At 42.6% G+C, this 576,716-nt stretch overlaps 2 protein-coding genes and 3 pseudogenes across 2 annotated transcripts; 3 read left to right on the forward strand and 2 right to left on the reverse strand.

The window, feature by feature from the left end:
- The first annotated feature begins 48,914 nt into the window (after positions 1–48,914).
- THSD7B (thrombospondin type 1 domain containing 7B) lies at positions 48,915–481,154 on the forward strand. The gene is made up of 27 exons (XM_066635516.1): positions 48,915–49,053; positions 165,168–166,005; positions 170,346–170,597; positions 178,233–178,399; positions 203,990–204,145; positions 206,331–206,528; positions 261,183–261,377; positions 265,154–265,388; positions 274,766–274,881; positions 279,778–279,910; positions 282,088–282,191; positions 336,458–336,652; positions 345,332–345,595; positions 358,228–358,406; positions 438,614–438,747; positions 439,477–439,630; positions 452,719–452,860; positions 457,204–457,319; positions 457,976–458,093; positions 468,255–468,400; positions 470,365–470,524; positions 473,009–473,182; positions 473,272–473,367; positions 475,977–476,059; positions 477,152–477,344; positions 479,416–479,503; positions 481,073–481,154. The coding sequence occupies exons 1-27, from the start codon at positions 48,915–48,917 to the stop codon at positions 481,152–481,154; spliced, it is 4,857 nt and encodes a 1,618-aa protein (XP_066491613.1).
- Positions 304,279–304,397, reverse strand: LOC136637882 (5S ribosomal RNA; annotated as a pseudogene).
- On the forward strand, positions 345,901–346,023 carry LOC136637575 (5S ribosomal RNA; annotated as a pseudogene).
- LOC136638044 (5S ribosomal RNA) lies at positions 380,533–380,652 on the reverse strand (annotated as a pseudogene).
- A 46,870-nt stretch (positions 481,155–528,024) lies between the features above and the next one.
- Positions 528,025–542,244, forward strand: LOC136659031 (carnosine N-methyltransferase 2-like). The gene is made up of 9 exons (XM_066636045.1): positions 528,025–528,348; positions 530,761–530,898; positions 531,024–531,082; positions 533,213–533,351; positions 534,473–534,525; positions 536,030–536,137; positions 537,786–537,916; positions 539,103–539,196; positions 541,351–542,244. The coding sequence occupies exons 1-9, from the start codon at positions 528,236–528,238 to the stop codon at positions 541,704–541,706; spliced, it is 1,191 nt and encodes a 396-aa protein (XP_066492142.1). The 5' UTR covers positions 528,025–528,235; the 3' UTR covers positions 541,707–542,244.
- Positions 542,245–576,716: the final 34,472 nt, after the last annotated feature.

Genomic DNA, 576,716 nt, shown 5'->3' on the forward strand with positions numbered 1-576,716 from the left:
TTGTCCAGCCACTTTACTGTAGTATTTAATTAGTCAAAGCAGTCCTAGTTTCTATGCTGTTGATACAACAAGGTGGTGGCTATCCTGGGATAACCATCAGGAGGTATTAACTTTTAAGATCAGAATTCAGCTAGCAAGCTAAATAGCATAAAGGCTGCTAGTACTTACCTGTTTAAACTGATGTATTAGTAAACTATTCCTGTATCGCTGACATACGTCTACTCCAGGGAAGGAAAAAAAAAACTAATTCTGTGGTCTCTAATTAAATATTAAGGGTGCATATGATAAATATTTAATTGGTCAGGTATATTATGAGTGATGAAGAAATGCCGTTCTTTCACAACTGTCTCTGTCTAGCTTGTCTGAACAGAGTTTCGCTGTACCAGGATCTAGTTAGCAGACTACAAATATTAAAATAATGCTTAGCTTGCAGTTCCACCATGTCTTGAAAAAAGTTTTGTTTTTGTTTTAAATAAGACCTGGGTATCTGGAACCCTGTGATCTATTTGGAACTCTGCATTTAGTCTTAATAATTTATAGACTGGGGAGGGGGGGGTGGAGAGTTTGAAAAATCTTAAATAATTGTTCACAGCTAGGGCACAAAGATAAGGCCTGTTTGAAAAGGCCTGTTAAACCATTCCCCTTGCTCAATGATTTTCTGTTGTGATTTCAGAGTCTTATTAGAGATTCAGGACCCAATCCTATCCAATATTCCAGCATTGATGCAGCTGTTGTACAGGATTGAAAGAGACCACTGACACCAAGCTAAGTTTAAGGCTTTTATTGGGAGGAATGGAACCTGAACCAAACAAATCAAAATGACCGTGTTCCAAAAGACCTGAAGCAGGCAGGCTTGAGGCAGGCACGAGGCAGCAGGACTTGAGACAAGCCAGGCAAAGGCTGGGTGGTTGTTCCCTTCTCTGGTTCTCAGAGGCTCTCCCAGGGGCTCCTTTCAGCAGCTCTCCCTCAGAGCTCAGGTTTCAGCTCCGCTCTGCAGCTTGGTCTCTCCCAGCTTGCTCCTTTGCTTCTCTTCCTGGAGGTGTCTGCAGCTTGCTCTTCCAGCTCCTTCTCTGCAGACGCTCCCCAAAGCTCCTCACAGCAGCTCTGTGGCTTGGTCTCTCGTCCTGCAGAGCCCGGTCTTGAAGCTCCTCTCAGCAGCTCTTCGCTGGTGGTCTCTGAGCTCCCTGTGCTGCTGCAGCCCCTTTTATAGCCTCAGTGGCTCTGCACACAGCAGCCCTCTACCTTTCTTTTGATGGTACTGCAGCCTTTTTGCACACGGCACTTAAGTCTCCTGCTAAGCCCCTCCCAGTCCTCCTTCTGACTCTCCAATGCAGTTTTCCATTTGGTCCTCCAACTCTCAAGGGCCTGTTACAAGGTACTCAGCAAGTGAGCCTATTGGCTCAGACAAAACTTTGTAACTATTGGCTCAGACAAACTCAGACAGGCTGTCTATTGGCTCATGAAAGGCACAGCTACGATCCTACCAGGCCAAGTTACAGCAGTCAGCTGAGCCCACGTTCTGCACATATCACAGCTGTGCCAATGGCTTTTGTGCTGCAGTCTTTGGTGGAGGGGGACAGTCATGGAGGCCTCCTCAAGATAAGGCCTTCCCTTTCCTTGGGGCTGCACTGTGGTCGCATTGGCGCTGGAAAGTTGAATAGGATTGGGCCCTCATTGTCTTACAGCCCAATCCTATGCATGTTTACTCAGTAATAAATCCCATTAGAGTCAATGAGCTTATTTCCAGGTAAGTGTGCATAGGATTGCCCCCTTAGAACCACTCCCAAGAGCTTAGAGCAGCTTGCATAGGCAGTCCTCATAGATACAGCCAGACATGCATCCTTTCTGCAATGGACATGTCCTGGGCAGTAGCGTAGCTAAGGAGATGCAGGGGGTAGCAGTTGCACCGGGCATCAAGCTTTAGGGGGGCAACAAGCTGAGCTTGACACTAATGACCAAAATTGTGAAAATCTTGGTGTGTATGAATAATACCATCATGTTATATATCATTGGAAAGGTTATTTAATGCAGAATGCTATGAAATAAACTGCATTGGAATATATTTATTCTATCAAAAGTTATGGCTATTTAACCAGAAAATAAAAACACAATTGTCTTATGGAACAAAAAGTGGATTTGCTTAACTCCAAACTGACCTATGAGACTGTTTGTTATGACAGCCAATGAGATGTTATTATGATACAGAATGGAATTAATAACTTTTTATTTATTTACTTAATTAAATTTGATTTTATCATGCAGGAGTACAAAATCTTCTTTGACCCCTGGTAGCAGATAGATGTCTTAGCTACACCACTGACTGGGGGGAGGCAGCAGATCAAGTGGGTGGTGAGCTGCTGGGGGGGGAGGTGGTTTCCTCCCAATTTTCACTTTTTAAAAAGCCCGGGCATGATGTCACTTCCAGTTCTGACCTCACTTCCGGGGCAACATTTTGAGCTTGGCACTGGGCAACACAATCATTGGCTATACCACTGGTCCTGGGCCTTCACACCATTACCTAGGTTTATTGCATGTTTATACATAGAGGGCTTACAAGTGCAGCTAGTTCAGACCCCAGCTAGAAGGCCAGGTTATCCACCCACAAGTCTGCTATAGATCATATCATGCAGTCCAAATCAGAGTGAGCAAGGGAACATCCTCCCCCCATTCAGCCAAGCAAACTAAACCATACATTGCATGAGAAGGTGGCAGTTCTCCATTTAACCTTTGCCAGGTTTGTAGCTGAGCTGATGCAGGGAAGAAAATCCTTCGCATTCTGTGAACAATCCCACCTATTGAGTCTTCGGAGAATAAATTTTAACAGGGCACAGCTTAGCACTACCAGACATCCTATCTTTTTTTGTGTGGCCATCCCTGAAGTGACTTAGGTGTCAGTACCCAGAATCCTGTAGATCTTGACTAATAGGCTCCAGAATAAAAATCGTAATATACATTCTGTCCGTTTATCCAACTGTGCCTCAAACTCAGTGAAGATCTTTTTTTCCTTTTGCTGTTCCAGGGAGAATCGTAGGCTTTTACATGTCTAATCTTTTAACGCTGGTCTGTTTCCACTTTAAATTTTGCTAATGGCCAGCTTGGTACCATGACTTCTTGTGTCTGCCGTTCCTTTTAACTTAAATAGCGCTTTCCCCTCTAATGCCTAAATCACTTTCTCATCATGCCTTTCAGTAAAACCAGGGAGTAAGGGTGGAAAAATAATATGCCGTTCGGTGTACTTCTGTCTCTGACTGTTAATTTGCACTGCGATGCTTCTATAAATGAAGTGATAGGATGCAAGTATAAATTCATACAAATATATTGGAATGCATCCCACATTTAAATGAAATTAATTTAACTTAAATGTAAAGAACAAACAAACAGTTCTTGTTATGATTGGGGTTAAATTGGTTTTGCAGCTGGCGTTTGTGGCAACCCAGCTGTTTCTGGAGATGCAGCAGAAATGCATTTTTAAAAATGGTATGGATTCTGTGTCCATAGATGCAAGGATTAAAACTTAAGAAATAGCTCGTAGAAAGCTCTAGGGTGCTTTACCATTTCCCTGACTTACTGGGATTCTGCCAGTACACCTGATTCCTGACATTTAGTGGTTCTGCTATTCTAGTTTTCAGCTTCTGAGCTCTGAATGTCAATTGGAGGTGTGGAAAACCTTTGGCATATGAAGTAAAAATAAAATAGATACTTCCACTGTTTGTGTGCAGGCCTCTTTTTAAATGCATGACTCAATGTTCTTGGTTGCTATCATCTTGGCATTTATGCATATCACAGGTTTTTTTTGTTTCTTTTTTGTTGACATCTGATTTGTGCACAATTGACATTTATTGGTACAAATGGGACTGTGGCTTAACAGAATAGGAACCGTAAAAACCCTGTAAATTTCTGAGTGATCCTGGGGATCACATCACTGCCTTCCCCCTGCCCCTGCCACTTAAGGGGGCAGAGGCCAGGGCTCTTAGGCTGGGGTGTCGAGATGCCCCAGTTTGAATACCTTTGGCCTATGGTACAGCTCAGTGGTGGGAGGAAGAGAGAGGTGAGGGTGAAGGTGCACCAACAAGAAATTTATTGTGGGTGTAACTTTACAAATATAGGGTAGGAGAATCAAAAGTAAAAGCAATTGAGTGTTAGCCATTTATCCCACTGTGCTGTGATGCAAGTAGTTACTATGGACAGGAAGGGAAACAAAAAAAAAAAAGAGAACAGAGGAAATCTTGTACTTTAATTTGATTAGGTCATATTGGGATGTGTTAAAACGTTTCTGCTGGATGATGTCACTTCTGGCCCCCAACATCACTTTCAGGTTAATGACATCACTTCTGGTGGGTCCCAACAGATTGTCTTTCTAAACAGTGGGTTCCGGTGCTAAAGTGTTTGAGAAATACTGTCCTAGCTGAACCAGTTTGGTGGCAGGACAGGCATAGATGTGAGGTAAGGAATGTAAAGGTTTCCATATCTCTGGACTCTACCCTATTTTCCTATCACCTACTGCCTACTGCAGACTTGTGGCTTTCTGCTACCAGGTGGGAGTGCCAGGTAGACCAGCTTCAAAGATCTAACCATATGCTCTTCTATTATGCAGTACCCATGCAGGATTCCTGTGACTAATATTCCTTAATGATTTGTCAGCAGGTTTCCCTGAAATACCATAGTTCAGTCTTTCCTTTGGCTCTTGCTAATACTTGACACAGGGAAGGTGTATTAAAAAGTGATGGGAAGGAAAATTCCTTCTTGGTGTTGTGGAAGAATACTGCTTTACTAATGGCCCCCTTTGGTGGCTGTCTGGAATCCCAGCAGTAAAGCCAACATGCTTGGGGGAATGAGATGTTTTATCTAGAAAATGCATTCATTTAGTGGTAGCAGTAGCACTAATGCAAGGCCTTCTACTTCCAGTTTCCAGATTAATCAATGGAATAACAAAATAGGAATGTTTTCATTTCTGTTGTGAAATACCAGGAGCTCTTATGACCATGATTTGATTGTGAAGTGCCTCCAATCTGTTAAAAAATAAAGTAAAAAAGAGCCCACTGAATGTTGGGCATTCCAGTTTTTCGCCTTTTAAATTTTTCAACTGCTGCCTGCATCTGCAACTCTAGAACAGTGATACAGCTATAGACATAATTTGAGCAAGCACACTTTCTCTCATTCTCTAGCCCTGATCCCATAATTTTGATCTATAGACCAAAAAAAGAAGCATGTAGTTTAGCACAGAGTAAAGCTGTAATAATGTGTGAGCAAGTGTGTACAGACAATCCAATTTAAAACCATGTTGACTGTAGAATAATATATTTGGGTTTGAAATTGGAGAGACAATCATTTGTGTAATTACCTAGTTCCTTTAATAAAGCAGGAACCCAGTTTTTATCATCCTCTTTAAACATAAACCTTTTTTTTTCTGGTTTCAGAGTTTTTTTGTGTGTGTGCCCCTTATAGGCCCCTGAAAGGAATAGTCAAGTTAGGATTGGAATGACATGTTTTGACAGTATGTAATTGTGGCCAAATAGACTGAATCCAGAGTGTTGGTGCACCAGAAATCAAAGCGAGGAGTGGGATTCTTGTTGTCCAGGCTTTCTGGAGTCTAGGTATGTTCACACCTGTGATGTGTGGTGAGGTCCAGGCCCAGGGAGGCACAACCACATGAATACATACTCATTCTCCTCTCTTCCTCCCCCCTTAAGCTCCATCTCTCTCAGTAGATCAGCTATTTTCAACCAGTGTGCCATGGCACATTAGTGTGCTGTGAGTGGTGTGCAGGTGTGCTATGAAAATTTGGGTGTGGGTCACTTGTTAGTAGGGCAATTGGGGGATGTGAGCCCCCACCAGCAGAGCAGTGTCAAAAAACTGATGGTGTGCCTTGACAATTTTACCACCTTGTCAGTGTGCCATGAGGTGAAAAAGGTTGAAAATCACTGCAGTAGATCTTACCTTCCTTGGAATACATACAAAATCCCCCCTCCGGAAATAATTTTAAAAAGAACTCACTTCCTTCCCTACAGCTAGGAAGAGCGTGACAACAGGCCCTCTAAGGCAGCTCCACTGCTGCCTTCTCTGGTGCTTTAGAGAGCTGGTCTCTTCGTACACAGGTCACATTTGATGGTGGATGGCCCCTCCCCGAGCCTCCTAACAGCTGGAAATAGCCACTCTAGAAGCAATCTGGCAGTGCACGTGATCATGATGATGTCATTGTGTCACTGTCAAATTGTTTCTAGGTGCCGCACCATCTCTCCAGTAAGTACAGGGCGTGTTGCACGGCATAGGGGGTGACACGGTCCCTGGGCGGCATGCGTACTCAGGACTTCATTGCATTGAGTCCTTTCTGTGGTTTTTCATTTTTGAATCCTGTAACTGTGTCAGCTACCTCCTGGAAGCTCAAATAAAAACCAAGTTCTATTGCTTGGCCACTGTGGCCACTTTCATTATTTGCAGGAGCTGCTCGGTGTAAATAACTGATTTAGAGCAATTCAAAATCTAGTTTGATTTGTTTTGCAGCAGTTACCCAATTCTGTTTTAAACATCACAAGCCTCTCTGTTGTTAACAGTCCTGCTTAATTAATGCTTTTTATGCCAAGTACCTACTCTAAAAGTTGACTATTGTTGTTTGGCCATTAGTTGACAACAATATTAGGTCAATTGAGTAAGCATATTTTTTTGCCCCAGGCCAAATGTTAAGCCTTAAGGCCAACACAATAATTGCTTCTTCCACAAGAAAGGGGAAAAAAAAAACACCCAGTATAACAGTTCATCACTAAAATACTGATTTATCTTCGAGTCACGTGTATGTTTGCCAAGCCAGGTGAGTAGTGAACTTTTAGTAGGAAGGTTAATGACTGATCCTCAGGAGAGAGGTCACAATTCTTCCACCGCTATTTAAGTTCAGGTTCAGATGCAAGTTACATGATACCGGAATTCCTTTCCTTTTTTAATTTCCCATCTAAAAGCACAGTGGAGTGTTGAATCCACCCAGGAATGATGTGAAGGTCACATAAACATGCATCTTTGAATTATGGAGCTACAATTCTTTCACGAAAGCTTGGTGATGTCAGATACTACAACAGCACAGAGTAGTTTATGCAGCCACCAGGATCCTGAGATGGTATTATAGCTCGGTAATTCAAAATGCACTCAGTTTGTGCCAAACTTTCAAACTGCTTATATCTTTTTGCCTGAATTCGTGCTTTGTCAGGTGCTGCTGAGATCAGAGGCTACTAGCCAGACATCCAGCAACATCTGCAGTGCTACCAGGTTGTGGTGTAAGTTGGATCTATACTTAAGCACTCTCTGCCAACAGGGTCTCTTTGCAACTTCTGTTGAGTCAGGTAGCTGTCAATTAGGAAGATATTTGGTTCTAGACATACTATATAACTGGTCCCTCGTTTTTCTCGAGGGTTCCATTCCTAGAACCCACGCGAATACCGAATTTTGCATGAAACAAAGTTACACAAAATTCAGGGTCTACCCAGCTGCAAATGCAACCAGAACCTTCCCCTGGTTGCATTCAGAACTGTTCTGAGGGCCATGGAGGCCATTTGCAGCCTCCATGGGCCTCAAAATGGCTTCCAGAGGTCCTAGAAGGCACTTCTGGTTTTCGGGCAGCCTCCATGAGCCTCAGAAAGGCCCCTGAAAGCCTCAGAGGCCATTTCTCTGGAGGCGACTGAAGCTGTGGTCCAGTCACCTTCAGATGCTCTTCTGAAGGAGGCTCTTCACCCAAAAACCAGAAGTACCCTTTCCTGGACCTCCAGAGGCCATTTTGAGGCCTGTGGAAGCTGCACGCGGTCTCCATGGGCCCCAGAAGAACCTCCAGAGGTGACTGGAGCACAACTCCTGTCTCCTCCGCAGGGCTCAGCTGGGACCAAGTCTGGCTCTACGCAGGTCCTGGGGACCTGTATTGTACCAGATTCATGAATAGACATTTCACAAATAAAGAGGCTCCACCTGTACACACTTCTATGCTGGTTTTCTAGGAATTGATGTTCAGGATGCAATCCTGAACATCACGCTTAACCTGAGAGTAAGTCTCATTGAACTCAATGCTGCTGTGTAGAAATGCATATGATTATATCGTCATACTGTTGTTGCCAAGTTCTTGTCCTGACCGTTTTTGCGTAGCCCCTGTCTGATTGCAGACATGACTTCAGGCTTCTCAACCGCTTGTCTGTACCTTATGTCTGCTTAGGCAGGCCCTCCACTTGATCTTTTCTGCTGCTGTCTTCTATTGATTAACTAGCTTTCATCCTTTGCACAAGCCACAGCTGCTGATGGATTTGCTTTTCACTTGCTCATTCAGACTTGCTCCTTTAGCATAACCTGGCTTATTCAGACCTTATGATCTGTCTGCAACTTTAACGGTGACCTTGATAAACTTGAACTCTAGCTGTCATAATTCCTCTGTCGACTTAGCAGTCTTCTGCTTTCTTATACTTTTACATGCTGGCTTTCCACATCCTAAGAGACTAATGTATTGGGTCACATACATTGAGACTAATGTATTTTGTTTTAAAAAAGTATAATCAAAACATTTATGAAATAGTAAGTTAAAAACACAAAAAGAAATAGCAATAATATACCTTGGGCCCCAAAATGAATCGGCAATCTCCAAAGAAGTGATCTGACAGAGTTGAACTGCTAAGCTCTGGTGACTTCCTGAGTCACCACAGTCTGCACTAATTGCACTTCTGAACCATCTTCAAGGGCAGCCCCTTGTGGAGTACATTTAGGTAATTTAACTGCAATGACGCTACTAGAGCATGGGCTATTGTGGAATTTGGCTTGAGGGGAGTTTTTTTTATGGAGTCATTGCCAAATGATGTAAGATCACCAACACAAGTTGTTCCAAGGTCAATCACCAGTCACAAAGTCTGAAGGCAAAGATTATACGGCACAGAACTACAGTCATTCCGTTTTGTGCTTTTAAATGATTCTGCATCTTAGAAACCAAAATTCCACCAATATACCAGGGGTGGCCAAACTGTAGCCCGCGAGCCACATGTTTTTCTGTGTTTCGACTAAACAAGTCTCAAGAACCAAAATACAAAAGTCTTTAATCTTTGTGTATCTCTCCTACCATTGTTGTACAGTAGAAAAAGCACTGGAATGGCTGAAAGCCCATGTAGGTCTGCTAAATTTGTCTTGATGGTGCCAATCATCTGGGCAAGGAGGAAGGCTGAACCAAATTCTCTGCTTTCCCTTCGCCCTTCTAGCAGAAACTTGATGCTATTTGAGAAAGTATTTTTGTTTCTGTTTACATGGGAGGAAGGACTGACAGATCTATTCCTTTCCATGATGGACAGCCCAATCCTCTTGGGCATATACAGTGGCAGAAGTCCTGATACAAACACCGTGTTGCCTTTTTGTACATGGCGCAAAACATGGAGCTGCTAGTGCAAATCGGCAGCAGCTCTGTGTGCACACTCCTGGATATCAGCTGGAGCAGTTAAGGGGGTGGAGGGGAGTCCAGGTTTGGGAAGGGGAGGATCTCAGTGGTGGTAGCTCACGCCAATATCCTATTTCCTTTCCTGGCCCAGTGATCTGGTCCAGACCTACCCCCTAAGGTTCTTCAGACTTCTGCCAGCTAAATAGCTGGCATAGGTTCAAGGAAGCCCATTGGCTACTGGGAAATAAAATATTTTTTAGTTTCCTGGGCCATCTGGTTGCCTGCCTCCATAGCATCCAGCATGGTTGCAGCCAGAGTTGGTGCCAGGTTATTTTGCACCCTAAGCAATAATCAAATCAAATTAAACACACACAGAGTATAGAAAGTCTTCCATAAGACTTTATAAATTTTATTCCATAGCACTATTGTGATATTTATATTAAAATAAAATATATATAGTCAGTTGCATTTTTCACATGGGTTAAAAAAAAAACTAATCTGTATAAATTGGTGCCCTTCAAAGGTCAGTATTGTGCCCCTCTGAGGGCTGTGCCCTAAGTGACTGCCTAGTTGGCCTTATGATAGTACTTCAGCAGTGTGGCTGCATAGCATAAAATGGTAGGGGATAGGATTGGGCCATTATTGGTGTCTACACCACCAGATTTTCTGATGATGTTTTTGTGCTGCTTTGTGTAGTGTTGCTTGCATAGCTATTCCCTTACATCAGCTGTCTGGTCCAGATTTCTTGTAACTGTTTTCTTTGTCTTGGTATATCTGTGTGGGTGAGGTTAGGTCATGGATCCATGGCTTATTTCCTTTTCTCCCCTTCCCTGAATGGCCTTTCTTTTGACTATAGTTGCATGTTTGATTGCTTGTGCAGTAGAGCAACTGCTCCAAATGAGCATGGCAATAGAGTAGATCAGTGGACAAAATTGGGAACCAAGTGGAAGATGGGCATTTCTGAGTAGGCACATCATCTTGTATAGTTTAGAATGGGGAGAGGCAACGGACAAAGAGCACATGAAAGGAGGCAAGAAGAAGAAATTACACTGATATCACTGGCCTACATGTGACAAGCATCATGCTCAAGGTCATAGTTCAGTAGTTTCCAAACTGTGGGTCGGGATCCACTGGTGGGATGTGACCTCATTTTTGGTGGAACACCAAAGGATGATGGAAAGGTCACATGACTAATTGCCTCAAGCCCTGAGGCTATTCAAAACTCAGATACTGCAGCTGTTAATGACCCTGCAGAGAGCACAGCTCTTGCAGTTTGCTAGCATATGTAAATATAGATAAATGTTTGAGCATCTTTTTCTGGTTATTATTATGAATGAATGAATGAACATGATTTCTTCCTAGAACTCCTTTTTTTTCTAAAGCCTGGTAAACCCAGTTGGCTCCCGATAGAATGACATTTTTAAAAGTGGGTTCCAGTGCTAAAAAGTTTGGGAATCACTGTTGTAGTGCATTTTGGATTTCTCATTCAGCATGTTTGCTTGTATTGTACATTGAAGTTGTCTCTTGAGAAATCCCATTTGGGGTCCAGAACTGTGGTTGCACAATAGGGAGGGCTTTACTGTTTCCCAACTCTGCCTCTTTAAAGATGCTACAGGTGAAATCAAGATTGATTAATGCCTCGTAAAGTGGCAGTGCAGACAGGCCTTCAACCTCCTGGCTGCACCAAATGCAGTCATTTTTCCAGTTGATTACACATGGTAACTGCCACCTATTTTATTAGACTTGGGAACTTCTAATATAGTGACTCCTATCTCGTTGCTGATAGCGAAAGGTGGGTGGGAGAAATATTCTTAATATATGGCCTTTCTCTGATAGGTATTTCTATAGAAACAGAAAAGGTGATGAGGCTGGAATCGAATGCATTTCATAGGCAAGACCTGTGCTGTAAGACATATGCTAAATCCTTGACGTGGCATCTCATTAACTTTCCATACGCTTAGTGATAGGTGCAGAGACTCCCGTAAAAAGCAGCTGTGAATTATTGCCGATGGTAAACTTCCATTTACTAAAGCGCTGACAAGATATGCGAGTCTGTATATTTTGTAGTTGGGTTTTACGTTCACCTAAATATGAAGATTGCTTCTGTTTAACCAGATCTTTCATGACGGTAATAGATATGGGGAGTTCACATTTATTCTTGATTGATTGAGTCCCGAAATGCAGCATTACAGAAGAGAGCGGAGATCAGCTTCTCGACATGCAAATTTGATTATAACCGGAAACGACAGCAGTGACTTAAAAAATTGTCACATGAATATTTGATGTATGTTTCTTCTATGGCAACATATTTCAAAGTAGCTTTTAAGGGCTTTTGTTTAAGTCATGTATCTCTGTTGTGCTTCCTCGTTGTCAAATGCTTAAAACGGCATGTTATCCTTCTGCAATTACAGCTTAGAAATGTGAAGAAGAGTAACTGCTTTCTTAATCCTTAAGCACAGAGGTAGCTTGATCAAAAGTACCTCAGAATTCTTTTGTCCTTCTAAAGTTGATCTGGACTTGCTTGACAATGTTTGAAATGCCCATGGTTATACAGTTTGGTATGATAGGTAGGATGCCTGAAGTTCAAGCTACTTCTGCAACCTATAAACCTCTACGCCAGTGCTTCCCAAAGATTTTAGCACCAGGACCCACTTTTTAAAATGACAATCTACCGCGACCCACTAGACAAAAAAAATTTAGAAATATTTTTATTCATTATTAATAAATTATTAGTTTATCTGGGTCCTGTGTTCCTGAGGCTGATAGAGACATTACATATTCAAGGACTGTTCCCCTGAATGTTAACAGTCATTCCAGGGTACACAGAAGGCTCACACATGATCTATGGCACAGTAATCATTAGAGAAAATTAGAAAATGTGACATTTTAATTTGGGATGAAGAAAATTGGAATTACCACAGGTTAGCATTCCAGCCAATGATTTTCTTCTGCAAACTAGGCAAGTCTGTGTGTGTTTATTTTTTAATATTTCAAAAACTTTTTGCAACCCACCCAAAATAGGTGCATGACCCTCAGGTTGGGGAACACTGCCCTATGCTGTCAAGCAGAACATGGGGATACAGATCTTTGCATGTGTGTGAGAGAATAGTCATTTTTGCTGCCATTCATGATAGGGCTTGACCTCCATACTGGCTCAGCAGCATCCTCTGTGTGTGTGTGTGCTTTTCCAGAATTAGATGTGATTGTGTGATTCCTTGAGTGACGCTGGGTTCTTAGTACAACACAGCACCTATAGTTTAGGGCTGTCAGACTGCTTTAGGGAATCATGGTAGGTGATGCCTTGTTGCTGCACTTGTGCTGTTGATTTAGCCAATGTGGATTCTGCCACTCCAGTGTTTCAGGTCTGGGTCAGTTCAGCTTGGGCATGGTGACTGCTTGACATAACTGCATGTGTTGGCTTTCTGTGTTGGATTGGTTGATGTAAACAGCACCATACTTAGGAATGGGCTTTGTGCATGCCTGCTTCAATGTGCTCAAAGCACTAACCTGCGCATCTTAGACATCTTTGTCCTTCCTCCTCCTCTTGTGTTTGACACCAGGAGCTGCAAGTTACAAAAGGCAGCAGCCCACGTGAAGCAATCCCAGCCTGAGAGGAACTCTTAACATGTGGCTGCTTTGGCAGCCATTTCCAGTCTTCATACATTCCTTTGAGACTTACTGTGGTCCTGCAACTCAATAACTGAGTGGCACTTGGAACATCAGAAAATGAGAAACTTCTGTTGTCCTTCCACTCCTGCTCCATCCCCTGTGCCCTTTCTGTGCCCATCCCCTGTGCATTTCTGTCATCTGGGACCAGGAGCCTCCAGAGTCAGCATCAACAGCCTGGTGAGGGTCTAGATGATTATGTGTAGATGATTATGATTTACTTCACAGCCCACCTGATGGTGGCTGGTATTTTCTAAATATCTGTTCCTTTCCAAGGACTTAGTAGTAATGGTAGCTATAGTAGTAATATTGTATGTTGCCTTCAGAACTTTGGTTACTGGCCGGGATGTAAATATTTTGATAAATTGGAACCCTTATCTGCTAGTGCCCCATGAACAGGGAGCCAGCAAGTACATTGATTTGAACCCCCTCCATGTACCCACTTGCTCACATAAATCAGCTCTAAGCTACAAGCTGGACTGTGCATGCATTTTTGGCTCTGGTGATGTGAGGTCATATAAGGCCATGTTGTTCATTGGGGGTGATCTGCTTCTGCCTTCTCAGGACTGTTGGTAGTCACTTGAGAGTTCATAAAATGCCAGAATAACAGCCTATATTAATTTTCTTATTCTGAAGAGTGCTCAAAAATGATTGAAATGAAGAAAATGGTTCTTGTGCCGAAGCATTACACTGATAGTTATTATTCTTAATGGTTTTTGACGGCAGGCTTTCCCCAATGTGCTGCAGCTTTCCAGAGCTTTGTTTAAAAAGCAAAGGAGAACAGCATAGCAATCTCTTCTACTACATTAAGTTAATAAAGCCTGAAAAAGAGCAACATCTGGTATCTTACAAAATTGGAAATGAGGAGAAGGCCTGTTATAAGTGTGCAGATGCTGGTATTTGATAAATTAGATTTGGTATGTAAAATAGTTCTAGTCGAGTCTGTTAAATGGCAAATTCCTTGAGCTTCATGGTAAGCCACTTATTATTATTATTATTATTATTATTATTATTATTATTATTATTATTATTATTATTATTATTATTATTATTTTTAAAGAAAACAATGAACAGTAAGTGCATCTGAATAAGCACTTTTGTGCTTGGACTTCTAATGTTAGCCTTCCAAAGGTCACAGGGTGGAATATTCTCTCTCGTACTAAACACACACTAAATGATTACTTGGAACAATGGGAAGAAATGAACAGCATTGTCCTACATAACACTGAAATCAGTGGAGCTTATTTCCAGGTAAGTGTATTCAACCTTGAACTGATAATAATTTATTGATTTGTTTATTTCAAATATTTATATTCCACCTTTCCCTTAACCATTAGGAGGTATCAGAGGCAGCTTGCAGTATTTTTTCCCCTGCATAATAGTACAGTGGTTTTCAAACTGTGGGTTGCTACCCGCTTTCTACCGGGGTTCTGAAACAGACAAGCTGATGGCTCACAAGGAAAATGTACTAAGTCCTATGGCAAGCAAAACTGAGCCACACATGCATCTTTACTTGTGAGCAGACAAATGTGCCTCATTCTACTTTGAAGCGCAGGCCGAGAAGAATGCAGCACCACCAGGATCCAATTAAAGGATCCAAGCCACATATGTGTGTTTAGTCCTGAGTAGGTGACCATAAGAGCCTCAGCTGAGTAAGAGCCTCAGCTCTTATCGAAGGCCAGCTGAAGGAGAACACAGAGCCACCAGAACGACCCCATTCCAATAAATGTGGAGCTCGACAAATGCTTCGGTCCCTCCCATCATGGTAAAAGGATAAAAACGGGCTTTAGTGGCTGGCAAAGTGAATTTTTTTTAAGCCTCATAAAGTGGGTCGTGATAGAGCAGCAGTTTTCAACCATTGTGCCATGGCGCACTGGTTTGCTGCGAATAGTCTGCAAGTGTGCCTTTGGGGAGAGTCATTTATTAGTAGGGCCATTGGGGAATGTGAGCCCCTGCTGGCAGTGTGTTATGCCTTGTCAATTGTAAAAAAAAAACCCGATGCTAGCACCTTGCAAGTGTGCCATGAAATGAAAATGGTTGAAAATTGCTGTAACAGAGTTTCATTCTAGAAAGTGTGTCCTGGTGTGAAGTAGTTTGGGAACCACTGTATTAGTGGAATGCAAAAGGGTAAGGAATGTCTCACTGGCTGCATCTCCTCTTCCTTGCCCTCTTCCTCATAAGGTCATAGGTGTTTGTCTGTTTGAAGGGAGGGACATATTTTTGGTAACCCTATTTATAATGAACCGAGTGCCTATACCTTTAACCATTGTATAGAAGAGGAACTTTTGGCAGGTGCAGCTCTACATGGAAGCTGTACCTGCCCAAATTCCATTTTCTATTGTCAAAGGCATAGGCGTTCTGTCCCACTTTGAATCTGGTAACCCTAAGTATAAAAGTAACTTCTAGTTTCATGACCAGGACTCATTTCTGTGCAGTGAGAGCAATGAGATGTTGAGATTTGCTCTCAGCTAACTGGATGATGTAGATCAGAGGGCAGGTGATGGCAGAAGATACCTGTAAATGTGAGAGAGAATCACAGTTTTTGTAGGAGTGTATGAAAAGTTGTAAAACTGATTTGTTTAATATAAAAGCCTCCTATAAAAGTGTTAATAAAAATGTGTTTTATGGTAACATAAGATTCAAACCGTATGAACGCTTATAGTGTATACCATAAATATGCTGAGTAATGTGGCACTGGTTATGTAACTGGGGAGAAAACCAAGGTCGTTTCAGAAGCAACATTTCATTTGTTGCCTGCCAAGTTAAGGGTTGATTTTATTATGTTTATATCCTGCCTTTATTGCATGGTACTCAGATCAGATTGTATAGGGTATCCATTCAGTGACCAGTCTTGGACCCTGCAAAGTTATGCCATCATAGGCATAAATAAGGTACTCTCTCATTTTGTCACATAATTGGAACACCATTTGAATTGGTGTGTTGTAGCTGGGAACGTTGAATGAATATGCACAGCCCCTTTAAAGACCCTCCTCTTTCCCTTGGGTCTGTGACAAATCCAGTTGGAGCCCTGCCCATGTGCTCAATACAATGCTGTTTCATAAACCTATATTGTCAGTACCTCTGCGTAACCTGGCTTTCAAGGTCCATACAGCTGGCATGCTTCATCAAGTATAAGCAAACCCCATGCTATGGATGACAAACAGCATCTAGATAGTTGTGTACTTAAGAGCCCCAAGCAGTCTGTGTGTTGAGTTGTGATGGAATGCATCATTCCTGCAGCACTGGAATATGTGATGTTATATTGACAAGCAAGTTTTAGGATTAGGTTATTTATTGTTTAGGTTGGTTCTTTCTATGTGATTCATTGCTTTGTTCTGTTTTATTGGGATTAAGGGAATTATTGAAGGAAGTCTGCACTATGTGAATTATTGAGGTTCAAGTGCAGGTTAAGTGGTTCAAAAGAGCTTAATGTGATCTTTGTTCAAAATATCTTACTTTGTTATTTTCCGCTTTCCAACTCCAATGTGTATTTTTAACAAAACTGCTGATCTAAGGCAAGTCTAGAAATACAGAAAGTTTAATTGTTTTATTGTCTTCCAAAAGTGTGTGGAAAGCTTCGCAAAACAACTCTGCCAGTCACTTAATACCTTATTTTTCTTCTTTTAAAATATCAGGTAATTAAAAAACAAAACACACACTGCAATAAGACTGACTAAAATAGAACTGAGGTGGGGGGAAATGAAAAAAACACGCTACCTATTGGGTGAATCCCTAGGACCACTGAGAACAATTACAGCATCACCCTTTGGGAAGGGGTCTGGATTTTGCTTGATGAGTGAGCAAAAAGAAAAACATACATATTAATTAAAAAAAATTGTAGGAAAGACGCACCTGGGGCTTGCAAGACCCATTGTTTTATGGAGATCAACTTCATAGTTTTCATTCTAATTTAGCAAGGGTGTTGTTTTTTTTAAATGAGTACTGATAATTTTCTGTTTTTTTCAAATCAGCCAGATCTTGTTATCCATGGGGGTTTGGTTCCCCAAACCCCTGTGCTTGCGAAAATCCACAGTTGCCAGAATCCCTAACCAGAAATGAAGTTTTTCTGGAAACTACATAAATCTGCAGTTTTTATTTAAAAAGTCCCTTTAAAAATGTTCAAACATTTTTTTTTTTTTATAAAGCAGGGGATAAAACTTCCCTTACCTTTGCATGGCAAGCTGGGGGGCTGCTGCAGGGCAGTCTGTGGCTCTCCTGGAAGCCATTTTCGGGTTGTGCATGGATGGCCATGGCCTTGTGCATTGAGTCAAACCCATGGATCCAAAGTCTGTGGATAAAAGGAAAGACCTGTATTAATGTCAAGCCATCAGTGTGAATGGCACTTGATATCAGAGGAGAGATCCCTGTCCTGAAGTGCTTACGGTTTAGAAATAGACAGAAGTGGAACAGCAGGGGAAAGAGTGGTGCTAGGTAATTGAAAGGAAGAAGATGGAAATTTTTCATGTACACATCATTTGACTGAATTGCATCATTGCTACAAAATGCAGTACCTGATGCTTTCATTTGAGTGTTTGTGAATTTTGAGGAATATAGGTGGATCAGTTCACAGCCAGAAAATTTAAAATCGCTAAATCAGAGTATGGGCAGATGCCAAGGGGTTTGAGACATTGGCTTTCGGTTTGTTCTTGCCATGTGTTTGTATTGTAGACTGTAGAGAAAAAAAATTAAGCACTTTTGGGTGCAATCCTAACCACTTATATCAGAGCTTTCCAGCACTGGCATAACGATGCCAATGGGACATGTGCTGCATCCTGCAGTTGGGTATCACTCATGGAGGCCTCCTCAAAGTAAGGGAAGCTTTGTCCCCTTACCTCAAAGCTGCATTGCCCTTATGTCAGTGCCGGGGTTAGGATTGTGCCTTTTAAGCCTTCATTGTTTCAAAGGTTAAAAGTCATAAGTACTTAAAAATGCATATGAGTAGGATGGTGGTCACATAGATCTTAGCAGTGGCCAATGGGAGCCTATTAGCAGGGTTAGACGGCAGTATCCCCCCACGATTGCTGTCTAGCAAGTGGCATTTAGTAGCTTATGGCCTCTGGACATGGAAGTTTCATAAAGCCAACATGACTAATAGGTTCATTATGAGTTTGTGTAATCCTTTTTAAAGACATGCAAGCTAGTGGCCATCACCACATCCTGTGGCAAAATATGCCCTAGATTATGTATTGTATAAAAAAGTACTCCCTTTCTTTTATCTGACTTGATTCTATTGCTGGTCAGTTTTACTAGATGAACTTCTGAGTGATTGAGAATTTTCTCTATGCTCTGTAGAAGTGTGCAGGCCTTGATAAAATCCTCTTCTTTTTTTTTTACTCTAAAATGCTGCAAATGCTTTGGCCTTTCCTTGTCACAAAGATTCTCCAGCTGATCATTTTGCTTGCCCTTTTGTGCACCTTTTCCAGCTCTATGCTATCCTTCTTAAAATGGACAGACCAGTGCTTCACACACAATTTCAAACATGGCCATGCCATAGATGTATATAAGGGCATTACTATATTGTTGGTCTTCTAATGTTTTAATTTCTTTCCTAATGATTTCGAGGAATGTATGTGCCTAAAACAGTAACCTTTTGCTGTTTTCTGGTGTTTCTTTTCTAGGCATTGTTCCTAAGTATATCCTTTATAATTGACATAATTATTGTGCATTTTGTTGGTCACTTCTTTAAAATACTTACTGGCAGCCTTAATGTTGGTGAATCGTTCCCTGACGCTGCATCACGTTTGCCTTGGGTGAGCTAGAGAATTGAATTGGTCAATTATTTGGGTTGACTTTAAAAAGAACAACCCTGCCTGTTATATCTTCCATTTCTGCCTCACCTTTAGTCACCCTATATGGGAAAAAATTATTCTGGATATAAATGTTTAGATACTTATCAAGTAAATATGGTACAAAGCTTGCATAACAAGCATAACACGCTTCAATAAAATGATTTATTCAAATGTTGAAGTGGTTTTTTTATAATTGAAAAAAGTGAATTGTGAATGCCAGATTCTCAGAGGCCTATTCTGTACAAGGCTTTCAAGAGGAAAAAAACCCAAAAAACATGCTGGACACTAGCCTGGATGGTGGAGTCATGTGCTAACTATTGTAATGTGAAAATAACCATGAACCTGCTCAGTGGGATTTTGTTACTGCTGATGTTTTCTTACTTAAGCGTTATGTAGAACTATGAAACCAACAGCGTGAGAGATCGGGTAGAGTTGAAAAGGTTGATGAAGAGCAAAAGAATATCCTTTCCTCCTTCTGAGCGCTAGTGATCTAAAAACAGCAGATTTTAATCAGAAGAAGAGAGCAGGGCTGGTCACCTATAACCTGTAGCACACTGTGTTGTTTTGTTCTTGGACATATTTGGATGAAGCCTGTTCATTTTGTCTGATGCTTGGGTAATGTGTTGATGTTGTCCTCTATGCCTCTGTAATAGTGCTGTGTCTTGGCTGCTTCTCTCTGGACCAAACAGTGAACACTACCACCCCAATGGCTGTACTGTATGTGTGTGTAAAATGATTTTACGTATTGTTGTTATACATTGTACACTTTTTATGGAACTTTGTAAACCATCTTGGACATTTGCTTTGGCATGGGAAAGGTAGGATATAATTTTTTTAAAAAATAACAATATTTAGAACAACAGCTTTCTGAAATAATGGACTAGACAGCTAATTTTGGTATTATCTAGGGCAGGGATGTCAAACTTATTTGAGGGCTGAAGTTAACATTCATGGTGCCTACTGAAGGCCGGAAGTGACATGTTTAAGCAGAGACATCATTAAGCAGATGATGGCAAGAAATAAGCACTTTGTTCTTGCAGAGAAACTCATTAGACAGAAGAGAGAATGTGCAAGTCTTGTTCATATACTCAAGATGTGAGAGAGCGCAATGATCAAGCTGGGAGAGCCCAATTATAACGAGGGTCAGATAAATTGCTTCTGGGGGCCACATGTACAGTGTATAACAACAATAAGTAAAATCATTTTAAACAGACATGCACATTAGAGCCATTGGGGTGGTGGTGTTCACTATTTGGTCCAGAGAGAAGCAGCTGAGCCACAGTTTCCAAAGTCACTACTGATGTCCAGTTCTAGTCACTAGTGGAGTGATTTTCAATCTTTTCCATCTCATGGCACACTGACAAGATACTAAAATTGTCAAGGCACACCATCAGTTTATTGACAATCAACAAGGTACACCATGCTATTGGTGGGGTGCTCACATCCTACAATGGCCCTCCTAATAAATGACCCTCCCCCAAACTCCCGCAGCACACCTGCAGACCATTCGTGGCATACTAATGTCTATGGCACACTATGGTTGAAAATGGCTTCACTAGTGATATGGAGGTGGTGATGTGAATGCCGATATCAATTTATGTGTGTGTTGTGTCTTTCCATGTTGCTGCAAGCACTGGTGTCGCTGGGGGGGCGGGCCACACCAGGTGACATGCCGGGGGGAGGATGCATTAACTTCACGGTGTTAGGAGCTACCCCGTCATGCCATACGCCATTGGATGGGGAATGGCCAGCGGAGTGCAGTGTAAAAAATAGAATTGAAATAGCTCCTTCAAAAGTTATCGCCAAAAACCAGAAGGAAAAAAATGAGCCGTATCGCACATTTACTCATGAGTAGGCGTACTTTCCATAGTCCATCGGAAAGGGCAGGCTGAGAGGAATCCAATGACACCAGAATGGTCCCAATCCAATGAATGCAGACCCCAAAAACACAAAAGGGAGAAGGAGGTCCCTGCCTCCCTCCCAGCTGCAGTCTATTGAGCCCTATGGAAAGCGAAGCAGCCTCACAGTTATGTTTACTCGCGAGTCTGCAGATGTGCCTTGGCTGGTGGTCAGGTCAGGCAAAGGGGAATGTGAGGACACCAGAATGGTCCCGATCCAATGGAGCTGGAGAGCAGCAGATGCTCCAGAAGGCAGCCTCCCCCCCAAAAAAAGGTCAAAGACAAGAGACTTCAACTGGTATGGGGAAAATTTTCTATTTTGCACTTGCAAAGCCAGGAGGGTCTTTATGTTGATATGCCTGAAATAGAAGAACTTTAAACTGGGCACTGGGGAGGGCTGGAAATCTCACTGATTCTTTTTTTTAGGGGGGAGTTATTGCAGGCGGGCTATGGAGTAAGCTCCATTGGCTTCTTCTGAGTAGACATGGATAGGATTGGGCTCATAGGCTACAATTCTACCCACACATTCCTGAGAGTAAGCCCCATTGACTACTATGGGACTTACTTTAGAGTAGACATGCATAGGATTGGGCTCACAGGCTGTAATCCTACCCACACTTTCCTGAGAGTAAGCCCCATTGACCACTATGGAGCTTACTTCTGAGTAGACATGGATAGGATTGGGCTCACAGGCTGCAATCCTACCCACACTTTCCTGAGAGTAAGCCCCATTGACCACTATGGGACTTACTTCAGAGTAGATTCACTTGGTGGAACAGGACTGGCTTCCCCTTATTTAATTATTTCTTTTATTTTAATATAATTATTTATTTTAATTTGCTTGATGATGTCACTTCTGGTCATGACGTCACTTCCAATGGGTCCTGGACAGATTGTCATTCTAAAAAGTGGGTCCCAGTGCTAAAAGTCTGAGAATTGCTGCAATTAGGTGTTAGTAAATTGACACGGGGGTGTGTGTGTGTGTGTGAGAGAGAGAAAGAGACTCTACAAGTTTTCAAATTCACTAAAATCAGAGTTTGGAGGAATAAGACCATCATGTTATATATCAATCAATGCGTAATTTCATGCAGAATGCCATGAAACAAACCGCATTGAAATATCTGTGTTATAACAAAAGGTACCAAAAAACCGGTGGGGTGGGGCGATGGTACATCACCACGCCCACCATCTGGGGTGTTGCCCCACCCACTGCATGGGGTGACGCCTCCTGCACCGGGTGACGCGAATCCTAGTGATGCCACTGGCTGCAAGTATTCCAAAAGAGCCATGTTCTAGAAGTCAGTCTGCACAGACCTTTGTACATGTTGTCCTTATTGCATGACTGTCACTGTCAGCTGAAACCTGCATACCAAGTGGCAGCCATGATATCCAACAATTTAACTGAATCTAAATGACATATTCTACACTTAGTTATTAATGATTTTTAATTTTGCTTTTCCCCATTGATTTCAAATAAAGTTTGCAATGACTGATGGGCAGCCCAATCCTGAACTGCCTGGTGCATGGGGTTTCTGCAGTGCCGAAAATGGCTGCCACAGCATCCTAAGCACACCAGGCTTAGGGAAAGGAAGTAGCCCCACAATGGGGCTACTCGATTCTGTGGTAGCTCTTGACTGCTGCAGAATCAGGGAGTCCTGTACAGGGCCGTGTGTCCGACACGGAGCTCTGCAGCCAGTGGAGCTGAGTTCCACCGGACCACACAACCCACACTGTATCCGCTGCTGGGATTGAGCAGGCTGGAAGTCTCCTCACAGTAAGGGAACATTTGTTCTCTTACCCCATGTCAATCCTCAGCCTGCCCAATGGGACTATCTGCATAATTGAAATGACTGGTGCAAGTCTGAGAAGCTCATTGTTGGACTCAGTGTTGGCCTTGGAGGGGGAATAGGATTTGGCATGCACCAGCGCCACTGATCTCTCTCTCCCCCCCCCCCCCGCAGACCTTAATCCCTCCTTCCCTTTCCCATTCTTTTACACTCATCCCCACCCCATTCCACCCTCCCTCTGCCCCTGCATTGCTCAGGAGATGGTGCAGGCCTTTTTACTGGTACTGCTTACTCCCAGTGTACTTCTAACATACTTCACAGAGTTTGCTGCACCCTACCCCAGTGCAGCCAGCAATTAGGATTGGGTCATAAAAAATTGTATGTGCAAGGGGACAGAGAGTTAGAGCTAGTTTGAACACCATTAATGCCTGATCAGTGATGTGTAACATTTATAAGAAATGCAGATTATTGTGGTGGAATCATCCATGAAAAAAAAGAATTTTGGATAGCAGTGCACCCTGTCACAAAGTAGCTATTGCAGAGTAAATAACTTGGCTAACTGTTACCCTGCACATGCCTGATCTTGTACGATCTTGGAAGCTAAGCAGGGTCAGGCCTGGTTAGTACTTGGATGGGAGACTGCCTGGGAATACCGGGTGCTGTAGGCTTATACCATAGTCTTTTGAGACTGAAGGTCGCCAACCATTTATCATGGTGCTTATGAGTACCCAACTTTGTGTACGTCAGCTGCTTTGAGGATGGTTGTGCCATCAACAGGGATGCCTGTTGATGATAATTAAATAAACAGTTATCGAGTTATCAGTGCAAGTCCAGGACTGATCGTGACCCCAGCGGCCAACCTAGTGCTGGGTGAACGGGACAAATGCCCTGGACCGAGCTAGTGATGCTAGGACTGAGCGAGAAGCCTTACTGAGGCTCCTGATGTGGTTGGAAACTGTACTTCTGGTTTTTCGTAATTATAGTTTAAGACAGTGGGAAAGCCTCAGAATGCTTCCCCAATCAGTCTTAGAGTCATGTAAGGCTTTGTTGCACTTGGTGAGTGCGGAGGGTAGCATTGCGCAGGGGGCACCATTGCGGACCTTTGCGGGGCAGATGATGTCCATTACTGCTTGACCCCATTCAGCTGCTAGCCTGCAACTAAAGGCATTGCAAAGTTCTGAAATGTTTCTTGAAACGTTAAGTATTTTGTTCAAAAGCGGTTCCTTAATTTTTCTTTCCTTAAATTAAAGGTTGTGGCTGTCATGCCTAGTCCCATAGCTGCTGTGATCTGCGAGTGAGTTCCATCTACCAGTTCTGTAGGGTCAATGGAACCATGAACATTTTATCATGTATTGTACTGAAACATGCGTATGCTGAAACTTGTCAAAGAAAAACCTTTAAGACCAATCATTTTTAAGAATTGCTTGAACTATACCATTATCCCTTAGCCTTTTCATCTCAGTGGTTTTCCATATTTTCAGAATAAGCCTTCCACTCATGATGTCTTAATGAAAAATAGATCTGGATTATTTTATGGGTGTCAAAAGCTGTAAAAAGCACATACTTACTTTATATTAAATAGTGAAGCAGTTTGTGTGCCTTGTACCTTGTCCAAAAATAATTGACTCATTAATCTTGGCCATATCAACCTGGTCCCATTAGGAGGGTCAAACACAGGTTAATTTTAATAGGAGAATGCAATCAGTGTAGACATATGTATGCTTTTGATTATGATTCTGTTATATGTAACTTGTTTCTAATTCTATGGATAGAGAATGATGATATGACAGCAGAATCATGGTCAAATTAAAAATTTTATACAGTAAAAACTGCAAATTAAAGGGCTAGTTTTAGAGATTGACAACAACGAAGCAGAACCTTTTACTAGTTTCCTGTTGGTGGGAACAAAGTGGTCCGTTATGAAGGTAACTTCCATTATTTATAAGTAATATATTTAGGTGACATCAGGTGACAATTCTTCACATTAATTTTTGTTGTTGCTTTGTGGTGGGGAAGAGTTAGAATGAGATCTTTTGATGGGCCCAATGTGCAATGAATTTCCTGGCTGCCATACTTTCAGTAAGTTAAATTTTTGAGGCTCAAGAAAGCATATTGTGTGCGAAGCAATGGCTGGTGGCATGAACTGGTATTTCTTGTTTAATGGGCACTTTGCCTTGTGCACACCTGCTCAACAAAGCTGTCTAACATGGGGATATAATCTATTTCTGGGTCATTAAAAATGTTTGTATCTGAAGCAGTTTGCATTCATGATAGAATGCTCTGTTGTGTATTTCATTGGTGAAATCTGATTGATGAAAAATTTCGACTTGGATAGCTGATAGGTTTCCAGCCATGTTCTAAAGACTTGTGTGGCTTCTTTTCCATATTAATTCCACTACATGATCATGGTAATGTCACTGATGGTGAAAAAGGTGGTTTTGAATCGATCCTTTTGCATAGGTGTATCTACTTCAGGGCTAAGCCTAATGTCCTTGTTTTCTCTTGGTAGTGTGTTTTATAAAGAAACTGCATTACACTTCCCAATACTAGTTTTTCATAGCGACAAAGACTCAGCAGTGTTCGTCATTACAAAGAAAAGAAGTTGTTAAATAATACTGGTTTGGTCTCTACTACCTATACAGTTCTTATTTAATTGAAACCATTAAGTATATTGCTGTTGGGACAAATGGAATCTGGTTGAGGCTGCTGAAAATTAAAAATGAACATGGCTTTCACATATAATTGCTAGGCAGAATCCTCAGGGAGAGGTTCTGTAGAGTTTATGTAGGATTAAACCAATATGTATTTATAGAAATGTCTTACTCCCTAGAGAACGCTGTAATGTACAGTGGTATTATTTCTATACAATTAAAAATTCCATGGAATCACGTGAAGGATTATAATAATTTTATAGAAAGAATGACAGTATAAAAATAATTAGCACTAACATTCAGTTTCTTAACAAAAATAGAAATTAAAAATAGGGTAACATGGTAGCATTTTAATCAGGGATTAGTATCTGATGTCTGTATAGTTTTTGTAAGGCATTTTATGATCTGCTACATTTAGGAACCTTCTTTACAACTGTGTTTGAAGAACTATAGGTACGTCTTTTTTCCATTTTGGATTCTTGCCATTATGTGTATAAAACAGAGTTAAGTCTTACTGTGTAAATATTCAGGAAGGCTGAACAGAACAATGGGAGGTATTCTCTAGTTTGGTTGCCATAATGATTCTGTTTTATCAGCTGAACATATGTTGCATCTACTAGAGTTAATGTTGTATGTCCATTTGAAAGCATTCCAAAGAACATTGTTTTTATACAAGCTAGTAACTTACAGTATATGCCTCTTAATTGATTAGAATAGCAGAACGTTATGGAGAAATAACCTGACGTTAGGTAAGGTTAATGATGCCCGAGTGACCCATTTTTGGGGAGTGCAGAGAAGAGCATCCAGTTTCTCACCCTTGAAAATCCATGGACTGGATTTTCCTTGAGCAATGTAAGTAGCTTAAGCTAGGGGCTGTCTAGCTAGATGTCATTAAGGGATTGTTTTATTATTATTATTATTATTATTATTATTATTATTATTATTATTATTATTATTATTATTAATAATAATAATAATAATAATAATAATAATAATAATAATAGGTATTTATATACTGCCTTTCTTGATCTTTATTCAAGACTTTATTCAAGGTGGTTTACATAGGCAGGCTTATTTAAATCCCTTATTAAATAGGGATTTTTACAATTGAAAGAAGGTTCTTTCTTTCAAGAACCACTACATTCAGGTGTTTCATTCCGATCTGGCCACATTCTGGCCTCCATCCTCCCACGCTCAGAGCAGATGGAATAGCTCGGCTTCAGCTTGTCAGCTGCTTCAAGGTTGCACAGTGCCGGTGGCTTCGAACTGGCGACCTTATGGATGTTATCTTCAGGCAGACGGAGGCTCTGCCCTCTAGACCAGACTTCCTGCCTGTTGATTCCAGTCAGAGTGAAAATGTCTCTGGTTTTAATAAAGCAAATGGTTGTGGGCTGAGAGTTTGAGGTAGCAGCCCAGCTGCATCTGCTGGGCATTTCGGATTACTGCATTCATTTGGGGAAAACTTTTCTTTATGCTTTCCAACCAAGCTCAGGCATTTCCTCCTGTTGTACCATCTTCCTGTTTGTACCTTTACTATCAACCTTTCCTTCCCCATATTGTCTTTTTTGTTTTCCTTTTTTCGTTTAGACTTTTAATAAGTTAGGTAAATTTTGACTCTTGGTCTGCCTGGTCCATGTTCACAGGTAATTCAGTGAATTGTCATGTATCTTCACTCTGCAGATGCTACTGTAGATTTGATTTTAGCAGGAATTACTGGGGTACACTGGTGTCTGGGATGAGATTTTTTTCCCCCAGATGCCTCCCTGGTCTCTGTAGCCTCGGTTGGTGTCAGAAGATGCAGACTACCAAGAATTCAGCTGCTGCTCCTGTAAAGGGAAAGTGGGGAATAGGAAGAGGTGTGTAAACACTAACCACTAGGCACAATTCCCCTTGGTCACCCAGCCTTCTCTTGGGAAGTCCTTTTGCCTGGCATCAGTGTGCTAATATGAAAACTTTATGTACTTTTTTTAACTTGAAGAAAAATGCATTTTGCCAACATGTGTTCCTACTACATTAAAAAAATGAAGTTTTATCAATTGCAGTGGCACAATTATTTTAGTCTACCAATTTAGGCAGTTACCATTCCTTACAGGCTTATAAACTGTCTGCCAACAGCACCAATGTAATAATTCATTTGAACTCAGGACTTGGTCAAAGCCTTATCTATTTGCTGTGTTATGGGTATGTTAATCTATGTCCTTACTGTCTGAGGTAAACCTTATCCAAAGCCTTCAGAGAGAAGAACTGCAAGCACTTGCCTTATTTTCTGCCCTTCTGGCTTTGCTTTCTAAAGGATCATTGGAAAAAAAAACCTGTGCTATCTGCTTCCTTGTTAATAAACAGATGTATAAGGTATCTTGCAGTGGTGTTGCTAGGGGGGTGCGGGTGGTGTGGGACGCACTGGGTGATGTGCACAGGGGGGGTGACACGCTAAAATTGTGGTGGTTAGGAGTAATACCATCATGTTATATAGTGTTGGATGCGGAATGTCCTGCAGAGTGCATTGCAGAAAACTAGAGTGAAGTATCTCCTTTCTATCAAAAGTTATGGCCCAAAAAACGGAGAACAAAAATGCATGGAGCCCTGTGGAAAGTGAAACTGAGCCGTATCGCACGCTTACTCATGGGTAGGTGAACGTGCCTTAGTTCATTGGAAAGGGCAGGCTGAGAGGAATCCAATCACACCAGAATGGTCCTCATCCAATGAAAGCAGCCCCAAAAAACATCTGAGAAGGAAGTCTCTCCCTCCAAGCAGACGAATGTATTGAGCCCTATGGAAAGCGAAACTAAGCCTCACGGTCGCGTTTACTTGTGAGTAAGCAAACGTGCCTTAGCTGGTGGTCAGGCCAGGCAAAGGGGAATGTGAAGCCACCAGAATGGTCCTGATCTGATGGAACTGGAGCTTAACAAATGCTCCAAAAGGCAACCTCCACCCCCCCCCCCACTAAGAAGGATCAGTACAGAGGCTTCAGCTGATAAGGTGAACCTTTTTGAGACTTGCAAAACCAAGTGGATCCTGACAGTGATGTGGTTTAAACAGAAGTTCTTAAATTGAATTGGGCACTGAGTATGTCTGAAAACCTTACTGATTTTAGAGAGGGGGGGTGTAATTGCAGGCAGGCCGCCGAAGAGATTCACTTGGTGGAACAGAGCTGGCTTTTGCTTATTTAATTTTGTTTTACTTTAATTTATACTTATTATTTTAATTTGCCTGATGATACCACTTCCACCATCACTTCTGGTGGGTCTTGGACAAATTGTCATTCTAAAAAGTGTGTCCTAAAGCTAAACGCTTGAGAACTGCTGCAATAAGGTGTTAGTAAGTTGACACCCTGGGGGTGTGTGTGACAGCACTAGTGACCATATTTACTAAAATAGCAGTTTGGAGGAATAATACCATCATGTTATATATAAATCAGTGCGTAATTTCATGCAGAATGTGTTCTATCTTTGTTCTATCAAAAGGTACAGCCAAAAAACAGTGGGGTGGAGTGATGGTACATCACCACGCCCACCACCTGGGGTGCTGCCCTGCTCACTGTATGGGGGTGACGCGCTGGCATTCCGCACTGAGTGACGCAAACCCTAGTGACGCCACTCTGTCCATTCTGTCTCTATGGTAATAGGAGCAGAAAGTCTTTGAAGTGACTTTTTTTTTCTCTTTGAGAGTTTGGTGTCGGAGCATACCCTGTTGGAGATCAGGGTCCATTATACTGTGTATGAAGCAGGAGGCCACACGATAACTTCAACTTCAGTCTGTTTATTAGCTGTGCTCTCTGCACAAGGCAGGGTGCCTTGCCCGGAGAGCAGCAGAATGTTCAGCCTTTGTGGTGCAGAAAGGAGCTTTGATTTTCCATGAACTGAAACACAACTTAAATTCAGTTTTGTACAATGGCATTTTGAAAATCAGGGATATTTTATGTATGTTCGTATACTGCCTTTTTTTACTCAAAAAAAGGACCTCAAGGAAGCGAAAATGCTCCTAAGAATAGCTATTTACAATTGCATGCCAAGAACAAGAGCATGTTTGCTGTTGCATGTTGAAGTACATAATCATTGTCATCAAAAGCATGGGTGTCCTTGGTAATGGACACAAAAACAAAACAAGTTAAAAACTCCAGTTTATATTTGGAACTCCAATTTGAAACCCACGCGAATAATGAGGCTCAACCTGTACATACTTGAAAGTAGGTCCCTTCGGTATCAGTGGAAATTTACTTCTGGGTAAACAAAGAATTGAGTTCTAATTGACTTAGGATCCTTGGCTGAGGTGACAAAAGATGCAGCAAAGAAGGGAACGGAGAAAGACACTTTTTAATGAGCAAGATGATTTCCAGTTGCGTATCTTTCACGCATTCAAAAAGGTCATTATATATATATATTTTCTACAAACAGTCAATTGTCTCAGGCTTCAAAGACTCATGCAAGCCACTCAGTGAACATATGTTAGAAGATGGATTGAAAAGCCCAACACTTCATTAGTTTTACCCCATTAGCTGCTTTGGTCAAATGAACAGGCAGAGACACTATTTGTAACCTCAACTGAGTGTATATGTCTTTCACACTTTAATGACAAGTGTGTTCCAGATTGTTGATATCCAGCATATACATACAAGTGCTACTTTGTATATGGTTATCTTGCCTGTTTCTACTGATCCTTGATATAGAAACTATCCATAATGGGAACCAAGGTGAGGAATTACACGCACATATTCAATGTCTGCTTTAAGATCCTAGCTATTGATGAAGATGTTAGTGAAGAGTTCTCTTAAAAATCATTTTTCAAGTGGATTTTCAAATGGGGTGTGAATTTGAAACAAGGATAATCCAATTGATATAGTTTTTGGATTCTCTTCAACATATTTTTTCTGTTGTAAAAATTGCTGTAGCTAAAGTTGAGCCAAGAACAGATTTGGAGAAACCAGTAACTACTCGTAATAGCTTGTGTCTTTATCAGCTTATTTAAGAAGAGTTCCTCTTGATGGTTAGGTCAAATTTGATCATTGCCTCTCAAATATTAAGACTCCCCACCAAAGTGGAGAGCTTTTAGGGCCCAGTCCAATCCAACTTTCCAGCACCTGTGCAACCATAATGCAGCCCTGAGGGAAGGGAACAAATGTTCCCATACCTTGAGGAGGCCTTTGGGACTGCCTCACCACCACAGGATGCAGTGCACACGCCATTGGCATGTCTGCACCGGCGCTAGAAAATTAGATAGAATTGAGCCGTTGTTTATCTCCAATTTCCAGCAAATGCCTTCAGCAGTTTTGGATGGATTTTATAGTATCACAGTGTCAATATACAAGTTGGCCCTTGGCATTAGCAGGGATTCCGTTCCAAGAATGGAATAGATTCCAAAAACCGTTGATAATGAAATCTGTAGGTTGGACCTCCAGAACTGCTCTCCAGTCACATCCAGAGGCGTTGTGAGCCCCCAGAAGTGCCTTTCCGGCACCTTTGGGAGGTGTTCTGAGGCCTGGAGAGGCCATGCACCTGTGGTGGGTCAAATCTGCGGGTTCAGAGTCAGCAGATGAAAAGGACCCACTGTACTTTGTTTTTGTAGTGTGTGGACACAGTTGAGGATGTTCTACACTATTTATTCTAGTGCTATAGTAACCAGGAGACCAGAGCGAAATGGCTGGCTGCCCTTTTGGTAATCAACCAAAAATGTAGTTCTTGCTTGCAAATGGAGAAATAGTTTTAACAGATAAAGGTGGTTTATTTACTTCTGCACTTAAAAACAGAAACAGGTCCATTGTTAGAGATCCGTGGAGTAGGTGTTTATGGATAGATGGTTTTTTAAAATATCTCTGCTTGAGATATACACGTTTTTCTGCAGTGTTAGGTTAAGTTCAGTGTGATGCTGTAACTCAGTGGCAGAGCATCAGATCTGCATGCAGAAGGGGCCAGGTTGGATCCACTAGGTGGGCTGTGAGCCAATTTCAAGTGGGTCCCCATTCATTTCAATTTTCTATTTTTAATATATTAGACTTGATGCTACCATGGTATGTGACTGCATTTGGGGAAATGTGACAGACCTGTACTTTTAACAAGCTACTATGTATATTCTTTTAACAATGTTAATAAATGGGACTTACTCCTGGGTAAATGTGGGTAGGATTGCAGCCTATGAGTGTTAAAAATTTTCCTGCTTGATGATGTCACTTCCAGTCATGACATCACTTCCGGTGGGTCCTGACAGATTCTCATTCTAAAAAGTGGGTCTCAGTGCTAAATGTGTGAGAACCACTGATGTATACTGTGGAAAGTTGAATTCCCCTCCTTCCCTTCCTCAAGCACACTATGTTGACAGCTGCTATGAAAGAAGTGACTGACTCCAGACCTGAGGATGTCTATAAAACTTCCACTGTCTGCACTGGATCAGTCGGGGTTTGATAATGAGAACTGAAGGAAATATATGTGCACATAAATTTTTCCCCATCTTCTGGACAAACATTTCACAGTGCACAGATGAAAATCTGCAGTTAGTGGGATGAGCTGGAAAGCTGAAAAATGGTTTGTAGTGGTGGCATTTCTAATTCATTTCTGCCCTCGTCTAGTCATGTAATAACTGGCACCCCTCTTGCAAACATCCATTTAGAAGGAGGCAGTTGAACTCTTTGATAACCTCTTGCTATTCTTTTGTTTTGTCTTGTGTCAGCTTGAGACTCTTGAAACAGAACCCTCTTAAATTTGTCACGGGGAAATTAAAACTCAAAACTGGAAGAGCTACAAAATCATCCATAACGTCAACAGACATCTTTACCTTATGGTTTTGCCTGCCGCTCTGCAATTCGGGGCAGGTCTTCACGCCTGAAGTGATAAATAACTTGAGCTTCCTGATAATAAATACATGAAAAAGATGCATATGTACAGTCTCACCGGAGCTGCAGGACAGGGAGGTGATTTATGCCCCTATGTATCTAAGATGTGTTATGTGCTCCATTGGAGTACAGTTCTTCGCTTGTCAGTCTTGTCTGAGTTCTGCGGGCATGGTCTGAGTTTTGCCACAGAGCATCAGGGCTTCTGGAAATAAGCACCATGGATAAGTTATAAAGTTACCTGTGGTGGGTTTGAACCAGGAAATACATAATTGGGCTGAGACAACTCAGTAGGCTAGCCAAGCCTGATGGAAAGCATGTGATTGGCCTTGCTTCCTCCAGATGTCTGAAAGTCACTTCCTGTGCGCCGCTGTTCTCCTTGTGTCGCACTGTAGTCCATAACAGGCCTGCACAGCTAGTCAGTCACCAGGTGACATTGCACCCACCTTCCATATACTATGGCTTGTCAGGGGCTTAGTAAACCTGTTTGCTTTGTGGATAGTTTCAGGCTGGGGCCAATGGGAGGATGAGAGAAATATCTGGTAGACCGGAATGCTTGGCTTGTGATTGGAGCACAACCATCAGTGGTGTGTGATGCGCTTCTGCTTTGTCTTAACAGAGTGAGCTTGCTGGTCTCTTGGTGGACCATTTCCTTTTGGAAAGGGCTGCTGCTGCTAATTAAAGGAATAATAAAATAAATGAATAGCTCACAATTGTACCCCACTTTCTATTTAAAAAAAAACTTTGGTACTCAGAGCTGGTTGCAAAGTAGAATTTAAACCCCAAGTGAACAAATCTAAAACTAGAAAAAGCATAGCATTGTATTCTACCACTGAACATCATGGGCAGCAGCATTAACTAAAACAGACTTTAAAAACAAAAAAAGCATCAAAATCCTGTTTGGAAATTAAGTGTCCAATACATGCTGAAGAATGGGACCCTGGAATTTTTCCCCAGTTGCAAAGTTTCCCCATTGCAGAGTTTTGGCTCTGCCACTGAAAAGGCCCTGGCTCTCTCATACTCATCTGCTATGTTTCCAATGGTGATGGGATGGAAAGTAGGGCCTCTGAAGCTGCTCTCAGAGACAGGTTCACAAAGGAGAAGGCAGCCTAACGCTTAGCCATTAAGGGATTTAAAGGTTAACAGTAGCACTTTAAATTGATCCAGGAAACAGATAGCAGTGTAGCTGGTACAAGTTCAGAATTATATAGTCTCATTGTCAGACTACAGTTTGCATTCTGGCAGCCAGATTTTGTACAAATTGCTGTTTTTCAAATTGACTATAAAGGCACCCCTTCTAGTAATCCAATCTGGACATAATTACGGGGACTGATGCCAGATCAGATGTGATGCCAGATCTGTTTTGTTTAAGAAAGGATGTAGCCTGCAGAAGTTGGTAAAAAATTCTTCTAACCTCCCTGCAATAACTTATGCAATGACTTGTGCCTCCCTGCCATGGTTCCAGGTTTGATCCTTGGCATATGTAGGTTACTGTTAGTGCAGTGTTTCTCAAACTGTGGGTTGGGACCCATTAGGTGGGTCGCAAACCAATTTCAGGTGGGTCCCTATTCATTTCAATATTTTATTTTTAATATGTTAGACTTGATGCTGCCTTGGTATGTGACTGCATTTGGGGAAATGTTACAATCTGTGCTTTAAACAGGCTACTATGCATAAGCTTTTAACAATGATAGCCAGTGTGGCTTAGTCTTGGGTATGTGTGGGTAGGATTGCAGCCTAGGATTGTTCAAATTTTTCCTGCTTGATGATACCATTTCCGGTCATGACATCATTTCCGGTGGGTCCTGACAGATTCTTGTGCTTAAAAGTGGGTCCCGATGCTAAAAATGTGAGAACCTCTGTGTTAGTGAATGTGCTTTTCAGAAGATGCATTAAAATGTACACAGGGGGAAATCTGTTTTGTGTGCAGTAGCCAGAGGCAGAAGTCAGGGGTTTGGCAGGGAAGGAAGACGGAGACGGAGACAACAAGAACATTATTGTGTGCATATGGAAGGAAAATAAAAAATAAGCAGCAATTCAATGTCTGACAATTCAGCGTATGAGTAGGCTCTAAATTTAAGCAGTTACTACATACAGGGGAAAAGAAAAAGCAAAGACAAAATCCTTAAAATGGAAAAGGGGAGAATCATGATGGAAACTGGAAGGAGAAAAGGAAGATAGGGAAATAATGAAGGTTATCCGGGGGAACTGGGCTGAAGAAGCAGGGATTTGATGGTTGTGAGAAGGGAGAGGAAAAACTAGGGGAGAAAGGGGAGGAACGCAAGAAAGATTCCCAACATACTGTGCGTGGTGAAGGAACTTGACTGAATCTTTTGTAGCTTGAATACAGGCAAGAGCAGGCTGTAAATTCATTTCCTTGTGGTGGGAGAATGGTCTCCCACTGACTGATCCCTCTTAACCAGTGGCCCACGCCTCTGAGTAGGAATCAATAGGAAGGGGTGATTTCGCTTGTTCTTGATGGATCAGTTAAGGCAAATTGTTCAGTGGGGGAATGAGGTAGATCTTGGGCCTCCCCTAAAATGGTTTAAAGGCAGCGTAATTCATACTCAGGAGAAAAATATTTGAGGCACTAAGTATGTCATCTGTTTGTGCATGAGACAAGAAAGATGGAGGGGGATTTGCGGGTTGATGGGGAAGCTATGCAAAAGACTGAGATTATCAGTCCTTTCTCTGCTGATTTGTGCATGCTGTGCGGCAGGAGTTGCAGGGCTAGGATGTTGAAACCAAGCAGTCTTTCTGTTCAGAGACAGGGTATAGGAAAGCAGAAAAGCCTTAGAACAAACCCAAAGGATAGGCTGCAGCTGTTGTCACGGAGGGAAACAGGACAAGAGAGCAGAAGCTGTTTTCCCAGGGAGAAGGGAGGGTTTTGTAAGGCAAAGGAGCACTGTCTGACCCACACTGGCACCGTGGTTTTTGGCTGTGCTAAAGCTAAGGGAAGAGAAGAAGATTAGAAACGAAAAAGGGAGGCAGTTGGTTACCAGTCCTGGGTCTTGGCTTGACACAGTAGTTCTTGGGAGAAGCAGGAATGGCGGTGCTTCATGCAGCACTATCAGGTCAGATGCATGATTGTAACAACACCAAAGCAGGGAATGAACAAAAGATGTGGGGCTGTGTGATCCGACCTTTTATACTTTTTTCCTTATAGAATCCTGTGGGGCATTCATCAGTGAGGTGATGAATCAAAGATCCCTCTTTTGTGACTTGATGACCTTTGATTGCTCATCCCCATCCCTAAATGGGTGCTGCTCTTGCTTTGCATCTTACAGAAGTGCAACAGAAAACTTGCAACAAGCCCAGGACTCCTTGGTCCAGGGATGTCAAACATAAGGCCCTGGGGCCGGATGCGGCCTGCGGAAGCTTTTTATCTGGCCCTCAGGCCCTCAGCTGCTGAGCAGTGCTGAGGTGTTACTTCTGAAAGTGCAGCCTACTTGAAAATTGGATTCTCCAATATCTTGAAATATGATCAAGATTCTTGCCACCGTGGGGTGGCGGCAAGAAATAGGGCCTTCTCAGTAGTGGCACCAACGTTATGGAACTCCCTTCCCCTTGATTTGAGAATGGCTCCCTCTCTTGAGACTTTTCGGCGAGGCCTGAAGACTTTTTTGTTTAAACAAGCCTTCTGAGTTCATGGCCTTTTTAAACATCTTTTCTATATCTTTTAGTATTTTTACAGGCCTGATTCCTCTATGATTTGCTGCGTTTTGCTCTTTTTATCTGACTACGTATTTATCTGACTACTGTTTTTATGGTTATTTGTTAATCTGTTTTAATATGTTTTTATTTGCAGTTAAATTAGGTTTTTAATCTGTTGTAAACCACCCTGGGTCCCTTCGGGGAGAAGGGCGGGATATAAATAAAGTTGTATTATTATTATTATTATTATTATTATTATTATTATTAGTGTGTTTTCTTTTCTGTCATTTGCAGCTAATGGGTTCCTAAGTGAGAAAAACTGCTTATTTTTGTTTATGACACATCATTTCCTGCCTAATGACATCACATCTGACCCTCAGCAGGCATCGTGAGTGTTATTCAACCCTCAATATGAAACGGGTTTGACACCCCTGTCTTAGTTGTTAGCATGGACTCCTTCATTGAAATTGGCCATAGAGTTGATGATGACAGGTATGGTCAGAGACCTTTCTTTGGGTTGCTAGCTATGTGGTTCACTTCAAGTCAGCAAGCTCACAGGATGTGCTTTTGTTCACAGGGTAAAATGTGTTAAGGTGTTAAGGTGTGGTGACTCATGAACTTTTCCAAGAAATGAAAGCCAGCCAAAGCTTCTTCCAAGCCACCCTGATAGTGTGTGTGTGTGTGTGTGTGTGTGTGAGAGAGAGAGAGAGAGAAAGATTGCTCTGAAATGTGACCTTCCTCATATCTTGTGGGTTCTGAGCTCTCTTGCCAACGGTTCTGCTTTAAAATAAACTGGCTTGAGTTATGCTCTCCTGACAGGCAGTGAGTTCCACATATACATATAAGCAAATGTGCTGCACATTTTGCATTTAAATAACAGAAAGTGTTGTCAGGCATCAGTAGAATGGGAAGAGATCCTTGCTGAAACCCTGGAAAGCTGCTTCCATTTTGTGTAGTCCTTGCTAACTGAACCAATAGTTTGACTGAGTATGAGACAGTTTCTTGTATTGCCTGAATGTCTAGAGAAAGAGAGATTGAGGAATATCCCCAGGCAGCAAACTTGATTGTTCAGGAACAATGCAGCCCCATCCAAAACATGTCCAATTTTCCTAGTGTCTGAAATGGTGACAGATAAGATTGAGATGATCATCTGCCAAAGACATGCAAGACTGTAAGTAAAACAACAAAGTTTTGTGTGCAGCATATGATCTTCTTTTGTCGGGTTTTTTTTTAATAAAAAAAATCAGTTTTAAAACCTCTTTTTTGTGTTTGGTCTAGAGTGTCCTCTGTAAACCCATTTTTTTTCTCTTAAAAAACAGCAAAATGAAGCACAAGCCCCATGTTAATGGCAACATGCGAAAAAGATCAACCAAGTTGTGGTTAATGTAAAATCTCTCTAGCAATCTTTCTTGGGCATGTCTCCTTCTCTGGTTGTAAGAGAAAATCCTCAGTTTGAACATTAATCTTACAAATAAGGTGCTCACATGAAGCAATTTCTGGCATGGTGACATCCTCATCTTTTAAAAGTGGGACACAAGAGATTTTCTATTTCTTAAGAATCAATCTCTCTTTCTCTTCAACCCCGAGCAATTGCCGTCCACTTCTAAATGTTTTTGAGGTTCATGTATTGAAGGAAAAAAATCAAATAACAGACCTAGCTCTAGCTTATTCAATAATTTAGGATTCCATGCAGTTACTGTGCTTTGAACAAAATTGTATTTAACAGATATAGGATGGCTACGCTTCTTTCTGTACTAACTGCACACATTGTTTTCCAATAGGAAGTACTCAAACATAAAGGGAGCCCTCATTTTGTAATGCGCCAAGTTATTTCATAAGAGAGAGATGGCAGTGTGTGTGTTAGAGTAGGTAGTCGACCTGAGAGATAGGCAACTGAGGGACAGATTAGTGGTGAAGATGGAGGTTGGAGATGTGTGTGTTAGAGTGTAGAAAAACAGGCAAGGGATATGTTTTGTTGGCAAGATGGGGCAATACAAAGATGGCTATTTTGTGCAGGTAAGGAATGACCAAGACTCAAAGAAATTAAAGAAAGTATGGCAGAGCAAGTAGCTGGTTAAAAAGCAGAAACCTAAGTTAAGAAGGAAAGAGCCAGGAAAGAAGTGGGTCTGGGACAAAATCTTTCTCAGGACACCATGGTCCAGTTGAAATGTCATATTCCTAGAGTAACAAGCTACTGTTAGATGAGTTTGAACATTTCTTCCTTGCTTCGGCTTACAGAAGTCTCTAATAACAACAGAATCTTATTCAATGACAGAGGTTGCTTTGATGTCTGAATCAGGAGGCTATTTTCAGTGGTGGACCTGGAGGGAGGACAGGGCCAAAGGCCACAGGCACCGTGCCTGCAGACCTTGCAGTGGCAGCACCATTGTATGTGCCGCGCCGCCGCTGCATCCACCCACCACACTGCTTCTGTCTGCCCTCACGAGCTGTCCCAGTGTCAGGCGAAGCCCCATGCAGCATTGTGTACTGCTCAAGTACTCAAGTTTTTAGAAGTACTTTTCAAGATTGCATGAGCAGCCACCCAAGGCTTTCTGAGTAATCCTCAAGGCTGTGCAAAGCTCCATTGTGCTGGGTAGGTATCCAGCTGAGGAGCGGTGTGATGCGGTGGGGGCAGAATGAGAGGCGTGTCCATAACTGACTGTTTTTTATCTTTTTTTTTTTTAAGTGCAGTATGTCTTATGAATCAGGATTGCAGGATTGCAAACCACAGTTGGATTCTGGTTTGCAAGGTGTGATAGGTGAATGTAAGATGGTTTGTTGCATCAGTCTGACCTGGGCCTTTGTGTGCTACTTGTAAGAAGTGAATGAATTGGCAAGGAAGAAAAAATCGAGGGGCTAGGATTGTGCAACTGTGAAGTTGGGGAAAAATAAGATTTGCGGGGCTAAAACCTTGCGCTTCCCTTTAGTTGTAGATGCTTTCAGTCCTGTAGATTCTCAACCCCATTTTTGAGGAGTAAGCCCACTTTTCTAGAGAAAGATTGACAGAACAGGATGTTAATTCCAGAAGCTGTTGTGGCTTAGTATTGCATCTGGGATTCAAAGTTAGAAACTGACTGTCTTGTTCTGATGATAGACCAAATTAAATACAACAAAATCAAACTGGCCTTTGAAACAAGAATGAGCATTTTTGATAAATTTTAAAATGCAGCTATGACGTTTTGTTGCACAATAGTTTCTAATCAGTTAAATGAAATTTTTTTAAAAAAGAATGCACTCTTGGTTCCAGAAACTTTAATGGAATCTAGGCTTTCATCCTCAATTATCATGTTGCCATATTATTTTGACAATACAACCAGTACTCTACCCCAAATTACCAATGTACATAATAATTAGACAGTGACTCTGGTCAGGTTAAATTGCCTATCAGAAATGTACTTGCAGCACTGGTTGCCACAGGACATTTTTTTAATCCCATTTCAGTGAAGTACCAGCAGTTGTCCTGCTAGATTCTTACAGTTTTTGTACACATTCGGCTTTTATTCTTTTTCTCTATGCCGTATGTGTACAATAAACTTGTTTTACCCTTCTAAACCTGCCTATGGAAGAAAGAGTCTGTTACTGCCTTCTGAAGTTTACCTATTCCCTGCTGCTTGAATGAACGTATGATGGTATTATTGATTAATCCTCCTGTATAGCCATGTAAGCTGTCACACGTAGGCATATATGTCACTGCTACCAGGTGCCCTATAGCTAAACAGAAAGGTTAAGCCATTGCCTAGATTGGAAAATTATTCTTTATGCCAATCTCATGTGCCATTGAGCAGCACTGCTCCATCGAGCCATGGCGTAACTTTCATCTTCACAATATTAGCATCATTACTGGAATCAGGACTGTTTACCAGTGGATTGCCACAAGTTGCCATTGCACTGGCAGTAGGGTTTTTATGCCCAATCCTATACAATTATTGGAAAACTCATGGGATTGAGTTAAGATTTGTCAGTCTTGTACAGCATTGTCCTTTGGGCATCAAAAAATGTTCTGAAACTACTTATTTATTTAGTGTAGCAAGGCTAATAAAATATTTGCGAATTATATTTTTCACTTTACAAAGCTCATCCCAACCATACTTGTGTTGAGGGAAGTGTTGAAAAAAAATAAATTGGGAAACGCCTTGACTTCATACGCAGTTAGAGTAAACAAGAACATTCTTGTTTTCAGGTAGTAATAACAAGTTTAAAATCTGAAATGTGAAATGAGTTGATAATTTTCTCTAGGTCATGCTCTTTTCCATAAGCCAAGCTGCTCTGCATTCTCAAGGGGAAAAGGAACAACCGTGTTGACTTCTCATTATTTCTTCCTATGGCGCATTCTTATTGAATTATTGCCAGGTATTGCCAGCAGATGCTCATCAACTCACTGCAGGACTCCTCTGTTAATTGAACTATAATGGGGATGACAGCAGGGAAGGTCAAAAATGATAGGGCCAGTGATGATATAACATGAACTCGGGGCTCCTACAAACTGAAGGGATAATTGTCATTGCTAGGGTATGGTTTCTGCAAAAGTTTTCTTTGGAGAATGGAGCATTCGTCACTGTGTATCATGGCAGCACTGAAGGTCTTGGTAAGAAAGAGGGTAATTATGCTAGGACTTGTAGCTTTACTGTGGGAGTACATAAGTGGTGAACTGAGAGAAGGAGAGGAAGGGAGAGAACAAATGGTTAGCAAAAGCAGTTGACATGAGTTTGAATTGAAACAGAACCTGGTAAATATTGTTTGTTGGTAGATATAATTGGAAATAAATGTTCCCCTGTAATGGCTATCCTTATACTTACTGTCATTGCCTGTCTGGCATCTCACTAGTACTTGGACTCCAATAATTATTTATTAATCCCAATGGCTGACAATAATTAAATCATTGGGAAAAAATGGCATTTTATTTGTAAGCTCATTTCTCTTGATTTGAGCAATGTATTCTGAGATTGGTTATCAGTAAATGGCCTCAACATGAACAGATCTTGTGGCCTTTTTTTTTTTCTTCTGTTGAAAAGAAGGTATTTCCAGCACTGATTTGGTTGAACAAACAACCCAAGCAACTAGTGACTTGCTTGGCTTTGGGTTCTGCAGGAAGCCCCATAATAATATATACAATATGTTATTGTGTCATTTATAATGCTTACTCTCAGAAGCAGATTATTTTCCCCATAGTTTTGTTTGTTTGTTTTTCTTGATGGAAAAGCAACTTTTAATTCAGTGGCCTCTTGCACATGTAACCGTAAAGCAATGTCTGGTACACTGTGGATGAGTCCTGAAGAATCCTTGTGTTTGCACATTCCTTTCTCCCCTCACAGGCTGGTGTTTTTTTTGTTCTTGGTTTGAGACAAACCATTTTTCATTTGAGCTTGTCCTGTTTCAAACATGCATGAATCCTTGCAGGGGAAGTGTAGAATGTAATTTGCCTGTTATAAAATAAAATGGTAAATTATAGAATCATAGAGTTGGAAGGGACCTAGAAGACCATCTGGTCCAACTCCCAGATTGAAGCAGGAAAATCCTCTCTAGAGCAGGGCTGTCCAAACTTTTTGGCAGGAGGGCCACATAATCTCTCTGACACTGTAGCGGGAGCCAGAAATAAAATTTGAATAAATTTACATAAATCAATATATTAGAGATGGAACTTATATGAATGAATGAAGGTCTTGCAATAGCTCAAGGCCTATAAAAGACCTTGCACAAAACAAGGCAGGTGTTTTCTTCGCTGCTGCTACTGCATCACAGATGTCAAACAGCAAGCAGCCCTTGTCGCACAGCTCACGTGAGAGGTTGAACAGTCACCCTCGTGCTGAGAGCAGTTGTGTCGGGCCAGCATGGGCTCCAGCAAATCTCTGGAGGGCCAGAGGCTCGTTGGAGATTGGGGGCTCCCTGCGGGCTGGACTGGGAGTCCCTGAGGGCTGCAAGTGGTCTCCAGGCTGGGGTTTGGGCACCCCTGCTCTAGAGCATCTCCAACATGTGCTGTTAGACTTCTTTCTTGAAGACCTCTAGCAAGGGACAAACTATCTCTTCCCTCAGTAATTGATTCTGTTGTTGATTCACTCTTACTGTTAAGACATTTTTCCTGATTTTCTGTTGAAATTTCCCACCTACAGCTTAAGCTCATTAGATCCAGACTCCAGTCATCCTCTCTGGGGCAGCAGATAACACATCTTTGCATTCTTTCATGTGATAACCCTTCAGGTATTTGAAGAGTGCTAACATGCACTCCTTCGGTCTTCTGTTCTCCCGGTTAAATGTACTTTACTCTTTCCTCATAGGACTTGTAGCCTTCTTCATTTATTACCAAAGTGGGTACACTACACTTGGATAGAGAGGGAGTGGGAGCACTCTAGCTAGTTCTAGTGCTAGGTCTTGCCAACAGTTGCAATAGCTGCACCACAAGCTCGTGGTAGTGTCCCCAGCATCTTGTGCAGGCAACAAGTCTGAGTAGATAGGAAAACGTAATATTGTAGGAAATTTCTGCCCCCCCATTGGCTCCTGGGCCCCCCTTTTGACCCTGGGCCCGGGTACAAATTACGCCCTTTACCCCCTCTCCTAGACCCTGGGGGAGTTTGCAAGTCTAACCTAAGGTTCCTTCAGAGTTCATTCACTTGGTAATGGCCATGATTTGGCATTATGCATTATGTGACTGATAGTTGACTTGGATTCAGTTTTCAGATATTATAAATGTAGACTTCTAACATACTTGTTTGATTAGAAACCAAACCTGAATTTATGTGTTTTATTTAGTACAGTTATTAAAATTGAATTTGTTTAAAAAAATAAAAAAGACTTATTTATCTGTTTAAAAACAATATTCATTATATCAAATCTGAAAAGGCACCATCTGAAGAGACTTTTTCTTGGGTTTGTGTGAGCATTACTTATCTCATCTTGATGATTTCTGAATATTTTCAATTTTATGTTCTGTCTGTCAATATTCAGCAGTGTAAGGGAAGCCATAGCAGTCTTCTCATTAGAGCTTTATTACATAAGCAGTTCAAGCATCTGGGCAGATATATAGTGCTATATATTTGCATACAGATGAAACAAACTTGGCTCACTTGTGTGTCTTTGGATGACCTGTTCATCTCGGCTACCAGGAGATATGTAAAAACAATATAATGCTTTTAAAATTAGTATCCAAACTTGGGAGTAGTTTCATAGCATGTGCTGGAAGTACTTAATAATGAACTGAGTCTAAGAGTAATATCACTTCACAAAACAGTTCCATTCTATGATTCTTTTAATTAAAATCCTTTTTGCTGATGGAAACTTCGTTCTCTGGTGTTTTCCTTAATGTATTCGTAATGCATCTGTTTGGGCTCCCTTGCTAGAGATATCTTTCATTATAATCCACTTAACTGAGTTCATAATTAAACTTCTAAATGCAAAGCTTCCTTCATTAAATTTCTAGGTCGTACTCTGAAATCAAAGTTTGTGGTAGTCAAGCAGGAAATTTGTGGGTTTCAATATTTTTTTGTTGTCTCCTAATTATGCCAATAGAACGAAAGATGTATGTTTGGTATCAATAGAACAACAGATTCCACTTCTCTGTGCTGTATAATCTCTGAGACGTCCTTTGTGGCTCTGCAATGATGAAAGGATTGTGGTGTGAATAAAGAAAGAATGATGCTGTAAGAAAATGTGAAATAACCAAGTAGAAACTAACAGCTCAATCCTGAACTGCCTGGCATGCAGGGCTGCTGCTGTGCCAAAATGGCTGGTGTGCATCTTAAGCATGCCAGGGAGTGACCAGCAGCTCCTTGGGGGAAAGGGACATTCATCCTCTTCAGACGAGAAAGGGAAGTAGTCCCACAATGGGGCTACTTGATTCTGTGGCGGCTCTTTAGCTAGCGCAGAATCAAGGAGTCCTGTGTTGGGCCACGTTGAGCCATTCCCTTCCCCTGCCACACCTTCCCCTTGCCCTCCACCTGCTCCAGAATGCCTCCTCCCTGCCTTCCCTGACCTGACTTACCTCTCTGCTCCCTGGTGCTTTGTTCTGGCACTGGGCCCTTGCTAAGGTTCGCAGTGTGCCTTATGGCACATTTGCAACAGTGCATGCTAGCTGTGAGCCAGCGTGTGAAGATCTGAACTGGGTCTTAAAACTGGTTGTCAGCGTTGGATATTTGGCAGTGTAGCAATTTGTCTGTAGCCTTATGTGAGTCTTCCTGTACCGTGCTTTGGCCCCTAAAATAAGATCCGTTATACTCTAAGTCTTTCCTCTGTGCCTCCTTCCAGGCCAGTTGGAATTGGTAAGTAGCAAAATGGAGCCCCAACTGTTGCAGGTTCAGGCAAGGATGGAAGCGGACACCAGGAGGTTTCAAGGAAAACAAGCTTTTATTCTTTCAGCCGGCTGCTGGTCACAGAAGAATAGCTTCCAAAGTCTGTGACACCCGATTTTCTCAGGGCTCTGAGTTGATATACAAAACGAACTTCCATTGTAAAGCACTGGCTGGACTTCTGATTGGCAAAATGCAAATTACAGAGCCTTGGATACATTCTTCATTGGCAGACAGCCCATCACATGGGGCTTTGCCCCTGCCTACACAGCCCCTTACTCAAATTCCACGCTGCATGCTCTACTATATATGGCACTTTAAAATATGTGAAATCTTTCTAGCTGCAAAAAGTGCCATCTCCCCCTCTCTGCATTGGCTAATAACATGCTTGCAAAAGTCTCTTTTCTAACCACCTGTCTGTTGCGGTTAGCTAGCAGTTTCCTGTTTTCTTTTTTAACTGCAGAGGTTCTACAGAACAACTTCTTGCGGTCAAAGCTTGTGTCTGCAATACCACTTCCTCTTTAACACAAAGAGGCATTCAAGAGGCATCTTCTAAAATGTCCTGTTGACCCAAGCAGCTAAGTATAGGGCCTACTTTGGCCAAAGCACCCTGTTTATGCTCACAGCTAGGCCCGAACGGGGGCCTGAATGGGTTCAAACGCTCTAAATTCTGGGGGGTTTCCTCACACAACAACGCAAGAGGAAGGACAGGAAGAGACAAGGGGAGAAGCAAGTAGACTGGAGCGGAGCAGGAAGGGACATGCGAGCTTGACAGAGATTGTGCTTGCTGTGTTGCAGAGAGTGGAGAGACTCCACTGTTTCTATCCTGATATGCAATAAGGGACCCCATCATTTGTGGCACACACTGTGAACTGATAATAAGCCTAGGTTTTTGGTACATATTGACAGCTGCTAATGATGGTGCTGGGAGTCAGACTTGGATCTGGAAGATCCAGGTTCAAATCCTCACAACCATGAAACTTTCTAGGTAACCTGGGGACTGACACCTCTCTCCCAGTCTAACCTACCTCACAGGATTGTTGTGAGGCCACAAGGTGGGAAGAACCACGCACACCACCCTGAGCTCCTTGGAGGAAAGGTAGTATAAAAAATGTGAAAAATACATAAATAATGCTTTCTTAATGATGGCTGATAATAGAATTTTCTAGGGCCTGGGACTGAGATGGCAACTTGCCTGCTGGGTTTGACTACTAGACTACTTCTTTCTGAACAAATTCTGGGTGTAGGTGTGTGGGAGAGAGGAGAAAAAAGAACAGTTAAACTGAGTTGGAGAGATGGTCTTAGCCCAAGTGAATCAGTGTCATGTCTGAAGTGGTTATTTGATAAAACCTGTATATTTTAGGCCACTGCACCATCATTTCAAATGACTTGGTCAATTCAGCAAGTGCACTTATACATCTCTAGTTTTCTGCTCCCTTCAATGATTGCAGTCTTCCCTGTGCCCCAGCTTTAAAGTCAGCATTAGTGCATGGTGTGCAGAGATTTCACTGAGAAGGAGAGTAGCAGACAAGGAGGGCTGGGGTAGCCCATACATTGTAGCTATGAAATGTGAGGTAAAAATAACAGTAGTTTCCTCCTTGCTTCTAAAGGACGAAGGTATCTTCCACAGATTCTCTCGCCTTTCCCTAAAACTTTAATTTATTCTTAATGATTTTCCTCTGAAAAAGTAAATGAATCAATAGTCAAAAAGAAAAGGAAGAAAATATAGCATGCCTTTTCGAAATTGCAGGGCATACAATCTGATCGCTTTTAAATCGCTTGTGAATTGTTTTAATAAGAAACAACTACTGACTACTTAATAAATAGCTGCACATATGTGCACAGGCAGACACACATTTTTCCCCCTCCTCAGCTATACTAACGCATTTGGAAACTGTGATGCACAGTAGCTAATTTTGATGCGAATGTTGGAGGCCTTCATAATGCAATTTATTCATGGTGTTGTGGATTGGCATATGGTATCAGTGCGATTTTTTATCATATCTTCGCAGAACTGTTGGTGTTTCAGATAGTGTTATGAAAACATAGCGTCTGATTCTGATTCTGTTCTCTTACTCTGGTGCAAATTGGTGAAGCTGAAAGCAGTTAGTGTGGCATTTGAGAATTCGGTTCAGGCTGGCCTGATTTTTCCCCTTGATATAATCTCTACAGCATTGTTGGAGATTGCACAAAACCAATAGGCTGACTGCTGCTTTTCCTGAAAAATTAAAATATGCTGAGGCTCAGAGGCAAGATCCTCCCACACAAGCAGATGCTTTGCGCATCCTTCCAGCCATTGACACTATGAATGCTCTCTAAGAAGAGGCTTACTTAGTAAGCAAGGTGATCAGTGCTGCCAGGTTTTAAGGAAAAGCAAAGAGCATTTTTGCATGTCAGTGCAATACATTCTGATTAAGCCCAGCAAGGCCAGGTTTTGTTTTTAATTAAGCACAGAAGACAATGTACAGCTGTTTCTCAGTTTGTTTATTTTGAAACATTTTAGCTCACCTTTCCCTTTTACAGTAAAAGTCCCAAGGCAGCTAACAATACAGCATAATACAATATGATTAAAATGAAAACATTTAAATAGAAAATGAAATCATTTAACAGCAAAAATATAAAATCCCAGAACAAAAAGGTACAAAAGCTGAGTGAAATAAAAACATTTTTAGGCTACACTGAAAGGATAACAGGGATGGTTCAGTTCCTAATTCAATAGGGAAGGAGTTCCAGAATTCTGGTGCCATTACAAAGAAGGGCTTGCCACCAACTGAGTAGTTGCCACAAACTGAACTTCAGATGGTGGTGGTGCATGCAGATGATCCCAGAGAATGGGTAGTCTCATACAGAAAGAGATGGTCTTTAAGGTACTCCAGGCTCCATGCTGAGAAGGACTTGGTCAAGGCCAGCAGCTTGATTTATGCCCAGAAACAGCCAGTGCAGCTGAAAGAGCAGTAGCCTGACAGAGCCAAACTGCCCAGCTCCCGTGACCACATTAGCTATTTTTTTTTTATTTGCACTAACTGCAGGTTCCAGAAGGTGTCATGGGGTGTCCCTGGTGGCCCCTTCTATGTATTCTTACAGGTGCCACTATCTTGGAACTTGTAAAATCTTCCTAGATTTGCCTCTGCCATCTTGGATCTCACGAGATTTCATGAAATCCAAAGTGGTGGCACATGGCTGAGCTGTGAAGAAGAGGCCATGGGCTTCCATGACCCCATTATATTTGTGAACCGCTACCCTAAATTGATTTAGGTTCTTGATATATCAGACCTGTGTAAGCATTTCTCAGATTTAAGAAGTAAAAGCAGAGTACAAGTATAGGTAACACATTATTTTTCTCTTCTGCAGAACAAACATTGAATCCAAAAGTTAAACTGACTGACAGCCCGACACTGAGCTGCACAGGGCTGCCATGGCGCCAAAATGGCTGCCGCGACATCAACACGGAACTGGGCAGCCCGGAACAGCTCCTTGGGGGAAGGGAACTTTTGTCCCCTTCTGGGTAAGGGAAGTAGCCCCACAATGGGGCTACTAAATTCTGCTGCAACTCTGGAGTCAGTGCAGAATCAAACAGCCCTGTGTCAGGCCTCATGGCCCAACAGGGGCTCAGGACCTGGTGGAGACGAGCTCCACCAGTCCCACCCTCTCTCGCCCCACTCCCTCCCCCTGCCATACCTCCTCCCTGCCCTCCGCCCGCCTACCTTCCTCCACCCCAGAACGCTTCCACCCTACTTCTCCCACCTACCTCTTCCCCTACCTACCTCTCCACCATCCTGCAGTATGGACAACCACCAGGCAGTGGAACGCAGGCCCAGCACAGACTTGCGCTGGTCTAGATCTGCTGCTGGGCCCACAGTAATGGCTCGCGAATGTGCTTTATGGCATGTTTGTAGCAGTTTGTGCCAGCAATGAGCCAGCATGCACTGTTTAGGATCAGGCTCTTAGTACATACAATCCACACAAAAAAATCTGGGTAACACCACTGCCTGGATCAAGTAATCTATATGCTGTGCCTTTCCCTACAGGTCCAGCTATGTAGCTTTTAAATGATTGATGTTTGCTATGCAGCTAAACTATATGAATGAATGAAGCTAGATAAAAAATGTCATTACTTTTTCTATTTTGGGTAGTCTGTATCTGATAAATATAATTGCATGAGTTTATCATGATAGACTGTTTCAGAATAATTTAAATAACTACAATTTAATTTTTTTTCCCCATTGTATATCTACTTTGGGCTGTATTTTCAGGTTTATCTTTTCCTTATCAAGAATTGCACACTATGTATTATATATAGTAATAATAGTGCATTTTTGTAAGGTTCAAAATGTAATAGTTTGGAACTAAACTGTTAATAACTGATAACTTTTTATAGAAAAGTACCACAATGATGTGGCTAACCTTTCGTGGAAAGAATCTGGTTTCTTATATTTAATTTATCCTATTTCTAGATATAAAGCTGCCCAGTAAACATAGTACACATAAGAAATAGCTAGTAGTAAATTAAAATGTTTCAAATGAGACCAATTTCTACCTAGCAGAAGAAATGCATTCAATATAAAGCATCAAAGATATGAGCTTTTTCTATTGACTTTTTGTGGATACAAACGTTTCTACTTCAACTTTGTGAAGTTTCTTGATAGTTGTGGTATGTTTTCTGTTTTTATAAATGTTGGAATTGCAGAGTATCAAAAGTGATATTTTTCTGCAGTGTCACCAAGTATGCATTTTGATTCAGAATTGTTGATTTGGAAACAGCTGAAAGAGGCTTCTCACAAAAGAAAATTCCTACCAAAGAATTGTAAGGAAAAAGATATAGTGTCTTTATGAATCAGCAGAAACTTGATTACAAGAATACTACATTCCTTGATAAAACTGGTATATGGCATAGTTAAAGGATGAGCTGGTGAACATGACTTTTAAACATCTATTTATTTTTTTCTCTCTTCTAGGAATAGTGAAGTGAACTGGATTGAACTTCATGAAGTATGTTTCTAAGGGATAGCTGGCTTTGCGCTCACTGGGCATGGCAGAGCACACAAAGGTGCTTGGTTGTGCTTGCGCTGTTGTTGTTGCACACATCTGATTTGGAAGGCAGAAAATCTCATCAGTTTGTCTGGAAAACAGGTAGGAATCACTAAGTAATTATTCACTCAGGCTGTAGTTCTTTACACGTTTCAGATGCTTTGGGGCCAATCTATACAGAAGTGTCAGATGGCATAGTCCCAGGAAGGCTACCACATGATTTTTCTGAAAAAAGTAGAACAGCTGTCAGTCCCTTTTTGTTAATAGTCCTAATTATGCTGAAGATACCAGGATTACTTACTAATTGAACCTGACCTACGGATCTACAGTGGCTAATTTCTTTTCTTATTTGCATGTGTGTATCTCTAGAAGGAAGAGCAAGCAAGGGAGAGAGCTTTGGTCTAGTGAAAATTATAACTTTGTTTGGCAGAGTTGCACATTTTGATTAGAACATATGCTAGTTTTAAAATCTATGCATGAGATATACGTATAAGAGGAAGTGATTTGGGAAGACTTCTTCAGGAGCCTTTGCTTACCCCATCAATCCACAGTTTGTGCTTCAGTACTTAATCAGTAGTACAATTCTATACATGACTACTCAGGAGTAGGTGCTATTGTGTTCTGTGGGGTTACTCTCATGTAAGCACATAATTGATTGCTTCTCAGATGTTGGAGGCCTCTCCCAGAGCCGTGGCTGTTTCTTCACCTGCTTTGAGTCCCTCCAGGTTCCAGTGCTATGCTGAATGTGTAGAATAGTGCATGTACTAACCCTTGGAGAGTTTTTCCTAAGAAATAACCAGTAGTAAAAGACCACAAAAGAAGACTGGCTAATCCCAATTTTCGTCACTATTTTGTACTGAAATATCTTCAAGTGCTTTCTAAAAGATGGAAGAGAACCAGATTTTGTTTTTCAAAAAAAGATAAAAGAGAGAACCTTGGAAAACTTTGGGCACACTTCACTAAGCATATGCTAAAGCTGGATGCAACTGACAGTTTTTCTAAATAAGGATTGCTTTGACCAGAACAAAGAACTGGTTCCCACATGCATGTACATCATGAAGTTGTTCAGTGCTTGAAGGTTCATTGCTAGATGTGTTCATTGCAGAGTGTTGGACAAGGAAAAAATTGGGTTTGGTTTCTAGTTCAGATTTTTAAACTCTAGTTCAGAGTCCAGACACTCACTTACAAAAAGTGACTTGGTGTTTAGATAAATTTTTTGCAGAATCATATCAACGTATTTTTGCATGTTTTACAGCTTTTGCAAATGAAGTGCATAAAACAGGATTAAAAACCAGGAAAATACCCCACTTAGGATAAATTCTAGCATGACAGCAAGGAGGTCCTGCAGTGCTGAGGAAGCATAAGACACTTTCAGGCTCAGTACAAAAATATTTAATATTTAACTGAAAAATCGTTGCTGGACCACAGCTTGTCTAGCTGCTTCTGCTTAAGCTCCAGGAAGGCTACCAGTCCTAGAACCTGCCTGCCTATTGCCTGCTCCTCCACTTCAGACAGCTGGTTGTAAAATGTAGTTTTAATGCTATTTTTTTTTGATAGGCCTTGCACTTAACATCGGCATAGTCTAGTCTATTCCCTCTTAAAACATTTATCAGAATATTCAGTTGCTCACTGCTTACTGGGAGTTGCTGTGTTTTTAGCTACCTTCTCAAATAGTTTGACAATTTCTGGCTATTGCTGAAATGCCACATTGTCATCTTTTCTTTCATGACAGGAAGGGTCACTTCAACCTTTCTCAGTTAACTACTTTCCCAAGTTTCTCTCCACATAGTTTGCTCTGCAAGAAGGAGGATGTATGGAATCAAAGTTTACCTGTCTTTGGGTCAATTGTTTCAATTTTTGAATGATCAAAAAAAGATGGGCTAGTTGCTTTTCTCCATAAGATCCCCTTCAACTACATGGATGAGAAACTGATGTGTCTATATGTGCCTGTGTGCGAGAGAGAGAGAGAGAGAGAGAGAGAGAGATTCCTGATTTTCATGCTCAGTTTTCACACATTAAAGTCACTGGCAGATTACATTCCCTCTGGAAATTGCCACAAATCAGGCTTTACTTTGTATCACTTTTGCTTGCTTAAGATACTAAGCACATTAATCTGTGTGCAAGCCATAAGTAAATATATTTAGGATTGCAGTCTCAGCTTTATATCTGAGCAGAACAGAAGCACTGCAAGCAGTTTGGAAGATCTAAGACATGAAGATTGGGGAATTAGATTACATAAAACATAGCCTAATCTGGTTTGTAGCATTAAAATAGCACTGAGTGAGTAGGGGGAAATATTTTTGCAAGCTTCAATTTAATGATTTTTTCCCCCCAGATTAATTTCTCTTACTTTTCTTTCTCAGATCTGAGTGTACAAAAAACACAAATGGCTAGCTCACTTAGTTTTCATGCACTGTTTTATTGCTTGTTTAGAAAAGATGTTTAAGAATGAAACTTTCTTAAGAACAAGGAAAGTCTTTCAAGTTCACTGTTTTGTTTGAGGAATTGGAGGTGTAGAGATATTAACCCTTTCTTGGCCTTTTTTCTTTTTGAAAATATTTTGACCTTTGCAGTTATGCTTTCATTGATTCTTAGGAATAACTCAGAAGTTTTGAGGATTCTTAAAATGTCATTGAAAACAAATGATATGTTCTTTCACGGATATCTGTGCTCAAGATACTTGTGAAGAGTGTATCAGTTCAATATCTAAAGTGATTTAAAAAAATATTTTCTCTAAGTTGTTTCTTGGGGCCAGAATGAAAAAAAAAATTATTTTGTTTTAACAGGATATTCTACTGGGTTGCTTTTTCTTACTAATATTACAGGAAAAAGAATCAATTAATACATGATTAAAGAAGAACAGTTGCATATAAAATGTCACTGTCCTTCAGAAGACTTTCTGCTGTTTTTATACTGTTTTGCTGGGACATCTTTGCCATGACTCGTCTTACTTTTTTCAGTTTTTAATTTGTCAATATGTTCTAGAATCTCATTTCTGTTTGGCTCAGTTATTTGACTTCTTAACTCACAAGGTCGGTTCAGGCATGGGTATCTTCCCTATGTTTTCTGTATTGATGACATATGCAAAATATTCATTCAGCATCTCTGCAGTCTACTTACTCTTTTGAGCTTACCTTTTATTCAGTGGTATACATTTTAGTTAAAATTCTGTTATTGTGACTTTAAATCAGCCCCCTCCAAACCCCCGGCCTGTGGGCTGGATCCGGGGTTTGGGTGAATCCTTCCCCCCATGACCGATGCTTACCATTCCGGCATGCCACAGGACTTCATGTCCGCAGATTGGGACAACGCAATGCTCCAGGCAGTTGTGTCTGCCTAGAAATCTAGATGCAGTGCCTTCTGGGGCATTGCGCCATGGACAGGACTGGTCAGAGCATCACGTCATCCTGAACTGGGGACATGAAGTCCCACGACATGCCAGAACAGTAAGCGCTAGTTGTGCCGGGGAAGGCATTTCCAGTGCGCAGCAGTCTCCAGTTTGGAGCCCATGCTTTAAATAACCCCCCATGTATTATCCCCTCCTTTGATTCTTTTGAGTTTTCCTTTCAGCTTTCTTTCTGCTGATCCCCTCATTTGAGATGCAGTGATGAAAAGCGGATGAGATAGTAAACAGGAACATAAAATGAACTCTGCTGGATCAGGCCCATCCAGTCCAGCTTCTTGTATCTCACAGTGGCCCACCAGATGCTTCAGGGAGCACACAAGACAAGATGCCTGCATTTTTTTTCCACTTCCTTGCATCTGGCATTCTGAGGTAGCCTATGTCTAAAACCCGGAGGTTGCACATATCCATCATGGTTTACGGGAATAATGGGATTATAGTGTTAAGAGCTCTCCCAACCAAGAAAACCCTGATGGTGTAGTGTGCTTTGGGCCACAGTTGTGAGAAGTGCCTGGACAAAATTCCTTGTGCAAGCCTCGTTCTGTTTGTAGAAGTTAGGTTCAACATAATGCCTACAGCTGACCTGTGCCCTGTCAGAGTGATCCTGGTCTTTGACTTCAGCACTGTGCTGAAATTAGCATGCCATCTTGCTTGGAACCTTTATGTAAATAGTCTACCCATTTCATTATTTCATTCATATATTTGAACAGCACCTAATCTGGCTAAAAAAAGTCAGTAGCATATAATGAAAGAATTGCAATTGAGTAGTACTCTGTGCATGTAAAGGTCTAAAATTCTTTTAGTTGCAACAGTGCCCTGCATATCATTTTAGCCATACTACCATCGTGCCATAGTGGAGAACTTTTAAATCCCATTTATTTCAGTATAAGAGATTTTTAAGCATAGACTCAAACCTCTCCCATAAATTTCAAGGAGATGTTAGAGTGCTTGATTTGGGTTGGATTGTCATTTAGGATTATTGAGTTTTTGAAATGTACTTCTTAGAAATATGATTAAAAGCGCTCTAATTAGGGAGGTTCTGAATATGTATACTTGGAGGCAACTCCAAGAGTTCTTGCTGCAGCAGACTCTCCTTTTGTGCTGGGCGACTTGGAAGGCTGGTCATGAAAAATCACTTTTCAAATTAGAACTTAATAAAAACTTTCCTGCTCTGAACGGTAAGCCCTACTCCCTATGCGATTAGTGGTTTCATTTCTTTCTCAGCAGTTGGGTAATGATTATGGCTCCAGATGCTGCGGGAGCGATAAAGAGATTGATTAATTTGACTTGAAAGGGCATATGTTCAAAGAGAATCCAATCGGAACACCACGAACAGGGTGCTGACATCCTTGCTGCACGAAAGCTTAACGCAATGCAGTCCCCAGCTGTGCTTGAGAAAATGATCGGAACGCAAATATTACTAATCGAGTTGGTATATAAGATATTTGGCATGCCTGTTTGTGGGAGATATTTTATTCTAGGGTGTTTTTTTTTTTGTTTTGATTTATGATGACTCAGAGAGCAATCCTACAGATGCGCTTGGCCAGCCCAAGTCCTTTGCGCTGGCCTGGGAGGGTCGTAAATGTGCCATAAATCACATTTGTGCCTCCTTTGGAGAAAGCCACGCAAGCACACAGTGGTGCGCTGGCCCTCAGAAGCCAGATTCAGTCTCTGCAGTAGTGAACAAAGGTAGGTTTGAGCCAGCTGAACTTGACCAGCGCGGGAGTCTGGAAGGGACGTGGGGAGGGCTGGGAGGAGGCAGGGAGGAGGTGTTCCAGGGTGGGGGGGAAGACGGGCAGCAGGTGGGCCTGTGAGCACGCAGATGGGGAGCAGGATGTGGGACCAGGATCTGGCAGTTATGCCAGATCCTAGCCCCTTTCCTGGCCAGTGTGGAGCAGCTCCAGTGTGCTTCATTTTGCTTGGGTCTGTGCCTCCTCTTCAGGTGGCGCAGATCCGAGTAGACCTATTGGGACCACTTTGGCTTTCCCTGGGGAATTCCCCCCCCCACTTCGGGCCAAGGCTCAGACAGTGCCAAACGTGTGCTGGATACAGCACAGGCTCCCCAGCCTGCCTGTCCCAGCTCAAGTTAGGATTGCGCTGAACGTTTTAGAAGGCAATATGACAAAGGCTTTGCTGTACTGGTAACTGCTAATGAAACCCTAGTGAGCATATTCTGAGTTGGCTTGAGCATTCGTGTCTGTTTGCATAATGACGATGCAGATAACCCAAAGTTAATACTCTTATTACTTGCTACTTTAGAAATTCAAATGCAAATGGGATTGGCATGTTTTCCTAAGTATTTTCCTCATTGAGTGGGTAGCCTGATCATTCTATACTTCTGTTTAGCTGATACTACTGAGGTAGGGAGGCAGGGACAGGAAAGGGAAGGCTGAGGTGTTGCAATCAAGATGGGGATATTGGCTGTTCTTGAAGTTGCAGTGACTCCGCTCGAAGGGAAAGATGAACGTTGGTTGCACTGTTCTTCCCATACACTTGTACGCATGCACACTTGCACATTCCTGCTTACATCTCCACTCACTCTCCTGTGCTCTTTGGGAAAGGGGTACCAAGGGTGCTGCTGGGGAAAATTCCAAGGGAAAGGGTTGTTCTTGGATGGGCTAACCCAGCAGTTCCCAAACTGTGTGTTGCAGTGCCCTGGGGAGTTGTGAGGCTTTAGCACAGTGTTGTGGGTTCTCTGCTGCCCGGCAAGGAGACTGTGGCACTAACCTCCAAAGAGTGGAAAGAGGCTCAGTGCAGCTATCAGAGCTGCAGCACATGAAAACCGCATACTGTGCAAAGCCCTCTATGTCCCTCTTATCATTCTTGGGAGGCTTGTGACAACCACTGAATCTGGAAGAGAGTGGCCGGTGACATCATTGCATGATGTGTTTTGTGTCACTGCCACTCCTCAATTCTGAGGGTATTGTAGCTCCGGAAACTTTGGGAACCTCTGGGTTATCCCTAAATCAAACTGTTCTACCTGTATAAGAATAATTGGATCCTTTCTGTGATAGGGAGTTGTACCTTGGTAAAGTTTTAGAGCCCATTTTGTTCTTCACAAAATAAAAGTGCCACCATCTGGCAAAAGTAGGCACCCTTATTTCCTGCTGAGAGGATCTTGAGGACAAAAACAATCTCAGAATGTGTGTGCCTTCTTCAGGCTACACTTTTTGAGGGGCCTTGGTGCTTTTTATCTGAGGCAGGGCAGCTTTAACTGAGGTAGTTTTAACCTTTTTGGCTTGCTTAGAGGGCTGATTTTGAGGTAACAAGTGTGTTCTTATTTTCTTTATAGATTTTATTAGCCCTGTTTTTACATAATGAGAAAAAATTGATTAACTTCGTCAAGCTAAATCATTTAGATGCAATACCTGGTGATAACCTTGAGGCTAAACTGTAGCTCCAGATGATAGCCAAGATTAATCAGGTACTACCGGTAATCTAATCTATATTTTGCCTGATCGTATAGTTCTTCTTGAATTTATTATGGAACCGTAATCCTCATATAAGTTTCAAAAATTCATCCCCCCCCCCAGTCTAAGCTTTTCAAGAAATATTTTTAACTTTGCTTGGTGTTTAAAACTTTTCTTCAGGAAAGCTAATGAAAGGCAACATTAAATTCCATGCCTGTATCAAGGTTAAAGTCCAGTCTCTTTTGATCCCTCAGAAATGATACTGTGTGTCATTTTAAATGTTTTTTTAATAGGACAAATCACTTGCTTCCAGCTCTTTGGGGGCACTGAGATATGTCTGTCTTTAGTTATGACATTTTATGCACACAGTACGTTCCATAATTAAATTAGTAATGTGTATTAATTATATATATCTTTCCATACTAATTACCTGTACTATTGGCTCTATTGGAATAAGGCAGGATAATTCTGCTACCAGTATTTAAAAATGTATATATTCAGTGGTAATTAAAATCTTCCTAAACCATCAAAAGTGGCTTTCTTTTTATTAAAAAAAAATGTGTTATTGGCTTTATGAACAGAAGCATTATCTCAGGTGATATATATAACACAATCATGATATACAAACTGAGAGAAACTCCTGCTAGTACTTTATGTGTAATGAAGTATTCCTGAACTTGTGAAGACATACAATTAAATGATTAATAACATCTTAATTTGTCCCTTTTCCCATTGCTCACCAATAGCTGGGAAGCCAATGGTGTCAGAATCCGCTGGTCAATTTTCCAGCCAATCCTCATAGCTTTGTTTAAACTCCATGGAGTATCTTAAGGGTAGACCAGTGTACTTAATAGATAAGCAGTCTTTCTAGATCTGGTTTATTCTCCACGGTGTCTTAGCGACACCTGATAGAGCACAAATTGATTTGCTCTGGAACTGATTAAATTTTTTTAAAAAAATCAATTAACTGTCATGCTTCTAACCAATTGATCAGTTGAGGTTAATAATACATTATCTTATTAAAGGGAACATTTTGGAATGTTAAATATCAGATTCTCTTGATTACACAACAAAAACAAATTATATAGCCCGCAGTCCTGCACAGACTTAATCTGTACTTTGTGCCACTGAGGTCAGTGAGGTTAAATAGAGATAACTTGTAGGCACTGTATCAGTAGCAAACGGATAATCTTACATATATTTCTGCTGTCAAGATTTGTACATATGCTACTTGCATCCCCTTTTTATAAAGGACATGTCTTTTGAAATCTTGTTACGAATCTTGGTTTGATTTTCAGGCACCATGTGAATAAGCAAGTTCCTTCTTTTGCACAGTCCCTTTAAATCAGCGGTTATCAAACTCTCCTGGAGTTTGAGAACCTCTATAAGTATTTACAGGGACAGGGAAAGGTGGCAACACAATCCCCAGGACCGTTCCACTGCTAAGGACATGAACTATTTTCAACCTTATCTGTGTCGCTGCTGGCCTCGCTGGGGTGTAGGAAGCCCTGTGGAGCCCTCTTCAGGGCTCCCTGCAGCTTGTAAAAAGTAAAAAAGATATTGCAACCCACTTTCGGTTTCATAATTGCAAGCCGGAAGTGAGTTGCAATCACATTTTTTTTAATTGTTTACAAGCTGCTGGAAGCTCTGCAGAGCTTCCGGCACCCCAGGGATTCCGGAAGTAACACCAGTAAGGTTGAAAATAGCCCGTGGTCCTGGCAGTGGTGGGATCCTATGCATTGCATTGCTGCTTTCACCCGCCTCTTAAGGGGCCAGAGGCTGAGGTCCTCAGGCTGGAGCATCACGGCACCCCAGTTTGAGAACCTCACCTTTAAATCAATCTGGAATTCCTACACTTTTTCACCTGAGGAAACCACGCAAAGAGCACAGTAAGCGGCTGCTTTTGTTTGGGTTTTTTTGTAATTGTGCAGAGGTGGCAGACCCAAGGCAGCATTGGACGGCGTTTCAATTTGCACCACCACTGATGTAGCCAACAAGACTGCAGTCTTATTCTATGGCCAAAAAAGGGAATGGGATGATCTTGAGTTCCCTTATTGCTAAGGAGCAAAATGAATTTTTATTGATTTATTTAAAACATTTATATATTGCATTTCAGCCCCTCAAGGGGCCCCTGAGGTGACTCACCAGACCAGTTTAAACAATATTGAGTCCATAAAGCATTTTTTTCCTCCCAAAACTAAATATGGTTCCCAAATTTGTAAGAGAATTCAAGTTCGCCTTTTTTTTCTTTCTTGCATCTTGACCAAAGCCAGCCCATTGAGGGTTCAGTTATTATTGTGTTATAAACTGAACGCTTTCCACATGCGCTGCCTCCGACGCATTCTCGGCATCACCTAGCAGGACAAAGTTCCTAACAACACAGTCCTGGAACGTGCTGGAATCCCTAGCATGTATGCGCTGCTGAAACAGAGACGCCTGCGTTGGCTCGGTCATGTCGTGAGAATGGATGATGGCCGGATCCCAAAGGATCTCCTCTATGGAGAACTTGTGCAAGGAAAGCGCCCTACAGGTAGACCACAGCTGCGATACAAGGGCATCTGCAAGAGGGATCTGAAGGCCTTAGGAATGGACTTCAACAAGTGGGAAACCCTGGCCTCTGAGCGGCCTGCTTGGAGGCAGGCTGTGCAGCATGGCCTTTCCCAGTTTGAAGAGACACTTTGCCAACAGTCTGAGGCAAAGAGGCAAAGAAGGAAGGCCCATAGCCAGGGAGACAGACCAGGGACAGACTGCACTTGCTCCCAGTGTGGAAGGGATTGTCACTCCCGGATTGGCCTTTTCAGCCACACTAGACGCTGTGCCAGAACCACCTTTCAGAGCGCGATACCATAGTCTTTCGAGACTGAAGGTTGCCAATATATATAGGTAGGCGACTTTACGCAACCAACATGCTGTGATTTCCTTAAAAGTGGCAAGTGTGCCAATCTGCTCTACTGTCTTTTTTTAGTATTAGTAAGGCTCATCTAAAACAATGGTTCTCAAACTTTTAGCACTGGGACCCACTTTGTAGAATGTGAACCTCTCAGGACCCACCGAAGGTTGATGTCATGACTGGAAGTGACATCATCAAGCAGGAAAATTTTTAACAATCCTAGGCTGAAATCAGGGCCTAGGAAAGGGGGGTAAAGGGGGTAATTTGTACCTGGGCCCAGGGTCAGAAAGGGGGCCCAGGAGCCAAAGGAGGGGGCCCAGAAAGTTCCTGGGATCTGACATTTTCCTATTTTACCTGAATTAACTGCTAGCGAATAATGCTGGGGCGCAACCACGTGCATGCAGTATTAACTACTGCTGCAAGCATTGCACACCAGGCCCAGGAAAGCATCCATGACCCTCCTTAACACAGTGTCAAATCTGGGAGGAAACTGGCCTGCTACAAGAGCAATTTGGCATTTCAAAAATTTTAGAGAGACTTAGGAGAGTGTTTGGTATTACTTTATCTGGCTACTAATGCCGCATGGTCAGGTAGACCTGGACTCTGCATCAAGATGCCTAGTAGATCTGCACTCCAAAGTCTATTGTGACTGTCAGCACCCTCCTCTGCCCTATTCCCCCCCGTTCTGCCTGCCCCTATTGCCCTCCTGACGCCGTTGCCCAGAAGAAACTTTGTACCCCCTGCTAAAATTCCTCTCATAGGCCCTGGCTGCAATCCTACCCACACTTCCCCATTTCCTATCATCATTAAAAGCATATACATAATAACCTGTTAAAAGTACAGATCTGTAACATTTCCCCAAATCAGGATGACCAGATACAATGGAGGACACAGTGCCTGCACCTTTAACCACTGTCCAAAAGGAGAAATTTTGGCAGGTGCAGCTTTTTAAACTCTTCCATGCTGAGCTGCACCTGCCAAAATTCCCTCTTCTATTCAGTGGTTAAAGGTATAGGCACTGTGTCCTCCATTGTATCTGGTCACCCTGCCTCAAATGCAGTCACATCAAGTCTAATATATAATAAAATATTGAAATGAATGGGGATCCACCTGAAATTGACTTGCGACCCACTTAGTGAGTCCCACACTCAAACTCACAGTTTGAGAAGCACTGATTTAAGACCATAATGCAAGTTTCGAAATAGGAATTGGCCTGGTCAATCCAGTCCATGACATTTTCACATCTTTAGTCTGTATTGATAGATATTTGACTGCTGACCTTTTTGAGAATACCCTCTGAAAAGGCACAGAGTGCAGGTGAATAACATTTGAGGATAACAAGCCTATGACACTGGAATAAATTGGGCTTTGGAGGAAGATCAGAGATTAAAGATGTTCTCTGCAAACAAGTCTGTTAAATCCAACATCTTTGCTAGATACCTGCTTCTACTTTCTTATTTCTAAACTTCTGATGTCTCTAGGCATTTTGCCACCTGTGCTTGTAGTCTGAAATATTTGCCAAAGTCATAAAAGTAAGCTTGGATTAAAAAAAATTCTTTTAGCTCCAGCTCTGTCTGTGTTAATCTTTTATTTTATCCTGGATGTGGAAATGGTAAAAGCAAGGAAAAAAAGCAAAAATTAAAACTTGCAATAGTTTCTTCACCTTGGTTGATATTCCCATTCGTTTGCCCTTGATTGATTCTGGGAGGGATGAGCCAGCTTTTAGAGCCCTCACAATGATTTAATTATTACAGCATACAAAGGCCCAAATCAGATTGGAAGTACATTGATAAGTGTGCAGAAGAGGGGGGAAGAAAAAGCTAGTGAACAGCTGCAGATGATGCAAGGTGGCTGATAACTGATATCACCCTATTGGCCTATCAGTAATGGACTCCCTTCAGGCCTTTTCTGAAAGGTCAGAGGGCTGAGTGTAATACTGTCATTTAATCTGCTAAATATATGGTGATTGGTTCAGAGAAACCAGTGGGCGCAAGAGTGCTGAGTTCTTGTAATACTAATATATCAGTGTATATTCACCCTGGATTAAGATGTAGGTAGCCAGATGTTACAGAACTGCTAATCAGGTTTCCTTGATTTTGTCCACATGGGGTGGATCCATCATTCCGTACAGGTTTTTCAGTCACAGAGGAGCCCTGTTCTCACCTTCATATCCGTGCACTGAACAGGGATTGCATATGCTAGGCTTGCCCCCAACTCTGCGAGTGTTTAGCAGACGATGAGAATAGGTTCAGCGTGCATCCCTCTGTTTGTATAAATGGAAACTCTGGTGTGACAGAGATTATTGATTGTGGAAACAGCCCATTTTCACCTTTCACTGAACATATGGCGGTTGAGAGCAAGATCCCGGTGCTTCTCCAGGCCTTCACTAAATGCTTGACTATGGAGGTGAGAACAGAATTTAGGCTGAACAAAAAAAGGCTCTTCTTTTATCTATGGGAACACAGCATGGTACTACAAATGCAATATTATTTGAAGAAGATATACGATATATAGCACAATGTTACTGACTGGGCAGTATTAAGCACCTATCAATACTCTAGGACAGGGTAGTCCAACACATGGCCTGCAGGCTACATGTGGCCTATGAAATCTCTTTTTGTGGCTCTTGAAAACCCTGCTGCACCCACTGCCTCTTCCTGCTTCAGCAGTGTTTTGCTCTCCCTGCAGTGCCATTCTGGCTTTTTTGGAGAAAGAGGCAGGGAGATGAAGAAGTCCTGCCGCACCCGCCGCTTCCTCCTCTTTCTCCTCTGCCTACTTCTGCCACCTTCTCCTTCAAGTGACTTTGGCGGTTCAGTACCAAGAAGTAATTGGCAGTGATGTCATCACATCTCTGCCAATTATTTCCATGTCTGGGTACTTGGTTGTGATAGTGGTGACAGGGTCTTGTGGCCTCCTTAGTATTAAAAGTTGGTTTTGGAGATAATATTATTTGGAAAATCCCTGGTCTTGGAGAATATTATTTGTATGTGTTTTACACCTAATTAATTTGTGTGTGGTCATATACACAATATACAAAGAGAGAAGGAACATAGGTAGTCTCTTATGGCCCAATTCCATTTGGGCAATGGTGTCGCTAGGGGTGTAGGGCCGCACTGGGTGATGAACCGGGGGGATGACATGCCCTGGGGGGGATGACGCGCTAAAACTGCGGCTTTAGGAGCTACCCCATCATGCCATACACCGTTGGATGCGGTGTCCAGCGGAATGCAATGCAACAAACCAGAGCGAAATAGCTCCTTTCCTTCAAAAGTTATGGCCAAAAAAAATGGAAGGAAAAAAATGCATGGAGCCCTAGTGAAAGTGAAAGTGAGCCGTATCGTGCGTTTACTCGCGAATAGGCACACTTGCCATAGTCCGTCAGAAAGGGCAGGCTGAAAGGAATCCATCGACACCAGAATGGTCCCGATCCAGTGAATGCAGCCCCCTAAAAACACTCAAGAAGGAGGTCCCTCCCTCCCAGCTGCGAGCCTATTGAGCCCTATGGAAAGTGAAGCAGCCTCACGGTCACATTTACTTGCAAGTAGGCAGACGTGCCTTGGCTGGTGGTCAGGCCAGGCAAAGGGGAATGTGAGGACACCAGAATGGTCCCAATCTGATAGAACTGGAGCTGAACTGATGCTCCAGAAGGCAGCTTTCCCCACCCCCCACCCCACTAAAAAGGACAAAAAAAGAGGCTTGAACTGGTAAGGGGAATGTTTTCTATTTTGCACTTGCAAAGCCAGGTGGGTCTTTATCTTGATATGCCTGAAATAGAAGAACTTTAAACTGGGCACTGGGGAGGGCTGGAAATCTCACTGATTCTTTTGGGGGGGGGATGTTATTGCAGGCAGACTACAGAGAAATTCACTTGGTGGAAGAGGACTGGCTCGCCCTTATTTAATTATTTCTTTTATTTCAATTATTAATAATTATTTTTTTTAATTTGCTTGATGATGTCACTTCTGGCCATGACATCACTTCTAATGGGTCCTGGACAGATTGTCATTCTAAAAAGTGGGTCCCGGTGCTAAAAGATTGAGAACTGCTGCAATAAGGAGTTAGTAAGTTGACACGGGGTGTGTGTGTGTGATTCTACAAGTTTTCAAAATTACTAAAATCAGAGTTTGTAGGAATAATACCATCATGTTATATCTCAATCAATGCGTAATTTCAACGCCGGAAGCGGCTGGAAAACCAGGCTGCTATAACTCTGCTGCAAACGAGGAGAGGCTTGACATACCTGCCAGATGCTCCTGAAGGCTCCACCGCTCTAATAAGTTGGCAGTGGAAGTGTACCATATTTGGGTCAGAGGGTGGATCCCACGGACACAAGCATGCTTCAGGGTTCTATCCCTTCTTTTCCAACCTTCCCCACCCTTTTTTTCTCCTTGGACCTATACCACCTATATAGCTGGCTTGGGTCAGAGGAGACCCTTAGGCTACCATATGCAGAGGCATATGCAGAGGTAAGTCAAAAATATTTTTATTTAGCTCTGGCAGGCCTGCCGATCACCACCCCACCCCCACTCCCGACCACTGGATTCAGCCAGCTCTCCATCAACTCTGCTGCATTGTCGGTAATGGTAGGGAACAGAATTGGGGCCTTAGACCCTATACACCCTTTACTGATAGTAAGGCATCAAAGAAATTGGACTTTTTTTTCTGAGAAGGCATGCATGGGATTGTGCTGTTATTTTCTTAGATTTATTAACTAAAACCACCAAAATTAACTAAGCACAGGATCTGTTTTACACAAGCAGGAGCATAATTAAAGAAAAGCACCATTAACTTCAATTGCGGTTTCACTATTAACACCAGTGACCGGTGGTTAACTATGCTAGAGACTCACAGCTATGCACTTTATAATTAAAATATAATAAATCAACCTCATTTCCTGCCGCATGATACAATAAGAAAACATTTCCCATATTAGCTTTTCATAATGCTCCTGATTTGTGCCAAATTACTCACAGTGCAGTAATAGTTAAGTCCAGACAGGCTACCTAATTTAACATTGTGTGGTTGACAGGAGAGAATGAACAATAAAATACACAAACCAATGGAGTTCTTTTATCGGTCTTTGGATTCTGAGAAGTGTGGTTTCCTACAATGTTTTGTGTTTGATCCAGTGCTGTTCTGGAATTAAGGGTCTTCTGTAGTCTTGGATAGGAACGTCTTTCCAGTGTGTTCTCCTTCACATTCTGGAATGATCTGAATAGAAGTGTGCTCTGATGAGACCTTTCTGTAATTTTTTACACTGATGGTTCTTGCAAAAACTGTGAGATCACGCAGGTAGAAATGGAAAATAATCCTTTGATGCTTTGCTTGTGCTCACATTTTAATGCAGTGCAATATACAGTGTCACACTTTTGACCTGACTTTCTCATCATAGTTCCATGTGTGTATTCAGAATGTTGCATGTAAACATTAACTTGTTTTGATCTGTTTTTTGCTCAAGTGATTGAAGTTTCATGTGTAATTTCATAATAATAATAATAATAAACCACACCTTTCCAATCCTTCCCTAGAGACTCAGTTGATACAGTCTCCTTTAAGGCATGCATTACAAATTAAATGTGAGAACCTGCAGCTAAAAGAAATTGCTCCAAGGCAATGATTTGCAGGGATAAAAAATCAATAAAAGTTTCATTAAGGAAAGGAGGAAGGGAAGTTTAGACATGCTCTTCGTTTTCCTTCTTATGGCAAAGAAAAGGAACAATCATTGATCATTTTGCTCTGTTGTATCGAGAGGAATAAGGCCAAACGCAGCAGCAATGTGAGTGGGTTTTCAAGCTTGCTAAGCTGTCCTAAACCTGCAACATTTCTTAATCTACTTCCACTATTAAAATGAGTGACCATAGAACTTCTTTTACTTTATATAGTTGTATTGGGGAGGGGGAATTTTGGTAGGAGCAGCTTGTCTTACTGTACCCCAGTGATGTGACAATCTGCTGAACTATCCTCTTCCATACAAGCTAAAGGAACCAGACTCTGCATCTGGCCACAGTACCTACCAAACTGTTTTGAATTAATGCATGTTCCAGGCTTTATCAAACAATTTTTCAGGTGGTGGTTCAATTTTGGCAAAAAACAGGCTTTCCCTCTCTAATATTATTTATTTATCCACAGTTAGATCCCACCTTTTCCCATCCTATGTAGTGTATCCAAGATGACTGTCAGGGAAGATATCTGGAGAAAGCAAACTGACCAAGCAGAGTAGTACCTAGTGCTTAGCACTTGTGCAACCTTTCTGCTCTCTTCTTTTACTGGTTCAAGCAGCACAATGGGAAGAAAACAGATAGTTCTATCCATTGCCACCATCTCAGACTTTAGAGACTAAAGTGGGGGGGTGGCTGTCTGAGAAAATCTCCTAGGAAAGCACAGAACTCAAGGTATTCCTATTAAGAATCAATCTCACTTGTGCTTACTAGTGATCCGATGAAACAACTGACTGAGAGCCTAATCCTGAGCTGTTAATGCCAGTCCTCCAGTGGCACTGAGTGTTGCAAACATGCCGTAAGCACTGGCTGGCAGTGAGCTAGTTCTGGTGGACTGCCGCTGCTCCGTCACTCTGTAGTCACCCAAACCAATGGGCAGTGGAGAGGTAGGTGGGTGTGTGTGGGTAGGCAGGGAGGAGGTATTCTGGGATGGGGGGAGGTGGGTGGAGGGTGGGGAGGAGGCGTGCCAAGGGGAGGGAGGGAGGCAGGACTGGAAGAGCTTTGCTCCTCTGCACCCACAGCCTCCATGTCAGACCACCGGCCCAACACAGAGGCACTTGATTCTACGGCAACCCAAGGGTAGCCGCAGAAGCGAGTAGCCCCATTGCGGGGCTACTTGTCTTACCTGGGGAAAGGGAACAAAAGTCCCCTTCTCCCAAGAAGCCACCGATGACTGCCCCGTTGCGCGCAGGATGCTGTGGCAGCCATTTTAGCTGCTGCAGTTGCAGCGCAACAGGCAGCTCAGGATTGGGCTGTGAATCACTCAGGAACATGGGATAGGCAAAGAAAGAGTCAAAATATAACTAGTTTATTCAAAATCCAAAAGAAATTAATCAAAATGAGGGGAAAGGGTGTAGACAAAAGTGTTAACAGGCTGATGGGAAATGCCTGAGAGTGCCAGGATGGAAACAAGGAAAAAGCTTGACCAAACTGGATATAATAACTAGTAATGCTCAGCAGAGGAAACAGGGGTGCTACTGGGGTGCAACTCAAGAGCAAAGCTTACAAAATCCCCAACGTGTTCACATCCAACCCAGGATTGTCTGGGAATTGTGTTTTCACACAAAGGTCAAAGACTGTTGCAGAAACGTGTCTCAGCAGCTTTTAGGTCTGCTGAATCAGCCCAGCTTCTGGGGGCAGGGGGATAGAAGTGTCTGGAAATAAGAAAAAATAGCAAAAAAAAAAAAGTGGGGGGGAGGGAGGGGGGAACATAGCATTCATCACACTGTCTTATAATTAAAAATAGCAAAAAAAATCAAAATAAAACAGCAAAATGTAATAATACTTTAAAACCGCAACCGATAAAACTAAGAGAAAAAACCAACAGGTTAGTGACCAGGTCACCCCAAATTAGGAAAAAAGCAGAAGGAAAATCGTAGGTTCTTAAGCATCGCCTAACATCTAAGTGGGAGGGGGGTAACTTGATCTCAGAAGGGAGGGAATTCCACATATGGGGTGCATAGTTCATGCACCATGCCTATCCTGGCTCCCGTACATACAACTTTTATATTTTGAGCCTTTATTTTTTTGTTCATGCATATTGACTATGGTGCCTCCTTGCCGATTGGGGTACAGAAGATTAATCAGCTAAAGCCGTTGGTGGAATGCAAGAAGCTGAGCTCGTTTTATGTGTGTTGGCAAGACTGCGAGGTCAGTGAAAATTAAAGTATCTATTTTCATTGTTTGGTAGCAACTGCACATAAAATACAAGTGGCCTTGCTTATACAAAATCATTGAAGCCAGTAGAAACAGTCCCCACTGTGGCTATCTGAAATGCACTGAGTTTTATAGTTGAGAATTAACTGAACATATTCAGGCTTGACTCACGTCAAATGCAGTGAACAAAACGGAGAGCACTCTCATATAGGGCACGTTAAATCCCAGGTCTGGTTCAGATGCCACAAGAGCAGCTGGCGTGAGAGATCCAAAGCTACTTAAAGGTCTTTTGTAGCAGGCCAGGCCTAATGCTTTCCTTTAATCCCGCAGGGGCTTCTGTACCTCTTCCTGACGTTGGTGTCAACCATGGAAAGATGGGAATAATGAAAATGGAGCTCTAGAAGTGACTAGCTCTAGAAGATGTCATAAAAGCAAAATGGTAAAGGGATTATTTTGTTAATAGTTCTAAGAATGCTCAAAGTGGCTTATGCATTAATTTAAAAAGCACAGATAACTAAGGGTGTTTGTTTCAGGTGAATAAAATAGAATTACAGCTTAAGCCTTACAGTGGGTTTACTTCTGAGTAAAACAAGTAACGCCATTTTCAAACACCTCTACAGATAATTGTGTTGCCGCACAATAACCATGCAATTCTGCTTGCCCTCCCCCACCTGCATGCACTTGCCAGGGACGCAATCATGGTGCTGTGCCCATTGGCTGCAGCCCACAAGGGGGTTTACCATTGGGGAGCCATTGGATCTAATGCCCCTTGCTCTCTTCAGTTGGGACTAGCTCTTGGTGCCCTCTCCCCATTCCACCCTACGTCTTATACAGTCTGAGATTCACTGGTTGTACATAGTGGACTGGGTAGGAATTTTTGTGCTAATTTTTGCCGATTGGCCATTGGTTGGCTGTTTTTCACCTACCCCAGACTGGCATGTACGTGGTGGACCTTAAAAGAACTTAATTTTATCAAATTCTTGTTTTTTCCTTAACAGTCACTTTGCTAGGCTAGATGGCGTGTGGGCCAGCATAGATAGGGTTTATCTTGGTATGCATTCTGAGGTTGGCACCACTGGGGGATGAGCCAGAACCACTCAGACAATGCTTGTTCAGATCGCTGAGGCTAGCAGGAAAATCCCCTGGTTGGGATTCAAAGACCAATTTGGGATTGCCTGCAGGATCTGAGATGTCCAGCTACCTCACCTCTTTAAGGGTTGGCTTTGATAACCCGTTATCAAATAACACCATTTGAAAACAGTGAAAACACCTCTAATAATAATAATAATAACTTTATTTCTACCCCGCCTTTCTCCCCGAAGGGACTCAAGGCGGCTTACAACATATTAAAAACAATTTAAAAAACAAATAAAAACATATTAACACATACTAAAAACAGCAGTCAGAGTAAAAAAAATAGGTAAAAAGAGCATAGAGCAGCAGCAAGTCATAAAAGAATCAGGCCTGTAAAAAAATATTAAAAGATGTTAAAAAGATGTTAAAAGGCCAAGAACTCTACAGATAACTCAAATACAAAAAGAAAAATCAAGGCAGCAGGAAACAAAAAAAACACCACTTAGGAGTCAGCAAGCAAATTCAAAACCAACTAATGACTGACCTGCTTAAATATGTTGTCAATGAGTAGTGAAAGGCAGGGAGACTGGGGAGCCAAGTGGATTTTAAGGGTCATAGTGTTCCGCAATCTGGGGATCCTCTGGAGAACAGGCTTACTTTAAATATGCTACTGAAAGAAGTATCTTATCTGTGTTTAGTCATTTTTGACTTTTATTATTAGGAATATGTAGAAGCAGCTTTTCAGCATAATGTTTCCAAAGTAGTTTACGTGGCAAAAAGAATGAGATGTCCTCCTATCTCAAAGGTTCTCGGGGCCCAATCCTATCCAACTTTCCAGTGCTGGTGTAGCCACATTGCAGCCCCGATGTAAGGGAAGAAATGTTCCTTTAACTTGTGGAGGCCTCTGTGACTGCCCTCACAGAGGCCTCCACAACTTCAAAACTTCCTCTCCGCAGGAAGTCTCCACAGAGACTTCAAAACTTCCTCTTTGTCCTGTTAGCAGGGGTGTGCCATTCCAATTGTTTTCATTTTCATTGGTTGCTATGCAACAAATATATCAATGAAATATTAACATCTTAAAATGAAACTTTTTTTGTTTTTGTTACAGAGCTCTGCAGCCTTGTAAAATTTTCTAGAGTTTTGATTTTTTGTGTCTTCACCCTTATATAATTACAATTGTTAGAAAGTATATCTTAAGAATACCGAGGGCATATTAAGGAACGTCACTGTATTGGTTTATGTTAAAAAAGAGAAAGTTATCTTCAGGTGGAAGGCTGAAAATTTCATATGTCCATTTTGTATTTAGCTACATGGCCTTATCAATACAGAAATTGTATTGCCTATATCAGTGGTTCTCATACATTTAGCACCGGAACCCACTTTTTAGAATGAGAATTTGTCAGGACCCATTGGAAGTGATGTCATGACTGGAAGTGACATCAACAAGCAGGAAAATTTTAACAATCCTAGGCTGCAATCCTACCCACACTTACCCAGGAGTAAGTCCCATTTACTATCATTGTTTAAAGAATGTACATAGTAGCTTATTAAAAGTACATGTCTTTAACATTTCTCCAAATGCAGTCACATACCACGGTAGCGTCAAATCTAATATATTCAAAATTAAACACTGAAATGAATGGGGACCCACCTGAAATTGGCTAGTGACCCACCTAGTGGGTCCTGACCCACAGTTTAAGAAGCACTGGCCTATATAACTGTTAAGATTGTCAAAGTCTCTGAAGACTAGTTTGGCTTTCTGGGGGTGGGGGGTAGAACACTATTCGACTCGGTACTCATCTTCTTTATTCAGGCTTCTTAGAACATTCTTGGATCTTTTTGAGTTTGGTGTGCTCATTCATTTGCACCCAAATCCTGAGAGCAATATGGCATAAGCCATTCTGACCTCTACTTGCCTGTGCAACTGATGTGGGGAATCTCAGATTGCATTTGGTGCCTCAGGTAGAAATGTATTGGAATAAAAGGTGCCACATTATACTAACCTTTCTCTGGAGCTGCTTTCTGCACTTGTTTGCTGAGTAAATTGGCATGCTATGGTGCAGATCAGTCTTCTTCAACTTGTGGGTCGTGACACCAATGGGATCACAAAGCCTCATTGGGGGAGTCACCCCAAACTTTCAAAGCCTGTGCAAGAGAGGGCTTGGATCCAGTACAATAATGGTACTGCCTTATCAAAACTGAGCTCTTGGTACAACCTTGCACAGCTTCTTCTTGCTGCCTTGCCCAGCAGCTTCTAACGTCGACCCTGCTTAGGCTGCTACTTTACAGCGTTGTTCTGAAGACACAAGGAGGAGGGGAAAACAGGGCAGGCGAGAGTGGAGGGTGGGCGGATTGGTCCCAGGAGGAGGATGGCATCAGCGGTGGGTTCCCAGTCTAATAGTTTATTTACTTTTGGTGGTCATAGAATGAAAAAGCCTGAAGACCACTGGTGCAGATAACCCCTTATAGTTATAGACCCAGCATCGTTTAAGGGAAGCATATTACATTTGCAGTATCACTGCTAGCGTAGCATCCAATAGAGCTCAGAAGCCGCTTAGCCAAAAGTGGCATTGTGTGTATTCTGTTCACTATTGCTTTAGGAAACATGAATTTGTTATGCTGTGAAATTGGCTTAAAGACTCATTCTGTTTCCCATTGCAAATTACACCAAGAAGCATAATAAATCCTTGTGGTATGTGGGTATATTTAAAGTATTACAATTTGGTTATGAGTGCACGTACCATTTATACATACCATTTATATTTACCATTTGTGCATACACATTTTGTTGTAGACAGTACAGAATATACACGTGTGAATGCATGTGTATTGAGAAAATGTATATCCCTGTACTGTACCTCTTGTCTTATATGTTCCAGGAACATTTCAGCTTTTTATTATGCCTTGGTGATAACATTTGTCTCAATGTGTTTTCATTGCATTTGTCAGTTAAAGACCTGCTTAGTGTCCCCATTATATGCTCCCATTTCGGAAAACGTAATGACCAGCCCATTAAAATGTACTTAGGACTGATTATTTCGGTTAGTGACAAGATTTCTTTGCAGAAGCCTACTTGTTTGAAATGGTCTGTCTTTCTCTTTGGCTTCTTAATTTCAAGCAGCAACAGAAAAAAATAACACCACAGCAACAACAACTGGAGTAACAAAGGGGACATGAGCAAGTGTAATGGAAATGCGCAAGATCCCTTGAGGAGATAGAGTGTGGTGTCAACAGTGGCCCCTTGCTCTGGCAGGCAAGCATGGGGTTAACACCAGGGTCTTAGATTTAACTTGGAGGCAAAAAGGCCATTAGGGTTAAAAGCAGCAGCTGCAGGAAGGAACGGGTGTGGGTGAAGAAGGAAGGAGTTTGGAGAGAATAGAAGGGAGGAGCTTAGAGGAGAGAGAACTAAGTTGATGGATTAATGGGCTGAGGAACTAATGGACTGGCTGCTAGATTTGGACAGATGGGCAAATGGGCTTCTGAAGCTGGAACGGGGACTGCTAACGACACTGGAGATTGGTGTGTGGCTGTCACTCCTAAGATGTGCTGAGGACCAAGGTGTTACTGTGGTGGCTGGAGAAGCTGCTGGCAGGAAAGGGGAGGAAGGAGGACCTCTGCAGGTTGAACAGGCGAGCTACCCTGGTGGTGGGGTCCAGCAGTGCAGAACTAGGGCTATTGTTGGGGAACACAGAGGAGCTAATTAGCTAAAAGTGGGCATAGGTTCTCTAGGAGAAGCTTGGTCTGGGAATGTAGCCAAACAAGTGTGCCTAATTTGCAGCTGTGTTTTTTGATGTCTTTATTTACAGTTTGGTGTTTAGGATTAGGCTCAACCCCAGCCACAGTACAGCAAGTCTGCACTTAAAGTTGTCGATAGAGTCTTGGAAAGTGCAACTTTAAGCAAAATGACTTATAGTGAAACCAATTTTACCACTGGTTAATTGATATAAGTAAACAAGAGTTACATTCCTACAGCATACTTCTGGTCACAAAAACACCACCAAACTTCTAAATAAAGACCCAAAACACTTCTAAAATTTAACATTGAAATAAATGTGAGCTTTCCGGGCCAGAGTAAACCTAGGCAGATATGGTGTGAACATGCAAACTCCACACTGACAATGGCCCCAACCAGGAATTGATTAGCTTTCCTCATCAACTTTATAACAAAATGACTTAAAACAAAATGACTTTAAGTGAGGACTTGCTGTTTTATAAACATTGTGGTAAGAAATAGGCAATAATGCTGTATGGGGAATTGAGAATATTTGGAAGAGGGCTCCAAATGAGTTTCCTGGTGCAACTTGGGGGAAAAAAAAGACTGGTTGAAGTTCTTGCCATTAGTGGGCAACAACTCTGAAAATAAACCGTGCCCTTATAAAGAAACTGGTGTCTGTTGTTTTGAGAAGTTAAGAGAACTATCTAATACAATTCTATTAGCACTCCCAATTTATGCAGGAAACATCCACTTTCTCTACAGAGTAGCACCAACAGTGAAGCGGATACTTTGACACTGTAGTGGGAAGATAAGTGATCGGGGTGGGAAGTGTAGTGGGAAGATAAGTGATTCTTCTAGGAAGAATCCAGGCATGGAACATTTTGGAAGAACAACATGTTGAAAATAGGTGTGCACCTTGCTCGTTGGCTGTTAGGGTCAAGTGAGGGGCTGTCGGCATCTGCATATTGGACTTCCTTTAAGTTCCTTTTGGATTAAAGTTACAACCTAAAGGTTGTTATTGTTTCTATGTGTCTTTTGATCTTTTATGTATGTTCTATTGGAGGGCAAAACATAACCCTTGGGGGCTATTTGATCTATTGATATCCTATATGGCCAGACTTTTGATGATGCTGTGTATATTTTGCTGGACTATAATTCTGAGTACAAGATCATCATTGCTTTGTTTTTATAAGTGTGGTTGGTGCTGAAATTCTTTCAGAAGAAATTGGTTACGGTCTAAAGTGAAATTTTAAACGTATTTGTATTTAGCACCTGATATATAACAAGCACACATTTGTGAAGAATCGTCTGCCTTATAACACTGTTCCTAACGATTAAAGGCATTTTGTTTTTTTAATCATCAATTTTTTTTATCTTCATTTTTTTTAAAAACAGAATTGACTGAAATTGGAATAAAAATCATCACAAAAATACTGTTTAAAGTACAGTAAGATAATTAAAGCAAGACAAGAGAAGATAAAACTCATAGCCTGTTTCAGTCTAATTAATATTATATGCAGTTTAATGAAAATTATAGAAACAAATCCTTTTGCATTATTTAATTTGCTTTTATTATGTTTAATATTTATTCATACAGTAACAAACAATTCAACAGTTGAATACAGTAATAAGATATTAGAGGAGCAATTGGAGGCCCTATCTTAACCTGTGCTGGTGCAGCCACGCCACATGGCATGCGCAGTATCTAGTGCAGGTTAGGAGGCGGCTAGAGGTCTCCTTGGGGTAAGGGGATATTTTTCACGACACCCCAAGTAATGCCCCAGCCAGCCCTGTGGGACTACTCAGATTTCCACCAGCTGTATAGCAGGCAGAGGTCTGATCAGATCGGTGTAACTCCAACTGTCCCTGGAGTGGGGTTAGGATAGGATGGAGGATTATATTTAGTGTGTTTCTTCTAATTCGATCAAAGTCTTTCTTCTTTGATAAACAACAGTTGAGTTCAGGTGAAGATAGGTATAGATACTCAACAATCAGTCTTCCAGCCCCAGTACTGTAATTTATTTATTTATTTATTTATTTATTTATTTATTGAGTTCTGCTTTATTTAATTAACTGGATTATATGAGCAAATACAGCTGCACCCTCACTGGGCTTGATAAAACACTTTGAAGAGGGACAATAACTGTACAGATCCTACAGTACAGCTTCTGGGTATAAGAGAATAAGAAGTGCTGGTTGGTAGTATTGTCCTGCCTTCAGACATCAGTTAGACCTGTGTGAGCCTAAGAGCACAATCCTATCCTGTGCTGGAATAGGCAAGTGTGAGGCTTGCGCTGTATCCAGCACGGGATAGGGGCCCAAAGTGGCTTAGTCAGAGGTAAGGGGGAACGTTTCCCCGTACGTCTGGGTAAGGCACCCTGGCCTCTATGGGTCTCCTCGGACTTGCGCCGCCACCTGAGGATAAAAAGGTAAAAGATATTTTATAAAGATATTTTATTATCTTAAAATAATCTGCAGCAACATTTCCTTAAAATTTCTCAAGTTTAGGTAAGAGGTTGCTGAAAAACCAATTTCTCATTCCATACACTTTTTATGATTTTTAAAATTGTCTTTAAAAAAAACACCCTTTTAGATTAATATGGAATTTTGTAACTGGAAACTTAACCTTGGCACTTTAGCCAACATTTCTTGTTTTAGATGTATGTGAATAACACATTATGTTCCAAAAGAGACTTTCTGAAGTATTCCTGGAATCAAACAATAATTCCACCCAAACATGTATAATACAACCATCCTTCCAAATGAAAGTGCCTTTTATTTATTAAAAACAGCTGCTCAACAGAGGGGCAACCTCAATTGGCACTGGGAAGGGAGCAGTTTACTCTTCCTCTGTGACCCATTTTGAAGCTGCAAATTGCCCCCTCTCCCAACGTAACAATGTTTTCTTGAAGCTGCTAATTGAGGACATTTCCACTTCAGGGGAAAGTCACTGCTAGAGGGAGCAATTTTCAGCTTCAAAGCAGTGTGTGAGGGAAGAACGACCCCCCTTCTTGTGCATCCCAGTTCTGACTGGGGTACCCTACAGCATGCCTGTTTTAAGTGAATGAAAGGCAATTCCTGTTAACAGGATAGCAGTTGACCTTAATCTTCTTTAAGCTTGTGTAATTTCTGTAGAAAGAGGATGTCAGGGTGGCGTTTACTCCACCACTGCAAAAGACTTTTGTGCCAAATTGGACATGACAAACCTTTGGCACTGCAAGTGATAATTTTCAGCCCATTCGACTGAGCAATCTCAAAAGGCTGCTGCTGAAGAAAATCAATAGCGTTATGTGAATTGGTCAAAATATTGAGGTAGGAAAGAGACCCACATAATACCAAAACACATGCTTCTTATTGTGTCAGCATAACAGAATGAGGAAGAACTTTCACAAGCGTCTCGTTCAGAAGGGTCCATACTTTGTTAGTACAGAAGGATAAGCAAGGGAGCTATGACGGGAATGGAAGGCTAAAAGAGTTGATGGGGAACTTGTTCATACCTTGATTTGAAATAATGAGACAAAAGTTTGGCTGCAACAGGCGTGTAGTTAAACTTTTATAGCACTGGTTTTCAAGAAAGTTGGGAATTCATTTTTGGTCTGAACCCTGTTTTGACAGGCCAGGAACCATATTGATTAGAAGGATGATGCTATGTTAAGGAGAAGCAGTTTTCAGTGACTGGCCATCTATGTTATCTACTGTTATCCCACTTCAAGACTGTGAGAAGCCAGGTGCTAGAGAATTGAGTACAGCTGAGATTTGCCAGTTGGGAGGAGGTGAATGCAGGGCCACTGCGTACAGTTGTGCAGGTTGTGCGCTGCATTGAAGCGCACAACCTGCGCTTCACAAAGCGCCACATTGAAGAGGACACCATTCACATCATCAGTCAAGTGCAGGCTGAAACTGCCCAATTTATTCAGCTGTGGCTGCAGACACACTTCAGCGAGTCTAAAAGCAGTGGAGTCCCCTTGGTGGCAAGTGCTCACACAAACCCAGGGCTCAGCTGTGTCAGCTGCCATGCCTGCTATGATTGATTGCGAGATGGAACATCCTAACATGAAATTTAGAGCGATGTGCAGTCTGAACTTCTGATGAGCTTTGGAAGTCCTGCTCACACCTGCGGCCCCTCTCTGGTGAAGCTCCTCTATTCTTTGCACTCCACATTACATTGGAGAACCAGTTCTAAGTGCAAATTGGAATTGCTTTTAAAGGTGTATGGGTATCTTTTGGGTATGTCTTTGGGGAATGTAAGGTAAAGGGGACCTCCAGCTTCAACACACTTCTAAATGATGCTTCTGGTATAACTTTGGTCCAGCACTTTAATCTTCAACACTAGAGCAACACATTCCTCTCTTCACCCATAGGGACAGAGAAAGACTACAGCAACACAGCCTCAATTTCTGGTAAAATCAGAAATTCACTGGAAGTGCCTATAGGCCTTTTAGTTTTCCCTTGACTGGAGAGATGACAGGTGAAAGGGCTGGTGGAGGTTTACCTTTGTGAACAGGTCTGTCCAGGAGCAAACCAAATGCTCTGGGACAAGACTGGAGTGGGACTGGTTTCCAGTGAGTGTCAGCACTGTGGGGCAGCATGACATGGGTGTACTGTGTAGCAAAATAATGTACTGCAGTGGTTCCCAATCTGTGGGTTGGGACCCACTGGTGGATCGTGACCTGATTTTTGGTGAGTTGCCAAAGGATGAAGGAAAGATCAAATAGCTTATTGCCTCAATCCTTGAGGCTATTCAATAATCAGATACTATAGCTGCTAATTATGCTGCAAACGGCTCAGCTCTTGGAGTTTGCAAGCATGTGTAAATATAGGGAGATAAATGCTTGAGGGACTTTTGTCTGTTTATTATTAGTTATAAATTTAAAAAAATTATTTCTTTCTGGATCTCCTTTTTAAAAGTCTGGTAAACTTAGAATGTCATTTAAAAATGTGGGGAAAAGTGCTAAAATGTTTGGGAACCATTGATGTTTCGTCTACCCCATAACTATCAGTGCAAGAGGATCTTCCTGTGATAAAGTAGGAGGGTTGTAAGAGATGCAGCATTTTCAGCATAATTGTGGGGGAAATAATACCTATCAATACCTGAGATGTCATTTTTGAAGGGTCATGGTCAAGTACTGATATAAATGCACAATATACTCATAATAGGGACTGGGTTATAGTTTGGTGATTGATCACATGCATAAAGTGCCACACTCGGTTTCTGGCATTTGCAGATAGGGTTGGAAAAGACCCCTGTCTGAAATTCTAGTGAACCACTGTAGTCAATGCCGAGCTAGTCTGACCAGCAGCCTGAGAGTAAAAGGCAGCTTTCTATGTACCATATAATTTGGTATGTTTTTAATAGTAGTCACCCATACCTAACATGCTGTGCAAGTATATATTGTGACATGCTGCAAGATAGATTAAACTCAAAGTGACTTAAATACTGTCCTTTGGCTAACAGGGTTATACACAGTGCTTCATTTGATGTATACTGAGTGTACTGAACTAATTATATAGTTCAGCAGATCGCTAACTTAGTTTTATATAGGTTGTAGATCTGGCCCATCGAAGTTCTCTTTTTTGAGTCAATTAACTGAAGAGATCTTTATGGTGCCTCATAAACTTACACTTTGTTGTATGAGATTTTTAATGGGACCAAACATCTGTTCAGTGCTTAAGTTTCAGGTCCCTGGGAGACCTCTTCCTGCCTAATAGGCCCTATCCACCTTGCCTGGTCTTAGAATGCCAATTAGTGTACGGATGGGGACAGATCTTATTTCAGCACAGTCTGTTTCTTGAACGGAAATGCTCACGTCATATCAATTATTGAAGATACAGGATCTGTGTAACTGGAGCCACACAGGTAAAGGCTATGGGTCCGTCTGTTCAGAGAGTAGAACCTCCAATATGTCTCAAGCTGTTCCTTCACTTTGACGAAAAGTCCAGCTTACAACAACATGGGAGGCAAATAACTATTGCTCTTATAAGTGCCGCTTACTTCACTAGGATCCCTTCGGGGGTATGTTTGGCACAGCAGTTATCACCCTGGAATTGAAATTTAAGCCAGACTGTTTACCCTTTCAGAGACTGTAGACTTTTTGGTTGTGTATGGTACATCAGTTTGTGAAAGTTACCCTGAAAAATCGGAAGTATAATACGAGTTTTGCCATTTTTTGTGAGCATAAGGAAGTTAGGACACAATCCTAACCCACTTTCCAGCACTGACATAAGTGCAATACTGCTCCGAGGTAAGGGAACAAATATTCAGTTACCTTGAGGAGTGCTACCCAACTGCAGGATGCAGTATACATCCCATTGCCACTGCTGTGCCAATGCTGGAAAGTGGGTTAGAATTTGGGCCTTAGCGTTTTTAATTTCAGTTGTTTGTTTTTATTTACATATTTTCATTTTTGGATGTTCATGCCGCTATGGACAGGTTGAAAGTTGAGGCCTTAGGCTTACAGCTCAATCCTAACCAACTTTCCAGCACCAATACAGCCATGTCAGTGGGGTATGTGCTGCATTCTGTGATATGGGGGCAGTCATGGTGGCCTCCTCAAGATAAGAGAATGTTTGTACCCTTACCTTGGGGCTGCATTGCAGCAGTGTTGGAGCAGGAAAATTGAATAGGATTGTGCTGCAAATATGTCAACAAGGTATAGAGCAGTGTTTCTCGAACTGTGGGTCGGGACCCACTAGGAGGGTCGCAAGTCAATTTTAGGTGGGTTCCCATTCATTTCAATATTTTGTTTTTAATATATTATTATTATTATTTATTAATAACAACAGTATTTATATATTGCTTTTCAGTGAAAAATTCACAAAGCGGTTTACAGAGAAAAGTCAAATAACTAATGGCTCCCTGTCCCAAAAGGGCTCACAATCTAAAAGATGCAAAACACCAGCAGGCAGCCACTAGTAAAGACACTGCTGGGGTGAGGAGGGCCAGTTACTCTCCCCCTGCTAAATAAATAAAGGAGCACCCACTTGAAAAAGTGCCTCTTGCCTAATTAGCAAGGGTTGATGGTATGTAATTGCATTTGGGGAAATGTTACACATCTGTACTTTTAACAGGCTACTATGTATATGCTTTTAACAATGATAGTCAATGGGACTTACTCCTGGGTAAGTGTGAATAAGATTGTTAAAAATTTTCCTGCTTGATGATGTCACTTCCGGTCATCACATCACATCACATCTAGTGGGTCCTAACAAATTCTCATTCTAAAAAGTGGGCCCCAATGCTAAAAGTTTGAGAACCACTGGTATAGAGACATTGTATATAGTGTAGAGAGATGATATCATTTTGAGTTGAAATGTCTCAAAATGAAATTTTGAGTTGAAATGGCCTGTACAAGAGGGACGGGCTCCACTTGAACCAGAATGGAACCAGACTGCTGGCGCATAACATTAAAAAGGTGGCAGAGCAGCTTTTAAACTGATCCCTGGGGGAAGGCCGACAGGAGCCGAGGGGCATCCGGTTCGGGACTCCTCATCCCTATGGGATGAGGATGGGGAGGTTAGAGAACAACAAGACAAAGGCAGAGTAGGAGAAGAAATTGGGAAAGGTAGGGTGATGGGATGTGATAGATGGTTTGGCACAATGAGAGGATGCGGGGACAAAGGAGCGAATAAGCAGCGCATCCTGGGGCATTCTGTGTATAAATGCTTTTATGCGAATGCCCGAAGTCTACGAGCAAAGGTGGGAGAACTGGAATGTCTGGTGACAAGGGAAAACATTGACATAGTGGGCATAATGGAAACCTGGTGGAATGCGGAGAATCAGTGGGATACCGCAATCCTGGGCTATAAACTCTACAGGAGGGACAGGCAGGGGCGTGTTGGAGGTGGGGTGGCCGTTTATGTTAAGGAAGGGATAGAATCCAGCAAAGTAGAGATTGAAGGTGGGTCCGACTCCACCGTAGAATCTCTGTGGGTTAAATTACCAGGCTTGTGCAGCGATGTAATACTGGGGGCGTGCTATCGTCCTCCAGACCAGAAATCTGATGGGGACCTTGAAATGAGGAAACAGATCAGGGAGGTGACAAGGAGGGACAGGGTTGTAATCATGGGGGACTTCAATTATCCTCATATTGACTGGGTCAATTTGTGTTCTGGTCACGATAAGGAAACCGGATTTCTTGACGTGCTAAATGACTGTGGCTTAGATCAGCTAGTCACGGAGCCCACCAGAGGACAGGTTACTCTGGATTTAATATTGTGCGGTACGCAGGACCTGGTTAGAGATGTAAACGTTACTGAGCCATTGGGGAACAGTGATCATGCTGCGATCCGTTTTGACGTGCACGTTGGGGGAAGAATACCAGGCAAATCTCTAACAAAAATCCTTGACTTCTGACGGGCGGACTTCCCTCAAATGAGGAGGCTGGTTAGAAGGAGGTTGAAAGGGAGGGTAAAAAGAGTCCAATCTCTCCAGAGTGCATGGAGGCTGCTTAAAACATTAGTAATAGAGGCCCAGCAGAGGTGTATACCGCAAAGAAAGAAGGGTTCCACTAAATCCAGGAGGGTGCCCGCATGGCTAACCAGCCAAGTTAGAGAGGCTGTGAAGGGCAAGGAAGCTTCCTTCCGTAAATGGAAGTCTTGCCCTAATGAGGAGAATAAAAAGGAACATAAACTGTGGCAAAAGAAATGTAAGAAGGTGATATGGGAGGCCAAGCGAGACTATGAGGAATGCATGGCCGGCAACATTAAGGGGAATAATAAAAGCTTCTTCAAATATGTTAGAAGCAGGAAACCCGCCAGAGAAGCGGTTGGCCCTCTGGATGGTGAGGGAGGGAAAGGGGAGATAAAAGGAGACTTAGAGATGGCAGAGAAATTAAATGAGTTCTTTGCATCTGTCTTCACGGCAGAAGACCTCGGGCAGATACCGCTGCCCGAACGGCCCCTCCTGACCGAGGAGTTAAGTCAGATAGAGGTTAAAAGAGAAGATGTTTCAGACCTCATTGATAAATTAAAGATCAATAAGTCACCGGGCCCTGATGGCATCCACCCAAGGGTTATTAAGGAATTGAAGAATGAAGTTGCTGATCTCTTGACTAAGGTATGCAACTTGTCCCTCAAAACGGCCATGGTGCCAGAAGATTGGAGGATAGCAAATGTCACGCCTATTTTTAAAAAGGGAAAGAGGGGGGACCCGGGAAACTATAGGCCAGTCAGCCTAACATCCATACCGGGTAAGATGGTGGAATGCCTCATCAAAGATAGGATCTCAAAACACATAGACGAACAGGCCTTGCTGAGGGAGAGTCAGCATGGCTTCTGTAAGGGTAAGTCTTGCCTCACAAACCTTATAGAATTCTTTGAAAAGGTCAACAGGCATGTGGATGCAGGAGAACCCGTGGACATTATATATCTGGACTTTCAGAAGGCGTTTGACACGGTCCCTCACCAAAGGCTACTGAAAAAACTCCACAGTCAGGGAATTAGAGGACAGGTCCTCTTGTGGATTGAGAACTGGTTGGAGGCCAGGAAGCAGAGAGTGGGTGTCAATGGGCAATTTTCACAATGGAGAGAGGTGAAAAGCGGTGTGCCCCAAGGATCTGTCCTGGGACCGGTGCTTTTCAACCTCTTCATAAATGACCTGGAGACAGGGTTGAGCAGTGAAGTGGCTAAGTTTGCAGACGACACCAAACTTTTCTGAGTGGTAAAGACCAGAAGTGATTGTGAGGAGCTCCAGAAAGATCGCTCCAGACTGGCAGAATGGGCAGCAAAATGGCAGATGCGCTTCAATGTCAGTAAGTGTAAAGTCATGCACATTGGGGCAAAAAAATCAAAACTTTAGATATAGGCTGATGGGTTCTGAGCTGTCTGTGACAGATCAGGAGAGAGATCTTGGGGTGGTGATGGACAGGTCGATGAAAGTGTCGACCCAATGTGCGGCGGCAGTGAAGAAGGCCAATTCTATGCTTGGGATCATTAGGAAGGGTATTGAGAACAAAACGGCTAGTATTATAATGCCGTTGTACAAATCGATGGTAAGGCCACACCTGGAGTATTGTGTCCAGTTCTGATCGCCGCATCTCAAAAAAGACATAGTGGAAATGGAAAAGGTGCAAAAGAGAGCGACTAAGATGATTACGGGGCTGGGGCACCTTCCTTATGAGGAAAGGCTACAGCGTTTGGGCCTCTTCAGCCTAGAAAAGAGACGCTTGAGGGGGGACATGATTGAGACATACAAAATTATGCAGGGGATGGACAGAGTGGATAGGGAGATGCTCTTTACACTCTCACATAATACCAGAACCCGGGGACATCCACTAAAATTGAGTGTTGGGCGGGTTAGGACAGACAAAAGAAAATATTTCTTTACTCAGCGTGTGGTCGGTCTGTGGAACTCCTTGCCACAGGATGTGGTGCTGGCGTCTAGCCTAGACGCCTTTAAAAGGGGATTGGACGAGTTTCTGGACGAAAAATCCATTATGGGGTACAAGCCATGATGTGTATGCGCAACCTCCTGATTTTAGAAATGTGTTATGTCAGAATGCCAGATGCAGGGGAGGGCACCAGGATGAGGTCTCTTGTTATCTGGTGTGCTCCCTGGGGCATTTGGTGGGCCGCTGTGAGATACAGGAAGCTGGACTAGATGGGCCTATGGCCTGATCCAGTGGGGCTGTTCTTATGTTCTTATGTCTTATACTTTTCATATACTGTTAGCTATTTACTCTGGGTTTTTCTCCTAGTTTTCCTGTTTCCAAGGAGTAATAGCATCTTTTTCTGTTTTATGTGCACAGACTTTTATCCATTTGCAATATTTTCTTCCTAATATCACTTAATGAAGAGGTGGGAGGCTGGCACACATTTTCAAGCCAAATTTAAGTTTTTGTGGAGATAAGGCTGTACGTGCAGTTCACCACAAGTGCAAAGAAGCACACTGACATTGAAATGCTTTACGACCACTTTTGGTAATGTGTAAGCTCATCTGGCCTGATCCAGAAAGGGAGATCTGTTTGCAGATGCAGCCTTATGGATCCATAGGCAATCTGCTTCCGTAGAAGTGGAATAAAGCGGATGGAGACTTGGATCATCAACACCTCCATTGAAATAGTTGCCATCCGTGGGGAAATGCCCAAAGGACACTACTTGCATGCAGGCAGGCAACATAATACAAAGATGTCACAGAGCCATCAGCAGGAAAGGGGCAGAAGCAAAGAACCGCTAGGAGCCCCTGTGCCTAGGGCTCAAATCCCCTCATCCCACCAGCACAAACACACACATCCAATAAATACATTTTAGAACAGAGAAAGGAAACAAATGCACAAGCATTTGTGCCCATGTGGAGACATCCATCAGCTAGAAGGACCCCTTGTGCCAGGGGAGGGACTGGAGAAAATTGTTTAAACAGCCATGCTCCATATGATTTTTCTGCTACTGGAGCCATGCTGGTGTCTGAGCTATATCATTGTGGTGTCCTTGGTACATTCATGTGCAGTTGGGCTTCTACAGTGGTGGGGCTGTCGTTGTGCCAGTGTGCATGGAGATACACTGTCATATCTTGAGGATAGGATTGGGCTTTTAGACTTGTAATACAATCAGGTGTGTGTTATATAGCACCATGGATTTTCTGGTTTGGTATATAAACAAAGAGGTAAGTCCTTGCCTTAATGGCTACTTTTCTGTTGTTCTTTTTTCAGTCACAGATTTTTTTTTTAAATTAAAACCAATATTTTCATCCTGACTTCATACTCTTCCTGCAATGAAAAGTGTATAATATAGACCTGACAGACTCTCTAGTCCTCACTTGTAACTAATAGCAAAGGGTTGTCACAGAGCCCACTAATACACTCTAATTTTTGAGTGGAAATGGAAAAGCACTTTTCTGTGAATTGCAGAGTTGGTTTTTTTGATGGGCATTTCTGTTGTGTGCGGTGTGTATTTACATTCATATATTCATTCTCGGTGAACCACTTTCAGAAGATGTGATGCTGTCAACTTATTTATTATCGTCCTTCTGGAGTACATAATGCCAACAAGGGTAATATATCATAACACTGCTCAACAGTTTGTTGATATTTGTTCTTTGGTGTCATTCTTCTGCTTCCATGTAATAATCTTTTCAGTCTTTTTTATCATTCATCCTGTTCTTTTTGAAATACAGTCTTTATTTTAATCTAAGAACATTTTTTGGAAAGAATTGGACTCTTCAAAGTTATTAGTGTTTCCCATCACTAATCAGTGTCTCAATATTCTTCTCACGTATCATTATTCTTTTATTCTTTTATCTTTCTCTTATGGTAGTTTTTGTAGGCGAACCCTAATTATCCGAGGCGAACCCAGTTAAGGTCTTCAGCCTGTTCTGTGGTAAAGTGTGTTCATGGAGTAGATGCATTGTAAAAGGGTTGTATTTCTCCTTAGAGGTGGTTTCAAAAAGCCTATGATGTCACTATCAGTTTCGAATCTATACTCTTATGAGAGCCATTTTCCAATTGCTTTTTCCCATGCCTCTTTTGATAGCATGTGAGTGAAGAAATTATGTGAGTGGAGCTAATTATGTGGTTCTCTCCAGTATAATAGGACTGATTTGGGAAGAAGCCATAAGGGAGTGCTCCCACATTATTACTACCAAGAGCAAATTCACCCTTCATCTTTTGTGCGTCTAAGGTGCAATCCTAACCAAATTTCCAGCACAGAGGTAAGGGCAATGTAGCTCCGAGATAAGGGAACAATCATTCCCTCACCTTGAGGAGACCTCAGTGACTGCCACCCAACTTCAGGATGCAGCACGTGCCCCTTGTGTCAGTTTGGGAAAGTTGGTTAGGGTTTAGGCCTAAACCAAACCAGTCCATGTTGGAGTTCATATTTTTAAAAGTTCCAAGCTAGTTGTTCAGAGCTTGGTTTTTAAACATGTTGAATAATCTTTTGAAAATTTGTTGAGAGGTAATGCAGGAGAACCTGACAGCCCAATCCTATTCAGGCACTGTACTGATATCGCACAGATGCTGACATAATGTTGGTCGTATCCTCAGCCTATCCAGGCAACACCACAGCTTTCCCAGTAATCTTATGCAGCCCTCCCAGTGATGCTGACTCAATATATCTGAGCAAGGCTGATAGCATATATGGAAACCCTGACAAAGGTGTCACCAATTGGAGCAGAATTTTGACAGTCTGTGAAGGCAGGCAGACTATAGGCATCCCTTGGTGTCCGCTATATGTGTATGTGGATAGTTTACAACTATAGTTCTCTTTTGATATATTGGCTAATCCCCTTTTTTCCTAAACTCCAATGCATTCAGCAATTATTCTCTCCTGCAGATGGAAATCACACCCCCATCAACAGGATCCCCTCCTGTCTTTGTCCCATACCTTTAAAGGTAAACGTTAAGGAGAATGTTTTTGCCTTGTTGCTCTTTTCTCAGAGGATTTCATGAACAACAATGTAAGTTCAGGGTGTCAAACTCGTTTCATACAAAGGGCCGAAGTTAGCATTCATGGTGCCTGCTGAGGGCCAGAAATGATGTCATTAAGTTGGAAATGACATCATGAAGCAGATGATGGCCAGAAGTGGTTAGCACTTTGTACTCCCATAGAAACTCCTTAACTGCAGATGAACAAAATCAAGTAAAACTGGGAACAGCACAGAAAACTTGCATCCAATTTGTTCTCATCAGTCTTATGGTAGACTTGAAGTCCAGATCTACTGGTTGGGTATGCCTGGTTGAACTGGCCTCCATGACCAAGGTTTGCTGGGCTGGGCAGGTAGACCTGGGCTTCTGCCCAGACTAGGAGCCCAGATCTACCTGCAGGGTAGACCTGGGTTCTTGGTTGAACTGGCCTCCATGACTGGTTTGCTGGGTGGGTAGATCTGGCCTCCTGCCCAACTTAGAGCCCAGATTTTCCTGCCTGGTAGACCTGCTTTTCCATACTGCCACTTCCAGGTGGGTAGACTTGGGCTCCTGGCTGTGCTTGGGCTATTTCCTTTCCTGGTAGGCATCCTTCTGCTCTGGTGTCAGTTTGGGGCTGGGCCCACACACCCATGATACCCCCTTGGATCTGCCCCTGACATATGTTCAGGTGGGACCTCAGTATCCACTGATTTGGTATCCACTGATTTGACTTACCACTGATACTGAGGTCCACCTTTAAATGCCTTGTAACTAGAAAAAAGCACCAAAATCCAACTTCCTACCTTCATGCTGTTAATTATAATTTCATTCCATTAGATTCCATTATTCACCTTATCTAAGGTTGGCTATTTTAACTGCAAATATATTCTGGAGTCCTGGCATGCCAGATCTTTCTGTTTTTATCATGCCTGGGTGGGACTTCTGAGGAACACCTGGATGGGGGGGGGGGAGACACATATTTGGATTACGGATTGCCTTGTACTTTATAGTGTCTATAATCTCTAAGGGTTTCCAAAGAACTCTGATAATTTCAAAATAGTAGCTTTCTGGCATGATTATTGATCATCTTCAGAAGTTTCAGATAGCCTAACCTGATTTCCACTGCTTTTGGGCCCAAGAGTGACTGGTATAATCTCCCACTGCAACATTTTCTTATTGCCAATTGTGAGTTCTTGATACTTTCTGATCTTTCCTGCACACGCTATCTCTGTATTCTCATCAAGTGAGAAATCCATGTCAAAGATGTAAATGTTTGCTCTTCTCTTTTTCACATTTACCATCTCTTTTTCATATTACCATCCAGGTAATAAACCAATCAATGAGATGCTGCAGAATTGAAGTACTATTCAAGAAGGCTTGTGCAAGTGCATAGTTTTAATAAGACATTTCTTGCTCACAACATGTTCTCTCCTTAGCAAGCCTTTGATGTGTCATATTTGCAGTGTTTTGCTGCAAAGTAATTCATGTTTATAATCAAAGGATAGCTCAAGGCTTCTTGTTTTATCGAGTTAGAGGTCATTCCATATAGGTGATACTTACTAGGAGTGTTCTTCAAAATCAGGCTGCCATAAAGACTAGTTGGTAACCAGTGGTACTCGATAGCCAAGGGGGGGGGGATCTTTCCTTGGAAAGATGCTTTTTCTTTGCCCCCATTCATTTAGTACTGTGTAGAAATAATTTCTGGTCTCAACTGTAAAGAAATATTGAATATGTTACTTTCTCATTGTAGTGAGTTATTGATCTGTTTGATCATAGTGTAAAGAACATACCACTCTCCTGATAGCAGTCACAATAATTTTTGAGGCAAGAACAAGGAAATCACACTTACATAGTTTTGGTAAACCATTTATATCAGGGGTGTCAAACATAAGGCCTGTGGGCTGAATGCGGCCCCCAGATGCAATTTATCCAGCTCCTGTGATAATTGGGCTCTCCCAGCATGATAACTGGAGTCTCTAATCTTGAAAATATGAACACGTTTTGCACATTTTTTTCTTCTGTCATTTGCAGTTAATGAGTTTCTCTGTAAGTACAAAGTGCTTGTTTCTGGCCATCATCTGCTTCACGATGTCATTTCCTGCTTAATGATATCATTTCTGGCCCTCAGCAGGCACCATGAATGCTAACTTTGGCCCTCTGTTTGAAGCGAGTGACACCCTTGACTAATGTGGTTGTTCACAGAATCCTCTGAGAAAAGAGCAACAAGGCAAAAACATTCTCCTTAACGTTTACCTTTAAAGGTATGGGACAAAGACAGGAGGGGATCCTGTTGATGGGGATGTGATTTCCATCAGTAGGAGAGAATAACTGCTGAATTCATTGGCTTTTAGGAAAAAAGGTGATTAACCAATGCATCAAAAGAGAACTATAGTTGTAAGCAAGGAATGTTGTCTTTAATTAGGAATATGGACACTAGGATCTGAATATTCAACTTCAAAGGAAGCTTCTGCTTTGCTTTCTCCATTGTCATCCTAACAGGACCATAAAATTTAGATAAGAGATAATTTACATTGCTTTTTAGTGGCAGTGATTCAGACGTTCAAAGTTAGGGATTTCTTGAAGGCAAAATTAGTAGTCCCCCACGGTCCATTTAAGATTGACCTCCGGCTAGTAATGATGTTATCCCAGTGCCATCATTTCCCACCACTGCATCTGACCCCTTTCTTACTGTATAATCTACCTGCTAGCTACATTGGCACCCCCATGTTCAAGAAAACCTAGGACATATACTGTATTTTCCAGGTTGCATGGCATCCCTGTGAAACAGAGAACTACTGTGGAGAGCTGTGTTCCAAGATACCTGGTACATGGAATGTTGCACTTAGAGCCCAATCCTATGCATGTCTATGCTGAAGTAAGTTCTGTTATAGTCAATGGAGCTTACTCCCAGGAAAGCATGTATAGGATTGCAATCCCAGTGTTCCAGTTGTTAGAGAATACTGAAGGGATTGCAAAGAGGTCTCCTGCAAAACCTTCCTGCCATTCTGAAATGGAAATGTGCAAGATCCCTTGAGGAGCTAGGGTGTGATGTCAACAGTGTCCCCTTGCTCTGACAGGTCTGGGAAGCATGGGGTTAGCACCTGGGCTTTTGATTGCAGTGAGTGTGCTGCACAGCTGTAGTGCACTTGGAGCAACAAGGCCCTCAGGGATAAAAGCAGCAGCTGGAGGAAGGAATGGGTGTGGGTAATAGAAGGAGGAAAGGTGGAAGGAAGGAAAGAGAGAGGATGGACTGGCAAACTGACTAACAAACTGGTTGGCTAACTAATGAACTGGTGGACTGACTAACAGACTGACTGCCTGGCAAACCGACTAACTGAACGGGGGCTGCTAAGTGTTGGAGAACTAAGGGGGCGCTACTGCGCCTAGAAGAAGCTCCTGCTTTGAGAACTGGGAGGAGGGACCCTTCAGCCCCACAGGCAACCTACTGGGTACCTTCCCATTGTGCTGGGGTCCAGCAGTAGTTTTTGTATACCATTAGAGTGAGCATGGTTGAGCCAGGGGGACTAATTAGCTTAGAGAGGGCATAAGTTCTCTAGACCAGGTTTGGAATGAGGGTTTGGTAGAACACACTCCACCTCTTGTCAGTCACATTTTGGGGGAAGGAAGGGATGGTGGGATGTAAGGATGTGTATGGGATTTGAAGAGTCATTCAGGTCTCATCACAGTCATGTCACCAAGAGGGCAACTAGGAAAACTTGGTGTCTTTTTTGTTTCAACCCATGTCCAAACATTCATGAAGCCCATTTCGAATAGAGGTTGGGAATTTTTCATCCAACACTACTTTTGAGTGGGGAAAAGGAGCTGCTTTGGGGGAAATCAGTGTGGGCCTTAACTTCAGGCATTTCTGCATTATGTCACATTTCCAGACAACATTATATTTTCTTTCATGTGGGCATCTCATTTCTTTTTACATGTATTTCTTTATCAGTCTTCTGAATGGTAAGTGTTGCTTGATAAAGTCAATATAGGTGTGTGCACTTCTTTCTTTGGGCTCAGCCAATCTGTGGGCTTTAACTCATTATTTTTTTTAAAAATTTTTTTAAGCCCCTTATTAGAAGTAATCATAGTGATGCTGTGTCTGCATCTCTGTGTTTGTACCAAACTGGAAAAACCTTGGTTACCCTGTTGCTGTTAGAGCCTAGTTATAGATGCGCATGGAGGGTGTTTGCAGTGGTGTCAGCGAGTGGTGCCCTTCCTGTGTGGACAAATGCACCAAGTAGACATTTTCAAACAAAGTAGGGGTAGTTTGTTTATGAATGTGGTTTTTCATTCATTGGTTTTTCAGAATTGTGAATAAGATTATTTTTTTGCGCAGTGCAGTAAGTTATAGGTATGGCCAATAAAGAAAGTTATAGCCATAGTTAGTGCCATAATGAAAGGAAGTGCAATCTAGAGGGATGTTCAGATTGTGCTTAACCTAGATACTGTACAATTAGAACTGTGGAATGTGCATGTACTGTTAAAGGTAAAGGTTTCCCCTAAACCGTCGTTTCCGACTCTAGGGTTTGAACAAACTACCCTTTTCAAACATAAACTGAATATCACGTTAAATTAGACTCCATTTGCAAGTGACTAGACATACCTAATTTTTTGCCATTTAAAAAAACTACCATAAAAGTATGGATTGCTTGTGTACTTTTGATTCATTGTGTGCTACAGTTTGCATCAAATCTTAAACAATGCTAATGTTAGTTTTGGTGCATAATAAAAACATTCGAGAGATTGAATTTTAGACAGGAATTAATGTAGAGTTTGATATGCTTGCCATAATCTTTATTCTTTGTTGTCTCTTTGTCACTCTTTGTTCTATTGTTGTCTCTTAACTGAGAGGAAACATTCATTGGCTTCCACTAAATTTCATTTACTGTCTAAAAGTATTAGAGGAAAGTTGAAGCCAAATCATTTTAACAGTGTTGATTTTAAACTTGTTTTAAGTTTATGACAGTCATTTTTCCTGTATATTTCCTCTTACATTAATGTCACTTCTTCCCTGAAGCTATTACATTGTAAGGTAATGCACTGTGTATTTGCAGAGGTGACCTGGTGACAGAGACTTTACGCAGAAACCAAGGTGTGTGTGCACAATTTCAATATTTTCCTCACTATCCTTATTGAAAAACATAAGTGCGGTTGTGAGGTTTGCTTCTTGATCCCAATTGACTACACTTTATCTCATATTTTCTGTTTCATGTAAGTGCTTTTCTCTCAAATGTTTGAGGGCTTCTGGTCAGCATTAGGTCATGGAAACTGAAATCTTTCTGACTGATATGATACTGGACAGAAACCGTATAACTTCTGCAGTTGAATACACCGTCCACCACTGTACTTCTAATGCCCTGTTTAAGGAAAGCAATAAAAGCTTTTAATACATTTTATCGTTTCTATATACATCTTGATAGAAGTAGTACATAATCCTTATGACTGTAATTTTGTATTTTTTGGGGTGTGTGTGTGGGAAACGTTTCTATAGAATGACCAATTCATTCACCATAAGACTGATGAGAACAAATTGGTTGCAAGTTTTCTATGCTGTTCCCAGTTTTACTTGGTTTTGTTTATGTAAAAGCCTTCATGATGCTGCTGCCATCTGTTGTGACACCACAGTACTAGGGTGGAAATTGATATGAGGAAGCAGCTAGGGAATGGATGATGTGTTTTAATCACCTCAATGAAAGTCCTGTGTTGTGAGCTGCTCTGAGAGGTTTTTCTTCTCCCTGAAGAATGGCACAGGAATATATTAAATGAGAAGTGTGCTGTAGTCGTTAGTGCCAGATTGGGGCCCAGAGGATCTGGGTTCAAATTCCTCTCTTCAACTGTGATCTTAGTTCAGTTGCAACCTACCTAACAGGGGTGTTGTGAAAGATAAAATGTAAGGTACCCTGCACATGCCCAATCTCCTCTGATCTTGGAAGCTAAGCAGGGTCAGGCCTGGTTAGTACTTGGATGGGACACCACTTGGGAATACCGGGTGCTGTAGGCTTGTACCATAGTCTTTCGAGACTGAAGGTTGCCAACCAACACTTTGAAGAATGAATGTAAAATAAATGCAAAAATTATACACTAAGAAGGAAACTTATTGCACCTTCTCTAGCATAACAGTTCTTATGATGCTGTATATACTGTATATAGGGTATACAATGATCATATGAGATTTTCCTTTTGAGGCAGCATTACTGTGATTTTTCCTGTGCTGTCGTAAGAAACTACTTATCCCACTATCTGTCTATTTTGCTCTTACTGGTTTTTCTAAATGCCCTCTGAAATAAACCAATCAAATAAAAAGCTACTTATTTTCTCTTGTTTAACTTTTGGGATGAATATTGCCTGCTTGATGACTTGGAGGCCTGTTTGGCCTAAATAGTTCTGTGGCTCTGCTCTTATCCTCAATAGTGAAAATATTTTAGGGTGCAATCCTAACCCTTATGTCAGTGCTTTCCAGCACTGACATAAGGGCAGTGCAGTTCTGAGGTAAGGGAACAAATATTCCCTTCCTTGAGGAGACCTCCTTGAGTAACACCCAACAGCAGGATGCAGCACATGTCCCATTGGCACCGCTATGCCAGTGCTGGAAAGCACTGACATAAGGGGTTAGGATTGCGCCCTTAATCTCTCTCCACCAACCCCCCTCCCACCAAAACATAACTGGAGATATATTTCCTTCCCTCAGACCTCCCCCTATTAATTGTTCAGCCACATCACAACAGAACAACTGATCAATAATTCTTATAAAAGATTAGCTTCAGTAGATAAAAGGGCTGGAGAAAATATTAAGTTAAAGGTCAGGTGAAAAAGAAGTTGGGAAGTATAGATTGAAGATTCATTAAGCAGTTTTCTCATTTAGATTAAGCAAAACATAGACTTGTGTGTTGGTTTAAGAGTGAAGAAATATATCACTGGAGCGCACCATCATTTGTATGTCAACTGCAGCATCATACGTTGACATGCAGGTTCCAAATATGTGATCTAAACAAAAGAAATTGTATTCCATCAGGGAACAGGTTTTGTGGGCAAAAATTTCATTAGGAGCTCCGTTATCTTGATTTGTGCCTACAGTTATAGCGGGGCAGAGCAGGGGTGGTGGTGGTAATAAAATCCCGGCCTCAGAATATTATTGTTAGTGTTGAATAGCAAGCCGCAACTTTATTTAGCCGTTCTTCCAACTTTGGCATATGAGGCAGGAATTAGGCCTTTAGGTCACCAGCCTAGCTGTCAGGAGGCAACTTCCACACAAGCCCTACTTGATTGCAGGGTGAATTTGGAGAGAAGAATCACAGTGAACAGAGGACTAGACACAGGTGAGTCTCTATACACTTTGCCATTGTCCCTGGCAGTATGTTAGATTTCTATTCCTACTGCTGTACTGCTTTAGCTTAGGGTGTCTGAAGGCCCTTAAGAAGCGCAGGATTGTGTACTCTTCAGAGGCTGAGTTCCTTTCCAAAGCAAAACACTGCTGGTAGAAGGTAGCCTCATAGGAAATGCAAATAGCCCCAGCAAATCCAACATCAGTTCCTTAAGCCAATTATGATTGCTCTTGTCCAACAGGTGAACTTCATGTGTACATCAGATATTAGGGCAGGAATATGTAGTATTAGGATTTTATATCTTATTGTTGGAACAATTCCACCATGCTGCTCCACCTCTAATCTAATCTATTTGCCATTGAAGTGTGGCCTTTCTCTTTCCTGACTTCTAATCTCTACTGACGCTGCTGGAAATAACATTGGTAAAAATGCCTTATCTTGATGTTGGCTTCTCCCTGCCACTGCTGGAAAGAGAAATGGGCCAAAATGAAGGCCATCCCTCCCTTGAGGCCTTGGCGTTCTGACAGGGAGGGAAGTGATAGCATCCATTCCCTCCTCTGCTGTTTGGTTCACTCCCTGGGCTAGTGTGGCTCCTACCTCCAGATCCTTCACCTTTCTTACCTTTAAATAGTTTGTCCACCCCTTCCTGTAACCTCCCCTTATGATTCCTTCCCATCATTTCCTTCTTTCTTCTTCCTGCCCCCAGTGAACTCCTTCCTGTCTAGAAGGTTGCTGTTGTCTGGATTTTGTAAGCCCCATACAGTGGGCGTATCATCCATGCCCACCTCTTTGTCTTTCAGCCCTGGCTTATTGGTTTGTCTGTGCAGGCAACTCAGGCCTGACTCATCCACTGGTAAACCCTGTGCTTGTTCAGACAGAATTAGTGCCCACCATTCAGAAGGTTAACAGGCTGTTCCTTTAGTTGATGCCATGGCTGCAGCCTGCATGCACTCTGGGCTGTTTGCCTGGCTATCACCGCACCCAATAGTGGTGACTTGGGCTCTGGACACATGGCATACTTTAGTTAGTGGGTCACAAGCAGTATTCTCTCTAAGGGGTTTGTGCTGCTGCAGTCACTCAGCAGCATTTCTGGTCACACAGAATGACATCATACTTCATTTCTGAACTTCTGGGAACACTGAGGTCCAAGCTGTGCAGGGCTTGGCTTCCTAGGTGTTCAAGCTGCGCAGCCACACAGCTTAAAGGGGGGATAGTAGTCACAAGTTGTTCAAACATACTCTAAACACTATTAGCTGTTTTGTGTTGCTATAAAGGTTGTAGTTTAACGTCAAGGCTAAAGCCGCATGTTCATCTCGTCTTATTTTGATTTTATTTCCATATGGTAACATCAATATTTTTCCCTGAAACCCTGAAGTTTTCAGTAGGATTTTATTTCTGTGGCACCATGAATTAAGACTGCAAACAAAATGTGGGGGGAAAGCCTTTTGCTTAGTGAATCTTCATTACATGGAGCTGCCTCTTGTGACCTGCCATTTTCAGAGCCAACCAAACTAAAAGCTTATTTCAGTGAGATCTATTAGGCTGAAGTTTATTTTCCCAAAGGCAATGGCAGAATCTTTGATATTTGAGATATTTAAAAGCACACTTGGGAGTTCTGTAGAAAAACTTTACCACAGAAGAGTACACTTCTCATTGTCAAATACGTTGAACTAAGTCATGCTTCCATTGCTTCTTTATGACCCAATCCTATTTGTTACTAGTGCCAGCGGAGGGCACTCTCTGCTGGTACAAGCTGTCACAAGCACCATAAAGCACTCTTTTCATCCCCACGAATCTATCCCTTATTCTTTAGTTCTCTCCTCTTTTCAGAACCCACACAGCCTTCCCTTTCCCTGCAACCCAGTGGTGTAGCTAGCGGGGGCGGGGGGCAGCCTGGCCCAGGTACCACACCCTTGGGGCGGTGACACCACAAATGCCCCAACATCACTAACATCGCGGAGAATGAGTAACCCTATCATGCTATATACCATTGGATGCGGAATTTCAAGTGGATTGCAATGTAAAAACCCAGATTGAAAATCTCCTTTCCATCAAAAGTTATGGCCCAAAAACAGGAAACAAAAAAATGCATGAAACTCTATGGAAAATGACTCCGCGCCATATCGTGCATTTACTCATGAGTAGGCGAACTTGCCCTAGTTAATCGGAAAGGGCAGGCTAAGAGGAATCCAATGACACCAAAAATGACACCAATGAAAGCAGCCCCCCCAAAACACCCAAGAAGGAAGTCCCTCCCTCCAAGTAGGAGTGTATTGAGCCCTATGGAAAGCGAAAGTAAGCCACATGGTCATGTTTACTCATGAGTAAGCAAATGTGCCTTGGTTCCTGGTCAAGTCAGGCAAAGGGGAATGCAAGGCTAGCTGCATGGTCCCCATCTGATGAGCTCAACAAATGCTTCAGAAGGCAGCCCCCCCAGGAATAAACCAGAGGCTTGAGCTAGTAAGGTGGGCACTGAGGAGGGCTGAAATTCTCACTGGTTTTTTGTGTGTGGGGGTGTTATTGCAGGCAGGCTACAGAGAAAATTCACTTGGTGAAACAGGGCTGGCTTCCCCTTATTTATCTGTTTTTCTTTAATTATTTATAATTATTTTATTTTGCTTGATGATGTCACTTCCAGTCATGACATCACTTCTGATGGGTCCTGGACAGATTGTCATGCTAAAAAGTGGGTCCCAGTGTTAAAAGTTTGAGAACCACTGCCTTAACTCAAAACAGGCCAATGAGACATCTGGGGGGGGGGGTGTGACACCCTAGTGACCAAAATTCTGGAAATCATGGCTTTTAGGAATAATACCATCCTGTTATATACCATTTGATGCAGAATTTCATCCATTGCTGGTGGGGAAATATTCACTGCATTTATTTTCTGGCCATTATTATTAATTTCATGTCACGACTATTACTATCTCTGTCTCACCTACCTCACAGGGTTGTTGTGAGGACAAAATAAGGGGAGGAACCATGTACACTACCCTGAGCTGCTTGGAGGAAGGGTGGTATAAAAATGTGGATTAATTAATTAATATAATTAATAATTATTAATAATTTATTATGTCATATGGGGTGACAAAAAATTATTGGCCCCGGGTGTCAAATGACCTAGCTACGCCTCTGCCGGCACCCTCTGGGAAGCCCATTTAATCTCTACATTTCTTCCCCCCTTACGATTTCCTTCTCTGTACTCTGCTTTCCTTTCTAAAGAGTTCTCTTTCCCCTTTATTTTCTCTTTCTAACTTTCATTAGGTTCCGTTGTTGTGTGAATATTAGCTGTAGATTTTCCCTGTCTGGAATAAGTATGCGTGAGCTAATTCAATTAGACCCACTGTGACTCCTTATGCCCTTTCTTTTGGTTTTTGAGCACTTTAGTAAATTTTATGCACTTCACCCTTCTCCCCATTTTCCTTTCACCACCAAATTATACTCCTGTTTAGCCATTATACTGTGTCCCCACAGACTATTCTCTCCCCACCCCCCAATGTGTGCATGTTACTTGTATTTTAAGAAGCACTGCTGGTAATACTATTCTTGTCTAGTCTGTCCTAAATCCTCTGTTAGTTATTTTCACTGGATAATCCCTGGTTCTAGTGTTGTGAGAGAGGAAGGGGGGGGGGAACTTCTTCTAGTTGTAGCATCTACATTTTAGTCTTCTTGATGGGACTATGTGGTGGAATAGTGGAAGATCTGGCGAGGAGGTAGAATGTGGTGTCCACAGTGCCCCTTGCTCTAAGTAAATGCAGGGTTAAAGCCCAGGTGGTAGCTGGAGGTGTGCTGCACAGCTGCAGCCACTAGAGGCTAAAGTGAACCTGGGAGCATATAAAGAGCACCTGGAGAAACTAGTGGGTTGTAGAAGGAGTGCAGGTTGGAGGGGAGACTGACTTGGCTTATTGAATTTGAAATCTGACTGTGGACTGTGACTTGGTGTATTGACTTTGGACTTTGACTTGGATACTCTGACTGATTTGACTGACTACCTGGAATCTGACCTCGGACTGTAACTCAGCTTATTGGCTGTTGACTCTGATTTGGCAACTCTCATTGATTGGACTGGTTTACTTGGAATCTGTGGACTGGGACTGGACTCTGACTTTTGCTTGCTGCACTGATGAGTTTCACAAGGGAAACTAATCAGCCTTAAGGAGCCATGAGGAGCTGTGGCAAGACAGACTATAATTCTGGAGAAGTTAACTCTTTGTCTTCAGAAATGGTCTGGAATTAGGGTGGTGTAAGTCACATATAGCCCAATCTTAATTAGGACTAAGCTACTTTTTATGACAGCTGAACAGTTTCTGGGCGGGGCGGGGGGGGGGCAGGAAGTAGGGTGGGGTATGAATCTTGGTGGCACCAGCATGCACCAGATCCTAACCTTTTTCTCTCTCCCTTTGCCTCTCCCTTATTCTCCCAGATTTGCACCAGCACAATACCTGGCACAGATCCAGTGTTGGGGCAGTGGAGGCTTAGCCTTGGGTAAGGGAACTTTTGTTCTGGACTTCCCAGGCCTCTGAACTCCCGTTCCCCCGCAGGCTACAGTTCACATGTTGGAACGTATCAAGGACAGTTAGTTATGGTATAGAATGCTTACCTGAAATGTAAATAGCATGGTTTTTGATCTCTCTCTCTCTCTGAATGTCCAAACAAATTCAACTTGAGTCTCACAAGCATTTGGCTGGAATTGGACAGCCTGCCACAAGATGTTCTCTTAGAACAATGTTGATACATTTGAATGAAGTCTTTGTCTTCAGAGCACAGAAAAAAAAAATCTAGCAGTTTGAATTCAGCTCGAAGTTTAACATTGCTTTAACGTCCAGTTTGAAGACTTTTAGAGCACTAAGCTGTGCACACACATGCTAGAAAGCACATATGCACACCAGCTCTCATAGAAGAACACTAGTAAGCTTAGCTTTTTTATATTTCCTTGTTTTTCATTTTGAAATCAGTTTTGGGGTACACATAAGTGTGACTAACAAATAGTAATATTTTAACTGAGTTTTAGTGGACTAACAGCATTCTAGAGTTTAAAGAGACATGATATCAAAACACTTCTGGATTAACACATTGCAAAGGTCAGATTCCCACAGCAAATCATTTTGCAGCAGTTTTCAAATAAACACACACACCATGACGTCAATAGCAAGTATGGGCAGGAAGTCTGGTCTAGAGGGTAGAGCCTCCGTCTGCCTGAAGATAACATCCACAAGGTCTCCAGTTCAAGGCCACCAGCACCGTGCGACCTTGGAGCAGCTGACAAGCTGAAGCCGAGCAATTCCATCTGCTCTGAGCGTGGGAGGATGGAGGCCAGAATGTGAAGCCAGATTGGAATGAAACACCTTGAATGTAGTCGTTCTTGAAAGAAAGAACCTTCTTTGAAATTGTAAAAATTCCTATTTAATAGGGATTTAATAAAGCCTGCCTATGTAAACCGCCTTGAATAAAGCCTTGAATAAAGACCAAGAAAGGCGGTATATAAATACCTGTTGTTGTTGTTGTTGTTGTTGTTATTAATTTCACAGGCTGCACATGAAGGCCACAGTGGATCATGCGATGGTTATGAATGAGATCAGGTTTGTGTGCAGTGCCATTGGCTAACTGCTGGGGGTATATTGTATATGAGGGATGTATAAGATGGCCTATTATAAAACAACGGATGTTTTGAACCCACCAATGAATTGTCTCTAAATGTGTTTCAAGGAGGGAACCCCAGATTGTAATAAAAGTCAGCTAAAGGAGGCGTTACAGGCTTCTCTTCTTCACACTTCCGATGCACACAGTTTCCTTTGAGGCTTCTCTTCTTCCCACTTCTGGTGCAAGCAGTCTCCCTTGGGGTTTTCTCTTCTCCCCATTTCTGATGCACACAGTCTCCTTTGGAGAAGTGGATGGATTTACAATCTTTTGCTGATGGATTTACAATAAAAGCCTGGATTTGATCACTGTTGTCTACTGAGTTTGCTTTGGTACCTGGGATTACAGTGCAACATCTGAGATCTCTTGTAACATCTAGGATCCCTTGTAACATCTTGGTTTTTGCACCTTGCAACACACACGCCATTGGTGCAGCTGTATTGGCAGGGGGGAATTTAGTTAGGATTAGGCTGATAGTTAATTAAACCAGCTTTAAGGTGTTTCTCCATGTTTCTTGCTAAATTATTAAAATGATTATCAGTTGAGAACTTGGATAGGTGTAATAATAGGTGTAATGTTGCTTTTAAAGTAACCAGAACTGTTTCCTTTACTGCGGCACAAGTTTTTGCCAGCAAGACCTTTCTTCGTCAGATGCAATTTCAGCTATAGGCTTTAGTTCATGTAAAAATGATACCAGAATAAACCAGGTAATCAGTAAGTCAATTGTGTTCTAACACTCTGCCACTGTAAGGTATAGTCTATTGTCATTGACCAGACTTTTTGTTTCTGAAGCTGTTATTATGCATTAATAGCTCTATTAAGTACCTAGGTAATAATACTGTGAGGCCTGCCTAATTATCCTATCATAAATGTAATAAACTATAGTGTGCTCATTTTCTGAAGAAATAAAGCACAAATTGCAAAAGATATTGACTCTTCTCTAAGCTGATTTCTTAAAAATGTGGTCCTAATTTTTTTCTTTTCATTAAAAGAAAAGAATATATATCTCAGAGTTTTATGTTGATTGAACTTGGTAAATTGTTTAATTCCTTTTGTGCATTATTTTTGAAGTGGAAATCTTTTTCTCTTGCTGTTACAATTGAATCCTAGAAGCTTATTATCAATATCTACCATAATGAAACAATTTAAGTAAAAAAAAATAGATATCCCCCAAATTTTTGTGTTACTTCAAGGGATATAGATGCTCATGCCTTTAAAGAAAGCAACACTAAAGATTTGTGTAATCTCCAACTACTCAGCACTAATGTAAACAGGTGGTATTATACATAATTCTCATGTTCCACCTAAATGCTATCTTGGAGAAGGTAAGAGTCAGAGTGAACAAAGCTGATGTTCAAAAGGTTATTTTATTGGAATATTTCATCTCATGAAGCCATCTATTTTCTTAATTATGTGTGTGTGGGAGGGATATGTTGGTTCATCCAAATCCCTTCCTTATCCACTGTGCTAAATGTAAAATTTAGCAGTGAGTGTAGAGGTTTGGCTGAACTGTCCCTCTCCACACAATTAGGAATATTTTTTTAAGGAAAGCAGGTGGCCAGGACATGCATGCTTTGTGAGTGTGCACATCTTTAATATGTGGGAATGATGGGGAGGAGGGAGAGATTGTCCGAACTAGCTTCTTCTTTTCCTTTCCATTTCATCTCAACTCTGAGTGACTGATTCACTTTCTAGAATCTAGATGCTGTGATTCAGATCTCTGTGTGTGCATTGGAATTCCTGAGTGTGAAAATGTCCTCTCATGTTTTCTAGTGAAGGTCAACTCCTGTTACTGAATATACATTTCCAAACACTTCATATTCCAGGTAAAGATAGTGGGACCCTTGCTTAATTCTACTGTTAAAGTTCTTGCCCTTGTTCCTACCTAAAAGCTCTGAGTCCCTTTGAGATGACTGACTTTCTTTTTGGATTCTTCAGTTGGGCTGTATTCTTTCCTGTGTTTTACTACAGCTTGAATGACTGATATCTTCAAAGAATTTCATCAGTCTACAATACTTGTATGTTTCCTAGTAAGGTTCATTTGCAGTCCCGTCACTCTATAAGAAGTGTTTATCTTTTGTTCCAGTCTCTCAAGAAACTCTTAACTGCTGATTTTAAATTCAATTAAAATTTTTGGCATACATCCATATACTATATTGGAGGAATGAGTGGGGAAAAAAGTTATGAAGAACACCGTTATAGCTATTTTTCTGTTCTATACCAAGGAATTTGTTTTATAAACCCAAACAAGTTAGAAAATATTATAATAGTGCAAATTACTGAAGATAAAGAAATAAAATTCTTAGAATGAGATTTATCATGGTATTCCTTTTAACTTGCACTCCTGCTGTACTATAAATGCAATAACCATCAGAATGAAAAATGCAACAGATTGATAATACCATTGAGTTTTAATTAAACCACTGAATTGAAAAAGACCCAGATGGATAACAGGATAATGTAGTTATAACCCTGTTATGAAAAATGCTGGGCTGCCAGTTATAGCATCTTTTAATAAATGTTATGCCAAAATAACACGATTTTTAGAAGATCATCCAAAAATTAATCATTTAAGTCTGTAAAACAGATGGTTTCTCTGTTTTATTTGATTTGGCTGTAAGGCACTGATCTTCTTAAATCAGTAAGGGTTCCCCTCCCTGCCTGTGTTTCCCAAATCCCTATCCAACTACACAGTCCAACTCTGTAGCTTGAAATTCACAGTGCTTAAACCTTTTGACATACTTTAACTCTGAAAGATTGCTCTTTTTCTGTCTCAGAATATTTAATGCTGAAATTGTTCTGGAGCTTATGTCACAAAGCCTAATTGCTCATAAGGCAGCAAGAAAACGTTCTTCCTTCAAGCTGAAAAAGCAATTTGTTTGGTTTAAAGAAATGAAAGCTGTTTTCAGTTCCATTTTTGGTGATTCCAGATATACAGAATTCACCCAGGTTCTTCATATAACACTTATAATACAGAATACTTTGGCTGGAATAAATCTAATCTCCTATAAAGTCAAAATCCACCTTGCATTTGCACATTGTCATTTAAGTCAACTTTTCGTTAAAGTGGAAGGACTTTGTTGCTGCCTCTTCTATGGTTGCTCTAAAATGGCTTTACATTTTCTACTTTGTGCTTAGGGCTGATCATGTGTCAGGTAGTGGAGTGGCATCGGGATTGGACAGGTCAGGCACTGGCTGAGAATCTATGCCCATCAGAAGGCCCACCTGACCAGCGCAACCTCAATGCTAGAGGCAGTTGTAGTGTCCAGTGTACCATCAGGGGGTAGTAGAATAGTGCAGGGCTTTCCCCTAGAGCCTGGATGAGTTGGGGCATGGACACAGGTCATATGCCATGCTAGCAAAGTGCACAGTATAGTATATGTTGCATCCTCCAGATGGTTTAGGCAAAAATGGTACGGGTAACCCACAGTGGCGTGAGAGGAATCATGGTGGTGGTGATTATCACACGATTCCATATAATGTGCAAATACAGCCTGATATACAAGTTGAGCCTCATTATTCATGTGGGTTCCGTTCCCAGAACTCACGTGGATGGTAAAAAACGCACTAAAGCAAATTCATTTAAAAAGCAAAGTTCCCTTACTTCATGTGATCCCATTTGCAGCAGTGACAGCAACTGTTGCCCTGCATGTGCCCGGTCTCTTTTGATCTCAGAAGCTAAGCAGGGTCAGGCCTGGTACTTGGATGGGAGACTGCCTGGGAATACCGGGTGCTGTAGGCTTATACCATAGTCTTTCGAGACTGAAGGTTGCCAACCATTTGCAGCAGTGATTCAAAAGCACCTGGCTCCGCACACTTCCTGGAATGATGTTTATGATGCCATAAAGAATGTTCTGCCACCAATGTGTTCTGCCGTTTGTGCCAGATAGGATTGGGCCATCAGTCAAGTAAGCCGAAGTAGAATTGTGTTATTTTAAGGAATTGATAATCTGACAAGAGGAAACGGAATTTTCTTTCAGCACCATTTCTTTCAGCATGGTGATCAGGTAGATGTTGGGGTGAGGACAAATCTGTTCATGAACCCGGGAAATACCACTCTGGCTCTAGTATCACTTGCTAGGTTGCATCTGTGAAACTGCAATCACTTTTAATTAGTTTATCATCTCTTACCATATCAGAAAATTGATGAAAATTACCTTGATGAAAGTTCTAGTCTGCACACATAAACACACATGCAAGAGAGATACATACCACATCTTGCCTATAATGTGGTGGTGATTACATAAACCAAACCATTTAACTCAAGCTTAATTTTAAAAGCCAAGAAATAGTAACTTTGTTTAGCAAAAGGGCTACCTTAAATATTATTAGCTGGAGAACTGAAGATAACTTCTTTGTTGTTAAAAGAATACATATTGGCATACTAAAAGCACAGTCCTATGCATGTCTACTCAGAAGTAAGTCCCGTTGCATTCAGTAGGGCTTATTCTAGGAATGTGTGCATAGGATTGCATCTGAAATCCAGCATTGGCCAGACAAATTCTTCCACAGCTTACAGGCAGAACATGATGGATGACTGCTGGTCTTAAACATTTTCACACTTGAAGTGAAATGTCAAAATGTTGGGAAAAACTGAAACATGATGGATGTCAGATCCTGGCTGCTAGGGATGCAGAATATTCTCTATGAGGCTGTTTGGGTAGTAGTTTGGGTGGGACTTCAAGAAGCATTTAAGCATTTTCAGATTAAAAAAAGAGAATGAGTGACCAATCCTGAGTGAAGTTATGATTGAAACATAGATGCTTTTGTCAGTCTTGTTTAAATGGAAAGAACCTTCTTTTTGACAGTGATTGAAGATTCTGTCCCCAGTCCTGTATTTCTGGGTGTATATTCAGACTTGTTTTTCTCAGTAGGCAGTTCCTCATACTTGGAGGAAGGTTACAAGTGGCAAGCTTCGATTTTTTTTTTCAGCCAGCTGAGGTGATCAAGAGCCCTAGTGTCATTTATCCTGATTATTGAAAACCTCTGGAGTGAAATGATGAAATTTTAAGTATAATAATGTGGATTTTTAAAAACTGTTATCTGTGTTCCTGACATGCTTCTGACTCCCACAGTTTTGACATGTTTCACAAGGGCTAGAGACTTGCGAAGAACGAATAAAGGCATATAGTTTCAGAATGTAATGTTGCTGATTCCTGATTACCTTTTTTCTTATGAAACAAATTCATTCTTTAATAAAACTAAATTGCCAGACTCAAATTAGCACAGAAAGCTTGCAAGGGTTCTTATTTGTAATTTAGTAGGAGTTCATTTTACAAAAGATTTCAACAAATTACATAACAATTGATAAAGAACACTTGGCAAAATTGGTGATCAAGAATTGTTATCCAGCTGCTCATAAATTCATTAACTTGTATTCTTGCAGCATTGGCACATATTCTCACTGAATGCTTTTCTAATCACCACATGACTCTTGGCTCAAAAAATGCAACAGCTATAAAAATTCATGAAATGAGAGAGACAACATTATCAAGACTTTATTTAGGTAGAGCGGTTAATGGATTGTGCAGAATAATGGAACAAGTGCTAAGTGCCAGTAGAGATCAAATTTGTTGCTTATGTTGTTTTACACTTAAACATGATAACTTTGTATCTTTATCACTGCATAAAAAATTATTCCAATTGTGTCTGAAAATGTGCAAATACCTGTTTCCATGTCAGAACTTAACAAGCTATTTTGTTTGTTTGTGCTAGAGACTTGTGAATCTTTTATATCTCCATAGCCATTGGAAAAAGAATCTGTATATCTACATTTAGATACAGATTTTGTATAGATATATTTCTTTGACAGCCCATATAATATTCAGCGTGTCTGAGAGTGTCTTAACAGAGCAGCTCTACACTTCATAAGGCATGGACATTTGCTGTGGTCATGTGACCCATGGTTCTTAGAAACACTGCAACCAACTGCAGTGGGACAAGTCTTCCCGGTGTTTAGGCTGGCAAAGACGTCTTTGCCAGGCAGCACTGTTTTGTGAGTGTTGGCTGGAATTTTGCAGGGGTGATCGTGACAGGATGGGATTGTGTTCAGTAGAAGTGGCAGAGAAAGAAGAGAAGGAAGCCGAAACAAGGACAGAGGCCACAAGGAAAAGAGCGAGCTGAAGACAGCAACGTAGAGATGAGATTGAAGGACAAAATGCAGAGAGGTACAACTGGGGAATGGGAGGATTGAAGAAGGATGGAAAGCATCAGCAGGAAGGTTGGGGGAGTAGGGAGTAGGAAGAACACGAAGAATAAAGGACACAGGGAAGAAGAAAAAGACAAACGGAGAAGGCTAGAGGGGGAGATGTCAGGATACAGGACAATTGGGAAAAGGCCAGGAGCTCCCCAGGAGACCTTGGGCTGCCACTGCCTCCATCCCTTGTGCTGGGACTTAAACATATCAGAGCAGTGGGTGCCTCCTCCTAGGAAAGACATCCTTAGGCCTTGACTTCCTGACCAAAAACACTGCTGCTCATGCTCTTCAGATAGGAGTGTTTGAGGGGAAGGAAGGCAGGCCGGTTTTCTAACTAATGTTGGCTACAAATATGGGTACAGCCTTTTGGCTTCTCATCTGCAGTACTGAAAATGTTGGCATTAGTTCTTCTTATGCCCCAAAGAAGAGCGCTTTGACCCTTACCAGAGCACTTCAGTTTTTTGATCTAGTCATGCTGCTCCTGGGACTTCTGCTTCTTTTTGACTCTTAGATTCTTTTGATCCAGGCATTCGTGATTGGAGAAAGACAACCAAAAGTATTCATTACAGCTGTATGCATAGATGTCCATGTTCCTTCATTTCTAGTCACTTTCTTAGATAGTCCAAGAACAGTATTTGAACTTCTCCAGTGTGGTCCCAAAACACAGTTTGGTAACCCTTGTCCAATAAGATCTGTTCTCATGGACCTCAGCATTTTTACAGAAGTCATTTATTGGCTGTGAGCTGTGGGTAGAATGGCAAATTTTTTTTGAAAATTCAGATCCATATGACTAAAGTGAAGAGCAGATGTAGCATCAAGGTTAAGAGCGCGAACTCAGGAAGTCCCCATTTAAAATCTCAACTTGGTCTTGGACTATCTCTGGGTCCTTAAGTGATTTGCTGTCTCTCAATGACTACATCTGTGATGTGGGAATAATAATACTGGCCTTTTTAACAGGATTATTATATGGCATTGGTTCTCAAACTGTGCATCATAATGCTCTGGGGTGTTGCAAGGCACTCCCTGGGGCATCGTATGTGACACCCACTGGCAGCAAGACCACGCGGGATGCCTGCAATTGAGGGCAGGAGGATTTGTGCAGCAGGTATAGGTCCTATGTGTGGTTTTTGCACGTTTTGAAAGGCCCTCTCGCCCTCGCTGATCCTGTTACCTACATTTGTAGGCTTCCCACATGCCTCTGAAACAGGAAGTGATTGATGATGTCATCAACAGTAACTTCTGGGAGCTGCTGCTGTCTCTGCAGAGTAGCGAAGTGTTGCAGGCCAGGAAGCTTTGGGAAACACTATTCTTGGGATTCCTGAAGAAATCTATGAGACATTCCTTGATAATTTCTGCTTAGCAGTATATAAGATCAGTAATTTGTATTAAAAGTATTCTCAGTCGAAACTTTACATTCATTCAGAACTTGCACAAAGAATGAAGAAAATGACTCACTATTTTTTTTTCTTTCCAGCAGCATATTGAAAGTTGAAAATGAAGTACATTTTATGTCTGGCATGTTTTGATCAGTACTTAATGTGGTGAATACTTTGCATTGGCATCCCATCTGCGTGAAACAGTTGTAAATAATGACCCATCTGCTTGAAATTGCAGTTTTGTTAGCACATTCATGAATTCAGTGCTTTGCATAATTATGTTTATTAAAGAAATGCACCTGAGTTTCAGTATTTAAACTGTTTTTCTGAACTGTAACATTTCAGTGAGCCTGTGTTAATAGGTGGTGTTTGTTGAAAAAAAGTTAAGTGCCGTTTGAGGTGTACGTGTGGTGTTTGTTTTGTTTCTGCCTAAATCATTTTTCAAACAAATATGTGGGTGTGACCATAACCATGTAAAACCACAAGACCTGATGGCATTTCCATTTCAAATGAAATGCATTTTTGCAAAAAAAAACCAATTATTTCAAAGGCAACAGAACTAGGGTTCTAGTTGAAGGCTGAAAAGTTCACGTCGTTCAATGTGGCATTTTGTAGAGTTAGGCAAGGTAGATGTCAGGGACGATTAACTTAAAATCATCACTTCTATGCAGTTAATTTAGTAGTTGCTCGCAAACCGCTATTAAATATGACTGAGCAGTCAGGAAAAAAAACACTAGCGCAGGATAAGGGAAAGAGCAGCAATCTGTACAATTCAGTAGTTTTATGGCAAACCATAAATCATTACTTAAACACTTTCCCCTTCCCCCCACGTGCATATTTCTCTGTGGCTTGATTGCCTACATTTTTTCTTTATTCCAATGTGGTGTTTCTTTTTTCCTTAAATAAATCCCCAAAATTGTGACTCCATTGTGTAACCTGGGCCTCACTAACTAGAGCAGGGCAGTTGGCCTTTCTTTCAATAAGAGCCTTGCTTTACTCACATACCTGGTCAAGGTTTGGTCAATTAACAGAAGACTTACTGAGATAAAATATTAATCCTACTCAAAAGTCTTTAGAAAAAGTAACCATAGTAAGTGTCTGACTGGATAGATGAGTTAAACATCTTGGCAGAGCTTCTTGTGTGTCCACAAATTGATCAGCTATAGGTGGCCACAAAGATGGCTGGAGCTCTGTAGGGGGTGCTGTCTGTGCTCCTCAGGCAAGCAAATCAGCAGTCTTCTACAAAGAATGCAATGCAGTTGATTTTAGCTGTCAATGAATGATTACTCAATTCCCAGCTCTTGGTATGCACAGTCACTGGAGAAGAATCAGGGTTAACAGAGAGCAATTTTAACTGACATTTTCCTGAAACCTTCTCTAGTTCATCTGTCCTCAGGGCTTTGCTCAGTTACCTAACTATTTCAGGGTAGGCAACTTCTACTTCAAACACAACAGCCACCCCAAGCAAGGCTGATGGGGTACTTGGGCTTTGCTGTTGGAACTTGCGTTTGTCATAAATGTCGTTGTGGAAGTGTGTAGAGCAGCTTCCAGGCAGCCGCCACAGATGCCAAGGAGCACCCTGTGTTCTGTGATGGCAGCCAGAAAAGACCCAATCAACGTAGGTGATTTGACAGGGTGGGGGAATCAGGAAAGGGAAGGGGGCTAGTCAGGAGCGGAGGATGTGTATCCTGGCACAAATGACTTGCACAGGGATGGCATCCCCTCCAGAGCCTTCCAACACACCCCTTTTGTGTTCTTGGACTTGAACCACCTTTATAGCTGGCACAGGTTTGAGAAGACCCACTGGCAATCAGGGGGCTTACAGAGGGATAAAAGAAAATATTTCCCCTTACTTCTCCCAAGCCAACCAATTGCCTCCCTCCAGCCATAGCATGCAGCACAACCTGTTCTTGCATGGCTGTAGGCTTTGGTGGAGAAAAGGATAGGATTGGGCTGTGATTCACATGACACCTTTTTGTGCTTTCTTTTAAGCTGGAAAACTTACTGAAGATATGGCAAATGGTTTCCATCCATTGTTGACAATGTCTCTTTTTTTAGCCTGAGTAGTCTTAGCTCTGGGATAGGGCCATAGTTCAGTGGAAGAGTACATGCTTTTATGCATAATGTCCCATGTTCAATCCTCAGCTCTGTCAGGTAAGGCTGGGGAAAATCCCTGCCTGAAGTCCTGGAGAGTTACTGCCAGTCAGTGCAGTAGTGTAGCAGGTGTGTGTGTGTGGGGTGTCCACCCTGGCTGAAGTGCCCTGGGGGAATGATGGGTGTGCCACCTGAGCCCCCCACCAAATGGATACCTGTGCTGGGTTTGGTGGCGGATGGACCCTCTAGTCCCCTGGGGTTCCAAATGGCTGAAAATCACCATCCCAAAAGCAATTCAGTAGTGTATGCAATGACATCATCACATCACTGCCAAACAACTTCTGGATGCCACACGTCCCTCCAGGTGAGTGCAGGGGATGACACCAGTTCCGGGTGATACCCATGTTGACAACACCACTGAGTCAGTGTCAACAGTACTGAACTAAATGGACCATTGCTCTGACTCTGTGTAAGGCAGTATTCTGTTTATCTAGTGTATGTCTCTGGTTGGCAATCTAAAGGCTCTTTAATTTCTTTAGTAATGCCAGCTCTTACCCACATTTTTTTTTAACCAGGCTGGAGGCTTTTTAACTTGCGGTTTAAGTTATGCAAAGAATGGTACATAGAAAGCTCCGTGCCCCTGAGACCTCAAATGTAAAACTCAGTGTTGGGTGCAAGCCATAGCTCAGCAGAACAGTACATGCTTTGTGTACAGAAAGTCCTTGGTTCAATCCCTGGCACCTCCAGTTAAAGGATCAGGTAGTGTGTGCTAGGAAAGGCTTTTACCCGAGATCCAGAAGGGCTGCTGCCATCTTGAGCATGCGGTGAAACTGAGCAGGCGGTGAACCACTCACTCTGGGTGAGGCAGCATCATTAGTTCATGTGTTTAATCACCTTTTTTATTGCTGAGATGTAGGAAATGGCAAGGATTTTGACACAACTTGACAGCGTTATACAATCAAGTGGAGTCCAAAAACGAAGCAAGCCAACTTTCTTTTTTGCCCTATGTGACAGGATACAGTTTTATGTCATCTAAAACTCATTTAGTTGATTGATATAGCAATGAAAAGACATTTGACTAGCAAACGAGCTTTTTAAAAAGCTGTGCTAAACAATCTTTGTCAAATACGAAAGTTCTTCATGTGATTTGACATCCTTTTTAAAAAGACAAGCATGGGGTAGATAAAGCATGATGCCTGACAAACCCATACCAGATGAAAGATTGTTTCCAGCATAGGAATATCAATTCACGTAATGCCAAGTTATAATAGATTACAGCACAAGAACTGCAGAAACCACTAAAATCTGGAAGCAAGTAGTAAATGCAACTGACTGTAAATAATTCAGTAAAAACTAGTGGGGGGGGAGGAGAGTTTTGTTCTCATCTGCCTGGAAGTTTTTCAATTCCATGGCTGCATTCAGCCATTCATCCAGATACCAGCCTTGGAAATGCCTGAACTGAACCTCTATTGTTGTCAATCCCAGACCTTGAAATGTGGCATCCTGTTGGGTGGGACTGTGGATGTGTTGTCCAGTCTCATAGTGGAGTGCAGTGCCAGCACCAACTTGCTGGAGACCTTGAAGCAATTTGACATGTTCAATATTTATTACAAATGAACATAAAAATGGTGATACCCCTTCCCCTTCCCCAATCACCCTGCAACAGCTTAAAAGCATGCAAGGTCTCTGGAATGGTCAATTCCAGCTGTCAACGGAAGGAGAACTTATAAGAAATATTCATCACATGAAGTTGTCAAAGTGAAACTATCTCGCAACAAATTGCACAGTAAATGGGTTTTAATTTCATCTCTTGGATTCTCTCCCCTTCTGTATTTCCAAATTCTGGCTTGAATCCTGATTAATTTGGGTCTAGAACATTGATTTTGCACTTATGAATCGGAAATGGCATAAGATTTCGTTCATTTAATCAGTTTTTCCTTTGTGTGTGATCGTTCTTCTATAAAGAGATATTACAAGCCTGTGTCATTGGTACTTTGGGTACCATTCCCATTTCTGGTTCTTTTGATGGAAAGCAAGTCTTGTTTTTTTAGTCATCTAGAGAAACCTTTGTGACAAGAGTACAATTCTTAGCTTTCATACATGGTCAGTAAATGCATATCCAGCTGCTTCTTGAACCTTTGGGAAAGAATGTTCACAATTTATGTATATGTATTAAGAACATAAGAACATAAGAACAGCCCCACTGGATCAGGCCATAGGCCCATCTAGTCCAGCTTCCTGTATCTCACAGCGGCCCACCAAATGCCCCAGGGAGCACACCAGATAACAAGAGACCTCATCCTGGTGCCCTCCCTTACATCTGGCATTCTGACTTAACCCATTCCTAAAATCAGGAGGTTGCACATACACATCATGGCTTGTACCCCATAATGGATTGGCAACCTTCAGTCTCGAAAGACTATGGTATCGCGCTCTGAAAGGTGGTTCTGGCACAGCGTCTAGTGTGGCTGAAAAGGCCAATCTGGGAGTGACAATCCCTTCCACACCGGGAGCAAGTGCAGTCTGTCCCTGGTCTACCTCCCTGGCTGTGGGCCTTCCTTCTTTGCCTCTTAGCCTCGGACTGTTGGCCAAGTGTCTCTTCAAACTGGGAAAGGCATGCTGCACAGCCTGCCTCCAAGCAGGCCGCTCAGAGGCCAGGGTTTCCCACTTGTTGAGGTCCACTCCTAAGGCCTTCAGATCCCTCTTGCAGATGTCCTTGTATCACAGCTGTGGTCTACCTGTAGGGCGCTTTCCTTGCACAAGTTCTCCATAGAGGAGATCCTTTGGGATCCGGCCATCATCCATTCTCACGACATGACCGAGCCAATGCAGGCGTCTCTGTTTCAGCAGTGCATACATGCTAGGGATTCCAGCACGTTCCAGGACTGTGTTGTTTGGAACTTTGTCCTGCCAGGTGATGCCGAGGATGCGCAGGAGGCAGCGCATGTGGAAAGCGCTCAGTTTCCTCTCCTGTTGTGAGCAAAGAGTCCATGACTCGCTGCAGTGCAAAAGTGTACTCAGGACGCAAGCTCTGTAGACCTGAATCTTGGTATGTTCCGTCAGCTTCTTGTTGGACCAGACTCTCTTTGTGAGGCTGGAAAACGTGGTAGCTGCTTTACCCAGCCACTCTTTATAGCCTTCATAGATCTCACAAAGGCTTTCGACCTGGTCAGCAGAGATGGCCTCTTCAAGATTCTCCCCAAGATCGGATGTCCACCCAGGCTCCTCAGCATCATCAGATCTTTCCACAAGGACATGAAGGGCACTGTTGTCTTCGATGGCTCCACATCAGACCCTTTTGACATCCGAAGCGGAGTGAAGCAGGGCTGTGTTCTTGCGCCAACCTTGTTTGGGATTTTCTTCGCTGTCCTGCTGAAGCAGGCCTTTGGAACTGCAACAACTTATGTAGATAATGTTATTTTAACTAGTAATGAAGTAACATTTATCAGTCAGGCTTAGAACTTGTTTTTTGAAAAATTTAAACAACTTCTTTCCCCCTATTTGGAAAATTAACTCTTTTTTTCTGAACCCAGTTTCAAACCTCTTTTGTACCCTGTTCTCTCCCCCTCCCCAAGTGATGTGCATGGAACATAACAAAGTCCAATTCCTCCCACAACATCCAACTCTTTTTGCTCCCCTACCTCAAAATCCTGGTATTTACCATTGCACCTATGGCAGAGGTGAAGCTGGAGCATGAGAAAGAGAAGTCTCTTTCCCCTTCCTAATGCCTAGCAGGCTCTGAAGGCTGCCTTTCCAGTGCTACTGATTCATCAGAGAAGGGAGACAAGTGACCCTCCATTGTCAAGGTCCCAGGTTCAGTTTCGGGTATCTCCAGGTAGTGCTCATAAACCCTATCTTGAAAACCTGGAGAGCTGCTGTGAGGCACTGTAAGATTCATATCACAGTCAGAAATAATCGTCGTTGGTCATGACTCAACTTATCTCTGCTCTGGTCTAAAGACAGTCTGCTTTCACTTTGGCCTGAGAGGCAGTTCTTTTTTGATTCCATCTTCTTAGAAAATTGCTGGGTTCTCACTGTAAATGTTTGACATTTAATTTCTATGATAAATTTTTCTCATTATTTTGGACCCTCTTTCACTGTGAAAAATCGTTAGGGTATTTTGTTGTAGTAGTTTTCTCTCTAATATATTTAATTTTTAATTCTGTGAGTTTGATCAGTTGAAAACAGTTACGCACCAAGCAAGTCCTAAGAATAATCATGAATCTTTTAAAGTCTATTCCTGAGTTAACATTTGCTTGTGCTATTGTTGATTCACCACACCACCCACCAGCTGTTATGCTGCCAGTGCCTATTATTTTACTGTTTTAATTGCTTAATTGATTTGATTATGTTTTATTGTTTCACTGATGTGGAGCATAAGTTGCCTTGGGCTCTCCGCAGAGAAAGGAAAGGTGGGATAATTAAAAAAAAAAAAAAAAAAGAGGGGGGTGTTAGTACCGCTTTGGATTTTCAGGCCAGCTGTTCTCTAAGCTGGTCAGCTATGGTGACAATATTCTTTGCCACCCTAAGAAGTTGCTATGTGGTGGGGAGTCATAGTCATGTGCATGCAGTCTAAATCTTCCATTTTTCTCATGCTTTGGAGAAGTCTTATTTGGAGTGAACTTTTGAGTATGCAAAAATCCTGCTCTTAGTAGTTTTGAAATGTTGACTATAATTCAAGTGTGAATGGAACAACTGCCAAATGGTACCACATATTCTGACTAAGGATACATTCTTCTGGCCTAAGCTTTCAGAATGACTGAGAGCCCAATCCTGAGCTCAGCGTACCAGCCACCACCAGTGCACAGTCGCAAACATGCCATATTTGCAGGCCCTAGTGCTGGTGTTCCGCCAGTGGTAGCCCAGCACCAGGCAAGCGCCAGAGTTCTGCCGCTCTGTGGTTGCACGGAATGTTGAGCAGCAGTGAGGTAGGTGGAGGCACTGGGGAGGCAGGGAGCAGGAGTTCTGGGGCAGGGGGAGGTAGGGAAGGACTGGGAGGAGGTGTGATGGGGAGGAAGCAGAGCGGGAAGGAGGCGGGACCAGTGCAACTTCGCTACACCGGATCCTGAGCCTCTGTTTCAGGCTGCTGGCCTAACGCAGAGGCTCAAAATTCTACGCCAACCCATTGTGGGACTACTTGGCTTACCCGGGGGGAAGGGGACAAAAGTCCCCTTTTCCCGAAGAGCTGCTGGCGGTGCCTGCAAAGTGTGCAGATGCAGGAGCAGCCATTTTCAGCACCGCTGCAGCCCCGTGCACCAGGCAGCTCAGGATTGGGCTGTGAGTAACCACATACCCTGCCCCCTTGTCAATACAACACCTCCTCCATCTGAAAGTTGTGTTCTTTTTACACTTCAGTGAGTACGCTGAACCAGTGGAAAAGCCGATAGACTTCAAATTGTCACAGAAATGCATCAAACGGTTTATTGATGTATGGGAAGAATAGCAAGGAGAATGTGATTATGGAGAAATAAAGTCATTAATAAATAAAAGTGAAATTGACAAAGCAACTGACACAAAATCATCAAAGTAATAAATGTAAATCAGGCTGCACAATATAGATCAACCAACTAATAATGTTTGGCAAAAGCTCACCTGAACTCTTCCTGCCCTATACTTAAAGTAAAAAAAAAAACATCTCCCAGAAAACAAACCCGAGTGAATACAGGGAGATTCAGCCTTGAGCACTCCTTTCCAGCATTAGAAGTTCCATGATTTAACCCCATAAGTAGAGGTGTTTTATTCCTCTACAAATTGTTATTTATTTTACTCAGAAGTAATCCCACTGTGTTCTGTAAGACTTGGGCTGCAATCCTAACCAACTTTCCAGCACTGACATCAGGGCAAGGCAACTTTGAGGTAAGGGAACAAACATTGCCTTACCTTGAGGAGACCTCCATGACTGCTCCCCAACTGCAGGATGCAGAACATGCCCCACTGGCACAGGTATGCCAGTACTGAAAAGTTGGTTAGGTTTGTGCCTTAGGTCAGAGGTTTTCAGACTGGGGCGTTGTGATGCCCCAGCCTGCGGGCCCTGGCGTCTTTGCCCTTTAGGGGCGGGGGCAGCCAGGAGGCATGGAGGAGTCAGCCGCCTGATCCCTAGGATCATGCTGCTCAGGGGGCTACAGGGGCTTGGCTGCTCTTACTACAGCCACTGCAGCCTCCTGGGCGTGCAGGGAGCCCTGCACAAGCATCTGCAGGCTCCCCAAGGCTTCCAAAGTGAAAGTGGGGCGATCACGCCCTGCCACCGCTAAACTAGAAGCAGAGTGCAATCACTCCACTTTCACTTCTGACGGAGCTGCAGGGGCTGGGGTGCACTCACCAGTCCCTGCAGCAGCCGTCCCTGGGCGCGCGGAGCCCTGCCTGAGCCTCTGCAGGGCTCCCCAGGTCAGCAGCAGTGAAAGTGGAGCGATCGCACTCCACTTCTGGTTTTGCGGATCACTTTCACTGCTGCTGACCTGGGGAGCCCTGCAGAGGCTCAGGCAGGGCTCCCCGCACTCCCAGGACACTGCTGCAGGGACTGGTCATCATAAGTTATAGAAAACATCATCATAAGTTATAGGAAAGTACGGTAGTATAAACTATGAAGATGGAGAAAAGATCGTTTAGAAAAAATATTATTAATTCATAAACTGGATTAGAAAAACCAGTGAGAGCAAAAGCAGGAAAAGGATAAATCTGTGAATAATATAACTAGGTAAGTGCCAAGCCCAAAAATAGGAATAACCAAAGACTGGGAGAAAATTACAAAAGGAAAAGCACCTTTTCTTTCTGTGGGTATATGATGCTTAGAGCCTACTTCACATCCCTTTCCATTTTATGTCTCTCTTCCTCATATTTAGAGTCCATAAAATTCCATATTGTGCATTTTAGTCGACTAGTTACAGCACATGCCCTGTTCTTGATCCAATTTTTCTTAATGAAACTCCCTTCGTTTTTGGTATCATTTTATAAGTATCAGCAGTGGTTTTCTCCGTATGACTAGTCTGTAAAGCTGAGCCATGGTGTTCTCCAGAGGCCTGTCTCATAATTTCAGAAGTCCACTTTCTTGGTGAACTTAGTGCCCCAGAAGGAACCATTACCTGTGCTTTCTTCTCAGGCAGTCTCATTTATTTCAACTTCATTGTTCTTATTTAAGAACCCTACAAACCATCCGGCATGAGTAGGCCTTTGGTTTACCCTTCTGCTCAGGAAGTCAGCTCGTTGGTAAGGCCTTAGGTGACACATGGGGTCTTTACAGGATTTGGCTATCACAGCGATTCACAACCAGTGGTACACGTACCACGGGTGCTATTGGTGCCGCTGTGCAGTGGTTTGCGAAGCTGGTCCTCCTTGTGAAGCCCCATCTCTGCTATCTGAGCCAGTTTTGGATGAAAGATCAGCTTCTGTCTCAGGCAGACTCCCACTCACTGGCTGATTGTCCGCAGCACTGCAGACAATCAGCTGGTGAGCTGCCACAGGTAAGAGCATGAAGGTTTCCCACCTACCCCCTTCCCTGGAAGTTTCCCTGTAGCGGGACTGGAAGGAGTGGAGCCATGGGTTGATGTCATCAGTATTGGTGGTACTTAAGATAAACTGTGAGAAGTGGTAAACCAGGGAACAAAAGTTAAGAAACACTGGACTAACATCGTCCTGCACAGGGCTCCTAGCTATTCCATGGCAGGTTTCACTTGGAATTATAGATTTTTGTTCTGTTGTGGTTTTGTTACACAGTGAATTTTTTTTCATATAATATAGTCAGGCGGGCTTGTAACATCTTTTAAATATTGCAGTTTCAAACGGAGTAGCTGCTGAATCATTTTTGTTTATATTTAATTATTTAGGGGAAAGAAAATAGTGAGTACTGTTCTTCTGGGATTCTAAATGTAATAATAAAGGATTGGCTCTAGTTAATTTTGTTGTCTGTGATAATTATCAAATAAGACGTCTAATAAAAGCATGCAATTACACTGAAGCAAATGCACATTTGATCATTAATTAGTAAACCATCAAAAGCAGACTTGCAGATGTTAGTCATTTTAGTGTAATAGAATTAAATCTATTCTCAGTAGCCATGGCATACCTAAATGGGTATCTTGGCAGCAATAATAATTTTGTAGTATTCATGCATTGTTTATTTGCTACTGTGCATGTTTATGATAATTTATTTACATATGTCTGAGGATATTCTGGAGTTCATAATAATACTGCAAGCCGGAAATGTGTGTAAGGAGTGGCAGCATCCAAGGTCAATACAACTAGTGTAAAAACAGTAAAATGGAATGTTATATCAAATACAGCAGTGCTGAAATTATTACAAATGTGTCAAGTTTATGTACATTTTCGATTACCATTTGATGTTGCCTTATACTGAGCAATTATGTTCATTCCTATGTATAGCCCAGTAGTTGCTCAGGCTGGTAATGACTCTCCGAGCCCTTGAGCAGAAAGCGGTCTTTTCCAGCATCTGCTACCTGAGGTCCTATCAACAATTCAACCTAGGATTTTCAGTAAGCAAAGCATGTGCTTTACCACTGAACTGTGGACCCTTCCCTGTTACATGATGCTGCGTTCTAAATGAATCTCTAAGCACTTGTCCACTGATACTGGAGTAATCAAATAGGTTGCTCAGTTTCCTCCTCAGCTTGCCAAAAGTCATTGGTTATAAACAAATCATTTTTTATTTGGATTTTCACTTCAGATAAGTGCTCTCTTTACCTCTGCACCCCCCTCCCCACTAATAATACATGTGAGACAGACATTTGGATTAACTGGGCCACTTTACTGAAATAACAATGAACCTGCAGTATGGAAAACCTAACTCCAAACCTCCAAGTGTTCAGGCCACTAAATACAGGTAAGAGTGGTGACCTTCTATTGCCCCAGCAATCATGGGCAAAACCAGCCTTATCCCTCTGTCAGGAGACAGAGTGAGCTTATTGTGGCTAACCCTGAAGGGTCAAGTCAGCGGGACTGTGCACAGTCTCACAGGCTGACCAGCCTTGTGGTTGTTTTTGCACATCCCAGCTAGAGGGCCTGCCAGCCAGCCTCACTAAGCTGGTAAGCATCTTCTGAGTGGTCCTGGCTCACCCACTGACCTTGCTTACCTCAGAATGGAACCAAACCGTCAACTCCTGCCTCCGTGGCCTGCACAACACTTGCCTAGAGTGACCAAAACACAGAGGAAAGAGGGTCAAACAAAACAGCCACCACAACCAATGCCAGTCTGGAGAAGGCAAAAAAACTGAAAACCCCAGGCTAATTGAACTAACAGCTAGAAATTCCTACCTGGCTTCCCGAAGGCCAGCCAGCTAGTCTCAGACTGCACAAAGGGAGGGCAGGAAGGGGTTGCCCAATTGATCCAACTGACCAGTAAGCAACCACACTACCACAAAATGTCAGTTCTCCCATCTTAACTCACCAATAGAATGTCAGCAATTTTGCACCTCTGCCCAGCATGAAGGTGGGGTAAGAGCAGCTGATTTGCCACCCTAGTTGTAGAAGGTTTCTGAATCTGTAACTTCAGGTGTGTGGTACCTGAATCTTTTTGCTTTAGTGTGCCTCTCCCTTCAAAGCCATGTGCCTTTCGGTCATTGTTTCTTGGTGAACAACCTAGGTTGGAAGAATAATGATGATGAAATTTTAGAAAGATTAAACCAATGATGGTCAGCAGGCCTGTTTGCTTTGTGGGATTCATCAAAGCCCAACCAGTCCCCATCTCTGATATTTTGGTTTCTTTCAATCTCTATAAAGGCAGAAGAATAAGACAAACCAGGAAAGCTTGTGATCAGCTGAGGAATGTAGCTGCCTGTCAACAGTTTCAGAATAATGATTTTGAAATTTTGAAATTATTATATAACCATAGGTCATTACAATGTATGCAGGCACATACTGCAATATACACATATAAAACAGACAATAGCATTACAGCCTTCCAAACACATAAAATGAGGCAGAATAATGATTAGAATGGCACAGTGTAGAGTACACAGGCAAGATGTTCAAGGGAGTTGTAGATGAATAGACTGTGAATATGGCTAGATTGTGTGAATATGTCGAAGGGTGAAGGCGAAAGGGTTTGCTTTGCTCATTGAAAAATATGAGAGGACCAAATCATACAAATGAGGGAGGGGAAAAAACGAAGGTCTAATAACATTCTAACAAAAGCAGTTCTCACATTAGTAATGGTAAAGAATTGTAATGTGCAAGTAGGAGTAGCAGAAAGCTTGTGAGATTTGGATTTTAAGTCAGCCACAATGTGAAATACTTGGCATAGGTCAGGGAAGGCAAACTCTTCCATGATGTCTCTTTATGCTACATGTGTTGAGAGAAGATGAAGATGTTCAGTGTTTTGAAAGCTCAAGATTGTATTCATGTCAGCCACTAAAGGAGTGACTATTTTAGACAATGATCTTTTGTTCTCCATTGTAAGCACCTTGAGAATCTGTAGATGCCGCTGTTTATGTTATTAGATTACTTTGTTGCTCTTATCACTGTACCTTTCATTCCACCTACAGTGATGCATTTGTGCTTTGGCTTGCTCTCTGTTTCAGCCCTTTGTGTTTTCTCTTCAAATAATTGCTTCTCTCTGTTTAATCCTCTTCTCTTTTTTTACTTTCTGTGACACTTGGCTGTGTTCCTGTTTGCAAGGCCCAGAATCTCATGTATTGGTGTTTCCCAGTTTTTTTTTAAAGCTATGGCTCAATAGAACTTTGCCTTGTAAAACAAAATGCCCATACTTGGATCACAGCTGTGTCATAACCTTGTCCTTTTGTGTTGTAACTTCCCTAACACATCTTGCTAGCAGCACTTGGACCCACCATTTGGGAATTTCTGCTCTCTAGCAGTTCTTCACGCTGCAAATGCTAGAAAGCTATTAGAGCAAACCCTACTCTAACAATGTAGGCATCTCAGGATATTAGTCAAGGTTGACACGTCATATAGTACCCGGAAACTTGTCTGCAGTGCTGTTTGGCAGCCTCCAAGCTACTCATGGAGGGGAAAGAATTCAGTTAAAACTTGTCATTCATTTCTGTCTACTGTAACAACTGCACACGGGTAACTCTCCCAGATGACGCTGATAGAAGCTGAAGGCTCATGGTGCATTGATTTAAATCCAGCGAACTGAAATTACCAAGGGGAAGAAAGAGGACTGATTTTTTAAACTGTTGATTTAAATCAGTTTCATTGTTGCATAATTCATATATTTCCTGAACAAGAATACTTAATAAATGGTTGCTGTAAGAATGATGACGCATCGTTTGGCCATGCAGTGAAGTCTTATGCACCTTAGAATAGGACTGTAATCTAAAACTTCTCATAAAACCTTTCATATAACAATATAAAACCTTTCAGCATATAGTCTACTCTATAACACTGGTACTCAAACTTGTCCGGAGTAAATCTCCAGAGATTTGTCTTTGCCAGGGGAGGGGGGGGGTAGTGATGCAATCCCCAGGATCATGCCGCTACGGGGGAAGGGTGCTCTTTTTAACGTAATGTACCTGCTGCCAGGGTCTGGGGGGTGCGGGTAGCCCTACAGAGTGCTCTGCAGGACTTCCCACAGCTTTTAGAAAGTGAAAGTAGTGATTGTGACCCACTTCTGGTTTTGCGATTGCAACCTAGAAGTAGGTCAAGATCACTACTTTCACTTTCTACAAGCTGTAGGGAGCCCTGCAGAGTACTCCATGGGGCTGCCCACAGCCCCTGAACCCTGGCAGCAGGCACGTTAAGTTTAAAAAGAGCTCCCTTTCTCCTGTAGGGGCATGATCCTGGGGATCACACTGCTGCTTTCCCCCTGCCCCTTAAAGGGAAAAAGGCAGAGTTTCTTAGGAAGGGGGGTCATGATCCACCTGCTTGAATACACTGGTCTATTTGAATACACTGGTCTATATAATAGGTCCGTGCTTCGCATAACGAATTTTTTAAAAATTAAAAATTTCGTGTATGCTTCAAATTTTAGAAATCCTCTGTACAGTATGTATGCCTTTAAAGAGCACGTAATAAACATTTTGTAAACCAAATTTGACTTTGTTTTGACCTTTTTCGCCCATAGGAACGCATTAATTAGATTTCAATGCATTCCTATGGGAAAACGTGATTCACGCAATGAAAATTTCGCATAACGAAAGGATTCGCGGAACGGATTAATTTCGTTATGCGAGGCACCACTGTATATAATTTACAAGCTAGATGGGCTGTTGTGAAAGTACTGGATTTCTGTTTTGTATTCTCTGTACCCCTGCAATTAAGCAAGTTCATTTATATGTTGATAGAATCACCAGAACATGGCCAAAGAGTGTTTTCTCCAAGTTGGGAAAAGTACTGCTACTGCTGTTGCTACTGCTGCAAACACATTCCCTTTCATAACCTCCACCCCCATTCCTCCCTTAGGACTCCACAATATAAGTGCTCTTGCACAAGAACTTTCAGCTTAGCCTTAACGTTGTAGAAACTGATTTTAAAAAAATTATTTTTGTTCATCTTGCTAAGTTTAATGACAAAAACTTAGGCTTAGAGAAAAAAGGGCTTTCTGATCTCCTCCTTCCTCCAAAATTTCCATTTAGTTATTGTCATTAGGCAGCCCAATAGCTGGTGTACGTCCGAGAAAACACATTGGAGGCAAGGTGGCTTATGGGGAGGTAAGTAAAAAAATATTTTTAGGGCCCAATTCTATGCTTGGCTGGCCTGTGTGATGCTGTGGAGCCAGTGCAGACTCTGTTGCATTGGCCAGCTACAGATCAGTCAGGAACAGAGAGGTACGTTAAGAAATTTGTTGCTTACATACTCTAACGCTCCCTGGTCCCCAATGGGCCTACTTGGATCTATGTCACCGCTTATGCTGGGATAAATCCTATAGGTCCAAGGGGTTGTGCTGGACCCTGACCAGGCTACAGGATCTTGATGGCATCTGTTGCCACTGAGATCATCATGCCCTGGCCTGCCTCGAAACTGCCCCCCCCCCCCGCAGTTGATGATCTAGATCAGGGGTGTCAAACATACAACTTTTGCGCCAAATGGAAACAATTTATCTGAGCCTATTATAATTGGGCTCTCCCAGCTTGATCATTGGGTTCTCTCATATCTTGAAAATATAAACAAGATTTGCACATTTTCTCTTCTGTCATTTGCTGCTAACGTGTGAACAAAGTGCTTATTTTTGGGTCATCATCCCCTTAAGGATGTCATGTCAGGCCCTCAGCAGGCACCATGAATGTTAACTTCAGCCCTCTGTATGAAACGAGTTTGACACCCCTGATCTATAGTCTTCTGGTGCCTGCATGTGTGCAGCTGTGCATTTGCCAGCTCTTCAGAGCTGCCACCGCACTAGTGCCCTGCAGATGCCATGATGGATCGTGAGATCTGTTATCACATCCTACCCTTAGGTTTGGACTGCTTCTTACCACCTGGGTGCTCCACCATCATAGGATCCAGTGTGTGTTCCAGCGGCACCACTGCATCATGTATGTCTGTGGGCAGGAGGTCTGGTCTAGAGGGTAGAGCCTCCATTTGCCTGAAGATAACATCCACAAGGTCGCCAGTTCAAGGCCACCGGCACCGTGCGACCTTGAAGCAGCTGACAAGCTGAGCCGAGTTATTCCATCTGCTCTGAACGTGGGAGGATGGAGGCCAGAATGTGAAACCAGATCAGAAAAGAAACATCTGAATGTTGTGGTTCTTGAAAGATAGAACCTTCTTTCAATTGTAAATATCCCTACGGGGATTTAAATAGCCTACCTATGTAAGCCACCTTGAATAAAGTCTTGAATAAAGACCAAGAAAGGTGGTATATAAATAACTGTATTATTTATTATTATTATTATTATTATTATTATTATTATTATTATTATTATTATTATTATTATTATTATTATTATGTAAGCTGGTGGGGGATTGGATTGGGACATAACTGTGCTTGCCACTTGTGCATGTGGCCCAACATTGCTGAGTAGCAAGCAAGTAGAAAGGCTAGGGAAGGGCTGACTATCTAGCATCCTTCTTCATATATCTAGACACCATGTTTGCTGCCTTTCACTCCTTCCCAGGAGCAGAACCTGAAGACATTGTATGTCTTGTTCTCTTGTTGTGCCCCTTGTGTGGAAGAGTCTTTGCCTTCTGCATATGAGAGCAACATCATGTACAGAGGAGGAAAAAGAGAATGTTAGTGGTTTCCAAGTATTCTTTTAGCCACGTTATCTGGGAGGCAATAGCCTGTATAATTGCAAGGAGAGGATGGATGAGGACTTGGCATTCTGTAGCCTTTCCGTGGGGGAAAAAAAACTTTCTGTTAATTGCCTCGAGTGAAGCAGAAGCTCTTAGCTTGAAAAATGAATATGAATGATTGTAAACAACTTTCCAAAAGCAGGTTGCTCTTTGGTTTACTGCCCCTGTACTACTTTTCTATTTTAAGCTCTTCTATGAGGAGAACAATTTATGTTCAAGCAGCCAATGACATTCTGTGTGCAGCAGTAGCCCTCAGGCAGCAAAAAGCACCATGGTCATATACTTTATATAGTCCAAGTGCAATGGTGTTCTCTGTTTTATTTGTGTTAATGAGAAATAACTCCATTAACACCAGTGAGGTTATAGCCAAGTAATGGATAGCAGAATTTTCATCTGTGCTGGTCTTTGACATTTTTCCAGAAAGCAGTAACTACGGCAGTGGGAAGGGGGCAGGTGTTATAAATCTCAGAGCACTCAAACGTTCTTGTTCTTGAGCCAGGAGATGTTCATGTCAAAAGTCAGTCAGCGAAGTTAAAATGCTGCCATTTTGATTCTGTTGCCTGCCAAAGTCATTCAGTTGGGGTTTGAAGGCAAACGCAGAGGTTCCTGCAGGAAATGACATCTGTTCTCCGTCTTACCAAGCACAAGAGGCTTGAATACTGATAAGGGAAAACACTGATTTTATGCCATCTTTGACTGAAGCCTACTGACTTGTCATATCAATCTAGCTGTTAAGCTGTTGTAATTTTTGCAGGTCAAATTGCATTACATATGCTGGCATTACTGCTTTAAGGATCTGAGCCATGTGAACGGGCAAGGTGATGAATGCATATTTCTAAATGTGTATCATAGAACGTGTGTGTGTGTGTGTGTGTGCGTGCGTGCACTTTGAAGAAAGAGAATATAATGGGCTTCTTAGCAGTAACTTAGCTCCAGGTCTGCTCCTTGAGACACTTTATTTTATTTATTTTTTTTCCACAGTTTTATACCACACTTCCTCCAAGGAGCTCAGGGTGGTGTACAAGGTTCCCTCCTTCTGCCCTCACTGGTCCAAGTGACTGGTCCAAGGTTAGCTAGGAAGGTCCAACTCCTGAAACACTACATCATCCTGCCTGATCTTTAATGCCTTGGGCAGTGTAATAGATCCACGGAGACATTACTATGGCCAGTGGCTCCTAGGACCAGGCAGTGAGGTACTATGATGGCTGTTCTGCCTCTTTGTTAGTCAGCACATCCCAGCAGCATTGCCTTTCCCAGTATGAAGAGACACTTGGCCAACAGACTGAGGCAAAGAAGGAAGGCCCATAGCCAGGGAGACAGACCAGGGACAGACTGCACTTGCTCCCAGTGTGGAAGGGATTGTCACTCCCAAATCGGCCTTTTCAGCCACACTAGACGCTGTTCCAGAACCACCTTTCAGAGTGCGATACCATAGTCTTTCGAGACTGAAGGTTGCCAACATCCCAGCAGATGTGTCATGCAGGGGCAAGAGGCTGTTGGCTGCCCCCTGCCCAACTAGCTGCTCCATTTGTCAAATGAAATGGCAGGCTGGCAACTCCACTTATTAGAAACATTTAGAATTAGTGAAATTTAATAAGCCAACAACCGATCTGTACAAAAGTCATCCAGGAATGAATCTGAAGTATTGGAAAACACACTAATCATGTTGAGGGTGCAAACTGCTTAGGACCCAGGCCTCCTTGATTTATCTTTCATAAAGGCACTCTTTGAATGTTTTAGATCCTACGTAAACCATCTCTGCAATCATAATTTAGCAGCCTATTTATCAGTTCTATTTCAGAGCCATCACTTTTAAATAAATATTCACATTGTTTAAAATAATAACCACTTTCTTTAATTTGGACAGAAACAAATTTGCCTGAAGTCTGCATGGGCTCGGTCATGAAGCAATGCTGGTTCAAACTGGAAGAGTGGGAGAAACAGAGAAATGATTTTGAAACTAAACAGAGTAGTACAATTTGAGTTCTTCTGAAATGCAGTAAGAACAATTTCTGGAGGCTGAGAAAAGAAAAGGGAACAAGGAGGAAGAGCCCATAGTTGGAGGCAATTGGTTCTTTAGAGAGTGGAAGGCATATAATGGAGAGGCATCCTCGCCTGTGGTGTGCACATTCATTTATTTTGTTCGACTGTCATCTCTGGTCAAATAGGTTTTTGAAGCACTGCAAAGCTCCTGTGAAATCTGTTCAGCAAAGAGGTATGAGCGTGTCTGTCATAGACAACATGCTGATATCCTGCCACCTTCGACGTTTGGGGAGAGAAAATAAAATTGGGCTTTGTCCCATGATGGGCTTGTGCTCTTCCTGATATTTGGCTGTATAGTGGGCACCAGCCAACCTGGGTTCATCAGATTAAGAGAAAGCTAGGATTAACACTTAGCAAATGCGTCATTGTGTGCTTCCGGCTCCAGTAAAAGTTGGTGAGTGCACAAGATAGTCACTCACTTGTCCTTACCTGTGAAAGAGTCTATGGGCAACCTCCATGATGCCCAGGCAGATTTGGATGAATGAAAGGTTTGCATAGGTAATCATTAATATTGTGCCCTTGCATAGATAAGGATTAACAAATCAGGAAAGCATCAAGGCACTTGTTGGAGCTGTCAAGATTATTCTATGGACTTGAATTATAATCAGGACATTTAGAACAAGAAGACAATATCCAATGGTGGCTATTTAAATGAATGTATAAAGAGTGGCAGCAATGTATGTTTGGAAAATTGCATAGGGGTCAAGTTTTGTAATGCAGTTGGAGGAGGGTCATGGGGCAGAGGTCATGGGTGATCATTTGTTTAGCCCCACAGCTGTGCTGTTTTTCCAAGATAAGTATTCTTCAGCCATTCTTAGCTCTGCAGGGCAGGGAGGAGAACATTCCCTGTCATGGCAAACAGCAGCTTTTGATGGGGGGTGGTGGTTAGGTTGAGAAGCAGCCCTCTCTCAGTGTCAGAGCCCCCAGGCTGAAAGTGTCAGCTGATCCAATATGGTTTTTACCCCTGCAAATAACCTGCAGTTTGGCCCTCAGGATAAATCAAGAAGATCAAGAGTCCTTGACTGTGCCTGCAGTATAGGAATTTCTACACGTACTTCAGTTTGGAGCAGTTTGTGTGCACAGTACTTAACTTCTCTGCTCCTTTATCTTCTGAGCCTTTTTTTCAAGTTTTCCTTCCTTTTTTTACAGTGCATTGTGACATGATAACCAGTTGCCCTTTGAGATCTGGGTGAATAAATTCCATCTGCTTGCCTATGGCCCTTACAGGTTGACATGTCAAACATACATTCCTGGCAAGACTTGTTCTCATGATACTGATATTGAGCAGTTGGGAAGCAGATGCTGCCCGGCAAAATGCTTGTTCAATGCACAGTAGCGCTCCTGGTTCTCCTGATGCTGCTCCAACAGTTATAGCACCCGTCTAGAATGTGAGTAGATACCAGCAAATGTAGCAGCTTGTGGTTGAGCTGAAACTCACCCAATGAGTCGTATAACTGGAGCAACTACCGTAGATACTCAAGTATAGTATGTGAAATGTTTGCCAAGTAATCAAGCTCCAATTCTCACTTGGCCTGATCTCCGGGTCAATCAGAGGGCAGAGCCTTTCCACTCTGAACAGTTTGCTTTCTCAGCTGAGCTGTTGCTCAGCTCAGGCAGGCACCTCCTTCCTTGCTATAGTTACTTTCCAGGGACATTCCAGCCAAAGTTAACCTTTAATTCTCCTTCTTTCTGCTGCAGCCTGGTTCTGCTTGGCAAATGCTTGCAAAGCAGGTCTGTTTTTTGAAACACCAGGATGGGACCCTCCTTCCCAGGCTACAATTCAGTGCACCATGACTTCAGAATCTGGGTGATTCTGGGTGATTCTGGGTGACTGATCACTTTCCATATTAAGTTTCAGCTTTTTTACTGTGCTGGTTTTCAATCACTGGTTCATAGATGAATTGATGACCAAAAACTAGCTATTGGTGGGGCTTTCACAGCCAACTAGCTACCTCCCTTCCTGCCTTGCAAGGCATTCTGGAGCACAGCCTGCCTTTTTCTGCCATTCTTTTTCAAGTACCCCTAAAGGCCCTGTTGAGTGTACCTAGAAGTACATGAATAACAGGTTGGGAACCACTGTTTTACTGGTATGTAGTTTATAGTGCACTTACTCTGACAGTGTTTACAAAAGGTGATGTAGACCAGAATTTTAAAAAGAATAAAAATGTATCTAATGATCTTTTACTTTGTTTTTAATAAATTAGAGACTACAGTTCTTAGGTAACAATTAGTGGTAGGTTATTTTTCAGGATCTAACCTCGAGTAAAATCAGACAAAACTCAGACACCCCCCTAAGTTCAACCCCCAACTTATCCAAGGGTCATAGAAAATTCCATGATTGTTGGCTCAAACCTGCCTTCGACTTATCTGTGGGGTCGACTTACAGGCAGGTGTCTGCGGTAGTTTATTCCCTTTTCCATTCAATGCATTTTTTGTGCCCAGTATGTACTAGTTACATAACTGGCATGGGTCCAACAGAGCATGCCCTCCAAGCTATTGGGGGAGGGGGGGACTACCAGAAGGCAAATGAGAACTAAGTAAAAAACTTCTGGCCACTTATTAATCTTCTTGGACCCATGCCAGTTATGTAACTAGTGTAAGTCCAAGGAGAGGTAGGGGGTAGGATGTGTTGGACAATGGGGATAGAATGCAGCATGTACTTCTGCAGCTGAAATCTGCCCATGCCCTTCCCCAAACCATCCACAAACCACCCCCTCTGCCAGCTTACCTGGACCACTGGAGCATTGGGATGATCCGGGTGGAGCATGGGCCACTGGCCATTTCAACCAGCAAGTCTGTCATGTGAAATGGTGGCGCAGCTTCCATGCCACCTCAACAGGGCCTATGGCAGTGGATTATAAGAGCCATATGTCCTGATAGGTTTGGGCAACAAGTATTTAAAAACCTCCTTGTTCTGGGGATTCTTTTGTCAGAACCTTTGGGAAGGTGAAATAAAACATTTGCTTTTTGTTTGGGGCCTAGTCTTCAAAGAGGTTGCAAACCTATGTTGGGGAACTCACATGATTAAATGCTCCTCTTGTACAAACTATTAGCATGCAGTAGAACTCTAGTATGTTGGAGAAGGGTCCTAGCCTACCCTTTTTCTCTGACATGTTAGGTTTCTCTGTGGAATTTTTACATTTTTGCATGGGTTGAATATTTAGTTGTTGGAGCCTCCTTCTGTACCATGATGAGCTACAGCTCAAATCTGTGTTTAGTTTACCCCCCTCACTGATAATTAATGGCCTGATCCTGACTCAAAGATGGACTGGCGGAACACGTGTTCCACCAGTGTGCACTGAAGCCAGAGCCTTGCCACGTGCACCAACAGTTGTTGGGAAATCTGCCTGACCAGGTAAGTCCAGCACAGGGATGAGAGGGAAGACAAAGAGGTAGTGGAACAGGGAGAAGATTGGGTGAATTGGACCCGGGGCGGGGACAAGATCAGCAGTGCTGGCATGTGTCAAATCCTTTCCCTTTTCCCAGGCCTGATCTGCCTGAACAGGTCAACTCAGACTTGCGCCAGCTATAGAGGTGGCTCAGATCTGAGTTGACCCATTGTGGCTAGTGGGGCTTACCCCAAGGAGACCTCCAGCAACCAAAACCCCCCTGCAGGTTGCAATGGAGGCCATGTTGGCACTGCTGCGTCGTCACACATTAGGTAGAATTGGGCTGTAAGCCTTTAGTGCAAGATAATCTGGTGTTTGACATCTTTAAAATTGTTATACTTTCTTTGTTTAGCAAGCTGAAGTGCTTCTTGCCCCATCGCAATGAACCTAAAAATGATTGTCTTTGAAGTGCAGCAGGCTTCTGACAGTGATGCCTTTTTATCTTTTCGAAATCACATTTGAAAAGTTGCAAGTATTCCTTGATGTCTAGTTAATAGCCATTACATTTTCTTGACAAAACTGTTAAGATAATAGGAGACTTCTGTTATGGAGAGCTAGTTATCTGTCATTTTACCAGTAACAAAAATACCCAGAAAATGATAAATGAGCATCTTCCCCAAATAGTATTTGAAGACATTTGATTTGCTTCGTTGGTGACATCGCGGAACATTGCGGATGCAATGAGATTACCACTGCTGATGCTCAATTCAAAACAGCCAAAAGATTTATGCGTCCCCCTCTTTTGTCAAAATGACACTGTATAAATCAATGCAGGTGGTTGTGGAGTTTTCAGATGTAGTCATGACAATCGTATGAGGGTTAGAGTTGCTTAGAAATGGATTTGGAATTCGGGCTTATTTTAAGTCATTCAATAAATGACTTGGGGCTGCAACAGTAATGTCTTCCCAACTGAAATTTTATGCAAATGCCCTTATTTACAGTGAGGAAATAAGACCATACAACAGTTTTGTTAAACTTGTGTTAAGGGATAGCTCCCTGTATAAAACACCTCTATAGTTTTCATCACCAGAAAGAACTGACAAATAGCTATGGAAAACCCATTTGCCGTGTTAGGAGCAAGATTCATGTGGCAACATTTTTGCTTAGAAAGCCAGCATTTCAAAATGTATGAGGATGGTTTGTTGAATGATAAGGAAGAACCTGGTTCCATCCGCCGCAGTACAATGGCATTTGCTTGCACCTCCCCCACTGTTTGATAGGATAATATCTGCAATCTATCTTCTGGCATTTGCATGATATCTACACCACGCTGTTCCAGAACCACCATTCAGAGCGCGATACCATAGTCTTTCAAGACTGAGGGCTGCCAACAGTTGATTACAAGCACTATCTCTGGATTTGTACATGCCTCTTTGAAATATGAGCCTAGGACTGTGGAAGTTACTTTCCTGAGACAGCAAGTCAAACTCACGTGGTTGTGATATTCACACCACAGGGCCCAATCCTATCCAACATTCTAGTGCCAATGCAGCTGTGCCAATGGGGCGTCCTGCACTGGAACGGTGGTTACAGAGGCCTCCTTAAGGTAAGGAAACATTGGTTCCCTTTGAGCTGCATTGCAGCTGCCTCGGCGCTGGAAAATTGGATGGAAAATTGCTGCTACCTGGCTAGGAGATCACTTGGAAAGCATATACAGGTGCAGCCTATTTATCCACAGATTTGTCTCAACGCGAATGAGGTGGGGGAACTGAAAGTCACACACATCTTTACCTCCTTTGCCCTGGGCTGGCATCTCACTCCATGTCCAGGCAGCCCAAAACACTGCAAAAAGGCTCTGCCTCACCCAGGCAGGGAAATAGCCCTGGAAGAGGTTCCTCTTGCAAAGGAACAGTAACAGTCCTGGAGCCCCTGAGCCAGCAAAGAAGCTGAAGAGGGGAAAGGGGGGGGAGGCAAAAATTTCTGTAGCCAGAACACATGCAGCAAGGTGGAGCTCTCTCTCTCTCTCACACAAACACAGGGGCAGGTATGGTAGCAACAGAGGGGATTGCTTTAAAAAACCCAGGGAGTGTTTGCCAAATTCCCCCCCCCCCCAATTGAGATGGTGCAGGCAATCACTGACACAAGCAAGCCTTTCCACCAAGCAAAGCATGAGATATAGCCTACAATCCTCTCCACACTTTCCTGGGAGTAAGCCCCATTGACTACAATGAGTAGAAACACATAGGGCTGGACTCTTAAAAGATCAGCATCCCATTGTGAAAGAAGCCAGGCAGCTGGCAATGGGGAAGGCTGAATACGGAGGGGAGGGGATTGATAACAGCTGCCTTAGTTTCCTTCCATCTGGAAGTGTCAGGGTGCAGTGTATTTGCATAACTCTATGGAATTCAGCACAACACTTTTTTTGTTAATCACGCTGAGTCATGGAATGGAACTAAAGCGGGTAAATAGGCTCCACCTGTATAAGCCAGTCTACCTTACTCAGAGGATGATCCTCCACAATGGCAGAGTGTAGAGGATCTTCCTCTGAGCAACTCAGTGTGGCCTATTGTGGTTTTCTGAGCAGTTTCCCATCCAGACAGTTTCTGTGACCTAGCTTGCTTAGCTTAAACAGTAGAACCGCATCATGATATTTCATGATGCACCAGGCATTAGCAACAAAGCAGGCCTTCAACTTTTTCTGACAGTTAAATATTTTCACTGGTCAGTTGGCTGGCAGGGATTTAATCTAGCTCCCAACTAAAATCCTTTTCTTCAGGATCCTTGGTTTTAATTTTCAGAAGCTTCTGGAAGAGATGTGCATGAGATGTCTTTCATATTGTGTCACCTGGTGTGTGCCACTCTCTAGATCAGTGATTTTCAACCTTTTTCATCTCATGGCACACTGATAAGGTGCTAAAATTACCAAGGCACACCATCAATATTTTGACCATCAAAAAGGCACTGCATTCTGTTGGTAGGGGGCTCAAATCCCCCAATGGGCCTACTAATAAATGACCCTCCGCAAACTCCTGTGGCACACCTGCAGACCACCCGTGGCACACCATGGCACAGTGGTTGAAAATGGCTGCTCTAGATGCAAAGTATGTACTGGAATGATAAATAACACTGGTGTTCCAGTTTACTTGCAGGACATTTTGAAAGGTATTTGGTTTAGAAAGTTAGCCTGTGAGATGGAAAGAACTAGACTCTGTTGCTTCTGAATTGCTCTTCTTAATCTCTGCCCTTTTTAGATCCCTCGTTGTCAAATGGGGGTGACATTGCTTCTCTGTCTAACATGAGTGTTTTGAAGTGAATACAAGGCCATCTCCTAAAACTGAGGGCACCGGTGTTTATCAAATGGGAGAGGTTTTGAAAGCCTTTGCTGCTGTTAGTACTAAGTAAATATATGTGCTGGCAGAGACATGTTTGTAACTGTGTTGGTCAGGGAATAAAGCATGCAAAATAGGTGTGTTTTACTGTGAGGTACAAGAGTTCTGTCTGCCTGATTTAAGTCCTGTGCAACTCAAAAGCTAGCATCTTCTTAACAAACTATGTTACCTGATTTGTATTTCCTGAGCATCTGGTAGTATTGATGTGGTGTTACAAGGTCATTTCACTATCACGTTATTGTTAATTTGAGAAAAGTAAGCTACTCAAGTATTTAACAACATTACAAGTAACTAAAATGCTTGCTTGCAATGTAATAATTGTAATACAATTATAAAGATTGCTTGCAATATAATTATACACATATCTCTCGTATCCTTGATTTCTTTCTGCCAAGCTCTGCAAAGTGTGCAGTAGACACTAGTTGTGTAATAGCAATCTGAACAAGATTGTACAGGAAGACGTCTTAATGCAATGCAATGTTCAAACTGTTGTCAGTTGAATGTTCTTAACAGAAGTTCATTAGAATACAAAGCGGCTTCTGGATTTCAGTTAAAGTAATTTTGTCATTGAACAAGAATGGTGTTCATTTATTGTGTGAGAAGGTTAGTGTGTGTTAAACTGTGGGACACTTGAAGTGCCAGTTCACATACCTCCCTGGCTGGCAATCCTCTTAGTGCGCTGGAGTGGATGCAAATCTCTGCTTGCTGTACACAAGTTAATTTGTGAATTGGATGTTCTACACAGAGCTCCCTCTAATAAAGGGCCATTGATCAAGACAGAAAGCTTTAGCACTGCAGGGCATCTGTGTGTCACCTTGCAAATTCAGGCTTTCCACCTTGGCATAATCTTGTTTGCAAGCACAAATCTTCCTGCATAATAAATTCAGCATAATCGCCCAGTAGCCAAGCCACCTGGAGACTCTTTTTAGACTCTTCCTTCAAGATGCCTCTCCTTAAGGGCATTCAGGACTTGCCTCTCTAAGCAACAACCTTAGCCTGTACACTGCCCATACTCTGCCCTACCTTTTGTCCCTTAAGGAACCTCTCCCACTGGAGCACAATTAAACCTTTGAACCCTTGATTGGACACACATTAAAGACACCTTAATCAAGCCCAGGAAACTCCAGACTGCACTCCCAGGAGATGTTCCAGATACTGTTACACAGCCAGGAATGCCTTTTGTATTCTGTGTTCAAAGTTCTATAACCACCCCTGCTCTGGAAGCAGAATTTTGGGGTACTTTCCTTCCCACTGATGGTGTCCACACAGTTTATTTTGATAGTAGTCTCCCTCCAATAGAGACTTCCACTTGGTGCATTTTTGGAGAACTTTTGCCTCCATCTCTGGAGGAGCTCCTTTCCCAGCCCACTCATGTCTGAGATTTTTCTTCTTCCCTGGAACATGAACTGCTCAGTCTGGCCTAGCTTAGCAGAAGTCATATCCCAGTCTACCCCACACACTAAGCATAGGTCATTTTTCTTTGCCTTTCTCCCTCTTATCCTCACAACTCCCCATCCCCTCTGAAAGCCTCCATTCCCTGGTACCCCTTTTAAACTTCCTGCTGATTCTCTGCTGTTGGGTCATTTCTGTCAGAGGAAACTCAGCCCAGCTGATAGCCTTCCTTTGTATCTCCCTCTTCCACTTTAACCTATGCTTTTCCAAATGGAGCTATTTGCAATTATCCATTCACCAATGACAGCTAAAACATTGCTTTTTTTTCTTGTTTTCTCAATAGAATCTATATTCTTTTGGAAAACTCTGTATAGTGCTTACTGTTAGTGGTTACTGGTTCCTGTTAGCCAACTATGATGTTGTTCGTTCTTCTATCCAATCAACAGCACCTAAAACGGCCATTCACAGCATTTTGGCCACTCTAGTTATAAATTCCTCAATTCTGGGGAGAAATCCCCCCAATGTCTTCTCAGGGGATACTTTTGCATATCCTCCATTCTTCACTATAGCAGGCAAAATTGCTGCTAGATATGTAGAGTCTTTGCAAGAGAGGTCAGCAGTGTGAGACACAATTGATACCATACAGTGTCTTCCACTAATCCCATCCCTTTTTAATGAAACCATTCTTTTCAACTTGCAACAATTGGAAAATGAGGATTTGTCTTTCTGCTGCTATGTGAAGCATCCCTAATCACAGGAAATATCTTGCTCTGAAACAGTATGCAATAGTCCATCTCTATTCCTGTTCACTTAAATGCTGTAGTACAGCAGACGATAGTGAAATGTGTGTCGGCTTCTGGTACACAACTGTCAGTTAACATTCTGCCCACCACAGCAGTTGCCACACTTGGGCTCTTGGTGATTGACTGACACAAATTTATGACTAAGCCTGAAGTCTTAACTCCCTAGTTTTTTGCTGTTTTTTCCCCACCTCTAATGCTTTTTGCCATGTACACAAAAAGAGCTGGTCCAAAAAGGAAAAAAGAGGCTCTTTAGCAATAATTTTTTTTGCCATCCAGGCTTTATTACTTCTCCTGTGTGGCTATGTCCAGAGTAGTAGGTAGCTAGTCTAAGTAGTAGGTAAGGTTTTGAGGTAGTTCTTAGAAGTTTGAGAAGAAAATATGGTTTTGAACCATTTGCACCTCCTGTATGTTAGATGTTTCTAAAAACTTAGCTAATTGGCTATACTTTTCCCAGCAAAACTCTCAGATTATTCTGTAAATCTTTTTAACCTTCCAAGGTGTCAGACACCATCTGAATAAAATTAATATTTTATTAATGTTGTGTGATCACCTCAAGATTCTACTAGGGGTGGAGAGAAATTGTTACCTATCCACACACACTATTCCAAATCAATGTTAAAGTCAAATTTATTTCTCTCTCTCTCTCTGAGTGAGAATGAGAGCATTTTCCTAACAGCACATCTTAAAAAAAAAAAGTACACTGCTATCATTGGGGGGGAAAAGGCACATAAAAAAATGCCTTACTTGAAGGCATTGAAATAATAATAGTCTTGTTCTCTGATTGTGTTAATGCAGATCTCCACAGGAAATCAATTGAGTATTCTGAAAAAGAGAATCCATAAATCATGCTGAGTAGTGTTTTTCCCAGCTTGAAAAACTTCCCATAACATAATTAAGGTTAAAGTTTGCATCAATATTGTATGGAAACAACAGGGAGGTTACAAGGCTCAGAATATGATGACCACATGCTAGGCATGGCTTAAGCTCAGTGAACTTAACAGGTTTAAGGATACCTAACTTTGCATTGGATTGTGACTCTGAATTTACTTCAGACTTTCAAGAATATCATAAAATAATTTGCCTGACTTTCCTCATATCTTTGAACACACATGGGCATACGATACTGCCTTATACTGTATTTAAACCATCCGCTCTATGCAGTGACTGGCAACAGCTCTTTAGGATTTCTGACAGGCACCTTTCAGTGTAAAGAATCTTCTTTCAATACAAAGAATCCACAGACATCTTAAAGGAAGCAAACAATATATCTCTTTGGTGAACCTTCCCTCAGGCACATGGTTACTGGCAGATACTGTCAAGTACCTTTAGCAGATGGCTTGTCAGTCTGAAGGTGTAGAGCCTGTTGACTTTGCTCATCAGATTGCCCAGACTTCAGAGCTGGCAGCTATAGAACTGATAATAAGATTGGCTATCTAGTTTACCTGCTCACCACTTCTAAAAGGTTCTGGATTCTAGTATCCTGGTTGGAGCTGTTTGCAGCTTTTGTGGTGCAAGATAGAGAAGATCAGTGTCTGGTAGAGGGCTCATGATTTGAACTTGCAGCTCCTGATATCCCTGTGGCTCATTGTTTTTACATAAGAACCTCAGTCTCGACTACGAACAATACTTGTGATTGTAATGAGAGAGATTAAATTGGACTACAGATTGGAGGATAGCAAATGTCACACCGATTTTTAAAAAGGGAAGGAGGGGGGACCCGGGAAATTATAGGCCAGTCAGCCTAACATCTATACCAGGTAAGATGGCGGAATGCCTCATCAAAGATAGAATCTCAAAACACATTGAAGAACAAGCCTTGCTGAGGGAGAATCAGCATGGCTTCTGTAAGGGTAAGTCTTGCCTCATGAACCTTTAGAATTCTTTGAAAAGGTCAACAGGCATGTGGGTGCGGGAGAACCCGTGGACATTTATATATCTGGACTTTCAGAAGGCGTTTGACACAGCCCCTCACCAAAGGCTACTGCAAAAACTCCACAGTCAGGGAATTAGAGGGCAGGCCCTCTCCTGGATTGAGAACTGGTTGAAGACCAGGAAACAGAGAGTGGGTGTCAGTGGGAAATTTTCACAATGGAGAGAGATGAAAAGCAGTGTGCCCCAAGGATCTGTCCTGGGACCGGTGCTCTTCAACTTCTTCATAAATGACCTGGAGACAGGGGTGAGCAGTGAGGTGGCTAAGTTTGCAGATGACACCAAACTTTTGCGAGTGGTGAAGACCAGAAGTGATTGTGAGGAACTCCAGAAGGATCTCTCCAAACTGGCAGAATGGGCAGCAAAATGGCAGATGCGTTTCAATGTAAGTAAGTGTAAAGTCATGCACATTGGGGCAAAAAATCAAAACTTTAGATATAGGCTGATGGGTTCTGAGCTGTCTGTGACAGATCAGGAAAGAGATCTTGGGGTGGTGGTGGACAGGTCGATGAAAGTGTCGACCCAATGTGCGGCGGCAGTGAAGAAGGCCAATTCTATGCTTGGGATCATTAGGAAGGGTATTGAGAACAAAATGGCTAATATTGTAATGCCATTGTACAAATCGATGGTAAGGCCACACCTGGAGTACTGTGTCCAGTTCTGGTCACCACATCTCAAAAAGGACTTGGTGGAAATGGAAAAGGTGCAAAAGAGAGCAACTAAGATGATTACGGGGCTGGGGCACCTTCCTTATGAGGAAAGGCTACAGTTTGGGCCTCTTCAGCCTAGAAAAGAGACACCTGAGGGGGGACATGATTGAGACATGCAAAATTATGCATGGGAAGAATTATGCATGGTGGAGTATAGTCAGGACCCATTGCATTGCACCAATCGCTGCGCAGCCTTGTAATGGAAGAAATCATGGCCCTGTTTCAACCAAGTCTTTTGTGTCACGCATGTTTGTGGGGGGATACCTGGGTAAATGGGCTATGTCAGAATGCCAGACATAGCATTCCTGAGGCATTTGGTGGGCCGCTATAAGATACAGGAAGCTGGACTAGATGGGCCTATGGCCTGATCCAGTGGGGCTGTTCTTATGTAGGTTTCATTTACACTGGACATTTATTTAACAGTTGATACAAAGTTTCCCCAAATAGTATTTTATTTGAATTCATTTCCTGAGAAGGACTCTTGAGATACTTCTGTTGAAAGCCTTGGTATATTTCTTGCAATGGGGGGAGATGTATACAATGCTCTTTCCTTCAGATGTTCAACTCAAAAGTGGGGTTTAGACAGAAATATTTCTCTCCGCACTCCAGAACTGTGTAATTCTTCACCATTTTCTGTTCCATTCCTGTTAGCTATCATCATGTCACCATTTGCTACCATAGTAATGACAATGATGTTATAAATGCTCTGTTGGAGTCATGGGATAAACTTAAGGAACAGATAGCCTGAGGATGTGGACAGACTCCTTTGGAGTGTGAGGCCATCTGCCTGCCTGCTCGACCCTTGCCCAGCTTGGTTGATAAGAGCTGCCCGGGGTGGGCTGGCTGAGTGGACAGGGAGGGTGGTCAACTCTTCCTTGATGGAGGGGACGTTACCACTCGCTTTGAAACGGGCAGTGGTTTGCCCCCTCCTGAAGAAGCCCTCCCTGGATTCCACTGTGTTGGATAACTACCGGCCAGTCTCCAACATCCCGTTTCTGGGCAAGGTAATTGAGCGGGTGGTGGCGTCCCAACTCCAGAGGGTCTTGGATGAAGCGGATTATCTGGATCCTTTTCAATCTGGCTTCAGGCCGGACTTTGGGACGGAAACCGCCTTGGTCGCCTTGGTGGATGACCTACGCCGGGGACTGGACAGGGGGAGTGCGTCCCTGTTGGTCCTGCTGGACCTCTCAGCGGCTTTCGATACCATCGACCATGGTATCCTTCTGGGCCGATTGGCCGAGTTGGGAGCTGGAGGCACTGTTTTGCGGTGGTTCCGCTCCTACTTGGAGGGTCGGTCCCAGATGGTGGTGCTGGGGGATGCCTGTTCGACACCCTGGCCCTTGAGATGCGGGGTGCCACAGGGCTCAATTCTGTCCCCCATGCTATTTAACATCTACATGAAACCACTGGGAGAGGTCATCCGGGGGTTTGGAGTGGGGTGCCATCAATATGCCGATGACACCCAGCTCTATCTCTCCTTTCCTCCAGACTCCAGGGTGGCGGTTGAGGGCCTGGAGCGCTATCTGGAGGCAGTGAGGATCTGGATGGGGGCTAACAAGCTGAAATTAAATCCGGATAAGACAGAGGCTCTCCTGGTTCAGAAATCCTCGATGCAGGTGCTGGACTATCGGCTTGCGCTGAATGGGGTTGCACTCCCTCTGAAGGAGCAGGTCCGCAGCTTGGGGGTCCACCTGGACTCGCAGCTGCTCCTGGATTCCCAGGTGGCGGCTGTGGCTAGGGGGGGCCTTCGCTCAGCTTCGGCTGGTGCGCCAGCTGCGGCCGTACTTGGATCGTGCAGACCTGGCCACGGTGATCCATGCCTCTGTGACATCGAGATTAGATTACTGTAATGCGCTCTATGTGGGGCTGCCCTTGAAGACGGTTCGGAAACTGCAACTAGTGCAGAATGCGGTGGCCCGTGTGGTTACTGGAGGTAGGCGGTTCGACTCTGTCAGTCCGCTTCTCCAGCGGCTGCATTGGCTGCCCATTCGTTTCCGGGCCCAATTCAAGGTGCTGGTATTGACCTTTAAAGCCCTATACTGCTCTGGACCAGGGTATCTTAGAGATCGCCTGCTCCCGTACAATCCGGCTCGTCCTCTTAGGTCATCAGAGAAGGCCTTTTTACAAGTGCCGCCGCCTAGGGAGGTACGTGGGGCGGCTGCAAGAAATAGGGCCTTCTCAGTAGTGGCACTAACGCTATGGAACTCCCTTCCCCCTGACTTAAGAATGGCTCCCTCTCTTGAGACCTTTCGGCGAGGCCTGAAGACCCTTCTGTTTAAACAGGCCTTCTGAGTTCTCGGCCTTTTAACATCTTTTTAACATCTTTTAATATTTTTTACAGGCCTGATTCTTTTATGACTTGCTGCTGCTCTATGCTCTTTTTACCTATTTTTTACTCTGACTGCTGTTTTTTATGATGTGTTAATATGTTTCTATTTGTTTTTAAATTATGTTTTTATATGTTGTAAGCCGCCTTGAGTCCCTTTGGGGAGAAAGGTGGGATAAAAATAAAGTTATTATTATTATTATTATCACAACTGATATCAGTGTTAAGTGATGAGTAATTTAATTTGAGTATTGTATGAGACCCTCTTTGTTTGAGTGCCTTTAAACCAGGCACTTAGGAAGGAAGGAAAGGCACTGCCCCTCTAAATTTGGTGCACTTCATATATGGCTTGCATAACAATTAAGTAGCAATGTGAACATCAAGGGTATGCTCTCCACAGTGTGCTCATAAATCTGTCAACACTGCTCATCAGAGTTATGCAAGTGCATTAGAAGACTAATGACCATACTCCACCATGCATAGCTGTTAGGCCATTTGCTAATATTAAGAAGAGAAGGCTGGGGTTACTTTTGTAGCCAGGCAGGTGTAAGAGTAGCCTTCTTATACCAGCTGTTTCTTCTCTGTCTGGGTTGAACAAAGCCTTTTGCTTTCTTTTGCTTTCTTATACCAGCAGTATCTGCTCTGTCTGGGTTGAACAGGCCTTTTGCTTGTTCAAAATACAAAACAAGTAGATCTGCAATGTGGCCTTCAAGAAAGCAAAAGAAATAATCTCTATTCGATAGTCCACTGTACGTATGTACTCATGAACTAGGTCTATGACCTGCTTTGTGGTTGGGCTTAAGGTTAACTTTCCTTAAAGAGGATAAGGACCTATGAAATATGTTCAAGTGTGTGGTTGTCCATGTCATCTCAGACTGTGGTACTTGCATTTTTGGAACAAAGCCATAAGAATCTTTCTAGAATTATATGCTTGAAAGGCACCATAATTATACACTTTAATTGTTTATACTGGTAGGGTCTGTTATCCCTTAATTTTAAATTTATAGCTGCTACCACGTCTCACAAAAGGGCTATTTCATTGGCTAGGTGATACTACTCACAGTCATCTTTTTGCTGTAGATGTTCTGTGAGTAAAGGTATTGTAGGGAAAGAAATATTCTGCATTCAAAGCTTGTTATATATTCACCACCTGAAAAAGGGCAGATGTGTTACATAGATATTTCTCTGAAGCATTTGGAATGAAGTAGGAAGTCTTGTCTATTCCATATGCTGCTGTGTTTGAATGTGAGAGCCTACCATTTTATTGACAAAAAGTGCGACACTGAAAATGTTGGCTTGACTTTGACTTTTACACCTTGGTCTAAAGCTGAGAGAGGGTTTTCTCCATGCGAGATAAGTTTATGTTCTAAAAAGGGTCTTTTGCAGGTCAAGCCTGTTGGAGAGCTGTTGCAGATATAGGATTTCTGTCTTCCTTTGCATCTGGTCACCCTAGAGAAGTACTTTGAACGTCTGCTATAATTGTTTTTAGACTGCAGTCTGGCACTAAGCATTCCATGTGCAATTCCTTTTGAAATCAATAGGGTTTCTGCACAGGCAGTTGCAAAGGGTTTCTGCCTTAATCCATTTTGGGTACAGTGCAAAATGGTGCTCAACATTTTCTTACTAGTACAGAGAAGAACAAGGGACCTTGCCACACTGATCTCAATCCTGGCCAAACTATTAGCTGAGTAATACAATAAATGTTGTGAGTCAACATGGTTTTAATTGAACAGACTTCAGCCAAACCCATTATCCCTTTGTGACAAGATTAACTGTCTGCTCGATAAAGGCATTTGTGATGTAATATAATACATTCAGGGTTGTTTTTTTTAAAAAAAAAGATTAATTATAACAAAACAATTAGGGTTCACATTGTATGGATTAAAATTATCTTCTGTACAGTTGTGAATAAAGAGATACCAGCAAATAGCGCAATGTGTATAACCCACGTTGCCAAGGTTAATTTCTTAGTTCAACATCGCTGTGCTATCTCCAGTTGTAATGACAGTATAAAATGTTTGCTGAAAAAGTGTACAGTTAGCATTAAGCTAGGCATTGAAGAATAGATTGTAAAACGGAGCGAGGGCAGAGGAATTCAGAGTGCCTGGCAAATGATCAACGTCAAGCAATTAAAAAGTGTTTTGAAAGATAATTTTAAATTGAGGACCAAAAGGCATGCAGGGCCAACAGGAAGTGAAGACTGTCCTATGTCTTTGGTTCATAAATACCAATTGCAGCACAATATTAAGTGGCTGTAGCACCAACCTAGGCTGTCTCAAACATGTTGTAAAGCATTTTGTGACAGCCTAGCACAGCGATTTTCATCTGTTTTCATCTCACAGCACACTGACAAAGTGCTAAAGTTGTCAAGGCACACCATCAGTTCTTTTACAATTGACAAGGCACACTGCACTGCGAGAGGGGGCTCATATCCCCTAATGGACAAATAACACATTACCCTCCACCAAAGTCCCTCAGCGTTTGTAACACACTGTTGTGCCACCATTGCAGCACACCAACATGTCATGGCAGGGAGGAATACTGGTAGGAAGGCCTACACTGTCCTGTTGGTGCAGATCCAAGTGGAACCCACACCAGAGCAGGTAAGAGTAGCTTCAAGCAGTGTGAGGACAGGGAGGGTATTATAATGGGTGGGGGGAAGCCAGGGTATGAGCAGATCAAGTTGCGGAGGGGGCAAGATTGACAGCATTTGCACACGCTGTATTCTGTCCTCCCCCCTGGGTCTGAAAACCTAACATGACCCAGCTCGGACTTGTGCCGACTGTTTAGCAAGTGCAGATCCAAGTTGCCCCATTGGGCAGGCAGGGGCTTTACCCAGGGTAAGGGGACAAATGTCTCCTTACTTCAAGGAGGCTTCCAGCCTGTTCAGTTTTCACTTAGGACATAGCATGGCCATGCTGGTTCTCTGCATCGACACAGGTTAGGATTGGGCTGTTAGTTGATGAGGTGTTGCCATGTTGCATAATCAGTGAGGGAGTCTGCTGAAAATGCTCTTTGTGCTTTGCATACCTCAGCACCAATCATAGGGAAAGCCAGCAAACTGACTGGCTGAAAATTTAACTTTTACCTGCCTGACATCCTTCTGTCTGGCAATGGTTTACTCTAAGCAGCACACAATTGTTGTTGGTGTGTGTGTGTTTTTTTTTAAGAGGTGAGTAAAATTGTCATTTTGTTGACCTGGGTGGCTTTTTCCTTGCATGCTTCCTTATTACCGAACAAGATTTTCTATGTTTCTGCCCACAAATTCCCAGTAGCTGTTGAGCCAATGATAAGGGTTCTCTATTAAAATTTCTCTTGAGACACTGTGTCAGGGTGATCAACTTATATTACAGCTTTTCTGTCTATGGGTCCCTTAAGAATTGATTAGCATTATTCCTTGAATCATTTCCTAAAGTTCAGTGACAGGTGGGTCACTCTCTTACAAAACCTAGTGTTGCACCCCTGCAGACTCTTTGTCTGGACCAAAGCAGGATCTGCTTCTACATGGAAGGTGAGTTGCAGATGGCGGATGCAGCAAGGAGAGGGAGAACCAACTAGAGTTACCTGTTCTGAAGTGGTACTTTTAAAGTCTTCAGCTCTTAACATCTCAATCCTAACTAACTTTTCAGTGCCGATACGGTCATGCTATCAGGGTGTGCACAGGATTATTTGTTTCCTTGCCATGGGGCTGCATTGTGGTTTCATCGGTGCTGGAAAGTTGGCTAGGACTGGGCTGTTAATACATGTGTATGAGGCCGTTTCAGTGAAGATGGAATGTGAATTCATAAATACGCATTCATCACTCAAGGTTTGCAGCATCCAGGGAATTCTTGCATGTGTTAAAAGATCCAAGCAGGTAACAATTACCTCATATACCTATGTAGCCCATATAGTTCTGGAATGTTAATCTTCAAGAAGCTGCAAATAAAGTGTGACTTTTTTTTATCTCCCATGACGTACATGTTAACAGTGCTTGTTGTTTTTTGTCTGGAAGTACTAAATTCATCACCCAGATAGCTGAAAGGAAATATCTCTCTCTCTCTCTCTCTCTCTCTCTCTCTCTCTCTCTCTCTCTCTCTCTCTCTCTCTCTCTGATGGAACTCATATCCAGAAGGCAAAGGGAAAGGCCACACTTTAGATTTATCAGAGCAGTCACCCCTCCTCACATCAGGCTGGCTCAGGTGGAGCTTGCTTGGTCCAAAATCATTTTCCCCCTCATGCTCATGTTGCATGTGTTTATATGTGCACCTAGTAAAAGGGCATTTTGTGCATTTCACCCCTGTGCTATTTCTTGATCTTAGTGCTTTGGTTTTTCTTTGAAGTTTTAATGGATTATTTTTGCATTTGATTTTGCTCATTTGTTCTTCATTGTTTTTGTAAGCCATCTTGGGAGGCTTTATACTGACCATCCAAAAGATAGGATAGAAATCTGTGGATAAATCCAATCTCTATAACAGATAAAAATAAGTGGACTGGGTCTGTGAACAGTAAGTGATTAGCTCTGTATTCCCATGTTGTCTAAACCCTCAAGTTAAATAGATAGCTTTCTGTAAAACATTCTGAGTAATAGATATTCAGCTATTATTTAAGCTAATGGATGGTTTCGTTTTATAATTTCTTCCTTCATATTGTTAGACAAGCTAATCGGATTTATTAAGCAAGTTCGTAGTACAATTTTCTGCAGAGCCATCTTCAAATTGATTATCAATTAACTACTGATCTAAAAAAAACAAACACACCCAACCAAAACCAGAGCCAGCTTTTTATTTTGAGTCAGCAGCATGTGTCCAGGACGATAAAAGCACAGCAACTCAGAGATTTCTACTAAGTGTCAGACTGTCAAGCGAGAACGCGATCATACGAAGAGAGATTGGAGTTGTGCCAACAGTACTTATGCTAGACGTCAACTACAAATATGCAGCCAAAGTGAACCGCAATGATCTTGAAGAATAGTAATAGCAGCTGCCTCAAGTAATTCTCTAGACTAGCAGTAATGAAATCATGATTTGATGCTATTATGTCTGAGCGTAGCTGTCTACTCCAAGAATTAATCTGTGCTTTTTTAAATGGTATCTCATTTGAGCCCTACAGTGGATAGGGATAGGAGCTTTGGAATGTGTGTTGATTTCCTCCCAAGGCTCTCAGAGGGCATTCCAGATTCTAGGGATAGCCCCATTCCTCTAGCAGTAGGTAGGGCCTCAACACTTGCAGTAGCGCCTCCAAGGTGGAGCGGTGACCCTTCCCGCTGGCTGAGGCACAGGGTCTTGTTGAACTTCTCAGAGTCAGCCCTGACTTGTGCAGTTTCTCTTTTTTTAAATTATTTATTTTTTATTAACACACACAGACATACAAACATATAACATACATTTAGGAGTGCTAAATACCATAGACCATTACTAATTAATCATACTATATCTCCTAATCTACTTACTCATCTATTTCTACCTCTTATTGATTTATCCATTTATTTATATAATATACAATAAATTTTCCCTAATGCCCTATACTATATTTTCTAAATATTCACTTTCTACCAAGCGTAAACTAACTTCAATTGCTCATTAATATAAAAACAAAATAATCTAATTACCAGAATTATCACCTCAGCTATTTCAACTCCAATCTAATTCTCCAATCTAACTACACTTTTTTCTTTGACATAATAACCACATATAAAACAATTCTCCCACACGTTTACATTTCGAGCTATATTTTTTTAATACATTCTATTTATCAATTTCATATGTATTCTTTTTTTTTTTTTCTTCAAATAAATTTGGGCCATTGTTATTAGCTGAATAAATCCTCCAATTTTCTTTAACCCTCAAATTACCCCTCAGGGTTCTTTTTCTTTCTTACTTTCCATTTTTTCTCCTGTAGTATCTTTAATAATTTACCTCTATAACAGAATCTGATTAATCCATACTTTCTTATGTAGGGTGTGTTTATTCTTCCAGTTAACTGGGATATATTTTCACCTTGCTCCAACAAATTTTGTGATTTGTGCACTCCTGTTACTCTGTCCATCTTATCTTTCTAGATTTCCATCAGCGCCTCTTCTCCGTCCTGTTGATCATCCTGTTGATTTTCCTCCTTGTCCACTTTTTCACTTCCTTGTTTATCTTCTGCTTGTTTCTTCACATCTTCCAATTGTTCCTTGCAGACATCAATCTGTTGGGAAAGAGTTTCCAGACTGGCTTGAATCTGCAAGGACCAATTCAGCTGTTGTCGCTCCATAACATGCAACCTCTCTGTATTAATCAAGATTTTCTGTATCTACATTTTGCAATTTCTCTCTAGTCCATTTTGCAATTTCTCTCTAGTCCACTAAATGTCCACAACATATTATTCTCCTCACTTCCACCACGTCATTACTACTCTGCCATCTGCATTCCTTACATACATCTTGGAGATAACAATCCAGTGCGGTGTTGGAAAGATTTTCAGATTCTTTTACTGATGCAGTGCCACACACAGACCTTTTAAAAGGGTTTGGACGCTTTATTTCTACATAGTAAGTGATTTACACAAGCCAGTTGATTCAGTTTGAATACAAATGTTCCCTCTTTGTTTCCCATCCTGTTTCTCAAAGAACCACCCCCAGAAAATCACATTAAATAATGTGGAATAAACAAGTTATCCATGTGACACTGTATGTCACTTCCAGCTCCTTATTGGGCCTGTTATGACAGGTTTGGTGCATGGTCCAAGCTCTAATTAGGAGGTCATTCTGCCTTGCATCTCAAAATATTCCTGGCCCACAACTTTAGTTATACAAGATCCTGGAATTTTCCCTTTGGGAAAGTTATGATCTACATGTTCTGCCAACCCATGGGTTATGTCAGAATGCCAGATGCAAGGGAGGGCACCAGAATGAGGTCTCTTCTTATCTGTTGTGCTCCCTGGGGCATTTGGTGGGCCACTGTGAGATACAGGAAGCTGGACTAGATGGGCCTATGGCCTGATCCAGTGGGGCTGTTCTTATGTTCTTATGTTCTTATGTTAACCATTCTCTCTTTAGGTCACTTTGACATAATGACCCTCCTATCCTATTTTTGAGGGGAACAACAGTCATTCTCTTGGCTCCAGTTATTTTTCTCAGACTAGAGAAGATAAGTTAACCTACTAAGATCTCTATCAGCAGTTAACGGAGAGAAAAACAAAGCGAAAGAAAACAGTCTCCTTGTTTTCTGGAGACTCTGGGCAGGAGGTCTGGTCTAGAGGGTAGAGCCTCCATTTGCCTGAAGATTAACATCCACAAGGTCGCCAGTTCGAGGCCACCGGCACCGTGCGACCTTGAAGCAGCTGGCAAGCTGCAGCTGAGCTGTTCCATCTGCTCGGAGCGTGGGAGGATGGAGGCCAGAATGTTAAAACCAGATCGGAGTGTAACAGCTTGAATGTGGTGGTTCTTGAAAGAGAGAACCTTCTTTCAATTTGTAAAAATCCCTGCGTGGATTTAATAAGCCTGCCTGTGTAAACCGCCTTGAATAAAGTCTTGAATAAAGACCAAGAAAGGCGGTATATAAATACTGTATATATTAGTCTCACTGTCTCTGGTGCAGAGAAAACAAAGCTCTTTCAAATCTAATGAGAATTATATTTATATCCAATTATGTCCAAGAATAATTCTGGATTTTAGTTCACACCCAAGTTATAGTTGTCATTATAACCCACCACCAATTTATTCCACGACAGAGAAAAAGAGCACTTTCAACCTCCTTAAAAAGTCTCTCGTTAACGCCTCCAATATATCCAGGGCTTTTAGCCAAATCAGTCAATCAGAGCTGGGGACGATATTAACACTTGCTTATCTTAAATTTCCAGCTTAAACTTTACACTTCACAGTTTTTTCCCCCCCTCCATATGGCATCTCAGCACAGAGCCAGCAGCTTGATTGCAGATCACTGCACCTCCTCACAAACGGTTAGATTCCTCTGAGAAGAAAGCCCCCCCCCCGTGGGGCTTTCAGTTTCCCAGATACCTGCACCGATGAAGATCTTGTTTCTCCTAACAAAGATCTTCAGGTCCTCTTCAGACTTGGAGTATTTGGGGGAAAACCAACTGTCTGCTAGGATGCAGTTTCTCTTTTTGTGATTAATTTATTCTGGGGGGAAATACCAGACCACTTTCTACCCATTCCCTCCCTTCCTTTTAGCTAGGACAGCAGGCTTCACACAGGCAGGAGGAATGGAACTCTTGTGTGGCCCCAGGCCATCCAGTTTGGGCCCAAGCTGTGAAAATTGTTGGCAGGCTGTGCGAGTTGTTGAAAGAGCAGCAGGAAGCAACATAGGCCTTTTTTGAAGCTGCAACAAACTGGGGAGAGTTTTCCTCCTTCCCCTTCTGATTGAATTGGCTTTGCATGCCAAAAAATACAAAAGAATTTTCCCCCCATGGTTTGGCACAGTTCCAACTGTCTTCCCCCTTGTTTAGGCAGGCAGGGAACTTAGATTTGTGCCTCTCGGGCTCTCCTACCGGGATCACTGGGATGGAGCAGCCTCTGGAGCACACGGAACATTTGGGGGTGACAACTACCATCAGAGAGGACAGCCTCCCCCCTTGGCAATACAAATGAGACTCTATCTATTTTGGGTTGGCAGGGAGTGAGCAATGCAGCTCCTCATGGTCTCTAAGGACTCATAAGAGCAAAAAGCTGTGAAAATACAGTTGTTTTGTGACAGATTTAGACCTAAGCACAAGAGGGGACAGAGATCCCTATCCAGTAGTGGCTCAAGTAGAAAGAGAAACAGGGAACCTTCCTCAGGAATCCCTCCACATGCACCAAAACAACCATTTCAGCTGAAGCATTGGGTGAATGCTTTCTGGGAGTCCCAAGAACAGACACTTACGATTTCTACATAACTTCCTTGCTCCTCCTTTTCATCTTTAGGAGGTTGTATTCATTTTGGCTGATTAGGAAGTTTTTCTTCCTGTTCTAGCTGTCATTGGAGCCCAAGAGCGACCTATTGCTTTTCCAGTTTGGTCTGGAAGGGGAGAGACATCCTTCCCCTTGGATTGATTGTTATCCATAGCAAAGTGCAGCTTAGAGAGTGCCCTGGAAAAATGAATCAATGCCACAAATATTGAATCAATTGTTCACTCTTGTCATTGTGTTTACAAATTAGTATATACAGAATCACAGGGACACATCACATTCCCCCCCCCCCCCCATGATAGTTATTAGTTCACCTAATGAGTTGCAGTATAGTGAACTGAAGATGGCATGGCTAAAATGTCACTCTAAAATTGTAATTATAATTGTCATTCTTATTAGGCAACAATCTTCCCCTCCCCTTATTAAGCAATTCTTATTAAATGGCAGGTTTCAGATCTGATATTTAGCAAAGATGCCATTTTATTCCCTATTATGTGATCATTATCCAAATAGCTTGTTTTCCCAAAGTACATGTGCCCTGCATGTCAAAGTGTGTTGAGGAAATGTCATTGTGCCCTTGTGAGCATAATTATTGTATAATTTTTGTACTCTGTGGGCATGAAAAGCAATTCGGTTTATACCGCATAAAACACGTTGTATCTACTGTTATGTGCTAGTAACTGAATTAGATAAGCAATATGGGCTGACATAGTAGTCCTTTTCCCGTCAAATAAAACCTGACAAATTAAAATATAGACTGCTGTATTGGATTGGTTTAGCCTAGTGGCTGCCCTTGCATTTCGTTTTAGCTCTGGACTAGCTTTTCAGTCACCATATGAATTTTCTCCTTTTGTTACGTTGCCATTTTAAAACTTTCAATATATCCCTTTAAATATTTCATGCTCAGTGAGAAATAATGGCCTTTTATTGCATTTTCCACTCCATATTTAGCTGTACACTGTGATGGTGAATTGTTTTTCTCTTACTCTTGTGACTTAATCAGTCTCTGATCACACTCCAAGCTCTTTCTCTGCAAGGTGCTCAGTTAACAGGCTTGTAAATCCTATCTCATTCACCTCTTCACCTGAGAAGATCTTTAGCTGCTTTAATTTACTGACTAGGAATGGCAAATGGCAAGACTACAGGAACACAAAACTGCCCATGAACCAACAATATGAAGTTCTGAAACAGCCAGCATTTCACTGTTTAGGAAGTCCCTTATCTAACGAACACAGGAAATAACAGTATTGCTCAGTGGGCACATATTACAGCTTAGGGTTAGTGCACAGAAAAGAGCTGCTATTGAGAGCCAAAGTAGATCAGTGTTTCTCAACCAGTGGTACTCAAACCATTGGTGGTACTTGAAGTGGTGTTTGGTGGTACCCACGGGACCCCCAGACACCCGCTTCCTGGCAGTGAGACCAGCAATGCAACGTGACAAACAGTGATAGGAGGTTTGGCTCAGCGGGCAAAGCTCCAGTGTGCACTTCCTGCGTGCTCAAAAATCCCTCCTATCTGCCCTGAGCTTCTTACTGGTATGTGTTATGTTGTGTCTGGCCTCCCAATCTGAAAGTAACTGGCAATGACATTATCACCAGTTACTTCCAGGGGTACTTCCAGTAGGTGTGCTCTGCAAAGTGGTACAGCAGGGGACAAACATTGAGAAACGCTGAACTAGGTAATTTGGAGGTCTACAGGAGCCCTGTATTGTTACAGGGCTTTTTCCATGGTGGTGCCTCATATGTGGAATTTCCTCCCCCTTGACCAAAGGCTCCTTGCCTCTATGTAGCATCTTTCAGAGGCACTTGAGAACCTCTTTGCTCTCTTTTGCTTTCTCTGATCTGGATGATTCTCCTTTTACTCTCGTTTGCCCTTGCTTTCCCGATAGCAGAGTGGCTCGGGAGCGTGGGAAGACAGCACAAGAAGCAGGCAATCCCAAACAGAGCCAAAGAAGCAGACACAGGCTTGTTTGTTGCAGAAGCATGTATTGGTAAAAGGAGCAGGCAGAAGAGTAGTCAGTCAAACAGTCCAGAAGTCAGGGATACAGCAGGTCACAGTCACGAGAAGGCAGTCCAAAATCAGTACAAAAACCAGCAGCACAGCACACAGAAACTCCACCACAACAACCCACACTTTGGTGTCTGTGCTTGCCCCATATATACCGGGGCCAGCCAATCAGAGTAGGGCGACCTCATAGTCACAAGATAGTTTTGTGACCCACTCTGATTGGCTGTCCAGTGGTGCATTGCACCATTCCTCCATAGCCTACGTGACTCTGCACACATCTCTCCCCAAGTCACATGACTCCCACCTGTAACAGGTGCAGCTGATTGCATCAGCATACATATACAGTGCTGTTGCTATTCCTTTAATTGATGTTTCATACCAGGCCTGGACATCAAGGCCCCTCCTACCACATCCTGGCTTATAACAATTCAGGGCCTGGGATGCCAAAGGCCTGACTCTTGTCCATTGTGTTTTGTTGTTGTTGTTTCTGTTGTTGTCATGGTCCTCTTTGTCTCCCAGACCAATCATGTGCACTCATGGTTCGCTGGCCCATCACACCCAGTGAGTCAGAAATGCATATTCCCAATTTGTTCTTGCGTGTCCTACTATCTCAAAGATCTTAACACTCTGTGAGAAATCAGGGCTTTATGTTGAGTACAAGTTCTTAAGCACATGTACCTGACTGGTCAAGCACTCATACTCCCTCCAAACAGGTAGGCATATCCTCAGGGCAAACAGCCCTATGGTAAGTGCCACCACCCCTTCTAGCAGCTAGCTCTCCAGCCAAGGGGAGCCTGCAAGCTCTGGGCTACCCTAAACTCCAAGGACTTAAGACTCTGGTTTGCTTCATGGTAATAGATGGACAGCGCAATCATAATCTATGCTGAAACACAGATTGGCCGGTGGGCCTGTGCTGTATCCACCACAAGTTTGGGGCTGACTGCAGGCCAGCCCAGGGCAACAACCAGCACAAACTCACCCTTCTTGGGGTCCCTTTTGGTATGGGGAAGCCAGCACATGTCCTTGTGCCAGCTTATCTGACTCGAATGGAGGTACATATGTGCTTTATAGCACATTAGCGACCCTCCTGGGATAATCTGCGGATAATCTGCAGATTATCTGTCCATGGATCTGGCTCAATGTGGGTCCCCTGGACCCACATTGAGCCAGGCTTGATCCAACCTGAACCCTCCAAAGTGGTTGAACCTGTGCACCAGTCGCAATTACAGGGCTTTCTGAAGCCCACAGAATGGGCCTCAGAATGGCTGTCACCCTCAAAAAAAGTAACTTCCAGTTTCCCTCAGAAAACCAGAAGCAACATTTTTATGTCTTTTAAGGCATTTGGAGGCCTGGGGAATTCCAGCTGGGTGAATCTCCAGCTGGAAGGAGTCAGAGTCGGTGAATGGCAGTAATACTAGCTGGTGAGGTCATTTGCCTGGAGGTTCAGCCTATTCAAATTTCTGGCTGGCTAAAAGCTAAGTTTAAGGCACAGGTGAGGCCTTGGTATCTGTGGGGAATCTGATCTGGGCAGGAGGTCTGGTCTAGAGGGTAGAGCCTCCATTAGCCCGAAGATAACATCTGAAGATCACCGGTTCGAGGCCACCAGCAGCTCCGTGAATGGTGAGACCTTGAAGCAGCTGACAAGCTGAGCAGAGTTATTCCACCTGCTCTTTGGTGTGAGCAAAGAAGTGTTTTGGCTGCCCTCCAAGTGAGAGATGAAGGAGCTGCTTGTCAGCCAGCGTGGGAGGCAACTGGGGCCAGAAGGGATACCACACCATGAAAGATCCATCTGAAATGTTGTGCGGTTCTTGAAAGATAGAACCTTTTTGTTGTTGTAAAAATCCCCTCGGGGTTTAGAGATAGCCTACTTATGTGAACCGCCTTGAATAAAGTCAGAGGAGTAATCCGATGACCAGGAAGGCAGTATATAAATACCGTTATGATTGTTATTGTTATTATCTCAAACCCTCTGAGAATCCGAAAACTGGATAAGCAAATCCACCGTTTCAGTCCTTTAAACTCTTCAAAGGTGATGGCATCTATGGGTGGCCTCTGCGGGCTTAAAAACGCCTGTCACAGCCCCCCAAAAATGCTACTTCCAGTATCCCTTGGGAAACCAGAAGTGACGTTTTTATGCTTTTCAAAGCATACTGAAGTATGGGCCTTTCCGCCAGGGTGGGCTTCCTATCCAAATTAGGGGTTCCGTATCCAAATTTGGCTGCTACGTGAATGTTATTAGCACCTATATTGAGAGGCATACAGGCTCAGACGCATGATTTGTGATTTGCAAATCTGAACAGGGCTAGTAAGCCTTGTAATAGTTGTGCAGACTGCACTTTACTGGATAGAGCTGGGGTTTGCGGTCATCCTTTTTCTTCTTGTGCTTAAATGCCTAGGATTTGTATTAGCACTTTGGGGGGGGGGGAGGAATTCTTGTGTCAACCAGTATTTGTGGTTTCCCTGCAGTAGAGAGTAGACTAAAGGACATAGAGATCTTTGGCTTAATGTTACAGAGACAAATGGCTCTCTCTAGGAACTGTTCATTCCTCAGCAGGTTAAATTCTAGAGAGCTTTGCTTAGTGTTTTTCTTTTACTTACTAGAAGTGGATCTCACACGAGCAGTTACCATTTCAGACTGCCACCGAATGACCCTTCTGTGGATTTTTCTTGCAATAAAGAAATCATTTCCAATGCCAGTGGTTTGGGACTTGGAAGGTCCAGTTTCAAATCCCTGCTTAGCCATGAAGCTTCTTGGGTGACCTGGGCTAGTCACTATCTCTCAGCCTCACCTACCTCACTATGTACACCACTGTGAGCTCCTTGGGGGAAGGGTGGGATAATAAATACATCCACTTAATATCTTTTGTGATCAGGGATAGCTGTACTCTTCATTCCTGTTCACTGTTTTTGTGCATTATCCCTAGATAAAAATCAAAGACTTTAGTATTTGATAATAGAAGATTCTGTGTTCAGCATCATACTAAAAAGTTACGAAATACAGTTATAACTTAATTGTCCACTGATTTTTCACCCGCGGTTTTATCTCACTGTGATGAGAAGGGACCTTTCAATTAAAGGAAAATAGATGTTTAACACTAGCCTTGTTAATGTGGAAGAAGTCAACTGGCATCAATCATTCTCTCTCCAGGTGCTTAGAACAGCTTCACTCCTAGACAAGTGGACTCTCCCTTCCCCCTGAAAATGTGAAAGAATGCTAAGTGGAAGTGATTATCACCTACTTCAATCTTTTCTCGTGCTGTGGCTCCTCGTGAAGGGAGGGGTCGCTGCCTTTGAGTGAAGCCTTTCTGAGTGCCTGTAGAGAGAGACTGTCTGCCAGGTGCATTAAAAAGTTCAACAAGGCTGTTTTTAATTGCTGAGCAAAGGGAAATTGTTTTTTTTAATGTATTTGCTTTAACACAATTTTTGTCATTCACGTGAGTTCTGGCAATGGAACCTTTGTGGATACAGACACTCAACCTGTATATGAAGTGATAATAGTTTATTAAAAGTTTTCTTACAAAAAAGCTATCAAAGCCAAATAAATGCAACTGTATTTGTAGGAAGGTGATAAGGGAGGCCAAGAGAGACTATGAGGAACACATGGCCAGCAGCATTAAGGGAAATAATAAAAGCTTCTACGAATATGTTACAAGCAGGAAACCAGGCAGAGAAGCAATTGGCCCTCTGGATGGTGAGGGAGGGAAAGGGGAGATAAAAGGAGACTTAGAGATGGCAGAGAAATTGAATAAGTTCTTTGCATCTGTCTTCACAGCAGAAGACCTTGGGCAGATACCGCTGCCCGAACGGCCCCTCCTGACCAAGGAATTAAGTCAGATAGAGGTTAAAAGAGAAGATGTTTCAACCTCATTGATAAATTAAAGATCAGTAAGTCACCGGGCCCTGATGGCATCCACCCAAGAGTTATTAAGGAGTTGAAGAACGAAGTTGCTGATCTCTTGACTAAAATATGCAACTTGTCCCTCAAAACGGCCACGGTGCCAGAGGATTGGAGAATAGCAAATGTCACACCGATCTTTAAAAAGGGAAAGCGGGGGAACCCGGGAAACTATAGGCCGGTCAGCCTAACATCTATACTGGGTAATATGGTGGAATGCCTCATCAAAGATAGAATCTCAAAACACATAGACGAGCAGGTCTTGCTGAGGGAGAATCAGCATGGCTTCTATAAGGGTAAGTCTTGCCTCATGAACCTTTTAGAATTCTTTGAAAAGGTCAAGGCATGTGGATGCGGGAGAACCCGTGGACATTTATATATCTGGACTTTCAGAAGGCGTTCGACACGGTCCCTCACCAAAGGCTACTGAAAAAACTCCACAGTCAGGGAATTAGAAGGCAGATCCTCTCCTGGATTGAGAACTGGTTGAAGACCAGGAAACAGAGAGTGGGTATCAATGGGCAATTTTCACGGTGGAGAGAGGTGAAAAACGGTGTGCCCCAAGGATCTGTCCTGGGACCGGTGCTCTTCAACCTCTTCATAAATGACCTGGAGACAGGGGTGAGCAGTGAGGTATTGAGAACAAAAGGTATTGAGAACAAAACAGCTAATATTACAATGCCGTGGTACAAATCTATGGTAAGGCCACACCTGGAGTATTGTGTCCGGTTCTGATCGCCACATCTCAAAAAGGATATAGTGGAAATGGAAAAGGTGCAAAAGAGAGCGACTAAGATGATTACTGGGCTGGGGCACCTTCCTTATGAGGAAAGGCTACGGCGTTTGGGCCTCTTCAGCCTAGAAAAGAGATGCTTGGGGGGGACATGATTGAGACATACAAAATTATGCATGGAAAGGATAAAGTGGATAGAGAGATGCTCTTTACACTTTCACATAACACCAGAACCAGGGGACATCCACTAAAATTGAGTGTTGGAAGAGTTAGAACAGACAAAAGAAAATATTTCTTTACTCAGCGTGTGGTTTGTCTGTGGAACTCCTTGCCATAGGATTTGGTGATGGCATCTGGCCTGGATGCCTTTAAAAGGGGATTGGACAAGTTTCTGGAGGAAAAATCCATTATGGGTTACAAGCCATGATGTGTATGCGCAACCTCCTGATTTTAGAAATGGGCTATGTCAGAATGCCAGATGCAAGGGATGGCACCAGGATACAGGTCTCTTGTTATCTGGTATGCTCCCTGGGGCATTTGGTGGGCCGCTGTGAGATACAGGAAGCTGGACTAGATGGGCCTATGGCCTGATCCACTGGGGTTGTTCTTATGTAACTGAATCAAACATATCTACAGTACTCGGAAGATGTTCTGAAAAGTGTGGCAGCACTCTTGCTGGATTTCACAGGGATTTATTCTGTCTCCTCTCCATGTTAACATCTACATTAAGCCCCTGGGAGGTGTATCCAGAGTTTGAGCTAATGTCATCAGTATTGACAGCTCTTATCTTTTCCATCCAGGCCAGGTGTGGCTGAGGTCAATAATGGACTGGCCCAGCATGAATATTTGAAACTTAATCCAGTCAAGATGGAGTTGATCATGATGGGTGATTCTAATACTAGAGAACTTGTCCTAGATAATTTGTACTTCTCCTGTGAAAGCAAGTTCGTGACTTGCGAATGGTTGTGGATCTGGATCTCCTTTTGGATTCTCAAGTGGACTGCATTCAAATTATGAACATTTTTAGACTATCATGAAGAAATACTGTTTCACCCAGTGTACTACCAGCATTTACTTCTGGAAAGCTCTGGGCATTTGCTCTAAATACAGTAGAACCTCCAAAGTTGACCACCTCTCTATAATGACCACCTCCTTAAGTTGACCTAATTTTCACAGTATGGACAGACACTGCATATACACTATGGGAAACCAACCTCTCTATATTGACCACCTTCGTAAGTTGTATCTTGACCACTTCAACCATTGCAGAGAGAATTAATTTACCCGCCGTAAGTTGCCCACTGGACACAATACAGTGGGTCTGTGTTTTGTCTGGTTTGTCCCATCTTTGAAAAGCAAGAAGCCATGCGACAATCCCTACGCCTGCTAGCACGTGTGCGAAAGGGTTTTTATAGGTGGGCACACTGCACATAGCCAACAGACCTGTGCCGGCTGCTGTTTGTACCTGGACATGTACCAAGTTGTGAGGGACATGAGGTTGCTTGTGCATAGTGAAGCCACTGTCCTTTTACTTGTTTCCCATCACCAGTGCATTACTTTACACTTATATTGAAACACAACTGCTATTTTGCTGCCTATTCTCCCAGTTTGGAGAGATCCTTCTGGAGCGCTTCACAATCCTTTCTGGTCTTCACCACTCAGAAAAGTTTAGTGTCATCCACAAACTTGTCCACCTCCCTGCTTATCCCTGTTGCCAGGTCATTTATGAAGATGTTGAAAAGCACAAGTACCAGGGCAGATCCTTGATGCACTCCACTTTCCACCTCTGTATACTTTTTTTTGTCAATTGCCCACTGACACCCACTCTCTGTTTCCTGGTCCTCAGCCAGTTCCCAATCCATGAGAGGACCTGTCCTCTTATTACCTGACTGTGAAGTTTTCTCAACAGCTTTTAGTGAGGGACCGTTTCAAACACCTTCTGGAATTTAGTGAATCTGAGGAGACCCAGTGGAGGCCAGGCAGCCTAAGTAAAAAAGTGTGTTTTGTTTTTTTTAGCTGTTGGGGCTATGTAACATGCTATGGGCTGGCAAGGGATAGCATTGGTCTGCCTGTCTGCTATGAAACCAAGTATTTTTTTTAACTTACAATTTTTTTAAGCTTATGAATTTTCAGGGGTTTTTTTTTAAACACTGATTGTGGGCTGTTTATTCTCTGTCTCTTGATATAGATATAGATATAAATAGTAAGCATCACAAGAGGATCAATTCTCATTGATATTTGCAATAAAACTTGTTAAAAATCCAATCTAAATAATAACTTGGCCTTGCATTTGTTGTCCTGGGAGCTAAACATGATAATATTTAAATGCCTTTTTCCCCGTATGTTGACCACCTCCCTATGTTGACCAGTTTCCTCCAGTCCCTTGGGTGGTCAACTTAAAGAGGTTCTACTGTAATTTGCTTATTATTCTTGTGTGTGTGTTGGGGGAAGGGAGTTTGTGGACAACACTAAACTTCTCCAGGTGGTGAAGACCAGAAGGGATTTTGAAGAGTTTCAGAAGGATCTCTCCAAATTGGGAGAATGGGCAGGAAAATGGCAGATATGTTTCAATAGAGCTGGGCACACTGCACATAGAAGCAAGTGTAAAGCACATTGGGATGAAAAATCAAAACTTCACATATAGGCTAAATGGTTCTGAACTGTCTGTGACTAATCAGGAGAGAGATCTTGGGGTATTGGTGGACAGCTTGATTAAAGTATCAACGTTCTGTAGTGACAAATGCTACAGTGACAAATGCTGTATCCAGGGAGTGCTCCTTCCCATGAGATCTGAATGCCGGTGCTTTGCCTGAGGCCTGAAATGGGCTAGTGTCTACTAGACATCATACCCTTCTAACACAAGGGGAAAAATTAGCTATACAGCTCTCTCTTATTCCTTGGAAGATAGAAGCACAAAATAACACATTTCTGAAACCCTATGAGCTTGATCTTACCCTTTGGATAAGATAGGGCAGGTTGCAAATGTGTAGGATCTCTCTCTTTGTGGCTTAAGATCCTTAACTATCAACACTGCAGCTTTTTGATATAAATTTTTCTTTTGGTTTTTAATACATGTAAGCACACCATTGTTCACACTTAGCAGCTCTTTCTAGTAATGGATCATGGATTTATAGAGAAAAAGTGCTCTTTACAGCCTTTTAAAGGGTCTAATTAATTGCTAATTACCAGGCACCGTTCAGTGGAAAAGATCTGGAGCTTTCTATTCTGTTTGAGCTACAGAAGTGGAAATTTGGTGAAGCAATGAAGCATCGTAGATTAGTTCACAGCTGTGTCCAACACAGGACGTCAACAGGCACTGAGAACCCATAATAATACATTCTGGACTTTTTGTTGCACTTTATTCTAAAAAGAGAAAAAAAGAAAAGTTGTTTTTTCTTCTTTAGGTTGGCCAAATTTATGCTCCCTGCATTTTGATACCAGCTTTCTCAATTGATTGACGTCTATATATTATTTTTTTAGATTACTGCACCTTTCATCTCCTTATGAAGAGGCAGGTTACAGGGCCATTTACAGCTGACAACATCAATGAAACAGCAATACAAAATCATCAAAGTAATTAAACAGATCCAGTTATAAAACGAGAAAACAATGGACAAGAGAAGCACAATAAAATGAAAATCAGGATAGGAATATTCAGGTCCAAACACAAGGAAGAATTAAATCAAAACAGTCAATCCTTACTACCTGCGGATTTGCAGGCTTCATCCAGTGGGCGTTAGCATCTGCAGCCATCCTGACACTATTGGGGCCATTTAGAGCTCCCTGAAAGCCTGAAGGAATTCGCAGCAGCCATTTTCAACCCTGTCTGCAACCATTCTAAAGCACTGTATCCAGGACCATCTTAATGCTATTGGGGCCATTTAGAAGCTTTCTGCAGCCATCTTAAACTATCTGTGGCAGCCATTCTCACACTATTTGCTGCTGGCATTCCTGACTAGGTTACCTACTCCTCCCCCTAAGCCCATTGATCCCCTTGGATCAATGATCCCCTATCTGGAGATTTGGTATCTACTGGGGTTTCCCTGGTAACCCCTGTGGATAAAAAGAATTGACTGTGTAAATGCTTACCAGAACAAGCTTAAAAAAAAATTCCTATGAAACACTGACTAAATGGGAACAATTCTCATCTCATTTAGGTGTTCCATAAGCTGGGTGCTACAACTGAGAAGTCCCTATTGTGAATTACTGACAATCATGCTTACAGTGTTGACAAAATATGACACATGGCCTCCCTAATTGACCTTAGGGTTTGGGCAGACTCATTCAAGGACAATGATCCCTGAAGTAACCAGGTCCTAAGTCGTTAAGGCTTTATAGCTGGTGACCTGCACTTTGAATTGTGGAAGCAGCCACTGAAGATGATGCAACATCTGATGGGATGATGATGGGACATCCATTAAAACTGAGTATTGGGAGAGTTAGAATAGACAAAAGAAAATATTTATTTACTCAGCGTGTGATTGGTCTGTGGAACTCCTTGCCACAGGATGTGGTGATGGCATCTGGCCTGGATGCCTTTAAAAGGGGATCGGACAGGTTTCTGAAGGAAAAATCCATTATGGGTTACAAGCCATGATGTGTATGTACATCCTCCTGATTTCAGAAATGGGCTATGTCAGAATGCCAATGCAAGGGAGGGCACCAGGATGAGGTCTCTTGTTATCTGGTGTGCTCCCTGGGGCATTTGGTGGGCCGCTGTGAGATACAGGAAGCTGGACTAGATGGGCCTATGACCTGATCCAGTGGGGCGGTTCTTATGTTATGTAACAACAGCATGACATAGTCAGAACCCTAGCACTGTTTATCAGTTTGGTGGCTGCATTCTGCTCTAACAGAAGGTTTCAAACGGCCTTCAGAAGACAGCCTGACCTAAAATGGATAACTGCACACAGGCACACACTGATGCTTTGTGTTTTTTTATGTTCTAAATTTGTATTGGTGGCTAATCTTTCTCTCGCATACACTTCACATTTACAGTGTCAAATATGTGAACACACATAAGAAATAAATAACAAAAAAGTTCGCATTTCTTTGATACCCTTACATATTTCAAAAAATTTCATTTTTTTCCTAACTTAGATAGCATATCTTAAAACAATAAATGTCCTTAAAAGATGAATTGTCATTCTGGTCCATGTGCTGTAATCTTTTAGCGATGGGAGATCAAAGCTTCCTACCTGCATAGTTAAATGCTATCTAAGTAAAAATGAAAGCCTTCTGCCCATTCCTGTCAGTGATATGGACAAATCCATTATTTGAATCATTTATTTTACATCTAGTTCAGTTATTGAGATTCAGTCTGTAATACTTTTAATATATCAAAGTGAAATGTCAAGAATAAATATATGATACATCCCTGTTCTCTAATGCTGTGAAGTCTGGCTTGCTACCATCCCTGTTTGCCAAGTCTGCCAGCACCCTTAATTTTAGCACAGGCAACTGCTGTGAATACTCTATAGCCGGGTAAAATGCCAATAATCGGATGTATTATTCATTTGGAATAACTAGATTAATTTCTCAGAAACCTGTGGGCTGTCTGAAAAATTAATCTAGACTTCAAATTAACCATGATTGAGTTCCTTTGGCTTTTCTATGCCAGAGAGGCAAGGAAAGGATGAAACTTATTTTACCCTATAAAGATTAGAATTGGCACCAACATTTCACAAATAAAATTTGAAGCAAATTCCCATTTGGGATTTGGGAATTCAAGATTCCCATTCAGGGCTGGCCTTAGGGCAGTGTGGCCTATGTTGTGACATTGGGCCCTGCTCTCTGGGGGGCCCTTGCACTGGGTTAGTGGGCAGATCTCCCACTACTGCAACCGACTTTACATTCCTGGTAATGGCTACAGGTTCATTTCCATGCGTGTGTGAATTGAGCACCTGGGGAAGCTTAGTACCATGGAATCTAATTTCATCCATGATATTTTGGTGTGTCAAGGTACGCTATACAGCATATGTTTCATGATGCTTGCAGCTATCATAGGGAGTTCCAGCCATCTGTCTCAGATCAGCAATTCAGCTCAACAGCAGTGCTTGAATCTTCCCCTGCCTTTAACTCCATGCATCTGATAAATGTGGGCTGTAGTCTACAAAAGGTTTATTTGTAGGCTTGCCTCTGTTACGCACATGGGAGAACTTTGTGATTTCTCAAGCCTTTCTACTTGCACTACCCTAAACTTTGACTCATAGCTATCTTCCATAATACATTTTTTCTTCACATTCTATAAATCTGAATAGTTTTCAAACCACTTTTTCTGCATAATTCTGATAGGTTAAAATAGTGTATTTTGAGTAGTTCTGCTTGCGTACCTTAGAACAAAAATCACCTGAAAGGTATTAGTAAATATTTTAATCAATACATCAGTAATTAATCTGATAAAAGCCATCATGTTTAAGATACATTTCAAACTAGAATTTTGTTCAAAGTGTTTCTGCTCAACAAGAAAAATGCACTGTTTATCTTATATGTGAATTGTATTAGTGGGTAACGTAAACATCATGGTAGACACTGAAATCATCTTATTAACTGGAAGGTATGGCCACCTGTATATTTTATTGGTGGACATTCTATTTTTGAGGACATTGACCTTTTGAATATCAAAATAGAGCTTGGTGGAAAACAGATTCAGTTTCTGCTGAACCTTAAATCCTTTAGAAAAAGTGGTTTACCCACTTTTCCTCAAAAATGTGAACTTTTGTGAAAATGTGAAATGTGAACACAAAAATGTGAAGATTATCCTACTCTGCTGAGTACATGTGCCCTAAAATGTTGCTGGTGAAATTATCTCTGATGGTGTCAAACCTTTGCAGGGGAGATTAAATAGGGATAATTTTTTTTTTAAATCAGGGAAAAAATTGCTATAGCACAATTTTCCATTATAAATATATATATTTTGTTTTTCTTTCAGTTTGTTACCATAGGGAAGATTCTAGTAATTTCTGGTTTTATAATTTTAAGAATATATTTTTGTAGTTCCATGGTAACAGCCCTCATTATTGCAAGTTGTCTTCTCCTGCTAAATAACTATATAATAATAGGCTTGCTGCAATAGATTTTCACAGATGTGTTGTATTGGTGAAGACTTCCGCAAATTGTTGCTAAGTATTGGAACATTTGTCACGTGCAAAGCAATGGGAGCAACAGGGCTCTCAAGCCACACTAATAGAAAGCTTTTTGTGTGAATTGATGTTCCTTTGTCTTCCAGGTTGCAAACCAGTTTTTTTTAATGTGATACCTTCTGCAAGCTTAATTGTTACTCTGCTAGAAATGCGTTGGCAAAGTGGGCTACTGTAGAGAGGCTCCGTTTTTGAATTTACTAGGAATAATGCAAATACTGCTCATTAGTTGAGATTACAGTATATTACCTTCCCAATAACATACATTGTGCGTTTTATGAGTTTAAACAATTTCAGATGGTTCTCTGTGTATAGGGGTGTTCTCCCTGTAGGGATTCAGTCCCGTCCCCCCGTATCTGTGGACTCCGTTTCCACAGATTCTGTTCTGCACAGTTCAGAAAGCCCTCCTGTTACAGGCTTCACAACCTCCCCCAGAATATAATCTGTTTATTGCCTCCAGAAGTAGTTAACCAGCCATAAACCCATCCACCCACTTAACACCTCTCACGCTTCTCCTGTTTCAGTTGCCAATTGCTCTTCAATCATAAGAGCTTCCAAACCTGATAGTCAGGTGAATTTATCAAACCTCTTTGAGCCTGGCTCCAGCCTGAGCCTTCCTGACTCGGCCTGAACCCAGGATCGGGTCTCCTTTACTGGGGTATCCAGTTCACATACCAACCAACCATGGATTAGCTCCCACAACCAAATCCCTTTGTTCCATCAGTCCAATAATCCAGTCAGCTGTAATAGATAGGATTTATTGAATCGAAAGTTAAAGAAATAGTTATGCAGACAGGCACTGCATCAGTCATAGATTTAAGAATTAGATTAGAGCATATCATTACAATACAACACTCAGCAATCATAAAACAATAAAGAGCTAACTCCTAATTCTATCACTCACCAAAGTCTTACACTTTCAGAGTTCCAGTCCAGCCCATCCTTGCTGCAGTCAAGGCAGGTCCATCTTGTCAGAATGGTCAAAGCTCAGGTCCCCCCTTGGCCAGAGATGAACTAAGACAAAGGAAAGCTACTTCCTTCTACCTTTATAGGTCTTCTGATCCATCCACCAATTAGAACTTGGTTCTAGCTGATCATTCTAGGTGTGGACGTGCCACAGGCCTTCTCCCTCATGGTGGACTTCCCCCGCCCAACCTGAAAAGTTCATAGCTGCACCTTGTTAATCAAGCAGCCTTGGAGCCAGTTTAGCAGCCTGGTACCTTATCTGTGGGCCCTGTGAAGCAGCCGCCTCCGCAGTTCTTTCGGTATGTGCTGATGAGCACCCTTGGTTGCAGCTGGTCCTTACAACTCGGGCCTAGCAACATGGCCAAAGGCAGAGACTTTCCTTGCTGTGGTTTTTACCTTGTCAACCCAATGTTAACTTTTCCGTCACACCTCCCCATTGTGCTTATGACTCACCTGTTTTTGTTTTGTTTGTCCTCTTGTCTCTGTCACTACTGTTGCTTGTTAGGGCTTGCTCTGTGCAATTAATCTGCAGTAAAATTGGTTTTGTTATAAGTCATTTAGCTTTAAGTTGCAGTTTGCAGTTAACCCATCAACAACTTGAAGTGAGGACTCGCTGTATGGGGTACAGGAATAAGGCTGGAAAAGTAAGGCAGCTGACTGATACTTCTCCCCCAGGTACTGGCTGGGTACAGCAATTATTGGGCAATGGGCAGAGTGGGGATGCTTGATGCTGCACTGGTGGGCACCCTGCACAATTCATGAGCAATGGCAGAGAGAGAGAGAGAGAGAGAGAGAGAGAGAGCAGGAGACTGGCGATGTGAGGGGGTCTGTGACCCAGCATTTTATAGCCAGAATTCCTGCAGTACAACATTGTTAGGTGCGATGCCTTCTATAGCTTTGCACTCTTAGTTGGATGTGGCAGAGAACTCCTTGATTGTTCAGGAGACCCTTACCTCAGTTGACTCATGATTGAATTGGAAACATGAACATGTTTATAATAGTTATGTTAGGTGCTTGCTTTTCTGTTTGTAATCTACTTTGCACCACTTTCCTGGCACATTGTGCCTCATGACCAAATTCCGTGACTCACCTGGCTTCTGAGATAAAGCCCTTTTCTGATCTTGGATGGGCTTAATGTCCCTTGCTTGGAAGCAGCATTGTGGAGGCTGCAGTGGGAGTGCTCTGCACCCAAGGCCACTGCCTGTCAGAATGTGTGTAAATTTAATACTTCAGAATCCAATCAATATTTCTCCTTCCAATCTAATACCAAGCGTCTTCCCTGAAACTGGTGAGATCAACCATGTCAGCCAATAATTCAGTTTCTGGGCACATGATAAACTTCTGCATGATAAAATGGAAGTGTGGTCTCGTTCATTATGCATTGATACTATGATGTGAATTACAACCCACTTCAGCTATTCTGACTTCGTGGAGGGCCAACATATGAGGGGGCTAATGGAAGCATCGTGCCTAGCCATGCCCCCTCACAGCAGCTGCTCTTGGCCATTCCTCCAGTTTTCACCACGTTCAGTGCACGTCTACAGATGCAGACACTGAACTTGGGTAGAGGCATGGCATGACCCTAGGGTGCCTCAGCATGAAGAGCATGACTAGCTTCATCCCTTCTCATGGTGGATCCACACAGGATCATAATGTATGAAGATGTCTTATTATGAAGCAAGTTATCTGAATTGGGTCAGTCATTTAAGTGTAGTGTGCGAAGGACAACATTGTGGTCTGAGTTCCACTCGTCTTGTGCGTGTATTATTCTTGTATCATCTGTGACTGAAGGACACATTTAATATGCTGGTGCTTCTGATGATGATGACTATTTTACTCTTCCTTTTATTCTACTTATTAGTTGTTCCTATTTTCAAAATGCTTTTTTAAATCTGTTTAAAAATTACTTTTACATTTAGACGACTACTTTATGAATTTCTTCTAAATTCATTCCACCCTTGAAAAACAACAACAACATTTATGTGTAAGTTGATATTAACTTTTCACATTCCTCTAGGCTATTTTTTTTTATTTCACATGAGTTTTTCTATATTCTTGTCATTTTCTTGCTTCATAATTGAGGATGCTGGAAAGTATATATTTAGGGGATGTGGAGAAAAGAAAAGCTTATTAATGTGTGTAAACTGCTAAGATAGGATAATTGTCTCTTTGTATCTTGAAGTTCTAAACCAAAATCACTTTATAGTGATGTCAGACTAAGCTGAGGCACCTTTCATAGCTTTGTATGTTTAAATGTTTTTATATCCAGGTATAGCCCACCTTAGATCCCCACAGTGTGTAAAAAAAGGTGCAGTATCATCTGAATAATGGTGAGGGATGCTATCTGACCTTCTTTGAACAATGCCATCTTCTTCTGACATACTGAGACTGACAGAATGATTCTTTACATTGCCTCTGAGTGTCTCATCTTTGGACCTTTCTGCTAGCAACATTTTCTCCTCTGATTACTCTGACCTCCCAAAAATGTGCTTTTCCTCTAAGGGCATATCTATAGTAGAGATGTGAATGGACTTGACAGAACCCTGGGAAAAGTGGTTTTCCTGCAAGAAACGTCTACAATCCTTCCCCTAAGGATTTTGAGGGGAAACTATGAAAGTGAAACTGTTGGGATGATGTATCATAAGGCCCAGGAATTATGTGGACCCAATGTTTATGCACGTTCTCTGATCACTAAGTTGTAGCGGATGTTGCTCAAAGTGAAATTTTGGATGATTTTTGGGTGAAATTTATGACGTATTTTCAGGAGAGTTTAACATGTTTTGAGATTCAAATAAGACTTGTTTTAGAGGGGGAAACAGCTCTTTTTACACACACCTCCGAACATATAGAAGCTTCTTCTACTGAGTCGGAATGTTGGTCTGTCCACCTCAGTATTGTCTGCTCTGAGCAATGGGCAGTAGTTGTCCAGGTTTTCAGAGAAGGGTCTTTCCCAGCTCTGCCTGAAAAATGACAAAGATTGAATCTTGGATCTTCTGCATGCTAAGTAGGCACTCTACTGCTAAGTTTCAGCCCTATCCTCAATGTGCCATTTATTTATGGAGGACAAATCAATAGCATTTCCTCCCATATTCTAATTTTATGTACTGTAGACCAGCACAACTAATAGAGTGCTACTAATTGTTGCAGACCAACAACTTTTTTCCAATGTGCCATGGACCAGCACTATATACCTGTTCTTTCTACTTCCTTTTGGCCTTTCACACTCTTGCGAGGCTTGGCATGTGTCCAAGTTAAGTGGCAACCTTTGGGAGATTCTGAAAAGAAGGAACAGCCAGGAGACACACAGCAGACTGGCAACAGGTCCATGGACCACTCTTTGAGAAGTGCCTCCGAATACAACAAACATAGGTTTAATTAAGGAAGTAGTCCATTTAAGCAGTCAGCAGGTGCATCATATTAGATTTTTAATTGGCCATGACTCCAGTTTCTACTGTTGAAATTCTGATAATAAATCTAGTTCTCAATGATAATATTTCCTCTTTGATTTCATGCTCTGTCGCAGCATTTCTTTGGAAAGAGGGACTCTGAATGTATCCTTGTGGCTATTATGTACTTCTTTCCTCTTTTATATTAGCTTATTCTGGCCTTCATGAAGGAGCTGTAAGTCCTTTGAGTTTTATTAAACAAAGAGGGATACTTAGCTGCAACTGGAGATTCACTTCAGGGCGAAACTGGGCACGATTGAATAAGAGCTGGCTCAAGCCTGGCATACATTCAAATTTGGCTTTAGAAATGCAACAATTTACATTAAGTTTTGTATTAAATAAATGTTTATTTCTTTTCATGTTATTTATTTTGGACTGATACAAAGTTCATAAACTATGAGCTTAAAAAATAATCTACAGAAACCTGTGTGTATGTGTGTGTTTTCCAGAGTGGTGAATGGTGCCCACATGGATCTAGAAATGGTTTTCTAGTTCCAAATGGACCTAGAAATTGTGGGAATCCTGTGGGAGACAATAAGGAGATTAAAACAATCTAAATGTCTTGGTAGGAAAAATTCCCCATGTAGTTATGTGTGAAAGGATCTGAAAAAGTGTTTCTAAACAAGATTAAAACTATTTTAGTTGCCATGGGAATGTGCAAGCTTTAATACTGTCCGTGATCACTTTGTTTCTCTTTCCTTTTTTCAAAGGTCATTGGGGGCGATGCATAGGTGACTGTGGTTCGGGTGGTGTTCAGAGCCGAGTAGTTTGGTGCATCCATTCCGAAGGTTGGACAACCCACCATTCAAATTGTAAACAAAATGACAGGCCTGAAAGCCAAAGGAGCTGCTTTAAAATATGCGACTGGCATCTTGAACTCTTTGAGTGGGACGTGTCAGAGTGGCACATATGTGTCCTAGTCCCTTTTGCTCATGGTGAAGTCAAGCCAAGGACTTCGGAATGTGTCACTGCACAACATGGATTACAGCACAGAAATGTACAGTGTGTACAAAAGTTGAACAGAACAGTCGTTGCAAAGGAAATATGTGAATATTTTACTCCCCAGCCAGCTGTAGAACAAGCTTGCCTAATACCTTGTCCCCGGGACTGTGTAGTATCTGAGTTCTCTTCCTGGTCTGTGTGTCGCAGACACTGTGGGAAGAGTTTGCAGCACAGAACCCGTTCAGTTATTGCTCCTCCGCTCTATGGTGGAGCCAAATGTCCAAACCTCACTGAATCAAGGCCTTGCGACATTTCCATCTCTTGCTCTCATGGGGAAGAGGAATATACCTACAGTCTTAAAGTTGGACCTTGGAGTAAATGCCGGCTGCCTCATCTTAAGGAAATGAATATGATTGGGAGAACTATGCTGGATTTCAGTTCGGATTCTACAGAACGAAGCACATTCAAGCTTCAGGTGGTTGAGGACCTGCAAAACTTTCACAGGTTTAGATCCCACTTCAGCTCCAAGCCTTGGGATATAGAGATTGGCTATCAAACAAGGCAGGTGAGGTGTACTAGGAGCGATGGGAAAAATGCAATGCTGAGGTAAGAGACCACCTTTACTCTTAGACCACCTTTACTCTGCTGAACATACCCACATTTGTTTCATATCCAGTATGTATTTGTGGAGTGTTTACCTTTAATGTGTTAATATGTTTTCTGTTTCAGTTATACTTACTCTTACCTGCTATTAAGGTAACGGAAGCTACGTATTTTGAAGAGCTACTGTTGATAATGGCTAATTTTATACATGCAAACAGTTTAAATGTTTCTCTGCTTTGCAGATTTTTCAACCTCTTTCCATTTTTCCCCCACTTAAGGTAGCACACAGCTCTCTTCCCTGCCAACAGCTACAGGCTACAAAACTAAGGATTGGGTCAAACATTTACACATCCCTTGTATGTGGAGTCTCTGGGTATCCAAGAAGGTATAGCCACATGGAGGAAATAATTCCCAGCCCTGCACATCCCCAGTTACGGTTGCTATTTTCAGTGGCAGTTCACATGAATAAAACAGCTACAGTTTATGTTGGTCACTTGCACAAATTATTGCTGGGAAGCAGCAGCTATGTCTAGGGATGTGTCGGATCACAGATTCTTTCTCCTGGACTTTACCCCGAAGCCAAGCTGCACAGTGGGCAAAACGAAATTATTGAGAGCCCAATCCTGAGTTCCCAGTGTGCGCGGTTGCGCCGGCACCGAAAACAGCTGCTGCAGCATCCTGTGCACTCACGGTGGCAGCGGGTGGCACCTCAGGAGAAGGGGACTTTCATCCCCGGGTAAAGAGAGTAGCCTTGCAATGGGGCTACTCAGTTCACCACCACCCAAAAGGTCGGCGGTGAGGTAAGAGCCTTCATGTCAGGTGCTGAGCCGGATGCAAAGGCTCAGGATCTAGTGAAGCGTCAATCCACCAGTCCCACCTCCCCCGGCAAGCCTCCCCCACCCCTTCCCCACCTCCCACCTTCCCGTCACACCTTCTCCCCACCCTCTCCCTGCCCTCCACCTGCCTTCCCTCTCTGCCCTCCCCAGAACGCCTCCTCCCTGCCTCCCGCTTTCCTCTCTGCTGCTCGGTGGTCTGTGCAACTGCCAAGCGGCGGAGGCCGGGCACCTGCCTGGCACTAGCCCAGTGCCAGCCAGCGCTGGGCTAGCATGGGCACTCGCCTGGCGTTAGAACTCAGTGTGCACATTGTGCACTGGTGATAAGCTGGCACTTTGAGCTCAAGATTGGGCTCTGAGTAGGTTCAAAACTTTTGGGGTACATGAGAGTACTTCTGTTACACTGAATAGGCCAAATTCTGCCTTGAAATGCAACCTGTCTCTTGCCGCTCTAAGCAGGTTAGAGTGTACAAATATCCTTGTCACTGTAATGATGTGGAAGATGCCATTCTATTAGTTCTGCAGGGACATTAAGCTGCTATTGCTACTGCATATACCAAAAGAAATATGAGAATTAAGATGGTGGGGTTAAGCTCTTTGCTGTCTTGGTGAAATGGTACAGCCATCAAACACTGGAAACCCATTCCTGTCCCTTCTCCAATCACCAAATGTCAGTCCCGACAACATGATGTTTTTCACTGTGTTACAGAGACACAGTGGCTTAAGTTGTATTTAGGGCTTCCGTGATTGTGTCATGGAACTTAGCTACTTAAGGGCCCAATCCTATCCAGTTTTCCAGTGCCGGTGCAGCTGTGCCAATGGTGCATGTGCTGCATCTTGTGGTGGGGCAGCAGTCACAGAGTCCTCCTTAAGGTATGGGAACATTTGTTTCCTTACCTTGGGGCTACATTGCAGCTGCACCAGTGCTGGAAAATTGGATAGGATTGGGCCCTAAGATGTCTATCACATTAACATTAGGTCATGCAATTCCATATGGGTAATTGCATGGAAAATAATTTTACTCCTTTATATTTATAATCAATAGTTTATTTATTTATTATTTAGAGATTTATATCCCACCTTTCTATCCAATGAGGACACTCATTGCTGTTATATCATATGACATATGTCAATGAGGACATAGTCGCTGATGCCAGTAGCAGCTTTAACATTCCTTTTTATCAAACAGCTATTTATTGTGTTTTCTGATTTATGTTAACAGTTTTCTTTTTAGCCCGTGCAGTACAGATGCAGGCTTTTCAGCAGCAAGTTGATTCATTTTAAAGCTCGTATAGTAAGGCCTGAACAGATTTATTTTCCCATCCTCTGGCTGGATCTGGTTTTAGATGGAGGGGAATATATATATATATATAACAACTTGAGCTCATGAGTTCTTGGAATCCTGTCGTTATCTTTTCACAGTTGACAGCTTCCAACCCCTTCTTAAATTCTTCTAGGGAGAAAGAAGGGGTCATTGCTCTCCAGATGCATGTCTGTCATTAATATTGCTGGAAAATTTTTACAGAGCCACTGATGTGCAAATATACCCTTTAGCCTTTTTATGATCTGCTGTTTATTAGAGTAGATATGTTTTTCGGCACATGATATGCGAAAACATATATCTTTGTTTTATTGGTTAGCTGCAGCCTGTCACAGCAGCTCCCAAGGCCTCTGTCCTATTGCATTGCTTTAAAGATATAGCCTGTTTCTAATCTTGTTTACCCCAGTTTCATAGTGTTATAGTTCAGCAGGAATTTCTGCAGTTAATTCCAGTACATACCAGATAAACTGGCAATATGCTTCCCAGACGGTAAAAGACCATGTTAAAACACCATTTCACAGGCACATGTGTTTTAAACCAAGTCACTTCACCAGTCCCAGTAAGAATGGTTGCATTCATTGGTGGAATCACTGTCAAGAAAATGTCAGCACAGGGGGCAGGGAGGTGCAAGGTTGTTTCTTTAGAGCAGGCATGAATGTTTTCCCCTCTTATGTTCAAAGACAAAATTCCTGGATCAACTTCCTCCAACCTTTTTATCAGCTGCAAACTAATAAGACTTCTGTTCTCTAAGGTGGGATCAGGGAAGGAGATAAATTAACAGTCATTTCTGGGGTTTGGGAAATAAACGTATCTCAATAAAGCATAGTACACACACACACACACACACACACACACACACACACACACTTTTACAGAGCCACTTTTTATTGCATTATAGTAGAGTCTCAGACAATATTTGAAACCTCTCAGAATCACAGACAATGTGATAAAAGCTTTGTGCTTCTCATGAGCACCAATTGGACAGTGCCTATGTAAGTATTTGAACAGCCGAACACATGTGCATTTTTCAAAAAGAAATGAAGCATTTTAAAAAAAATATATCTCTATAAGAGGGAGGCTTGGCAGGAATAAGTGATTAGGCCTTTCTGCCTGCCACAAAATAGGGCACGATTGTTGTGTTCTAGGCTAAATATGCAGGTTCTTGGTGGGGTGATAAATTAGGATCAGAAGAAAAGCACAACCTCTAAACCTAATTGATCTCCTCAAGAATCCTTAAGCTTTCGAGTGGTCAGAATTCTACAAAGCAGCTGGACTCAAGAATGGAGGATTAGGATCAATGGAGGCAAGCCATGAATTATAGTTCCCCTAATCTCAATCTCCTGTCCTGGGATCCTGCAAGCTGCTAGAAGCTTCACTGGGCCAGCAGAATCATTGTCTGTCTCTGTCCAAATTCAAACTGCTAGTCACCTATTTGACAGTTGTGGTCATCTGTTCTATAAAGGAACTATCAAGCAAACAACTGAAACTGTTTGCAGCCACAAAATACTGTGCGTGTGTGTGAGAAATGGTTGTAGCCATGTGCTCAGATAAACTATTTTCAGTATTCTATTTCAGAGTTTTACATTGAACAAATATCAATGAAATTAATTTGGGGTTTACAAAGCAGAAATAACCCTTTAGTATCTTTGCAATTTTTACGTGACATTTAGGGTAATTAGCATCACATTATGGGTAATTAAATGCTGTGATCCTGTTACAAAAGTATAGCGTAGTGAGGCGTTATGAAGAAAGGTAGCTATTGAGCTTGTCTTTTCGTTTTAGGAAATTTGTGTTCAGACTTTAATTATGTGAATAATAAACATATTTGTGGCGGTCTCATTCTAGCCATTGAATTTTCAGACTTGCCTTGTGCATATTGTTTAAAGTTCTGAACAGCAGATTTGCATACGGCATTTGTGGAGTAGTGGTAAAGAAATACCAGTGTCCTTTCTACCTAGCTGTACATTTCTTTCAGAAGGGGATCATGGAAACCAAATATATTAATGCTATCAGTGTGCCCTTTGAGATCCCCAGATTTCCCCCTTTCCTCTTTCAACTAGTTAAAAAAAGAGATCAAATCATGCCTTGCAGGTCTGGCTCTTATGGTGTTCTTGATGTGGTGCTCCTAAAAGCCAAGAACATGCAAAAGTACATTTATTTATTTTTAACCAAATACTCTTTCATCGCAGCCTTTGTGTACAAGAAACCATCCCTTTGACCTTTCAGTCCTGTGTTGTGCCTAAAGACTGTGAAACTTCAGACTGGTCTTCATGGAGCTCCTGCTCAAAGACTTGCCACTCAGGTGATCTCTCACCGGGATTCCGGAGTAGAACTCGGAGTATAAAGCACATAGCTGTAGGAACTGGTCAGGAATGTCCTGAAACAGAAGAAAGAGAGGCATGCAGCATCGGTGGAGGAAAGCATCTTCATCCATGTCCAAGGTATATTCCATTGTCTTCCTGTTCCCCATAAACAAAGAGAGACTGAACTTTAAATACCTATGTTATTTTAGACAGTCATACCTTGGATAACACAGTTTCCTTTAGCACTGGTTTGTTACAGTGCTTTTTTAATCTGGCATGACTGAAAACCATTCTACCAAATGGAAGCAGGGCATTCTGGGCCAATCCGTGCCTGTTTCCTGCCTGTTAGATCAGCAGTGCCTCCAACAGTACTACTTCACGTAGCACTTGACTTTTGGGGAATATATCCCCAACTCTGACTGAAGTATTACTCTATTCATGTTGCTCTGGGCCTCTTTGCTGAGTGATGGTGTCATACATTATGAAGACATGCAGCAGTGTAAATCTGAGTGTGTCTGCCTATCAGGTGTGCATCTGATTTGTTCAGACACACCTAGAAAATAGGCTCCAGGAATAGGGTCTGTTTATGAAGGAACATATGAGGACCAATCTAGTCTCCCTCTGGATCAATCCTCTCCTTTGTACTGAGGATTTCTGTACTGGCACCTCCCCTTTCTGTCTATGTCTTACCATGTACAAATAAGAAACTGGATTCTACCTTAATAAGCAGTTGAACATGTGATAATCTTAGGAGTGATTTGTGCCCTTTTCTCTGACCTCCATCCTTAGAATGGCTGCAATCAGTATCAAGCCAATTCATTCATTTATTTAAAATGCCTACTCCACCTTTTGGCTCAGGGGGCCATTGTGTTATACTGGTGATACAGGTTATACTCTGGTTCTGTTTGAGTGGTTGGAATTTCAAATAGCTTTTGAGTTTCATAAGCGAATTGTGCCTGAGTATAGTGGTGCTGTTTATTAAAATGTCTGCAGAACTTGCTGTCTGCTCTTGGCTTCTCTTAAAAAAAAAAAAAAAAAAAAAAGGTGCTGTAATACTTGTGGAATTGTTCCCAAGCAGGAGGAAGAGAGCAAAGGTTATGAGTGTGGTGTGCACTATACAATTGTGTTACTTCAAAATCAGCAACCTGCTCATCATCCCTGTGCAACTTGCCATCAGCTGGAAAGAGGGCACTTAAAAAAAATGTTGCTTGATTAGATTTTGCAAAGAAATGCTCTTATATGCTGATTTTTACTTTTCCATCTCAATTCATGTCAATCAGTAAGACAAAAGGATAAGATTGTCTGACTGAATTTATTCTCTGTGCTCAATGAGTTGTTTCACTTCACAGTCATGTGACTGAAATGCAGCAGCTGCTGGTTAATGAGTGAGGAAAGAGATTTATATCTGAAACATCTTTTTGAAAAACAGAAATATAACTGTGAGGCTTAACCAGTGGTCCAAGGCTGAGGTTTTGCTTGTTGTGTCTGATGTGCTGCTCCCACGTACAACCTTACATGTTTGTTTCCTGTGCCGCACATTTAGGATGTCTTCTACCAAACTATGTTCAGGGAAAGGTTTTCTAACATGCAGTAGTCTGTTAGGAAAGACTGCTTGCCCTTCAGCTAGTTGAGGAGAAAAAAAGGCTAAAACAGATTTAGAATATTAGACTGTAACTTTTACATCTGATTTCTGTAAGGATTGCGGACACTGAAGCAAGACCCTGAGAAGAGCTGCAGGCATCTCTTGTGCACAAGATGTGATGTACATGTTTCATTTAAGTTATCTCTGAGCAACACACTCTCTGGAACCTTGCCTTGGGCAAATGCACATGATCAATGGGGACAGAGTTTGCAGGTTATCTAGGTTGTGTTTCTCTTAGATCAGTAGAGTATATTTTGAACCCGCTAGTTGTTCAGGTGTCTCATGCCATAAGTATATGCCCCTTGCAGGTGTAGATTGAAACACACATGGCCCTTTATGGCTATTAGGAGAAAGCCCACAAGAAATGGACTGTCCAGGTTCAAGAGTATGAAGCAACACTCCTTGTATAAGTAACTGCTGTTTGTAGAAAGTGCGGGTTGAAGTTTCTCATCAGCCCTGCAGAGATTATCTGAAACCGAGTACCTTGTCCCCAGGTAGAGGTGGAATGGGAGCACATTGGTTATCCTTGTCTCTGCTGTGATGAGGTCCTTCACCACACTTGGTCCCCCTGGGTTCGGTGCTTGTCTGAAGCACTGACCCTGAGAGATTCATTTTTGTGCAAATAAGAGGGCTCCTGTTTTTCTTCCCCTGATTACAACATACTCAATTGTAGAATGACTGAGTAGGATTGTGGTGAGAGATACCTCAAGAATCACAATCATGTCTCTTTTTCTCAGATGTTGTGAGGCGCTCAGTCCTTGCAGTATAGTGAAGGAGCAGGTTGGAGAGGGGATGCCAATAGGGATATGGAGCTTGGTGCTTCTCAAATCACTGTATTAAACTGGGGGAGGAGAATGAAGTGAGGCATCAAAATTCTTCATGTTGCCAGCTTTGTGTAAAATCTTCCTAGACAACATCAGAAACATCAGCTCCAGGCTGCAGTGCAACAAGACTGTTGAAATTGTTAAGCCCCAGATCAGTGATTTTTCAACCTTTTTCATCTTGTGGCACACTGACAAGGCACTAAAATGGTCAAGGCACACCATCAGGTTTTTGGCAACTGACAAGGCACACCATACTGCCAGTTTGGGGGCTCACATCCCCATTGGCCCTACTAATAAATGATCTTCCCTCAAATGCCTGTGGTGCACCTGTGGAACACTCGTGGCACACTAGTGTGCCATGGCACAGTGGTTGAAAATGGCTGCCCTAGATGGTCATGCTGGTGTGGGGATGATGGTGTTCTGCTTTGTAGAGAGTAGTTTTAATTAAAGTTCTTGTTTATGGTGATTTTGCATGGTAATTTTAAAGGAAAGATGAACAGAGGAACTGTGAACTGTGCAGAACGTGGCAGAATTCTAACATGAGAAACTTTTTATCAATGTGAGACATCCCAGAGCTGATTAGTTGATCAGTTGGTAAAGTGAGTATTGATTTCAGTGTAGTAAATCGAGTTCCATTGATGATAACGATATAAAGAAGAATACATAGTTAATAGGTAATTAATGAGAGCGCTTGTCATGTAAACTGAAGTGACAGTCCTCAGCATACTTGGAAATAAGACCCATTGAGCCCACTGGAACTTTTTTCTAGATCAGAAAAGTGGAGTCTAGATCTCCAAAGTTGAGATTGCTATGCACCGGCATGAATGGTGCTTACTGTTCCTCTGGAGAGTCTCATGGTCATGGCGTTGCTCTCCACCAAACTGAGCCCTGGCTTGCCATTTCTGGGAGTCGGTCACCCAGGCAGCCATTGCACCTGGATTTTCAGGCAGACACAGCAAGCCAGGGGAGAGAGGCACTGTGACCATGAGGCTTCCCCGTGGAACAGTAAGCGTAGTTTGCACAAGGGAAGTTTATGCAGGGTGCCGGAACTGGCCCACTGGCCAGAGTCTGGAGAGCACTGTTCTAGATGAATGTGAAAAGGATTGGGCTGAAATCATTAAGAGGTCATTCTTAGCAGGGTTTACGGATAGGAGCTAGCCAGACCTCTAATATGATGGGGCCTTATTGTCCTTATTTGAGCTCAGATAGAGTTAGCTTTGTTCTACGTAAATTTCTTCTGCTCCTAGTTTTGAAAGATGCTTCACATCTTGCACTCACTGTCTGTAAACCTTTACATACTTTCCTGGGAGTAAGTCCCATTGAATACACTGGGACTCACTACTGAGAAGACACACATAGGACTGTGCTGATAGTGGCTGACTATGTTTCAGCAGCACTGGATATTTTCAAGAGCTCTTAGTTTTCACATCTGCAGTCACTTCTAATCTGCCGCGAATCGTTGCTTATTCCCCTAAACACCGATTTAAATCAACACAATCTACTTAAAGCAGGAGGTGTTAATGACTAAATAAGAGCAGGTACCTGTCCTTAAGCATTTGTTATTGTAAATTGATTTCCATTTAGTCCTGGCAAATGTGACAGTTTAATGTGATGGGATACAAAGCACAGTGCATTTACCTTGTTGTTGTTTAGTTAACTCCTCCAGAAGTGAGACTGCCTATGGAGAAAAAAAAAGTGTGATGAGCCATGTTATGGAAGGAATTTTTTAAAAAGTTACTCCTACAAAATAAAGTTCCTCCTTTTATGATTTATGCTGTTGTGGGAGGACAGGTTCATATTTGTCATGAAAGGAGTCTGTCATGTACAGAATCTGTTGCTTTTGTGCATGTGTGTGCCTGCGCACTTCTCCTTTTGTCCTGGTTATCAATGCTGTATCTCTATCCAAAAACACTCAAGGTGTGTTGTCATTTAAGTGTGAGAATGACAGTTCATCAAAGAAGTCCTGCAAATTAATTGATATTTTTGGAAGCATTTCTCATGCATTACAACATTCTTCAGACTTTTGAAACTAGATGGTAATTTGAGTGGAAGTTGAGGGGTGGAAGTACAGACTTGATGTTTTGCAGTAATGTGAGCCTTTCTTCAAAACTAAAAAAAAAATAAATAACTGAAGTTATATGCACAAAATGACAATTTAGAAACATTTCTCTACAAAAGACATTCAAACCCACAGATGTTCATAACATTTAATTAGCAATAAGGTGATTACTCGTGCTGTTATATGAGACTTCCTGTGTGGATCAGCCTCAGGGATTTTTTTGTGGATAGAAATACAAATCCCAGGTTTACAATTATTTGGAACTGTGGTTAGGATCAAACCTCATAGAGAAGGAGTGATAGCCAAATTTCAGACATATGAGCAGGAAGGATCAAATAGAAATAAAGACTCTAAAAGTCAAGAAATATGTTCCAAGATACCAGCAAATTGCATTCCAGATTATTGGTGGGCAAACTGGTATCTCAAGATATGAATAAAAACAGGTTTCAGAATAGAGGTAATCAGTTATTCCAAAATATGGAAAATAGAATTCAGAAGTCAGGTTGAATAGGGACAGATCAGATATAACATGGGGAAGAAAACCAGTGTTCCAAACCCAGTAGTCCAGTTCTAGAACAGGGGTGTCACACTTAAGGCCCGGGGGCCGGATGTAGCCCGCAGAAGCTTTTTATCTAGCCCTCAGGCTCTCAGCTGCTGAGCAGTGCTGAGGGCTTACTACTGAAAGGGCAGCCCACATGAAAATTGGGCTCTCCACTATCTTAAAATATGATTGAGATTTGCATATTTCCTCTTCTGTCATTTGCAGCTAATGAGGTCCTAAGTGAAGAAAAAGTGCTTGTTTTTGACTATGACGTGTTCAAAGACATCACTTCCTGCCTAATGACATCACTTCTGGCCCTCAGCAGGCATAATGAATACTATTTGGCCCTTGGTATGAAATGAGTTTGACACCCCTGTTCTAGAACTTTCTGGTGCAAAGCATGCTCAGACTTCCTGGGAGCTGTCCCCAGTTCCTGTTTCAAAGGACTGCTGGCGATAGAAAGCACAGGTATGAGCCCTCTATCTTTCCTGGAGCTTATGGAATGTTCAGCACAGGTGGAGCTTTAGAGATGAAGAAGGGAGTATCCTACCCAGGCAGATTTTTCCTTCTTGTGGTGTCTGGTGTAACATCTCTGCACTGCCCATAGCACACCCATGAGATTCTCTGGCTTAAGGAATTTGTGAAACTAGGATACCAGCATGTTCATGTAGGAATAACTACATTTTGGTTTATACAGGTGGAGCCTGTTTATTTGCAGATGTTATACCTATGTTGAGCCAGACTTGGCCCCACCTGAATCTGACTTGGCCCCACCCTCTGGGGCTTCCCCTTGCCTCCCAACCTGATTTGAGTCAGTCTTGTCTCCACACTCTGGGGCTTCTCCAGGCCTCCCAATGCCTGATAAGGTATTAAAAAATCACTTCCCATTTCCCTCTGAAAATAATGTATATTAAGCACTTTCAACGCTCAAATGTCTTATCATTATCTATTATCACCCTCTTCTTCTTCACCATCACGTTATCTGTTAGGAACCAGGCTAAAGCCTATTTCTGTTTATTCATATCCTTAATGATAATTAATGAATTTTGCAACTGCAATCTGTCTTGATTGACTTATTTACTTTACTGTTGGGGGTGGGGGGTGGGCACCAATTCTGTTTTAGATTAAGTTTGTAAGTTGCCAAAACAAATGATAGCCGAAATCATGTTCAGTTACTTGGACGTGAATCTAATTTGTGTTCTTTTTCTCCACTTTTCAAAGTTGCAGTAAAAGGACTTTAAAAAAATTCTGCTGCTTTTCTTATTTACCCATAAGCTATATATATTTTATTTATTTATTTATACAGGTATTTATGTACCGCCTTTCTTTGGTCGTTAGATTTCTCCTCAGACTTTAATCCAAGGCGGTTTACATGGGCAGGCTGCTCTAAACCCCCGTAGGGATTTTTACAATTGACTAGTTCTAGTCTTTCATAGAACTCCTCCTTCCAGCTGGATTCCTTCCCGGTCTGGCCTCTCTCTGGCCCTTCGCCTCCCACGCTCCACTTGAGGGCAACTCCACCCTGCCACTGAGGGTCAGCTTATCAGTATATCAGCGTGTCGTCAATTCTCGGGTACTTCCGGTTGTTTCAAACTGGCAGCCTCAGATCTTCAGGCATACAAGGCGGCAGCTCTACCAACTGAGCTGAACCTCCTGCCCATATTAATGCTTACATAGGAATTCTGTTCCTATTAGCACTTATTTGTAATTTATTTGTAATCCTATTTGTAATCCTATTTGTAATTTGCATTTTGATCTGGAGAAATACAGGAGAAATACTGTATCTGTGGGTCCTATATTTGCAGTTTCACTTATCCACCTTTTACAAATCCCTCCTACTGCGCAAATGACATATTTGATTGCAGCCCTCCTGTAGCTGTCTCTTCTGTTTCTCTGTCTCTGTTGCTGCCTGTAAATGCTAACAGGAAGCAGGAAGTACTAACAGGAAGCCAGTTGAAAACAGCATGACACTTAAAGAGTTCTTAGAACTTAGTGTCACATTGTTTCCAGCCCTCCAACCTGCTTTCTGTTGGCTTTTCCTGATTCCTGTTACCATTTGCAGGCAGCACAGAGACAAACATGACAGAAGGGCGGCAGTCAGACAAAGATAAGTCATTTGTGCGATGGGGGGGGGTTTGTAAACCGCTTCTTGTAGGATTTGTTACTATCCACAGTTTCCATTATCCATGGTAGCAGCTGGAACCTATCCCCTGCACATATAGGGGTACACCTGTATAGTAATAGTGTTATCACTTTTCAGCAAAATGTCCACGGAGTGGTTTTCATGGCAAATAAATGAAAAGAGAACTTTCATCCTATTGGCTACTCTTATTGTAGTGATTGTTTTCCTTCTTTTGTCTTGGGTGTTTCTTTTTAAAAATGATGTACGTTGCTTTGAACTCCAAGGCAAAGGATGAAAAGGCAATGTATAAATCTTCTAAATAAATAACATGTAGGAATCTGCAATATAATGAGTCAGACCATTCATCTAGCTCAGTACTGACTGGTAGGGGCTCTTCAGGGCTTCAGACATGAGTCTGTTATCCCAACCCTATTGGGAGATAGTAGATATAGAACCTGGGACCCTCTGCATGCAAAAAGGTTCTCTACCACTTTGCTACCGTTCTTCAATGAGAAATTTCTGATATTAAGACTCAACGATCAAGGGGACTTTTATAAAACTGTCTCATCTCTTATTCTCCTTAAGATTTTCATGGAAAACAGCTGAATGGAAAGAATGCGATGTTAGTCTTCTGCTTGACCGGCAGGACCCTCGACATCACAAGCACATGGGCCTTTGTGGAGGTGGGATACAAGTTCGGGAAGTATACTGTGCCCAAAGCACATTGGAGGAAACACACAAACTAAAGGAAGGTATGTTAGAAGTGGTATGCTTTGCCTGTTAATAACCAGTGCATGATGTGAACGTGAAAGGAAGAATGAAACTGTATTGTAGTGGGAAATGGGAAGGAGATGGGTATGGGAGGAGGGCAGTTTGGGCCTGGGGGCAGGGGAGGGGGCAGGTTCAGCAGCAGCAGCGCCCACCAAATCCTAACCCCTTTCCTGGTCCTGATTCATTTTCCGGAATCAACTCGGACTTGCACCAACTGTAGAGCTGGCACAGGTTCAAGTTGACCCATGGTGGCTGCTGGGGCTTATGACGGGGTAAGAGAACAAATGTTCCCTTACACCCAGAGGCCCTCAACATGAGAAAAGCGTCCCACAGAATACAGTAGAAGTCATGCTGGCACTGCTGCATCACTGTTCAGAGAGTTAGTTAGGATTGGGCCGTTAATGTACAACATATTCACAGATAGAGAGACTGTTTCATGGAATGTAACATGGAGACTATGCCAGCCATTTTCAACCACTGTGCCGTGGCACACTGGTGTGCCATGGATGGTCTGCAGGTGTGCTGCAAGAGTTTGGGGGAGGGACATTTGTTACTAGGGCTGCTGGGGATTGTGAGCTCCTGCTGTCAATGGGTGTGCCTTGTCTATAGTCAAAAAACTGGTGGTGTGCCTTGACAATTTGAGTGACTTGTCAGTGTGCCATGAGATGAAAAAGGTTGAAAATCACTTGTCTATGCACTGTGCTTTATCTATGTGGGAAGTCACTCTACAGCTACTCTGCAGGAGAGCTGCCAGGCAAATGATAGCAGTCTCCACCTGAGGATGCAACATCCTGCTCTTGCAGTAAAAACTCCAGATTGAATGAGAATCAGTCCTCAAACATGACATTAAGAAACCCCAAATTGCTTATAGAAACAGAGAAATGGATGGGTGTGGTATATCAAAACAGACTTAGAGAGGCTGAAAACCAGAAGCTCAATAATCTCATGGTCTTTTATCTTCACATTTTTAAAGCTTTCTCCATCACCCCAAATAATTAAAATGTGTTGGGAGGATGAGCTGGTTAACAGATATGAAAAGGCAGGATTTTGCAAACCTCTGAGATATACAGTTGTCACCAGCAAATATATTATTGGTTCAACTTTGCTCAACCTCCAAATCTCACTCAGGAGGCTAGAATTTTTTTGAGACTGGAAGTTTCAACTCCACTGAAAGTAAGTAAATAGATAGGCTTGTCCTCTGGGATGTACATAGATGTGTACTACCACAATAGAAATTGATTGTTTAGTACAAGGGTTCTTAACCTGCAGTCCATGGACCCCTAGGGGATCCATGGGTGGGCTTCAGGAGTCCGTGAACTGGGTGCAATAAACATTATTTGTGTATGTGTTTATGTACATTTTTCTCAGGAAAGTGTTTGTAGCTTTTATCAGTTTCTCAGAAGTGTCCGTGACCCCCCAAAAGGTTAAGAACCAGTAGTTTAGAAAACTAAGTTTAAGTTCTGATCTGTCTGTTCATCAAATTATTTAGATGGGCAAATATTACTGGCATAACTGGTTGACTTCAATAATGAGGTAATGTTAAGAGGTAATCAGCAGTGGTGTAAAATAATGCTTCCACCTGATTTTCATTTACATTGTAGTTTTCTTCTGCTCTCGCTCCATATCAGTTCACAGATTGCATTCTCCAGGGACAGACTATTTCTTTTTAGGTTTTCATACCTAGGTAAAGGGGAAAACCTAATGTGTACATGTGTGATCCTTGTGATTTTCTTGACTTTGAACAATGCCCAGAAAGTTTCCCTATATTGGCTTCTGGGTGCGTGGTTCATTTAAAAAGCAAGTTATGGGTATAAAATAACTGAAATTAAACACTTTTCAGGGGCTTAGATTTAAAGCTGAGCTTAGTTTTCCAAATGAAATAGATTTGCTTTAAATGTGTTTAGATCATGCATCGTAATACAGTGGGCCCGCCATATCCATAAATTCGGAACCTGCAGATTTCATCATCTGTGGGTTCCACAGATCCACTGAAGACCTCCCAGATGCAACCAGAACCTTGTACCAGTCATGCCTGGGAGCCTTTTTGAGGCCATCAGAGGCCTTGTGCAACCTCTGTGGGGCCTCGGAATTCCACCCGGAGAAGTTTAAAGGCAAGTTCTGGTTTTATGTTGCCTTTAAACTGTTCCTGGTGGCATTCTGAGGCCTGCAGAGGCTGCATGAGGCCTCTGATGGCCTCAGAAGGGCTCTGGTCACAATCATAACCTTGTTCCATTCATGTTTGGAGCTTCCAGCAGGCCCAAATCCATGGATTCCAACATCAGCTGATTTCTATATCAACGGGGCTTCCAGGAACAAAACCCCAGTGGATAATGAGGGAGGGCACCGTGTATATTGTGATGTATTTTGTGTGTTCTCAAGTGTGGTAGTTGTTCATGAATGTGGTGCTATCCCTAGAACTTTAATGTGCCGTTGGACTTAAAATCATTAGTTTTCACATGCAAGACCCACTTTTCTAATGCAACATTGGCTACACTCCTAATTTTTAACCACATAGCTCTGTGCTTCTTCTCTCTGTTTCTTTTCTCTGTTGTTCCTATTCTCTGACCCAGATAATGTGACCCAGTGTGGGTTTATGACCTGCAAGCTGAAATATGCATTAAATGGTCAGGTATCCTTTATTTTGCTAAATGTTTAGTTGTGCGTGTGCTGTATGGCATTGATTCACAGAAGAGCAGCTCTGGGAGAATCCTGTAATGAAGGGCATGGCAAGAAATGCAAAGGTGATCCTAAGTAAATAAGATTTTATGTTTACTTGTGAGCAGGGGGTGGGAGTGGGGAGAGCACAGTGCCCTCACTGGATAAATTATAGAGCTGCTAATCAAGTGAATTGATTTTTTTTTTCCCTTCCAAAAGGGAAATGTTTAGTACAAAATAAATATTTCTTTCAAATGACCTAATTTACTTGATAAAGGACGTACCTTCACAGCAGGAAATAAATGTATTCTAACCCGGCTGTATTCAGTCTACATTGTTGGGATGTTCAGCTTTTGATCTGTAGGTTCACCACCAAACATTTCTGTAAGTAGAATTGCAAAGATGAAAGCCCCATAATGGAATTATAAATATGTAGCAGCTGGTTGCTTGCAGGAGACCCTTTGAAACAAGATATAAAAGGATTGTACTCAGATCTTTGGGGTGCATGACTGCTATGCTTTACATTTGTGATTCAAAAATGTAAGAGTTTAAATCTGTGAAAAAAGGAGAATCTTAGTAATCACAGAAATGGAACAGTTTTGGTTTTCAAATGTCTTAGATCTTCTTAAAGTGGAAAGAACAAATAGTGTAAAAGAAACCTTAGGATAAAAATGCGTTAAGGATAAATAAATGTCTTCCTTTTGCTACATTTTATGATTTTTCTTCCACAGGTCCCCCTAGTTTGACTTGTAGCCTTTTGTTCCTGGTGGTCAAGTATGTGTGTAAGTGCAGGCAGAGCCATGTAACTGGACATTCTGTGACTCATTGTGGCGCCACCTACAGTTTCCTGATATACAATTCCTATTTCAGAGCTTCTGTGCAGACCAGTTATGTCCTGCTTGCTTAGCCCAAACCTTTATGTCTCTTGGGAATGTGTGTTCATTTACACTCACTGTGGGGAGGCAGCCATACTTATCCAATGATGAATGTGCCATGCCATGGTTGTAGTTTCAGAGTAGCCTGCAGCATAGCTTGCCATGAATGAGGACAGATTTGGTGCAAGTTGTTGGAATTAACATTTTCCTTGCAATATATTTTGTTTTCCACATAGTGAATGCTGTTTGTTTCATAAAGATAATGAATATTGTAAAAAAACAAATACTAATTTACTGTCTTTGCAGAGGCGTAGCTAGGTCATTTGACACCCGGGGCCCATAAATTTTTGTCACCCCACACGACAAAATTATTTAATTATTTAATTATGCAATCATTTATTGTCATGACATGACAATAGTAATAGTCATGACATGAAATGAAAAATAATAATGGCCAGAAAATAAATGCAGTAAATATTTCCCCACAAGCAATGGATGGAATTCTCATCAAATGGTATATAACATGATGGTATTATTCCTAAAAGCCACGATTTCCAGAATTTTGGTCACTGGGGTGTCATCCCCCCCAAGAATGTCTAATTGACCTGTTTTGAGTTAAGGCAGTGGTTCTCAAACTTTTAACACTGGGACCCACTTTATAGCATGTGGAGGTCATGGCTGGTTGTCATGGTTGTCATGGGTAGGAGGTCTGGTCTAGAGGGTAGAGCCTTGTTTGCCTGAAGATAACATCCGAAGGTCGCCAGTTTGAGGCCACCGGCACCGTGAACGGTGAGACCCTGAAGCAGCTGACAAGCCTAGCCGAGTTATGCTGAGTTATTCCACCTGCTCTTTGGCCGCTGTCAGCCTGTGTGGGAGGAAAATGGAGGCCAGAATGCGATACCAGATCATTAAAGGTCCATCTGAAATGCTGTGGTTCTTGAAAGACACAACCTTCTTCAATTGTAAAAATCCCTATTGGGATTTAGTATTGCCTGCCTATGTAAACCGCCTTGAATTAAAGTCTGAGGAGATCTGACAACCAAGAAAGGCGGTATATAAATACCCGCATGATGATGATGATGGCTGGAAGTGACATCATCAAGCACAATAAAATAAATAATTATAAATAATTAAATTAAAGAAAAACAAACAATTAAATAAGGGGAAGCCAGCCCTGTTCCACCAAGTGAATTTTCTCTGTAGCCTACCTACAAGAACACCCCCCCCCCTTTCCACAAAAATATCAGTGAGATTTTCAGTCTTCCCCAGTGCCCAGTTCAGGGTAAATTCTTATATTTCAAGCATAGCACTATCAGGACCCACCTGGCTTTACAAGTCTAAAAACAAATAAAATGAACCTTACCAGCTCAAGCGTGTTTTATTCTTTGGTGGGGGGGGGGGGGGAAGATGCCTTCTAGAGCATTTGTTGAGCTCCACTTTCATCAGATTGGGACCATGCAGCTAGCCTTGCATTCCTCTTTGACTGACTTGACCAGGAGTCAAGGCACATTTGCTTACTCGTAAATGTGACTGTGTGGCTTACTTTCGCTTTCCATAGGGCTCAATACATTCGTCTGCTTGGAGGGAGGAACTTCCTTCTTGGGTGTTTTTTTGGGGAAGCTTTCATTGAATAGGAACCATTCTGGTGTCATTGGATTCCTCTCAGCCTGCCCTTTCCGATGGACTAAGGCATGTTCGGCTACATATGAGTAAACGCGCAATACGGCTCACTTCTGGATCACTTCTGAGTAGAGAGGCACAGGATTGCACTTTAATGTAGCAGATGTTGTGAGCCTTGTTGTGAGATGTTGTGAACTATGGCAAGTTCGCCTACTCAAGAGCAAACGCGTGATTTTGCTCGGTTTCATTTTCCATAGGGTTCCATGCATTTTTTGTTTCTGGTTTTTTGGCCATAACTTTGGATGGAAAGGAGATATTTCGATCTGGTTTTTTGCATTGCATTCTGCTAGAAATTCCACATCCAACGGTATATAGCATGATGGGGTTACTCCTAACCTCTGCAATGTTAGCAGTGTTGGGGCATTTGTGGTGTCACCCTCACCCAAGGGTGGTACCTGGGGCGGACTGCCCCCCGCTAGCTATGCCACTGTGGCTTTGCATTGCATGTATTAGTGCATGAATTAAGACCGTAGGATTCAGTTCAGCAAGTTATCACACCACATTCCATTCCAAAAAGCTCACAATATCTGCTACATTAAAGTGCAATCCTGTGCCTCTCTACTCAGAAGTAATCCTCACAGTTTTCAATGGGACATACTCCCTGAAAAGTATTATAATGTTGCATCTTCCATTTCTCTGAGGAGCATTTTTATTCCACTGCCATGAGGAGTGTTCAGTGATAATAAATTATCTATTTGTTATGATAATTTATATGCCATCTTTCTAAGTGGACTCAAGACAGATTACATAGGCAGGCTGAACATAAATCCATTTTTTCAATGAGATTTTTTCAAACATTATTCCATGAGAAATCTCACAGAAACCTCCATTTCTCCAGATGTTTCCCATCACAGTGCAGTCATCATCCTGGCTACTGACTCTTACACTTTCTAAGCCTCTCGTGTGCAGCTGCAACCACACTTCAGACTGGTTTCTCCCAGATGTTATACTTTTTTGTCAGCTGGCTCCTCCACACATATTTGCCAGCAGCCTCGCAATCTCCCATCCAGGCAGCCTATCCTGCTTAACTTTTTCAGGGAAGGCGACAGCTCATCTTCCAGATCACACCTCCAGTAGAATTTAATGTTCATTTATTGGAACCAATTGGTGTGGCATGTTATCCTAGATGTCCCAGCAGCAGCATGAAACAGTCACCATAGGCTGTTCTTGATATCTGGTTGAGGGCTGGTCCGCATGCTTACACTGAGCAGTGGGAGATGCAGTGGCGTCACTAGGGGGTGTGGGGGGTGTGGGCTGCACCAGGTGACGTGCACGGGGGGTGACGTGCACTGGGGGAGTGACATGCTAAAATCACGGTGGTTAGGAGTAACCCCATCATATTATATACCGTTGGATGCGGAATTTCAAGTGGAATGCAATGCAGAAAACCTGAGCAAAACATCTCCTTTCTATCAAAGGTTATGACCAAAAAACCAGAGAACAAAAAATGCATGGATCCCTATGGAAAGTGAAAGTGAGCCGTATTGCACGTTTACTTATGTGTAGCCAAACATGCCTTAGTCCGTCATAAAGGGCAGGCTGAAAGGAATCCAACAGCACCAGAATGGTCCTGATCCAATGAATGCGGCCCCTAAAAACACCTGAGAAGGAAGTCCCTCCCTCCAAGCAGATGAATGTACTGAGCTCTGTGGAAAGCAAAAGTAAGCCTCATGGTCGTGTTTACTCGCGAGTAAGCAAATGTACCTTGGCTGGTGTGGAAAATCAGGTGAAGGAGAGTGCAAGGCTATCAGAATGGTCCTGATCCTATGCACCTGGAACTAAACAAGTGCTCCAGAAGGCAGCCTCCCCCCCCCCCCACTAAAACGGATCAAAACAGAGTCTTCAGCTGATAAGGTGAACTTTTTTGAGACTTGCAAAGCCAGGTGGATCTTGACAGTGGTCTGGTTTAAACAGAAGTTCTTAAATTGAACTGGGCACTGGGTAGGGCTGAAATCCTTACTGATTTGGAAGGGGGATGTTATTGCAGGCAGGCTGCAGAGGAAATTCACTTGGTGGACCAGGGCTGGCTTCTGCTTATTTAATTATTTGTTTTACTTTAATTATTTATACTTATTTCTTTTAATTTGCCTGATGATGTCACTTCCACCATGACATCACTTCTGGTGGTTCCTGGACAGATTGTCATTCAAAAAGTGGGTCTCAGTGCTAAACATTTGAGAACTGCTGCAATAAGGTGTTAGTAAGTTGACACCCTGGGGAGTGTGACACCACTAGTGACCAAAATCACTAAAATCACAGTTTGGAGGAATAATACCATCATGTTGTTTATCAGTCAATGCGTAATTTCATGCAGAATGCATTCTATCTTTGTTCTATCAAATGGTACAGCCAGAAAACCAGTGGGGGCGGAGTGATGGTACATCACCCACCACCTGGGTGTTGCCCAGCCCACTGTATGGGGGGGGTGATGCGCTGGCATCCCGCACCAGGTGACACGAACCCTAGTGACACCACTGGGGAGGTGATCAGGTTTCCTAAAGCAGCCTGCTGCTCAGCCCCATTCAAGATAGATTGTCCTGTTCTTGACTTCTATTATTACTCGGGAAGGGGCTGTGGATAAATCTTGTTATGTCTCTGCATAAGCTCTGTTATGCTCCTCATGGCCCCACATCCTTTCTTTATTGCTAGTCTCTTTTGGCATCTTGGCAATGCTGACAACCTTCTGTATTCCTCAGAACAGGTAAAGTTTAAGGGCCTCTTGTCCTCTGAATGATGTTCATGTATGGTCCCAATTACTTTGGGGTACACAAATAACAACTGAGAGTAGTGTAACTGGGACCTATACTGTTTACTCATACCACATGTTTGTCGTACCACATTGAAATATCTCTGGTGTCCCAAAAGCTATAAGGATCATAAATTCACATGCTCTGTTGGCTTCTCAGAGTTTAGATCAGGGGTCTCCAGCCTCTATGTAGCCCACGGCCAGCCTCTTGACCCCTGAAAGCTTCTGGCCCACTCAACTGAACACAACCAGAGCTCTGGTTGTGTCTGGAGGGTGTTCTGAGATCCAGAGAAGTTGAATGAATGAGCCCATTTATTCACTCATCTAAGTTCCATCTCTAATTTATTTATTTAAATTTAAATTTTATGTTTAAATTTTATGTTTAAATTTTTTTCTGGCCCTCAATACCACGCCAGATATTTGATGCGGCCCTCTGGCCAAAAAGTTTGGAGACCCCTGGTTTAGATCATAAGAAATATTTGTTTTCTTTAGAGGTCCATTCAATAGTACAAAGATGTGCTGTTTTTTTCCTAATAATCTTCTTGGAACAATCTATACCACTGCTTTCTTAAGTTGAGTAAATACTGCTATTTTGCATTTTCCATTGGGTAATCATGTGGTCAAAATTATCAGATCATTTATATAAATTAAGGGAAAAATGATTTGCATGCTCTCTGCTCATTTGTTCCTTTTATTTTAGACTCATGCCAGTGTGTTCTTATATCGTAACTAAACAACATGTGTTTACGGCTGAAATCCTATCCACACTTACCTGGGAGTAAGCCCCACTGACTATAATGGGAATTACTTCTGAGTAGACATGCATAGGTTTGTGCTCTAAAAGACATAATGTGATTCACAAGCTACTGTATGCATACTTGCAGTTAATGTGCATCAGAATGGTTTGTGGATCACAATCTATGCTCTCTCTCTCTATATATATATATGTATATAAGAATAATTAATCACAAATTATACAATAAATTGACACTATTCCTACCTTGAACTTAGGTAACAATTAATTTGATAGCATTCTCTCAGTTACTAGGCATGTATTGACTTGACTTCTGCTGGCTATCAAGATGCATTGCTCTGAGAGCTTAATATTGACTGAACAGAAGTCAAATCCAATAGTTGTCTTGAAGGACAATCTGTCTTGAAGTTCTCATTTGGTTATATACATTCAGATATCTTTGTTGCAAATCTGGAGAAGTTCTCCGTTTCTTGTGAATTGTCCAAACAGATGTGTTTTTTTCCCCTCCTCTATGTTTAAAGACAATGAAACTAAAGATCCACAAGAAAGCATAATTTACCGCACCGGAGAAAGATAAACAACTCTGATAGGGCTTTTTGCCAGTAAAGCAAAGTAAAGTTATATGTATTTGCATATAACCTTCAGTTGCATAGTGTTGTTGTCTCCATCAGCATTAGAGTGTAAAGAAGTAAACAGTCAAGGCTTACTGACCATGTTTGGCAGCTCAGTTAATTTTCTTTAGTAGTTCCTTGATGTAAATAATACTTGATGTTTAAATATTACAGAGTTCACCCCTCTTGTATCAAACATTCAAGTGGAAACATAAGGAAAATCAGTATGATATTTTTCTGATCTAATTTATCATCTCTCCTTGGCAAGAGTGTATATAATTTTAACTTCAGTCACAATAGTGATAGATGGATTAAATATGAAAAATACACCATGCTGTTATTTTTATACGTAATGACAGGTGCCTCCTCCAATGGATTTGCAATCTACAATTCAACACAAAGGAGACAATGGAGAAAGGAGAGGGGAGAAGAGACAGGCTTCATTGTGGGAGGCATATGCATTTATTTCAGTTGTGTATATTTGGACTTGCTCTGTTGTAACTATGGCAGCTAAAAGATTGTGCTAAGGCAAGATGGAAAAGTGAGATTGAGGGAGGAATATGGGGACAGAAAGAAGTAGCAATGTGCATCTATCATAAGGCAGTTCTAGGTGTAAGGCAAAGCCAAGGGGTAAAGGAGATCTCTGTGTGCTGGTATCAGTGTGTGGTGGAGTTGAAGAAACAAAGGTCACAGGCATAAATTTCACTGGAATGTGAATGGAATGGAGAGCCAAGGCTGTGGAAAGTAAAAGGACTGGGAGTGTGTGCTGGATCCAGGAGCATTCATGAACCCAGTACAAGAGTGCATTGTTTAGCGAAGTTTCACTTAAGGGCCAACCACATTTACAACAACTGCTCTCTGAGCGCATACTGTTATTACAATCTAGTCAATTTCACTCTATTACATTACATCAGCAGTTTTCAAACTCTCAGGGAGTTTGAAAACTGCTGTCCTTGCAGGGGCAGGGGGAGGCAGCGGGGGCTGGGGGAAGGCAGCAGCGCAATCCCTAGGATCACGCAATTCAGGGGGCTGCAGGGGCTTGGCTGCACGTACCTGAGCCTCCTGCAGCCTCCCGGGGGTGGGGGGAGCCCTGCGTGACCTTCTGCAGGGCTCCTCGCAGCTTCAAAAATGAAAGTGGAGCACTTTCACTTTTGAAGCTGCGAGGAACCCTGCAGAAGGTCATGCAGGGCTCCCCCCACCCCTAGGAGGCTGCAGGAAGCTCAGGCAGAGGCCAGGGCCCACAGGCTGGGGCGTAGCCACCCCCAGTCTGAAAAGCCCTGCATTACATACACAAGGTGCTATACTGCATTCAACCAGTAGATGGGGCTGAATGTAATGGAAGGTAGTGGCTGAATGTGGCATAGCATCTAACATCTTTTAATGTAATGCAGTGGTTCCCAAACTTTTTCGGGCTAACGCCCCCTTGAGGCCCAGGAAAAATTCCTAGCGCCCCCCACCTCTTTGCTTAATAGTCTACTGCAAATTCAAAACAAGTAATACAACACTATAAAAAAAAGCGTATGTATTTGACAAATAAATCTAGTAAACAGTATTTAAAGTTAAATATATAACATTTAACATTTTTAATAAATAACATTTTTAAAAAGCTAAATTTGCATCTCTTCTGCAACTACGTTGTCTTCACAAGTTTAATGGGATGGATGTATTTGGTGTAGGGATATCAGCTTATCAACATCTGGCTGGAAGGAACTAAGGAAAAGTCTTAGATCCCCACGTTCAATAATGTTCAGTCTGTTTCTTTGCTTGGAAAGTAGGTAGGCGACTGCACTGAAGCCTCGCTCCACTAAATATGATGTAGGGAAAGCAATGAAGTACATCTTAACTTTGTTCCACAGTGCAGGGTATCGGTCAAAAAATTTTTTTTGTAACCAAAAGTCTTGATATGACTGTTTGAACTTTGGCCTGAGCTCAATGTCATTTTGGAGTGAAATAAGTTCTTCCTCTACCATTCTAATTTCATCATTGCCGATATTGAGGAATGGATTTATCACCCAGTCTGGTATCTGAAGCAAAAAAAGATCCTGAAATCTATCAGACATGTCTCTGTGCAACTCATCCAGGTGTGCACAATACACTTGTAGGTTATCGTCTGGTATGCTCTTCTCCTTCTCCAATTCAGAGAGGCTCGGAAACTGAAAGAGCTCACAACGGGCTATGTTACGTCTGAACAACTGTAACTTCGAGCGAAACGTGGAGAGAACAGATTTGACTTTGATAAGGCTAATCATTTCCTTGCAGTTGCAGATTAACTTCGTTAAACTTTGTGAATACATCAGACAAGTAGGCGGTATCATGCGTGATGTTTCTTAGTTCATCAGAGAGAACAGGATTGGAATCTTGGAAGAATTCAACAACTGTTCCAAAAACTGAATAGAAACGTCTCAGGCAGTTTCCCTTTGACAGCCATCTAACTTCTGTGTGCAACAACAAATGTTCAAAATCTTCATCGTTCTCAATGCAGAGCTGTCGAAACAATCGAGAATTGAGAGCATGTGCCTTAATTTTATTTATCGCTTTGATAATAGTGTTTAATGATTCGTGAAGTCGACTGCTTAGGTTTTTTGCGACCAAATGTTACCTGTGAATTACACAGTGGACCGTAAACACACCAGGTACAGCTTTTTTCAAGAAACTGATGAAGCCACGGTAACGACCTGTCATCGCAGGTGCCCCATCTGTTGCACAAGCAAGAATGTTGGTAAGCGGGATATCTTTCTCCTTGAAAAAAGTCTCAACAACACGAAATACTGACTCCCCTTTTGTATCTGTTTCTAGTTGTCTTGCAAATAACAGCTCTTGAACCAAACTTTCATCTTTGACAAAACGAACATAAGCAAGAAGCAAAGATTGATTGCCTGGAAGAATGGACTCATCTAATTGTAAACCAAATTCCATTGTTCTAAGCATGTTGCACAATGTGTCTTCAATATTTTCAGCCATTTCATCCACTCTTCTTTGAACAGAGTTATCACTGAGAGGAATAGCTTTAATAATTTGTTTGGGTGACTTGTGTAGAACTATGCGCAGAACCTCACTGACTGCTGGCAGAATAAGCTGTTCCCCAATTGTATGAGGCTTACCAGATCTAGCAATTAGCAATGAGATGTTGTATGATGCATGCAAACCATCACTGGATTGCTGTGAAGTGCTAGCAAACATATTTACAATATTTTTCCTTTTCTGTAATTGTTCCCAAAGTGACTGAAAATATGCTAAGTTTTTGTCTGCTTTATCAGAGTGCATTTTCTTCAAATGTTGTAGGAGCCTGGAAGGTTTCATGGCTTCATTTGAAAAAACTCCCTCACACAGTAGGCACATTGGTTGCTGCTCGTTATTTGGTGCTGGTACAAATCCATATTTCAGATATTCCACACTGTATTGCCTACACTTCTTTTTTGTTTGCTGTGTTGAAGCCATATTTTATTCTGGAACAAGAATATGCAAATTCTTTGCACAGCATGCACTTACTATTTGCAGCAAACTTTGCAACCAACCTTCTCTGCAGAGACTGCAGAAGTCTCCAGCAGGCCAAGTCAAGAAACACCTGTGCAAATCACACACCACTACTTGCAGCAAACTTTGCAACCAACCTTTTTGCATCCAGCATCAACCATCTTGTATATGTATAAATTTATAAATAAATATGTATAAATATATTGCATATATTTTTTATCTTGGGGCATGCATGACGGGATTTTCTTTGGGGCAGTGCAGGCAGGTCCAGAGGGGTTGGGGGGGGCAAGACTAGTTAGGCTGCAATCCAAGCCACTTCATTTCAGGGGGCTTACTTCTGAGTAGACACAACTGGGATGGGGCTCAGACTGGGAGATAGAGGCTGCAGGTGCAGGGGGGGGTTGGGAGGGGGAGATTGCTGGACTGGGGGCGAGCCCAACTGAGTAATGGACCTTACTTATGAGTAGACACAAGTAGGATGAGTAATGTTTTTAACGTAATGTATTGAGGCTGCAGTCCTTAAGACACTTTCTTGGGAGTAAGTCCCATTGAATATAATGGAACTTACTTCTGAGTAGACAGCCTCAGGATTGCACACTTATACTTCCTTCTCCTCTTTTACCTGGATATCAATGGAGAAGGCTGCTGCTGAGCTGTGTTGGTCCCAGGCAGGCAGGCAGGCAGGCAGCACAACGCCGCTGCAGAGGCTGTGGTGGCGATGGCAGGCACACGGCACAGGCAGCAGGCAGGCACCATGACCAGCGTTGAGGCTGTGGCCACACAAGCAGGGAGGCAGGCGGCAAAGCGGCGCAGGGGAAGAGCACTCACGAGGCTGTTGCCTCAGAAGTCTGGAGCGCTCTGAGTGGTGAGGGGGGAGGAGCCTCCTTCTCCCGCTCATTGACTCCAGGCAGAGAAAAACAAATCAGAGGCGCGCAAGGACAAAGCGCGCCAAATTCAAACGCTGGCCGCCTGGAACCCCTTTTTTTTGGTGGCGGCCAGCGTTTTTCACCTGGCCTGACCTGTCACTGCCCCCCTATCGCCCACTTTGTCCCCATCGCCGCCCTAACGCCCATTTTACTTTCAACGCCCCCTTGGATCTTTCCAACGCCCCCTGGCCCACTTTGAAAATCACTGATGTAATGGAATGAAACTTACTAGCTTGTAATACAGTTGGCTAAATGTTTGCATAACTGTGGAACCTCTTAATGACAGAGATTGGAGAATGTATCCCTGTCATTAAATTATGCACAGTTGTATAGGGATTTAAGGAGGGGCATCCTGTGTTTATTTGCAATTAAAAGTGTTTGTTACTTTTGACAAGTGAAATAAGGAAATTTTGAATTCCATATGCATATGGAATATGCAGTTCTGGAAATATGGAATTTCAGTAAATTTTCAGGGATTCTAAGTGAAGTGGAATGTTTTTGTTGGAACAGAGAAGTGCATAACACTTTTATGAAGTGCAGTATCACTGTACTGAGATGAACAATGCTAACATAAATGCCTGATCATGATAAAGGCTGATGGTGTCAAGGTCACATGTAAAATGAGATCTTGGCTCTTATCAAATTGATGAGAGCACAAATTATCCTTATTTTTCTGTTTCCAGAGATCACTGTGCTTGAAAAAAATCCCTTGTGAGCTTGACTTCATTGGAATTGATAAATCGGTTTCAAGTGGTTTGTGTATAGGTAAGGCCTAGGGCAGTGGTTCTCAAACTTTTCCGGCTCGTGCCTCCCCTGATCCTTGTAGCCATTGGCCACGGCTCCCCGTTACAACACCTCACCTCAGTTACCCCCAAAATGGGGATGAAGGTGTTATAATTATACACTGGAAACAAGGCTGCCAGCACTCTGAGGCTGCAATCCTAACAACACTTACCTGAGAGTAAGCCCCATTGAGCAAAATAGGATTTACTTCTGAGTAGACCTGGTTAGGATTGTGCCCTGAGTTTGTTAGCAGCACACCTGGAGGGTTTTGGAAAGGGAGGTGAGAAGTGATGAATTTGCAGGAGGGGAAGACTTTGTTTTGTGTGTATCTGCTAATTGCAAACTGATGCAAACTGAGACCTAGAGACTGTTTGGCTGGAATCCTAACCCCACTTTCCTGGGAGTAAGTCCCACTGAACACAATAGGACTTACTTCTGAGTAGACCTAGCTAGGATTGTGCCTTTTGTCTTGCAATAGCAGCCAACAGAGTAACCCCCCCCCCCCAAAAGGAGGCAGGAGGAAAAAGGGATAGCTGAAAAGGAATGGGGATTTTTTATTTTTAATCAATTTTTGGAGACAAAGCCATCAAGAGTGGCTTTTTTTCTTTTTTGAAGGGGAAGGAAAAAGAGAAAGGTGAAGATCCTGGGTTAAGCTGACACAGACCTCAAGCCTGTGGAAAGGATTGCAGCCACACCCAACAAGATTACAACTCACCCCAAAGTAGACTGCTCTACTTTGCCCACACACTGCTCACGCACACACATCCAGCATGCAGATGCCACCCCTGTTCCCCCCAGGCAAGACAGAGGGATACAGGCTGGGCATTTGGACACCCCCCCCCCACTAGGAGCAGGCTGGTTCCTTCCTTCCCAAGCAGCCTTGACCAATCCCAGGATGCCCAGGGAGAGGGGCACACTGGGAAATGTAGTCCTTGGGGCGAGGTTGCACATGGAGAGAGCTCCATGATGAGATGTGGCACCTCTGCCTGCCCAGTCAGCCTTCTCTCCCACCTCCCCCACCCTGTTTCACACGCCCTCCCAGCCTCACGCTGCCCCACCCACCACAGCTGCAGAAAAGCAGCAAGTCAGCAGGCAGCATGTGAAGCTGAGCAGAGCAGAGCAGCCTCTCTCCCCAAGATGCCTGGCGACGCCCCTGGAGGCTACCTACGCCTCACTAGGGAGGCGGAATGCACAGATTGAATACCTCAGGCCTAGGGAATAAATCCGTGCCCTGAACTCAAACCTTCTGTACCCTCTGAATCAAAGCCACAGTAAGTCTCCACCGACTTTGGAGTGGAGACTTTCCCCCAGTCTCCTCCACTGGGGGAAATCTGAGGGAACTTTGTCCATGAGCACACCAGGGAATTATTCAGTTGGGTTTGGAAGCAATATTCCAGCAGAGCTGGTTCAAGATGCTACATGAACTTTTCTGTTGTGGCCTTCAGGATGGAGCCTCCTGTCCGTGTGTCTTTTCCATACTATAGTTTCCCTGTATGCATGCAAGTCTGTGGTCCTCCTGCAACAGGAACCAGCAGTGTAGCAACTGCATCTTCTGTCTGGAGCAGGGGTGCTCACACTTTTTTGGCTCGAGAGCTACTTTGAAACCCAGCAAGGCCCGGAGATCTACCAGAGTTTTTTTTTACAATGTTCGCGCCATCATAACATATAACATTTATGTGTACAATGTATGTTGGTGTCCCTTGAGCCCCACTGAGTATAACAGGACTTACTCCTGAGTAGACATGCCTAGGATTAGGCTGTGAGGCTGCAATCCTAGCCACACTTACCTGGGAGTAAGCCCCATTGAGTACAATGGGCCTTACTCCCGGCGTTTCCTCCCAGAGGCACCTGAAGGGGGGGTCAGCACTCCGCGATCTACTCATTTTGCCTCGCAATCTACCGGTAGATCACGATCCACCTATTGAGCACCCCTGGTCTGGAGCTATGATTCCTGGCATTATCCCCTGAAGGCACAGACATGGAAGTAATTGGCGGCGACGTGGTGACATCATCACCGTTTACTTCCATGCCTGTACGTGCTGACTTGGCCACTTTCTCACTGCACTCTGAAAGTGCAGAGATCATGGCGAGAAAATGGACAAGTCACCAGCTCAGCTGACTCAAGTTCTCGCGCTCTCACAATCCAGAAGTAATTGGTGGTGATGTGTTGATGTCATTACGACACTGCCCATTACTTCTGCATTTGTGTGTACCAGCTCAACCCCTTTTTTTTGTGCTCTGAAAGCTGAGCGCGGCGAGAAAACTGGCAAGTCAGTGACTCAGCTGAGTGGCTGACACGTTACCTAGTGGCAGCAGCAAGTGTGTCTTTGTGATCTTGCTGCCACCCTCGTTCCTTTTCCTTTGTAGGCTCAAACCTACAAAGGAGAAGGAATGGGGCGGCAGCAAGATTGCGAAGCTCTACCTGCCACCTCTAAGTGCCTCCAAAGGAGCCTCTAAAGAAGAAGGAATGAGTGCGGCAGCGAGATCATGAAGCCACACCCACCACCTCTTGGTTTGAAGAAAGCAGCCACCATCTAGGACAGTGATTTTCAACCTTTTTCATCACACGGCACATTGACCAGGCATTAAAATTGTCAAGGCACACCATCAGGTTTTTGACAAGGCACACTATGGCCAGTGGGGGCTCACATCCCCCATTGCCCCTACTAATATTTACCTTCCTTCAAATTCCTGTGCCACACTTGTGGACCACTCACGGCACACCAGCGTGCCACAGCGCAGTGGTTGAAAATGGCTGATCTAGGATGACCTCTGCCTGGCACTCCCTCACATGATGCTCCACAGTGGAACCCATGGTGGCTCGCCCCTTCCCATCACTTGCTATGTCAGTGACAGGAGCAAAAGTGATTCTTTTGTTGGGATGAATGGTGCTCCTTGTACAACTTCTAGTTTTTTAGAGTAGCTTCAAGCCAGTAATCAATATGGCTGTCCAGTTCATAGTGATGTAGCTCCTAAGAAGATTTACCTGTTGCTGCTACTGTTGACTTTTTTTTAATGTTGTGCAATGATAATAACTGATATTCACAATATAATGCAGTCTCCTTGAGTTCATTAGTGGAAGCCACTTAAAAAAAAAACTTTCCCGATATTGTGTCCCATCCTTTATACATATGTATGGAGAAAATTTTGCCGTTACGACCAACTTCCAAATTTTAACTAATCATCCTTTTGATGTTGATAAACTATTCTTTTGATGTGAGGAAATCACTATTACATTGGTTCATTACACTGGTTTCCCATTACATTAGTAATCGGAATGCTGGCAGCTGTAAACAAGTTCCTTTCAAATTCAGAATGCTCACCTGGAACTTGGTCTCCTAAGAGCCCCCAAAATATAGTCCTAGAAGAATTCCATATTCAGTCATTTGACCGATAGTATTTATTATTTTTTTCATTTCCCCAGTATTATTATAATGCAGGCTTATTAGTTATGTTTTCTTTCCTCACTGATTTCCAAAATATTGTCCCCTGACAAATATCACCTAGTTTTCTTATTCAGATAATGTTATTTGTTATTGTGTGGCTAGTGTACCCCACAGGGTGTTTTGCTGCCAAAAGGCATTGCAAAACTGTGTCAAGACAAGTGGCATGGCTTCCATAACATGGCCAATAGTTTTGTTTTCTAGCTGGAACAGAATCCGTTTGTGATGACAAAATGCAGTGAACCTGATTTGCTTGCTTGTCTGTGAGTGACTTACTGGAATGATAAATTAGTTTGCAAAGCGCAATGCTGAAGGGCATATTAAGAAATGCATAAGGTTCTTTGAAAGAGAATAGCTTGGTGGTTAAAATGGACTAATATTTATCCTCCGCCTGCCATTTGACTTTTAGAACTTGTAGAAAAAGGTCTGCTTACTTTAGAAGTAAGGTGAATTTGATTTCTGCCAAGCTGGTGGAGTCTCTAAATAAATATGTCAAAGGCAATACTATTTCTGGGGGAGGGGGGATTTTTGCATCTTTTTAGATGGTGAGCCCTTTTGGGACAGGGAGCCATTAGTTATTTGATTTTTCTCTACTTTGTGAACTTTTCGTTTGTGAACTTTACCACTCTACTTCGTTGAAGAGTGGTATATAAATACTGTTAATAATAATAATAATAATAATAATAATAATAATAATAATAATATTCGCGCACTGGAGAGGACACTCCAACTTCGCCATACGGCGTCGGCACAACACGGGAAGCAGCAGTTTACCGGTTATAAGTCTTCGCTCGATTGGCGTAGAGCATGACGCCAGGGGCTGCTTCCGACGGTGGGAGAGATCATTGCATCTCATTGGGCAGCTACCGCCCGCCTTAAGCTGGGCAGTCCCCAGCCAGTAAGGTGTTGCCTCGCCACGGTCCGTTAACCTCATGGGGTGCATGGGGTTTAGGGTGAAAACCGACAAGCGGATCGACAACTCTGCACCATGCAACAGAAAACAGAAAACTCCTGCCCTAAAACTGGGCACCTGGAACGTAAGGACAATGACACCTGGCTTCTCTGATGACCTGCAAGAAATAGACGATGCATGCAAAACAGCTGTCATCGACATGGAGCTGAGCAGACTGCAGATGGACATCGTCGCCCTTCAAGAGACAAGGCTGCCAGATTCTGGATCTGTCAAGGAGAGAAATTTCTCATTTTTCTGGCAGGGAAAACCACCAAACGAAACCAGGGAACATGGCGTTGGCTTTGCAGTCAGAAATACCCTGCTGGAATCCATCATCCCACCTACTGTGGGAAGTGAAAGAATTTTGTCCCTGCAGCTCCAGTCATCAGCAGGACCTGTCACACTCATCAGTGCTTATGCACCGACTTTGTCGTCTCCAGCAGAAGCCAAAGACAAATTCTACGATGACCTGGCCACCACTATCAAGAAGATCCCTGTAAAAGAGCTATTGTTCATCCTCGGCGATTTCAATGCTAGAGTTGGTGCTGATAACAGTTCGTGGCCCACTTGCTTAGGTCAGTTCGGCACTGGGAAGATGAACGAAAATGGCCAACGCCTGCTAGAGTTTTGCTGTCATCACGGTCTCTGTGTCAGCAACACATTCTTCAACACGAAGCCCCAACATAGAGTCTCTTGGAGACACCCAAGATCAAAGCACTGGCACCAACTCGACCTGATTCTCTCCAGACGCTCCAGCCTTCCCAGCATCAAGATCACACGCAGTTATCACGGTGCTGCCTGCAACACTGACCACTCCCTGGTGTGCAGCAGAATGAAACTGCAAACAAAGCGACTGTATCACACGAAAAAGGAAGGAAGACCTCGCATTGATACCAGCAAGATCCGGGATCAGAGAAAAGTGGAGGAATTTGCACAAGCACTTGAGGAATCTCTTCCAGGCCCGGCCGATGCAAACGCATCCAACAGATGGGAACATTTCAAGAATACCGTTTACAACACCGCCTTCTCCGTATTCGGCAAGAGGACCAACAAGACGGCAGACTGGTTTGAAGCCCACTCTGAGGAGTTGACACCAGTCATTGAGGAAAAGAGGAGAGCTCAAGCAGCATACAAGGCCTGTCCCAGTGAGCGCAACCTGCAGGTCCTCCGAGCTGCTCGCAGCAAAGTCCAGCAGGCTGCCAGGAGATGTGCTAACGACTACTGGCTCCAGCTCTGTTCCCAGATACAGATAGCAGCTGACACGGGCAACATCAAGGGGATGTATGATGGTATCAAGCAGGCCCTAGGTCCAACACAGAAGAAAATTGCCCCTCTGAAGTCTGCAGCAGGCGAGGTCATCCAGGATCGGGCACAGCAGATGGAACGCTGGGTGCAGCACTACTCTGAGCTATATTCCAGAGAAAATGTAGTCACCGAAGAAGCGCTGAACAACATTGAGTGCCTGCCTTTGCTGGAGGAGCTTGACAGTGAACCAACCCTAGAAGAACTTCACGTGGCCCTGGACTCCCTTGCCTTTGGCAAGGCACCTGGAAAAGACAGCATCCCTGCTGAAGTCCTAAAGTGCTGCAAAGAGATCATCGTCACTGAGCTGCATGAAATCCTCTGTCTCTGCTGGAGAGAAGGTGGAGTACCTCAAGACATGAGGGATGCAAACATCATCACGCTGTACAAGAACAAAGGTGATAGGGGTGACTGCAACAACTACCGTGGCATCTCTCTCCTTAGTGTTGTAGGAAAGTTGTTTGCCCGAGTTGCACTAAAGAGGCTCCAGGTACTTGCAGAGAGCGTCTATCCAGAATCGCAGTGCGGATTCCGAGCCAACAGGTCCACCACTGATATGGTATTCTCCCTTAGACAACTGCAGGAGAAGTGCAGGGAACAACGACAGCCACTCTTTATAGCCTTCATAGATCTCACGAAGGCTTTCGACCTGGTCAGCAGGGATGGCCTCTTCAAGATTCTCCCCAAGATCGGATGTCCACCCAGGCTCCTCAGCATCATCAGATCCTTCCACAAGGACATGAAGGGCACTGTTGTCTTCGATGGCTCCACATCAGACCCCTTTGACATCCGAAGTGGCGTGAAGCAGGGCTGTGTTCTTGCACCAACCTTGTTTGGGATTTTCTTCGCTGTCCTGCTGAAGCAGGCCTTTGGAACTGCAACAGAAGGCATCTATCTCCAGACCAGATCTGACGGAAAGCTCTTCAACCTCTCCAGACTGAGAGCAAAGTCCAAAGTCCAGCTGAAATGTCTGCATGACTTCCTCTTTGCCGACGATGCAGCTGTCACTACCCACTCTGCCAAAGATCTCCAGCAGCTCATGGATCGTTTTAGCAAGGCCTGCCAAGATTTTGGATTGACGATCAGCTTAAAGAAAACACAGGTCATGGTTCAGGATGTGGACTCACCTCCCTGCATTACAATCTCTGCGCATGAACTGGAGGTTGTCCATGACTTTGTGTATCTTGGCTCAGCGATCTCCGACACTCTTTCTCTCGATACCGAGCTAAACAAACGCGTCGGTAAAGCAGCTACCACGTTTTCCAGACTCACAAAGAGAGTCTGGTCCAACAAGAAGCTGACAGAACATACCAAGATCCAGGTCTACAGAGCTTGCGTCCTGAGTACACTTCTGTACTGCAGCGAGTCATGGACTCTCTGCTCACAACAGGAGAGGAAACTGAACGCTTTCCACATGCACTGCCTCCGACGCATTCTCGGCATCACCTGGCAGGACAAAGATCCTAACAACACAGTCCTGGAACGTGCTGGAATCCCTAGCATGTATGCACTGCTGAAACAGAGACGCCTGCGTTGGCTCGGTCATGTCGTGAGAATGGATGATGGGCGAATCCCAAAGGATCTCCTCTATGGAGAACTCGTGCAAGGAAAGTGCCCTACAGGTAGACCACAGCTGCGATACAAGGACATCTGCAAGAGGGATCTGAAGGCCTTAGGAATGGACCTCAACAAGTGGGAAACCCTGGCCTCTGAGTGGCCTACTTGGAGGCAGGCTGTGCAGCATGGCCTTTCCCAATTTGAAGAGACACTTGGCCAACAGTCTGAGGCAAAGAGGCAAAGAAGGAAAGCCCATAGCCAGGGAGACAGACCAGGGACAGACTGCACTTGCTCCTGGTGTGGACGGGATTGTCACTCCCGGATTGGCCTTTTCAGCCACACTAGATGCTGTGCAGAACCACCTTTCAGAGCGCGATACCATAGTCTTTCGAGACTGAAGGTTGCTAATATCAATAATAATAATAATAATAATAATAATAATAATAATAATTAGAAAGCAATTTTAAAAACTTTCATTTGTTTTGAATTAAATTGGAGTAATCACCATTTGATTATGGAGTCACACCAACAAGTACCTGAGGATCAAGATATTTGTGAGTTTGGTGTGCAAGCTAAAAATAAAAAACCAAAATAAAAAACTTTTGTTTTTTATATAAATTAGTTTTTGTTATTATAATTCCTGTTGTTCCTACATTTCATCTTAAACCATATGAATGAGAAAACCGTACCCATGGAGGTATGTGCATGTTGGTTTGGAGTTCTGACCTTAACGCTTCAGAGCATTACAAAACTCACCTGCTTTAACATACTAAAAAAATGTGAGTGTAGCAATGCATACAATTAATTTTGATGGTGCTCATAATATTTTTTTAAAACTTAAGTTATGTTATGAATATAAATTGCATCATATCTATTAAGACAAAAATTGTTGACCATAAGGCAGCTCCTAGCCAGTTATAAAACTTTGTTTGCCATGCACATTTAAATTGGCTTTTAATTTTCCGAAGAGTGTTTTGTTATGCAACTATGATAGAAAAAATTATTCAGCCCTTCATATAGGACATGAAGATGTAGAAATACAGAATTTTCTGTTTTCCTGTTGTGTTTTTTCTATCTCATTGTTCTAGGGAAGGTATTTTGAGTAATCAGAGTGTTTTAGGACCCCGCACTGACACGGGAAAATTGCTAAGACGAAGAAGACGAAGACAAGGAAAAGTGTTTTAGGACTACATAGTTTCCTTTTCCACTTTCTATGTGTTTGGTACCCCAATCAGTCAATGAGGCTCCTTTTTGTCATTCTCACTCTCATATCAAGCTCTTGGCCTGTCTCTTATTCTTCATTTTAAAAGTTCTAATTACTTGTGTACCAAAATTTTAAAATAATGCCCTGACTCCCTTGCCTCCCAAAGACTATAATAAGCCATTGAATTTAATTGTTCTGCAGATGTGGGTGTAGAGGGAAGGGTTTATAAAATTATCATACCCTAAGTATAGCAGTAGGTTGTGGTGGTGACACTTGTCTATAATGACTTTGTTGGGATGGATAAGATTCATAAAAGGATCGTGGAAAACAGCCATTGTAAATATAATGGAATTAGAGGACAGGTCCTCTCGTGGATTGAGAACTGGTTGGAGGCCAGGAAGCAGAGAGTGGGTGTCAATGGGCAATTTTCACAATGGAGAGAGGTGAAAAGCGGTGTGCCCCAAGGATCTGTCCTGGGACCGGTGCTTTTCAACCTCTTCATAAATGACCTGGAGACAGGGTTGAGCAGTGAAGTGGCTAAGTTTGCAGACGACACCAAACTTTTCCGAGTGGTAAAGACCAGAAGTGATTGTGAGGAGCTCCAGAAGGATCTCTCCAGACTGGCAGAATGGGCAGCAAAATGGCAGATGCGCTTCAATGTCAGTAAGTGTAAAGTCATGCACATTGGGGCACATTGGGGCAAAAAATCAAAACTTTAGATATAGGCTGATGGGTTCTGAGCTGTCTGTGACAGATCAGGAGAGAGATCTTGGGGTGGTGGTGGACAGGTCGATGAAAGTGTCGACCCAATGTGCGGCGGCAGTGAAGAAGGCCAATTCTATGCTTGGGATCATTAGGAAGGGTATTGAGAACAAAACGGCTAGTATTATAATGCCGTTGTACAAATCGATGGTAAGGCCACACCTGGAGTATTGTGTCCAGTTCTGGTCGCCGCATCTCAAAAAAGACATAGTGGAAATGGAAAAGGTGCAAAAGAGAGCGACTAAGATGATTACGGGGCTGGGGCACCTTCCTTATGAGGAAAGGCTATGGCGTTTGGGCCTCTTCAGCCTAGAAAAGAGACGCCTGAGGGGGGACATGATTGAGACATACAAAATTATGCAGGGGATGGACAGAGTGGACAGGGAGATGCTCTTTACACTCTCACATAATACCAGAACCAGGGGACATCCACTAAAATTGAGTGTTGGGCGGGTTAGGACAGACAAAAGAAAATATTTCTTTACTCAGTGTGTGGTCGGTCTGTGGAACTCCTTGCCACAGGATGTGGTGCTGGCGTCTAGCCTAGACGCCTTTAAAAGGGGATTGGACGAGTTTCTGGAGGAAAAATCCATTATGGGGTACAAGCCATGATGTGTATGCGCAACCTCCTGATTTTAGGAATGGGTTAAGTCAGAATGCCAGATGTAGGGGAGAGCACCAGGATGAGGTCTCTTGTTATCTGGTGTGCTCCCTGGGGCATTTGGTGGGCCGCTGTGAGATACAGGAAGCTGGACTAGATGGGCCTATGGCCTGATCCAGTGGGGCTGTTCTTATGTTCTTGTGTTCTTATGTAAGGGTCTAACAGCTGGTTTTCTTCCTATCCTGCTCATAAAGCAGGTGCTTATAAAATAGGATTAGTTGTAATAATAATCCTACTTAACATTTATGTGATGCATTCTGAGTGTATAAAGTGCTTCTCATGTATTATCTTGATATTGTTCTTATGATGATTCTATAAGGTGTGTAGTTGTTATTGTCCCTCATTATCAAACATGTTCTTAGAAGAATTCTCTATGCCAGGGCCAGAGGCTTTCTCTTCTGAGACCTATGGTAAATGTTTATCTTGAGATGAGGAATCTCCTAGGACTGTGATATTGTTTTGCAAGTCTGATTGGATGGCAGGGCAAGGTTTGGCTGCTTGAGGTGACTTGTTTAAGGCTACATAGTAAGATTGCATGGCAGAGGTGAGATCTGAACTGGGGAAGTCCTCATTCACAGCTCAGTCATTAATCCACTTCACAAGTTATTTTAACCTTTTTCATCTCAGGGCACACTGATAAGGTGCTAAAATTGTCGAGGCACATCATCAGTTTTTTGATAATTGACAAGGCACATCATTCTGCTGGAGGGGGGCTAATATCCCCCAATGGCCGTAATAATCAATGACCTTCCCCCGAATTTCCGCAGCACACCTGTAGACCTTTTGCGGCACACCAGTGTTGCACAGCCCAGTGGTTGAAAATCGCTGCATTACACCAACACTCTTATGGAACAAATTGCAATGTAATGGGAATCTTTTATTTACTGTAAAAGCATACATATGGTTACAGATGTGGTAAGAATGTCTTATTCTTAAATAGTTGGTTTTCATATCATAGTCTCGTATGATCCTTTATAAAATCATGAAATCCCAATAATTTAAATCATTTTTAAATGTAATTCTCAGTTGCAGCTGGGGCTCTAATTTTAGTGGTTTATCATTCCATTATTAGTTTTGGTTCTAACAGTTTTGATTGCTGCTGGGAAACTAGTTTACTACTGCACTCTAAAACTCTGTCCTATTTGAAGGTATAATTTGAATGTGTTTTTTCCCCCCTTTTCTTAAGTGTCTAGACCTGTGGAACAAAAGCTATGCCTTGGGCCTGCTCCCCCAGCTCCTCAACTGTGCAGTGTTCCGTGCCCTCCTGAGTGTCTGGTTTCTTCTTGGTTGGCATGGGGCCCCTGTATCCATGAAAACTGCCAAGATAATCAAGGGAGGAAAGGTGCATTTCAAATTATTTTTCAATAGTTCATTGTTTTGCTTGTGGCAGGAATGAGAGTGATGTATCCTTTTGGCAACATATCACAGGAGCTCAAAATCTAATGAGTCAAATCAATAAAAACCTGCAGTTCCTTGTTGTTTATATATTTTTTAATTTATTGTTTATTCATTTATAAAAAAACAAAGGGTTGGATCATAAGAATGACTTAGGTGTGTTGAGGAAGTCTTGCTTTTTCACAATACTTGATCTGCTGGTTTCTGCTTATCAGTTACCAATGCTTAACAGTTCAGACAAAAGCAAGACTAAAAATATGTAAATCTGTGTTCAGAAATACACTAATCTTTTCATTATATAAAATATGTCTTTATAGCTCAGGATTATCTGCCTGTTTACATAAAAACATGTAAATTGTAACAGGTATAATGTATATTCACTGCTCTAATGACTTTATAATCTTTTATTGTTGAATTTTAAGCATGAATCTGTGGGTTTAATCAGCTATAATTTGTAGGAAGTCCAAATCTGAATAAAACAGAGTGGCAGATCCTCATGCCTTCATACTGCCAAATAATTATTTCCTTTCCAGTAGTCTGCTGTGTAAGTATTTTAATTCTTCAGCTTCTGGAAAGAGATTGGGCTGCAAGTCATTGAACTGATTGGATCCATTCAGCTTGTCTACAGGCCCTGCTGACCCTAGTCTTACTTGCTTTCCTGGTTTATTCAAGCTTGAAGAGTTTACAGATGAACATCTATGATGCAGAGATTTGTATTCACTAATCTGAGTTGACTGAAACAGTTTGAGACTCAACCACAAATGTGAATGAATCCTGCAGGCTCCCATATCCTTGCTCATCTGTTCAGATGAAATGACGAGCCATAGTTTGGTGCTGTGTGAACTGGGGTTTAATTGTACACTTTGATTTCCTCTTGCACTCCTGGTTCTTTCCAAACTATAGGCTGCCTCCCAACCAAAATTGGGCATTGTGATCAAAATGTTATTTATAAAACCGATTTGCAGGCCAGTTAGTTTCTACAGATCGTATTTTGTCCAGTGTGGACAAACAGCAGGCTCTTTTCTGTTGAGAACTAGGACATTCAAGAGGGAATTGATGTAAGGGAGCAGAAGGAGGGGCAGGGAATTTGTGACCCTAATGTTTCTTCTTGAAATTCAAAAATATGACTTTTATGTGACGTGCAGCGCAATCCTATCTTGCACTGGAACAGGCAGGCCAGGAGGCCTGCACTGTATCCAGCACAAGATAGGGGCCCAAAGTGGCTCAGCCGGAGGCAAGGGGAAACTCTTCCCCTTATCCTCAGGTAAGCCACCACAGCCCCAATGGGTTTCCTCGAACTTGCGTCACCTCAGGAGATGGCATAAGTCCGAGGAGACTGCTCGGGAACGGGGGTCCAGGATCCAGCATATCTGCTGGGTCCTAGCCCCACCTCCCGCTTCCCGTCAGCCCCTGGGACTGCCCTCCACCCACCCTGGAATGCCTCCCTCCTACCTCCTCCTCACCTACTCTGCACCCACTCCAGACCCTTGCATTGACTTAGCTCGGACAACACAACCAACCTAGAGCAAGCTGCCACGGAGGCTGTATACAGGCTCCATGCCCCAGTGCATGTCTGTGGCTTACGCGGCTTGCTCCCAAGGAGGCACAGACATGCTTTACGGCACATTTGCAACCCTCTTGCACCAGCACAAGGGACTTGTGCTGACCCAAGGGTGTGTTAGGATTGCGCCCATAGTATACTCGAGGTGCAATCCTATGCAGAATTCCATTATTCTGCAATAATGGGAGAAGTCCATTATTTCTGAGTAGATGTACGTTGTGCTGTTAATGTTCCACTAGCTCAATCCTGGGCATGGAGTGTAGATCCACTATATTCATGGGGCTTACTCCTAGAAAAGTGCACATAGCATTGCTGCCAAGTCAGTGACTTTGCAAGACTTGAATAAAAATTCTTGGTTTTTTTGGTAAAAAATTAAAGGCAACATAAACTAGTGGAACTACCAAGTCAAAGACGAATGCATTGCAAGGCACAGAGTTTGTTCCTTAGCACTAAGTTCTCTTAAAATAGTATTTGTTCGTTCTTAAGGCAAATTGTCATTTGAAAGTTATCCAATAATCTCTGTATCTATTGTTTTCTTTGGTAATATTGAGTCTCTTAATTTTGTCCATAGGTTTCAAAATGAGGCAAAGACATATTATTGTGGAACCCATGGGTACTTCAGATGCTTGTCCTCACTTGATAGAATCAATTCCTTGTGAAAATCCAGTGTGTTACCAGTGGATTATTTCAGAAGGGGTCTGTTTACCTTTTAATGGAAGATGCGGGCAAGGAAATTGTGTGCTGCACGCTGTATGCAAGAACTTCAAGGGTATGTGGTATAAATTGCATGTATTCATTTGATCCTACAAACCATGGCAGATTACAGAGTGACAAGTTCAGTGTGTTCCCTCCTCCCACTCCCCTCTGTCTATTTCACTTGCACCTTAATATAAAATGTCCTGATTGGCAATCTGTGGTTTGCAATCCTGGCTAGTAGAGGTCACTTTAAACCACAATTTGTTTGGATGTCATGGCAAGTTACGAATTGATTAGACCAGGAAATTATTCATACAATAAAGCAGTTTGAACTGTATCCAGTGTGTGTGCAAGGTGATGGGGAGTAAAGAAAGAGTGTGCGCTTTCTTTGGTAATAGTGATTTTATTAATAATTTATATTTTATTTTATAATATTTATTTTTTATTTATAATATTAATATTAATATTAATTTTGTCCATAGGTTTCAAAATGAGGCACTTGAGTTATTACTGATTCCAGTTCTTCCAAACCATGTTCTAGTATTTTGGAGAGTGATGTCTGCATGCAGCTAAATAAATATGTTAACTTCATATTGTACAGATGTAATGATGCTTAACAACTAACATAGGAATGACCTAAGAATTGTTCCAAAGATTTTGGCTTTATTATACTCCAAATTTTGATCTATTAAGAGTACATATTGATATAAATAAAATTGCAGGTAGCTGTGTTTTGTGAGGTTTCATTCCTCCCTATTTGTAAATTCCCCCGAACCCTTAACTACATAGGTGTAAAACAGAGACCCTAGAGTGACATATGGTCTATTTTCCTTGTCAGTGTTAAAGTCACAGGTTAAAGGTTAGCAGAGTTAAAGTCTAGGGAATGCACAGGGTGGTTTTTATGTCAGTTAAATTTGTGCTAAAGTATCTGACCAAAGGGATTCTCTTAATCACAGGAAAGTTGTACAAAATGGAGTGTTTTTTTTAAATAAGAGTTCTTATGCAAAAATCATCTTGTATCCATTAGTCAACGTTTGCATAATGCTGCGTTGGAGACTAATTGGTGGAAGACGGAACAGAAATTTTTCACATACATAATAGTGGTATCTAATAGATTAATTACAGCATTTGTCTTTCACACTAGAATAGCTTTGCTTCCCACCCCACACTTTTGTTTCATTGCAGCAGCTTTTAAAAAGGTGTACTTAGGGATCTGCTACTGCCTTGTCATGTCTGATTTAGGTTACAATATTCTGATGAAATGCAAATGAAAATGCGCTATGTATTTGTTTGCAGCAGTTCAGACCTTGAATGTGCTCTGTTGACAACTTGATTAATAAAGAATAAGCATGCAAGTTTACAGACAAGCAGTGGGTGCTTCTGCCTCGCCCACATTTTGAAATGCACCCGAAAAACTTCATTGTTCTAGATGAGGTTGGTGGTGTCGGATCACCAGGATGTATTGCGGAAGGACACGATTCTCCAGCCTTTAGTCATATTGAATGGTGCAATCATTTTAGGATATGTAAATTTAATATCTTGTCTGAACTTTTTTTCATTTCAGTGAAATGTTTTTAGGAATGTTTTCAGTGACAAGAGCAGAGAGCCGCTTGGAATCCCAATACCCACAGTTCCTTTAGGCCACTCGCATAAGTATGCATGTCCAAGAAATGCCATGTACTGCAGTAGACCAAGGGATGGGAGATAGCTCCTTTGGGAGAGGGAAGCCATTGGAAATAAATACATGAGTCTCTCTTTGGCAATGTAATCGTCCCTGGGGAAGAATTGCAAGCTTTTGCCAGGTGAGGGACTGGGTGAGTCACAAAGGCGGCATCAACAGCACTTAGGAAAGCCAGGCTGCTTCTTTTAGCCTACAGTATGAAAATACCTCCTGGGATCAAGGAAAAACAGATTTGACCCCAGCCAAGGGGCTTGCCACAACCAACCATACAGTTACCTTTTGCATGCATGGCAGCAGCTCAAGAGGAGGTGGAGGAAGGTCTAGAACCCACACTGGCCAGTTCACAAAGCTGCTACCTATCCACTCAGCCACAGCAGGAAATAGGCAAAGAGCATGTAAGGTCATGAAACATGTAGCATCCTGTAGCACCACAAACAGGTACACTTGGATTGGAGACTATAGCACATGGACCAATCAGGGGAAGCTCTGCTTGGGCCAGTCATGGGGTTTGCATGTGACACAGATTTGCATGTGACATTTTGGGTTTGCATGTGACACAATGACTACATGGGCCAGTCATTGGGTTTGCAGCAGTCTGCCCATTTAGACACACTCAACACCCAAGTGCATCCCGTACTCTGCAAATTGTTGACACCTGCCAGATCTGGCTCTGATATCATTGTAGTGTTTTGCTGTGTTGGGAGGAGTGTCTGTCATCTGGAAATGGATTATAATATTGCATATGTCAATTCCTCCTTGTCCTGCCTATGTGACTCCTAAGTCTCCACCAGGATTGGGTGGCGGGAGGTTGCATTGGCAGGTAGGTGCATCAGTATCAGAGGTATATTGGAACTGGGCCTACGACTGGCTGTCAGAAATGTGTATAGGATTACACCGCAAGTCAAGAGCAGTGTTGGGAAAACCCAGTGAGGCTTGATTTGAGTTGGGTCGCAGAGTAACTGCCCCCCACAACTCGACTTGAAAAAGTCATGAGGGCACTTTCCAAGTCTTCATGTTACCCATTAGTGACTCTAAAGAACTCCAGTCGAGTCATCCCCCCCTTAAAAAGTCTGCCATGGAAAAAACGTGGTTGCTGCCAGGGTGTGAGAGTTCTCTTTACTCACGCCCCTGCTGTCCCCACCCATCTGTAAAGAGGGCAGGAGGGAGTGGGAGGGACAGTGAGAGACCTGGGACAGAAGCGGCAAGAGGGAGGATGACGAGCTGCAGCTAGGAGGCTTACCAGGATGACCCGATCCTTGCAGCTCTACACAGAAGTAGTCCAATTACAGTCTGTCATTCAGTGGGGCTTGCTCTCCCAAGTAACAATGGAGGCAAGAAGCCATGAGGTTGGAAAGCAGAATGGGCAAAAGACTTCTCTCTCTCCTCCCTGGGCTTTTGCAGCCAATTGTAAGGCAAGAACCCCCTTGGGCTCTGCCTCCTGCTCTCCCTCAGCCAATGCAAATGTGCAAATACCCATAATTTGTCCAATGATCATTGGTTCCTTCCTTCCTATCAGAGATGGAAAAAGAGCTCACTCCCGCTTCCCCCCCTCCTGCCTGATTCATTAACCCTTTCCTACCTCCTGGCTGGAACTCCCTGCTACTCACTGTCAGAATGCTTGCCCCACAAGGTTTTCCGCATGGCAGAAACAGTAAGCAAGCACCCCAGACACAGGCAGACTCGAGTCAGTATGTGTGGGGATGAGTGCCGAGTCTTGGGGACCCTAAGTCTTTTTCAAAGTCTTCCATGCGCATGACTCATTAGTCACCCAAAATCACACATTTTTGTGACTAAGTCACTGTCTCGAGTTCCCAACACTGGTCAAGAGTATGTGGATTTAAGTTTGATTTATGAGAATTGATTTGTTTCTTGGTTGCTGTAATCACTTTTGTTATTGGGAACCTTGATAGCTAATACAGGGTTTGTTTCTTATTCAGTGGAAGACTATGTTTTTGTAGTTTGTATATGAAAAGTATCATTTTTTGAATATTTTTAGACCAAACTTTTGCTTGTACAATTTGGAGGGGTTCTATTGGAATTGAAAGGTTTCTCCAAAAAGAGGAGATTCTCAAGTGCTGTGAGCTTGAAGCCATGTTCCAGCACTGGATATCCTCACTGTCAGCTTCTCTGCTATTCTTTATTGTGTCATTTTTTTTTCTTCCAGTAGCTTTTCTTGCTGAATTCAAAGCTGCTTTTTAATATGCCTTCAAAAGTAGCTTTCATATAAGTTAGAGATGCTCCTGGAGGAGATGACCTGAGGAATTTCAGTGTGTATGCCAACTGGTATTTGTCTATGCATGCCCTTTGAATTGTGGCCTGAGAGCCGCTTCTCATGAGTACAAAATACATTCATGGTTCACCTGTATGATGTGCACACACTCTTTTCAAACTACTGCGAAGTGTGATCTTCCTCATTTCCAACTTGCATAATGAAAAGCATTTTGATGGGGAAAGCCATACATGGAAAGCCATGCAGTACTCTTCATATCTCATGCAGTGTGCTTGTATTTTATACTTGTGTATCTGCTGGACATAATGAGAATTGACTCTTAGCCGTCACTGGATAAATAGGCATGCATTTTTGTTACAGTGTGCAATTTGCATGAGTGTTTATTTCTCTTTCAGGGCACACCTGTGAGAAATGTTGCTGTGGTCTTGAGCCTTGTGATAATTGGATTCTTTAGAGTCGTAATGTTCAGAAGGCCGAGTTGATTTCTCATCATCATATTCTTGTTGCAGAGCAGTCAAACGTTGCGGGGGCTGAGAGGCAGGCTAGTCAACGTTTCTCTGACATATATGTCCTCGCAGCAGTAACTTCTTTGGGAGCTGCTGAGTTTAGGTTCTAATTCACGTTCCAAATGCTGACTGATGTGGGCATTGTTTCCCCTTGGTTCTCTGTGCGCGTCTGTGTACGTGTGTTTCAACAAAACGTCTGGTAGATGTGAGATGACTGAAGCCATCCTTCAAATGTTCTGAATGTTACATGAAATACACAGCTGGGTGCATTAGATGTTTTCTCTACAGCTCTTGTGACTGAACATTTGTTGTTTCTCCTCTCAGAATTTTGAAAGATTTCACAACCATATTCAGTTACACTGATCCCAGGCCTCTCTTTGTTTTTCACATCTATTACATGTTCTGTTTTGATCCACTTAAAAACCTGTAAATATTACTGTAATAGATTACTGTCTCCAGTAATCCACCCATGGGTTTCCTCCAGCTGTTGTCTGTAGGGTGGCAGAAGGCTGTAAAACTGAGCATCGTAACTGTGCAACAGTAAGGTCAAGTCTACTAGTGCTTCAACTAATCTCCATATACAGTGACCAGTTAGTATAGTTTTAACAGAATAAGAACATAATTCTTTCTGATCTTTGAAAGCCGAGTAAAGGTAATTAACCTGGACAGCTATAAATCTTTCAGGTAGACACAAGACTTGCTGATACATTTACAGCTTCTGCAGAGCACACCTCAGTGTCCTGTAGTGAGTCCTTGTCTAGCATTGTAATGTCAAGTTTCCAATAATTTCCATCAAATGCCTGCAAGCACATACCTATTCAGCATTGCTAACTACAGTATGTCAAGATTTGCCAACAAATTAAAGAGACAATGCATACTGTAATTGGAATCTAGGGTGTTGGAGAATAGCTCCTTTATGCCTTAAGGGAAACATTTCATGAAACACTTCCAAGAAATTGCAGGTGTGGTTTCCCTGTTTACTGCTTTTATTCTCTTTACCTGCTTCTGCGTTTCATATCTGCCATGGGGAATTTACCTAAGAGCCTGTCTTTATCGCTGTAAAAATGAATCCATGTATTTGTTCTGCCTTGGGATACTAGAATCATCCCAAGGAGTATGGAACAAAAGAGGAGAGAATGTGTTAGGCCAGGGAATGGAGAAACAGACTAGGAATAAAAATAGGTAGGTTCATGGTGGTGATAAATCTGTGGTGGTTAATTCGTACACTGACATCAGCATTTGAGCGACAAACAATATTTGTGTGCACCAGCCTCCAGAATAAAATAAATCATGTACAGTACATGGTGGTAACTTCTTACACCCTTACCTGGTGGTAACTTCTGTTGAGCAGTCAGGCTTAATTCTGAGCAGGCACATATAGGATTGTGTGGATAACAGGGAGAAGGGTCTGCAGTAGGTGGTCTAACTTAGTAGGTGGTCTAACTTGGATGCTGTACATTAAACGAGTAATATAACAACCCCAGTGACATCTCACATCCTCGATATGATATGATTCTCTTCTAAGCCCATTGATGTTAATTGCTCAAAGGTGATAAAAGGCAGGGAAAGGTTGAAAACTTGAGGGTTATAGGTTTTTTCAGATTTCTTAAAGCTGGCCTTCAAGTTCTGTTCATTAGGTTGTTTATTTAGCATATATTTATCCCGCCTTTCCCCACAAAGGGTCCCCAAGGTAGTTTGCAAATTATCAGTAAATACCAACTGATGTTTGAGATATGAAGCCAATTGTCCTGTCATTAGACCAATGGCATCACAACAAGGGTGCAGCTGGGGAAGCTCAGGGGTGAACACACCGCCCGGTACTCCGGTCAGCAATCTTTGGCCCTCTCCAGGCCAGCCGCCTTGTGCTTTTTGCACAGATAGAGTTTTCTTGAAGTAATCTGTCCAAGGACCTTGGGCACACATAGAGCACACTGTTCTCTGCAAGCCCCATTGCGCTTAATTCCTGCCCATCAAAAAAGCAAAAGGAAGTAATATGCAGTATTGGTGTGTAGTGGTGTGCTTACCATAATAAGAACTCTCAAGGTGGATCAATAACACAAAATGACTCATTATAGATTGGGCTATAATGAAGGGTTATTTCAGGTATAGGAATTGAGAGTCTGACGTTGCTTTGAAGATGCATGTTTTCCTTTAAGGTTATACATGGTGGCGTGGTTTTATGTGGTCTTCTCATGCAGCAAGACTGGAGGTATTGATTTGAAAAAGGAAGAAGGATACACATCTGCCTGGAGATATCCAGTGAATTGGACCTGATTAACCTAATTTAGAAAATCACCCACCCGAGAAAAGAAATTTGCACATTAGCTAAATTATTTAAGTAAGATTGGTCTGATTGTATTGGGCCAGACAAACCTTAAGATGGAGGCTTTCAGTTTTTGCTTTCTATCCTTGAAACAATACATGCTGTCTTGGGGAGAAGATGGTCATGGAAAGCACCACAGTTGCAAAAGCTCAGCACATTTCTTTAGCTTAATAGCCAATTTTTGTCTCAAATGCTCACTGCTTGACTAGTAAGAGTTTCCCATGGAATGAATTCTTGCCACCAAATGGCTTAAAGTCTTAACGGGAGCAGACAAAAGGCACTTTTGCAACATGACACTAAACCCGCTTTTGAGCATTTCTGAGACTCTGAATGTGTCTCAGCTGGCATTCTGCAGGCAAGCTGGGAAGCAGTCAGGCAGTCTTGAAAGCCAAGTCTCTGCTTGACTAACAAGCAACTCAGGGGAGAGTCAGCTTTTATAGGATCAGATGGAACTACATGTACCACTTGCTGCCCAATCCTATCCCCTATCTGAGCAGCCAGAACCCACATTCCAGCAGGTCAGTGTGGTCTATGGTGCTGTAAAATGCATACTACTGGGCCGTTGCCACAAATGGCAAGCAATGTTGGCTATGTGGCCATGGCTCATCTGGTTCCCCAACATTGGTATGTTGGCACAGGGAGTTGGTGGGGAGGGGGAAGTATCAGGGCTGCCAGGTGTGACAGGGCAGGTGGGGGAGCTATTGGCAGCAAGGCACTGCTGATATCCTTTGCATTCACCTGGTTTTGCCACACCCTCTTGGGAATGTGCATCCTGGGGCATTCCGTGTATAAATGCTTTTATGCGAATGCCCGAAGTCTATGAGCAAAGGTGGGAGAACTGGAATGTCTGGTGACAAGGGAAAATATTGACATAGTGGGCATAACGGAAACCTGGTGGAATGCGGAGAATCAGTGGGATACCGCAATCCCGGGCTATAAACTCTACAGGAGGGACAGGCAGGGGCGTGTTGGAGGTGGGGTGGCCCTTTATGTTAAGGAAGGGATAGAATCCAGCAAAGTAGAGATTGAAGGTGGGTCCGACTCCACCGTAGAATCTCTGTGGGTTAAATTACCAGGCTTGTGCAGCAATGTAATACTGGGGGCGTGCTATCGTCCTCCAGACCAGAAATCGAATGGGGACCTTGAAATGAGGAAACAAATCAGGGAGGTGACAAGGAGGGACAGGGTTGTAATCATGGGGGACTTCAATTATCCTCATATTGACTGGGTCAATTTGTGTTCTGGTCACGATAAGGAAACCGGATTTCTTGACGTGCTTAATGACTGTGGCTTAGATCAGCTAGTCACGGAGCCCACCAGAGGACAGGTTACTCTGGTTTTAATATTGTGCGGTACGCAGGACCTGGTTAGAGATGAAAACGTTACTGAGCCATTGGGGAACAGTGATCATGCTGCGATCCGTTTTGACGTGCACGTTGGGGGAAGAATACCAGGCAAATCTCTAACAAAAACCCTTGACTTCCGACAGGCGGACTTCCCTCAAATGAGGAGGCTGGTTAGAAGGAGGTTGAAAGGGAGGGTAAAAAGAGTCCAATCTCTCCAGAGTGCATGGAGGCTGCTTAAAACAACAGTAATAGAGGCCCAGCAGAGGTGTATACCGCAAAGAAAGAAGGGTTCCACTAAATCCAGGAGGGTGCCCGCATGGCTAACCAGCCAAGTTAGAGAGGCTGTGAAGGGCAAGGAAGCTTCCTTCCGTAAATGGAAGTCTTGCCCTAATGAGGAGAATAAAAAGGAACATAAACTGTGGCAAAAGAAATGTAAGGTGATATGGGAGGCCAAGAGGGACTATGAGGAACGCATGGCCGGCAACATTAAGGGGAATAATAAAAGCTTCTTCAAATATGTTAGAAGCAGGAAACCCACCAGAGAAGCGGTTGGCCCTCTGGATGGTGAGGGAGGGAAAGGGGAGATAAAAGGAGACTTAGAGATGGCAGAGAAATTAAATGAGTTCTTTGCATCTGTCTTCACGGCAGAAGACTTCGGGCAGATACCGCTGCCCGAACGGCCCCTCCTAACCGAGGAGTTAAGTCAGATAGAGGTTAAAAGAGAAGATGTTTCAGACCTCATTGATAAATTAAAGATCAATAAGTCACCGGGCCCTGATGGCATCCACCCAAGAGTTATTAAGGAATTGAAGAATGAAGTTGCTGATCTCTTGACTAAGGTATACAACTTGTCCCTCAAAACGGCCACGGTGCCAGAAGATTGGAGGATAGCAAATGTCACGCCTATTTTTAAAAAGGGAAAGAGGGGGGACCCGGGAAACTATAGGCCGGTCAGCCTAACATCCATACCGGGTAAGATGGTGGAATGCCTCATCAAAGATAGGATCTCAAAACACATAGATGAACAGGCCTTGCTGAGGGAGAGTCAGCATGGCTTCTGTAAGGGTAAGTCTTGCCTCACGAACCTTATAGAATTCTTTGAAAAGGTCAACAGGCATGTGGATGCGGGAGAACCCGTGGACATTATATATCTGGACTTTCAGAAGGCGTTTGACACGGTCCCTCACCAAAGGCTACTGAAAAAACTCCACAATCAGGGAATTAGAGGACAGGTCCTCTCGTGGATTGAGAACTGGTTGGAGGCCAGGAAGCAGAGAGTGGGTGTCAATGGGCAATTTTCACAGTGGAGAGAGGTGAAAAGCGGTGTGCCCCAAGGATCTGTCCTGGGACCGGTGCTTTTCAACCTCTTCATAAATGACCTGGAGACAGGGTTGAGCAGTGAAGTGGCTAAGTTTGCAGACGACACCAAACTTTTCCGAGTGGTAAAGACCAGAAGTGATTGTGAGGAGCTCCAGAAGGATCTCTCCAGACTGGCAGAATGGGCAGCAAAATGGCAGATGCGCTTCAATGTCAGTAAGTGTAAAGTCATGCAGATTGGGGCAAAAAATCAAAACTTTAGATATAGGCTGATGGGTTCTGAGCTGTCTGTGACAGATCAGGAGAGAGATCTTGGGGTGGTGGTGGACAGGTCGATGAAAGTGTCGACCCAATGTGCGGCGGCAGTGAAGAAGGCCAATTCTATGCTTGGGATCATTAGGAAGGGTATTGAGAACAAAACGGCTAGTATTATAATGCCGTTGTACAAATCTATGGTAAGGCCACACCTGGAGTATTGTGTCCAGTTCTGGTCGCCGCATCTCAAAAAAGACATAGTGGAAATGGAAAAGGTGCAAAAGAGAGCGACTAAGATGATTACGGGGCTGGGGCACCTTCCTTATGAGGAAAGGCTACGGCGTTTGGGCCTCTTCAGCCTAGAAAAGAGACGCTTGAGGGGGGACATGATTGAGACATACAAAATTATGCAGGGGATGGACAAAGTGGATAGGGAGATGCTCTTTACACTCTCACATAATACCAGAACCAGGGGACATCCACTAAAATTGAGTGTTGGGCGGGTTAGGACAGACAAAAGAAAATATTTCTTTACTCAGCGTGTGGTCGGTCTGTGGAACTCCTTGCCACAGGATGTGGTGCTGGCGTCTAGCCTAGACGCCTTTAAAAGGGGATTGGACGAGTTTCTGGAGGAAAAATCCATTATGGGGTACAAGCCATGATGTGTATGCACAACCTCCTGATTTTAGAAATGGGTTATGTCAGAATGCCAGATGCAGGGGAGGGCACCAGGATGAGGTCTCTTGTTATCTGGTGTGCTCCCTGGGGCATTTGGTGGGCCGCTGTGAGATACAGGAAGCTGGACTAGATGGGCCTATGGCCTGATCCAGTGGGGCTGTTCTTATGTTCTTATGTCTACTCAGACTTGCACTAGCCAAAGAGGTGGTGCAGATCCAAGGGCAACATAGGGCTTACCTATTTTCTCTCCCTGCCCAGTTTTACCCCTGCCCCACCAGTGCCTTACCTTCTCCAGTGGCTGCGGCAGGGCCCGGTAACGGATGGGGAGCACTCGCATCTCTTACAGCAGCACTTCCAAAATGGCTGCTGACAGAGTGATCCACATGCTGTCGACTGCCATTGTGGGGCAGTGGCACTATGTTCCACTGTCGCAAACACTGCAGTTCAACAGCCCAATTCTGCATAGGCTTATAACATTGCATGGAGTGAAGAGAGATGCTTTTCTCCCTCTCTCACCACACTATAGAACCAGGGATTATCCAATGAAATCAATTGACAGGAGATTTAGGATGGACAAATGGAGGTACTTCTTCACACATCACATGATTTACCCTTGGAACTTCTTGCCACAAGATGTGGAAATGATTGCTAGCTTGGATGACTGTAAAAGGGGTTGGACAAATTCATTGCGGACAGGCTGCTAGTCATGATGGCTACGCTCAACATCCAGGTTCAGCATCCAGGTTCAGCAGATGGACCACTGTGGGAAACAAGAAGTTGGACTCGATGAGCCTTTGCCCTGATCTAGCAGGGCTTTTCTCATATTTTGTACTCATTTGTGAAAGCAGTTGTATATTGCCTTGACTTCTTCCACTTAAACGTGCTAGGTTGCAACGCGCTCCAGTCTTGTCTGGCAGAGTCTAAATTAACTGACAGCAGCTTCTCAGTGTCTCAAGCATAAGTCTTTAACTGCCAGTCTTTTAGAAGGATGTCAGGGGCTAGACCTGACGGATGTCAGGGGCTATGTGCAATCTAGAGTGAGTGTTCTGCTACCAAGCTTCCATTGCTCAGTCCTCTTATTATAGGTTACAGCTGTTCTCCCAGCCTTAGTGGCTACTTGGGGAGATAGGTACAGATGTGTTTGCCCTAGTACCAATCTCTGCTGCCGAAGCAGGAATTCCAGGAAGTGTTCATTTAATTGCTAATACCTATTGGTGATAAAAAGGGAACCCTGTGGCTGTCTTGCTTATCATGTATGCCTAGAATTGTCCCTCCTTGTTTCCCTTGATAGACTCTGCCTTTAAAAAGGAAAAAAAAAAAAAATACATAGTGCAGACAACAAGTGGAGCAACTGCATCAGTTTCATTTCTGCCTGCCAAATGACCATTAAACTGGCAGGTTCTGTGTCAAGAAAAAAGATGGCAGTGCTCCTCAGCAGAATGTTTGAAAAGTATCAAAGAACCTTGTTTCTTTCATTGCTGTTCCAGTGCTCATGTGGCATGTTGAAAGCCCAACAGATTAACAGCCCAATCCTAAACTGCCTGGTGCGCTGGGACTGCCGCAGTGCTGAAACAGCTGCTGCAGCATCCTGTCTGCAACAGGGCAACTGCTGGCAGCTCCTCGGTGGAATAGGACTTTTGTCCCCTTGCCCTGGGTAAGGGAAGTAGACTTGCAACGGGAATCGAGAGCCATAGAATCAATGCTGTAGAATCCACAACCTCCATGTTGGACCGCGCAGCCCAACATGGAGTTCAGGATCCAGTGGAGCTGAGCTCCACCAGTCCTGCTTCCCTCCCGCCCCACTCCCTCCCCCTGGCATGCCTCCTCCCCGCCCTCCCCCTGTCCCAGAATGCCTCCTCCCCGCCTCCCCCCACACCCGAACCACCTCTGCCACTGGGCAGTTCGGGTGACCAATGTTCCGCCAGCACTGGGACTCACAAACATGCTACACACAAATAATTTCACGCCGTTTTTGAACCGTCAGAGCTTGGACAGCAGGAAGTGTGGTAGGGGTTCTGGATCCAAACAGCCTTTTCTTCTTGCTTAAAGCTGCACTTTTCTTTCCCTCTGCCATTTTAGAAAGCATACATCCGAAAACCTTAAACAGTTGCTTACCAGCCAGTGAATTCATATGAAAATGTGAAAATATGAAAAAAATATTGGCCTGTTGTTTACTTAGATTTCTGTGTAGTTCTGCTCCATCCTGAATTATATTATGCAAAGTTCATGGCAACATTTAGTCTTCCTTTTGTATTGTTATCTGGTACTGTGTCAGGCCCATGGCTGCTCTGCTAAGAGAATGAATATCTTCCTTCCTGTACAATATTTGAAGAAAGCTTCACCCAAGCTATACAGCAGGCATTCAGACTGCAATTCAAGTTGCAGAAAGGTCATTCCAAATGGAAGATGAATTTGAATGTTTCTAGCAACAGCTTCTCTCTTGTTTGTTTAGGAGTCCTGGAATAAAATTAGGGTTGCAGCATTAATGTTTCTGTGAGTTCAGCAAGTCCAAGGTAAGGACAGATTAATTCTCCTAATATTTTTGTGTTTCCTCTCAATCACTGTTTGGCAGCACGCACTACGTACATGCACACAATACAAATTGTTATGCTATTTATTGGCAGTTAAATCTGTAATGTCATTTCTTTTAAAAAGCAAAAGAATATACTCGCTGTGTTTCTCCATTTGTCTTTACCAAATTTCTCAGATTATATAGAAAATTGTCACGTACAATAAGCGTGAAATGTACTAATCAAATTACAATTTTTCACATTGTTTTGAGGGTAAAAAAACCCCAAAATATACACATCTGTTTCCTTAGAGTGGATCAGATAACGGCAATGTCTATAAGCTGATTATATAAGATGATTTATTTTAATGTTTTTACAAAATTAACCTTATCTCTCAGGGTCCCTACTAGTCAGCATTCTGCTTTGTTGCAATTCCTTCACAATCCTTTCCTAATTTTTTTTTTTCTTTTATATTATGCTACCTAGCAAGAAATAAAATTAGGAAAAAAGATTACTTTGGGATAATAAACAGCTTCAATAAAAATCTAAATGACTAATCAGGCAGATGCAGTCTTGTGGCTTAAATTGGAAGAAGGCGGCAAGAGTGAGAGAAGTAGTTGAGAATACTAAAATAGTGTTCACAAGTATCAGTCTTAACTGAACCTTGACTATATGTAGAGGCCAAGTGTCCCCTTGTTTCATGTAATGGCCATTTCCGCAACTGTGAAAGTGACAACTTGGGAGCATTCCCTTAACCCACTGGTTCCCAAACTTACCTGAGTCATGACACCCCTGCAGCCTCGACGTAAGAACAGAAGAAGAACCCCGCTGGATCAGGCCATAGGCTCATCTAGTCCAGTTTCCTCTATCTTGCAGTGGCTCACCCTATGCCCCAGGGAGCAGACAAGACAACAAGAGACCTGCAACCTGGTGCCCTCCCTACCATCTGGCATTCTGAGGTAGTCTAAAACCAGGAGGTTACGTGTTCCCCTCACAACTTGTAACCAGTGATGGACTTTTTCTCCAGAAATTTGCCCATCCTCTTTTAAAGGCATCTGTGCCAGATGCCATCACCACATTCTGTGGTAAGAATTTCCACAGACTATCCACTGGGTAAAGAAATAGTTTCTTTTGTCTGTCCTAACTCTCCCAACACTCAATTTCAGTAGCTGTCCCCTGGTTATGGTGTTGTGTGAGAGGGAAAAGAGCATCTCTCTATCCACTCTATCCACCCCATGCATAATTTTGTATGTCTCAATAATGTCTCCCCTCAGCTGCTTTTCTTCTAGACCAGGGGTGCCCAAACCCCAGCCCGGGGGCCACTTGCACCCTCGGGGACTCCCAGTCTGGCTCGCAGGGAGCCCTCAGTTTCCAATGAGACTCTGGCCCTCCGGAGACTAGTTGGAGACCACACTGGCCTGATGCAACTCCTCTCAGCATGACGGCTAACCTCTCGTATGAGCTGTGGGATGAGGGCTCCCTCCACTGCTTGCTGTTTCACGTCTGTGATGCAGCAGCAGCAGCAAAGGAAAGGCTGACCTTGCTTTGTGCAAGGCCATTTATATTTATAGTAAGAGCTTCATTCATTCATACAAGTTCCATTTCTAATATATTCATTTATGTAAATTTATTCAAATCTGAAATGTAAATTAATTCTTTTTTCCCCAGCCACCGACACAGTGTCAGAGAGATGATGTGGCCCTCCTGCCAAAAGGTTTGGACACCCCGTTCTAGACTGAAGAGCTACAAACGCTGTAGTTTTTCTTTGTAAGGGAGGAGCCCCAGCCCTACCCAGTGGTGCCTTCATCCCTGTTCAATCTGGAGCCACCATTTTGGGTCTCACAAAATCTCAAAAGATTCAAGATAGCGGTGCCCAAATCATGTGAGATTTGGTGCCGCCATTTTGGATCTCATGAAATTTTGTAAGATCCAAGATTGCGGTGGAACACTGGGAGGGTCAACCAGGAATATTTCCTGCAGTGTCCCAGGTGAGTGTGCTGTGATACCCTAAGGCATAGTGACACATACTTTGGGAACCCCTGCCTCAACCTGTCACTCTCGACAGGACAGGGAGAGGATCCCTGGTAGCCTCCTTGCATGATAGCATTTGTGATTCATACAATCCATAGAAACAACTGTAAGTGAGCACAAGGTACAGTTCATAAGAATGGAAAATAGCTCTGCCCTTCTACTCAGGTATACTCTTGAACTTGTGAGTTTCTTGTCCTTGCAATGAAAGCTTAAGCAGGGAGGGCTATCCAGCAGCAGTGCTCTGCTCATCATGCTCACGATGTCTCGGTATGGAAGATTCCATGCCGGAGGTTCCAGATGTGGCTGTGGGTGCTCTGCCCCCGTGCATCCCCCCCCCTTGCATGGGGCCCAATTTGATCAAATTTGTCAAATTGCCCCATGGTCGGCCCTGCAACCAAGCACAGAGCCAGTAGTGGTGGTAGAGCAGACATATTCTTCCTGTACCCAATGTAACATGTGATACATGCACTCTGCATGGAGGGCTGGATGCACATAAGCACATGCATTTCTTCCCCCACTTCTGAAGACAAGCATTACATGAATTGGATTCCCCCCCCCCCCCCAATAAGGGCCTTCATGTGGACAACCCATATATAATGCATTACATTAACTGCATGGCAGAAGGACGAGATACATTGCCTACTTCCTTTGCTACTGGAATTGAATTCCTGCCTGGAGAATAACTGACTCAAGACCTGGAATAGGCTTAACTTTCCGGATAGACGGTCACTTGCATCACTCTCTTCTGATAGAGTTCACAGAAACATTTCTGCCTCCATGTAGACCTCAAAGGAAGCAATATGGGAACTGAGGCCCTTTTTGACTTTGTGATCCATTTCTTATCTCACAAAGTTAGGATTACCGGCTGTTAAACAGAGATTGCTGGTTGCCTTGAGTTTGTTTGTTTTTTGTTTACAATGTAACAGAATACTTTTTAAAAAAATGTCACATGAAATTTTAATGTCATGATTAGGCAGCAACAAGCACCTAAGCATACATTTAGAGCGCCTATACCTTAACTTGACCCTGAATTGTTTTTATTCTCTCGCTTTCTTTTATACTCAGTCATGCTGTGAGATGATTTTTGCAGCCAATACATCTCATAAACGAATTCAGTCAGAGGTTAAGGCTTTCTGCTGTCGGAAAGAAAGGGATTTCAGGATGCTGTTAGCCTTCTGTTCTGCAGAGAGCAGTCCCTCCTGTTGCAATTCTAGTGCAAAATGAAGGGAAGCTCTGTCAACAAGGTGATAGCCTGTTAAGGTCTGATGCTGTGATCTGCCAGCACTGGAAAGAAAGGTGTTATATCATTGGATGGCTGAGCTCCCTTAGCAGTCAGATACTAATTGTGATGTATTTAGCTATTTAACTATATGACTTTGTTTCCTTTGTTCTTGTACCTTTTATTCTTTGTGAAATTTGCATCTTTCATAGGCAGCTGTGTTTTTGTGTGCTACAAATTGTTGTTGATAGAAACTGGGCTTCTTTAGAGGTTTTGTGTTTATATTAATCAGATTGACGCTTACATGTCATGTATTTAGCCTTTGGAAGTAGAAAACTTGAAAATCTATACTTTGAAAACTATTTAAGCTATTACACTATTATTTATATAGACAATAATAGTTAACATATTCATTTTGGGCATGTAGTGTGGAAATTTATAATGATCTCGTAGGGTTTTTCTGTCCATTGTGGATTATTAATATAATATAAACTAGTGGTTCCCGGGACCCACCTTTTAGAATGAGAAACTCTCAGGTCCCACCAGAAGTGATGTCATGACCGGAAGTGACATCATCAAGCAGGAAGATTTTTAACAATCCTAAACTGCAATCCTCCCCACACTTTCCCAGGAGTAAGTTCCATTTGCTATCATTGTTAAAAGTATATACATCGTAGCTTGTTAAAAGTACAGATCCGTCACATTTCCCCGAATGCAGTCACATACCATGGTAGCATTAAGTCTAATATTTTAAAAATAAAATATTGAAATGAATGGGGAAATTGACTCGCGACCCACCTAGTCAGTCCCGACCCACATTTTGAAAAACACTAACTATAAACTGTAACCTTTCTTTAAGTTCTAGAGTGCACAAAAAGTCAATCTAGTTCATTCACTTTAGTGAGGCTAAACTAGCTTCCTAGTTTAGATGAAAATGAACTCATACATAAAAAATTTTTTTAAAGATTTTTAAATTTGATTTAAAGATTTTTAAATATTTACAATATTTCAATCTGCCTTAAAACTGAAATATGGTTTATAATTTGGGGATCCTTGATTAGTAATTGAATTATTAGTAAAATTCAACCCTCTTCATCGATCTATATCAGTGTTTCCTAACCAGTGGTACTGGTTCCACCAGTGGTACTTGAGCTGGTGTCTAGTGGTATTCACTGGACTCCAGGACCCCTGCTGCCCAGCAGCAAGACCAGGACACAACAAACAGCGGTAGGAAGCTTGGATCAGTGAGCAGAGCTCCAGAACATGCTTTTCCATTCTTGAAAAACTAGTGATTTGTTTCCCCTGGGCTCTCTATCAGTCTTGGAATCGTAGGCTGCCGTCCTGCACATCACTTCAGTGTTTGTTGTTGTTTCTATATAATGGTCATGCAGCTGTGTAGAATAAGAGCAGAATATCCATGGGGTATATTTTTAAAATAAATACATAATTTTAAAATCACGTTGTTCAGTTCCTCAGTGGATGTGGCAAACAAGTATTGAAAGGGGTGGCTTAATGTGTTGTTTGGTTTTCCCCTGCTTGAATTAAGGCATTCAGTTCTTCTTGCCTCCTTTCACATGATTTACCTTTGAGACCTTTTATCATCTTCACTGCTGTCATCAGAAAGCCCTTCCACTCTGTCAATATCCTTCTTGAAATATGGCACTCATAAGTGAACATAATACTTTGGATTCTCATCAGTGGTGTGATTAATGGCACAGTCATGGATATTATAGCCCTATGAAACATTCAGTCCTCCTGCATCGTGGGGTTTTGGGTTTGCTCCAACTGGCCCAGCTGCCTCTTAGCTTGTTCTGCCTCTTGACTTTAAATTGCAGGCAGGGAGATTTTGGGTAAATGTTTGGAAGAAATTTTTGATGGTACAAACTCTTTGGCAGTGGAAGTCTGACTCAAAAGGTGACTTTCTGTTAGAGCCAAGCCTGGGTAGCCATTTATTTGCGGTGCTTTAGTTGTGGACAGCCTCCATTGGTGGGGGTTTAGTGACCTTGTAGGTCCCTTCCAACTCTCTGATTCTATAATTTAAAAACTTCCCTAACTTCTTGGAAATAATCTCTTGAGCGGAGCTGGTTTAGACATTCCCTACCACCACCACCAGCACTCCCCACGTGAATGCTACTGTAAAATAACATTTATTTCAGCCTTTCATGAAGCAGAGTATATTATCTATCTTACGCTGACTGTGAGAGTCAGCCCAATTATACAACAGCTACCATCAATGCATCACCATAGCCTTGATGTGGAAACGCTCTATGCCTGCGGTTTTCAAACTCCCAGGGAGCTTGAAAGCAGTAAGTCCTGGGGAGGCAGCGGAGGCAGAGGGAAGGCAGCAGCGTGATGCCCAGGATCTTGCCACTCAGGGGGGCTGCAATAATTTGGGTACACTTACCAGAGCCTCCTGCAGCCTCCCGGGGGGTACCGGGAGCCCTGTGCAGCTATCTGCAGGGCTCCCTGATGCTTCAAAAGTGTAAGTGGAGCGATCACGATCCGCTTCCAGTTTAGCGGAAGCAGAGCGCGATTGTTCCACTTTCACTTGTGAAGCTTTAGGGAACCCTGCAGACAGCCGCGCAGGACTCCCCGAACCACACCGCTGCCTCCTCCCTGCCACCTGGCTGCACCTGCCCCTTAAGGGGAAACAGGCCAGAGCCCACAGGCTGGGATGTCGCGATGCCCCAGTCTGAAAAGCCCTGCTCTTTTCAATAGGGCTGATGTGCAAGACCAAGCAACAAACTAGTGTGGACCTTAAAATATGCTTTAAAAAACCCCAGCAATACATATTTGTTGTAGCATTCTATAAAGTTTGTTTTACCTGGTGTGTTTCAAGTCTAATGTAACTTACCTCAGAGGCACTGTTTATTCCATGCTGTCTCCATGAGAATTTTTCTTCTTGAAGGAGTGGAGATACCTGGCACCACTTTGAAAGCAGTGCTTCCTGCTCTGATGGTGTTGTCATCATATTCGAGACATGCTCGCCAAATGGCTGGATGAAATAATTGAGTCCAGTCACCAAATAGTTACTGTTAAAAGAAAAAAAAATCTAGTGCTTTTCAGGAAAAATAGTGAACAGGTATGAAAAAGCAGCAGCAGGGTCTCCTAAAGACCCAATTTTGCACCAAAGCAATTTTCCTGCAGACATTTCCCTTAGCCCTGATATCCACACAGTCAAACCAGTTTGCAGGGTAAGTGAATAGCTTGGAACCTGAGCACCGAAGAACTTTCACTGAGTTCAGCAGAACTAACAAAAAGGCAATTCATTTCTGCCGATTTATCACTTGAGTTCCAATTTGAAGCTGATGAGATTCTGACTATTATGAAAATAACGAAGCGCAGGAATAACCTTTTTGCATTGGAAAATTCTGTGAAAATTGTTTGACACAGGTAGATTTTTGTTAGCGATAAAGGTCACTAACACAGTATTCATTATACTGTTTAAGCGGAGATATTTAGCAGGATTCAGATGCAGAATAACTTCCTATTAACAGAAGATTCTGAGTCTGTTTCAACAGGTCAGGAAAAAATCCATCTGGGTTAAAGCACCTTTTTTGTCCTTTGGATTGCTGGGCCCAGGCAATTCTTTTTTTTACAGCTGTTTTACCATCCAAAACTTTTAAAAAGTAGAAAAACCCTAAGTTACAATAGATTTTCTGTCTCTCTAAAATGGATTGTGGATACAGTTCTACCTGTGTTTCTTAGTACTGATCTTAGGACAAGAATATCTATAAATGCCAATAGCAGTCCTTGCTTCGCTTGGTGAAATTGAGAGTGCAGCATAAGGGTACTCTGATTTCTTTTAAAGCAAAATACAGCATCATGTTTATAGTTCTGTGGGTGCACCGTTCATTTGAGGTTAAGACATTTACCCTGCATGTGCCTGATCTCATCTGATCTTGGAAGCTAAGCAGGGTCAGACCTGGTTACTTGTACTTGTACAGGGTCAGACCTAGTACTTGGATGGGAGACCGCATGGGAATACCAGGTGCTGTAGGCTTATACATAGTCTTTCGAGACTAAAAGGTTGCCAACCATTATTGTGTTTGCTTTACTGTATCAGGTGCTGGGCTTAAAAAGGAGGATTGTGATAAATGGTATGATATTTTGTACATTGGGTCAAATGATTGACAGTGGCTCAGATCAGTTATTCAGTGGGGAAAGGAAGCAGCTCCCAGTGTCCTTCTCAGCCAGACTGGGGAGGCCACTATTGCTAATTTTTATTTTATTTATTTATTTATTTATTTATTTATTTATTTATTTATTTATTTAAACTTAAAGCTGTATGGGTGGTGCAGTTAACCAATAGAGGAATACAAGCACATCACTGGTGTGCAAACGGAGATTCTCATTCAGATTAAGATGCATGTAGCCTTTTTTATTCATAGTGATGATAATCAACGTATAAAACTGAGCTAGACCATTGATCAAACTAGTCAGCTTTTCTAATTAGGCACTATGTTGACAAATATATGTCTCAAGCACATATTTTCAGGTTAATGGTAATGTGTGTGCAGGAGGGCATTTACAGGGGAAAAAATTGCCAGTACAGCAAAACTTAACGTCCGACCATTTGACTTTCATTGCTTTGCTCCTTTGGCCGTTTTCCATTTCAACCACACTTCAAATTTTGTCTACGTCAGTGTTTTCCAAACTGTGGATCGGGACACCCCAATGGGTCGCAAGCCAATTTTTGGCGAGTTGCGAAATGTTTTTGAAATATTAAAAAATAAATCTTTGCAAGTACCCTTGCCTGGTTTGTAGAAGAAAATCATTAGCTGCTATGAGATCATCTTCATACCCCCCCCCCCCATATTAAAATGTCACATTTTCTGATTTTCTCTAGTAATTGGCATGCTGTAGATCACATCTGGACCCAGTTTCTGCCTTTTGTCTGATCTGGAAGTCCCTAACTGTGCATCATGCTCTCCAACTCAACTTTATGTACCTAGAATGACTATAAAGGGTTGGGGAAAAACAGTCTTTTTTTGGAGGCTTGGGGAACCCTACGGAAGTGTCTGCGGGACTCCCCGCACCCTACAGATGCAAATCCTCGCTTTGGTGAGTTAAAAAAACCCAAAAAAAACCTGTCCCTGGACACTGTGTGATCTGGGGGATAATGTCACTGCCATCCTCCTTCCCCACCCCTTAAGGGGCTAGGGGCAAGTTTTTCCCTGGCTGGTGGGTTGTGAACTGGACTGGACAGTGGATTAAATCAAACGCTAACAGGAAGCAGTAGAGGCAGCTTTTAATTTTCTCAGGGGTTACATTTCTGGAAAATCAAGTATGAGATTGAGAGTTGTTCTGGACCCTTCTGGGAGGATCCTTCCATGAATAAAATGCAATAAGTTTGGATAAAGCCAGTGTTGTTATGGATCTTTTGATGTCTATGGAACTGTCCTGGACTGCCCTGTTGATGGCATTCCTGAAAAAGCTTACGTGTTAATCTGTTGTTGCAAAAGGATCCCACAGCACTTTAAAGACTAACAAATTTCATTTGGCACAAGTTTTTCTTGGCTGGTGCATGCCTTGTCAGATGCATGACAAATCACATCAGTTCTGATATTAATTTAACAACCTGATTGAATTGGAAAAGGCTAGTGTGCTGACTTTAAAAAAAAATGCAGAAACACAACTGTAGTTTTAAGCATGACATGTATTTGGTTTTTTTTTTTTTTTATCTTAAAACAAATGTAATTTCATGCTTACAACCCAGCATCATTTAAATTTTTCATGCCGATCTAGAGCTTAAAAAAAAAGAGACAATTTAAAGGATTTAAATTTAAAATCCTTTTATTTTCCTGTTTTCTTTTCATTCCGTCTGTCTGCAGATCTCTCATTATCTGAAACCAGATATTTCCTTTGTCTCATTGAATTAAGCAGCAAGATAGGATTAACAGCTCCCTTTCAAAGATTGAATAGCACAGTTTATATTTTTAGACAGTCTTTAAATGGCTGCACAAAACGTTTGTAATAGAGCATTCGCTTATGAGAGACATTGCTGTATAAATTAAGTCATTCATGTAGTGTTCAGATTGCATTTTTTTTCAAGCCTCTTGTTACAAGAATTTCCACCACTCTAAAGTTTTAAGGCATGTTTTTGGCCACTATGATGCTCGGTTCTCATGCGTTTCTGTTTTTCAACTCCTGTTAAGTTTTAGGAATTGGGCGTCAAGGATCAAGTTTTTAGATTCTTTCCTGCAGGCTGTGGTTTCGGTACATATTAGCTATTTGGATGATAGATTTATTGTTGCAATGTTTGCTCTGAAGTGGGTGGCACATTGACTTGGAGCCCACCAGTTTCTATACTGGAAAGACAAGTGCTGATGATGAATCACAGAGCTTTGATGGTTGACTAACAGCAACAAAAACAAAGAGTTGTATCAAGAACCTCAATGAGAAAAGGCATTTCTTTTTGTGCACTTGTGTGTGCAATAGTTTTCTTCAGTCCTCGCTTTCCCTCTGCAGCTCTTGCACCCCTAGAAAGAGGCTGCTTAGGGGCCTCCAACCCTCAGAAGCAGATGGGGTGAAGAGAAATAAGCTGTGGAGGGAAGGAAGATTGGTGAAAATGCCCCCCCCCCACCACCATGAATGGATATTCATGGCAGAACTTAGAATGTAGCCCCAAAATACAATGAACTATTCACCCTGTAAGTTAGAAATTGGTGGTGATCAAAGCACAGCAATTAAAACCCAATCGTTTGATTATTTGTCTCCCTTTACAGCAGAAACTTAGGTCACAATCCTGTACACACTTGCCTGGGAATAAGCCCCATAGAACACCATGGAACCTATTTCTGAGTAGACATTCATAGGACTAGTGCAGTTAGGCTGCAGTCGTAATGATGACTAGAGCTGGTGCAGGCCCCCTGTGCCAGTTCCTATGTGGCACAAACGTGCCATAAAGCATGTTTGCACCAATGTGACAGTTGGCTGCGCCAGTGCAAAGGTCCAGGAAGGTCAGATCCGAACCCTGCACCAGCCTGAAGGGATAAGTTTGAGCCTGGCTGCGAAGGTGCAGAAGAGAGCAACCGAAACGATTACTGGGCTGGGGCACCTTCCTTATGAGGAAAGGCTACAGTGTTTGGACCTCTTCAGCCTAGAAAAGAGACGCCTGAGGGGGGACATGATTGAGACATACAAAATTATGCAGGGGATAGATAGAGTGGATGGAGAGATGCTCTTTTCCCTCTCACATAACACCAGAACCAGAGAACATCCACTAAAGTTGAGTGGTGGGAGAGTTAGGACAGACAAAAGAAAATATTTCTTTACCTGGCATGTAGTTTGTCTGTGGAACTCTGTGGAACTCCTTGCCACAGGAAGTAGTGATGGTATCTTGCCTAGATGCCTTTAAGATTGGACAAATTTCTGAAGGAAAAGTTCGTTATGGGTTACAAGCCATGGTAGGTATGTACAAGCTCCTGGTTTTAGAGGTAGGCTGCCTCTGATTGCCAGATGCAAGGGAGGGCACTAGGATGCAGGTTGTGTCTGTTGTCTTTTGTGTTCCCTGAAGCATTTGGTGGGCCACTGTGAGATACAGGAAGCTGGACTATACGGGTCTTTGACCTGATCCAGCTGGGCTCTTCTTATGTTCTTATGGAATGGGAGAGGGTGGTGAGAGAGAGGAATGGAGGCAGGGAGGGGTGTTTTTGGGAGGGGGGTTGGCAGATATGGATGCAGATCAGGCCTGGGAGGGGGCAGGATCGACTGTGGTGGTGCAGGCCGAGTCCTAATCCCCATTCCCAGGCCTTGCAACCTTACACGGGCTGCTCGGATTTGCGCCAGCTAAATAGCTGGTGCAGATGAGAGTGTTTGTTTGCTTAAAAGTTTTATATCCTACACATGCTCAATGCAGCTTACCATTCCCAACTATAATATACAATATATAAAAACAATTAATATAACCATAATTGAAAAAAAACAGCAACAGTAGAACCATTGGAGGAGGGCAAGCTATTTATAACCAAGGCACAGCTACATTAGCACAGAGGGCAGATAACATATCACTTAAATGTAAGACAGAAGGAAAACGTGGAGTGGCCCATAGGGGTGATTGGGGCTCAACATGGGGTAAGGGGAAAAATATTGAGATGGCCTCCAGCCTGCACTTAACCTGTTCTGGATACTGCGCAGGCCACTGTCGTCTGCCTGTTCCAGTGCAGGTTAGGATTGGACTGCCTGTCTTTAAGTGTCCCAGCCATTAGAGATGACAATGGTAAGAGAGACAGGAATTTATTTTAGCAATAGTGTTATAAAGCTAATTCTAGATTCTGAGAAAGAATAGAGGTCGACACGATCAATTGCATTAGTTAAGATGTTATGTCAAACATGTTATGTTACAAATCTGTTACGTTTGGCTAAGTGGGAGCTACACTTGTGTTGGTTCACTCCCCTTGCAATCTCCAATTCCTTCTTTGTTATTTCTGAACTGACCTGGATACTAAGGTCATATCCTTGTGAAGCCAATAGCTTAACTAAACTCTCCACAATCCCTTTGCCTTTAGTAGCATTTATAGCACACTGTAGGAAAAATGCTAAATATTCCTTGCAGACAAGAACTGGCAGGAATCTGATGTCTTGTTGACAGATTTTTTCCCCCCAAAAAAGACCCATGAATGATCCATTCCAACACAACACATCACTTTCATATGCATATCTTCACATGAATTATTGTGGAAGCAATTTCATGGATGCAAAAATTATGTGGGAATCCACTCTGAACTCTTTTTGTTTTTGTTTCAAGTATTGCTTCAACTTCTGTCAAGTATATCCAGACTTCATAGCTATAGGTTCAAACATGAAAATGTGAGGAGAGTTGTGTTGAATGCTTAAAAGTGTAGAGGAGTTGTATGGGATTCTAATGAGTACCACATAAGTGAGCCCAGATTGACCGCATACCTGCTTCTAAATAGTACATTTCCTCAGTGTCTGTTGAGTCCCAATCAGCTTTCTTCTTTTCTCATGTGTGTTATCACCATAACTCTGTGAGAGTGGTTAGGCTAATATTTGTATGATTGGCCCATAGTCACCCAGTGAAGGTCGTGTTTTAGCAGAGATTATGAACCCAGGTCTCTTTGGTCCAAGGCCTTTACAGTACACTAACTTCTCTTTATTTGTGTCAGTTTTACAATACAGATCAGATTATTTTCTCAGTGGCTCCACAGACATTGACAATGGTGTGGAGAAAACCTCCTGGTCTATCTGGTGAATCACAACACACTGTTAAATCATTTATTAAATCGGTTCTCACTGCAGACTGTAATGATTAAATCATGTATTAAATCAGCCCTCGATATGCCTGAGGTCAGGATTAAATGAAATTTTATATTTTTACAAGATGACCGATGAACTTGTATAATTGGTAATTTATAGAGCTTTCATATGTAACTGTTTAAAGGTACAATCTAGGTCAAATTAAGCATTTTTAGTCCCCATGTTTCAATGTGGGAATTAAACATGCACTTAAGTGTCTTCCACTGAAATTGAGGCAACTTTAAAGTGCTTCACTTTGGCTGGATCATACCCAAACTGTGTGGTGCAAAGGAGGATTTTTTTTTTTAAGGAATATATTTAGTCAATATAGTCTCTGAAGAAATACTGCCATCTGTGCATTGGGCTGTGCATTGAGATTATATCCAGCTGTTGACCCTTGAAATTAAATCATTGCTTTGTATTTTTTGACATTTGTTTCTCAAATGTCAATGTCATTGTCTACTTTACATATTCTAGGCCTGCATGCTTTATTCATCAAATAATACTGCTGGTGGTTTATTCCTATACCGTCTCTTTAAATGCTAGAGGATAGAAAGGAAACAATTTTATTCGATATTGCTATCTGATATCACCAAACTTACTTTGTTTAATATAAAGGCCATGGAAAGTAATACATTTAAACTGCATTTAAGCAGAAAAGAGCAAAGTATCAACAGCTAAAAAGCAATAAGCATTAATTTATTTTGACTGTGTTTTTCTTTGTGCTTTATGTTCTTTCCATGGTATGCAATTTAGTGATAGTGCTTGCTGTTTAAAATGAAAACATTGCTTAGTTGTCAAGTTACTTGGGTATTTTAAACTTCCACTATTGAAGGTGAACTTTCTCGGCATTCCTGCAAGTCTTCCTGTTTTCTTTTTGCCCATTCTTTGGAGACAGAGGTAGCATGAGACAAGACATGATTGCAGCTCAGGGACATTATCAGTAGAGACAGATACTTAGACAGTACAGAGGCAGCCAAGATGCTGGAGGAGATAGAACAAAATGTTGGATTGGCCCCAACTCACCTAGGGTTATATATGTTTGTAGGTTTTCAAGGCCAGCAATAATCCAATCATTGAATATATCTTTATTCAGGTGAGAAGATCATGGATGTGTCAAAGAATTAGAATCCATGTTGTTTAAAAAGCCCAATGTTTTAATGTCTCCAATGTCTCACAATGAAGAGAGGTGAAAAGCGATGTGCTCCAAGGATCTGTCCTGGGACTGGTGCTTTTCAACCTCTTCATAAATGACCTGGAGACAGGAGTGAGCAGTGACGTGGCAAAGTTTGCAGACGACACCAAACTTTTCAGAGTGGTGAAGACCAGAAGTGATTGTGAGGAGCTCCAGAAGGATCTCTCCAGAATGGCAGAATGGGCAGCAAAATGGCAGATGCGTTTCAATGTAAGTATGTGTAAAGTCATGCACATTGGGGCAAAAAATCAAAACTTCACATATAGGCTGATGGGTTCTGAGCTGTCTGTGACAGATCAGGAGAGAGATCTTGGGGTGGTGGTGGACAGGTCGATGAAAGTGTCGACCCAGTGTGCAGCGGCGGTAAAGAAGGCCAAGTCTATGCTTGGGATCATTAGAAAAGGTACTGAGAACAAAACGGCTATTATTATAATGCCGTTGTACAAATCGATGGTAAGGCCACAGCTGGAGTACTGTGTCCAGTTCTGGTCGCCACATCTGAAAAAAATACATATTGGAAATGGAAAAGGTGCAAAAGAGAGCGACTAAGATGATTACTGGGCTGGGGCACCTTCCTTATGAGGAAAGGCTACGGCGTTTGGGCCTCTTCAGCCTGGAAAAGAGACGCCTGAGGGGGGACATGATTGAGACTTACAAAATTATGCAGGGGATGGACAAAGTGGATAGAGAGATGCTCTTTACACTCTCACATAACACCAGAACCAGGGGACATCCACTAAAATTGAGTGTTGGGAGAGTTAGGACAGTCAAAAGAAAATATTTCTTTACTCAGCATGTGGTTGGTCTGTGGAACTCCTTGCCACAGGATGTGGTGATGTCATCTGGCCTGGATGACTTTAAAAGGGGATTGGACAAGTTTCTGGAGGAAAAATCCACTATGGGTTACAAGCCATGATGTGGATGTGAAACCTCCTGATTTTAGAAATGTGCTATGTCAGAATGCCAGATGCAGGGGAGGGCATCAGGATGAGGTCTCTTGTTATCTAGTGTGCTCCCTAGGGCATTTAGTGGGCCGCTGTGAGATACAGGAAGCTGGAATAGATGGGCCTATGGCCTGATCCAGTGGGGCTGTTCTTATGTAATGTTTAATGTAACGTTTTCAGAACTTCATCGGGGAAATTTGCCTAGACAGAACACATTGCTAGAGAGCAAGCCAGAAACAGCAGTTAAAAAACCATTGCTTAGAGTTCCATTTTATGGCTGCATTCTTAAAGCAAGCTCTGCCTCATCACTGAATCCCATCTCTACTGGAAAACTCTTCCTTATAAAGCTCACCCACAGTTGTTGCAAGCAAGTAGTAGATGGTGAAACAAAGCCTTGCAACCGAATCCTAACTATCTTTCTGGGGCAGATGTAGCTATGACAGTGGGCTGCAGTGGGGAGGGGGACAGTCATGGAGTCCTCTATAAGGCAGGGGAATGTTTGTTCCTCTATCTTGAGACTGCATTTGCGCTGGAAAGTTAGACTGGTTTGTTGGTGGATTCCGAGCTCTAACTTAGTAGGAATATGCTTTCCCTTGGCTTCTGTCATTTCTAAACTCTGGAAAAAGTGTTCTAGACAGGCTGGTTGTAATGCCAGTAGTATCAGTATTAAAGTAGAATTATGTCACTTCCTTGATTATTGCACAGTTGTATATTAATGCTATTGAGAAAAAAAATGCTTCTGTGGCATGAGAAAGGGTTGAAATGAAGATGTCTTTCAATAGTAAACAAGCAAAGCATGTACATCTGTTGTCTGTTCTTATAAAAATAAATACCCGTTTTAAAAGGGTCTAAGTGCAGAGTTGTAAAATCAACATAGCACACTCTCTTAGATGGGTTTCCATATTGGGTACTCCATCTACTGGATGTTATGTGTTATGTTCTTTATGATAAGTTAATAACTTCTATTTGATCATTGAAAACACCTAGGAGCCCATGCTTATGCGTTCAAATCAGAGACTACAAACTGCACAATCAATGTTTGTTTTTTTCCATGTACCCAACATCCTAAACTACTGGACCCATACACAAAACATGCGTGCTCTTTTCAGTACCTGCTTATGTCTTTCATATTTCTCATATGGCCTCCCTGCTATATTGTCTAGACCAGTGGTTCCCAAACGTTTGTCCGCCATGACCCACCTTCTCCTCCATGATGGGTCATGACCCTATGCTCAGTACTCCACCATAATACCTTTCTGGGAGCCCCTAGAAGCCACTTCTGGGTTGCACCGGATCCGTGGCCCACTTCATTGGTCTCTGCGAGCCCCAGAATGCCTTGCAGAAGTGACTGGAAGCTACTTCCAGTTAATGAAAGTGACTTCTGGTTTACTTCCATGTTGCTTCCGGTCACTTCCATGAGGCATTCTGGGGCCTGTGGAGATAAATGGGGTGGATCTCAGGCCCAGCATGACTTGGAAGCAGCTTCCAGGGGCTTCCAGAAAGGCTTTGCAGTGGAGTACTGAGCACAGAGTCGCGATCCACTGCACATCAGATCATGACCCACCCGTCAGTCACAACCCACAGTTTGGGAAACGATGGTCTAGTCCATCATAGCATTCTTATTGCAGTCCTTGCCTAAACCAGTTGTGTATCTGCCATTGTTCCCTGCAGGTGTTTACACTTTATTGATTCTTTCCTCCTATCAATTCTTGATGTCTTCTGGATCTGATCCATTCACTCTCTACTCATAGCCTTTCTTGCAGTACCAGAAAGTCATTTTCCTTTGGAAATTTGGGCAGCATGATTTTCTCTTTACTCCAGAACCTCACAACTTTGACAGCAGATCAATTTCTTGACTATTCCATTTTTCTACATAAGAGAATTTGAGGAAAAAGTACTTAAAGCACAAATTAGAGCCATGTTTTCTGGATTTTTCTGCATTTCCTGAAAAGGTACACATTTTTTGTACGCTTGTTCAGAAAAATGGTTGATGTTCTCTATCTTTTCCATGATATTCTGGCTGCCAAGATTAAACTCCGCCTTAAACCACAGTGATCAAACAGGACATTTGTATGCATGGTAGCAAACTATGTGCACATACAAAAATGGTGTAGTTGGAATGATGAGCAATAAGAAATCTTAAAATAGGAAGAAAACCTTTATCATAGCGTTTGTAGTTGCTACTCATTCCTGATTAAAGGATCTGGAAGTTGTTCTCTCTCTCCTTTTCAGAACTGAATTTAGTCTGTGTTCCATTTCAGTTCCCTTAGGGGAATAATTTTATTTTCAGGTAGAGGCAATACATTCTGGCTGCTGAGATGAGTGACTACAGAGGTTCATCATTGGAATTTGAGGCAATAAGGCCAGTAGAAAGATGGATGATGACAGGGGAAGTGAAAGTTGTTATCCTAGCATTTGTCATGATCTGGAACATTGAGATAGATGGCCAAGCCTCCTTAAGGTGTGTAGAAGTTCCTTTCTCCAGCTCTCTCTTGCCTTGTAATCAATTTATCTTCTTGAATGAGACAGAGACTGTATGCTTTCGTAAAGCTAATTTTATTTGCATTGTTAGATGTGCAATCACTAAAGACCAGTTCACACTAATGGCAGTCCTTTGGGAGCATGCTTTCAGTTGAAGCTTTTAAAAAGAGCATGCAGGGACATGTGTGATTGGGAATGATCATGTTGAGGATTAAGTTCCCCTCACGCTAAAGCTCCCCTAACATTAACTGTGGTTTCACTTCATTTCATCTGCCACCAACTGTGCTACTTTTAAATAAAGAAGGGCACAATCCTAACCAGGTCTACTTCACAGTAAGTTCTATTTTGTTCAGTGGGGCTTACTCTCAGAATAGTGTGGTTAGGATTGCAGCCGAAATTAGAAGGGAGGCCATGCATAAGCTTGTTGTTTGCAGACTCACTTTTCCAAGAACTAAACCAACTATATTCAATTTATGTGATTAACTGTGAATATGTAAATACTTTCATTGAGCTTATTGAAACAATTCAAATACTTAAGCATATAGGAAACCCTTGGTGAGATTGTAGGGTAAATTAAAACTGTTGCTTATGTTACCACTGCAGAGAATACATGTAATTAAATGAATAATTTTAAGTTTAGAGTCCATAAGGGATGCACACTGTAAAGTAATGCACATTGGGGAATAAATCAAAACTTCCCATATAAGCTAATGGGTTCTGAGCTGTCTGTGACAGATCAGGAAAGAGATCTTGGGGTGCTGGTGGACAACTTGATGAAAGTGTCAACCCAGTGTGTGGCGGCAGTGAAGAAGGCCAATTCTATGCTTGGGATCATTAGGAAAGGTACTGAGAACAAAACAGCTACTATTATAATGCCTTTGTACAAATTGATGGTAAGGCCACACCTGGAGTGTTATGTCCAGTTCTGGTCACCACATCTCAAAAAGAACATAGCAGAAATGGAAAAGGTGCAAAAGAGAGCGACTAAAATGTTTACTGGGCTGGGGCACCTTCCTTATGAAGAAAGGCTACAGCGTTTGGGCCTCTTCAGCCTAGAAAAGAGGCGCCTGAGGGGGGACATGATTGAGACATACAAAATGATGCATGGGAAGGCTAAAGTGAATAGAGAGATGCTCTTTACACTCACATAACACCAGAACCAGGGGACATCCACTAAAATTGAGTGTTGGGAGAGTTAGGACAGACAAAAGAAAATATTTCTTTACTCAGTGTGTGGCTGGTCTGTGGAACCCCTTGCCACAGGATGTGGTGGTAACATCAGGCCTAGTTGCCTTTAAAAGGGCATTGTACAAATTACTGGACGAAAAATCCATCACGGTTTACAAGCCATGATGTGTATGTGCAACCTCCTGATTTTAGAAATGGGCTATGTCAGAATGCCAGATGCAAGGGAGGGCACCAGGATGAGGTCTCTTGTTATCTGGTGTGCTCCCTGGGGCATTTGGTGGGCCGCTGTGAGATACAGGAAGCTGGACTAGATGGGCCTATGGCCTGATTGTGCAGGGCTCTTCTTATGCTCTTAATGCCCCTAGGCTCAGGGCTTCTGTATTAATGTAGAAATACTGTGTGTGTGTGTGTGTGTGTGTGTGTGTGTGTGTGTGTGTGTGTGTGTGTGTGTGTGTGTGTGTTTGATGGGGCAATTAGCATATGGGACTGCAGTGATTTGCACAATTGCAGGCACTCTTTTTAGAACCATCATGATTGTGCAAATAGTGGCCACTGTGTGCATGAATGTGTTCTTAAAAACATCGCCTCCAGGCTGACCTAACAATTCCCACATATTTCTGAGGTTTTTGTGGTGAGTGAGAAGTGACTCCTAGTGTCATGACTTTGAGGGCTGAAAATGAATGGAGTTTCTGAATGCACTCTTTTGTCTTGTTGCCATAAAATGATGTTAGTGTGAGCTGATGCTTGTGACACTACATTTCAAGTGGCAGTGTGGTGTCACAGTGGAATTTTGGCTAGTCCAGAGGTGATCAGACTCTAGTTCAGTTCATACTGAGGAACTTTACAGAAAGGATCTCGGTCACTTCCTCCTCATCCATCTACCAGTACAGAGTTCTCTCTTCTTCAGCACCTTTCAGTAACCTTTCAATTGGCATACTTTGACCCAGCATATCCTTATTGCATCCTTCCCTCATTCTTATACAAATATATTGGCACCATGATGCTATGGCACTAATAATGTTTTGTGGTTGATTGATGTTTTCTGATCCCTTTGGAGGTTTTTCCTGAGGGGCAAAAGGGGTATCTGACTTCAGGCCTCAATCTTGTTTGCAACTACCAGACCCAACAGTCATATTCTTTGGAGCGCATGCACCAAATATAAGACCTTGACTCAAGCACTTCCATTTCAGTTCACATTTCAGAACCAAATTTCTGAATGTGACACGTTCACATTTGACACGTGAATGTCACGTTCACATTTCAGAACCAAATTTCTTACTCACATATTCCTCTTTTTGCTTATAGCCTCTAAAAAGATTTCTTAGTCTCCTTCCTACACAGAGACTCAAATCACTTTCTTATTTTACCATAATTTGAAGGATGTCCATTTGCCATCCAGATGTGCATTAGGGCCATTTCTATGGGCATCTTTTCACATGGAAACTGGTGCATTGTGTAATTGATTTCACAACATAATGCTTCCCGTTACTTTTCTGTTTCACAAATATTTCGAGCACATAGCTAATTTTTTGCAGCAAACTTATAGTTAGGCTGTGGAACGGATTTTCCTGACCTTCCCTTGTGGCACTAGATTCCTTAGTGGCATCTGGTATGTTTGACCGATTTGCTGGGCTAGTTTCTTTTCATGCTTTGAAAATTCATTTTTCCTTGGCCAGTTTACCATTCCCATGCCAGAGGGGTAGCACATATCTATTTTCAGGCTCCCTACCTCTCCCCCCCCTTTATAAGGGATTTTGTTTTAAACCCTTTGTGTATAAAACAAAATAGTACTTATATGCTCTTGAATGCTCCAGTGCACTGTTCACATGAGCTGCCGTAAGACTAAAATATCTTAAACCAAATTAATGGGGAGGTGATGATGCGACATTGAAACAAGTGATGGCTGGATCAATACATGAAGGCTGTGTGCCTTTGCTTGTGGAAGGATATAATGCTGATTAATAGCTGGTCTGGCCTCTGTCTGTTTTCCTGTATAGTCAACCTTTTTTTTTGTTTTTTTTTGTTAACTTCTCTTAACAGGTGCTGTTTCCCACCCACTTTGCACTCTGTGACAGGGAGTTCTTAAAATTGCACTCCTAATCATTGCTGCGCTATCTGTGCACCCTTATTATTGGATGAGTTAAAGCAGTTTTAGCAAAAATACACATGTATAGATGATGTAACATTTTCTCACATCTGTAAAAGGGCATGAAATGATTTTCATGTGAACATTTTTTGTTTAAGGGCAATTTTGCTTACAGCTCTTAACTCATGCGCTGATCCAGGAGGCTGTCATGACGAGACTGAGTGCTAGAGAAAGTATTGGCTAGGCTTCTGGCCCCAGTAACCCATGCTGATTAAGGGCTTGTCTACAGTGTTGCTCACTGTAATTCAGTTGTACACAGTTTTGGATTCCTGTACTTGCCCTGCATTGGCACCTGAGCTGTTGCTGAATTAAATGTGAAACTTAGCTTTACACAGAAATGCAACTACACCATGTCAACACTGGCCGCTTAAGTCCCACTGAAGTCAGTGGAATTGAAATGGCCCCAGGGCTGTGCATGACTGCAGCCAAGACTTTTGCTGCTGTGGTTTTCTTACATGAACCCACAGGTGGGGATTGTGCTTTTCTGCCACCCTCAGACATTGTCTTTATATATTTATATATATAATATATATATTTTTGATCTTAATGTAAAGAGCAAGGTAAAGTTTCACAAAACTCACCCTGCAGATTTGCGCAAGTCATCACTACAAATAATATTCTGCAAATTTAGACAGAAAGTCCCATGGGCACAAAGTCACATTTTTGTGCTATGGGGTAGCTAAGGGGGAGATTCGAGGAAAGGCCAACTCAGTTCCTGCATGGTGACTACAAAGTAGGGTTTAAGCTGAACTCGGGATTGCTATGCCCTGTTTCGCATTGTGCTGAGTTTTAGTGGGAAATGCCAAAACAGGAGCCTGATGGTTGTCAACACTTACACCAACATGTTCTGACAATGGCTGCACAAATGCCCTGTTCTTTTTATGCACGGGTTAATCTCTGGATGAATTAAACCAAACTCAATATTACTAGTTTAGGGCTGCAGTTCTTTAGGGTACTTAATCCTGAGTACGCATGCCTAGGGTTGGGCTCTAAGAAAGTAATGAGTAAGCAGAGAAGACTTCAGGCAAGTGTGGCTACTGTACCTACCCTTGAAGGTCCCAGAAGGTCTTCCCTGTCTCCACTACTGGTGACTTTGGAATACCTAATGTAGCATCTCTTGGGCCAGGGTAAGAGTATATAAAAATGGGAGATGGGAAGAAGCTTGCTGTTTATTTTTTGACAGAGAATTGACCTCCTGAATTTGAGACTGGCATCTTTTTCATCTTCATGTCTGTATCAGGTGCTGAGCAAATTCTGCTGTCATATGTCTCTTTTGAAGATCTGTTTACACAGCCAAAAGTCACAGAATGGAGCCAATAGTTTCAAACCTGCAGTATTCTGACCTTCATTTTCTCTTCTCCTTCCACCTTCACATTGTCTGACTTTTATACAACATACATGAATACAATGTAAAGCTGGTTCAAAGCAAAATGAAAGGGGATGTTGGTGCAACGTTCCGTGTAATCATCTGATTAATTTAATCCCTTCAGTAAGCCTCAAATAAAGGTGAGCTGCAGATAAAAGCCTGCCCACAAGAGCTAGTGTTCCACAGTATGTCTTAAATTACATATTCCAACCTAGCTGAAAATCTTTACTAAGTAAGGATTTATTTTCAGTTCATAGAGAAGGAGTTTTCATTACAATCTCAACCCAGCAAGAAAGTTTTCCACTCTGTATTTTTGAAGCTTAACCACACCCACTGCTGGTTCTATAGATGTTACTGATTTGGGGTAGCAGATTACTCTTCTTTAACCTCCAGGTTTGTTGCCCCAGTTCAGCAGGGTTTGTTGCATGCCCTAAACCAAGTTTCTGAACTTCATCATCTGAACTTCAATGGAAAATGGCAAACATCTCTTCCTCTTCCTCAAGATCCAGCTACTAAGGATCTGTGTGCAGAGCCCAGATAGAAAATGAATCATAGCGTTGATAATCTATTTCTCTTCAGGAGGCAGAGGGGGATGCAGAGAGGGCTTAGCTGCTGCCACATATGCAACATATATTTTAGCTCCCTAGGGGTGTGATCGATGGTCCTATGCAACCTCTTCCCATGTATGATGCTGCTGTAGGAGGAAGACAAGAACTCCACAGATCTGCTTCTTTCAGTGTAGTCTCATTCTGATATAGAGTGCTATCTGGCATGTGCCATAAGCACATGTTTTGGAGGGGAAGCTGTTTGCTCACTCCTTCCATTCAGACAAATCAGTTCTAGTATTCTTTTGGGAACTGGAGCTCTGCCTTGCCATAGAGGGGTCTGGTCACGTTTCAAAGGAAACGTTGGAACAGAGATTAACCTTAGGACTAGAGCTCGCCCTCCCCTTTCTTTTCTTTTCCCCAGGTAAAAGTTATGCAAACCAAACTCTTCTATCTCCTGAGGAGAAAAGCAGTTTGAGGGAGGCTGTTTTGAGCAGATGAATGAATGGGAAGAGTTACCCCTGCCTGGCACATACGTGCCACTTCTCCATGCCATAGGTCCTCCACTCAGCCTAAGCAGCAAACAACTGCTATATCTGATTTTTAAAAAGACTTTGGTGTTCTGTCCTTAAATCAGCGCTCTCCTGGAGCTACTAGTCCTGAGTATAATTGGAAAAACCAAATTTTCAAAAGCAAATAGTTGCCACATTCTTTGCCTTGTACAGTTAAATGATACAATTTGCATGTATAAGCTGAAGTGCTTCTTTCCCCACTCCCAAAGTGTTACTGAGGAGTGGCAGTTCTCTTGACCTCCATATTAATGAATTTGAAACTAATGTGCCAAGTGACATTCAGAAGGAAAAAAAAGGTTCTATCTGTACTACACCTGCAGTTCAGTACTATATTTATGGTTGCAATGGTACATTTATGGTTGGATTTATTAACTTTGTGCCGCTATGGTGTAGTCCAGACATTTTAAATATTCTTCCAGGCCTGAGAGCGGGGGGGGGGGGGGGAATCCCTGGGGCTTCTAGAGGAACCAGGCCATGGCAAAACAAACTGTTCATTACAGAACAAATTTAGGAAGGGGGGGCAATCAGGTATCTTGCCCTGGGCCCAGACCCTGTAAAAGGAATGATGACCATACCGTGAAGGGTTCCATCTGGAAATGAAGGGTTCTGTGAGTTGCTTGCGGAACAGTTATTGTAAAACTCATTTGTAAAAAAATGAGTTTAGTATAACCTGCCTATATGAATTGCCTTGAGTCTGTAAGACTCTCACACATTGTGAGAGTCAGTGAGAAAGGCAGTATATAATTGCCATTATTTTTTATTACTATTTTCACTACGCACATACACATGGGCTTCATTCTGTATATAGTGGCATTGTTCCAGGAAAGGGTTAAAGAATGTCAGCAATCATAAGGTTCTGTAATAATTGGTCTGTTTTATTCAGACAAGCCAGCTCATCAATAAAAGTATAGTTTTTCCCCCCCTACTTATAATTATCTAATCCAGTGGTTCTCAACCTTTTAGAACTGGGACCCATTTTTTAGAATGAGAATCTGTCAGAACCCACCAGAAGTGATGTCATGACCAGAAGTGACATAATCAAGCAGGAACATTTTTAACAATCCTAGGTTGCAATTCTACCCACACTTGCTCAGGAGTAAGCCCCATTGACTATCATTGTTAAGAGCGTACACAAAGTAGCCTGTTGAAAGTACAGATCTGTAACATTTCCCCAAATGCAGTCACATATCATGGCAGCATCAAATCTAATATATTAAAAATAAAATATTGAAACGAATGGTGACCCACCTGAAAATGGCTTGCAACCCACCTGGTGGGTCCCAACCCACAGTTTGAGTAACACTGATCTAATGTCATATAGCATCCTAATCCCCATCCTAATCCAATAGCATCCCAATCCTAATCCTAATTTGGTTGAGGTACCAAAATCTATATGACTGTACAGAGCTGAACATATTTTCTTATTAATTACAGGCACTTTTCGTTTTACATAACATTTTGGAACAGCAGCACTTATCTCAAAAACTCTTAAATTTTGTTTACTGCATTTTACTGTGTTATTCCAAAACTTTGCCAATGTAAATAAGGTTTTGGTATTAATTTAAATAAGCATTTTAAGGAGGAAGAGCATTTAATTTAATTTAATTTAATTTAATTTAAATAAGCATTTTAAGGGCAGGAGGTCTGGTCTAGAGGGTAGAGCCTCCGTTTGCCTGAAGATAACATCCGAAGGCCACCAGTTCGAGGCCACCGGCACCGTGAAACCTTGGAGCAGCTGATAAGCCTAGCCGAGTTATGCTGAGTTATTCCACCTGCTCTTTGGCCACTGTCAGCCTGTGTGGGAGGAAATGGAGACCAGAATGCGATACCAGATCATTAAAGATCCATCTGAAATGCTGTGGTTCTTGAAAGACAGAACCTTCTTCAATTGTAAAAATCCCTTGGGATTTAGTATCGCCTGCCTATGTAAACCGCCTTAAAGTCTGAGGAGAAATCTGACGACCAAGAAAGGCGGTATATAAATACCTGTATTATTATTATTATTATTATTATTATTATTATTATTATTATTATTATTATTATTATTATGTTCCAAAAATATCTAAATTAAATACTTATAAAACAAGAGATCCCTGTACATATCTCATATGTTCTCCAAGGAATTCAAGGTACAGACATCCTCCCATATCTGCGGGTCCCATAACTGTGGTTTCACTTTCTGCAGTTCTCAGATTCCTTCATCATGCTCAGGACTCACCTCTCTTCATTTGCAAATGCTTTGTATCCCTTTGTGTGCAGTGGAGATTGAGCTACCCTCTCAAAGCTTGTGTGGTCAATCCTCCCAGCTTTGGATGGAGTCAAGGCTGGTATTTTTTTCCTTCAAGAAATACACAAAAACATATCCTTGTAACATACCCTATAACTGAGTTAGTTTTTCCCAAAAAATTTTTGTCAAGTCAGTTTTTAAGAATGCATGAAGACAGCAAGATTCTATTTGCTGTGTGAGGGCTTCAATAATTTATAGAATTAGTAAAAGCTTTATTATATTTTTGTGCCTGCATGCTCTCAATTCACTCAGCTATGCTACATAAAAGTTCAAAGGTAGTATTTTATTGTCATGCATGAGAGGAGTGAAGTAAATTGGAGACAGTAATGTAATCATGCTCATAGATGTGCTTGGAATTTTGAACACCCTCTATTAGGAGGTTTGTCACCAAATACTTAGCTTGGGAAATATTTATTAATACTGAAGATTTTAATATTTTTTTCATGCCTATGTTCCTATTTCTTGAACATGCAAGTGGGGAATATATCCTGCAGACAACAGCTGCCGGCAAATAACAGTTCTCTGTTTTAATAACTGAATAAGCAGAAGTGACTTTTCCTTTCACCAAATTATAGAAAGATTATTACTTTTTTCATTTGTGAAATATTAGTGGATATGTGAGAAAGAACATGGAACTTTACAGGGATGGGCAAGTCAGGCGCAACTTGACTCAAGTTGAGTCATGAGTCCCTGGCCCTGCAACTCAACTCAAAAACAAGTCATCGCAGAGCACTTTCCGAGTTGCCCAGAACATTTTTGCAATTCAAAAAGACTTGAGTCTCAAGTCCTTTCCTTTAAAAAGCCAGCCATGAAAAAACAAGGTGTGTGTGATAGAGAGAGACTTATCTTTAAACACTCCCCTGCTGTCCCCATCCCATATGTAAACAAGGCAGGAGGGAGTGGGACAGACTGTGAGAGAGGGGACAGAAGCGAAAGAGGGAGGAGGATCACTTACAGCTGCTGTGAGGCTTACTAGGATGACCCTTGTGAAAAAATTAGTATGTACAAGTAATAGCTTCATGTTATATATCATTGGAAAGGTAATTTAATTAGGAATGCAGTGCAATAAACCCTATTGAAATATCTGTATTCTATCAAATGTTATGGCCAATTAACAAGAAAATGAAAACACAACTGCCTTATGGAACAAAAAGTGGATTTTTGTAACTCAAAACTGATCTATGAGACTGATTTTGCTGAGAGCCAAAGCTATTCTAACACCTTTCTTGGGTGTTATTATGGTACAGCATCGAACAATTAAGGTGTTAATATGAGTCAGCTCTCATTTCCATGTATCATAATACAGTTATCCCTGCTAACTGAGTAGAGACACTTTTTCAAGTGGGGCTTCTCTTATATTTAGCAGTGGGAGAGTTATAGTCCCTCTTCATCCCAGCACAGTGTCTCTAACCGAAAGCAGCACACTTTCTATTTATTTGCTTATTTAAATTTGATTTTGTTTTTTGTTTTTTTTGGGGGGGGCTACAAAATCTTTGACCCCAGGTAGCAGATAGATGCCTTAGCTATACTACTGACTAGGGGGAAGCAGCAGAGCAAGTGGGTGGCAAGCTTGTGAGGGAGGAGGCATGTTTTCCCTCGATTTTCATTTTTTAAAAACCCGGATGTGATATCACTTCCGGGTGTGACATCACCTCCGGGGCATCATTTTGAGCTTGGCACCGGGCTACACGATCATTAGCTGCACCACTGACCCAATCCTTTGAAGCTGTACTCAGAAGTATGTAGTCCCATTTGCACGAGTCATTCAATGAGATTTCTCCTCCCAAGTAACAATGGAGCCCACCAGCAGCATAGCTAGGGCAGATGAAAAGCACCACATTTTGCAGGGAGCCTCACCTCGGCTTGCAAACTACTACATGTTACACAGAGCCTCACTGCAGGCATGCAAGCGGCCCCCTCCCCTTCAGAGCAGGGATGTGCAGTGCTGGGGCGGCAGGTAAGGCAGAACTGCTCAGTCATTGTCCTTGGAAAAACAGTGCAGCCAGCTGCCCTGTCTGCTTACACCTGAGGAAGGCTCTCCTTACATCAGAGGCAGCTCTCCTTATACCTACTTTCTTGGGTGTAAGGAGAGCCTCCTTGGATGTAAGCAGGCCGGGCAATTGTGGTACTTCTCCATGGACTATAATAGGGCAGTTCTGCCTCACCCGCTGCCCCCACATTGCTTCAGAGCCATTCCGGTCGGCTAACGGTGAGGCTCCATGCAACATGTAGTGCTTTGCAAGCTGAGGTGAAGCTCCCTGCAAAACTTAGTGCTTCGCACCCCTCTAGCTATGCTACTGGAGTCCACAAGAGCCAGCCATGTGGTTGGAAAGCGTGGTCACTACAAGCCGCCCCCTGCCCCCCCTGCCCCCCCCCCCGTGCTTCTCCAAGCAATACCTCATCCAAATAAAAAACCAGACTGCCCATTCTTTGTCCAATGACCATCAGTTGCTTTAGAGAAGGGCTCCATCTTCCCCCCTCCCATCCAGTGCAAAAGCAAAACATTAACCCTTCCCGGCCTCCTGGCTGAAACTTCCCTGCTGCTTGCCTGGTCTGAATGATGTATCCATGAGGTCTTTCATTGTGTGAAAAAAGTAAGCAAGCACACCCAGACGCAGACAGACTCCAGTGTGCATGCATGGCAAATCATTGCTGAGTCAAGTGGCCTCAGACTCAAGTCACTGCCCAAATCATCAGTGCAGATGGCTCGAGTCTCCACAAGTCAGTGAAAATGCTGATTTTAACAACTCAGACTCAAATCACCCGACTGAGTTCCCATCCCTACAACTTTAAGGCATCCTGAAGTTTTCACAGTTTGGCATATGGACTCAGGTTCTTCCTGCAGCAAATTGGGAGAAGTTTGGCTTTTTTTTGCATGTGAGTTTTGTGTGTGAGTTTTATTAAAGTATTTATAGTATAACACAAAAAAACAGGAGACAGACCAAACTCCCCACTCACCTCCTTGGTTGCTCAGTCATAATTGATTAATACAAGACCACTGGTACAAATCTGTTGGCTTTATGTTTTTGATCAACAGACTGCAGAACTCCACTGAAAATTCTTGGTAGCCTTATCAAACTCCTTACCTTTTCTTGAAATTCTGCTTGCTGCATTCCAACAGGGATGTTTTAATCTGCCTTGAAACTTTGCTGTAGGCAATAATTGGCTTGAATTTAAGGATTTGGAGAAGCCTGCTAAGAAACTTTCACAATTATGTTTATTTCCTTTGAAATGCTTTGGATGTTTTGCCCAGGCAGCAACCCGCACATTTGCCTGGAAATCTTGCTTTAGGCAAAAATCCAGTGGCAGTTCTAGTATTTATAGCATGCTTTAAATGCTCACAGTGCTCTGTATATATTATCTCCCTAATTTCCACACTGGTGTGTGAAGTCAGTAGTGTGTGAAGTTATCCTTATTTGTATGTTACATATAAGGAACTGAAAGAGAAGCAGGGGCTTGCCTACGGCTACCTCATGAATTTGTGGCTGAGTCAAGATTTAAGCTTCTCATAGCATTGGTGGCTTAGAGGATGAGCTATCATGTTGTGTTACCAGGTGTGCATTTAAACCAGGTGTGCTATGAGTGCTCATGGGGCAAATTATTTCGTGAGCAGGTTTCCTATGTGGTGGCCAATAATGCAGCTCAGTGGGGGAAGAAATTGAGAGAGAAGGTGAGGGTGAAAGTGCAACAAAACTAACTATTGTGAGAATAATTCATAATAGGGAAGCAGAATCAATATACACCAATGCAATATATCTCCTGGATTGAGTGCAAACCATTGTAAAAGTTGCTGGACAAGGATGCCAAGACTGGTTGAATCTCCTGAGTTAAAATTGAATTTAAGGGCAGAAAGAGGACTTTAGAGCAAGCCCCCCAAACTAGGCAGTAGCCTGGATTCGTTTAAGGGAGAGAGGGAGGGAAGGCAAGATAGCTAGAGCTACTTTCCCAGAAGGAAGGCCCACAAATGTTGGCTGTCTAGCCCTTGTTTGCACAGCAGCTTTGTTGTGCTCAGGGAAGCTAAGGGAAAGTCTAGAAAAGGGAGGGGAGGTTATTGATCCTGGGGGCAGCTTGGCATGGTGGTCCTTGGATAGTGAGTGGAAGGGATCATGCAACACCAGCAGGTCAACAAATAGCAGTCTAGCAGGAAGAAGGCAAGGACTGGAGACTCAAGGGTCTAATGACCTAGGTTTTTATATGTTTTTCTCCCATAGAATCCTATGGGATCCTTGTGGGGTGAACTCATCAAGGGACTTTGTTACTTGATGGTCCTTGATGGATTCTGCCTTTGTCTTTACCCCTGTATGAGGGTGCATAGCTAGCTCAGAAGGGAGACAAGATGATTGCCCACAAATGGAGTCCTGACCCTGACATCTTTCATTCTACAGTTCATCACTGGGATTGTGCTGAAGTTGACCTGTTTGCAATCAGTCTCAAAGGAACAGGTGCCACAGGTTTTGTTGCCAATCTGTATGTAATTCCTGCTTTGTAGGGAACAAGTTTCTAGCTCTGTGAGAAAAGACCCTGGTCTGTGTGTTTCCCCCCTTCCAATGGATCAACAACCAAGGTCATCAACGGGTTACATAAGTTCAACACTGACTGCATCTTGAAAACTCCATGGTGGCTCAGGCAAATCTGGTTGGTCCTTCTGCTCAAACTGCACCTATCCATCTGCTTGAATCTCCGCTCTCAGAATCAAAGACAAATATTGCACTACAACCTTGAGACTCTGAGACTTTATGCATGGAGGATTCAGCCTTAGTCAGCATCAAGGTGGAGTTAAAAAACACCCTAACCTGTTCAGAGAAACTATTGACACTCAAGACTTATTCAGCAAGGTGGCAACACTTCTGTGCATAGGCCTCGTGTAATAACTTTCAACCATGAAAGTATGACTACTTTCATTCAGTAGTCTCATCTCATAACATAGCATTTATCTCAAGTCTGTGGGTCTGGCATTCACCGATATTTCATTTAGCAAGGAGTTCTCTGCCTTGCATCCCACACACATATACAAGGTACTTGTTCTTTCAACCTATTGACTAAAAGGTTCTTTAAAGCCATATCTAGCTCATACTCATCAATTTACCATCCAGTTCTAGCTTGGAATTTGTCTTTGGTTTTGTCCCAACTTGTGGAGAAGTTGTCTGAACAGCGGGCCTAGGTGTACTCACTACAGTGGGCTGCTGTGGGCCTATGCCTGTGTATAGGCTACAGTGGACCTGTGCATACTCACATTCAAAACTATGTTTCTGTTAACTGTTACCTCAGCACAAAGGGCTAGTGAACTCCATCAGATTTTATCCAAACAATGTGGTCTTGAGATTATAGATATATTTTTGCCACTGGTGATCTCAATGTTCCACATCTATCAGGATTTGCTGTTGCCTGTTTTCTTTCAGAGTGCAACTTCAGAAAGGAAATGGGCCCTCCACATTCTGGTCTTCAAGTGACCCTTTTTCTTCTGTATGTGCTAACAAAATTACATAATTGTGATCAGACAATGGGCTATTTCCCATCAGAAGTCATGTGAAGGCAAGAAAGATTTTACCCAGTATCTACGTCACTGGGTGACTTGAATTATCTCCCTCATTTATCTCTCCTCCTTGCCAGTTAGTCAAGAAAGACCATCAGCCTGATCATGACAGGTATTCTGCTGTCAGAGCAGCAACCTGGTCTATGCCATCAGCCTTTATCAAGCACTGATGCCTCAACTGGGCAGACCGTTCAGCAGAATGTCTTTCCCTGAGTGACCAGCACTCACCACTGATGAAAAGGGTGAAACCAGCTATTCATCTACTTGTGTCTGCACAGAAGCCGCAAAAGGAGAACAGACTTCTTACCTGTGATTACAGTTCTTTGAGTGGTCATATGCAAACCCCTGAACTATCGGAACTCTGTTCAAATGCAATAATTTATACACTGGGGTGATCTTGAAAGGAACTGTGGGGCAGAATTTTCTAACTGTGCTTGAGGCATGAATCTGTGCATGGAATTTCCCCACTTGGGTGCAGGAACAGAGTCAAAGCTTTGCACATGCAAGCTTTGCACATGCACAGAACACTACATGTGTCTGCACAAACTGTCCTTTGCAGTCTTCTGATGTGGTGTGTGTTGCTTCACTGCAGGGATCTGGACAAGATTAAGATTAAGGGATCTGGTTGCAACAAACCAGTTTTATTTTTTCATTTATTTATTTAAGATGCACCAGGTACAAATTACAGGTTTGAATGGTTTTGGAAACCCTTTACCTTCTTCAGCTTGCAAAAGAAGAAAAATCCAGGTGAACTGTTTCCTTTTTTATAGTATCATAAATGATCACTCCCTATGACTGCTTTTATAGATGCCATCATAAATGAGTTGTGCGTAGGATTAGATGGCTGTTATAATATAACCAGTAGACCGGTTATAGGAGATGAAGCTGCTTTGATGTTTAATACTCCTTAAATGCCTCCTTAGGAATCATGCAGTGTGGGCTATAAATGATGGCATAATTATTAATGATGTAATTAAAATTCCAGGCTCAGAAGCAAAACAGAAGCACACCAGAAAGATAACATTTATGTTATGGGATAGTTCTTTGTTTTACATTTGATATATATGTAACACTGCTAACTGGGCAAAGAGGCACTTTTTCAGGTGATGATCATCTTATATTTAGCTGGAGGAAAGTAACTGTCCCTCTTTGCCCCAGCACAGTATCTTTTCTAGTGACCTTTTGCTGGTGTATCTTGCATCTTTTTTATTTTATATATATATACAGAGAGAGAGAGAGTATAGATATTCTTAATTTTTTATTATTATTACCTATTTGATTGAAACTAGCACTTCCATTTCTCTAAGAAAGGGAACCTGTCTAGAGTGAGAAAGTAGGGAAAAAGTTAGTTGAGGCTTGTTTGCAGTCTTTAATTAAAATCTTTTTGGCCAATCCTATAAATAATCCTATAAATAAACGTTGAGACTGGAATACCACACAGTAAATACAGCAAAGCATGCATGTATCAGTACGCACATGTTTTGCAGGCAGATGTTCAAATGGAATTGCAAACGCTTAGCACTGTAGTGGGGTACACCTGCTCTCTTTGTGGTTCATGTTATTGAACTTAATGGTAAAGTCACAAGTTGCTCTGCATACTGGTATTCATTTACCTGTGCACCCACCAATAAATACACAAGACAGGGCATGGATTAACTGGACCATTTTATTGAAAATATAACAAAACACCTGCAGCAGGGAACCTCTGTTCCCCGTGCACACGGCTCACTAAAGGTGAAATGTTAGTGAATACCTACTTTTCCCAGAAATCAAGAACAGCACCCCAAAGGGGTTGAGGCAGCTGGACTGTGTTGCTCCCTACAGGCTGGAAATCCTAGTGGTTGTCTTTGCATCCAGCCACAGGGCTTGCCAGTCAGCCCCACTGAGCCGGAAGACATCATCTGAATGGCCCTGGCTCACCCACTGATCTTACTGACCTCAGTATGGGCATAAACCATCAACTCCTGCCTCCCTGGCCTGCATGACATCTGTCTAAAGTGATTGAAAGACCGAAGAAAAAGGGGGTTAGCCTAATACAAAAAGTCAAGCCAACCCAACACCAGTTTGGGGCAGGGGGATAAAAACTGCAAGCGCAGGACCAACCAGGCTATCAGCAAAAAATTCCAGCTGCTCTGTAAGGAATAAACAGCTCATCTCAGACTGGAGGGTGGGATGCGGTTGACTAGTGACCCACAACCGTCAGTTTCCATGCAGGACACTTGCTTACTTGACTGCTTTTGTCCAGACACCCCTTCAATGGATCAGCCTCCACACTACAACCTATCATTTGTTTAAATAGGGCAGGTATCCCATTTCTCTCTATGACTGCAATCCTAACCACACTTCCCTCGGAGTAGGTCCCATTGAATTCAATAGGACTTACTTCTGAGTTGACCTGCATAGGATTGTGCCCTATGTAACTGACTTTTAATAAACATGGTCCATTTACCCACATCTTTGTCTTATGTGTTTATTGGGGAGTGCAGATTCAGATTTTGCCTTTATCCATGACTCATGAACCATGAGCATGTACTGAAAACTCATTTTTATCACCCTGTTTCACAGATAAATAGGTGGTTACAAGGTGTGACAATTCACTGATACTTAGTAAACACCACTTTTTTCTTCTTTTAAAGAAGCTCCTAATGACTTCCACTTTGGGGCCTAATTGTGAAGACCAAATATGCCAATTCTGACAGTTGATTTCTTACAAATGAGCTTTCGTTTTGGAGACTTCATAAATCTAATTTTAATATATTGTTATAATCTTTTTCCATTGATCCTTTAAGGTTTGGAGATTTACTCACAGGTGTGTTTGAAAGGGATTTCCCCCCCTCCCTGTAAAGTCCAGGTGGTGTTTATAATTATCGCTAGCATTCAGAGTTTCTGAAAATAGAAACTCTGCCAGCACAAACCATTTGTGCAGTCATTTGGGTTTCTTTCCTCCTTGTAAGTGATTCAGTTTTTTTAAATGTAAACTAAAGACACTTTCTGGAGGCAAATGGTTGTTGGCAGAATAAGATGTTGAAAGCAGGGAGGAGATGCTGTTCCCCTTTTGAAAGTTGAGAATATTAATTGTATCCCTGAAGCCAGCCTTCAATCTCTCATGTTTGTCCAAAATTTTAGACTCATGTAGTCTGGATCTGATTGCATTCTGCTAAAACATAGTAATTTGCATCAAGTCATCCCATGTTTGGCAACAGAATCTAGCATATTTCTATGTATAAATAGGCTTGGTACAGATCTGCTTCACCTGGTCTGGTTCACATGGTATAGAATTCAGTGGCATAATGGACTGTACCAATGCAGATGGCAGGTGAGGAATTGTATCTTTGAATGCTTTATTAAAAAGTAAAACAAGAAAATCTCCCTGGAAGTAGAAAATGAGCAGAGCAGGAAGGCACATTATGGTTTTTTTTGTTTTTGTGCGTACATCACAGGCAGTGGCGAACCTCCCCTTGAGGTGCCCTGGGGCAAAGTTTCATGAAGCTGCCCCCTTGCATGAGCCCCCCCCCCACTCACCTGGACTGACACAGAGCCTTGTGCGACTCTGTGGGACCAACAGGAAAAGCCGTCTGAGGCTTCCCCACAGTCTTAAACTGTGCTTCCGGAAAACTGGAAGCACAGTTTCTGTCTGCAGTGGGAGCCTCATTAAGGCTTCCTGCGTGGTCCTGGAGTTGTGCGAGTTCTGCATGTGGGGCATTTGCCCCAGTCATCTAATAGGAAGGGCAAGAATCTTGCCCTTGCATCACAGGGAAGCCTGCTGTAACCATGATAATGCCCCTGCTGTAACCTGAAGCGGTACAATCCACTCTAGGCAGATGAACAGCCACCAGTTGTGTGGAAATTGTGCAGGTGAAAAATCCTTCCTCTTGGACTGCTGGAACTTCTGTCATGATTTCAGCTTATGATTTAGCTATGGAGTGAATTTGAAGAGCGGAAGACAGAGAACTCAAATTTACACCCAGGTTACGTGCCTGAGCAGAAGGATGGATTATAAAATTGTCAAGGTTCAGAAGGACTGGGAGTGAAAGAGATTTATGCAGAGAAATTACATGAAATTCAGCTTTATCAAGGTTAATTTAAGAAAATGAGCAGACACCCATGAAGTAATTATAGTCGAAAGGCAATTAGCAGCAGTAGAAAGTGCCAATGGGTAAAGGGAAGGAGCTGAGAGAGAGCTGCAGATCATCTGCTTAAAAAATGATAGCCCAAACGATATCGAGGGGAGGAAATAGAGCGAGAAAGGAATGAGACAAAGGGCAGATACTTTGGTAATGCCAACTGACAGAGAGTTAGCTGTTAGAATAAGTGAGGGAGACCTGAAAGCAAAAATGAGTGAAATAGAAGAATTAGATTAAGCAAGGGCCAATCCCCCAAAACACCAAGCAGGAAGATAGGAGGTGATGACAGTATGAAAGATAAAACACAAAATGTAGAAAAGAAGCCCAGTGATTTGGCCATTTGTGTTTTGCTTTCAGTGAAATGGACGCTTGGAGAGGGATGCCTTTTTTGAAGGAAAGGGTGTATATTCAAGTTTTCACTCCCTCCCATAGATAGTGGGTCTTTGGAAACTGTATCTTTCCTTCCTGGTCATCTTAAGATGAATGGTTTATACCATATCATCCTACCTCATGACACTTGCCGAACCAGATTATGAAGATTTTGAGATTCCTGGACTTGCTCTCAGAATGTTGCTCTGGTTTGCATGTGGTTGCTATAAATCATTATCACAGGAATCTCTCTCAGGTCTCTTTGCAAATGGGGTGGTGAAGATGAATAATACGTTTGGGGTAGGAGTGTGGTGAATAACGCTGTGGGTCAGATGCTATTAAGTAAAATCCAGATGGCTCTTTTCTTCATGGAATTGTCCTTTTATGTATGGTGTTGTACTTTCAGTTGTAATGCATACTTGCTTAATTGTGAAGAATGTTAAGTTGACCCCTGCAGGATCAAACCAAAGGTCCATCTAGTTCAGCTTTGATTTTCCACAGGGGTGAAGGCTGCAAGCAGAGGGGTGAAGGTAAGAATGCTGTTGCCCTGCCAACAAATTGCAGTAAAAAGCCGTGTAAAAGACAGAAAAGTCATTTAACCGGCATCCCTGAGGTGGGCTACTCAACAAAAAGTTAGTTATGCACTTCCCCCACTTCCTCTGAGCTCCTTCCCACACTTACTACCTTACAGCACTTCTTTTGCACTGCCACCCTGCCCTCCAACAGAGTGCTTTGGGAATGGGGAATGCCCTGGTGTAGGATGGAGCAGCAGCACAGAGGGAGCCCTGTAGGGTAGGTGAGTGTGGTGAGGAGCTCCGGGGGGGTGGTGTGTGTGTGTGTGAAAGCTTTGTTATATGGTACCTACAATTAACTGGTGACCCCGTTCCATGTGTGTGCTGGATAACGCATATGCATTGTCTTTCCATATTTCTTTTTCTATTTTCCTTTTTCTCTTTGACATTTCCTTCCCTGGTTGTTCTTTGGGCTGTTCTTTTTCATCTCCCTTTCTGTTGCTGACATAGGGGTGGGCCAGAGCAATTAGATTATTCCTCACCCTGCTGATTACACTGACAAACTGACAATAGTTCTCAATGAAGACTTTAAGTATGGATTGATGTTGGCAAAAGTTAGCACCCAGGTCAGAATTTCTGTGAAACGTGACCTTTCCAATTGGCAAAGTCAGATGAAAATTTGTACTGGGATTTGCTGCTTTTTGATTTGGCGTTGCAACGTGGGAAAAACCAGTCAATGGCCCCACTTCCAGAACTGAATGCATCATAAATGGGTCTCACAGATCCCAAGTTCTGCTATTACTTTTGTAAAATGTTTAAGTGCAACAGTTCCATTAGCTAATTAGATGTCTAGTGAATTATTTTTGCCTTTGAGACTATCCATCCTGAAAGATTTAAATTTGTTATTCGTAAGAGGGAAAATTACATGTTTTTCCCCTCCCCACTCCTAAATTTACTACTATCTACTGGCATCTTTGTTATAGACAGGCAGTTACTCAAGGTTTATTGGCATTGTTTCCCAAGATTTAAATGAGATATAAAATTTTATAGCATGCTAGTCTTTTAATGACTGATTCATTATTTTACATAGAGAACATGGACAGATACAAGGAGTAATATTGATGGACAGTATGTCATTAAAAGATGCAAAAATGTTGTACGAGTCTTTTATGTGCAAATTAGGATCTTTTCAGTCTCGGCTTGGTTTCAGAGTTATATATAGCTCAGTCACACTTAGATTTTCTTTTGTCCTGTTCCACCATGTGCTATGTATACAATTTGGAGAAGATTCATTCTGAGGCATTCATTGTGACATCTGTTTGTTACATAAGTTGAATCATCTTCTAGATTAGCAAGTACATCACCTATCTTTTATTAGAGATGACCTCCATATCTATACTGTACTATTCCATTGTCAGCTGCCTGGAGGTTTCTTGCTCATATATGAAACATACTCAGACTATTCATCGTCCTGGCTCAGTATTTATTTATTTTGCGATGTTAACTGCTTTGGGAACTTCTTTATTGACAAGAAATACGGTGGACCCTTGTTATTCACGAGGGTTCCGTTCCTGGAACCCACGTGAATACTGAATTTTGCATAAAACCAAGTCACACAAAATTTGGGGTCCACTGAGCTCCAAACACGACCAGAGCCTTCCTCCGGTCACATCTGGAGCTGTTCTGAGTCCCGTGCACACAGCCTCCATGGGTCTCACTTCTCTGGAGGTCTGAGAAGCCACTTCTTTCAGAGGCCACTTCTCAGAGGCCTCTTCTCCAAAAGCGACTGGAGCTGTGCTCCAGTCACCTCCTGAAGCTCTTCTGAGGCCCGTAGAAAACCAGAAGTGCCTTTCTAGGACCTTTGGAGGTCTTTCTGAGTCCCATAGAGGCTGTGTGCGGCCTCTGTGGGCCTCAGAAAGGCCCCCGAAAGCCTCAGAGGCCACTTCTCTGGAAGCGACTGGAGCATAGCTCTGGAGGCTCTTCTGAGGCCCATGGAGGCCATGTGCAGCTTCCACAGGCCTCAGAATGGCCTTCAGAGGTCCTACAGAGGCACTTCCAGTTTTTGTCCCCAAAACCAGAAGTTTGTCTCTAGGACCTCTGAAGGTCATTCTGAGGCTCGTGAAGGCTGCACGTGGCCTCAGAAGAGCCTCCAGAAACATCTGGAGCATAGCTCCAGTCACCACTGGAGGGGTCAGGTGGAGCCAAGTCTGGCTCCACACAGGTCCTGGGAACCTTTGTGGAACCAGATCCGTGGATAGAAATTCCGCAAATAAATAGGCTGCACTTGTATGTATAAGTATTATCAATATTGTCTACTCTGACTGCTAACCACTTTCCAGGTGGAAGTCTTTACAACTCTACCTGATGCTCAGGATTGAACCTGGAATCTTCCACATGTAGAAGAGCAGGTGCCTCTACCATTAAACTGCAGTTCCCTCCCTAACCTTCCTCTTTTCTCTTTCTTCCTAACTCTTTTGATACTCCCTTATCTCTTCTATGAAGTCATTGTCTCAATTCTTTAGTCTTCATTTCCAACTAAGTCTGTGTGTGTAATTATAGTCATGTGTCTCCTTTTCCTGTTGCTGTTGCCTCTTCTGCTGTGGAAATTTATACCGTAAGCTCATTAACAGCCCAATTGGCGCCCAAATGGCTCTTGCAGGCTCCTGAGTCCGCCGGCAGCTCATCGGGGGAAGGGGATGTTTGTCCTCTTCCCCTGGTAAGGGAAGTAGCCCCACATTGGGGCTACTCAATTCCAAGCCCTTTTTGGAATTTGAGATCAGATCTTGTTTAGGTGCCTTTGGAGGAGAGTTTCTACCTTGTGGACAAGAATTTTAGTTTTTTGCTGTTGCTTTTAAATTGAAGAAAAGCACAAAAAGAATTTCAAGAATGACACATTTTTAGTCAAAACTTTTTGATTGTGTTAAAAAAAATGTTTTCTTCAAGGCCGAGTCAAGGTTTTGCACTTCTATCTATCAGCTGTTCAATAGGCGCCACCCACCTGGATCATGACAAGTATTAAATCTGTATAACTCTCACCAATCTGATTTTTAAAAAAGCAGAAAGTGAAATCAGTCTTCTCTGTCTGCAGATGACCATAAAGCCAAACAGGAAGTGTCTCTTTGTACACTTCCTATGAGTAGAAATGGTGAAACAGGACAATTTTTTAAATTTAAAAAAATCTTTTTGGCTCATTCGACATAGTGAAATTTCCTGGTGTCACCTTTCCTTTGAATTGCTCCTCGCAAACTTTGCCATGACGCCCAGTTCCTCAAAGCAACAGCAGGCAGGTTGTCCAATCTCTTGTGAGGTTTGTAGTCGCAGATTGACTTCTGGAGACAAGCACGTAATTGGTGCTTGGTTGAAGATTTTCCTCTTCTCCCTTCCCTCGCGCACTTTTGCTCGGCTGTCAGTTTGATGTCAGCACCCAGACTGCTACTGCTGAATAGCCCATTCTGAGAGAATGATTAAACACAGGGAGTAGGCACCGTGAGCAAGTCTTGCCAGGTGCCTCACAGAAAGCAACTGATATTCGTCCACGATATGATGCTACCTTGTAGAAGAGGAATTTTCAAATTTATTTCATCATTTGGCAAGCAAGAATAATAATACAGTGATCAGGCAAGTTGAGCTTTGTCTGCTTGGCAGAGGCAAGTTGTGGAGAGAGGGATTAGAAAATTTCCCCCCCACCCCCGAAAACATATCTTGTAGCTTGATTGCCTGCTCGATTCTCTCTATTACTCCCCATAATATGCTTGAAAAGTTTTATTTGTACCTCGGGGACTATGAGGCTGTCCTCATTTCAGGATATAAATGCAGAAATTACTGCTGCACAATTGACAGCTTTAAGCGCCTCCACTGGCAGGCTGTCTGTCTTATTTGCAAACTGGTACGTACATGTCGCTTTGCAAAAGTAATAGAGATCTTTAGCCTCTATGTTATAATTATATGCCAGGCTGCCTCGTGATAGACTCAACTTTGGTTGCCAGAGAAGGGACGATTTTCTCTTCAGGCTGCAATTCTCGGTTTTATTGCTTCCCCACCCCCTGTTTAAATGCCTGGCTATTCCTCCCCTCTTCCTCAGGTTCATTAAAGGTAACAAAAGCTTTGCAAGTATCCTAAGGGGGAAAAGCATTTGCGGTGAGCCTGTTATTCATAAATGGATATAGATTTGAGCTTTAAAGAGTGCCAGTATGAGAATCAGTCAAGGTATTGTTACCTATAATCAGTCTGTCCCTCTGATTCTTGCATAGGTATTCATATGAACTGTTGTACGAAGAATAAGATTCATCAATCCCTTTTACAATTTTCAAGTAAGCATATGCAGCTGGACCTCGATATCTGTGGGGGGGCCCATTCCTGGACCCACCCATCACCACTGATACTGAAACCAGCGAATAATTGAATTCGCCAATGGGGTCCATCCCCTGTGTCCAGGACATTTTCTGGGGTGTGGCCTCCCCAAACCTCAGAAGGCCTTCTGGAGGCCTTGGAAAGACACTTATGCAAAAAACCTCAGAAAGTGTCCCAGACGTGACTGGAAGGCACTTTCAGTCGCGTCCAGGAAGGCCCTCCAGTGTGGGTTCGGAACTCACGCCAAGCCAAATCTGTGTATTCGAATCAGTGTTGTACTGCGATTCAGAATTTAGGATTGAGTAATACATTTATGCTTACAGTTCACAGGTGATGATGATGACAAAATTTCCTCAACGTTTTATATTATTAACAGTATTTATATACTGCTTTTCAACTAAAAGCTCACAAAGCGGTTTACAGAGAAAAATCAAATAACTAAATGGCTCCCTGTCCCAAAAGGGCTCACAAACTAAAAAGATGCAAAGGAATACCAGCAGACAGCCACTAGAACAGACAGTGCTGGGGTGAGGTGGGCCAGTTACTCTCCCCCTGCTAAAAAAGGAGCACCCACTTGAAAAAGTGCCTCTTACCCAATTAGCAGGGGTTATCACCTTCATCATTATAGAGGTGTGCATCACTTAATGACAGGGATATGGTCTCCAAACCCTGTTATGTGTTTAGGTCAGTAAGTGAACATTCAGCCCAATCTAGTGCCTTTGTTGTGTAAACAGACACTCCCTGCCAGAAACTAGCTGGCTGCATAGGCTACTAGAGATAGATTGCCTCTTCATTGCATTAAAAGCCTCTGTTGTGTAAACAGACACTCTGCTGCAGGCTATGGGAGACCTGACTGCCTCATTAAGAGCCTCTTTGTTGTGCTTTAACCACTGTCCTATATGCGGTCTGTCATCAAGCTGCACAGTCCTCATTTTCGGCCCAATGTATGCAGAAGCTCTTGGTGTTTTTGTTTTTGTAAAGAAGGTTATGATTACATTCTTCATGTTATTCAAAGGCCAGCATGCAAAGGAAAGTTAGTAGACCATCCTCCTGTGTATTGGAGAGCTGTGAAGAAAACACAGCTTATTATTTTAATTTATATTTATATACCCCTTTTCAACAGAAAAGTTCCCAAAGCAGTTTACAGAGAAAATCAAATAAATTGTTTCGTGTTAGAAAAGGACTCACAATTTTTTTAAAAGATACAGAAGAAACAATAGCAGGCAGCCACTAGAAAAGACCCTGCGCTGGCTGAATAGGTGAATACCCTTCGCCCTGCTAAATATACGATAAGACCAAATTACTGGTTCATGCCAAACTAAAGTGCCAGGGAATGCAGGTAGACATTCAGAGAAACAGGAGGGAAGTTTGCTTACAGCTATTGCAGTGCTGAGAGGTTGTGAATGAGAGGGTCTTCAAGGTGGAACTAAACATAAGAAACACAAAGCGGCCCTGCATTGTGTTTCTCTCTCTAGCTTTTCAAAGTCTAGAACAACTTATCTCATCTTTAATTTAATATGCCGTGGATTTTCCTGTCCCTGCCTATAACATCCTGTTATGTGCAGTGGCAACAAGGCAATACACAGCATAATGACATCAAGACCAGTGTTCCAATTTTCCCCAGAGTGCCTAGAGTCTTATGGTGGCTATCTGGGGGTGGCTGTGGAGCAGATCAGATCTTTATACTGATGTCACTGTGTCATGTTAAAAGTGGTTTTTAATGTTAGCCTGTTTCTTTCCCTGTCTATCTTATGCTTGTAGGTGAGGATGTATCAGATGATCTTTGTTCAGAGTTGTCTCCACCTTCCAAAACAGCAACTTGTGAAGTACCTTGTGGAATGGACTGTGTTGTAACCGAGTGGTCACCATGGTCATCCTGTTCCCATTCCTGCTCAAGTAAAAATGTAGAAGGGAGACAAAGCAGAACTAGATCTATACTTGCACTGCCAGGAGAAGGTGAATAGCAGATTTTCTATGGCTGTAATTTGCTTCTGTACAGGTTTCCTGTGGCTAAGAATTGGACTTACCAGAAGCACAAATCCCAGGACATGATTCTACATCAGATCAGATGAACCACCCACAAGCAGCTGAACAGAGGCCAGTGGTGCCATAATAATGCTTTAAGAAAATCTTTAAATTGGGAACGTGCAGTCATGAATGCATGTATCTAGGCTTACCCAGTGAAATTTCTTTTAAATAAAATGTAGTGTACACATACTTCTATAGGGAAGGAGCATGAGTAACACTGGTAAGAAAATAGTCTGGGCAGTGTTTCTGTGGTCAGGTTTTCTAAGGCTCTGTGCCATCACACATCTCCTTGGATAACTATTTGGCTTAACCCCAGTCCCCTGTAATAATAGTAATTAATAATCCTTATCACATGAAAATGCACCTACAAAGCTCTACAAATATCCATTAATCTACAATGTTGCCAAACTGTATCTGATAATACTGAAGTAATAGCTTAATGAAGCTTCTAATATATCAGAATATTGGATTTTTTTAAAGATAAATTTACCTTGAGAAATTAATTAAATGATTATGTATGTCTCCAGTAGTTTAGTAAGTTACTGTAGATCCCTAAATCCAGAAATGGGGTAAATAATTTATTCATGCTATTACTATTAATTAATTAATTTGAGCATTTTGTTAAAATACGTGTTAAATATTGAATGGTGAATTAAATATTTCATAAGAACATAAGCCCTACTGGATCAGGCCAAAGGCCCATCTAGTCCATCTTCCTGTATCTCACAGTGGCCCACCAGATGCCTCACAGAGCACTGAAGACAACAAGATAATTGCATCCTGCAGCCATTCTCTTGGATCTGGCATTCAGATATAGCCTACTTCTAAAATCAGGACATTTCACATATGCATCATGGCTTATGACCTATGGTGGACTTTTCCTCCATAAACCTGTCCAATCCCCTTTTAAAGGCATCGAGGCCAGATGCCATCACCACATTCATTTGGCTGCTGTGTAACAAAGGGGAAGGACAAGGTATTCATGTTTAAAATTAAATATAACAGCAGTTCCCGAACTGGTGGGTCGCAATACACCAGGAGAATCAGAAATGGGTCATTCCACCTTAAGGGGAGTGACTCAAGAATAGGTCCCCAATGGTACTGCAGCAACCGTGTTGCTGCAGGGACCCAGGGACATTTTAGCATACCCAAGGGGCTCCTGAAGTCTCCTTAAGGATTCTGGAGGCTCACAGCCCCCTCTGCAAGCCTCTGTGTAGCTGCCCTGAGCTCCAATAAAATGATCACAAACCAAAAGTGAGGCCATGAGCCAGAGAGGGTCACAAGCCTCAAGGACCCTTCAGGAAGCCCCCAGGTACATTAAAATTTCCCTGGGTCCCATGGTGCCTCGATTGCTGTGGCTCCATTGGGGCCAATGACCCCCCACTCCCACCCAACCTCCGCCATTACTTAATGAGGTTCCTAACGCCCTCAGGGGAGTTTGGGAGCCTCCAAAATATAGCCCAAAGTAACTGTTCTGTGTCATTTCAAAAATATTCTTTTTCACTAAATATGTGTGATATCAGCTGTATTGACCTGTTTATTCCAATTTACCAGGCTTTTGTAATTTAGCCATAGCCAATTAAGGTGCTACTGTTATTGGCTCAGTATCTATCCATCTGATAAATAATAGCTTTTGAGATTAACCAGAGGTTAATTAAAAGCAGGAGCAGCAACACTGTCAATGAAATCAATCCAACAGGAGACTGTTGTATAAAATATAAATTTTTAAAAAGAGTCAGTTTTTGATGTGAAGGAACATAGATGTAGATCTATGTCTCCAAAAATATGAAGTATGAAAATATAATTGTTTATATTAACTTGACTTATCCATGCAGTCCTTCAAGGTAAGCAAAAAGGACCTCAAATCAAAATAAGAGTAGAACCCTGAATCATTTGAACTTCAGAGAAAAAAATAAAATAATACTAGTCAAAAGACACATAAGAACATAAGAAGAGCCCTGCTGGATCAGACCAAAGGCCCATCTAGTCCAGCTTCCTGCATCTCACAGTGGCCCACAAGATACCTCAAGGAGCCCCAAAACAACAAGAGACCTTCATCCTGGTGCCCTCCCTTGCATCTGGCATTCTGAGGTAGCCTACTAAAGCCAGTCTCCCTTCAGTCATACAGCTATTTCTCATAGCTTCATATGTATGCTTTATGTCTTTTCCCACCCTCTCCTCCCCCGCCCCATCATGCACCAGACATAAGCCTTCCTGAACACTGAATCCAACCATTTCCTAGACTACATCAGAATAGACTCAAAACTCTTCAATGTTTGTAGTTGTGTATGTTTTATAAAAGGAGAGGTTTCACAGTACAGTGACTTCTTTAACTCAGAGCCAGTCCTGTGCCTGCTTCCTCAGAAGTAAGTCCCATTAGAGTTAATGGAGTTTACTCCTAGGAAAGTGTGGCTAGGATTACAGCCGAAGTCTCTTTTTTTCTTTAGGAAATGAATTCTTGTCTCTCATTAGTTTGGATTGTGGCATTTCAGATCCATATGTATTTATCTGAAGGATGCTGAGAGTTAAAACAAATTCTTAGAGCCATTCTGTGCCTTCAGTTTCCATTTAGTTTATAAAGTACCTTCATGTCTACAAGATATCATTTTACACATTCTTAGTGTGAAGCAGCTGGTCAGCTTTGGAATGAATGGCAGGGTTTCATTTTAACAATTTTTGACTCTTTTTCTTTCTCTGTCCAAGTCGAAATCAGTTAAGGAAAACACTGCAGTTTTCCTGCATGGATTTCATGACTAGATTATTATATGGGAATAAAATATAATTGAGTACATCAGCTATTGTGTTCACTTTTCTGTTGGTCACTGCCCTCACCTTTACCTGCACCCCTGCAACACATAAATCAATGTAATTTTACAAAACATTTATACAATCATTTGTACACTTGTAGCCCCAGGAAAATCTTGACAATAAATTTAAGCTTGTGGTTCTGTAATTTCCTCCTGGTTCGTAATATGTTTAGGTCTTTAGATAGAGAGAGAATTAATCATTAGGTAAGGAATTCAATTTTAGGAACTTGTATTGCCATCAAAGTGAGCCCTGTGTGGTTCCCTTTTTTTCCCCTACATCACGATGTTTTTGGTTTTTGCCTAAACCTTGAAAAGACAGATCCTATGAGCATTGCACATAGGCTATGACTCGTAGCACCCTGTATTCTGGAGCTGGTGTTAGAGAATAGCTTTATTCTCTATTTGTTCTCTATTCTAGCTTTATTCTCTATTCTCTATTGCACTGAATGCCAAGATCAGTCCTCAGTTCAGGGTGGCAGCTGTCTTTGTCACCCAGTGCTGCCTTATATTCTCCTCAATTGCTGCACAACACAACTGGGCTCTGTAGTCATTTTTTGTTGATTTCCTCCATGCAAGAAGCAAGAGTGTCATTCTCTTGTGTCTGTGCATGTTTAACTGGTCCATAGAGCTGGTTGCAGCCCAAATGAGAAAATTCATTTGATTGATGCTCAAAGTGCAGTCTCTGTAGCATGTTAACATGGAAGTGTTTTCCTTTTTCATGTGTTTGAAACAATCTTGTGCAAAACTGATTTTTGACCAGCCAATTACCGCTGCAGAAACCCCCACCCAGGTAACTTTTTATTAATGTATTTCTTTATTAAAGATGCTTGCTGACCAATATGGTTGAAACAGCCTAGTTCTTACTTTTGTAACCCAATGAATACTCCTCCCCTACAGGTGGAAAGTCTTGTCCTCCTAGTCGTGCACTCCAAGAATTTCGCCTCTGCAATGAGCACTCTTGCAACCAGCTTTACTGGGAAACATCTGCATGGAGTCCCTGTTCAGAAAACATCTTGATAACCACTTTGAATGCTACAATTAACTGGAATGGTGAGGCTACCTGCGGAGTGGGCATACAGACCAGGAAGGTGTCCTGTGTGAAGAATAATTACGGCCAGGTTCCAGCCAAAAGGTATTGTTCAGAAATGCATGGTCCTGGAAAACATGGCCATGGTTATAATATTTGATTTATATTCTTCTGGTGTAAACTGAAGCCAATGATTTCCGTTCTCTGAAAATCTACAAAGGTCAGTGTAAGAGTCTGTTTGCAAGAAAGTAGGCAGATCAGCACCACCCTTCTTCTCCTATTTCCCCACAGGAACAGCTTGTTTGAACATCTGGGGGCTCGTGAACAAGACGGTACTTGTCAGTGCTGCAGGAAGAGAAATGGGCAGGCATTCTTTCATGATGAAGCAGTATGTTTTGATTGTATCTGGAAAGAGTACCTGCTGTCAAGAGGCACATGCAAATGCCATTCATGCTCCCTGTTTCACGGCTGCTGCACACATGATACCCATAAGGAGGTTTACTTCTTACCTCCATCTATTTTCAAATACGTGAAGCAGCAGAGTCTGTTCTATAAGGCAACCACGGCAGCTGGGTTGGCTAAAGGGATTATCGGACTACTGTGCTATACCATTTGTTTTTTTGCCCTGCATTTTCTTCATGATGCACTGTGAACACTCAAAACTCCTGTCCAGCCCTGAACCTGGTGAGCCTTGCCACAAACTCTAGGCCTTGAAGCAACTGCTCTCTCTGCTGACCAATGCGCAACCCAATCAAAACCTGTGCTTGAGCTGGCTCAGCCCCCCATGCCAGCTCCCGAGTGTCACAAACACGCCATTAAGCAAGTTTGGGGCGGCACAGAGCCCTACGTTGGATCACCCGGGCCACATCCAGTCCCTGCGCCGGCCAAGGATGGCAGGTTTGCAGCAAGCATTGCAAGGGAGAGAGGTTGACAGGAGGGCGTTGGGGGTGGGGAAGGAGCATTTCTGGACAGGAGAGGGTGCAACGGGGCAGGATCAGGCCAGGGACAGAATCAGTAGTGGCAACATATTGCCATATCCTAATCCCCACTCCCGGGCCTGGCAGCCTTACAAAGACTGCTTGGATTTGTGCCAGGTAAACAGCTGCTGCACATCCGAGTAGCTCCATAGGGCAAGCTGGGCTATTACATAGGATAATAGGATAAGTATCCCCTTATCCTGAGGTGACCTCCAACAGCTTTCCAACCTAAGTTGGATACAGCATACGCCATGCAGCCTGGCTGTACTGGTGCAGGTTAGGATTGCTCTGTGAGTAGTGTAATGCACCTTTTTAAGCCACCTTTCAGGAACTGTTCCTGATGACAACAAAGCTGCTTCATTTCCTTTCAGGGTCTGCAGGGCAAGTGAAGGTTGTTCAGACTTGCAAATTTCTTCAGGCCTAGCCCTCCTTGTATGGCTTCCAAAATAGACATAGGATTCAGATACTCTTCAGGTCAGTGGCATAGCTAATTATTATGCAGCCTGGTGCCAAACTCAGAATGATGCCCCTGGAAGTGATTCACAACCAGAAGTGACAGCATCCCCAGTCTTTTAAAAAAGTGAAAATCCCCTGAGCAGTTTGCCACCCCCTTCCTCTGTCACCTCCCCCCAGTGGCATAGCTAAGGCATCTATAATCTACTTGGGGTCAAAGAAAATTTTGCAGCCCCCCCATGACAAATTCAAATTTCATTAATTAAGTAAATAAACAAAAAGTGTGCCCCTTATTGCTTAGAGACACTGTGCTGGGATGAAGAGGGACAGTTTTTGTTCCCCTGCTAAATATAAGAGGAGCACCATTTGAAAAATTGCCTCATTACCCAGTTAGCAGGGGTACCTGTATTATGATACATAGAAATTGATACCTTATTGGTTCTATTCTGTTTCATAATAACATCTCATTGGCTCTCAGAACAATCAGTCTTATTGGTCAGTTTTGAGGTAACAAAATCCACTTTTTATCCCATAAGGCCAGTGTGTTTTCATTTGCTGGTTTAATTGACCATAACTTTTGATATAATACAGATATTCCAATGCAGTTTGTTCCATTGCATTATGCATTAAATTACCTTTCCAACGATATATAACATGATGGTATTATTCGTATATAGCAAAGTTTTCACAATTTTGGTCTAGTGCAGGGGTGCTCACACTTTTTTGGCTCGAGAGCTACTTTGAAACCCAGCAAGGCCCGGAGATCTACCAGGGGGGAAGGAAGCGTCTGACAGACACCCCCTTTAATGTATGGAGCCCCTGCTGGAGTTTAGTCAGTTTCGTCAGTTTTGTTGCTGCATGCCTGAAGAGCAGCTAAAGTGTCAGTTTCAGTGTCAGTTTAGTGTCAGCTAAATATGTCAGTTTCGTCTAGTCACTAGATGAAACTGACATATTAACAGTTTGGAGAGACAGGGCTCCGCGATCTACTCATTTTGCCTCGCGATCCACCTATTGAGCACCCCTGGTCTAGTGTCAAGCTCAGCTTATTTCCCCCCCTAAAACTTGTTGCCCAGTGCAGGTGCTACCCCCTGCACCCTCTTAGCTATACCACTGCTTCAGATGAGGGTGCATACATAACACACAAGCTATCATGAGTTGCCTAAGAAACATACTCAAATTCTGTTTAATCCCCTCCTCCAAAAGAAGGTTAGGTTTGGGTGAGAACTAAAAGGAACTTGCTTCCAGCACATCTAAGCAATTCCTCCTCTTCCCCTGCTCCACTTGCCCATTCAGGAATTTAGTACCAAACCTCCAAATACAGTTTTATTTGACAGGCTTTCTGGAGTCATCTGTTCAGAGGGAAATTTAAACATTTCTGTGAGTTTGTGAATGTGTGCCCAGACCTTTAGATTGAGGCCAGAATCTGAAAAGCCAGCATTGCTTGTGTGAAGTAGCATAGAGACTAATTTAGCATATGTTGACTCTTTGTAGAAGGAAAGGTGCAAGTGCAATAAGCCTCATGCTGTGGATTTATATTGGGGTTATCCTATTTAAAAAAAAAAGAAAAAAAGCCTGATTACATACATATTTTGCCTTATGTGTGACTTAACCTTCTGCTGTGCTTTAGTCGCTCAGGAAAGTGAGAAGCACAGATGTTGCTCAAAATATATATTTCTTTTTTTTTTTTAGATCAAGACATTGCTAATTACTTCTTGCACTGTTAATGAGTCTAGAGAATTAGAACCTAGTTTCAATTCTGATTGTGTATCAAAGAACAATCCTGTTAAAAATGAGCAGGCTGTGTTGACTTCAGTAAAGTTAATTAAAATTCTTTAGGTTAATGAGATTAATTGAGCGAAGAAAAGAATGTCTAGTGTCCATTGATAAAGCAGGAAATTTATCAGTATTCGCTTATGCCTTTTGTTGTGTCATGCAGTGTTTGAAGCTGATTTTGTCCTTTGTCCATTATGAAGAAGTCTTAAGAAACGGAATGCTGAGCTTAAGCGATATAAGTAAAGCATTCGGATTGGATGTCAGAATAGTTTGGGATCAGAAGGAGAGAGGCTTGAATGGAATGCAAATCTGGAATGTAGTGCGGCTGTATTGCAAAATGACTGCACCCCTTGAGATTTCTGATATTCGGACTTACATCTTTTACAGCCTCAGTGAAAAAATACTTTAATTTGGATGCACTAAATGTCTTGGATTTGCAGTGTTAGGTGTGGATCTGAAAGTTATGCTGAGAGGAGGTTAATGTCTAGTTGTAGAAGAGGTATGATGGAATTGGGAACCCTTCTGAAAGTGTCCTGGCACCCACAGGGGATTACTGAAAAACTAGATTAGAATTGGGTCAGTCCGTCCAGTGTTAACTCCATTAGTAAACCCACCATTAAATAGGTAAGTGCTCCCATCTACAGAATGTCAAAACAGTGGTTCTCTGAAGATAACCATTGGGATTAAGCACTCTAGAGCATTGAACTGGTTGAATCCAAGCTCGTCTGGGGCAGCTGAATCCTGAGCTGCCCAGCATGCAGGGCTATAGCGATGCTGGAAATGGCTGCCGCTGCATCCAGCATGCCCCAGGCAGCCGCCACCTCCTCAGGAGAAGGGAACTTTTGTCCCCTTCCCCCAGGTAAAGCAAGTAGCCCCTCAATGGGGCTACTCAATTCTACAACAACCCGAAGGTCAGTGTAGAATGAAAAGCTTCCATGTCAGGTGGCCAGTCTGACACAGAGGATCAGGATCTGATGAAGAAAAGGTCCACCGGTCTCGCCTCCCTCCCGTCCCACTCCTGCCCCCAGCACACCTCCTTCCCGCCCTCCCTCCGCCTCCATCCCATCCTGGAATGCCTCCTCCCTGCCTCCTCCCACACCCCCACCTACCTCTCTTCTATGCGGCCTACGATGGGACTGCCGAGCTGCAGAGATCCAGTGCTCCACCAACACTAGCCAGCGCTGGCCAGCGCTGGTCTAGCGCAGATGCTCAGGCCCGCAAATGTGCCTTACAGAATGTTTGCAATAGTGCAACTCTTTAGGATTGGGCCCCAAGTATCTAATTGCAGTTCTTCTGGTGGTTTGCCGTGTGTTTTCTTAGTAGACTTAACAGATGGAAAGACATTGAAGGGAGGTAAACCTCTTAAAATTCAACTGGAGTGGAACACACAGATTCCCTTAACAAGTAGGGTAGGATTATCACAGAGGACATAGTAGACACAGGATTGTAGTTCTTTTATAATTAAATGCAGGGTAATATTGTCTAGCATGGTACTGTGGAATTTGTTGTATCCCATTATGCTGGAAGGTGCATGGCCAGGCTGACTGAAATCTTACTGCCCAATCCTATCCCCTGCCATGTTGAAACATGCAGCCACATCATGGAGGAGCACATTGCATGCCGTGGTGGGGCTTATTAAGAGCCCTGTGAGAGGTGAAGGAAAATACTTTTCCCTTACCTCTGTGCAGTCCCCCGATGGCCTGTGGCTCTCTTTGTACCTACGCCAACTATACAGCTGGTATAAGTCCAAGGACAGCCATAGACTGGGGCAAGCAGAAAAATGGGGAATAAGATTCAGTGAGCACGATTGTCACCGGATCCATTCCCTTCCCCAATATACCCCTGTTTCCTCCCCCAAATGTCCCATTACTCCCCCTCCCTGTCAACTGCCCACCCACTCCCTACCAACGTACCTTTGCTCGTGGTATCTGGGTGCTGCAGTGGCATGTGGTTGCCCTGACATTAGCAGCTGTGTTGGACGTGTTGGCGCTGCATCTGCAGCTTTAGCAGGGCCGCCTTCCGCTGACTTAACACTAGTTCTGTCAGTGGAAGACATCCATAGCATTGGGGCCAAAGGCTCCTTTCTTTCCTTAGCAAAGGTTCCTCACACATCAGCATAACACTCTCAAACTTAAGACCTCTTGCCAGATACTTGGCTTTGTCCATACAGAAAACTTATCTGGCAGTTCTGAAGTTTAAGAGCCAAACTAGGTATCACACTAAACACATAAAGCAACCAGTATGTGTGCATTGTTTTTCCTTTAAATAGTGTGCCAGAGGGCAGTGAAACTTGGTAAAACTGTGGTGGGGGTATAGAGGCCTTATCAATTTCTCCCTGCCATGGGTTCTATCCCAGTTGTGCCCTCCCCATGCTATTTTCAGTAGAAAGAAAGCTCCCTTTGGCTTTCAATAGGAACTTTTTTCCCTATTTAAAAAATGTGGATCTCTTCCCCATATGAGGAGGTGATACAAGAGATCAGAAGAGCGATGGGGGCAAAGTACTAAGGCCCCTGTACACTCTTGCAATGATTTTGCCCAGGTTTATTGTGCTTCAGTGTCCTATTTAAAGAAGAAGAAGAAGAAGGAAAAAAAGAAAAGAAACAGTCCCCCTTCCCCCAGGCCACATTGTGCATTCACATAATGTGTAATTTGAGCCTGAGCTGATGCAGAAAATGGAACAATATTCTGTGGGAAGGAACCAAATTTGCTGTGTGGGAAGCACCTTCTGTGAGTTGTCATAGAAGAAACTACCTCCCTTAAAGCTAAGTAACGCTCAAAAAGATTGTTTTGTCACTTCAGTGTAGCACTTAGGGAGAGAGATGCCCAGGCTTGTTCCAGGAGAAAGATGCAAGTTTGGGCTGACTCGCAAGAATCAGCCCAAGATAGCAGAGGGAAAGTTAATTGTTTTTCAGTTTTAGGTTTCTGTGGTAGAAAATCACAGTTAAGGACAAAAGGCAGCTCCGTAGCACCTGTTGTCAGCACTTCGCATTCACACATACACGTGTCACGCACACACATAACTCCAATTGGCCAAATTAGCAATACTTGTCGAGCAAGAGGTGAAATTTAGCAGTGTCTGACATTTTTGGAATCACTGACATGGGTGAGCAATGCAAACAGCCTCAAAGTGCCTCTCATTAGGCTACCGGTAACCACGAGACTGAACTTTTCAAAGAAGATAGAGTGTATTCAGAATTATAGAGAACAAAGGAAAACGCACATTTATTTTGAGGTGTTTTGCTTGGGAGATCAGTTACAGACCTTAAATGGTTGCAACTGAGAGAAATATTTGCAAATGGCTGCATCTGGACAAACAGGAGTTAATTGGAAAGAGTAAGGAGAGAAAGCAACTGAATGAGGCTGTGCTGTACTGAGTTTCCTCCCCAGACAGTCAGCTGAAGAAGACAGCAGGATAGTGGCTTATCCAGGGTATGGCAAGCCAGGGCACGAGTTCTGGGCGCCATTTGAAGACCTGGTCAGCACTGTCCCTGTGAGTGCGATTGTGCTCCTGTCACTTCCTGAGTTGGAAAGCCCAGCTGCTGCTGTGAGCGTGCGTACTTCTGGTGCTTCCCAGAAGTGACATCATGTGATTTTATTATGTTGCATGATGTCACATGATGTCACACCATTGCTGCCTGGGATGCTACAACCCCCAGATACACCACTGTACGAGGGGAGTGTAAGAAGGGAGGAGTGAAATTACCAATCCTAATTTCCGGGCACGTTTTGAGTATGAGGTGCAGCAAGGGCTGGGCTGCAAGATTCCAGGTTCCAAAGGGGAGAAGATTGCAGCAAAGAGGCTGCTCCTTAAGCCAGAGAAGGTAGCTCCTCTGAGAGTGAGGGAGGACTAAGCCAAGGGGTCTCAGCAAGAGGTTTCCTGACCTCAACTGCATTGACAAGCAGAGACTCTCTGCCTGCAGGACAGTCCAGCTAAGCAGATAGCATGAAGCAAGGGACTTCTTGACCATTGGATAGCCCAGCAAAGCAAGGAGCATAGAGGGAATCTCTATAGAGGGAGACAATATGGACACCTTCAGACTTCTGGCTCCTTCCCATGAGGCAATTGCAGTCCTTACTGTTTGGGGTGAGTTTTCCCAAGTGTGGGTTAATATCTTGGGATACTTTGGTCTCCCTGCTAGGTTAACTTGTTGGCATGGCAGAAGCTGTTTATGTCAGCAGTGTCTCCAGTTTAATATTCCTGCCAAGGATCCACATGGAATCCAAGGGGGAAAGTTAGCTCAACATCTCATCTCTGGACAAGGATAGCTACAGTGGGACAATGCACAGAGCATGTGTGTTTACCTGAATGAATGGAAATCTGATAGGAGAACATGTCAAGATTATGTCTGCAGAAACACGAATAATCATTTAATTTGTACATTGTTGGTGACTATGTATACTGAAGATTTATAGCTTTGCAGGCAAAAACCCTTGGTCCTTGATCCCTCAATAAGCATTCAATCCTTGTTTCTTTTTAACCCATGGAAAGCTTATGCTTCTAGAGATTTATGGTGTCCAAGTTTGGATTCTCTAGAATTTAATTACAATAATGAGCAGCAAAAATGTTTATGACTGGACCTGCTTATTATATTGCTTTTGACTAGTAATGAAAATTTAAACATCCAGCGCTTCTCTAAGAGCTGCTATGGCAATGCTTAACCGCAGGGTAACTTCAAGAAGAAGATTTATGTATCTGCATAAATATTCAATTTACGTTACTATGCTGAATTTATGAAATGAGGATTTTCCTTCCTATTACTTTGAAATAGGTGGGAGCTAAATTCATTTTCCATTTTACAAACTTCCAAGTGGGTAGAAAAATGAACATTACCTAGAAATAAATTTCAAGGAGATAATGGAAACAAACAAAAAAAAGACATTATACCTTGAGAAGTTTTCTAAGAACATACACACTTATTAAAATGATGCATTTCTCTTGTTCCCTTGTAGTAATTTTAAAGTGCTTTTGTCTGATAAGGTCTAATGTTGCGCAAGAGTAGCTATGTTGAAGACCTGTGGTATATGATTCGTGTTAATGTTCCTACCATGCTATAATGGCCATCGGTGATTAAGATACTGTATGGCTGGATGTTTTCTTTCTGTCGTTGGTGTTTCTCCAGCAATCTATCTGCATGGAAATTGAGACTTTGAAAAGCTAATTCTTTCCTGCTGCCCCATTTAGAACAGGTGATTTTCCTCATTTTAGAGAACTGCCCCCTTTCCCTCCCTCTTATCATTCAGATGAGGAACTACTGCAGCCATATGAATTTTATTCAGATTTTATATTGCAGATTGAAAGTCTGAAAGAAATATATTTTCTGGGCCCAGCAGTCAGAGATTATTAGGTTACAGGGATTTGCAGGGGAAATGAATTGGAAATTGGGAGAAAGAATGTATCAAAAAGAGTCATTAGTGGAAGCACCTCTGTACCAAACACCAAATAGAGGTTGTAAAAGCAAGCCCTATCTTCCAACCAATGCACATTGTGTTTGAGCCCTGTTGCTGGTGCTCTCTCTCTCTCTCTCTCTCTCTCTCTCTCTCTCTCAGTGTGTGTGTGAAAGCTTGTTAATAAAGGTCAGTTTCTGAGTTTTGGTGTGTTTATACCATCCCATACAAATTTATATATCTAGTTCTTGGATTCTGTTGATGGGATTTCACGACAAATCATGGAGTACAAAAACAAGTGGAAACCAGTAAGAAATGATAACAATGATAACACTGTAATGAACAGTGATGCAAGGTGGAGATTTTATAGAAGTGCAGATGTATTGTCAGTCATTGAGTTTGGACAGCAGAACATAGATGATGGCATTGCTTAATGCTTAATGGGTTTCACTTGTGCTATGTAAATAATGAAATGAACAAAACTAACCAACCTCTACTGTAATTTGAGTTAGAATGATAGCTCATGGAATCATGAGAAGCTGCCAATATTATAATTGATCCACAAATGGAATTTGCTAGCAAATGGCTTACCAGCTCCCTTTCCCTTAGATATTAATCGATTTGTGGCACACTAGCTGCCTGGTTGCCTTGAAGCAATTCTTACTCATCAAAGGAGAGTCCGCAGGTGCTATTTAAAAGCCATGTATTTACTGGCATTTAATACATGCAAGATTTGCTCTTGTAATTTTTTTAATGTTTACATCAGTTAAAGTGAAGTGCTGACTTCTTTCATAGGAATTTTAATTTTATTGCTTTGTGGAACGTTTCCTAAATTTCCTAAATTTTTAAGTTTTTTGAGGTTTTCACATGTTACTTTCCTAATTATTTTGATAGGTGCCCAGAATCCATCAGACCTGAAACAGTCCATCCATGTTTGCTACCATGCAAAAAAGATTGCCTGGTTACTCCTTTCAGTGAATGGACCCCCTGCCCTACTACTTGCCAACACGGTAAGCTTCTATAAAAGGAAATTCATAAGTTCTGAAAAAATCCTGTTCTTTTTCTAATCTTAAGGAGAATCCTGCTCAGCCAGCTCTAATATAATTTCAAGACAAATAATTAACAGAACCCTTCCCTTTTTTTTGTTTACATAAATCTCTGTGAAATTATGATACTTTTTAAAAACCTTCTGCTGCAATAGAATTGAACTACTGAAGCTTAAAAGATGGCAGGCTGGGAAGAGTTGGCTGGACCTGCATTGCCTGATCCTATTACCTGTTAATATTACATAATCATCACCAGAAATTAGTCTTTGCTTAAAATTTAAAGCATACTTCATGAAATTAGTTAGGAACACATGGCTTTGGCAGCATATTTTCAAGTGAGAGTAAGGCACAACACAAAGGCAAACATTTGTGCCTAACCTAAGCTGAATTGGGCTGTTGTTGAGATGGCAATTCCAAGATTCTCACTGTTGCCCAACTTTCTACTTTTCCAGTAACACAAATCCTAAATATGTATGTTTAACATAACTAGCAACTCATTGCCCTAAGTTTTGAAATGGCCTTGTCCATGAATACAACGACAAACTTTACAGTGGCACCAAAGCAAGTGTTATGATGTTGCAGAAAAAGGGTTCTTGAAAAGATATCCAGTTCTAGTTGAGGACCTGCTCTGATACTTCCATGTGTTTATAGTCAAAACACAGTGACACATTTTGCTACCTTTATTGTGACTTTATAAGGCACCTGTGTTTTGCCCTTCCAGGTAGAATCATGATTTTTTATCTCTGAATGTTTGGCTTCCACCTGTGAGTGGTTCACACTAGCTAGAGCATTGCACACAAGTGCCTCAAGTGCATATGGAGCTGATACTGGGGTCACAATTAAGGGGCACTCTCACAGAGGCACTGGTGAACCAGTCTCCACAGGACTGATATATAGGGTTTCTTCAGTTTATGTAATTGTGGCAACTTGAAAAATTGCTGCTGTGATCAAACTGTTATAGCAGCTGCAGAGCCTCTGTCTGAAAATGACACTTCACACAAATGAACACTGCCCATCTGTAAGTCAAGATGCTATCATGCAGACCAGCAGATAATGTGTGAACCAGCATTTGGTTTCATACTCAATGACAGCCTCCAGGCAGCTCAGCTGTATGGAAACTTTTATGTTTACTGTAGACCAATTTAATACCAATAGAAGTAGCTACTAATTTTGAATAAACCATTTTTAATATGTTGAAAATTAAACCAATTTGGGTTTGGGATTGTCAGGCAGCCCAATCCTAAGGTTCCCAGTGCTGCAGGTTACAGTGACACCAAAAAGGTCACTGTTGTATCCTGCAGGACCAGGAAGCTGCCAGAGGTCTCCTCGGGGGAAGTGGCTATTTGAGTCTACGCCAGCTAAACCCTGAATTTTTTCCAGTAAGTTCTGGACTGTGGGAAAAGGCAGAATATTATGGAAATGTGGTTTTATGTTGAGGTTTCAGACTAAACCGCCCAAGATCTGTTTTTCCCCTTTTGAGATTTCACAATGAGATTATCATAGGAAATGCAATTTGCAGTGAGTGCTACTGAAACCGTAACAAAGCTCTGAATGCAGAAAAGAGTTGCTGTTGTATTTTCTTCAGTTATGCAAAAATAAGTGTGCATTTCATTTTTTTTAAAATGCTTAGTTCGGGATTAAAAATATGGTACAAGATTTATGTGTGGAGGCACATGCATGCAGCCCAATCCTGTCCAGCACTTACACTGAGGGATCACGCAGTCCGTCAGTGTAAGTTTTGGAACAATAGCACAGAAGTCGCTCTGTTGTTCCATGGGCTGTGATCTCTAGAGCAAATGGATGGATGTGGGCAACAGCTGCCTGCTGTACGTCCACCATCCCACACTGCTGCTGGTAAGCCAGCAGGAGAGTAGAGAGAATCGTGGGCCATTTGGGGTTGGGAGAGTGCTAGTCCAAGGGTGGGAGTGGGAGGATCTCAGTGGCAGCAGCACATGCCAAGATCCTATCCCCTTTTTCTTAGCCAGACATTGCCCCTTAGACTTATGCTAGCTAAGTAACTTGTAGGTCTGAGGAGACCCTTTGGGGACCAGGTGGCCTAAGGGGAAGCATTTAAAAAAGGTTTTCACTTAACTGTTCTAAGCTGTTTGGGCACTTCCACAACATAGTATTCATTGCACACTCTGTCAACGTGCTGCATACTATGGACTGGCTGGGTATAGGATTGCACCATCAATCTTTAATTAAAGTTCAGTTTCTCTGTAGCTGATATTTTTTCCCATTTTTTCCCAGTGTGGATTTTATGTAGTAGACAGCAAAGTTTGATATGATGGCAAATTTTATATCTAATTAATATCTCCATGAATGTTCTGTTTGTTTTCATTATCTTTGCTCTCTCAATTCCTGCCTCTTCAACAGTGAACTGCAGTGCACACCATTCTTAACAGATTTTCTAGATGTATTTCATAGGTGCTTTACAAAACAGTGAATACTGTTCTAATTAGTTGTTTGGGTTTTGTATGATTTCAATGAAATGTATATGAATAAGGAGAATAAATTAACTAGGATATTGCTTTGTTTATTAATTAATCCTATACAGTTAAAAACCCCTATGAAAAATTAATTATTTAGGCTCCTTTGCAGAGTTATCATTTTAATATGATTCCAAATTAAAACTGAGTCGTGGGAATTTTGTTGCTCACTGGATTTGCTATTGATATGGTTTTACTGTAGTTTCTTTAATTTGTGCTGCACAATTAAAAGCACAGCGTGACTGGAAGTTTAGCAACCACTCCATGATGTATGCAGCCGAATTAAATGGAAGAGATTATTTAACAAACACAATAAACAGCCGAATGCCTAAACGGCGGACAACACAAGAGAAAGTATTATAAGCTAGATATGAAATTAAATATGTGGCAGCATGAGAGCTTAGGCAAATGGGCATTAAAGAAAAAATAAATCAAATGTTGGCAATGGAACAAATGCATTTCATCAGATAAAATACTATTTTCCCACCTATTGCTTGCCCTTCAGTTAAATGTCAGTAGACAGTTTCCTGCCAAACAAATGATCAAACACCTTGTGAATGTGCATACTGAGGTTAAGGAAATAATAAAGACAGCAGAACGTAAATGCAAAATAGAAATTTGAAATGAAATGTAGATGTTGCTCCATGTATAAGGAATCAGTTCACTTTCATTTCACATAGTCTCTTTATGTATACAGTAATTGGCATCATGTACCTTTAGTGAAAGTTACTGTTATTATGAAAATACACACATTTTGTTTACTCTGAATGATGGTAGCTCTTCAGGAGAAAATGTGCCCTACCTGGACTGAGCCCAGGGCTGGGTTTGACTGAAGCATTAGTCCCAGGCAGGTGATTGGCAGGAGGTGACCGCTTCTTTATGCTCTGCACCTCTTCCTATTCCCTGCACTGGAGAAGGAGAAAGTGCAGAGGAGAGGAGAGTGATGGTTCAAACTTCAGAGATACTCTAGTTCACCAGTCTCCTCTCCTCCATACTTTCTCTTGTGGTCCATTCCCCTTGTCCCAAACCAGGGATTGAGTAGAGCAGTGGCTGCCGCATTGCCAAGTCAGGAGCGGCAGCTTTTGACAGGCGCCAGGAGTTCTCGGACTGGCTCCGATTGAACCTGGAGTCTTCTGCATGCACACTACCAACAAGCCACACCTCCTCCTGTAAGTGGTAGTGATATGTGAGGAAATGTTCCCAACTCTAGGTCACTTATAGCCCAATCCTGAGCTTCCTTGTGCCCTCTGGAGCAGTGATGCCAAAGTGACTACTGCTGTATCCAGCAAGCACTGGGAAACAGCCGGTGGTCTCCTCCGGAGAAGGGGACTTTTGTCCCCTTCCCCCAGGGAAAGCCCCAAGTCCTGCAATGGGACTTCTCAAGTCTGTGCTGGCTACTTTGTCTTCTGGCCTAGCATGGAGTTTGGGATATGGTGGTCCCACCTCCCTCATGCCCCTGTTCCTCCCCCACCCTGCACTTCCCCCTGTCCACCAGAGGCCACACCACCACCCAGCAGTCACACTCCTGGCAGAGGTGAGTCTTTCTTTCGCTGGCACTAGGTCCAGCGCCTGCTAGAGCTCAGCGCTGGCACTGGGCCAGTTTAGGATTGGGACCTTATTCCATTGGCATAGCTTCCCTTACAGAAGACTTTGTGCACACACTTTTCAAGACCCTTTCATGGTCCATTAGAGTTTATGTGCTTTAACTTTCTTCTGCACCATATTTCTTATACTGTTGCATTGGAGTTTCAGTAATTCCGGCGCAAGAGTTTATGGAACAGCACAAATGCATTTCTCTTTCTGCTCACAGTTCTTTGGCTCCAAGCCAGTATAAACTATGATCACTTGGGATGATATGGTTGACAGACATGTGTGCCGTTCCTAAATTATTATTCTTGTTTCAAATGTTGACATTAGGTATAAATAATAGTTTGCAAATATGGCAGAAGATGCCTCAGCCCAAGTGGGGAAAGACAGATAATTAAATTGAAGATTTTAGAAGCCAAAACAAGGAGGAAGATTAAACTTCTTGAGTCTAGAACGTTGCCAGATATTTACTATGTTAGAGGGGATAAAGTGCAGGATGAGAAATTACCCTGGTTTCAGCCATGAAGAGGAGAGCATTTTTATTTAAATTTATCTGGAGGTAAAATAAACAAAAGAAGAGGATTCAAAGCTGTGTCTGTCTCTACCTGGCCTCATCATGTTGCATAATTCCCATTTGTTACAGCTTTAAGAGTTCTAGACAGTGCATTCAAAGTCTGGATCTGGATTAGAGGTTTCTCAGCTCAAAGTCAAGATCACTAATGCATGAAATTAGCCAGTCCTGGTAGAAAAAACATTTTGGTACATTAAAAAAAAAATCTTCCAGGTAATACTACTGCAAGGAAACAGTCCCGCTACAGGATTGTCATTCAAGATACTGCCAATGGAGGAAAGGAATGCCCAGACACCTTGTTTGAAGAAAGAGAATGCGAAGATGTCCCTCAGTGTCCTACGTACAGGTAACCTGGGTTTGTTTGGGATTTTTTCCTAGATTCAAAGAGAAAAAATACCTAAGTGTGTAACTTGCAATGTTACGTTCTTTATGTATATATGTTACAGACATTGTGTGAACCTCAGGCATTCTGTGGAATGCCTAGTTCTGTACAATCCCTTGGTAAAGTATGTAAAATAAATGAACCATATTAGAACGTTAAAAGGTCTTCATTGGAAATATACTCTAGTAGCTTGGTTTGGCTTACATTATTATTATTATTATTATTATTATTATTATTATTATTATTATTATTATTATTATTAAAATACAGACATGTCCCCGCATCATGCGGTTAAGTGAAACCACGGATATGGGTGAATACCTCCCCACCATTCTCCGGAGCCGATTAGGTCGTTATGTGAACATTTAGCCCAATCTAGTGCCTTTGTTTTGTAAACAGTGAACGTTTGTCCCCTTTCCCCGGCGTAAGCCCCAACAGCCACTATGGGGCTACGTCAGCTCATGCCAGCAAAACTTCTGGCAGAAGTCTGATCAGGCCTTGGAAAGGGGACAGGATACGGCGGCAGCCACTGATACTATTCCCAACCGTCTCAGATTTGAACTGCCTCTCCCTGCCCTGTTACACCCCCTCCCCACTTCCGTTCTTCCCTTCCCCTGCCACCAGCCCACAGGGCGACTACCTGCTCTGGTGGACACTGGCTTCCAACTGGTGCCTGCAGACTTTTCTGGTGTGGGCTTTTCTGTGGGCGCCAGGATTCTCCGCATTGCCGCAATGTGCCTTATGGCAAATTTGCAACAGTATATGTGCGTGTCCCACCGGTGGTAGCTGGCTTAGGACTGAGCTGCTGTTTCAGAAGATTGGGTCAGTGACTTAGGGCTGCAATAGGCCTCCCACATAATAAAGATATAGAAAATCTAGAGAATGTAAACTGCTACCACACAAACAACTCTTTGGAATGCACTAGTTGAATAGTATACTCAGGATCAGGCTGCCACTCGTTAATTGAAATTATCAATCAGATTTTTTCCTCAATACTGTGTGTAATTAAGAACAAGAGATGTGTATAGTATTTTGAAATGTGTTTGATTCATTGGTAGAGCCACTGAGGTAATAAAATTGTTATTTTAAAAAAACACACACGCACACTTCATGTTTGAGATGAGCACTCCAAACATATGTTTAACTAAGTGATTAACAACAACTGTTTGAAGTGTGATTGTTTTCATGTTACCCTTATGTTACACTTAGGGATGTCAGGACATGTGGCAAAGCCTTGAAAACCAAAACTGCAATCGTGCATTGAATTATCCATGCTAAGAAAATGAGCATTTGTAGCACTTAAGGGTTTTGACCTAGGATTGAAGCTTACATAAATGGCATTGAGCCAATATATGTGACCTATCTGTGACTCTTTAGCTAAGTAAATCAAATGAATCACTAGCTAAGCTACCTCTGTAGTGCTAGGAGGGTTTGAGAAACAGTAATTCACAATCATATAAATACACAGCCCAATTAGGACATCAGACTTGCCTTTAGGATCACTCAGTATCAGCTACTAGACTTGTCTCCTCTTGTATACTGCTGAAGCTCTCTTATGTTCATTGGTGATGCTTTGATATTTCAAAGCAATAATGTTTACAACTGATCTGCATTGCAACAAATAATTTTCGGTAACAAGGAGCCTTGGCCTGCAGAGATTATCATAAATGCAAGCACACGTGTTGAACCTGTCAAAGCAGTGCTAGGAAGGGATGTCATGACAAAGGCTAGCATAGTTCCAAGACCACGATGTGTAGCTCTGATAGGAGCAAATACAAATGTTTGTTGCAGCTAGAAGAGTTGTTTAATGCATGATTCAGGCCCATGTCTCTCTTTTCCCCTCTGTAAATGCCAGGTAAAGCACCCAGTCCAGAGCAGGACCACAGTAGCTGGTAATGGAGGCTTAAACCCTTTGTCCCTCCATAGTCCTCCATGAAGTCTCCTGCCAATTGCATTCTTCCACGGCTGGTATTTAGAAGAAAAAAAGAGACATGCGGTTCAAAAGTACACATGAAATGTTTGGCTTTGAGAAATAAAGAATTAAATTGGATACACAGTACAGTCTCTGATATAATTTAATGGATTAGATTCTTATTTAATTGGACCATCTTATCATGCTTTTTCTTCTGTTGCTGTTCCAGCTGGAAGATCCATAAGTGGAGTCAATGTGTATTGGTGCCAGATTCTGTAAGACAAGGTATTTTAGGAGTCAATGAGGCTTGTGGTCGTGGTTTGCAAACAAGAGGTAAGAATGCACCAATGAACTTCAGTTTTGAACTGGTGATTTTCTGAATCTTGCAAAGTGGTTTTGTTTTGTGCCTTCCATCTAGCCTTTTGCTTATGTCATTGTTCTTCAACCTTGGCGTCGGGACCCCAATGGGGTCGTAAAGCTTCAGTTGTGGGGTTGCAGCCTCTTACAGGAATGAAAAAGGTTGAAGTCACTGGACTATTGCACTTCCAGGTAAAGAAGGAGGCATCTGGTGAACCCTTCAGGTACCAAGAGATTGGGTCCCAGTCCTGCTCAGCTTCTTAGCAACTGTGCTAAAATAGTGCCAGGCTTCATGGTAACTTTTTCTGTTCCCTCTAATAAGGATATTTTGTTACAGTGGATAGTGCTGGGAGGGCGTAACAGTGGCAAGGAGTGCGCCGTGACAGGGAGTGGGTGGATAGAGGAGGGGACTGTGGGCTGCCAGTTCCATGATTGAGTGATTGATTGATTGATTGGAGTCGTGGCATGACAAAGGTTGAAGACCACAGGTTTAGGTGTACCCTAGTTTGCATGAGCTGTGCCTTTACCCTCCAGGGTGAATTCCTGACTGAGTCCCAAGAATGATGAGGATCCAAGATGGAGTTAGGCGAGACTGTGCATTTTTTTTGAATGTGAGGTCATTGACAAAAAATCTGAGGCATTGGGTCACAAGGAACTTTGCTGCAGCAGCCAGATATTATATCTCCTCCCCTCTCCCTCTCCCAGTAATTGGATTTAAAACAAAAATAACTGCATTGTGTTTCCTAAGTTGAAAAGAACAATTCATCTTAACACTGGTGATCACCGTTAATAATTTCAATGGCATCTTAAATGCAGAAACTGGATCCATATTGTAATTATGCTATCATTTAGTGGGAGGAAAAGATACTGTGGCATTGCTGCATGTGATGAAAGGAAAATGTAAGCAATGAAAGTTCTAACAAAGGCACTTTCTAAAACCACTCCATGCCCACTCACAGAAAGGGACAAAGGAAGTAGAGATAGTTACCACTGGGGCTTTTAAGGGATGACAAAGCTGAACGAGGATATTCACTGCCAATTTGGTCGCTTATTTTTCTGTATGAGTATTAGTGCCTGGACCTTGATAAATCAAATGTTCATGCAGTGTACCTTTCCAAGTAAAAATACAAAAAGCCAAGATATCAAGAGGTCAACACAGCTCTTGGCAGTAATTTTAGCATGGTAGCTGTCTGGTTGTTAGTCATTCCTCTTAGAAACCCAAACAAAATACTTTTAACAGAAGATTATTCCAGAAGATGATGATTGCATTTGCAGCCATATGTTTGAAAGGTTAGAGGTTCCGTTTTTAATGATGGTCTGCAACAGTTGCATAATCTGGAGGCAATGAAACAGAAAAGAATGTGCGTCTGTGCTGGGACTGGAAGTAAGTCAGTGTTTTAGAATGATGCTGAAAAGAGAGATTACATTTACCTGGGAGGTGTGGCTGTATGACTTTTCATTCCCATAAAGGCACTACTGTGTATTGCCTCACCATTCCTAAACTTCTTTCTTTTTAGGGCTGTTGTAACATTATTAGATGCAGAATAAAGTACACATTTCAATGTGAATGACTGTACCTGGGTTCATTTTACAGATCAACATTCCATTTACACTGTACACTGATTGTACCTGAATAGAACGGCTTGTGTGAATAACTGTAATTGGGTATAAACTAACAGTGATTGGTTAACCCTGCTAACTGGTTAAGAGGTGCTTTTTCAAGTGGGTGCTCCTCTTTTATTTAGCAGGGGGAGAGTAACTGGTCCTCCTCACCCCAGCAGTGTCTTTTCTAGTGGCTGTCTGCTGGTGTTCTTTTTGCATCTTTTTAGATTGTGAGCCCTTTTGGGACAGGGAGCCATTAGATATTTGATTTTCTCTGTAAACCACTTTGTGAATTTTTTGTTGAAAAGCGGTATATAAATACTGTTGTTGTTGTTGTTGTTGTTGTTGTTGTGATTATATGCAGGTACAGTTAATGTGTCAGCGACCGTAGAGTGATCCAATTCTTTGTTTCTATTTGTTTCTTGCACCAGGAGAAGTGTGAGCTATCCAAGTTCATTTAAAAACTTCGCTAATAAGAATATCGAAGGATTATGTTTTCAGCCCTCCCGTCCTGCCCCCCAAAACCCCATTGACTACACTTTCCCATAGATGTTTACCCACCTCCCCCTTGTCTACACTTACCTATGGACGTTTCTTGGAAACGTCCCAGAAAATTAATTCAAGTTGTGTCTTGGCATCCACACGGGTTCCATTTTCAGAAACCCCTGCGGATGTAGAAAATTGCTTTAAATGAAATCAATTTTTAAAAATGTCCCTTTACTCAGCGGTTTAAAAAATAGCTTCACTTACCATTGTAACGCAGGAGAGCAGCAGCAAAAAGGCAATCAATCAATCAATCAACAGCTTAGTTTTGGTTCACTCCAAGGCAAGCGACCCCTACCTTCCCCCAGAGCATATGACAGAATGCAAAGCAGAGATGATAATCACTTCTGCCTTGCTTTTCATGTACATTCCAGGGGAAAGGAGGTGTCACTTGTCTCAAATGAACTGAAACTAAGCCGTTTTAAGCCCCTTATTGCAAACTTTTAATTTAACTCTCCTAACCTTCCCAAGCAGTTGCTGTTCTGTTTAAACAAAATTCCCCAAATATCCCAAAAGCTGCAATCCTATCCACATTACCTGGGAGTAAGCCCCATTGACTATCATTGTGAAAAGCAAATACATAGTAGCCTGTTAAATGTATAGATCTGCAACATTTCCCCAAATGCATTCACATACCATTGTAGCATCAAGTCTAATATGTTAAAAATATTGAATGTTGAAATGAATGGGATTCCACCTGGAATTGGCTTGCGACTCACTTAGTGGGTCCCAACCCAGAGTCTGAGAAACACTGCAGTATAGGGTTATTATCATTATGCCTGTTATAGCCATGGTGAATGATGCAATGCCTGTTGTATGTTAAAGTTGAGTTTAAGTCACCACATATACACTCTCCACAAAAAGGGAAGGTCTGAAAGAGCTATATTGATGCTTTAATTTTTTTATGTAGATTCATCCATCATAATGCATGGACAACCAAAAGCTCTCAAGCCTCAAAACAATAAACTAGGCAATGATCAAATAAGAACTATCAAATTAGAATATAATAATGATAATATACTTGCCTATTGTTTTCACTGGAATTATTTTGTGATTATTCAGTTGAACTGTGCCATCACTATATCAGAGCTTTATCATTTTTCTTTTAAAACACCAATTACTCAATAGCTAAATGCTTAGTAGTTACGTGAGCAGACTTACTAACTGTGATTCATTTTCAGCTATTGGCAAGCAATATAATAATTTTAGATTTCAATATAGCAATGGTTTAGGATTGGGAAGGATTACATTGTGGCATGTTTGAATAGATGCAGGAAAAGTCATGGATAAGTACCATCCGCACCCCAATACACTACTCTTAAATGTAGTTATTCAAATAATGAGGAAGTTGTGTAGCCACTTTTTAGATTAAGCATTTAGATCAAACTATTTGGCCAATCTTGATGGCATATGGTGTAACCTGCAGATTTACCATAGGTTACAGCATCATCAAGACATATACTCTTCCCATAGCACCTGTGGAGGTCAAATATAATGAGATCATCACAGCAGTTACTGCCAGTTCATGCTGGTACAGTGTCATGGACCTGACCAATGCTTTCCTGATGGTTCTCTTAAATTCTAAATGCTAACTGTTGGCACTGTACTTTACTAGAGCATCACTACAGAATCTGTTGTCATCTTTACAGTGATATGATCTTTTTGGGTAGAAGGTATTCAACATATTAAGTCTGTATTACAGCAAACTTTGTTTATTTGTTGATTCTTATGTCTTTTTGAACTATCTGCCTATTTCATGGAGATAACTGCAAGTCAGGGGAAATGGACTCTACAGTAAGGACTCTTTGTGCCATTACTGTAGCTAAAAGACTCATGTTCCAACAATGGAAGGACAAGTGCCCCCCTACTATTACTCAGTGAACTTTGGACCTTTAGAGCCTATCAGCATTTGAACATATGACACAGAGGCAACAACTACAGACAGATGTATTTCTGGTCTGTTGGAGACCTTTTTAAAGAGATTTCTGTATCTCTAAATTCTTATGTGTTCCATTTATATTACATATTTTTCCTTTTTTTCCTTTTTCTCCTTTTTGCGTGTGTGGTCCTTTGTGGATTTTTTTTTGTTTTGCTTATTTATTTACTAATAAAGAAAGAGGAGGAAAAGAATATCTAATGCTGGTGCAAGTTTGGTTTCTCTTACCAAGGTCAGCAACACATGTCCACCCTCATTTCTCAGGTGTTCCGCTCAAGCCCCAGCATTTGTCATTCATGTCACCAGAATGTGGGACAAACTTAGTGCCCAATATTCACTCCACGTGCTTGTGTATGTAGATGGAAAGATAATCCATGTGCTCACAGGGGAACTTGCAAGGAAGGTTACCATTGAAGTACTTACAGTCATCCAAGACCCAGGATTTAAAGTCATAAGAACATAAGAACAGCCCCACTGGATCAGGCCATAGGCCCATCTAGTCCAGCTCCCTGTATCTCACAGCGGCCCACCAAATGCCCCAGGGAGCACACCAGATAACAAGAGACCTCGTCCTGGTGCTCTCCCCTACATCTGGCATTCTGACTTAACCCATTCCTAAAATCAGGAGGTTGCGCATACACATCATGGCTTGTACCCCATAATGGATTTTTCCTCCAGAAACTCGTCCAATCCCCTTTTAAAGGCGTCTAGGCTAGACGCCAGCACCACATCCTGTGGCAAGGAGTTCCACAGACCGACCACACGCTGAGTAAAGAAATATTTTCTTTTGTCTGTCCTAACCCGCCCAACACTCAATTTTAGTGGATGTCCCCTGGTTCTGGTATTATGTGAGAGTGTAAAGAGCATCTCCCTATCCACTCTGTCCATCCCCTGCATAATTTTGTATGTCTCAATCATGTCCCCCCTCAAGCGTCTCTTTTCTAGGCTGAAGAGGCCCAAACGCCGTAGCCTTTCCTCATAAGGAAGGTGCCCCAGCCCCGTAATCAGCTTAGTCGCTCTCTTTTGCACCTTTTCCATTTCCACTATGTCTTTTTTGAGATGCGGCGACCAGAACTGGACACAATACTCCAGGTGTGGCCTTACCATCGATTTGTACAACGGCATTATAATATTAGCCGTTTTGTTCTCAATACCCTTCCTAATGATCCCAAGCATAGAATTGGCCTTCTTCACTGCCGCCGCACATTGGGTCGACACTTTCATCGACCTGTCCACCACCACCCCAAGATCTCTCTCCTGATCTGTCACAGACAGCTCAGAACCCATCAGCCTATATCTAAAGTTTTGATTTTTTGCCCCAATGTGCATGACTTTACACTTACTGACATTGAAGCGCATCTGCCATTTTGCTGCCCATTCTGCCAGTCTGGAGAGATCCTTCTGGAGCTCCTCACAATCACTTCTGGTCTTTACCACTCGGAAAAGTTTGGTGTCGTCTGCAAACTTAGCCACTTCACTGCTCAACCCTGTCTCCAGGTCATTTATGAAGAGGTTGAAAAGCACCGGTCCCAGGACAGATCCTTGGGGCACACCGCTTTTCACCTCTCTCCATTGTGAAAATTGCCCATTGACACCCACTCTCTGCTTCCTGGCCTCCAACCAGTTCTCAATCCACGAGAGGACCTGTCCTCTAATTCCCTGACTGTGGAGTTTTTTCAGTAGCCTTTGGTGAGGGACCGTGTCAAATGCCTTCTGAAAGTCCAGATATATAATGTCCACGGGTTCTCCCGCATCCACATGCCTGTTGACCTTTTCAAAGAATTCTATAAGGTTCGTGAGGCAAGACTTACCCTTACAGAAGCCATGCTGACTCTCCCTCAGCAAGGCCTGTTCGTCTATGTGTTTTGAGATCCTATCTTTGATGAGGCATTCCACCATCTTACCCGGTATGGATGTTAGGCTGACCGGCCTATAGTTTCCCGGGTCCCCCCTCTTTCCCTTTTTAAAAATAGGCGTGACATTTGCTATCCTCCAATCTTCTGGTACCGTGGCCGTTTTGAGGGACAAGTTGCATACCTTAGTCAAGAGATCTGCAACTTCATTCTTCAATTCCTTAATAACTCTTGGGTGTATGCCATCAGGCCCCGGTGACTTATTGATCTTTAATTTATCAATGAGGTCTGAAACATCTTCTCTTTTAACCTCTATCTGACTTAACTCCTCGGTCAGGAGGGGCCGTTCGGGCAGCGGTATCTGCCCGAGGTCTTCTGCCGTGAAGACAGATGCAAAGAACTCATTTAATTTCTCTGCCATCTCTAAGTCTCCTTTTATCTCCCCTTTCCCTCCCTCACCATCCAGAGGGCCAACCGCTTCTCTGGCGGGTTTCCTGCTTCTAACATATTTGAAGAAGCTTTTATTATTCCCCTTAATGTTGCTGGCCATGCGTTCCTCATAGTCTCGCTTGGCCTCCCCTATCACCTTCTTACATTTCTTTTGCCACAGTTTATGTTCCTTTTTATTCTCTTCATTAGGGCAAGACTTCCATTTACGGAAGGAAGCTTCCTTGCCCTTCACAGCCTCTCTAACTTGGCTGGTTAGCCATGCGGGCACTCTCCTGGATTTAGTGGAACCCTTCTTTCTTTGCGGTATACACCTCTGCTGGGCCTCTATTACTGTTGTTTTAAGCAGCCTCCATGCACTCTGGAGAGACTGGACTCTTTTTACCCTCCCTTTCAACCTCCTCCTAACCAGCCTCCTCATTTGAGGGAAGTCCGCCCGTCGGAAGTCAAGGGTTTTTGTTAGAGATTTGCCTGGTATTCTTCCCCCAACGTGCACGTCAAAACGGATCGCAGCATGATCACTGTTCCCCAATGGCTCAGTAACGTTTACATCTCTAACCAGGTCCTGCGTACCGCACAAAATTAAATCCAGAGTCACCTGTCCTCTGGTGGGCTCCTTGACTAGCTGATCTAAGCCACAGTCATTTAGCACGTCAAGAAATCCGGTTTCCTTATCGTGACCAGAACACAAATTGACCCAGTCAATATGAGGATAATTGAAGTCCCCCATGATTACAACCCTGTCCTTCCTTGTCACCTCCCTGATCTGTTTCCTCATTTCAAGGTCCCCATCAGATTTCTGGTCTGGAGGACGATAGCACGCCCCCAGTATTACATTGCTGCACAAGCCTGGTAATTTAACCCACAGAGATTCTACAGTGGAGTCGGACCCACCTTCAATCTCTACTTTGCTGGATTCTATCCCTTCCTTAACATAAAGGGCCACCCCACCTCCAACACGCCCCTGCCTGTCCCTCCTGTAGAGTTTATAGCCCGGGATTGCGGTATCCCACTGATTCTCCGCATTCCACCAGGTTTCCGTTATGCCCACTATGTCAATATTTTCCCTTGTCACCAGACATTCCAGTTCTCCCACCTTTGCTCGTAGACTTCGGGCATTCGCATAAAAGCATTTATACACGGAATGCCCCAGGATGGGCTGCTTATTCGCTCCTTTGTCCCCGCATCCTCTCATTGTGCCAAACCGTCTATCACATCCCATCACCCTACCTTTCCCAATTTCTTCTCCTACCCTGCCTTTGTCTTGTTGTTCTCTAACCTCCCCATCCTCATCCCATAGGGATGAGGAGTCCCGAACCGGATGCCCCTCGGCTCCTGTCGGCCTTCCCCCAGGGATCAGTTTAAAAGCTGCTCTGCCACCTTTTTAATGTTATGCGCCAGCAGTCTGGTTCCATTCTGGTTCAAATGGAGCCCGTCCCTCTTGTACAGGCCCCGCTTGTCCCAAAACGTTCCCCAGTGCCTAACGAATCTAAACCCCTCCTCCCTACACCACCGTCTCATCCACGCATTGAGACCCCTGATCTCCGCCTGCCTAGCTGGCCCTGCGCGTGGAACAGGTAGCACTTCAGAGAACGCTACCTTTGAGGTCCTGGCTTTCAGCTTCCTGCCTAAAAGCCTAAAAGCCTAAATCCTAAAGTCCATAGGAACAAAACCCAGTTCATTGAGAAAACTGTATTACACCTAAGTATTCATTTAAGAGAGAAAGGGCAAGCTTTCACCCTTCACTCAAAGGGTGAAAGTCCTAAACAAACTACCCACTCCTACACTGGGGAAGAAACATGGAACTTCTCACAGGATTGTAGTATTCTTCATTGAAAAGGCTAAGCCATATGTATGCCCTGTGAAGAAAGGAAATCCAAGTACTAAAAAGGCCTGACTCTGCTTAGCTGACAAGATCAGACAAGATAGGGTGCTTTCAGAGTAGTATGGCCATTGACAAGAAAGGAAATCTATTAAGATTGGACCCTGAGCAACAGTTAGAAGCACTTCCTTGCAAGAATGACACCATGGTCATTACCACAAAGTTGTTTTGCAGCACATTTTCCCTCTGGAAACTACTCTGGGACCTAGATTCAGATTTGGGGGGTCATTTTGTAGGAGAAGTAATGCAAGAACTTTGCAAGGCCCTAGATCAGTGTTTCTCAAACTGTGGGTCGCAAGACAATTTCAGGTGGGACCCCATTCATTTCAATATTTAATTTTTAATATGTTAGACTTGATGCTACCATGGTACATGAATGCATTTGGGGAAATGTTTCAGATCTGTACTTGTAACAGGCACTTATAGATATGCTTTTAACAATGATAGTCCGTGGGACTTGCTCCAGGGTAAGTGTGGGAAGGATTGCAGCCTAGGATTGCTAAAAATTTTCCTGCTTGATGATGTCACTTCCGGCCATGACATCACTTCTGGTGGGCTCCGACAGATTCACATTCTAAAATGTGGATCCCGGTGCTAAAAGTGTGAGAACCACTGTCCTAGATCATATCCAACTTGGGACTCTAACTTGAAAGTAATTTAGTGGCTATTGGAGTAAAAAGTTCTTTAGATAAAATTGATGGATAGTTTCCTACTTAAGATAAATAATTGTGCTTCTGGTCCTGATGTTTAAAGAAGATACTTCCAGTCCCTGGTACTCAGAGTCCTTTTTGTCCTTCACATCAGAACTCTGTGCAAATTATCAATATTTCTGTGCCCCAAAAAATGGAGATTGTACTTCTTGCCCCACCCCTTCAGTGCCTATACCCCATTTGGTATTCATTTGCTTAAAGCTCATATTTGCACATATAGAACCACATATAGAACCTCCACATATAGAACCTAATGCATGTATAGGCCCCATTCATATAATCTCTACATTTTCTTATGGGGTTCAGATCATATGAACGCAGGCTATGCATTTTGGGTTCTGCACATGAAGCATGCACAACATACAAAATGACCAATATAACTGAGGACAGAGTGCCTATACCTTTAACCATTGTATAGAAGAGGGAGTTTTGGCAGGTGCAGCTCAATATGGAAGGATTTAAAAAGCTTCACCTGCCAAAATTCCTTCATGGATAAGGTATAGGCACTCTGTCTTCCATAGTATCCTGTCACCCTGACAACATGTGAACAGGCAGATGGTGACAGAGGAAACTGGGCAAGAACATTTGCAGTCCTTTCACCACCCACTGTTTGTACCCTAATGCAGGCTTAAACCTTTCATTGTTACCCTCCTAAAGGATGGCTGCTTCTTTTTTGTTAGCATCTCAAAGTGGTAGCTCTGTAACAGAAGGCAGAGCCACCATCCTAACTTCAGCTGCAGCCTGAAATTTTGCTTCAGGGTGAGGTTGAGCTACAGGATGCTTTGGAGCTCTTTCTTACAGTGTTCCATAGGAGACAAAGTGTGATTTAGGATACATACAATAGATTTCACACTTCGAGGGGGAAAAAACAACTCTCTTTTGCCATGTTCTGATCTGAGAGCCTCCTGAAGAGATAAATAATTGGCTATGCCCAATAGGCTAGAAATTAATCACCTAATTTAATGTCTGCATAATAAGGTACCATTGATGAACTGATTGTTTTTGTAAAAATTTTGTAGAATTTTGTACAAATTCACTTTGGGGAGGCATGTAAAGGACAATAGTTGGTGTAATATGTGTTGGCTGAACACTCACTTTGCAAACCTGTTTTGTTTTTTTTTTACTTGTAAATTCAGGGTTTGCATGAGTCTTATGTCATTCTTTTTTCATCTAGGGGTTTTTATAAGCAGAAATTCATTTGCAATCTTAGAGAGTACCCTTATTATTATGTTTAGGATAGTTCCTTAAATAATTGGAATGACTATAAGAACTAGAGAAGTAAAAATGGAATTGATCCATCCATCTTGTTTCATTACATTCAGTTTTCATTACATATAGATCAATTAAGCATGTATTGAATCTCATTAAACTGTCCTCTAATTCAATAATGCTTCTTTTTTTTAGTGACTTATTTTGTGGTTGTCTAAATGTGAACACAGAATCATGCTGAATGGGTTTTTCTTTTAATTTTCTGCCAAGTACCTTTTTTAATAAAATAGCCCTAAGTATGTTTGAGCCCAGTTCTATGCTGTGTCTGTAATCCAAAAATATAAAAGAAGTTTTCCAAAGCAGTCTCATTGTCTGATCTTAAACAACACATATACTTGAAGGAAAGCCTCACTAAGTTTAATTATAGTTATTTCATACTTCTGTCAAAGCAGGTGAAAATAATGAAAAACAAAACTTCAATGGCATCTTTGTTCTGAAAGGCCTAGGCTCTGGATCGGCCAGGTCAGGTTGGCAGAATAGCATCTTTGGACAAATAACTCTCTCTAAGATCTAGCAGGCAATCTGTCCATTTTCTCATGTTCCTACATGAGATGCTGTCAGTGCTCCTGCTGACGGTACCGTAGAAAGGAAGGGCTGTAGGAAAGAGTCCAAGAGTTCATGCAAGTAACCAGTATCTGTCAATCAGCCTCAGACCAGACTGAAGACTAAGGGTCTAATGCTATCCAATTTTCCACCTGCAGTGCAGGTGCAACCATGCCAATGAGGCGTGCGCTGCATCCTGTGGTGGGGAGGCAATCACAGAGGGTTTCTGAAGGTATGGGAACATTTGTTCCCTTACCTCAGGGCATCATTGTGGCTGCACTAGTGCTGGAAAGTTGGATGGGATTGGGCTGTTTCTCAGGTCCAGCAAGAAGGCCTTGCAAGGTCTACAAAAGACCCTCAGGTCCATCCTGAGGGGCAGTAGAGTGGCAGATCTTGACATGAGACTGATCTGAGGTCTTAAAGAGCTGAAATACTGACCATATTGAAGGAAAGAGCATGAGATCCAGCTTTTGATATAGGCTTTTAGCAGGGCACCTGCTTTTGAGATCCAGCTTTTGATCCAGCCTTTTAGCAAAGCTGCTGACATCCTGACTTGCACCACTCTATTCCTGGGCCTCCCCCCTGGGGGCTGGGGATAAGAATAGGCCCTCAGTTTGGCTGTACTTGTCGTAAGAGGCGACTGAACAGCCACCGGGTAAATGGGACTCATCAGCCTGGGAAGGCAGCTCATCTGAGAGAAGGAAAACTCTGATTCCAAACCTCCACTGCCTTGTGGCTACATCCAGTTATGGAAAAGGCTTCAGGAGTCAACCTTGAGGCAAAATCCGGAGCCGGAGTCCCTGAGGCAGTTCATGGCTGAACACAGTCACGTTCTGGCAACTCCTGCGACGCCGCTGGAACCAACCGTATTGGCTTCTGCCTTTCCATTGGACCATTTCAGCGACGTGGAGAGGGGGGATTTGCTGCATGGGTAACAGCCTATCCTCCATACCTACTTTACCCAGGCTTCGCGCACTGGAGAGGACACTCTGTTCCAGAGCCACCATTCAGAGCGTGACACAATGGTCTTCCAAGACTGAAGGATGCCAATTCCTGGGCCTGCTTTCCTGGTCTACAGCTTCATCCTGGGCAGCTACTGAAGAGAATACAGATGCTAGCTTGTAGCTAGCATAGCTGAGATCTCATCTTTTGAGATTCTATCTGGAAGGGAAATATACTGTACTGTTTATGTGCTCTTTTCTAACCTAAAGTTCTTAAAATCTTTTTTTCCCTAGTTAATAAATTTTTCCATCTGTGGTTAACCTTGCCTCAGTGCAGTTCTTTTCATTTTGCTTTTCTCACAAGCCCATCTATTCTGGGATAATCCAAAATAGATTATAGATTGCCCAACAGGGCCACACACAGAAGCTATAGAATCTATACTCTACATGTGAGAGATAGTCTAGTAAGACTTGTCCATAACTTGTAACTTTATTATACATTTTAAAGTTCTGTATAACCTAAACCAGAGCTATTCAAACTGGGCCGTCGCGAAGGGGGAAGGCAGCAACGCGATCCCCAGGATCTCGTCGTGAAGGGGGCGCTGCAGGGACTGGAATGTACTCACCAGTCCCTGCAGCAGCGTCCTGGGGATGCGGGGAGCCCTGCGTGAGCATCTGCAGGGCTCCACAGCCTTCTAAAAGTGAAAGTGGAGCGATTGCGCTCCACTTCTGCAAAACCGGAAGTGAAGCGCAATCGCTACGCTTTTACTTTTTAAGACCTGAGGAGCCCTGCAGAAGGTCGTGCAAGGCTCCCCGCACTCCCGACAGGCTGCTTCAGGGACTGAGGAGTACATCCCAGTCCCTGCAGCCCCCCTGAGTGATGCGATACTGGGAATCACGTCGCTGCCTTCCCCCCACCCCCGCTGCCTCTGGTCCCCTGCAAGGATTTACTGTAGTCTACAAACTCCCTGAGAGTTTGAAAACAGCAAACCTAAACCCTTATTTGATTTAAACAGACTTATTGAATATACAATGGTATTGTCTGTGGGAAGGAATTGATCTACCTAAATCCTGTCTTGTCCATAGTAGCCACATTACTGTCTTTGAGTATTTGACCAGGGCCTTGGGGGCAAGGAACTCTGTGTTTTGTGTTGCTCTGACCTTTAATGGACTGAGTTTGACTAGAGCAGGGGTGGGCAAACTCCGGTCTGGGAGCCATTTGCGAACCGCGGGGCTCCCCAATCTGACCTGCAGGCAGTCCTCAGTCTCTAATGAGCCTCTGGTCCATCAGAGACTGTTGGAGCCTGCACTGGCCCGCAACTGGTGATCGCAACCGCCAGGCGCGATCTGCGGTCTGAGTTAGACAAGGCCTTTTATAGTCTCCATGTGTTTTCTGCTTTTCCCTGGGCATTATTCCCCCCTCCCCCCGCAATTGTCTCTGAACAACTTATGTGTTGTTTCTGTGTTTCATGTGTTTCTGACTTGGTCTGTATGATTTCACTGTGCATGAAGTGTGTAGCAAACAGTTCCATGGTTCTCATGTGGTTCTACATGCCTGTTATTATAGTTCTCATGTGCATTTTAAATAAGTTCAGTAAAAATAACTCATTCATATAAGCTCTGTCTCTAATGTATTCATTTATGTAAATTTATTCAAATTTGAAATGTAAATTAATTCTCTTTTTTCCAGCCCCTGACACAGTGTCAGATAAATGATTTGGCCCTCCTGCCAAAATGTTTGCCCACCCTTGGGCTAGAGGACTGGCAAGTTAAAAAGGGGTGTGGCAGCCTATATTTGGGAATTATTGGGTCCAGGAGCAAACCAAACATGCACAGAACTGGGAGTAGATGTGCCTTAGAGACTGGATCCAGTGAGTGTTGGCCCTGGTGCAGTGTGACAAGGAGAGAGAGAGTCAGAAAGGAAAATCCATATTGGTCTGTAAGAAAAATGTCCTTTAAAAGGACTGATCATAGGCCCCAAAGTGTACATTATCCTTTCTTCCAGTGTGATGTGCCTGATATTGGCCCATTCATGCTGCATGAAGCATTCCCATCAGCTTTCCCCATATCATCTTCTCATCAGCTTCCCAGGTGTCTCCATGATATCCTGCATCCAGGACAGGAATCAGGCCTCTCGCTTTCCCTCCTGCCATCTCTTTCCTCCCTTCTTTCTTCCAAGTGTAACAACACTGACTCAGTCCCTGCTGAGTTGATTTTGAGAAATCCTCCTCTGGAAATGGATCTCAGCTCCTTTGCCTTGTTTCCCTCCCTGAAACAGCTTATCAAACCCTCTATTGCCATCATACTTTTGATCCCTTTTCAATAAACATGGAGAGTTCTGTATCTTGGCTAATTAGTCTTTGACTCCTATATCAACCAAAGCCTCAACAAAATCATCCCAACAGATACTCATAGATAGTTTTGGCTACTGGCACTACTGACCAGTGGCCCCCATGTTAACTGTCTTCTGTTATCTTGTGTGCGGTTAAATTGATGGCACAGTTTAGTGTTTATTTTCCTCCCCCTTTAAGAGTCTCTGTCCCTTTGCTGAAACTCTGTTTTCCTCGTGCATACTACTTTTCTGAGTGTGTATTTGTTAGTCAATTCTTCAGTAGGAGCAACCCTTTCTCCACTTGCTCCTTCATGTGCTCTTCTCTCCTTTTGAGGAAGCTGGGTCTTTCTCTGCACTATTTCACCCTAACTGATAATGCTTAGGTCATAGGTGTGTGTGTGTGTGTGTGTGTGTGTGAGAGAGAGAGAGAGAGAGAGAGAGAGAGAGTTAAAGAGCATTAGTTTATACCAGGGCTGTCCAAACTTTTTGGCAGGAGGGCCACAGCATCTCTCTGACACTGTGCCGGGGGCCGGGAAAGAAAAGAATTAATTTACACTTCAAATTTGAATAAATTTACATAAATGAATATATTAGAGATGGAACTTATATGAATGAATGAAGGTCTTGTAATAGCTCAAAGCCTATAAAATACCTTGCACAAAGCAAGGCCAGCCTTTCCTTCACTGCTGCTGCTGTATCACAGACATGAAACAACAAGCAGAGGAGGGAGCCCTCATCCCATAGCTCATGCAAGAGGTCAAACAGTTGGCCGTCACACTGAGAGCAATTGCATCAGGCCAGTGTGTGCTCCAGTATGTCTCCGGAGGGCCAGAGGCTCATTGGAGACTGGGTTCTCCCTGAGGGCTGGATTGGGAGTCCTCGAGGGCCACAAGTGGCCCCAGGGCCGGGGTTTGAGCACCCCTGGTTTATACAGTCACCCCTCATCTTTAGCCAAATTGACTTGTGTAAATTCAACCATATGTTCATAAAACTAAAAACAAACAAAAAGCCAGCAACTTAAATAGTGCACCCCACCATTCTATTTATTAAATACGTGTCCTGGAGGGAGCCTGAAATTGAAGGATGAAACTACTGTTCTGTCTCAGTTCAGTTTCCACCAGTGTATTGTCAGTATTAAAGAAATAGTGCATATTTTCCGGATGTCAGGGATTTTCAAAGCAGTTTTGAGTATATGTGATTTTAGCTTTATGCACTGACTCTGGAACATAACCCTCTTGTAAGATGAAGGGCAACAGTATAGCCTTGATTTCCCTTCCCTCTTATTATACATTTATCCCCTCAGTAAAACAGTACTGTTTGCTTCTGTCTCTGTCTCTTGTCCTTGTCAAGCCCCATAAGCTACTCGGTTGAACAGCTTATGAATAAGTTTGTTATTTTACATGTCATAAATCACACCTGGTAACACTGGATTCTTTAGGTCTTTCTCTAGGGTCTAGTGGAGGGATGACTCTGTGCCTGAAAGGGTATTTAACTACACGAGCTGTTGCTCCAGTCAGTTCCATGGTGGAACTAGGGCGTACTCATTTCTGTGCATCTGAAAGGCATTTCAGTTCAGGCAGCTGTGCTGGCATAATACTTGAAGATAATATTTGGCAGTCACAATTGTTGAGTTTGAAACAAAGGCACAACAGTGCAACAGGCTTGCCAAGCACATGATCTACTAATAGCTGCATTAAGCTCAAACCCCTTTCTAAACCCTCGCTGCTACATGCCATTTATAGATGTGTAGAGTATTAGCTAGTGGCCACTTAAAGGAAGTCTCCAAATGACTTCACACTCTTTAACTTCCTATCAGCACCCTGAAAATGGAGAGCAGTCTTTACAGCAATCTGTCCTGACATTAATCGGAGCAAGTGTTACATTTTAACCAAAGGCAATTTAGTAATCTGCAGAGTTTCAGTAAAATAAAGATGATAAAAGAGGTGTCAGATAAAATTATACACATGTGGTTTTATGCTAAAAACCCAGCAGTGTTTTTTACTGTGACAGCTTTTCATATGTTTCTTTCACAAGAATAGTAAGATAATGGAAGGCAAGGGCATAGATACAGATATTTGCTTACTTCGTTCATTCGTTCGTTTGCTTACTTCTGACTCTGTTCCCTGCCTTCTCCATATTGTTTTATAGATTGTAAATCCCTCAGGGCAGGAACTTTCCCTCTCATACTTTGTAAAGTACCATGCACATAAATGTCACAGCAAAAGTGGAAGCAGTAATGTTCATATCTGGGTATCATGTAGCACATTATCTTTTTATCTCCCAAAAGCCCCCCTCCTCGCCTGCATCATATTGTATGAAGCCAGAAGAGATTAACATAGAAGACTTTATTAAATGCAGAAGGTTTAGAAGATAAATACCTAAGCAAGCAAGTGGGCAGCATTAAAAGATCAAAAATAATGAGAACTGGAAAGTGAAGGAACATCAAAGCTTCTCATGATGTGACTTTCTAGATTAATAGGCGAAGAGGAGAGACTCACACCAGACCAATGTGAAATATGTCACAAGAAATATTACTATGCTTCACTAGTCAAATTCTAGTTGTTGCACAGGCTCAAAAGTATAGTCCATTTTATTTGAAGTAGCTCTTATTTTATGGGTGACGAGGTGGAGGGATCATTTTATCCCCTTGTTAAATTGGTCCTCCTCTTGTGGTCCTTAGGTTTCTTTCATCTACTGTTGCAATGCTTATGATTCAAACGACAGTCTTAGGCAATCTTTCTCTCTCTCTCTCTCTCTCTCTCTCTCTCTCTCTCTCTCTCTCTCTGTGCATGTGAGTGAGTGAATGAGTGAAATGACTAAATCAGAACTTAGCAAGAGTATAGAAATCATGTTTTGGAGATTGAAATAGTTCAGGGTTTTTCTCAAGAGGATAAAAGACATAATGAGTGAGAGAGGAAATGGAGAGCAATGTCGCATACTGAAGTGAGTTCTTCTAGTTTTTACTCATGTGATGCTGTTTCAGAGTGAAACTGCCTTTTATCTCTTTATGGGTCATGTAGTTCCAGTTGTGCAGTTCAGACTTTCCACAACAATTATTTGTCAAAACAGATAGCAAGATAGTTCAGTTCCAGTTGATATGGAACTCTTGTAGAACCTGGTAGAATTTGGGTATATAAAGTGTTTACATATTAGGCATGAAGAATCTATAATGTTCTACTCAGATAATATGCCACAGGCTATCTAATTCTTAATTTATTTGGGGGAAATGATGGCTCGATAGGGGCTAACAAACAATTCAGACTTAATCCAGTGATTTACAGTCCAATCCTATGGCATGTCTACTCAGAAGTAAGCCCCATTAATGTCAATGGGGCTTACTCCCAGGAAAGTGTGGATAGCATTGGGCTGTTAATCCAGATCAGATGTGCAATTAATTGTTACTGTTTTGAATTTTATTGTCATTATCTTCCTTAGTGGATCATGCACACCACTATTCTGATTAATGCTTTTTACATTATTCAGGATAGGGTAGGGTAGAATGCACTGAGGATGACTTTATGGAAGCAAGGGTGTGGTAGCCTGAAAATGTTTGGGAACCACTGGATTAGACAATTGCAATGTGCTATATTGGAGCTGACCTTGAAAAGCAATTAGGAACAGTGACTTGTGCAGCATGCTTGAGCCTTGTTAGTGTTGAGGGAGGCCTCTTACATAGGCTGCATCCAAATTCGTTCAAAGTTGTAATTAAAGTACAGGTCCAGCCTTGTTATGCACTGATTTTTTATACACGGATTTGTATCAACACGAATGGCCGCTGCATATGAGAAGGAATGTGCTGATCCCTGGAGAAGGGGAAAAATACATCCCTTTAAAATCAGTTTAAAAACCTGAACAGTCCTTTAACAATAGCCTTCTTAATGAGAGAGAGAGAGAGAGAGAGAGAGAGAGAGAGAGAGGGCAGCTGGCTGACAATCCATCAATCTTTCTCTCTCCAGGCGACCCCTCCCTTCCCCCTGAGCACTTGAAAGAAAGGTGATCACTTTGCATTGGTGAAGGGAGAGGCTGAGTGAAGCTCTAAGCTCTTGGAGGATGACTGATTGATGGATTGTCTTCTTAATGACTCTTATCTTACATCACAAGAGTCAGCAAGGCTGTTTTTAAATCACTGGAGCAAAGAAACTTTGTTTTTTAAATTGATTTGCTATAGTGCGTTTTTTGCCATCCACATGAGTGCATGGAATGGAACCCATCTGAATAATGAGTCTCAATCTGTATTGCATTTTTTGTCTCTATGGGTATCTGCTCCCCTATCATTCTGTCCACCCATCAAGATCTTCACAAGAGGCTTTCGGTAACTGCATGGGACATGGTCATCTCTGCAGCTGCAACTTGAGTCCTAGAGTTTCTGGGCAATCCCAGGAACAGGGCCTCTGAGAGGAATTTTATCAGGGGGTACAAAGTTTCTTTTGGGCCCCTTCCCAAAGAGGGAGAGTATGAAACAGACTGGGGGTGGTGGCAATGGAGGTGGGCAGAATGGAAGCAAAACAGGCAGGGGGAAAGTGGCTACAGCCAGAATAGTCTTTGAAGCCCAGGTATACCAGTCTTACCAATGCAGAGCTCATATCTGCCTGCCTGCCTGGCATTAGCAGCTAGATACAGTAATACAGAAAACGCACACCTAAGTCTCTCTAAAATCTTTCTGTTAAATAGTGGGTCCATGCGAATAAAAGAAGGCATAGAGATAACAGCTCAACACATTTATTTCATCTTCAGAACAGAACCTGGCAATGAAACCACAAAGCAAACACCCCTGGCTTGATACCCCTTAGCTCTGCTCAGATTCCCCATGATTGGTGCTGTTGAAACACTAAACCAGGGGGCCAATCGGACGGTAGGATTTCGATCCACTGGCCAGCCATAAGCCTGGGCCAATCGGTTATGCAGGATTTCGATCCTGCATAACTTACCATACATAACACTTTCAAATATAGAAAATCATTGCAGGAGATTAGTATCTTCATATTTAGGCTCACACTAGAATGGAAAGTGTCCTGTGTACACCAAAACCAACTTCTGCAGCAGCTGCAGTCCCGTAGCTGTGCCCCTGAGCTCCTGCACACTGTTGTACTCCTCTACACTCCTTCATGGGGAGTGAATCCGCAAGCCAAAGAGTGACTGTAACTGGTCACTTTCCTCCCGGATGTGACACTGCTAAGAAATGTATGCATTCCTGGACCTGGTGTGTATGGCTTGTGGCAGTAGTCACCACCATGTACTCATGGTAATGCCCCCACATCCCACATGGGCAGTGAGCCTGGGTGAGATTGAAAAATGGAAGATCCCAGGAAATTTCTGGGCCCCCTCCTTTAGCTCCTGGGCCCCCTTTCTCACCCTGGGCCTGAGTGCAAATTACCCCCTTTACCCCCCTCTCCTAGGCCCTGTCCAGGAACTTCAAGCATTACCATCCCTCTCAGTGTTAGGTGGGCATTAAGCACTTGTTTGTTTTCTCACATGTGTTTATTGACCAAGTGTGCATGTTAACCTCATTGACAAGGTGTGTGGGCAATCACTGAGACCTCTTTAAGGAAAGTGAAACATTTGTTTCCTTTACTCGTGGATGCATTGTAGCTGCATCAGTGCTGGAAAGTTGGTTAGAATTGGACTCCGTGTATGGTATGTGGGGGCATAAGCTATTCCTTAGTTTTTGCTGTCAATTTGTGGCTGCAGTATTGTTTTTAATATTCTTGCTTGATTGACTTTTTCATTTTTTTTTAAAAATGCTGATTGACCATTGAGGCTGAGGGTACTGAAAAACAGCATACAGATGTACTAATAAAGATATACAAACAATCTTGTAGAGTTCATATGATCATTCGTACCTCATAAAAAGCCATATCTGTGCCATGACTTCACCTTTATCCCTGTTCAAATAGTAATGGAATCATATTGCAATGTATTTTAGCTGCATTTTCTCTGTTTATGCATGGGGAGGGCTTTACATTTGAGAGAAAGATTTTGTAGCACAGGGCCCGATTCTATCCAGCTTCCCAGCACTGATGCAGCTATGCCATTGGGATGTGCATGACATCCTGCAGTGGGGGGGGGGGGGTCAGTCACAGAGGCTTCCTCGAGGTGAGGGAATGTTTGTTTCCTTACCCCTGAGTCTGCATTGTGGCTGCACTGGTGCTAGAAAGTTGGATAGGATTGAGCCCTCAGTTTCTCTGATATGTTAACTTTCCATGTGCAGGGGAAATTGGACATAAGAATGTTCTTCAGCAAATATTCCATCCTCTAATCTATGTTCTGAAGTACCCTTCTTCAACTTCTGCCCGGCTCAGAGTTTGTCCTACCTCCTCCCTATACTTGGAGATTCTGCCATCTGTCTTTCATACTAGGAGGGAATAGATGACACCTCCTGCTCTCTCTCAGAAATGAATATAAATATCCAATGTCAGTGAATATTCAGTTCATGGAAAATAAAAAGTTGATGTATTCTAATTATAAATTCTAGTCATAATTAACTTGTGTGGTAGGTGATTAGAAAAATGACACTGGCTTTATGGAACATTGAGTTTTATATTTATTTTTCGAATGATTAATTACCTCATGCACATAAAAACAGCTTTTAAAAACTCTCTTTTGTTGTCCATTCCGTCTCTTGCTTACAATGGTTGATAGCTTATTCAAAATGTAAATAGCTTCCTAGCCAGTACAAAAGAGTAGTTATACCCAGATTATATGCTTTGATGAGAAAAAACCTAACATCATATCTTACGGTAGCCAAAGCCTAGTTTAAATTGTTATCTTTTGCCTTGCAACCTTGTATACTTTTTTCTAGTTATAAAAATGTAACAGGGAAACATAAATACCAAAGGCGACAGGAGAAAATCCTATTGAATGTAAGATTAACATTTTTTTTAAAGACAAATATAATTAATCTGATACACATTATCTGCCAAAAGATGAATCTTTGGATTATAAGCTTTAAAGCTTAATATGCAAGTGATAGGTAGCTGGCAGGTGTCTTTCCAACTGTTAAATGCATTTCAATTTTCTTCCCTGGCATAGAGTAGTGAAATTCTAGTGCATTTTGAAAAAAAAATCTAGGTTTTGCGATACAGTTAGCAGGGCCTAGGAGAGGGGGGTAAAGGGGGTAATTTGTACCCAGGCCCAAGGTCAGAAAGGGGACCCAGGAGCTAAAGGAAGGGCCCCCGAAATTTCCTGGGATCTTACATTTTCCAATCTCACCTAGATTCACTGCCTATGCGGGATGCTGGGGGTATTACTGTGGACACATGGTGGTGACTACAGCCACATTTTGGTGCACCAAAAAGTCAATTTTGGTGCACATAGGACACTTTCCATTCTAGTGTGAGCCTAAATACGAAGATACTAATCTCCTGCAATGATTTTCTATATTAGAAAGATTTTAGAAAGACTTAGGAGTGCGTTTGGTTTTCTGTATTACTATATCTAGCTTCCAACGCCGGGCAGGCAGGTAGACCTGAGCTCTGCATTGGGAAGACTGCATTGGGAAGACCTGGGCTCCACAGACAATTCTGGCTGTTTGGCCCCCATTCTGCCTACCCCTATTGCTACTTCCCCCACTCTTGTTTCACTCCCTCCCTCTTTGAGAAGGGGCCCTGAAGAATCTTTGTACCCCCTGATAAAATTCCTCTCAGAGTCCCAGATGGTTAGAAAAGACGGTGTTTATTTTCATGCAGCTTGTCAGGCAGAGTAAAGTGAAATATTATTCCCTGGAGGAGTTGAATGACCTGTTGCACTCACTTGTATTATTGTCATCTTTGTCCAACATAGACAAACATATCAGTGTTGCGTTGTTTTTTTTTTGAAAAAAAAATTAAAATGGAACTATGTCCCGAACTTCCCTGTCTATCCCATTTTCTCTAGTTTCTTTGTATTATTTCACTTGTAAATGAGTCACCATACCATTTTTGCTGTGACTGGTAATAATTTGTCATCTGCAGAATTGAATATGAAAGTAATGGTTGGCAACCTTCAGTCTTGAAAGACTATGGTACAAGCCTACAGCACCCCGGTATTCCCAGGCGGTCTCCCATCCAAGTACTAACCAGGCCTGACCCTGCTTAGCTTCCAAGATCAGACAAGATCAGGCATGTGCAGGGTAACAGTTGCTGTGAAAGTAAAAAGTGGTGTTTATGTGCATAGGCTAACCCTCCCCCTCCCCAAAAAATGCATTTTGTTTTTAAGCACCATTTGTTTGGCTAGTGCTGCATACTCTACTGAGGAAGAGGGGCAAAAGAGTTGCATTCTGCAGTGGCATAGTTAAGGGGGAGCAGAGGGAATGCATTGCCTCAGGTATCACATCTTGAGGGGGTGTGAGCCACATCCCTGACAGAGGATCCTGAACCGTCCTGGAGATAGTCTGAAGCGTGGGTCTGGGGGGAGGCCTAATGTGAGGTTTTTTGCAAAAATCCAGAAGTACCTTTCTAAGTCCTCCCCTCTCCTCTGACCATGTACACCCCCAAGGGGCATTCTGGGCATGTGGTCCCCAGGAGGTGTTATAAATTTTTTGTGCCTCTGGGTGCCAGATCCCTAAGCTAAGCCACTGGCATTCCCACAGAATTCCCATTTGAAGACTTTGAGAGCAGGTTGAGAACAGTAGCCCACCTGGGGGTTGGTTTTCACTGAAAATATGCTTTTCCCTGTCTCTTTTTAAATGGCAGTTGGAAATTTTCTTTTGTTTTACTTGGCCTTTTAAACTCTTCAGTTTTAGTAGTGAAACTATAGGTAACCCCCCTTTTTGCCCCCTTTTACTAATTTGTTTATTGTAATAGGTTTGATGTGTCAGGAGAGATGGAATATAAATCTGTATAATAATAATGGGTTGTGTAGTAGCCCTACCATGCACACAAGGAAGGAAATTTGTGCATAGGAACTGTTCTGATCCTAGCCTCTGACATCAGACCCCTCTCCCCACAAGCCACCCACATCACTCCTGAAGATCAGGGGACCCTCTGGAGCAAGATGAGGTATGCCTTGGGGGGAGGGGGCTTCTGAGGTGCAGGGAATTAGTGAAAATTGCCACCCCTTTTCCACAGAATGAACTTAGCTTATGATAAACCTCAATAACAATGAAACTGTAAAATGCAATATATATTGTTGTTTCTGTGTCACTTAAGAACTGATTTGAAATTTGTCTGTTTTTGCAGCTCTTGGTCATTTTCAGAAATTCCCAAGTCTTGGAAATAGTTATGGTTAAATACTTACTCAGTGTGTAATTTACATGCTGACTGTCCACTTGCCCCTCACATTTAATCTCCTTTGTAGAAGGCAGTCATTGTCTTTGTGATACAGATCTATGCTTTATGAGATAAACAAATGAGTAATTCAAAATTTGTCATTGATGTGAACCTAGTCATAATTTTTGAATTGTCTGTTAACAAACACTAAATCAGTGTCTCTGTTTTGAAACAATAGTTGTATTTCACCAGGTATATTTGACAGTTCATTATCTTATCTGTGAGAACTCCCTTCTTCTCACATCTCTTCTCTGAAGCAATATCCCCACAGCTGAACTTGTGGTAAAAGTCAAGGTCACTACAGCTTGAGAATAAAGTTTTATACAGGAATTACATGCCTTGCTATGGCGAACACGAGTAAATCAAACGCACTGATATGGTATCTAAATCTACAGTAACTTGGCTTGTGTTCTATATGAATCAAGTTATAAGAGAATTTGTACCTACCCTTTTATAACTCTGTCCTCCTTGGCAAGTCTTTCTACATAAAGTTTTCTGCTAGAACTAAGCTTGCAGTTATGAAGGGGGGGGGGAATCTTCTGTTTGACTGAAAGATGTTTGCAGAATATTGTATTTCTTTGGCAACTTTCTGGTGGAAAGCACAAATACCTTCAAATAAAAATTAACTTGTTTTTTGCTTGGTGGCTGCTTTGGAGTGTTGAATTTAATCAGTTGTTATCCCAGGCCATCTTTCATTTTGTTATAGAACAAATATTCATGAAAATGGAAAAAAGCAAGATTGATTGCATTTTGTTTCATCTGCATGAAAGAAGCTTTCAATGAGATGTTTCTGTGTGTAGATATACCTAACACTTTTCCGGCAACTAAGTCCACTGTAATTAATGAAATATTTGATATGACTAGATAACTTTTTTCCGTACATTAAGAACAGAAATCTTTAATTCATAAGTTTTATAATTGCTTTCCAAAATATTGCCAGTAGGCAAAACTTGTGCATTCCGCTAATCTTTGCCTCAAGCTGTAATTTGCCAATGTGCTCATGTTGTTGGCATCTATCACATTAAAAAGAGTTTCTACTTTTACAACTGAACCATCTATTGATTGATTGATAGTAATAATCCAGTTTTTTATAGCATATGGAAACCATTTAAAATATTCTTAAAAATTCTAGATTCTAAAGTGATGTCAAATGCTTTAAGTGCTGTGGGCACAATCCAACAGAGTCAAATGCATTTAATCCCACTGTGTGTTTAATTCTCCCTTGGTTTGTGGATTAGGACTATAACCCAAATCCAGCAAAATCCCCATCAATTATAACTAATAACTTCAGATTTCTGTTTATAACTTTAGCACAAACTTGACACCAGATAGCTGTATAAATAGTCATTTTCAATATACCACAGGGCAATAGTGAGTTGTGGGATTTTAAAAATGTTGTTTCCTGTGTCAGCTTGCAGTACAAATTTTGCCACTTCATTACATTATCTATTCTGTTAAAGCTTTAGGATTCACATGGGTCCCTCGATTATCGTTTTCTTTGGGTACATTCCTAACCAACTTTCCAGCACCAAGGTAAGGGCAATGCAGCTTTGAGGTAAGGGAGCAAACATTCCTTGACCTTGAGAAGGCATCTGTGACTGCCACATAACTGCAGGATGCAGCACATGCCCCATTGGCACAGCTGTGTCACTGCGGGAAAGTTGGTTAGGATTTGAGCCTATTGCTCCTAAAGAGTCGGCATAGGTCCGAGATGACTCATTGATGGCTGTGTGGCCTACTTACCTCTCCTGGGCCATCTGCTTTGCCCCACCACCAAAGGATGCAGCACACACTCCACTGGCACCGCTGCATTGCATAAGCTGGTGGGGGATAGGACCGGGGCCTGATATCTCCTGCCTGTCCCACTTCCTGCCCTGATCTTCCTCCAGTCCTCCCCTGAACTGCCCATGACTCACTCCTGCTGCCACCTCCACCCCAGCCTGAGTGGGTTGTTGGTGAGCTTGCCGGGCCTCCAGCCATTTGTTTCTGCAGCTTTTGACTGTGGCATGCCTTTTGTAGCACAACACTGAAACTTACGGTGTTGGTTCAATAAGTGCCCAGTAGAATTGGGCTGTTAGATAACTTATTTACTGTGAAACAAAAACAGCGAATTATCTGATTATAAGACAGTTTGAAACATTGTGAGAAGAAGCACTGGCATTCTCAACTTCTTCAGCAATCAGTCTCAGCTTGTGGCCCCTTTTGTGCCATTATTTTTCTCTCTCTGTCCTCATGTTCTCCCAAATATCCAAACCACAGGGCTCTCAGGTGTTTGGGTTTAATTCCCTCATGGCATTTTCTGCAGGTTTTTATTAACAAAACTTGTTTTCCACCTTAATTATCTACCCAATTTTAACTTGCCCTCAATAATCGTCTAGTAAGCATGGCTCATAAATTTTGCTGCGAGTTCCTTAGAAAACATTTTACCTGCAGAATGCATTATCTTTTATTGAATCCCATAAATAGGCAATTCTTGTGTAGCATTTTGATGATTCAGTAGTTTCTTTTCTCCCTCTCCCTGCCTGTTGGTCCATCAACTACACTCAGTGGCTGCTTTTCCTGCCTGAAAAATCAAGAAGGCTAGGAAGAAAAGCTGCCCTGGCTTGACCTTTGTTACCTTGTTGCTATGCATTTCAATGTTCCCTATCTCAGCAAATGTTCAGAGACATTTTTCTTCTGTTATCTCCCTGAGTACCTCTACCAGAACAACTTTCTCTTTATTCTGGCTTTTCTTTCTCCTGAGTTGTTTGGTAAGCTATATCTTGTCTCTGATCACACAACCCTCTCTTCTTCTTTAATCCCACTGACCTCACACAGATTTTAAAGGCCACAGATCTCTCATATTCCCTTGGGAAGTGCAAACAAGCAGCACAGAGATTCTAATGACAGATAACTTTGTCGTTATTTGTGACTTTACATGGCTGGCTTGGAAATGACATTTATCCACCTTCTCCAAGGATTCACTTTTGCCTCTTTAAAATTCACAGCCTAATCCTAACTAGGACTGGGCTGTCCTTTATGAATGGCCATAGAGTGGCATGCAGAGTGCAGTCATAGTGACCATTTTGAGTTCACCAACACAAACGGTGGTGGTGCTGAGGGTCCACTGTTGCTTCTGGCTACATCCAACAGTGAAGGTAGGCTGGCAGCGTGGACAGAGAGCAGCTGGAGGTGGACATAATTGGGCAGGGAAGGGGAGGAATGGGCGGGTTGCTGGATGGGGAGGGGGCTGAATGGGAAGCAAAACGGAGATGGAGGGGTGGATCTCAGCAGCACCAGTGAGCCCCAGATCCTAACCTCATTTTCTATCACCTTTCCTCTCTTATTCTCCTTGGACTTGTGCCAGCAAGAGGAAAAAACAAAGATAAGGATGGGTAAAATTGGAAAGAAAGGTAGAGGGCACTTGATGTAAAACCAGATCTGTCCTATGCAGCCTGTTACTCCAGACAACTCTTCAAAGCAGAATATAAAGAGATTACATTAGTTAGAGAACTGCAACATTTTGTCACAGGCCCCACTTGTGCAAGTAAATATTGTAATCTACTAAATCAACCAATAAGAGCAAAAAATAACAATGCAACTTCCAAGAATAAAAACTGCTATGAGCTACACATACAGCAGCAAAATAAAACTATTTTGACTGAAAGATCAGAAGAAAAATAATAGTCCATCACCTTCATGGAGTTAGTGAGAGAAGAAGCCACGTGTCTGTCTTGGGGGAAGAGAGCTCTCTATAGCTGGGAGCAGCCACCAAGAAGACTCTGTTTCAAATACCCACTAACTTAGTTTTATACAGAACTGGGACCTAGAGCCAAGGCTCCTCCTCCCCATGTCATCAGTAGACTCATAACTGGTCACATGGCTCTTCTGTCCACTTTAGTGTTTTAATGGTCATAACCAGCACCTTGAATTGTGCCAAGTGATATAAAGAGCAAGCACAGATGGATCAAAACACTTTGAATGCCAGGTTCCTGATAGCAGTATGGTAGCAGTGTTCCACGTCACAAGGTTTCAAGGTGTTTTTTTTTTCTTTTAAACCTCTAATTATGGGTTAAGCAGCAAACCTGAACACTTTTAATATCACTGGGATAGTACATGAAAAATGGAGCTTGCATATTAATTGCAATTATTAACACCTCAGATTCCCCAAATTAATCGCCCCATCTCATGCACATAGGGAAGGACTGCCTTATCTCAACAGGTGATTCATATCACATGGGGTCCACGCTGGTGTAGCAAGACTACATAAATTAGGCTTATAGGGGAATATAAGAGGGTTCTGGTTTCCAGAACTCAAAGTTGTATCTATCACCCCATGCTTCCCTGGTCTTCCTTTCCCGTGGAGGCTCTGGCCTGCTTCTCTGAAGTAAATTCTTTTGCTTTACGTTCTCTACTGAGAACGAATTACCAGCACAGTGAAAGTAAAAGGGTGCTAATGAGCAAGCTCAGAGTGGTGCTGTCTTTCTCCATGTTCATGACAAAGGCCTTCCCAATTACAAATTACCACATGGTGCCTGGAAATTGGAGGAAGTCAACCTCGGCCTGCTGTCCAAAGCAAATGTGATAATAGTGGGCTTAACAGTTAGAGACTACATGATCCCTTCCCTGTGTGCCAAAAGAGCCACAGAGTAAACCTTGAAGTGTATACAGAAGACTTTCATAACAATGGATTCACTTTACAATGGACTCTCTGTAGTAAATGGAATCTTATCGCTATGTGATAAGATATTCACAGTATGCTGGGCTAACAGTTGCCAACAACAGGACTTCATGGGTGATAAGCCAATCAAGGATGTGTGTGTATTTGGTAGCATCTCAAGCAATAGTAGTATTTTTAACATCATGGCTGTATGTATGAAGAGAAAGATGCAGCCTTGTAGTTTGTGTTATATAATTACAGCATCATGTAAACTGATAACCATGGCCCCTAAAGTGCATTGTTAGGTACCTTTTAAATAATCTTTTAGAGAGGGGAAATAGCTTAGTTCCATGGCAGAAACGTCAATTTCTGAGGTCTTCAAATGAATTTCCCAAAAGTAATGCATTATTGGGTTTACGTTATGCTAATTGCACAATGCAAGCAGCAAGACTGGGGTTTGTTTGGCAAACCCAAGAGGAGTTTGCCAAACAGAGGAGTCTCCTCCTCTGCTGCGGGGGATTGGAGAAGGGAAGGTAGTTGGGCTTTGGCTGGGCTTTGGGGGAGGGATTCTTAAGGCACCAGAACCTAATATTTTCTCAATACAGTCATGTCCCTGGAATGGCTTACCATTGTAAAGTGAAGGTCTACTGTATTCTCATCCTTTTTTCACAGTCTGGTCTACCCTCTGGCTCAGTTAATCAGGCTCAGCTTACTGCTTTTTCTGCAGCAGGGACACCAAGCCATGGGCAAGTAGTCTAAAGCAGGGGTTTCTAAACCTTTTGGCTGATGGGCTGCATCAGATATCTGGCACAGTGTCGAGGGCCAGAAAAAGAAATTAAAGATAAAATTTAAATAAATACATTAGACATGGAGCTTAGATGAATAAATAAATGAATGGGCTCAAATGTCCAGGATTTCTCCAAGCACCAACACAGCCCAAGAAATAAAGCACACACTTAAATGGACCCCCATTCCCTCTCCCCACAAGCACACTTCTGATTGTGTTTGGTCAGCTGGGCCAGAGGCTCTCGGGGGATCAGAGGCTAGCCGCGGGCCGGATAGAGGCTCTCCGCAGGCCACATCTGGCCCCTGGGCCGGGGTTTGGAGACCCCTGGTCTAAAGAGACAAGGGTGTTGACTTGTGCTCAAGGCTGAATGATTGTAGGAGTGTTACATAATTATGGGTTTAGATTAGAAAATGACAGACCAAATATAAAGTGGAAGTTGTGGCAGAAAGATCATTCAAGTGAGTATGGAATACTCAGAGCAGGTTTTGTGAGTGAAAATTCTACACAGCCTCAGATGTTGGGGTCCTCAGTTGCCTCAGACTAGGCATTGATGCGGTTTAAAAGAAGCCAACACCTACAACTAAAGAGTTTGGGATCGTTCTCCATATTAATACTTGTACTTTGACTGCTTTTTAATTTTGATAGTTCACTCTGATGTAAATCTCAAATCAATGAATGAATGACACAGTGCAAATATTTATTTTTTATTGGGGTAATAAGCAGGAATTTGTAAGGCTTGCCAAATGTTACGCATCCTTCCGGAGTCATTTTAATTTGTGTTTCTGTGCTTGTGGTGAACATCTGCTATTTGCAGTATTTCTGACACTTGAAATTTCAAACTTCAGTGCTCACTTACAAAAGGAATACGGCTGAGGAATTCTAATGGCTGTTCAAAGCTTTACATTGTCTTCTCATTAGATTTTATTTCCTAAATAACCTATCTTGGAATGAAAGAGATCATTATCCATTTTTTTTTTTAATTTTTGAGTTTTCCGTGGAATAGGGACTGCCAGGTTTATTAGTCCTGTTTCTTATTCTGGCCCTGCAGTTTCAGATATCTTTTTTATCTTTCTGCAGTAGAAACGATTGATAACGATAGCAGAACCAGCAACTTGGGTCTTTAGTGCTTGGCAAGACATAAGTTACAAGTAAAAAAGATGCTGTCAATAGCAGCTGCTTCCTTATTGCAGCTGCTCCTCTTTCTGCCAAGGAGGCTTACGCACAATCCATTTACTCAGGAATTAACATCATTTGTCACATGTTTATTCAATCGTTATAGAGAATCCAGATACCATAATACCAAACCATTGCATTTCAGCATTTGCACTGTCGGTCAGCTAGAAAGATGACATCACCTGGTTTGTAGTTTTACTATTTTTTGTTTCTTCTCAGCAGTTGGTAGTCAGTGGCGCACAGCTTCTGAAGCTGGAGACCCAATATATGGAAGTTCCATTATGACCAGTAGCCACTGGTGATCCTGCCCCCTGTGCCACCCAGGGCCAAGACCACAGAATGTCGCTCCCCAAAGAGGTGACCCATAAGCGCCAACTTCCCTTACCCAGAGGTAAGGAGAAATGTTTCCCCTTGCCTCTGGCTGAGCCGCTTGTGGCCACAATCCTGTGCTGGATACAACACAAGCCTCTTGGCTTGCCTGTTCCAGCGCAGGACAGGACTACACCCTAAATGTTTACAGTGGATTCTCATTTTACAATCGTAATCCATGCCAGAGACAACTTGTATTGTGAAAATATTATAATGTGAACCATTGTGTTTTGGTAGTTTGTTCCAAGACCTTACAAGTTGACGTTTCTGCTGCAGAACTATTTTCCTCTCTAAAAGGTGATTGAAAATGTTCCTACTGCACTCTTTAGGGGCCATGGTTATCAGTTTACACCAGGGGTGCCTGAAACTCGGCCCAGGGCCATTTCTGGCCCTCAGGGACCCCCATTCTGGCCCTAGGGGAGCTCCTAGACTCCAATGAGCCTCTGGCCTGCCAGACACTTGCTGGAGCCCACGTTGACCAGGCACAACTGCTCTCAGAGCAAGGGCCAACTGTTTGACCTCTTGCATGAGCTGTAGGCCGAAGGCTTCCTCCACCACTTGCTGTTTCACATCTGTGCAGCAGCAGCGCCAGCAAAGGAAAGGCCAGCCTTGCTTTGCGCAAGGCTTTTTATAGAACTTGAGCTATCACAAGATCTTCATTCATTCATATAAGTTCCACCTCTAATGTATTCATTTATGTAAATATATTTAAATTGATTCAAATTTTAAATGTAAATTAACTTTTTCCCCGGCCCCCGACACAGTATCAGAGAGATTAAGTGACCCTCCTGCCCAAAATTTTGGACACCCCTGGTTTATACAGTGTAATTATAAAACACAAATTACAGGGCTGTATCCATCCCTCAAATACATACAACCATGATGTTAAAAATGTTGCTACCAGCTGAGAAGCTACAGAGAAGGCTTTTGTTTGCAACAGCATTCGCATCAGCTGTATTCCCTCCATGTACAGAACCATGATGTTAAAAACATTGCTATTAGCCAAGATGCTACGAAACACTTGCATCACTGATTGACTTACCCACAGGGTCCTATTGCTTGCCGTTTTGAGCCCATTTTCAGATGAATAACTGATTGTATGATGAATCTTGTTTTGCAACAGAGTCCTTCGTGAAATGATTTGATTGTAAAGTGAGGGCCCATTGTGTAGGATTGCAAATTTGGTCTGGTCAATCTTCAAATAGACGACTCTCTGGGAATTTTGTGGATACTGCCTTGAGTTCCATATTGGGAAAAAGGTGGGCTATAAAGTTAGTAGCTAACTTTCAATGAAGTTTTCAAAGAAAGGTGGATGGAATATGTTTCAAGTTGACTATCCCTTTGGATAAGGCAGGGCTTTGAAGTTTTTGTTCGTTTCTTTGTTTGTACTTTTCCAAGCACTATGTTTTGCTGGGAATGTTTTTTGCACACTGGAAATGACAGGTGTGCACAGGAGTTGGTAACTTACCTTGTAGCTGGGGCTTCCCTTTTCATCCTCCTTCCCAAAACTATGCTCTTGGGAAGCTACAGGCAGCTGAACAGCCATATTTTGTTACAGTGGTGTGCCCAATATCTTGCTGGTGTATACCACTGCCTCAGCCATCTCCATATCATGAGGTCAGGCCAGGCAGGGCAGCGCCATGCAGTCAATCATGATAAGCTATACCAAGATCCACCTACCACACTGTGAATTGCTGTAGTGCCGCTGGTTGAAAGGCACTCTTGTGAGATATCTGGCTCTAGCAGTTAGACTGGATGGTCTTGTTCGCCTCTCCAAGATGGTCTTGTAGATGGTCTTGTGGGCCTCTCCAAATCTATTTCTGGAACTAGAAGTCATGGCATGTGGCGCCACCATAATGTGAACTAGCTTTTAGCAGTTCTTGGACTTTAAAAGCTCATCTTTACTTACCTTTTGTAAAAAGACATGAATTGTCTCCTTGCTGTTAAACTCACCCCAATATCTGTGAAGCTTTAATAATACAGTGTGAACACCACCTGAGTTGGAGTTACTAATTAAGATGTCCTCTTTTTCTCATCCTTTTTTTTTAAATTTAAAGGAGCAGAGCCTGGTATCAAAAGCAAGTGACATGCTGTAGATGTCAGCCTTCTTCACTTTTTTCCTTTTATTTTAAAGTTACGAGAGAGAGAGAGAGGGGGGGGGGCAAGCAAAAATGGCATAACTGCTAAGAACTGCAGAAAATAGCATACTGTGAGTGATAATGACCTGAGCAACAAACATTACCATAAGATCAGTAAATCTAATTGCAGGCTCATCTCTCCTTCTTTCAAGGCTCCTCTATTGGCAATATGGCTCAATAGTTCTTACAGGCCAAAGAAGCAAAATGCCTTTCTGTGTGGTGGAGGAGATCAAAGTTTTAAAGCATAATATAAGAAATTCATCTTCCAGCATCTTCCTGCCAGACTGTTCATTATGGAGATTTCTTTTCTGCTTAAGAGAGCAGTTGTGCCCTGAGGTATAGTTTCTGTGAAACAGTTTATCCTTCCACAATACTGAAAAATATTTAAGATGATGTGTAAAACATGGTGATTTCTCCTCCTTTCCTCTTTCTCCTCCTTTTTTTTTTTAAAAAAAATCTTCCTCACATCACAGTTGAACTTTGTTTTAAATGGTATTTAAAGCAATGAACTTAAGTTTCCCCCACTGGGCAGGTGCAACACATCTGAACATTTATAGAAAGGTGCAAACACATTTCATTTCTCAAGTTTCTGCTTGAGACCTTTAGCACAATCTCTTCCTTTCCTCCCCCTCCAGTCTTTTAAAATCCATTTCGAAGTGGCCTTCCAGTTCCAACAAACGCAATCTCTGTTTTCACTTCACATCAAGTGGCAATGTTCTGTAATGGCTGAGAAAGATATTTGACTTTAGGTGTAATGGAAGATAATGTATATTTTTATTATGGCTGTTCAGAGTAGATTTTGTTGTTTACCAGTTTGAGATTTGTGTGTGTAGTTAATCGGAGCTCAGACTAACAACATTAAGCATACTTATTCGTTCATTTTTATACAAAACATGTCTGCTTAAAAATTCCATGGATGTCAGAATTTAACCAGTTTAAAAATAGTTCAGTCAACTTAACAACACATATTTTCCACACAAATGTAAATGTTTAAATCAAGGGCTGTTTGAAATATAATAACTGTCAAGTGGGAGCTGCCAAAATGCTTCTGGATAGCAGTGACTTTTTCCCTGTGCTACAGAGGTGTCCTCACCCCCAGCTATGCTTAATCCCCTGAACCTTCCAGTACCAGTCAGCAGCCACAGATTTACTGTCCCCCATCATTTACTAATGGGGTAGTATTGCCACCACTGCTCTCATACACACTCATTTGTGTCTACTGCTACACATGTGCAGACAGTCTCAGGCCCAGGAATTAAGCTAAATTGGGGAATTTATAGCACCGCAGGTCAAAACACTGTGTAGGATAATTAATTCTGTAGTGGAGCAAACAACCGCAAGGTGCTTCCAGTTAGATTTCCAGTAACCACGAGACGAGAGTTCTCCAAAAGAATATAGATTTTGTTATGAGGTATAGAAAAGTAAGGAAAAGGCAGTGTTTACTTGTAAGATCAATTGCACAGTGATTTATGTTGTTGTGGATGGATTAGTATTGGCAAATAGCTCCATTTGGAAAGGAACAGGTTAAGTGAGGGAGACAAAGAAAGAGTTGGACTGAGTTTCCACTGACAGAGCTGATCCAACAGGAGAAAGGGAGAAAATTAGCAGGAGACAGAAAACAAGCACTGGGAATGGAAAATTTTAGAAGGGATGAGCAGTTATGAGCCTTAGGGCACAATCCTAATGAACTTTCCAGCCCTGGCATAGCTGTGCCAGTGGGGCATGTGCTGCATCCTGCAGTCATGGAGACCTCCTCAAGGTAAGGCAAAGTTTTTCCCTTACCTGGGAGTTGCATTGCCCTTACCTTGTTACTGGAAAGTTGGATAGGATTGCGCTGTTAGATGGATAAAGAAGAGAAATTACATAATCTGCTGGGTGGACTGGGGTACAATGTCTGTCTCTGAAACTAAACCAGGCTGCACAGCTTTCAGATCCCACAGACAAGGAAAAACCACAGCCAAAAAGTTACCCCCTGCTGCTCAGGGAAAGTAGCTCCTCTGGAGATGAGAGTGGTTACAGAGGCTCTGGCTTTCCCACCAGTGTCTCAGCAGCACACTACCAGAGGGCCTTTTACACCTGGCACTGACTGCTTTATGGTGTTTTTGCTTTACATGGTCTCCAGAAGCATCCAGTGGTTTATTTATAATATATTTTTGTGACTCCCTGTGTATACCTTCTTGAAGTGGCACAAGATGACGGACTGTTGAATTGTGTGATGATGTGATTTAGCACAACAGACTAAAAGCCACTATTACCAAATGCAGCATAGAAATCTCATTCAGCAATGCAGAATGGAATAGTTGGGTAGTGTGGACAACGCCCCGGTATGCTATCAGTTCAGTATTGTCCATGTCCTCACAAACAAATGTCCTTGGTATGTGGAAGTCACATATACAGCATTGCAAGATACTGCTGTATGTATGTCAAAGTAAGTCAGCTTGTTCTATAACAGATATGTGTGTTTTTTAGGGAGGGGGAAGGGAATTTATTTTTAAAAGTTATTAAAAATTTTACAGATATGAGAAAATAACACTGTAGGATAAGATGACTTTCATGGAAATATGTTGCAATTATGAAAAGAAGTGGATAAAGATCAGCAGGAGAATAGCATCTAGATCATGAGAAGTAATAGTATCACTGCATTCTGCTGTAGTCAGACCTGAAACACTGGCATATCATGTCCGATTCTGGGTGCTGTAGTTAAAGCAGGAAATTGACAGACTGGGATGGGTCCAGAGGAGGACAATTAGGATGGCAAGGTGGCTTTTGAGGAAAGTTATAGTTGGGCATATTTAGGTTGGAGGAGAAATGGTTAAGAGGTGACATGACAATGGTTAAGAGCCTCTACACGTATCTGAGAGGCTAAGATGTTGAAAATTGGTCAGGCTTGTTCTCAGTTTCTTCAGAGGGCCAATGTAAATAAAACAAGGGAGGATACTTTAGGAAGGATTTCCTGACAGTACAAACTATTCAGTGGTGGAACATGTCTTGTGAGTTGACTCTCCATTGTCAAAGGTCTTTAAGGAGATGCTGGATAAGGAGACCACCTATGAGGGATGGTATAATTGTGGACTACCTGTATTTGGCAAAGGGTGATGATCTTGTAGGGTGATGATCTTGCAGGGTTCTTCCAACTCTATGATTCTACAATATTGTCTAATGTCAGAAGTTTCTCAGGCCAAAATGCCTGTTTCTTTTTCCTTTTTGTAAGGCAAGCTTGCAAAGGACTGAGGCATTAATAATAATAATAATAATAATAATAATAATAGTAGTAGTAGTAGTAGTAGTAGTAGTAGTAGTAGTAGTAGTAGTAGTACAGGTATTTATATACCACCTTTCTTGGTCGTCAGATTTCTCCTCAGACTTTATTCAAGGCGGTTTACATAGGCAGGCTGTTCTAAATCCCCGTAGGAATTTTTACAATTGAAGAAAGGTTCTATCTTTCAAGAACCACAACATTTCAGATGGATCTTTCTGATCTGGTATCACATTCTGGCCTCCAGTTTCCTCCCACACAAGCTGACAAGTAGCTCCTTCATCTCTCACATGGAGGGCAGCCAAGACGCTTCTTCGCTCACACCAAAGAGCAGGTGGAATAACTCAGCTCAGCTTGTCAGCTGCTTCAAGGTCTCACCATTCACGGTGCCGGTGGCCTCGAACTGGCGACCTGCAGATGTTATCTTCAGGCAAATGGAGGCTCTACCCTCTAGACCAGACCTCCTGCCCAGTAAAACAGTAACGGATAATAATAAGGAGCAGCTTGAATCAATAGACTTTTCAAACACAAGGCCTCAATTAACTGCTGCTAAGTGTCCATCACTTTCAAAGGCCTCTATTATGCCAATGTAAGTGTACTTCCTTAATGCAGCTGAAGTTATTTAAGTAACGGTCTTTTTCAGGCCTGCCAATGAAGTGTATATTGGCCATTTGAACGGTTTGCTGTTTTCAAGGTTGCCTTTAAGCCATTTGCTGTAGGACTATTGAGATAAACATTGGCCTGTAGGGGTGGCTGATGTTCATGGGTCTTCCTGTTGTCCTGAAATGATAATGTCCTATCTCCCAGTCACAGCTTAAAACCAGACCAAGGTTAGAGCATCATCAGCTTCCTCAAAAACAAATGGATCGGACAGGAAGCAGAACTCACTTTCGCACTAAAACTTCTCAAGTTACTTTTCTATATAGTCATATAACACCCAGGGTGACCAGACGTCCTCTTTTTTCAGGTCATGTCATCTCTTTTAACCTTGTATCCTGGAAAAGAACTTTAATGTCCTCCTTTTCCCTATGAGCTGACCCCCTGTAGGCAGTGCATAGCCTTTTTGTAATTATATATTATATGTACTAAATTATATGTAATATAGTTTGAAATTTTACAGTAAGTAATATAGTGTTTAACCACATGAAATCAAGATAGTGTTTTTAGCTTTTATTTTGTCACATTTTTCTTGGATATCCTACATTTTGAGGTGCCTTGTCCTCTTTTGCTGTTACAACATCTGGTCACCCTGATGAAGCCATATTCACATTAGTATTTATATACTGCTTTTCAACAAAAAATTCACAAAGAGGTTTACAGAGAAAATCAAATAACTAATGGCTCCCTGTTCCAAAAGGGCTCCCAATCTAAAAAGATGCAAAAGAACACCAGCAGACAGCCACTAGAAAAGACACTGCTGGGGTGAGGAGGGCCAATTACTCTCCCCCTGCTAAATAAAAGAGAAGCACCCACTTGAAAAAGTGCCTCTTACCCAGTTAACAGGGGTTAGGTTTCTTTCCAGAAAAAGCAAGTTCATCCCACTTGTGTTTATGCTCCCTTATTTCTTTTTAATGCCTATCTTTATTGCTCATAGACACATTAGGGGAAGAAAGGCTGCATCAGTATTGTACTGCTGCCCCGAATGTCAGAGGTAGCATACCTTCTGACAGAGCTGTTCCTTTGGAAACGCATTATGCAAATTCTACAGAATCTGCATTGCATTCAGTGTGCTATATCTTTGTATAAAGATGCTATGCAGGCAGACTGAACTGTTTAAAGCTTAGAGTCTACGTTTTGCTACTAAGATGAGCCAAGATCTCCTTCAGTCATTACTGTCTGGATATTAGGTTTCATGCAAAGAGCATACGATTAATTATTAAGATGAGTATTATTTATATGTAGTAGTGCCATCAAGGTACATGCCAATGTACAATAGAAGGCATGTTCTTCCCTGAGGATCTGAAAACAGATACTAAAGAGAAAAAGAAAGAGTGCAGGGGAGTGCAATATCTAGGAAAAATATGTGATTGTTTAATGTACACATGCTTAGGCTTAGGTGCAGTAGGGTAAAGTGCCAGGGAGTAGCACCAAAGCCTTCATGGAAAGAGTGTGTTTTGAGGGAATTGTCAAAGTAAGAGAGGATGAATCCCACAGATGAACTGTAACAGAGTGCCAGATATAAGAGACAGCAAGGATGAAGGGGCAGTGATGATTCAGAAGTGGATTAAAGGAAGGGCATGATTTGATCAGAGTGACAGGAATGCTGGGTGAAGGTGAAGAGACTGAGGTGAGACAGTGGGAGACCAGAGAGGAGATGTTTCCAGTAGTCGAGATGAGAGATGATCAAAGTGTGAGAAGGGCTGAATTTCTGCAGTGTGGTAGGGGGAGAAGGGTGGTGATTTGGTGGCAGTGGAAATGAAGGACAGGGAGGTGTCAAAAGATGAAACAAGTTGTCAAATCTGCTAAACAAGGTGAATGATGACATTTTTCATGGGAAGTACAAGAAAAAGAGGATTTGGGAGGAAAGTTTTATCTTGAACATACTGAGTTTAAGAGAATATGTATGCATTATGAGGCTACCTTCATAACTGGACTTTTTCACTTATCTGTAGTCTCCTGTGATTGGCAGTGGTTCTCCAAGACTTCAAAGGTCTTTCTTCAAAGGGGTTTCCCAAATCTGCTACTTGAGAATATCTATTACCCCAGTAGCTTACTGAAAATTTGAAATGTCAGAGACAAGCACATCATTGATTGCACCTGCCTTTTTCTGTTTAACTCCAAAAGAGCTGGGAGAAGTCCAGAGTGGCACAGACAAGAGGTTAACCCTATATGGTGTGTTCCTTGTGAAAATCTTTCTTGAGTTGTTTTCTGCAAATATAGAAAGGTGGATGATCAGGAAGTGATGATTAGGAGGTGATGATCAGCAGGGAAATGATAGGTGGGTGGGGGCGTGAGGCATGCAAAGTCCCAATGCATTTCTGAACAGGCGAAGTTTGCAAGCTGACTTGCGTTGAGAGTAATTATTTCCCTGAACAAGTCTACCGAGAAATACAGTCCCTATTGCTAGCTATTTACCGTACATTGTACTAGGAATCCGGGTCCCTGCAGTTACTAGAGAGTAAGTAGGTATGCCTTCCAGGAACCATCACTAGGTATCACTGCAGACCTGGCAGAAACAGACATGAGTATACCTGTGCTTGAACTTAAGTATGTTGAATGGTGTCACAGAGTTACCTGATTAGAAGAGTGGAACCCTCTTGGCAGAGGCATAGCTGGGTCATTTGACACCCAGGGCCCATAAATTTTTATCACCCCATATGACATAATTAATTAATTATTAAATTATTAATTTTATTATCAGTTAATTAATTCACATTTTATACCATCCTTCCTCTAAGCAGCTCAGGGTGGTGTACATAGTTCCTCCCCTTATTTTGTCCTCACAACAACCCTGTGAGGTAGGTGAGACAGAGATAGTAATAGTCGTGACATGAAATGAATAATAATAATGGCCAGAAAATAAATGCCGTGAATATTTCCCCACCAGCAATGGATGAAATTCTGCATCAAATGGTATATAACAGGATGGTATTATTCCTAAAAGCCATGATTTCCAGAATTTTGGTCACTAGGGTGTTAACCCCACCCCCCCCCCCGGTTATCTCATTGGCCTGTTTTGAGTTAAGGCAGTGGCTCTCAAACTTTTAACACTGGGACTCATTTTTTAGACTGACAATCTTTCTGGGACCCACCGGAAGTGATGTCTGGCTGGAAGTGACATCGTCAAACAAAATAAAATAATTATAAATAATTAAATTAAAACAGATAATTAAATAAGGGGAAGCCAGCCATTTCACCAAGTGAATTTTCTCTGTAGCCTGCCTGCCATAACACCCCCCCCCCCCAAAAAAAAAAATCAGTGTGATTTTCAGCTCTTCCCAGTGCCCACCTTACCAGCTCAAGCCTCTGTTTTATTCTGGGGGGGGGAGTGCTGCTTTCAGGAGCATTTGTTGATCTCCACTTTCATCAGATTGGGACCATGCAGCTAGCCTTGCATTCCCCTTTGCCGGACTTGACCAGCAGACAAGACACGTTTGTTTACTCATGAGTAAACGTGCCCGTGTGGCTTACTTTTGCTTTCCATAGGGCTCAATACATTTGTCTGCTTGGAGGGAGGGACTTCCTTCTTGGGTGTTTTTTGGGGGCTACTTTCATTGGGTAGGAACCATTCTGGTGTCATTAGATTCCTCTCAGCCTGCCCTTTCCAACGGACTAAGGCAAGTTCACCTACTCATGAGTAAACGTGCGATATGGCTCGGTTTCACTTTTTATAGGGCTCTATACATTTTTTGGCTTCCAGTTTTTTGGCCATAACTTTTGTTGAAAATGGGATATTTTACCCTGGTTTTTTGCTTTGCATTCTGCTGGAAATTCCTCATCCAATGGTATAAGCATATTGGGTGAGCATAATGAGCTAACCTCCATGATGTTAGCGATGTTGGGTCATTTGTGGTGTCACACCCCCAAGGCTGATACCTGGGGCAGACCGCCCCCCTGCCCCTCACTAGCTATGCCACTGCCTCCTGGCATTCCATCCTACTCCTTTTCTCAGAGAGGCTTGACTGACAAATCATAGTGCATAACACTCTCAGTGCAGGACTTGGATAATCCAAACATGAAGGACTCCAGTCCACATGAGCACATGGCTGTTGACAATGACATTTCAAACCAAGGACAAAAGCTTCTGCAAGATGATAAACCAGCAGCTTTTAGGCTGCTAAACCAGCTGATGCTACTGGAGGAATGGTGGTTAGTGTCCAAAGATAAGGTGAAATAGGTGAAAAAACAAGGTTTTCATCACAGGCTCTTATTCATTGATGGTGTTCACTTGATTAAATGATCAGAAGTCTCTTGGAGATTGTCATATCCCCCTGAATAAACTCTCCATATTTATATATATATTTTTTTTTCCTGTTGTAGCTGCTGTAAGTTGTGGTTATGACCTAGGATATTGCTTTCCATCTGGAAGCAACTGTTTTTATATAAAGTTGATATTCTTACCTACTTGGCAATTCAGGAGGAAATAGAGAGGAAACTCGGCCAATGTAACCTTGGAGTCCTTTGGCTTGCAGAACTTCATGCCTTCAGACAGTCATTGTAACAAGTTCAGGGTTCAGATAGTGATACAGGGATCATTTCAGTTTAGAACCACAGAACATTTTGGAATGGGTTCTTATTGTGTCAGAAATCCTTTACACTTTACTCTTCTAGGCATGTTCATTTTAATGACCGTTAATTCTATAAGGTCGTTACTAAATAAGCATAACGTCAGGAAAGGTTGGCTTCTTCAACTCAATGGAAGGCATTTTTGCTGATCTAAGGCAATATTTTGATAATATCTTCCATAGATCACTGGAGTTCCTGGAGGGGGGCAAAACTTGAAGTTTTTCATGCACCTGAACACTGGTGTAAAGCGGCCCCTCAGCCTCACCTTCAGAGCCATTTGGAGCAGGGAGAGCAAAGCAGAGGCACCACCTCTGCTTCACTCTCTGCTCCAAATGGCTCTGCAGGTGTGAGAGAAGGGCCACTTTACATCAGTGTTCAGGCGCTTGAAAGACTTAGCATTTTGCACCCCATCCAGGAATGGCAGTGCCATAGATAGCACCATAACTCAGTCAAGGATTATGTTGGTCTATCATATTTTAGGAGATGCCATACACACTAACACTGTGCTTGCTGGTGCACAGCAGCCTCATGCCTGCTGCATATAACAAATTGCCTTGTGCTTGTCATGCACATAAGCAGTAGATTTCATAGCAGGTCACCTTACAAACATCTCTGGCCACAGATTGCAGTGGTTTGGAATAAATTCATGGTATATTAGAGTGCCAATCTCTGCATGTTTACTCAGAAGTCCCACTGTGTTCAGTAGGACTTACTTCCAGGTAAATTTGCATAGAATTGTAGCCTTAATGTACCTTAGATTACATGCTCTCAGACAACAGGGAAGATGTTGGTCTAGAAATTAATATATGCCCATAGGCAAATTGAGGAATTTTGTTGAGCCTGATCTTTCCAGCTAAAGTTTTTTGAAATATCTTCAAGGGCTGAACCTGATCACATCTGTGCGACAGCCTGCCTTCTTCCAAGGTGATACAAAAGTGTCTTATGGCACTTTTGCAACACCTCTGGGCCAGTACAAGAGACTTGTGCCAGCTCAACTGGGCCTTAGGATTGCACTCTTAGGATGCAATGCTAATCAACTTTCCAGCACTGACATATCTGTGCCAATGTGGGTGCACTGCATCCTGCAGTGGGGAGGCAGTCAAGGAGACCTCTTCAAGGTAAGGGCCTGTTTATTACCTTAACTTGGGTCTGCATTATGGCTAGGTTCAGTGCTGGAGAGTGGTTAGGATTGCGCCTTTAGGCTCATTGTTGCCTCAGGTTCCAAAAGTGCATTCTGAATGTATCTCAAGTTGAAATAGGCTGCAATCCTATATACACCTGAGAATAAATCTCTTTGAACTCAATGGAGTTTACTTATGAGTAGGCATAAATAGGATTTCCATTGCCTGAATGCATTCTTAAGCAGGCAAGTTATGCTGCTAACAGGTCTCCTCAAACTTTTTAACTGTAAACTTCCTCAAGACAAAAAGAAAAAAGGGAGTTGTGAACCTTCTGGATGTAATGGAAGCCTACTTCTTACAACAGTTCAATTTTGGTTTGCTATCTGTGCTGTTTAACTTTCAAACCCAAATTATCTTGCCATTCCTGGTTTCCGTATATAACACAGTGACTCTCCTTCTTCCCTCAGGCTAGGAATCTACTTTTCAGCAAGTTTGTAATGTAATAAACACCTTTATGCAATTTTTTTTTGTTTTAAATCAACCCTCCCTTCCTTGCTGGTTTCATTACACACTTCCAATGCTACGCATTCCTGCGCTCAGTAATGTAAAAATAAAGTGATGGCTTTGTCCCCCAGATATTTTGGAAAAGGTATGAAGCGGAAATCAAATGCCAAATCAACTTATTGTTCTCGGAGACTGTTTTTGCAAAATAGATGCCTTACAGTTATTTTCAAGGTTCAAAAAAATAGCCAATTTTGCAAATTGTTGGTTACCTGGATTACAAACAGGGAACAGATTTTCTCTTCCTCCCCCTTCCAATAGTGGTGCTCTATTGAAATGAATGGCTGCCATTCATTCAGAGGGAAAAGCTAAGGGCTGCACTTGAAGATCCTTTGCAGTGAAGAAAAAAGCAAAACCTGTCCCCTGGAATTCTCAGGGGTTCTTTGTATGTCTCTGCCCCTGCATAAATAAGCATAATGACAAGCATTGTGCTAATGATTTATTAAAGACAACTATGCTCTTGGAGTCTATTAGTGCTCTGTGTTAGAAATGAGATTGTTGCTGTCACCCCACATAAGCACTACCCATTTAAAAAAAACAACAAAAAAACCACAAATTCAAAAATAGAAGCACCTCCAATATATCTCAAACCAGATATGCAAGTGTAATGACAAACCACGCATAGTCAGTGTAAACAATCAATATTGTTACATGGTCAGTATTTATTTCTATTTATTTCCTTTAATTCAAGACATGTAGGAGACACATCTAAATAGGTGTACAATGGGCCCTAGGCATCCACAGATTCCACAATCTGCAGATGCTGAGCCCCTCAGAGGGCCTCCAAGGTAACTGGAAGCCACTTTTGGTCAAATCTGGTATGTGTTCTAGGTGCGGGGAAGCCCACAATTTACTCAAGGGCCTTGCCTGGCCTCTGAACAACTCTCTGACATGACCTGAAGCCACTTCTGATTCACAGACCTGACTTCTGGTCACGTCTGGAAGATGTTCTGAGAGTGGGAAAGGCCCGTGGAGTGGGCCACAGATCTCCCGGCACCTTAGAACACTGCCCAGACACGACCAGAAGTTTCATCCACAAACTGGAAGTGGCTTCCGGTTGCATCAGGGAAGAGTTCTGAGGAAGTGGGGAGGCCCATTGAGTGGGCCACAGGCTCTATGTGACCTCTGGAAGACCCAGTGCAGCCATAAGGTGAATAACTGCAGTGCCTCACTGACCCCCAGAGATTTCAGTATCTTCGGATTTCAGTATCCATGGGGAGTTCTGGAACAGATCCCCCATGGATACCGAGGGGCCACTGTATTTGGTTTCTAGGCACCTGGTTTGAGATCAAAGGGCCAGAGCAGTATTATAGCTTTTATATGACTGATGGCAAAAGGTCACAGATCCACAGGCCAGAAAGGCCACTTATTTCACTGAAATATGTAACCACTACCCTTAATTAATCCATGGAGTTCAGTTTTGCAAATTTGAGCAGGTACCTGTTTACTTCTTAAATGTAAATGGCATTTTTATGCCTCAAAAATTCAGATGAATTTCGACAGCTCCAAATCCTGCTGGCATAGCATATTTGGTGTCTTGTGACCCTGGCCACTAATTTAGGCTCCTGAGTTTGGGACAAACAACTTGTGTAAAGCAAAGGTGACTATTCACACCCCCAACAGTCTTCATCAAACTCATGACTGAGCTCCAATCTAGGAACAATCCAACTAGTCCCCAACTAGTAACCATCACACCATCTACTGGGTAGGAAAACAAAGGCAGATTCCAACTTGAATCGTTTGCCAGCAATAATCTCCTGATTGAGGCGTCTCCTAGGGGCAGTCTAAAATGGTGACAATGAAATAAAGCACATATATACCACCTATATGACAGTGATTACACCTGATATGTGTAAAGTCACATAGACTGCATACTTAGTGTCTGTTGGGTGGTGGAGTAACTTAACCTACGGACAATGTACAAGGAGTCCCCAGTTCTTTGACTCACACTTGTGCAAGTGGGTGCTTTCTTCTGAACTCACAGCAAATGGGTCATGCAGGCAACTCCTTGAGAACAAACCCCCTTCCAGTGGGCTTTATAACTTGGCTGTAAGAATGTCATCAGGTTACCTGATTAGAGGAGCAGAACCTACGTATAAGACATTGAACCCGTACTTCTCACAATGAAAGTGATTTGTAAGATATAGCAGGTAAGTTCTGGAATAAATAAGCCCTGGATAAAACCAGTTCTTGTAGAGTTTGATATGAATTGGAAAGGAAGCTCTGCCCCTCTCTTTTAAAATATAAATAATATCACTCATGAGAGTTAAAGGTTTGCTGTGAGTAGTAAGAAAGATTTTTTTAAAATTTTTTAAATATTTTTCAAAAACGAATATAAACAAACACACATAATACAAAAAACAGAAACAAAAAACATAACACTTCACTACATACACACACAAAAGGGTGCAGGAAATCATATATCATCATATATCACTAAAACTAACAAATCATTACATATCTTAATAAATTCCCTCTTCTAAATTTACCTCATATTTTTCATTCATCTATCATATCAAATTATATATGTAATACAATCATCTAAATGCCCTATCATATATTTCTAAAACTTCATTTTCAACCAAGCATAAACAGGTTTCCGTTGCTCAATTTGTGTTGGTTTTCGTTGGTGATCCAAAATTTCTGAAAGTCTGTCCATTTCCATCGCATTCATTATTTTCTCTTTCTCTTCTTCCTCACTCTCCATGGAACATGTCTCAAAATTTTGACTTTATTTTCATCCACTATCCATTCCTTTTCTTGTGAGGCCTTCAGTAATTTATCTCTGTAAAAGGTTCTGACGAATTTCACATAAATTTCTCTTGATAATTTGTGTTTTCTCAGATAAAAAGTGCTCACTCTTCTCATTGGATCCAGTTATTTAAATATCTCCTCCATCGGTGTATCAATCCATTCTGATATTAATCTGACAATCTGTCGCGACATAACTTATCCTTTCTCTTCTGGTATATTTTGTATCCTCACCACTCGAGCTGCACTATCCATATGAATTTCCATTAACATTGTCTCTGCGTTATGCTGGTTTTCTTCTGTCTCTGATATTTTATCTTGGTCTTTTCTTTTAAGTTTATCTAATTGTTTAGTTAAAGCATCTACACTGGCTTGGGTCTGTACAGATTGGTTTATTTGTTGCTGCACCATTGCCAACAGTTTTTCCATATTATCTTGCATAGTCTGTTTCCAGTCTTTCGCTTTCAATTCCTTTTGTATTAATTTTCTAAGTCCCATCTCCGACACTGGCAAGCTTTGAACTTTCACTGTTTTAGCCACCATCTTTGTTCTTCCTTCCTGTAGAGCTCAAATATCTGGTATCAAACAAATCACTTTCAATTATCTATACATCACATCACATCAACAATCAATCCTTAATTACTTATCAACAATATCAAAAGAAAATTATAAAGTCAAGTAAAACCTTTTGCTCACAATGTTCTTTAAGACCACTAGATGTCTTCAGTGTATTATCTTCCTTGCTCCACTTATAGACACAAATCCAGTTCTTGCAATGTCTTTTTAAACCCACTAGATGTCACTAGATGTCACTGGTGCACTGTTCTTGCTTGGTTTATATTTCTTTATCTTGTTTAAAGTTGTAGCCTTGGCAACGCCATACCTCAATCCACAGGAATTCAGCCACTCTTTCAGGCAATCCCAAACAACAGCATCAAACCAAGGCAATAAACGCTCCAATACACAAACTTTATCTAAGGACAGTTAATTTGTAATCCTCCAAAATTCAAAGCTGTAAAGTTGTAATTATATTTTCATATATCCATAACAAGTTTGGCAAATTTCTTCTACGATTTCTCCTCACACCGATAAACAGCTGGGGGGGGACCTCCCCCCTCCTCTTCTCATGGCAAGAAAAAAAAAATCAGGCAATCAAATTACTCAGTCCACGCCAGGTATACACAAATGAAATAACACTTACTAAGTCTTTCAACGTCTTTCGCTGCAAGGGCCTTCAGCTTGGTTCAAAATGAATTCTTCACCATTGCTGCCAAGACGGCGGAATCTCCTGGGAAAGCCCCCTGGCTGGGCTTTATCTCCGCAGGAATCTGCCATCACATGGAGGAGTTTGTCTCTCCTGACAAACAATCCTCAGGTCTCCTTGGATCCGCAGTTTTTGGGAAAAAACAGAGTGCCTTTCAAGAGCTCAAGAAAGGCACGTCTGCTTAGCTGTTGGCTGGCCCCTCCCCCATCAGCAGTAAGAAAGATTTTTGAGGAACTTCTAAATTTAAATATGCAGAATTTCCATCTCTGCAAGGCTGCCTGCCTTCTTGGCAAAGTGTCAGGATGAAATTCTGGCTTCACCTTAAGCATATTAATACATTTTAAAAATGTTTGCTGTTTGAAAGGTTATACATGTCAGGGAGATGGATGGATATAGAACTCTTTCCCTAGCTTTCTGGCTTTCCTCAGTCTGGGAGGTTTTTGGGGTGGGTGGGAAGTGTTCAATTCTCACATATGTATTTTGAATTGATAATGTCTTAGAAGAATTTTATTATATTCTTCTGACTGTATGGAGAGCATCTAAGACCTATAGGGGACCAAGCCAGGATTCTGTTGAGCAATTGCTAGGTGGACGTTCCAGTATCCATTCATATATTTTAAATAAATATTTTAATATTTCAGCTAACATTGCACTCCCAAATGGGGTAATTAAGCAGGTATCAATACTATGAAAGCAAAAACGCTTTACTGAAAGGGCAAACTAATTCTTACTACAGGAGCAAACAGGCTTTTATCATATGAAATTGCCTAGTGATTTTTGAAGAGAGAGAGAAAAACTCAGAAGCATGCAGTGTGCCTGTTCTTTTCCAGGGAAGTACTTATACTTCCATTTGCTTAAAAGTGAGGGTTGCTTTCTTCAGTACCATTCAGTTCTTCCATAATGTTCAGAATGTGGAGCAATGAGTGCCATATGCTCTGCACTAAAAAAAAAAAATCCACAGGGTATTTTTTTTATTCAGTTCAATTTATGGCACCAATGAAAGCTAAGTGTGAAAAATGCTATTTCAATATGTACAAGATACAATAAAGCTTGTTTAAAGATTTACTCAGCATTTCAGAATCCTTTTGATTCCACCATAAAACGTTTTATAGCAGATTTTCTGAATTTACATCTGATGAGAGTTGTACTTAGAATTTAGCACTTGCAATTGCCATACTATAGGTCTCATGATGAGAGAGATGGTTAAGTAAAACAGTGAGACACAAACACTTCCGTACTAATTTAAATTATGAGTCCTGTGCCTTGATCCAAAATTCTGTGTGACTCAAGGCACCCATAGAATTTCATGTGAGTTTTGGCCTCTCCATTTTCTTCAGGAGAGGACAGTCGAATGTTCTTAATGTATTTTCAGCTTGAAAAGAGGACTACTGAAATAGAAAAAGATTCTTCTCTTTCAGTCTGCAGAAATATCAGCATTCCTAGAATCTAAGACTGGAATGTGACTGCTGTTGCTTTGCAGTTGGTACTATACTATTTAAAAAAAACACACAAGTTTCAGAACAAGCTTCTTTAGCCTTAAAATCATGTTTTGGACATCACCACCCCATTGAAAAATCACCACAATGGGTTTTCTATGTATATTTCAAAAACAGGAGAACAAATTTAATCTTAACAGCCTGAAACCAATTACAGTAAGTTATATTTTATGATGAGGAAAACTGAACTTATTGTTTCCAATTAATCTTAGTTAACACTAATTGTAAAAGTTGATATACATTGAATTATAACTCTTTTATCCCAAGAGTCAAGCTGAAAGAATTCAAGAGCCCACCAATTATTTCACTTCCAAATACAAGTTGACAATTTCTTTGACTTGGTGATGATCAAGTGTGAAGAAGGCTATTCTTCCCCTTCTCATCACATTTATTCATTCGTTTTAAATGTAATCAAGATTAATAAAAAGTATACTATGCTGGGAAATTGTGTTGAATTATACTGGACTGTCCATAACAAATTTAACATAGAATTGTGTTGGAATCATTTATAATTCCTGTTAAAAACATGAAATGTACTTTTTTTCTTCATTGCCACTAAAGTGTTCATTCTGTTGTTGTTTCTCCTATTCACTGCTATAATATCCTTTTTGCAGGTCTTCCAACTCTTCTCTCAAACTTCACCTTTTTTTCACTCATTGTTATGCCATGCCCCACTTCTCTATTCTACAGTGTTTCCCTCTTTATTCTTGTGCTCTATTTAATCTAGCATTTACTTTTTAGTGGCTTCCTTGTCTTGCTCCAACTTTGCTATCCACTTCCCCCACCCTCATCTTGTTCCCTTCAATCCATGGTAACGTCCTCCTCCAGAAAAGCTAAATTATATCTTCTGTTCCCTAAGAATGCAATCCTAAGCACTCTCTGGGCAGGTGCAAGTCTTCTGTACCAGCTCAGTACTTATGGTACATTTGCACCGCCTCCGGAGTCAGCTGGGCTGGCACAAAGATGCGCCCAAGCCCACAGGGGCTGCATCCAGGCTACATGCCACCCAAAGATGGTAAGGTTGCGTTGGCCGAGGGTGATTGGTGCAGGGGGTTGGGGAGGGCGGGGGGGAACAAAGGTGTTTTGGGGTGAGGGAAGGAGGGCAGTGGGCGGACTGGCCCTGGGAGGGGTATAGGACCAGACTCCAGCACTTGGGCCAGATCACAACCCCCATCCCTGGCTGGGTTGGCCCAGTTCGGGCCACTTGGATTTGCATTGGCGATTTAGCTGGTGAAAACTGAGTAGCCCCATAGGACTGGTTGCGGCACAACATGGGATAAGAAGAGTTCATTCCCCTTCTCCAACTTGTGCCATAGTCAGCCCCAGCCCTGCGCTAGATATGGAGCAGGCCAACTGGCCTGCCTATTCCTGCGCAGGTTAGGATCAGGCTGCCCATTTAACTACTCCCATTCCCATTTCCTGCCTTTGAAACACTTTTAACTCTGGGAAGTCTTACAGTCTGTTTATCATATATGTCATTAATTCAGATGTATCAGTTGGCTAGTAAGTGACATAATCCAGCTGGTGAGAAGATGTATACCTTGGTAATAACATCCTATTGATAACAAGTTTGTATTTTATGATTGTAGAACAGGAAAGAATACATAGGCCAATTCAATCCCCAAAGCATAGGGTATTTGTGGCATCACAAATACTTCCTGTAGATTGGCTGAATGCATTTCCAGAGAAAATTCCATGATGCATGAGCAGTAATCAAGTGGATGATCTTGATTAAAATGGGAAAAGATATACATTTGCTTCCAATCATGCACCCTCTTTGCAGAATCCTTATCATGAAATTGGTTTCAGGACTCTCATACTGGGTCCCTTTTTGGGAGAAGGGCGGGATAAAAATAAAGTTTTATTATTATTATTATTTATTACTGAGCCAGCAAAGAACCAGTTTCATCATAGTGTGAAGAGTTTTGTTAAGCTACGTGGTTGGAGTTGCAACAGTCGCTCTGGAGTCCATTAGTTTACTAAAAAGCGTTGTTCATGAGATTTCTCCCCTCCTTTGACAGATATCAAGAAATTAATTAGGGTGTCCATGCTTGCAACATGAAAAAATGGCTTACTTATTTTCATAAGTAGGTCTATAATTGGGTTCCTGCATCCAAGCTGATTCACATATGGTACTTATGAGTCAATTAAATTGCCCTAACAAGCAATTACTAGTTTATTGTTTAATTTATTTTAGCCGGTCATGTTGTCTTCAAAAGTTTTCATAGATGTAAGTCAGCAAATAGAAGGAAGAAGCAGTGTTACTTATGCCTGAAGTTGTGGAAACAGCTCTTAAAAAGATGAAGCATAAGCATATCAGCCTTTTGAATGTAGTTCAGATATTTTTATCACCAGGTATTTGTATTTTGATATGAACTGGAGATGTTGTGAATTTCCATTTACAGATTCTGGTGCAAATGCCACACATATGCTGTTGCAGGTATTTGGTAGGTTTAAGAAACTGTGTTTTTGGATGGGGAGGTGATATCCATTGGTGGGAAATGATAAAAATTGGTTTTCCAATTCTAGATTTAATATGCATGCCAGTTATGGATTTCAGATAATAATTGCATCCACAATCCTATGATGGTTCACATTGATTCAAAGCCTAATCCTATTCTTTTCCCTTCCACAACATGCAGCTGCACCAAAACAGCCTGTGGGAATATGCAATTTCAGAGTATCGCATGTATCTATGACTTCCATTAGGTTTATGTTGCTTGGATGTGTTTCTCAAATCAAAACTCTATGCAGCTTTAAACCAATAGGTCTATTGGTAACATAATATATAGTAACATAATATAGTAACATAGTGTCAGTAGAAATGGAGAGGTTTTACACACCCCAAAAGCAAAGTCATAGATTTTTTAAAGGCATTTGAAAAAACAAGAGTGAAAATATGTAAGGATCATTCTGAGTAGGATGCTTTGGGTTCCACGTTGGGAAATATTAGTTTATAGCATATCTCACTGTACATCACTGCTAGAGCACCTGCTTAGCAGGAAGTAGTTCCCAGATTAAATCCCTGGCATCCTCAGGTCTGTCTGAAAACCTGTGGTGCTTCTGCTGGTCAGGGTAAGATAGACCCTGCCCTGGATGAACCCTGATCTGATTTGCTGTAAATTAGCTTCGTATGTAACCAGTGTGCATGTCAATAAGGTCTCTTCACTACATACTGAAAATAAATTGCTGCTCTCCTCCCTCCAAAACACACACGTGCAGGATCTAATAACATAAAACAAAGCAGAAAATCTGTAAGCAATTGTGGATATGGATGGGGTAATAAAAGAGCACAGTCATCTGTAACATATTTAATCTTCCAGAAAGGGCATTCCTTATCACTGACAGGATAACTTTTCTGTCAGCACCTGGGTAGACTGCCAGTGTTGAGAGATTTTAAGAGTAAAAATACATTGCAAATCAGCAGTTTGTGAATCATTATTAATATACAGATTTAACCTGCTGCTTAACTCTTAAAAAAAAAAGAAACCTGTCAGCAGCAGGCTTATTAAAGTATTGCCCCATCATGAAGTAAAGTTCCCAATATTTTAAAATAACTTTCTTTGCTGGCATGTTGTCAGATCACAGTTTACTCAACTGCATTTTAAACTTTTATTTCATTTTCCCTTCGTTTTGCACTTCAATCTATTTCACTTGATAGAGGTATTGAAAACAACATGTGTAGTCATTAAAATGTGGATTAATCAGTAATCTTTGTAGTGACACAGCCAGCTTGTTGAAGAAAGTGTAATAGAATCTCAGTTCAATTATTGCATCATTCCACAGCTTTATAGGACAAAATATTGGTCTTACTATGGAATCATAGAGCTTAACTAGATGGCTGGAGCTGAATTGTAATGTGTGAGAAAACAACCAGCCATTAATTAGGGACAGCTTTCCCTCAGGGGTCTATGCATAGGAGGTTTGCCTGCCTTAAACTCTGAAATTATTACTTTAATCAAAACATTTAACATCAGCTTGACACATCTTTTTTTTTTTTTTTTAACTTTCAGTTATGAAAATTGTTTCAATAACAGTCAACAAGGTTAAGGTTTAATTGTGTGTTTAATAATCAAAATGGCATCATTTTGAATAGCTTTAAAAGGACCTGGAGTATGCTCTTAAGGACACTAACTTGGAAATCATTTCAAGTCTCCGGGGCCCCTTGTATGTCTATGATCCTTTATAGCAGTGATGCCCAAACCTTTTTGACCGGTGGCTTTCTTGATCTCCTGGGTCATTGACTGTAACTTCTTATTAGGGCTTCAATCCTATACATTATTGGTTACCAAATCTTTTAGCACTGGGACCCAGTTTTTAAAATGACACTCTTTCAGGACCTACCTAGCTTTACAAGACAAAAAAAAATGTTTCACTTTACTAGCTATTCAAGCCTGTTTTTCTCCTTTTTACTGGGGGGGGGGTGAGGGGGAAGAGAGAGAAATACAGAGAGACTGCATTCTGGAGCTGTTTTTAAGCTCCATGTTCATCAGGTTTGGACCTTACTGTCAGCCTTGTGTTGCCCTTCACCTGGCTTTCGATAAGAGTCAAGGGAAGTTTGCCTACTCCCAGATAAATGTGCAGGTGTGGCTGAGTTTTGCTTTCCATAGGGTTCAATACATTTTATTTGTCAGCTTGGAGAAGTTCCTTTTCAAGAGATTTTTGGAACTTGCATTCACTGGATCAGGACCCATTATGGTGGCGTTGCATTCCCCTCAGCCTGCCCTTCAAAGTAGATTGAAACATGCTTGCCTATTCTCAAGGAAATGTGCATGTGTTGCTCCGTTTCTGTTTCCACAGGGCTCAATACATTTTCCTTGTCAACTATCACCTTGTCAGTTTTGCGATCCGCCAAAAATCAGGTTGCGACTCACTGGTGGGTCCTGACCCACAGTTTGGGAACTGCTGCTATACACTGTACAGGGTGGCAGGTTTTTCGTGAGGATTCCATGGCTCCCCTAGCTGGTTTCTGCTGTTCCCAGGGAGCCAAGGCTCATAGTTTAGGAACCCCTGCTTCATAGGATGAAGGTGGAAAGTGAATTGATTCCTCATTTACAATACAACGTAGTTGTTAATCTGTAGAGATAATCAGCAGTAATGCCATATGGAAAGAAGAGGAAAAGTATTATAATGATGACTTCAGTGATTCGTAGCCAACAAATTGGCTAAGAATTGTTCTGCCAGACAGCAAGCTATTATTAGCTGGAGTGGTAAAGAAACCTGTTCTGTAGTATTTGATTAAATAACCTTGAAGAAATGTTGAGAAGAGACCCAAATGGGATGATTGTCTTTTTTTTTTTCTTGAAACAGTGGGGCCCTCTCAGTATCACTTGATTGTTCAGATATGTGCGTGAGTTATTGAGACATGGTATACGTGTGTAATTCATTTTCGTACTGTGAAATACCACTGAAAAAAGCTGATCTTTGCAGCACTCTGTTCTCAGTGATGCATCCATTCAATTCAATAGCCTCTCCCAAAGAAGAAACAGTGAAGCGTATGTTAAAACATTTAATGTATAGGAATTTAAAAATGTTATATGTATTAGTGGTACCTAATGTTTTGCTATGGTTCTGATAGGGTCAATAGGGTCACTTTTTATTTCTTGGTTTTTTAGAACATTACATGCCCATGCCACAGAATGGGGCCTTTCAGAATCTCCTTGCCTGAAAATCATGTAGATACAGAAGCTTTTGACTGTCTTTATATATGCATATGCTCACAGTGGAATTCCAGTGACTTTAAAAAGTTTGTCCAGACTTTTCTTCCCATCCTCCATGACTTTGGAATCTCCTTGCAAATATTGGAGACAGCTTCTCCTCCTGATGGAACTTGACACCTCTTCTTTGTGTTGTTTTATAAAAATACTAGACCTGGATGTATGTGTGTGTTCTTCCATGTTGACTACATCGTAACTTTGGAGGAAACTGGAAGGAAGAAAGTCCATTATCACCCACTTTTGGATAGTAAGACAAAAATGCCCATTAATAAGCTGCATCACACTCAAGCTTAACTCTATTTTTTATCACTACCTTGTTGCCCTTTAAAATGTTGGGTCAAAAAGATACAATATAGACATTTAGTTCTTGACCAGTCCTATGCCACTGCAGCACTAACAGTTTCTTCCTTCTCTTTCTTTTATTATTTTTATTTTGTCTAGTTGTTGAGTGTGTTTTGGAAAGCAACCATTCAGTAGATGTTAGTGAGTGTATGACATGGGCAGAACCTATGCCTTCCCTTGTCCAGGACTGCCTGATTCCCTGCAAAGATGACTGCACATTCACCCCATGGTCTAAATTTACAGCATGTGCCTCAGACTGTGAATCAACACAAAGCAGAAGACGGACTCTCACAGGTACTATCAGTCCTTTTTGTTTCAAAATGCCTTTGAATAAACTTTGAAAAATTGTCTAAGGCTGCAATCCTATACACACCTACCTATACACACCTACCGGAACTCAGTTGGGCTTACTTCTGAGTAGAACTGCATAGGACTGTGAGCTGGTGTTAGCCCTGACTAGGATTGCACTGTGAGTGTGGAAGGAGGGCAGTGGATGTCCAGTCATTAACCCCAGGAACAGAACTGTCAGTCTAGGTTAAAGTATAAGCATCAGCCTTGAGCCTTGAAAAGCATCTGGCTAATATGAAGGCCTTGTTTGGGGCAGCATTAACTCTGAACTTCCACTTTCGATGAATAGAATTTCCTGTCTCACCATTCATCCTTGGAAGTATTTTGCAAACATTTGCTTTTCTGCGGTAAGTGCAGCAGGGCCAGGCATTTGCAGAAGAGAATCTAATTTCCTCTTGCCATTATTATTTAACAAAGTGTTTTTAAACAGGCTTAATATAATGTTGGTTTTTCTACATTAAGGTGTTCTGATTTGGAAAGGCTCACAAGAGAATTCCTTTGCAGTACACTGCCAGGAAACAAAATGACAATAATCCCCAAGTGCTCCTCTTCTGCCTTTCAAAATAGTCATTTAGTTATTGCTTTATCATGAGAACTTAACTATAGGTAGTGTCAAACAATGACTTCAGCGAAATGGTGAATTCCTGTTGGCACAGGTATCATTGTGAAAACCATGTTATGATAAATTACTTACCAAAAAAAAAAAATCAACAGAAAACATTACAATAATTTCTGAGCAAAAGTCATTTTTGTTCTCTAATGAGGCATGCTCATGTATAAAGCAGTTTGATTCTCATGTGTTCATACAGTGCAATCTTGTAATTGAAAAGCTGCTATGGCAGCATAACCTTTAATTGGTTGCATGTTACTCTCTCTTTAATAGAAGGGAACATGACAATTCCGATGCATTCCCTGATATTCGCTCCTAGACCTTTTCTGCAGGGTATGTTTACTAAAGCTGGCATGTTTAATTTTTTCCACTTTTCTTTGTTCAAGTCTTTGATGTATCACCTCAGCTAATGGACTACCCAAGTAACTTACTAAAGCCTTCTCCTTTTAAGTGGAAATAGAAATTATTAAATGTTATGAGTGCGAACTGTGACTACAGTTTGTCTTATTGTATATGTTTTACTCATTTGTGTTGAGGCTAATGTAGCACATTGCAATAGGTAGAGTGTTGAGTGTAAGCATGGCAGATGCATGATTCAGTAGTGGCTCAGGGCAAAATTAGCAATTTGGAAAAGGTGACTGAGTGGAAAAGCAGTCAGTGGAAAAAGGGCTAAGCAGCCTCTCCCCACTTTCTGCTCCTTTGTTCCCTAAACTGCTTTTCATTTTTAAGAAAGAAAGTTACACATCTGATCTCAGATGTGTACCTCTACCAACTTTCTGAAGCTTCTTTCTCCCTTCCTCTAGTGCAGGGATCTCCAAACCCCATCCCGGGGGCCAGATGCGGCCCACGGCAAGCCTGTGGTTACCTGTGGGCCTCTGGCCTGCTGAAACCAAATGCAATCAGGGGATGTTTTGAGGGCCAGGGAGGCCTTGCACAGCCTCCCTGGCCCTCAGAATGCCTAAAAAATCTTTTCCTGATCCCCCCCCCCCTAAAAAAGTGCCCTCTGAAGGCCTTAGATAGAAGGGTTGCTGAGGGTTGGAGAGGCCTCCCTGCCCTCAGAACATACTCCGGGTGCTTTCTGTGATGTGCTGGTCCTGAGGTATTTATTCCTGTACATGTAAGTAAGCTGCTTGTGGGATGGGAGAATGGGAGTCCATTTGAATGTGTGTTTTATTTCTGTGATATGCATTGATGCTTGGAGAAATCCTGGAACTTTGAACGCATTCATTTATTCATTCATCTAAGTTCCCTCTCTAATGTATTTATTTAAATTATATATTTAAAATTTATTTATTTTTCTGGCCCTTGACTCTGTGCCAGATATTTGATGTGACCCTCTGGCCAAAAAGTTTGGAGACCTGCTTTGGGGTGAGGAGATCTAAGATCCCAGATTTTGCCCCCCAAGGAGGGAAAAACAACTTTTAGAAGATTACTTGGAGCAGAAAAATGGCATATGGGGAATGAATGAAGTACCCTCTCCACTCATTGTCCCTCCTGTCAGATTTGCAGAGTCTAGAGGCTGTAATGTCTAATTTGGTCCTCAGCCAAGAAACTAACGTGGTTGCCTTAGGATGGGCAATAGAGACAAGCTGAGCTTACCTCACAGCTTTCATGTGAGGATAAAATGTGAGGTAGCAGTCTTACAAGCTGCCATTGGTTTTGCAAAGGAAAAGAATCCCAAATACATAAAATATAATTTACTAATGTAAAACCAAATGAAGTACTTGATGTCTTGCAATTCTAAATCTTGATAGATAGTTAATCATTAAAATACCAGTAAAGCACACTCCTATGTCTGCACCAATTCCTGAGGGAAAATTGAACACTGAGTAAGATAAATAGAACCCTCCTGTGCAGGGGTGTCCCAAGGGTGTGCTTCACCTGGTATGGTGTTTACTTGCATGAGTTCAGCATTCTGGAAGTTCAAGTGTGACATAATCCAGCTCCCCCAACCTTCCAGGGTGTCACCTCCAGACTGCCTCACAAGAACATAAGAACAGCCCCGCTGGATCAGGCCATGGGCCCATCTAGTCTAGCTTCTTATATCTCACAGTGGTCCACCAAATGCCTCAGGGAGCACACAAGACAAAAAGAGACCCTCATCCTGGTGCCACTCCCTTGCATCTGGCATATCCATTCAGCAATCTTCGACCTTTTCCAGGTTCAGTCATTTTGTGTTCTTACCAACAAGTGGTGAAAACCAGGGATGGGCAAGTCCAGCGTAGCTTGTCTTGAGTTGAGTTGCCAAGTCACCGCCCCCTGCAACTGACTCGAAACAGAGTTGTAACCCAGCACTTTCCAAGTCGCCAAGTCACCCTTTAGTAACTCTAAAGAACTCGAGTTGAGTCACTCCCCCCCCCATAAAAGGCCCGCTTTGGGAAAAAATGGGGCTACAGCCGAGGCGTGTGTGTGTGTGTGTGTGTGTGTGTCTGAGTTCTCTTTACTCACTGTCCTGATATCTCTGCCCATTTGTAAACAGCGCAGGAGGGGTGGGAGGGACTGCGAGAAAGCAGGGACAAAAGGGGCAAGAGCAAGGAGGGTCACACACAGCAGTTGGGAGGCATATCAGTATGACCCACTCCTTTGCAGCCCTACTCAGAAGTAGTCCCACTGAAGCCAGTCATTCAATGAAGCTTCCTCCTCCCAAGTAATAATAAGCCCATAGAAGCCACAAGGTTCGTGATTGCTATGAACCACATCTCCCCCCAACTTCCCCACCTCCTTTCCCTCCAGTCAATCGTAAGGCAAGAACCCCCTTGGGCTCCTCCTCCTGCCCACCTTCAGCCAATGAAAATACTAGAATGCCCACCTTGCATCCTATGATCATCCGTTCCTTCCTTCCTATCACAGATGAGCAAAAGAACTTTCTCCCACCTCCCCCTTCTTGGTCAGATACATTAACCCTCCCTGCCTTGTGGCTGGAACTCCCTACTTCTCACCCAGTCAGAATGCTGCCCCATGAGGTTTTTCACACCACAAAAACAATAAGCAAGCACACCCAGACACAGGCAGACTCGAGTCAGCATGCGTGGGGACAAGTGCTGAGTCAGGGGGGCCCTGACTTGAGTCTTTTTCAGAGTCTTCCACGTGCATGATTCATGAGTTGCCCAGTCACCCAAAATCACGCATTTTCGTGACTTGAGTCCAAGTAATCAGAGTCGAGTTCCCAACCCAGCTGTAAACATGATCATCTGTGAGAGTGTGAGGTAGCTGAGCTCAGTGATGCTTGGGTGGTGTGGTGTCACCCCTTCTGAGGGTGACACCTTGTTCGTTCTGCACCATCTGCAACCCAGTTGTGATACCACTGCCTTTATGGTCTTGTTACATGCTCAGTTTGCCAGAATAACAATCTAAGAGATGTTGGCTGCATGTGAATAGGGAAAAGTTCCATATTTACCCTCTTTCCTGATCCTTGCAGGAGTGTGAAAACATTCCTGTTCCACCAGGCATTTACGTAGTTTAAATTAAAGATGTCCTGCTGCTTTTGTTTAGGTTAGCTACTGCGTTCTGTTTTTTAATTACGTTTTGTTAATTGGTTTTTATTGTTTTATTGTTAATTTGTGAGCAACTTCAAGTCCCCCTGGTGGGAGAAAGGCAACACAGAAATATGCTAATAAATAATCAATAAAATGCTGCAGGGAGATAAAATGCTGAAGGGTCCTTGGAGATATTCCCATTTGTGGATGGGTGCATTGAGCCATAGCAGCATTATGGCTCTCTTAGCCAACTGCACTGCTGCTGCCAGTAGTATTGGGGGTGGGGGTTGAGGGGTTCAGCCAAGATGGTTAGGATAGGGCATAAAGAACATGGTTTGATGGGCATGATGCCTTAGCCAGTACCCATCCTGGCTGACTTCAAGGCAGGAAGAAAGTTAAGTTAAAACAAAGTGTTATACGATCATTACTTTTCTCTCGCAACATATGGGAGGTTCTTGTGCAAACACTGCCAGACCCCAGTGAGTTATAGCATTAGTGTATCAATTTTCTATCTGTCTCACTTAGATTTGATGATTTTATCACAGTAGCACAGAGATCAAGCCAGAGGCAAGCAGTAGCAACCATGTCACAATGTCACACTAGAAGTATATGAATTGAGTCGTTGGGCACAATCCTAACCAGGTCTACTCAGAAGTAAGTCCTATTTTGTTCATTGAGGCTTACTCTCAGGAAAGTCTGGTTAGGATTGCAGTCTTAGTCTCTCTGTCATTCAGTACACCTACATCCCACTCATAATAATCTGGTCACAGAGGAGACATGGATGATTACACTGCGCACTCCATCTTTAATTAGATCACCGTAAATGCTAAGCTGGCCTTGCTCCTTGCCATTAGCCTATGAAACGTTTCTTGGTAATAAGAAAAATCTTGTCCATATTTTGATACTATTTAAATATTTATCAATATGTTTGTGGATTAAAATAAAAAATGGCAAGCGTGAGTTAGAATTAATATGATTCTCAAAGAACTGTATCAAATTCATCATGGAAAATTGGTCAGCATTTCTAGCATTTCTAGCATTTGGTGGAAATTGTCTTACTTTTTTGGTATATGTTTGGTTAAATGTGCAGAACGATACAGAACCCAACCCCATCTAACTTTCCAGCACCGATGCAGCTGCAATGCAGACCCGAGGTAAGGGAACAAATGTTCCCTTTCCTTGAGGAGGCCTCTGTGACTGCCTCCCCACCACAGGATGCAGTGCATACCCCATTGGCACCGCTACACTGGTACTGGAACATTGGATAGAATTGGGCCTTAATACTCTCTGTTCTCTGTGTTTTAATAGTATCATTTATTTTATTCCAAAATCCATGTATACACTATCCATTTAATATTTTTCATCAAAGAAGCATTCTTAAACAAATGCCTGTTAAAAGCTAATTTGAGATCATGATCCTTGGCAATCTATATTCTGAATACATTTTTTTTTAAACCTTGTGGTCAAGAAAGACATGTTAATCTTCTTTAATTATGAACTTGGTCAAATATGCACTACGTGGGTGTTGAAAGTGAATGTTTTGTGTGAACAGCAAATAGATTTTTATTGAACATTTTCTTCCCCCGATTGGACACTTTTGTTAATGCTGAAAACCCATTCCTTTTGAAAACGAAATTAGAAAAAAGTATTTCACTGATGCTGCTGGGTCATGAGAAGAAAGCAATTTTTGATAATAGTTTCTAAAACTGACTCTAAGAAAGTTAATGTGCTAATTGAAAACCATTTAGAAATTGAAGTGGAGTGGATAGTCTTTTGATGCAATAAAGCTGGATTGTGTTAATATCTCTTTTAACTATCTGTGGAGAAAACTTATGGTTGACTTTAATGCCAGGCATTTTCTAATTTCAAAATCAGGCTTGACAGGTGCTGATTGTGCACACTTATTGTATTAGTATTAAGGCAAAGGGAAATTCAACCATGGATGCAGGGATACAGTGGGATAAAGAAATGCATGCTTTAAAAGGCAAAGTATTGTCTCGGGCCAGGCCTTACAGACAATCAGGGCCTGCCGAACACCTCCTGAGACAGCATAGCAAATATTTATCCCATTATCCAGTGATGTGCCAGCCTCTGCTCCTTGCACTCTCCAATGTTCTAGCTCAGCAATCTCCTCCCCTCCACATTTCCTCTTCTCTCTCTCCCACTCATTCTTTTCCAATCCAGGAAGTGGAAGGAGCAGCAGTGGAAGCAAGCAGACAGACAGAAATTCACACCCCCTACCAATCTGCTACTTGAGGTGACCGCTTCAGTTGGCCTCATGGATACGGCTAGCCCTAGATGAACTTGCTATCAGGGAGATCTCAGTTGCTTCTCCAAGTATATTCTTTTAAGATGTTCCCTGCAGGATTTCTCCAAGTGGAATGGTGGGAAGCCTTTGATTGAATGAAAGTGAGAGACAAGGCATGGGAGTTGATTTGTGGATCTAGCAGATGTTGGAAGGAAATTTCATGACAATGTATCTGGGTAGATGGGGAGGCTCTGCTGCGAAATGAAACTGAAGCAGAACTCACTGGCGGACCTAGAGGGGGACTAATGGGGCAAATGCCCCGAGCACCGACCCTCCAGGAGTGCCACCCTGAGCCTCATCATAGTTGCAAACTTCTCTGCTGAATTTCCCTCTCAGTTTCTTCTTGGGTTTGAGAAGGTGTACGACCAAGATAACTGACAATGTTGAAATCCTTGCTGCAGTGCATGTAACACTTTCAGTAGGTGTTGCTTGTTGTATTCCATAGCGTGGTGCTGAGGTGGGGAAATAAAGGCACCTGATTGGTGCCTTCAGTTATGGGGGTGGAACCTAGCCAGGCAGTTGCTGGGGTCTGGAGAATCTTCCTTCAGTCCCGCTCTGGAGAGCAACCCTACCCTCCCTTCCCTTTGTACACTCTGAGATTAGCTTGTTGCGCTTTTAGAGAGTTGGGTAGGAATTTGTTTGGTGTTTGTTTGGTCTTGGATAGCAGTTTTTTTGCCTACCCCAAACTGGTATTTGGTTGGGTTTGTATTATCAGTGCCTAGTTGTATTCCCTATTTCACCTTCCTTTTAGTCTCTTTAGGGCATCATGTGGACCAGAGAGGCAGGAGTAGGGTCACTGGTGTGCACCTGAGGTTAGCAAAGTCAGGTGGGTGAGCTAGTGTTACTCCTCAGATGTGTTCTGGCTCAAGGAGGCTGGTTGGTGAACCATCTGGCTTAGATTTCAAAGGCCACTTCAAATGTTTTCTGGCTAGAGACGAGTGTGAGCAGTCCAGCTGCCTCAAGCCCTAGAAACAAGTTGGCGATGAGACACTTGGTCCGTCTAGTGAGAGATCACAGCTTTGAGCCAGGGTGGAAACACCTGTTCCCAGGGGAATATAGGGATGACCGCGAAGTTAATTTCCCACCTGCTGGGAGGATGAGTATTTAATTTACCTGCTGCAGGTGTGTTTACCTGTTGTTATTTAAATAAAATGGCCCAATTTAACTCAAGCCTCTGTCTCATGTTATTGGGAGATGCTTGAGCAGTCTGGGATTAATCCAGAACTGACTTGCTGAAGTGGGTGCCCTAAAAAGCAGTATATTTTTGTTTTTGTTTTTGTTTTTTTCCTAAACAATGATAAAGCAGATTTTGGAGTAGGTTATTGGCAGCAGAATGTGGGTCAATTCTCAGGGGCAACATGGTAGCCAATCAAGCACCTTCCACATAGGTGGCCTGCAGAGGAATGCAATGCAAATGTGCCATGTTGCTTTCCCTTGTCTCCTTCTTTTCCTTTCTGTTAGGAATGAGGAAAGATATGGAAGGAGAAAGGAACTGGGAGTGTGGTCTGTATAGAAAAAAGATAAACATTCGTTCTTCACTTCAGGCATGTTAGTACTGACTTCCCTTCAGAGGATTGGGAATCAGCCTACTGAGCTATTTACACAACATGGTAAACAAAGGCCCCTGTCACAGCAGTGAGGTGCAGGTGTCTAGGCATCATCTGAGAAGACTTGAGCTGTTAATCTCTGTTAAAAGAGGTCTGAAAAGCAAATGTGTGCTGCCAAAATGCAATAATTACTCAAAGATGAATTCATGTTCTTTGTGTAGTGTATGAATTCAACTCATTCGTAAAATTGCCGCAGAGAACTCAGTCTACATTGTAGGTTTCCCTCAGCAACTGTTGATTTCTGAGGCAATAGTGGAAAAAATAAATTTATTTTTGTCAAATAATGATGGCGGATGAACAGACTTTGTGCTGGATTTTTTTTGGGGGGGGGGGCTATAAATCAGACAGTTGCTCTCTTCCCATCTTTCTGTGCTTTATCCAAAACAAAAATATTTCTCAGTTCCTTTAGGTTTCCTGGTTGCCCCGGAGACAGCGACATTGTCTTGGCACTCCAGAGCCCTGGCAGCAACTAACAGATGCCTTTGAAGCACCTCCTTTGTATTTACATTTCAGATTGTGTTGGTTCTAACTGTATTAAACCCCTTCAAGTATAAATACTGTGACATATTGTTATCAAAAGCAGCAGATGTTACGCTAACAAGCATATTTTCCTGGTTGAAACAGGGAGAAGCAGAAAGCGAGATAAGTGCCAGAATACAGAAGTATATCCTCAGGTTGAAACAGAACCATGTCCCTGCACAATATTTACCACCCAGCCCCATGGAAATTGGTCTGAATGCATTATTTCTGTAGGAAAAACAGACCTACGGTTAGAACCGAGATTTCACGGGCATGCCAAAGAATGTGGAGAAGGTGTGCGATTCCGTGCCCTTGCCTGCTACGATAAGACTGGCCGCCTTGTGGAACCATCCCACTGCAACCATTCAGGTAAGATAGCATGACTTTGTGTAAACAATTGACCCTTGGGGTCAGCAACTTGCATGTGCTTTCCCGCTTGTCAGACATTAGTGCTATAATAAATCCCAGAAAAGAATGCAGGAAGTCAGCAAGCTTCAGGAAGTGCCTTGGAGATTCATTAGGAACTCCCTTGTGCTACAGCAAGTGCAGTGCCAGAAATCACATTGAGGAAAGTGGGTAAAGCTGGAAGTCTACCAGCAGTTACTCAGTTAAATGCTCTCCCTGCCCAATCATTTTCTTACACGTGTTTGTCCATAAGCTATGTTTGAATCATAGTTTAGAGCAGCAACTGTTACCCTGCACATGCCTGATCTCATCTGATCTTGGAAGCTAAGCAGGGTCAGGCCTGGTTAGTACTTGGATGGGAGACTGCCTGGGAATACCGGGTGCTGTAGGCTTATACCATAGTCTGTCGAGACTGAAGGTTGCCAACCTTTAGTTTAGAGGAGGGACAAATATGCATCTTGCAACAGCAAGACAAAATATGGCTTAAGAACTCCAGAAATGCCCACAATGCAGACAGGATAATATTCCTATGAATCCTCAACAAGTCTGACGGAGAGAGCAGTCCTCAGTTTGTGTCTGATGCCAGGAGTGCATGCCATTGAATCAAACACTGTTTCCGTTCTTAGTCATTCCCCTTCTCCCATGCCTCAGGCAGGGTGCTGCTTTGATGATGATGATGATGATGATGATGATGATATTTTCACACAGTCAGGTAGATATTATCGACTGGTTTGTTTTATCCAGACATGAAGTCCTTCCCAAGGACCTGGGATGCCTGGTTTTATCTTATTTTGATGTTACAAATACTGTTGCAAAATGTAAGCTGTTCCTAGTAAAACTACTTTTTGCAGTTGATTGATGGTAATTTCTGTAGCCCCTATGCTGTTTACGTGCTGTTCCAGGTGTTGTGGAATAGCATCGAGGGCGCCAATCACCACTGGAATCCCTTAGTTCTTCTGCCGCAGCCTTTCAATTTCTACTTGTAAATCTTTGTATTTTGTTGTTTTTTCCAGTTCTTTTTCTTGTACTCTGCTATATCGATGATTTTGAATTGTTTTTCTTTACAGTTATGTCTGATGTGTTGTGAGATAGATGTTTGTATGTCTGTAGTCGGAAGTCCCATAATATTTTGGAATCTTCATTTTCAACAACTCTTTATTGTTATTATTATGTCACATGGACTCTTATTTGTTTATATGTTCACCTTTCCTTTTATTTATTTTTAATAAAGCATTTCCAAATTCCTCTGGGGGTGGTGGAGTGAGGTTTTTGTGCTGCCACAGGGGCCAACCAGTTAGCACTGTCCACAACCATCTTCCAGCTACTGAGCTGCAGACTTTTCTTCAGAACTAAAGCCTAGCAGTGGAAAGCTACATTTGAAGTTAACACTTCCAAACTGTGACTGTTGTCTTCACCTATAGATTATTGTTTTTGTAGTTGTAGGTATATGAGCTCCTAATTGTTCTGCAATTATCTTGATTTGCTGCAAAGAAGCCATAGCATTTACTGTGGCATTACACTCAGTATGGACAACTTAGAAATTCCAAGACAGAGAGATTTGTGTAAAGGAGCATAATTGTAAAGGACATCTTTACACCATCATCACATTTTCCTTTAACTCTGCAGATTGTTGGTTTCTGGTTTTTTTTTACATATACATTTCTTCCCTTTCTTGTGTACTCTTTCCAGTTTGTTCAGCTTTCTCTTACTTTGAGTTTTGTCATGCGCTGCCTTCCTCCATCAACACAGTATCCCCAATGGGACGAATAGCTTGTTAGTAGTGCTGGTGTTGCACCATTTAGTTTTATTGTAATGAGAATCCCAAGGAGAAAAGCCAACAGAAGGAGACAATCTGAAGATGTTCTGTAATGGAGGAGTTCATTGGAGTATAACAATCTCATTCTAGCACTGACAGTAAATTCATGGAAGGCAGCTTCTTATGAATCATTGCACACCTTTCCCGATTTTGCTGCTTCAAACTTTATATGAGAAAAGGCAATGCACACAAATAATTTCATGAGCTGGGCTTACCCATATTTTCATGGCCCACGGGCAGCAATTTTAATCAAGTAAAACACTTCAGGAAGCATGGCCTGTTGCTCTTTTTTACTAATTTGAGTCTGTCAGAAGCAAAATAAAAAAAAAGTCAGACAGTGTGTTGCTTGCAAATCTGTTCCCCAGCCCTTATAAGTTCATAAAAGTCCACTTGTACAGTAATTATTTAATTTTAAAAGTGTGCAAAGTGCTTTGTACCTTTTGCCTTATTCATCCTCACAACAGTTTCATCCTTGGTGTTCCAAAGTGGGAAACTCTGCTTGAGAGATGACAAGTCCATGACTAAGGTGAAATTTGGGAGTTTGAGGGCCCAATCCTATCCAACTTTCCAGTACTAGTGCAGCCACCAGGTAAAGGAACACATAAAATCCCATACCCTGATGAGGCCTGAGTGACTACCTCTCCACTGAAGGATGCAGTGTGTGCCCCATTGGCATAGTTGCACCAGCACTGAAAAACTGGATAGGATTGAACCCTAAGTCTTTCTGTCTAAAGGCTAGGACTCTCAATCCTACACCATCTAGGTCAGGCAGCCACAACCTAGCATGCCATCTGCACTCATTCGCTGTGTGTTTTGTCCTTCTAAGAATCGGATGGCATCTCTGTTGTCCCAGGCCCAGGTATTAGCAAGTAGGTTCTTGATCTGAGTTTTAAGTGCTATTTGTGATAAAGGTTTTGTTTAGATTGTTCTGTGGTACTAATTACTTCTCTGGGCAACCCTGTGAGAAGCAATGTGGGAACTTCTTGTTTTAGATGTAGCATCGTCATGTTGTTTTGGCACATGGATCTGTTTACAAGTTAGAATTATTCATTAAAATTCTTTGCAATGTCACCAATTATTGTTACGCATTAGAATGGCATAAGGTAGCCCATGGTTACTCTGTAATAACTGTAAACAGCTGATCAACAGGATCCAGCTGCATAAGACAGATGCATAATTGCTTTATACCTGTTGCTGCACACTTGTTCACAGCTGTCCCAAATCACAATAATGAGCTATAGATGGAGGCTGAGATTTGTTTGTTTACTTACTTACTTACTTACTTACTTACTTACTTACTTACAGCATTTGACCCCGCCTTTCTCCCCAAGGGAACTTAAGGCAGCTTACAAAAGGGCAGGTAAGCTGGTGGGCCGCTGTGAGATACAGGAAGCTGGACTAGATGGGCCTATGGCCTGATCCAGTGGGGCTGTTCTTATGTAGGTACGAAAAAGTAAGAACACAGTTTAAACAATCATACTTTGCCCTAAAAATTCATAAAATTTTAAAACATTAAAACAAACATTAAAACAACCAGGTACATGTTTCTATTAATCTATAAACATACATCTATATTATTCTATAACAGGACCTGGGGCCTGGATCTGGGTTTTGGATTAATCCGTCTGCCCCATTAGCACGGAGAGCAGGTGGTGGGTGGCCCCAGGGATTTGCGGGCAGGGAGCGGGAGGCTGGGATGGGATCCAGCACTTATGCTGGATCCCAACCCTTGTTCCCCGGGGAGTTTGGAGCAGCTTAAAGCCGCTCCACTCTCTTTGGACTTGTGTCACCTCCTGAGGTGGCACAAGTCCGAGGAGGCCCATAATGGTAAGGGCGCCTTGCCCAGAGGTAATGGGAAAAGTTTCCCCTTGCCTCTGGCTGAAACACTTGGGCCCCTATCCTATGCTGGATATAGTGCAAGCCTCTTCGCTTGCCTGTTCCAGCACAGGGTAGGATTGTACCCATAGACTAATATAGTTGACTTTCAGTGAATTTATCCAGGGAGCTTTGGATTGGATCCCCCAATTTCCAAAAATGGCCTGATAAGAACAACAGGTATACCTGTCATTTCCAGCTTTTTCTAAAAGATTTTGGGATTTGGTGGGCAGCCCAATCCTAACCTGTGCTGCAATAGGCAGACCAGTCCAGGGTTGAGGCTGGCTGTGGCGCAACTCAGAGAAAGGGGAAATTATTTTCCTTTTTACTATATCGCATGGCAGCCATCCCAATAGAACTTCTTGGATCTGCCCCATAAATTGTTGAGAAGTTCCTTTAATTCTTTAGTTTGTATCATTGGCAACCTTCAGTCTTGGAAGACTATGGTATCGTGCTCTGAATGATGGTTCTGGAACAGCGTCTACTGTGGCTGAAAAGGCCGATTAGGGAGTGACAATCCCGTCCACACTGGGAGCAAGTGTAGTCTGTCCCTGGCTATGGGCCTTCCTTCTTTGCCTCTTTTCCTCAGTCTGTTGGCCAAGTATCTCTTCAAACAGGGAGAGGCCTTGCTGCACAGCCTGCCTCCAAGCAGGACACACAGAAGCCAAGGTTTCCCATCTGTTGAGGTTCATTCCTAAGGCCTTCAGATCCCTCTTGCAGATGTCCTTGTATTACAGCTGTGGTCTACCTGTAGGGCGCTTTCCCTGTACGAGTCCTCCATAGAGAAGATCCTTTGGGATCCGGCCATCGCCCGTTCTCATGACATGACCAAGCCAACGCAAGCATCGCTGTTTCAGTAGTGCATACATGCTAGGGATTCCAGCTCGTTCCAGGACTGTGTTGTTTGGAACTTTGTCCTGCCAGATGATACAGAGGATGTGTCAGAGGCAGCGCATGTGGAAAGTGTTCAGCTTCCTCTCCTGTCGTGTGCGAAGAGTCCAGGACTCACTGCAGTACAGAAGTGTGCTCTTATAAATTCTCTTGAAATAGAGGTTGAAACCATTAATAAGGAAGTGTTAATTTTTGCAGTAGAAGAAAATCTGTGTAATTTATAAGGAGTGACCACAGAAAGAATAAAGAGATTCTGCACTTCATAGGGAGAGCTCCTTTTTCAGAAATGAACATGTCATCTTATTCCAAGCTGAGTAACGGCATATCACTCTAAAGACAAGGAATCCCTTTGAAGCGATGAGAATAGGAAGAAGTTCCTATTCTCATGTTCCAGAACAGGGGTGTCCAAAATTTTTGGCAGGAGGGCCACATCATCTCTCTGATGCTGTGTTGGGGTCAGGAAAAAAAAAATAATTTACATTTAAAATTTGAATAAATGTACATAAATTTGCATAAATGTGTATATTAGAGATGGAACTTATACGAATGAATGAAGGTCCTATAAAAGACCTTGTGCAAAGCAAGGCCAACCTTTCCTTTGCTGCCGCTGCTGCTTCACAGATGTGAAACAGCAAGCAGAGAAGGGAGCTCTCGGTCTGCAACTTGCGCAAGAGGTCAGACAGTCAGCCTTCACTCTAAGAGTAGTCACGTCAGGCCAGTGCAGGCTCTAGATAGTCTCTGGAGGGCCAGAGGGTCATTGTTGAGTGAAGGCTGTGGTCTGTGGAACTCCTTGCCACAGGATGTGGTGATGGCGTCTGGCCTGGACGCCTTTAAAAGGGAATTGGAGGAAAAATCCATTATGGGTTACAAGCCATTATGTTCATGTGCAACCTCCTGATTTTAGAAATGGGCTATGTCAGAATGCCAGGTGCAAGGGAGGGCACCAGAATGAGGTCTCTTGTTATCTGGTGTGCTCCCTGGGGCATTTGGTGGGCCGCTGTGAGATACAGGAAGCTGGTCTAGATGGGTCTATGGCCTGATCCAGTGGGGCTGTTCTTATGTTCTTATGGCTCCCCATGGGCCAATTGGGAGTTCCCGAGGGCTGCAAATGGCCCCCAGGCCAGGGTTTGGGAACCCAGGTTCCAAAACATTAATCAGTTTGTTGTAAAGTAATAAAACTATTTTTGTATGGGTTTTTGAAAGTCCATCTTGCAAATAACAAAAAGTGGAAATGGGAATTCTTTTGTAAGTGTTCCTAATGGACAACAGTGCATCAATTTTGACAAGTGGCCTGTGACTGTTCTGCATTGCACAACAAAGTGCAACAAACTGCACATTGCCTGTTCAAGTGAAAAGATGCATGTTGGCCATGCCACTGAAATACACAGACAGATAAATTTGGCAAGTTCTGGTAATCCTTGTAAGAGCCAGACACAATATTATGCAGGCTTTATAAGGCTATCAATTAAGGCTCCAATTTTACCCAAACCAATTATTTTAAAAACTTTTTCTCCAATGGGAGAGGCAAGATCATGCCCAACTAGCTTTCAATGGGACTTCAAAGTGGTTAGCTTAGACTACATTGTGCTCCTAGACTATGGCATAGGAAATTTACATAAAATTTTTATCAAGTACTTATGTTCTGGAACAACAAATTTTCAGATAAGGTTATTGCCCTTGGGAAAGGGGGGGAATGCTTTATCAGTGAAACAGACAACGCATAATGTATTTTTCTTACCAGTTTTTGTTTTTTATTCATAAGCTCTATTGATCCCTGCTTAAAGAAGATAAAAGTTTAGTGCAATACTTGTTTATGACCAATAATGTTTTGGGGGAATTTTAGAAGAAGAAATGTCTTTGTTTGCTAGGGTGACCTATTTAATGCTCAAGGCTTTTGATTTGAGCTTTCAATTTTTTTCAAAACCAAAAGCATAGGTTTTGTACAGGGTATGATCAGAACCAGTATCCAACATCTAAGCAATAAGCATCAGATTTTTACAATATATTTATTTATTTAGTTTGATATTTATCTATGATTAGGACAGGTGACAGTAAGTTTAAAAGTACTTTCAAAATGTGAATTACACCAGGCTACTGATGTTTTATTGCTATACTGTTTTATCAATTGACAGTGTTATTGTGGTTGGCTAGGTGTATTAATTGTATACTTGCATCTCATTAATATGTTGCTCAGTTTATATTATTTAGGTGGCTTATATGTTTATTTGAGGCTAGTAATTTAAAATTTTTAACTACATGCTGTTGTTTCAGTGTGTACATGCATGCATCAAATAGACTGGTTCAAATGCACACCTCATAGTTGGTATTGGGTTAACCCAATCCTACCTGCTCAAAGATCATTTTAGCAGCAAGAACTGCCATATTACTGAAAAGATTGGGTGTGAGAGGTGGATCTCCAGTGATACACTTTTTCTAAGCCCAATTCCATCCCCTTATCCCTCAGAACACTGGTTCCCAAACTTTGTAACACCAGAACACACTTTTTAAAATAACACTCTGCCGGGGCACTCTAGGTTTACGAGACTTTAAAAAAACTGTAGGAGCTGAGCTCTTCCCAGGATAATGAGCAACTACAGTATCTGACTTTTGAATAGCCTCAGGGCTTGAGGCAATTAGTTATCTGATCTTTCCAACCTCCTTTGGCAACCCACCAAAAATCAGGTCACAGCCACCAGTGGGTCCCAACCCACAGTTTGGGAACCATTGCATTAGAAAGTTCACCAGAAGTCACTTGGTTCTGTTTGTCTGATTTGGAATCAATAATTGTTGTTTAGAGCTCTAGTAGTTCATTCCATGGTTGACTGAGGTTCATTTTCAGGCTTTTTTTTCTGTGTTGTCATGAGCAGAGGTACCCGAGTACCTCTTGGTATCACTATGGAGAAAATGAACCAATATAAGTCACCTGCTTCTTTTATAATTAGTGCACTGAGGAACATCCTTCATGATTCTGTCAATTAGTGGTAGGTTATTTTTCAGGATCTGGCCTCTGGTAAAATCAGACAAAACTATAGTCAGACACCCTCCTAAGTTTAACCCCCGACTTATCCGAGGGTCACAGAAAATTCCATGATAGTTGGCTCAAAACCTGCCCTCGACTTATCTGTGTGATCGACTTATGGGCGAGTATCTGTGGTGCTCTTTTTATGTGCTCTATTGTGCCATTCATCAGCCCTTTGCTGTGTAGTGTATAAATATAGATGTTTGTTTTAAACATCTTTGACTGCTCTTCTGACTTAGTCATCCAAGGGCAATGAGAGGACTAGTGTGAACACTGCCTAGCTATATATTGAACAATAATTTTGCATAATAGACTGAAGCATCCCAATGGCCTAAAAAGCTGTCTGTCCTTGAACCTCATAAACCTCTTTTATGTACATTACTGGCAGCCCAATCCTATGTAACTCCTCGCATGGCGATGCAACCACATGTGCAGGGTGTGTGCTGCATCTTGCGAGGGAGTTTCAGGCCCCGGAGGTCTCCTCTGAGTAAAAGAACATTTGTTCCCTTGCCTAGGAGTACGCCCCTGCCACCAGAATGAGTCAAATTCGGAACTGCACTAGCGATTTAACTGGTGCAACTCCATGTAGACTTGGAAAGCTGGAATCAGGCAGGGAAGGGAGATAGGATATCAGTTGCACCACTGTTACCGATTTTGCCCCTTTCCACCTACCCCACCGCCTTCCTGCTCCCCATACTAACTTAACAGCACCAGTATTCCTTGCCAGCATGCTGGCATGCAAAACCAACTGTTTACTGCTTGTGACTGAGTCAGGCTGCACAGAATGGTATGTTTCACTTTGCAACAGATGTAAAGGACCTTACGCTGCCAGAATGCTCATTCTGGCAGTGTAATGTCATATAAAGATTGGTCCATTTCCCCACCCCCCAAAAAGTGCTATAGTTTCAGTTGGTCTCCCAATAGATACCTTGATCCTCTGAAGCCTCACCCTAAACTTTTCAGTACATACTGGCAAAGTATGGGGCTGCAGAATAATGGAAGAGCTCACAATATGCATACAGAAAATCTCAGGTTGAGTCCCTGCAACTACAGGTATGGCAGAGAAAGACACTTGTCTGAAACCTTGGAGAATCATTGCTAGACCATGTAGACTAGACCAGCTGGACAGCCCATAGGTCTCATTCAGTGTAAGAGAGCTTCAAATATTCTGACTTATATGACACTCTTTGAGTACACTCAGGTCCTAGCAGTTTCTACACATGCAATGCACATCAGTGATCCATGTGTATCGTACAAGTTAGCATATGTGCATAGAAAGATATGAAAGATGACCACTACTCCCTTATGATCTCCAAGGTCTGACCATAGTATTAAAGAAAATTCTTCTTAACACCTCAGAATCAAACCAGGGCAACCCTTTTCCCCAAATAATCCAGAATAAGGTTAAGATATCTTTTCCAGTGGCTGTTGCTTGTGTCTCTTCTGTATTTTTTTAAGATTGTGACCCTCTGGGGACAGGAAAATTGCTTTATTTTGCTATGTAAACTGCTTTGTGAACCACACTGTTTGAAAAGCGGAATATAAGTATTCTTAATAATAATAAATAATTTGTTGCATTTATATAATTTATAATATTGTTTTTTTTTTTTTTGCAAGCCATAATATGAATATTGTGTGTGAGAGAGATGAGAATTTTGACAAAAGAAAAAAGAAAATAAATACAGAGGCCAATCAATACTTATACTGTATTGGTTGGTTACTCCAGGCATTAGCAACTCTGCATTCAATTCAGCTGTTTCTGTATATCTTTTTGTAAATGCAACTATAATGTTTGAAACTTAGCAGATTTTTTTCCAAAATTAATTGGCCAATAATCCTTATATGTTTAAACTTTATTTTTAATGAAATGCTTACTTTCTATTGAAACTGTGATTATCCAAGTTGTCACATAATCTGAAACAAAGGAACTATATTTCACTAGAGTTTATAAAAATCTCATTAATAACGTAGCCATAAAGATTACCTGTCAAACTCTCCCAAAGTGTTTTTTTTCAAGTTGGAAATAATAATTCACTGTAAATTGTAAGTGGAGGGTAGCCATTTTGCTCTGTAAAAGACTGATAGTCAAATATCAGAAGAGACAAATTTTGGACCTTCTGTTATTTATAATAGATAAGCACAAAGTACATCCAAACTCTGAGCAGATTGAATTGCATTGATAATGGTACATCTGTCGGTAAATAATTAAGAATAATGATGGTGCCTAACTTAAGAGTATTTGGAGACATAAGTGGCTAAGAGAGCGCATTAGTTTGCAAAGTAACAAACCAAATTAGTGTACATTTTAAATTAGACCATCATGCAGCTTGAGGGAAGAATTGCAATAAAGAGCTATTATGGAAAAAATTGTGGTAGCTATCAGTCTCTTGTCTGGCTGAAGTGCAAAAGGTTAGCAAAACGCTGATATGCAGCAAAAAGAAAAGTAAAATGATACTTCTTATCTTCATAGTTATATCTGTTACCCTTGTCTATGAAATTAATTTTGCTGTAGCTTAGCCGATTGAATAGTTAACAGTATTTTTCTATTTCCTTATGGTAAGAAAAGTTTTATCCATTTTGTGCTCCAGCTATTTGAATGCAAAATCGAACAAGGCATACTGCCAATTTGGTTGAAGGTTCAACTTGGTTGATTCTTGGTACATTTGATTTAACCAGCACTTGGAACTCACTGTTATGAGCAATTTCATCCTTATGGTGATGAATGCAGAAAAGTAGGAGTTAGAAGCTGGTGTTGATGGAACAATTCCCCTCCCCCACCCCCACCGCCCCGTGTAGAGATTTGAGGCATTAATTACACTGATAAATAGATACTGAGAAGTTGCAGGGTCAGGATTAAGTGAAATAATGGAGTGGGAAGGAAAATGTAGCAACAAGAGAAATATTAAGTGCTTTCAAACAGTCTGTTTTAAACAATGACACAGTGGTACCAGATGCACTCTCCGGTGGCCCCTGAGGCCACAATAAAAATAACTGATGAAAATTCATCAGAAAAATTCATCTAATGTAAATAATGAAAACACTTTCACTCCTCATCTGAACCCCCCTCCCAGCCAGCTGAAGTTAGATGGATGTTTGAGAAGAGGAAGGATTTTTTGGTGGTTTTGGTTCCTTGCGTATGGGAGTTCCTCTTCCAGTGAAGCTTGCCTGCACCAGCATTGTTAGCTCAAGGCAAAGACTTTGTTTTATGTGCCCAGACATCCCAAGCAGGTTATGTAGCTGGTTTTCATCATTGACCAAGGACACCTGCTGAATGTTATTGATTTGTTTTGGTTGCTCCTTCTGCAATTTTACCTTGGGAACTATTGTACAGTATTTGTCATTATTTTAAAGTATAAACCAGTCTTGGACTAAAGGGTGGTTTATGAATCTACCCAATAAGCAAACATTGGGAATTTTTTTTTCTTTTTTCCTTTTTTTCTTTTGGCAGTTTTCAGAATAAGATTATATGCCAACTCACTTTTCAGTTTAAATTTTATTTTTAAAAAGTAGACATCTTAACAGCCCAATTCTGAGCTGCCCAGTGTGCAGGGCTGCAGTGGAACCAAAAATGACTGCTGCTGAATCCCAAGTGCAACCCAGGCAGCTCCTGGGGAGAACGGGACGTTTGTCCTCTTCCCCCAGGTAAGGCGAATAGCCCTGCAATGGGGGCTGCTATGATTCAACAGCAACCCAAGGTCCTGTCCCGCTCCCCCCCTGGCATGCCTCCTCCTTGCTCTTCCCCACCTACCCCCTCCCCTCCTTCCCCCACACCCCCTACTATCTATCCGCTGCATGGCGGTCCACCGGCACTGACCAGCACTGGCCTGGCACTGAGGGCTGGAGAGGTGCCTTACAACATATTTGCAACAGGACAGCCGCGCACACTGTATAGGATTGGGCCTTAACTCTTTTGCAATCTAAAGAAGAAATTTCTTCTTTAAACAAGAGGAAGACAGGGATTATCAGAAGGTTTCAAAGTCCTCACTGCAATATTATCTAAGATTAAATTGCAACAATACAGTATATTTCAAGAGCTTATGCTTTGATAATTGTTTATATCTCATTTAAATATATGGATTTTAATGTGATGGGTTGACAGAATTATGAACCCAGGTCAAATTGCCATCTTTTTTTCTTCTCAGAAAAGAGTTGTGACTTTGTGGCATCTGTTTAATTTTGATAGCAATGGTAAGCCAATGTCTAGAATCACAGTCCAATCCTGAGCTGCCCGGAGCGCCCAGGCTCGGTGGGACTGAAAAGGGCTGCCGCCGAATCCTGCACTTCCCGCGAGAGCTACCGCGGGAGACTCCTTGGGAGAAGGGGACGTTCGTCCCCTTCCCCCAAGTAAGGTAAGAAGCCCCGCAATGGGGCTACTCACTTTACCACTGACCAAAAGGTCGGTGGTAAAGGCGCCCATGTAGGGTACACAGCCCTCCACGAGCGCCCTGGATCCTGCAGAGCTCAGCTCCACAGATCCTCCTCCCGCCCACCCCTGGTTTGCCTCCCACCTGTCCCTCAGCATGCCTCCCCCCCACCAGCCTCCCTCCTCCCTGGAACACTTCCTCCACGCCCCTGTCCTCACCCCCACCTGCCATTCCGCAGCTTGGCGGTCTAGGAGACCACCGAGACGCGGAACCTGGGCGACCACCCTGTGCTAGCCCAGTACTGACCGCCGCTGGGTTAGCACTAGCGGGAGCCCGGTGGTGAGCCCCGCGAACATGCCTTATGTCACATTTGTGACTATGGTCGGTGTCACAGAGCTGTGCCGCTGACCACAGGATTTGGCTCTCAGTCAGCCAGAAATACTCCTAAGGAATAATCAGAAAAGGGTCTGAAATACTCTGCCCTTTCTAAGATATCAAAGAGTTCCCTATGTAGCCTTCCAGACCTGCTCCAAGATAAATGGCTCCTATGCTGTTGGTTAATGAGACAAGTACAGTATGTGTGCTTTATGTGCTATAGATTATTCTGTTTTTCTTACCTTTTTAATTCTAGGTTATGCTGAAGAGCCTTGTACAGTACCTTGTCCATTTGATTGCAAATTAAGTGATTGGTCAAGCTGGGCCCCTTGCAGTAGTTCGTGTGGAACAGGAGTGAAAATTCGATCCAGGTGGCTTAAGGAGAAACCTTACAATGGAGGCCGTCCTTGTCCAAAACTGGATCCAAAGAATCAGGTGAGGTGTATCAAGAAAAAGTATCTCTCTTCTTGTGAACTGAGCCTTCTTCCTTGTTTGTTCCTTGAACTATCAAAACATATATTGTAATCCTTTAGTGTTCATATATAAGTGGGAAATCTGTGGATTATTTTCTTAAATGTTCTAATAAGCATTATAAATTAATTTGCATATCATTTTTTGCTCATAAATCACTATTTCTAAAAAACAAAATCAGTAGCACTTTTCCAGAACAAGTGGTTTGTGAACGGTTAGATTTAAAATAATTTTTGAAGACTGTAGGATTTTTTAAAACTAACCAGTACATTTTTTCTTAATTCAATTTTATTCTGTTCTAATAAGTTTCTATCTAGCAATTACAATGCAATTTTGAAGTGTGTATTCTATTAAGAAAGGAAACAGATATAAATGGAAATATTCCGATGGTAAATTAGGAGTAAAAATATGTTTCACTTAATGTAGCAATTTAATGTAATGAAGTGAACTTTTCAGTTTATAACACAGAAAAATGCATGGGTTCATACAATTTAAAATGTTTAATGCTTTTGAAGTCTGTTGAAACAAAATCAGCAGTGGTTGGTTAACTAAAAAGAAAATTAATCTTTGCTTTGTTGCATAATCTTTCTTCAAATCTTACCTTTTGGAGAAAGGCTTTAGCTCAGAATCAACACACAGGCATAATGGAAGTCCCAGCTTTAACCCCTGGTATTTCCAGGCAGGGCTGGGAAAACTCTCGTTTGCAACCTTGGGAGAGTCCCAGCCAGTCAGTATAGGCAATGCTGACCTATTACTCTGAACACCCTGCCCCTTGGGCAGGATTTGATTTTGGCTGACCTCTCCTACCGCAAGCAGCCTCTACTAGTGGTAGCCTTGGGGGAGGGGTGGCACCTGGGCTTACCTGGCTCACCATGCCACCTTAGGTGTCATTCTACAAGCAAAACTGCTGCATGCAAGGCAGCTGTCTAGTATCCGGAAGAACCTTTGTTATATTTGTTCAGAAAGCAAAGAATCCTGTGAAAAAATGTTTTAAAAAGTAGTCTAAGGCATTGTTTCTCAAACTGTGGGTTGGGGCCCACTAGGTGGTTCGCAAACCAATTTCAGGTGGATCCCCATTTATTTCAATATTTTATTTTTAATACATTAGACTTGATGCTGCATGGTATGTGACTGTGTTTGGAGAAGTGTTACAGATCTGTACTTTTAACAGGCTACTATATATAAATGATAGTCAATGGGACTTACCCCTGGGTAAGTGTGGGTAGGATTGCCGCCTAGGATTGTTAAAAATTTTCCTGTTTCATGATGTCACTTCTGGTCATGACATCACTTCCGGTGGGTTCACTCCTGACAGATTCTCATTGTAAAAAGTGAATCCTGGTGCTAAATGTGTGAGAATCACTGATGTAAGGAATTCCGCTTATGCATGAATCTATTATCTCATTTTCACAAAATTCTTTTAGCACAAGAAATAGCCTATATTGGAAATATTAATAGGTAAGACAAAGATATTGTGCACATTTTGTCTTTATTTCTTAATCCAGATTCACACTACACTCTGGGCGCAATCCAAACCCACTTTCCAGCACCGACATAAGGGCAATGCAGCTCCGAGGTTAGGGAACAAACATTCCCTTACTTTGAGGAGACCTCTGTGATTGCCACCCAACTGCAGGATGCGGCACACGTCCCATTGGCACAGCTATGCCAGTGCTGGAAAGTTGGTTAGGATTTGGGCCTCTGGCATGTAGATTTTAAGCATATTAAGTTCAAGAGCAAACTCTTCCCCTGTGATGCGTAGAGGTTTCTGATATGAGTCAGGTTCTGTGTTCAGCTGGTGACATCAGTTGTCTCCTGTGAAAGATCAAGACCTACCCATACCTATTCCACAATCTTAAGATTCATGTTTTATTCAAGACTTGCTTTGAAAAGCTGAATTCAAATCAACCTTAATGTTATTCACAGCTTTTTCTTTTCTGCATCTAGGTTTAGACAGTATTATTTTGAAAATGTTTATTGCTTTCTGTGCATTAAGACACCTAAGCAATAGTGTAATAGAAACACAGCCTAAGGAAATACAATAGAGAAATGCTCAATAAAATAAACACTGCCCATAAGTCAATACTTTTCCATGCTGATCTGGAAGATCAGCAAACAGGTGAAATGAAATCCCACCATAAGTAATACACAAATGATAAGTCCCTGAAAAGATGTGGAGTTGCATCATTCACAAACATCATCAAATACTTATGTGGAAATGTAAACACATTACTTTTGTCAGCTGTCAAATTTTAAAATCTTTTTAGGGCTATTTAAAGGAAATTCTTTCAATATGGTAGAGATAAATCTCCTGGGACACAAAGACACTTACTGCCCAATCTTACCCCACCCCCATTATTGGCACTAATGCAGCCATGCTGACAGAGCACATGCTGCATCCAGTTGTGGGAGGGTGATCAGACAGCCATTAGGAAGTAAGCAAAAATATTTTTACAGACCCAGTAGGCTGCCCGATTGCATGTGGGTCTTGCAGATGTACGTCTGAAGAGAGAAAAAGAGTGGAGTGGCTTGGGAAAGAGGGATACGATCTAGTGCACATTTGTGCCATCGAAATCTACCCCCTTCCTCCTCCAACCCTCCCAAAACTCTCCTTGCCCTCCCCCTCCCTGCCCAAAACACACCTCCACCTCCCTCTTATCAGCGCTGATGGAGGCCTCTGGAGCTGCTGCTGTGTTACTGTGCTGCTGCCCGTTTATAGCAGTGGCCTGGAAGCATGTGATGGTGACTTGGCTTTCATACTGCTGTAAAGGACCTGGCACTGCCAGAATGCTAGTTCCAATAGCACAAGGCTCCAGTATGACTGGTACCTTGGAAATAGATACAGCAGTGCTTTTGCAACTGTATCAATCTCAATGAGAGTCATTGAACTGTACAATTCTATGCATGTCTATGTGTAATTTTATTGCATTCTTAAAAGTCCCATTTTGTTCAGTGGTGCTTACTTCCAGGAAAGTATTATAGGATTACAGCTGAATTTTCCTTGGGGATCAAGTCTATAGGTAACAAATTCTGGTATCTTCCAGGATCCCTATCACTATTGAATAGTAGGAGGGGCAATGCCATAATGAATACCATAATATTTTCTGTTAGGAGGTACCCATCAAGACTGAAATCTGGTAGATCCTTGGATTTTTAAGGCTGCAGTCTTATATGCACTTACCTAGGTATCGGTCTCATTGAATTCAATGAGATTTACTTCACTGTAGACATGCATAGGATTGTGGTGTAAGTATGTTAAAGAGAGATAATGTTGAAGATGGCTTATTCTGTACTTAGATTATGATTATATTGTGTCCCTCCTTTCCTCAGCAAACATCCACTGGGAAAGATGCTATGCTCAGATGAATAGGAACAGTTGCTCTTCTTGTTTAAAATATAAAACTAGTATCACTTTTTAAAAAAATTGTCTTTTTGCCTAGTTAACATGGGCAAGGTGTGGTGGTCCTTGGAATGTTGTCTTCCAAGGGCTACTACAATTGCCAAAGCACCTTAATTACTGCAGTAAATCATATCAGAATCCTTTATTGGCATGCATAACATATAGAGACAAGTAGAGTGCCATAACCTAAACATATTCACAGTCTAACTTCCTTCTATGCAACTCCATTGCCTGCCGCAAGAAGATTGCACTCGACTGACATTCTCCATTGAGAGATCACTTAACATATAGGAGATCTTAGCAGAATCGGACACCCCCTAGTTGGTTCTCATCATAGAGTCCAGATGTCTTGAGCATGTCTCGGAATAGAGGGGGCAGTGCAGAAAGACATGGATGATGCTCTCAATACTATCTGATCTGCACAGACAGCATCTATTTGCATAGGGAATCTTTTGGAATTTCCCTAACAGAACAGTGGATGGCAGAACATTAGCACGTTTACTACAGTAAACAAGTTACCTTTGACTCAGTTTTGGAAACAGCTCTGCCTAAGTTTTGAGCCAATGCAATGTGAGTTGTTGGTGTTAGTCAGGATGTGCCCACTTTTTTCCAGTAGCTTTTAATATAATTAATCATGTAAACCAAGGATTCTTAACTGGGGGAATCTATACCCCTTTGAAGTATGGGAACCAAATGCTGGGAGTGAGGGACTTAGGGCCCAATCCTATGCTTCCCTAGCACCCAGGGCTACAGCAGCTCCAAGATGGCTACCACTGTGTCCTATGGAGCTAGGGAAGCAGCCACAGATTTCCTTGGAGTAAGGGAACAAATGTTTCCTTACCCCGTGTTGACCTACAGTGGCCCCAATGTGTCTGCTTGGATTTGTACCCACCTTTGAGCAGGCACAGAACCAAGGACACCCCTGTCAGGTTTCTTACTCGGGAGGGAGCATTGGATTTGGCGGCAGAGTCCGCTGCTGCTGCATTGGATTCAGCAGCAGAGTCTGCTGTCTCCCAGGCCCAGTTCGCCCATGGTCTAACCTCCCTCTGACCCATTATGCCCCCTCCCCACCTCCCCCTGCCCTGAATAAGACTATTGCCAGCTGGTGGTGTAGCAGCGCCGTCTAGTCATCTTTGCAGCACTGAGACCCAGCGCCAACTGGCAATGGTTTCAGCGCCGGCCCTGCACACTCACCACCAAGGCCAGACTGCTTTACAGCACTCTTTGCAACACCTGGAGCCGGTGGTGAGTATCGAGCATGCAGGGTATTTCAATACAGATTGAGGTGTTCTATTCCTAGCTATCGATAACTATTGTAAAGTAAAACCAAGCTATTGACATCTTTTGAAGTCATACTGTACCTAGTAAGACTGGTGATGTTGATGATTTTGACAGTCTGGCAAAGAGGGTATGGGGTCATGTTGGGCAATCCATTGGGGGTCTATAATCATTAAAAGGTTGAGAGCCCCTGATCTAAACATTTGTTTTTTTGTAGCAGCCCTTTAAATCTCTTCCAGCTCAGAATCTTTGAGTTTTAGGGATAAACTTAGACATTAGGGATGTGCGTGTTATATGTGTGTTACAGCTGTGTTTACTCCATTCACAGTTTAAAATGGAATTAGAAGGAAGTCTACTTTTTTATGACAGAGTTCACAGGACAGGGGAGTGAGAAATTGTTCTTTATTAAGTGGCACATCTTTAAAAAGATCTGTACTTCTTATTTTGTTTTCTTATGCAGTGGTGCAGCAAGCTGTTGCTAAGCCTTCAATATGTAATTTTTTTTTTCATAATGGAGGATTAAATATGAGCTATATTGCTTGAAGTTTGATTTGAATATTCTTTTTATATTGTTTAAGCCTGTAAGAAAATGAATAATTTAAATTTCTGTATTCTCACGAGTTATAGATTATTTTTGCAATGCATACTTGGTATTTATTTCCAAATTGAAAAAAAATTATTTATTGTATATTCTCATTTTTTTTTAGCTCTCTACCTTTTTTCCTACTTAAGCTCATGCTGGTTAAGATGATTGGCAATTCATTTTAGAGCTTGGTTGAAGGCAGAAAATCAAACTATCCTAAATGTTGTTTTTCTCTGGTTTATTCCCTCCAGTAAATGTCTGTCTTTGGTGACATTTTCTAGTATTTTCTTGCAAAAGAACAAGGTACATCATAATACCAAATGTCCAACTTTTGACAGTTGCCAATAGGAACTCTTTTTTGCCCCTGCCTGAATTAAATGCAGTCCAGAATTTTGTGTTTGTGTTTTGACATAGGACTTTCCATGTTTGGAATGATGTTACCATTTAGGACCTTTATTTCTTTTTCTTTTCTTCATTTTTTAAAAACTAAAGATTCATTACCACATTTTCAGACTGTTAATTAAAAAAAATAAAGTATTTGACAGAACCGACCACCAGATCTCAATACCATGGTAAAATGAATCAAGGAATGACTGGAATAATTACCAAACATGGAAAAAAATGACATTTCTGGGAACGTTGAACAACACTTTGCCATATATCAGATCATGCAACACTTTACTTTGGATCATGCAGACTGCTCTAATTTAGGAATCCAAGTGTGTACTTTCACCTCATTCAGCTCAGTCTTGGAGCTCACACATACAGGATGGTTTCTTGTGTGCTATGACAAAAGTGAAGCGCCATAAGCTGCTGTTAAGAAGTGTCCTTTGTGAAGTTACAAACATAACATTCTTTATTCAGAACCTCTATGACATAATCTAGAGGTTCTTTCTTTCAGATATTGCCAGTGTAGCTATCCTGAAACTCTCCCCAAAGCCTGATGGGAGTCTGTCAGGTATTGGGACTCCTGGTAGAAAGCTGGCTGACCAAAGGGACTAGTGTGTAGTGGATAGTTCACATGCACCCTTTCCTGCTCCCTGCTTTACTTGGACCAGCAGCTGAATGGGGAAAACCCTTTGATAGCTTGTATCTGCTGCTACCATCCAAGGCTATAAAGACTAGGCAAAAGAGGGCCATCTGGGAAAAATTCCTCTCCTAGGAGACCATTGAATCCCAGGGGTTTTTATTTAAAATTCAAATCTATAGTAGTATCTGCAGGGTGAAGTGATGTGACAGTCCTCTGAATTACCAGTGCACTGGTATTGACCAGAGCACATGAACCAGGCAGACTAAAGGTCAAAATGTAACTAGTTCAAGTCTAAACAAAAAGCGAATGAAACAATATGAAGAAAGGTTGGTAGTAAGTGCAAACAGGCTGATGGGAAATGTCTTTGCTTGGCTGGAAAGCATAAAGAAAAGTTCTCATCAGATGGATGCTATATAACCAATAATGCCCAGCAGATGGAGTTGAGGTGCTAATCAAAACTCTCAACTCACAACCTCTCCAGTGCTTTGCTATGCTAAACCCAGTGAAGTTTTCACACTGGGTGGAATTAATTAGCAGACAAAGCACCAAAAGGTTCCTGAACACAATCTAGCTATAAATAGAGACCCTACTTGCTAGCTACTTAAATTTGTGCAAGGAATTTGCAAACCTTGCACTTGCTGCTGGGCAAGTGAGTGCTCCTCTCTGAGCCCCCAGCAAATTAGAGCCCAATCCTGAGCTCTGCACACCAGCTTACCGCCAGCATGCACTGTCGCAAAAGTGCCATAAGGCACATTTGCAGGGCTTAGCACCAGCCTAGCACCAGAGCTAGCCCAGCACAAGCTTGCGCTGGGCCACCACTGGTGGGAGGCCAGCAGTCTGCCACTTGGCAGGTACCTGAACCACTGGGCGGGGCAGAGGTGAGTGGGGGCATGGGGGAGGTGGGGAGGACGTGTTCTGGAGTGGGAGGAAGCAGGGAGAGGGAGGGGAGGAGGTGTTCCAGAGGGGGAGAGCTGGGAGGGAGGGGACAGGACTGGCAGAACTCTGCTCTACTGGATCCGGAGCCCTGTGTCATGCTACGTGGCCTGACACGTAGCTCCAGAGCTGCCATATAATTGAGTAACCCCTTTGTGGGGCTATTTCATTTACTTGGAGGAAGTAAAGTATTTCCTTTACTTCTCCTGAAGAAGTGTCAGTGGCTGCCTAGGATGTACTGGATGCCGCGGCAACTGTTTTCGCTGCTGCCGCAGCCCCATCCTCCAGACAGCTCAGGATTGGGTTGTTAGTTACTCAAGAGACTGAAAGAGAACAATGAACATTTCTGTTGGCTGGGAAATGCATAACTTTGCTTTGATGATGTCATTAAGTTACCTGATTGGAGAAGTGGAACCCACCTAGTCTGTGCATCCCATTACCTTGTCCTTGATGGACAGGTTTGGCTGTCACTAAGTGCATACCAATCCGGGGGGGGGGGGGTTAGCTATCCCAGACAAGAAGAGAAACCGAATCCACAATTCCATGTGTTCTCTTCCTCTAGTTTACAGAATACTTTACAGTCTACCTGCAGTTTGGAAAAATGTGCACCACTGAAGAATGGCTGGAATTTTCTTCCAACATTTAATAAAATTCTGCTGAATTAGAAAGGCAGCTAGAGAAGGTCAAACTGCTCAAAGGAAAAAGTTGTTATCATTTCATCTGAGTCACTGACGTTTAATTAGCTGGAAGCAGTTTTTTGGGAAGGTTTTGTTTGTTTTTAAAAGAGTTTGGTTGCTGCCAGATATCCAGTAGACAGCAGGCCACGTTGCAAGACTCGCAAAGCTTGGGTGTCATAAATCAGCGTGACAACAGCTAACACTGAGGTTGAACTTATTCTAACATCTTTGTCTAGGGAACAAAGCAGCACAGTAGGATTGATGTCTTATTTGGCCTTTGTCAGCAGGTTTAGTTCTTTCTTTTTACCACCTTTAACTTTTTAGAAAAGCACTTGGAAACTTTTAGAATCATACCCAGCTCCACTGTTCTTATTCATGTTGCAATCATCCAACGGTGCAATTTTTCCAGTGCAAGCAAGTAGCTTTTAAATGGTGGCTGTTTTTAGCAGAGGAAGAGCACCTGTCCCTGTTCATCCTAGCAGAGCATCCCTTCCAGAGGCTGTTGCTGGTGTCTCCCTTGTGTTTTAGTTTGGACTGTGGTACTAGGAACCATCTTCTCATTCCTTTTTGATATGTAAGCAATTTTGAGGACTTTTTCTTGTTGTTGTTGAAAAATAGCATAAAATTACCTTTATAATTTCCTCCCAGTGCACATTTGCAGTGTGTTGGAGTGAAGGATGTTAAGTAAAGGCCCTCTTCTCATCGTGAGCTCTACCATTGCTGCTCCCATCACCACAGCTGGGCCACTAAGTAAAGGGACTGTAGGAGGCTAATAGGAAGAGTGTCTTGGGGATTGAGAAGATTTGGAGGTCAAGCAGAGGGAAGTTGAAAAATCTTCTCCAGTTGGGTTTCTATCCAAGGGGAAAGAATTTGGCTACTTTAAAGTTCATGTGTCATTTGAGACAGGTTTTGTAGATCTCCAAAGTGCTTTAGATCTCCAAAGTGCTTTATTGAACCCAAGCTTGGAAAATTTTACCAATGTTTTTATTTCTATTAGTTTACTTCTTGTGCATACAGATATTTTCCATATATTTTTACCAAGACGTCTTTCGTCTGAGAGAAAAGCTTAGGCAGTGCAGGTGATTAGTTACTGGTAGCCCTGGGTCAAAGCCCTCCACTGGAACCCCTGTGCCTGCCTTCAGTGGCATGTTGGGCACTACACTGGTACTGGTACTGAAGATGCAGTGGTCAGCCTGGCCAGTTATGCCTTATGGGGTTTCAGCTAGTGCCTGACCATGGCAACACTGACCTTAGAATCTTATCCACAGCCTTCCACAAACAGTAAAGGCATTGGTTGTATTGTTTACCATCAACAGGTATGGTTTTTGATTTTTTTATATATTATCTTTGCATGATGATGAAGTACAGACATCCCCCCATATCCTTGTATCCAGTATCTGTGGTTCAGAAGTCTCCCCATAGTGCAGATTGCTTATCTGCTTCAGACTGCATCCTTCCTGTTGCTCTTCCAGGTATCCTGTCTCTTTGCTGACTGCAAAATGGAAGAAGGAAGCGGCCAAAGCACTCACAGGAAGTAAGGCAGAGGGCTGAAAAGAATGTGATGCTAAGCTGCTTAAACTCTGTGATAAGCGTCACATTCTTTTCAGCTCTCTGCCACGCTTCCTGTGAGTGCTTCTGCTGCTTCCTTCCATTTTACAGTCAGCAAAGTGCCAGGAGACCAGGAAGAGCAACAGGAAGGCTGCAGTCTGAAGCAGATAAGTCGTTTGCGCGAGGGCGTGATGGGAGAATTTTTGAACTTTTTTGTAGGGTCCAGCAGTGGACCTGGTGCTTTGCGAATGGGGCAAAAGCCCTAAGCGCTGAATCCACATATCTCTAGGACTGTGTGGGAAGCCTAACTGAGGCTCCGTTTTGCTGCTGTGAGCGAGGGAGATGGCTTCGCGTGCGTGGGGGGCAGCATCTCATGGGGGGGGCAACATCACAGACTGTTTCCCCGGGCGCAGGGCTGGATAAGTCTGCCACTGGTAGGGTTTCCTTTTATGCATGGTTTCCATAGCCACATGAGCGTGGAACGTGTCCCCACAGATATGGGGGAGGGAATGCCTGTATAGTGAATTTCAGTGTTGAGTATATTGTTGTACATCCATATTAATATTTTATTCATGGAATAATAGCAATAACAACCTGGTAACTGGGCAAAGTGGCACCTTTTAAAGTGGTCCCTTCTTATATTTAGCAGGGAAAGAGCAACTGTCCCTTTTCATCCCAGCTTGGTATCTTTTTCCAAGGTTGTTGCTGGTGTCTCTTCTACATCCCTTCTTAGACTGTGAGCCCTTTAGGTACAGGGAACCGTTAATAGAAGTATTTGAAAATGGCAGTTTACTTTACTCAGAACTAAGCCCATTGTGTTCAGTAAGACTCAGGCTGTAATCTTATCTTACTTGCTGGAAACAAATAACCTCTATTGATTGATTGATTTTGCTTTGTAACCTGCTTTGTGAACTACTTTTGTTGAAAAGCTTTATATAAATATTCTTATTAATAAAATAATAGTTAATAATGAAAAGTTTAAATGATCCTTATATCTTATTTTGGAATCTTGAAATCTCGCTGTCTAGTGAATGAGAAGTAATAGACACAGTTCTTCAACTAGCTGACTATATGAATGTGACATATTTCTAAGTTGCCAGCATTAGCCAAAAAATCTCATTAAAAGTTTAGAATCCTGAGCCCAATTACAGCTTAGAGTGGTTGTCAAATGTCATTGTCACGTCTGAGGTGTCCAAGAAATAATTCCTCTTTACAGAGAGACAATTTGGTGGCATAATGACCAGAAATTCATTGCACATAAAAATATTGAGAACTGCCTTTGCATGTTCTGCATATCTGGGCTTATGGAATGTTACAATAGACTTTTAGTGCACTGAACTTTCTCTCTAGTTGGACTCATTGGGGAAATGATATTTTCCTCATTTATTTCTGCAGCATCCTTTGGACTTGAAGAATAGAGGAGAAATTGATGCATTGGCTATCAAGTACAAGACATCCTGTAAATCATTACTCATTGACCTTGATTCAGAGCCCAAAACACAGAGGGGATTCATTCTCTTGTGCAAGAGCGAAATGCCAGATAGCTGTTGTAGCATGCAGTGAGCATTTCATTTACCATAATGGGGAAGAAGGAAGGGTAGGCTCTGAATATGTTCTATTCCATCTCATTTCTTAAGGCAATGAACCAGTTCAGTGGTCACACACACTGGTGTTGGGCCTGTATTATTCTCTATATGCATTTAAAGTATTTCTGTCTCGCCTTTCTTGCAAATGTGGCACAAAGTGGTTAATATCCTATTATAGGTAAATACAATATTATAGGTTGACAGATAGATTACGGAAGATGGGTTATGTGATAATCTTTGGCATTTCATGCAGTATATTTCAAATCTCCAGTGTATCTTTCCTACCTTATCATGATAATCCCTACAAAGTCCTCTAAAGTAGGCTAGCAGTGTTATCTCCTATTGTAGAAGTGAGGGCTGAAGGTGAGAGAATAGCATGTTGCCAGGCATTATGTAGTGATTTCATAGCTGAAGTGAAATTTGAGCTGGGGACTTCTGTCGGACAACCCAATCCTGAGCTGACCGGCATGTGGGGCTGCAGCAGTGCCAAAAATGGCTGCCGCTGCATCCTGCATGCTTCACATGCGCTTTTGTCCCTTTCCCCTGGGTAAGTCAAGTAGCCCAACAATGGGGCTACTCAATTCCATGCTGACGTCTAGGTCGGTGTAGAATTTTCAGCCTCCTTGTTGGGCCAGTGGCCCGAAACGGAGGCTCAGGATCCAGTGGAGCAAAGCTCCACTGGTCCTGGCCTCCCTCCCTCCCTGCTCTGTCTCCCAGAACGCTTCCTCCCACCCTTTCCCCGCCCTTTCTCCACCTCCTCCCACCCCCCAGAAAACCTCCTTTCCGCCTCTCCCACGCCTCCTCACCACTGCTTGGTGGTCTGCCAGGGGCTACCACCAGTGGATCACTGGCGCATTTGCAATAGTGTATGCTGGTGGTGAGCTGGCACACCAAGCTCAGGATTGGGCTCTCAGATATCACAATATACTACACTACAGTTTTCATTCCCTCTTTAGCAAGAAAGCATGTCCTCAGTCATAACTTGTGTATATGGTGCTCCATCAAGTGATAGTGAATGATACCAAAAAGCCATTCAGTAAGGAGTATATACATTGACTTAGGAACACTTGCTCACCAAAGCTAACAAGGCATCTCTTTCACAAAATGGGAGTCTTGTGAATCATTTTTATATGTTGAGGATAAGCTGAGAACCAAAGCTGAGAACCACAGCTTTGAAATCTGTGTTTAACTGTCCAATACTGTCCTCTCCCTTTCATGCTGGTGCAGCCGTGCCAAAAATGGGTATGCTGTATCTAGTGGGGGAGGGTGGATTGGGAGTGTTTGGAGGGGAAAGGGGCTTTAAATACTTTCACACCTCCATATGGCTCCCACTTTGCAATGGGTCTCTTTAGTCCTGCACCAGCTATTTTGCTGGTTCAAGTTCAAGGAGAGAAAAGCAGCGGTGAGGTTGTCCATGGAGGAGATAGGATCTGGTGCGCTTCATCGCTGCCAGATCTACCCCCTCTCACACCCTTTGCCCCTTCCCACCATTGTTCTGCCCTCCCCCCACCTCCCCTCTGGCTTACCTGCTCCAACACGTGGCCACTGATCCCCCAACACATGCTTGAAGACTCTAGCTTCCCTGCTAGCACTTGGGTAGCACGTTGCCAGAGTGCACTTTACAAGCATGTTCCACTGGCAGTGGGACCCGGTAGAATTGGGCCATAAATTAAGGTTTCCCTTATAGTTATAAATCCAGTGGTATGCTGCTAAGGAATTTTGGACTCTTGCATAGAGAAATAAGACACCACAACAGCCTGAAGCCTGAAAAATGGAAGAGAACTTAGATAAGAAAAGTTCAGCTGGATCAGCCATAGACCCTTGTTCAACATCCTCTTTCCCCCAGTAGTCCACTGGCTGCAGAAGAAGGAGAGAAAGGCGGACTTCTTTTTTGCCATCACTTTCCTACAATTGGTATAAAGTTATGGAGTTTAAGGTCTATCAATGACTGCTAATGATGGCTGTGTGTTACCTCAACGTCCAGTATCAATATACCTTTGCAATTGGTATTCAGACGTATATTGATACTGGATGTTGAGGTAGCACACAGTCATCATTAGCAGTCATTAATAGACCTTAAACTCCATGACTTTATCCCAATTTGTTTTAAAGCCATTCAGGCTGGAGCCATCAACACACCATGTGGCAATAAATTATACCTACTCATTAGTATTATTACGTGAAGTCCCTCCTTTTGTCCATCCAGTTTCATTAGATGATCCCAGGTTCTAATATTGTGACAGAGAGACAAGAAATTATCTCTATCAATTGTGTCCTTAGCACATATAATTTTATGGTTCAGTCATGTTCCCCCTTAATCGGACTGAACTGGGGCTTTATTCTAAGCTACACATTCTCAAATAATGTAGCCTTTCCTCGTAAGGAAGGTGCTCTGGTCCTCTGATCATAGGGGTTGCTCTCTTGTGTATCTGTTCCAGCTTAGCAGCATCCCCCTTGAGGTGTGGTGACCAGAACTGGAAATAGAATTCCAACTGTGGCTGCACCATATATTTGTATAGGGGCAGTGCAATATTAGCAGTTTTATTCTCAATCCCTTTAGTAATGAAATGTTTCACAGCATGTGAAGGAACAGAGCACAATAAGAAAAGGTATTGTGCTTTGTCTCTTTTATTTATGACTTGCCTCCTGAAGAGGGCATCTATTAAGTACTCTTACATATTATGCTATGATTTGTTACCTAATTAATAACAACTTAGGACCTTTTTAATCCTTATGGGCTTTTTTTTTTTTTTTGTATATGCTATGAGTCAGCTATTTCACTGGCTTTTATCATAGCCAACAAACATGTATCATTGTAATTCAGAAGTGTCTTTTGTTAAATCTGCGGCAGTTTGTTAAATCTGTTTCTTTACAAGTATTATAGAACACATTGTAATGGTGAAAATGCTTGTATGGAATTACCAGAGTTACTATTTGTTTTCTGCATTTGAAACCTGTGAAGTTACTTTCAAGGAAGACTCATTGTCTGTCTGGAGCCTTCTATTTAATACTGATTTACTGAACTTTGTTAGAGACTACAGATCGGTTATTGTCAAGAATGGCTGTGCAGGAGCCAGTTCAATTATGCCAGTTCAGAATGCAATGCTGGATACAGAAGAATGGCTGCATGCACTAGACTCCTCCATAGCAACTATTTATTGCTTCCAACCCACTGGAAAAGGCCCAGTGCAAAAAACAAACAAAAAAAGCTTGATTTGGTGAAATGACTGGCTGCCCAAGGCACCCAGCTTTGGCAGCACCGAAAACAGCTGCCGCCAGATCCTGCGCGCCTCGGGCTACCTCAGGCGGCACTTTCGTCCCTTTCTCCTGGGTAAGGGAAACAGTCTCACAATGGGGCTACTCAGGTAAATGTGTTTGTGTAGGGCACTAAGCCTTACATGAACGGACAGGAAACTCCACCAGACCCGCCTCCCTCCCTCTCCCGGCATGCCTCCCGCCAGCCCTTTCACCTCCTGCCTCCCCGTCACGCTTCCTCCACATTGTTTCGGCACTGTCCAATGAACACTCGAGACAACAGATATGGGAGAAAGGGCTACTTTATTTCACATTAGCAAGAGAAGCAGAGGCTGAGACCTGCAGCATCCGAGGCAGTGAAAGCCCCTGTGGTGCAGGGAGGGACCTCTGGGCGGTACCAGAAACCTCTGCCCCCAGGCAGGCATGCACCCAACTCCAAGTCGCGCCCCGCTGCTGGGCGGCGTGTCTCATCCATGTCTATCCCTTAAGGGGAAGGCAGCCGGACCGCAGACTGCGCCACCTCGAGCCGCTGAGCCTCTGAGGTGTGCCCCGCGGTCCCAGCCAGGGCCCCGTCTATGTCCTCGTGCTGCCGAGCCCCTGAGGACTGAAATAGGGTTCCGCCCTGCCTATGCCGCCTGAAGGTGCATGCCAAAAGTCCCATTCACGCCTCCTAACCTGCACCACCTGCCCTCTTAAAGTGACCAATGGCAGCTTGCAAACAGGGGGAGTGTAACCCCCTGGCCCACAACAGTCTGGGGTAGGCGAAAAAACTGCCTGTCCTTCAGCCAATCTAGGCAGGCAGCAAAAAATTCCTACCCGGCCACAAACGGCGACCAGTTAAACTCAGACTGCCTCCAGGGCGGGCGGGCGGGTATTGCCACGTTGCCCACATGCAAAGAAGGAAGAGGGCTGGGTCTCGTGCCCTTTTAAAAGGTCCGCTGTAGCTGCCAGAACCAGCCCCTTTCTCCTCCCCCTTGGGGAGGGACTCTCGTGCCCGGCCAGGCCAAACAAACTCCGATCACCGTTTAATTGGGCAATCAGGATCCTCTCTCCACCTGCCTCCCCCCTCCCCATCATGCCTCCTCCCCACCCCTCTCCCCACCGCCGCTTGGTGGTCCATGAGACTGCTGAGCAGCAGAGGACAGGCGCCCGCCTGGCGTTGGACTAGCACAGGCGCTGGCCCAACAGTAAGCCTCGCAGATGTGCCTTACGGCACGTTTGCGACAGTATGCTCCGGCGGAAAGCCAGAGCACCGAACTCAGGTTTGGGCTCAAATACCCCTATACATAGGCTGACCGTTGTGTTCTCAGATTCAGTTGTTTGCCCAGTGAGTAAATACTGAGATTATATATTGGTTAAGTTAAAATAGTACAGTTCAACATACTGATACATCTGCATGACCTTCCCCCCACCCCAGCCTAAGATAGCTAGAATTCAAGCTACCAATGCCCATAAAGTAGGTCCATCATAACTTACCACTTAGCTGCTGTAGTTGGGTAGAAAAACAGTCATTAATAGCTTTTCATGATGCAATGTATGAAAAATTGTGACATTCTTACAAATCCTTGTAACTCTGGCAAAAGGGGGGGAGTGGGGAGTCTACCCACTAAATCTGCACAAGAAAGAAGAGAATAGGGGCTTAGTCTTATCCAACTTTCCAGCACTGATACCGCTGTTCCAATGGGGCATGCCCTGCATCCTGCAGTGAAGTGACAGTTGTGAAGGCTTCTTAATGCAAGGGCAGTGTTGGGAACTCGAGTCAGTGACTCAGACTTGAGTCGCAAAAATGTGTGATTTTTGCTGACTCAGTGACTCATGAGTCATGCACGTGGAAGACTCTGAAAAAGACTCAGGTCAGGGCCCCCCTGACTCAGCACTTGTCCCCACGCGTGCTGACTCGAGTCTGCCTGTGCCTGGGGGTACTTGCTTACTGTTTTCGCCGCATGGCAAATCTCGTGGGGCAAATATTCCAACAGGCGAACAGTAGGGAGTTCCAGCCAGGAGGTAGGAAAGGGTTAATGCGAGTAGGAGTGCAGGCAGAACTGTGCTCTCTTTCCCCATCTCTGATAGGAAGGAAGGAACGGATGATCATTGTACAAAGGATCGGCATTCTCATATTTCCTTATTTGGCTAAGGGAGGGCAGGATGAGCAGCAGAGGAGAGGCAACCTTCATTGAACGGCTGGCGCAAATGGGACTACTTGTGAGTAGGGCTGCCAAGGATCGGGTCATCCTGGTAAGCCTCCCAGCTGCTACTTGTGACCCTCCTCCCTCTTGCCACTTCTGTCCCAGCTCTCATTCAGTCCCTCCCACCCCCTTCCACCCTGTTACAGATGAAAGGGATAGCAGGAGAGTGAGTAAAGAGAACTCCAACACATACACACACACCGGCAGGAGCCCCGTTTTTCCCATGGCTGGCTTTTTAAAGGGGGCAACACAGCCCAGGGAGGGAGAGGAGGCAGAGGAGCAGTCATGCTTTGCAGGCATGACTCTGTTGTTACTTGGGAGGGGGACCCTTATTTAATGAGCAGCTGAAGAGGGATGAGTAGAGCTGTGAGAATTGGGTCGTCCTGGTAAACCTTGCAGCTGCTGCTCGTGACCCTCCTTTTCCCTCTTGCCACTTCTCTCCCAGCTCTCTTGCGGTCCCTCCCACCCCTCCTGCCCTCTTCACAGGTGGGTGGGGACAGCAGGGGAGTGTTAAAAGAGAACACTGGCACACTCATGCACTCCCCAGTAGCAGCCCTGTTTTTTCCACTTTTTAATGGGGGGATTGACTCGACTCGAGTCCATTAGAGTCACTAAAGGGTGATTCGGAGACTCGGAAAGTGCCCCCGTTATGACTCTTTTTCAAGTTGAGTTGTGGGGGGTGGTGACATGGTGACTTGAGTCAAGCCACACTGGCTTTTCCCAGTCCTGAGCAAAGGGAATGTTTATTCCCTTACTTCAGGGCTGCATTGTGGTGGCATCAGTCCTGGAAAGTTGGATAAGATTGGGGCCTAGGTGTCCTAAGAGAAAGAAGGTGATAAACCATCTTTTATAAACCACCTGCTGTGTCATCTTCTCTAAAAAGTGTAGAAACATTCAAGTTGGGCAGTGGATGTCTGCCAGCTCTTTCACCAGTACAGTCAAAATTGCCAAACGGCCGTAAGAACATGTAATATGATCCATCTTCCCTTTGCAGCCTTTATCTATATTTAATAAATATGACTTCCCAGTGCCATATCTGGCCCAAAAACCAAGCATGAGAAGGTTCAGAAAACGGACAAAAAATTCAGAGCGACAGCTGCAGTTGACAACATATTTGCATTAAAAAAAGGTTTAAAACTGGGCAGAGGTGTGTTCCCACTTTCTTTTTAATTCTTCAGAACATATCAGTTCTCACTAGGGTAGCCTGTATGCATTAGTTAACTGTTAAATAGATCCTCCTCAACCCAGCAGCATTACAGCCTTCATAAAAGACTGCAAACATTGTAGAGAGATCCACATGAGGGCTATAAATTTATAAATTTGAATTGACAGATCCCTAATGCAGGACATGTCAAGTCTGTCTTTTCTAGGCCTAGTAAACACTGTGGTAAACACAGCACATGATAACTGCTTGCACAACCATATATTTGTTTGGGATGCAATTCAAAAGCAGACTCAGTTTTATTTGTTTTTTCCTCCCCCTTAGCTAATAACAAGCAGTAAATCTGGACAGCAAACAAAGGCTTTCTATAATTCAGAATTTACACCTAGAGGAAGTAAACAGTAGGTAGTGGTTACTTTAGCAACTAAAAGAGCAATGTATATTCATTAGAAAATCTTACTGAAGAATAAGGGCTTTCTCAGTGAGAGAAACTGTAAACATTATGTGTACAAAAAAACAACAGATATTAGTGAATGTCAGCAAGAAGGCCAAAGAAAATTGGATTAATAGACTGTTTTGTATGTCCCTGTAAAGAAAATGAATTCTCTAGTATCTACCCAGCAATTTCAAAAGGATTGTTGCAAGGATTAGTGATGGGGGGAGGGATGCATGCATAGGTTCATAGACATGCAAAGTCTAATATTTTTGCCAAAAGCCTTATCAATCTTGGCTCCACTTCCGGTTTAGCGGAGATGAGGCGCGATCGCCCCACTCTCACTTTCCCTGACCTGGGGAGTCCTGCCGAAGGTTGCACAGGGCTCCCCGCACCCCTGGGAGGCTGCAGGAGGCTTAGGCAAGTGTCCCCAAGCCCCTGCAGCCCCCCTGAGCGGCGCAATCCTGGGGATTGTGCTGCTGACTCCTCCCTGCCTCCTGGCTGCCCCCGCCCCTTAAGGTGAAAGGGACCAGGGCCTCAGACTGGGGCATCATGACGCCCCAGTTTGAATACCATTGGTGTACAGAATTGCCATCTAAGGAGATACATATGTTGATAGTGCATTATATAAATTTAGGTTATTTAAGAATGGACTGATATTAGCACTATATTTCAAAACAGTAAAATTTGAAATGAATTTCTGTTTCTCCCCAGAAGGAATTGTCAAGCAAAGCCAAATGAGTTTCTATAAGGCAAGTAAAATTGCTCAGGGAAGTTTCTACACATCCCTAGACTGAACCAACTGTGATGATTTAGATCAAGTCTGTGATCTATCAAACTAAATAAATAGCTGCCTTGAGTGCCCTTTGAGGAGAAATGCAGGTTAAAAACCTAGTAAATCAATAAATAAATGCAACTCCTTCACCTTGTATTGTACTCTGCCAGGTAGTTCATAAGCCCCATTGGGTATTTTCTTTATTATTGTTCTCACTTTGTCTTGGGATAGCAGTGAAAACAAAAGACTTACAACCCAATCCTATCAGGGCCTTACACCAATTGATCTCGCAGTCCATCAGTGTAAGTCACAGTGGTGAAAGCTGCTCCACCATGCAGTGGGCCACAGCCAATAGGTAAAATAGCCAAAGGCCATGTGCATGGCAGCAGCCCTCTGAACATTCCCCATCATCACCAGTAAGTCAGCAGCAAGGGAGGATTGTGGGCATATCGGGACAGGGAGTGGATCAGACTAGAGGTATTTTGGGTGTGATAGGGGGAGGATCTCTGAGGCAGCCATGCTTGCTGAAATCCTATCCCCCTTTTCAGCCCACACCTACCACAGGAGTTTCCTTGGACTTACACCAGCAAATTAGCTGACATAGGTCCAAGGTGACCCATTGGAGGCCAGGCAGCCTATGGAGAGGAGAATAAATTTTTTTTTTACTTCCCTCTCCTGGGCTATCTGATGCTCCCCACTCATACCACGCAGCATGTGCTCCGTCAGCAGTGCTGCATGCTCTGGGCTGGCAGGATAAGATTAGGCCTTTCAGTTGCAATCCTACATATACTTTTCTGGGGTAAGCTCCATTTTACACAGTGGTACTTACCTCCAAGTAAATATGCATGCCAATCAAGCCTCAAGTGAATAGCCACAGTGGATCATGAGCGGTATTCAGCTTCGAGGCTCATAAGTTGTGAAGTCCTGGTTTAGGTGAAGATTTGTTAGTTCACAGTATCTTGATACTTGCTCGGTTTAGACTTCAATCCGAAAATAAGATTAAACTACAAAGTAATAGAGAGTGAATCCCCTTGAACATATTGGAATGTTGTTCTAAGTCGTTGTACACTGTTTTTGGATCTGGTTGGCAACCTTCAGTCTCAAAAGACTATGGTATAAGCCTACAGCACCCAGTATTCCCAGGTGGTCTCCCATCCAAGTACTAACCAGGCCTGACCCTGCTTAGCTTCCAAGATCAGACAAGATCGGGCATGTGCCGTATAAGTGCCAAATTGTTTTCAGTGTTAAAACTTTTTCCTCCTCAGTGTATGTATTTTGGTGACAGAATTTGAACTTTCAAACATTCATAATTTTCTAAACCAAATCTTCTGAGATCTCATTTTACGGTATCCCAGATAGCAGGGGGGACGGGACCTCTATTGTGAACTCCTGCAATCCCTCAGCCAGCAGTGCATTAGCTTGGGATATTTTGACCATAATGCTATAATCAACAGTGCATGTGGGTTTCACAATAAACAGTTAATGAGTCTACAGGGATACAGAGATTTTGGCAGTAAATAAGTACAACTTCCTTGCAAGCAGTTCTTTTTTTTTTTGCAATTATTTGATGGAAATGAATGAAAAGGGTTTCATTCATTAACACTTCTAAGCCACCTCATACAAACTTCAGTTAATTAAATCTTTCAGTAATTAACTTTTTCACACAAAAGAAGGTAGCATCACAAATCCAAGACATGAAAAGAGATGTTCCAATAGGTGCAGGAACTGATTTTATTGAACACTGTGCAAGTCCCTTTTTAAAACTATGTTTTGTACCTTGTTATTTTTAGAAGCTGTAGTTCTTATAATGGCTATATTTTGCATGTATACAAAATGCAACAGTTTGAACTTGTGTTTTGTTCAATAAAACCATTTCCTGCATCTTTTGGGACATCTCTCTTTATGCCCAGTAATTAATTTAGGCAGTTTAAACAGTCTCGTATGTTAATGCTTTGTCTCCAGGAGTCCATGAATTCAGTCCCAGTCAGTATCCAGTATAATATGATCGCTATGTTCTGCAGTCAAAACTCTTCCCACAGTGTAGAGAGGCTTAGAAATTCTTCTCCCCTGCCCTATCTCCTCTTAAAACAATTGCAGAATGTGTTTGTCACATTCTGTCCTCATTTGTGATAGGATGTGAAAGACAACAAATTACCAAATTAATTTACATTTTTTTAGATTGTTTTAACTCTTCTTGTAGCTCACACCTGATTTGCTAAAGGCAAAAACAAAAACCCAAATAAACAAGCAAAAACAAATGCACCCACAGCTCATTATATACTTCTTATCGAAGACTCATCTCCAGTAATCATTCGTGTAACCCATTTCTGCCCACCCCACAGATGTACACATTTGATCCCTGTGGTATATAATGTTGGGCAGAAATTTAATCTACATTTAATCTAAGATTTCACCCAAAATATACCTCACTTGGTTAATTTTAAGTTTGTTTAAGTGAGGTTTCTGAGAAAATGAGCAACTGAGCAGATAAAGGCAGCAACAGATAGTATGCTATAGTGAATGTCTAGAATACAAAAGTGCTACATCCAGATGAGTTTGTGGGCTACATATTCCAACCCATAATGTTTAAAAGTCAGTTCAGCAGGATGAAGAAGTCCCTATCCTCAAGGCGGTTGCACACCAGTTCTCCAAAGGAAGGGGTCGGTAATGGGTAGGGGAAAAGCACCGCTTGCACACAAGAGAAAGGGTCTCTCACCCCCTTCTAGTTGGGGAGATGACATCCATAGTTCATACATCATTACCTATATTGTTCCCCTAAAGTGGGAATCCCATCTCCTCCAAATCCTCCACAGTGGGATATAATATTACGTTACGAACAGGAAGTGTTTTCCCAATGCTGCATGAAAAAGACCCTACTAAGCTTCACACAGGAGGAGACGCTTACAAAAGGGAAAGCACATTGTGGTATATTTCTATGGCTATCTTACATCCCTGCTTGGGATGCTTAGTTGGCAACCTTCAGTCTCGAAAGACTATGGTATAAGCCTACAGCACCTGGTATTCCCAGGCGGTCTCCCATCCAAGTACTAACCAGGCCTGACCCTGCTTAGCTTTCCCAATGCTTAGTTTTCCCAATGCTGCATGAAAAAGACCCTACTAAGCTTCACACAGGAGGAGACGCTTACAAAAGGGAAAGCACATTGTGGTATATTTCTATGGCTATCTTACATCCCTGCTTGGGATGCTTAGTTGGCAACCTTCAGTCTCGAAAGACTATGGTATAAGCCTACAGCACCTGGTATTCCCAGGCGGTCTCCCATCCAAGTACTAACCAGGCCTGACCCTGCTTAGCTTCCAAGATCAGATGAGATCAGGCATGTGCAGGGTAACAGTTGCTGCTTACTTCTTCTAGATAAGTGCTTGTGAGCGCTTAGCTTCACCGTAGCAACAATGCCCTCAGAGTCCCTTTATTGCATGAGTTTAGAACGCTAACTAAAAGAAGCAGGGCTTTCGGCCCCAAGGCTGTTCAATGCGCTCCTTATGGACACCTGTGCCTGTCTATTCTCCCTACCTTCCAGAAGGCATGTAAAAACCTGCTATTGCAGAGTGGGTAGCTGCTGCTGTTTTCTTCTGTTGTCTTCTGTTTTCTTCTGGGTGCTGATGATTTGATATTGCTGCTTTTACATGAGCTGTGGAAAGGTGGTATATAAATTTTGTTTGTTTGTTTTGTTTTTTACTGCTAAATGTGTGTGTATGTGTGAACTGAGAAAACCAAACCACACTTCATATGGGTTAATGGAACAGGGTTCATTGGTTGCAAAAAAAAAAAAAAAAAAAAAGTCTGATTCAGCAGTAAAACTGAAAGTTCAGTGTTGGCCAAAGAAAAGCAACAATAGTCAAATACTATTGTGGTTTGCTTTAGCCTTAGAAAATGTACTGAACATACAAAATAATGGTACAGAAGCATCCTAGGGAAGCTTTATCTATATTACTTTCTCTAATGCAATTATTTCCTTCTCATATTTGTATTGTGGAGATGCATGTTTAAATTTTTGAAAATTCACTTTAAATGCAAGAAATGATGGCTTTTAAAACACGTATTGACGGTCATTTAGGAAGACCTGCATTGTTAATAGCACCTTCCACATAATTTACCCTTGAGCTATTTATGCTTAGTTACACCAGTATTTTCAATCAGAAATGGCAGAGAGAGAATGAACTAAAACTGGCTTTCTTCCATGTATGGTATGACCTTGATACTCTTTAACCTAGAATTAAACATTAACTTCAGAACCCAATTGCATTTATTGTATTCTACAAGTGCAAAGCTATTAAGAATTGACATTTGCAGAGTGCTTCTTTTCACATTTTATAATTAGGAACAAAAAATCACTGAAAGGTATATTACTTGTAAAGTAATCCATTCTGGCACACAGTGTTCTGGCTAAGAGGCAAGGCAAGATATTTCACTAATTTGCAAACCCAAATCTGCACATACTTCTGTAGAAACTTTTTATACCTGGAAAAAATCCATTACTACACTGATCTAGCAGGAGAATGTTCAGTTGAAATAGGTTTCTATGCAGGCAGATGGAGATCTGGAAGAACATTCCAATGTTTGTGTGGGCCCTGTTGAATTAGGTGGATGTGGCCAAATACGCATGCATCCCCTCCCAGGGCCACTTGTTACATTTGGCTTGTTTGTGTCACTAGATCCAGACTGGTGCTCGCCAGTGGCGTAGCTAAGGGGGTGCAGGGGGTAGCAGTCGCACTGGGCAACAAGCTGTAGGGAGGCAACAAGCTGAGCTTGATACTAGTAGCAAAATTGTGAAAATATTGGTATGTATGAATAATACCATCATGTTATATATCATTGGAAAGGTAATTTAATGCAGAATGCAATGAAACAAACCACATTAGAATATATGTATCAAAAGTTATGGCCAATTAACCAGAAAACTAATACACAGCTGCCTTAAGGAACAAAAAGTGAATTTCCTTAACTCAAAACCGACCTATGAGGCTGGTAGTTCTGAGAACCAATGAGATGTTATTATGATACAGCATGGAACCAATAAGGTGTTGATATGAGTCAGCTCTCATTTCCATGTATCATAATACAGCTACTCCTGCTAGCTTATACTTAGCAGGAAGAGAATTACCATCCCTCTTCACCCCAGCATAGTGTCTCTAACCAAGAATGGGCACACTTTTTTTTTAATTTACTTAATTAAATTTGATTTTGTCGTGGGAGGGCTACAAAATTTTCTTTGATCCCAGGTAGCAGATATATGCCTTAGCTATGCCATTGAGTGGGGGAGGCAGCAGATGAAGTGGGTGGTGAGCTGCTGGGGGGAGGAGATAGGTTCCCCCCCAATTTGCACTTTTTAAAAAGCCCGGGCGTGATGTCACTTCTGGTTGTGACATTACTTCCGGGGCATCATTTTGAGATCTGCACTGGGCTACACATTCATTAGCTACACCACTGGTGCTCGCTCATAAGATTCCTAAGCCAGTTCTGCTTTCCTCAGTTTTAAATGACCTTCTTGGCAACTTGAAGCACAATCCTATCTTACATCTCTGGATGTAGCCTCTGTGGGCCAGCGCGTGTACCTGTGCCAGCCCAACTGACACACAAGGAGGCGCAAACATGCTTTATGGCCTAACACAAGGTTAGGATTGCACCCTTAGGTGGTTAGTATCATGTAGGTACAAAGGAATAAGAGAGAGAGAGAGAGAGAGAATATACTCAGAGCATTTTTTTTTTACATTATCATTCCAATTCATAGCGCTTTCTCTGTGTGGGGGGGGGGATTGCAACACACGTGGAATTTCTGCACCCATTCACTTCCTCATGGGGTCTGAAGCGAATAGATTTTTGAGTGAGAAGCGACACATTGAATAATTTGCTGTAACTCTAAAGGAAGACTTAAAGAGGCTTCCTCATTTCAATTTACGTCAACCTTTACCCTTTCTCCGTTTTGTAAATAGCTATCTGCTGCTGAAACAAAAGCTTTATAGAAAGAGGACATAAATTTATGATAATGTTCATTGACAAAAAGAAAAAGAAAGCAGGGATGATCCTGATTCTGCATCGCAGGGCATAGGGTGCTTTTGCCATCCATGCTGGGAATGCAGTTTAACCTTTTACTCCAGTGTTTCCCAGGACCGCCAGTGGGTCTCAAGCCAATTTTTGGTGGGTTGTGAAAAGTTTTGGAAACAGTGACTACTACTACTACTACTACTACTACTACTACTACTACTACTATGTCTTTGCAAACACCCTTGCCTGGTTTGCAAAAGACAATCGTTATCTGAAATTCTAACCTGTGGTATTAGGTAATCATATCCCCAAATTAAAATTTCATATGTTCCAAAGTTCTCTAGTAATTAGCATGCTATGGACAATTTGTGAATCCCATTTCAGTCTTGTCTGGCCTGGAAGTCCCTGACTGCACATCTTGCTCTCCAGTTCAACCTTGTGGAGATGGCTGTAAAGGTTTGGGGAACAGTCCTTGAACTCCATTTCTAGAGAAAGTCTAGCAAATGTTTACACACAGTACTATATGCAAGGTCTTTAGCAGCCTTGGGAGCACAGAACCCTAATTATTAATTAATTTATTAATTTATTAATTATTATTAACAAAAATATTTCTTTTTTTATAGTGGGTATAGTGGGTTGCAATAGATTGCCTTTTTAAAAAGTGGGTCCTGGTGCTAAACAGTTTGGGAAGCACTGTAAATCAATTTGTTTCCAGTTTTCTGAGGCTTTAAGTTACAGTCGAGGAATGATGCAGGGAAGAAAGTTGAAAGGAGAAGGGACCAAATGGTTACCATTCCTATATGCCAGCTTGGCACAGTGATGAAAGCACCTTCCTTATGAGGAAAGGCTACAGCATTTGGGCCTCTTCAGCCTAGAAAAGAGGTGCCTGAGGGGGAACATGATTGAGAAATACAAAATCATGCATGGGAAGGATAGAGTGGATAGAGAAATGCTCTTTTCACTCTGACATAATACCAGAACCAGGGGACATCCACTAAAATTGAGTGTTGGGAGTGTTAGGACAGACAAAAGAAAACATTTCTTTACTCAGCGTGTGGTTGGTCTGTGGAACTCATTGCTACCGGATTTGGTGATGGCATCTGGCCTAGATGCCTTTAAAAGGGGATTGGACAAATTTCAGGAGGAAAAATCCATTATGGGTTACAAGCCATGATGTGTATATACAAGCTCCTGATTTTCGAAATGGGCTGTGTCAGATGCAAGGGAAGGCACCAGGATGCAGGTCTCTTGTTATCAGGTCTGCTCCCTGGGGCATTTGGTGGGCCGCTGTGAGATACAGGAAGCTGGACTACATGGGCCTGTGGCCTGATCTAGTGGGACTGTTCTTATGTTCTTGTGGTTCTTGAGTGGTGGCTGGGAAGCAGCAGATAAATAACAACCAATTTTCATAGCAGTGTACAACAGGTGGTAGTGGGGGTTCAGAATGGTGAATTTGGTAATTTTTATTTAAAGAAGACAATTGCACATGAAATATTTTTCTTAAGTGAATTGGAAAGTATTCCAACAGCTGGCATACTTCCCAATATCTTGGGAATTTTTCTTTTCAATAAAAGGTTTTAAGGCGGAAAAAATCTTTTGACACTTTGCCAGTTTACAGATTCACAGTAGGATGTGATTATCTTTTTCCTGACATGTTCATTGACAACATTGCAGCATAGGATGAATGATGGTGGATGAATTCTATGGGAGGCTCCTGCTCAATACTGATTATGTGTTGTTTTTTAAATTGTACTGATGAATTATATTTCTGCCTGTCCCAAGTCTGTAGACTCTAATAATTAGTTTTAAACCAACTCTAAAACATAGTCTACTTTCTCATATTCACTTGAGAAAGCAAGAAGATAAATTAAATCTATAATTTTTAGAATCAGGAATATATTGCTTCACATGTAAACATTTTATTCCTGCAATTATGAATTGCTCCAATTAATTTGTTTTATAATTCATTTTTTTCTTCCTCTGGTAGAATATTATATTAAAATAATTATCTGACTTCATAACTTTTAATCTCTGTCCATCTTTTTATTTGATTTTGCATCAAATTATTTGATTATTATTATCAAATTTTTATTTGATTTTGCAATTAAATGGTTGCAATTGAACACCAATCCATATATGCATCAGGGTATGTGGTATCCACGTCTCAAACAATTGTACCACTTCAAGTATGTGTGTGGGGGAGGGACAATCTCCCTGCACATGCAAAACCCATTAGGAAGATGGATTTCAGTTCTATTTCACATCATCTTCAGGGCTGTAGACCATACAATGCTTATATAGAAGTATCAGGCTGCTATCCTACACACTTGCCTGAGAGTAAATCTAATTGAATTCCATGACATGCATAGGATTAATCTGTCATTGAACTAAATTAGACTGGCCTTCAAGTTATTGAGTTTAGGCCTGGGATTAAAGACTGTGCTTATGCTTATGTGCACTATTGGCATTGGTGGGACTATTCTGATACAGATGCAAACAGAACTGAAAAAGTAAGAGTGCAATCCAGTATAGTGTTAGACATTTTTAAGGTTCCATTGGTGAGGTTCCATTTAAGGTTCCATTGGTGAGGTTTAAGCATGGATAATTGGACATTGCATAGCATCCTAAGGGCAGCATCAATCACATACATGCCATCTCCATTTGTTTCACAAGTCCCAAGTGTACAGTAGATTGTGCCTTAAACATTATTTGTGGCAAAACACAAAAGTGAGAGAACAGCCTTTCCTAACTGCATTGATAATGTAGAACAGGGGTCTCCGAACCCCGGCCCGGGGGCCATATGCGGCCCACAGCAAGCCTGTTTCCAGCCCGCGGCCAACCTCTTGTCCCCTGAAAGCCTCTGGCCCACTCAACATAACCAGAACCATGCTCTGATTGTGTCTGGAGAGTGTTCTGAGGGCCAGAGAGGTTGAATGAATGAGCCCATTCATTCATTTATTCACTCATCTAAGTTCCATCTCTAATTTATTTATTTAAATTTTATATTTAAATTTTTTTTCCAGCCCTCCACACCATGCCAAATATTTGATGCGGCCCTCTGGCCAAAAAGTTTGGAGACCCCTGATGTAGAAGATCACAATTTCTTATTTTCAAACCAAGATGTGTAATTACTTCCACATAATGGTAGTATTATAAATTTAATGGAAGCTATTTTTTATGAGACAGTTTAATGTACTTATGTGTTAAATACACACAGGTGCCCTGAGTGTATTTCATTTGTCCCATTAAACTATCAAAGATAGCTGTTCGTAAGTTTCATTATGAGTCATGAGTCTGTGAGCAATAATATTTAACAGATAAGTAAAATGAACTGCTGCCAAATTTCTTCCATGGCTAATCTTGCCTGAGTTGTGCCACCTCCACAGAGTGTAGATAGTGTCTACGATGCCAATACAAGATATTTCAGCTTCAGTTATCCATGGCAGCTCATTCATTTGTCCTCTTTTATACTTTATAAAGGATGACCCTCTGTGGATAGACAAAACTAGGTGTCCCTGCTCTGTATTCATTTGTAGGCATAGCTTCCAGCCTGGACTTAACTGTGCCTTTTGAATGCATACGACCACACGGAGAAAACCCAATATGGCCTTATGTCTTAAATTAACATATTAGGTGGCATATAAAACTAACATCTAAAACTCACTCTGACAGATACAAGGTTTGAATTATGTAGGAGTAAGGGTAAGGTACGTGTTATTTTGCCCCTTGTTCATCTCTCTTATGACAAAAGAAAAGAGAAGCTCTGCCACTAATGTTTCCTGGACATGCACTACCAGCAGATGCTGAGTTACAAGATAGCCTAGGCTGACCTGGACTGCACAGGAAATTGACTTTCTTTTGCAGTGTCCAGAGCACCATCATCTTTGATAATGTCTTGGGAGACAGTAATATACAACTTCGTGTTTACAGGCTCTCGACTTTTTGTCTCAATTCCCTTCTACTCATGAACACTGGTACATGTCCACCATTCTAAGATACAGAAAAAAAGTATGTTGTTTTCCAAACTACCCTAATCTACTTTCAGATACAGTCATTACCCTAGAACCCACCCTTCTCTAATGAATGACATTCCGTTTGGCTTTGGTGTGAAATGGAACATATTTATGCATTACAGCATCAAATTCAGCACAGTGATGTGCTACAGTGATAAAACTGCTCCCCCTTTATCCTGTAGAAGACAGTCTCAATTTTTGCTTCCCACTTGGGTGTTAGCACCCTGGCTCCAACCCAAGATCACTTTTCAGTGACCCTGGGCTTTCACACCAGTCCCCTAGAAAGGGGGCTGAATTGTCCCACCCATCCCAAGCTTGACAGCCTTTGAGATAAACAATTACAATTCAAGCCCAAGGAGTCACCAGCCTGTATCCTTGAGCCATACAGCTTCTTGAAATAGATTCTAGTTACCTTTCTCACTCTTGCTTACCTAAGAATACATGTCAGATCCTTAATCCTACTCCCTGTTCCTCACTATACCTGCTGCATTGGCTAGCCTGAAACTTAGTATCCCCCTGCTCCACTATTCCCAAAAGGGAACAGAGAGTCCAGTGCAGGTCACCTAAGAATATTATATTACTTTCCACAGAAAGATGTACACCATTGCTACTAAGGACAATCCTATTGTGCCCCTGAGCTGGCAGAGCAAGTGTTCCATTGGCATGTGTGGTAGCAAATGTGCTGTAAAGCATATTGCAACAGTGCACAAACTAGGTCTGACAACAGGAAGGCCTGAAGCCTTCTCACCAGCACTAGTGCATGCTGAAGCAACCGCTGCAGCAGGTTAGTGTCCTGCCGAGTGGCACAGGAGAGGGAGAAGGAGGGGGAGGGCTTGACATATTGGACCCAGGGGGGAGGATTGGCTGTCCTATCCTCTGGGCCTAATCTGCCACCATGACGCACTTGGACTTGCACTAGCAATTTCTATGGTATGGGTTCCAGTAGGCCAGTTACGTGGGCTGAGACTTTCTCCAGTGCAAGGGAATGAATGTCTCCTTACCTTAGGAGTCATCCAGCATGCAAAATTTAGCACAGGTCACGCTGATGCTGTGGCATCGGCACAGGGAAATTTGTGCTGGATTTGAGCTATAAACAATGTAGACTTAGAAAATACAATGACGGTGTGGGTAATGAAGGCCTCACTGCCTCACCCTCGCCTTTACAACCTTCTCCAACTCTCAGTTAACCTTTTCTAACCTTGTCAGTTCATCCCATCTGAATAACATCCTGTCAGACCCCACATTGATCTGACCAGGAATCATGATTCCTGAGATCCATTTTCAAATAGTCCCTTCCTACCTGATGTCTCAAAGACAAGCCAATTCTCTGGCATAAGTCTTTCTTGTCAAGATGAACTACAAGGACATGGAGGGAAAGCTTTGCAACAAACTATTCTAGACCATTGAGAGCAACTGGTTCCATCACATCCTACACTTGGCCACCCAGTGAACACTGGCCATGTTTCCAAGGTCGAACCTGGTCCCAATGCTGCTGGAGCTTGTTCTTTTTTGGGCTCCAAAAGATGATGGCATGTACACAAATTAGCACTTTCATTGGTGCCCTGACACCTACCAGAAGAAAAAGCAAAATTAACACCCCAATCCTATGGGATGTTTACAATGTCAGAACTCATGTTCTATTGTTGTAGATGCCGTGACCACCACTGCTAGGCATGTTGGAACCATCAATGCAAGAGACTGGCAGCTCTGTGCATCTGACACTGACAGACCTGGCCTGCAGCAGAGCATGTAAAGTGGCAGTAGGGGCAACCTGTGGGCAGACGATGGGCCGTTGGGATATGGTTCAAGGGAAGGAGGTGGTGGATCTCGGTGGCACTAGTGTGTATCTGATCCTATTCCATTTTCCCACCGTGACATGATCCCTTCCTCTCCTTGGACGTTCACCAGTAAAAAAGCTGGTATGGGTCCAACAAGACCCATTGGTGATCATGTGACCTACCAGGAAGTAAGTAAATTTATTTTTTACTGGCTTTCTGATTGCTTCCCTACCACAGCACCGCTATTGGTTCAGCTGCAATCTAAAGACTGACAGAGAGTAGGATTAGGTGCTTAAAGGAGCAAGCCATAGAGCACCCAACACACCAAGGCAAAATTTAAATACAGAGACCACTTAGACAATAGCTATATCTCCCTCATCAACAATCTATAAATCACTCCCAAAATATATGGTAACCACTGGAAAAAATTGGGTCAAACCCTAATAATATTCTGATTTGTCCGTTACCAACCAAAGCAAACTGGCCCTTACTGTGGTTGTGGAGTTGTATGAGTACTAAATGGTACGTTAAAGCTTTTTGTCACATTTTAATGAATGTCATAAAAAGAGACTCACCTCTCTAGGAGAGTTTCATCAACATGGTCTCAAGTTTATAGGAAACTGTTTTCTGAAAAAAAAATTGCAGTGACCTTCCTGATAGGTTATGTAAACGTTATAGTGCTATTACAAGAAAAGGAATATATACCTTGTGAAATTGAGAATCAATCAATAAGCTACTCTTACTAGAGTAACTACTTCTCATTTTTCTTCTTGTTAATTTGTTTTATTTTAAACTGTGTATCCTGCCAGTCTTGGCAAAATGCCCACTGAAGGCAATTTGTAATAATTTAAAATAAAACAATGTGATAAAATACAACAAGCCAACAAACAAAAAAGTGGAAATTTATTAAAAATTGTTTACTGAAACAATAGTTTTCAATGCCTACTGTAAGCGCTTCACAGCTTGTTAAAAAATCAGACCAACATGAATAGGTGATAATTAAGTAAAAGATTCCAAAGCACCTATTTCAGCTCAAACATTAACTGCCCGATCTTATGGGCTTGCATCAGAATGTGTGTTCTGCTAGCTCTACCTGCTTTCTGGCTACTTCAGAAGCGCTTCTGGCAGTGCACAAAGTAGTGTGCTGCCCAAGCACCAGAAGGAAGGCTGGAGCCTTCCTGTGCAAGTTGTTGGATTGCTGTCCACCCACTGGAGCAGGTAAGCCAGCAGGGAAGGTGGGGGGATGGAAGAGGGTGGAACCGGGGACAGGGAGGGGAGATGAAACTGTGTGGGGAGGGGGTGGATTGGGGACAGGTAGGCTGTGAAAGGGAGTGGATCCAGCAGTTATGGGGGGGTGCCTTCTGGCAGCAGCCTCTCTGCTCCCTTTCTCTCCTCAGACTTGCACCAGAAAAATCACTGGTGCAGGTCCAAGGAGACCCATTGCAAAATGGAAGGCTTACAGAGATGTAGGGGGATTTAAATCCCATTTTCCTTCTGAAGCCTCCCAATCTACTACCACCACCCTTCTGGATACAGAATTTCCTTTTTGACATGGCTGCACCTGGGCAAGGAGGGGGGATTGGGCTGTAAATCACAGCCTGCGCAAGAGTGTTTGCTATTATTGCTTAATCACTGCAGCCATGTTCTTACGAGCAGCCAAGGAAGGAGTAAACCTGTTTCTCAGCTGGAGCACTTCAGACTTTCCTGCGTACTGGATGTCAGACAGAAAGATTCAAGACTAGCTTTTTCATTTTTCTTTATGCCAAGATATTTTTTAGTAAGTAGGAGCATTCACTCATGTGAATCCTACCTGCAGCAGTACCTGCCTGCAGCAGTACAGCACAGGTGCCAGCCTCCTGCCTCCTCTGCAGAACCAAGCCTACCACATTGCAGAAATCAAGGGCCCAGATTCCATGTTGTAAGAACGCACCTGTGCGGAAGCCCATAATGTATATTCTGGACGATGCCCTCTGTAGGACTCACTGATGATCCCCAGATACTTTTAAATAATTTAACAATAACTGCTGTTACCTAAAAAAATGTTTTAGTACTAGTTTCTTCTGTAGTGAAAGTAACTGAAACTATTTTTGTCACTATGTTACGTCAGTCGACCAGTTTCACTTGCTTTTTAATAACTACTTTCTACCCCACCTCCAACATGAAAATTAAAACTTTTTTAAAAGTTTAGTAGGTCAAACATACCTGGGGTTTGCTGAAGTTTAGGAACTTCAGGCATTTACTGCACTCAAATAGCCTGAGCAAATTGTCCTGTACAAGTTGAACTGTATTAGGGGGGGGAAAATATGCGAATTAAAATCTAAAAACCATGTCTGCAAACAGCAAGTTACATGCAGATCTTCCCACCTTTCTAGTGTAACTGCTCTCTTTATGAGTCCAGCCTGAACTACTAGAAGAACCTTAGTGCAGCCAGCCCTCTTAGAAATGCCACACACTGAGCATGAAGGAATGGGAAGAGCAGCTGTTACATCCTCCGCTGGTAGTTGCAGACATGCCTGTATTGTCCTTAGAAACTGATTTAGGGTGCAGTCCTAACCAACTTTCCAGAACTGGCATAGCTGTGCCACTGGGGCATGTGCTGCATCCTATGTAGTCACAGAGGCCTCCTCAAGGTAAGGTAATGTTTGTTCCCTTACCTCGGAGTTGCATTGCCCTTACCTTGGTGCTGGAAAGTTGGTTAGGATTGTCCCCTTGGTGTCTCTTTTGGCATTTATATGGAGTTTTCAGTACGTTGATTCATTATTCATTATCTAAATAATAGCTTCGTTTCCCATAATGAATGAAAATTATTATTATTATTGGTGCAATACAATAAATGATTTTTGTTGGTAATTAACTTCATAGCTTGAACTACTTTCCCAAAGCAGCTGTAATAGCCATTCAAGCTCAAAGTAATTTTAACCACTTGTAGTTTTGATTTAATGGGCTCATCCCTGTTACAGATGCAGTGCTCTGTGCAAAATGAGTCTGCCTTTCTCCTTTGCCACGGTATAGTATTAGTGGGTGAGGTATGCATCCTCGCAGCAAGTTCCCCTGGCTGTCAAAACTGTACATTTTTTAAATCACACAACTGTTTTTGTCAATATTTATTCTTGATTGTCAAACACTGCTGGTGCTGGATATAGAAGCAGTAGTATTCCTCAGAGGTTTCCCACTCCGTTTAGCAATCTCTGCCGACACAATGCATCATATGAACATTTTCCATGAAGAGGTAAAATTTCAATAGATTTGTGAACAATTAATGGTTCCTTTGTCCCTGAACCACTTAGTCCTCATTTCATAGACAGCCATTCCATCCCTATTTAGATATTTGTTTATTTAACTTATATGTAGTTCAGAAATGTCAAGGCAACTTAGGGTAGGGTTCTTAGGCAGTTGGGGAATTGGGCATAGAACAAGCTAAGAGCAATTGATCTTTAACAACATGATGGCATTTTGTTCTCTCAGGCTATTTTCTGAGTCTGATCATGGTTGCTCTGTTTCTAGAGTCTTATGAATGAGTGAGCTGTGCCTTGAGTGAGTCAGAATATAATTCCTCAGGCCCTTCTCTACTGAATCTCCATCAGGGCCTTATACAGGACTGCATGGAAACTGGACATCCTAAGCTTTTCTACCACCTGAAAGAGTCCAGTTTGTGTGGTTAATGTGAGATACTAATGTACGTACTGCCAAGAGGTGGGATGGGGGCATAATTTTTCAGGTGGCAGAAAATCTTCAGATGTTGCTGGTGGTCAGATTATTGGAGTAGGACCAAGGAAGCCAATTCCCAGGTCTCATATGACAAATTCTGCCCCCATCCTGCCTCTTGGTGTTACACACACTAGTACCCCACTTTAACCACACAGACCCTGTACCAGCGCACACTTCACCATCCTCCTTGCTGTCCTCCACAGCCACCACCTTTTCAATTGTCATGCCTTCTTGTAACATGCCAGGAGAATCCTGGGAGTGGAACCTCCCAAGAATTGAAGGAGAGGAGGGGGTAATTCCTTCCTTAGCCTGGGTTATCTGCCAGGCTGAGGAAAGTGGAACACAGACCGGCTTGCAATTTGAGGCAGTTGTTGCAGTCAGCCTTATGGATGGGTTGCCTGTGCTTACACACATGCAGTTTTCCCCACCAAGGAACCAGGAGAGTGGAGAAGGACGTATAGCCATTGACACTGTCATTAATGAACATCCCTCAGAGTTCTACTGTGCCATGTGTACCTTTATTATGAAATTTCCACTTGCTGTGGTCTCCAACCTATACTATACTGCTGATCCTTAACTGTGACTTAACAGAACTACTTCCAACTTCCATCTACTATTTTACTTTATAAAAAAAAAACCAGTCATCATAGCCAGGTTGTCTGCTATATATACAATACTGATATGTTTAACATAATTTAGAAGTAATATATTGTCAGTGGTGCTAGGTTATGAAAGAGCATGATTAAATCACTCAGGCACAGTTCTTTCTTATTGCAATAAATTGCCACACATCCTTGCTTGTTTTAATTTAGCCTGGATATTCTTTGGGGAAAAGATTTTGTGCACGTGGATGATGAACCAAATGCAGCAAGGTCCTTTGGGCACAACTATGATACAAATCACAAAATAAGAGCTACTTCACAATTTATTAAGTATAATCACTCCAGGCTCTTTCAGTGCTAAAATTGAAGCTGTGTGCCTTTACAACCTGCTGAAGAACCAATTTTAGTTTTTCAGTTAAGTAGATGTAGATAGCATACAATTGTTTAAAAATGATTTGTCTTGCAGTTATAAGTATACCTACCTACAACTCCTATTAATTTCCATGAAAATGACATATAATGTAAATCTGCAGGATTAAGGACTCACAGCCTGACCTCATTCACATGTACTTGGAAGTCTATCCTACCAAAGTCAGTGGAAATTCCTTCCAAATCATATACACAGGCTTGCAACCTTTGTTTAGTGTGGGATGCTCATATTCATAAGAACATAAGAAGAGCCCCGCTGGATCAGGCCAAAGGCCCATCTAGTCCTAATAGGATGACATTAAACTTCAGGAGGTCTCTGGGGAAGAAGAGGTACACCTGATGTCATGTTGCTAGTGTGAACTGGATAAAGGCTCAGGATAGGTGAAAAAAATTAGTGTGTGGCAACTGGACTAGCATCATGGATGGGTGTAGTTTTGTAATGGAAGAAGTTTGATATCTCTAAAAGGGTTGTATGGTAAAAATACCATAATGTGTATTATGTATATGTCCTCTCTTGTTATTCAAACTGCAGCTTATATCTATTTTTTCTGGTTTCATTTCTCCATTTATTCTATTTGTTGAAATTAACCCATTTCTGCCCAGCCCACAGGTGTACACATTTGATCCTTGTTGCATATATGCAACACTGGGCAGAAATGGCTTAAAATAACAGAAAGGTAACTTGCCTACACCTTCATTTCTTCTGCCTACACTTCCATCTTCCTTTATTGTTTCTTTGCTGGAATGATCTATTGTCAGGAGATTTCTCTCCTGTACAGTAGTTGTTTTCCACAATGTCAAAACTGAACAACTTTACACCACGCGCGCACACACACACACACACACACACACACGGCTGGGGTAGGGAGGAATTCATCATGAAATTATGTGAACTATATGTTCAGTTTCTGAATACAGTGTATGTGACCACTTGGAACAGCCCAAAGCATATCACCAAAGAAGAACCCATCAAAGATTCCCTACATCTGTTGCTGCAAGGGCATGCAGAATTTTAATAGTGAACTAATGATAGACTCTCCCTTCCTAATGCAGCCTGGAGCTCTAGTCAGAAACTCTGAATTTTGCTTGGATGTCTAAGTGAAGAAGATAACTGCATGAGTATCTCGCACATCTGCTTTTCATGAGCTGGTGTTTCATGGCAAAGAAGAACTTCTCTCTGAAGAGTCAGAGGAATAAGTTGTTGCCATATATACACTGCTCAAAACAATAAAGGGAACACTTAAACAACACAATGTCACTCCAAGTCAATCACACTTCTGTGAAATCAAACTGTCCACCTAGGAAGCCACACTGATTGACAATCAAGTTCACATGCTGTTGCACAAATGGAGTAGACAACAGGTGGAAATCATAGGCAAGTAACAAGACACCCCCAATAAAGGAATGGTTCTGCAGGTGGTGACCACAGACCACTTCGCAGTCCCTATGCTTTCTGGCTGATGTTTGGGTGACCTTTGAATGCTGGCGGTGCTGTCACTCTAGTGGTAGCATGAGGCGGAGTCTGCAACCCACACAAGTGGCTCAGGTAGTGCAGCTCATCCAGGATGGCACATCAGTGCGAGCTGTGGCAAGAAGGTTTGCTGTGTCTGTCAGTGTGGTGTCCAGAGCATGGAGGCACTACCAGGAGACAGGCCAGTACACCAGGAGACGTGAAGGAGGCCGTAGGAGGGCAACAACCCAGCATCAGGACCGCTACCTCCGCCTTCATGCCAGGAGGAACAGGAGGAGCACTGCCAGAGCCCTGTAAAATGACCTCCAGCAGGCCACAAATGTGCATGTGTCTGCTCAAACGGTCAGAAACAGACTCCATGAGGGTGGTATGAGGGCCCGACGTCCACAGGTGGGGGTTGTGCTGACAGCCCGACACCGTGCAGGACGTTTGGCATTTGCCAGAGAACACCAAGATTGGCAACCTCGCCACTGGTGCCCTGTGCTCTTCACAGATGAAAGCAGGTTCACATTGAGCACATGTGACAGACGTGACAGAGTCTGGAGACGCCAGGGAGAACGTTCTGCTGCCTGCAACATCCTCCAGCATGACCGGTTTGGCAGTGGGTCAGTAATGGTGTGGGGTGGCATTTCTTTGGGGGGCCGCACAGCCCTCCATGTGCTCGCCAGAGATAGCCTTACTGCCATTAGGTACCGAGATGAGATCCTCAGACCCCTTGTGAGACCATATGCTGGCGCGGTTGGCCCTGGGTTCCTCCTAATGCAAGACAACGCGAGATCTCATGTGGCTGGAGTGTGTCAGCAGTTCCTGCAAGATGAAGGCATTGATGCTATGGACTGGCCCGCCTGTTCCCCAGACCTGAATCCAATTGAGCACATCTGGGACATCATGTCTCGCTCCATCCACCAGCGCCACATTGCACCACAGACTGTCCAGGAGTTGGCGGATGCTTTAGTCCAGGTCTGGGAGGCGATCCCTCAGGAGACTATCCACCACCTCATGGAGCATGCCCAGGCATTGTAGGGAGGTCACACAGGCACGTGGAGGCCACACACACTACTGAGCCTCATTTTGACTTGCTGTATGGACATTACATCGAAGTTGGATCAGCCTGTAGTGTGTTTTTCCACTTCAATTTTGAGTATGACACCAAACCCAGACCTCCATGGGTTAATAAATGTGATTTCCATTGATGATTGTTGTGTGATTTTGTTGTCAGCACATTCAACTATGTCAGGAACAAAGCATTTAATAGGAATATTTCGTTCATTCAGATCTGGGATGTGTTGTTTAAGTGTTCCCTTTATTGTTTTGAGCAGCTTATATATTGTGCTTGTATAAATCACAACTGGGGAGATATGCAAGTGTCACCTTTCAATGTTATTTTGGAAGTATTAGAGCAGATGCTTGACCACAATCTTATGCATGTCTTACTCAGAAGTATGGGCCACTGAATTCATGGTAACTTACTCCTAGGTAAGCCTGTATAAAATTGCATCCTGTTATACACCCTCTGTCTTTTACTTGTAACATCCAAGGCAGACCCTTACCTGAGAGGATCTTGACAACCTCTTCATAAGTTCTAACCATAGGAGGGAACTTGCTGAATCCGGAATCCCTAAGTGACTGCAGTCCGGATAGCATGAAGTGTGGAAAAAAAGGAAGGAGGTACACACAGATACCAGTACTACACTGCAGTTTTGAGCAACAGTTCCAGATAGGGACATTCTGCCTCCAGGTAAACTGTGACAAACTCTAATTTGCTTCATGGTCAACGGGTAACATGTTCTCTTATTCAGCAAATAAGAAACTTGATTCCGCTCTTATTTGCTGAAAATGCCTGATCTTCCAGAAGCCTTTAAAACATAACCCTAGCCTTATGAGAGCACTTTTTCCTGAGATAAGCTGCTGCATAACTGGGATAAAGTTCTGATAAAGCAAAAAAAAAGAAAGGGGTGAACCTCACAAGGTACTGAAAGAAAGTGTCACTTATTGACTGAAGTAGTCTAACCTGCTATTATTATGCCCACAGTGTTTTCTTTGTTTTGTCTGAATCCTGTAACTTTTTGCCTCCTGAATGAAGAGTTTCTTTGTAGGGAGAGTGCTTTTCTTTTCTTCAAAGAAATACACAATTTCTTTGGCACCTTATGTGCTTTGGTCCCAATCCTGTCCAACTTACCAGTGCTGATGCAGCCCCAAGGCGAGGGAACAAATGTTCCCTTACCTTGAGGAGGCCTCTATGCCTAGGGTTACCAGATATAAATGGAAACAGAGCACCTATACCTTTAACCATTGTATAGAAAAGAGAGTTTTAGCAGGTGCAGCTCAAAATGGAAGGATTTAAAAAGCAGCACCTGCCAAAATTCCCTCTTCTATACAATAGTTAAATGTTAGGCAATCTGTTCCCATTTGTAACTGGTAACACCATCCATGACTGCCCTCCCCCCACCGCAGGATGCAGCACACACTGCTGGCACAACTACATCAATGATAGAAAGTCAGATAGGATTGGGCCCTTAGTTTCTTTTTTCTGCTTTGGAATTGGTACTGTCTTCCTCTTTCTGATACTTAATGATGCTAACATGGTCAGGACCCAATCAGGTCATCAGCAATCACAAAATCAGGTCTTATCCTTATGGCTGACTCTTTTAAATGTTATTCTGCTCTTGAAAAAATGACTTCTAGACAGCTTGGTTGGCTGCTACTGGAGACAAACCTTGGAATTCTTCTCTTTAGCTTGGAGTTAGTCATCTTTTTCAGGCTTTTGTCAACCATTTGTCTCTGGGAGTTATCTAGACAGTGAGTGACTGTGGCAAGATGGAAGTCAAGTTGTAAAAGAGCAAATGCTCAACACCAGTGTTTCTCAAACTTTGAAGGAGCTTTACTCACTCAGTGTTTGGGGGAGTGGCTAGGAGAGTGAAATGATCCCAAGGATGGCATGCTAAGGAGAGCTCTTTCCACTTACTTATAACTAGGTAGGGCTGCAGTAGGTGCAGGGAGCCCTGCGCAGCCCTCTGCAGGTCTCCCTGAAGCTTGGAATGTTCAGTAAAATCGGGTGCAAAGCTCCTCCTGCAAAACAGGTTCCTCACACATCCTGCTGCCTCCAGCAGCCCTACCTAGTTATAAGAAAGTGGAAAGCACCCTCCCTTAGCATTACTGCCTCTGTCTTCTCCTCTTCCCCCGCCCCTTAATGGGACGGGGAAACTGTTACACAAACTGGTGGGTTGTGACCCACCAGTTTGAGAACCACTGCTCTACACTTTTGGAAGATAATTCCCACCCACAGCTCTCTTACTATCTTACCATACCAGCATAGTCTTGTAAATAAGTCTACTAGTTCACAGTATTTTTTACTCACCTGCCTCTCTCCTTGCATCCCTTTGTTGATCATGTGTGGCACACTGTCAACCTGAAAGGGAAAAAAGAGGCCAGTCATCTTCCAGTTTAGAAAAGTTTTCCTGCTTGGTTGCCTGGAGCAATTTTTACTTATCACAACTCAGGAGACTGGCTTGTTCTTAACTTAGTCTAGCATGTAATAAATACTCATGACACAATACCACTTTGTGGTCCAGCTTCATGCTGAGATTAACTGCATCTGACCTCAAGCACACAAAAGTTCTCTTCAAAACTTAAAATGATCTTTTTAATTAAAATGCTTTATTTTAAAGCCTGTTCTTTATTCACTAGCAATATGGCAGGTTTTAAAGAATCTGTGCTATCTGTGTGTATTAGTGCTTGTAACATCAATAATGATTACAATGGTTGCTTCTGGTGATTGCAAGGCAAAGCCTCCTGGTCTCACATCAACCTCTGGAAGAGGTAGGAGGTCTTTCTCTGCATCACAATAAACAGCAAATTGGCTTGGTGCCTTGGTTTTCTCAGCCTGATCATATTTATGCTTTCAGGCTCAAAGTAACTGGCTTATAAAAATTGGTTTTGACTGACTCAACACCCATGCGTGTTTTTCCAATCAAGATGTTTGATGAATATAAAGAGTTTCTATGGCAACGGGTTAAAAAAAGAAAAGAATCCAGTTCTAGGGATGTGTCAGCATATGATGGAAATACAATAAAATAACAATAGCCTGGGTGGTTATGTTACTCAGATATAGTTGGGCTGACTTTCCATAGGTTGTTTGTCACTGTCACATCTGATTGCCTTGAGAATGACAAAAATTAAGTTGAGAAAAAAAGGGATTTCATAGTGTTGAAGCCCACTTGGTTATCACTGAGTCACTGACAAATATTCCAGTTGGAAGAAGAATAAACCAATGTGTATGTGGACACAAAAGGAAAGATGAGAAAAATAAATGAACAGTTGTTGTCTGTTTATAGCTAAAGATTTCTGTCAGCTGCAGCAAGTCTTTTTTTTTAAGTATTTATCTCTTTTAAGATTAAATTGTTACTGACAAGTTTGTTTAAGAGAGTTGTAACACTGAATCAAAAAAATTTTTTGTTAAGGAAGCTACAACTTAGAAGTGAAGTAACAGGTCACAAAATAGAAGATAATGGGTTAGATCCCAAGGAGTCCTTTTGTTGTGACAACGGAAGGGCTATTGTTGTTAAACCCTCTTCTTGCCATAGCCCCACATGCCACTGATTTCTGGAAAGTTCCCGAAAAGTCACACAGGAGACTGCAGAGAGAAGGTGACAAAAATTACACAACACTCTTGTGAAAATGGAAGTGTCTTCTGTTAATGGGATAAAAAAATAAAACCCATGGAAAATCTTATGAACTTAGAGCTATGTCAATTACACAAAATCATGTGTGTTGTCTTTCAGCCAGGGTGACCAGATACAGTGGAGTATTTATACTCAGAGTGTTTATGCAGAGTGTTTAGCTGAACATGGAAGGCTTTAAAAAGCTGAACCTGCCAAAAACTGCTCTTCTATACAATGGTTAAAGGCATAGGCACTCTGTCCTCCATTATATTTGGTTACCCTGCTTTCAGCAAAGTGATCAAATACACCCAAAACAATTTGTATTGCAAAGGAGGCCTCCTGAAGGTCGAGTCTTCATTTCCATGAATACCATTTTACTTGGAAGTGGTTCAGTTTATCAGAATCTCTAGCTAATTTTAACTGATACATTAACTTATCCATAAGACCCATTACCCAACACATTGGTAACCAAGAATTTAAAGCAAACGGATCCAAAGGTTTCTATTGTACGGCAACTTCCAAACAAGCTGCAATGATAAGTGATATGGCGGCAAGTAGTCCTAAAAAGAGGTATGTTCCCCTCCATGAATCAGTGCTTCTTCTCACCCTTCGTTCATGTTAAAACCATACATATAGCATGCCACTGCAGTACGCGTGAGGTAGGTTCCAGCTGCCACCAGCTCTATGAAATGAGGCCATGGTGTCTTCCAATCCACTATGGGTCTGTCAACCCATGAACAACCTTCACGCTTTACAGAAACATCTTTAAAAACATTCTTGCTTTGCTTCTTTTTCTCTTCCACCACATATCCCAGTACAATCACATAGCATACCCTTCTCTGGGTAGCACTTGGCTGACTAAGGTACAGAGAAGGGAGGCAGATTGCTTTTCATATTAAAGAACTGGGCAGGTTTGTTTTTATCCAAGAATGAACAACATTTATTGGAAGTAAAGAAGGATAAACAGTCAAATTCTGTATTTGAGATCAAGAGCTAAAGTTCAAAATAAAGTAATAAAAGATTCTAAGACTTTCCTTAACTAAAAGAAATCTAATTATAATCAGCATCCTCCTGGTATCAAAAAGAAAGATCCTCTTAGGAATTAACCCTATCCTCACAGATCAGCACCACAGCTTCCATCATGTCTTGGTTGGCGTATTATAATGCACCATGCATATCTTTCATTTAACACTGGTGCTCAGCTCTCTTTTAACCCATTTTAGGGAGATTGGCCCCCTACAGTCTGACAGGCTGGTCTAAAATTAACAAATATTCCAGTTTCCCAGCTTCCAAGTCAGGTGAGCAGAATGGACCAATGAATAGGTGTGTCCATCACTGGGACAGAAAGGCAGGAAACTAACTAACTAACTAACTAACTAACTAACTAACTAACTAACTAACTAACTAACTACCTTCCTTCCTTCCTTCCTTCCTTCCTTCCTTCCTTCCTTCCTTCAGTAGGGATCCAGGAAGATTTTTTTCAAAGTTACTGTTCTCTGGGGAAAGCAGATAGTCACAAGATTCCAATGTACATTTGTGAGGGTATATTATGTGTAATATTTATCCTAGAGCTCCGAACAGAATGGAGATGTGATAGACCAATTTCTAGGTTGGCTTCATTGTAGATAAAATGCTGTCATTTGTGGGAGTGGGGGTATCTTGGGAGTGGGGTGCTTGTTCTCAACAGATATATTATGAGATTTTTACACAGCAGACCTTTTAACTCTGCAGGAAACAAGTCCAGTAAAGACACCCTCAGTTGACCATTTGATTTATTGTATTGATTTTCAGATGAATCTGTGCCAAATATTTGAATGCAGCATCACAGGTCCACTATAAACAACAAAATTCTCCTTGTATTCACAGTGTTGCCATTCCCTGTTTTGTCTGTATGATGGAGTTTATGGGGTAATATACCAGTGATGAACAAACACTTAATATTGCCTCTTTAATTTTAGAGCAGATCATTTTAGAACCGGTTTTAGGCTCTATGCAAGATAAACACATCGGTTTGTCCTCTATCTGTTTCCCACAAGGTTCAGATACATCAGTCTGTGATACTGCAAGATTGCATTATTGAAATATTATAGATAGTAAACTAGACCTTTAGATTTATTGGAACCTTCAGTTATTAAACTTCTGAATTCAGTAAGGGAGCAGGATGCCTGCAATAGAACTGTATGATTTGTGGAGGAAAAAAAATGTCTGCTTTGGTGTATTTGAACAAATTGACTTTTGTTCCATGAAAACTGGAGGAAATTCAGGGTCCAATGCTGTTTTTCTCAGCACAGGCGGTACATGTGCATCACTGACTATGGGTGTTGCAAATGTACTGTGAAGCACGTTTGCAGTACTCAGGGAAGGGGGAGCACCGGTGCTGAGCTTGTCAGCACTGAACCTCAGCACGGGGACATTGCTCACAGCAAGCCACTGGCAGTAAGTAGCATCACCAGGTGGCAGTGCAACTTTTCAGGGCAGAGGAGGTATTCTGGGTCAGGAGAGGGACCGGACCGGGAGGGGGTAGGACCGGCGGAGGCCTCTTCCACAGAATCCTATGTCCCTCGTCGGACTACAAAGCCTGACATGGGGCTTCTCGAGTCTGTGCCAGGTAAATTGCTACTTTAGTAGCCCCATTGTAGGATCTGAGGCTTTCCTCAGGGGAAGAGGAGAAAAGACCCCTTCCCCTGTGGAGACCTCCGGCAGCCTCCCTGGCCCCGTTGGATACAGTGGTAGCCATTTTGGCACTCTGGAGCTTAGGATTGGATTGTCTTCTACTAATGGCTATGACTAATGGCTGGGCTTCTCTTCTAGTACCTGAGTAAGTGCATTCTTCAGAAACCATGTAGCACAATTTCTTTGAATTACTGTTATTAATCTTTAATCTAGCATTGCAGTTCTTGATAACAACAGGTAGGTCACATTCAGCTAGATATCACTAAATGATTTTGCTTTAAAGGGGCATGTTTTTCTGTGTGTTCATGTTTACTTGAGTGCTTGCTGACCATGGAAAAGGTGGTGATTTGTTTGCACAGTTCTGGGTGGAGAAAATGACTAAAGGAGCCTCTGACAATCTGGTCTGGCCTGGATGATGCTGTTGGCATAAAACCAAGATCTGAGTTATCCTCCTCTTCTGTTGTAGTTGACCTTTTTTCTGAGTCATTGCCTGAATGCTCTGATGACGTACTTGGGACACCGTAATAATATTGTCCTACCTTGAAGTCTTACAATATCACATCAGTGAAAATTTTCATCAGGCACCCTCTGGCTTTCTTCACTTTCTGAGGGGAGAGTGAGCTTAGATACATTTTGTGGGGCATTTATCAGTATAATTTGCATACCAAATGAAGTCTGTCCTGCTTCTCAAGTTTTTAACAACATCTGATGGCTTTGTATGATATTTCATATCCTTTCTAAGTGGATGATGGTTCTTTTAAAGTTGTTTACTGACTGTTTGGTTTTTATTTTGCTGCTCTACTTATTTATTTTTATAACTACTATTATGATTTTGAGAGCATCTTTGCAATGTGCTCAAAAGGTGAAATAAAAATTCCCGTAGCAAATATTAAACCAACATCGCCTCTGAATGACCTCTAGAAATACTTTTGCCAAGGACTTGTAGGGCAGTAAGGGCCTTTTGGTGGCAGATAGGGTAACAGACTTGTCAACTCTGCCTGAAAATGTCCCTGATTTTTATTTTTTTTCTCAATTAGGATTTAGTATTGGGAAATGCTTGGGAGTTCTGTTTGGGAGTCTCTATGATTGCTTTCAGTAGTCATTTGGAGATTGATACTGATTCCTGGAGACTCCAGGTCAATCCTATAAAGTGGCGAGGAATGCCTCATCAAAGATAGGATCTCAAAACACATAGACGAACAGGCCTTGCTGAGGGAGAGTCAGCATGGCTTCTGTAAGGGTAAGTCTTGCCTCACGAACCTTATAGAATTCTTTGAAAAGGTCAACAGGCACGTGGATGCGGGAGAACCCGTGGACATTATATATCTGGACTTTCAGAAAGCGTTTGACACGGTCCCTCACCAAAGGCTACTGAAAAAACTCCACAGTCAGGGAATTAGAGGACAGGTCCTCTCATGGATTGAGAACTGGTTGGAGGCCAGGAAGCAGAGAGTGGGTGTCAATGGGCAATTTTCACAATGGAGAGAGGTGAAAAGCGGTGTGCCCCAAGGATCTGTCCTGGGACCGGTGCTTTTCAACCTCTTCATAAATGACTTGGAGACAGGGTTGAGCAGTGAAGTGGCTAAGTTTGCAGACGACACCAAACTTTTCCGAGTGGTGAAGACCAGAAGTGATTGTGAGGAGCTCCAGAAGGATCTCTCCAGACTGGCAGAATGGGCAGCAAAATGGCAGATGCGCTTCAATGTCAGTAAGTGTAAAGTCATGCACATTGGGGCAAAAAATCAAAACTTTAGATATAGGCTGATGGGTTCTGAGCTGTCTGTGACAGATCAGGAGAGAGATCTTGGGGTGGTGGTGGACAGGTCGATGAAAGTGTCGACCCAATGTGCGGTGGCAGTGAAGAAGGCCAATTCTATGCTTGGGATCATTAGGAAGGGTATTGAGAACAAAACGGCTAGTATTATAATGCCGTTGTACAAATCGATGGTAAGGCCACACCTGGAGTATTGTGTCCAGTTCTGGTCGCCGCATCTCAAAAAAGACATAGTGGAAATGGAAAAGGTGCAAAAGAGAGCGACTAAGATGATTACTGGGCTGGGGCACCTTCCTTATGAGGAAAGGCTATGGTGTTTGGGCCTCTTCAGCCTAGAAAAGAGACGCTTGAGGGGGGACATGATTGAGACATACAAAATTATGCAGGGGATGGACAGAGTGGATAGGGAGATGCTCTTTACACTCTCACATAATACCAGAACCAGGGAACATCCACTAAAATTGAGTGTTGGGCGGGTTAGGACAGACAAAAGAAAATATTTCTTTACTCAGCGCGTGGTCGGTCTGTGGAACTCCTTGCCACAGGATGTGGTGCTGGCGTCTAGCCTAGACACCTTTAAAAGGGGATTGGACGAGTTTCTGGAGGAAAAATCCATTATGGGGTACAAGCCATGATGTGTATGCGCAACCTCCTGATTTTAGGAATGGGTTAAGTCAGAATGCCAGATGTAGGGGAGGGCACCAGGATGAGTTCTCTTGTTATCTGGTGTGCTCCCTGGGGCATTTGGTGGGCCGCTGTGAGATACAGGAAGCTGGACTAGATGGGCCTATGGCCTGATCCAGTGGGGCTGTTCTTATGTTCTTATGAGGAAGAAAGTTGTAGCTATGTATCCAAAAGTTTTTAATCTTTGACACTGAAGCTAGAGTTTAGATGCCCTGTCCATTTCCTTAAGATGTCCTGGGATGAGTTTGAAATAGTCTCTTGGGTTGTCTTGAGAAATTCATAGCTTCCAAGGCTGGTTCTTCTGTCCTCTTGGTTATTTCTGAAGTCCAAGAGGGTTCAACCGTGATATGCATGAACCATGAACCTCTTATATTAGGGAAGATTGTAAGGATCCCTGACTGTAACACAAGAATGCAATAGTTCTTGAACCAGTTTCTTGAGCTAACCTCAGAGCTGGTACAGAAGCAGCCATCAGTACTGATGCCCTCCGCTGTAGTTCAGTTGTGCCCCACAAATGATACTAAGGGCTCTTGAAGAAAAATAGTGAGATGGCAGTTCTCCTATGTGGGTACCTTAAGAGCTGTAGTGGTAGCACAAACTTCAGTGGTAAGCCTGACCAAGTTATATGTGCCAGGAAGCAAACCAGGATGCTGGTCTGGCTGCTATGCAATCCCATGTGGCTTCCCAACGTTGCACTTTAAACTGGGACATGATCAGCCTAAAAGTGGATACTTACAAAAGGACTCCATTGACTTAGCAATGTATGCCAAGTTCCTGTCACTTTATCTGGCTTTATTCAGGGTTGTGGATAAAAGAAAAAGAACAGCCTCAGACTGCTCAGAAAACTACCACCCTGTTTTACTACTCCTTTGGCACACAATGGAAGTTAAAGCCCTCTTATCCTGTCAGCTTGAGTTAAAGCAGGGAGACCTTTTTTCTTCCTTTTGTACAGTAAGCAGCACTTCATTAGTTGCTCGTGACTTTATTTTAAAGCTGTTCGTCACAGCTTTATGTTTGAATGGAAGTTATTCAAATATGCCAAAAGCCCTTAACTGTGCTGCAGTCTGTAGATGAGCTCCCTGGGAATTTTGAAATTTGCTGCTGTAGGGGGGAAACTCTGCAAACCGCAGAAGAATTCACCAGCATTTGTTTTTGCAAAAAGAAGACCAGTTTCTTCCATTCGTGCATCATTTCAAATGACTTTCTTTATCTTGTGGCAACGTGCTCTGAGGGCTGCAACTATTGATTGTCAGGTATCCACAGGAAAGAAGACAGGAAGAATCCACTTGGCTGTCATTTTGGCCATGGCTTTATTTAATGCTTTCAATATAAATTTTTTTTTAATGACCATCCATTTCCATCAGCCCAAACAAAGTCGTTTGAAGTTATCCCATAATATCCCATAATAGCAGTCCATCAAAGCAGCCAGCTTTGTCTATAAACCCTTTCAAAGCCCTGAACTCTGTTTTCAGGTTGATCAAAACTAGACAGAGGTTTGAGAACTAAGAGTAGAGAACTAATTTCACATGTGGCCTTGATGGTAAGACAACTGTCCATCTGTATCAATGAACATGTGTAGCAATGTGTTTTCCAGGTAGGGCACTAGTTAAGGCCCACAACTACCCTGAACCCTTGGCACCAGTGACAGTAGTAGTAACCTACTACTGATTTTAGTAACCTCCTGATTTTAGAAATGGGCTATGTCAGAATGCCAGTGCAAGGGAGGGCACCAGGATAAGGTCTCTTGTTATCAGGTGTGCTCCCTGGGACATTTGGTGGGCCGCTGTGAGATACAGGAAGCTGGACTAGATGGGCCTATGGCCTGATCCAGTGGGGCTGTTCTTATGTTCTTCTGTAACACCCAATGCGCAATCAGAGATTGGGGGGGCATCATGGGAGGCAGTGGAGGGCTTTGCCCCAGTGTCCACAGCAACCTGGCACCAGCACTGTTCCTACATGTCTTGTTCCTTGTCTCAGTGCAAAGATTTCAGCATTACAGACAGACAGCATGCTAGGCTGTGTCGTTTCTTAAAAACCACAGTGCAGGTGCAACCATAGTCAAGGACTTCATGATATGTGCCCCTGGAAAAATAAGTATTTACAAGCCCTGTCTGAGGGCCCAATCCTATCCAAATTTCCAGTGCCAGTGCAGCTGCAGTGCAGCCCCAAGGTAAGGGAACATTCAAATGTTCCCATACCTTGAGGAGGCATCCATGAGTGCTCTCCCACCACAGGATGCAGTGCATGCCCCATTGGCATGGCTGCATCAGTACTGGAAAGTTGGATAGAATTGGGCCCTAAGTATATATGAAGAATGCTGGGAAGAAATTTGTGTTGCTGCATAAGGAACAACTTTCTTCCAAGAACAGCTTCTTAAATGACCAATTAGATTAGCTGATGCTCCGCATTCCTCCTCTGCTTGCATTTATCAGCTGACATGGATACAAAGATGAAAGCCTGTTGAAATGGTTTCCCTCTGCTTCAGCGGATTGTTCATTTGTCATGAATCATATTTACTTTGTCAGTCTCAAAGCAGTGGGTGAAAATACGCCTGTCTATAGAATTTGCATGGCACAGTAGTATACGCTTGCAGGCTAAAATGCTTTGATGCAAATCTGATGAAGCTTGACTGTCCTGTACAGCTTAGCAAAACCCATTAGAGATGGTAAAAGAAAATTGGGTTAAATGCATTGAAGTTGACTGCTGTAATTAACCAATGAAAGAAGAAAGAGGAAATCAACATCTGGATGTACGATTTGTATATAACACAGATAATGTTGATGATAATTTTTCACAGAGTTTATTTTCAGGATGTGTTTCGCAAAGTTCTCTGTGTAACATCTCTGGGTTAAAGCAGAGGTTTTCAGACTGGGGCGTTGCGACCTCTGCCTCCTTAAGGGGTGGGGGCAGGGGGAGGCAGCAACGTGATCCCCAGGATCGCACCGCCCGGGGGGCTGCAGGGACCAGGATGCACTCACCAGTCCCTGCACTCGTGCAGGGCTCCCCATCTGGTTCGAAGTGAAAGTAGAGCAATCGCGCTCCATTTCCGGTTTTGCTTTCACTTCGAACCTGCTGGGAAACCCTGCAGGCGCTCTCACAGGGCTCCTTGCATCCCCAGGACGATTCTTCAGGGACTGGTGAGTGCATCCCAGTCCCTGCAGCCTCCCTGAGTGGCGCGATCCTGGGGATCGCATTACTGCCTCCCCCCCCCGGCCCCACAAGGGCCTACTGCGCTTTTCAAGCTCCTGGAGAGTTTGAAAACCGCAGGGTTAAAGGGTTGCTTTCGCTTTCTTTTTAGAGATGGGAAAAATGTAGAGCCAAGTGTCACATGACATTATACAGATCATCCTCATGGGGGGAAGGTGGAGTTAGTAAATGTCATATTTTCCATCTAAGGTAGTGTTTTGGACATAATGCACCTAGCATCTTATGAGAAGAGGCAAATGGAGAAGAAGGGTTGAAATACTTGCATACTGTTTTAGGTAGTGACAGAAACCAGAAGTGACGTGCAGTCTCTCCAGCCCTTAGAATGTCTTCGAAGGGAGGTAGGGGGTGTGGGTGGCCTTCAGTTGGGGTAGTGACAGTGCCCCTCCCAGCTGTGCTACCCAGGTTCACTTATGGATCCCCCCCTAGGAATGCCACTGGTTTTATGCAGACAATTTAGACATTACAGAGGCATTTTTGTATTTTGTTCTTTAATTTTCTGTGTCAGGACCCTACAAATCCAGCATGGCCGCAGAGGTGGGTCATGGTCGCTTATTCTGTCATCAGATGTTTGGAAGAACAAACAGGAGCCATTGTAATGAAAAGCAATTGCTGAAAAGTTAAGGGTGGGCAGATGATAAGTAAAAGGTAAAGTAAGGCTAAGCAGAAGTGGGTCACTGAGAAAGGATTAAAGGGAGCCTTATGACATAATATCCATAACTGAGGTCTGGATAGATTTAAGCTACCCATATGCCATTTCCCAACTCATCAGAAGGTCAAAAGGAGGACAGTCATTCAGTGACTAGTCACATGATGAAGAGGAGCTCAGGTATTCTGGACTGGCTAAGAGTTAAATCCTTTTGCCTTTGCATGTCAAGGACAGGATTCTAATCCTCAGGAAGGCAGCTGATCCTAACAGCAACACAACTAGACTGTGCTTTGATTTGCACTAATCATGGAGCTCTAGCAGAAGTAACCTTTATCAGGAGAAAAAATAAGTAAAATCATAGTGAAGTCATAGAGGAGATGGCTATAAGGGGCAAGGAAGCTTCCTTCCATAAAGACTTCCAGGGAAGTCTTGCCCTGATAAGGAAAGTAAAAAGGAACACAAACTCTGGCAAAAGAATTGTAAAAAGACAAAATAAGAAAACAACCAAAGTGATTAGTGGGCTGGGGCACCTCCCTTATGAGGAAAGGCTACAGTCTTCACTGTAGAAAGATGATGCCTGAGTGCAGGCATGATTGACAGTGCAATTCCAACTAACACCAGCGCAGCAGCAGCCGCTCCAGTACTAGCTCTCACAAACGTGCTGTAAAACAGGTTTGCTGTGACTCGTGTGTAAGCAGTACCATCTCACCAGATCCCCACTGCCAACTGACAGTGCAGGTGACTATAGCGCTGAGTGGACCAGGGGCTTGTCAGGGGTGAAATTGTTGTGGGAAGGAACATTTCTTGGTGAGGGGAGAACAGAACAGGGTAGGACAGTCCCAGGATCAGCAGAGGAGGCTTCTTTCTAACCCCCTTCCTGGACCTGGAAGTCCTAGATGGAGTTTCTCAGACTTGCCTCAGCAATTTAGCTGGTGCAGATCCAAGAAGTCCCATTGAGCAGGCAGAGGCTTTACAAGGACTAAGGGAACAAATGTTCCCTTACAACCTCCAGCCTGCTCCTAACCTGTGTTGGATACAGCATAGACCACTTGGCCCACCTGCGCCAGCACAGGTTAGGATTGGGCTGTGAGACAAAATTATGAATGGGATGGATAGATAGAAGGCAGTTCTTTTGCCTCTCACTTAGTTCCAGAACCAGGGCATGTCTGCTAAAATTGAGTGGCAGGAGTTTTATAACAGGCAAAGAAAATATTTCTTTCCACAGTGTGTAATTAAGTAGTAGAAAACCTTGCCACAGGACGTAATGGCACCTGGTCTAGATGCCTTTAAAGGAGGATTGGACAGATTTATGGAGGAAAAGTCTATAATCACAGGTTACAAACCATGATGACTATATGCAACCTCTGAGTTTTAGAAGGAGCCTATTTCTGAATACCAGATGCAAAGGAGTGGCAACAGGATATGGGTATCGTGAGTGCTCTCTGAGGCATCTAGTAGGCCACTATAAGATATAGGAAGCTGGACTAAATGGACCCTTGGTCTGATCCAGCAAGGCTCTTCTTACATTCTTATGGCTGTCAGTAAAGTGACTTCTTTTGGTGGTAGTGGTGGAGTTGAGGGCAAAAGAGATCCTGTTCATGGGGAGCCAAATTACATGTGTGGGATTCCATATCACACTGGAAAGGTAAAGGTGGTGTACAGTTTGGAGACATGGGAACAAGAATAGGCAAAGGCATGTGTGGGGTTAGCTACCCCCATCCTCCACCTATAGCAAACACATGCCTGGTAAACCCAGTGGATGAAAGGCATATCTGACAGGGAAAGGGTTTCATACTGCTAAACATCTGGTTTGTTAAATCATTGTGAAGCTATTTTTCCTATTAACTCAGGTAAGTAAAGTGTCAATAATTAGGAATGAAGGCAGCCCAGGCTAGAGGCTTAATGCAAGTAACATCCTATTGGCCTTAGCCCTACAGGTGCTAGCCTATTAGACATACTAGTTCACATCACAGACGCTGCAGTGGGGTGGGATGGCATGTTCTTCTGTCTTTTTTGCCTTTTGGAAGTTTCATTATGCTAACTAAAGATATTACCCATGATGTTAAGATCAGAAGCACAATTGGCTTTTATATAACACCATCAGTAAAATGCTGTTCTTTTGTGCTTAATTCCCATTCAGGTACCGTTGAGTCCTGTTACAAAAGAACCTTCCAAACCCCCCTACAATTGTCAGATCACAGCAACCTCAGAACACAGCTTAAATCTGTGCAATGGGGCCTACCAACTACCATTAAAGCTCTTAGAACACTCTTCATTTACTGAACCTGTAATGGATGTGGCTTCTTATGCCAATGTATTAGTATGAAATGTTGATATTATTACAGGGTAGAAACAACTGCTGTTAATAACACCTGTGTAGAAAGTGCTGCGACTGCACTCTCATTGGGCCTGCTGCTAAGCCCAACCAAAGTACATGGTCTTTGTCTTTTCTCCTTATGACAATGAAACTGCAGGTTATATTCAATATGCATACATGTGGGTCGGACCATCGTTCACAGTAGGGCACACAATCTGCATGCAAAAGTTCCCAGGTTCAATCCTTGAGATTTCCAAATGGAGCTGGGAAAGACTCCTTTCTAAAACTCTGAAAAGCCACTGCCAGTCAGTGCAGGCACCACTGACCTAAAAACCAATTGGACCAATTGCCTGACTCAGTGCCCAATCCTACTCAGTGTGTGCTGGCTCACCACCAGTGTGCACTGTCATACACATGCCATAAGACACATTTGTGGGCCCTGGTGCTGGTGCTCTGACAGTGCTAGCCCAGTGGTGGGCTAGTGTCAGTAGATCACCACCGCTTGGAAGTTGCGCGGACCACCGAGCAGCGGAGAGGTAGGTGGGGGCGGAGCTGGGAGGCAGGGAGGGGGCATTCCAGTGCGGGAGGAAGGTGGGGAGGAGGCATGTCAGTGGGGTGTGGGGTGGGAGGGAGGTGGGATTGGTGGAGCTTTGCTGGCTGCCCAACATGGAAGCTTTTCATTCTACGCTGACCTTTGGGTCATAGTAGAATCGAGTATACCCATTGTGGGGCTACTTGGTTTACCCGGGAAAAGGGGACAAAAGTCCCCTTCTCCCGAGGAGGTGGCGGCTGCCTGAAGTGCACTGGATGCAGTGGCAGCCATTTTCGGCGCCACTGCAGCCCCGTGTGCTGGGCAGCTCAGGATTGTACTGCCCATATGACAGCTTCATATGTTAATCTCATTGAAAGGAGTGGTGTTTGGCTTTCTGTCTCCTGGCTCTTGCTGAAAATAATATAGCATTTTTTAGCATTCCATGTATGCAAACATTATTTCAGCAGTCCTTCTAATAGGCCAAGAAGGGATACAAGTGTACTTGTCCATGTGTTGCAGATGAAAGGATGAGAGAGAAAATAGTTCCCTATGGAAGAATAAAGCTAGTGAACCTACTTCTCTCATAGCAAAGAGGAAATTGTACTTCTGTTCTCTTGCTTCATTTATCAATTGAGAACCTGACAATATAAAAGATCCAGAATGAGTTCTGTTGTTTCTGTTTGTGGCCCAAGCCTTTTATTTGTTTATAAGTACATGTACATCCTGACACTTAAATCAACGCTTTTGTGCTAAACCATAAATGCAGGAAGTGCAACAAAGCCTTCTCAAAACATTGTTTTGCTCCAGATGGCCAATAATGATTCCACAGTTAGAATTCCACAGTTTTAGAATTCTTTGAAAAGGTCAACAGGCATGTGGATGCCGGAGAACCCGTGGGCATTATATATCTGGACTTTCAGAAGGCGTTCGTCACGGTCCCTCACCAAAGGCTACTGAAACCCACAGTCAGGGAATTAGAGGGCAGGTCCTCTCCTGGATTGAGACCTGGTAGAAGACCAGGAAACAGAGAGTGGGTGTCAATGGGCAATTTTCACAATGGAGAGAGATGAAAAAGCCAAATCATTTAAGCTTGATCAAAAGACTCTCTTTATAATTACTCCTGAATTAATACCATCCATGCTGATTATCAAAAGGAGTTAGCACTTCTCCTGAGTTAGCACCTCTGACCTTACTGAATTGTAGTAATTGACCAGCTGATTATGGTAATTACAGAACAACAAACCCTCTGCACCAGATGTGCACATTTGCCCTCTTCAATGTTGGGAAGTAAACAAAGTGCTTGCACTTTCTAAATCTGAAAAATGCTAGGCTCAACTACAGCTGGTCAGTGGATAAAATGCCAAGGGATGTGTCAAAGCTGTACATCATGCAATTGTAAGGAACACATTTAGCACATTGATGTTGATTCTTTTCAGCAAACTCCTCGGTTTAAGCAGTTTTTTTAGGATGGAAATATATTAATTAAGAGTTGGGGGTTATTGAAGAAATTAAGAGTAAAATGGAATGCTAAAGTGGAAAATTTCCTGTTTCCAGTTCAGTACCTTTGCAATCAAGTTCAGGAAAGTTCATCCTCCCTGTCCTTGTCCCCATGGGAGAAGGCAGAACTCAGTGGTAGAGCACATAATTTGCATGCAGAAAGTCCTAGGTTGAATCCCTGGAATCTCCAGGTAGGTCTGGGAAAGAGCCATGCCTGAAACCCTGGAGAGCTGTGGCCAGTCAGCACAGACAATATGGCACTAAGATTCAGGGAGGGCTCAACTTGGTCCACTTCCTGATACCACCCCTGACACATCAATGCTGCCTTCACACTCATCCCACCTCCAAAACAAGAAAAGCTCATTACCTCCTCATTGCACTTCATGCTTGTACAAGGTTTAAAGGAAAGCATCCTTTTAAATGCCACACAAAACAAAGAGTAGCAGAATGCTATTTCCCAACATGGAATATGCAAAAGGAACGTGTTAAAGGAATGTGTTCCTTTTGAACTTTAAACCCCAGAGGAGAATGGAGTGCAGGGAAGGAAGTAAATGAAAAAAATTCCCCACTCACTTTGCAGAGCAGATCAATGTGGCTTGCACCTAGGGCAGGCTGAAGGGAGGCAGTGGCAAAGTTAGGGTAAAGCACAGCCTGAATTTGCTACCCCCTTGCTTCCCCACCATCTGCCTTCCTCCCCATCTTGTGTCACTGACACAAGCTCCAGCAGCCCACTTCATGGCTGGACCAGCCCCAGCTAGATTGGCTAGACCAATGTTCTGAAATGGTATAAGGCAGTTTCATATGTTCAAGTGTGACATGGTAAAATACATCCTTATAACAGCCCACTTTGGATTATGTGTAAAGTGTAAAGTATACTGGCTCTACTAACAACCCCATTTGCTGTACTTATGTGCAATGTATCAGCATATGTAGGCTTCAGGAATTCAATGCCCTGAATGAATTCATCTGGTTCTCAAAGAAAGGCCCATGCAGGATCATCTTAGATGCTATAGTACAGCATTTCTCAAACTGTGGGTTGAGACCCACTAGGTGGGTTGCAAGCCCATTTCAAATGGGTCCCCATTAATTTCAGTGTGTAGTATATTTTTAATTTCTTAGACTTGATGCTACCATGGTATGTGACTGCATTTGGGGAAATGTTACAGTTCTTTACTTTTAACAGGCTACTGTGTATATGCTTTTAACAATGATAGTCAATGGAGCTTATTCCTGGGTAAGTGTGGATAGGATCGCAGCTTTTGGAATGTTTGAGGATATTTTTTTTTTAAACAGATCAGCAACAGCTTGGAAGGGTTAGGAGGGTTCTTCTTTATGTTTAAACTTATACTTATTGTAAACTTCAAATTTACTTTAATTTGATTTTGTCATATGAAAAATAATAATAATACAGGTATTTCTATACTGCCTTTCTTGGTCCTCAGATTTCTCCTTAGACTTTATTCAAGGTGGTTTACACAGGCAAATTAAATCCCCGTAGGGATTTTTACAATTTGAAAGAAGGTTTCTATCTTCCAAGAAACCACAACATTCAGATGTTTCTTTCTTGATCTGGTCGCACATTCTGGCCTCCATCCTCCCACGCTCAGAGCAGATGGAATAGCTCGGCTCAGCTTGTCAGCTGCATCAAGGTCGCATGGTGCCAGTGGCCTCAAACTGGCGACCTTCGGATGTTATCTTCAGGCAAATGGAGGCTCAACCATCTAGACCAGACCTCCTGCCTATGGAAATGTTTAAGAATTTTCCTGCGTGGTGATGTCACTTCTGGTCATGACATCACTTTCAAATTAATGACATCACATCTGGTGGGTCCCAACAGCTTACCATTCTAAAAAAGTGGGTCCCAGTGCTTAAAGGTTTGAGAACCACTTCTATCGTTTTCAGTTCATGGCACACTGACAAGGCGCTAAAGTTGTCAAGGCCCACATCAGTTTTTTGGACAATTGACAAGGCACACCGCACTGCCAACTGGGGTGCTCACATCCCCCAGTAACCCTACTAATAAATGACCCTCCCCAAAACTGCTGTAGCACACCTGCGTACCATTTGCGGCACACCAATGTGCCATGGCACACTGGTTGAAAATTGTTGCTATGGGGTCCCAAACTGTTTATTTCTAAAAGTGCCAGGATTAAAATCTGCCTGCAAATCTCGGCCCTTTGTGTGTGACCTGGCGCATGTGCCTTGTGAAAACTGTATTCAGGTATTGCTTATTATTATCTATATCCTGCTTTTCAACAAAAAAGTTCACAAGGCAATTTACAGTGGGAAAAAAACCTAGTAATTAAATGACCTTATCTGCATTTTCGCTGTTAGAATTAAGACTTTGTATCAACCCCTTAGGCAGCACCCTTTGCTTCTTTACATATTGATTAGAAGGGTTTTCCTCCTGTCTCTGCCACCAGGCCACAGGAAGACCAAGGCTGGGATGTAGGGAGAGAGGCAGCTCAGTGTAGGCTTGACTAGCAAGGTGGCACATGAAGTGCGGTGCTGGGGGTAGATGAGCCCCACATCTCCTTGTACAGCTGACATAGAACCCGACTGAGAAGAAAGTCATTGGGAAAGAGGAGAAAAGGGGAGCAGCACAGGGTGACCAGGCATCCTCTTTTTCCAGGACATGTCTTCCTTTTTTAGCCTTGTGTCCTGGAAAAGAACTTAAATGCCCCCCTTTTCCCTGTGAGCAGGCCCCTGCAGGCAGTGCATAGCCTTCTTGTAATTAATAAATTATATGTAATATAGTTTAAAATTTAATATTAAGTAATATAGTGTTTAAATTAACCACATGAAATCCATACAGGAGTGTTTTTAGCTTTTATTTTGTCATGTCCTACATTTTTCTTGAATGTCCTACATTTTGGAGTCCCTGGTCCTCTTTTGTGGTTATGACATCTGGTCACCCTGGAGGGGCAGTGTAGTGGGCACGTGCCCACCGAGGAGGCAGCATGCACCTAAGTGCTCAGAAAAGATTATTTGTCCAGCCCTCCCCCTTTTGTGTGTCTAAACAAAGGGGAGCAGTGGTGGTTATTCATACATGACTGATATCTGAAGTCATTTGTGTGTATCCCCATTTCTTTCTTTCTGAAGTTTTGTGTGTGTGTGTGTGTGTGTGTGTGTGTGTGCGTGCGTGCGTGCGTGCGTGTGTGTGCCTCCATTTCTTTCCCCCCAACTGATTCTCTTCTGAGCAAGGGTACCCACTTCGTCTCTCCTGTTACTTTCTCCTCTATTCAGAGGAAGCTTTAGGCTTCCGCCCTTTCCCAAGCCTATTTTTTCTCCCTTTTTTCCTCCTCTTCCAGTTGACTATCCCCAGCGTTCCCCTTCCTTCCAGCCCCGTCTGTGGCCACTGCAACCTCCTTCTGGGCTCCCCAGACCTCGCCATCTTCCTGCCAGGACCACACAGTCTCTTGCCTCTGGAGTCACCTGAACTTTGTCAGCAGCAGCACTTGGCAAAGTCGTGTCCTAAGGCAGAGCAGGCAGATCGCTGCTGCTCTGGGGAGAACCTCTTTTCTCTTCCCCCCAAGAACCAAGACAGTGAGTGGGGAAACTGTGGACTGGGTGCAAAGAATAAAGAATCAGGCAGTCAGAGAGAAGATGAGCAAGGAGCTCCTGTTGCTGCTTCTGTCACTGCCACCACTGTGCATGGTCCAGCTGGCTTCCAGGGGCTGCATGTGACCACACATCCCTCCTCTCTCCAGGAAAATGCCAAGGCAGCCAGGGTTCTTCAGGGACTAGGGTCTAGAACAGTGTTCTTCAACCCTATGGGGTCATGCAACCTCAGTTGTGGGGTTGTGGAAACTTAAAGGAACAGAAAAAGTTGACTAGAGCACCAGCAGGTAAAGGAGGAGGCATCTGGGGTACTCCTTCAGATACTAGGAGATTGTGTCCTAGTCTTGCTCACATTCTTGTGCTAAAATAGCTTTCACTAGTAGCATCTCTAGGTGCTGGAGAGGTGAGTGAGGGCTTGGGGGAGGTCAGAATGGAAGATCAGAAGATCATCAGGTGGATGTTGTGGTGTTGACAGCAATTCCATGTTTGGACAGCTGGTTGTCAGCTCTGGGAAGGGCAGGGCTGGCTCCACAGCTGTAATCAATCAAGGCCATTGGAGACCTGGATGGGCACCTGAACTTCATTTGACCTTGATGTGGCTTTGAATGGACATGGAGTAATGAGGTAGTTCACAGCTGAGCTGCATCTTGGACTTAACAAGGGACATACAAGGATAAAAACCAGACCTAAGGGCCCAGACCTATGGGACATGGACGGACTGACTGATTCACACACTGGGAAGGGGACTGCCAGGACTCTGCTGGAGGACACAGAAGAGAGGACTGCCAGGACCCTGCTGGATGAGACACTCTTCTGGAGAGGACACAGAGGAGGGACTCTACTGCAGAAGACTGGACTGGGAAGACTGGACTGTGCTTTGGGAGATTGAGCTGGATTGCACTTGAACTGGAGGCTTCAGACCTTTGCCCACTAAGTTAAGTGGAGTTTTGGGGAGTGGAAAATTTCTGGCCAAGAGGAATAGCAGGGAGTGTCAGTGTTTGTAGCAATAAATTCTTGTTAATTGCTCAAACTGATAAGGAGTTCTGTAGTCATTCTTTTGCACACAGCAGCTGCTGTTCTTCAAAGAGGGGGTGTTAATTAGCTGAAAAGTGGGCACTGGGAGACAGAGTACTTTTTGGACAGGACAAACTGGTGTAGTCAGCAGGATTAGAACCTATTGGATAAGACAGGGGGAGCTAGTGGGGAGGCATTCTGGGGTGAGGGGAGGGTGGGGAGGAGACATGGTGGAGGGGAGGTAGGAGTGGCCCGACGTGAGGCTTCTTGATTCTGCACAGACTAAATAGCTGACACAGAGTCAAGAAGCCCCATTGCGGGGCCATTTCCCTTACTCAGGGGAAGGGGGCAGATGTCCCCTTCTCCTGAGGAATTGCTGGCAGCTGCCTGATGTGCTCAGGATGCTGTGGCAATCATTTTGGTGCTGTGGCAGCTCCACACGCCAAGCAGCTCAGGATCGGACTGCCTGAGGGATGCACCAGACGGAGGAGCAGAGATTCCTGTCGGCTGGGTCCCCTCAGCACTGCCAATTGCTGCACGGTGGCTTCTGCCCCCCTACCCACTCCCCCCAGCCCCATGGAGGCTGAGGCTCCTTTTCTGCTCCTTTCAGCTCCGTGAAAACTGGGGCTCTTTTTCTGCAGGGGGGAAGCAGGATGAGAAAAGGCAGACAAGAGTTGATAGTTTAGATGAGGGCTGGGTAGGAATCTTTTTCTGTCACCCGAATTGGCCATGGATGGCAGTTTTTTCACCTACCCCAAACTAGCAAGGGAGAGAAGGTATATTCAGTAGATTACATACATACATTAAAAATTGGCCACTGTGTTTAATAAAATAGCACAAGCTAAACCCAACTGCAATCTGGTGTCTTTACTGGGGTGTGTGAGCATAAATAGAATGCTAGATGCAGGGAAGTGGCAGTGAGATGCAAGTATCTTGTGGTCCTGTGTGTGCTCCCTGAGGCATCTGGTGGGCCGCTGTGAGATTCAGGAAGCTGGACTAGATTGACACTGGGCCTGATCCAGCAAGGCTCTTCTTATGTTCCTAGCTGTGGCACATCCCTCTCTCACAACCCCAGCCCTCTGCAGAGCCCTACAGGAAGTGGCACCTGCGCATGGCCACAGCAGAGGCAGGAGGAGAGAGCTGCTGTAGACTCTCCATGACTGCACCATCAACTCTTGCCTGCCTCTCTTCATCTCATTTTCCTTCAGCAGAAAAGGAGTCCCAGCCTCTCTGGAGAGAACTTTTGCAGGGGGAGGGAGGGGTTGGCAGCTCAGAAAGCTTGCACTGCTTAGTTTGTAATTTGGCAACATAATAAAATGAAGGCTTTCATTTCTCTTCAGTTCTTCATATATAAATATGTACATAATTTAGGCTGGGAATATGATATAAAGGTGTGCATTTGCAATTGCAAAACATTACTAATGATTCGTATGGCAGTCCATGGGGGAGATGTGAATCAAATCTAGTGAGGTCTCTGCAATACTGTGATCCATTTCAGCCATTTGTGTTCCTCCGTATCTATGCTGTTCCTATACCCTGGTTTCTGAGATGTTTCTTGCAGACTGAAATACTCAGAATAAACATTGATGTGCTATGTGGTGCAAGAGTGTGCTGCTCAGGAAAGCTGGTGTGATTTGAAAAGATATATAGGACCCCTGCAATAGACTTTGGGAGTGCCCCTTGACATGGCTTCCTCTGTGAGATTCATTAAAATGACTGGGAAAAGCATTTGGTTCTTTCAGTATTGTTTTTAAAAGGAGGAGCATAGTATACTGTTCACCACTGCACATTGTTCCAACAGTGTTTTCTTCAGGCTTGTTGATCTTGCAGGAAAGCTTTAAAATGCACTCGCAAGATATTCTTAAAAGAGTATCCAGGAGATGATTCATCATGTAATTGTACAACTATAGTATGTGGATTGTTTCACACTTGTATTGTTTTTAGCAGTGATTTTTAAATAATTTGTTCTTGTTATCCCCTTGGTACACACTGCATAGCAATTCATGGAGATTCAGTATCATCTGAGGAAGATTGCCAAAATTACAGCCTGTCCATATTTGTGTGCTTGCATGCCTGTGTGTGTGTGTCACTCACAAATTGACAGGGTCAGCCATGTAAGAGATTCGTGTACCTGTGAGACATCAGTGTTGGAAATAATTAATATTCTGCAGTTGTGGAGTCTCAATGCATCTTCCTGTAAAGTAGCCTTGATCTTGAATGTCCATTGTACTGTACTGATGAGAGCTGGGTTAAAAAAAGAAACAAAAAAGTAGCTGCTTCATGAAGTTCAGCACCAGTTCTCACATAGTCAGACCCCTCATTCACACTGCTTCCTGTCAGATCTGTTTTAAGACTTTAAAAAAAAAGAAAAGAAAGATGGAGCAATTCAGGAATCCAGGACAAACTTCCTGGATTATAGACATTGCAGCTTTACACAGGGTGTGTACTCTTTTTTTTTTTCTTTCTTTCTTTCACTATTCTCCTGTGGCAACAAAACTAATGAATATATAATTTTCTCTCCTTTTTGCTTGACGCGCCTTGCTAACATGGACATCTTCAAAGGCTCAGGTTGGTGATGCAATCTGTCTTGATCTTTATTGTTCTCATTTAGTTACGGAGGGTCTTTCTCTCTCTGATGTTGTCCTTCACCATAGCACCTCCCAACTACAATCCCTCTTTAAAATAGTAAAGTGATGACTGCAATACTTGAAGATGCTCTGAAAGAAAGACACTGCTCTCATTTGCTTGCTCCTGAGCATTTCCATCCTGTTCAGCAAATTGTATCTCTTCAAAAATCCAGAGCAAACAGCCTTATTTATATCTGCTTACATTTGCTGTGCTTGCCTTACTTTATGGCAGGACAGGAGGAAGCAGAACCAACACTGCCTAGCGATTCTCGAATCAGCAGAAAATGCTCAACAGATTTCTCCACTAACAAGTCTATTCCTTAAGTTCAGCTTTGTATACAGCAACACAGTAAAAATGTTATTTAGGGTCTGAAAACGTTGATGAGAAGGCCGTTCCCCACTGTGCATTTCAGAGTTCCAGACTACTGGATGAAATATTTTCCTGATAATAAAAATATGGTGCCTAGTTTTAACCGTGAGGGTGGGGGTCTTCTTAAACCTTAATGGAGCTGACTGTTTGTCACTTTAAAAGCATGTATAAAATACAACACATTACTGGGATGAGGTCTTCCATATAATATAAGATTAATCGCTCTGAGTAGGACAGTCAGACTGTACTTTCAGCAACACGGGATATGATCGTGAAAGATGCTTAATGCCTCTGTGGTGGGTGCAGGATGCTCTGTGCCTCACACGCAGCACTAGCTGGGCTCGAGCCCGTAGTTACAGTAAATCTCTAATGCTATTTTTGCTAGTGTTCCTGTTGGAAATATTCTCAGTCACATAATAGATACAAGAAATCATTAATGTTTTTGCATCTGCCAATATTTTAGAAGAAGCAATTCATATTCAACCTCTAGAGTCAACCCATAAGTGGAGCTGAAGTCTCTGAGCGGATTCTGCAAGATGACTCCGCCGTGTTAAAGGGAGGCCCAGAATAAGGTGTGATGGAAAAGTTTGTGCCCTTTGCCTTCAGAATTGCAGGAAAGGTGCCAGCAGTTATAACTCTGTCACTCAGCAGTGGAGGTTCTTGAGAAACAAGCAGATTTGTGTCTCCTGTTCAGTAGTAGTCATCCTTCCCCCCCCCATACACATTGAAAGCATTTAGCAGTGCACCAGCTTGGGGAAGCAGTGTGGTTTACAGTCTGGAAGCCTGTTGTTCACACAGGGCTTTAGGGTCTCATAACTCCTGCTGCTACTAATTAGAGACCTGGAGTTTATTGAAATGAACAATCACTCCGAGAATATTTTATCCCATATTTTCACATTTAATTACACCAGCTCACTTTAAACCCTGTGGAAGGATGCCAGTGCTCTCACACATTACAATCAGATTAATGAAGAAGAAGAAAAAAAATAGAGCCATGAGTTTTATAGGAAATAAAACTGTTTAGTACTGTTAATATGGATGGATGAATTGTAGTCATTGGGGTTCGAGGTTGGAGTGGAATCGTAGGACCTGGGAGAGCTCACTTCAGTCAGCTGTGTCTTTCCTTTATAAGAAATAATTTTCCATTCATTGCACCCACCAATTTGAACAGAGATACCCATCTCTGAATATTTAACAATCCATTAGAACCCATCTAGAGACAAGTTACTTAGGAGACCAAGGCTTTAAAAATCAGCCAGATGAGCTGGAAGAGAAAACAAGAAGAGCAGAAGGGTGGAATTCATTAGTGGCAATTAGCAGCAGTCGTAACCATTTCTCTAGCATTTTCAGAATGTAAATTGCTTTATAGTTTACATCTGATTACTCTGCAAACCGTTTTATCCCACTCCTACGTCACAGAGGGAACTTGAGGGCAAAACCTGTGGCTCACCCAAAGCTGCCCGGTGGTTTTGCAGCTGAGCTGCAATTTGAACCCAGCTCCCCATCCCAAATACAACCATTTCTCCATTCGCTCAATGTATTTCTTATGGCTTTTCCCGATGGCTAGCTCATTCCATGTCTTCTGCAATATTTTTTGATATTTGTTATTGGAAAAAATTCTGACTGGGTGAAGAGAATTAAAATCTTATGGCAGTTCTCTGAGTGAACTTCTGTAAGCCCCCTATTCTCTTGATCCAGCTTTTTGTACCAATTGGGAACAAGTTTGAGCATTAAGTTAAAACTGCAAGCAACGTTTAGCATGTCATTGTATTTCCATTTATAAAAAGAAGCTGCAGGTGTTTCAGACCAAACTGGGACTGGAGTATGGATGGAAGGAGGTTGCTTCCGTCTAAGCCAGAGGTTTTCAGACTGGGGTGTCGTGACCCCCCAGCCTGAGGGCCCTGACCTCTTTCCCTTTAAGGGGCAGGGGCAGTGAGGAGGCAGGGTGGAGGCAGCGGCACGATCCCCAGGATCGCGCCACTCAGGGGGCTGTAGGGGCTTGGCTGCACTTACCAGAGCCTCCTGCAGCCTCACAGGGTGCAGGGAGCCCTGTGCAACTGTTTGCAGCGCTCCTGAATGCTTTAGAAGTAAAAATGGAGTGGTCGCACCCCGCCTCCTCTAAACCGGAAGTGGAGCACGATCGCTCCACTTTCACTACTAATGGGGCTGCAGGGACTGGGGTGCACTCATCAGTCCCTGCAGCAGCTGTCCTGGGGTTCGGGGAGCCTGTGCGAGCATCTGCAGGGCTCCCCAGCTCATCAAAAGTGAAAGTGGAGCGATCACGCTCCACTTCCGCAAAACCAGAAGTGGAGCGCGATTGCTCCACTTTCACTTCTGCTGCAAGGACTGGTGAGTGCACCCCACTCCCTGCAGCCCCCCCCGAGCGATCCTCTGGATCTCATTGCTGCCTTCCTCCTGCCCCTGCTGCCTCCCCCCCCTCGCAAGGACTTACTGCGGGTTTTAAACTCTCAGAGAGTTTGAAAACTGCAACTCTAAGCTATAGCCCTGATCAAAATCCACCATGAAACTGCTCTTTCCCTTGGAAGGGAAATGGCTGCTGATATCACTAACAGATTCATTTTTGGGGACAATAGCAGCATTGGGGTGGTGGTGATTTTCATTGGGAGTACAATGTGAGGGGAAAAGAGTTAACCAAAAGGAGAGAAGGGATCTGACCTGCTGTAATCAGTGCACAATAATAACTGCCCCCAACTGATATATTTCTTTACCGATAAAGGAGAGTCCACAGCATATGTTTAAATTAACAGTGCAGTCCTGTGGTTTGGCTACTCTGACATAGTGGCCACAGCACCAGCTTAGACAAACATGCCATAAAGCATGTTTAAAGCACTCGAGAGCCAGCAGCACTGGGGAAAGGCCTTTGCCGGCCCACAGGAATTGTATCCCTACTGATGGCCGCAAATAGAGGTGAGTAGTCTGCCAGGTGGCAAGGGGTGGATGGTGGGGAGGGCTGCATGGAAGTGGTGAGACAGTGTTGGGACAGGGAAGGCAGCAAGGGGAAGGGTCAGGCTCACATGGGGGTGAGATCAGCAGAGGAGGCCTCCACAGTATCCTATTCTCTGTCCTGGGCCTGAACACCCTACACGGGGCTGCTCGGATTTGTGCCACAATTTAGCTGGCACAGATCTGAGTAACCCCATTAGGCAGGCTGGAGCATTATTCAGGGTAAGGGAAAAATATCCGCTTACTCTGAGGAGACTTCCAACCTGCTCCTAACCTTCTTTGGCTAAAATATAGGCCAGCTCAGCTCAGCTGTGCCAGCACAGATCAGGATTGGGCTGTCAGCTGAGTCAAGCTTATGCAGTGGACTCTTCTGTAAAATAATATTCCCTTGAGAAAGCGTTATCCAAAATGCTTCATCAATAAGTGAATATATCATTTGAATAATTTGCTCTTTGTTTTGTTTTTCTTTTGTGCACAAGAAAGAGTTACTCTTCCACCAGTGCTGTGATCCTACTCCATATTGAGGTGGGAGGGAGAGAGCACAGTTATTAAATCGCAAAAGTGAGATTTGCTATGTTTCTCTCTATAGTCTATCCCTCTGATTTCATAACAGCCACTTAAAAGAAAGTAATGAATGTTTTCCTGGGCAACATTAAGACTTCATCCAACTCCAATCACACTTAGCAGTATTTATAGTCAGTGTGGGGAAAAATATGGGGGCTGGATTAATTCTCACACCTTCATATAGCTCCTAGCAATAGAAAGTTTAATGTAAGCTAAGTGTGAAGAATGGTAGGCTAGAGCATCCTCCTGCTCCTGTTCAATTTGGAGAGTTGGAGGAATAAAGTCTGACGCATCTTTCTTTGGAGGCGAGCAACATTTGGCATGCACATTGGTAAGGTCTTGGATCCACTTTTGTTTCATCTTTAGAGCACTCTCTTTGTACACAGAAGATCTCGAAATCAATCTTCAGTTAAAATATCTTGGGGAGCAAAGCTGAGAAAGAGCTTGCCTGAGAGTCAGGAAAACAGTTGCAAGCACAGCGTTGGGCTAGATCAGGGGTGTCAAACTTGTTTCATATAGTTGGCCAAATAGCATTCTTGGCGCCTGCTGAGTGCTGGAAGTTGCATCATTCAGCAGGAAGTGACATCATTAAGCAGGTGATGGCCAGAAATAAGCACTTTGTTCTCGCATAGACATTCACTGTCTGCAAATGACGGAAGAGAAAATGTGCAAATCTTCAAAATTTCAAGATATGAGAGAGCCCAATTATAGCGGGGGCTAGAGAAATTTCTTTTGGGGGCCGCATCCAGTTCATGGGCCTTCTGTTTGACACCTCTGGGCTGATGGAATGTGATGGTAGTCCTAGTCATGTGTTTTAAATACTGTAACCTGCTTAGCAGTGGAGCAGTGTCATCTTAGGTCTCTACTTTTGAACATAGAGTATTTCAGGTCCAACATTTTAAATTCCTCTAGAGAAATACGTGGGACTCTGTGGATTTATTTTCTTTGTTTCGTGATTCAGCTACAAAAGATTTAGTAACCCGATTAACAGTTTTGAGTGTTTTTTCGTGTTTCCCTGCCTATTGGACTGTGAAGAAGATGCTTAAAACATTAATTGTAAATGTTTCCGAGTACAAAAATCTAGATTTTTTTCGCCCCCTTTCCCAAGGTGGAGTGATAGCTGCTACTTGGACAACTTTCAACCTCCCTGAAAAAGTCAGAAAACATCTGGTCTTCCCACCTACTTCATAAAAGATTTACCAATGATTGTTCAGTTTTTGCTATTAATCATCCCATGTTAACTTGTCATCCATCCCTCATTATTTGAACCTAAATTTGAAGTATTCAGCATGTGTACAGAGAGCATAACATGAACTCATCAAGACTTGGTGTACAGACAGCATTCAGAAAGCATAACACAAACTCATCAAGACTTGGACCTGGAACTTATCAGCTGGGATTTTATTGAGTCATTAGATTTGATTTGCAGCCCATTCAATTAATCAATCATTATTAATCAATAATTATTAATCAATATGATTAATAATAATTAATCAAGCATTAGATGGGCACTTTTATGAGTCAGATAATCTGAACTGAAAGAGGGAACCACTGTTGGATATGGGAGAAGATCCCTTTTAGAGATAAATTTGGTACATCTTGACACCAGTACACCCTTTATGCACTGTAATTGGAATAGAGTAGAGGTTCCCAAACTGCCTCTCAGGGAATTGCAGGATGGCAGAGCTTGTCAGCAATCTGAACAGGGCAGATTGCAGACCAGAGGTTCTGCTCCATGAGCTGAGGGCTGCACACTCTTTATTTGTCCTTCCACCCCGCCGGAGTGTTTTTGTGATGATTTTTAGGCTTTTCTTCACCAAGAGTAAATCCAGAAGTAAATGCCAATGACATCACATTGCACGTCATCGGTACTTACATCTGAGTTCAGTAACCGGTAGCAATGGGAACAGGGTGTCACCAGTCCAGTAAGTTTAGGAAAGGCTATGATGGGGAAATGAAACTTATTCCCTAGTCCTGCATTGACCTTCCATATCAAAAAGTAATATCTGATTAGAACTTTAGTTGGGGGTAATCAAGCTCAAACTTACCTGGAAAGGAATGAGGGACGAGACTTCCTATGATCTTGGCAAAATTGTAGATGTGTTTATGTTGAAGGTGGAGGCAGCGGTGGACCTCCCGAACCCCGTGCCCTGGGGCAAAGGTCCACAATGGCGCCACCCGCAAAAATACGCCCCTCCCCTTTCACCTGAGGCTCACAGAGCCTCACATAACCCAGGGCTATGTCAGGGAAACCTCTCTGAGGTTCCCCAACACTATAAACTGTGTTTCCAGAAAACTGGAATCACAGTTTCAGACCCCGTCAGGAGCCTCAGAGAGGCTTCCACGGGGTCCTAGCGGCTCCCACCTGGGGTATTTGCCCCATAGAGCCCAATGCTAGGTCCGCAACTGGGTGGAGGCCTTTTGAAGAACTGGAAGTTAGTAGGGCATTACTGCACATATTTGGGGCTCCAGGCCCTAAATATAACATAAGTTGTGCTCATCTCTGTAAGATATAGGAGACATTCAGGGTTAGCACAAGTAGCATATTCCTCACAAATGCTTTACTTAATTCTGGTTTTACTAGTTAACTACAAAGATGGGAAGTTTGTGCAAAGGCATGTCTACAGTGCCTGTTCCAGGAACACTATGGAGCTACAGATGTCAGCTTTGTGGAAAAGAGATGTTCTGAAATGAGGTGCCATTTCCTATCAGTCATGTACTCCCTAGAAATGATAGACAGGCTTGAAGACGTAAATGGAAAGAGCAACTGAGCAAGGACCCCTTTGCTATTGGTTTAGTGGGTATCACAGTGGTTCTGTGGCAGCCATTCAAAACCTCTGTGGTCAGAACTCTTATAAATACATGTAACTAAGGACTGGGATTTTGCAAGAGTATGGAAGGGTCAGGGTGACACTGAAAATGGGCATTAAATAAGTGGTTTTTCTAACAAGACATGCTGCTGTAGTGATTTGAGATTAGAATAAAAAAAAAAGCACTTGCCCAAGCCAATCCCCACTTTTGTTCCAGAGGCACTTCACCAACTGATGTACATTTTGGAATCAGTGTTTTGGTTAATTATGACAAAAAGTTTCTTCAAGAAATTGCTTAGTAAAAATAAAATTGAAAGTAAAGTAAGCTGTATAATACAGGGTGTGCACTAGTTCATAAAGAATGTTCTCATACATTTCCTATGTAGCTTTAAAAAAACGATGAAAGAATTTAGTGGAATGTAATGCTCTTGAGAGCTTGACAGCTGTTAGTTGTGCAGGGATGCTATCTAAGCTGTACTGAATGCAGTGGTCTTGTGTTCAGGATTTGGGGTTTCATTTAATGACTCACTGCCCCTTTAATACTGGGGAGCTAGCACCTATTGAAGTCAGGAAGTATCAAAGCAGCTGTCTGCTAATTTCATGGAGCCCGCGCTGCAAGAGGGTTGACAGTGAAAGCTATGTCGATCAAAGTTCAGGTTTGTAAAAAATCACCTTGGCTCCATGTGGACCTTTGGCATAACAAAAGAAGAGAGCCATTACAGAACCAATTCATACTAACAGCTGTCTAATGGTGAACTCTGGACACTTGGGGAAAAGAGTAAAGTGGATGAAACAAATCATACAAAGTGAAAACCTCAGCTGGAGAGTCTCAGTGGTAGTGTTTAATATCTAAGTTCATACTTTCTTGCCACCCGTGCCTCGGTAAATCAAAGCATGTCAGCTTGCTCTTCCAAAGAACTTGATTATTTCGTCCTGGTTGTATTTTAAAGTGGGGTTTCTCCTTTAATCTCTGTATTCCTTTTCTCCTGGTATTTTAACATGCATGGCCCCATTCATCTTGAAAGTAATGGTCAAATATTAATTCAACCCCATTTTGATGGAAATGATGTAAAAGCTTTCTTTGGTGTTCCAATTCCAACCTTCTGATTCAGTCATCGGTTACCTCTGATATAATAAGAAGATATTGACTTTTCTTGAGGGGAATATCAAGATTTACTGACTTGAAAACTGAGATATTTGCTGAGGGAAAATCGGAGTCAATATTTTCCTCAAGGGACAATAAGTCTTCATAGTCACTGGGATATTGAGTCATTGTGTGATATTTAGAAGTGAGCCCTGACAGTTCCACCTGATGAGAACAGAACTGCCAGACACTTAGGATCCTGGGATAGTACACTTGTATGAATCATCTGGGAGTCAGTGGAGAGATAGATCTGAGGCTCACAGTCTCGTTACTCAAGTTCAGCCAGAGATTATGGGTAATGAATCTGATCTTACGTTGCAAAGATTTACTTTTAGTAGTCCTCACTGTAGCTGTCTGTGTATCAGCATATGTAGAAATGGCCACCAGAGAACAAAGTGGCAATGTCCTTGCAAGTGCCACATGTTTCTTTTTATAGGGCAATTTTTTTTTGTTACAGACTTGTGTGCATGAGCATTCGCAGTATCTGTTATGTCCAAGGAGGGAAACCAGCAAAGTCCTCTCAGTCTTTTATGCTGAATAGGCACCTTCCTAAAGCAGATGTAGCTATCCCTGTGAAGTCCTTCTCAGAACATCTTGAGTCTATGAGAAAGGCAGTATATAAACACTGTAATAAATAAACTGCCTGTAACATCCATACCTTATTCATAAGAATCAATAAGCACATCAGAGTCAACTCCAAGTTTCCCCTGTGACACATAGGGAACTCCCCCCTGAATGACTCATCTCACTGGGTGAGCAGCGTCAGCAGCTTCTTGCTATAATTCCCTTTCCAATTGCTTTTTCCCAATGTTCCTTGCAATATTGTGGGGGCCAGGGAGAAAGCCCATTGGTTGGTGCTTGGTGGGGAGTGCAGAACAAGGAGCTGCCATGTCAGTGATGGCAGTGAAGCTTCATGGCAGCTATATTTTTCCTGATCTCTGGGTGTGTACCTCTTGCATGTAGAGACAACAGAGAATCACTGCACAGCTCCACCGCTGCAAAAGGGCTGGAGCCTTCCTGGATTAACCTTCACATCAACTTTGAAGCCCATGCCACTTTGACCTAGGTGTCTTCTCAATAAAGGCTTGCCTGAACCGGTTTGCTGAGCTTTCAGAGTGGTATGGCAACTCACGGTTGTCTCCTACTTCAGAGGTTTTAATCATTTTCACTGATTTTTAATGAGGCTTTAATCTCACTGTGTACCCTTTCAGATTTGTTTTGCTCTTTTTGCTCTGTACAAGCTATGAAGTTCTCTTTGCGTTCTTGAAATCTAAACAGTACTTGCTCTTTGGTACTAACTGATAATGGTTATTGAAAACCTTGTAACAGAGTGATAATTGAGCCAGGTAGGATGAGAAGAGGAAGACATTTGAGTGCAGTACTTGCAGTTTCCATGGTTTTAATCATCATAAGAGCCTTATATTTGCCCTACTAGAACTACTGTCTGGGAATGCTGCTATGCCAGAACTAAAGGTCAGGCTTCTTCTTTTTTCCTCAGGCATGTCTGACAGCCCAATCCTGAGCTGCCCAGCGTGCAGGGCTTCCATGGAGCCAAAATGGCTGCCGCATGCTGAGTGCACTGGGCAGCTGCCAGCAGCTCATTGGAGGAAGGGGACTTTTGTCCCTTTCCCCCACATAAGAAAGGTAGCCCTGCAGTGGGGCTACTTGACTCTGCGCCTGCTATCAAGCGGGTGCAGAGTAACAGAGTTCTGTGTTGAGTGGAGAGCCTCAGTGTGGGGCTCTGGATCCGGTGGAGCTGAACTCCACCAGATCTGTCCGCTCTCTTCCCCATCACGCCTCCTCCCCGCCCTCTGCCTTCCTCCCCCTGCCCTGGTACGCCTCCCCCCCCCCGCCTCCCCCCCATGCCCCCACTCAACTTTCCGCTGTCAGGCAGTTCAGCGCTGGCCTCTGACCAGTGCTGTCTCAGCATGTGCTTGCGCTGGGCTAGCTCTGGTGCTCGGCCAGTGCTAAGCCACACAAACATGCTTTATGGCACATCTGCGATGGTGCACGCCGGCAGTGAGCCAGCGTGCGAAGTTCAAGTTTGAGCTCTGACTCCCCGTCTCCAATGCACTATCACCACACATATATAGTTATTCAGTTTCAGGTAGAAATAGTTGGGGATGAAACCCCACTGCCATATCATGTCATATTCAGTGAAGCCAAAGAAGTTTGGGTTGTTCCCTCCAGATAGTTTTCCCAGGGCCTGACTCCAGGTATACATGCTGCTAACCATGTAACAGTGATCATGTTTTCAGGTTAAAACAGTCCAGTGCGCTGAGCATTTGAATATTGCTCAAGGAGAAGAGAGGGGAGGAACTTGAAGGCACATAAATGTGGCTGCTTTCTTATTGGACAAGAAAAGCAGAGATGATCCTTCAAACTAGTGCTCAGATATAGTGATTTATTTTTGCATGTAAATTGCCCAACATGTTTCAGTAAAAACAATGGGGTTTGATGGTGGTGCATATTGTGTATCTTACTGAGCATGTCTACTTCTGAGGGAAGCCTTATTGAGTTCAATGAGACCTCCTCCCAGTTAAGTGTGTGTGTAAGATTGCAGCCTCCATCCTCACTCCAAGAAGAGAGAGGAAAGACTTCAGGAGAGCACAACAGTGAGAATGTAGATGTTTGAAGCAACTTGTGCAGACTGAAAGAAAAGGTATGGCCTTTATTTTAATGATAGGAAAGAAGAAATACTTTTGCCCAGGTATTCTGGGTTTATTGAATTGAATTTTAGAGAAACCCCAGGAAGGCAGGGTAATGAGAAGCAGATAAGGAGAAAAATTCAGCAGCATGTGCAGGTGTTTTGGAAGCAACTATGGAAGGAAAAGATGTTTTTGTGAAGGAATCTGAAAGGAGCCAGCAGCAACAGCATAGCTGTGGAGGTAGACTGAAAATGAGAAACTGTTGAGCTGGGCTGAAGTTTGCCTTCTTGACAGACTATGGAAATAACCTATCTCGAACAATAATGAGGAAATGATCAAGTAGAGGGCAAACTTGTGGCATTTATTCAAATAAAGTTGATCAGAGAAAAGAAAGGAGAATAAATGACAAATGTGGGAAGACTGCACTGGAAAATGGAGAACAAAGTGAGTACTGATTGCAGGAAAAAATTGTGTTAGCCGTTGAGGTAACAGGAGAAAGTAAGCGAACTCTATATTTATGAAAGGACAGGCGGATGTGTAGTGGAAATGTGCAAGATCCCTCGAGGAGATAGAGTGTGGTATCAATAGTGGCCCCTTGCTCTGATAGGCATGCATGGGGTTAACACCAGGGCCTCAGATTGCCATGAGTGTGCTGCACAGCTGCAGCCACTTGGAGGCAAAAAGCTCTCAGGGTTAAAAGCAGCACCTGCAGGATGGAAAAGGGGTGTGGGTGTAGAATGAGGAAAGCTTGGAGGGAGGGAGAAAAGAAGGAATGAGCAAGCAAGCGAACGAACGAGAACTAAACTGATGGATTAATGGACTGAGGAACTAATGGACTAGCTGATTGACTACTGGACCTGTTGACTGACCAGTGGACTAACAGACAGATGGGCAAATATCACTTGAGACTGGTGTGTGGCTGCCATGCCCAAGACTGGCTGAGGACCAAGATGATACTGTGGTGGCTGGAGAAGTGGCTGGCAGAAGAGAGGAGGAAGGAGGACCTCTGTAGTTGAACATGCAAGCTACCCTGGTGGTGGGGTCCTGCAGAGCAAACTAGGGCCATTGTTGGGGAACACAGGGGAGCTAATTACCTGAAAGTGGGCATAGGTTCTCTAGGTAAAGCTTGGACCAGGAATTTGACAAAACAGTAGAACCTCACTCCATTTTGTTCTCAAGCTTATGGATTGCTTCAGCCATCATTCTTTGAAGTCTCCTGTGTGCTCTATTAACATTACCAATATTTATATAATATGTCAGTTGACGTTTCACAGCAGTTAATAGCAGATTTTAGAGCAGAAACTGAGCAGTATTTATAGAACAATGCTCAATTTCTTTCTGCATATTGAGAGTTTGGATTCTTCTCCATGCGTGTAAATGGAGCTGTGGTGATGTAAATGGTGATATGGTTGTCAGGACACACTTAGGCCTATTGAAATGGTTGCCGCAGTCCAGGGATGTCTGCTGTGCCCACCTACCTCTACTTTTCCTACCTTCTACTTCCTGGATTCAAAAAGAAAGAGAGGGAAAAAGCAGAAAAACGGGTGGCAAGGAGAGTAGTCTTCTGGAAGCAGTCATGATCTGCGCACTCTTCCGTCCTCCACACTTCCTTTTCCATTCCATTGCTCTCTTCATTTTCAAACCCAGGGAGGGAAAATAGCAGTGGTGATGCTTGGCATATTTCCTAATGAGGGGCAGCATATGGTGCACTGGCTGAGGTGCTGAGAGGTCTTGGGAAGACCTTGGTGCTTGTGTCTGAGTATTCTTTGATGAATGGACCATCTAGCATCTTCTGGTGCGTTTCTTCCCAAGGCTGTATACAATGCAATATTACTTCAACAATTTCAGATACTAAGGATAAGTTATTTGATCAGATTGTTGGCTTATGAACCATTCAAAGGGGTTCTTTTCATTTGATTTTTTTTCAGACTGTTAGAGCCATGATTTCAAATAAAAAAAGAAACAAAAGTCATCAGTGTGTTTGAGTTTATTTTTGTTTAGAATACCTACTTCTACATTCTGCTGGGATTCCCAAATAAAATTATGGCATTATCAATAAAAGTTTGGTATTTTCTTTTATGTCTGGGTCTATACTTTGTACCTCACTTTAAAACATTTTCATAAAAGGTAAACACCAATAACACAGGCCAACACACATTTTGCTTCCTTAAGCGTTACACCAATTCCTGGGTATATTTGTGGTGCTGATTCCAAAAACGGCATCCGTTTTGCTGTATCACATCTAGTTTTGGAGACACGGCATAGCCTCTTTAGCGAGTGGTTCAAGCAGCTTCCTCATGAGGAAGCCTGCACCATGTCTTCCTCATGAGGAAGCTACTTGAACCACTCACTAATGATGCTATACTATTTTTCCAAAACTAGACGTGATAGGGCAAAACAGATGCCATTTTTGGAATCGGCACCCCAAATTCATATCACACCACCATAAAGTTGGGAATAACTTTTCTGCCCTCGGTTTTGTAGGCCTGTGTAATTAGGTGTTGAAGAAAACATTGTGTGTAGGCTACTATGAGAAATACTATAGACAATCAGAAATAGGTGTTATCATGATGCCTTGGTCCTTGATCCTTTTGTTTTTTTAGGTGGTCCCATGCCTGCAATCTGACCTTGCTAGGTAAGGAAATGGAAATGTTTATTGCCACCCCTCAGAACTCTTTGCCTATCCCCCTGTTCCTATGACTCAAAGATTAGGTGCATCTAAAACTAAACAACAAGGTGCCAGGTGAGTAGCCGGGGGGAGAGCATTTGGCAGCCAGGACACCAGCACTAAAAAGATGCTTTCTCTACTCACTTAAACTTCTGTTGGCATGCAAATAATTTACTGTCCAGTGGTAGTGGCTTCCCCTCCCATTCCATTGGTGCTCAAAAAACTACCTCTATCTCCATCATCCATTCCATCCCAGCTTCACAAAGTCACAAGGAGAATTGCAGAAGTACTTTGCTAGTTATGGACAAGCATCCCTTACCTCAATTCAAAATAAGCTTGGTATTTATGAGTTCCCTAATTTGGATTCTGGAAAAGAATTTTCTCTCTCTCTCTCTTTTTCCGCCCCCCCCCCCACCTACTTTTAAGAATTTTTAAAGGATTCTCTCCTGGCTTGTAATGTTGGCACATGATGGTGTTGCCACACTGAGGGACAATACTGTATTGATCCCACCCCTGAATTGTACTTCAGTGTCACCTGTTGTACACATAGCCACTAGGATCAGGTATACAGAGAATCGCTAGGAGCTTCAAAGATTTCCATTCTCCCAACAATTAGGAACAAGATTTTTGGTATAGTTTTAGAAACAGATAGGAACAACTGCAAAGATTTGCAAGAAATTAAGTGAATGGACTCAAAGGATAGTCAGATTATCTGGTCACATCGTCCAAAACAGTGAGGGTTTCATGGGAACTAAAAGTCAGCCTTAAAGCTAGTCAGGATCAGTTGCTTCTTAAGTCACACACAGCTTTGAACCACCCTTTTTGGGATCATCAACAACCAATCAGATTTCACATCTAGGTTAAGCAAGTTTCAATCACAAGGATATTTGAAACACTTCTGTCTTGAAGCTCATATTCTGCTGCATCTAAAAAGTATTAGAAGTGAACTTATGGGACACCAGCTTTCTTAAGAGGCATATCTATTTCATTGCCAGTTGTCCTTGCATTGTTAGGCATGTTGTCAAGAGAAAAGGACAGTTTTTCCTTTGACAGCTTTGAGGGTGGGGACTCATTAGATTTTTCTTGGCTGATAATGAAGTACAAGCTAAAGGCTACCCCAGTGAAGCCATATTGGTGATAGGGACAAATTCTGAATGTGAGAAGTTCAGTGAACTCCTATATGAAGCTCCATTTCAGAATGTTTCACCCCAATATGAAGTGAGCTCTTCCAAATTCAAGCCTTGTTTCCAATCAGTCTTGCTCCAACTCTGAAAACCAGTCCCTTATACTTTTCTGCAAAATAAAAACCTTGGGTGGAGGGAAAGGGTGGGTCTTCCTACTCCCAGGTAAATTTGCAGAAAATGAAGGGAAGTGGCAGCAGGGGATGTTGTAATGAGAGAAGGTTGGTTGAGAGGTAATGGGAAACCTGATTGCACCTCCAGTGACATCATCAAGCATATAGTGGGTTTTCTTAATTTGTCTCAGGAAAAAAAGTCCACAATTTTCTGATTTTTTGGAGAAAATATATCACTTTGTTGAGCCCAGTTCCAGAAATGAACTGGGCTAGTTCTTCTATCACTAAGCGTTATGTAGGCATTACTCCAGTCATAGTAAGCATTTTTAGAATGCTTTTTTTGAATGTTCAAAGTGTTCCACATGCATTCTCTCAATAATCTTTACAACTCTAAGGAATACCATATTATGAGCACTGTATTGCTGACTTAGAACTAAAGCTGGCAAAGTTGTGCCTTACTTAAATCCACTTAGTGAACTCCTGGGTAGAGGTGAGATTTAATTGCAGCTCCTGTTCCTAGTCAATCTGCTACATTCATTCCCAGAATATGGCCAGCAAATCCCTGGAGCACAGAAATGGAAAAGTTTGACAGTAGTTTGGCATCAAGAAACCTTTTGAAAAACCAAAAAGACCTGCTTCTAACGTCATATGAAAACTGAGGTAGAATCAACATTATCGAAGCAAACATGGCTTCCTACATCCATGTTCACTGCAATAATTCAGAGTGAATTTGGAGGAATGAACCATGGCTGGGAGATTTATCAGGGAGGAAGGAGGAAATCTCATTTTCCCTTGGAGATTTTTGAGTGGAAAGGTGGTATGCAAGAATTCTAAATAAATACACCCCTTGATTTCCTAATAATGTATAGCTTCATGTGCAACTTAAAACGATGAGAATAAAGAGAAGCAGCATTTTCATAGTCTGGAATCAATTAGGCACCATAACTAGAACTCTAATGTTGCAGTTGATTTTGAGTGTTTTTTTTAAAATCATCTTTTATGGTATGTTATATAGGGAGGGGCTATAGTTCCGTGGTAGATCACTTTCTTTGCATGCAGAATGTCCCAGTTTTAATCCAGCATCTCCAGGTAGGACAGAGGAAAATTCTTGTCTGAAACTATGGAGAACTAGTGCCAGTCAGTCTCAACAATACTAATCTAGAAAAATCAATTGTCTGACGCAGTAGAAAGCGGTTTCCTGTGATATGACTCTCATTATTAGTCCAGTCTTTGGTATCCATATCTAGTTCTATTTTTCCTATATCATTACATTTTAAGCTTCTCAAGATTCTTTCCATCTTAATCTCATTTCCCTGTGCTCTGTAGAAATACTGAGTTCAAAAGCACTATGGCTTTAAAAGTGAAGTCCCATTGTATGCACTCAGATTCCAGAGAGGAAGTGCGAACCTGGGAAAGCCACTGATGCTCTCAGCACAAATATATGGGACACGCACGAACGCATGCATGCAGACCCCTCCCCCTTCTCTGATTTGGGCTCCTCAGGGAAGGATAAAAGCCTGCAAATCTTTCCCCCAGATGAACAACAGTTCCCTGGGGCAGAACTTGCTAGGGAATGTTCTTCTTTCCTTTATCACTGTTGAACTATTGAACTAAAACAGGTGCAGCTGTTCAGGCACCTTAATGTACGGACCTTGATCTTCTATTTCCGGCTAAATGTGTCCAGTAACAAGAAGAGACAGAAACAGAAAAGACAGCCAGAAAGGTCACCAAACAAAAGCAAACTGTCTTCCATCATACTATATGTGGCAACCACCCTCCCTTTCTGGTCCTGGGCCCTGGTAATTCTTTTAAGTCACTGTTTCTCAGACTGTGGGTTGGGACCCACTAGGTGGGTCGCGAACCAATTTCAGGTGGGTTGCCATTTATTTCAATATTTTTGTTTTAATATATTAGACCTGATACTACCATGGTATGTGACTGCATTTGGGGAAATGTTACACATCTGTAATTTTAACAGGCTACTTTATATATGCTTTTAACAATGATAGTCAATGGGACTTACTCCTGGGTATTTGTTGGTAGGATTGCAGCCTTGGATTGTTAAAAACAAAAAATTCATGGAGCCCAATGGAAAGTAAAACTGAGCTGTATCGTACGTTTACTCGTGAGTAGGTGAACTTGCCTTAGTCTGTCAGAAAGGGTAGGCTGAAAGGAATCCAACAACACCAGAATGGTTCTGATCCAATAAATGTAGCCCCCCCAAAAAGCCCTCCCGAGAAGGAGGTCCCTCTCTCCAAGCTGGTGACTGTATTGAGCCCTATGGAAAGTGAAACTAAGCCACATGGTTGTGTTTACTCGTGAGTAAGCAAACATGCCTTCGCTCCTGGGCAGGTCAGGCAAAGGGAAATGTGAGGCCCCCAGAATGGTCCTGATTTGATGCAACTGGAGTTCAACAAATGCTCTAGGAGGCAGACACCTTATAAAAAGAATGAAACAGAGGCTTGACAGGGTAAGGTGAATTTTTTTTCTGTTTTAGGCTACAATCCTATCCAGATTTTCCTGGGAGTAAGCTCCACTGACTGTAATGTGACTTACTTCTGAGTAGACAGGCATAGGATTGGGCTCTCAGACTTGTAAAGCCAGGTGGGTCCTGGTAGTGATAAGCTTGAAATATAAGAACTTAAATTGAACTGTGTACTAGATAGGGGTGAAAATCTTACTGATTCTTTGTTGGGGGAGGGGTGTTATTGCAGGCAGGCTACAGAGAAAATTCACTTGGTGGAACAGGGCTGGCTTCCCCTTATTTAATTATTTGTTTTACTTTACTTTAATTATTTATAATTATTTATTTTAATTTGCTTTATAATGGGTCCTGGACAGATGGTCATTCTAAAAAGTGGGTCCCAGTGCTAAAAGTTTGAGAACTGCTCCACTAAGGTGTTAGTAAGTTGGCACCCTGGGGGGAGGTGACACCACTGGTGACCAAAATCACTAAAATCATTGTTTGAAAAAATAATACCATCATGTTATATATCAATCAATGTGTAATTTCATGCAGAATACAATGAAACAAACTGCATTGAAATATCTTTATTCTATCAAAAGGTACAGCCAAAAAACCAGTGGGGGGCGGGACTATGGTAGATCACCATGCCCACCACCTGGAGTGTTGCCCCGCCCACTGCATGGGGGTGACGCGCTGGCTTCCCGCACTGGGTGATGTGAGCCCTAGTGACGCCACTGCTTACAAGTTAAGCTTTAAGGAGAAATAAAATAGCAAAAAAGAAAATAGGAAGACTTTTGGTTAGTTGATGTCATACAGAACTTTTAAAAAATGCACTGTGTGTTGTATTATTGTAGCAGAGGGCATCTGATAGATGTTGCATGAGCCATCAGAGGAAATGAAATTGTAATGTAATTCTTGTTTAGGCTTCTGGAAATCGCTGTTGGTTTTTATGCCGTTCTCCAAGAAGCTGCATACATATAACAGTTTTTTCACATCTTATGGCAAGTCTATAATGAATCAATGAATTTAAACATCACATCATGTTCTCAGAATAGCAAATGTAATTCTGTATGCTTCCCAGTAATATGGACGTGAGTGTGTGGGATTTGTTTTTTAATTTTTTTTCCCAAAGCATTTCTGTGCCTATATTCACTTGGTTGGTCAATAATGTATAATTTTGCATGTTTTCTCTGGAAAGGTGTATGAAGCATTCCCGTGTTACAGCGAGTGCAATCGATATTCCTGGGTAGTAGAACCATGGTCACCATGCGAAATCAACAATGAGCAGAACTCTCTTCACTGTGGAGAAGGAATACAAACAAGGAAAATCAGGTGTGTGTAAATGAAAGCCAAAGATTTTGGAACAGGAATGGAGCCAGAACAGCTGCTGTGTGCTGAAGGGTTCCATTGCCCTATGTTCACCTTTGTAATGCTGTAAGAATTAGGCTTGAGTGGGAGAACTGTGTCTTGAAATGTTCCACAACCTTCCCTAGAGCTGAATTTTTTTTTCCCAAAGAAACAAGAAAGCAAGAGGCAGGAGATTTTTTGAACTGTAGGAGCCTCGTTAAAGGCACCTTTCTTACACTCACAGCAGGAAAGATTTTTGACAATTATGTTAATCTTTCAATTATGTAGGGTAAGAATCTAAGTTTTCACTAGCATGACTTTAATGGCTTGATTAATTTGAGTGTTTCTGTATAATATGCTTGAAATGTCATTTACTCTGAATCAGTCAACATGTGGCATAAAACAAATATTCAGAGCTCATCAGATGACAGAGCAATTTTTTTGACAATTCAGTGCAATGATTGGTTACAGATACCATATGTACCACTGACAAAATTACTAATAAATGGTGATACCGAAGCAGTTGGCAGGCTGTGTTTTCCAACGTGTATCCAGCCCATAGAAAACTGGATCAAAAGGTTCCCATTCTCCAATGGGAGGAGTCTCTCTGGAGGAAGAGAATATTTGGCATAATTGCAATCACCCACAGTTTGATCTTTGTGGTTTTGTTCAGTATAGAATGTCCAACCAATTATGCATTTTCCCCCTTTACAGATGTGTGAACTCCACTGAAGATGGCGATGGTGAGACTGTCGCCAGCATGTTATGTAATCAGTCTGAAATCCCTCTTGAAACCCAAAAATGTATCCTCTACTGCCCTGGTGAGTGTGTGGTGTCGGAGTGGGGTCGTTGGAGCCAATGCCCACAGGTAAATTAGTTCTGGGATGTTTTGTAACTCTTGTTTTAAAACAAACAAAAGCAATATTTATCAATGTAAAGCTTAGAAGGCTACTGCTCTCAAGAGATATGACCAGAAGTAATGACTCCTGTTCCCATGGAAAATCTGCTCTTATCACTGCTAAGAGAAAGACGAGTATGTAGTGAAAGTGCTGGGTACTTATGTTTTCAGATAAGCACATCCTTTGTAGCCTAGGCACAAAATACTGATTTGGGGTTAGAAAATAGAAAATTTGGAAGATAAGTGCAGTTAAGCCATTTTTGTCCAAGGTTACATATACGAAACAGGGATCAAATGTGTACATCTATGGGCCGGGCAAAAATGGGTTAAGGTGTTTTTCTTGTTTCCATATGACTTTGATGTGTTATAAATCTTCATCAGTTTGATCTGTTAATGCAATCTAATGCACATTTGATTTGTTAATGTAATCTGTTTATTAATGATCTATTAATGTAAGTATTTTGTCCTATCTCCATCATCCAGTGAGGCACCCTAAAACCCTAAATTTGACTATGTGCTTTTTACCCAAGTGTCACATCTTTCCAGATACAGGTACATGCCAGGTACATATTATTAGCCCTATTACAAGGCACCTAAAACTCAGTGGGAGACCATGGCGAGATTGAAGGAGGGGGTGCCTAGCCTCTGACCATGTGGCCATTCAGGGGCAGAGACTAAGTAAGCATAGCATAAGGCAGATGGCAGCTCTCAAAGGGTGCAATCCTAACCCCCTATGTCAGTGCTTTCCAGCACTGACATAAGGGCAATGCAGCTCTGAGGTAAGGGAACAAACATTCTCTTACTTTGAAGAGGCCTCCATGGGTGACACCCAACTGCAGGATGCAGCACATGTCCCATTGGCACTGCTATGCCAATGCTGGAAAGTACTGACGTAAGGGTTAGGATTGTGCCCAAAGATATCCACCAGAGAGAGAGAGAGAGAGAGAGAGAGAGAGAGAGAGAGAGAGAGAGAGATTTGTTTTTACCTGTGTTAAAAAATAATCAGTCAAGGTACAGGGCTGGTCCTTCAAGGTTGAATGACTGTCTAGATCAGCCATTTTCAGCCAGTGTGCTGTGACACACTGGTGTGCCATGAATGGTCCCCAGGTGTGCCACAGGAATTTGGGAGAGGGTCATTTATCAAGAGGACCATTGGGAGATATAAGCCCTCCATTGACAGTACAGTGTGCCTTGTCAGTTGTCAAAAAATTGATGGTGTTCCTTGACCATTTTAGTGTCTTGCCAGTGTGCCATGAGATGACAAAGGTTGAAAATCACTGGTCTAGATGGTGACATATTAGTATAAGTCACAGGTTGGGGAGGCCCTGCAAGAAGTGTTCATTCTGTTTCCAGGCTCTTTGGAATAAATTAGCTAAGGTTGCAAACTACCTGATTACATCTGAGCAGGCTGCCTCTTTTGTCTACTGGACTCCCTAGTTAATGACATTGTGTTAAGCCTTAGCATAATTTTCACAGAGGCTTGCAGTACTTGGCAAGGTTTCTGCTCTTCTGTGGCAGGAATCTTTGGTGCACATGCTGGCCTTTGGTCATTTCATTTGTAGCCCTTCAACATGGAGCCAGCTTGACCTGAAAAGTGGTGGTGGTCTGGCAACAAGGTCAACATCTTTGTGCACAGTATCTATTCAAGATTCTCATGGATGTGATATCATGTAAACCAAATGAGGAAATTGTTGTTGGTATAAACATATATCAGCAAAGGCAAAAATAGCCAAGTGTAGGTCTGGAAAATGTGTTTGAGATGTAATGTTTCAAACATGTCAGTAATTAAATATTAAAAATATGTTTAGGAAGACAATATTTGAGACTAGCTAAGTGATGCTACAGTATATGTACAATCTGCTAATCATAATGAAGCTTTCCCTCCCCCATTACCAAGACAACTGCTCAGTTAGGGACATGAAAGCAAAACTATAGTATAAAACAAAAAATATCTTGGGTATCTGAGGAATAAAACCAGTCACATGCTCCAGTGACAAATGACAATGATGGCCAAAAATGCCTTCTGACCTGGTTAAAAAAAAAAAATTCACAAATAGAGAGCAACAGGTTCTGTTCAATGAAAAATGGAACACCCTTAGAAGACTTAGAAAAAGAGTGATGTTTCTGTTGTCATACTATAACCCACTGTGAGTCTTCAGGAGAAGAAAAAAGATATGCAGGGAACTTTGGTCAATTTAGTTACTCAGTGATTTCAGTAAGTGATTACTTCCATGTATGAAATGGCAGTACAGTTCAGGGATCACAGAGATTTCATACCGTCTCAAATGTGATGCAGTTCACTGGAAGTAGTTCTCATTTTCACCTGAGTTTCTAACAACTGGATCCTGACTAAACCCCCCCCCCCACAGCCGATGCAGCCGCACCAGTGGAGTATGCATTGCATCCGGGGGGGAGGGCGGGAAAGCAGTCCCAGAGGCCTCCTCAAGGTTAAGGGAACTTTTGCTTCCTTACCTTAGAATAAGCCTCCGCTATCACAGTGATTCATCCCATAGCTACACCAGCCATTTTGTTGGTGGAGGACTGAGGAGAGTAAAGGAAAGGGAAGCAGAGAAGGAACAAGGTTAGGATCTGGTGCAAGTCGCTTCTGACTGGAACCCACCCTCTCCCTCCCCTTCTCTGTCTCCCACCTCCCCCAACCTAGGAACTTCCCCTTTCCTCTACCCCCTCCGCCCATCACCCACCTCTTGCAATGGCTTACCAGCCTCAGTGCAAGTAGCTATCTGCGGCAGCATGCCAGGGCTGCCGCCTCCATTTGTGGCATTGTCCCTAAAGTAGTCAATGCTGTGCTGTTTGCAGTGTCATAAAGGCATGTATGCCTTTAAAACATTGCAAAGCCTAGTTAGGACTGAGCCCTAATTCATTTGAATGACGTGATATAACTGATATCCCTCCATATGTGTATGGATAAATCTTTGCACATTCAAAAACTAACCTGAAGGGTGATACACATGTTACTCTTTCCTAGGCTCTACAGATAAACTGTATACCACAGATGTAGAACACAATTGGGTCAAAGTAAAGTTCTGTTGATTTAAAAGTGGGAGCATGAAGCATGTGATTGGCAGCACAATCCTATGCATTTCTACTCAGAAGTAAGTTCAGTTGTGTTCAGTGGGGCTTACTCCCAGGAAAGTGCATATAGCTGAGGTATTCAATCTGTACGTCTGGGCAGTTTCACATCAGTTTGCAATTAGCAGATACACACAAAACAGAGTCTTCCCCTCCCCCAGCAAATTTCATCACTTTCCATGTGTGCTGCTAACCAACTCAGGGAACAATCCTAACCAGGTCTAGTCATAAGTAAGTTCAATGGGGCTTACTTACTTTGTGTTCAATGGGGCTTACTCTCAGGTAAGTGTGGTTAGGATTGCAGCCTCAGAGTGCTGGCAGCTGCTTTTTTTTCTTCTTCTAGTGTATAATTATAAAACCTTCACCCCCATTTTTGGGGTAACTGAGGTGATGTGATGTGATGGGGAGCCGTGGCCAATGGCCACAAGGATCAGGGGAGACACAGGCCGGAAAAGTTTGAGAGCCACTGGCATATAGGATTGCAGTTTGAAGATCTCATTTAAATCAACAAGACTTGGAGGGGTGTTTAATTTTGGATGGATTCTGTTCATGTGCATCAAAGAAATAATTCCATGAACTACACACCTGTGTAGTTGAGATTGATGTTGTAATTGGGGTCTCTGACAGTGAGAGAGAGCGTTCCATCTTCTGGTTCCAGTAACCAGGAACCTAACTATGCCCCAATTTGTATCGTTGTTACTTATACGTATGATCTATTATCTAGCTGAATTTTTCATTTTCTTCATACCCAAGGCTATTCAGAGAATTCTTGAAGCAGGACTGGGTGTATTTCTTGTCTGTTTCAATAAACATTGGCAATTCGCATTGAACCACCTTTTCCTTCAGAGACATCATTTTCATTCCAGTTACAACACTGTGTTCACACATCATGACTTGATTGCTTCTTGTGCATAGACAACTGAAAGGCTATCATTTCCTGTTAAATATTCAGCACTGAAGTAACATGGCAGCACCTGTAATGTCTCTGCATTCATCTGACTTGGAAATGTAATTAATTGACTTCAGTTGAATCCATCAAAGCATTCTTAAACTGAGTTAATATGCAAGTTGTGCTACAAGTCCCTGAAATAATTATCGCAGATTCATTGTGTCAGCGTCCTTGCTTACAACAGTTGATAACCCCAGTACCAGATCTGAGTGGCCTCCCTGTTTGCATCAACTGTTAACATTTACTGTAGCTAATTCAAGAGAGTTTGAAAACATTTTGTTTAATTATGTAAATTTATAGCGCTGGAAACTGAAAGGAAAAAGAAATGCTACTATTCTTGGTGGATCAGCAGCAGCAGTTTCATAGATCCATATGCATTTCAGTTAAATTAATATTCTCATAAAGAAGATGTGGATTGCTGATGTACAGATGAAGGAATTTGGAAGTGGATATTCCAGAATTCGTAATATTCTGGATTAGTTATCATAGGGCATAATCTTATACATTTCTACTCAGAAGTAAGTCCTATTGTGTTAAATAGAACGTACTCCCAGGAAAGCATGGATAGGATTGCAGCCATAGGTTATTACTGTAGCATCTGAGTCATGTGTTTTAGATTGTAATTCTTAATTTGCCCAAATTCAGACCCAGGTGGCCTAGTCCTGTGCCCCCCCCCCCAATCAGGTGTGCTAATTGAGTGTACACTGCATCCAGTGGGAGAGGGGATCAGATGATCAGCTTTTACTTCCTGGTAAAATAACTTTTACCTCCCAGTAGTCTGCTTGATTGCCAATGAGTCTTCCTAGACCCATATCAGCTATTTTGCTGGCATAGGTTTGAGGTGATTAAGGTGGATGGTCCAGACAAGGAAAGGGGATCCAGTGTGCATGACTGCTACAGAGCTTCACCTCCTCTTGCCCCCTGAACTGCCTGTGGCCCAACCAACTGCATACTTAGCTGCTCTAGCACCGTCTGGGTCCCTTAGTGGCAGGCGGGCAGAGCTGCTGATTGTTTGTTCTGGCAGTTCTGATGCACTTGACAGCAGTGCTCTATTTGTGGACCTACTGCGGCCTTTACAACAGTGGATCACAAAATCTGGGCTGAAAGATGCCTGGCTACAACATAAAAATTAGTAATCTCACTCTTTTTTTTAACTATCTGGTTCTTACGGATCGTGTCAATAGGCAGTGCCATAAGACCTGATGTGGTACTTAAGTGAAAGCATGTTCCTGTGCTTGAAAACCTCTCTGCTTCATTCCTTGCTTTCAGTTATGGAATTCACAGTGTATGCTCTCTGTGACTTATGTCCCAAAGGTGTATCTGCATTGAACACTCCCTCCCTTTTCCTGGAAATGAGAGGCAGGAAATGGTATACTGGCACAATAATTGCAGCCAGTTGGAGTAGGCTCAAACTCTACCATGAACACAAATGGATAGCTTGCTCTCCTGTCTTGCTTGGTCACTTTCATCTGTTCTCATAAACCAGTGCTCCCAATAACTGGGAGTATACTGTTAAAAACAAACTGGAAACAAGCTTCAAAATAATACAGGTAGAAAATGCTTAGCAAGACATCTAACCAATATCTAGATTCCCTGTCCATGAAAATTGGTACACACCATCTACAATAGCGGTTTGCTCAAAAGCTCTGAAAATAGAGCACATAAGCTTCATGTAGGAATGCATGTAAGAGATTTTTGGCACAGACTTATGCACATGTAATCAGAAGTAAGCCCGACTGAGTTCAATGGAACTTAGGGCCCAATCCCATGGGTTGTAGTGCTGGTTCCGGGTGTCACAAATGTGCTGTAAATCACACTTGTGGCACCCTTTGAGTAAGTGGTGCAGACGGAAAGGCCTGTGCCACCTCACTAGTGCCGCAGAGGAAGGCCTGGCCAACAGTGGTGACCAGGTAAGTGCTGGGCGGCATGAGGGCGTGGGAAGGGTGGTAGGAGGGCATGGGGGAGCCATTCCATGATGGGGGGAGGGCAGAATGGTGGAGGGACTGGTCTGGGAGAAGGGCTTTCCCTGCAGGATCCTATCCTCTGTGTCAAGCTCGGAAGCCCAACGTGGTCACAAGTCTGAGCCAGTAATTTAACTGGTGCAGATTCAGGTAGCCCCATTGCGGAGGCTGGAGCTTTACTTGGGGTAAGCAGACAAATGTCCCTTTCCCCCATGGAGACTTCTGGTGGCTTCCCTGGCTTTTCAGGATACAGTTGTGACCCTTTTGGTGCTGTTGTAGCCTGCTGCATCAGGAAGCTTAGAATTGAGCTGTTACTTCCAGAGTAGTATATATGAGATTGCAGTCCTTGAATCCAGTCTAATGTTTGGTTACTTTGAAGTATTCCACTGAACTTTCTGACATTTATGAACATGCACAGGACAGGGCTGTTAGAAAGGCAGCTGGAATGAACTGCATGTAAATGTTTTACTTATAATTGTTGAGGTTTCAGTACCTTGGACAAAGGCAACGCAATGATATGTTTTGCAATGGGACCTCAGTACAGTACATCCTTGATTTAACAGACAAATGGAGTGAAGAGGATGTCCATTAATGCTGAAAGTTCATTAAATCCAAGTGCATTGAAGTAAGTGGATATTCGCATGCACAAAACATTGATTCTAAAGTCCAAACTGAAATTTGTTAAATCTAGTGTTCTCTGTATCAGAGGTTCCCTTGAACCACTGTTATATGACATCTGGGCTGAACATTCTCAGATTCCCCACTCCTCCACTATCCTTTGGATGAACATTGCCAATGACTAACAACTCAGGAAAGAAATGTTTAAAAAAAAGATTATGAATTAATTGTATGGAGTTACATTTTCTTTAAAAATTACTGCGTATGTTGTAAACATCGTATTAAACTGTTACATCTGCACAGAGATGATTATGAACGGTTCATTACGCAGTTAAAACTGGTCAAATCCCTTCTCGACTAAAGCATTTTCCACTGTTGGAGCCTTAAGTTGAACATTTCATTATGAAGAGTGTGTTAAACATCATGTTCCTAGCCTCATATGCAAGTATTTCAATAAATTACAGGGTCTGTTAGCATGTAACAACCTTTGTAGTCTACAGGTACTAGGGCCATATGAAGAGCTGGATAGAAACTCTCATGGGGAAAACTGCAGGAAGCTATTTATATATTGTTTTACAATATATATCCATAAGTCCAAACATATTCTTGCCATTCAGTTCTTCTATTTTACTCTAAACATATTTTTATGCTAAAGCTTGCAATATGTTTGATAAAATATGCCTAATTAATTGGGAATGTTGTCAACACAGTTGGATGAAGTTATTAAGCAAAATATTCAAATCATCTGAACTGCTTGAGGGCTTTTCCAACTATCAACTCTGAACCAGTCTAGACATTGCATTCGCTGGAGATATTTTGAGCCAAACAGCAAGTTCTTTCCACCACCATGTTTAGGAAACTTGCCACGATTCCTGTCCGATATGTAGTGAGTTTCCTCATTGCTGAGCAATAACATTGGAGTTGCTGGTGGGCATAAGGACATTCAGTACGTGATGGACTGGGGTCACGTGTTTGAATATAGTATGGGGGAGTAGGAAACTCACAAGGGAACTAATATCATCCTATGGCTGAATAATAACTGGTTCTCCATTACCACTTTTAGACAATCAGTCTCTGCTTATGACCAGTAATGGATCCAGTGAGTAATGGATCCAAAACTCCATTTACTAAATCTGTATACAATTTATTGATGAATGTAGACTTCTCACAGGGTACTAAGATTCCTCAGTATTAGAAGCAGAAGATTCAGTAAAAGCTAAGTAGACTGTAAAAAACTTGTCTTGCTTATTAGGAGTCAGAGGGACTCATAACCAGTTTAATTCACCTGATTGTTGTGTTGAGAATGTTGATGCAGCACTCTCCTTTTTGGTCCAGCTAAATGAAACAGAAATTGTTTAGATTCCCCCATCTCTTTGAATTTTAGAAAATGGCAGCTGTGGGAAGGAGATTATTTGAATCATGATCATAGGACCACAAAACATTAACTACTTCAGTGCCATTTTCCCAATGAAAACCTCCTCCATCTATTTATGCTGCTGCATTAGGGCACAATCCTAACCAGGTCTACTCAGAAGTAAGTCCTGTTTTGTTCAATGGAGCTTACTCTTAGGAAAGAGTGGTTAGGATTGCAGCCTCAGTGTTATTAATGCCCTGTTTTCCTCCTATTTTCTACAAATTTTCCTTATTTTTGGACAGTTCTAGCTCCCCAGGAGGTCCTGTGTTGGTTCAGCATATAACCAGCTGCTGGGACATCCTCCTACAGCAGCTTTTTGTCCTTGTTTTGTAACGCATCGGTCAGCCATGTGCATTTGTGGATTTGAATTATTTTCTGTCTGGAGTAGCTAAGCCTCACCAATTAGGCAGCTCAGTCTGTCTGTCCAGATAAAAGGATGGGATGGAGTGGCCTGGTGGATTCTACTCCTCCAATCAGGTAACAGTGTGACATCTTCAAATCTAGGTTACTTCAGCTCAAGCATAGGAATGCTTCTGTATGTTTTCTGCCTGGCCTGCTTTGAAATCTGTTTGTGGAATGCTTACGTTCCAATAAGTGCAGGAACCAGAATTACTTAGCAATGTGAATAGTTAGTGATAGGGACCGCAATCCTAGCTAGATGAGTCAGAGAATTGTTTATTTTTTCTTTGTTTGCTCTTCACTCCAAGTCCACCCACCAAACTTCATTGGTTAAGCAAGAGTGATTGAGTGTGTGTGACATGCTTGCTCTTGAGTAACATCCCAGCTCCATCTGTGGGTCATTACTAGTTAATGTACCTAATTTGGTCCACCTTTTTCTTGGACCAGTTCTGCTATCAGCTGTCTAGCACTAATTCTGTCTATCCAGCAGAATTCAGGCATTTTCCATCAGCCTTCTTTTACTTCCCTCCCTCCCCCTTTTCCCATTTTGCTTTATTTCTTTCCTTCTGGATGTTTAATAAACCAGTTAACATTTGACTCTTGCCTGCCTCGTCCATGTTCATGGATAATTCAGTGCATTGTAACATCTGATTACTCTTGTAGGTGCTACAGTTTTGGTTTTTAATAAGAATACTTAGGGTTCCATGCTTACCTGGAAGGGGGCTTCTTCCAGATAGCCCCTCCCTGCCAAGTTTCTGTAATCTGGGTTGATGATAGCAGTTAGAAACTACCATATATGCCCCTTTCAACTACTAATGCAAGGAGAAATGTGGAGTAGGAAGGGGTTCTTGAGCACAAACCACTAGGCGTTACTCTCCTTGGTCAGCACCTGATTTTTCCTGGTATGATATCCGACAGTTTAGAAAAATGTTTTATGGTTAGATTGTGCCCACCCAACCAAGCGCAGCCAACAAGCTGTATGTCATAAGCTTTCAGGAACTCAGTAAATTGCCTGGTTTTGCTGTTTGTTTGGAACTGCAGAAGTTGTCAAGCATCTGGCAGGCCTTAATATATCTGCAGATCTGTTTACAATTGCCACTATTAATTTTTATTATTGTCAAACTTCTGAAGCAAGACAATTTTCCTGAACTTCTAAACATACGAAAGTTCAGATGCATTCCATGTGCTTGTACTCTGCAGTTCATTTTATACCAGCTAGTATCAGTGCCATCAGGCCATGGTGGAAAACATATAATTGACTATAAGAAATGCAGCAGTTGTGTTTATTTACTAAGCATGGCTCTATGGAATTGGACAGCCGGCCTTTAGAACTTCTGACGCGACTGCTCTTTGGGGACAAAGTTTGCTCTGCTTGCATCTGTTTTTTTTTTTTTTAATTATTTCAAGGTCTTTTTTTTTTTAACACTTCATATAATCTGGCCTGTTAATCTCTTACTAGTCTTTAGCTTTCACTTTCTCCATGTCGGGTAAACAGAGATAAAATAGACAGGGATAGCATTAGACCTCAAAAAGTTTTCTATGCTTTGAAAAAAATAGCTGCAGGAGACTTTGCTGTCTTTATAACGTAATCTTATAATACTCCATATTGTTGTAGAGTTTGTGTCTGCTTGATGAAAATTCAGTGGATATGGAAAGATGGAAACATGCACTTAGGCTCTAGTATAAAGCATAGGCCTTGGTGGTCTGTTAGAATGTCCTGTTAGACCTAACAGCACCACAGTCCTGTTAGAATGCTGCATAGAGGGAGCAGTAAGAAGGATTATATATTCAGCTGCCATAAGAGCATTACAACCCAATCCTGTGCTTCCCAGTGCCCAGAGCTGTAGCAGCACCAAAATGGCTACTGCTGCATCCCTTGGGGCTGGGAAGCAACTTGGGGTAAGGGAGCTGATGCTCCTTTATCCCATGTAATCCTCAGGTGGCCCTGAGGTCTCCTCGGATCTACACCCGCTATTGGGCGGGTGCAGATTCAAGAAGACCTGTGCCGGGTCTCCTGGGTCCAGAAGGGTTTTAGGATATGGCAGCAGCATCTGCCACCCTCTCCTCCCCCTCCTGCTCCCTCCCCATCCATGCCTTCCCCTGCCCTGGAATGCTTCACACACACACACACCCTGGCTTACAAGCCTAGAGCTGGCCCACAGCTCCAGGCGGTGGTCATTACTCCTCCACCTGGCACTGGCTCAGCACGGTCTTGTGCTGAGCCAGCACCCACGCCAGCCAAGTAATGTGTGTTGCAGGCATTTCTTACGGCACATTTGTGACACTACGCACCAGTGCTGGGCTGGCATGGGCCCTTTAGGATCAGGCCCTTAAAGAGAGCAGGAAAACAATTTTCTTCATAGAAGACAGACACCTGCAAAAATATTCAAGAAGCATGTTTTAATGCTGAAGAAGCCTGAAGTGGTCATTTAGAGCCCAATCTCTCTCTCTCTCTCTCTCTCTCTCTCTCTCTCTCTCTCTCTCTCTCTCTCTCTCTGCCTGCTTTCTTCAGCACATTGATTGGTTTTAACAAAGCAGCAAAATAAATGCAGTGGCACACTAATAGGGAACATCTAGGGAGATACTTCCCTTTGATATTTATTGGCATATCATTTATGCTATTATTCTTGCCTGCAAGGACAAACAATCAAATTAATTGTAGGAAAGCTAATAAATGATTTGCACAGGCTTTGCAACAGGATTAGCTTCCAGGTAATTAAGAATAATGGCTTATCTTACAAGTCTGGGTGACCATTCCCTAGCAAGCAGCCGAGGTTTCAAGAAGGTAAGTGTGTGAAAGCATGCAAGAAGGTGACAGGGAACTGAAACAGCATAATCACATTTGCTTAACTTGAGCTTGGGTCTTAATAGCAGAAGACCAAGTCTCCCCTGGCAGTTGTCCAGGAGAAAACACTGGGGGTCAGACTCCATGCTCTGTCTCACATTGCTAGAGAGAGCAGAAATAGCTGCACTGCAGTGCGCTGGAACTGTGCCAGAGTTGTCTCTGGTTAAGCCACAGTAGAATTTTGCTTTGGAGCTGTAATGGCTCAAGCCTTCCTTTGAATATTCAGAAGGAGAGGCTGAATCTTCTCTTCCTCTGTCTCTTTCTTGCTCTTCCTCTTAAACTCTGTCTTCAAGGACAGCTGCAAGGCAAAAAAAGCTGGTGTTTTTGAACTGCTGTCTCTGTAGTTAATGAGCTTTTAAATGGAAAAAATAGAGCCCTCAATATGATTTATGGAAGGATGTTCCTGGAAAAATCCTTAATATTTATGAAATATTTTTTACTGTTTCTTAACTGGCCCATGGCAGTTTTAGTCTTTTGGATTTTTTTGCCTCCCCAGTGAGTGGGCATAAACTGGCTATCAGCATTAATTAAATATAATCAAGAATATGTAACAGAACTTTTAATGTGGGTTTTTATTTCCGTCTTCAGAAGCATCAGGGATTGATTTCTCTTCTGCTTTATTATCTCATTTCACTTTACTTGGAGTCAGTAGCTGTGCTGCTATTGACATCAAATGGCCCAGCCTTTGCTGCTCTCATATAGCATAATTTATGCTGTATGCCATGCTTTTTATTATAATACATGCCACTCTTAATCACTTAAGTAACCCCATTAGCCCCAGTGTTACTACTGGCCTGATGAACTGTAGCAGGTTAAGACACTTACAAGTAAAAGCTGACATAATTGCCCTGTATGAGTTTCTGAAGCTATTAAAGTTTCAGTACTGAAGTTTCTGCCTATTCACTTGGCTGCTGCTCAGAAGTGTCCATGTAGCTCTTCATCAGGGTGGACAGGGACATGCTAAATTCTTCATCATTTATCCTAACCAATGGGCAAGATCTTGCAGTGGCAGTTTGTGACTGAAAGTATTTCCTCCTAGGTCAAGATGCTTTGAGGCACAGATGTATTTAAGGCTTTTTGTATACTCAGATGTTACCAAATGTTGACTTTTCTCCATCTCTTAGAGCTTCTACTTGGTTTTCTATGAATAAAAAGGAGGTAGAAAATAATTCCACAGAACGGTAGGCTACTTTATTGTCCCAGGAATAATAAACTAATACAATTATAGTAAAGGAGCTACAAAGAGGTTGGCAGTTAAACCAAACCTAGTGTCAGCAACTAAAATGTGGGCCCAATCCTACAGTCCTGTACAACCGGAGCCAGGCATGTGGGGAGCGGGAGGCAGGGCTGGGATCCAGCACATGCTGGATCCCAACCCTCATTCCCAGGGAGTTTGGAGCAGCATAAAGCCACTCCGCTCTCCTTGAACTTGTGCCACCTCAGGAGGTGGCAAACGAGAAGATCCATAGGGGCAAGAGTGCCTTACCGAGAGGTAAGAGGAAACGTTTCCCCTTGCCTCTGGCTGAGCCATTTTGAGTCTCTAATCTATGCTGGAAGAGTCTCTGGCCTCTTGTCTTGCCTGTTCCAGTGTAGGGTAGGATTGCACCCTTAGTCAAACACGCAGTGCTTGGCTCATCAACTGTGAAAGCTGCTGGGGCAAATACTGGACTGAGGTAAAGGAAAATGGCATGACACAATTTGGAGAGTATGATATGCTAATCACAATCTAAACAGACCATGTTAATGTTTCCTTGAGTCATTTGTCCTACTCTACTTTTCTAGCCCTGTGATCCCAATATAATGCAAACACGGATTCGACATGTGTTAAGATCGCCTTTAAATCCCAAGACCTGCCCTGAAGGTTCACAAATGCAGCCTTGTGTTCTGAATCAAAACTGTTTTCAGTACCACTACAATTTAACAGGTAAGCACACACCTTTCACTGTGATTTGGAACAGAACTCAGTTCATTTTTTTTACTATATCTATGTTGCGGAGGACCGGTTGATGCAGGTGATGGAGGATGTGAGATGGATGCTACAAATTCTGATTCAAATCTTCCATGGAACTGGCCTCATCCAGGTCCTTGACTGTTTGCCTCCCAGCTAAACTTACATCATTAATTTAGATTTTAGTTGTTATATTGGTTGAGAAATGAGAAAACATTTTGTGTGCTGAAAAGTGCCATAATATGGGGGAAAACTGTGTAAATACATGCCAAACAGAATACTTGCAAGCTAGTCCCCACTGAGCAGTAAAATTCTGCTGTCTACTCACCTGATAGTTCTTTTTTTGAGTTAACATCAGCTTACAGCTTAGTCCTAAATGTGCTTAGTAGTTCAACAGGGCCCTCACAAGTCAGTGTGCCTTTGGGCCAAACTAGATGTTATGAAGAATGCATGACTTTGGCCAATGTTTCTTTTCTTCCTTTCCTTTTGAAATTGCATTGGGGAATGCATGAAATGCTGCTAAATCATGGCAGGAGTAGTGAAGCTTTCTCATTTAGCCCCCACCTTCTATCCCAATTGCTTACCCTGCCCCAGCAGGCTATTTACAGTATTAAAAAACTTCCATTGGCTTTCAGTTGAAGCTTTTAAAAACAGCATGCAGGGGCATGTGTGATTGGGAAAGATCATGTTGAGGATTACGTTCCCCTCACACTAATGCTTCCCTAACATTAACTGTTGTTTCACTTCATTTCACCTGCCACCAACTGTGCTACTTTTAAATAAAGAAGGGCACAAGCCTAACCAGGTCTACTTAGAAGTAAGTCCTATTTTGTTCAATGGGGCTTACTCTCAGGATAGTGTGGTTAGGATTGCAGCTGAAATTAGAAGGGGGGGCATGCATAAGCTTGTTGTTTGCAGACTTACTTTTCCAAGAACTAAACCAACTATATTCAATTTATGTGATTAACTGTGAATACGTGAATACTTTCACTGAGATTATTGAGACAATTCAAATTCTTAAGCATATAGGAAACCCTTGGTGAGATTGTAGGGTAAATTAAAACTGGTGCTTATGTTACCACTGCAGAGAATACATGTAATTAAATGAATAAGTTTAAGTTTAGAGTCCATAAGGGATGCACACTGTAAAGTAATGCACATTGGGGCAAAAAATCAAAACTTCCCATATAAGCTAATGGGTTCTGAGCTGTCTGTGACAGATCAGGAGAGAGATCTTGGGGGGGGGGGACAGCTCAATGAAAGTGTTGACCCAGTGTGCGATGGCAGTGAAGAAGGCCAATTTTATGCTTGGAATCATTAGAAAAGGTATTGAGAACAAAACTGCTAATATTATAATGCTGTTGTACGAATCGATGGTAAGGCCACACCTGGAGTATTGTGTCCAGTTCTGGTCGCCGCATCTCAAAAAGGACATAGTGGAAATGGAAAAGGTGCAAAAGAGAGCGACTAAAATGATTACTGGGCTGGGGCACCTTCCTTTTGAGGAAAAGCTACAGCATTTGGGCCTCTTCAGCCTAGAAAAGAGACGCCTGAGGGGGGACATGATTGAGACATACAAAACTATGCAAGGGAGGGACAGATTGTATAGAGAGAAACTCTTTTCCTTCTCACACAGCACCAGAACCAGGGGACATCCACTAAAATTGAGTGTTGGGAGAATTAGGACAGACTAAAGAAAATATTTCTTTACTCAGCATGTAGTTAATCTGTGGAACTCTTTGCCACAGGATGTGGTGATGGGATCTGGCCTAGATGTCTTTAAAAGGGGATTGGACAAATTTTTGGAAAAATCCATCATGGGTTACAAGCCATGATGTGTATGTGCAATCTCCTGATTTTAGAAACGGGCTATGTCAGAATACCAGATGCAAGGGAGGGTGTGCTCCCTGGGGCATTTGGTGGACCACTGTGAGATACAGGAAGCTGGACTAGATGGGCCTATGGCCTGATCCAGCAGGGCTGTGCTTAGGGATAAGTGAGCTATGAAGATTGAATGAAGTGGGTGGGTGAAGTGGGTGAAATAAAGAAAAAATTAGCATGCAAAACTTTAATTGTTGATCATTATCAACAAGGTGCAAAAGAGAGCGACTAAGATGATTACGGGGCTGGGGCACCTTCCTTATGAGGAAAGGCTACGGCGTTTGGGCCTCTTCAGCCTAGAAAAGAGACGCTTCAGGGGGGACATGATTGAGACATACAAAATTATGCAGGGGATGGACAGAGTGGATAGGGAGATGCTCTTTACACTCTCACATAATACCAGAACCAGGGGACATCCACTAAAATTGAGTGTTGGGCGGGTTAGGACAGACAAAAGAAAATATTTCTTTACTCAGCGTGTGGTCGGTCTGTGGAACTCCTTGTCACAGGATGTGGTGCTGGCGTCTAGCCTAGACGCCTTTAAAAGGGGATTGGACAAGTTTCTGGAGGAAAAATCCATTATGGGGTACAAGCCATGATGTGTATGCGCAACCTCCTGATTTTAGAAATGGGTTAAGTCAGAATGCCATATGTAGGGGAGGGCACCAGGATGAGGTCTCTTGTTATCTGGTGTGCTCCCTGGGGCATTTGGTGGGCCGCTGTGAGATACAGGAAGCTGGACTAGATGGGCCTATGGCCTGATCCAGTGGGGCTGTTCTTATGTTCTTATGTTCTTATATTATATGTGTATGTCAACTCATCATTGACAATGATCACATTAGCTGGGAACACTACAAGTCAGGCTTCATACTAGCTCTACTCATAGGGGTCAAATATAGTGGCTCTTAACTCAGAGTCACTGCATCTACCACCATTTTACCTGGCAGGTATGCCACAATTATTCTGAAAGATTCTACATGAGGTTTGGAAAGCTATCTCTAGGTACTGCTTAGAGATGGACACGTTGACTCCATAGAAGTAAATGAAGGCATTGCTCTTGGCAAAGGAAGCCAGATGCAAAACTTTGATGCCCAGTCCAGCAACCTCTTGCTGCCATCAATACTCTTGTGCACATTGGGAGTTTTTCATGTCTGCAAGAACTTCTTCATTTGCGTCTACATTGGGTGATCTCAGGACATGCAAAGGGTTGTATGGAGATGCTCACGCCACTGAAGCAAATGCGAAAGAGCTCTGTGTCTCATCTGGTTCAGGTTTAGAACTTTAAACTGGTGCATATGTGTGAGTGAATCCTTACACAAAGGAAAAAACAGAACATGAACACCTTTGTATTTCTGATAGCCAACTTTAAAAAAAAAATACATTATCTCCATGGATACCCCCTCCCCACCATATTACAGCATGCAGCCATACCAAAAGAGGCTGCTCTGCATGCTATGGTGGGGGGGGGGGAGGGAGGGATTGGATAGCCTGCAGGAAGTAAGTGAGAGTATACTTACATAAGTAAATAGGTAGGTAAGTAAAAATAGTACTTACTTCCTGGTAGGCTGTCCAATGGTCTCCTTGGACATACACCAACCATTTTGAGGAGAGAAAACGAGGCAGGGAGATTTTTAAAAGAGGGGACAAGATGCAGAGAGCATGACTGTCACCAGATCTACCCCCCCCTCCCGTTCCTCCTGCAACATGCCCAGTTATTCCCCCTTCCTGCCCATGAACCGCCCCCTGCGTAGGCTTAACTGCACTGGAGAAGGTCACCAGCCATATCGGCAAGCCACTTACTATGCCGCCACTTTTGCAGTAGTGGTTCAAAAATGTCCACTTGTCAGCGTACTGCATGTGTTGTTGGAGGCCTCTTTTATGGCAGCAGGATTCCATCCCACTGCTGTAGAGAAAATGATAGAATTGGACTGTTAGAAGACAGACTTCCAATTGCTTATGATTTGTAGCCATTTGTATTACCTTTGCAGAATAGATGCAGTGAGAACGAACAGCCTGTTTAAATTGTTTACACAGGGTGGAAGAAAACACTGACATTTTAAAAGCCCTTCTTTAAAAAAAAAAAATGAAACATGGTTTGCTTTGTCAAACAAAATTAGTTGGAGGATGTGACATGTTTTGCTTTGGGGGCAGTAGCACTTCAGAAAATGTTTATAATGTTATCCCAGAGAGCAGCATGGCACTTGATAATGCATAGACTGTTTTTAAATGATGCATCTTATCGACACAGGACACTTTCTATAGCACAATGGGAGTGCTATTTTCAAAGGACACTGAGACAAAGCCTTTATGGTCTAAGACTTGACGACAAGCCTCTTTTCTTTGCTTCCAAACACCCATGTCAAGCAAAGACAGTTTTGTTATGTTTAAAAATTAAAGAGTGGCTGGCAGAACTAAATGCAATTATGATGTGTCTTTAGACTGGAGCACATGTCAACTAAGTGAAAATGCAACCTGTGGACAAGGGGTTCGGAATCGTCTTCTGAGCTGTATATGCAGTGATGGAAAAGCAGTGAATATGAACTACTGTGAACAGGTGAGGTTTCATGTGACTCATTGATGCAGGGGTACGTTGGACCCTGCATACCTTTGACTGATTGGTACATCATAGGACAAAATTTGGGTCTTGTGGGTTTGTTTTCCAGAACCTTTTTCATTCTTTCAGTTTTATTTTTTTTGGTTTCTAATTATTCTAATGATTTAGTTGTTCATTGCCTAATTTTAGATTTTCATACAGTGCATAAAACCTACAGCCTTCTCCTGTTGTTGGCGGGGTACACTTGAGGCCCCTTGCCGTTAGGCCAGTTTCAAAGCCACATTATTGACCTGTCTTCTGGCAGGTGTCCAGCACCACTGACACATGTTTACAAACATGTCACATCTGCAAATGAAAGAAGTGAAAAGCTTGTCAAGCAGCAGTTGAAACAAATGCTTGGGGGGGGGGCTGTGTAAACACAGCATATCTGAGCAGATCACCCTACCTTTTGCTTGTTGTTTCAAACTCGTTTAAAGATATAACCTAACATGGGTTGGACTCCCTGGACCAGTTTTATAATGTCCCTTTGCACAGCATAAATGTCTCTAAGCAAAGCAAGAAGTAACATCTGAGTGGTTTCTTAAATTCCTTCTTATTTTGCATTCTTTTCTGGCCATATATATTGGCAACAGATTTATTCTCTTTTTTAATTATAGCTAAATTTGGAAACACCTGCAAAAATGATGATTCCCTGCCATGTAGAATGTGTAATGAACTGCCAAGTGTCTGAGTGGTCTTCCTGGTCTGAATGTTCACACACTTGCGGCCTTGCAGGTAACTGTGCCCATCGGTTTCCTATCCAGTGTTTCTTGGGGATATTAGCATAGTCTGAAGCATTTCAATGATTAATGCTCAGTTCCTGAAAGCATAAGGCTCATTTGCAACATGACATATGTTGAATAATGTGTTCGTGTTTTTGTTTGATTGTAAGTATTTGTAGACCCTTCTTTTCAGTGCTGTATTTACCATCCAAGACATCTGTACTTAATGCTCATAATATATAAGCTGTACCAACATCTCGTTTTGCACATTTTAACATACGTAATATTGATTTAAACATGGTGTAAAGAAGTGAAATGTGAACTTCAGACATGAACTGCCTTCTTCTCATCAAGTTGAAGTAAAATCATTTTTAGTTTGGCTCACTTCAGGAGATCTATTTTCTGTTTTGGGATACTCTGAGACACTTCACAAACAAAGCTTTCTGTCTTCACTTTCAAAACACTTCACTTTTTTTAAACAGAACAAACTGAAGAGGTTGCTTATCAACTAACGTTATGTACACTTGTAGTAGATGAAGAAGATGAGGTATGAATAAGGGGCTGCAATCCTGCCTCCTACACTCATGATGAACAAGATGCCAAGAAGGTCCCAGGTCTTCCTATTCCATCAAATGCCTCCACACACAGTGTACTCCTGCCTTCTGAGAATGCTATGACTTGGTGGGGCCTCCATTTAGTTGCACTCATTGACCTTTCCACATTGTATTATCAGCATCCAGACACTTGTTCTTCCTCAAGCTCCCCATGTGTAGGCTGTTTCCAGCAGAACCATAGCCATGTGCAAGGGCCTGGGGAAGAGGTATAAACAGGATACAGCTGTTTTTAAATAAAGTCCCGAGTGTCCAAATATATATGTATAAATTGTAGTCTTTTGAGGTCAAATAAATAAGGGATTTCTAGTTTGAATGGATTTTAAGGATCAAAAGATGCTATAAAAATGCACATAGAACTTAATATTTTGATTAGCTAACACCTTTGAGTTCTCATTGGTTCTAAAAGCAAGTAACAGAATATGTATTATTCAGAAATATTAATATTCGGGGCAAAATTAGGATGTTATGTGGAAAGCTGAAGCAGAAATAACTGGTATTTCTGCTTTACCTGCAGAATGTGTAAAGTGGGGACTAAAAACCAGATCTGGTATGAAATGTCTCCGAGCCCACTGACCTTGGTGCTATCACATATCTACCTCTTTAGCTAAGACATTCAGGTAAAGATTTCTCGGAGGCAGGCAAATGGGTAGACCACCTAATTCCTAGCTTTTTCCTGCAAGTTGTAATGATATCCAGCTGCGGTTTCAAGTGACTGAACGGGAATCTCCCAGATCTTCTAAAGGTTAATAGCAGAAGGAGTGAGGGACTGGGTTTCATGAGTTTACATGTAAATCAGCTCACTGCGTATGTGAAATTTCTTCCTAAATTGAATCTCATCTGCAATCCGCATCAGACATAATAGGAGATTCTTTCTTCAAAACATAACTTAAATGGATGTGAATAGATATTTTTAGAAGATGGAAATTGCTATATCCAGTTTCTATTGTCCATCAATACCTTGTATCCTGTCCATCATTTTGAGAAGTATTGTATAAACTGCGTACTATGGGGATAGGGATAAATTTAGGGATATATTTTAGGGGGCCATGGGACTGCTCCAATTGTTTTCTGTTCAGGTTTTATGTTGTGGAACTGTACACAAAATATGATTTGCTGCATAGGTGGCATTCCTTACTCCCAGGACTGTTTTGTGTGGTTATAAAAGGAGAATGTTTCGATTTGTGTAGCCTGTGATCAATATCATTCTCCTTTGCTTTTGAATCCTAATCTATACAGGTACTTTAACATAAAATATGAGTTGCAACTGTAGAGTGCAGTACATTATGTTATGGATACCATTAGCTTTTTATGCTTCATTTGTTTAATATGTTGAGCTCTTGTACTCTAATAATGCTAGGTAAAGATTTATTTATGTGAGAATCTGATCTGAAGTCAGTAAAAATAATATTCCCGTTGGAAGATGAAGTGTATCCAGGGCTATATTTTAAATAAAATTGCATTTATTTCATAAAGCACAAAATTATCAGAAATATTGAAGCCATAGTAGGTGGACCGTTTTATTACACTTCTGTAATTGATGTGTGGCTAAATCCTCCTGACCAACATAGATAATAACCAAGCTTTTCCAGAATGAGAAAACTTCCACTTTAAGAACAAACCAGTTATTCCTTATGGCCTCAAGTTTGTTAATAACTACATTAGAGCATGCCATGATATCAAACATTTTGTATCCTTGTTTGTTCTAACTGTAGTTAGTTAACAGAGAGATGTTTTGTTTTTAAAGTGGGACTAGAAGCTTTCATTCTCTGCCTCTCGTGCTTAGGAGAGGAGTTATAATGTCAGCCCAGGTCTTGGTCACATAGCATTAAATCAGACTACTATTTGGATGGAGTAACAAATTTAGAGCATCAAATATTAAAGGGTTAATTTACATTCACCATTCTGCTTGCCAGTCCATGTCTGTGATCCTGCTAGAGACAGTAACAATAGAGTCATTGTTGACTCATCTAGCCAAACAGTGATATTTTGGTCTAGGCTCCAGATCCCAGAGGTTTCCCCATGGGGGTGTTCTTTTTTCTCTTTTTTTCAAAAACAAACAAACAAATGTCCATTTGTTTGTCCAAAGCATTTTTGTTTTGTTTTGTTTCCCTGGGTGGGTAGAATTGCAGCCTAGGATTGTTAAAAATTTTCCTGCTTGATGATGTCACTTCCGGTCATGACATCACTTCCAGTGGGTCATGACAGATTCTCCTTCTAAAAAGTGGGTCCCGGTGCTAATGTATGAGAACCACTACAGTAAGAAGTGTATGAAAACATACTCAACAAACTGTTGAAAGGAAAGTACACGGAAACTTAATTGTATAAAAACACTGAGGATTTACAGGCCCCCCCATTTCAGGAGATCTCCATCAAGATCATCAACTATTGTATTGAAAACTTTAGCACACACTTTTTTGACTTCAATAGATCCAGATATTGTAAATCTAAATGTGGAAGATATATGTGTAAACTGTCCCTTGTGTAAATGCATATTGCTTTGGATAAGCAATTACTAGCTATTGGCATGTACTAGCCTAACCCCCCCCCCCCCAGCACACACTAGGATATCTCATCTGGACTCTGAGGAATGTAATTTCCATACATAGTATCGATTTACATGCACAGCTTCAGCTATCCATTCGCATACAGCAAAAAGAAAGGCTCTGCAACTTCCCAGTGCTGACTGAGCTGAATTACTTCTTGGGGGCTGACAAAACACATTCTGCAATATTGTAAGAGAGGATAGAGGCAGGTTGGAACTTATAGCAGTAGAGCACACACGTTGCAGAAGACCGTTGGTTCAATCCCCAGGTTGGGCTAAGAAGTATTCCCTGCATGAAACACTTGAGATTCACTGCCAGTCATTGTCTAATGGGTCTGAGCTAATGGTCTAAATTAATATGAGAAAAGTTCGTATGAATGTAGAACATCCTCCAGACTTTTCATATAGTTCGGTTCTTGAAAGGAGAAAATTCCTTGGTGCAATATTTAAAGGCAACCTGTCTGATTTTATAATCAAGGACATCTATATTACACATTTAAACCAAACGGAAACCAGTTTACCTGTCATGACATGGGCACACGCACATCCTTGGGAATTGTATTTTTTTCCTAGCCCCATCACATGATTGATTATTATTCTACCTTATTTAGAAGATGTCACCTGAAAAGCCCTAAAAATTTCTTTAAATCTGTAGCATAGACATGCTCCTGGTGCATAGTGTAGATACACCTGCAGCATGTTCAAAGAGACTGTTTCAGAGAAACTCAAGCGACAAACTTCTGCACTAAGAATTCTCTGAGTGTTTCTGCCGCTGAATCTGAGTAGTGTGTGGAAAGAATAAAAAAACAAACTGAGCTTATAGATTCCACTTTAGCTCATGATCCCAGCGGAGGCTACCTCTTTCAGAAAATTCCTTTTAACCCTGAGTCACTCATTTTGTAATGATTTATTTATAGTGTGAACAAAAGATGATGGTAAGAAGAGGCAAAACCAAGAGGAACCGTGTGCACCTCTGGCTTGTTTTCTGAACAAAATAGCGCTTAGGGAAATATTTCAGGTGGTGTTATAGGTAGGCATTCAAAAAGCATTTGACAGGTAGGGTGATCTGCTGGCCCTGTGATGCTATCAAGTCCTACACCGCAGCAGAGCTGCCCTTGTGGCAATCCTGTGCTCAAACAGCAGCAAAGTACAAAGCAGGAGTTAAGCTTTAGAAACAAAAGTCAATGCAGGGACCCTCACATCTATTCCACAGCAACTTTGGCAACCCCATCTCCACCTCCCAATTTTGATGTAACTTGCTGACAGTGGCCCCACACTAGTCAGGCACAGAAGATACCAGCCAATACACAGTGATGATGAAACACACCACCCAGTTCTCACACATGACACTCAGCATACCATCAGGCAGCCAGAAACAGCCTAGTGTATTTGCTCCTGAACATGGCACTGCAGGAAAAAAACTGCATGGAGAATCTAAAGGCTCCCCAGAGGAAGAGTAAAGTCCCACTGGCATGCCACAAATGCCACACAGACAGTGCTGGTCACATTGCTCATCAGTGTCTCTGAGTGGGAAATTATATTTTTGCATGGGGAAAAAGGAAGAAACCACATAGACAAGGAAGAATGCAACTGCAGTAGCAAGTTCACAGGAGGCAGCAAGGTCAGCTGCCTGGTAGTTCAGTGGGGAAGAACACTGCAAAGGGAAACTCTGTTGGCAATAGTAATCTTATAAAGGGCAGAGGCAGCCAAGTTAGAACCCAGGACCAGATAGGAGAAAAGAAAGGCCATGACAGGATATTGTCTCCAACCTGTTGCCACCACTGGTCTCTCATGCCACTACATATGCACACAGACACAGTCTCAGGCCTGGGTTTACCTGACCCAGAATTAGTCAGTTGGGAGAGTTTATAACTAAAAAGGCCAAAATACGGTGTATGGTTGTTTTGGGGTCATTGACTGAATAGTGGAGCATACAACCTCATTGGTTTAAATGCAAAATCCTGCCTCCCTTCAGGCCACTTCAGGGTCAGCTGCTGAGTGGTGAAAACAAGATCAATGGTGAGAGTGCATGGCAGCTGGGCCCAAAGATCGCCAAAGGGTAATGTGAGGATGCATCCCTATCTGGGAGCATCACCGGGGGCGACCCGAGCCCCATTGCCCCCTCCCTTGCAATGCCAGTGGGAATGTATTGTGACAGTGTGATGAAAGGCACAAATTTAGTTGGTTTCACAAAGGGATGAGATAATTTCGTGGAGGCTCTACAGGTTTCTTTTAACCATGATAGCTAAAAATGGAACTTCACAGTGCAATCCTATCCATGCATACATAAGCCCTATTAAATTCAGTGGGTCTTACTTCCTTGTGTCTATAGGATTGTAGCTTCAGTGTTTTGTAGTATACTTCTGAGTCCCAGATATTGGGAAGAAAATATATATCATCTTCCAAGGACATCCAGCAGATCACTATTGGAGTCAGATGCTGGAGCAGATGGACTTTAGGTGTGATTCAAGAAGGTAGGCCCTAGCCAACAGTGAACATGGTTGTCACTGTCAAAAGCACTTCTTTTATAAGTTCAGAAGTGAACGTTTCCCATTTCCAATTATATTTTTCCAATTTGAAATTTGCCAAAAGGATATGCAAATCACAGCATGGATAAAAGCAAATGACTTCATTAATTTCAAACAGCTTTTACAAGTGCTTTTCAGGATTTTGCTTCAATAGGCTTAACTTAAAAGGCCATTTTCACTATAAAATGCTGGGCTTCTTTATCAATTTCCAAGGGAGCTGGTAGAAAGCAAAACTTGAGAGCGAGTAAAATAATTATATTGGCTGCAATCCTGTGCACAGTTAGGCTGTGTGAATTCCGCCAGAGCCTATGGAATTTAAACAGCTCAGTTGCATACGGGATTGTTAAAGGGGCTGTTCTGCCCTGAACAATTCTGTCACAGTACAGCCATTTAAACTCCATGTGCAATTTCCTGCCCCAATCCAATTAATATTGCTTAAATAAGATTTTATAGGGATACACTGATTTTCATACAGAGGTGGTGGGTGGGAAGGTACCGAGAAAGAAAGAGAAATGGGAGGCCATTAGCTTCCAACTGTATCACCATTTATGAATTGATGGTCTAATAAGTCTTGTTGTCACCATGAGTTATTACCTAACCGCAGATGAATCTGTGTTTTCAGCACTGATAGATATATGTTTTATTCACAGAAGCTTGTCAGCAATTTTTTGTTAATTAGTAACAGCTGATAGAAATGCTTCACTGTTTCCTTAATTAAGCACATTTCCAACTTCCATCTCTTTAGGCAAAGGCTTAATGGAATTGATGACAAGCTAGCATATAGTACTGCTTTCATGTTCTCTACAGCAAGTTAATCAATAAAGATAAGGTAGATAATAATGAATGATTAGACAGACAGAAATCCTTATTATTAAGCTCATTTCCTCTCCCATAATTAACTTCATAAAAATTATAACTTGCAAAGGATATAAAGGAATCATGTAACATTGCCTATGGGCTTGTTTGGTAATCATGGTTATTTTAAAACATATCTTCTGGTGTTTTTGGTTAATCATGATTGTTTAAAACATATCTTCACATATTTCCGGGTAAATATTTTTTCATATGTATGATACAGTTCATTAAATACTCAGTTCATGATGTATTGTGGAATGTTACAGAAATTAATAATGATGACGGCATTGTGTTTCACAGTAAAAATTGCCATGTTTTTTTGCTGCTTTTTTTTTGGTCAAATGAAGCTTGAGTTTTATGACCAAATTACATTTATTGTGGCTGAAAAATTGCAAGCGCAGTAATGGCCATTACTGTCCATAACCACTTTTACAATTTCCATTAAGAACCTATTTATTTCCAGTGAAATATCCCCAACCCACTGAATAGAAAAAGAAATTAGTTACCATTTTTGGAATAATAGTGCTGAATGCCATTCATTAAAGTATCAGCAATCTCATTTTTTAATCCTCTGCTGCCCAGACACAGAGGAAGGCCCAGAGAAGATATGTTTTCTCTTACAGTATTCCAATTAGAAGGCAGCTTGTTATTGAAATGGAAAGAGTCTCCTGAATGGTAGCAGCGCGATAACTGAAGATTGTGTTAAATAGGCAGGCTTTCTGTCTTTATCAAGTTGAGTCACCAACAAAGGGTCTCGTTAAGGGAAGGAGTGGGCAGATCTGCCATGGACCTACACAGGACACATCCAATTACAGATTCCAGACATTTAATGTTAATGGGCCTCCGTTTGCATATCAGCCTTATTGATGGTATAAATTCAGCACTGAAATTCAGACTTTGAAATTATAAATTCAACAATGCTTTGCAGGCACAGGAACTTGCCCACTTGCAAGAACTTCCCTGTGAAGTGAAGGGTGCCAATTTTGGTGTGTATCGGAATGCACTTGAAGAGCCATCCCGTTCAGTAAAATTAGCAGGGCTGTCTTTTAGTGTGAGAGGCTCTGAGGGCCAAACTAGGCACTAGAGTCCATGAACATATTTCCTGTCTCTTTAACGGCCCAATCCTATGGTGACTTGGCACTCAGAGGAACAGCAGTGCCAAAATGGCTGCCTCTCTATCCTGTGGATGCCAAGATAACCGCCGGAGTCTCTTTGGGATAAGGGAGCATTTGCTTCCTTACCCTAGGTAGAATGCATCCAGTGGCAATGGGTCTCCTTGGATCTGTGCCCACTTTTGAGTGGGCACAGACTCAAGGAGGCCTGTGTTGGGGTTCCTGGCAAGGGAGGAGGGAGCACAGGATATGGTAGCAGACTCTGCCACCATCTCAGCCCCCTTCTGGGTCCAATTCTCCCCTTCCCCTGCCATGAAAAGCCACGCTGTTGGTTAAACTTACCACTGGCCACTTCCTGCATCATCCTCGTGGTGGTGAGGTCAAGCACCAGAGCTGCCTGTTCCCTGGGTGCTGCAAATGTGCTTTATGACACATTCGTGACACACAGAGCCGTGGCATGCCCTAAAAATCCTAAAAAACAACTGCATGGGGGAAGAATGGCAATGGAACCATTGGAGGAGGCCTTAATCCTTGTCTCTTGTGCCATTTGCCCAGTGTAAAACCCATCTTCCTCCAGCACTTCATACCTTACTAGGAAAAATTTATATATATATTTGTTTTCCTTAACAGGACATATTGGATGGGTCAATCTACATTGAGAAAATGACACGGGAGGAAAATGGAACCTTAATACTGTTGGAATAATACATACACACTCATACCCAGCACATAGTTTTAGAGTAATACAAAAGGAGATAAGAGATCCAGTTACAGATCTGCAAACTACAGATCTAGTTTGGCCTTTTGTACTGAAGTGCTTTTGACCCACAGTTCCAAGAGTGGGGGCTTCTCATTCCCTTCTAAAAGGCGAGAAACACACTGTGCACCAGGTGTTTCCGTTACTTGTTCCAAGGATACCCAGTTTAATAGAGGAGAATTGGAAGCTCTAGCCTATTTGGCTGTCCATGTTCTGTTAGAATGAATGAACAAGTTGTTCAGTCTAGCAACTAACTTGAACAAGTGTGGTAGCAACTTTAGAGCCTTTACTTCCCTGACATCCCAAGTGAAATGCTTTTATATATATGATAAAAGTATGATCCACATCAACAGATATTATAGATTTTTATCACCAAAGGTCACTATACTGAGGTTTGCTCCATAACTTGCCTGCACAACTTGTGACCCACCAAGCACGATGTAACCCACCAGTCATACAAGGTGGCCTGCCATGTGTTTCCATTGTTGATTCCCTACTACCATCCACGCTGGCCCTTGTTTTTCATAGTGTCAGTCTGCTTGCAAAAAACCTGAGGTTTGCTGTGACCTGATGGAATGCTATACAATCACTTGGATTGGTGAATCAAGTTTGGTGGGCTGCAAGATTTGCAGGCCTGTACTGTAACATACCATCTCAACGTAGTTTGCTAAAATGAGTTTCTTGGCCATTGTGGAAAACATGGGGAGTCCTGCTTCCCAACATTTCTGGTGACTCTTCAAAGAAGGGCACTCATGTGTGAAAAAGTCCAACATCAGTGATGGAATAGCTTCTCAGTGACTTTTGATGTGACATCACAACAGTGACATTCTACCCTGCCCTTTATTAGTGGCAACCAGTGAAGCAACTGGGGGAAGGGGAATGGTAACAGAATTACAATTGTTATTGTTATTGTTTTCAACTACAGATTACTATGGAGAAACAAGTTGGCAACATTCATGCATTTCCTCTAACATGTAGTTTGGGCCTCATTTGAGACCCTGTGGCGTTCATTGAGAAACTACTTTGTCACCACTGTTTTGCCCTTTCCTGCATTAGCACGCATGTTGGTAGTGCATTGGGAAGACAACCAGCTGCAGGTTCCACTGAAGAACATGAATGCAGTCATGTCATCTCTTGCTTAAAACACTTTTCTCCATGTTGTATAGGTTGGGCCTGAGAAGCAGCCTGAAAGACATGAGCTGCCATTACTGTATAACTATCAGGGCACTTTAGCATAGGCAGAAAAGCAAGCATTTGGAGGGTTCTGTTTAGGGATTGTGGATTTAGGTTGCAATCCTATCCATATTTACTTGGGAGTAAGTCCCATTGACTATAATGGGACTTTTGAGAATATATGCATAGGATTGGGCTCTTAGGCTCCACAAATTTATTGAAGGCAAAATATGTGTGATTGTGTACGAGAGAAGTGCTACAGAGACGGGAGCTCAGAAACAGGGAGAGTCTGGGACTGCTAAGGGATGCAGGATGGTCACAACAAGAAAAGTACACACAGAGCCTGGGTTTGGGAAGGACTATGCTCATGCGAAGGTTTATGATGGGATGCCATTTTATGTATTGATTCATATTAAAGACAGAAGCCTAAGCAGAATATGAATGGGTTCAGTAGAACACACTATGGGGTATTGGATCTTTCTTATACAATCATGCAGAGCACATACTGGATTTAACCGTCTGGGAATAGGTTTTGAGAACTTCTTTGTTAAAATATGTGCTAACTTAAAAAAGCAACCTCTTTGCTTGTTTAGGTCAGATGCTACGCACCAGATCTGTAATTATGCAAGCCCAGGGAGAAGGAAGGCCCTGCCCAGCTGAACTCACCCAGTACAAAAATTGTGCTGTAAAACCTTGCTACAGCTGGGTTCTTGGAGAATGGTCACCATGCAAAGTTGAGGTATCTATTCTGTGCTGGTTTGTCAAAAAGCCTGTTAGCATTGCTGGCTGAAAACTGAATCGTGTTGTGTTCCACAAAATGCAAAACTAGCAGACGGCATAATAGACCTTTGAAAAGTTACAGAGAATATTATTAAAATATTTGAAAATGAGGAAATTCGATTTGATAAATATATTGATAAATATATTTATAAATATATATATGATATAAAATATTTGAAAATGAGGAAATCAAGAAAAATTTATCATTGGTACATGTCACAAATGCAAAGAAGCATCTGATTAAAACCGAATTGTAACAGTAAAGATAAAAGAATGTACATTTCTAATAGCATTCAGATGAGTGTCATAAATCTTTTTACAAAGCAAACCTGGATCAAAGCATGATTTAATTTCAGAGAACACTGCCAGCAAGAAAATTGACTTGTGCGCTAAGAACACTGTTTTGGCTTTCTCTGTACATTGAAAGGCCTTGAAACAGTATAGTTTAAAGCTGTTGCATAAAGTGCTGAGTGTGACTTTTTTCCTTGGGGTGATTACTTCTTCTTCTTTTTTAATGGTCTGAAAATGTAAACACCTATGTGAATTGTGGAGCATCAAATACATATATTTTTGCTTTCTCAGCATCAGCACCCTGCATGCCCTTCTCTGTCTTCATGCTACGTTCTGGTTGTGTTGATGTTCCTGATACGTTTTCCACCTCTTCCCATTTATCTCTTAAGAGCATACTTCATCTTAAACATTCTGATCCATTATCTAGTTTTAGCATTAAACTCAACTGGATTTTCCATGCTGAGTAATCTTCCTGCTGGGCACGAAGCAGATGAATAGTTCTTAGCTTTTGTCTTGTCAAGCTAATTGGACCATACACCATACAAGGTGGAAAAATGGCAGAGAGCAAAATGTGGAATATGCTTCAGGGGCATGAATAAAATTGTTGCTATTTCTGGGAAATTGATAAAAACCCTTGAGGTATATCCTTGGTCCATGTAGCTTTGAATTGTCTACTCAGAATAATGGCAGCAACCCAGGGATTCAGCAAGGGGTTTTTCCCAGTGCTTCCTTGAGGTGCCAGAGAATGAACCTGGGACCTTTTGGTTGCAGACCAGGTGCTCGGCCCCTGAGCTATGGCCCTCCAACCAAAGGAGCTCTACATTCAGTCATATTCACATAGAAAGCATGGGGGAAGCTGTATTAACATAGAAAGCAAGGGTGCCCTACATCCTATGTCTGCTCACTGCTCACCTGCTGCTTCACCGGACACTCCAATCCTCTTTTTGGAGCAGCCACAACCCACCTCTTCCTTCAAGTGCTGCTACCTCAAGCAACCAATCCCAGCAGTGGAGCAGGAGAAGGCTGCCATGGTCTTGTTTTGATGGCTGTTCTGGAAGGGGATTGATTGAAACAGGACCATTCTGCTGCTGCATCCTTCTTCCCTACCTGGCTGCTTCTATGAAACATGCCATGAGGAGTATCCTGGATCTGGAGCTCTGGTTTCACATGCACCCCCTGGCCTGTTTGAAGAAGCAGTTGGATACAGAAGAAGAAGGTGGTGGTGAAGGAGGTAGGAGGGACAGGGCAGTCTAGGATCCATCTAGCCTGTTGTGAAGAAGTGGCTGTGCATGTACAGCAGTGGATACAGGCTGCGCATACTGATTCATGTGCACAAAAAAGGAGGATCAGAAATTGAAGAACTGCTTTGGGTGCCACAACCTTGGACTGGGCTCAGATCCTTCAGCAACAAATCAGCTACAAGCTTCACACGCAAATGCCAGCAGTGGGGAAGACCTCTTCTGCCTTCTTATTAATCTTGCATGACTACAGAAGAGGTGGACACAATCTGCCTGCTTTAGAGAGCGTTCTGGAGTGCTTCCAGGAGGAAGAATCTATACAAGTAGATTGAGCATTTATTATTAATATAGTGAGAGCTATTTTGGTACCACAAATGTCTACTATCTCTCTTAGGGTGGACAGTGTGGAGATGGAATCCAAGTAAGGAACTTGACATGTATGGTACATGATGGCTTTTTATCGGCAGCATCTAAAAAAGTGGAAAGTGCATTATGTGGAGAGCTTCCATCTAAAGATGGTGAACTGCAGCTTCCCTGTTCTGTGCCTTGCCCAGGTAACTTCTGTGGAGGACTTTTTGTGTCCTTGTCCTAAATATTCATGTTCTGCAAGGTAAAGATGCCACTAATCTGAGCCATTGCATTCGCAACCCAATCCTATGCATGTTAAATGTGAAGTAAATGTGCATAGGACTGCAGCCTTGCTATGTTTACAGTCCAGTCCGAGGCATGGTACTCAAAAGTAAGTCACACTGAGTTCAGTTTGACTTACTCCCTTGGAATACCAGCCTTTAGGTCAAAGTAAATCTTCTGGTTCTTGTGTATTACCCTTTTGTCATAGATATATGCACATTTATGGTGTACTATAAAACCTCCCAAATTAGAATGCTGTACTAAGAAAGACAATATAAATCCTGTTGTAGAGGATGAGAAAAGATAATAGGAATCTTAGAGCTAGAGGTCTGAAGTCTTTAAGAACTCCTTTACACATCCTAGAGCAGCGATTTTCAACCAGTGTTACATGGCACATTGGTGTGCCACGTATGCTCTGCAGGTGTTCCATAAGAGTTTTGGGGAGGGTCATTTTATTAGTAGGACCATTGGGGGATGTGAGCCCGCTGCCAGCAGTGTGGCCTTGTCAATTCTCAAAATACTGATGGTACGTCTTGATAATTTTTGCGCCTTGCCAGTGTGCCATGAAATGAAAAGGGTTGAAAATTGCTGTCCTAGAGCAATGTGGTCATTGCCATCTCCATGATTGCTCCCACACCTTTCTTGGAACATATTTCAGCTTTGTCGTGTTTTCACATATACAAATGATACCGCAATCAAGAGGAGGGGCTATGCTTTCATGTTATGTAACAGCATAGGGAACCGAACTACCTAGAAGACACTTTATGCTTTCCTTGAACAATGTGGGAGCAATCATGGAGGTAGGGGAACTATGTCACTTCAGATATTTGTAATCTAGCATCCCACAACTGCCATTGTCCTAGAGATCTGGCTAGTGTGGGGCAACATACGTGCCAATTAATTCAAGTAAGCCTCAAGCAAGCAAGACATGTTATATACTCTGCAGTAAAGGAGAAAATAAATGTAGTCTTACATGGGGGAAATGTCTTTCTGAAGCTACTCTGAAAAAGAAAAAAAAGGTTCTTGTTATGAGAATTTGCTATGCATATGTACTCCAAAGTAAGTTCCATTGATTTCAGTGGAACTTCCTCCTTAGTAAGTGCACATATACCGTGTTTCCCCGATAATAAGACCTATCCCGAAAATAAGCCCTCCCCTTACTGTGTAAGATTCCTCTAAAATAAGCCCTCCCCCGAAAATAAGCCCTATTGAGATTGCTACTGTAGTGAAGGTGATCCCCTGCGCTACACGCTACATTACGGTACCCTCTGTATGCACCGTCGTCCCCCCGGGTGAAACGCACGCCGCGCTCCGAGCTGCATCCAATCAGAGCTGCAGCAGTGAGCACGTCATCCTGTTCTTCCCCAGTGATTTGCTTGCTGGCGCCATTGAGAGCAGTGCCGCGGAGGAGAGCTGAGGCAGGACAACATAAAAACCCAGTATGTAAGCGGGAGTGAGGGGGCATGATGGAGGATAAAAGAAGAACTCAGGAGGCATGATCGAGGATAAAAGAAGAACTCAGGAGGCATGATGGAGGATAAAAGAAGAACTCAGGAGGCATGATCGAGGATAAAAGGGGCATGATGGAGGATAAAAGAAGAACTCAGGAGGCATGATGGAGGATAAAATAAGCACTCAGGGGGCATGATGGAGGATAAAAGAAGAACTCAGGGGGCATGATGGAGGATGAAAGAAGAACTCAGGGGGCATGATGGAGGATAAAATAAGCACTCAGGGGGCATGATGGAGGATAAAAGAAGAACTCAGGGGGCATGATGGAGGATAAAAGAAGAACTCAGGGGGCATGATGGAGGATAAAAGAAGAACTCAGGAGGCATGATCGAGGATAAAAGGGGCATGATGGAGGATAAAAGAAGAACTCAGGAGGCATGATGGAGGATAAAATAAGCACTCAGGGGGCATGATGGAGGATAAAAGAAGAACTCAGGGGGCATGATGGAGGATGAAAGAAGAACTCAGGGGGCATGATGGAGGATAAAATAAGCACTCAGGGGGCATGATGGAGGATAAAAGAAGAACTCAGGGGGCATGATGGAGGATAAAAGAAGAACTCAGGGGGCATGATTTGTTCACATTTACCTGTTTATTAAAATTGCTGTCAATGTTCATTAAAATAAGCCCTCCCCTGAAAATAAGCCTTCTGGTGTTTTTCTGTCCAAAAAAAATAATAAGACAGTGTCTTATTATCGGGGAAACACGGTAGTTGCAGCCTCAGTTGTTAAAAAGAGCTGTAAGATGCTGGTGTTGAAAGATAACGGACAACCAAACAAGACGTGCTGAATGTTAGGATCAAAATGCGACAATTCTCCACCCACTGGTTCTAAATTTGAACCTTTTGAGACAACACAGCTTTAGTTCGTTCTTTTCCCCCTTCTCCTTACATGCAGGTGATTGTCACTTGATAGAATGGTCCGAGTGGAGCCCTTGCGAATTAACATGTATAGATGGCAGGAGCTTTGAGACCACAGGCCGCCAGTCTCGGTCAAGAACATTTATAATTCAGTCCTTTGAAAACCAAGACAACTGCCCGGAACAAGAGGTGGAGACCCGGCCTTGCTCTGGTAGGGAACACTCTGTTTTTCTCTCACAGAAGAGTTCTCTTACACATTCCCTTGTGATACTGATGACTATTGACTTGTTTGGATTATAGGAGGAAAGTGCTATAATTACGTATGGAAAACAAGCCTTTGGCGAAATAATGAACGCACAGTGTGGTGCCAGCGTTCTGACGGGGTGAATGTCACAGGTAGATATGTCTGCAAATCAGCTGCATGCACTTAAGAAACATGCCAGATTAGGACTTGGGCTTGGGCATGGGGAGAAACCTTTCCTTTTGAATTCTGACACTGTTAGAGAGAAAAAGTAACTGCTGGTTCATGGTTCTCTTTGTTGGCAGTGTCCTAGAATCAACATTTTAGAGAACTCCACATTTATCTAATCCAGTCACCTGCCACAGGTATGGTCTCCCGCACCTCCACTACCACCACAGACTGAGATCAAGCTGAGTGAAACAAGAGCACACAGGGAGCAGGTGCACAGCAGAAACTCACCTGCAGAGCAAATGGCTCCAGCTGACTTCTGTACAAAACCCAGTCATGAATTTACCTGCCTGATTTCTAAATTTATAGAATGTGCATTAGCTAAGTACTACATAGAGACCAGGTTTCGCTTTTGCTTATTCCAAACAGGTTCTATCAGTGGCTGCTTGTCATGTCATTTAAAACTATATTACATACAATTTATTAATCCCAAAATAACTATATGTGCCGCCTGCTCACAGGGAAAAGGTGGACATTTAAGTTCTTTTTCAGGTCACAAGGCCAAAAAAGAGGACATGTCGTGGAAAAAGAGGATGTCTGGTCACCCTGGTCATGATGGCTGTCACTTCCTTGGTCAGAAGCAGTATACTGTACTACTAAACACCAGTTCCTAGGAAAGATGAATGGGAAAGGGCTTCCAAGCTCCCTAAAGGCATCTGCTTGACCTGTCTGGGACTTAAAATACTGGATTAGCTGAACTTTTAGTCTGATTCAGCAGCCTCTTAAATTGTCTAGCACCCCACAGACAGCTGGTTAGCACTTATTGCCAGCACTTCTCATTTGAGTCACACAGGAGCACGTGGCGAATCCCAGCAGGCTTGTAGCTGGGTTATGTTTATCTGAAGGCACTGTTTGTATAGACCAGTGCCACACATGGCTGCCACAATATTTTGCAGTGGCTTCAGAGAGGTGGCACTGCAGTGATATCACCAAGATCCTGCTTCTGAACTCAGAAGTAGAAGCTTCAGGGTGCTCATAATACTTGCCTAGTCTATGAAGTGAGTATTAACACCTCAAATTCTTTTCCACCTTGAATTTTAAACAAGCCAAAGAAGGTTTCCTCTCCAAACCCCCTTCCACCGAACCAGCCCACCCCAACCCCCCCCCCCCGGCACTTTTATCACTCACTGATCCCCCAACCCCTCCCCTTCTGATTCCAAAAGCACTCTAATAGCAGCAAGTCACAGGGAAAGGAAAGAGTTCTCTCTTCCCTCCTTTCTCTGCCTAGTCTCCCGCATCACAGCACATTAGGCTTCAAAGAATTGCAGTGGCTCATGGGAAAATGTAGTTTGTAATATCAGTAGCCCTGGGAAAACCTACATTTCCTGAGACTAGTCACAGCCTCGTGAACTGTGACAGTGAACCGATGCTAGAGAGAGAGGGGAGGGAGTGGAGACCTTCTGTCTCTTTCCCCACCAGCTGCCATTGTTACTAGTGCCAGTAAATGGGGCTGAAAGAAGAGACAAGTTTGAAGAATTGGATGGATGGGAGAAGGTTGGAGATTAATTCTATCCGAATTTTAGAAATAAGCAAAGCCATTTCCCAATCTTTGGAAAAAATAGCTTGTCTTATCACTGAGTCAGTCCAGTGCAAACTAGGGGAAAGGGAGAAGTGACCATCTCTAGTAGCAAGTGAAACATGGGTGTGCTCCATATGGCTGTACATATTGTAATATAATAATAATAAATAATAAAACTTTATTTTTATCCCGCCCTTCTCCCTAACGGGACCCAGGGCGGCTAACAACATATTAAAAACAACAGATTTTAAAAACATTAATACATAGAAAATAAAAACATTTAAAAACACATTACAGAGGCCATAAAAACAGTAGTCAGATTAAAAGACAGCATAAAAGAGCAAGTCACCGAGGAATCAAGCCTGTAAAAACTAAAAGATGTATAAAAATGTTAAGAAGGCCAGAAATCAGAAGGCTTGTTTAAACAACAATGTTTTCAGGCCTCGCCAAAAACTCTCAAGAGAGGGAGCCATTCTCAAATCAAGGGGAAGGGATTGATTGCAATTCTGCAATCAAGGGGAAGAATATGGTTGCACAATATTCTAATGTGGTTGTACATGATTGAGGACCGCATCTTTTTGCGCACAACCACAAGCAAGTTGTTGAAGGGCCATTGACAGGTTACTCTGCAGTGAACCAGAGCTTGCTTTCAGGTATACCCTCAGTAGCAAGCTGCAGCCAATTGCAACTCCCTGACAACTGCACCTGTCCTTTCAAACACATTTTTGTCACATTCACGCCTTACTTTGTTTAGGTGCATGCTTAAAAAAATAATAGCTACGCAACTAAAAATACACAGTATGTGAAGAAACCTCCCATCTGAGGCATCTGCTTTCAGTCTGCAAAATGAATGTTAAGTCTTCCCCACGGCAAGGTGTCTTGGGAATAATATGAATACACAGGGTTGTTTTTCTTTTTTCAAAGCCTACATTGCATCACAGCACAGTAACCTGCAGACATTCCTAACTCATTTCAAAATGTATCTTTGATTATTTTTCTCGACAATTGCTTTTGCAGGGGGTTGTTCTGTTCAGATGCAGCCAGCTAGGACCCGGCATTGCGATCCAGCCTGCAGAAAGCCCTTCTCGTTCTGCACTCAGGTAATCCAGATCGTGCAATTTACACAGTCAGAAGTAATACTTTTGACAGCTAATAAATTACCGTAGACTAGGAAAAAAAAAAAAACTCCACTGCATGGAGGTTGTAATTTGGTATGTCTAGGACACCACCTAGAGGCAGATCCCAGTTATTAAATTGAATATTTAGCTCGACAATTGGAAAAAGACTGCACGATGAAACAGACATGTGGGGAATTGTGACACACTCAGTGGAGTTTGATTCGTATGTACCATGCCTAGTTAACTGGGGTGGTTTTTTCTTTCCATCCTCTGGAATTTGTGACTCTGTCAGATAAGTTGAATTGTAAATATGGGAGCCAGGTCATGAACCCAGAGTGTTCTCTTCCCTATCTACTTACAGAAATGCCGCAAACATTTAAATCATATTATTGGCAGTCTGATGCTCCAGTCTTCTCTGGGGCTTATAGCAGCAGATCTCACAATCCGCCGCTGTAGCTCCCTGTTCGGCAGCATGAAAGCTGTGCTGTTGTTGTGTGGTGGGGCCACTGGCACAAACAGCCAGAGGCCCCACGTGCATGGCAGCAGCTCCTAGATGCCCTGCCAGAGCAGGTAAGGAGGTGGGGGGCACTTAGGGGGAATCATGGGCACAATAGGGTGCTGCATGTAATGGGCTGGCAGGGGATCAGATTAAGCTGTCTGTCTCTCTCCATTAGGAAACATAGCAAAGGCTGTCCTGTTGTCCCCTTGGAATGGCTTTGTTTCCCCTTTTGGCACAGTGCCCAATGACCATGAGATGCTAGGCATGTAGAAGCAAAGAGAGAGTAAATACAGATAGATTTCTGTTGTAGCACTTTTCTGTGAACCAGACAGATGAGAAATTAATGCACCCATTGCTTTTCCCTGCCTAATATGAATCAGAAGCCTTGATTCATATTTGTACATGATGACAACCCGGCCTAAGTCCGTGGGATAGGTTGGGTTTTAAATCTAAACAAATAAATTGGTTCACCTATGCAATGCCCACAAGCTCTTTTTTCTGAGCTTTCAGCAGAAATATCTTTTGTGATAAGTTTCCATGGAACAAACTGGTTTACAGATATTCTTGTTACCTAGAGCGGAGTCTGTGGTTGTGAAAGGGGCTACACAGAAATAATGAGATCAAATGGCTTCCTGGATTATTGCATGAAGATTCCAGGTTTAGAAGATAAGAAAGCTGATGTAAAGACGAACACTGCCAAACATAAGCCTGTCAACTCGAAAATGCATGACATTTTCAAAGGATGGTCAATTCAGCCTTTTAACCCAGGTAAAAAAAAAGAAGAAGATAAAATATGGTGATTTTTCAAAATTTTGTGAATGTAAAGTTCATGCTCGGTAGATTGTGTAGTCAGGAACCATATGGGAGACTATGCAAAGTGTTATTGGCAACATAATCAAATGAACCACATTAAACAGTAAATGTTTTGGCCAAACATCCTATTATAGAACGACTCGGATTTCTTTGCACATGGGGCATCTAATGGTGATTTCACAGATCTTATGTTTGTTAATGGTTGTTGCAAGCAATGAAAAAAAGGTCCAGTTTTCAGAATGATCCTTTCTACAATGATGATGGCTTGTGTGCAGCTCTAATTAATACTGCAGCTATCACTAACTGTTACTATGGGTCATAAATACAGTATATTGAACCCCATCCAGTGGACTGTGAATGCAGCAGAAGATGGCATGCCTGCTGCTTTGTTTATGGGGTCATCCTTTCTTCCAAAATGTTCTCCCAAGGGGAGAGGCACCCTGCATTTCAGTTATTCTTAAACCATGTCTGCCCAACGTTGCATATACGCAACAGGGATCAAATTTGTACACCTGTGTGCTTGGCAGAACTGGGTTAACATTAAAGAGCTTCAAAAACATTTATATAATTGTAGAGAAAGCAGATGTGGGTTTCTTTTTATTTTTACTCATACGGAGCATGAATTGAAACATCTGAAGCTGCAATATGCAGTCAATTGATCCATCTAATTCAATGGGATGACTACACTGATCAGCAGCTGCTGTTAAGGGTTTCAAATGGGGAACTTTCACAACCCTACCTAGAGGTGCTAGGGATCGAACCTGGGATCTTCGTGACCCCTATCCTGATTTCCAAGTCCAACCCTGAGGGGATGGAAGGACCAGCCCTGGACTCCATCCCAGGCTTCAACAGCAGGCTGCAGCCTCAATCTGCCAGGCCCCTAAGCCATGAACCCCAGAACTGGTGACCCAGAATCCAGCACATCCTGACCTAGAATGGGTTAGGGAGGTTGACTGACCCAGGCTTGGGATCTTATACCTCCTTAAGCCTGTACATCAGCACTGGCAATGGACCTGGAGGATGCAATTATGTACTGCAATGTATTGTAATGTTGGAAGAGTGCACAGCTCCAGTCCAGCAAACAGAGTCTGGAGAAGGGTAGTCTAGGCCTGGAAGTATTTAAGACCTCACTCCTCCTCTGACCCTTGTCAGAGCTACTTGCTCACTTGGAGCTCTCCAGGGTTCAGCAACCTCACCTCTCCTTGCATGCTCCCACTTGGAGGAGAGAACAGAACATTATGTGTGCACAGCTACTGAACTATCCCCACCTGCCTTCTGACAGGAATAAATCAGCATGAAAACTATGAATTCACATAATAATGGGTTACAAATGCAATAAAAAACGGGGTATTCAAAAATTGAAGGTGGCTCCTTGTCTGGTTGTCTGTTCTTTTTCAGGAAGGAAATAAATGCTTAATTTGTACTTGCAAGCAAAGCTTTTTTTTGGGGGGGGGGAGGAATATAATCAATCCAGATGACAGGTTCCTTATGGAGAGGGTGTTAGATTTTTCCCTCAAACCTCCCTAACATGACAAAAAATCTATATCTGAGCATTGACTGCCATACAGCAAGGTAAGCCCCACTTATTTTGAAGGAAAGAGTATGTCAGCCTTGCGCGTCATGCCTATTGTGTGTTTGTCCCACTCACTCACCAATTTCAGAGTGTGTATGAACAACTGCAGGCAGAAGGACATTTGTGCAAGCGAATGATGCCCTCTTCTCTCCACAGCAGTCCTTGAGTTCTCCCACCCCCAAGCGAGTTCCAAGGGTTTGGAAACCCTGAGGAATGAGGTATGCAGAGGGGGAATTCCCTCCAGCCGGACACAAGGAGAGCAGCTATTTCACAATCACTACATAATACTGAGATATTTCTGAGTACTTGCTTCCTTTCATTTGAACAGTTAAAGAACCACATACTGTATAATGAGCATGCCTATTCAGTTACTTACCAAATGATTTTGTTAGAACTATAAAACATTTGATATTTGCATTTTATCTCATTTATTTTTCTTCCCTTATATTTCAGATGGAAAACTGAAAATCTGGGTCTATGGTGTATCAGCAGGAGGGTTTCTCATTATAGTTTCTCTAATTTTTACATCATACCTTGTTTGGTAAGTCTTCTGTCTGCTTCCCCCCTTTTCTTTTCTTTTCTTTTCTTTTCCTTTCTTTTTTTAAACTGTCATGAGTTATAGATGCATTCACTTGGAAGTAGGACAGACTGATTCAAATGAAGGCAATTTAAATCAAGATAATATCTCACAAGCATAAAATTCCAAGGTCAGTTTGTTTTCTGCCGGATGTAACTGGGAAACACCTTGGCAGTTGGAACAATTTTAGGGCCGAATTCTATCCAGCTTTCCAGCACTGATACAGCCAGGCCAAGGGGGCATGCGCTGCATCCTGCAGTGGGGCAGGGGGAACAACAGCCAGGGAGACCTCCTCAAGATAAGGATACAGTTGTTTCCTTACTTTGGGGTGGCATTGCAGCTGGATCAGTACTGGGAAGTTGGATAGGACTGGGCCCTTAATTTCTTTCATGTTAATTTTAGGGGCTCAGAAGCCTTCCTGCCCCCCTTAGTGTAGGTGTCAAGTGTGTTATTTACTTTTCTTCAGGCTAAACCTACAGAAGTAGTAAGCCTGTATAAAAATGAATTGTGCGTGCAGCTAGAGCAGGGGTCTCCAAACCCCAGCCTGGGAGCCAGGCGTGGCCCACAGTGAGTCTCTATCTGGCTCACAGCCAGCCTCTTGTCCCCAGAAAGCCTCTGGCCCACTCGACTGAATATGACCAGAACTGTGCTCTGATTGTGTCCTGAGGGCCAGAAAGGCTGACTGAATGACCCACTCATTTATTTATTCATTCATCTAAGTTCCATCTCTAATTTATTTATTTAAATTTTATATAAAATTTAAAAATTTTTCCGGCCCTCAGCACTGCGCCAGATTTTTCATGCAGCCCTCTGGCAAAAACGTTTGGAGACCCCTGAACTAGAGCTTTGAGACAAATCAGTTTTTAAATTTGGCAGTGGTTTGTCTCTTCAGTGGTGGCAGCTGTTGCAGTGACAATTGGGAAATAAGTTTGTGAAAAATGGGTAATGTTTGGAATGTATTGGAATTATAAAACTGAACCACACTAATTGTTCTTACTGTAATAAGAGTAGTTTTCTTTTAAAAAAAAAACTTGAATTTGAATATTTTTAATAAGCATTTTTAAATATTTTTAATAAGCATTTTTTAAAAATGTAAAAGTACTTTAATTGCAAGCATGTTTTCCCAATGCGCATACGTATCAATTCTTTGAATTGTAGCCATAACATTGATAATCTCCCACAATGATATGGAATGAAAGAGTAGGCCAAACATTACATTTGTCACTCAGGACAGTTTTCTGAAATCAAAATGCAAGACATACTTGAAGAACTGTGGAATCATCAGTTTTTATATACTCAAACTGTATGAGAAAATAACTAATAATAATTTCAATTCAGATTTGTTGTCAGCCAGGGCCTGATCCAGCCAAAGGAGAGTCATTTTAAGCCTCATTAGTATTAGAGGGTGAGATTTACATATGTGCTTAATGTACTTCTTGCTGAAATCAATTGACTCTCAAAGTGTTTTGCTCTGGACTGATGGTGTCCAAAGTGAGTTTCAATTTACTAGAGAGATGCTTTGTTTCCTTTTAGCAAACAACCAAAACAGCAACAACCTGCTCCTCCACAGCAAAAATGTCTGACCTTAGCCTACGATGGAGATGCTGACATGTAACATGGGGAAAACAATCCCCATGTAGACATCGACTGCCTTAACTGCTTTCCCTTTTGTAATGCTCAAACTGCACTTTTGTTTCTTTGGAAGACTCTCACTACTTCCACTAAAACTGGGCAGAAAACAAAGATGCCTTTGGATTTATCTAAACATGGCATTAAAGGACTTTCTTTATCCAGAGACACTTTTCCTAAGCGGGGACCTCAGAAGTGCATCTCTTCCTGTTTGACAATGGGGGATAAGGACAAGCAAGTAATTCTACAGACTCCGACTGATTTTTACCTTTCAAAGCATGACAATCCTGTGGAAATAAAAGGTGATGTTTACTGTAAAAGACAAGTTGGACACTGCATAATTATGCACTATGTTAGTGCAAGCTTCTTTATTTTCCACCTCTTTCAACAATGAGTTTTCTAGTGTTGACATGTTGCATTACATTTGGGACTGTAAAGCTGGTTCATGTATTTTTTCCGAAATACATCAGAGGAATGTCAGAATGTCCAGAATTCCCTTGGTTTTTAAAGATAATGTGTCTTGTAGATGGGAAAACAATCTGATTTCCCTTCCATCAGAAGAGCAGGATAAGAAGTGTTACCATGATCTTGCAGCCCAAAGTTTGGATGGCTTGCTGGCCATGTGGCTTTAAAAAAAAAAAAAAAAAGATAGACAAATGTTTTGAAGACTTAGGGAGATGACAAGAGTGCTCGAAGATGTATTTTAAATTAGTATTAAGCCATTTAGATACTTTTTAAATCATTGAAAACTGTAATTCAGTTTATTTAGTATGAATTCTGCTTTTGTAATTTAAATTTTCTTATCTTGAAAATTTGTAAATTCTTTTTTTTAAAGTTTATTCTCTGATCTTATTTATTATACATCTCTCTCTCTCACACACACAAGCCCTGTTTGTAGAAGGTCTTGCTTTTTAAAAAAGTTTCCAAGTCTACATTCTGAACATCTTGAAGAAGATAAGTGTTTGTAATAGTATGTGTTGCAAGTAAGAAAGTGCCATCTTGTGGTATTGACATTTATTTATACGCAAATAAAGTGCTAAAGAGTGTGGGAATAGTGTTACCTATTCCGTTAGTGTTACCTATTCCATTAGCATTACATAATAGCGTTAAAAGAGATACATTGCAATCTCTGCCTATCCAAGACACTCCTCTTGGTCCAACAAGATATGCATCTCATGACCACCTAATCACACCATAACTGAGTGATCAGAATGGATTCAGGAATAATTATTTATTACAACCACATTTGATAAGTCTTCACACACTTCAGGTTGAAGATGTCCATTAGAAGTATATTATTATGAATGAAAACCTTCCTCTGGATGCCTCCAAAGTAGCTATATGCATCTTTCTCTTGTAGTAAGTATTCCTACCATAAAAATATAAAGTGCTGGAACAAAATATCAGCAATTATTATGTCCTCTAAAAATAGTTCCGCTAGCCAACTGAAATGCCTTTGAGCAAAGAAAAAAGTCTGAATTTCTTACCTGAAGGCCAGAAGACTGGAAGTGAGAGGTGATGTGAAGCTGTTCTGTTTTTCCCTGTTGCATAAACCTGCTTAACACTAGGTTGATGGGAGTGTGGAGTTTGCCACTTGTAACTATTCCCACTGAGTAGCCATGGAGGCAATTTCTCCGTGACCCATAATGACAAATTCCACAACTGTACTCACCTTGGTTCTCATTTCCCCTTTGAGGCCTTCTAGTTCATGCAGCCAGACAGCCCTGACATGACGTAGGACGAAATTTGTTGTCATAACTCAATCCGCAAAGATAGTAAAGAATTTCTTCCGGCCTACAACAGACTTGTGGGAAGACTATTATCATTAGCCAAATTGACACATTTGTTATTCTTGAAGAAAAGAAAGATTGGCCCATTTACTGTTAACACAAGCATTGTTAAATATTTAATAGAGTTCTACAAGACTGATGTTAATTCCTCCAGTACATAATTTTATTTCCATATGTGAGTGAAAGAACAGATTATTTCAAAACTAATTCCATTCTATTTTAAACTGCAAAGGCAGTCTATCAGATATTCAGAACCTGACCTACTGGGTATATTAAAGCAGTTGCCCATCAGAACAGATTAAACTTCAGCTTAGTATGAACTATTTTTGTTTCAAAGCAGTTTGGCTACCGCCCTAATCCCTTTGAAGACAGTCCTTAGGAGAAGTTGAGTTTGACTTTCTTAGCCCTTTTCAACTGGAATAATCACTATATACTCACTCCAATTCCAATCCCTCAGATGTGTCTGATTTCTATATTAGGCTGAGTCCACACAGGAAGCAGCATGAGGTGGGCAAATAGACTGTGCAATTTCACATGCAACGAGGGATGTTGCATGCCCCTTGCACAAGAACCAGCTCCATGCAAGTTGGAAACCTTCAGGAAGAAAGATTTGAGCCCAGCCCTTTGCCTGCTGTGCTGGTTTGGTTACAGGTCCAGCCTATTTATACACAGATTTTTATACACGGATTTGACTCAACACGAATGGCCCCTGCAAATGAGAAGGAATGTGCTGATCCCTGAAGAAGGGGAAAATGCATCCCTTTAAAATCAATTAAAAAAACTGAACAGTCCTTGAACAACAGCCTCCTTAATAAAAGAGGGGGGGGCAGCTGGCTGACAATCCATCAATCCTTCTCTCTTCAGCGAACCCCTCGCTTCCCCCTAAGCACATGAAAGAAAGGTGATCCCTTTGCATTGGTTAAGGGATGGGCTGAGTGAAGCGCCTTTGTAAGCTCTTGGAGGATGACTGATTGATGGATTTTCTTAATGACTCTTATCTTACATCACAAAGGTCAGCAAGGCTGTTTTTAAATCACCGGAGCAAAGAAACTTTGTTAAATTGATTTGCTATAGTGCGTTTTTCGCCATCCATGTGAGTGCTTGGAACCCACACAAATAATGAGGCTCAACCTGTATTTACAAGGGGTTTAAACACAAGGAAGCATCCAGAAATCAGAACGTCCATCTTCAGTCTGAAGTGATATGGTCCACTCACCTCATTCTGAGGCATATGTAAACCATGCTTGAGAACTAATAGAGACAATATATTTATCTCAGAATTTCTTCTCACGTGATGTTTCTGATCATTTATAAGGATTGCCGTGTACAGTCTTGTGTTGTACACCTCAGCAAGCCCACATCATGGATTCTGCGACGGCTTATACCACTTGAGTTTTATTGTGGCATTGTGATCATTTGCCTTCTGATCACATGGGTTTTTGTCTAGTGGCTAAGGGCACAATCCTAACCCACTTTCCAGCACCGACATAAGGGCAACGCAGCTCCTAGGTAAGGGAACAAGCATTCCGTTACTTTGAGGAGACCTCCATGAGTACCCCGCAACTGCAGGATGCAGTACACATCCCATTGGCACAGCTATGCCAGTGCTGGAAAGTGGGTTGGGATTTGGGCATAAGACTTGCAAGGACTATCTAGGATTTCAGTTCTCTATGTATGTCTCAGAATACTGACATCCTTATGTCGGCTGGGCAATAGCAATAATGCTGTTTTGGAAAAGGGCAGAGACTAAGGAAGAGTGTAAAGAACTTCTTCGAAACAAAGAAATGTGTCATGGGCTGTCTGAAAGAAAAGAGGATGAAAACCCATCTGAATCCTTTTCTTTTATCACAACAAAGATGTATTTTTACGAATGAAGAACATATGTGGCCATGATCCACCTCAGTTACCACCTCTGCTCAGTTATCTATGGTAGGTGTAACTTATGCATTAGTTCTGAGTCTAGTGGTCATGCATTTCCATCTCCCACTCCTGCAGCTCCTTTCATGCACACAGCCATTTCCCCCTCTCAGAGGGATGACAAATAGAGAATGAGTGTGTTATAGTTATTATCAATGCAACTCACAACTCTTGCTTAACTTATCTAGATATTTAATACCTACAGTTTCAGTCAAAGGTATTATACTCTCATTTAAGAATTGAAACAACCTCGGTTTCTTGAATCATTAATGTTCAAAGAAGAAATTGCTAAAAGCAAATTCTTCTACCCTGATAAATACACTTATTTGTGCTGGTTAATACACACAATTATGCGAATGCAAAATTGACTTGGGAGGGGGAAATGTATGGGATGACTATCCATTTGGAAAAAACTATTTGCATGGAATAGAAAACAAAAAAAATCAGTGTACTGTTTTCTCATGGTAAGAAGAACAACTAACTTCACACAAAGGGTTGGTACAATTGTTATGTTTTCTGAATTTAATACAATGGCAAAACTCCTATTTATTCCTGTGGCATTACAATGAAAGAAATGAGGGGTTTCAGTAATTTTTTTTAAGTGTGTTTACAAGAAAGACATTTCATTTTCAATGGAGCAAAAGGGAACCATGTAGGTAGTGAATCTCATTTCTGAATTCTCCTCTATGTTTATTTAAAAAAGAAAGAAAATGAGCATGGTTGGTTAAGAATTGGGTTGGAGTCTTTCTTGCTAATATGCATTTAACACTGACATAAAATCACCCAGGGCTGAGGTGTCATCCATATGCTGATGACACCTAATTCTATTTCTCTTTTTCATCAAACTGAGGTAAAGTACTGAACCAGTGAGAAACCAATGCTGGGTTGGAGGAGAACCAATGAACTAAAGCTAAATCCAGATAAGATGGTGTATTCTGGGGCTACTTGAGACTGCTGTAGTCTATGGTTGGTGCATTCTATGGCTAGAATACATAGCTAGCTACTGTTGGTGTATTCTATTCAGGATGGATTTGGGAAGTAATCACTATTACAACCACGTTCAATAAGTCCCCACACACTTCAGGCTGAAGATGTTGTCCATTAAAAGTACATCACTATGAAGTTGATATTGCTGCAGTCCTTTCTTGACAGAGAAAGCCTGGCATACATCCTATCTAATAATAATAATACAGGTATTTCTATACCGCCTTTCTTGGTCCTCAGATTTTTCCTCGGACTTTATTCAAGGCGGTTTACAAAGGCAGGCTAATTAAATCCCAGTAGGGATTTTTACAATTTGAAAGAAGGTTATATCTTTCAAGAAACCACAACATTCAGATGTTTCTTTCTGATCTGGTCGCAACATTCTGGCCTCCATCCTCCCACGCTCAGAGCAGGACAATATCTACAATATTGCAATGTAATTCATACATACATACATACATACATATAGTTTCAACCCAATCCTACCTAAATCCCTGCACAGTGATGCAGTGGCACCGGCCTGGCTACCACTGTATCCCATGGGGGATTTCTGGCTGCTGGAGGTCTCCTCAAAGTAAGGGAATATTTGTACCCTTGCCTTAGGGCAAGCCCCAGCAGCAGCTATGGGACAACTTGGACCTGCAGTAACTCGATTGCTTGCACAAGTCTGCATTGCTCCGTGATGTCGGATCAGATTCGGGAAGGGGTAGAAATTCAGCATGCACCACTGCCTCGAAACCTACTTCCTCCCAGGCCTATATACAACAATTCTATAAAGCAAGTATTATTATCTCCATATCGCAACTGAAGGCTCAGAGGGAGTAGCTTGCCTGTGGCCACCCAGTGAGAATGCATAGCAGAGGTGAGAGCTGAAGTGGGGAAGTCCTGGTTCACTGGTCAGTCTTCTAACCACAATGCTACACCAGTTCTCTCTCTCTCTCTCTCTCTCTCTCTCTCTCTCTCTCTGCACACTTTTGAAGACAGTTTGGAAACTGCAGTTCATGCAAAATACAATTACATACTAACTGGAGATAGATGCATGAAGCATGCATCTAACCGCTTTGTGAACTTTTAGTTGAAAAGCGGTATATAAATACGGTTAATAATAACAACAACAACAACAACAACATATCTTACCAGTCTTTAAAAAAACAGCATTGGCTTCCATTCTGTTTCTAGGCCTAATTAAAAGTACTGGTTTTAATGTTTAATGGCTTGTAACTGATGTACCTTCTGCCACATTAACCTGGCCATCTTTCTAAACTTTTCTTTGAGAACTCTCACCTTCAGAAGTGTGGTGGATGGTGACCTCAGATAGGACCATTTCACGTGCTTTTGGGGGAGTATGTTCTCCCAAGTAGGGATTGCCTGGTACCCACTCTGATCTCTTTTCAGTCCCAGGTCAAGAGTTTTTAATTTGCTCAGAATGCTTAGGTCTTTTCCAGGTATGTGTATTGAGTGACACTGGTTTAAGTTTATGCTGCTCTGCTGTTTTGATAACCTTTTGTTGTCATTTCATTTTTAAACATGCTTGTAAGATGTTCTGAGAGTTGAAGAAGTGTTCAAAACAATAAGAACCATTCATTAAATCAATTCCATGCACATTTATTACATGTTAATTAGTTTTTGGCTCATTCCAAAGTGAGTAATAGAGGTTTTTCAACATTTTTATTTTTTGCAGACTTTTTCCCCCCCAGGGAAAAAGTGGTGTTATGTGGTTTTATTCAAAGCGTGAATTTTTATAAATTATAATTATAATAGCTTTAAAAGTGTACCAGGTAGGTGGTATAGTTTCAGCAGATGCAGCCGTTCACCTCAGTCCTGAGCTGCCCATTGGGCCGGGACTGCCACAGCTGCAGCATCCTTTGCGCAACAGGGCAGTTGGCGGCAGTTCCTTGGGGAAGGTGACTTTAGTCACCTTCCCCTGAGTAAAGCAAGTAGCCCTGCAATGGGGCTACTGCAGTAACCCTCAGGCTGCTGTAGAATCAAGAGCCTCTGTGTTGGACCCGCGACCTGACATGGAGGCTCTGAATGGAGCTCCACTGGTCCCTCCTCCCTCCCATCCCACTCCCTCCGCAGCTCACCTCTTCCCCGCCCTCTCCCTGCCCTCTACCTGCCTCCCCCCACCCAGGAATGCCTTCCCCCATGCCCTCACCTACCTCTCTGCCTTCTGGCAGTTTGGGCGACTGCTGAGCAGTGGAGTACCAGTGTTCTACCAGTGCTAGCCCAGTGCCGGCTGGTGCTGGGCTAGCTCCGGTACTATGGGCTTGCAGACATGCTTTAAGGCTCATTTGTTTAGGATTGGGCCCAAGTCATTACCCAGTCAATGGGGTGTTATGAAATGGTTTCATTTTTCCAGAGCTTTGTTTTGTTTTACAAAAAATGAGAAGCTTAGAAAGTGATTTTTGTTTCATTATCAGAGACAAATCACTCCTCTAGTAATCGTGGTAGAAGAAATGGCTTTTAAAAGAATTGTGATAATACCTGCCTTTTTCCAACTTGCGTATGTGTGTACTCAGCCACATTTCCGTGTGTCTCCTAAAAGGCACCATTTACAGGAAAGCCTCCCCCATTTTAACTCACCTTTGAGTTCCATTAGCAGGGCAGTCACAATGTTTTCTTTAGTGCCTGTCACAGGAGTTCAAAGAAGTTCAAGCTCACCCCAAGCAGAGTCTGCACATGTACCGTAGGCTAATGCCTATTGGCAGTTGGCACCCTGACAGCCAGGACCAACATGTTCATCTGGCACTTTGAGTCTTTGTTCACTGGAGCCAATAAACGGCTTCCATTGATTTCAGGAGAGCTGACTAAGGGCTTGGTGACCTGCTATTTATTGCACAGTTGCAGCTTTTTGTCTTCAGAGCTCCTTGCAGTTGTGTTAGCTAATCAATCCTCAGAACACCTCGGTGTGATTGGTAAGTGGTACAACTTAAATAATTAAGGAATTTAGATTTGCCATTTTCAGCCCTGCTTTGTTTAAGGGGGTGGCTGATTCAGATAAGGCAAGTGATGATGGATGACATTTTAGATACTGGAGAGAGCAAAAAGTCCACTGTCGGAGAAAAGTAGCCGGTGCTGATCTGAGTGCAGCAGAAGTGCTGTGAGAAAAATAATTCTTTGCAGAGACACTGTAGGAGGTGGTAATACATTTTCTGAGCTTGGATCCCATACTAACCATGGAGCTACGTATAAGAAATGCAGGGATTTTGATGATAGTATTGATCAGCAAACTCCTGACTATTCAGGAGAACCCCCTCAATTCAGAAACAGTTCTGCATGTAGGATCTTTCTTGGCAATTGTGTGGAGAAAAGCTTGCATGAAAAAAATCCCATTGTTGGTGCATGCATTCTGATGGTTCTGCTGTGTGCTTATCACATTATCCCCCTGGGAAAGTATAGCTCCCAGTACCACCCAGGGTGGACAGATGCTTAGAAGTTCAGCAAGCACCCCTCCTGAAACAAACACACCAGGAGCAAGAGCAAGTTCTATTTGTAAACACATGGCACACAGTTATAAGTAAAAGGGCACACATTTGTAAGAAACAATGGGAGAGAAGTGATGCGGACAAAGAAGTATCAAACAAGGGCATGTTTTGTCAGATGGATGTAACATAGTCACCGCGATTCCTGAGACTTCCAGTGAGAGTAATAGCCTTCTGAGCAAAGCAGGAGACTGTGGGTGCAATCCAAACCAACTTTCCAGCACTGACCTAGCCACAATGCAGCCCCAAGGTAAGGTAACAAACATGCAGTGGGCGGGGCAATGCACCAGGTGGTGGGTGTGGTGATGTACCATCGCCCCGCCCCCACTGGTTTTTGGCTATACCTTTTGTTAGAACACAGATATTCCAAAGTGGTTTGTTTCATTGCATTCTGCATGAAATTACGCATTGATTGATGTATAACATGATGGCATTATTCCTCCAAATTCTGATTTTAGTGATTTTGAAAACTTGTAGAGTCTCACACACACACAACTTACCAGTTAACCCGTGTCAACTTATTAACACCTTATAGCAGCAGTTCTCAAACTTTTAGCACTGGGACCCACTTTTTAGAATGACAATCTGTCCAGGACCCACTGGAAGTGATGTCATGGCCAGAAGTGACATCATCAAGCAAATTAAAATAAATAATTATAAATAATTAAATTAAAATAAAAGAAATGATTAAATAAGGGGGAGCCAGTCCTGTCCCACCAAGTGAATCTACTCAGAAGTAAGTCCCACAGTGGTCAATGGGGCTTACTCTCAGGAAAGTGTGGGTAGGATTGCAGCCTGTGAGCTCAAGCCTATGCATGTCTACTCAGAAATAAGTCCCATAGTCGTCAATGGAGCTGTAGTCTGTAGTCTGTAGTCTGCCTGCAATAACAACCCCGCAAAAAAAATCTGAGATTTCCAGTCCTCCCCAGTGCCCAGTTTAAAGTTCTTCTATTTCAGGCATATCAATACAAAGACCCTCCTGGCTTTGCAAGTGCAAAATAGAAAACATTTCCCTTACCAGTTCAAGCCTCTTTTTTGTCCTTTTTAGTGGGGTGGGGGGGGGAGGCTGCCTTCTGGAGCATCTCCAGTTCCATTGAATCGGGACCATTCTGGTGTCCTCACATTCCCCTTTGCCTGACCTGACCAGCAGCCAAGGCACGTCTGCCTACTCACAAGTAAACATGACCGTAAGGCTGCTTGGCTTTCCATAGGGTTCCATAGACTGCAGCTGGGAGGGAGGCAGGGACCTCCTTCTCCTTTTTGTGTTTTTGGGGGCTGCATTGATTGGATCAGGACCATTCTGACGGAGTCCTCTCAGCCTACCCTTTCCAATGGACTACTCGCGAGTAAACACATCTACGTGGCTTCGTTTGGGCTCAAACTCGCAGATGGGAGGGATGGGACCTTCTCGGGTGTTTTTTGGAGGCTGCATTCATTGGATCGGGACCATTCTGGTGTCATTGGATTCCTCTCCTCCTGCCCTTTCCAACAGACTATGGCAAGTACGCCTACTCGCGAGTAAACGATACGGCTCACTTTCACTTTCCATAGGGCTCCATTCATTTTTTCCTTCCGGTTTTTTGGCCATAACTTTTGAACGAAAGGGGCAATTTCATAAGAACATAAGAACATAAGAACATAAGAACAGCCCCACTGGATCAGGCCATAGGCCCATCTAGTCCAGCTTCCTGTATCTCACAGCGGCCCACCAAATGCCCCAGGGAGCACACCAGATAACAAGAGACCTCATCCTGGTGCTCTCCCCTACATCCTGGTGCTCTCCCCTTCAATTCTGTTTCTTGCATTGCACTCCAATGGCCATTCCGCATCCATCATGTATGGCATGAAGCGGTAGCTCCTAAAGCCGCAAAGTTAGTGTGTCCTCCCCAGGGCGCGTCATCCCCCCAGGCGCGTCACCTGGTGCGACCCGCACCCCCCCGCACCTCCCTAGTGATGCCAGTGGTCAGGATTGTGCCCTTTGTAGTTCTTGTAGTTTTGCAGCCATAATAGCATTGAGAATCAGGAACTAATATTAACTGTCTCGCGTGCATGCATCCATATAGCCACCTGGACAGATTGAAAACTGGTCACATGGGGACATAATTTAGTTTTGCATAAAAGAACTTCTGGAGGAAAGGGCATGCCACGATGAGCAGGAAATTTTGGTTGAAGAGGACCATTGTCCATATACATTAACTGTCCATTAACTACTGAAGGCAGGCAATCATTACATATAGCAATTTGTAACATCCTACCAAGTGTGAAAAATGTTCTCTGGTTCCCCACATTTCTCATCTTGTATAGATATACTGTAAAATTATTTCCATCACAGGACCAGATGTTAGAGATGACTGACTCATCAAAGCTCCTTGCAGAAGTTCAGGCAAATGTGTGTATGTATAGTGGGGAGATGGCAGACTCCACTCCCTTTATCCTGTTTGAAAGGAACCCTCAGAAATCAGTTCCTCTCTCTGAGAGACTTGAATACATAGAAATATAAAGCAAGACCTTCTGGCTCTTAACCCAACATATACCCTTGGAATTGGCAGGAGCATGTAGATTGTCATATTTTGTTGGCCAGATTTTGGCCTCTGCTGCTCTCTTCATAATGCAAAAACATCCACACCACATACAAAGCAGTGCTGTCAAATTTCAAAAGAATCAGGGCCTGCCTTTCATTGGCCACATAAGAGGTGCAGGTGGCAATTTCTTTCATACATTTCAGAAGCATTTGATGTGCAATTCGATGCTGTAACTTCTATGCAAAATGTCAAGATTAAGATGCTATTGCTGCATGGGCCTCTGTGTTTGAGCTGTTACTTCATGACATAAACCCTCACAGTATCCATGCATTCTAGAGATTTCTAGGTATTCATCTGGTTATTACAGCCCTTCTCAATGAGCAGGTTATCAGTGGATTCGGTAATCCCCTAAAGTATGTGCACTGATGAGCACGAATCTTCAGCTATTTAACTTGTTATATATGACTGTAGTTCTCATGGAGTGTCCTCCTTGAGGTGGTTCAAAGAAAAGAGGAAATTCAGTAACACTCAGCAACCTCCATAAAAAAAAGGGGAAAAAAAACCCTGTAAGGGTGGTTTTATTACCCTAGAAGATTCTTTTTTTCCCCATAGAAATTGTAGGAAATGTCCAGTCTCAAGCATCAGATTCACAGTTTGGTTAGGGGCTTGGCCCTGAGAAGTCTTTAGTAAGAGTAATGTGTATAATAAAATTTTTGTTTTTAAAAAGTAAAATTACCCCCCCCCCCAACAGAAAGAGATTAAGGACCCAATCCTATCCAACTTTCCAGGGCCAATGCAACCATAGTGAAGCCCCAAGGTAAGGGAACACACATTGAGGAGGCCTCCATGTCTGCCCCACCACCTCAGGATGGCAGTGCATATCCTGTTCACATGGCTACTTCGGTACTGGAAAATTGGATAGGATTGGGTCCAAAGTGTTTTCCCCACACACAGGCACTACCCACTTGGTTTAAGAGACATTGCAATTTCACCTTTTTGCAAAGCTAGCTGCTAGCACCCTGACCATTGACAACATGGATCTGAGGCGTAAAAGAGCACTTCTTAGGTGTTTGCAAAACTGCAAAGACCTCCTGAGTTTTAGAAATACAGATTATGGGTTTAGAAATGGAACCTAACTGTGTCCTGTGGCTAATCATGACTGGCAGAACAATCAACAGCCCTTAGGGTGACTTTGAGTGCAAAATTTATTTATTTATTTGCTCAACTGAAAATATAGTCAGGTTCATTATTTTTTTCCTCCACTCCACATGCATTTGACCCTGGGGTAGAAAACTGACCAACAGCATATTTTGTTCACAGGAAATAAACGTTACGTGTGTGTTAATAATTTAGAAAAAAGTGTGTTAATTTTTTTTAAAAAGGAAATAAACATTACATGATATCTGGCTAAAGTTTGGAAATGTTACAGACCATGGTGTCGGTACCATGAACTTCGTGCATTTTATTATTTATTTATTCATTTTTCACATTTTTATACCACTCTTCCTCCAAAGAGCTCAGGGAGGTGTACACAGCTGCTCCCCTCCTTCTCACAACAACCCTGTGAGGTAGGTGAGGCTCAGAGAAAGTGACTGGCCCAAAGTCACCCAGGAAGCTTTGTGACTGAGGGGGGCTTTGAACCTGGATCATCCAGGTCTAAGTCCACCTCCCTAACCATGACACCACCCTGGCTCTTTTAGAAGCTATATGCTGCTGGGAGGGTTTGTGGGAAGAAAATTTCAGGGTCCCTGGAAACTCCTCTTGTGCATTAAAAGATGTTTACACACATCAGATTTCGGCATCACCCTATATCTCAACAAAAGCAAAATGCTCCCTTCTCTCTACTGTGGAAGCTGGTAATAGGACTTGGGGCTCAAACCTTTCTAGCACCAATGCAGCCACAATTCCACTCTGATGTAAGGGAACAAACATTCCCTTACCTGGGGGGGGGCCTCCATGACTCCCCCCCCAACACAGAATGCACCGCACACCCTGTTAGTACAGCTGCATCAGTGCTGGAAAATTGGATAGGATTTTCCCTTGGTTTCCCCTCCTTTCTGCCCTGGTTGTTCCTTGTCTCTCCCATTAAAAACAGGCTCAGGAGAGGCTTAGCTTCAATGTTGCTGTGATCCAGCTTGGTATCCAGTGGCTGTTTTGATAAGAGTGATATGCTCTTGACAAGCAGGGGCTGTTAGTGGCTGAACTTTTGGCTCCTGTTGCTTGTTTGCAGAGGCTTGGAGGACTTAGACATTTAAAAAAAAATTTAAAGACATTTTGCATAAGCTTTATGTCACAAATCCAAGAAATGTCTTTAGATCTCTGGGAAGTTGTTATTGAGGTGTAGGGAATTGATTTTCATGTATCACTCAAGAATTCTAACTTGCAAAGGAGCAAACTGAAAGAGTGATCTGAGGCTAACATCTCAGCCGGCTCCCATCCTGCAGAAAACAATTTTCATCAGCATCTTATTCTAAACTTGGTATCCTCTTTAGTCACAAGCAATCCTGAATGCTTTAGCTGTGCATTTGATTCAAAGATCACCTACTTATACTACTGCTAAATGGAAATGTTGGTGCCATCTAGTGCACAACTATGGTAACTATTCACTAGAAAGACAAACACCTGCACTGGAGCCAGTTAAGTCTCTAATATTGCCTGTGCGTCCCCTGGAACAGAACCTCCTTAACCTTCTGGGAATGAGACAGACTATCCAGAAGGGTGAGGATTCCACTGCATTTGAAGCTCTTGGACAAAGGAAACCCCAGGAACCAGACTCCACACCTTCTCTAAGGCCAGGAGATGTGGCTCTACTCCCTTCCTCTCACTCAGTGGACTTTCCAGAGGATCCTGTATAATCAATTATTGTAGCCCCACGACCATGGCATGAAGGTAGGGGGTTAATCCATCCCTTCCATGTTATTTTTCTTCCAAATCCCCATCTCCCAAAGCTGCTACATGCCCTGGAAGACTGCATGATAGCAAATGGCACTTTGGAGGGCTCTCTACTTCTTGTTCTTTAACTGATTGCAAATCCATAAAACAACCTGTCCTCTTATTCCATGACTGCTAAGTTTTACTCACAAGCCTTTTGGGAAGGTTTCTGTCAAAACTTTGTTGATACAGCTCTGTCCACAGACAGCCGTGATAGAGATTTTAAAGGGTTAACCTAACTTCTCTTGTTGAGAAAAATAACTGAAATAGGAGCCAAGAAGAAGGCTGGTGTTTCTTTTAAAACAGGATAGCCATTATGTCAAAGTGACCTGCGCAAAGAGAACAGGCACGTCATAACTTTCCCAAAAGGAAAATTCCAGGATCTTGTGTTACAAAGTTGTAGGACAAAAACTATTCCTTAGAAGGGTAAAATGACTTCCTAGTTAGGGCTGGAACCATGCACCAGTGTCAATATGCCCAATAAGCAGGTGGAAGTGACATGCAGTGTCACATGGGTAACTTGTTTGTTACACCCTATTAATATGAAGTTCTGGGTGTGGTTCTCTGAGAAACCCAGAAAGAAGCAGGGGGTAAATGTCTGTATCCAAACTGAATATTAAACTGTAAATAGCTGTAAATAAAGCTTCCAAAATGCTTTTAAGGGTCTGTGACTGTTTGGCTTTGCGTCAGTGGCAAGGATCCAAAATCGTTCCATCAACGGCTTCCTCAAAATCTATTTTCTCAGGATAGTGTAAGAAGCAAACTTTTTTTAAAAGTGCTATTATTTTGCCTGAATGTAGAAAATAATGTAAAGAAGCAAGAGATTTTGGAATTAAAGTGATGAGTTTCATATCTGAAACCTTAAGAGGAAAGTTTTCATTTCCCAATGAAGACTAGAAATGTTGTGGAAATACAGATGAAACAGTGCCTTGAAATAGCCCAAAGATTTCTTTGGGAAATATGATGGGAAATATGATGGGAAAAAATAAGTAATGATTGCACTCATTGCAAGAAGATTCAGAATAACAACTTCACATATTAGATTTGGGGTACGGTGATCTAAAGGTGATAGCTATGCTATCCTGCTTTGTGACATGTATCCTGCTTTGTGACAAAAGCATTTGCATAGAGGGTGCAAATGTTTAAGAGAACCTGCCTTAGTCTGCATCCTGAGGCATATGACTTGTACTCCATCTGCCCCATCAATGCTACTTTATACATTGCAAAAATAATTAATTAACTGCTGGAAGAAGCACTAGAGTCCCTTGGGCAATAATCACAGCATCTTTACTAGCAGGTTCCATTTGTTTAGCATAAAGTACCTTTATTCCCCTGAGAAACTACTTCTGACACAGTAACTAATCACCCACAAGTGTGTGGTTTAACTGTTTCTGCTGAGTGCATTCTGATGAATGGTGCTAATCACTAGAAATAGGAAGGTGTACTTTTTCATACCAGCAGCAGATCATTTTTCTTTTCCTACATTATGTAAAGGTGCAACTGCACTAGGAACCCTTAGGGGAGAGGCTCCTAGCTAACTATTCCAGGGACATGCAGATTACAGGGATCAGAAAAGAAATGCTGTCCAAACACATTATACTCAGGTTTCTCAAATAAGACAAATCACCCCCCCCCCCACCACACCGCTCCTCTAAGAAGCTTGTGGCACTGTACATGCTTCTCTCTCCCAGTTTATAATCACATCAACCTTGTGTGGTAGGTTGGGCTGAGAGTAGGTGATTGGCCCAAGGTTTCCCAATGAGCTGCATGACTGAATAGGAATTTGAACCCAGGGCTCTCTGATCTTATGCCAATTCTCTCACCACACTGGCTCCCAATGTATCCCTGTCTGCCTCAGCTATACATCCCCATCTGGCATAATACAAGACCTATTTAGCTGGTTTAATAAGACTAAGATGGGAATTTAGTTATTTAGCTCGGTGAACTACTTGGTGAACTACTTTTGTTGTAAAGCAGTATATAAATACAGATATGCCACTGTATCTGCAGGGGAATGCATTTTGGAACCGCATGCTGTCAAATGAAACTGTGGATATGGGAGAATATATGCCCCCACCACCCAGAAGGCTTCCCTGGGCCTCCTAATCCTTAGAAGGCATTAAAAATGTCACTTTCGGTTTCACAGAGAAACTAGAAATAGTGCCTTTTTTTTTTTTTTTTACTGTCGGGCTCAGTCTGACGGATGTCCGCGGCCTCTGATGGGCTCAGACAACCCTCCGGAGGCAACGTGCTTGGCGGGCCCCCATGGACCTGATCTGCAGATAAGTGAATCTGTGGATATGGGATCTACAGATACGGTGCCCCGTTTCCCCTCCCCCCCGGTATTATTACTATTATGAAGTAGTTTCCCTTGCTGGACTGGGACAGAACAGATGCCAGTGTTGAAGTAATAGGTAGGGTCTCCCTAATTTAACACCACATCTGGTGTCAAAGCCTTTGGAACCAAAAGATTTTCATACCATGGAACAGTCTGGGATAGGCAGTGTAGTCCGGAAATGTTTTATTTGAAAGCCAATGGAAATGGTGCAAAGCTCCCTGCTTAGCTCCTGTTTGTGTCCTGATAGCGCAAGTCAGACCTTAGTACTTAGTTACTCATCGGCTCCTAGACAGAGATGAGATGGATTCAAGCCAAGCACTCTTGGCTTTTTATTCAAAAAGTCGATTGCATTGTTGGCAAAGAGTCTGTGGCTCATCCCATCAGAGAGCCGCATGTTCATAAGCATAGTGTTTGCCAATGAAATGTCAGCACTTGCTTGAGCATATTGATATCAGTGATATTCAGCTTGCTTGCATGTGCTCAGGGCAGTAGGTTATCCAGATGAGAAACATATGGTGCCTGTTTGGAGATGCTAATTCTTTTTCAGAGCTGATTCGGGGCAGTCTAGACCTAGTGAACGGAATCTGTCAAGAAGCAGATCCACATAATGCACATCATATGCACATCATAATGCATCATATGCACCCCATCATATGCATATGCTTTCAGTTTTGTCGCATGTGTTTTCCATATGTGATGTAAGTATGAGCCTGCTCTTATGTGGAATGTCCATGTTTTCTTTTACCCAGAAGTGTCTTCTGTATTGGATAATTATGGTTGTGAAATGTCAGCCTGACCTTCCTGGGTGGCATTTCCTCACGAGTGGACGTGGCCAGTGGCACCAACAGAGTTTGTGTTACCCGGTGCGAGAACTAATTGCGTCACCCCCATGATGGGCCTCCTCCTGTACCAGACCATACATACACCTTATTGGTTCCCTGCTGTGTCATAATCACACCTCACTGGCTCTCAGAACAATCCGTCTCATTGGACAGTTTTTCCTTACTTAAGGTAGTTGTATCTTCCTTTTCTGGTTATCTGGCTACAACTTTTGACAGAATACAGATATTTCCATGCGATTTGTTTCATTGCATTCTGCATTAAATTACACATCAAATGATATATAGCATGATGTATTTGAAAACACCAAGACTGTGGTGTGACCCTCCCTGAGTGCATTACCTAGTGTGGTCTACACCCTCCTAGCAAGGCCACTGGACATAGCTGCAGGATTAGCTGCCCACCACAGGATGAAGCCTCCTTGCATCTTGATTATATGCTACATTACGTGTCCTCACTCCTGAAAAAAGCATTGCTGCTGCAAAAGGCCTTGCATGTCAAACAGCCTTTGATTTCTTTTGCTTTTGGGGAGACTCTTGCATGGGGAGTCTATTCTCGTTCCTTTCTGATCAGCAAAAGGAGCAGCACTTTGGTTCCTCCTGGTATCTGATCACCTGCAGTAGCCATGGGCTGCTGTGAGCTTTAATTGTTTTAAAGCACTTCAGAAATGAGAACTGTGAAACAGGCACCAGATTTTTCTGGCGTCTGGCTCTGTTTTTCTGGCAGACAGTTGTGTCTGATCGCTTTCCACTGGTTTCCTTGCAGGTCCTTTGGTGTCAATGAGGAGGTTGTGTGGATGTGAGCTGGCTCCCGTGGTGAAGTTGACATGTTGCTGCCAACTCTGGGGCCCCCTTGTGTGAAAATGAGCACGGCACATACGAGCAGTGTCTGAAGTGGGTTGGAGGCACCTGCAATGATCTCTGCAATTTGGCACTAGGGGCAGGTAAGTTATGCTGATGAAGTGGAGTGGCAGACTTGGGGGGGGGGACAGAAAATAAAAGATGGCATCAGCATGGAGCACAGGCCACCCTCCAGCTTTTGCAGATTGGCGAGGGGGGGGGAACAGAAAGGCCTCACTGCTGCTCATTCCACTGATTTATCATAAACAAAAAACTAGCTTTCAATTATTTCAATATATTGAGCAATTCTGGCTCACAAACCACTTGGTTGACAGTTAATTTGAACAATGTTCCTTTTGGGGAATGAAATATGGACATATTTGTCGTCATATTGACTGGGGTGCTGTTTTACATGTCAGGAATATAGGAAATTGGAATGCTGGGTCCATCTCTGTGTACTCTTGGTCCGTCTAGTCCAGGGGTATCAAACTCCTTTCATACAGAGGGCCAAAGTTGTCACTCACGGTGCTTGCTGAGGGCTGGAAATGACATCATTAAGCCGAAAGTGACATCATTAAGCCATTTCTGTCCCATGTTGCATATACACCACAGGGACCGAATGTGTACACCTCTGAGCTGGGCAAAAATGGGTTGAGTAGATGGTGGCCAGAAAGAAGCACTTCGTTCTCACATAGAAACTCATTAGGTACAAACAACAGAAGAGAAAATGTGTAAATCTTGTTCATATTTTCAAGATAATGTGAGAGCCTAATTATCACGCTGGGAGAATTCAATTATAACTGGGGTCAGATAAATTGCTTCCAGGGCACGCATTTAGCCCACGGCCTTATGTTTGACACCCCTGGTCTAGTCCATATACTGTGTGTACTCTTGGTTCATCTAGCTCAGTTCTACTGTCACTGACAGGTAGCAGCTCTCCAAGGTTTCAGGCAGGAAAGCTTTACTCTCCTATCCAGAGATGTCAGGGACTGAGACGGGGAATTTCTGCATATAAAACATGGGCTCTGTCATTGAGCAATAACCAGCCTAGCCCAAGATCTCCTGGCACCTGAAGTTGTGTGTCAAATGCTGTGGCCTTTCCCTGGTGATATGCCAGCCTCTGCTCCTAAACTGAAAAAAGATGGGGGTGTAACAGAAAAACAAGTGTGGATGAGAGGAGAGTGATGGACTAGAGTGTCTCCTTTCTTCCACACTTCCTGTTTGCTCCATTTTCCAATCCAGGGAGTAGAATGAGGAGCAGTGGAGTTGAATGGAGGTTGGCATCCTCTACCAACCTACTTCCTGAGAGTGACTACTCAGTTGGAGCCATGGATCGGCCTACCTTGGTTATAGCCCAGTGATTCTCAAAATCTTTAGCACTGGGACCCACTTTTAAAATGATACTGTATCGGGATCCACCTAGCTTTAAGAAACTTTTTTTTTAAAAAAAGGTGATCTAGAAAGAAATAATATTTTTATTTATTTATTTATTTATTTATTTATTTATTTATTTATTTATTTACAAGTAATATTTTACTTATTTGCAAAAGAACTCAATCCAATTCTCATAATGAGGCAGCCATAACAAATAGCCTCAAGGCTTGAGGAACTTAGTTATGCGACCCAGTCTTCATCCGACTCCCATTACTTGTCATTGATGGACTTGGGGGGGGGGAGGAACACACCAGAAAAAAGACACTCAAACATTTATTTCCCTGTATTTACACAAGCTTGCAAACAGCAGGAGCTCAGCTCTTTGCAGGACAGTCAGCATATATCTGATTTTTTAATAGCCTCAGGACTTGTGGCAGTTATCTGAACTTTCTACCACCCATGTTTTCACTGAATTTGGGTCATGACCCATCAGAATTTGGTCATGACCCAATCAGAATTTGGGTCATGACCCATCAAGTAGGTCCTGACCCACAGTTTGAGAAATGCTGTTATAGCCTATTTCTAATGCTTTGGTGCTTGTTATGTGTTGCTTTGAGCTCCACTGATAATGGGGCAAGTGGCATGAAAATATTAAATGAAATCAAACTCTTTCTGAAAGAAATATTCTGATGGGAGAGGAAGGGGAACATTCTGTACATCACTTATGATGCAGACCCACATGAAATTCATGCTGAATGATCTCCTGTTCAGATTTTGACTATTGTGTTTTGTACTAATTAAAAAAAAAAAAAAGGTTTTCAATTTCTGATCAGTCTATACCATAACACCAGCTAGAATTGGTACCAGTCATGCATACAGGCCAGCACAATCAAGGAGCTGCCCACTCTTGCCCCTGGTAGGAGCACGGAAAAGAATAGACTCTTGAGGATTTTAATACTTCTTGTGGAGAATATGGTGAAAATATAGCAGATCCATCTGCACTTCATTATGTATAGGCTGCCGTCAATAGAATTCAATCTGTAGGCTAGCAAATATAGGAGTTTACACATACAACATAATTTAAAGGAGCTGACAGGGTAACCACCACTCAGGGCCCATGAGACATGCAGGAGGTCATTTGTACCCAGGGCCAGAGTCAAAAGGGGGAGCAAGGAGTCAACGAATCAGCCCAGAAATTTCCTGAGATTCAATACTTTCCTATCTCACCTGGACAGATGCTGCTGCTACTGAAAGCCATATGTGCCAGGCCAAGGAATGCATACATGACACTCCTTAACACAGTGTCAAAACTGGGAGGAAACCGGCCTGCTGCAGTAGCTCTTTGGTGTGTAGATCAGCTTGCCATGAAGGATTATAAAGGAGATCCGGGACACAGCGGCGGGGCTATAGCTGCTGCAGAAGCAAGTTTTGGTGCAAAGAAGACACTTTCCATTCTAATGTGAGCCTCAATGTGATGATGCTAATTTTCTGCAATGATTTTCTATATTTAAAAGATTTTAGAGAGAATTAGGAGAGCGTTTGGTTTTCCATATTACTAGGTAGGTAGACCTGGGCTCTGCAGGTGTGCAGGGGGTGATTTGTACGCAGGCCCAGGCTCAAAAAGAGGGCCCAGGAACCAAAGGAGAGGGCCAAAATTTTCCTGGGATCTCACCAGGGCCCATAAGAAGGGGAAGCAGGGGATATACTGTACTTGGGCCCAGGGTCAAAAAGGGGCTTGGGAGCCAATGGATGGGAACTCGAAATTTCCTGGGATCTCTGAAAATGTGTGCATATGTTGTGTGAAGCATTCACATTTTGGGTAAGCCCACATAGTTTTATGTTGTGATCCATGGAAATTATGGTACAATGATTGTATGAAATTATGATCGAATGGAAAAGGAAAAGGGCCCAAAGAATCTTTGTCCCCCCCAAAAGCAGCCCCCAAAACCTTTGTATCCCCTGTTAAAATTCCTCTTAGAGGCTCTGCAGCCATGGTCCTATACAGTCAGCCCTTTGATGCAGCCATCTCACTGTTGGATGCACCGGGTGGCAACAATTCTCTAGGATTTCAAACAAGGGTTTTTTCCAGGCTTCCTTGGGAATTTCAAGGTTTAAACCTGGGGTCTTCTGTATTCCTTCTATCACTGGCTATAGCCAGAATTAAAGGTACAGGCCCCCTTTCTCCCAGGGCAAGGAGAGGCCCCCTGAGGGCCTCAAACTGAACCTGCAGCCCCAATACTCTCTCTTTAGTCATGGGACATTTTGTGTCTCTTAAGACCTTTTGTACCCTAAAGCCTATTAACAAAGCAACCAGTAGTAAAGCTGCTACTCCTGCTGTCTCTGCAACTCTCCAAAAGCATCTCTTAACTTGAAATACACATGGACACTTAAAATCCACTTATACACACAGAGCTATTTTCTTGCTGCAGGCCGCAAACATCCAGTTTACATATTAAGAGAAACAATCAAAGGTAACATTGTTTGCAAGTCATCATTAGTGTCAATGAATAATGGAGATTTACTTAAAGACAGTAACATAAAATGATTTGGTTTTACTTTTCAGTTATAGACAAATACTATATTGACGGCTGTTAGTGGTCTAAAAGCTGAGAGCATTTTATTAAATTGTCTCTTTCAATCTGTAAAATGATACGGTTCAGGGTGTTGTTTTTTGCAGGCTTTTTTTTTTAGCACCACCACCTGATTTTCCAATCAGGATCTGGAAAATTAAGTATCGAATGGATAGAAATAATTCATGAAGCTGGTGGGATGGCAGATTGAATTTAACGACTGATTAACAAGATCAGTAACCAAATCTGAATTTTAATAATCTCTGCAAGAAATGCCATGTGGATGTTAAGCAACATAAATTAGAACCAGAGCTTGAAGAGTTCGCACAAGTCCACTCTCTCCTTAATGTCTCCCTCTTCCTCCCTTAATTGAAATTGAATTGAAATCAAATTTTTTTTAAAAAAAAAAGAGGTCTGGAATGAGGATCTCAGTCTGTTGAGCTGCCCCCCATGGCATCCCAGCACCCCACCTCCCTTGTTCCAGACCTCTTTAAAAAAAAAATTGATTTCAATTCAATTTCAATTAAGGGAGGAAGAGGGAGACATAAGAGGGAGATTTCCATAAATCCTTCACCTCCCTATTCTCTTAGTGGGGGGGGGGGAAGGGATCTCAGTCGGTTGAGCTGCCCCCCATGGCACCCCAGCACCCCACCTCCCTCATTCCAGACCTTTCACGGCGTATCTCACTGTTCAACGGTCCCAATCCCTAATCTGATGTTGATCTTGGTCTCCCATTCTGATTGTGCTGGAGAACTCCAGTGTTCACACATAGCTCTTTCATGTGGATTTCATAGCAACCATGGAATCACCTCACTGAATATCTGGCCCAGTGCACTCTGCTGAGCAGACTTGGTGTTCTTGTCCAGAAAGACGATGCTGATCAGAAAATGTGGAAGCTTCAGATTTATGTGTTGTGGTCAGTCTGCTTCCTGAAAGGGTTTTGTTTCACAGGTGCTTTCAGCCTCTCCCTAAGACTGAGGACCAATTAACATGGTCCACCCTCAGAGGCTGATGATCTTTATTAATTTCTGAGGGCACTGGGGGATTTTCCACATGCTAGATCTGGTGGTTTTGTTGAAGTCCATGCTGATCTTTGGAATGAGAAAATGGCCTGGGCAGTTGACTCTTCAGTGCCATCAAAGCAAGTCCTTGGTTTTCTGAGGACAATGAAGAAGCAAGGGCAACAACCGAAGAACCTGGAGAAAACTTGTGGGAAATGAGATTAAATATGGGCTGCTGCCCATTTTGAGATCAATGATGAGGCAGGGATGGCACCAAAGAAATCTCACTTATCTGTCTCCATTGCATTCCCTCAGTTTCACCCACCCAAGTTATTCTGAGTGGTGAGGCTTGTTATTAATTTGTTACCCCCAGTCCTAATGGGGCTGCCCATACCATGATACAGCAGCTCCGAAACGGCCCCCATTGTATCCCACATGGCCAGGGAGGCAGCTGGAGGTCTCCTTGAGGTATGGGAACAGCACGACTGATGCTGTGGGAGAGCAGGATTGGGCCGTTAGCCTGTTTGGAGGGAATGATGAACTTTGGGAGGCAGCTCTGACCATTGCACAGCACTTTGCAGGGAAAATTGCATGTCTCCATTTCAACTTGGACTCCAGGGTCCTTGCAGAATATGTGACTGTGCCCAGAATGCTTTTTCAGGAGTGCTGAACTGTGCACAATATTCCCTTATCTGCACCTGCTTATGAAACACCGTGGAGAAGACATACCTCAAATTGAACTGAAACCCTCTCTTCTTATACATTCAATTATTTTCTATCCATTTACAATTAACCATTTTTATTTAATTTAACCATTTTATTTATTCATACAAGAAGTTACAAAGTTCAAGCAAAGAAAGATCTTAAATTATAAAAAGAACAATTGAGCTGAGTCTAACTTGCTTTACAATATAAAGCGTGTTGGACCATTCAGAATAAATTAAAGTCTTCATAATCATAATTAATAGTAGCTGCAGTTGTGTCTCCTGAGGTATAATTAAATACTGACCTCCAAGCCTGGTTATCTTTTTCAACATAATTATCGGATCTTAACTGAGCAGTTAGTTTGATCCATCTTGCTCATCCATCCAGACTTTGTAGGTGCAGGTGAATTTTTCCAATGCTTCTCCAACATCAGCGTCAGCACTTTGAATAAATACATTATTGCCTCCTGGCAGCTATTTTTTATTTTTTGGAAATGGTGCTCATCCTTCTCCCAGAAATGACTGGCCCATGTTCACGTAGTTATCTTCATAGTCTTTCTACTACTCCATAAGAACAGCTCCACTGTATCAGGCCATAGGCCCATCTAGTCCAGCTTCCTGTATCTCACAGCGGCCCACCAAATGCCCCAGGGAGCACACCAGATAACAAGAGACCTCATCCTGGTGCCCTCCCCTGCATCTGGCATTCTGACATAGCCCATTTCTAAAATCAGGAGGTTACGCATACACATTATGGCTTGTACCCCATAATGGATTTTTCCTCCAGAAACTTGTCCAATCCCCTTTTAAAGGCATCTAGGTTAGACGCCAGCACCACATCCTGCGGCAAGGAGTTCCACAGACCGACCACACGCTGAGTAAAGAAATATTTTCTTTTGTCTGTTCTAACTCTCCCAACACTCAATTTTAATGGATGTCCCCTGGTTCTGATATTATGTGAGAGTGTAAAGAGCATCTCCCTATCCACTCTGTCCATCCCCTGCATAATTTTGTATGTCTCAATCATGTCCCTCCTCAGGCGTCTCTTTTCTAGGCTGAAGAGGCCCAAACGCCGTAGCCTTTCCTCATAAGGAAGGTGCCCCAGCCCCGTAATCAGCTTAGTCGCTCTCTTTTGCACCTTTTCCATTTCCACTATGTCTTTTTTGAGATGCGGCGACCAGAACTGGACACAATACACCAGGTGTGGCCTTACCATAGATTTGTACAACGGCATTATAATACTAGCCGTTTTGTTCTCAATACCCTTCCTAATGATCCCAAGCATAGAATTGGCCTTCTTCACTGCCTCCGCACATTGGGTCGACACTTTCATGGACCTGTCCACCACCACCCCAAGATCTCTCTCCTGATCTGTCACAGACAGCTCAGAACCCATCAGCCTATATCTAAAGTTTTGATTTTTTGCCCCAATGTGCATGACTTTACACTTACTGACATTGAAGCGCATCTGCCATTTTGCTGCCCATTCTGCCAGTCTGGAGCGATCCTTCTGGAGCTCCTCACAATCACTTCTGGTCTTTACCACTCGGAAAAGTTTGGTGATCTCAACATTTTGTGAGGGTGATCTCCCTTTTTTGATCTCAACATTTCTGATCTCAGTGGGCATGGGAGACAATTGTTTTCTCTCTCCCTTTTGATACATTGTGACTATTCGGGATTCAGGAACAAGGGAAAATGTGAGGCGGCGAGCTCTTCAGTGCTGCCATCAATGCCATGGGAGCCCTGGGCCAAGCGCCTTTGAGCATTCACTTAGTGATGGAGAGACCAGAGATGTTGTGCTGGTGGCCACCACACTTGTATACCTATATTGTGATACCCCTACCATTGCAAGTAAGCCTCCCCCTCAGGGGTCAGTAATGGATCCTTTATTGACCCTGGGAACTCAGCAAGTGCCCAAAATGACACTGACACAGGCCATCAGGCAGCAGGTCACTTCATGAATTGAAGAGACAATCGTTGAATTTAGTGTTAGAAAAAGTGTGACATCTCAGAAAAGTTCTTCCTGTCCAAAGCTACCCTGAATTTTGACTCATAAAAGAAAATAATAATAATAATAATAATAATAATAATAATAATAATAATAATAATAATAATATGTTGGCATCCTTCAGTCTCGGAAGACTATGGTGTCACGCTCTGAATGGTGGTTCTGGAACAGAATGTCCACTCCAGTGCGCGAAGCCTGGGTAAAGTAGGTATGGAGGATAGGCTGTTACCCATGCAGCAAATCCCCCCTCTCCACATTGCTGAAATGGTCCAATGGAAAGGCAGAGGCCAATACGGTTGGTTCCAGCGGCGTCGCAGGAGTTGCCAGAACATGACTGTGTTCAGCCATGAACTGCCTCAGGGACTCCGGCTCCGGATTTTGCCTCGAGGTTGACTCCTGAAGCCTTTTCCATAACTGGATGTAGCCACAAGGCAGTGGAGGTTTGGGATCAGAGTTTTCCTTCTCTCAGATGAGCTGCCTTCCCAGGCTGACGAGTCCCATCTACCCGGTGGCTGTTTAGTCGCCTCTTACAACAAGTACAGCCAAACTGAAGGCCTATTCTTATCCCCAGCCCCCAGGGGAATAATAATAATAATAATAATAATAATAATAATAATAATAATAATAATAATAATAATAATAATAATAGTAATAGAGACTGGGTCTCAATCCTTTCTTTTGGGTTGTCCAGAATAAACAGAAGGAATCCAAACCAAATTTTAAAAAGGAGGAAGGTATACTGAGAGGAATAATCAGAGGAGAGGAAGAGGAAGATATAGTAGAAAATAATTGGTCAACTAGCAAAAACTTTTGCCTCACAGCACCATCTGGTGGTGAACTGTTGTTAAGCTTCCCAACCCTAACCAAGTGGAATTACTGTATATTTCAAAGATATAGTTGGTTACAGAATTAAAATCATGGTATTGAGGTGATTTGTGTGAATTATTCCCTATTGTTCATTTGGCAAACTACACATTTTTGGAAGGTAGATCTGAAAATCCCTTGTCTTGACCCACTTTATTCTTGTTGAATGTTTATAGCCTAAGATCAAAACCAGCCAATTTCCAATGAATTTTATCCTTGGAATTGCTTTTAGAATGAACTCCCAATCTTATAGGAATATGCATCCAAATATATTTCATGTTTACACATTTTGCAATTTTTTTTATCTTTTAAAGAAAAGTAGCAGCCCCCCCCCCCCCATTTAGACTGGGATCACATCACTTGAAGAGGGACTGTGCTGTGATCCTGACCAAATTTTCCCCAATGCTGCTATTTGCTGCAGGTGGGAAGAATATGCTTGGAGGGTTTTAACTCTTTCCCTAAGCCACTTTCCTAACAAAAATCCTTTCTAAGCTACTTTTAACCTTCAGATGGAAATTCTATGCTGCCCTTAATGCTTGGGGCTGGTCTACCTTAAGTCCACTTTGTCCCAAACTCCTCCCCCCATATACTGTATCCAATATCTGAGGCCCTAATTCAGGTCTTTCCACCCATGGAGGTTTGGTACATGAGCACATGGTACAGGGCCTTTTAGGATGCAGCATCCATACTTCTCTAAAGAGGCCCGTGTAGCTCCATTTAAGGGAATGGGGCTTGTAGCTTAGTAAAAAGCAGAAGGCCCCAGCCACAAGCCTTGGCTGAGAGCCTGGAGAGCTGCTGTCAGTCTATGTAGACAGTATGGATCCAGATGGGTCAGTGGTCTGATTCTGTGCAAGGCAGCTTTGCTGACTGGAATTCACCAGTTCTTTAATGAGGCCTTTGAGAGCTACTGAACTGTGCTGATTCTATAATTAGAATATTTATTTTTAATGTTATTATTGTCTGACTTGTTTGTATCTGTTATGCTGCTAACAATTTTTAGTTTTCTGGTAGAAGAAAAGCAGATGACAAATACAAAATAAAGACATATTTCAAAGCCACCATTCCACAAGTTCAGTCTCGGGATCTAGTTTTTCATGCCAGAATCCTGGATTATACGTATTATCTTAAAATGACAAAGTGTCTATGAGGACATTGAAGATTTAGTTCCCTCACCGCTGACTCACCACATCTATCACTTTCTTATATATCTAAGTCTATGGAGCACATCAGATCACATTGCCCTAGGAATGAATAGCAGTCTGATCAAAGCTGCTATCTTCTGGTGGTATTCTTCCATCTCGAGTGCAGATATTGAAAGGTATATGGCAAAATGAAACAGACAAAACAAGATACATAAGTACAGGGAAGTGATTATGGTAGCTCTAAGAGATCTGTCATTAAAATCTGATTTTGTAGAATGTTGCTACACCCATCATTCCTGCTGCATGAGGAAGTAAATAAATCATTGTCTAGGTAGAGGTGGAAATTGAAATGGTGTGGTTACCTCTGATTCACATTTATGACAGCCACACATGTGTCAAAGGCAAATCACATGTAAAATGTGAAGGGGAAAAGTTGTGTCTCCTATTATTTAAGATAGTGATTCTCAAACTTTTTAAAGGCCCTAGAGGCTGCTCCCTGATTTATAAATGCTGAGGGGTGTGGCTATAATGGTGACTGGGCAGTAGTGCTACTCCGCAAGTAGCAGCTTGTTTAACCCTTGATCACATAGGCTAATCTGCCCTGCCAGTTTTGTGAACCATCCAAAATTGGGTCATGACCCACTGGTGTATCCCGGATCCACAGTTTGAGAACTGGTGATTAGGACATAGTGGTAGCTTCAGTGGCAGACCGCCTATTAAAGTCTATGGAGCAAATGCCTGGCCGCAGAGCCTCAAGTGCCTTTAGGACCCCATGGTAGCATCTCTGAGGCTATTGACGGAGTAGGAAACTCAGCTTTTGTTTTTGCAGAACCACAGTTTGAAGTGCCAGGGAAGCCTCAGGAAGCTCCCCCAATGCAGTCTATGGTCACATGAGGCTCTGTGAGCTTCTGTTAATTGGGGAGGGCAGATTTGTTCATGGGGGCGCCGACAGCCCATTGGGGGATGCCATCGTAGACCTTTGCCCTGGGGCACAGTGCTGGGGAGATCCGCAACTAAGTAGATTTGTCCCCAGTCTGGCTCAGTGGGTAGAGCTGCCGCCTTGTATGCCTGAAGATCTGAGGCTGCCAGTTCGAAACAGCCGGAAGTACCCGAGAACTGACAACACACTGGTATACTGATGAGCTGACTCTCGGTGGCAGAGAGGAGTTGCCCTCAAGTGGAGCATGGGAGGTGAAGGGCCAGAGAGAGGCCAGACCGGGAAGGAATCCAGCTGGAACGAGGAGTTCTATAAAAGACTAGAACTATTCAATTGTAAAAATCCCTACGGGGGTTTAGAGCAGCCTGCCTATGTAAACCGCCTTGGATTAAAGTCTGAGGAGAAATCTGACGACCAAAGAAAGGCGATATATAAATACCTGTATAAATAAATAAATGCCTGTAGTTTCATGCTCAATATCTCCTACATGTTTGGTGATGCAGGTCTTCTGGTCACATGCGAAGTGATATTTTTATTATCTCTACCTTTCCTTCAAAGAGCATAGGATGGTACATACTGTGGTCCCCTTTTATTTGTACAACTCTGTGAGGTAGTGATTTGTTGACACTCATCCAGGAAACTTTATGGCTGAGGGAGAAATTGAAGATGGGCATTTAGAGTCCCAACACTGCCCACTAAACCACACGCACAGGAAGCATGAGTGCAAACACAGAAGGAAACGTCTGACCACATTGTGTGGCAATCTGCCCTTAGTCAAGTATGTTTGCACTGGTATTTATATTGTATCAGGAAGGACTAAAAGAGCCAAATGAATGCCAAGAAGGAGTAAAAATGCAGCAAATACAAAATACATTTGGCCTGTGCTATTCATAATACCGTTAAAGTGGCTATATCAGATACTTGATCATCAGGAAAGCTCTATGAACCGGCTCAGCAAGCTCACCAGTCCTACCTTCTGGTTTGTAGCCTGCTGATGACAAAGGAGCATTTTCAGCAGCTCTGAAACGAAACTGACAGTGTTAACTGCATGCTGAGTGAAACTGACAGCTACTGCCACAGAGGCCTGCTAATATCCTGAAAACTAGGATATCCTGCCACCCTTTAGCCCCAGAGATGCTGGATATTGCACATTTTACTGTAAATATGTTTTCAAATATTCATTACCTTGTACATTGCATGTGATTATTTTCTTTTCCAAATGCTCAGCTTAGCACTTGCTTTGAGACAACATTGCAAGGAAGATAGCAGCACCATATTAAACCAATTTATTAACAGTGGCAGTTGATGGTTCAATCCGATAAATCAGTTTAGGGCTGATCGTTATTGGCTGTTGCCATTCCTACAGAAGGATGACATGGCCACTAGTATAGCTCCAGGCTAGATGATTGTAATGTGCTCTGGGTGGGGCTGCCTTGAAGGACCTTCCAGAAATTGTCATTGGTTTCAGAATGTGGCAGCTCTCTTGTTAGGGAGAGTAAGCCAGAAGACACATATTACTTATACGTATTGACAGAACTGTACCAGCTCCCAGTGAGTTTCCTGGTGCAATTTAATACGCTGTACTTGACCTTTAAAACCCTAGACAGTTTGAGTCTAGGATATCTTAAGGAATGCCTTTTTCCACATTATCTAAAGTCATAGGCAGGGCTTTGCTTTTCTGAGAGGTGGCATTTTCTGAGAGGTGGTTGAGGACATAAGGGGCGGAGTCTGTGAGTCCTGTAGTCGGTTTCTTGTGCATTACCTCCTGTGCCACCCACACTCTGTCTTTCAGTATGTCTGACCATTTAGCAAGACATCCTGAAGCAAGGGCAACCTCTAGGGGGCTACCCATGACAGTCTTGTCAGTCATGGCATCTGATCTCTAGAGTGCCTTCTTTCTGGGGTATAAATGGCTGTTTCCTGGCTGGTATTTCAGTCTTTTAGAAAATGGCTGGTATGCACATGAATAAAGTCCTTTGCATCTCTTGAAGTTCAAGCTCTGAGGGGGAAGCAGGTCCATCTCAGTTCTGAAAGCATATATGGAACCAAATGCCAGGGTAATTGTCCCACTTCCACCACCAAAACCAGTGAAAGGCCTATCTGGGTAATAAGTAAATACAAAAATATAGCCAGGATCCCAAGAGTTAATTTAGGAGTGCCTTGGGCTGTGGGCATGATCAGCGGGACTATGAATGTGCATACATGCCCATACATTCAAACACAAACATGCCCCGTGCCATCTCAAAAGCAGGTTTTAAAAGTTTGCCAGGGAGGAAGGAGAAACATAAACGCAAAGGCTCCCTGGGACAGGCAGAACTTGTCATGCTGGTCTTTGATCTCAGCCTTTATAAATATAAAGTTGCTGAATGTGTTTTGAGTTTCAGTGAGTCTATAATAAGTGCAACCCAATCCACCGTGAGACTCGACATCAAAGCAAAGTGTCATGGTCCATTTACTGTACCGCCAGCTGAGGACAGCGTTCTGCAGTGTGTCTGCAGAAGTGACTGGTTCAGGCAGAGACCTTTGGCGTAATTCTAGGGATGTCACCTAGTGGCACTTGGGGAATATTGGAAGGCATGCTTTTGCTCACAACTTCTTAAAGCAGTTATTAAATTATTACTTTCTGTCTGTTTCCCATTTGCCAAGTTTCCTTGGCAACGTCAATTTTGGGGCATTTTCCTTCGCAGCCTGGGGTGTAAAAAAAAGACACGTCCTGGGGTAACAAAAGCCATTCCATGTACCTCTGCACTCAGATCTATCTGCCTATGTGGGGAAAAGCAATTTAGTGCAAGAGGATTATGAACAAAATCACAAAGGCCCAATCAGCCTAGAAGCTATTCAGCTACTGAAGGAAGTTAATCCCTGATATTACGCAGCCACCGACATCATATTCCCCAGGGCCAGGTGCAATGTTCTTTCAGTGTTTGAATAGACTTCACAACCTTCTCCACTGATCTGCATAGAATTTAGGACCAATTCGCATAGAAGTGTATCTCACAGAGGCTCTTTGCTGCAAATGGCAACCTGCTAGAAATGTCACCATGGCCCATCTGTTGCATGCAATTGTCTCCTCAGGAGCCCATTGTTTGCTCAAAATGTGCCACCCTGTCTGCACCATCAGTTATGCTGATAGGATATTTGAGAGAGAGAGAGAGAGAGAGAGAGAATGTCATATAACCAGGTAGGAATTATATCATGGACTCTCATTAATTGTAGCATGGATGCTCTTCACTCATCACCAGACAAGGACACCACCAGGGATAAATGGGAGAGACAAAAAATTAGGACTGAGTTGGACTCTTGGGAGGGGTGGTCATTTTTCACATGAAAGGGCCATATTTTGGGAACGGTTTGGTTTCGTCCCCAAAAAAGCGGCGCTCATCTAGAAAACACTCTCCTTTTGCTGCACTCTCCATTGGCTGCAAGGTTGGGATCTCATCTTTTAATAACACAACACAATTCTATGCCTGATAACAGGAGGAGGAGGAGGAGAACAGGAGGGCAGGAGGTCTGGCTCAGTTGGTAGAGCTGCCGCTTTGTATGCCTGAAGATCTGAGGCTGCCAGTTTGAAACAACCAGAAGTACCCGAGAACTGACGACACGCTTATATACTGATGAGCTGACCCTCGGTGGCAGAGAGGAGTTGCCCTCATGTGGAGTGTGGGAGGCGAAGGGCCAGAGAGAGGCCAGACCGGGAAGGAATCCAGCTGGAAGGAGGAGTTCTATGAAAGACTAGAACTAGTCAATTGTAAAAATCCCTACGGGGGTTTAGAGCAGCCTGCCTATGTAAACCGCCTTGGATTAGAGTCTGAGGAGAAATCTGATGACCAAAGAAAGGCGGTATATAAATACCTGTATAAATAAATAAAATAAATAACATAGATGTCTGTCCCCCAGAACTCAGTGGGACTTCCTTCCAGGTAAGTGTGCATTAGGTTTCAGCTTTAGTGTGTGTATAGTGATTTCTGAATGTTCAAAGTGCTTCAAAGTATTATCTGAGTGTAATTCTTACAACAACCCTGTAAGGGTAAGTATTAGTGTCCCTACAATGCAGTTGGGGAACTGAGGCTGTGAGGAAGGGGCTTGCCCTTAGGCGAGTTAACTTCCATGTGAGTTCATGGCTGAGGCATGATTCAAACTGGGCAAGTACTGATCTGCAGCTCACAGCACAATCCTAACTAGTGCTGGAAACAGGCAGGCCAGGAGGCCTGCACTGTATTCAGTGCAAGATTGGGGTCAGAGTCTGCTCAACCAGAGGCAAGGGGTAACTCTTCCCCTTACCCTCAGGTAAGCCACCGCAGCCCCATGGGTCTCCTCAGACCTGCGCCATCTCAGGGGGTGACGCAAGTCCGAGGAGAACAGAGTGGTTTAGAGCCACTCTGCTCTGCTCAGGGAATGGGGTTGGGATCTGGCATAATAGCAGGGTCCCAGTCCGGCCTCCTGCTTCCTGCCTGCCCGTCCCCTAGAACACCCTCTGCCCAACCTCCCTGTACCCTGTTATGCCTCCCTCCTACCTCCTCCCTGCCTCTTCCCCAGACCCCTGTGTCGGCTGAGCTCAGCCAACACAGCCCTCTCAGAGTCGACGAGCCTGTATGAGAGCCTGTATGTATGTGTCCCTGCCCCGGTCCAGCCAACACACAAGGAGGCACAAATGTGCTTTACGGCACATTTGCGACCCTCCTGGTCCAATGTAAGGGACTTGCACTGGCCCAGGGTGCACTTAGGATTGCATCCTCAGTCTTTTAAATACCAGCAGTAAACCAGTTACAAAGTTCTTGCCAAGAGAAGGGAAGGATTCCTGCTAAGCATCATGTTGCATATTTCCTCCTTTAAAGCAGAAGAAATAGTTTGAAAAAAGTGACCCATAGCACAAGCCACTGTCTTGACAAATGTCCAAAATGTGCGGAACATTGCACTGCACTGCTCAGTTGGCCCCAGCAGCTGATCACTGAAGAACAAAGGTGCTTGCAAGTCCCTGCATAGTTGCTTGCAAAGGTGCTTGCAAAGTTGACTTTGAGCTTCTCACCCACTGAACATATACAGGCTCTCATTTTAAGAATAAATATGCATTTGTATCATGCGTTGTGAGTGTGCAAAGCACATCATGTGCATAATCTATCAACAACCCTGTAACATCAAGAAGTACAATTAGTCCCATAGTGTATCTGAGAGTGGGTGGTTTGCCCAAGGCCACCAAGTGAGTTCCTGAAAGAGGCAAGATTCAAACCAGGGTTGTCCTGACTCACAGAACATAAGAACCACCCCCCCCCCACTGGATCAGGCCTTAGGCCCATCTAGTCCAGCTTTCTGCTTCTCACAGTGGCCCACCAAATGCCTCAGGGAGCACACAGGACAACAAGAGACCCGCATCCTGGTACCATGCCTTGCATCTGACATTCTGAGGTAGCCTAAAGTGGTCCCTTGACCACTACATGGCATTAGCTTTCTGGTGTACACTCCAAGCTAGAGGAAGGACTTTTAGACAAAATGGCACTCAATCCGCATTTCTTCATTGGACAAGGAGAAAATTGCTTTATAAGATTTTAAAAACCTGCAGCCAAATCTCCAGGACAATGGTTCAATGAATACATCAGCAGTACATTAACTAAACTAGGTTCTCATGTGCAATATAGACTCATTAGTCGGCAACTCTTTTAGCCAGGAACCTTTCCCCCTAAATCTTAGTGAACCATCCCAGTGAGCATTACTTACTCTGCCACTTTGCTGTAATTATCCTGCTGAGCTGGTTGTCTCATTATCTAAATCTTTCCTTGTTCTAACCCTTTTCCTTCTCTTTGAACCGTTTCTGCTTCCTGAGGCTGTGGTGTACTCCTTTGAAGGTGAATATGAAATATATAGACTTGCAGGAAAAAAAGTAATTGACAGATTATAAAAAAGATAAGATAAAATGCAGAGGTGTTGAAATACTTAGCATTCAGAGGCTGCAGGGGAATTTGCTCTGAATTTGAGCAATTAGGAACTATGGAAGCTGCTTCACAGACTCTCCTATTTTTTTCCTGGAAGTGAGGTAGGAGAGAGTGGGTTGTGTCCAAAGTAATGACTGTTAGTCATGACTAAGCACTGCTGATCACAATGAGATAAGTTAGTCATGATATCCTAAGTCAATTACTGTACATTCAATGGGACGGGCAGTCCAATCCTACAGAGGGCATACAGTGGGAGATCTCGCAATCTGTTGTCCTAACTCCCAGACTGGCATTGCAAAATACATGCAACTGTTGTGCACTGAGAAGTTACTGGCACAAATGGCCAGAAGCCCCACATGCATGCCAACAGCTGACCTAGGAGCATGTAAGGAAGTGGAGGGGATGGGTAGAAGGAGAATCAAGAAGTGGTCAGAGTGCAGAGTGGGACAGATGGGGCAGTTCAAGGACAGGACCGGTGAATCTTGGCAGTAGCCACACATACTGGGAATCCCACCCTCTTTTTCCCGGTCTGACATGCTCCCTGAGGTTCCTTGGGATTATGACAACTCTTGTTGGCAACCTTTAATTCTATGACAACGAAATAGCTGGCATAGGTACAAGGAGACCTATTGGCAGTCAGGCAATTTATTTATGTGGAGGTAAATAAAAAAAGTCTTTTTATTTGGCTCTCCTGGTCTCCCCCCTGCCACCCCACTATAGGATGCAGCACATGATCCATTGGTGCCTTTGCATTGTATAAACTGGTGTTGGATAGGATTAGGGTGTTAATCATGAAGAAGTTTCTTTAGATACAACCCTGGGGCTTTACTTGGCTCTCCTTCCCAGGCACAGCTACAGCAGACTCAGTTGCTCCTTAGGCCACTGCTGCAGCTTCCTTTCATCGAAAGAGTCAGAGTGTCAGCCTAGTTAGTACAGCATGGCATTTAAAAGGACTGTACAATGGTCACTCCTGTGCCAACCAGCACAAAGCTGTGTGCTGTCCCAAAACCGGCTGGTCACTGAGACGATCTGGCAGCTGACAGACTAGGGGGCAGGGTTGTGAGGGGCTTTATGAAAATAGTACAGTCGAGCTAGTACTGGCAGGAGGGCAAGGCTGGAAGGGGGCATGTCTCACTTATTCACTCTTCTGGGAAAACGTGCTTGGCAAACTCCCGGACGTTGTTTCTGCCTACTTTTTTATCCTGCCTCAACTGGGAACGTATCCAGACTCCCTCTGGGATAGGGAACTCAGTGTCCTTTCTCACCTTCACCTCATCTTCCCCAGTTCAATGTGAGAGGCAATGCCATGCTGATCTTCTTCCCCTTCTCTGATAAATTAGACACAATGAAACATACTCAGATCTCAGGAAAATCAGTCACCTGGTCCTGCATGGCACCCTTGCAAGACAGCCTGAGAGCTGTACAGCGACAAAATACAAGCCTCCCTGAAGACTGTATGGAATTAGTCTGAATGAGGCCATCAAGGAGGAGCAGTATGGCAGGGACTTCCAAAAGGAAGGAAAGGCAGAACAGAAACATGTTAAAATAAATACATATGAGCTGGGTTTAAAGGTGTGATCCTAAACGTATCTACTTGGAAGAAAATAAATGTTTTTAATAAACAGAATAAGACAGACTAGGCTTGGGCTGGAGAGTCCAACATGTGTGTGGCTTGTATAAATATATTCGCTGAGCTCCTTCTTTCATCACAATTAATATTAAAGGTAAATAAAAATTTTTCAAGCCTAATAATTTACTCAGATATAAACTGAGTCCACTGGGTTAAAAACATACATTTAATGTCCATGGTGAGTACATAAATTTAAGAATGTAAATGTTTCTTAAATATTGTGGCTCTAAAACATCTGAAGTTTATTGCATTGTTTTCTGAACTCTTACAGTAAGCAAGTTGGATACCCCTGCACTAGAAGGTTAGACAGAGAGAAACAAGTAGGTGATGCAGCAGGACTTGCAAGAAAGATGGAGAAACCATCAAAGGCAGCCACTACGAATGAACCATGTGATCCTCTGATACAAATAGGTGATGCCATTTTAGGGAGCATTGACAAAAGAATCATTTCAATAGCTTTGGAAATAATAGCGTGGTTCAAATAAGCACAAGTAAGACTTCATGTGGAGACCAGTGTTAAGTCCAGGCGTTGCAAGTCAGAAAAAGGTCAACCAGCTGAAACAAACTCAAAACACAGCTTTAAAGATCGTAATGTCAAGTCAAATGTTATGAGAGAAACTGGAATGGGAAGAGAGAGGGTGATCAAGGGAGAAGATAGCAACCATTCCGGAAAATGTAGAAGGCCATATGAAATAAGAGAGGAACAAGTAGCGCCCTTCTGACAATATATGAAAGTGCATGCTGCAAGACATTTGACCTTTTTAGTGCCACTGGCCAGGGCTTCTGAAAGGAATTTTATCAAAAGGTACCATTTTTCTTTTGGGCCCCTTCCCTTCTCCATTGGATCATTATCTCATACAATCATTGGATCATAATTTCTATGAATTACTATAAAATTATGCAGGCTTACCCGAAAAGTAAATGCTAGTCTTTACACAATATATGCAAACATTTTCTGAAATCCCAGCTGCCCTCCTTTGGCTCCCAGGAGCCCTTTTTTTAACCCCAGGCCCAGGTATGATGTACCCCCTGCCCCCCTCTCATGGGCCCTGGTGAGATCAGAAAATGTAAGATCCCAGGGAATTTCTGGGCCCCCTCATTTGGCTCCTGGGCCCCCTTTTTGTTGCTGGGCCTGGGGAAAATGTACCCCCTGCACCTCTTTCTCATGGGCACTGCTTCCGATTTCTTTGTGGTTTTTGATTGAGATTAATATTGTTTCTTCCCTGGAATTCAATCGTAGTGCGTGAAGCCAAACTTATTTTAAACCTGTGCACTGGTGTGTGTTCAGGGTCACATGAACTATGTCTTCCCAATACATATCAAATGCACCCCTTTTACTGCATGACCGTACAGCTGTACTACTCCCAGTTCAACTATGCTTCTTTCACGTGCTCTTTGGCACATATCGCCCTGGCAATGTTCTGCTTAAACATGACACCTTCATCACAGTGTGAATCATTCTGCCTTTCAGCACGCTATTCGGTTATTTCAAGATAGTCCGTGGAAGCAGTGAGTCTCGCGTGCTGCATTCTTCCCTCTTCAGCCTGTCTTCTCCACAAGATTCCTTCAGGTGAGGAGACTTTGTGCACACAGAGGATTACAGAAGTGGTCGCAGAGGCATGGCTCCTGAACATGCTGCAGTGCTTTCTCATTCAAGTAGGCTGTGGAACCGGCTTGGTGCTCCTCACTGCTAGTGCTCTTTCTTTCCAGATATAGTCTGACTTTCTCTGAGGTCACCCTTGCTCCCTAGTCAAGGACTGGTGATTGGCCTTCTGCCCTGGCTGGTTTTGTAGACTGAGGTCCTTTAAGTCCAGCACTGTCCATTGGCAGCCTCCCTCCCTCCCTCCCTCTCTCTCTCTCTCTCTCTCTCTCTCCCCCCCCCCCGCATTGCAGCTTCACTTGGGCTTCAAGTCCTGTTCATTGCAGCTGTGGCATATCTCTTTTACCTCCTTTTGCCACTTGTCATTTTTCTCCTGGGAGGTCTCCACAGCCATTCTACTTTCCTGCTTGCCTCTGATCTTGGGGAGACACAGGGGAGATTGGCTGGATAGATTCTGCAGGGAGAAACATGCTAGATTGGCAACAGGGGCCTTGACCACATAATCCAGGTCACTCCAATACTGGCCACTTCAAGTACACTTACAATATTTTTAAAACCTCTCTAGTCTATCACTTCAAGATTAACCTAAAGAAACACAACCCTCCCTGACCACCAGTAGCCAGTACAGCAAAGAGAGTCTTCCGACGCTTGCTGAGTCCCTGGGGAAAGGAACTGCTGTGGCTGAGGACACTCACCCAGATTCACTGCATGTTCTTGAGGTACAGTGATGCAAAAAATACTTATGTCAGCAGTTTATGTACATCTGATAGTGAGAGATGCATGGAAGAGCATTGCTAAAAGCCAGTGTCTCAGGGGTCCAACAAACGGATGGTTCCCAGTTTTACCTAAAGGTGGAGGGGCTCTCTTCTCCCCTCCTACAAAACAGCCTGAGTTCCTTTGCCGAAAGAAACAAGGAAACTCCATAGCATTTTCTGAATCAATTTGAAGCTTAGAAAAACACAGCCTGTCTCCAAAGGTGCCCTCTCTGCCTGGCCCCCAACCCCTCCAACAACCTGCCCCTTGCCTTTCCTTATCCAAACAGTGATGGGATCAGTAGTGGTGCTGCTGGCGGTGTGTGCAAGGGGAGGAAGGTTGTCTCCTTTTCTGTTATCCTGGCATGCTGCAATACAGTGCACTGTGGTATGTCTAGGGCAGTGGTTCTTAAATTGTGGGTCATGATCCAATTTTTGGTGGTTTGCAAAACTGACAGGGCAGATTAGGCTGTGTGCTTCAAGGGCAGCTACTTGGAACACTGCTGCCCAATCACCATTATAGACACACCCCTTGGCAATGATAAGTCAGAATACAATCCTGGGCTCGATGCCCCAGTTTACCACCAGCGCACACTGTCGCAAACATGCCATAAGACACGTTTGTGAGCTCTAACACCGGGTGAGCATCCTTGCTAGCACCAGGCGGGCACCTGGCTTCCACCGCTTGGCGGTTGCACGGACTGCCAAGCTGTGGAGAGGAAAGTGGGGGTGGGGAAGGGCGGAAAGAAGATGTTCTGGGGAGGGGGGAGGCGGGGAGAGGGCAGGGGAGGCATGATGGTGAGGCAGGAGGTGGGGAGAGGGTGGGGGAGGCGTGCCGGGGGGAGGGAGGGAGGCGGGACCAGTGGAGTGATGCTCCACCTGATCCAGAACCTTCTCGTCAGGCTCAGCGCCTGACACCAAGGTTTTTACTTCACCACTGACCTTTTCGTTGGTGGTGAATCGAGTAGCCCCATTGCAGGGCTATTCCCTTTACCCGGGGAAAGGGGACAACCCTTCTCCCGAGGTGCCACCCATGGCTGCTGTTGGAGTGCAGGATGCAGCTGCATGCCACAGGAGCTCAGGATTGGGCTCTCAGGCAGCAGTTTCTAGGGCCTCTGAAAAGTTTGAGAATCACTTTGGGAAAACGCTTCTCCCAAGGCCTTTATACCTGAGTGCTCTGCAACAGCTAAGAATGTCTGTGACAGATGACATAAGCCTCATTGTTCAAAGTGCAGGATCTTTTCAGGTGCCAGATGACCATATTCATGGAACCCAACAGGTCTTAGGTTATGATAATTATCACCTGGCACCATCTCAAAGAGATGCTGAATAATGACTACCTATTTATTTTAGTCCTTCAGGCATTTGGAGGGTGGCCCAGTGTCTCACCTCAACCCAGAATATCCATTAACCACTAGCATACAGTACACAAGAGCATTTAAGCCTGAATGGAAACAGATGGCTTCAGTTCAGAAACCATTTAGTGGACAATGATTCATTATTAGAAAATTTGTTCACTTGCAATTAAAAACAAAAAAGAAAGCAAAGCATAGATGTCTCCAGGCATTTTTTTTCCTCAGGACTAAGGACCCAGCAAGGCTCAATAGTTCTGAACTCCCTTGTTTGGAAGAGGTTCCTGGAGAAAATCTGAAAGTGTGGGTATTAATTGTTCTTCTGTGGTGCTATTATGGATTAATTATTATGGTAGTTTTGTTCATGTGAAGTATATTTGCGGGGGATGTGTGTGTGTGCACCTGGTTGAAGCTTGGGTGCTGCCTTAGGCAGTCCAATTCTGTCAGTATATAAATATTAATAATAATAGATGCCTAATCTTCCTTCCCCTGTCTGGGCTCCCCCAACCTTCAATTCCATATCTCCCCTATTCAATTTTAGATGAAATTGTCCAATTGACATTGGAAGCCATTTTGTGTTTCGAAAGCAACGGATACTTCTTCTGAGTAAAGCTGGTGCCAAGTTGCTGGGGGCCCTGCTCAAAGTCCTCAGTGGGCCCCCATAACACCACTCACCACTAAGGGTGCCATGGGGGCTCTCTCTGTCAGTCTGGCCAGGTGGACCATGTGATGGACATGGGCCATTCGTTGGTGAGTGCCTGACTTGGCAAACCTTTGACACCAGCCCTGCTCTTGTCATGGGAGCATGACCGGCTTTTACCACTCTTGGCCTCAGTTTTTGGCTCAATGCTAGAATGTGGGGCTTCCCCCAAGGCACCAAATACAAGCCTTTTGCTGCAAAATAAGTGGCAAATTCATTGTGTTGGAGTTGATGACACAAATCCAGCAACTTTAGTAGAAGGAGCTTTGTGCCTGGAGGCCAACAAACAGTCAGCTGTTGTTATGAACAGGATAAAAACTGTCATGATTATGACTCATGCATCGTTGCTCCCTTTGTAGGCACAGAGAGAATGTGGTGAGTGGTCCAAGGACTGAGCTCATTAAAGAGACAGTTCACCTCCCACAGGAGGCCAAATTGGTTTCGGCTTGCCATTCACAGAAGCATAGTTATCAAAAACTATTTGGGATCGTGCCTGTGCTTCTTTAAAACAGGGTGAAAGGAGCTGGTGCCCTCTTAATGCACCATTGCTGCTGCCACCGCCTCATTATTTTCATCCTATATTCACCTGGCTGCACTGCGTGAACTGCCTAGACTTGAGTCTGATGGAGAGTGGAATGCGAGACATCAAAATACAGGAGGTAAGTGACGCAGAAAGAAATTCTGAAAATACCCCCCATTTGAACCTTGTCTTTCTGTTGCTGGTTATACCTGTAGTTATATCTGTAGTTGAGTCCCACTGAAAACATTTTTCAGGGTTGTTTTTCAATCTGACAGAAAGAGAATCTGATCCATTTTGTAAGATCTTTTGTACATTCTTCTTCAGTACATTGTGTAAGTTGTGGCCACTGGCCTAGTTGTTAGGAAGGGCTAAGTGCCTCTCCTGGGCTGTACCAGTCTTAGCTGCAAGCTTCCATAATGGAGTGTGGGTCCATTAAAAAAAAAAATCATCCCTGCACATAGAAAACTAGCATGTCAAGAAGGCTAGGCTGGAATCTTTTCCCCAGGCATCTTGTTTTTGACACTGAAGGGTTTTTTGTATGGAGGAAGATTCTACCACATGAACCCCCCCCCCTCCTTAATCTAAAGTACAACCAATAACAGGTTCACTAAGAACTAGGCCTAAGACAGCCCTGCTTCCTGTTTTCTTTCCATTAACTTCAGTGTTTTTCCACAAACGTGGCATGAAGCAACTAATGGGTGAGTCTTGCTATTCATTTTGCCAGGATAAAGTCTGGAGTGCCAGCTTATGTCTGCTTTGGCTTTGAATTGCTTATACTATTCTTGATTTTGCACACATTGAGATCCTGACTTTGGTGTAAAGCAGTAGTAGGTTTCCTTAGAAGAAAATCCCTACTGTGCTCCACTGGGCTGACTCCTGAGTGAGGAAGTGTGCATCAGATTGCTGCCTGAAAGCTAATTCAAGAGAAGCATAGCTGCTGATTTTGCTAAAACAGCTGAGCCAAGCGTCATCAGCCTCTTGAAATTCTCCAGCCTATCTTTATACTTCCAACAGTTGCCCTAATCCCACAGGATCACCGGTACATTTGCATGCAGGAAAGCAAAGGAAATACTTTACCACTTACCCCCACCCAGCTGGTCCTCAGTTGCCCTCAGGCCACTTTCTGCAGCTGAGGCATTCTTCTCAGGTCAGTTCCTTTGCAACAGTACCCATAACAGGGCGCCAACTGGTTCCCTCCCCTCCCCTTCCATTCAGAAAACCTGCTAGTAGAGCTTGCTGCCCTCTACTGATTTTGGCTTACTGGGTCAGGCTCATCTTAAATTGGTAGCTCAGTACTGGTTACCACTTAGTATTGTCCGTCTTGGCAAGGCTGTGTATTTATATGTTGTTTCAGTTTGCTTCTGTCTATTGGAATTCATGGGTCCTTTAAGCAGAATTGAATGAGGGATGAGAGGATCCTGGTTCCTCAAAACAAGGCTCCTTTCTTTCCAAATGTAATTCTGCTAGAAAGACCCTGTTCTTTCCCTGCTTAGTCTTGAGCATTCCACTAGGACAGTGATTTTCGACTTTTCCATCTCATGGCACACGGACAAGGCACTAAAATGGTCAAGGCACACCACCAGGTTTTTGACAATTGACAAGGCACAGCATGCTGCCAGTGGGGGCTCACATCTCCCATTGGCCCTATTAATAAATGACCTTCACCCAAATTCCTGTGGCACACCTGTGGACAACTCGAGGCACACCAGTAGGCCACGGCACAGTGGTTGAAAATGACTCCACTAGGGCCTCGTTCTCTCTGTCCTGCACTCTGCTTCTCTGGGATTCACGTTTGACTAAGACAATTTTTCAGAGTTTTATCAGCATGCATTTGGGATGGAGTTAGGGGAGAATGTATAAAACACATAAATCAATAAAGAGCTATGGAAAATACTTCCATACAGTGCATTTGCACTCTTTAGAAAAACTGAGACTTGTTCATGCATTGGCTTCACTTTTGGAATATATTTCTATCCAAATGCACATCCTGTTTTTTTAAAAAATGAAGCAAGAATTGATGCATAGCATAGAGCAGTGATTTTCAACTTTTTTCATCTCACGGTACACTGACAAGGTACTAAAATTGTCAAGGCACACCATCAGTTTTTTGACAATTGACAAGGCATACCATACTGTTGGAAGGGGGCTCACATCTCCCAATGGTGCTACTAATAAATGACCCTCCCCCAAACGCCCGCGGCACACTTGCAGACCATTCGTGGCACACCAGTGTGCCATGGCACGGTGGTTGAAAATGGCTGGCATAGAGAGACAAGTAGTGTTGACTTTTTTAGCAGTGGGCTTGTGTTTCCCCCTCCCATTCAGAGACAGGACAATTGGGACGTATTATCTCACCCTCAGTGTTGTTATCATATAGACAAATTTGATTGGTTACATGGTCTGGTTACATCATCATGTTTACGAAGTGATCCCTCATTGGCTGGGGTCATGGGGTCATGAAACCCCTTTTTACGAATGATAAAAATGTGGTACTGAAGCAGCAGACTGGGATAACAAAGAGTTCTGAATAGGGGTTAAAAAAATAGGTGAGTGACTATAAGGTAGGGGTTTTTAATGAGTGTTTTCATAACCCTCAAAATAGAAACATTCAATCTCAAAATTGAGTCTCACAAAACGCACCACTAATGTTCATGCAGTATTCATGACTATGCAGGCTGACCCGAGGTCCTCTTTTTCTTCATCCTTTTATTTAGCTTCATGTCCTGGAAAGGAACTTAAATGTCCTCCTTTTCCCTGTGAGTGGGCCCCTGCAGGCAGCACATAGCCTTCTTGTAACTAAATAATTTACAAATAAATTATTTGTAATATTGTTTTAATAATAAGTAATATAGTGTTTGAATTAACCCCATGAAATCAATATGAGTGTTTTTAGCTTTCATTTTGTCTTGTCCTACATTTTGTGGTGCTTTGTCCTTTTTTGTGGTTATGACATATGGTCACCCTGTGACTATACATCCTTTCATCCCCAGCTCTAGGCATATTTGAATGAAGTTCCACTAAGTTCAGTTAGGTTTACCCTCAGGCAATTTCATCAGACTGTATCCTAGGGCTGAAATCCTATATGCACTTACCTGGGAGTAAGTATCATTAAACTCAATGGGGCTTACTTCTGAGTATGCATGCATAGGATTGTGCTGGATGTCTGACAATTCAGGCGAGCCTTGAACTGAAATTCTGCTGGCAGTTGATATGCGTTTAGCCAGCAGAGGGAACAATAGGGCTTGTTAATATAAAAACATTAAGGTAAAGAGGGAAGTGTCAACAAGAAAGAAAGATGGCTATAATGATTAATGTTAACATTCCCACTGACTCAAGGCAATTTCTGTAGAAAGGGTGGCTTCACTCAATGATTCTTGTATTACGAAGTGACTTATGACATCCTCACAAGACCTTCATAGAAACCAAGGATTATGACAATCCTACAAAGCTTTTCTCAGCAGAGTGATAGTTGACAGTTATGTGATGGACCCATTTCTAAGACTGGGGACCAGCAGATTCTCCTTCATAAGATTACACAAGAAGTTACTCGGTTGACTCACTTTGATGGATTCATTCATTTCATGTGATTTGACAGTATCCACATCACAAAACACCCGTCAAGTTCTGAAGGGGATAAGTGTGTTCCTAAACACTTAGGGACAAGTGCTGGATAAGCATAATGGGCTCACTGAGTGCTGGGAGTTTTATACCTGCCCTTCAGCCATAGCGTTTGCTATAGCAAACATCAATATACCATAGGTGTATCCATCCAGGCTGTCAAGTACATTTTGAAGTGGTTTTATGGATGGGCATGTATTGGTTTCCCCAGGCTTAACATAGTGTGTGTCCAATGTTTCTTTTCTGCCTTCCTTTAAAGTAGAATCCAGACAGTTTAATGTCAAATCCAAAACAAAGCACAAAATCAATAAAAACAGTTAAGTATAATCAAAGTATAGAACACATAATAAAATCTACTGGTAAGTCCCAGAATAAAATTTGCTTCTGAAAACCTGCTAGTGTGTTCTGAACCTACAAGTGAAAAGGCTGCTTGGGAACTGATATGTTGTGAAGTTGTGTGCATGTGTTCCACAGGCATATATACACAAAGAGAGAGCTTCTGAACGCCAGATGCCCAGCCCCTAAAGCTCTTTTGCATTCAAAGTGTTGTTGGTGCTGTCTGACATGTGTTTGCCCATCACATGTAGGGAGCTCCTTGGAGAACAGGGACAAACGAGCAATTTATGCTGTTAGGCTGGGGTAAATTCTTAGGACCCATTTGTCCAGAAGAAAATGCTTCTTGGCTTCCGATATGAGCTGGAAAAATCTATGGTTTGGAGTTGGGTTTGCTGCTGTGGTTGTTAAGAGTCTTAACTGTAGTTTCTGTTAGAAAATTGGGATGAATGTCTATAGGGTTTTTGTAGCTAGTTCCCACACCAATTGATGTACCAATGTGATGAGATGAGCAGAAAATGCTGTGTTACAAAGCCACGATTCACCAATCAGTAGCCGCACAGTGACATTTACAGAATGTTCATCTGGATTATTCATTCTCAGAATGTCCAGCAAAATAGGTGAGTGAGCTAAAAGCATGTGGTCTTACTCACACCCAGCTGGTCATTACTATTAACTGCAGCTAATTTGCCCAGGGAATGCTAGACCCTTGGTACCTACACATAAAAGAGGTTGGTCCAGTGAGAAAAAGGGGATGGGGATGGAGAAGGCATGGCCAGAGACCTCCTGATTCCCTCCTCCTGATTCCCTCCTCCTGATTCCTCCTGAGGCAGCATGCCAAATATCCAATAATGTGCCAGCCTTTGTTCCTCCCACTCTACTGTGTCTTAGCTGAGCATTTCCCTCCCCTCTTAATTTCCTCTTCCTCCAATCCAGGGAGTGGAAGGAGAAAGAGGAGCAGTGAAGGCAAGTAGGTGGATAGAGATGAGCCCACTGATCTGGTGTCTGAACCAACCACTTCAGTTGGCCTCATGGGTGGGCTAGCCCTGGACAAGGGCAAGAAAAGCAGAGGGGGAGCAAGACAAAGGATAGGATGGAGGCACTGAGAAAGGAGCAGAAAAAAAGGCCAAGGATACAGAGGCAAAATAGGGAGATGGAGGCTAGGAAGAAAGAAAAGAACAGGCATAGGACAGAAGGAAAAGGGGGCTGAGGAGAGGTGGCTGCTCCAAGGAGGAAGCCAGTTGCCCTGAGGGGTGTGACTACTAGCCAATGGTAATGGCCAGCAGGACTGTTGCAAGAAGGAAGGCAGAATCCTGGAACAACAGAGGTTGGCATAGACCAGCCGAGTGAGGCCCTGACCACCTACAGGACCGAAAGGTGGGCTCAGGGCTGGCCTTCACAACATGAAAGATGCAGGCCTTCTACTGAGTTGCCTGGTGGGCTGGACACAGCGTTTTCCCAATTACCTATTCCCAAGAGCAGTTCTACATAAGGATCCAAGGCGATCACCGGGCAGAGTCACTGAGCCGTAGCACAGGCGAACGTACAGAGGAACCCATGCAGCAGATCAGCCTGCATGTTTGTTCTATTCCATTCCCCTTCCTTGTCCCCTTTATGGTTAGACTTAAAGAAAACAAAACTGCAAAGAACATAACGACTGTCTTTGGCTCCTGTGGATATGGAGTTGCCACCTTGGCAGGAGAAAGGACATGCTGCCATGGTCAACATCCCCATTCTGTTTGTTTTTGTTTCACTCATTCTCTGTCCTGTTCATTCCAGGATGAATGGGACCAAATCTGAATGGGCCACATTTGGGTCAGGTTTCATTTCGTTCTGCAAACAAATGCATGCCCCTATAAGCAGAAAGCTATTCCATTGATTGAATGTTACAATAAATGTTCAGCATCCTGCACACTTTTGCTCTTACTGCCTGTGCTTCTGTTTATTTGGAATCTCCAAGGTGCTAGGTGCTGTATCAAACAGAGAAATGTCACGGTCCCTCCCCTGTCCAAATACTATCCCTTTTTCCCCTACACTTGGTATGTCAGGTTCCTTAAGCGCTTGGAGACAGTGGGCTGACATTATGATTTCATATGTTATCTGAGGTCTTCAGGATCATGTGTCTTCTGGAGCATACTAATTCCAGCATCTTGTGGGGGTATGATAACAGCTGTGAAGAAGGACATTCTCACATCCTACAGGTCATAGCAAACGCCTCAGTAGGCTAGGAGACTGGCATATGGTGACAGTAACAGATGGAAATATCAACTTAGAGTCAAATCTGTCTCTAGCCCTGTTGTGCCAAAACGCATATCATTTTGAAATGAAGGCGGGGAATATAGAAAAGTACCAGTAGAGACTGAAGACCAGCTGTGCCGGCATACTGTACTTCATGCACTGGAGTCCAGCTGGAGTATATCAACCAAAGGAAAGCAAAAACGAAAATCTGAAAGGAGATTGGAAAAGGCCCACGGAAAACATGGAACCCATGGCAAAGGTGAAAAGGTAAGAAAGATGTGAAAAAGATGGTTTTTCACCACTATAATTTGGACAAGAAGTTAACTATCACAGGGAAAGAGTGCAAGCTTCATTTCACGTTGGTTAGAGAAACGTGTGAATCAAACGTTTTATGTGGATTCACAGTCTTTTGTTGTTGTTAATTAGAAGGAATTACTGCTTTTCAACAAAATGTTCTCAAAGTGGTTTAAGTAGCAGAGGTAAAGAGAAGGTGGTTCTTTGTCCCACAAGGATTCACAATCTAAAAAAAAACACACACAAGGGAGACACCAGCAATTGCCACTGGGAGTGATGCTCTGCTGGGATGAATAGAGACAGTTGCTACATATTATTATTATTATTATTATTATTATTATTATTATTATTATTATTATTATTATTAAATACCCAGTTATTGTTACATATAAGGAGGAGACACCACTTGAAAGGTTCCTCATTGCCTGGTTAGCAAGGGTTCCTGTTGTTGCTGCTGCGACTGTGACAGGACACTACTCATCAGGTTTACATTCTAAATCAGCTTAATACTAACTACTGGTACATATTATCATCATAGTATCATGAGAAGGATCATCATCACTGCCATTTTATAGACAACAAACTGAGCTTAAAGAGATCTTGAGTTCCCAAATGACACACAGTGCCTGAGGAGGGTTTTAAGTGTTGATGGCCATGATTTTATGTCTTGATGCACACGGTGGTCGTTCCTTGTTTGGTGATTTGTACATGTAGTAAATACTCATTCCAAGGCCAATTCACATTCTTCCCCTCTGTCCTGCAATGAATGTCAGTTTATATTTTGACAGTGCAACCCTCTACGTGCTTACTTGGAAGTAGGTTCCATTGTGTTCAATGGTGCTTACTCCCAGATAAGCGCATGCAGGATTGTAGCCTCAGTTGAGTTTCTAGTCCATAAAGTAACTTAATTACAAGAGAAGCTCAAAACATGTGACCAAAGCCTGGTGAAAGGGCAGGAGCCAGGCAGAGGCCATGGAAAGTTTCCAGCAAGTAGCAGTAAAGTTTTCTGTGTGTCCTGAATATCTCCTTGCCCTTCTCCATGAATAGCAGAACACAGACTGCTGCTTCAGAGGCTTTCCAGGAGTCCGAGTTTCAGGTTTCAATGTTGTGAATACCTTTCCCTCTCCAAGACTAGTTGACATGAACTCTAAGGCCAGATGAAACGTGGCACATGAGAGAGAGAGAGAGAGAGAGAGAGAGAGAGAGAGAGAGAGAGACTATAACTATAAAGCAGTTATTTTTTCTAATTTTTTTCTTCCACTTTTTGCTATTGGAATAAATTCCTTTTACTTCTGAAAATCTCAAGTGGTGCTCTTGAAATAATTGTGTGCTCATGTGTGTGCACACCTTGATGTCACATTTATCTCAGACACCTATGAGTTGTGGGTCATATTAACCAGCAGGAAGAATCTGGTGAAAAACTGGCCCAGCAGGACAGAAATTTGAAAGTCAAACTTGATTTTCTCGGTTCAGCAATGAATCCACACTGCAGCTTGAATGTCATTCCCTGGGTACATAAAAAAAAAAATGACGTTAGCAATATTATCTTGGCTCAGCTTCTACAGCAACCATTTTGGAAGGAAAAAACTGAATAAACAGAATATCTTGATGGGGTGATCCTTTTAGTAGCAGCATAACTGGAGAAGATAAGGGGGTGCCACCCCTGAATCTCAGAGAACACAGAGCATTATTTGTGGCCCTTGTCCTTCCCAAGCTCATGAGTATAAACCAGGTCATGGATGAATTCACCATTTTATGGTAATGGTTGTTGGATTGTGGGTTGACAATGCAGATATGCAATATTTGCCCAATGGGAAATGGCACAGTATGGAAACTCTTCCAACTCCACCTACACATTGTCATCCACATGTAATATTACATTGGCATGGCATTATGTCCCTTGGAACTTACCTTGTTACATCTCGGCTGGTTATCGTGTCTTCAGGGGCATTAGTATGACAGCCCATGTTACCTGATTAGTCAGACCACACCAGACCACACCATACGTTCCTCTGATTCATGTCTGCAATACAAGTACCACCAGTTGATGGAGAGGGAAGGAGTGGAGAGTCTCACTAGCAATAGACTTCATAGGTGTGTAGTGTGGACATTGAAAGGCATGCATGATGTGAGCTGTGAAAATTCTCTTCTCAGAACTTAATCAATGAGGTGTACCTCAAATATCTGAACCTCTTGAGACTACTGACATTCATGTTGTGAATCAGTGGATGGGTGGGATTAAGATATCCTGAATAAATAAAAATAAAATGATCAAATGTAGGATTACAAGCAGTTAACCACCTTTAAAATCCTCCTTCAGACAGTGGTTAGGAAAAGATAGTAGAGCTGGCTATAAACAGTGTTTTATCCTCACCATCGACACAGGGTCTTCAGAACGAATCCAAGCAAAATTACAGATGGCTGCCTAAAGGTTGGTGTGTTCTCCAATGGATTTTGTCCCATGAATTGTTCCAAGATGCCTTTGGTGAGAACCATAGATGAAGATAATGAATATGCTTCCAGGTATGTTTGACAGCACCACAATCTGGTTGACACTGGATCCCAGTGGTGGGATAATTGAACTGACAATAGGGGGATAAGCAGGTTGTTTCCATTGCTGCAGAATCTTTATATCTTCTTTGCAGCAGGAGAGCAAAAGATGCAAGTTTTGAGAAGAAGGTATCGATGACCCCTTCAATCAATTCAGGTGCATTTGATATTTTTAAAAATTACATTAATTACTTTTAATCTTGTTGTTCCTTTGCAAAATGGCTACAAGCATGATGATGCTACAGGCCAGTTAATATGGCTGCAACTATGCTGGAGTTTCCTCAGCGGCCAAGAAAAAAGCATAGCAATAGGAATACAGTGAGGCAACACAGCAAATGCCAGCCAGTCTTGCATCATTTCTACTCACCAAGTGACAAGATGCCTCCACATTAATTGTGCATGGAAGGCACCACTCAACATGTGGCAATGCCTGCCATTACTCATACACAGCAGACACCAATCAACATGTGCTGAAGGCAGGGATACCAGTAAGATCATCATGGGAACCATCCCACTCCTTCTTCTACACACGGTGCATGAGATTGTTGGCAGGAAGACCCTAGATTGCTTCCCCTGGCATAGGCCTTCAAAGCTCAGTGTTCATAACAGGGATTCTTAACCAGTGGTATCCATACCTCTTGGGGGTATGGGAACCAAATGATGGGGGTATGGAACTCGATCTCTGAACAATTTAAAAGAAAAATTGTTGTTAGATTTGATTATCAGCTATCACCAATATCAATACAGGTTGAGGTGGTTCTGTTCCTGCTTATCCATATGTAAAACTAAGCTATTGGCATTGTTTTAAGTCATACTGGTACCTAACAGGACTGGTAGTGATGATGATGATTTCGACAGTCTGGTGAAGGGGATATGGGGACATATTGGGCAATCCATTGGGAGTCTGTAATTGTAAAAAAGTTTTATCTGAAAATCACCCCTGGTTTAGAAGGAAAGCAAAGCCCTTTTCAGATATTGACTCTCTGTGGAGAATGAATTCCTAAGAGCCCCCCAGTGCCATACCATTTAGCCCCTCGCCCCATCCTCTGCACATTCAGCATTTGTCTCTGCAGGGAGGGTGGGGGGCTAGCTTGTCTATATCGGCTGCAGCATGAACCCAGCAAGGACTCAGCAGGCACAGCAAGCTGGTAGCTTGCCCTATCAGTCTGAGCCCAACATTCACGCTGTGGTATAGTGGCATTCAGTGCTTTTTTTGTAAAAGAAAAGGTGCAGGACCTCACAACTTGTTAATCTTTTATTTATTTATTTATTTATTTATTTATTTATTTATTTATTTATTTATTTTTAAACCATTTTTTATTGGAGAAATAATATATTTTTTGTGCTTCCCCCTAAAGATGAACTTACTTCTGAGTAGACATGCATAGGATTGGGCTGTCAATCTCCACATCCCCTTCCCCCTAGCTACTTTTTCTACACATGGGGAAAAATACTGTACAGGTGCACTTGTAGCGTGTAGCATGTAGTGTGGCACTACTTTGAGGAGAGGAAGCAGTGAATGGATTCCGAAAAATGGCTTACATGATTTCCATGTAGTAAAATTACTCTAAGCAACTGTGGAAGTAAGAAGAAAAAAGGAATTCTTACACGAGAGGGGTCCTTAGGTGCACATAGAAACAGCTACGTTTGCAAACAAGCAATTATATATGGTTTAATTCAGGTATCAGAATACTCTGTGTCTTTGGGAAGGCGCTTGGCATGCAATTGTATGTTCTCTGCTGCCCTGAGCAGCTGCTGTGCATTGCTGGAGAGGAGCTGCAAACGCTGGCTGGCGGAGGGCATGCTTGTGGGGGAAGGACAAGGAAGATGTCTGGCAAGGCTGGACAGCACGTTGTACACACATAGAATCCCTTTTCACCTGCCCTTAGCATGTGAAAATGGATGCAGATATATATCTCTGCCAGGATTAAGAGCCCAATCCTAGGTATGTCTACTCTGAAGTAAGTCTCGTTCTAGTCAATGGAGCTTACTCCCAGGAAAGTGCCTAGGATTGCAGCCTAAGAGCCCAATCCTATACATGTCTACTCAGAAGTCCACTTTAGTGAATGGGGCTTACTGTGGGTAGGATGTGAGCCTTAAAGTCCAATCCTGTGCCTGTCTACTCTGCCTCTGTTTTGCTCCCCCCCTTCTGGAATGCCTCCGAAGGGGAGGGGCCCCTGCAAAAAAGTGCCGGAACTCCGTCCCCCCGCGTTCCATTAGAAAAAAAGCCCTGGTGGCATTTATCTCCAACTATTAAGAAATACGGATACGGTTTTATTTTCCAAAGAGCTCTGTTTGACCCAGCCCATGAGAAGCCTTACAGTGGAAGAATATGCAAAGGTCTTTAAGTCGTTCTTAGATCATTCAACTGAACACCAGTGCATGGAGCAATTCAATAAGAAAGAGCTGCCGAGTATCATAGCCGGGTAAGGAAGAATTTCAGAATGTTTTTTTAAAAAATTTGCATTTTTGAGGTATGTCGAATGTCTGTGGCTTCCTATTTTCAAATCTTCAGTCCCTCTAAATGATTTAAATACAATACCGTTGACCAATAATATTTCTGCCATTCTTTTCAGTTTATTGTAGGAGGACCATTATAATTAATGGACCCTATTTCTGAGTAAACATGCATAAGATTGCATTGCACATTGGGTTTTCATCCCACTGTCTTTAGAAGGTGCTAATAACACCCATGGCAATAACCCTCACAGTCCAATCTACAGATGTTCACTCATAAACGTCCCGCCATACTCATTGGGCTTACTTCCAGATTAGCATGGAGGATAGTAGATATATCCCTTTCATGACACTTTGTGGCTTCCCTACAGAAAAACTAATCCAGCCAAATTATAATTGTGGTCCATTGATTTTTATGAAGAGAGTTAACCATATGCTTAAATTTATCATATCCATGCATCATTGAGATTTAAATGTGCCAGGATTATGCATTGATAGTGAGAGATGTTCAGCTTGGAAGGCCACAGGTTGGAGCATTCTTTGCTCTGTCACTGGTTATGGCCATATGGAATTCCCCTGCTGGTGCAAAATATACTTGCCAGCTGGGCTTATCCAAGGCACCTTTACATCTGGATGTATGTCTCTCTTATTTTAAGGCAACACACCTTGATTCAGAATGTTTCAGCCCTAAAGATCACATTTATTTCTTAAGACAGTGTGTTCCTGTTCAGGGCAGGAATCCTTTGGTGAGGACATGTAATACAATAGATCTAATGAGCAGAAATAAAAGATGCACTTTCTAGAAATATCTTTGGAAGAAGAAAAAACCTCATGAAAGTATAACACTTCCCTGCCAAGCTATGCTTGGAAATATATCTTATCCTTTGTGATGAAGAATGTTCATGTTGTAGATAGGTAAGGCTCTGAGAAATTGGTAATTCCATTTTGGTGGAACACAAATAGCACTGTTCTGCTCAAAACTCCAGGTTTGTTGGACAGCACAGTAATGAGAAAAGCGTACAATTTAACAAAAAGAATGAGAAGGAAAATCAATGTTTTAACATTGTATTGCAAATATTTATCATTTCAGACTTGGCAATGGAAAATCTACTATCAATGTGCTAGGTGTGGGAAGTGGCCCAGGTAAGAAATACAAATCTTAAAGCAAGATTATGAGGTATTTCGTTTGTGCAACTGTGAATATGTTATGTGCAATTTGAGATTCAGTGTTTTGAAAAGGGCTGCTTTTACTCTAGCCCAGTGGTTCTCAAACCTTTTAGCACCAGGACGTACTTTTCAGAATGACAATCTGCATCCTGCAGTTGGGGGGGGGGCACTCATGAAAAGTAACATTCCTATCCTTACCTTGGAGCTGCATTGCCCTTACCTCGGTTCTGGAAAGCTGGTAAAGGTTGTGCCCTAAGTAAATTAAGAGTTTACAATAAGTTTATTTAAAATAAAGAAGAACCCTCCTATCCTCTCAAGAAGTTGCTGATCTCTGTTTATAAAAAAAAAAAAAAAATTCCCCAAACATCCCAAAGGCTGCAATCCTATCCATATGTACCCAGAAGTAAGTCCCTTTTACTATCATTTTTCAAAGCATAAACATAGTAGTCTGTTAAAAGTACAGATCTGTAACATTTCCCCAGATGCAGTCACATACCATGGCAGCATCAAGTCTGATATATTAAAAATAAAATACGCATTGAAATGAATAAGCCAGTGGGAAGCAGAAAGCTGATAATTTTTTCTTGTTCAGTTGAGATATTTGCCATTGCTGACCCACAGTTTGACAGCAAGTAGGTTGGCTAACAGATTTTCAGTCATGTGAGCAAACCTGCAAATTGTCCCAGTGATGAAAACAGTAATAAAATAAAAAAAAAATAGTGATGGGTAAAAATCTGTCCCCTCCCTCTCCTTATGCCAGCTACATTGCTAGTATGGGTTCAAGGAGACCCATTGCAACCAGGCAGCTTACCAAGAGGTAAGCAAAAAAGTTTTTTACATAACTCATGTTGGCATTCTGGTTGTGCCCTCCCCAACTGCCATAACATGCGGCTTGATATAGCTGCATGCTACGTAATGGCAGGGGATAGGATTGGGCTGTCAACTTCATCCACCGGTAGACAAAACAATGTGATTTCCATACTATTAGAACATTACATAGTTTAAGTATGGATGAATTGGAGGAATTCTTAAGGTGGAAAGGGAAGGAAATCACAGTTAATAATGCAGCTAAACAATTAATAGTACCATACCTAATCCTGAGAGAGCCATATGGTTTAGACAGGGTCTAAGGGCACAATCCTAACCAGGTCTACTCCGAAGTAAGTCCTATTTTGTTCAATGGGGCTTACTCTCAGGAAAGTGTGGTTAGGATTGCAGCCTAACAGCCCAATCCTATCCAATTTTCCAGTGGTGGTGCTGCTGTGCCTATGGGTTTGCACTGCTTCCTGTGTTGGGGGTGCAGTCACAGATGCCTCCTTAAGGTTTGGGAACATTTGTTCCCTTACCCAGAGCTGCATTGCGGTTGCACTGGTATTGGAAAGTTGGATAGGATTGGGCTGCCAGTTTGTTATTTGTGAGGGGTAAATTGTGTACAGTATTTGCATAGTCATTACATTTTGGTTCTGCATTTGTCATATAGGTGAACAAGATTTGAAAATGATCAGGATCATCCAGGCCAAGCATCCAGGCATCCTTATTAAAAATGAAGTCATAGAACCCAACCCACAACATATTCTGGCATACAAAAGTAAGCATCAGTGGCATCACTAGGGGGGTGCGGGCCACACTGGGTGATGTGTCGGGGGGTGATGTGCCCTGGGGGAGTAATGCACTAAAACCGCAGCATTAGGAGCTACTGCATCATGCCATAGACCGTTGGATGTGGAATGGCCAGCGGGGTGCAATACAAAAAACCAGAGTGAAATCGCCCCTTTTGTTCAAAAGTTATGGCAAAAAACTGGAAGGAAAAAATGCATGGAGCCCTATGGAAAGTGAAAGTGAGCTGTATCACACGTTTACTCGTGAATAGGCATACTTGCCATAGTCCATCGGAAAGGGCAGGCTGAGAGGAATCCAATGACACTAGAATGGTTCCGATCCAATGAATGCAGCCCCCCAAAAAACCCAAGGAGTTTCCTCCCTCCCAGCTGCCTATGGAGCCCTATGGAAAGCAAACTTAGCCACATGGTTGCATTTACTCATGAGTAGGCAGACGCGCCTTGGCTGGTGATCAGGCCAGGCAAAGGGGAATGTGAGGACACCAGAACAGTACTGATCTGATGGAGCTGGAGTGCAACAAATGCTCCAGAAGGCAGCCCCCTCCCAAAAAAGGACAGAAAAGTGGCTTGAACTGGTAAGGGGGATGTTTTCTATTTTGCACTTGTAAAGCCAGGAAGGTCTTTATCTTGATATGCCTGAAATAGAAGAACTTTAAACTGGGCACTGGGGAGGGCTGGAAATCTCACTGATTCTTTTTGGGGGGTTGTTATTGCAGGCAGACTACAGAGTAAGCTCCATTGACCACTGTGGAACTTACTTCTGAGTAGACACGCATAGGATTGGGCTCACGGGCTGCAATTTTACCCACACTTTCCTGACAGTAAGCCCCATTGACCACTATGGGACTTACTTCAGAGTAGACATGCATAGGATTGGGCTCACAGGCTGCAATCTTACCCACACTTTCCTCAGAGTAAGCCTCATTGACCACAATAGGACTTACTTCAGAGTAGATACACTTGGTGGAACAGGACTGGCTCCCCCTTATTTAAATATTTCTTTTAATTTAATTATTTATAATTATTTATTTTAATTTGCTTGATTATGTCACTTCTGGCCATGACATCACTTCTAATGGGTCCTGGACAGATTGTCATTCTTAAAAGTGGGTTCCAGTGCTAAAAGTTTGAGAACTGCTGCAATAAGGTGTTAGTAAGTTGACACGGGGTGTGTGTGTGTGAGACTCTACAAGTTTTCAAAATCACTAAAATCAGAATTTGGAGGAATGATCATGTTATATATCCAAATGATCATGTTATATATCAATCAATGCGTAATTTCATGCAGAATGCAATGAAACAAACCACATTGAAATATATGTGTTCTAAGAAAAGGTACAGCCAAAAAACCAGTGGGGGCAGGGCGATGGTACATGACCACACCCACCACCCGGGGCATTGCCCTGCCCACTGCATGGGGTGACGTGCAGGCCTCCCGCACTGGGTGACGCAAATCCTAGTGACGCCACTGGTAAGCATTGCATTGCTTCCACATCCAAATATCTGTGCACATATCCAACTGTTCAGAGCACAATATCATAGTCTTTCGAGACTGAAAGTTGCCAACTAACTATCCAACTGTGTAAAGGGTTCATTTTGTTTTGCTTTCCTAAACAGATGCGGTTAGAAATTCCTCTGATCTGAAGAATGTTTCATTCACCTGGCACCAGTTGACATCCATGGAATATGAAAAGCTGATGAAAGAGCAAAACCTGCAAAAGAAATATGACTTCATACACCTGATCCAGGTGAGTTCAATATTGGTCAGAGGACACTCTTTGTTTTAGAAATATATGTGGCACAATCCCATAGCATGTCCTGTAATTACTTTACATGTATTTGAATTACATGTAATTCTAAAAGTGCTGCCTTGCAATTTTGTTATGAGACGACAATCTCAGGTTACTTCACAGCCTTTCAATGTCTTTATGATGAGAAATCTCTTGTGATCACCTCTCCCAGTACTCAGATCTTGGTCAAGACATATCAACATGGGAAGAATTCGTATTTTTTGCTTTAATGTATTAGAGCAGTGGTGTCCAAACTTTTCGGCAGGAGGGCCACATCATCCCTCTGACACTATGTAAGGGGGCCAGGGAAAAAAAAGAATTAATTTATATTTCAAATTTGAATAAATTTACATAAATGAATATATTAGAGATGTAACTTATATGAATGAATGAAGGGCTTGCAATAGCTCAAGGCCTATAAAAGGCATTGTGCAAAGCAAGGCAAGCCTTTCCTTTGCTGCTGCTGAGAGCAGTTGCGTTGGGCTAGTGTGGGCTCCAGCAAGTCTCCAGAGGGTCAGAGGCTCATTGGAGACTGCAGCCTCCTTGAGGGCCAGATTGGGAGTCCTTGAGGGCTGCAAGTAGCCCTAGGGCTGGGGTTTGGGCACCCCTGTATTAGAGCAAACTGAAAATGTCCCAATTATGGTCTGAGAAAAGTTGTATTGCTCAGAGCTCAGCCATCCTTTCCTGTTGTGGAATTAACCAGCCATGTTGATCCCAGAAATTTCTTTTGATTTCTCCCAGTTTCAGTGCATATTAGCAAGGGGACAGTGAGGTCTGTGATCATGTGCCCTGTATGATAAGTAGAACATTCTGAGGCAAGTGACCCCTCTCTTCCCACTGAGCACATGAAAGAAACATAATCACTTTGCATTGGTGAAGGGAGGAGTGCTGGATCAGAGCAAAGTCTTTTTAAATGCCTGGAGGGAGACTGATTGATGGATTGTCTGCCCAATGACTCTGTCTTACATCACAAAGGTCAGCAAGGCTGATTTTTAATTGCCTGACAAAGAACTTTGTTTTTTAAATTGATTTGCTTTAGTGCGATTTTTGCCATCCTTGTGAGTTCTGGGAACTGAACCTTTGGAAATAACTAGACTCAACCTGTATTTTGTCTTTTAGACTCAACCTGTATTTTGTCTTTTAGATGCTGTATCATGTGGAAGATATTACAAGCACTATCAAGTTTTTCCACAGCTACCTGGATTGTTATGCTAAACTTCTGATTATAATTTTATCAGGTAGGAGACCCTTTTAAAGTACTGATTCTCTTACTTTACAGATATTCTTCTGTAATAGTTAAGTGCAGTGGTTCTCAAACTCTCTGGCTCAAGTCTGGGACTTGACCCAGTCTCTCAAGTCTGGGAGAGTTTGAGAGCCACTAAGTTCTTGTGTGGGTGGGAGGGGGGAGGCAGCAAGGGCAGGGGAAGGGGCTAAAGAGGAAGTGGAGTGCGATCTCTCCACATCTACTTTCACTGCTGCGGGGAGCCCTGCTGCAGGTTGCGCTGGGCTCCCCGTACCCCCGGGAGGTTGCAGGGGCTTGGGTATGTGTACTCAAGCCCCCCTGAGCAGCGCGATCCTTAAGGGGGCAGGGGGCAGGGCCTGCAGGCTGGGGCGTCGCAACGCCCCAGTTTGAAAAGCCCTGGTTAAGTGGGATAGAGAGTCTACTGCTTAAAAAGAATGTCTGCTATCCTGTTTTAAAGCAATATCCTAATGTCAAAAGAGAATATATGATGGAGATCTAAGACTTGACCTAGGTTTGGTATAGAAACTTAGGAAATAAATGGAAGATGTTCTGTTGTGGGCAGAAGCGTAGTTGGGGGAGAGCAGATGAGAGGGAGAGAAATGCTTTGGGGCTTCTACAACAGAAGCAGTGATATCATCAGGAGGATCACTCAGATGCTGTCTTAGAAACCTTTTTTCAAAGGACTTGAACTGAGAAGAAGCATCAGGCTCAGTAGGAAGTTAGTTGATAAATTTGCCTAGGGCATATGTTAATGTTTACTAGGCCATCATATTTCCCAAAAGGGCTGCCTGAGAGAGGTTATGTAGCTCATGTTACAGTGAGGCTAGAGGCAAAATTTATTGGGAGTAAATCCTATTGAACACAGCAGGAGATTGTTCTGAGTTAACATGAACCAGCTAGCACTCTAATATTTAATAATTGTCTAAGATTTTTTAAAAATCAAGTTCAGTTTATCAACATTCGTTTTAAAAATATTGCAAGCCTCTCCAAGAGTTTGAGATGAACTGAGCTAGATCGTTAAATGAAGGCTAATACATTACAAAGTAAGTTGCAGGAGACAAAAATGCTCTAATGAAGAAATTGAGAGTTGTGTTTCTCATTATTGTTTTAATGGGGCTTGGCTCTAGGTGGTCGGTGTCATGACAAGCTCCTACATTTTAAAATTTACCACTTTACCAATGATTGTGTGTTCCATTTGTGGAGTAATGTTGTAATGATTATCAAGACTAGGGGTGCATAGTGTGGGAGTTGTTTTGCCAGATTCCCAGTCCAAGCTCTGCCTGGAGAATTATGCCCACTTTGAGCTAATAGGCTCCCCTTCTTTCTCCAAGAATGACCCTAGTTCTGCCCTGCAGCACTGCTGGACCCCACCACCAGGGCAGCTTGCCGTTCCACCTGCAGAGGTCCTCCTTCCTTCCCTCTCCTGCCAGCAGCTCCTCCCACCACTACAATAGCACGTTGGTCCTCCACAGGACTTGGGCTTGGCCCCCAAACACCCATCTCAGTTTCTCCAGCAGTCTCCTGCAGCAGTCTCCAAAGTCCATTCACCAATCAGTCCAGCCACAGTTCCAATAGTCCTTTACTCCATTAATGGAGTCCTTCCTCAAGCTTTCTTCCTTCTGCTACCCACACCCAACTCTTCCTTCATCAGGTGCTTTTATGCCTGAGGGCCCTTTTGCCTTCAAGTGGCTGCAGCTGTGTAGCACACTCTGCTGAATGCCCAGGCCTTACCCTTAAAGGGCCTGCTGCTGACACCACATCCTACCTCCTCGCCAGATCTTCCGCAATTCCAATACAGGAGAACTTAACACTTTGCTATCATGGAACCCTAATTGGAGTCAGAACATCAGCCCATCCAGCTCTTGTCAGCTGAGGTTTCAGACAGGAATTTTTTCATCTGTTCTGGCTAGAGATACTAGAAATTGAACCCAGAACTTTCTGCATGCAAAGCAAGTGCTCTGCCTAAGTGAGCTATAGTTCCTTTTGTGCTAAAGACCTGACAAAAATCTACCTTACTGAAATTGTTCTTAGACCTACTGGAAGCATCCCTCCTGTGTTAATTGCAGCTCCTGGTTTTCCATAGTTTAAGTCACCTGAATTTAGCACAAGGATTTAGTACAATGAATAATTCCTTGTTTCACATTCTCAGGTGACAGTGGGTGGGCCTCTATATGGAAGAAATACGGAGACTGCCTACCACCAACTGACTGTGGCCATTATGTCACTGCTGATGACATCAAACCTGTCTTGGAGGGAATGGGAGTTCAATATCAGGTGTACGACTTCCCTTCTGTTTGGGATATCACGGAATGCTTCGTTGATGGAGACACCATCGGGGGTCAGACGCTGGACTTCCTGACTGGAACAAAAGACTTTATGAATACAGCACCCCTTGATCTTAAGCAGCGTCTTCGACACGCTTTGAGCCAGCCAGAGTGCAGCATCAAGAAGGATGGGCGGATTATTTTCAGAAATAATCTGAGCATGATTGTTGTAAATTCCTAAATAACAGTAGGAATGGCAGCTATTATTTTAGTTTGTGTTGGCATAAGTGCAGAGCAAGAAGATTCATGGAGAATCAGTTGTAAAATTGTGAAGGAACTAATTCAGGACCGCAGACAGGTGGGGGAGACCTACGGGCTGAGAATGAAGCCTCACAAGCATAGAAGGTAGAAAACAAATTTGTTAGCAGATCCTATGGGATTACCATGGTAGGTTATTAAGATTGATTTATATGGATACACACAGCCTCTGAGGCCTAGGAAAAGTGGCATGACCCATAGCTTGATAATTTTCATTGACGATATCTGTAGAGTCAGGAATCATAAATACATTCAGATGGTAATCATGTACAGCAGTGGTTCTCAAACTGGTGGGTCATGACCCACCAGTTCGTGTAAAGGTTCCCCCGCCCCTTAAAGGGAAAGGGAGAGGCAGGGAAGCGATCCCCAGGATCACATCCATATGGGGGGATGAAGGGGGTACTTTTCACTCACATTACTTAGGCAGGGTTGCAGCAGGCTGCAGACGGTGTGGGGAGCCCTGCGCAGCCCTCCCCGAAGCTTGGAACGTTCGGAGAAAGCAGGTGCAAAGCACTTCCGTTTTGCAGGAGGTGCTTTGCTGCTGCTGTTTCTGAACATTCCAAGCCTCAGGGAGCGCTGTGCAAGGCTCCCCACATCTCCTGCAGCCTGTTGCAGCCCTACCTTCATACCGTAAGTCAAAAGCACCCCCCTCATCCCCCCCCCCTTAGCAACGCAATCATGGGCTATTGTGTCACTGCCCTAGCCCCTCCCCCACAAAGACTTACTGAAGGAGTAAAGCTCCCTCAAAGTTTGAGAACCACTGATGAGAGAGAGTACAAAGAGACAGCAAACTTGAGATTATGTTTGCAAGTGTGGAGGAGTCACTTTCATGAGCCATATATAGTTGAAAAACTTGTTAATGTCTACATTATGTATATAGTTATCTTCACACTACATGATCTTTGGTTGCTTAGTTCAACAAAAATTTTGTCCAGTAGCACACTGCTCACTATAAGTTTGCCGTATTGCATCAAGGTGTGGGTTTTGGATAAAAGGAGGTCTTAGGATTGCCGAGTTCAAACCCTAAAGGCTCTTTAACACTCATGAACCCGCCACACATTTGGTCTGTGAACTGCTGGTCCCATTCCCTCCTTTTGCACACTGAGATGAATGTGAGAAAGTGGTTTCTATGCCTATCCAGTCGTACCCACATAGACCCTTCTATGCAATTAGGCACTCTTGATCTACATCCATACTGCTGCTGAATGCATGTAGCAAACCAATTCTTACTTTCACTTCAGTGCTCAAACATCAGGGGTGCGGCCAGGCAGCACAGTAAGATTGGGGTGGCAACCAGTAAAACCTCACTCTCCCCCCACGTGTAGAGCGAATACTTAAGACTGACAGGTTTCTTGTGATGGATGAAGCTGCATCAGGCAGAATTTCCCTTCTGTGCAGTCGTCTTCGGGTCTGGCCTGAGGAACCCTAACTACTCTACAGTGAACTCCATTTCCTCCTGTCAAAGGGGCAGTTCCAACTGTACCTATTGGGAGGTAGAATCTTCCTAGACATAGGAGCACTACCTTCCTGTAGGATCTTACAGATGTGTGTATATGGGCCCAAATGCAATATGACAAGCCTGGCACTCCACTTTTTGTATTTTCATATTGTAGCCTTCCTTTTTTAAATAAACCTTTTCACACCGAGAGTGGATGTTTCCTTCTGTCATCACAGCTGCAAAGTGCACTATTCTTAACAACAACAAAAAAAAATCAAATTACTGTAGAATTGAGAAACAGTCAGCCAACTCCTTTGCATACATCCAGACAATTGGCAGGTGTAAATGCATTATGCCCACTGAACAGGGCCTCTGAGAAGAATGTCATCAGGGGGACAGAGTTTCTTTGGGGTCCCTTTACAAAGCAGAATGGAGCAAGGAGGGGCAAAGTAGGGTGGAGGCAGCTGGAAAGGTCTTGGAGCCCAGGTCTACCCACCCATGTGGCACTGGCAGCTGGATGCGGTCATACGGAAAACCAAACATGCTCCTAAGTCTCTCTGAAATAGAGAAAATTGTTGCGGGAAATCAGCCCCATCGCATTGAGGCTCACACCAGAATGGAAAGTGTCCTGTGCGCACCAAAACCGGCTTCTGCAGCAGCTGCAGTCTTGCAGCTGTGTCCCTGAGCTCGTCTACACTCCTTCCTGGTAGGCAGGTCCACAAGCCCAAGAGCTACTGGAGTAGGCCATTTGCCCCCCAGATTTGACATTGCATTAAGGAGCATCATGTATGTATTCCCTGACCCAGCATATATGGCTTGCCAGTAGCTACAGCTGCACTCTCGTGGTAGTGTCTCCAGCATCCCATGCAAGCAACAAGTCTGAGTAGATAAGAAAAAGTAAGAACCCAGGAACTTTCTGGGCCCCCTCCTTTGGCTCCTGGGCCCCCCTTTGTACCTGGGCCCGGGTACAAATTACCCCCTTTACCCCCCCCCCCAGGCCTTGCCACTGAATAAGAACTTACAACTGAAAAAGGGCATTTACAATACCCAGATAAAATGCAAGCTGTTTTGAAACACTGCACTCCACTGATGTGACCTAAGCTGAATGTAGAGATTGTTCTGGTCACTATGCTGAGAACATGAAAGCCTCTTGGGTCTTCAAGGATGCAGACATAGATACAAATATTTCATTGCCCTGCAGTGATGTACCTGGCGGAATTGTCTTTTTTAAGCAGCACTGAAAGGCACAAGAATTCATTCATGGTCTGGAACTGGCAACACCTCTTAATTTAAAAAAAAACAAACTTGGAATTATTGGCTTTTTCTGTGCAGCAGTTATTAGACCTGCTGCTTATTCGTCCCCTATTTATACTGTAGAAGAATTAGGTTGCAATCCTACATACACTTTCCTGGGAGTAAGCACTATTGACTTAAATGGGACTTACTTCTAAGTAAACATGCTTTGGATTGTGCTGCTAATCAGCTGAAAGAAGCATGGGATTCATTGGATACACTCTTTGTAAGAGTGCCATGCTTTTTTCCTGATAGAAAATCAGCAGGTGCAGTTGCCCTAAACTGGCCCTTTTTTGTTTCTGCCTGTCAGACCGTTGTTAAGGGCACACAGGCTCTGTGCCTTTAAGAGGGAATAGGGTGGTAGAATTAAGACCACTGTAGATGAACAAAAATGTGGACATAAGCAGTGTTTGGAAGGAAGTGCTGGCTTGTGCCTGCAAGCCCTGCTCTTGATTGCCACATCCTGTTGGCAACCTTCAGTCTCGAAAGACTATGGTATCGGCTCTTGATTGCCACATATTGATCTGACTTCTGTAGAGAGTGTGCAGAAGACGTGGATGGCAGGAGCAGAGCCAGCAGATATGATACTTGCACACATCTTCACAGTCCTGTCTGCATCAGGTTTTGGTTTTTCAGAAAAGAGGTGTCAGTTGAGACTGTGTTTTCGTATCCACATGATGAGCTCTACAGAGATTATTTTGTCTAGTTTTGTAGATGGCTTATTCCAAATAATCTGGTTTATATCAAACATTTGCTCTCTATTTTTACACGTCAAAAATCCAAGGATGGAGTCAGGTTCCAGCATTAGCATAACAGAAGTTTCTGGGTGCAACTCTATAATGGAACCCAATTCGATGCATATCTACTCTGACGTAAGTCCCATTGGGTTCATTGAGACTTACACCCAAGAAAGTGTGTACAGGATTGCAGCCGTGATCATTTTACTTCAAGGGGAAACGAGCAGAGTGCAAGAGACAGGCTTTATAATTACTAGAAATTCAATTCAGGACTTTTACTGAGCAGGGGCAGAGGAGAGGAGAAAGAATTCAGGAAAGATGCATGGCAGAGAAGGGGTTAAATCCTGGAACTAGAATTAAAAAATAGACATTTGGGGCATTTGGTGGGCCACTGTGAGATACAGGAAGCTGGACTAGCTGGGCCTATGGCCTGATCCAGCGGGGCTGTTCTTATGTTCTTATATCCAGAATTGATTGTCTGCTCTCGGAAGAGTCAAAGCAATTAAAATGGAAGAGTTAGGAAAACATGAGAGGAAGCAGAAAAATGAATACTGTCCACACTTTGCATTAGTATGTTGATTCAATGATGAAAAACGTTGCACATTTGTCTCTGTACTTCATCACCACGTGCAGTGCCTTTGCTTGTTACATGTCCTGTGTTGTTCCTGGTGGAGTTGTCATACAGCTTGTTTTGTCCAGCAATAAATTAATATCACTATAAAATCTACACAGTGGAATTAGCGTGGCCACTAGAGGGCTACGTAATACAAGCCTTTCGATCTCAATTTCACAGCTGTGTTGAGTTTTACCTGAAACATGAAGCTGGTTGCAGAGGTTCACGTTTTGCTGGATCAAAGCACTTCAGCTGCTCAAAAGCAAAGTCAGACTTATTCTAAGTTGTTGCCAGACATAGTGCCAGACCTTCCATTTGTTTGACTACCATACTTTATGAATAAACTTCAGCCATTTCTGCCCAAAGTTGCATATATGCAATAGGGATCAAATGTGTACACCTGTGGGCTGGGCAGAAATGGGTTTAAAGAGGTAAATCTTCCTCCCCAGCCATGTCCTATTTTTGTGTGTGGGGGAGGGTGAGAACTATTTTATACATCTGCAAGTAAATTTAAAAAAAACAATAGCTTGAAAGAAAAACAGCTCGCATTTCATTTATTTTAGATTATGCATATATGCATATGCTTTAAAGGGGTTATTCCTGTGTGTGTGAAAGAAGGAAAAAGATCACATGGCAGGGCCTAGGAGAGAGGGGATAAAGGGGGTAATTTGCACCCGGGCCTAGGGTCAGAAAGGGGGCCCAGGAGCCAAAGGAAGGGGCCCAGAAATTTCCTGGGATCTTACACTCCAGGCCCAGGAACGCATACATTCCATAACAGTGTCACTTATGGGAGGAAACTAACCTGCTACAGTAGCTCTTTGCCTTGTGGATCCGCTTACCATGAAGGAGTGTAGAGGAGCTCAGTGACACTCAGGAGTGTAGAGGAGCTCAGTCTGTGGGACTACAGCTGTTGCAGAAGCAAGTTTTGGTGCACACAGGACACTTTCCATTTTAGTGTGAGCCTAAATACAATGATACTCATCTCCTGCAATGATTTTCTATATTTGAAGATTTTAGAGAGACTTAGGAGTGTGTTTGGTTTTCCATATTACTGTACCTAGCTGCCAACACTGGGCAGGTAGGTAGACCTGAGCTCTGCATTGGGAAGACTGGTAGACCTGGGCTCCAAAGACCATCCAGCTGTTGCTACTTCCCCCTGCCTATTTTGCCCCCATTCTGGCCACTCCCACTCTGTTTCACCCCTCCCCCTTTGCAAAGGGACCCAAAAGAAACTTTGTACTCCCTGATAAAATTCCTCTCAGAGGCTCTGCCACATGGATTCTGTAAGTCCTTGTATCAAATATAATGAACTTTCTTTATGTGTGTATGCAACTCTTGGCCAGGCAGAAATATTCCTGGACAAGTTTTTATGAGTGCAGGCTCAAATCATGAAACATATGCCACATGAAACCTACTGAAAAATGTTAACCTATACCAGCTGAAACCATACAGCATGAATGATCATTTCTTTTCCTTTGGCACTGAACTCAACTGACTAACAATTCCTACTGCAACTCCTAACAACTGAATTCTTCTGCTTTGCAAGATGCAGGATAGACTTGAAAAAGATATTTATAGCAGTAGTTATAGACAGATTTGTAGTCGTAGTTAAAATAAGTTACAGCCCAAGAGACCACTTCAAAGGAGATGTTGTGCACAAGTGGAATGTTTATGATTTTAGGAACAGGATACCAGCAAGAAAGAAGGTATCACATACTTCATTCTCTCTTTTGCTGAAAGAGAGTTACGGTGCTATTTATGTTTTATATTTTTTATATCTTACATTTGGTGAGCTGTAAAATTACACCATGCTTGCACCTTAAGTTTTTAGGTTTGGGGCTTATCACCATTTCAAAATGCGTGCACCTAAATACAGTCTGAACCTAATTGCCTGTATTTAAGTAAGATCTTCTATAACACAAAACCCCAAACATATTAATACTGAACTCCACCTGCAGACAGTGGTAACGGTCTTGATGCAATGCAGGAAGAGTTACCTGTGTGACAGCCCAATCCTACCCGCCCCATAGCATGCAGCTGCACCAACAGAGCTTGTGCTGCATGCTATGGGGGTGGGTATCTTAGGGCCCAGTCCTATCCTTGTCAGCCCATGGCATGTGGCTTCCCTGATAGAACACATACTGCTTTCTATGGGGCAGATGTCCAGCAGGGACATGCGGTGTGGGGGTGGCAGGTGAGGCAGAACTGCCCCATCATAGTCCATAGAAAAGCATGGCAGCTGCCCCACCCGATTGCACCCGAGGAGACTCTCCTCACAGCTGAGAAAGCAGGTGTTAGGAAAGTCCTCTCAGGTGTAAAGAGAGCCTCCTTGGGTGCAAATGGGTGGGGCAGCTGCCATGCTTTTCCAAGGACTACAATGGGATGGTTCTGCCTTAACACCCCCCCCCCTCCAAACACACACACACACACACACTGCATGTCCCTGATGCCCAGGAGACATAAGTAAAACTTTTTCTTATATCTCCTTAGGGTACTTGACCTCCAGTGTGTCTTCTCAGACTTATGCCAGCTATTTTGCTGATGTAAGTCCGAGGAAACTCAGGGATTGGTTAAGGCATGGGAAAAGGGATTAGATTCCAGCACACATCACAGCTACCAAGATCCTTCCACCCCCTACCCAGCTTGCTCCTGGTCCCAAACTACCCATGACTCTCCCCCAAATCAACTCCACCGCTGAACTACCTGCTCTGGTGGGGTGTCTCGGAGCTGCTGTCATGCACAAGAGAATTCCAGCCATTTGCAGTGGCAGCCCTGAAGCAAATGAAGGAGGCATGGATTTTATGGTGCCAGTCCAGGGCTCACAGTGGCGGATTGCGAGATCCACCACTGCAAGCCCTTCATAGGATTGTGTTGTTGGTTTTAAAGATGAAAGGCAACATATAAACATTTTAAATGAATTGAAATAAGTTTCCTCTTTGGAAGACAAACTCTGGATATGATTAGATGAATTAATTCACATACAAGAGAAATTGCTGTTTTCATTTGAGAGAAATAGCTTACTCTTAATGGACTCCATTTTGACTCTTTTTTGCTTTCTTTTTGTGTTGTCTGCATTAAGTGCCTGCTTTCTAAGGGTTACCCAAACTACCTCTTAATCTGCTTCAATGACTTTTCCATATGGCCTGTCAAACATTAAGCAATACAAAAATAATTTTGGGGGCTACCTCACTCACTGTAGCAAAAGTATTTATGGAACAATGTAAGGGAATTCGGGGCTAGCCACACTCCCTTACATAACAGCAATTCCAGGAGGAGGAGTTATCAAGTCATCCGTGCCACAGTTCAGTAGCTAAGGTCACTGGCTAATATAAGACAACAGCTGATCCTTCCTTGTCCAGATCCAGCCACTCTTCTCCCATTGTCTTTAGAGCAGTCCACAAATACTGTTTCAGCAAAAGCACTTGAAGGACACAGCTAGGTTGCAGAAATGCTTCACATCTGAATTTAATGTGCATAGATAATTTGGGATGGTTGGAGTAAGATCCATTGTGTTTAGGATTTACTCCTAGGAAAGTGCATGAACGATTGCAGCCTAAAGCCTCAAATTAAAGCATACTGCTTTTTTTAAAGCTACCCTACTATCAGAAGTAATTCCTATAAAATACAAGCCCATTTCTGCGCTACTAGATCCTATGTTCTGCGTGAAGAATATAAAAAGTTGCCTTAACTGAGTTAGAACATTGGTCCACCTGGCTCAATATTATCTACAGCAGTGTTTCTCAATGTTTGTCCCTCACTGTACATTTCTCATGGTCCACCTATTGAAAGTACCACTGGAAATAACTGGTGAAGATGTCATTGCCAGTTACTTCCAGATAGGGTAGCAAACACTGGTAAGAGGCTCAGAGTGGACAAGAGGGTTTTTTCAAGTACACAAAAAATGCACACTGGCGCTTTACCTGCCAAGCCAAACCTCCTACTGCTGCTTGCCCATATTGCATTGCTGGTCTCGCAGTTAGGCAGCAGGGGTCTGGAGGTCCTGTGAGGACCACCTACTTACCACCAGTGGTATGAGTTCCACTGGTTGAGAAAAGCAGATCTACAGTGACTGATGGCGCAATCCTAACCAACTTTCCAGCACTGGCATAGCTGTGCCAGTGGGGTATGTGCTGCATCCTGCAGTTGGGGGCCAGTTAAGGAGGCCTCCTCAAGGTATGGCAATGTTAGTTCCTTTACCTTGAAGTTGCATTACCCTTATGTCAGTCTGGGAAAATGGGTTAGGATTGTGCCCCGAAAGTCCAAACCTATCCACCTTTCCGGTGGATATCCATACTGAAACCTCAAGGTAACAGAACAAACCTTTTCTTACCTTGAGGAGGCCACTGTGACTGCCCTCCCCCACAGGATGCAGTGCAAGCCCCATTGGCATGGTTGTATCCTTGCTGGAAAGTTAGACAGAATTGGCCTTGATACTATTAAACATTCCCCCCCCCCCAGCCCTACCAGGAGATGCCAGCAATTCAAACTGGGATCTCTTACATTCAAAGTATGTACTCTTCCAATGAACCATGGTTCTTTCCCAAAGAAACATATTTTATCATGTTCATTGCACTTGTCTTTATAACAATCCTAGAAATGATAGAACTATTATTCCTACATTAAGAATAGCAATATATAGTTGAGAGGGTGACCTGCTCATTGTCATACAAGGTGTTCATGGTCAAAATTCAACTTTCCCCCTTCTCTTAGCCCACCTCCTCCACCTTTTTCAAGTACACTCCAACTGCATCTCTGTTTACCAAGAACAGTCCCTATTGGTCCCTGCCCCTTGTAAAATAGGATGTTGTCCTTATTTTGCCTTTTGAGAAGATGTTGGAACTGCCTACATTTTGTCAGTGTAAATATATGTGCACTAGAAACACTTCAGGCATCATTGATCTCAAAGGTCTCTAGTCCAGTTGCTGAGTGAGATGATGATGGATGAACCTTGACTGTAGCTCATGAAAGGATTACACTTAAGACAAGAAAACGCCACAGTACTTCCCTGCTACTCCATCGCATCATCTCATCCCTGTAACAGCCTAGTCAAATGTAGCTTCAGGATTGCTTCTTAGAATTAGGAACACAGTTATCCTTACAATCCCCAATCATGGTCTACATATGCAGAAGAATGAGATGATACCAGCGTGGGTTGATAGACTGGCTTGTAGGGACTGCCACTTTTGAAGGCTCCTCAACGTTGTTCCTCCTCCCAACATTTTTACAAACAAAAAATACCACATCAGGGGAAAGATTCTGTTCCAGTGCTTTGCTCATTCTGCTTTTCTATTAAGCAGGAATTATAGGCAACAATTAAAATATAGACAACAATTAAAAATGGCTTTTTGATTTTTTTTTTTAAAGGGCAAGAAGTTGTCAGTCACTCAGAGTGGCACACAAGCATTCTGAGTGCACGCGAAGATACCCCCGGCTTGTCAAACCTCAAGGCGTGGAACCCAGGACCCTGTGTCCCCCTGGCCCGCCTTAGCTATGCTCCTGTGTCTCTCTTTTTATTAGCATTTACTCCTCCCTATTTGCTGGAATCCTGACAGCCTCTGGAAATAGTTCTATCTAAAAGCTTGCATATAATAACGACTACTAAGCAATCTCCATTCTATTTATGCTGCGATTATGCCGTGTTGGGATACGAACAAAGCTTGGAAAAGTCATCAAGAGTTCATTTTACTGGAAGTGTTAATTCTTAAGGGAGGGAAAAGCCAATCTCTTCAATATGACATTGAAAATGTTTTCTGCTACCATCTGGCAAATCTGTTTGTATTATCCACCATTGCTGAATTGTTATTTATAGTGTTCGTATTCTAATTTACATTTTAATTTTATGAGTGGATTGAGAATTCTTTAGAAGCTGCTGCAGTGTCGTTCTGCGTAGGGTAGAGTAAGCAACGCTGTGGTGCATTGGAAATTACATTTTTAAAAAATACCTGAAGTCTATAGCTTGGCTCTCCAGTGGACTCTTAACTCACTGATATTTCCTGCCCCTCTTCTCCTATGCTGAAGCTGTACCACTGCCAACTTTTGTTAATCTTTCTGATATCCTTTATGTGCCCAGTTTTGGAGTCACGTTGCTTAGGAAAATGCCACTAGAGTCAGCTTGCTTCCTGAACAAAAGTGCCTCAACAAAACTCACTTTTTTGAGTTATGTGTTTCTGGATGTCAAGATAAAACTCAATTATTTTTTAACAATATAGGAGAAAGCTGCCTATATTTGAATGTTTACTTCACAGTTTTAAGTTTGATATAGGAATTGTTATCCAGGAAGAACAGAGAAATAAATGCCTTCTGTGGGTTTATACCAAATCATTCCCAGTTTTGATTTTCAGACTGAAGATTATTTATTTCCTCCTCCCTGCCCTCTCCCTCCCTCTCCTGCCTCTGCCCTGGAAGCCTCTTCCCCACCCCCACCTACCTCTTCATCACCCCACGGTTTGGGCAACTGTGGAGCGGCGGAGCAGTGGTGATCCACCGGTGCTAGCCCAGTGCCAGCCAGCCAGCTTGGAGCTAGCACCGGCTCTGAGGGCTGCAGGCGTGCCTTACAGCATGTTTGTGACACTGGGCTCTTAGTCAATAATAAAGAAACTATAGGTTTCTGAAGAAAGTGAAGAGTTTCAGTCTTAAGCTGTGATCCTGGCAGACGCTTTAAAATAAAACACAGAAACAGATTGCAAAGTGCTCAGCACAAAACTTAGTGAGGTAATCCTCCTTTTAGGATCAGGTCCTGGGCATGATGGGTTACTTAACAATAAGGATAAGAACAAACAAATTGCAATTGCCATCATGCCTCTTTCTGCCCTTCAAAATCATAATGCTAGGTTGCTCTAGTGTTATCTAATGCTTCCTAGTTGCAAGAGGATCCACTTAGTTGAAAGAAAACAAACTTCATGCACTTTGCCTTATCTTCCCTCCTCTCTCTACAGCTCAATCCTATCTAAATCCCTGTGTGGAGTTTCAGCTGCACTGGCATGGGCTACACTACATCCTGTATGGGATTTTTGGCTGCTGGAGGTCTTCTTGGGGTAAGGGGACAGTTGAGCCCTTGCCCAAGTAGCCGCAACAGGTCATCTTGGAACTGTGCCAGTGATCTCGCTGCAAGTCCAATCTGATCCATGCAGGCAGATCAGGCCTGGGAAGGAGGTCTGGCTCAGTTGGTAGAGCTGCTGCCTTGTATGCCTGAAGATCTGAGGCTGCCAGTTCGAAACAGCCGGAAGTACCCAAGAACTGATGACACGCTGATATACTGATGAGCTGACCCTCAGTGGCAGAGAGGAGTTGTCCTCAAGTGGAGCATGGGAGGTGAAGGGCCAGAGAGAGGCCAGACCGGAAGGAATCCAGCTGGAACGAGGAGTTCTATAAAAGACTAGAACTATTCAATTGTAAAAATCCGTACGGGGGTTTAGAACAGCCTGCCTATGTAAACTGCCTTGGACTAAAGTCTGAGGAGAAATCTGACGACCAAAGAAAGGCGGTATATAAATACCTGTATAAATAAATAAATAAAGGAGGTTTGAATTCAGCATGTGCCGCCACCACTGAACCTGCCCCCTCCCAGATTCCACTTCCCTCTTGAGCCTGATCTGCCCACCCCGCTACATCTTTCCCATTCTGCTTTCCCCCATCCTGTTCTGCCCCCTGCTCAGGATCTAACTGCTCTGGCAAGCCTCCTTTGCTCCGCCAGCACACATGAAGAGACTCCAGCCTTCCCTGCAGTGCGCTGGCTTCCTGCACTATCACAAAGCGCTCTATGGCCCTTTTGTGGCAGCAGAATGCATGATCCGCCGGTGCAGGCCTTCAGTAGGATTGGGCTGTAAGTCTGCCACAGTTCAAATGTTACACAGCAATGGGAAATAATGATAGAAGCAAGTGTGAGTAATATTAGAGGGACAAAATACGAGTAAGTAGAGTTTGTCCAGGTAAGGAGTTGGAAAAGAAGTTGCTATTGCAACACTGTTATAAATGAAGGACATACCAATCAATTCAATCAAGGTGATGAATAGATGAGTTGTCAATGTACTACCATATGGTACTATACTACTTTCCACTGGGATTTAGTTTCTTGGAGAAATACATGGCAAACGATGGACATGGCTCATAATAATCCACTGCAGATCAGGAGAAGGAAACACATCCTACAGGCTGCAAGCCCCCTGTTTAGAGCCTAAACAGAGAGGGGAAGTGTCAGTTGTACATAAGGGGTTGAAATGCACCAAGCACCACTGGACAGAGTTGCCCAGCAATCAAAGTTAGGAACTTTGCCCTGCAATCAAAGTTAGGAACTTTGCCACCTGGGCTAAGATATTGAAAAAGCATAAATGGAAACAGAACTGTGATTTCAGCCCCTCTAACCAAAAGTAATAAAGCACATGTCCTAACAGAAGATTAGCCTATAACAACCCCCTTTATGGCCACTGCTTAAAAGGGTCTTCACTAGATGTAGAACAGTCCTCAGGCACTGCCAGCCTATTTGCCAGACAATGGTTTATCAGACTGATTAACAGCCCTAAATTTACAGAACTCACAGCCCAATCCTATGCATGTCTACTCAGAAGTAAGTCTCATTAGTGTCAATGGGGCTTACTCCCAGGAAAGAGTGGATAGGATTGGGCTGTTAGTCTGGCCATTCACATGTTAAAGTTAACCTGGAAAACTTTGAAGCATGGTCTTTCTTGGACCCAGTTCCCTCCAGCACTCACAACAAACAAGCTAGGTAGCTTAACTGGTTTTATTAAACACAAAATAGTTATGGTTACATCTCCTTTACGAGGAATAAGATTTAAGGTAAAGACCCAACAGAGATTCTAACACAGACACAAATAACACAACAAACCTAAACTCCTGCTCTGACTGAATCTATCACTTATATGCATAAACTGTAACAAAGTAACAGCATGTAGCTTTTCATTTGGCCTCCAAAATTTGCACGCTTGCCACATCCATACTGGATCGGGTACCTGCACTAGCTCCAAAACATTGGCTGTTCAACCAAGCCAAATATACCCCCCATCCTACTTCCCCCTACTTCCAAAACAACAACAACAACCAACCTCCACCTCTCAGATCTCTCTTTAATCAATGAACATTAACAAACAAAGTTCCTGCCCCGCCCCCCAGCTCTCCTGGGACATCTGGGATTCTTGGATGCTTTGGCCGAGCTGTGACTTCCTCTGTCTTATACATTGTCATGGCAGCAGCTTTGCTACTTCTTGAGGCTTGTTGGTCTTTGGAACCATTCCTCCTCTATCCCTGCTACTTTCGGTGGTTCTAGGTCATAGTGTCCATCATCTGAGTCTCACAGAGGATTTGGGATTGTTGTTTCCTGGACACACACAGTCCATAAAAATTATGAGTGTGTGGCAGAGAAGAATCTGTGCTTCATTGAACGGACACCCAAAATAGTTGTCATTCAACTGCTGTTTAAAAAGAAAAAGGCACAAAAGAAGTTTGATCTCCAAGTTTAAATGGTCTTTGATTTGAAAGAAGATGTCTAGTTATTTAAAATGCTCTATTCATGCATATACACCCTCTAGCAATAATTATTGTGCTCAATGAGTAGAAGGCCTCTTATATTCCTTGCAGCCTTTTCTTATATCCTTTCATCTCTTTAGTATGGAGAGAAGAGGTCTTGGCCACCTTTTCAGGAGCAATCATTGTATAATTCTCCTGTGAAATGAGGATGAAGTTGAACATTGGGACTTGTGTCATCCTTTTGACTACAGAGAAGAGACAGCCCTTGATAGTGGCTGGGTGGCATTGACAGTTTTCCAGACTCCATTGTGCTCTTGGGCTGTGAAGCACTCTTTGTCTGGAATATTCAGAAGTCATTGTTAAATACCAAGTTCAGTGTTTGATTTTATTACACAGAATAAAATATAACATTTAGAAATCTGGGATATAATAAGTGGGTGGGTGGGTGGGGGAAAATGCTATTCTGCTTTCCAATTGACTTCTGCTCCTTCTTAAAATATATTTAATGAGACCCCATTTATGCTTATTCACGTTTCTTTGAAACTCTTCCTCATTGACTATATTGGCCATAAGGAAATGCTTTATAAGCAGTAAGCCCTGATGGTCCTTCTAGCTTGTGAAAGTATTTTCACAAGCAGCAGTTCCCATAAGGGTGCAAAGCCAAGTACTTTTTCTGCCTTACTGTACAAGAGGTTGAACCCAGGACCTCTATACATAAAGGTACTGGGCTACAGCCCCCCCAAAAAATGAAGTTGTTTGACTGTTCCTCCATATCTTTGTATTTAAGTAGTACTGGCTGCTGCAGAGAAGAGGTCTTCAGTGGGGCCCCTTCCGCCTTGCTGCCAGTGATTGCTACGCTTGTTGCGCTTTGTCATTACTGTTGCATCTCCTCACTTGCCAGAGTGAGCTGGCATGAGCAAGTGAGTGAATGTTCAATGGCAGCTCCTCTTCTTCCTCCACACTGCTGCTATCTGCTCCCTCTCTAGGGCAAAAGGCAAGGCAGGAGGCAATGGCAGGAGCACTAGAGGCAAACAGGCAGCAGCGGCATCACTAGGGTTTGCATCATTCAGTGCAGAAGGCCAGTGGGTCACCCCCATGACGGACCTCCTCCCATGCAGTAGGCGGGGCAATATCCCGGGCAGTAAATCGAACCCATCATCATGGGGTGATGCATCATCACCCCGCCCCCTGGTTTTTTGGCTATAACGTTTGATAGAATACAGATATTTCAACACGGTTGGTTTCACTGCATTCTGCATGAAATCACACATCGAATTATATATAATATGATGGTATTATTTGAAAATATCAAGATTTTACAAATCTTTTACAAAAGCTTTTGGCCAGTAGTGTTGTTATCCCCCTGTGTGCATCACCCCGGCGTGGCCCACATCCCCTGTGATACCACTGCTTTGTGTTTTAGTCTTCTGAAGGGGGGCGGGGCAGAATAAACCTGGGCTATTAAGTCTTTTGTTTCTCAGTGTTGTGTTTCTGAGCTTCTAAAGTAGGGGACAATCTTGTGTGCGAGTGAGAGAGAGAGAGACGTTTGGAAAAGTATCTTTTTGTGCTTCTGAACCAGTGTGTGGAAAATGATCCTCGGTCAGTGTTTCTCAACCCATGGTATGGGTGCCACCAGTTGTACTTGAGTCTGCAGGTCTGTGGTCATCGCAGGATCCCTGGATCCCTGCCACCCAGCAGGGAGACCAAGGGCCAAATCCTATCCAATTTTCCAGTGCTGGTGCAGTCATGCCAACAGGGCATGTGCTGCATCCTGCAGTATGGGGACAGTCATGGAGGCCTCCTCTAGATAAGGTAATGTTTGCTGTTTTTCCTCACAGCTCCACGGCATTGGTATTTGGATAGGATTGGGTCCCAAGAACGCAACATAACGAACAGGATAGGCTCAGCAAGCAGAGCTCCAAGGCATGCTTTTCCATGCTCAAAAAAGTCCTCTCTCGCACCCTCCCACCCTGAGCATTTTACTGGTGTTTGTCGCATTGTATCTGGCCTCCCAATCCAGAAGTAACTGGCAAGGATGTCATTGCCAGTTACTTACAGTGGTAATTTGAATAGGTGGACCACGTGAAGTGGTATGGCGGAGGACAAACTTTGAGAAACATTGTCCTAGGTTATTTATTGTGGGGGATTTGGGATTTTGTTTTGTTCATACCTGCCTTTTCAGCCAGGACAGGCTCTCAACAATGCTGACAATTGAACTAATTATTTTTAAACTGTTTACAGCAGTGGTTCTCAAACTTCTAGCACCAGGACCCACTTTTTAGAATAAGAATGTCAGGACTCACCGAAAGTGAGGTCATGACCGGAAGTGACATCATCAAGCAGGAAAGTTTTTAACAATCTTAGGCTACCCACACTTACCAAGAAGTAAGTCCCATTTACTATCATTGTTAAAAGCATATACATAGTAGTTGGTTAAAAGTACAGATGTGTAACATATCCCCAAATGCAGTCACATACCATGGTAGCATCCAGTTTAATATATTAAAAATAAAACATTGAAATGAATGGGGACCCACCTGCAATTGACTTGCAACCCAGCTAGTGGGTCACGACCCCCTCATAGTTTGAGAAACACTGGTTTACAACATGTTATTTTGTGCTTCTGAAGTAGGATGGGGGAACAATCCTGGGCTGTTTTTTAAACACACAAGAATCAGGAATCAAGAATTTTCCTTTTTCTCCCAGTTCCTGTCAGCATTTTTTAAAAAAATACCTTGTTTGGCTATAGAAGTGCTCACAGCACTGGTTTCATGTAATTGTGCAGGGAAAGGTGCTCTCATTCTTTCATGTAGGCAGCAGAATGTTGTGGACCAGCCCCGAGAGAGAAGAATGGCAGATTATGGACAGGTGCTAGAAAGGGGAAAGGCCTCCCATTGGTTGATGCATGCATGTTCACACACATTTGTCATTTCCCTTATTTGTTTAGTTTTGTGCGGAGATGCTTAATAGGAAGCATGAAATGCACCATGAGGGTAGTGAAGGATCATGGGATGCAAATGTGCTTTAGGACAGCTGGTCATTGTTGTGGAACAATGGATTCTTCTCTGATTAAAAAGTTGATCTCTCGGGCAAAGAGATCTTTGACAGGCCCTGCAAGTTCTTCACTGAGAACGTCAACACTACCTGTGTTACTACTATCCCATCTTTCATGCGCTTTGCATAGCCCCACGCACATTACTGACTTTAGCATAAACCATATTTGCAATATGCGAGTCATCCTTGGAGCAGCTGATACTTGATCCACAGCCCTGCGCCAAGGCAGAAGACTCGTCTCTGTGATCAGTCTTTGGGTACTTTACGCATGCTTCGTCTTTAGATAAGCATACTTCTGCGAGCTTGATAAAGTGGTCTGTGCTTACTCACTGCTTGATTTCCAGTGGCTCTTGTAATTCAGCCAAATCAAATCTCTTGCAGGTATGTAAGAGAAACCTTAATGGGAAGTGGTTATTATTTTCTTAATGCTTATAAATGTCCATGCCATCAAAATTCACCCTCAGACAGAAAGTAAGCTTGAAAAAAGTTGGTTTGAGAAACTTCCTGGCACTTGAAAGTAAAGGGTATGAACAATAATCTATATATAAAAAAATGAATGTCCTAACTGACTCATCAACTCCTAGCCCAAATCCCTGGCGCTGGAAACATGAAATTTTGGGTGTATGTTCCTTCCATGACATAAGGACCCACTAATAAGGGATTTTTAGAAATTCGAGGGGGTAAAATGTGTTTTCACAGATTTCTCAATATCTCTTAGGATTGATGAGATATCGACTTTACTCTGAACAGTAAAATGAAGCGTATTTCTGGCTCAATGCGAAGTTCTGCTACCTCAAGATTTTGGCAAGTCTTTCTCCTGAGAACTTGTGCTATCACCTGCTGTTGCTCTGCTTATCCCTGTGTTCCAGTGAGAGGAGAGTTAGGGAGAGGCACTGGCTTGAGAGTTGTGTAGCGCAGTCTAGCTTCCCTCACAGGAGGCATTTTCTCTTGACTGTAGTTGCTGTAAATAAGAGCTGAGGGTTCCTCTGTTTAAGCCATTTCTACCCAACACTGCATATGCACAACAAGAACCAAATGTGTACACTGATGGGTTGGGCAAAAATAGATTAAGTCAGTATGGCAATTAAATATTTGATCAATGGGGAGATGGTGCCTCACACTATTGTACTTATCACAGGAAACAGAGACTCCTGTTCTAGTCCCTCTCCTATCTCATGTATGACACTCAACTAATGGCTAGTGAGGTGTGCGAATTCATCATGAGGCATATGGTGGACAACTGGGAGACATTCTCCATCGTGTTCCATGACAGAGAGGGGACAACTACACCAGCTCCACTGAGTACCTTACTCATATGTTCTGACCCTTTACTTATGGTGGTTAAGGCAAACTGGGAGCAGATCGGCAACTGCTCGAGTTCATCTTTGAGGTTTACTGGAGCGGGAGGCTCTATGAGAGTCTCTGTGCTGTAGATCATCCGGTGAGAACACTAGCTTTATGTAGAACCTTTCTAGGGGCCATTTTGATAAATACCTGCCATGTGAACCTTAAGAAGTGTCCACCACACCACCCCTCTCTCAGCCTGACTGCACCTTACACCTTTCACTGCCATCACTTCTTCCTGTCCCCAAGAAGTCTCCTGGTAAAGGCTGATGCGAGATACACCAACACTACAAGGAGGGAGCAACTTAAAGATGCAGCAAGGAAATATGCGTAGTCATCCTGTGGTGCACCATACTGTAGTGGTCAAGTACCAACAAAATTACCCTGAGGTCCTGTTACCAAAAGGGCTGTTTTGTTTAGGGGAATTATTACACTACCTTTATTGGAACCTCAGGATCGCAGGCTGGATAACAAGACGGCATAATGCAGAGAAATTCCCTTTAGCTTAAAGAGGAGACTGAGAGAAAGATAACTTTTAATAAAAGATTATAGTTTTATTACAAAAGCACAAAGGTAAACATAATGCACATGGAAAAATGATAAGTGTATGTTTCTTGGTCCTAGTACTTGAATCTAGTGTACCTACTCCTGGTGAACTGCCAAAGTAGTACAGAAAATATGGCACAGGCTGACCCCTCCCATTCCTCACACCCCTCCCATTCTTTCATTTTCCAAACCCAACATTCAGAACAGTTATTATGATGAATTATACAGTGTGCAAACAGTGGGATGGGCAGTGTTTCCCTGTGGCACAGTCACAAATCCCTGGGGGATGTGTGTGAAGGAGTCGCTGACATTTTTCAGTTCAAGTCTACCAACTCTATTCAGCACTCCACAACATTCTCCTATTAGCAGTAAAAGTTCTGTTCTGGCCAATAATGCACATTAATGTTTATTGCCATAAAGAAAAACAAGCTTTTATGGTGGTTGCATGTAAAGCATATTTGGTGCATCCGAGGAAATTAGAAAAGGGAAAGGTTGTAGGGAAGGATTTTAGGGGTCCCTGATCTGCCAAACCCAGTTGCTAACTAAAGATGGGGCGAGAAGGGGAGAAAAAGGGGGGGAAGAAGGGAAAGAGTTTCAAGCACAAGATAGTTACCTGTCCTGTAGAGCAGTTGGGGGGGGGGGAAGAGTCCTGTGTAGGACTGTGTAGGACAGATGTGTTGGTCCTTGGAGGGAGAGCCAGAGAGATCATGTGGCAGGAAGCCCTCTCTTAAAAAGGGTTTTCAGGCAGTGCTGAGCTGGATGGTAGCTTGTTTACTACCACACAGCCAGGTATGTAAAACATTGAAAGGATCAGGATGTTATCAGCAAAATTCAGTGGGGTCAAATGTCTGGCCTCCTACTATGCCAGACTTCTTCATAGGGAGGTGGATTTAAGATGCCAGACTTCCTCCTATAATGTGTTTGCATAAACAGTGATTGGATTAGGAGACACTTTTGCATACAGTTCTTAAACATTGATTGGGTTAAAACAATATAATGAATGCAGTAATGGAATCACAGGGAGGTGGAGGTTGTATAAGCTTGTGACTTGACCTGATTGTGGTCCTGTGTGCTGGGGTTTAACCTGCATGATATTTTAGTCCAGATATAGAGAGAAAATTACAACTAAAAGGAAAAAGGGGATTTTCACGTAACAGTCCATAGAGCGGCAGAGTCTCGATATCAGCACAGCAATCCTGATGTAGGATAGTTGTGTTAAATGTCAATTGTTCATTAAACTCAAAGGAAAGTTTATTGGTGTCAAAATGATTTAAAGTAGTTAAATACCGTAGTGAAGCACGGGTATCACGGTAGTAGAAATGTATGTTGCCTTGACATCCAGAGTTAGAATTGGCACAATAATCTGTTTAATAGCATATCCCATTAAAAATACGGTGGCAAGCTTCATAGGAGCTGAAAATCCACATACACCTTGAGCACAATTTGATTATCTGTCTAAAAGAGTTCTGACATTAATTCATTTTTTAGAAGTTTTTTTTGGGGGGGGGGAATGTAAAAGAGAGAACTGAACAAACTACATTTCATCTTAAATATTAATGCATTTTTATGCTACAGAGGAAAATGGTCTGAAAATTCAAATTCCAGGCAGATACTTTAGAATTGTCATCCATTATGAACCACAACCAGAGAAAATGGGTGCTTCATTTTTGAAAGAAAAGGAATTTGAATTGGAAAGCGTTGTTATTTAAGAGCAGTTGTGTACCTGAAAATGGAAGAGAAATGTAGTTTTAAAAAGTAGGAACAGGGTGTTGAGTAAGAGGTGTGGAGTAGCAAGACAGAGGAAAGAACATGGCTCTAGGCTCCGAACAGCCCTAGGTAAGAATCCTGTGTGATTAAATTTAGGAGAAGAAAAAACAAAAGCTGGATCCTAACTAGTCACTTCTGTGAACAGAGGAGCTGTGTAAGCACATAGAAAGGTGATTTTTTTGCAATTTCCCCCTTCCTTCTCTGAGGAGTCCTCTGCTCCTGTGAATTCCCCAGCCTTCAAGGAACTTATGGGGGATTACAGGGAAAGCGAAGAAAAGGAAGGATGGGGAAGATTGCCATTCCCCTTGGCACTAGTGGAACTTCTATTTTAGAAGAACTTGATGGGAACCAGCCCTTTATATTTCTTTTTCCTTCCAGCTCAACAGCAGGTGGGCCTATCTTGAAATCTATTTATAAACCCTGTGTTCTTTTTTGGGTGTCCTTTGAAATGGGAGTAACAACTGAGTCCCCTAATTACTAAGGATTTTGATGTAAGTAAAAACGGCCAAGACCATTATTTTTTTCATCATGGGAAGCATTGCTATAGATCAGTGTTAAACCCTAATTTATGCCTTACTGCTTTGAGAGCACAAGCTAATTACTACAGATGAATTAGCTGGTGTGATAGGAGGAAATAAACAACCCACAATAGACCACTTTAACTGCAGACAGGCACAACATTGCTTCTGATCAGGTACCTTGCTGACTACATGGCGATTCATCTAAGTTCTTCATCCTTTGGAGAATGAACACTGTCAACATAAACGTCAATAGAAACTGGAGCTTAACTCTACATTGTGACACTGATTCGCTTTATAACCTTGGCCTGTTATTTAACATATCTGCTTTTCACTTTGTGTGATGCGTAATAGTAGGGAGGTTCACTAAGAAGTAAGTCTAAATGAGTTCAAACTGGTTTTCATTCTAGCCAAAGGTATACCATTGTCACCATGTTCACCACCACTGTTTCAAACATTTCTGCAGCCAGGAGGTTTAGCAACTTCAGGGCAAGATCTAATTAAAATTACTGAGGTAAAGTTCCACCAGTTCAGTTGGAGAGTCAATTCGAGTTTAATTTTCTTACAAAAGAATGCTGGAGAATCTTAGAGGGCCCTATATCACCTTAAAGATGAACCAGTTTGTTTCAGCATCAGCTTTCATGGACTACTTCATCAGATGCATCAGTGAACAGTAGTCCATGAAAGCTTCTACACACACACACACACACACACACACAAAATTATCTTAAGGCAAGGGGGGAAAAAACCTCCAATTACTGTGTTCCGCAGCCATAGGTCCAAAGTTACTTTAAGAAAACTTTGTGCCAACTCTAATTGGCCCACATCTCTAAGTTGTAGGAACATGGAAAGCTGTCTTTTATAGAGCCAGACTGTTGGTTCATTTAGCTCAGTATTGTTGACCCTAACTGGCAACAGCTCTCCAGGGTTTCAGATTATTATTTTTTCTATACAATGCACCTGGAAGTCTTCAACCTGTGGCTTCCATACAATGCATGTCCTCTGCTGCATTACAGACCTCCTTGTGGGTCTCGATGGGCATGACATTCCACACTTTATTCCATCCCCATTACACATATTGTTTTATTAGTTTTGTTCCCAAGTCTGAATTACAAGGACATGGGGATGATATCCTGTGCCCCCTACATTCTGTGAGCACTTCTTAGTTGCTGATTTTAGAAAGCTACCAGAGCAGCGTTATTTGACCTGAAATGGGAGTGTTAAGGGGGCATGTTTCTTTGGGCCCCCTTTCATTCTCCCCATGATTTGAGCACTGCTTTGCACAGTACTTGCACAGTACTTGGAAATGTAGGCATTCTGGAGAAGATAACAATTCCACTGTTAGGCACCAGAGGTCAGCATTGTTCTGTTCATTTAAAAAAAACAATGCTGGATTCTTTCAGTCATAGAAATATTAAGGGTGAGTTTCTGATTAGTTTTACTCAATAGGCTGAGTGTACTCGGCTTGAGATTCATCATACTGCCTTCAACTAAGATAATGGGTTTTGATACCAACCTAGAAATGGGCAATCCTAAAAAGTTCATCTTCTTCAAAGGGAAACTTAAGATGGAATTTTTATATGCCAGTAGTATGCCAAAAGCACTGGTGGAGTGGGGTGGAGATCACTGTTTTGTTTTCCCCAGGCATATTGTTCTTCCCCAGTTTGCACCCTGCCATGGCCACACATAGTGTGAGGAGGTGATTCCCAACACAAGAGGCAAAATGCTTCTTGGAAAGCCCAGCTGCAAGTTTGCTTTCACAGGTTTACAAAATTGAGAGTCAGAAAAGTTTTTCCCAAACTTTATGGTGGTTTGATATGAATTGGGGGTGCTGATTCAAAAAATGGCATCTGTTTTGCCCTATCACATCTAGTTAGTGAATGATTCAAGCAGCTTCCTCATGAGAAAGCCATGGTGTAGGCTTCCTCATGAGGAAGCTGCTTGAATCATTCACTAAAGAGGCTATGCCATGTTTCCAAAACTAGAGGTGATGGGGCAAAACAGATGCCATTTTTGGAATCAGCACCCCAAATATACCCAGGAATTGGTGTAACATTTAAGGAAGCTAAATGTGTGTTGGCCTGTGTTTTGAAAGTCCTGGGATCTCTGTGTTCCAGAATCAGGGTTGTTAAGCCTTTGCTTTGGTTTTCTTCTCCTACTGCTCAGGAACTAAGTAAGTATGGAGCGAAACCACACTTCTCCTCCATCCTTCTTCTGGTCTACTTCCACTCCTGTGTGCTGTGGCTAGCGGGATGCTAATCTTACCCCATAGTGGGGCAGGCATGGAGTATGTTTGTTAAAAGACTGGTGGAAGAACAGCATGGAAGCAGCAGCAGCTGCATCTTCATTTGGTGCCTCAGTGTATTTAAAGGCATAGATGCTGTTTCCGAGCAAACCTAATAGGGAATGATTGCTCCTACTTTTAATAACATTTGTATAGGGCTCTCTGAATGTGCAAAGAACTTCACATGTATATACATGATGTTACCTTTAGAGCAACACTGTAAGGTGAGAATGTTTAATTTTATGTATGTATGTAATATATTTTTGTCCCACCTTTCTCCCACACCAAAGAGAACTCAAGGCTGCTAACAATGTATCATTATCCCCATATTACAGCTGGGAAAGCTGAGGTTGGGAAGAAATGGCTTTCATAAGGCCATCTAATGATGAGTCATGGCAAAGTCTTGTTGCCACTGTGCTGTATTAGCTCATAACAGAGTTATATAGGGTGACTCAATCAGGTATCAAAGATATGGACTTTCTGTGTGTCGAGTGATGTGTCTAAGAAGTAGAGCCAATTGACTCAAGTATAATTTTCCAGCCACTGAGCAGTTTAGTATTACTTTGAGTGAGCTGCATTTGTGGTGGTCCAACCACAGGGAATTGGCAACTCCTGGTGAACTGCCAAGGTAGTACAGAAAATATGGCACAGGCTGACCCCTCCCATTCCTCACACCCCTCCCATTCTTTCATTTTCCAAACCCAACATTCAGAACAGTTATTATGATGAATTATACAGTGTGCAAACAGTGGGATGGGCAGTGTTTCCCTGTGGCACAGTCACAAATCCCTGGGGGATGTGTGTGAAGGAGTCGCTGACATTTTTCAGTTCAAGCCTACCAACTCTATTCAGCACTCCACAACATTCTCCTATTAGCAGTAAAAGTTCTGTTCTGGCCAATAATGCACATTAATGTTTATTGCCATAAAGAAAAACAAGCACAAAGAAACTAAAGCTGAAAGCTAGAAGATTAACTAATGCGATTAATGGATTAATTCTTTAAATGCAGATTACAAATGTGTGTTTTTAATCAATGATGCCCACTAGGGAAGGATGTTTGCTGAAGGCAGTTGTAAACATTTTCTCCATATCTCTGGAGAATGGCAATGCATTTAAGAAACTCTTCTGATCACTAAATAATCTATCCATTTATTTCAGTTCTCGCTTACCCTAGTCAACTCTTCTGGGGAGAAAAGTCACCTTTATTGGTCTATAGTAATACTTCCCTTTTCTGATTAAGTGATTAGGCAGCACTCAATAGTCTATTGATTCCTGAGCATCTCTATGAAAGGGTTGCAGTGGAGTAAAAGGGCTCCACCGATCAGTGGAGAAGTGGGACAACCAAGAGAACAACACAACTTTTGAATGTCACAAGAATATGCACAAATGCTTTGGGCTGCACTCTGAATTTAGCCACAGCTAAAAATGTTAGAAAGAAAGAATTTAAGAAATTCAGGGCACAATCCTAGTCAGGTCTACTCAGAAGTAAGTCCTATTGTGTTCAGTGGGACTTACTCCCAGGAAAGTGAGGTTAGAATTACAGCCTAAGTCATGATGGGCAGACTAATCTTATTCCCCACCAGCCTATGCAGTGGCACCAATGGAATATTTTAAATTTTTTTTTTTACTTACTTTGCTGTAAGCTGCCTGGCTGCCAATGGGTCTCCTCAGACCTATGCCAACTATGCTGGGAGTAATGTTGGGCTGGGAAAAGAGGGGTAGGATCCTGATACCGAGATCCAACTTCTTCTGTCCTCTAACTGCCCCCTGCCTGGCTCATTCCTCCCTCAAATTGTTCACGACTCACCACCACAGCCACCTTATCTGCTCTGGCATGGTCTGGGTGAGCTGTTGATGTGCAAATAAAACCTCTGGCTATTTGCACCAGTGGTCCCATAGCGCATGACAGCGGCAGCTTTTTGGCATGCCGCACTGGGACTTACAGTAGCAGATCACATGATTCATTGTTGTAAGTCTCCAATAGGGCTTGGGCATAAGTCTCTTTAATTTCAAAGTTAATTCCTGGGGATTTTGTTAGCCTTGTTTAAAATTTGCTGTGATTTTTAGGGCTTTCCAGGGTTCTACATTTGCATTGATTTGTTTTTTTTCATTTTTAATTATTGTTCTGTTTTGTTGTTATGGTTTTGTCAGCCATCTTGATACTAAGGGCATAAGACAGAATATGAATATATGAATAAATATGTTAGCTTATCTTTCCAAATTACACTTGTATATGTATTTTTTTTAAATAGTGCCCTCGGGGAGCTTTACAGCAGGCATGAAATGGCATGACCTTCAGGTCCCTACCCTGAGGGGCTTACAATCTAGAAACAAGAACAAAGGATGCAGCAGAGGAAGAAAGAGGAGAATGGTGGCAGGATAAACAGGTGGAATGTGCAATTAGTTGATTCACAAATACACAGGCTTAGCTGCAACAGGATCAATGGCCTGGTGGGTGGAGTGGTGGCAGGATAAGCAGAAGGAATGTGCAATTAGTTGATTCACGAGTACACAGGCTTAGTTGCAACAGAATCAATGGCCTGGTGGGTAGTGCCAAAGGTGTCAAATAACAAAGTGGGTTTTGAGGAGGGATCTGAAGAAAATAAGGTGGCATCCTGCAGGTGATCTGGGAGGGTGTTGCAGGCAGCAGGGGCAGCCAGGGAGAAAGCGTGGGGTTGTTTTGAGCGAGCAGGAGACCATTGGTCAGCTATGAGCCAAGGAACTGGAGGACTGAAGGGCATGGGCAGGAGGGCAGCAGACTACAAGAGCAGAAAGATAAGGAGCATCAAAGCTGTGGAGGGCATTGATGATAAAGACCAGAAATGTGTATTTACAGGGTATTCAGGCTTGCTAGTACAGTACTTCTTATATCCAGTGTACTTGACAGTACCTTTTAATACAGGATCACAGCTTTCATGGCATCCTCACTTGTCTGACTTTTAGCCATTTCATTTAAAAACACCTACACTGCCTTTTCCAAGAACATTCAAGGCAGTTCCCAATGAAGTCTAATAATAGAGCAATCTTAGTCATTAAGAGCTTGTCTCAGAAAAATAGTCTGCCTGCCTTAGCTATGTGTATCCCACCTATAAAGCTTCTCTTTGGAGGGTGATTGGCAACAGTGGTGTAGTTCTTGCTGAGCCGCAAAAGGGTTTCCTGCTGATTCTCAGTTACAGACTGAAAAGGTGAAGCGTTCCTTTGTCACCCTTTTTCATACTCTGAAATGGCATGGCCTTCACCACCACAGTGCTCTGCGTTACAGAGAAGTTATGCCTTTGTGGTGTATATCAGAGGAAGGAACAGCAACAAACAAGCCACTTTGTTTCATTAGCACAGAAACGGAGTGTGCATGGCTAGCGACTGTTAAAAGACCATCTGGCCAAAGAAGGAACAAGGACCAGAATGTCCGGCCATCCCTAAAATCTGTCTCAACAGAACACACTAACTAGGGCAGGGTTTCAAAGAAGACCAGAGAGTCTCTAAGTAAGATAATCAGCTCCACAGCAAAGCCCTACATGTGGACATATTGAGGACAGGGAGAAAAGAGAGACCAAGTCATAAAGGATATGTAACTGCTGCTGCTGCTTTACTGCATCAGGGAGCCAGTGAAGTAGCATGCAGTACTTGGGATGGATGTGTATGATGCATTTCATATATGTGCTTGAATATGCACATTTGCTAGAACCTTAGTGGCCACTATACACCCACTGAAAATGAACATAAGTACTTAGGAGGTCTCTCAAAAAGAAGAGGAATACAGAATTAGTGAAATGAGAATTATAAGGAATTGATACACTAGTAGGGATGGAAAAGAGAAGAATAAAAAAGTTGTTAATTAGCCATTTTTTAACCCAACAGAAAGAGTATTTTAAGCTTGCAGTATCAGAAATAGCCTATGGGTGTCACTCCTTTGAATGCATATCTGTGACTAAAACAGATATGCATTCATAGGATGGGGAGGCCTCAGGAACAGAAGGGAGGAGGGTAGGACATTCATTCTGGAAGAAGGGGATTCAGGGATATTAACTGTATAGAAGGGCCCCAACTTACAGATATTCAAATTACAAACATCTGACTTACGGTTTGGTGGCGCTTTGAAGGAGGCACAGCTGTGAAGATATTGACAAAAATGAACAATATAAGCTACTGGGAGAGCAGTTCAGTAACTTTGAAGACAGTGACCCCTTGCTGTGGCAATGGAAAAAAAAAACACAAGCTCATTGTATGATAGCATTGAACTTTCAGGGATTCCTTGGGGCAGAAGGGAGGGAGAGGATGAAGTAAATGTGGCCAAGGTTGATTGGGTACAGAGAGAGCTGAGATTTTGTGTGTGCAGAACAATAATACTGGATGAGAAAAAATGGACCCTGAATGGAGGTGATTTCAACAACAGAATAACAAAACCCAATGGGTTCGGCTGGGAGATGGGCCTAGCACTTGCACAAGCGATGATTCTCACAAATCATCAAAATCACAAATCACAAATTTCACAAATCACAAATTTTCACAATCATCGCTTGTGCAGGTGCTAGGCCCATCTCCCACTCCAAACAAATCTCCAGTACTCCTTCCGTTCCTGGTTATTTATTTATAATAGTTAAAAAGTTAAAGTTAGTTAAAAAGTTAGTTTATGTTAAATAGTTTATGTTAAATAGTTAAAAAGTTATACTCGGGATAATTAGAAAAGGTATTGAGAACAAACTGGCTAATATTATAATGCCATTGTACAAATCGATGGTAAGGCCACACCTGGAGTATTGCGTCCAGTTCTGGTCACCACATCTCAAAAAGGGCATAGTGGAAATGGAAAAGGTGCAAAAGAGAGCGACAGACAGCCCAATCCTGAGCTGCCTGGGGTGCCCAGGCTCTAGGAGGGCTGCCGAGGAGGCTATTGCCGGATCCTGCACCTCCTGCGTTACTGCGGGAGGCGCCTCAGGAGAAGGGGACGTTTGTCTCCTTCACCTGAGTAAGGGAAGCAGCCCCGCAATGGGGCTACTCACTTTACTGCTGACCTTTGGTAAGGAAAAGGCACTTGTGTAGGGCACACAGCCCTCCACAAACGCCCTGGATCCTGTGGAGCGGAGCTCTGCGGATCCTCCTCCCGCCCGCCACCCGGCACACCTCCCTCCGCCCTCTCTCCGCCCCCTGCCAGCCTCTCCCCCGAAATGCCTCCTCCCCACCCAAGTTCCCACCCCCGCCTACCGTTTTGCAGCTCAGTGATCTGGGAGACCACTGAGCTGCGGAACCTGGGCAACCGCCCCACGCTAGCTCAGCACCAGCCTGCGCTGGGCTAGCATGGGCAGGAGCCCGGCAGTGAGCCCCGTGAACATGACTATTTGTGACTATTTGGTGGCACGGAGCCATGCCACCGAGCTCAGGATTGGGCTCTAAGATGATTACTGGGCTGGGGCACCTTCCTTATGAGGAAAGGCTATGGCGTTTGGGCCTCTTCAGCCTAGAAAAGAGGTGCCTCAGGGGGGCTTGATTGAGAAATACAAAATTATGCAGGGGATGGACAGAGTGGATAGGGAGATGCTCTTTACACTCCCACATAATACCAGAACCAGGGGACATCCACTAAAATTGAGTGTTGGGCGGGTTAGGACAGACAAAAGAAAATATTTCTTTACTCAGCGTGTGATCGGTCTGTGGAACTCCTTGCCACAGGATGTGTGCTGGCGTCTAGCCTAGATGCCTTTAAAAGGGGATTGGACAAGTTTCTGGAGGAAAAATCCATTACAGGGTACAAGCCATGACGTGTATGCGCAACCTCCTGATTTTAGAAATGGGTTATGTCAGAATGCCAGATGCAAGGGAGGGCACCAGGATGAGGTCTCTTGTTATCTGGTGTGCTCCCTGGGGCATTTGGTGGGCCGCTGTGAGATACAGGAAGCTGGACTAGATGGGCCTATGGCCTGATCCAGTGGGGCTGTTCTTATGGTCTTAGTTAAAAAGACTGAAATGGGGCTGAGAGTGCCAGGTTCACACAAAGGGAAAAAACATTTTGAAATCAGAGCTCTGCTCTTCTTTTGCTCCCATTGACTATAATGATTAAAAGAATATACATAGTAGCTTGTTAAAAGTACAGATCTGTTAACATTTCCCCAAATGCAATCACATACCATGGTAGCATCAAGTCTAATATATTAAAAATAAAAAATTGAAATGAATGGGGGCCCACCTGAAACTGGCTCGTGACCCACCTAGTGGGTCCTGACCCACAATTTGAGAAACACTGCTATAAGGCATTATCCATGAACTATAGTGACTATAGGCTATAGTGACTGTATCTCTGTGTTTCACTTGGTTGACCCCTGTGCCTATCAGTTCCTTATGGAGGTGGTATTTTGATGAAGTGGTCTGGTGGCTTTTCCCCACTTTTGGACAATCCTTCTTTCAAAAGCCTGATAGAGCTAAGTGTGATTCTAGAAACAATACACCTTATTCATTTTCAATACTCAGCAAGGGACTTGGGTTGTAATAAACATTTATGCAAAAAAGAAAAAAGTTACAAAAAAGCTAGAGGTGAGAACTATAAAATTAAACCAATTGTGAATAATAATGCAGTTTTTTTACATGCAAATTACAAATGTGAATTTGGGGGCAGTCGCACAAGCTTTCCTTTCACTCCTTTCTAGCTGCACAATATCTATTCTATAAGTATTTAGCTCAGGAATTCCTTTTTAGTGGCATGCTAATATTTATAATATAATACTATACTATTATAGTATTATAATATCCTGCCCTTTGGGGTAGTAAACATCTCCTTGCACATTTTATCTGCACAGCAACCCTGTGAAGTTTGTCAGACTGAAAGACAGTGACAGACCCAGGACAGACCCAAGACTGTTACCTCTTTGGGGCATTTGAGTGTATATTTATTTATTTTTAAACATTTTAACTTGCCCCTCTGCACAGATTCGGTGCAGCTGCCTATCTCACACACACACACACACACACACACACACACACACACACACACACACACCCCAAAACCATTAATCAAGAACAATTACAACAACAGCAGAAAAAAAAATCAGAGATTAAAACAAAGATCAATGTGTGGGGGAGGGGCAACATTTTGTCAAAAATACAGCCTTAAAGTTTGCTAAAATTGGCTAGTCTTCAGTCAGTGGCAGAAAAGTAAACCTGGGGGCAAGCCTGCCAAATCTCACTGGGCAGGAAGTGCCACGTGATGGAGACAACCTCTGAGAAGACTCTCTTGTAGGTTGCTACTAGCCACACTTCAGAGATTGGTGGTTACTGCAAGAGAGCCCTTCTGAAGGAACTGACGTGATGAGCGAATTCAAAGGTTGCACTGTTCACTCATTAACTAACTAAGGACTTAATCATATTCAACTTTTCACTGCCAATGCAGCCCCAAGGTAAGGGGACAAACATTCCCTTACCTTGAGGCGGCCTCTGTGACAGCCCCACTGCAAGGATGCCATGCATACCCTGTTGACACGGTTGTATCAGTGCTGGAAAGTTTGGCTTGGGTCCTAAGATTACAAACCTCTGCATGTACTTGCTCTAATGAAGACAGTGGGACTTTATTTCAAAGTCTGCATGCGTCCGGTTGTGTGGCACATTTCCATTCTTGAGCCAAAGTGACGAGAAATCCCACTAGCCCCACTCCACCTAAAGTGAATCATGATTAAGACCTACTGAAATCCCGGGGGAACAAGTTAAGCATGGCCAGCTTAAATCCCATTGCTTTTGGGGGACCTGGTAATGACTCACTTTAGCTGGATTGTTAAAATCACTGCCAATATATCATATGAAGTGGTTTGGATTATGGCATTTTGCACTGCAGTAGAAGTATTTTAAGGGGTTCAGCAGACTGCGCTGCTCAGTGTGGAAAGGGTTACCGATCTCCTGGAAACCGTTCAACACCATGGTGCACAGTGGCCCGGCAGTGCACCTCAGGGACATCACTACTTTTTCTGCTGTCTTGAAGAGAAATACCATTTAGAAGCCCTATCGTTGCACGGCTAGATTAAATCAGTCTCAGCCCATTACTTTAAATAATCAATACCCATAAGTACCAGGCTGCCGTCTCTCACTTCATCATGAAAGCTGGAAAGCTACAGGAAGAGACATGTAATTATAGACATTTTCAAGGTTCATTTTTAGGAAAATTAAACATTGAACATTATGACACTTGACAGGCTGCTTCTTTCAATAGCCGAGGCACATCCTACACAAATAGAGGCTGGGCCAGAGGCCAGAAGCAGAGAGAAGGCTGTTTTATTGAATCTTTTCACTGCTGCCTTCACTTTTCCAATCAGCCTAACAGTGCACTGTGCATCCTATTGAAAACATGAGTAAAACTCCCACTGATTTTAATGGTTGCCAACCTTCAGTCTTGAAAGACTATGGTATAAGCCTACAGCACCCGGTATTCCTGGGCAGTCTACCATCCAAGTACTAACCAGGCCTGATCCTGCTTAGCTTCCAAGATCAGACAAGACCAGACATGTGCAGGGTAACTATTGCTGCTTTTAATGGGCCAGGCGTAAATCCAGGGAGCAGTACACTTCTTCCTGGGGAATATTTTACCCTTAAGCATTCATTTCCCTGTTGATAGCATTGTTGTGGCTTGTGCTGGGGGAAAAAGGAATGGAACCACTGAAGAGTATCTGCTTGGGGGTCTCTGTGCTGTCTCTCGGGTGTTTTCTCTTTGAATTTGTTTGCGGCATACACTGTAGAAGAAATTTACCAATTGCTGGGGAATAACAGCAGTAGAGAACTGTTGCCTTAAAGCCCTGCTTGTGGGCTTCCTGGGGGCATCTGACTGACCACTATGTCAGCAATGCACACGTGAGCATCATGGAACAGGGCTAGTGAGAACATTTTGGTCAGTGGTTTTTGACCTATAGGACGGAGGGTTTTAGTTTTTTATTTAAAATATTTAGAGTCTCCTTTTTCATCCACAAAGTTACTATCAATGCAGCTCACAACAACTAAGGGTGCAATCCTAACTCACCCTTGGGCTGGTGCAAGTCCCTTTTGCTGGCCAGGTGGGTTGCAAATGTGCCATAAAGCACATTTGTACCTCCTCTAGAGTTGGATGGGCCACCGCAGGGATGTGTGCCAGCCTGCGGAGGCTGACATAAGACTCTGCGCGGACGGAGGCACTGAGCCTTGCATCAGATGAGCTTGACCAATGCAAGGCTCTGGGGTGGGTGGGGAGGAGGAGGGAGGGAGGATTCTGGGGTGGGGGAGGGTGGGTAGAGGGCAGTCCCAGGGACAGGCAGGCGGGGAGTAGGAGGTGGGGCTGGAATCCGGCATATATGCCAGATCCTAGCCCCCATTCCTGAGCAGCGCGGAGCAGCTACAAGCCGCTCTGCTCTCCTCTGACTTATTTATTTTATTTATTTATAGAATTTATATCCCGCCTTTCTGTCCTGGTAAAGGGCACTTAAGGCGGATTACAAAAGAAATAATATAAAAACATAAATTATATAAATAGGTATAAAAATAAAACATTTAAAAACAATAAAACACGGAACCCAAAATTAAAATAAATTTTTAAAAACCCCTTGTGTCAGCATTAATGCCCCTTGTGTCAGCATTAAAAGGCTTCTTCAAATAAAAAGGTCTTAAGCCACCGCCGAAAGGACTCTAAAGAAGGAGCTGTTCTTAGTTCCAGGGGGAGGGAGTTCCACAGATGGGGAGCCACCACCGAGAAGGTCCTCTTTCTTGCCGCCATCCCCCTCACCTCCACTGGTGACGGCACAGTTAGAAAGGCCCCCTCTGGTGACCTGAGAGGACGGGAAGGAGGCGATCCCTCAAATACCCTGGACCCGAGCCGTATAGGGCTTCAGAAGTTAAAACTAGCACCTTTAATTCAACCCAAAAACGAACTGGCAGTCAGTGTAGCCTCCAAAGCAGTGGACCGACTGAGTCGAACTGACAAGCCCCAGCAACCACACAGGCCGCCGCATTCTGCACTAGTTGCAATTTCTGGACCATCTTCAGAGGCAGCCCCACATAGAGCGCGTTGCAGTAGTCTAATCTGGATGTCACTAGGGCATGGGTCACCATGGCCAGATCTGAACGATTCAGGTATGGACGCAGCTGGCAAATTAGCCAAAGCTGAGCAAAGGCTCCTGGGAATCCAGGAGCAGCTGTGGATCCAGGATCACCCCCAAGCTGCAGACCTGCTCCTTCAGAGGGAGTGCATCCCCATTCAGAGCAGGAAGGTAGTTCAATCTTAGTAGTTCAATCAAGACGGTAGTTCCAGAGCCTTGGACTTCTGGACCAGGAGAACCTGTCTTATCAGGATTCAATTTCAGCTAGTTTGCCCACATCCAGCTCCCAACAGCTTCCAGACAGCAGTCCAGAACTTTGACTGGCTCCTCTGAATCAGGAGGGAAGGAGAGAAAGAGCTGGGTGTCATCAGCATATTGATGGCACCCTACCCCAAAACTCCAGATGACCTCTCCTAGTGGCTTCATGTAGATGTTAAACAGCATGGGGGACAGAAGGGAGCCTTGCGGCACCCCACACCTAAGAGACCAGGATGCTGAACAAGCATCCCTCAGGACAACCTTCTGGGATCTGTCAGCCAGGAAGGGGCGGAACCACTGCAGGACAGTGCCTCCAAGCCCCAACTCAGCCATTTAGTTATTTGATTTTTCTCTGTAAACCGCTTTGTGAACTTTTAGTTGAAAAGCGGTATATAAATAATGTTATTATTATTATTATTATTATTATTATTATTAATAATAATAATAATAATAATAACAATAACTCAGTCAACTGACCCAGAAGGACACCATGGTCGATGGTGTCGAAGGCCGCTGAGAGGTCCAGCAGGACTAACAGGAACGCACTCCCCCTGTCCACTCCCCAGCGCAGGTCATCCACCAAGGCAACCAAGGCAGTCTCTCCGCTTCGGATGTCAAAGGGGTCTGATGTGGAGCCATCGAAGACAACAGTGCCCTTCATGTCCTTGTGGAAAGATCTGATGATGCTGAGGAGTCTGGGTGGACATCCGATCTTGGGGAGAATCTTGAAGAGGTCGTCCCTGCTGACCAGGTCGAAAGCCTTCGTGAGATCTATGAAGGCTATAAAGAGTGGCTGTCGTTGTTCCCTGCATTTCTCCTGCAGTTGTCTAAGGGAGAATACCATATCAGTGGTGGACCTGTTGGCTTGGAATCCACACTGCAATTCTGGATAGACGCTCTCTGCAAGTACCTGGAGCCTCTTTAGTGCAACTTGGGCAAACAGCTTTCCTACAACGCTAAGGAGAGAGATGCCGCGGTAGTTGTTGCAGTTACCCCTGTCACCTTTGTTCTTGTACAGCGTGATGATGTTTGCATCCCTCATGTCTTGAGGTACTCCACCTTCTCTCCAGCAAAGACAGAGGATTTCATGCAGCTCAGTGACGATGATCTCTTTGCAGCACTTTAGGACTTCAGCAGGGATACTGTCTTTTCCAGGTGCCTTGCCAAAGGCAAGGGAGTCCAGGGCCACGTGAACTTCTAGGGTTGGTTCACTAGTATTGAACCAACCCTAGTATGTGTGGATTGAACCCCTAGTATGTGTATTTAGCCTTCCAGCCAAAATGTGTAATCTTTTTATTCCATTTGGAAATTTTGTGTTTTTTCAGGAAGTGATAGAAATTCATTCTGCATACAACAGTTAAATGAGGAAGAATCCCTTTTTTTCACCAGTAGTGCAGTTTGCCTCTAGAATTTGAGCATAACTACAGTTAAGTCTGTTCTGCCTCTCTGGCTTCAGAAATATTATACAGATTAGAAGTAATGCCAGCCCAAAGCTTCCTTCTATTCAAGAAAAAGATAGTATGGAATCATGATTAATGGAGCAATTCACTGCATTGTGATATTT

The sequence above is a fragment of the Tiliqua scincoides genome, chromosome 1 (assembly GCF_035046505.1).
Source record: "Tiliqua scincoides isolate rTilSci1 chromosome 1, rTilSci1.hap2, whole genome shotgun sequence".
Taxonomy (NCBI): domain Eukaryota; kingdom Metazoa; phylum Chordata; class Lepidosauria; order Squamata; family Scincidae; genus Tiliqua; species Tiliqua scincoides.

Coding starts and splice junctions, on each gene's coding strand:
- THSD7B (XM_066635516.1), top strand. CDS start 48,915: ATGTTTCTAAGGGATAGCTGGCTTTGCGCTCACTGGGCATGGCAGAGC. Junction 204,146..206,330: donor AGATAATCAAGGGAGGAAAG/GTGCATTTCAAA, acceptor TTTTGTCCATAG/GTTTCAAAATGAGGCAAAGA. Junction 438,748..439,476: donor ATACAAACAAGGAAAATCAG/GTGTGTGTAAAT, acceptor CCCCCTTTACAG/ATGTGTGAACTCCACTGAAG.
- LOC136659031 (XM_066636045.1), top strand. CDS start 528,236: ATGCACTGGAGTCCAGCTGGAGTATATCAACCAAAGGAAAGCAAAAAC. Junction 528,349..530,760: donor CCCATGGCAAAGGTGAAAAG/GTAAGAAAGATG, acceptor CCATCGACACAG/GGTCTTCAGAACGAATCCAA. Junction 536,138..537,785: donor ACATATTCTGGCATACAAAA/GTAAGCATCAGT, acceptor TTTCCTAAACAG/ATGCGGTTAGAAATTCCTCT.